General features: G+C 38.4%; 8 protein-coding genes and 1 long non-coding RNA gene across 23 annotated transcripts; 4 read left to right on the top strand and 5 right to left on the bottom strand.

Annotated features, from left to right (window-relative positions):
- Positions 1 to 6,886: 6,886 nt before the first annotated feature.
- WEE1 (WEE1 G2 checkpoint kinase) lies at positions 6,887 to 18,623 on the top strand. The gene is made up of 11 exons (XM_051621886.1): positions 6,887 to 7,610; positions 9,863 to 10,071; positions 10,539 to 10,605; positions 10,689 to 10,861; positions 11,627 to 11,748; positions 12,405 to 12,551; positions 12,905 to 13,000; positions 13,081 to 13,166; positions 13,410 to 13,580; positions 13,671 to 13,816; positions 17,235 to 18,623. Exons 1-11 carry the CDS (start codon positions 7,065 to 7,067, stop codon positions 17,383 to 17,385), a joined length of 1,914 nt encoding a protein of 637 aa, XP_051477846.1. The 5' UTR covers positions 6,887 to 7,064; the 3' UTR covers positions 17,386 to 18,623.
- A 9,272-nt stretch (positions 18,624 to 27,895) lies between these two features.
- On the top strand, positions 27,896 to 67,644 carry SWAP70 (switching B cell complex subunit SWAP70). Its single transcript, XM_051621436.1, has 12 exons — positions 27,896 to 28,097; positions 35,891 to 36,031; positions 42,047 to 42,220; positions 51,851 to 52,078; positions 55,468 to 55,614; positions 55,842 to 55,950; positions 57,238 to 57,419; positions 60,500 to 60,607; positions 62,185 to 62,351; positions 63,088 to 63,286; positions 64,730 to 64,826; positions 65,564 to 67,644. Exons 1-12 carry the CDS (start codon positions 27,999 to 28,001, stop codon positions 65,680 to 65,682), a joined length of 1,770 nt encoding a protein of 589 aa, XP_051477396.1. The 5' UTR covers positions 27,896 to 27,998; the 3' UTR covers positions 65,683 to 67,644.
- A 1,492-nt stretch (positions 67,645 to 69,136) lies between these two features.
- Positions 69,137 to 71,033, bottom strand: LOC127385587 (uncharacterized). Its single transcript, XR_007889706.1, has 3 exons — positions 70,534 to 71,033; positions 69,994 to 70,249; positions 69,137 to 69,237 (listed from the first exon to the last, which is right to left on the bottom strand). It is a non-coding gene; the product is annotated as an uncharacterized LOC127385587 (long non-coding RNA).
- Positions 71,034 to 126,566: 55,533 nt separating this feature from the next.
- On the bottom strand, positions 126,567 to 385,770 carry SBF2 (SET binding factor 2). Of its 5 annotated transcripts, XM_051621096.1 has the most exons (43): positions 385,567 to 385,747; positions 341,582 to 341,670; positions 285,044 to 285,181; positions 270,941 to 271,054; positions 269,165 to 269,275; positions 266,741 to 266,846; positions 246,344 to 246,476; positions 244,712 to 244,820; positions 243,874 to 243,987; positions 242,441 to 242,518; positions 240,082 to 240,195; positions 239,435 to 239,563; positions 238,632 to 238,730; positions 234,217 to 234,421; positions 231,846 to 231,955; positions 230,226 to 230,375; positions 204,041 to 204,109; positions 185,413 to 185,583; positions 182,576 to 182,838; positions 181,137 to 181,309; positions 180,818 to 180,891; positions 180,232 to 180,427; positions 179,040 to 179,167; positions 175,298 to 175,473; positions 174,274 to 174,419; positions 170,216 to 170,414; positions 168,076 to 168,272; positions 162,499 to 162,636; positions 161,268 to 161,363; positions 157,622 to 157,693; positions 155,026 to 155,210; positions 151,697 to 151,873; positions 148,658 to 148,759; positions 147,253 to 147,438; positions 141,235 to 141,361; positions 139,763 to 139,890; positions 137,831 to 138,064; positions 132,971 to 133,075; positions 131,381 to 131,574; positions 130,875 to 130,962; positions 129,427 to 129,558; positions 128,990 to 129,136; positions 126,567 to 128,849 (listed from the first exon to the last, which is right to left on the bottom strand). In XM_051621096.1, exons 1-42 carry the CDS (start codon positions 385,619 to 385,621, stop codon positions 129,038 to 129,040), a joined length of 5,709 nt encoding a protein of 1,902 aa, XP_051477056.1. In that variant the 5' UTR covers positions 385,622 to 385,747; the 3' UTR covers positions 126,567 to 128,849; positions 128,990 to 129,037. The 5 variants fall into 5 exon arrangements, with proteins under 5 accessions (XP_051477056.1, XP_051477055.1, XP_051477057.1 ...); XM_051621095.1 differs by having other exon boundaries at positions 126,567 to 129,136; XM_051621097.1 differs by lacking the exon at positions 157,622 to 157,693 and having other exon boundaries at positions 126,567 to 129,136.
- Positions 385,771 to 393,512: 7,742 nt separating this feature from the next.
- Positions 393,513 to 396,585, top strand: ADM (adrenomedullin). 2 transcript variants are annotated; one of them, XM_051622296.1, is made up of 4 exons: positions 393,513 to 393,608; positions 394,196 to 394,306; positions 394,594 to 394,734; positions 395,253 to 396,585. In XM_051622296.1, the coding sequence occupies exons 2-4, from the start codon at positions 394,209 to 394,211 to the stop codon at positions 395,539 to 395,541; spliced, it is 528 nt and encodes a 175-aa protein (XP_051478256.1). In that variant the 5' UTR covers positions 393,513 to 393,608; positions 394,196 to 394,208; the 3' UTR covers positions 395,542 to 396,585. The 2 variants fall into 2 exon arrangements, with proteins under 2 accessions (XP_051478256.1, XP_051478255.1); XM_051622295.1 differs by having other exon boundaries at positions 395,250 to 396,585.
- Positions 396,586 to 435,716: 39,131 nt separating this feature from the next.
- On the top strand, positions 435,717 to 467,845 carry AMPD3 (adenosine monophosphate deaminase 3). 4 transcript variants are annotated; one of them, XM_051622174.1, is made up of 15 exons: positions 435,717 to 435,824; positions 438,687 to 438,912; positions 441,369 to 441,564; positions 442,022 to 442,187; positions 444,424 to 444,643; positions 446,841 to 446,970; positions 454,546 to 454,740; positions 454,979 to 455,110; positions 455,953 to 456,116; positions 457,188 to 457,314; positions 458,155 to 458,318; positions 460,365 to 460,485; positions 461,796 to 461,969; positions 463,088 to 463,198; positions 464,122 to 467,845. In XM_051622174.1, exons 1-15 carry the CDS (start codon positions 435,803 to 435,805, stop codon positions 464,296 to 464,298), a joined length of 2,325 nt encoding a protein of 774 aa, XP_051478134.1. In that variant the 5' UTR covers positions 435,717 to 435,802; the 3' UTR covers positions 464,299 to 467,845. The 4 variants fall into 4 exon arrangements, 3 of the variants coding, with proteins under 3 accessions (XP_051478134.1, XP_051478135.1, XP_051478137.1); XM_051622175.1 differs by lacking the exon at positions 464,122 to 467,845 and adding an exon at positions 462,191 to 462,274 and having other exon boundaries at positions 463,092 to 463,123; XR_007889773.1 differs by lacking the exon at positions 460,365 to 460,485 and having other exon boundaries at positions 464,122 to 464,214.
- Positions 467,846 to 470,279: 2,434 nt separating this feature from the next.
- On the bottom strand, positions 470,280 to 482,365 carry RNF141 (ring finger protein 141). 2 transcript variants are annotated; one of them, XM_051622180.1, is made up of 6 exons: positions 482,278 to 482,365; positions 480,706 to 480,902; positions 479,075 to 479,183; positions 477,922 to 478,103; positions 474,673 to 474,780; positions 470,280 to 473,581 (listed from the first exon to the last, which is right to left on the bottom strand). In XM_051622180.1, exons 2-6 carry the CDS (start codon positions 480,885 to 480,887, stop codon positions 473,431 to 473,433), a joined length of 732 nt encoding a protein of 243 aa, XP_051478140.1. In that variant the 5' UTR covers positions 480,888 to 480,902; positions 482,278 to 482,365; the 3' UTR covers positions 470,280 to 473,430. The 2 variants fall into 2 exon arrangements, with proteins under 2 accessions (XP_051478140.1, XP_051478139.1); XM_051622179.1 differs by having other exon boundaries at positions 480,706 to 480,905; positions 482,278 to 482,360.
- Positions 482,366 to 484,666: 2,301 nt separating this feature from the next.
- On the bottom strand, positions 484,667 to 495,600 carry LYVE1 (lymphatic vessel endothelial hyaluronan receptor 1). The gene is made up of 6 exons (XM_051622178.1): positions 495,340 to 495,600; positions 491,360 to 491,519; positions 491,114 to 491,253; positions 488,333 to 488,632; positions 487,476 to 487,554; positions 484,667 to 485,659 (listed from the first exon to the last, which is right to left on the bottom strand). Exons 1-6 carry the CDS (start codon positions 495,419 to 495,421, stop codon positions 485,476 to 485,478), a joined length of 945 nt encoding a protein of 314 aa, XP_051478138.1. The 5' UTR covers positions 495,422 to 495,600; the 3' UTR covers positions 484,667 to 485,475.
- Positions 495,601 to 498,243: 2,643 nt separating this feature from the next.
- IRAG1 (inositol 1,4,5-triphosphate receptor associated 1) lies at positions 498,244 to 570,446 on the bottom strand. Of its 6 annotated transcripts, none has more exons than XM_051622169.1 (23): positions 570,371 to 570,446; positions 538,755 to 538,848; positions 535,194 to 535,247; positions 534,333 to 534,511; positions 528,085 to 528,185; positions 525,978 to 526,048; positions 524,077 to 524,250; positions 522,996 to 523,073; positions 522,538 to 522,587; positions 522,063 to 522,104; positions 520,357 to 520,950; positions 519,237 to 519,315; positions 516,399 to 516,519; positions 513,676 to 513,706; positions 512,836 to 512,976; positions 510,287 to 510,418; positions 509,334 to 509,475; positions 508,616 to 508,665; positions 507,119 to 507,226; positions 505,960 to 506,027; positions 503,290 to 503,409; positions 502,794 to 502,925; positions 498,244 to 501,540 (listed from the first exon to the last, which is right to left on the bottom strand). In XM_051622169.1, the coding sequence occupies exons 4-23, from the start codon at positions 534,399 to 534,401 to the stop codon at positions 501,300 to 501,302; spliced, it is 2,544 nt and encodes an 847-aa protein (XP_051478129.1). In that variant the 5' UTR covers positions 534,402 to 534,511; positions 535,194 to 535,247; positions 538,755 to 538,848; positions 570,371 to 570,446; the 3' UTR covers positions 498,244 to 501,299. The 6 variants fall into 6 exon arrangements, with proteins under 6 accessions (XP_051478129.1, XP_051478128.1, XP_051478132.1 ...); XM_051622168.1 differs by lacking the exon at positions 570,371 to 570,446 and adding an exon at positions 565,355 to 565,584; XM_051622172.1 differs by lacking the exon at positions 570,371 to 570,446 and adding an exon at positions 565,355 to 565,584 and having other exon boundaries at positions 498,244 to 501,537.
- Positions 570,447 to 571,387: the final 941 nt, after the last annotated feature.

The following is a 571,387-nucleotide window of genomic DNA, read 5'->3' as shown; positions in this document are numbered from 1 at the left end:
TTGGCTAATGCCAAAGCACACATGAATAGGCTGACGCTGCAAGAGTGTGTTTTTGTAAGAGTAAATCCTGAAGCCTGACAACAAAGTTGTAAACAGCTACAATCCCTGATGGTATATAATTAATCTCAGCAACCCATCAGCTGACCGATACCAGAGATACTCGGCACAGCGTGGGAGAAAAAGCGTCTGATGTCTGCTCCGTACACAAGAGAAGGACGGAGCTGATAGTGCAGATAAACAAAATGTCTGAGCTTGCAACGCAGTTGTTCCTAAACTTTACTCTACTTTCTAACCCTCATAACCCTTCAAATACTCTCGGGAGTAATTTGTTTGACTGGATGCTCTGTTTTCTGTGATGATCATGCTGTACTAAAATACAGAAAGATCACTCTGCGTGCTGTGCACTTCTCGGAGTGCAGAGTCAGGGAGCCTTCTCCAGGGACAGGAAGCTACTTAATAGGTATTTAACCACCAGGAAAAGAGGGTATGGATGTGATCAGGAGTGTTTCTGAATCTGGTAACTTCAGCACTACAGCTGTAAAGGTTAGTCAGATTGCGCACCTTAGGTTGACCATACAACAAACCTAATCCAGTCACAGTTTGTCACTGAATGAAAAGAATTAAGTGTTCTGTAAAATTATCTTGTAATTTTCAAATACAGCGCAGATGAAATTTCACTAATAGGTGGGTGGGAAGCAAACTGATTTTCTTAAGCAGTAAGACAGTAAGAGACTGGGAATGAACTTGTATCCTATTTACAGTTGTTTAGAACTTTAAAAACATATTTATTAAGTCTGCATAATTTTTCTCTTTAGGCAGATAAAAATTAACACATGCTTTGTCCTTGCAGATGCATACATTCAACCAGCTGGTTGTTGATAGTAATGTACTCCTGTTTTTTTTGCAAAGCAGTATATATTTGAACACCTAATCCCCCCAAAGTATTTTTTGCTCCATTGATAAAAATCTTCCAAAGCTTGGACCCCCACAAGAGACAAAAAAATCAAGAGCCATTTCCAGTTCTTGTGTCATAAACAGTAAGCTACACTCCAAATAAGGCATAGAAACAAGCATTTTTCCTTGTTTTGTTATATGTATTCTAAAACATAGCTTAGGTGTTGCCAGCAATTTGACATTTATTTGATGCTGTTTGTCATTCTGTTAGGAAAGTTCACTTGGCCAAAGGAAAAATCTAACAATCTCATTAGACCATCACCATTAGCAGCAAATGGTTGACACCTAATGCACCATCAGGAATGTGATACTAGACTTTCTCAACTGAGGGTTATATTCAAAGCAGACTTTAATTATCCCAATAAACATACAAGGGTGTATCAACAAGCAAGGATTTTGTCTTACAGAGTCTGTGTATTTCTCTCTAATGGGATTGTGGGCCCTTTAAATCCCATCCACCTCAGGTTCTAAAGCAGTAAGAGATTTTATTTGGATTATTTTTGGTCTGTTAGGAGTATTTTTCTCCAAGGAATGGCAAAATATTTACACTTTCAGGGCACAAATGACTGCAGAATATTTTCTATATTAAGAAAGTGTCTTATGTTACTGTCAAAACCCCAGCATTTTACCCCTTCCTTCGTTTAAATACCTCACCAGCCTTTAGCTTGACTGGCTGCTGGGCTTCACTTAATTTTCTGGGGAGTTTCACACTCTCCATCATGTTACTGCTTCATTCTGTAGGTATATTAGTGAGGCAAGACAAGGCAAAGAGGCTGACTTAGTAAGGTCTGGCAGGTGTGCTGGCATAACAGAAACTACCACATGACTGTAGAAAGCTTCTGGAGAAATAACCATATTCCAAAGCTACAGAGTAGAATACAGGTTGTAATGACTGAAAAATCAGAAAGCATAATAAAGGTTGGTGGGACAGAGAGGATTTTTTGCTTTGACTTGCTGGTCTACATTTTTAAACAGATATATTCAAGACAATAAGAGACAGATTTTTGAATGTATGTATGTAGGTTCCCAAGGATGGTGTTAGTGAGAAGAAGGTGGCTGAGCTTCTTGAAACTCCTAGTGGGCTTTTATCTTTTTATCTGCATCTCTGAAAAATGTCTGCAAAATTACTTGCCTTAAATTATATGCATAAGAGTTTACTAAAATGAAGAGTAGTAAATTTGAAAAAAGGCTGAGTACCTCTTCTGTGGTTTTGCATGCTCCCTGAAGAAGGAAAGCTAGCAATACTGGTAAATTAGCAGTGGCTATTTAGTGTCTTTGCTTTAGACATTGTAAGGTTTTTAATTGCAGATAGAAAATCTTGGCTTCTATTCTGATCATTTTAACTTCATGTCAGCACAGGAACAGGGCATTCTAATTGTACCTGTACGTGTTTTCAGTCATGGTAATCATTCTGTCTCTTCAACTTTTAGGATGTTTTGGAGGAATTTCTGATCTGAATACAGCTCTTGGGAATATATTCTTTTGCCAGTTTCTTTGTAAGCAAAGATGTCAAGTGTTAAGAGAAAGGCATACAGGCAAAAAGGGAGATACTAAAAACTGTTAATGTCTGTGCTTTCATAGCCACAGAGAAATACTGAATTGTATGTGACTGCTTGGCAAAACCTGGTCTCTTAATGTACCTTGTACATTATAACTTCTTTCTGAGTATCTTCAGATCTTCCCTTAATTTCCCAGATTTTGGGCCCATTAGCTGCTGTTTGAGAGGCATGCTACATGCTGTCAAATTCCCCATTATATACTCCACCTTGTTTCCTTGCTCTTACTTACACTTTTGTGTGAATACATCCTAGAGAAATGCTCTATCTGCATGCAGACTGTAGGCAAAAAAGAGTAAAAGGACTGTCAGCATCAACTACAAGTAGGTCTTTGGACACAAAGTCGACCTTTGATGGAGAACCTGTTCAATTCTGGACCTTGTAATGCAGCTGTTAGCAGCACAACTCTAGAGAAAACAATCTTTAAACTGTTCACCTTTAAGCTGTCAGTGGCAACATCTCCCAGATGGCACACAACCACTGAGGCCTGTTAGTCCTGTATATACCATGTCTTGGGAGAACACTGGAACACCATCACTGGGACTGGTGACAAGCATGCTGGAACTCCAGAGAAGAGCTGGGAATAGCACAAATCTGTACCTTCTCTCAGTTCTCCAGCAACAGCTTTGGCACAGGTGGCTGTAGTGTTTCTGTTCTTCATACAAGCAACTTGACCTTCTTCTTTAATTTTTCACTCTATTTATCCTTCTCATAATTAGATGAACTCATCATAGTTTCATGACTATGCTGGCTCATGTGGAACAGGTTTCATCTAATTCTTGGCAGAACTCTTCCAATTTGATGAAGGAGGTTTTTGGGGACTGCAGATGAACTTGTAAGTGCAGGAAATCTTGACAAGATGACAGTGTAACCACTTCTGAGGCAGTTTCTTCTTACAGCTAGACAAACTGGCCATTGTACCATTTCTTTCCCATTCATCATTATTTGGGTTTCCCTTGAGCTTGAAAACTCTTAGTTAAATACATTTGTTTGTCAGTGAGCATGTGCTGCCCCAGTTAAGTATTTCTGGTAGCAAAATCTTCAATGCACCAGGCTGATATACTTATTTTTTAATTTAAAAGCAAGTATTGAAGAAAACCAGAGGCAAATTTTGCAAATATATCCTGGAAATCCTTAAACCACTTGTATTTATAGCAGTATCACTCAAGTACTGTCAGGCCACATGTTATGTGCTGCTACATCTATTTGGAGCACCAGGGCTTCAGTTTTGCAAGATCTCCAGAGGCTCAAAGGTGCATTTTAATCAGCTTCAGAGAATTTGGAATTAATTTGGCTCATAAAGAATGGCACAGCAGAAGCCTGCAGAGCTCTTCCCAACTCACCTTTCTTCCTCCTGGGGTGATGTCCATTGCTAATATGCTGATTCTGGAAATTAGCTTTTCTTGGGGTGCTTTTTAGTTAGGCTCTTTATAGGCCTCCTTATGCCACTTATAGTTCTTGTCATGGTAGACAGGATGGCAGAGTTGCCACACTTGTCTATGGGAAAATAATCACTTGACACAATTGTTTATGGTCCCATCAAACTACAGCAAAAGAACTGATGCAAATTCAGAACAACCTATATGTAGATACTATGAATGCAGTCCTTATAGAGCAACTAAGGATTTTGTTATAGTTACATATTTTTTCAGTAGTTTTCTTCCTTACTTGCTCTCAGTTTGGAAATACACTTTCTTTTAAAACAATTATTGTACTGCTGTTTATTTTTTTTCACTTTTTCCTTTCTTCTCATATTTTTGTCTTCTCTTCAGAAATACTTCCTTCTCTGTACAAACTCTGAATCATTCCATTTGATGTTGTCCTGCTTAAACTGTTCCAGTGATTAGCAGTTCATTAGTTAAAGTCTGTACATTAGGGCTTCTGGATTTCAGTTTGCCACTTACCCTCACTAAATGCCTGTGTCTGTAGACTCCAGAAAAAAATGCAGCATCAGTTATATTTGGGTTGAGTTTGGGAAGAAACTGCAGCTTTGACATTTCAAGGGGAGGCATTGATTGAAAGCTTAAATTCTTTACTCTTTTTTTAAATAAAAGGAAACTTCATACATGACTGAAGCAAACCATAGCTAGTGGCTAGGTTGTTTTGAGACACTTATTAGGAATTGCTTTCTGTCTCCCTCAGTAGGCTATTAGTTGAGAACCAGATGGAGGTTGCTTTTTCTTAATAGCCTTCTCTTGCACCATCATCTCTAAAACATGAATGTTTCAGTTAGTATTTGCTATAAAGGGCATTTCAGTTTTAAAAATTAGTATTTTTAGTTGGACATTATTGTAATTCTAAATTATTGCACACCGAGCATGTTTACAGAACTTGTCTTGATGTAGCTATATCTCTGTACATGCTGCTCAACCACATCTTCATAGGTTATGTTGGCTACTTTCAGTTTTCTGAAACTAGTTCTCAGGAGGTTTCCATAATCTCAAATACTGTGTTTGTGTGGTTTGCCACTGCTCGTCCTGGAAACAAAAGCTGTCTTAAACTTTCAGGGCATCTAAACTGTGTGAGAAATGAATAGGGATCTGATAGTTCAGCAAAAATATTTTTGGTTAGGACTTAGAAAAGAAAAGGGTAGTGACCCGTGTGTCTTGAGGCAACGGAGCTCCAAGCAAAACCATGTCACTGTGCAGGCACAGGGAATGTGTGTGAGCTATATTAGCCAAATTAATTTTAGATGCTTCTATGTTCATGCAATGCTGGTGGCACTGGCAATCACCCCTGCACATGCTGCTGGTTCAGGCCCTGCAGGGTATCAGTGAGAGCCACCAGGGACAGTTGTGCCACCCCTGTGCAGCAGCTCTGGGCAAAGAAACAGGTATTTTCAGGCAGAGGAGGTTACAAAAGGAGACATTGCTAGAACTGGGAATATGGGATGCTAGCATCCCCGTGGCATTTCTTATGTCCCAAATGCATGCATACTTGGAAAGTGGAAGTTGTGTGAATGACACCCGTGTGAAAAGGGGACAAAAAAGTTTACTGGTGTTTTTGGTTTGGGCCTCAATAGAAAATCTGTCTAAAAATAATTACCTGTTGGACATACCAGTGTCCCATTCCAATAAGCAGCAGAAATGGGCCTCAAAGCCCCACTGTTGACCAACAGCCCTTCCTTTAGCAGCAGGAACTTCTGTGTGGCTGCAGGACCCGTAACTGTGTCCAAAGCTGCTTCTGAGGCTTCTGCCCATGGACATCAGAGCCCAGCGCTAGCAGATTGGTATGAACTTGTGTTTTCCACTGACTGGGCCTTAGGTGCTTTAGTTTGTCACCTTTACAACTCTGAGACTTCTAGTCAGGCCATGCTGCTCTCTGTAGAGGTGTTCTATTTGCAGCAGATGAAGTTTTTTCTTCCAGATGAGGAGGGGTAGGCTTTGGGGAGCAGGCTGGCATGGTGCACGGGCAGAGGGAGGGTTGTACCACAGAGTCTGAGCATCACTCGAGCCCTCAGCTCTGAGGAGAGAACCCCTGGCACGGCCTGCACATCCCGGGGATGGTGTCCCTGCCAGGAGAGCCTGGGAGAGCAGAAACTCAGCAGGGACACACACCTGGCTTTCTGTGGGTTCCCTGGGGCACTAGGGGCTGTAAAAACCTCATTTTTTCTGGACCTTTGTTACCAAAGGGTTGATTTTAAGGTGATTTGGAGATCTGTTGGGTTACATTTTATCAAGGTGGTACAAGAGCTGGGAGGTGACCTTGTGGCAGCTGCAGCCAGCCAGTCTGACAACCGGCACACGCTGTGATTCACATTTCCCTGCAGCGACTTTTTGGTTCCTTTGAATGTGTCTCGTAGAAGTTACCACGAAGGGCGTAGGGCGCTTGCTGCACTTGAGGCTTCTGCGTTTTGCATCATGTGCACCGACTTATTTGGAATGTATTCATTTTTGGGGTTTAGCTAAACAAGGCTGCCTTTAACCGGGCTACAAAGACTTACTGTTTACAGACGCACGAAGGGAGATTTTTGGCACACTCTTCCAGCAACCAAACGGCAGCAAAACAAGGAGCTGCACCCTCCCCCGGCGCGCGGCTCGCCTCAGACAGGCCGGGCCGTTCGCTCCCCGCCCGCCCAACGCCCGCTCCCCGGGCGGTACCGACCCGTCCCGGCCGCCCCCCGGGCTCCGCGGCAGGGCGGGACCAGCCCCCGGGCTAAGATGGCGCCTCGCAGCGGCTCAGCGGGCGGGCACGCCCCCTGCGGCCGCCCCGGGGCCGGGCCCCGCCGCCCCGCCCCGCCCCGCCGGCGGCGTTCGCGCCAAAGCGGCCCGTGACGCGGCCGCGGGTGGGGCCGCCCCCGCCCTCCGTGTTTTCAAACCGCCTGGGCGGGCGGGATTGGCTGGCGTGCGCGCCACGTGACTAACGGTCGCGGGAAAGCCGCGGAGTCCGAACAGCGCGCGGGGAGCCGTGCCCGGGGGAGCCGTGCCCGGGGGCAGCGCCGCGCGGAGCCGCCGCACCCAGGGGCGCCGCCGCCGCACCCGCCGCACGGGCAGCAGCGCAGCCACAGCGGGCCCGGCCCGGCCCGGCCGTGAGCGGGGCTCGCAGCGAGCCGCCATGAGCTTCCTCAGCCTTCAGCAGGCGGCGCCGCCGCGGCGGGTCTCGGCCCGGCGAGCGGCCGCCCCGATCAGGCAGAAGCTGCTGTTTCTGAACGCCCACAGCGACTGCGAGGAGGAGGACGAGGACGAGGAGGAGGAAAGCGGTAACAGCACCGGCGGGGACTCGGCCTTCCAGGAGGCGGACTCGCCGCTCTCGGCGGCTCGCACCCCGGCGCGGGGCGACCCGCCCCTGCTGGAAGAGGAGGAGGAGGAGATGGAGCCGGCAGCAGCGCCGCTGCCGGACGAGGGCGACTCGTGGGAGGAAGAAGGGTTCGGCTCTTCTCCGGTGAAATCGCCTGGAGCCTATTTCATGGCCGGCTCGCCCTCCTCGCCGCCCCCCCATAAGGGCCGCCGCCCCTGCGGGCGCTCCCCTTCCCACCCGGCGGCCAGCGGCTACCGGGTGCCGAGCGAGGAGCCCAGCTCGCCGCTGCCCGACTACCCCGGCACGCCGCCCCACAAGACCTTCCGCAAGCTGCGCCTCTTCGACACGCCGCACACGCCCAAGGTGAGGCACCTGCCCGGGCGCCGGAGCGCGGCGCCGCGGGGCCCTGGCCGGGCGGGGTGAGGGCGGAGGGCGATGCCGGGCTCGGCAGCCGGCCCGCCCCCGGTGGGCTGGGGCGCCGCGGGAGGCACCGCGCTGTGCCGGGCGGTTGGAAGGCGGGGGTTAGGGGGCGGCCGGGGCCCGGGCCGTGCCGGCGGGGTGGCCGCTTGCACCGCCCCGCCCGCCCGCAACGGCCGCTTGGCGCCTGCCGCGGGGCTGCCCGCAGCCCGGCCGTTACGGTTATGTAACCGGCGGGGCCGCGCGCCGGCCGCTCGGGCTCCGCGCGCCGGTGGGCCCGGTGCGGGGAGGGAGGGGCGGGGGCGGGCGCCGCCTCCCCGCGTGCCTCCCGCACCCGGCCGCGCCTCGGGGCGCTCCGCTCGGCCTCTGGGCCCCTGGGTAGCTGGGGTGGGGAACAGTCGCCCCTTACGCGGTATAAAGTGATGATGAAGAGTATAAAACACTCTTCATCAACACAGCTCTGTGCTTTTTGATACGTGTTATTTTGTCTCTAAACGTAGAAGTCCCCTGCTTTGGCTGTCTCTTGTGGAAAAGATTTTTGCAGGGGTGCAAGTGGAATATTAAACTCTTCAAATGCATATTTCGGTGTCTTGTGGGCATTTGTACCTTTGTAACCATAAAGTAAAAGCTTGAATGGGAATTCGTTTCTGCGTGTCAGTCAGTAAAAGTCTTGCGAGTGCTGCTGTTGCGCTGTGTGTCGGCGCAAGTTCGGGCTCTGCACTCTGGCATCAAATGCCAGAAGGCTGGCTGAGGAGCCGCGGCTGTTCACTGGAGGATTCGAAAGCTTAAAGAGTTATGTAGGCCTTGACTTTGTCAATACCAGAGTTTTTGCAAGACGTTTCAACTTAGGAACTCGACGCTCCTGTAAAACACCGTATTTAATTTAAGTCTAGTGATCATGGGCTTGCTTTCTTCGTTGCTCTTCATACAGCCCTTTAGAAGTAGTCTGGGGACAATCCCCGTGGATAATCCCCCAGGGTCTGTAGACTGTAGATTAAAAAACGGATTTAAGGTGCAATGGAGGCAACCTTGTTAATTGGTTTTCTACAGCTTCCATCTCAAATGAGATTTCACGGGTAGAAGTCAGTGGTACATATTTGGAAATGGCAAAATTGGTGATGATTTTCTGCCAAGTCAGAATCAGACACTTGAGAAATGCAAGAGGCTTATGGATTGTGACACCAAAAGCAAAGTGTTAACACTGTGTTTCGGTTGGATTCTTAAATTAGGTGTCCAGATTCTACATGGGTTATCCTGGAGAGGTTATTTTTGCAATCTGGAATAATTGGTTGGTTAAGGTATCCAGTGAAAGTACTGAAATGTGTATTGAGACACACAGTGACTTAAAGGTCTTCATCTAGTCCAGCTTTGGAGAGTGGAGTTGAGATTCCCAAGTACTGATCCTGCCCCTATGCTGGTTTAGGCTTTAGTTACATCAGTTCTTTATTTTGTAAAGTGTTGCTAGGATAAGGCAACACTCCTTGTCACCCTGTAAGTAAGTGGTTGGCATCCTTACTGGGTTGTAGGAGACTCAGGTGCAAACTCCTATATCTAATTGGGAGAGGTTTCATCATGTGCCTGGAAAATGCCCAGTCTGACAAATTACCACCCGGAAGATCTGTTTGGGATGTTGAACTGACAGAGCAACAGTGCTGTCAACTCTTGAGCAGTGCTGTGTAGGCTCATTAAGAGGCACCTGTGCATCAGTATTAAATTTTCTGTTTGCTTATTTTTTAGCTTGCTGCCTAAATTTGTGGTCACCAAGGATAATTTCCTACGTCTCATCTAACTTCTGTACCTTGCACGTAAAAATCACGGTGATACTGCACAGGATGGTCCATGAGTTTCATCTGTGTTTCTTTCATGGACAAATAATAGTCTAAGAAGTTTACATGATGACACGATAAAAGACAGAAAAGTGATGCTCTTTCCTGTCTTTTAAAAATTATTCTAACATTCAGTGTTTCCTTTAACTGTGGAGTGTAAAGCCTAATAGTTTCTTTGGGATTTTTTTTTAATGGAAATGTAGGTATTTAAACAACTTAGGCTAACTTTGATTAGACAATATTGTTATGATGGCTTTCAAGCATGACTTGACTTATATGTCTAAAGCAAAATTGAGGCTATAAATGTCCTTTTTTTTGTCCTTTGTTTTGTTTGTTTGTTTTGTGTTGTGTTTTTTTTTTAAATAAATCTAGAGTTTGCTTTCTAAAGCTCAAGGAATAGGCTCCAGCGCAGTCAAACTTCGAGGGGGCTCTCTATTTATGAATGTTGGGAAATCAGAGAAGCAAGAAGAAGATATTAGACAAACACCTCATGTGAACATCAATCCCTTCACTCCCGATTCCATGTTCCTTCATAGTTCTGAAGGAAAATGTCGTAGGAGGAAGAGAACACACTGGAATGAGTGAGTAGCTTATAGCTTCTTCTGTTAAGCTTACCTTTAGAACTACTTTCAGCTGCAGAAGTTATGTTACAGATTGCTCCTATAAAAGTATTTTTCCTTGCAAATCTGTTAATGATGTATAATATAGCTCTTAAATTATATGCTTTGAGTTGCATGATATTATGAAAGAACTATTTAGCACTAGGTCTTTTGATTAGTATACAGAGAGCATAGACCAGGCTGTGTCCTGCAGTCTTTTAACCATATGCACACAGTCTTTTCTTGAGGAGGGGAAAAAGATATTTAATAATAGCATGAAACATGAAGAAAGAAATTACAAAGATATTAGCATGGTGCCTTTGCTTTATAAATTTGCTCTTAAAATGTAGTAATGTTCAGTTAAACTAAAAATCAACAGCTGCTAGACTTCAGTTTTAAGTTTACTTAAGCCATATCATTTCTGCCAAAGTAACTGGTGTCAATTTCAGCTCTTGTGGAGAAGATATGGAAGCAAGTGATGGAGAGCCTGAAGATGAAACTATCAGACCTGCTAAGGTAATTAGTCGTCAGAACTCGATACTAAGCTTGGCAGTTAGTGTATGTGGACACCTAAGCATGTTCCTTTGTAATCTTTGCAGAGGATAACTATAACAGAGAGTAATATGAAGTCACGCTATGCAACTGAATTTCATGAGTTGGAGAAGATTGGATCTGGTGAATTTGGTTCTGTGTTTAAATGTGTGAAGAGGCTTGATGGCTGTGTTTATGCCATAAAGCGATCCAAGAAACCCTTAGCTGGCTCAGTGGATGAGTGAGTATTTCCTGCTATTAGAAGTCAACTCTTGTTGCTTTTTCCTCCCATGTCTCTCTGTATTGGTAATTGCCTGAGAAGGCATTTAAGAGAAGAGTGTGAGTATTCATGAGTTAAATGTAAAACGGATACTATTTTGAAGTCACATAACTTCTTTTTTTTTTTTTTCCTGTATACTGTGCAATACTAGTGAGGAAAGGCTACTTGGCCTTTCTCTAGCAGACGTTTGTCCCAATATTTTGTGTGGAAACGGGTTGTTCTCATCTAGAAAGTAACAATAATGCTTACTTGCATTAATGGGAGGAGGGACAATATGAACCAACTGTGCAGTGATGATCCTTTGAGATATGAAAGCAATGATCCCAATTGTGTCCTTATTCTTGTCAACTTTAATGACATGCAGATTAGTTAAGACAGCTGTGGGGTGTTTTTTGGCGTTTGTGAATGAGCCTGTGATCCATGACTTTTTCCCCCACTGTTGGTATAGTTATGATATAAACTTCCACAAGTTTGAGTTACTCAAAATTGCATCCCAGACTTAGACACAAGAAGTTCTTCCGTGTTCCATATACTTAGTCTTTTAATACAATGTAAATTATTTTATCTGTTTGGATGCAAATCCACGCTAAGATGCCATAGAACTGAAGATTTTAATTAGAAACCTCAGCTGGCACAGGGGTGTGGTATTACAATAAGTGTTTCTCTCAAGCTGTAATTTCACCTCATAATGTTTTTGTGTGCTGTTATTTTTTCTGACTGTAATAGGCAAAATGCTTTAAGAGAGGTCTATGCACATGCAGTTTTGGGACAGCATTCTCACGTAGTACGATACTACTCTGCATGGGCAGAAGATGATCACATGCTTATACAGAATGAGTATTGCAATGGTAAGTAAAGATTATTGCTTGTTCTAAACTTGCTTTAAAAAATAATTTTTGAAGATTCTGGTATATTTCTTAAAAATCTATAGAACTAGTTACAGAATTATTGCCCTACATATAGCTCATACCATCATTGTATCAAATTGTTACTGATATTCCTTTCCATTGGAAAAGGCATAGCAGAGATATGAAAAGCTATACAAAATTGCCATCAAAGTCTTAAGTGTTCAAGAATATTGGAGGTATGATGAGGCATTTAAGAGCAGCATAACTGTTCTTTCTTCTGCACAGTAGTACAAGCTAGCATAAAGAAACCAGAGAATTTCCTTTGAAATGGGAGATGGACCTGATTACTGAAGCTTTTTGCCATGGTTGATACATTGCCAGAGATGTGGAAGAGGGAGAGAGGTCTTTTCCTTTATCTTGGTATCCTGTTAATTTGTGTGGCAACTACAGCAGAAATATAGTTTTATTATATTGCATGGCTATAAAGAGGGGATACAGCACTAGATTTTACAATTCCTGTGTGTCACCAGCAGGTTCTTGGTGATATGTTCATAGTTCATTTTGGAAGCCAGTTGTACTTAATTTTGGAAGCAAGTTGTTAGTTTTTCAACTGTTTGATGTAAAATAATTAGTTGTTTTCTTTAATGTTGTTAAAGGTGGCAGTTTAGCAGATGCCATAAGTGAAAATTACAGGAACATGCGTTATTTTACTGAACCAGAGCTGAAGGACCTGCTACTTCAGGTGGCTCGAGGCTTAAAATACATTCATTCAATGTCACTGGTGCACATGGATATCAAACCCAGTAAGTGTCAACTGCTTTGCTCTGTATTGACAGCTTCCTCAGTTAATTTAATCTGTTGTAGAAAATTGAGCGGTTAGCCACACCTTACTAACTGTAAATTCTTCACTGAAGTTCTGAATAGCAGTACAAAGATGTCAGTTATAAAATTGGCTAGCAAAGTTAAACTTGTTTTATCTTGGCTCTTGGCTCTCCTCCCAGCAGAGAGGCCAGAGCAAGTAAGTTACACTTTCCTACTCTAGGAGCTCTGCATGTATACAAATAAAACTTCTGTGTGGATAAAGCAACCATAATGAAACTAGTCGAAGTAGAAATGGGACAAAAGTGGTTTTTTTAACAATTCTGCTCTTTTTCAGGTAATATTTTCATATCTAGGACATCAGTCCCAAGTACGACTTCAGAAGAAGGTGATGATGATGACTGGTCATCTGATAGAGTCATATTTAAAATAGGTGAGAAGCAGCACACTTGTGCTTAGAATAATTGCTCTATGTGTTTGTTGTCTGAAAAAATAACTCTTTTGTATTTGCAGGTGACCTTGGTCATGTAACTCGAGTATCTAGTCCACAGGTGGAGGAAGGTGATAGCCGTTTTCTTGCAAATGAAGTCCTACAAGAGGTAGCTGTTCTGTTTGTGGAACATAGTGGTGTTAGGTCTGTGTACTGTTTTCTTTAGAGTAAGGAGTTGCTGTCTGCTGCCTCCTTGCTGGAGGAGAAGCTTTCTAAATGGTACCCCCTTCAACACTAGCAGTACTTACAGGGGAATGTAGTATTGAGGATGTGTTCAGTGCTGTTTAGGTGTTAGATTTCTTCTTACACTGGGTGGTATGTGTAGTAAATCTCTTTTTCTTTATTTTTCAAGAACTATGCTCATTTGCCGAAAGCAGATATTTTTGCTCTTGCTCTGACTGTTGTCTGTGCTGCTGGGGCTGAACCACTTCCAACTAATGGGGACCAATGGCATGAAATACGACAAGGAAAACTACCTAGAATACCACAAGTGCTTTCTCAAGAATTACTAGATTTACTAAAAGTAAGAACTCTTGTACCAGTGGCTCACTGATTAGTGTAACTTACTATATTACTGGCCTTAACTAGAATGCTTTATTTTCTTTTTTCCAAGGTTATGATTAATCCTGATCCAGAGAAAAGGCCTTCAGCTGTGGCCCTGGTTAAGCATTCAGTGCTTCTCTCTGCCGCTAAAAAGAGCGCAGAGCAGCTCCGGATAGAGCTGAATGCTGAAAAATTCAAAAACTCTCTCTTGCAGAAGTAAGTAGTTCCTTGGGGTCCTTAAATACAACTTAATTTCTAGTGGGTTTTCATGTGATAATAGAGTGATGATAAAACAGGACTGTTGTTGTTTCTTCAGTTTCATGGTTTTGGGCCAACACGACAACAAAGAACCAGCCCTGTGGCCGCTCACTCAACTCCCCCACACATACACAATCTGGGATGAGGAGGACAAAGCTCATGGGTTAAGACAAAGGACAAGGAGGGTTCTTTACTGATCAAGGTCCTGGGCAAAACAGACTCAACTTGGGGGAAAGATAATTTCATTTCACACTCAAAGACACACAGGACACAGACAACACAAAGAGTAGGGCCTGCATATGTTACCCCCACCCCTCCCTTCTTCCCAGACCCAAATCACTTTGTTCCCATTTTCTCTCCCTCCTTCCCCCCAGCAGCACAGGGGCACAAGGGGATGCGGTTTAGAGTCAGTTCACAGGCTGGTGGTTCCTGCTGCTCATTCCTCCTCAGGAAGAAGGATTCCTCACAGTCCTCCCCTGCTTCCCCATGGGGTCCCTCCCATGGGAGAGAGTCCTCCATGAACCTCTCCTTCATGAGTCCTTCCCACGAGGTTCCTATGAGACTCCGCCACGAGGTGCCAGGGTCTTCCAAACCTGCGCAACCAGAGTCCACTGGCAGCAAATCCTCTGGCAACAAAATCCAAGTCCACTGGCGAAGTTCACTCCTCCTGGCACCTTCAGGGAGTGTTCCTCCACTAGTGCAGGGGGACAGCCTGCCATCCTGCCATGGGTTGCAGGAAAACTTCTGCTTGGGCACCTTCTCCCCCTTATCCTCACTAACCACCAACACTGCTCTCCTTCCCCAGCACAGCTCTTCTCCTTTAAGTGCCTCTCTGCTCAGGTGTTACAGCTGTTCTTTTGTATGTTAATTGCCAAGGTGGTCTGTTGTCCCTCTAATGGCTCCTTGGCTGGGTTTGGAGCAGGGGGAGCTTTTCAGCTTCTTACCAGAGCCACTCCTGTGGCCCTTCCCTCACTACCAAAAACCCCACCAAACCAGAACATTCAGTGAGGTCCACAAATCTGTGCATGTATATACCTGAGAGTACAAGGTGGGTTATATAACTTTAAAAGGAACTTTGTAAGAGGAAACTTCTTGAACACTAAGGGAATCTCAACTACACTGTTAGTGTTCAAGGCATGCAAGACATTACAGTTTAAAAAAAAAGTCTCAAGCCAAAAGCACACTTTATCGATGTGTAGTATAGTGTAACTTCTATATTATTTTAGTCTGTGTTTTCCTATATGGGTACGTGGAAACATGTTGGAAAACATTACTTTAATGAACTTTCTTGAACTTAAATATTATCGTGCATCAGGAATATTTTTTGACTGTTTTGACTTGTGCACAGCAGTGTTATTGGGTAACCAGAGAAACACTTGTATTGGGAGGTCATCTTGTCCTGCCCCTTGCTCAAACACTCAACTGTGAAGTAAATCTTTGAAGAACAGATTCCCTGTAGAAAAGTCTGGTTTCTGCTTAAGTTTCAGAGAAAGAGTTACTAAGTTAAGCAATTATTTGAATCTTGCTGCAGTTAACTTTACATGCATTATGCATAATAGTTAAGCTTTTATGAGGGAATATAGAACACCAGTTACTTTGACTGGCGCATTTTGAGTTAAGATGTTAACTTTGTTTGGATTCTCTCCATTGCTATCTGCTTATCTTGCCATTGCTACTGTCTGAATGTAGCTAGACTTGACATATATGGTTATCTTTTATAATCTTATGAATCACACTGACTGCAGAAGGAATAATTAGATGGTTTGTGCAGGTTATTTAAGGGCACATCTGCTGAGGTGAAGTGTTTGTATAAAGACAACATATTTTTTTATCATGTGAAAGGGGAAGTTGGCAAAGCTATTATTTTGTGAAGACTGTTTCTGATCTGGCTGCAAGCATGGTTCATCCTTAGAAAATAATTTAAAAAGAACACTTATGCACAGTAATTTTTAATGTTGTGGGATAGCGTTCCATAAAATAACTCTGGTAAATATTTTTTGTTTATTATTTTTTGTGGTTTTTTTTTTTTTACATAACTGCATTTGACTCATTAAAGATAACACTTGTGCATATAAGTTATTATCAGTGAAAGGAATCCTTGCAAGGACACTCAGCTTTTCTACTGGGTTGTTTTCTTCAGAGGAAGGAAGAATTCAAGATTAGATTTCTAGGGAAGAATGGAAGCATATTGTGAAACTTAATTTCTTAGTAATGGAACAGTGGGTAGATGTGCACGTGTGTGCATTTGTGACTGACATTCAGTCTTTAGGGAAGATGCCTGAGTACTGATTGCCTTCTCTTGCAGTGAACTGACACTGATAATGTGGGGAGGATTAGATGGGGCATGGGTGTTAGTCAATACTACTCTGGCTTACAAAGTATTAATCATAGTATCAAGCTAAGTACATTGGCTTACAAAGTATTAATCATAGAATCAAGCTAAATACTAGTAAGTAGCTTATTAAATTAAAACATGTAACTTCAAACTGAGCACACATACAACAATATGGAGCAAGCTTGTAAAATTTGATCTTGTTTTGGAGTCTAGATGTGAAATGAAATTACAAATACTAGTTCTTACAGTAGAGAAAATTATTTGAGGGATAATTTCGGATAGGAGAAAGAAGAGTATGGACGGAATCCTTAATTATCCATATGTCAGCATTTAAGGAAAGGAGAAAAGGGGTGTCTGGGGAAACTCTTGATAAAGATAACTTTGCTCTTTAGTCAGAATATTTCATAGTTTTATTGTGAGTTTTATTAACTTTGTCCACAGATTGAATATTGGTAATTCTCTGAAGCAAAATAATTGGCAGAATGTTGGAATGGGGACAGTGGCCTGTGCTACCTTCATTGACTCAGCCTTGCAGTTTCAAACTCATATTTTTATGTGAGGCAAAAAGATTTAAGTGGAGATAAGCTTTTTCATGTGGGTATACAAAAGGAAAAGGATATACATTAGTCTGTGTTCATCTTAAGTATGTGTCTGCTTGTCTGTATTTTTCGCAGAAGTTCAGTTGTGGCTGAATGCTGCAGTTGAGCAAACCTCTTAGAAAGTAAACAGTGTTCTACCATGTTTTGGTAATTGGTGTATGAGATGAAGTGTTGAGCTGCTGGATTTCAGAATTCAGCTGAGCTCTGTGAATTTGTCATTTCCTTCCCTAGTTCAAAAGAAATAACATTCAGACATGTAACGAACATCCCACTTCTGTGCTCTGGGTTGTAAACAGGTAGATGTGAATGATAATGGTCTTAGTATGACCTAAATTGACAGCAGGTCTTAAATTGAACTGCTGTAATTAATCTGAAACACTCCCACTGTGATACGCCTGTAGTTCTTACCCTGATGCGTTGTGTGACTGTCAATGTCTTGCAGAGAGCTGAAGAAGGCACAGATGGCAAAGGCTGCAGCTGAGGAGCGAGCACTGTTCACTGACAGAATGACAACGAGATCTACAACACAAAATAGACCGTCTCGTCTCATTGGAAAGAAAATGAACCGCTCAGTTAGTCTTACTATATACTAACTATGAAGTCTAAAAGAACTACTGAGGATGACTATAGCATCTCTGCTGGACTGAAGCCTAAGGAATTGAAGGAAGCATTCAATTCCTGGTTTCTTGTCCTGTCTGTGATCAGTGATCCTAGTTTTACAGGATTTGTTTCTGGGTTTTTACTTGTACAGTACAGCTAATTAGCTGTATTATCCATTTGAGTTAATGGACTCAGTAGTTACTATCTTGTCTATAAAGGATCCTGGATGTTAATCCATAAGCCTTTCAGTTACACTGTTAAATGTTACATGGTCCCAGGGTTAACCACTATAGTGGTGTGCTGCTTTTGTAGTGTTACGGCATTGTAGTAAGAAGTAATAGCCCTAATCCTTAAAAGGGAGGGAGGAGGCCTTGCTTTGATAGTTACTGAATTTTTTGGAGCAGAGGGGAATACATTTTGAAAGACAGGCTTTAAGGCCAACTACACTCAAACGTACCTGATGTCAGGTAGACTTCTTTTGTGAATTTTATTTGTATATTCAACTGGGAGCACTTTGTAGGCATTGCATAAACCACAGCTTAGAAACCTGTGGAATTAAGTGCCATATGGAACTGCTGCTATTTTTAGTTTGTTGTCCTTGCTGTAAACTGTAGCATTAAAACAATCATTATTGTGTTAATAGGCTTCTTGTTAAAACAATTACGTGAAACAAATCCAAGCTGCATTTTAGTGAAGGCAGCGTTTTTCTTTCAAAGCTAGTGCATTGTAAAATAATGCACCAATGTAATATTTGGACTCTGTATTAGTGTAGTGCAATCGTTAATGTCTTGGCTATTGATGTTTTGTAATTCTTTCTAATAAGGTTCTCTAAATGTTTATTCTCTTCAGTTGTCTATTTTTGAGGCTATTGTATATTTTTTCTATGTTGGAGTACTTGTAAATAATTGTTTAGTTTAAGTGTTCAGATTGTTCTTCATTGTTCATGTACATAATTTTGATTGTGTTTATAGTATACTATACTGAAACTGCAGTCTGCAATGCCAACAGACAAAGCTAAACTATTCCATTTTAAGTCCCAAAATTAAAAAAGAATATGGCTGTCAGAACCTGTACTGATGTTGGACCTAGGCTGACACAAGTTGCTAAAAAATAGAACTGTTCTAGTTACTGGCTTTTCTCTTAATTTTAGTTTAAACAATGGTTCCTATTTGTGCTCTGTTTGTTCTTACTAGTGTTGAATTTGAATATTAAAGTTAAAAGTTTTGTTTAATATTGTCTAACAATTATTTAGCTCTATAGTTGTGGAAATAAAATACCGAGTCAGGAATATGCTATGGCAAGTCCTGATTAGATCTGCTTCCTGCTGCTGCCTAATGCTTGTGGTTCCCTCTCATGACAGTGGGACTGAGATAACATACTTGCTGATAGTTATGTTAGGAGAGAAGCACCACAGTCTGTGTTGCAGTATCTATAGCAGTCTGTCTCTACAGCTTTAGAAATGTCACTGCACACTGAAAAGATGAAGCTTGTGGAAGATTTGAAGTGGAACTCGTGACTGTGAAGATAGAGGACTATGTGAGACTATGTGAAGACAGAAGTCTGAGGTAAGGTGGAAAACCATGAATTGCTGAGAATGGGAAGAGAACTGCTTATTTAGAAGTTGGGAAGAAAACAGCAGGAGGAATTGGAATAGTCTATGGAAGACAATAACAGCATGTTCTATGGCATGGATGCAAAATACTTACATGTATTCTACCTCATGCAAAAACGAGGTACAGTCAAATTAATAAAGGTCTAGTAGATTAGTCTTTTGGGAAAACTTACATTGCTTGTATTGAAGAGTGCCAGGTGGTCATCAGAAGCTGTAACTGAATTGAATGGACTGTCAAAAAATTAACTTTGCAATTAATTAAAACTGCTAAGTATTTTAAGAGGTCCTATGACTGAAATGCGGAGACTTGGTTTAGCATTATTCTCAGAATATGCAGTTCTCATCAGTAAAAACTGATAGACTGGAGTACCTTTAGGATTTTGCTTTATATGATAGTCCTGTCTTTTTTTGTGAGAGATTTTACAATCTCATGGTTTTGTTGGTCCTCTACACTAAACAGGATCTCTTAAAGCATACCTGTAAACAGTCATAAGTATCAGTTGATGGGGGATCAACAAACAATTCTTCCCCAATATAGTGTAAATAAATTTATCTATCTGTGATAGTTATCTGCTCTTAGATCACTTGTTTTCAGAGACTTGTAACATTAGTACAGGTATTGCTGTGCAAACAAGCTGTACACAGTAGCTGTGTAGACTTGTAAAGGTGCACTCTGCTAGGTAAAAAACTGGCTGAATGGCTGGGCCCAAGGAGTGGGTGGTCAGTCACAAGTGGTGTTTCCCAGGGCTTAGTGTTGGGGCCAGTTTTATTAAATATCAATAGTCTGGACAAGGGGATCAGGGGAACCCTCAACAAGTTTGCAGATCATACCAAGTTGATTTGCTTGAGGTTAAGAAAGTTCTACAGAGGGATCTGGACAGGCTGGATTGATGGCAGAGGCCAATTGTACTGAGGCTAAATGAGGCTCCTTGCTGGGTCCTGCATTTGGATCACAACGCTCCAAGCTTGGAAAAGGTTGAAGGGGGTATTGGTTGACAGTGGCTGAATATGAGCCAGCAGTGTGTCCAGGTGGCCAAGAAGGCCAAAAGCATCCTGGGTTGTATCAGGAGTAGTGTGGCCAGCGGGAGAAGGAAGGTGATTGTGTCCCTGTACTTGGCACTGGTGAGGTCGCACCTGGAGTGCTGTGTTCAGTTCTGGGCCCCTCACTACAAGAAGGACATTGAGGCACTGGAGCGTGTCCACAGAAAAGCAACAAGGCTGGTGAAGGGTCTAGAGCACAAGTTTTAGGAAGAGTGGCTGAGGGTTCTGGGACTGTTTAGTTTGGAGAAAAGGAGGCTGAGGGGAGAACTTAGTAGTCTCTACAACTACCTGAAAGGAGGTTGTAATGAGATGGGTGTTGGTCTATTCTCCCAAGTAACAGAACAAGAGGAGATGGCCTCAAGTTGTGCCAGGGAAGGTTTAGATGATGCTAGGAAAAATTTCTTCACTGAAAGGGTTGTCAAGCACTGGAACAGGCTGCCCAGGGAAGTGGTTGAGTCACCACACCAGAGGTATTTAAAAGATTTAATGTGGTGCTTAGGGATGCCGTTCAGTGGTGGATTTGGCAGTGTTTGATTAATGGTTGGTCTTAATGATTGTAAAGGTTTTTTCAAACCCAAATAATTCTATTATTCTATTTTGTTGCTGGTCAAAGGTTTTGTATCTGCCATGGAATGGATGCCCAGCCTAAACTATGCAACTGAAGTGGCTTTAGATGTTTTAACTGTCTTCTCTGTGCCAAGGAGAATGTTTGTTTAAAAAAGGGGCTTCGGAGTTTTTAAGTAGTTTATAGGAGCAGTAAGAATGATGAAATGTCTCAAATTTTTGTAAGCTTTTCTTAGGCCAATGAGAAGAGGTAGAGAATGTGGAAAGTGTGTGTTAAAGCTTCCCATGCATTCAGTGAATCATGATCCAGATGCTTGCTGAGTGAGAAGTACTATCTGTTTCTACTGACATTGAAGGGTTTTTCTTTTTTAAATAGAAACAACCTTGAAGAAATTTTGGTAGCTTATGAATTTGTTGCATGAACAACCTTTGGGCAAAACTTGTATGTAACTAAGCAAGCCACTGTAGAATCACAGAATCACTTAGGCTGGAAAAGACCTTTAAGATCATCAAGTCCAACCATTAACCCCCCTCTACCCAGTCCAGCATTAAACCGTGTTCCCAAGCACCACCTCTAGACAACTTTTAAACACATCCAGGGATGATGACTCAACCACATCCCTAGGCAGCATGTTCCAAGTGTATGATGACTCTTTCAGTGAAAAAGTTCTTCCTAATGTCTAGTCTAAACCTCCCCTGGCACAGCTTGACGCCATTTCCTCTTGTCTGATCACCAGTTACTTGTGAGGAGAGACCAGCACTTACCTCTTTACAATGTCCTTTCAGGCAGTTGTAGAGGGTGATGAGGTCTCCCCTCAGCCTCCTTTTCTTCAGACTAAACAGCTCCAGTTCCCTCAGCTGCTCCTCCTAAGACTTATTTTCAAGGCCTTTCACCAGCTTTGTTGCCCTTCTCTGGACACGCTCCAGCACCTCAATGTCTTTCTTGTAGTGAGGTGCCCAAAACTGGACACGGTATTTGAGGTGTGGCCTCACCCATGTCAAGTACAGAGGAACAATCACCTCCCTGGTCCAGCTTGCCACACCATTTCTAATACAGGCCAGGATGCCATTGGCCTTCTTGGCCACCTGAGCACAATGCAGGCTCATATTCAGCTGCCTATCGATCAGAATCCCCAGGTCCCTCTCTGCTGGGCAGCTTTCCAGCCACTTCTCCAAGCCTGTAGCATTGCATGGGCTTGCTGTGGCCCAAGTGCAGGACCTGGTACTTGGCCTTGTTGAACTTTAGGCAGTTGACCTCTGCCCATCAATCCAGTCTGTCCAAGTCTCCCTGTAGAGCCTCCCTATACTCCCTCCCAACTTGGTGTAGTTTGCAAACTTTCTGAGGGCGCATTCTATCTCCTCTTCGAAATCATTGATGTTAAACAAAAGTGGCCCCAACACTGAGCCCTGAGGAACCTGACTTGTGACTGGCCACCAGCTGGATTTACCTCTGTTCACCACCACTTTCTGGGCCTGGCCATCCAGCCAGTGTTTTACCCAGCAGAGCATACGTCCATCCAAGGCATGAGCAGCCAGTTTTTTAATCAGAATGCTATGGGAGACAGTGGCAAAGGCCTTATGGAAGTCCAGGTAGACAATACTTCCTGTTAGCCTCTTGAAAAATACAGGAAGTCAGTTGTCAGCTGAGGAAATTCTACCAAGCATGGTGTGACAAGATGAGCTTCAGCATGTCAAGAAGAAAGCTTCATCTCAATTTAAGAAGCCAGCATTAGGGTGGCAATTGTGTTGTTTAAAATACCTGCATTTAATGTTTAACTTCAACGATTTTTCTCGTTATTTCATCTTGCTTCATTTTCCAACACGGTGGTAGCATAGTACCTTAACTTCTTTGATCAGAGTCCCTGACTTCTTGAAGACCAGCTTGATCTTGCCTTTAATATGTTTTGTAGTCTTCAGCAGCACCTGCTGAATGAAACTGTTAACTGTACACTCAATTTTTGTCTTTGAAGCTCTTGTGTGCTAGTATGACACTCGACCCTGATTGTTAGAATCCTTTTCTTGTTCTGCAGTAGTGATTGAGCATTCTTACCAGCAGTAGTGCAGGTAAGTGTTGACTTTCATTTTTTCATCCACACCCACTTCCTCAATTCTTTAGACTTGGAGAAGGCATCCTCGTTATTTCATCATATATGTGATTTGATATATAAATGTATGCACCCTTAATAAATCTGTGCATGTGTTCTAGCTATGACTATCACTACTGTAGCCTGTGCTTGAGGACTCGGGTCTAAAGCAACGGCCAGCATGAGCTAAAAGCAGGTCTGTTCCTTGCCTGAACCTTCTTTCAGTGAACCATGGAAACTGAGAGTGAGCTGCAAGCTCCCCCCATTGGAGGCTGCTGAGCTGACACATGGGTGTCTCCAGAAACGCTGCAGAGAAAGCAGGAAGAAGCAGCGATTGGGCAGGACAGCACACAGGAAATGAAGGTCTCACTTCTGTTTCAACAGATGCTATCTTCCCAAAGTGTAATGGGATTGGGGTAGGGGAAAGGGAAGTGCCCTAAGGAGAGAATATTGCTGTGCCTAATTAAACAGGAAGCAGTTTATTACTGTTTAACATGTTGCTCAGAGACCTGAGGTTGTACACACTTCAAAATTATCTGAGGTTCCAGATAGTCTTGAAAAATCTGAATAACTGGTTTCAGAGATCTTCATTTTGCCAGTCACTTGCCTCCCTTCCAATATTCAACATCAATATTTATCATGACATCTGAATAATCATGTTGGTCTAAACCGATTTCTCTGTCTCGAGATGAAAGCAGAATAACTGGCCAAATTCTAATCAATTATCTTCTGTGTATCCCATGGGTTACTGCCAGGTAGGTGGGCTACTGGACATAAAACCTGCTGCTGTTCCTGAATTACCATTTATGCATAGGAAAGGATTATGCACATTCCATCCTCATGCTGATGGAGTAGTTCTTTTTCATCTATTGGTTTGCAAAATGCACCACTAGTGATTCAGCAAGGTGTTCTGCAGGACATAGGGATGGGGGGACAGGAGAAATACCTCCTATTCCCAACCTTTGGTAGTCTCATCAACCACTGATCTTGGGTGGTCTTTATACCTCTGCAGCTGTTTCCTCTTGCCTCCTTTGACTCTAAGCAACTTAGGAGTTAAGATGTTTATGGTGGATTCTCTCCATATATTTGTTTCATGCCTTAGCAAATGGGATTTTAATCTTTTGGTCTTGTAGACACTGAGACAATATTAATTTACAGGCTTTTACACTAACCCTGGTTAAATGGCTTTTTCCATTGACCATTTGTTTCTTCAGTTTCCATCCCAAAACATGGTATCAGATAGTTACTGCAGTTATACACCTGGGATTTAATTTCCTCTTCCTTTCTGCAAATAAGGTATCTGTGGTATTCTCTTCTATGGTGAGTACTGTAACCAGGTGAGAAACACCTTATCAGCTACAAGTGTAGAGTAAGACATGTTACCAGGGAGGAACTGAAAGGTAACTGAATGCTCCGTGTTTTACCACTTCATTATGCTTCTTTTGTCAAGTTTAAATAGAAATGCATGTGTTATGTATGTGTCTATACATAGCAAAAAACCTGTAGAAAATTAGGTGTGCTTTGCTGGAATTGTTTTAATGATTGCTCTAGAAGTCTTAAAAGTGAATGGAAAATTAACTTTTATTTTTGTAGGAGACACTGAGCTGCCCTTCTGAGCGAGCATCTAATGCTGCTTCCTATTTAATTTAAAAGGAATATTTTCTACATAGTTTCAGTGAGAATGTTTGAGGCATGTATATAAGGCCACAGATAAAAGTTTTAAAAGTATTTAATTGAAAAAAACAAATTCCTTGATGCTTGAGGACTGGGCTACAGTGTAATGTCAAATATACTTACTGGTTTTTATGCTGTCTCCCAATGCTTCCTTGAAATGTTTTATGGTGGGACTAGACTCTTCAGAAACTGTAACACAATGGTCAGGAACACTGGCATTTGCTTTAGTTTTATTTTCTATTGAAACATCGTTGTGAAATGGCAGATACTGGCAACACAGTTTTACTACAAAAGTTGTCTAATAGTCTTCAGTTTCTGTTTGGTTCAATTTAGTTTTCCTGCAGAGAATGAAAATGACTGTCTAGCCACAGTTCAGGAAGATTTTCTCTGGGCTAACAAGGAGCAGAAAACTGAGCTGCTGCTATGTCTGAATTCTTTCCTTGATGACCGTTAGTTTAACTGACTCCGTGGCATAAAACAAAATTAGTAACAGTTCAAATGCGTAATCCTTCCTCTAGTTAGGACTTCCCTAACAAATACTTATTATTTAGCTAACAAGGAGTAATTAAGCTTCTGTAGGGAGGAGGAGAAGTGATTGACCTCTTAATGCTGAGCCTCAGCAGAGTCTGAAGCATCTTCCTGAAAGTGTGAGTCACTCTGTGAGACTGTGAGCCAGTTTTCCCTCCCTGATATCCTCACCACCCTTCAGTCATGTTTTTAACTGTGGTGTGCAACAAAGTTATAATAAGCACAGACTTAAAATAGAGTTGCTGAGATCTCAGCTTTCAAGAAAAGCAGAAGTATGTAAAGTTGCATCAGAACTTTTGTTCCAAACAAGCAATTTAGAGTTCATGTAGTGCTGTCAAGGACTTAATGGTTAAGTACAACTGTTAATTAATGTTCTGTGGATTATATGTCAATCTTATCTTCAAAGGTTTAAAATGTAAAGTCTTTGATACACAAAGAATCAGACTAGCACATTAAAACAGAAGAGCTGCTTAAAATAACTCACATTTTGGGTGTGGATGCAGTTAGTCCCGTAACTTTGTTAAAACTAGTTTGGTTAAGTAGAAAAAAACCCTAAGGTTTTGTTTAACAATAAGTTTATGTCTGCATATGAACTTCAGTTTGGTTTTGCTCAATTAGTTCAGGCCTATAAAAACTATTTTAAATATGAGCATGTCTATATAAAATAATTTACTGGCTTTATGCATAACTTGTAAGTATAGTTTTGATTAACCTGCCAAAAGCTGGAGTTGCTGAGGCTTATATAAACTACTCATTGTAATGAACATTTAAGCATGAACTATTAACCTATTGACCTGAATCAAACTATTTGTATTCTTGGTGGAAAAAAAGTCCTATTCTTGCAAATGATTTTAGCATGTCATTTCAATCAGGAATAACAGAAGCCAGCAAAAAGAATGAAGAGAAGCACACAGGTTCGTTTACAATTACTTTGTGGGGCATTTTGCTTTAATTTTATTTTTCCACTCTTTTTTTTTTTTTTTTTTGAATAAGCTGCTAAAAGTCACTGAACTCTGTTCAAAAATGAAATTAAGCCCCCACCATGACGAGACTCATGTGTGAGCTATGTTAATTGCTGTTCCTCAGTGACATTTCACAGAACTGAACTGTATTTTAATGCATGTGTAATATGGATGATCTGTATTTACTGGTGACTTGGTAGTTGCTCAGCTACCAAAGAAAATAGTTTGTTAGGTTATCTGCTTATACAAAAGTGTCTCCTTCCTCATTAAGTGGAATAGTTGCGGTCAAATTAGAGAAATGCTAATGTATTTCAAGATGATAGATGTTTCTGTTAATATTAACAGCTATAATGTTAGCAAATCAGGTTCTTCAGGCAGTTTAATCCAATTAAACTTTGATGTTAATTGTATAGTTCACACCATCCACCTTGAGGAAAGAGCATAAATAATTACATGTAGACTCCGAAGTCTTGAATAAAGTATGGAGAGAAAAAAGATTCAGGTAAGTGAGGGGGGATGGGCTGCTAGGATATGGCTGGTGAGTAAGGCAGTTTAACTATTCAGTGTGCTATGGAGAAACTATGACATCTCTGCATTACTAGAATGTTTTTGCTACTTGATCTAGAGAAGACACTAAAGCAAAATACTAACAGAAATCTGTGGATGAGTTTAGTCTCCAAATTCCCACGTGTAGAAATTAATTTTGTACATTATCACATATGAGAATTAAAAGTAGAATTAAAAATTCCTACAGTGGACTTGGCTATCTGCTCATCTGCAGTGATCCTGACCAGAAGACCACTGTACACCAAGGGTTAGTGATCCATGCAATTAGGCCTGTGCCTACTCAGCATCTCTTGTACTGCACTGCCCCATCCACCCTGGCCTCCAGAGCCATGTGGGACTGCCTGTCCTGCAGCCATGGGATTCATCTACCTGGCTGATTGTACCACAGGAGCCTGTGGGCAGCTCCCACCCCTGCCTGGCCTGCCCTTTGTCTAAAAATACAACTGGAGGTTCTCATGTGAACATCCTTTCTGTCTGGCAATAGAAAAAAATGTGAAGAGCTATTTTCTTGTAAGAAAATCCTGTAATAGCTTCAATGTCCAAAATACTGTAACTTGTCACACAGATTCTGCCCATGGGAATGCTGCACCTTGATCAGAGACCTGGCTGATGCTGCACAGCTCAGGGCTGCCAGCACCTGAAGGAATGTAAGAATGTCTGTACTGTCCTTTCCATTATAGAGTTAGCTCAAATAAACGGTATTTTAAGTGATACTTCAGAGTCTGTGTGCCTTTCTGACTGGGATCATAGTGAACCACCTAATGCAAAACAGTAACCTCGCTGTACCTGCTGGAACCGTTTCACTTGCAGAGTGCTATTTTTGTTCTGGTGATGCAGTTGAATGGAGACGAAAGTTGGATAAAAGTGAATTTTTTCTTTTATTTTTTGAATTCCGAGAACTTAGCGGTTTGGTTTAAACTCCCCAAGAATGAACCCTTAATAACGAGCTGCGAATGGTCTCACACGCAGTATTCCAAGCAACAGACATCGCAGCATCATCTTCTCGCTGCTCCGGGTCTAGATGCAGCCAGCCTCGCTGGTGGGGCGGAGAAACACCCCTGGGGGGCTGCGGGAGCGACAGCGGGAGCCCTCGGAGCGGCTGCTCTCGCTGTTGCTTACTCTGAACCCACAGCACCGGAGGGCACTTAACAGGAAAAAACACAAACCACAAAGAAACACGCAGAAGCACCAGCAACACAGCTCCTTCCGCGCCGCTCGGTACCGCTCCTGCCCTGCCAGCAGCGGCCGAGCTGGTTTTTAGCCCTTCGTTCGGTCCAGCTCTTGCAGCCTGTAACCGCGAGATGCGTATTGGAATTCTCGGGGGCTTAGAAAACGGACTGCGAGGGAAGCTCCTTTTCTGTGTCGGACTGCACCCTCCCGCGCCTCCCGGCCCCGCTCCCGCGGCCCGGGCTCCCCGCTGCCCCGGCGGGGCCGCTGCCGCGGGGCGGGACGCGAGCGGCCCCAGGGGCGGGGCCTGCCAGGCCGGGCTCCCCCCCCGGGGCGGGCCGGGCCGGGCCGGGCGAAGGCAGAGCGGCGGGAGCGGCGGCGGGAGCGCGGCAGCCGGCGGGCCGGCCATGGTGGGCCTCAAGGAGGAGCTGCTGAAGTCCATCTGGCACGCCTTCACCGCCCTCGACCTCGACCGCAGCGGGAAGGTCTCCAAGTCCCAGCTCAAGGCAGGCGAAGCGGCCCGGCCCGGCCCGGCCCGGCGGGGGGCGCGGGGGAGAGCGGGGCGGGTTTGCGGGGCCGGGGCGGGTTTGCGGGGCTGCCGCCAGCAGCCTGAGAGGCCGCGGCGTGTGCCGGCTTGTCCCCGGCTCCCCAGGCCTCTGCAGCGGGCACGGGGATGCTCCCTGGGTCTGACTGAGCTGGTCGCGCAGGGGCTGGGCGGGGGGACTTGGCCGCCTGCTTTCACAGCCCATCTGCGGGCTGTCGGTCGCGTTCTCCCCGTTCGGGCTGTCTTGTGGCCCGCCACTCGCCGTGGCTGCTGGACCCCTCCGTCCTGTGAGCTGGCCCTTCCTTGTGCCCAAGGAAGCTGGTTTTTATTCTGCCCAGGCAAGCGCTTCATCCTCCCCGAGATGTCAGTGCACAAGCCCTTGTTGTGCTTCTGGTCCGCTTTCAACTGCGTGTCCTTGGTACTCTTCCTGGCCAAAGTCTTTTGTGGGGTAGCCACAAGGTCCCATCTATAGGGGTTGGCTGCATCCAAGCGAAATTCATAGCTTGCCAAGGGGAGAGTGAGGTTCCACAGTGCTCTCTTATTTGGATATAAACAGGAGAATTAGTCAAGAGGCTCCAACTGTGCCATTCTTCCCTGAGCTTATATGCTGAAGTAATGTTTGTGCTCTTAAAAGAGCTCTCAGGCAGCTCGCTGAATCCAGTCCCATTTTGGCCCTGCTTTATGGGACTGTCTTGGCCTGGGAGTAATAGCAGGAATCTGGCTAAATAAATATTTTGAATAAGAACGCAACACCTGTTGACACTTTGAGACTGTGGGTCCTTGTACTGAGTGCTGGAGTGGTGTCAGTCACAGCGATTAGCTGGAGTTCGTGCCCTTTGTGGGATTAACTCCATGAGTGAGAATGGCCATGCTGCAGGCAGTATTTGTAAGTACAGTCAGTAGCTAATGGACTTTGTTTTTAGCATGATGTAATAAGTATCCACAGCATGCAGCGTGCTGCAAGCAGCCTGTTCCTCTTCTCCTTTTTGCTCAGGGTGAACAGGCTGTGTGTGAAGTACAGGCAGTGAGATACAGTCTCGCTCGGCCAGAAGTGACTGTGGGGCAGGAGTCAGGCAAGACTGCAAGTTCGAGCTGAAAAGCATGTGCAGGTCCCAGGTCATTTACAGGTGGTGCAGTGAAAGTGAGTATGTGTGTTGCAGTGCTGCAGGACTAACTGAAGTAGGTTGCAGAGAGGTGTGATTTGTGTGCTCAGTGCAGTCACCTGGAAGGTGTGTCTGCAGCACATGTCGTTGTGCCAGCTGGTGAAGGCGCTGTTGTGGTTGCACAGGTGCTGGGGTGAATTAAATGCCTAAAGAAGCAGCCAGGATGCTGATGGGCTTGTACAGCTTGCTCTGATGGAGGTGTCATAACTTCTCTAAGATCACTGACTGATCTGGGCGGATTAAAGCAGCAGTTGTATTTCCAAGCTGAAGCACAGTTACCTGTCTTACTCTGTGGTCATGTTAGAGCCCCATGGCTACAAGTGCTTGTGTTGAAAAAAGTTAAAAAAAAAAAAATAAAAAGGAGAAGGGAAATTAAATTTGTCCCCTGCTTACCTATCAAACATCTTATTAAACAGTTTTGGTGTCTCATTCTGTCTGTCTTTGAGAGAGAAAAGATGAAAAAAAAAATTGGTCTTTCTGGGTGTGTTCAGTTCTGTCTGTGATATAAAGGCTCCCAAGGGAAGTGTCACGTGGGGGATCTGGGAATGCAGAAACAAGCCTGAAGTGAGGCTGCTACCTTTGCCCATGGCCACCAAGAGTTAGTTTCCAGGAAACACAGGAAGAAGTAGAGAACATTCTTCTGTAGGCTTTTTGTGGCAAATTATGAATGTGATGCCCAACTGCTAGTCCTGCTGGGAGAAAAGGTGTATGTTATGGCAGTAGCCCCACATCTATTCAGAGGAAGGGGTAGGCAGGACAGCAAAACAGAAGTTCCTGTCTGATTGAATTAGGGCTATGTTGTACTAAGAAGGTATTTCACAACCAGGTATTTCTCATCCACATTACCATGAGGATGGTGTAGCACGCCTGTAAAATTAAGAGATTGGAGACAGACAGGCTAGTAGAGATCTGTGGTATTAGAAAAATATGTTTAATAACGCAGTCAAAGTCCCATTATAAAGAAAAAAAAAAAGGAGAACTTACTGATAATGGATCTTTGAGTTTTATTATCCAGTATAAGGTGCTGCCAACGTGTTGAACAGGAAGTAGTTAGTATAGCATGTTGGTTGTTAAATAGGGTGATTTCTAGCTTCTCTAACTAGAAGTGATCTTTAAGCCTTCACAATATAATGTGTTAAATCCTATGAGAAAAACGTGTGCTATGTAGCTGAGGCCCTGCTGTGAAGGCTTTGCATCACACATAATTTTTAATATATCTAGAGCAAAGAGATGGAGGTGAGTGGAATTGGTCTGTTCTGTAGCCTGGAGAAACAGCAAATGCTTGGAGGAAAAACTAGGACTCGCTTGGAATGGGAAGGATTTAATTATATTACTTTTATCCTTTTGTATATGTTCTTAGTCACTGAAGGAAGGGACAGTTAAATCAGTCTTCTGTTTAATTTTTATTATCTTGCAGTATGCACAGATTTATTTTTCATTGTCTAATCTTCAGAAGTACTACTGTTATGCTGCAGATCTTACCCTGTTTTCTACATCAGCAGATGTGTGCTGTTCTTAAATTACACTTTTAAATAGGCCCACAATCATCATTTTTTGTCAGTGTGTTTCGGTACGTTTAAACACTTACATAGCAAGGCTAATGTATAATTTCTGTGGATGCAGTTACAGATGCTGTTGCAGTTCAAGCACCAGCTACATGCAACTACTTGCTTTCCTATATTTAAATCCAATTTAGTCTTTTTTGCAATCTGCAGTTTTAAAATTGACTTATTTGAAAAGTTTCTGGAATGTGCCAACATTCAATCTGCTTTTCATCCAGATCTTGAAACACTGTGGTGTTAAATGTCATTACACTTAGCAGCCTGCAGTGCTCCTTCTATGTGTATGATTGAATCTTGGAAAGAATACATACCATTTTATTTTTATGCTCTGTCTGGAAGCTCTTCCTTGCATTGCTTTATGACTTGTCTCTGCTTAGGCAATGAGGTTATTTGACTGCTCTTGTTTTGTATGCTACCATTGGGGTGGATTTTCAGTCTTGGATACTTGGCGTGATATCTACAGAATGTGGATAGTGAGCACTTTGTGAAAATAACAGTCTCATTTGTTCCCATAACGTGTAGGGGACCAGAGTTAGTAGTCATGCCTACAAAATTTAAACTGGTCTTTAATTGAATCTGGGATGTTACAGGAATATTCTAGCTCTTATCTTTGTTTTGCCTTTTTACTGAATGGGAAGTCAGTGGCTGGTGGGAAGAGGAAGAATGGTGTAATCAGGGGCAAGAGGGATGGTCTGAACAGAGAGGAAGACCTTGAACAATGTAGCAAGGCACTGGAAAGGTCGAGAGCCTGTGACGGGTGGGCAGGACCCCAAATGGACAATTGACTTTGTACAGCATTGAAGGACGGTAGGAAATTAGTCATTGTGACTCACTCTGAGAGAGTTGTACTCTGACGTTGTTAGCAGGGCTCAGAAGCATTCGTATTAGGGTAGCCATGAGAAATCATGTCTGCAAGGTGGGAGGGGATGGATGCCCCTCTTCCGGAAGAGTTAACTAACCAAATCAGCTTGTAGATCAAAAGTGGGGACATTAGGAAACGATAGTACACCTGAGAGGAGCAGCTGCCAATGGATCAGTAGCCCATTTAACTTTTGTCCTTTAGGTTTTGTCAACTGGTTTCAAGGAAGATAAAGCATAAAGTAAGGCACAGTAGGTGGAGAATGTTTACTGGGAGATCTTCCTAAGGCTGGGAACTGCAAGGCAGAAAGGCAATTGCCTGGGCAGTGGTACGAGATGTAGGCTAGCACCAGTATGTGACTGGGGGACAAGGAGGCTGGGCTGATTATGAAGGCAAGAGTAAGGGTTAGGTTGTCAAAAAAGGTAACAGGAATCTATGAAAGTGCGAGGGGGAAGGCAGCAAAAGAAGGAACAGAGAGGTGATGTGGGCGAAGGACACAAGCCTCAGGAACCTGAGCTAGTAGAGGGTGGGCTTGAATATGCTTGTCTAACTGGGAAAGAGGTTGCTGCACTAATTCTGATGTTAAATAATGGGACTCCAAATGGAACATTGGCTACCTGAGTAGACAAGGAAGGTGTACCTTTGAGATGCTGTGATGCAAGAAAATGTATGCTGAAGATGTGCCCTGGTTGAAAAGACCTTGTGCCTGTGGCAAGGGACATATACAGTGCTGATTTCCACACTGGTCAAACAAGGAAAAGGGAAAGTACTTGTGAGTAGCCTTATTTTGGCTGGTCGGCTGCTGACATGGATGTCAGGGAGTGATGAGCCAAGAATGTCTTGGAATGAATTCACAGAAAGCCATTGAATGGAGCTGTAGGCATCTGCAATGCCAACACATCTTAAAAAGAGATCTTAAAAAATCTTAAAAAGAGACAGGGGAGGGAGAAGACCCTCCTGAAAGATGGAAAAGAAAAAGAAGAAAGCACTGAAGAAACTGACAAGATCTGCTGTAGGATTAGTGTGCCCTGTTAATGCTCCTACTATCATCTGGGCCAAATTCTTGTTGCTGAGAATAGGTAGTCTAGCAGATCTTCATTTCACTTTAGAAATGGAGATCACTTTTATGGACAAGGTTAGATGGAACTACTCAGATGATAACAATTTATCATGTGGTTAAAGTTTAGGAAGATCAATGTTTTGGAAAATGGGAGCTCAGAGGGGAGCAGCTGTGGGAGAGTAGAGCCGAGCTGGATATTTGTACTTCAGGTAAAGTAGCATGAGACTTGCTTCATAAATAAAGTAAATCCACAGTTTGTAACAACCTTCGGTGTTCAGCTTACTTCTTTTATCCATTTATTTATTTATTTCTGTTTACAGCAGAACACCTTCAGGATTCCCTGGGCACCACCAGGCATCTTTCTTTCAAAATATTTAATTAGAAATGGAAGAATTGTGCCCAAAGCACTGGTTGTGTGAACCCTTTGCAGGCTGCTTGTACTGTCTCATGGACCACAGTTTGGTGACCACCACTGTACCCGTTTGCCACAGCCCAGAGATGAGTCTCTGGTCTGGGGTAAGAGTTGGCTCTGGCCAAGGCACGTCATTGAATGTGGCATCCAGAGCATAGTAAGTGCTGAAAGAAAAAGCTGCCTAGCAACCCTGTGGGCATGGGGAAAATAATCCTTACTGGTCCAAAACTTCCTCATGGCTGCCAGAACTTCTGCAAGGCAGTTTTTTGTACCCCGATTAACCTAATACTCAGCTAGATTTTTTTTTTTTGTTTTTTTAATTGACCATTAAAATAGAGTCCACATAATGTGATTTGAGAGAACAAACCAAAATGAGACCTCAGTGCAGAATTTTTCAGGCTTAGAACTGAAGAATTCAGCTGGCACTTGGCCGTGTTAGAGAATGGCAGGCTTTGGCAGGCTCTGAGGAATTTCCTGAGTTATGAAAAGAGAACACTGGGCACAGGAGAGATCATAGATAAGGCAGATCTTAGAAAATTATTGAAAGTGGAATTCTTTCCTGGTAAATTCCTGGTTGCTTGATGTGGAAATCACCTCAGTTTCTGACAGCCCAAACACAGCAGGAAGGCTGAAAAAGGGAGAAGAGAAACATGTAAGAAGAACATGATGAGGAAGTGTTTTAGTGAGACTTTAGAGTTATTTTAGTAATAAGTTTAACTCAGTTATGCTTTAGAGTATTTTAGTTAGCTGAAGTGTTTTTTTTTAGTTACAGTATTAGCAACTACAGTCTGGTTGGAAAACAGATCACCTTTATCTCTCAGAAATTCAAGAATCCCTGTCTTCCATAAATAACAACGGAAGCCTTAAATAGAAGAGGAAACATGCATGATAGTATGTTTTTTTTCCCCCGTATGTAAATCACATGTACTCAACTCCTTGGTTTGATGTGCTGGTTAAAAGTAAGGACAGATTGAAGGGAAATGTGCTGCTGATGGAGGGTAGTGTGAAATGTGATGACTTCTAAATACTATTTTGCTGCTTTGGGAATTAGAGTTTTTGTTGTACTGTGGCTGATGCTATTGTTTTCTAGTTTTAAACTTTTGTACCTGGTTAGCTCCAGTGGCTTAATGTTAGCATGTGACAATGAAAAGATATATTTATTGTAAAAATGTTTGCTTTTCTAAAAGGAAGAGTAACTTTGGAGGTGTGTAGAGAAGAATTGTTGTATGAACTTAACTTGCATCTTGAGCTGTCTTTGTAGGATTTTATGCTAACTAGTGCTTAGATTCTGCATGTCTCCTTATCATACATAAAAGTAATTTTACATTATTTTGGGGAAGGGAGAGAAGCCCAGACATTTTAAGTGTGTTCCTAAGCTTTGATAACTTCAGACTTCCAATTCTTGTTTTGCAGCTACTGCAACTTGATGACTTTATATCTACTCACTTAAATAGACCTGCTTATAAATTTTCTACATTTTTTTTACTGCTTTTTCTTTGCACCATTTGAGTATGTTGTTTTATTTCATTTTTGCTGTACAGTGAAAAAGTAGAACATATGCCAAAATTCAAGTGCAGTCTGTCCCATCTAGTTGTTGATTAAAAAAAAATCACAAGCAGAATCCCTTTTCAAAAGATGCAGTCTGTTTTACTTCTGCCTAATTTTTTCCACCCCTCATTTTTGCCTTTGGCTATGACTTTTTTTTTTGATGGAGACCATCCCTGAGCATGTGAAGTTAAATCCTTAAACAATTCCTGTATTTGGTGTCTTCCTGTCTTTTGTGGTCCTCAAGGCTTAACTCTCCATCATGCCAAGGGAAGGAGGCTCCACTACCCAGTGGGCAGCATGTTACAGGATTGACCTGACTTGGGACAACGTGAAGAACAAAAGAGATGGGTGCTTTGTGTTTCTTAGGAAAGTGGCACAGGAGTGACTGCTACCCAAGCTCTACCTTCATGTAGTTGGTACCGAGGCATTAGTAAAGCTCAGCTTAAGTTGAAGTTGAGATGCATTTGCTGACAGTTTTTAGTAATTCAGTACTTCCTCAAAACTAATCAAGCATGTAGCTTCTTCTTGAAGGTCATTTCTCAAGAAGACAAGAGCTCTGGTTGTTTTTAAGGTCTTGACATAATTTATGCAAATACCTTTTAAAAATAAAAATTAGAGAAGCACACCTAGACCCTTCCCCTTTCTATCATATTGCTTTTCCTTTGCTAACTGAAACACAGGGTGAATGTTGAGAAGCAACCTAAAAGCAAGAAGATGAGATAAATCAGTTGTTAATGCTTTGAGTGGTCATTTCTTTGTAAAGGTACATACTGAGTTGGGTTTTTTTGTTACTTGTTTTCACTAGATAGTAAATACAATTTTAAACTTGTTGTTTTCCATAGCTATCTAATTTCACTCTGTAAATACTACATTGGTGTTTCTGCATGCATATCTTGGTTTTCAAATGCGTATGTGTACAAAGGGTAGTTTCTGTAGCTGTATTTGCACTTCTGTAGGAATGGAGCTATCTGTGATAGCATTTCATTTGTAAATGTGCAACTCGCTGAAGTTATGAAGTCCTTGGAGTCAACATTTTTAGTTAAGGTTTGTTTTTTGACAAAAATCCGCATAGCAATGACAGGTCTGCTCTGGAAGGAACACAGAATGGTTAAGGCCAACAGCAGCATCACTGATTTCTCTTCTGTCCTTAGGTCCTTTCTCACAACTTATGCACAGTGTTAAATGTTCCCCACGACCCAGTGGCCTTGGAAGAACACTTTAGAGATGATGATGAAGGGCCAGTTTCCAATCAGGGTTACATGCCTTATCTAAACAAGTTCATCTTGGAAAAGGTAAGTTTTGAATTCTTGTGTACTGTTTTTCCATTTATCAGGCTGTGTATTAGAGTCTTTTTACAGTAGACGTCTGCTTGCAGGAAGCATGCTGGTGTGAGTGCCTCTGGGGTGGTGCTGGGGCGGGTACTCTGGAAAGCCTGTGCCTTAAAATGGAAGGATGAACTGTTCTTTGCTTTTTTCTCTTCTTGATTTCTGTTTCCTGTTACATCTGGTTATTGTCTGAGCTGTGTTAATGCAGAACCCTGTTCATATTAATAAAGCACCTCAGCTTGAATTTATATGAACATGTCTTGGAGCTACAGATTGTCCCACTTTTTACTACAGCTGTATTATTGTAGGCTCCATTGCAAACAGGAAGGGCAAAAACTGTCTTTAATGTCTATTCACAAGGTATTTTAATAACCAGATACCTTAAGATAATTAGAGTGGGCAATGTTAGAGATTGTTGTCAAGCTTCATCTAGCAAGTTCTTTCCTTTCACATGAGCACTCAGTCTTCTGTTGTGCCTTGTTTGGGGGGAAGCTCTGGAAAGCCAGCAGGGTTTCCCCTGCTCTCCCCTCCATCTTGTTGATGAATAGGTAGTCAGTGGGACAGAGCTGGGCTCTGGGAGCTGTGTGTTTGAGATTTAGGTTGAAATTTTTGAAAATAAAAAAACTGTCTTCCTGCCTTTTTTCTGACAGCTTTTGTTGAGAGACTGGTCTAGACAATAAAAACAATCCCATGTGATAGAGCAAACATAACTTCAATACCACTGATTTCCCATATACTTGGGGGCTGACCCCAGAAGCCCTCAAACTTGGATGTTGAGGCTGCAGAGATGCATAGATGCTTGCTTTCTTTTATAAGTCCTGAACTGACATGCTGCTGAAAAGTCCATTTCAGCAATTTCAGATTATGCAAACTCCTTAGCCTGATCTGATAATTTTTGCTGCTTCATTAATCTTCATTTAATACTGGTGGAAAATGTAATATATAAAATGCATTCTGGCAGCTTGGAAGCAGGAGAATCTTCATGTATCCAGCTATGACTAAAGCTTATCAGCTCCTGTGCCTGTCTAGTCTGTGTTTCTCATACACAGTAATGGGCTCCTTTTTTTATACGTGAGAGTTGTTGGCTGTTAATACACATAAAGGTACCCACTTAATGTCTTGGTTGTTTGATGTTGGAGAATCTAGCTCTGTCCTTAAGAAATTTACAATCTGATTTCCACTTTGTTTTGGCTGGCTGAGCTCCTGTAAGATTCAGCAGAGACCAAGCAGTTTGTATACAAGTTTTGAGGTAAAAGAAAAGGCCTTACTTTATTTTGACCAGAGGATTACAGTAGCAAGCCATTAAGTAAAAGAAGGAGAGAGATGGAAGGCTTTTTCAAATATAAACATGCTTTATTGTTGAAGGGTGTTTATAGGAACAACAGCTGTGGAAATGAGGAGCCATTGGATATAAATAACATTTTAATTTGAAAATGAAAGACCTGGCCACACAAGCAAGTTGTAAATTTACAGGGTTTAGCTACTCTGGAGTACCTTTTTACCTCATGGTAAGGACAAAAGACAAGCTACATTACCTTCTCATGAAAGCAAAGAGCTTTCTACTGCATGTAGTTTCTTGTATTGTTTTATTTTTACACTGATCTGTCTTCTGATAATTGCTTGATAGACCCATACCAGTAGTTCATCTTAACAGATGAAAGTGTTGAGGAACAGGATTAAATTATGTGTAACTTCAAGTTATTTAAACTGTGTAGATATGTACTACTAAAAGTTAGTGAAATTCTTCAGACAGAAGGTTATCTTTGTGGACTAGAAAAATGATTGTGACATCTTATCTTTTAGAGATGACTTTACATCAGTGCCAAAAGAAAACATGCAGCGGGATGAAGTCATTGGTTCATGTTGTGTTTCCTTTGTTTGAAACAAACAAGCAAAAGAGCAAACAAGAAACCTCTTATTTTTTTATTCTTCAGGGGTGTAAGCTGTTCTTTTAGATGGCGTGATTGTAAAACAAATGCTATTAATTTGTGCTAGTAAGCCAAGCTACTAAAGAAGGACTGATACTTGAAAGCCCCAAAATACAGAGGAATTTGTCTCAATTTCCAGTAATACATCCTCTGATGAATTAATTGATTTAAGCAAAAGCTACCTGCTCAAGAGAGACTTTTTTTTTTTAATCTCAGGGTGTTTTGCTTTAAAACATTAGTAGACTATTTAAAGAATGAATCTGTAGATTTCTTTAAAGCAAGTGTGTTACTGTGACTTAGTTTTATTGAGAGGCCTTTGTAACCTTTTGAAATAACTTCTGTTGTACTCTTAGATGCAGTTGTAGCTTTTTATATTTTTTGGTGCTGGCTTACCATGTTACCCTGCAATAAAGCCTCTTAATATAGAACCAAGGAGTTATCAAGAAAGGCACAAGTTTAATGAGGCAAACTGGTTGCAACTATATCCTTTATCCAAATAGGGAATTTGAAGAAACAGTTTGAATAATTAGAACTGAGTTATTGATGATTTCTAGTATCATACTGCTTGTTACTTAGCAGACAGCTGTATCTAGGATTTTCCCACATATGAAACAAAATCTGTTCTTGCTCTGTAAGTGTCACTTCCAGGAGTGGGCTGTCGCTTGCTAGTAAAATTTGTTTTACATGATGTCATAACCATATTTTAGCATGTTCCATTATTTACAATCTATGTCTTTTAACACCAATTGAAAAGATTTTCTTTTTGGTGATGTTGATGGTGGTATTTTACAATGTTTTATTTATGGCAGGGAAGAAACATAGTACAGTGAGACAAAGAAGGACTTAGTTCTAAACCTCAGGTTATCTCATATTCCAGATAACTTAAGTGAATGCTATTTACACTCCAATGCTTGTTACATTTTTGGAACTGATCTGATCACTAGCACTGAAGCCAAATATTTTTTGTGTTTCCTTATGTTTTAGAGTTATTTGGTAGTATATTGATGATGGTAAATCCCACTTGGCATGTGTAATTGCAAGTAGAAATTAAAGATCTAAAAACTGTATGGGCTTTGCTGCATTTTTCTTTTGATTATTTTGTAAAACTTTTTAGAAAGGGAAGATATGTGTCTTTTATGTATCATGTTTTTATCTCTATGAGTTCAAGCAGTTTTAAGGTTGGAGGGGTTCGTTCATTTGCGTGTTTCATCATCTGGACAGATTCATACAGGTTGCAAGCAGAATGAGTATTCTGGCCAAACACAACTGAAATTCTGATTTCTCAGTTGAATGTCATAAATTTCTTATTTTAGTTTCACATCAAGATGATTTCAGTGTAGTCTCACTGCAATTTAATAGGTTTTGGGGAATCCTCTTTAAATTTCAGGATAGTCTTTGACCCAGTCTGTTTTTATAAATGTGTGTGTTTTTCATGTCATGAAACAGCAATGTGACTGTTTTTTTGTTGGTTTTTTTTTACATCATTACCTCCTGTTTGAAAAGTTTCAAATTTGACAATTTCTTAACTGATTTGGAAGTATAGTTTTGCAGATCAGTTAAATTATAACTTTAGAAACTGTTCAAATGTTTTCAATTTTGGAACAATGCTTAGAAATGATCTCTGGAATTCAGAGAGATTATTCATTCAGAATAATTATTATGTTGCCATCTACAGTGGAGTGTTGCTAGTCAAGGAAGTCAAAGTAGCACAGCCAAGACTTTCGTAGTATGGAGTTAGCTTGAAAGCAGTTTGGGTTTAGTTGCAGCATTTTCACCTTCCTTCCCCTCCCACCCCATGCAAATGTACTCGAAGAACATAGGTACAGGGAATAGTTGGCATTGCTACATGGAATTGCTGAGGAAAAAATGTATTCTTTTTTAGAGACCTATTTCGCTCCATTCCTGACTCCCAATATTTCCAGAACAACAATTTTTTTTTATTTCCTTTATTTAACAGACAGCCTGATCATTTAGAAAAAAACACAGAGGCGAATCAATTATTTTTGAGAGATGGAACTTGTGTGCTTAACTGATTCTTGCTCCTGAGTATTCCTAAGCAGCATCTCTCCTCTGGATGCTTTGTGAGTCCCATGAAGTCAATTTCAGCCTCAAGTCTGGATTCTGAAAATAGTATTTACATGTCTAAAGTGGGACTTCTGGCACAGCATGATCTAGTTCCCTGTGGCAAAATGGTCCTGCTTGGCTGCTGCCTCATCATAGTGGCAGTCATATGCTCTAGGTGAGATGGGTTTTGACATGAGTTTCTGAGGCACATGCAATCCAGCTGTGTCATGTGAGCAGAAACCACACACTTTCCTTTACCCCAGCTGGGGTCTGTGCCTTTCTCCGCCCATCTCCCTGTGGTCATTGGTTGCTGCTGTGCTTTAAAGCATAAGCAGGTTGTAGAGCAACCCACTTGGTTTGCAGTGCTTAGAGCATGTGCTAGGTGATGGCTGTAGAAAAGGAGATTTCCTACCTACCCTATCAGCATCTTCCTTGGGAGAAGCATAACCATCAGGACATTCCCAAGGTGGAACTGCTTATCATTAGGGTGGGTGAGGCTGCTTTAGGAAAGAAGGCAAGCTTCATTGGGCAGGGAGGACAGACAGGAAAAAGCACTGGCAAAAGTAGCCAAGGGATAAGGTGCTGGCAAATTGAAGGAGGAAGGAAACCTGGCTTCTAGCCCTTCTTCCAAAGGGTATTTGTTAATTTAGCTGGTGTTTCATTAAAGACCCATGTTCATTCTTCAAACAGCCAGGATGCTGAGTTTGTGGCTATAGCAGCTATAGCTCCTACAGCTTCTCCCTTCTTCACATGAAAGCTGTAGCCTGTAGCCAGCCTGTTGCTCTGTCACTTACATTGGTGGCCTGCTCTGCAAGCCTGCCAAGTCTGTGCCTTCCTTTCATAGTCTGACTTCTAGTCCTAGAAACTGTACTGTAAAGTCAATCTTGGCATAGGATTGGTTTCCTGTTTACTTCTGTCTTTTTTTTTTTTTCTTCTTCTTTTTTTCTTCTTTCCCTTACCCACATAATTTCCTCCACTTCCTGAGTCTCTCTTTGACTTAGCCACAGTGGCTCACCCTCCACTATATTTGACCATTTACCAGACTGGATAGGAAATCATACAGTTTGCAATGGCATCCTTGAAGCATCTACGATGGATGGTTTGGCTTGTCATACGAAAATGTCACTGAACATTACTGTAATCTATTTCATAATCATGCTTTCTGAAATCTCAGGGGACTTCTATTACAGTGCAGAACATGCCTTTATCAGTTACATATTGAAAAGAAATAGCATTGCTAAACTGTAGGGAGATAAACAGATTTAATTTTCTAGCATAAATGAGGGTCTAAGAAGAAAACAGAGGAAATTAGAGCTTTCATATGTAAGTCATTCACAGATGGGCATGTACAGTTACTAGGTATTATAAAGGATAATGAAAACAAGAGGAATTTTTTTTTTATCAATAACATGAAGATTTGCAAGTCTGAGAAAAAGAAAAGCTCTTAAATGTTAGTGTTTCAGAAAAAAATTATTACATATTTATTAATATTCTACAAGAGTTGCATTTGAGTAACATGAAATGGCAAAACGTATTAAGGGTCTTTTGCAGCTGTTGTTCCAATATTGGTTTTAGCATACACACACACAGTTTTGGCTATAATGGTTTCCAAATTTGCTATATAAAATCTCAGAAACTCAGTGCAATAGAAAGGCAGTTGGAACTAATACAGTTCTGAAGAAGGTTTGGAAGCTGGAGCTTATGTCCTAGAGGAAACACAGAATCCAGTAGTCTCCTTCACATGAAACCAGGCTGTTATTAACTCAACCAGAAATTGGAGGTTGGATGTAGATTTTGCTGGAAGAAGTCTTGTAGTTGACCCCATGCAGGAAGTCAGACTAGGCTGCTGCAGTGCTCTTTTTGGGCCTAGACATTTCTTGCAAACTAGAATTTTCTTAGTGCTTCCTGAGTGACTTAGCCTGTTAAACTTTGTCTTTTATTCTGTGTTGTTTGTGCATATTAATTTTTTTGTTAAATCTTTTCATTTTAGGTTCAAGGAAACTTTGACAAAGTTGAATTCAACAGGATGTGCTGGACTCTCTGTGCAAAAAAGAACCTCTCTAAAAGCCCTTTGCTGATTAGTGATGAAGATGCATTTAAAGTGTGGGTTATTTTTAACTTCCTATCAGAGGACAAATACCCTTTAATCATTGTACCTGAGGAGGTAAGAAACAAAAACTTAAGCTGTTTAACACCAGTTTAGTTAATGTCCCACTTGAACTATACTAATGTTTGCTACTCTCTAGAGATTTAAGATAAAATAATTGTTTTATATAAAACTTTTATTCCCTTCTTTTAAAAATAGAAGGCCTTGGGTGCTTTTCTTTGTTTTCCAGGGTGCATATGTGGGGATTCCCATAGGGTATTTTTGTTATCTATAGCTATGTGTGTCTGTCGTTTAAACAGCCTGGACTAAGTGGGACATGCTTCTTGCCCCCCAGTAAATAGCTTATTTTGCATTCTGTGAGGACTGACTTGTGCTGGGGAGACTAGCTCCAGTACCAGAGCTCTTGAGGTTCTTGCTTTGCTCATGAGTAGTACATGTATGTGATCTTTAATCCCTGCGCTTGCTTACATGTGATGAAAGTTTTGCACAATTAGTACATCAGTGTGATTCTGAAAAACGGTTCTCCCCTCCTCTCTGGTTACTGTGACTTGCGAGATGAGTCTTTAGTCTCATGTCACCCTCCTGATGAAAAGGAGAAGTATGAACTTTTCTGATGATGCTTGTTTCTGATGAAAAGCAGACATCACCTGAGCACTCTTGCTTGAAATGGTTGAAGGAATAATACCAGAGATATATCTTCGTACTTGAGGTTAATGAACAAGTATGGGCAGTGCACAAATAGGTATTTTAACCTTAAAGTAAGATTGAGGTATCTTGACAGTTCTCCCTTTGGGGAGTGGCGAGGGAAGAAGCAGAAAGATCAGAACTGTAGGCATAAATAATCTGCAAAACTGTGTGCTGGTTAATAAATGTTTGCAAATTGTTGAACAGAGATCAGAACAGTCTGATTTACATGCCAGTACAATAAAACTGCTGAACTCCAAGCTGTTCAGCCAAACCATAACTCCCCTATCAAAATTAACTGCTTGTTTTTTTTCTTATCACACACTTTTTAGGAGGAGACTTTCATGTTGTACAGTGTTTCTGTTTTTCCCAGACTGGTGATGACAGGGCCCTACCTGGCATGCTATATTCCCATAAGAAATGGGACAGTCTTCTTGCTTTCTTTCCTGTTTTTTCTGTCAGCTCTGGGAAACACAGATCATGGCTATAAAAGCTAAGACAGCACCTTTCCAATTGGTGCCAGATTTGGCTTTGGTAGAAGGTCAGAGCCACTAACAAATGTCAAAACTGGGGCTCAAATCCACATCTCTGGTTTGTCATTGTGTTCCTTGCTGTCTCACCAGAGGGTATTTCACATTGCCTTTTTGGTTGGCATGATTAAAAGCTTCAGACCTGCCAGCTCTGGAGCGCCAGCATTGATCATTTGCTCCTCCTCCATCAAGCAAGTCCCCAGACTTCTGCTGCCTTCTGTAGCTGAATCTGGGTAATGGCAATGTGTCTGTTTGCTGGGAGATGGGCTGCAAAGTTGGCTCCAAGCCTAAGAGGATTTCAAGATTTCACAGCTGCTGTTGTTTGCTTTCCTTCCCATCCTTAATGTCCAGGGTGAACCTGTTTTACTCTTCTACTTGGAGTATTTTTAAAATTAGAGTGGATCTGCACCCACATCTCCTTGATTACAGCAAGATTGAAATTGTGCAATACTGTTTAAAGAAAGCTTATAGAGCCTGACAAAGAAAGGCTGCTCTGTTCTTACCGTATACAATGCCTGGATTCACTCTAACCTTTTGCCTTAGACCACAGAGGTAATTTAATCAACCAGTGAAGGAATGCTGTCTGTTGAACTCCCTCCTTTCTGGCTTGCATTGGTCCTCCCCAGGTTCTCTGTGCTTTTGGAAGATTCCACATTTACTCATTTATGCTTTTACACAGAATTCAAAAAGTAAAGATGCAGTTTCAGTTTCAGTCAGTTTTGCTTTTTCTCTGTGTGACTTTTCGTATCTGCCTTTTAAGTTCTTCTGTCTGTTTTTTTTGTTGTTGTTTGTTGTTTTTTTTTTTAATATTAAATCTAAACTCCAGATTTGCAAAGCATTTTTTTTTTAAATAGCAGTTGTTGTTCTAGTGCTGAGAATTTCTACCTGAAAATAACTCTTTTCAATAATATTCAAAATTAAACAGGTACCTAGTGAAGGTATTTAATTTTATGCCTCTTGAGTTAGTAATAAAACTTGATGATATATTTAGCCTTCACTACATTATATTGTGTCCTGTCATTAATTACAAAATGACTTGCTTGTCATGTATAAAATGAGGGAATTTTTGCAAAGTGAAGAACACAGGAGAGGGTGATGGAAACATTGCTCTTCTGGGATGTTAGTTAATGTAACCCTCTCACATGTTACTATTGCTTCTCAGCCAGGGAGCAAGCTCTCCTTCCTTCCCTGTCTGTTGCTCTTATCATTTGCTGAGAATAATGCATCACAGGCTTTATTGCAGTTTCTCTCTTGGAGCCCTTTGTGTGAGATCCAGCTGTTGTGCCTTCTCCCTCCTTTCCACCTCATAGGCTTTTGGGTTTTGGAGATTTTGTTTCCCTTTTATAATTAGGAAACTTACCTCGTACTTTCATGTTGGAAGTGTGATCTCTTGAAGATTTTTGCATCCCATGTTGTGGATAGGAAGACAGATCTTCTTAGGTCTCCAATGAATCATAGAATGGTTTGGGTTGGAAGGGACCTTTAAGTTCATCTAGTTCCAACCCTCACAGGGACATCTTCCACTAGACTAGGTTGCTCAAAGCCCTGTCCAAACTGGCCTTGAAGACTTCCAGGGAGGGGGCATCCACAACTTCCCAGGGCTATGTGTTCCAGTGTCTCACCACCCTCATAGTGAGGAATTTCTTCCTTATGTCTGATCTAAATTTACCCTGTTCCAGTTTGAAACTGTTCCTCCTCACTCTTTCACTCCATGCCTTTGTAAAAAGCCCCTCCCCAGCTTTCCTGTAGGCCCCATTCAGGTACTGGAAGGGTGCTATAAGGTCTCCTCTGAGCCTTCTCCAGGATGAGCAACCCCAACTTTCTCAGCCTGTCTTCCCAGGAGAGGTTCTCCAGCCCTGTGACCATCTTCACAGTCCATGTCCTTCTTATACTGGGGACTCCACAACTGGATGCAGTATTCCAGGTGGGGTCTCATGAGAGCAGAGGAGAGGGGGAAAATCTCCTCTCTCAACCTGCTGGTCACATTGTTTTGATGCAGTCCAGGACACTGGAAATTCTGGGCCAATTTTGTATCTGGAAAACTCTCCTTCTTGGGAGTAGTTCCACCTTCTTTGCACTGCACTGACTAAAGATTGAGGCTGCTGTCCTTCCTTCTTGCTCATGTTGTGTACTTTTGCACTAGTGCTGCTGTGTGAGGCCTTTCATATTTGACAGCTAATTGTGGTGGGGCTGTTAACCCCATCTGCAAAGTGTTAAGTCTTGTTTCCCTGCCTAGGTGTTGAACAGGCAGCAAATTAGGAACAGCTACAGCTCAACCAGAGGAGGGGAGACAGTCTACTTTGGAAAGGTTTTGGAGGCAGAGGAAAGCTTTAGAAGGAGCAAAATGAGGAGAGAGTTATAAAGAGGGAATTTGAAAGCAGAAGAGAGGTGACATAAGGGCCAGAAGTTGCTTGTTTAGAGAAGGCTAGACTGAAAGCCAGAAGGCAGCATCTGGCCAGTGCTCCTCACCTGCCGTGGAAGGAGAGATGGCAGGCCCCACACCTGAGGGAAATAAGGTTAGTAAAATCCAGTGGGGCCTGGCTGGGAGCTCCTTCCCTCACTCACAGCTGGTCTTTTCCACTAGATCATTTGAGATGCACACATCCAAGTGTGTTTCCTTCAGCTCTTGCAGGAATTACCTCTTCCATAAGAAGAGTAAAATAAAGGAAAGAAGGGTGAAGAGAACTGTAGCCAGAGCAGAAGTATTTCTTGTCTGCCTTGAGCTCCCCTTACAACTTACCTCTTAGTTGCTACTGACTCATTTGTGTGCCTTGGCATTGCTTAACCAGACGTTTTCTATTTTATGAAAAGGTTTCCAAACACTTCCCCTTTCTTATTTCTGGACATGTGACTGCAGCCTTGGGAATGCTTTATCGCCCGAAAGCTGTGGTGTGTAGTTAGCTGTGTTTCTTGGCCATTCTTAGTGGTGAAACTTGCAGATATGTGTAGTGCAAGCAGCACACTCCTGGTGTTTTGCAATCTGGTGTTCACGTAACTTGTTTTAAATAGACCAAATGTATTTGGTGTCTTTGCTTTTTAAGCCTGATTTCTTGAGGGAAGAAGATTTGTGTGTTTTTCACTTGTCCTCTAGCCTTCAACTGTGTTAACGTGTAGCTAATCCTCCTAGTTAGGATAAAGAGGGTACAAAACTGCGCATTTGAAAAGTAGGTGATACTGTTTTAGACAGAGGAGATGACAGTCTGAAGCTGTCCAGTGGTGATTCTTCCAGAGGCATTTCTTACAGAAAAAGGTTTTTCATGATCCCATTTGTTTCCTTGGTCTGCATTCTAGTATCAGAAACTGATACAGTGAATGAAATACTTGGAATTGAATCTTTGCTGTTCAGAAATAAAATCAAAACTGATACAACTAGGCTGACATCTGCTTGTGTTGGGTTTTAATTGACCCATGACCTCTGCAAGTTGATGACAATGGTTTGAAAGATGCTTAGTCACTTATGACTTGCATCAGTTCTTCCCATTTCACTACTCTTTTCCTTGATTGCTGCAAAAAATAAGAGTTTTCAGCTTATGCAGCAGCTTATCTGTAGGATTTGCATGTTTACATGCTACACTGTTTTTTGAGTTTACCTTTTATTAAATGACTTAATCCTAATTTAATTTTAAAAAAGAAAGAAGATAATGGCTTGCACTGCATAATGAACACAGTTTTTGCAAAGTCTATTAATCCAAAGTAGCTATTGTCTGTGAAGTTTAATAAACTCTAGTATGGGGGTTTTTTTGTTAGTGGAAAGGAAGAAACAAATATTGGACTTAAAAGTAAGCAATGTTCTGATGGGATTAAAAAAAAGGCATTGATGATGACTGTGAAAGGGGATCTAATTGCTTTCATGTCTCTTGCCCAGTAATGTGCTTCCATAGAATTTTGTACAATGCGAACAGACTTTTTACATCTGCTCTGTTAATGTCACGAGCCTTATTTGAATAGTGTGAACCAGAATAGCCTTGTCTGCTGCGCTCTGCTGGGCATGAAGGCCTCCTTGACATGGTCTTTCATTTTCTGTCTTCCACGAGACCCACTTGTATATTAGAAAAAATATGTGAAACATCTAAGGTACTTCATTTGTCATGGAGGATGGTGCCAGGAATACCTGGAAAAACAAATAGGTATTGAAACATGGGGAAAAAAAAGTGTCCTCTGAAAAAAGGTACCAAACAGGCTGCATAGCTCATGTTAAAGAGCCTCTGCTCTTTGTATTATTTTTTGCTTTCTCTTGACGAAATTCTGGGTGAAAAGTTTCTGTTGATTCAAGATGGAAGCTGTTTTTCATACTGTGGAACCAGCTGATCCGTACTTGCATAGGTAGAGTTAGCAACCAACCCCTTTGTGTTTTTACATCCATATCTGAAAGTAAGGTCCAATCAGAATAGAAGCAAACGTTGCTTCGTGTTTGGTTTTCAACACTACAAGAGTAGATTATGTTTAAGCCATTAGACTTAATTTGTCAGTTATTTGCTGAGTTGACATGTCTCTTTGTGGAGGGCAGCTGTCCTATGCTCTCAGAGGTTTCTCATTTGAGCAGATAATGAATGGTTTCTTACTTGCTTCCATGCTTACCAGATCCAGCTCACTTCTTTCTATTTACCTCACACTGTTCCATATCTATATCCCACCGCAACTATTTGATTTTCTATTGATCAGATATGTTAGAGAATTATTTTCTGAGGATTTTGGTTAGCCATGTAGTTATCTGAATGCAAGATGAAGCTTGATTTTTTTTTTAATTTATTCTTATTTTATAAATAAAGTTTTAATATGCACAAGTCCATTTTTTGTTAATAAAACGTAGTGTATTTTAAAATGAGATATTATATGTACTTTAATGGGATTTGTGGTCATGTTAGCAACTTGTTAATGGGTGGTTAGCATATATAAATGTTTAAATCTGTTCTGATAATAAAAATAAGGTAAAATGCATACAAATAATATTAAAGAGAAGGATATGTTGACTTACTTTTAGTGCATTACATAATTATGTGTACTAAACACAGTTTCATGTTGCTTCTTTTCCAGACCTTTAGTTTGATACACGTTTTGTTCCATATGGCTGGAGCAAAAAAGTGAAAAAAATCTATTCAGCAGTTATTTTTTTGTGTGTGTTGTCTCTTTGTCTGCAAGTGGGTCCTAGTACTTTGAGATAATTAACCAAAGGAATTTGAGAGCTGCATGCCTGAAGCAGTGTTAACAGGTTGTGAAATCTTGGAATGGTACATTTTAAAGTTCATTAAGTTTTAATGATATATTTTTTTAATGCTGTCTAGCATTTTGGTTGATAGATTATCTGCCTAATTAAGCCTAAGTTATTTCAGCTTTTCTTTCAACTAAAGTACAGGATTGTAGTTCAGAACTGATGCTGCTCAGAGGGACTGAGCTGAGTAGCAGAATGTATTTTCAACATGGGGAAAAAGTTACTCCTGCATTGATGGCAGAGTTCATTTCAGCTCATTTAGGAGGTTTGTTTTAAAACAAGTTCCCAGTGCTACTTTTCTTGCACGCTGTGAAGAGCTCTTTTGGGTTGTTTTTGGTTTTTTTTTTTTCTATAAAACTTGCCTGGAATAGGAAATAAGCTGCTTCCTGCCTTTAACAGATAGCTGAGGATTTATGGTAGTTGATGCTTAGGAGTCTTGGATTAATTTTTTAATTTAGGGATTTTTGAGAATGAACCCCAGCAAAGTATATTTTAGAGATATTTAAAGGAACTAGTTACTGAATTTAACAGAAATCTGTAAAGGTTGTATGTTGGTTGCTTGGGAGGGCATGCTAAAATTTCCTGGCTATCATGTGATGGTACTCAGCAATTCTGAGCTGCATGTGGAACCACTGCAGAGCAGAGTTTCATGGCGTGTTCTGGTGAAGGTGAGCAGGAGTGAAGGTGGCCCAGCAGAGCCCTGGCCCTGCAGCAGCAGGAGGCCCATGCCTCCCTCTCTGGCCTGTGCACACAGCCTGCACAGGAGGTGAAGGAGGTGTGTGTGCACCTGTGTCCTCGCTGAGGAGTGCTTTCCTCAAATGGCAGATGGGCACAGCACAGAGCTGAAAGTCATCTCTGCTGATTACCATAAACCTTGTGCCCTGTGGTAGCTACACTTGACTACAGTTTGAATGCTGCTTTTGCAGAGGCCTCTGTTCAAATAGTATTGTTGCTAGTAAGAATTGCATGAGGAGCTGAAAACACTGAAATGCTCAGTGAAGCTGAAATGAAAAGCAATGTCCTTTACAACTTTTGTACACACCCTGAAGGCAGATTTTGTGCCTGGCTAGCCTGTCTTCTCTTAAGACAGTTTACAAGGATAGCCATATCTTGGAGGGCTGCATGCTTCCTGCTTGTTCAACTGAGCAAGAACTTTCCTCTAGACCATGCAACAGATGTCAGTAGCTTCTCCATTTTGCTGTAACGTTAGTTCATGTGCTACTAGAGTAGGGGCTGTGAGACTAAGAACAGTTACTGAGCTGAAACAGTAAAAATCACCCCTCTGTAGAGTGCGTTTGGTAATTTACTGCTTTGCCAGATGCGTGTGTTCTGGTACACACTTCATAGATGTGAAGGAAGGAAAGGATTTCCCTGGAACAGTGGCAAGAGAGAGAAGCAGCAGCCACAAAATCAGCACGTATTGTGCATCAAGACCTTGAGGCCTGGGACTTCTTGTGGTGAAATGTGTGGGGGAAAACTACCACTTTATTTCATTGTACCCCCAAATTGCTTGCATAAAGACTGCTGGGTGCTCAAAAGCCCGTTAGACCAGCTGAAAGGTGAATCGAAGCTGTAGTTGAAAAGTTAATCTCTACTGTAGTGAAACAGTCTCTGGCTCTCTCAGCTGGGGTTTTTCTTACCTGTGGGACAAATTACACTGTGTTTTCAAGCAGTGCTGAGGAACGGAGGTGAGTCAGCATTGATGATTAGACAAACGTAGTCCTGGAAAGCATTTGGTTTCCACCACTTTTTAATGAGGCACATTTATGCTGTACACCTTAGTCATTTTAGAGAATGGGATTCAGACTCCTGAGTCACTTTGTGATTCTGAAACTATCCCTAAAATAGGTAAACTGAAAGTGGAGCAGCGAGTCCTGAAGGACTAGCCTTCAGAAAAGCAGCACTTGAAGAAATCCATGTTACTTCCACATACAGAGAGAGACTGTGAAACGATGGCGTTGCTTTCCCTTCCCACCTCCACAGGGCAGTTCCACCCAGCCACATCCCTCCTGCCTGTGGAGAGGCAGGGCAGCCGGGAGGAGGCCTCGCCTGCAGCTTTGGACCGACCTACCAGGAGGTGGTTCTGTGCTGGCTTGTGGTGGCTGCAGACAGGAGCTGGTGCTGCCCTGTCCCTGCGGGGGGCTGATGCAGGAGAGTGGTTTGGTGTGAGGTTACTGAGCACCTCACCCCTGGCTCCCTCCATAGCAAGGCACGGGTGGCTTCACTGTCCACCTTGGCTGGTTGCCGAAGGCAGTTGAGTTCCCTGCAGAGCTGGCAAGGAGCCTGCAGTGGGCCAGTACCTGAAACAGCAGAAGGCCACGATAGCTTGGTCTGTCTTCAAAACTGGGTTAAATGCTGCACTTGGTACCCTGTGACTTTGGTAACAGAAGCTTTGAAGCCTGGCTCGTACTTCGCTGTGTAGATGTCTTTGTAGTAAGACCCTCACCAATTACCTTGTTTAAAGAGCTACTGAAAGCATTTTAGGTGTGCTCAAAGCTGTAGATGGGCTTAGCTTAGAATACTGCCAGGTTTAAAGAGGGAACAGTTATGAGTTTAGTAACAAGATAAAAACCAGATAGAAGAAACCCAGCCTTCTTTCCCTCTTTTTCTTTCTTGTGTTTATTTTGACTTGTGTTATTATCCTGTATATGGTAGTGCTTATGCAATGTTGAAAGATTAAAGGAAAAGGAGAGTTTATTTTGAAAACAATAAAAGTGGACATGAAAAATTTGTTCTTTTACTTCTCTTACCTGCCAAGATTGTTTCCAGTGATGGGAGTACTTGAGAACTGGAGAAGAGGGGTCAGGTGAAGACTAAGGTGTGTGATCATGGTACATGGGTAGTTTTTCATCTCACTTCTTCCAAAGTGCCATATTTTCTTACTCTTTTCTATTTTGTTTGCTTTTTAATCTTACAAGAATACTTCTTGAAACTCGTTGCTTTCCTACATTTTAGTCATCATGTTTTGGAAGCTGCAGTGGGGAAGATCCCATGTGTTCTGTAGGGAATCTGAAAAATTAAAAGAAGCTGTGCTTTCTTCACTATGAAGACAGTAGCTGTGGGATGGGCTTGGCAGTCAAAAGTTGAACTGAGATAGGAGCCTAAAGTATTTGGTAATTAAACCACCCACCCTTAGGGGCCTACATGTGAACATAAGAATCTAGCTGTAGTGATAGTCTCTGGAGAAGCTTATTTTACAGCTCTGAAACACTTGATTTCCATGCCTGCTGTAAATGATTAATTTCTGTTTGTATTTCTGTACAGATCGAGTATTTACTTAAAAAACTCACTGAAGCAATGGGAGCAGGCTGGCAGCAAGAGCAGTTTGACCATTATAAGATTGCTCTCAACACCAGTCGAGAAGGTCTTTCTGCATGGGACCTCATTGATCTCATCGGCAGTGGGCAGTTCAGTAAAGGGATGGACCGACAGACCGTGTCCATGGCAATCAATGAAGTCTTTAATGAGCTCATATTAGACGTACTCAAGCAGGTAAGAAGCACAGAGAAATAATATTTTAAAGTAAAGCTACTGAGTAATCAGAAGATGTTCCAATTTGTATTGAAAATTCTTCACCTGATGGACAATGAACAGGGGGAAATTAGGTAAACTACTTATAATGGTTCTTTAATAGGAGCTTATTTTTATAGAAGAGAAATTGTGCTGCTGTTCGGATTGTTGAAATTGTTGCAGAATTATGGGAGTTGCTTGTTGGGAGAGTTTGTGCTCAGAAAGCAAAAGAAGTGTGCTCTGACTTGAAATAGAGCCCTTTTTATAATGGTGTCAACTGCTTGGTAGCTGACAGAATGGCTACAACATGCTGTCAGTCTTAAACTGGTGACAACTCTTCAGTCTTTGAAAATGCTTTTTTCTAGTTGTATTTACATTGTAGCAAATACAAGTTGTGCTGAGCATAACCCCCATATTGAAACAAGAGGGTTTGGACAAAGGCATTGCTCCAGATGAGAGATAAGTTACCCCACTTCAGCAGGGCCAAAAGGTGTAGAACAGCTCCAGAGTTCTCTCTCTGTTTTGCTTAGCAGGGTATTTGAGTGACAACCTGTACTCAAACACAAGAAATCATGTTGGCCTTTTAATTCTTAGCAAGTTTCTGTTAATCTTTGGTTTATTCAGATTTCCAGTGGCTAGATTATCAGTTTAGGAATTACTTTAAAAACTTCATTTTTTTTTCATGGGAAGTATAAATACCACAGGGAGCCGAGGGGTCACAGCAGAGCTTACCTAGAGAGCTATTTAAAATGTTCTTTTACCTGAGGGAGAACTTCTTTCCATCTTTGATTTCTTGGCTTCTTGGATAGGAGAGAAACAAAGGCATTCTTGGCAGGCTTTCCTAAGCTGTTCTGAAGAAATCATCAGAAGGTCTTGGCAAAGGAAATTCTCTCAGAATATCTACAGAACAATGCAAAAGTCTATTTTTGTAACTGCTGGTTGCCTCTTGGAGGTGAGGGCTGGACACACGCAGACATACACACGCACATAGTCAATTGAGGGCAAAATAAAGTCATTCTGCTGTTTAATACCATGAAAAGAAAATAACCAGTGTCAGGTCAGTCCTTCCTCTTGAAACTTGTGATGAAATTTGATTTCTTTTTAGTTTTGATACTGCATTGTGTGTCCCTCTCCCCACCGCCCCCTTTATTCTTCTTATTTTTTAACTGTCTCTTTCCTTTCTTGGTGTCTGGGCTTCTTTCTTAGGCATGTCTGAGTGCCTTTGAATGGCTCCTTGACACTTAACAATAGCTTCTGTCAAGGTTTGGCCCAGCACCTTCTGAACAGTCACGGGCCTGAAGAGACTGGAGTTCCCCATGTTCCACAGGCCTCTGGTTTGGTCACAGCTTGTACCCTGATGCCTTGTTGATTCATGGAGTTGTCCTGTTTATTGCAGTATATGATTATTTAAAGGTCTTTATTAATGACATACTGAATTGTAGCCAAGTCTCATACTACCCTCTTTATTGTGCATCTTTCCTGGATCTCCAAGGCATATGGCAGATAGCATTGATAATTAAATTTGTGATACTTAGTTTTCTGAAAGATTTGTGCTAGTTGGTGTGAGAAGATGCCCAGGAGCTTCCACCAGGCTTTGGAAGATGAGAAGTAGCTGATGCACAGAAATAATAGAGATTTTGCAGAAATTTGAGAGGAAGGTAACAGTCTGACTTGGCTTTGAAAGCAAATTCAGTACATCAGGAAGGGGAAAAACACTTGGCTATGACTTAGACTGTGTAAGGCATGGGACAGGGAAGCTGCAGGAGTCCTTCACACACCCTTGCGACCACCCAGACCTTAGGCCTGAACACGGAGGCGGCAAACAAAGCTGTTCCTCTGCACATCCCTGTTTTGGAGCAAGGGGGTGGGTGGCCAGGGAATAGGCACGGCTGTGGCTCTGGACATACTTAACTGGCTAGAAAAGCTGAGCACAGATGAACTGTATGAGTAGGGGGGTTGTTGGGTTGTTTATTTTTTGTTTTGTTTTGTTTTTCAAACAAAAGAGCTTTGCTAACTGTTCTGAATTTTTTTCCCCTCACACCTGTACAGAAAGACACCTTTGACTTAAATATGCCACAGCAGATGCATTTGTTTGCTTGCATCCAAGATTGCTATAGCTAAAAGGCATTACAGAAAAATGTTCCTTCATCTTCTTTCCAACTCTTAATCTGGAGTACCTTTGAGTACAATGCTTTTTGTATGGCTTGTTCATAGCTGTATTGACATAGGTGTTTTAGTTTCATCTGTGACTTGATTTTTTTTCTGAAGTTAGGAGTCAGACAAAGGTATGTAAGTAGCTGGGGAATGTAGTTTCAGAAACGTCAGGTATAGCTGGAATATTGGCAAACTTTGAAACTCTAAATTAAAGACTGACTAGGTCACAGCAGTTTCCCTGATAAGACCACTAAAAATCAAACACGTGAAAGAATGACCCATGATTATATCATTCCCTGTGCACCCTCTTTTCCATGAGATGTTTTTTGTATTGCCATAGCCACAATGGATAGTGTATAATAGAGTTACTATTATACAGTTACTATAACTGCACTTAGTATTGATCCTTATTTCTGAGATATGTTAATATTCAATAGAGGCAAACTTGAATGATTTGATCATGATGCCAGCTGTATTTACTGTCATTACAGAAGATTCTTAAGTTTTGTTATTTGTATAAAGCTCAGTGGCCAAGTATGGGCTTCTCTTCCTTCTTCTGAAATAGTCTTCTTATGGCTTTCAAGTGTTTTTCTCATATAGGAATTTAGTGGATCATCTGTCAAGGAAAATAAAACACTATGAGTGAAATCTTGACATTATTTAAATCAAGGTACAACTCTGTTCCTTTAAGGAAAAATGCAGGCTTGACCAGTGCTCCCATATTCTGTCCAATAAAAATGCCAGGGGTATGGTTCTGTTACCAGTTTCTCTAGCATTCCTTGAAGTGTCCTGTATGGGATCACTTCTTCAAAGGGTGCAGGACTGGTTCTTCAGAGCAACTCTCATGGGAGCATTACAGGTCAGTCTTGGCACTGGCAAATGTCTCTGCTTGACTGAAGAAAATTAAATAGTTGAGCTTGTCAAAGAGGACCAAAGAGCTATCATAATGACTTGATAATGAAATAATATTAATAAAAAATGTTCAGTTTTTCAGATAAGTCGGTTAATTAAAAACTGGACAGAAGAGCAGTGAGTAGTTTCTCATGGGCTAAAAAATGAGCAGTATGCTGGTGTTAGGAATGGAAGTGCATAGGTGAAGTATTTAGGGCCTTGAACTAACTTTTTTGTGTCATCTCACAGGCCTTTAAGCCATATAACCAAAAGACCAGGCAGTTAATAGAGAGTGGGCATTTCAGCTGATCTGTTGCTTTTTACAGGGCTATATGTTGAAAAAAGGTCATAAAAGGAAAAACTGGACAGAACGATGGTTTGTGCTGAAACCCAATATTATTTCCTACTATGTAAGTGAAGATTTAAAGGACAAGAAGGGAGACATCATACTGGATGGCAACTGTTGTGTAGAGGTAAAAAAAAACAAACCCGACCAAAAACTATGACTGTCTCTAAATATAATAAGAATGAATTCTTGTCTGTAGGATGGACTCATGATGTTTTGTTAATGTAATTTTTTTTTTTACTTTATATAAAAGAGGTTCATAAACACTTTTTATAAAGGTTCTTAGTTTTGGTGTTTGTAGCTCTGTAATAAATAACTGCATAAGTGGGGCTAATCCTTTGTCACCTATTCTAGGCTTTGCCTGACAAAGATGGAAAGAAATGCCTTTTTCTCATAAAATGTCAGGACAAGAGCTTTGAGATCAGTGCCTCTGATAAAAAGAAGAAGCAGGAGTGGATTCAAGGTGAGGTTTCAAAAATCCTAGTTGTGTGAAAGTTAAGGTAAGCTGAAGTCTTACAGCTGTGCTTCACTCAAACTTGAACTTGTCTTGTGATTTTTGGTGTCTCTGTTTTGAGCACGTGGAAAAGATCATTAAGGAACCCAAGACTCAAGAAGAATTGCAAGGAGCATCTGCCTCAATTTAGGCAGCCATAGCTGAAATGAAATGGATACTATTGTTTGCTTTTTCTGCATTGACCCTTCTTCAAGGGATGGGGAATATATTGTGATTTGTTACTTTTGGAGAGAAAGGGAAAGCTTGTTCATTTCAGCATCATAAAATACTGGCTTTGCTTTTACAGCTTTGCAGAGGTAGTATGGTTTGGTGAGCTGAGGATGAGGCTGGGAATTGGGGATTCCTTTCTGTTCCCACTGTGAAAGTTACTCCTCTGTGAGACCTTCCCAGGTTTGTGCTGAGTGATAGTGACATGCACGTTTTTCAGAGTGAGGTAGAAGCCCTTGCAAAGGCACTCTTGCCAATGCTACTGGAGCATGTACAGCATTTAAATATTTGGAGCTGTGTGCTTTCGTTTGCACTTCCCTCTTTACCTAACGCATGTGGTTAATTGCATCGAAGTCTGATGTATGATGAATTATTTTGTGGTTCAAAAGGAGAACTTTTTTCACAGCTGCAGTAGGTGAATAAAAGATCAAAATCATCTGCACTTTGCTCTCTGAATATTTTCTCACTGAATATAAGTGATAAGAACTACTTTTCCTCACTGAATATGAGTGAATAAGAGCTACTTTCTTACTGGGAGAAAGTTTTCCCTTGGAGTATCAGTAACAGTAAAGGGTTTAAGGTTGGTTCTAGGGAAGTAAGTGATGCATATATTAGATAACATCTTACTGCTTGATTAGAGTCACTGAATCTAGGTAGTAAGAAATCCAGAAGTGTTGGGTTTGGGGTTTTTATTTTTTCAAGTGACCTTTGTGTCCACTGCCTGTTAGAAGTAAGTATTTGAGTTGACATATTTCCTTGGAATTGCCACGTTATCCTTGTGGCACACGGCCAAGTGTCTTTCACTTTTGGTTTGTGTTGACAGCTGGCCTGATGAGAATTAAGAGAGCTGACAACAGGAGTTTTTTTTTCTGTTTTAAAAATATATTTAAAGAAAAAAAAGCACAAACCACCCCCTCCCCTGCCCCCCCACCACAGATACTCATTCCCTCAGGCTATCCAGACAGCATTTCCCCTCGCTGGTGGCATCTTACTTTTCCTCTCCCCATTGCCTTGCACCCTCCTTTCCAGCCATACAGACCACTGTCAACCTGCTGAAGGCGGGGAGCCCTCCACCCCACAAAGAAGCTCGGCAGAAGCGGAAGGAATTGCGCCAGAAGCTGCTGGCTGAGCAAGAGGAGCTGGAGCGGCAGATGAAGGAGCTGCAGGCAGCCAATGAGAACAAGCAGAGGGAACTGGAGACTGTGAGAAAGGTGGGACTGGGAGCTGCTGCTGACTCAAAGTGGGAGCTTTCAGCTCAGCCTCTGGTTGAGATGGGCGTCTTGAAGTAAAATTTGCCTTCTGTTTCCTGTTCAGATGGGAGGTGAGCTTGTGTCAGCATCAGCCCCCTAGACAAGCAGTTCTGTTGGTTGAGCCTGCAGTAAAGCCTTCAGCAGTGACTGCTGCAGTTTCTAAGGACTGGTCAGCAGGCTTGGGCTAACTCACATGGCCCAGCCCTGTCCCTGTGCTTATCAGGGTGTTCCTTGTAGACAGCTTTTTAGTCTAAGTCTAACAATTGGCAGGAGACAGCAAGGTGTTTTTGCTGTGGCTGCGCCCTGACAGAAGGCTGAACATGCTGATGGATCTTTGGAAGAACTGGTACCTCCACTATAGTTCTCCACAGAGTTGGTTAGTATCCAGCTCTACTTTCTGTCTTGTATTTTTAGTGACTTGAAAGAAGAGTTACTATGGCTTTCTATTGCCATCATACCTTTTAATCAGGAGAAAAAGCTTCTAATTTTCTCTGCAGTAGGACAAAGGGAGGTATAAATATTGAGAGAGCATGTTAAAGGTGTCCACTCTAGAAAGCAAATAAAATAAAATGCAATGTATCTTTTTAAAAGTCTTGTCATTAAGTCACAGTTTCTGGTGAGGAGAAATCTTTTTTTTTTTCCCATTAACTTTGAACTGACAGTACTGATGTAGGTATTGTTCTGTTTACCTTAAATGGAGCTGGACAGTGGAAAACCATTTTTTAAAATTTAACTTTAGCATCTATATTCTTCCATGCATTTAAGAGTCAGAATGCAAAGTGTGCTTCAAAGGGTAGCCTGTGTTATCTGCAAGCTGCTGCTAAGGAATACACTTGTGAACAGAAATCCTAGGGCTGGATTTCAGTGTTGAGTTTATGTGGTAAAAGATGGTGGGAAGATAACATGAGAGTAACCTCAAAGGAGCAGGAGGATATTGACAGGCTCCAGGGAGTTATGTAGGAATCACAATGGGTAAACTAAAGAGAGCTGTGCTGAGAAGCATCTTTTGAAGCAGACTGGATTAAAATTACTTATCAAGGTGAGTAGTTTAGTCTCTGACATGAACTGCTACACACTAAGTGGAATTAGTGGGGAAGTACTGTATTAGAGGAACTTGCAGTGTTTGATTAGTTAGAAAAATGTTCTTCAAGGAAGAGGCTTTGTAAATGGTTCAGGAAACCAAATTGTTCTGGAAAGCTTAGTGTTAGATTTGCTCCTGCTGGCAGTGAGCCACCACTTACACAGCACCTGCCAAAGTGCACACTGAGACTGGGCTCTATTTGGGTAGCCCCTGAAGTACAAAATTTCAGAATAACAGCCTTTGTCTAAAATAGATTGTTTTCATTTTTTTTAAATGGAATTTTAAGATACATACATTGACCAGACTGAGAGGTAAGGATTTTTTCTTGCCAGGAGAGCATGTACAAGACTTGTGCACCCTTTCTGCTTCCATCTGGGATCTTACAGGGGCTTCAGAGACTCTGTGCTAACTGTTGTCTGTTGGAATGGTGTGTTCCTGTTGATTCCCCCTCCCTTGCGCCTCCCAGCATTTGGGACTTTTCCCTAAGCAGCACAGTGTTGCCAGGAACCTTACCTGCCAGGAACAGATGACCTGACACGAATTAAGCAGGAAGCTGCTGATGAAGAGTGGACAAACAGTGTATTTTCTTGTGGAGCGCTCTGGCAGAAGCACCCACCCCTGTCTGTGACTCTGCACGTTCTCCCTCTCAGCTCAGTATTGGCAATGTTTGTTTAATTTCAAAGCAAGGAAGGAAATCAAAAGAAAATTTCACTTAAATAGGAATCTTGGATTTGACTACAATTACATGCTTTTAAATGTTCTGGCAGAGAAGGAATACTGCTTCTGAAAGACTGGCATCATTTAAGCCTTTCAAAGGAGACCAGTTCTGAACTATCTTTTACAGCTTAAAAACAAGCTAGGAGCCTTCTCCTTCTTCCCATCTATTTCAGACAAGCATTTAAAGGAATTAAGGTTTTTAGCTTGGCAGTTTTAGTAATTTAGACATTTCATTAGTTCATTGAGGTTGTGTGAAGGAAGATGGTATAAATGAGGTACATTCAAAATAATATTAAAGAAGATGGGTGTCTCATTTTACTGAAGATCTGTGGGAATAATGTCACCAGCCCAGCATATTACAAAAGAATGATGCCTGCTTTCTGATTTCCTCTTTTCTCTTGTTTCTTAGGTAAATTCTGTGACATAATTAGTTCTCTGTATAGGCAAGGTTTTGGCTCGTACTTGTACACTTCTAACCTTCCATGCATTCTAAAAATACATGCTATCAAAATCCTGATGAAAGGAATAATTGTGATGACTATTTGTGGAGTCAAGATGAAAACTAAAAAAGAAGTTAAATAAGTTGCAGAAAGGTGTGAAGGTACCAGCAGCTGTTGCCTAGCCCTTAGCTCTGACTAGTCTAATTTTTCCCCTAATTTCAAGTGATTATCAACTAGAATTTTACTTACCATACATGGTAATTTCGGGGATGTTAAAGGGATATGATTCACAATAGCACAGTCACTTCTTATAGGCAAAGTTTGTGGCACTTCTGCTTTCCCATGGCAATTTAGTGCTCCTGACTTCTGTTTCTGTATGAGCTCTGCATGCTGGCATGTCAGCACTGGTGGACCTCCTGTGCAGTCCTGCCTGCAACGTGGTTTTCCGTAATAGGTTTCTAGCCCATATGAGGTAGAGAAGGAAAGGTGGTGATTTCTATCAGTTGTGCAAAGGAGGACTCAAAGGAAACTTGGAGGAAGTCTAATAATTGACTTTTCATTGGTAAATTTAAAATAGTCTTGCAAATAACAGGATTAACTACATTTAGAGATTGAGAATAGCCTCAGACATTAAAGAAAAAAAGGCAAGCTGGTGACCTAATGCTCTTTTGTACCATCTGACATTCCATTTTTGTTAAATATGAGAATGTTTAAATAAAATTCCCTTCCTTCTAAATGTTTTAGTTTTGACACATTATTCTTTCATTCTTTTCTTTCCCCTACCCCCTGTCCTTCTCTTCCAGCAACTGGAAGCAGCAGCTGCTCGTGCTGCTGAGGAAGAGAAGAAAAGACTTCAGACTCAAGTTGAATTACAAGATCGCTTCAGTTTGGAGCTGGAGAGAGAAAAAATGGTCAGTGGTGCACATGGTATTTTTGCTGTGATTACAGAGTGAGCAATGCATTCAGCAATTCCTTCCCACCCAGGCAGGCTCTGGAAGAATTCCGCTGGTTTTGCAGGAGGCTGCAGAATGCAACCTGTGTTGCATTTATTAGAGACACAGGAATCGTATTTTTACTAGTGAATTCCAGTACTGGAACAGCTTGCCTACAATTTGTATGGCATCCAAAGCTTAAATTTTAATGAAAAGTTGGGAAGAATTTGACTGTTTGAAAGATTAAGTGCAGACTGAGGTTATCCTGACAGTTTTCAAAGAGGGAAAACCTGAGGCTGGTACATACTATTTGAATATGCAAAGTGAACACAGGCATAATCAAAATGTATTTTAGGAACTTTCTGACAAATATATTCCTAAAATTATTGGGTTTTTTTTATACTACATGTTCCTTTACCTTTATATACACATAGACAAACATGTAGGAAAAAAAAAAAAAAAAAGGAAATATTGTAGCTTTACAGTGGTGTTACTGTAATCCACAAAGAATTTCCGAAAGAACTAATTTTCAGTCTTCAAGGGGTTTGTCAGGCATAACAGGCTTTTCTGTTAGCTGGAGAAAAGAAGTAGAAATAGTCGAGTCACCGTGATGGAACGTCTGGGGACATAAATGCACACAGTGCTGCTTTATGGACCCAGGGTGAATTCCTGAATACAATCACTTTCCGGGTCAGTGGGATTTGGGTTAGCTGAGGGAAAGCAGACTGCAGACCAGTGGAGCAGGACATTCCATCCTACCACACTTGACAGCAAGCCTTTCTTGCTGACTTCAGGATCTGTACTTCTGTGAAGTACATGTTATGTAGTACTAAAACGCTGAGGTTTTGGTGCTTTATCCCAGTCAGCTGACTGCTGTTGTGCCCAGCACAGGGGAAGGGGCTGAGTGGGAGGACAGCTTTGGTACCTCAAAGCCCCCAGTTTCCCACTCTAGTCAGTGAAAGGCAGGGAATGAGGATCAGAGACTGGGGGACTGTGGATGTGCAGTGTCCCCTTACCTTCCTCTATCCCTTACCATTGCTTTTTATTGTAGCAGCTGTTCTCCTTAGTAAAGCCAACCTCCCTGGCTGATTTCCAGCCCTTTATCCATCCCCTGCTGCTGCAGTGCCATCATCCAGATACCAGTGTGTGAAATACACTGCTGGCAAGGGACTACTTGCCTGAGGACTGGAAACATTGTAATTAAACCAGCCCGACCTTTGTGTCGGACAACTTACGAGTTTTCGCTTCCTTCAGTTCAGTGTGTATCTGTGAACTGAGTGACAAGATCAAACTGATTGAAGTTAGATTTAAACCCCTGTAAAAATCCTTTGCTGCATGAAGTAGGGCAATGTAAGTAACCTGTGTTATTATTTTTTTTTTAAATGTTCTTAGTTACACATCTACAAATCCATACTCAATTTTATCAGTTTTGCTCTGAAGACAACAGGAGGAGGTTTGTTTCTGAAAATACTATGTGAGGGAAATCTGGCAATTCCTTTAAAAATTTGAAACCTGAGTTGAATGCTAGCTCATGTGTTCTTAATTTATGCTGCTAGGTAAGACAAAAAATGGAAGAGCAGGTTGCTCAGAAGTCATCTGAACTGGAACAGTATTTACAGAGAGTACGTGAACTGGAAGAAATGTACAAGCAGCTACAGGAAGCTTTGGAGGATGAGAAACAGGCACGTCAAGATGAAGAGACTGTAAGGAAACTTCAAGCCAGGTATGGCTTTCACCTGGCAGAGATGTGTTTCAGTTCCCCATTCCCCCCTGCAGTAATAACTGTTCTGTACTGTGAAAGGGTGTTTGCGTCTCAGACACACTGCTGGAAGGGGGAACTAACTTGAAGTCCAAATAGATATATTTTCTCCTTAAGCTATGAAGGCTACAGTTTGTATTTATGATTTTTGAATACTTAGTAGTGGGTATCAGCAATCTCTGAAAAGCAGGTGCACTTATTTTTCATCAGGTGTTGTGCATGTCAGCACTTGAAAAACTGAGATCACTCTGTACAGACTTTTCAGTTGTGTAGTCTATAAAGCAGTAACTGTAAATATGACTTTCTGCTTCACGTTATTACAGTTTTAAATGGTAATTGATAAAGGGCTGAGTTTCCTTTCACTTATACGGGCTTTGCTTCGTTGTGGTTTGTTTCTGTATATATTTAGCTCTCCTAAGATAATTAAGGTAAGTTACGCATGCTTGTTTCTTCTGTGGCTTTCCATGTTGTGTATTTGCATTATTGACTACATGTTCTGAATAGCCCCTGGACATGATTTTCAGCACTGAAGATAAACCAACAAGCAATAACTTTTTTCCTGCTTCCCAATCTTTTTTTTTTTTTTTTTTTTTTAAAAAAAAAAGGAAGGAAAACAATTAGCTCAGCTTCCTTACATGTCTGCTACATCATGGGTACAGCTTACTGCAAAGTACAGTTAACATGGCAATCCCCATTGCAGATTACTGGAAGAGGAGTCAGCAAAGAGAGCTGAACTGGAAAAATGGCACTTGGAGCAGCAACAGACCATTCAGATGACAGAAGCAGAGAAGCAAGAGCTAGAAAATCAAAGAATGATAAAGGAACAAGCTCTTCAAGTTGCCATGCAGCAACTGGAACAACTTGAACTGGAAAGGAAAGAGGCCCTTGAGCAGTATGAGGTGAGCTGTTCTGGTCATCAGCCTCTCAGACTTAGCCAGGTATTCAGTAGTTCAACTGAATTTGAAGCTTGTCGATACCAGGCTTCTTTGAGGATTAGTTTGGCACAGAAATGATAACAGGTAGGATAGTTACGTGTTGGGCTTTTTTGGCCTGGACCAGTCAGTATCTTTGAAGATGAGGACATGTTTCAGACACACCACCTCCTTTATTCTTTTGTCCCAATGCACATGTAAGCCAGCTAAGTCTTATCTGGAAATACTCAGCATACATTTGTCTTCTACTGTGGACTAATAGTTGTTCTAATGCAGTCCCATTGCTGTCTTAACTAAATGCCTTATGCTTTAGAATTAGTTATTCTTGCAATGTTTTGATATGTCACAGAGCAATATTGTCTTCTACAGCTTAAAAATCAATGTGCTACTCTAGGCCCTTGCTCCTCAAAAAGGTATTTAAGCACTGAACTGAAGTCAAGGATAGCTAGAAACTAGCCCAGCTTCTCAGTGTGTAGCAGTGCCTTGCATCCCAACGCAAGGCCTGCTCTCTGCTCCACCTGAGTTCTTGGTGAAGGCCAGTAGCTGTATTCCTGGAAGAAGTAAGAGTCAGAATCCAGCGAGTACAGGGGCTGAAGTGCTGCATACTTTCTAGGGCTTAGGGAGGTGTTGATCCCGTGTGTATTCAGGTCAGGAAACAAAACATGATTGGATTTCTGTTTAACTAGGGAGTGTGTTGATGCTGCCTCTGTGCTGCTGAGGGTAGCTGTGGGAAGGACAAGCTGTCTCAGCTGGCACAGAACACAAGTGCTGCAGTGTCTGCATGTGAGGGCCCAGGCAGGGCAGCTGTGGCCACATTACAACTTACTGCGTTGATGTTACATCTAACGCCATCATTAGGTTTCTTTTGGCTAATACTTGACTTTTTTTTAGCTGACATCTCAGGCTTTGTACATGAAACATAATTTACTACTCCAAAGGAATTGCTGAATAGAACAGACATTAAAAAAACCAGCCAAACAAAACAAAATCCGCAAAACAAACAGTGGAGTAGGTCACTGCAGGAGCTGGCTCATTATTTTAGAAGTAATTGAACATTCTGGCCTTTCATTTGGAATTGCCCAAAGTACTGGTTTAGATTGAAGAATACCTCTTGCTTGGGTTTAGCAGGAGGGGTCCTTTTTCTAGCTTACATTTAATGATCCTACTTACACACATCTACAGAATCTTATAAAGCCTGGTTATTTCTGGATTCTGGTTTGACAGCTTCCTTGTATACAGCTGCTGGCTCACTCAGTTACCATGGTTAGAAATAAAGTTCTCCTGTCTACACCAGAGTGTGGCTGAATTCATGTGGTTCTGTATTTAGATTGAGAAGGATGTTTTTTCTTCTAATATGAACAGAGAGAGTAAAGTGGTTCTTGTTTTCAAGTGGGCTGTGTCTTATTTCAGGAGGTTAAAAAGAAGTTGGAAATGGCAGCTAATAACACGAAGAGTTGGAAAGATAAAGTAGCTCATCATGAGGGATTAATTCGACTAATAGAGCCCGGTAAGTTATCAGCAGAAAAGGTAAAAAAAAATTGTATTAATTCTGCCTCATATACTTAAATCTAGTGATGTACCAAAGTCTGTCTTTTCCTGAAGCTTACTGGTTTCTTGGCAGCCTGTGAATACCACATTTGTGAGAACTGCTGATGAAGTTCAAGTTTTTACCTTTACTCACCCTACTACAACAACTTTTTAAAGTATTATTATTTGTTTGTTTGTTTAAAACAAAGCAAGGATCAACCTGAACATTGCACAGTTTGGGTGTTTAATGCAGTTAGCATAAATGCTAGTTGCCAAAAACAAAGGTAACTAAAATATTTTATTTTGGGGGACAAGTTTAATTCCTTCCCTTAATTAACAGTAGTCCTGAGGAAAGTGGCTTTGTAATACAGTGCTGGAGACATCACTTTCCTTCAAGGACATCTCTGAGGCCAAGGAGAAGAGAGGTTTGCTAAGATTCAACTGTTTGGGGTGGGGTTGAAGTTGGGAGATAAGCATGCAAAAAATTGCAGCAGTTGACAACTTCTCACACTAAGCACCTTCTCTGATGGTGTACCAGGCATGCCTCCCTCCCTGGTTAGATGCATCCTCAGGTCACCTTTGAGAGGGTTTCTGGGCACAGCAAAGGCAGCACTTACCAAATCATCCTGAGGTGACAATAGGCCTGTTCCACCACGGGTGTGTGAGCGGTGTCCCTGTCAGAAATGCCTGTTTCAAGTATTGTGCTCTGTCTTCCAGGCTCCAAGAATCCTCACTTAATCACCAACTGGGGCCCAGCTGCCTTCACTGAAGCTGAACTGGAGCAAAGACAAAAGAACTGGAAAGGGAAAAAAGCCACTTCTGAGGAACAACAGTAGCTGACATACAGTTGATGCACAGAAGCCCACCTTTGTTCATTCTGCTTTGCACAGAGCAGCTTCTCGCTTATAAAGGTCTTAGTTTGCTCAGCAGGTTGGGCCTTTCTACACAGGAAATACTGTTTGCCACATAGAAGCGTCTGCTCAGAGTTCAGTGATTACAACATGTGGTGTCTGACAGTACTTGCTGTTTTCCCTCATGTTTGCAGAAATCTTTTATACAAAACTTTTCAACTGAAAATTTTTACTTAAATGTAGCTTGTGACAGGCTAGTATAGAAACAACTGTGTAACAGTCTGACAGCATCTAACCCATCAGGCAGCATCACTCTCCTTCCAGAAAGTGAGAGAAGGTTTCATTGGTTCAGTTGGTATAATTTAAACACAGGATAAATCAGTCCTGGAGGTTCTGTGCAACTCTGAGAAAGAGCATTACCTTTCCTTCCACTGAGTCTCCTTTTGTCTTTGCTCTGTTACTCTTTGCACTGTGCTTAGTGCTCAAATAGATTCCTCCTTAGTGAGGGCATCACTGGGTACCTGCTGGCTGCTCAGATTGTGTGTCCTGTTTCCTCTGTCTGCAGGAGTCCAAACAAAAGAACTGGATATAGGCATGTAGAAAATGCTGCCCTAAAACATTTGGGCACTGTAGTCAGGCAGGATGATTATTGTACTGCCTCATACTTGAGAAATGCAAAAAAAAACACACCCATGAGAGTTTACTTCATAGTTCAAAAGATGCACAGTTTTGACTTACATTTTTCTGGAGCAAATGGATGGAAAATGACAGCACATACAGGCCCAGATGTCATCGGCATCAAGACAATGCTTGTGCAAGAAATCTGACTATAAGGTACCACCATTTTAGATGCAGCACTTTTGTCTTATTCTTAGTAGGAGGTCAGAGTTAACAAAAAAAAAAAGGAAGACAAAAACTAAATTTGATACTTCTATTTTAGAAAAAAATTATAAACATGTAGCAATAGTGCTTTAGAAAAAAACGAATTTCCATCAATAAAATAATTTCAGCGTTTCTAGTGATGAGGCTTCCCAAAGAGCCTACTGCTCTGCCTTAGACGTTTTCCAGGGACAAAGCCAGTTATTTCTGATTCTGTAGGGAAAAGGAACTAGTCTGGGATGTTGCTTTGTAGAGCTCCCACATCAAACAAGTCAGTCTGTTGCCAAGTGAAATCATGTTCTTGCTAAACTGTACAGACTCTCTTGAGAGCTAATTTCCCCCTCCATAAGAGCAGGTGCCCATTAGCGTGGCTTTTGTTAGTTCTGACCTTTGTATGTACACTGAACATGGATGTCCATCTCTTAGCACCTGCTTTTTAGTTCAGCTAAATGTTAAATTATTTTTAGTAAATAAGAAGAGAATGTTTCAGAGGGAAAACCAGTGCATTTATGTACAGCATTGTGATACGTGGCGCTCAGAGCAGCGGAAGCTGTATGGAAGTGCTGTTCAGGTTTGGAAGTCAGTAGCATTTTATTTGCCTATTAACTAAGACTCACTCAAATACTGAATTCTCTCAGACATTTATTCTCTGGTTATAGTTTTATACTAATTTCAGTAAATGGAGTGCTGATTGGAATGGCAGGAAAATCCAGGATCTTCCTATTTGTATTTACTGTACAGGAAAGCAGTAGTTCCTTAAGATTGCTAACAAGGCATTTTTAAAATTTATTATGTTTACAGAAGAAATGTGAAAAAAAAAAACAACCACCCTGCAATAGAAATACTAATGTATACATCGTTAAACTTTAAAGGAGATGGAACAGTATTTATAACTACCAAACATCTTTTATGTGGAGAGCAGAGTGGGAATTGGGGCTAAACTTAATTTTTCTAACAGTTGTTATTTTGGACAAATGTTTTTTAAGAACACCAAATGATGCATGTTTTCATATTTTATACTGTTCTTTAGAATTGGCTATTTAATAAAGTAATACAGAGTCATTTACATTTCTGAATTATTTGGTGTTTTTGCATGGGTTTCTTTTGGGTTACTGGAGTTCAAAATCCAGTAAGTGGTGGAGGAACTATCACTGTGATGGGAAAAATATTCTCTTAATGGTCTGAGTTACGTGATTTGAAGTGAAGCCGTAACAAAGGCAATGGTCACACAAATAATGCAGCATAATTTATCTTAACAGCATCACTTCTCTTCCATGTTGATACTCTGTACACCTGGGTACCATGTAATGATGCTCAGCTGTGACAGACACCATTGCTCAATGGCAGCACCTGTTTCCCACAAAGCCTGCCAGGTGGGAAATTAATTGGTAGAACAGTTTCCTCTACAGTGACACAGCAAGGCTCAGAGTGCTAGCCTGGGAGCAGGGGGCAGACCTGCTCTGACAGAGTCATAGTATGCGTAGGGTCAGAAGGGACCTTTAAAGGTCATCTAGTCCAACACCCCTGGAACATCTTCACTTCAATCAAGTAGAGCAGGTTGCTCAGAGCTCCCTCAAGCCTGACCTTGAATGTCTCCACCATGTCTCTGGGAAACCTGTTCCAGTGTTTCACTACCCTCATAGTAAAGAACTTCCTAATGTCTGATGTTATCATAGAATAATTTTGGTTGAAAAAGACCTTTAAGAGCATGGAGTCTGACTGTTCACTGAGCACACTGCCAAGTCTACCACTAAACCATGTCCATAAGCACCACATCTACACATCTTTTAAATACCTCCAGGGATAGGGACTCAACCACTTCCCTGGGGAGCCTGCTCCAGTGCCTGATGACCCTTTCAGTGAAGAATTTTTTCCTCATATCCAATCTAAACCTGCCACAACTTGAGACACTTCCCTCTTGTGCTATCACTTGTCACTTGGGAGAAGAGACTGACACCCACCTTGCTGGAACCTCCTTTCAGGGAGTTGCAGAGCATGATGGGGGGGACACCATCTGCAGAGTGAGGGTACTTGGCACATAGTCATGTGCCTCCGCAGGCAAAACAGCCTTCCTTAAAATGTCATCTGCATATATCTGTTGTGAGTTATTAGTCACTATCAGAGGAGGAAATGAGCCAAGGCTCCTTTTTAGCTTTGTTGTCCCCACTGGCACTGACAAATTCAGAAAGCTTTGTGTGATGTGCTGCACAGCAGAAGTGGGGGAAGTGGCTGGTTTAAAAAGTAACCAACTGAGCAAACATACCACTTTAGGCTAAGTCCATTAAAGCTACACTAAACACAGCGTTCAAAGAGAACATAAGAGCTGTGAGTCAGAGTCATCACATCCCATGAAAGCATGGAGCATGGAAAACTGCACCCCTGGTGCTGTGTCATTTCCAGTGATCCCATACAGCACTCCTATGCCAAGAAACCAAGGAGACAGCTAATGGTGAGGATATCCGCAGAGGAATGGGATGCTATGGACATCTCTGTCCCACCCTGCCAAGCCATGCAGCACTGTCCAGCCTCACACCTCCCCCCACCTCAGGCTCACCTGCACAGAGGCCAGAAACCTGCACCTGCTGCTCCTCTGTAGATGCACTGGAGGGCTCAGTTCGGCCGCCAGGTTCAGGTTCATCTGCTGCTGCTGCTGGAACAATCCTGCAAACCAATATCAGCACCATGTTTGGTTTTTTTGTCTTTTTTTCTTGTAAGACAGACTGGACTTTTTTCCTTATGACCATTCTATGGAGCTGATTTATGAGGCTGTTGCATCCTTATTCACACATTCCCAAACTGTAACAGGCGGGTTTCCAGCAACTCATATGGCTTCTGTTTACCTTTCCTGCATGAACAGCCATGAAAGAAACAGTGTGTTAGGAGAGTATCTGCTACCCTAGAGTGGCAGTAGGCCCAACCCCAAAAGAAGCAACACTTCAGTCAGTCAGAGCCTTCTAGAACTGTACCTGCTGATTTTTATCCTGAATATGTCAAGCAGTTGAGTAACCAACTTTTGGGCAAACCAGTGCATGGGCACGAAAGGAGATACCTGTAAGATCTTTTAGCAGCTTCGGAGAGAGGGGGTAATTGTAAAACACAGGACACAGAAAAGAAGAATTACAGTGTGCCATGAAGTTGTCGTCTCTGTTAAAATCTCCTGCAACACTAGCACGATTTTAGTTTCCCCACTCATCAGTTAGGGACTTCCCAACTCCGCCTGCACTCTGCTGGTTATTTGAACGCTGTGCCTCTCTTTAGACTGGTTGTTCTCTTGATCAGCCGGGCTGTGCGGCTGCGGGGGCGGTGCCGGCCCGGCCCGGGAGCACAGCTCGGCCCATCCCTGGGCTCCAGCCGCCATCTGGTGGCTGCTCAGGCTGCAGCGCCCCAGCCTGCAGGGCCAGCGGGGGTTTTACTCACGCCGTGGATGCGTCCCGGGATGATGGAAACCACCCTCCAGCTTCATTCCCCTTCCACGCTGCAGCAGCCGTGTGCAAGAGAGAGGTACAACGATGTACAAAGGCTGGACGAATGCTCAGTGAGCCAGGTCTCCTGCTGTATCCGAAGTCCCTCGCTGCAGTCTGTGTAGCACGTCGCTGCCCTTCGGTTCATGAGGCAATGCGGTTCTTCTCTTAGCTCAGCTCAGCACCTCTGCTCTCACAGACGTCCTGGGAGCCTTGGAAAAAGGATTTTGCAGTATGAGAGTTACCCCTGGCCTAGGCTAAGTTTATGCTCAGAGCCTTAGAGCTAATTCAGGCATATTAAAAAACAAAACCCCAAACAAACAGACCCCAAGAACCAAACCAACCATCCCCACTGCACCATGGAAAGATAATGTGTACAGCTGGATGCATCATCCAGCAAGCTGTCAGCTACAGCACAAAGCTTGGGCTGCCATACAGCTTTCCTAATGGGAACCCAGCAAGGCAAGGCCAAAAACAGGGAAGGAAGGTTACTTACCTGCAAACAGTGTTTTCCCAGGAGCCTCGTGTACATGCCTCATTGTCCTTCATCTCCTACGTGGTCACTGACTTGCAGGATAAAAAAGCCCTGAGGCTGGCAGGAGTGGGGCTGAGAAGAATGTGTAATGTGTCAGGTCACACGTGTTCCTCTTCTGGGAGCAGGACCCAGACTAACTGCTGCAAGTCACAAAGGAGGAGGGCAAGAAAAGAAAAAAAAAGAGACCAGCCATACTGACATCATGTCTTGAGGACTCCTGCTACTGTTAATGTGCTCCTGAGTTCCCAAACAGAACACAAACGGAAAACTTGTAACACTACATGAATTTAGAGACTACTGTGATGTTCATCCATTGGGTTTCACTGTGAATTTTGACTACTTGGAAGTGTCAGGGAAGCAAAAGGGCAGAAAAGCATTTTTCTATGAACTGGCCTTCTGGGTATGTCAAAAGCACAAATTTTTCAAAAAAGGGAAAGGCCAGTGGTTGTCTTCACACTTCAGTTAAAAAAAAGTTCTTGAAAAAGGTAGCTGCCTCTCACTTCCAAAAGAAATTATAATTGGAACAATATGATGCAAAACAAAAGATAAAAACATTTTGAAAAGCCTTGAGAGGGAGATTTGAAGAGGCAGGTTTTAACACCTATGAGTAAAATCCTGGAAAGACTGCTTGACAAGAGCCCCTCTCCCCACTTCTTTCAGATCCTTCAGCCTGACAGAGGCAATGTCAACGGATATGAGGAGCTGGCCAGAGGAAAACCCATGGCAGACTGGGCAGAATGTTCATAACCAGAAAAAAATAAATACATCACAAACTCCAGAACAATTACACTCACTTTTCTCCATTGGACATTGTATTAAATCCCTTATTAAATAAAACAAGCATAACAAAATAACCCTTCCTACCTTAGTGTGCTCATTGCTCATAAAGCTCTTCTCCCTATCAAAAGCGCTTGCTCAAGCACCAGGTCTATAAGCTGTTATTAGTATCACTGCTAATTAATGGAGTTACTTGCCATGGCTACAGCACACAAACAGTTTTTACAGAACCCAGGCCTAGTGTCTTCGTGCAAGCACTCACCTGCTGTTTCCTCGTGTCACCTATTGTCTGAGCACATGCCAGTGAATTGCTCAGGCAATGCAGATTTCTACACAAGGAACCTACCAGGGTGTTTGTGAGGATGTTTGAGCACAAGTCTCACAGGTTTGTGTCAGCTGCTCTCACCCTGAATTGCACAAGGAACCCATGTTCTTTCACCTAACTTGACCAACAAGTCTAATTTAAACACGTTAGTATCTCAGAGGCGACTAAAAGCTCAAGCATTGACATGAGACAGTTTCTAAAGCAGCCTGTTCTTCCTTGGTGTTGACATTTATTAACTGTTTCAATGCCTACCAGAGCACAGGGATTTCTCTTTCCACTCCAAAGGAGCCTGAGCAGCTCAGCCCCAACACATCATGCAAGTGCTGGAGAAGCCCAGGTCCTCCAAGGCATTGTTTCAGCGGTCCTGACTAAAAAAGGAAAAAAAACCAACAACACTTAAAAACCTATTTAAGGTCAGATTTTGCTTAGACACCTTTAGAAAGATTATCCCATAGCATAGCTGTGAGAAATTTTGCATTTGGAGCAGCCTTCTCCCACCTGTTTCCTTTACTATTGGGCCCTTTTGCTCTTTCCAAGCCACGAAGGTGATGGCCACACGTGCCTGTGAGGGAGGAGCAGACCTCATTTCACAGCCAGCCTTTCCCCCCTGCCAGAAAGACTCTGTTGGCCTTGGGCTGCTTTTTTGATAAGGTGGGAAATTACGGGGAAGGGGGAGCAGTACAGCCTGCTCACACACAAGTTCTCCCCAAGAAGCAAGCAGTGTGGTGGAGCCCGGGGGGGCTGCTCCCTGTGGGGATGGAGGTAGCATCTTCGGTGCTTGCTGCTTTGCCATTGCCTGCCTGTGAGGACTGCACAGTGCCCAAGGGGGTTACTGCTGGCCCATGGAACATCCTGGAGAGATGGTTCAACAGAAACAACCATCACCCCACACCTGGTCTTGCAGCATGATTGTATGTGGCCCCACTTGCAAAAGAAACTCGCCTGCCTGTGCTCTTGCGTGCTCCTTTCACTGTCACCATTGCAGATGGCAAGAGCCAAACCCACAGCTGCTCCCAGGCCACCTCTGGCCAGCAAATCCTCCCTGTCAGCAGGAGAAACCTACAACATACCTTCCTTGAAATGACATTTCCAGGGGCTGGGCAGCCACGGCCTTGGTGCAGGCATGGGATGTAGTAAGAGAACCATCCTGGCAGAACAGCTCACCAAAGGAAAACGGAAAAACAAAACCACAACGGGTGCCAAGCCACCATGGGCCAGGCCGCTCCCCACCGTTTCTGGTGGCTGCAGAGCAGGGACCAGTCCTGCCCAGCTTCGAAGACAGCCGTGTCTCTGCTTTCCCTCCTCACCCCGCTCTGCCCGGTCACTCCTGCCGATGACCCAGCCCTGCTGCCACCCCAGCCCTGCTGCCACCCCAGCAGAAGCCCCGGGCCCGCGCCGCTGCACGACCCCTCGCTGCTCCTCCAGTTTCTTCTCCTTTTCTCACTTTTATCTCTCCCCTCCTGATCAGGGCCAACTCCCTGTGTGCCGAAGCAGGGCGAGAAGCCTGACAGGATTTTTCCAAAGCCCCCGGCTAGTTCTGGGACCCGCAGCACTGGAGCCCGCCAGCTCCTGCCCCAGCAGGCCGGCCCGGCAGCTGCAGCCGCTCCCCCGGAGAGGGGAGAACAATAAGAAATACCAGATCTGCCGCAGGAATGCGGGAGATACCACGGCGGGGGGCCCTGGTGAGTCTGGGCAGGATTCGCTCACGGCTTGGACGCAGCCCAGAGGTTGCCACTGGCGCAGGGCCGCGGCCGGGCCGGGCCGGACGGCAGATGGCAGCCGGACACCGCGGGCGTGCGGGGCAGCCCGCGGGCAGCGTGGCGGGCAGCACGTCTGCGGAGCCCGCCCGGGGAGGCAGAGTCACGGCGGTGCGGTGCGGTGCGCGCGGGGTTTTCAGCGATGAGCTGGGAGCGGCGTCACGCCGCGTACGTGCAGCAGCACACCGCTCCGGCAGCAGGGAAACCCGCTCCTCCCTGGCACGGGAAGCGCAGGGAGCACCGGACCAAAGCCACCGAGGCGAAAGTACAAAGAGCGAGGAGCAGGGCAGATGACCAGCAAGGCCAGTCCTCGCAGCTGGGTGGGCTTCCACCTTCACTGCATCGCACCCCTCCCGTGCTCCTGGGTTACCCCGGTTTACTCAGGGGGCTGAAACCAGGGTCTGCGCCCACAGCTGCAAAGCCTGACACTAATCTGGGAGTCATACACTTACTCTGTTGGGTAACATTTTCCCTAAATGACTTACGAACTTTAATCCAGTTTTGAAATGTAGGGGAGGCTAATTGGGATTACATTAGCTTAACTGCTCATGTCATAAACCCTTGAAAAGTGGGACTGGAGGATTTTTCCTCCAGAAGCTTTTTGTTGGCCCACAAAATCCTTGTTTTTATTTTTTCTTAGCTCAGACACCAAAAGGGGGAGTTTTCAGCTTCCAAAAATAAATCAAAGACACCATGATGCCTGCAGGGTATTTGTTTCTCCACAGGAACGTGAACCTGGTGGTTTAGTTTAAGAGAGACTAAGCTAACTCTCACATTTTCAACATTCCTTTTTTTCCTGATATATCAAGATCGACAGGTTTGAACTGTTATTTTAATGAAAACCTAATACTCCTGAGAGGGTTTCCTGTTTTAGAAAGATGGTATTTCAGAGCTACAAAATTTCAAACAATTTGACTTACTATCAGCTTTGTCAGGTCCCTTAACCTCCTTATGCCGCAGCTGCTCATTGATGAAACGTGAGTGTTATTTACCCACTAAAAAAAAGCACAGAGACATCTGCAAAATACTCAGCTATCACTAAAAAGAGAGCTCTTTAGGGGTTCAGTGATAAACTGAAATCTTGTCCACAAGGTGCAAATCAGAGATTGCTGCATGAGGCCTTGGAAAGGGCCATGTGTACCATGGCAGCCCCTGCGTGACCAGAGGCCCCTGGCATCACCTGGCAGGTGCAGCTCTACCTCCTCCTCTACCTTAAACACATGATCCCTAGTGGCCAGAAAACCTCCTCTGAGCTCTTGGGTAACAAATGCATAATTGAAGCAGCCTTTAGTTCTCTAATTAACTGGAGCTAAATCACCATGTAGCTACCCCCAAAGTGTCAGGAAAAATTAAGCCAGTAGTCATCACGTCACACTATGCTCCAGCCAAGCCCTCTTTTGTCATCCCTAATTCAGGCTGCTGAACCAATCCCAGGTAGGTTTTTCCCTCCCTTCTGCATGTGGAGTTCCAGAAACATCCTGGGGTAAATCTAAACATGACCAACCTTGATGTTGCATCTCTGGACATTATTTAGAGCTTAAGCTCTGCAACTCAGAGCAAAAAGTTTTGCAGATAGGCTGAAGGCTACTTGTTGAAGGCTTGAGAATTTGTGTTAAGCTTGCAGGAAAAACAGGTCTCCCTGAATGTATTTTTGGTCTTGGAAACCCATCTTCAGCTCCGAGTTTTGTTAATTCTGCAATCTAAAGTGTTTTCTTTGCTGTTTGTTTTTTTTTTTTTTTTCTTGGCTACTATAGGCGATTAGGGTTTTCTAACTGTTCTAACAATTTAGGAGCTCTCATATGTAAAAACATATTTTTATGTTCCAAAAGTTTCTTTGAATTGTAAAATGCATTACAAAGGGGAGGGAGTTGGTCCCTAGTACACTGCTTGGGCTGCTCTCCTGGCAGACACTGACCACTGGCAGCTTCCAAGGCACAGAAAAAAGACTTATCACCCAGATTTTGGAAACACACTCAAAGCTGCCTTAGCTGGGCAAATCGGCACTGATTTCTCAGCTCAAGCCCCTTGAGGTACAGGGTTGCTGACTTGGTTGTTATTGCAGGGCTCGCAGCCCTTGAAACATTTTATCTGCAAGTCCTAGTCCAGCCCACTGCACAGAAAAGCTCTTCAAGCACTTCTGATAGGGACGGCTGGGACATGAGAATATCGAGTGTTATTGACGCCTCCTCACTCACCTGCTCCAAGTCTGCAGCAGCATGCTTTAGGGATCTCTGAAACGTGCACTTGGAGAAGCCAGTTGCTCTCTTGTTTGACTCAGAAATCCTCTGGGAACATTGTTGCTTCCTGTCTGGACGCCTCTTTTAAAGGTGGTTTCTTCCTTATACCAAAAAAGCCTATAAAAAAGAAAAAGACAGCAAAGTTCAGGAAAGCACTTACCTGATATCTGAAAGCTCACAGGTGCAACATGAAGGCATGCACAATGCTCAGGATTACATGCCCATGATTTTCAAAGCTAGACTCTCACTTGTTATTTCCAGCTGGCTACTGAGGAGACGTGGTCTCCTTTTATCAGGGAATGTTTCCTGAGAATTTCTGACAGAGAGAGCATTGCTCTTACCTCTTTGCATTTCAGGTAGATGAAGCCCTTCATAAACTACTCACTGAGCACTGCTCAAGGGCAGGAATGATTGGGGATTCTGGATGTGGGGGCGGCTGGAAGAGCTGGAGCAGGCCCAGGAGCCACGCTGACCAGCTCTGCAGGGGTGGCACGCTGGTGGTGGGGTGGGGTATGACTGTCCCAGAGAGATGCTGATAAGCTGGTCTGCCTTCTGGTGCAGCAGCACAAAGCTACATGTGGGCTCGTTTTCTGTTTCCCCTTGTTCTGCAATGCAAACATCCCCCAGGGTCCCAAAATCACAGGATGAAAAACTTATCCTTCCTTTTGGCCCGGATCCTGAACAGACACATGCACATGCTTAGCACTGAGCATGTGAGTAGCAACACTGATCTCTGTGGAGCAATCCACATGTTTGAGCCTCTGCACATTTGGGAGTGGGGGAGAGGAGGACACTTGGTTCTTTGGTTGCCTGTTTTACATACCACTCGTGGAGATCCCACCCAGGAGAGACCCATGCAGCAGGATGGTGCTGAACTACACAGCTATTTTTATTTCCATCACTTGTGGCCTTGCTGAGACCTGCTACGAATTATCTGGGATATTACACCCCAGATGAGTTGAAACAACAGGTCTTGCTGCAGACTGTCTGTGTTTAGTGGGATGATTTAGTTACTGCTTTCCTCCCACCCTGTCTTCTTCCTTATTCCCATTAGTGACACATTGGCTGCAGAGGAAAGTTATTCATGCTCTAGAAATGTAATATTTACTCAAAACAATTTTTATTTGGATTGGCTTCTTCCCAGTGCCATAAAGTGATAGCCAACCCCAAGTGCTTACATAGACAACATGTGCATCTGAGTCATATTTATGATCCCAGTTATAAAAAGCACACAATCTTGTTGTTTGGTGCAATAGGATGGGACTGAAGGCATCAGCACGTCTTGAGCATAGCCTGTCTCTGGAATCTGCAGAAATTTGCCATGCTCCAAATTTAGAACTTGTGGGTGGAAGCTCAGGCAGGAGCCAACTTTTTATACCATTACATCACAGGAATTGAGGGCTTCGTGCCAAAGGATCTAAGGAAATTAATAAAGAGCAGAGCCTGTCCAGCTGTTTGAATTTAAAGTCACGGTAGAGAGGTAATTATTAAAAAAAGTGGCTTTATTCAGAGCATAATAATCTCATTGCTTAAATTGAATATATCCCCTCTTTACTGCAGCTTACTATGCTGTTGGAACTTGTAAAGATAATCGCAAGGAATTAACATCTGTACAAGACAGGCCCAGTGCAGCTGAGATTGTTCTGGACAGAGGACATGCTTCAGCGATAACTTTCCAGCGAAATAACGCTCAGCAAGTGCAGCGTTTGCCAGTGGCATCACCGCTCCCCGAGCTGCAGGAGGTGGCTGGAACGTGTCATGCATTTTTCCAGCTAACACACACAAGGTCTCAAATGGACAGCGATCAAAGCCGTATCCAGCTAATTTGAAGAGTAATTCAACTTGTTTGACCTCCCTGTGCTGGGGCAGCCAGCATAAGCTCAAATGTCACAGCCTCCCAGGAGCTGATGGTAATGCATCAGGGCCTGTTACCAAGAGGCATAGGGTGACATGACTGACCTTCCAGCTGGTTTGGGAGGCACTGTGCATGCCCACAGCCCCTGCCATGAATGGCCCTGTGTGCTCATGCTGGGAGGGGGCCACTGCCTGTGCATGTCAGGGCTGTGCCCCAGCAAACAGTGGAGTCCAGCTCTGCTAAATGCTGCTTTCTGCACCTCAAAAGCATAGTGAACATGCTAGGCACCTTCCTGCCTCCAATGGTTAATGTGCAGACCCCAGCAAGACAAACTTCATAGAGAAAAAATAGTGGATCTGCACACGTGGGGTCTAGGTGCTGAGACTCTGCATGCCAAGGGCTGAACACAGGCTTGCCACCAAACAAAATGCCAGGAGAATACAGCAGCATGTTTGGAAAAGGGGCTCCCCTGATACTAAAACCACAGAAAGGCTGGTATGCAGCTTCAGAGATTTACAGCTTATAGTCTCAAGGGAATGCAAAAGTTATGAATAATCAAACATTTAGCTCTGGGTCCTCTTGGAACTTCCCTGTTCCCATTTTACAGATAAACAAATAGAGGTGGGAAGCAACTAAAAGTTTCTTCACAGGAGCAATATTGCCAGCAAACCAAACACAAGAGTTCTCGAAGAGATGCTCCTGCACCCCCATGTGCCACATCATGCTTGCACATGTATTTCATGCAGCAGCACATACCAAAAGGCTTTACATATCCATGCCTCATGGAGCCAGCACAGCAAAGATCAGGACCTGCAGCTCCCAACATCCCCTGCTGGGGTCTAAGCACCCACACACTTACAGCATCCCTTTCTCCAGGGAGAGCAGTTTCAAATAAAGAAATATATAAATACCTTCAGCCATGTATCCACAGAGTGACAATTTCCATGGTGGGAAGACAAGAGTTATTGGTAGGGCAAAGGGATTAATAGCAGAAATAAAGACATTCCCCATTTCTTAAACATGGTATTTCTACTTGCAACACAGGCATGTGTGTGCAGGGGGTGTTACAAGACTTCAGGCTGCTCTGTATTCAACAGGCTCTATTACTAGATAAACTTCTCACATTTTACCTAGAAAAATATGAAGAGCATGAATTGAGTATGAATTGAATATGAATTCAGTTCCTGCCAGAGAACCCACTGAGAGATCCTGGACCTCCTCAAGTACAATGCTTCAACACTATGTATTTTTTCCCAGCACGTAGCTGATCATGCTGGACTATGTATTTTGTCCTTTGTGAACAGCTGTAAACATCTAAAGATTAGAAAACCTCAGGTTTATTAAACATCCCATTTATGCTTAAGAGATGCCCTCCCATGATGCATGACTCACAGAGGTAAGCTGAGATGCTGCTGTGGGCAAGGAAAGCCTGCTGCTGCTGCTGCCCTGGGTGATGGAGGACATCTTGTTGGGTGGAAACCTGGAGCTGGACTGGCTCCTGGAGCTGGCTGGTCCATGCAGGTGTGTGCTGAAAGCATCTGACAAGGTCCTGAAGCCTTTCTGCACCTTAGTGAAGAATGGCATGAGGAGATTTTGAGGATGGACAAGAGTTTCCCTTGACTCCTAAAAATATCTGCAATATAGGACTTAAAAGGAGAAATAGACTTCAGTAATTGCATACTGTGAAGAGGAATTTATTTTAAAAAATTATTATCCAAAAGCTCCCCCAAAATTATCACTAGATATTTGCCATAGTAAAAAGACAAAAGACTCCTTAATTCCTGCTTGGGTGCCCCAAGTTCAGTTCAGTTTGAGGAGAGAAGTAGCCGTTTTACTCACAGTCTCATGCTGTTACCCCACAGCTTTTCAATGCATGTTCCGTCTTGCGTTAGATTCTGCGATCGAGTGCTACTGCCCCTCTGACATGTAGATAGGAGGTGGAAGGAAAAAAGTCAGCAAAATGAGCAGTCTCAAGGATACAGACATGAACCCCAGAAGCTGGGAATGCCTACCTGTCAGAGCCAGACAGTGGCTACTCATCACCCTCAGCCCTTCCTTTCAGATATTGCAGGATAGTACCCTCACTTCTGCAGCACTGCACTAGACAAATCACTGTAATAAGGAAGTAATTCTATGGAAATAGATGAAACACTTCAAACTATAACCCAACAAATTTCTGACCCATGGCTAATTTCCAGCTTTCCTCATGCTGAAGTCGGCAGCAATCCCTTCCACCACATCTACAGTCATTAGAAATGCATCAAGCGTTTAAAAAGTTGGAGACCTTGCCCATTCTTGCAGCTGGGCAGAAGTCAGATTTGCAAAATCCTGTTTATGCTGTGTAGAAACTTCTTTCCCAGAAGTCCCTTTGTCTCCAGCAGACAATCCCTTGTTTCACTACTAGGTCTAGATGCTGCTAACCATCATGCTATTTAAGTCCTTCCCTTGGCCATCATCTTTCAACAACAGTAGCAAGAAATATATTTGATCAGCTTCCTTACCTTCTGCAGTCAGGAAGCTGGACTAATGACCTATTTTATCTTCTGGCATGTAGCTCATAAAACCAACTCAAACTAGTAGCACAGAAACCAATACTAATATACAAAATATGGAACAGGTGGGCTTGTGGCTTCTTGTTTTGAGTTTTTTCCATGAGATTCATAAAATCTCAGACCCTGAAATTAAGAAAACTTGGTGTGCCTTATTTCCCAGCAGTTTCTTTAAAAGATGAGTCGTTTGGAAAGCATGGAAAGCATGAGAGCTATTGCTTTGATGTCTTCAACAGAAATTTGGGATAGATTTGAAAGAAATGAGGAAAATGCTGTTATTTCCTTTTGGAATGGAGTCTGACATGACTGGTGCTGTTATACAACAGAGCAACCAAACGGCAGTGCACACACTAACCCAGCAGCAGGCCAAGGAACTAGTCCTAATCAAGTTTATAGCTGGATGCTAATGGGCTCAGCAAACAAACACTGGTGTTTATTATAACAGAATGAACAGAATGTACCACAGAGAATATGAGTCACTTTTCCATAGGACGCCTGTCTATTCTCTGGGTTTGAATAATGAAATACTGCACCTCTTGCTTGCAGTTTGTTTTACAAAGTTTTAATGAGTTCATCCCAAGGAGATGTAGCCCTGTCACATAAAGCTGATTCATTTGCCTTGTGAAAATAAGTGTGCCTTTTGACAGGACACTCTGCACTAGGCCCTACTAAATCAGCCAGAGAGACTAGACTCGCTCACAGGTGGTTTTAGTCTTGAGTGCTTTTTGAAAATGAAAATATGCAATCAGCTTCAGCAGCATGTCGGCTGTTTTCCCTTGGGTGACAGGCTGTCCTGCTGCATCCAAATTACCCCTCCTCCTCTGGACAGATTTTGTCTTTTAAACTGGGGCTTTAAAACCATGACTTTCTGTAAAAAAAGGGTTTGTTTTGAAGCAGGGTTTGGGAAAGGGACATTTAATAAACTATTACATTTTTGTTTCAAAACATGCAAAATAAAACAAAAAAAACCACCCTGCCTATTAACTCACAGGAAATTCTAATTAAAGTAGGTGTCCTTACAAGACCCTCCTGCAAGAAATTCAAATGAAGTGCAGGGGAGGGAATGAGTTTTAAGTAAACAAGTGAGAAGAGCCAGGGAAAACAAGAGCAATGAGCAGAGTCTCAGGTGGCCAACTTGGCAGAGTGGGGCGTGAAGGAAGGAAGAGGCTGTGGGACAACGAACCACTGGCATTTACAGTAGTTGAGGAGTCTCCAGAGTTTGTGACTTTAACCACAAGTTGCTTAACAATACTGTATGCTCCTTCTCTTTCCCATCCAGCCCCAGACAAAGGGTAAATCCCCTCTTCAAGTCAAGAGGGTGGAGGCAGGTGCATGGGTAGTGTTGGGGATGGTGCAGTTTGAGAGAGGAGGAGGACTGGCAGAGGGGGTGTTTCACTGCCCCTTGACGAGAGTCATAATGAGAAAAGACTGCTCCTGACTCCGGTCTTGGTCCCTAGACAGGAGAGGGCTGGTGAGTAACAAGTTAGGGACTGAGGTAGTGCCCTGTAATATAGACAGGGACAGTTGCATCTAGAAAAATTTTTCTTTTTTCCCCTCCCTGGAATCAGTGGAGACCTTCAAGTGCAAGAAGAGAATGATGAGATGGGAGAAATGGTGTGTTTGTCACTTCCCAGTGACAGATGCAGGAGAGCAAAGGATCCACTAGCAAAGAGGTGGATGTAAACTGGCACCTCAGAGCTTTCTACCGAGTATCAACAATTTACTGCAAAAGACACACTTGATTAATGTCTGGGGGGGGATTAACCTTGGCTAAGACCCTACAATCTAGAAAACCATTTCAGGTTAAGAAATGAAATATTCCCCAGGTTAAAGATTGCTCAGATTGTATCTCATCCCTATGGGAATTTTTAGCATGGTTGTGCAAATACATTGTTTGAAACTTATTTAAGTACCCTTTTGCAGCCTGAAACACTAGCTGCAATAATGGAGAAACTAACTGAATGACAGAAAAGCAAACCCTAAAATAGTTACCATTAACATGAGGAGGGCTGGGGGTGTGTTATCCTGTGGTTTTCTGTGCTCAGTAGCAATGTGTCATCATAAAGATCGTACATTTAATGGCTGAACAATGCTGTGCATGGTGTCACCTTCCCAAGGGCTTACTGCAACTGCTTCTCCAAACTGCTGAATTTCCACTGCTGAAGCAGTTCATTAAAAAAAAAAGAATCCTGGGAATTATAAAACTCTGCAAGAGCCTGTGATGCCATGGACCTTCATTTGGAGGCACATCTACATTTCTAGTGCTTTGGAAGTTGGTCTTTTCCAAAAATCTTTCTATAGACACTAAAACAAGGAGGAATCTGGCCACAGTCCATTCACCATGAGTGATTATATCTTAAAGGGACATTCCCTCTCTTTAAAAATTCTGATTCTTCACATGTTTTTGGTTAAAAAAAACCCGAAACACAAAAGAACCAACCCTTGTGCCTGTATCAGTGTCTTAGCTGTATAAATTTTAAAATTCCATTGTAAGCTAAGATTATCTTGCCTCTTGCCCACTGAGACATGTGGGTTTGGCTTTATAAGACTCCATAACTGGCCTGCTTGAACCCTGTCCAACAAGTTTTCATCTAAATTGATTGGGACTTGGAACATATTTTCTTGGACAAATTGTGTTCTAATGAATAGAACACTCCCTCACAGCTGTCCTGCCAGAAAGCCAAGATTTTTTCTGTCTAGAAATCATCCCAAAGTGACCCTTAGATAAAGTTCAGAATCCATTTTCGTTTTTTAATTAAGAAAAGGTTTGCTTAATTCCATTCCATGCATTTCAGTGCAAGGCAGCTGACACATGATTCCCCCTAAACATTTTATTTTAAAGAATTTGGTTGTGATGTCAGATCTGCCACAGACAATACATTTCTAAACACACTGTTTACATTAAATGCAAAGGATAAAGACTGCTTCAGCAGGGGGAGAAGTCTTTCTCATCCTAATACCTGTAGATGGCATATAGACCAAACTCAAGGTTTGCTCTCACAATAAATTTAAACGTGAATGAAGATGAACAGGGGACAATGCTCTAAAGCCTCACCCAGGCATCAGAGATTTCCATGATGCCCTTCCCCAATGACATCGCTTCCCAACAGACCTCTCCTCCCACCCAGTAGGTAGCTTCAAGAGCTCACCTTTAAGTCCAAGACTGGACTTGTTGGGGAATACTGTCATTAATTAATGCTGGCCAAATGAAGAAGGCACTTCCCCTACATAAGGGGTCCTGGCTACTCCTAGGTAGGAGCCTTCCACAGATGAACATGCCTTTTTCTTTTTTAGCATTTTGCTCCACGGTTGTTCTTCCAGATGTCCAGTTTGAAACCTTGGTAAATGTTTGTGTTATGATTAGCCCATCTGGAATTTTAATTCTGTGACCATTCCCATGGTACCCAAGGAGGATTTAATTCTATCTAGAATACCCAGAGGAGATCCACAATTACATAACTTTACTTATCTTTTAACAAGAGTACTTCTAGGAACCGGGAGTACAACTTGAGACAAGATTAGATCCTTTCCAGTTTTGCAAAAGATGGTTTTGACCCATGCACCTATGTGGCAATACCACACCTTATCATGGTTTTGGGATTTTTCTGACGTATGGCACTTAGAAATTAAGATGTTTGTTTACAGGAATTCAAAGGAACAAGTCTTTCAAGGAACATGACTTCTCAACTCTTTAAACATCAGCTATACCTTTAACAAGACAGGAAACTGAGGCAAAGGCACTTAAATAGAATTTGACTCCTTCAACTGCTAACTATGCTTACAGAATAAGTAAGTAAATCATGGCAAATTGCTCTGCTACAAAAGTTATTAGCATTGTGGTATTGCTTGTGGAAAACAGGTCATAAGATGACAAAAAGAATGGGAAGCTTCCTCTGCTCTCAACAGGATCTGCTTGCTCATACTTGCAAGACACACTGAGCTGCAGAAATTTACCTGAAATCACACAGAGAAGATGATAGCTGGTGCAGTTATTCTCCAATGCCTTTACAGAAAGCTGGTCCAGCCAAATCAACATGATTAGTCAATCTGCAGGATTAGATAAAAAAAGGTCTTAAGCTTATGCTGCTTTGTCAGACATATTCAGATGGAAAAAGATCACGTTCCTCGGCTGGAGACCACCTCATCTTTGCTCGTGGGCTAGAACTGGTTACGGTTGCAGCCATTGCTTTGAGCTCATGTTCGCTTTTGTTTTTTTTCCTGTGTTCTCTTAAACCAACTCATCAGAACCTAAATATAATGACAGGGAATGAACAGGAGCAAGATTTGCTAACACGTCATTGCACTGTGTTCTGCAGCCTGCTATTGTTTGGAAATGTGGTCATAACGGGCAGATCATACAACATGAAAGCCTCCTGAAAGCATACACAGAAACTGTGATACAATCATGCTCGGAGCACTTATCTTTAAACACAAGCACGGGTTCAGCACCCAGTGGAGAGTGGCAAGCAAAGCCATGGGCCCAAGGCAAAAGAATGACCAAGTGCCAAGAAACATCCTCGTTAGTCTTTGTCAGAGTTTGTATTTTTAAAGCCATTGTGCAGTTTAATTTAGTTGGGAACATGCAGATGAGAAAGTGGAAAAAAATGTGAAGACACAGGGAGATGAAATGCTAAAGCACTGAAAGATGTCCCTCCTCTGTGAAATTAGAAGAAAGCATGAGTCATTTCAGGATCTGTCTGGAATGAGAGATAAGACCAGAAGATTACAATCTTCTAATAGACTTCCACACAACCACTTTATTTGTCTTCTACATCATGCGGTCTGATTCTATACACAAATCAAATGAAGAACAGACAACATGAACTGCAGTCTAAGAAACGGGATTTGAGGACACGATGGCACTGAGAACTTGTTCCATGTGTTCCCTGAAGTCACTAACAACATTCACTCACAAGATCTGAAACTCTGATCAAGCCTAAGTCACCAGAGAATAATTAACTTGGAGATCAAGGATGTAAATGGAGTAAGAAAGCAGAAGAGCAGGCAAGCAGAACTCCAGTCCACCCTTGTGATCACCCATGGCTGTCTCTGTGTGCTACCAAGATGATCACAAGCTTGAAGTATTTTTTGGTTGTATCACAGCTTGCTACACACACTCAACTCCTCTCCCTGTTTATCTGCTTTGCAGTGCTGGATGCGTGAGTAGTTTTGTGAAATTATATAAAGCTTTTAAGCAGAGATAGCCAAAAAAGTTTAGAGAGAGACAGGCAAACTATTTCTTGAGTTGTAGAAGAGGCTTCAGGCCAGATCCCAGCTATCATGTCCAGGTTAAGTTCCTCTTGCACCATTTCCAGTAAAAGAGAGGACTTCAAGCTGTCCTTGGGAGCAGCTGGGAATTTCCTTTTCCTAGGGGGGGACCCATGGGTGGCATCAGGCCAGATGAAGCCAGATTTGTGCTGTCTACTCCCCACTGACAAACTGGATGCTCCTCAGCTATCTAGTGACAGGAGGGGACAACCAGCATTCAGTGTTGTGGTGCCTTGGGGAGGAGCCCAGCAGGATGAAGTTGCAAAAATCACATGAGCGTTTCCTGTCCTCACCTCAGCTAACAGCTACTTTGGTGGGTATTGAATTGCAGGAACTGAAACCAGAGAAAGAAGTGAGCTACTGCCAGGGGACCTGCCAGGATTTTTGCCCCTCATCTGTGCAGAAACCAGAGAGCTTTGCCCTGGCTTGTGCTCTTTCGCACATGTGGCTGCCCTTGTCTTGCTGCATGACTCAAAGGCTGGCATGCAAGAGGTCCCCCTTGTGCACGGGCAGACAGGTAGGAGACTCTGACAGCAAGACCAGACATTACCTTATCTTTAACTCTTACATACCCACTAATTAATCAGCACCCATTTCACAGAAGTCATGTGGGTTGCCAACATCCCCAAGCAGCCTTGGCTCAGCAATCTACTTGCATGCTGAATTCCCACTGTGCTTAAATAACAGTTTTGCCCAGGGACTCACACCAAATACAAGCTCTTGGTAGTTGGTGTTTTTCAAGATCTGCAGGTTTGTATCCTCTGCTGTTAAATGGAGGGACAGAAGGGATACAGGAAAGGCACGCTCTATCTCTCTGTAGCCAGTATATAGCATAGTAGGGAATGAGATAAAATACCAACACTAAGGAAGTGAAACAGAGAACCAAAGAGAAATGGGAGTGGAATAGAAAGCTCAGAATTATGGACACTGGAAACGGGAACAAACTGTCAGAACTTTGTCTCTTACAAGGGACAAAGAAAAAAATAATTATAATTTCTGATGCTTTTGGTGGGAAGACTTATGCAAGTTATGCAAGACTAATATTGTTCACACTGATTTAATTAAGACTCTGTCAGCACTGTCAAGCTTAATTGGCCTGGTATTTCACATTTATCGAAGTCAGTTATAAAACGTGCTCTGCACTACAAATCAGCATTCTATAAATGGTCCCAGTCCTAGAAGGGTCGCCTTGTTGGCACAGCAGGCTCTTGAGAGCATCCCACTTATGTGCTAAGATATCTCTATCTAGCTGAAAAGATTACAAGCTCATGCCGCATTCCTTGCCCACACAGTCCTGTCCTCACAGTTTGTGGGAATCTGGGATGTCCAAGGAATGTAGAGTCAAGCTTCCTGGCAACATCCCATCATGGTAATTATTTCACAGAAAAATAATCCCTGATTCTGACACTTCTTGTCATGTTAGATTCAAATCTCAGCAAATCTCTGCATTTGCTAAGCTGTAATGAGTGTGGAAAGGCAAGGACTAGACAATGGACTTGCACCACTTGTGAACAGTTTGGTTTCTGAGCTGGTTAGTGACAGAAGCAGTTCTCTATGCAGAGAAATGAGCTTATCTGGATGTCAGCAACAGCCTATGGGTAGAGTGTGCCACAAACCTTGGCTACTGTCATATACAGCCCTATTTTGTGGGGCCAGAGCACCGCTAGCACTAACTCCTGCAGCTGTGGGACATGCCTTTCTTGCCTTAGTGGCACCAAGTACACACCAGCCTGGAGTCATCAGTGAAATCAGTTAGGTTTCCAGTGGGCTGCCACAGGAAGTATTTCAGATAAGATTCAAACAGGGGCAGCAAAATTAGTGTCAATGAGAACAACCAACCAACACTCCCGAAAATCCCATGTTCTGTAATTGTTATTGCTTCATCAGTGACAGGAAAGAGCAGTGTTTTAAAATAGAAGTTCACTTAATTGAATTTCCCTTAACTCAATGAAAATAAGCTTCCATGAAGTGGTATCAATTGTTCAAAAATAACATGCTCTCCTGACTGAAAACTGGGTTAGGAATTTGTATTGTATTTTCACAAAACATAATTCCTATCCCAGTTTCCTCCTCCTCCTTGAGATAACCAGGCAGATTCCACCTCAGTGATTACTGAGTTAGACTATGGGGTTCAGTCGATGTGTAATTGATGTCCAGCTTCTCCACATATCTATTTACTGGAGGCTGGTGGATCCACTACAGGGCTTTAGATGCCCAAAGGCATTATAAGGAATTGGTTGCTTAAATACCTTTGTAGATATGCATCCTTATTCTCTGTGTTGGGGCTCAAGGTACAAAACTCTGTGTCAGCCCAGGCAAGGTCATATCCTTCTCCCTCCTGGGTTACAGGGCACGCAGAAATATAAACCTCAGGGTCCTAAAGAAAGGAAAAGAAAGGCACACTCAAAACCCACAGGACAATGAGGACCCATACCTTTCGGTAATATGGAAAGTGTTAAGAACCAACAGTCATGTATTTACATGTGAAATATTATCTTTCTGAAAGCTTGTCATAAATGTGGCTCACACCACAGGGATGGCCACGCTTTCCAAGTTTGTGCAGCAGGAAGAGTATTTCCTAGGGAATAAGGTCAAAATATTACTATTCAACTGAATCACTATGGGCCAAATTAACGAAGTTACTACTCCATCATAGGCTTCCACATGTGAAATCTGAGAAAGCGATTGTATCAACAGCACATCAATCCAGGGCACTGGTCAGAGGAACAAAAGAACTAACCTTTAGTTTCAAAGTTTCATTCAGCTTTGGCACAGAAAGGTTAACTTTCATACAAACAATGCTTCTGAACAGATAACGTTAATTAAATGTTTGCATTCAAGTCTTATTACATAGTGCAATAAGTTTGCTTTCTATACAAACACTGTGCATCCGGTATGGAACAGAAAGCTGGAGGGGCAGACACTAATGAGTAACAGTTCAATCCCATGGACTTTTTTGAAACTAAAAGCAAGGAGAGGGGGAATATTTGCCATCTCTGGACACTGTGTGCATCCACCTCTAAGTTTCTTATTCTCCAGGGATTTGCATAATTATGTGTTTAAATATTCCTTTTCCTTCTACTCTGATGCTGCTTAAAACTCCTTTTTCAAGCCCAACAATGACATATCCAGTGGATGCAAATTATACTCAGTAAAAACAGAAATCCTGTAGCAGCACTTGGTAAGTCCAATGCCAAGTGAACCCTCATGTGAAGCAAAGCAGCTAAATCATCCATCCAGATGGGAAATGTTGACAGTCCCTTAACTGTAGTGGTTCTAGCTGCAATATAGAGAGATGAGTGATTTGGCTTTGTTAAGCAGACATCATGGAAATATTTATTCTGTCCCAAGAATGGGAAGTTTATTAAACTAGCATATTGCTGGACATATCACCTGGCTGCTGTGTTTCATATTGGAATGCAAAATTGGATGGTTCATTTCTATACTGACGTAATGTACTGCCATGCGGAGGATTTCTCTTCAAGCCTAAGACTTATTTTTCTGACCCCAGGAGCGCATTGGATGTTGTGCATCCAATTCCTGACAGGAATGCTTCATTTTGCTCTTGAGCAACCACTTCTGAGCAAGCCAGGAGCAGAATCCAGCTCTTTTTGGCTGGAAGAATTGGGATGTCCCAAAATGGGGCTTTTTAACAGATGAGTGAAAAAGCAGAGAGCCCAAAGGACCATCCCTCTCCAAAGAAAATCATACAAATCAACAAGGAAAAATTCCTCTTTGTAAATTAGACTTTATACAATGGTAAAACAGCTGTGTGCTGTTAGTCTTAGCTCTGCTCCTGCATACCCCTGAATATCCATTTGACTTGTCTCAACAAGGCCCCAGGAGACATAGTGAAGCTCCTGGATCTGCCTTTGGCAGATGCTGGACCAAGTCAACTTTAAACATGCCCTAGATTTCTTGCAGGAGACTGTCTTGGTTGGACAACTCCTTCTTGCAGTGGACGTTCCTGCCACCCCAGCACACCATGGCTCTCCTTCCCCACAGGCTGGACACTTCCCTTCTGTTGGGCTTGGCTGGGCTGTGGATTCCTCCCCTGCCAAAGTGGTGGACTGCAGCCAGCACAGCTGCTGGGGACACACCTGCTGCTGCAAACAAGGTGCTCTCTCTGGCAGCCTGGAAAGCTGCAAAGACACTGCTGCTTCCTACGTAGGAGAGCTCTTACCTCTGCCAGGATGGGGAGCCCTGGCCCAGGTTGTTATAAGTGGGGTAGAGGAGGATGCTTGGGAGCACAGCACTATATCCACCTGGAGGGAAGTTTCCCTGCAAATGTGTAAGAGAGAACAAGGGAGTCCTGAGTAATTTCTGTAGTTTCTCTTCTCTGTGCAGTGAGCTGCTGAGCATCAGCATCCTGTACTTATCAATATAAGCTATGGGGCAGAATTTAGATTTCCCCATTTTATTTACAGTTCAATGTCAATCCCAAATAACTTCTCTTCACCTCCACGAACAGCAAATAGTGGTGTTTTCAGATTTCTAACACCCTCCCAATGAACACTTAAAATTTTGTTGACTCTAGCCAGTGAACATCCTTTCAAAGTGGATAGTTCAAAAGATCACTTGTTTTTAGCTAAAACTGCACAAAACACATGAGGTATTTTATCCAAACAATCCCTCCCAGATTTACAACATGCCAACTGGATTCATAAACTGTTCACAGATAGAGTAATTGGACAGATTTAAAATAGAAAACATTTTCTCCTCTGTTCATGCTAGTTTTTTTTTTTTAAATCAGATGACAAATACAACATCAGCACAATGTATCATTTTACAAATGTATAAAGGCCCTTCCCTGACACTTCACTCTTCACAGCAGCCTGCAGAAGGTAATTTAAGATGCAGGCATTCTTTGAAACATGAATAGACACTCATCCAAAGCACACCAATCTTTTTAGTCTATTCTGAAGACAGAAACTTTAACTGCTATAAACAGGCTGAATATCTCGAGATGGAGAATTACATCTTTTCACTTCTAGCTTAATACAGTAGGAGTAGGCAAACCCCAGCATTTGTACAGGCATGTGAACCTGACTGCCATCCCTCAACACCCCTTCATGGCCTAATGCTATTGTAATTATTCAGTCTGTTTTCTGCACCTTGCCTGCTTGCTTGGCTTCAGATGTTACTGAAGCTCAGAGTCACCTCCATGAATTGCCACAAAGCACCACAAAACATGGGTCGGCAGGGATCCCTGGATGTTATTCAGCTCAGGCTCCTGCTCGAAGCAGGTCTATCATCAAACACCAGAGCTGACCAGTGAGTTCAACTGCTGTCCCACTCACCAGGAAGTTCAGGCATACAAACCATAGCAATATTTGAACTACAACCCTACCTGAACTGCTGACCACTTGAGTCTTTACAATAGTCAGGAATTGCCTCCTGCAAAGAGTACAGAGGGGAATGGAGGTCCCCAGCCACACAAAAGTTAGTACTGCTTCACCAAGCCTGACACCATTATCAGTTTTTACAAACTGTAAAAATAACCAGATTCCAAACTTTGAGGAAGGGAAAATAAACTAACTACATATGATGATTACATCTTATTTGGACTTACCTATCTCTATACAAGAGCTGGGGTTGAAAGCACTTAGTTCAAAGCAGAAAGGAACTTAAGCACCCTCACTTAAACCAGCTTCCAGCATTCCTGTTCAAAGTAAATGCCCAACAGATACAAAGTTGTAATGTAACAGCGATTTTATTTATTTCTACCGTGCTTTTCATATTGTCTGTTGCCTTTCCACAGAATTAACATTTATCTGTATGCAGCCTATGCTTAAAGGACAGGGACTAGTATGGTAAGACTGCATAGGACACTACTCCTGATGTGTTCACCCAGCTGTTGAGATTTCCCATTGAAGAGCAAGCAGAACTGGTATCTATTCTATTAACACTTCTCAATCTGTTCCTCATGGAGCTGCAAGAGGCCAAAGAGGATGCCCCCTGAGCAGCCTTCTGGGGAGGCCAAGTTCTCAGGAACAGACTTAGTATGATACCCTCAGTTTGCTCTAAGGTTTTTGCCATTAGTCATAAAGCCCTACACTTTCCATTCATTTGCATGGCAAAAAGGTTTTTACAGTAAAAATTCAGACATTTTCTGCAAGTTCATTGAAGTTCAGGATGCTGGTTTTTCTCATTGCTAGGAACATGTCTGCTTCAGCTGGAAAACTTCCTGGCAAAGTGCAGGCCTTTAACAGGAGTCAGTACTTGTCAGACCATGCAGAAAGCTTGAGAGCTCCCTTCTCAGCCAGCTTTACACCTTCCTCACGACTCCTGTGGCTTTGCACTTGCCTGCAATTACATGCCCCAGAACCACACACTAGTCTAAGTAGGCAAAAGATATTTTCTTTCTTATTTTTTTTTTCTTCTTCTTTTTTTTCTTCTTTTTTTTTTCTTTTTTTTTTCTGAGTTTGAACTTTGGCTTTATTTTGAAACCTTCCTCCTTTTTTCCTGACTAATGCAGCTCATGAAGGAACACCTCCCTCAGGTCAAAACCATGGAAGATGCTTGTGATGATCTGCCAAGATTTCAACAAGGGCGTCCTCAGCACCTCAAAGCTGCACATCAGTGGAATGTGGCCTGTATTAATAATACTTTAACTTCTCTCAACAAGCTCAGAGACAACCCTGATGCCAACCCACAGGGACCTGAGGGCAGAATGACAGCATCCACACAAGCTATTAACCTAAAAGACAAACGTTTGCATTTTTTGCTAATGCCCTCAAGTACTTAGTATTTCAGAATCTCTTTCCTCATAGATGCACTCCCAAGACTGTGGAATTCCTTATTTTAACCTGGAAGAGGCTAGTAATGTACTGGCATTAATTGTGAGAACTGTCACTTATTACCATAGCATTACTGGTAAATGGTATAAAGACATTGTTCAGAAAATTGCTCAAACACATGAAAAACCTCTCTAAGAAAGAACATTTTGGGGATGTAGGTGGGAATAATTCACAATATGCCCAGTGAGCATTTCTCCACATATCCAGGAGTTAGCCTGGTAGGTATGGTCCCTGCCACTCCACCCTATCCCTGTCCTGGGGCAAGCCAAGGAGGGGAGTGTCACTGCAGCACCTCACCCAATGCTACACAGGTATTGGCCTCTTTCAAAATACTGTACTAACATTTAAGCTGCAGAAGTGCAGACTGACCATTGTAGGAAATGAGTCAAGTCTTACAGCCTTTTTCTATGGTAGAAGCCATAGATCTCTCTAAGGCAGGAGAGATCAAGGACATGGATGATTTGGATGTATACCTTTGAATGACTTAATCAGAAAGACTATGAAGGCCAACAAGAATTTAGAACAATCACATAACCAAATACTGGTCTTATCAGAAGATGTTGCAACAAGACACTTGGTGCATTGTTTACATAAAAAAAAATTATTAAACCAGAAGACAGAACAAATGAAACTGAAACTTGTGGTTGCTTCATGTAGTTTATAGACCTTGGCAAATTAAAGTGAAGACAAAAATCCTAAAACTTCCCCATGTCATCATCTCCCCTCTCGCAAGGGGGGGAAAGGAAGGATTCTTAATTACTGTTAGAAGACTAACTTTTTAGCATTACTTCCTCATCTCAGGTTTGTTAAGAGAACACAATGATGACCTCCTTGTGCCTGGAGAAGAACGCTGACATAGGAAGGTAAAGAAAATACCAGCAATTCTGAGAGAAAGAACAGCAAGAAAGTAAGTTTAGTATTACAGACTTGTTGCCAAGTGGAGGCAGATCTTTCCTTGTTGACATGACACAGACTTAACTCTTGGGCTAGGTGTGCTATACAGGAAAGAGCTGGGATCCCCCCCAGCTGCTCCACTGGTCTTGGTCTGGTTAATCTCTACCAGAAACACACTTGCCAACCCTCTCTCTTTTCCAGCCATCCTAAGCATCAAGGTTAAAGATCAAAATTTGAAAACAAAACATGTTGAAAGACTTGTCTTCTCTGCAAGTGAGAAGAAAGCATGTCTGACTATTCAGACTGCATGCTTTTCAGTATGGGCATGCTGGATTATCAGAGTTTACACGACAGCTTTCATCAGGAGATCACACAACACAGTGCAAACAAGCCACATGTTAACCCTGTAAGGCAGGGATAAATCAAGACTTTCTGTATTTCACTGACCAGAAGACCGAAGACTGAGAAGTTTAGGGATGTTTGCAAGGTCACACAGAAGCAGCAGAGCTGTGAAGGGAGCCTCTTACCAAAATAACAAGGATGCATAAGAAAAAGCCAAACTCCACAGTTTGTCTAATTCTCATGGGATCACAGGCCCTAAGATTTCACCAGGTCAAGTAAGCCATGGTCTGCTCAAGGATATACATTCCTTTTTTATCATGTAACCACTATGTGACCCTGACAAAAAGTTCAGGGGTTTCTTTTCCCTAGTACAGGCTCTTACTGCCTTTTTAAGGAGAGGAAAAAAAAACCCAGAAATGAGACCCAGGTGAGCATACAACAACAAAACAATCACTCCAGCCTCACTTCATTTCACTTGCAAAGAATATCAGTACTTCACTGTTCAGGTATATACTTCTAATATATACTGTATCAGTATATATTTTATACACACTTTTCTGTTTAATAATAATAATAATAATAATAATAATAATAATAATAATAATAATAATAATAATAATAATAATAATAATAATAATAATAATAGTAATAATAATAATAACAATATCAACAACAACCACCACCTACGTCCTGGGCACAGCACAAGCAAGAATCTCATGTTAGAAGATCATTATCTTGCTACAGTAACAATGAGAAGCAGCTATTCAAATGTAGACTAGGAGTATCCCATATAGGAAAAGGAAAGCAGAGCTTGGAGTTGAAGATGCCATGGGGCAGACACCCAGTGATAGGACCTTTAGCCATTATCACCAGGCACCCCTGTTACCACAGAGGTGTGCACCCCCATGAACAGCAGCAGCAGCAGCATTGCACTTTCCTTTCTAAGCCACAAAGGGAGAGTGGGGGAAGTGCAAGAGCAGGTCTTGTTGTTGGTTCTAGGGATGCAGCAAAATAAATACCATGGCTGTGTAGCAGAAAGAAAAAATAGCTAGGCACCCCACAAAGTCATCCAACATGTCTATTAACACTCCTAGAAAAGTGACAGCTGCTACCTTTTGCAGCCACTGACATCACTAAATGTTATTAATGTAGTGATTCAACATATCAGGGGAGAGTAAACAAATTATTCTCTGTGCAAGCAACAAATGGTCATGAAATCTGAACTCAGAGATACATTCCATAATTCAGAACTTGACAGTTTGTGCTTACAGATCTAGCAGGGAACTTCCATCAAGCTTTGGAGAAACTTATGTGAACTGCAGTCTTCTCATTTCCAGCAGACACACTTCTCAGGAAATTCTTCTTAAACAGAAAGTGTTTTAACCATTCTAAAAAATATAAGTTTAAAACTAGCAGGCATTCTGACACTGTGTGCAGAAGACTAGATACTCAGTCATTTCCCAGTATGCTTGAAGGTTGCAGGCAAGAGCATACAGATGCCAAAGAGATGCCTCCCACAGACTTGTAAGAACCCTTCTTGCTTTTTTAAACCTGAGAAGACCTTTGGTCCAAAGTTTTACAGTGTGGAGTTCCCAGAAATGTGAACATGCAAATAAAAAAAAATAAATCCCTGGAGAGCTAACCTTTTAAGTAACCTGCTTCTCCCTACTTAAAGTTGGTTCAGATAAAAACACTAAATCTCAAACCCAGGAAATTATGAGTATGAAATTGTAACGCCCAAATAGGCATGGCAGAGCTCCCAGTGATTTCACAAAGTCAGTTCTCAAGTTACAGAAGTTGGAGCTGGATTTACAAGTGGCATTAACCAAACATCCAAAGCCAAATACTGAGGTATCTTCAAAGTCTAGACCCACATCTGACTACTTCTCCCATTAACATGGATGGACATACGAACATTTAAAGAAGGAAATGTTGCTCCAAGTCCACTTGGGTGACAAAGCACACACACACACACTGGAAAGGTCAAAGACTGAGAGCTCATCCTGTACTTTTATACTACTTTAGGAGACATGGGTGGATGGAGAAATAACTTGCCAATAGAAACATTGTTTCTTATTCACAGGGACATGCAGCAGCAAACCCAACATTACTCAAAACAAATAGTACAGAAATTACTCAGGTCAAGGACAGTGGAGCCAAGAACACCCAAGAGAAGGGTGAGACACAGGTACCTTACATCATCTTGACATTTTAAAGGGGCTTTTCACTAAGTGCACAAGGAGACCTGCTGACAGCAGTTGAAAGTGCAACCACCACAGCAAAATATTGGGTTTCATGCACCCATCAAAGCACTAAAATAATTGGACCTTTTGGTGTTGCAGAAGCCCTAACTGTGTGAGCCATGGAACCAAATCCTGGCAGACTTCTGAACTTGTCCAAGTGTAGTTTTGCCTGCTACAGCAGTGCAGCTCAGGCACTGTAAATGCCTACAGGCTCACAACTTTTTAACTGCCATCCCAAGCAGAAACCACCCCAGTCAAGGTCCCCAGAATTCACTCTGATTTCGGGCCAGGTTTTACAGCCTGCAGTGAGCCTCTGGCTGCTGCCAGCACAGGTAGAGGAAGCAGTGTTACAAAATACCCTTGGGGACAGGTTAGGTCTCCTACTCTGGCAGCAAATAATTTGTCAGATTACATAACCCTCTCTGCATCCACCTCGGCTCAGCCCATTTATGGAGTGACCGAGCAGCATGAGGTGGCTTGTCCCACTCTCCCCTCGCACCGCAGCCCCTTCCCTGCTGCCGCCGGGCAGGAATCACCCAGAGCCCCGGGCAGGATTGAGCCGTCGGGAAGCTGCCGGTCCCAGCCGCCCACCGCAGCGCTCCTGCCCTGGGCTTCCAGGGCACTATCGGCACAAGTGCTTTCGTGTGACAACTGGCCGGGGGGCCACTTAGCCCCTCTCCAGAGCTGGTGTGTTGCACCCCTGCTGGGCTCCAGCCTGGCAAGCGCAGCTACCCCTCTGCGCCTGACAGCTTGCTGCAAAGCGAAGCATACACAGAGCCAGCAAGTTCACAATCCCAGATTAGAAAGTGTCACCAGCTAGTATCACCTGATGGCATTGTTTAGCTAAGGACTTTTAATTCTTTTTATTTTTAAGACATGTTTATAGCAGTCATTTTCATAGAATAATCACAGCACTTAGCGTTGGCTTTCATCTCCCTCATGTGACTCACTTCTTCCATTTTCTAGTGCTCAGCTGCGATTGCTGTAGTGGTTCAGCTACCTGCACTAGTGCTAGAAAACAGGCTTGTGCCACCGAGCTCAGATCGGAATCAGAAGTCCAGGGAGTCTGCGGGAGTTCAGCTCAGGAGGTTTAGTCACACTGCCGCAGGGAGGCTGACTTGTCTCTGCAGCTGGCCCTGCTGCACGTCTGCCAGCTGGGCAGGGGCAATCTGGGGCTTAAAAGGTAGATTTGGCTTTATTCTCATCTCTAAATATGTATGTTTAGAGATACCTTCATTTTACAGAAAAATATAGCTCTACGCATATGTATTAAGAGACATTTTTATTTTATGTATCTCCCTAAATAGACAAAAAGGTTTTGAAAGCTTCTCATTTTGAAAGCTCCCCCTCTCACTGGGTGGAAAAAACACCTTGTTTTGGAAATACCAGAAACTCCCACAGGAGCCTGAAAGGAAGGTGCCAGCCTCCCTGAGCCAAAAACACCGACGGAGCTGTTGAGGAGGTGCTTCCCAGGCAGCAGGGGCTGCTGGTGCAGAGGCCATCACAGCCCTGCCACCCACAGGACCCCTGGCCTGGAGGAACCCGGGGGGCTGCCAAGGCAACCGTGCCTCCTGGCCCCAGAACCAGGTGGCTGGCATAGCAGCTGCCTTGAGCAATGCCAAGGTGGTGGGGAAACAACTGCAGTTTCCTGCAGCATTTCATCATTTTACATATTTTTGCATAAGTCAGTGTAAAACCCTCTAGCTTTTCCCAGCAGCATTAGAAGTATAGCTAAACATACAGATTTCCAGCAACACTCCTTGAGTTCATGTTCTCACCAGTTTTTGGGAAAAACTGCCCATAAATTATTTGCCAGTTTTTATGGAATTTTGGCTCAAATAATTTTTAACTGCTTAATACAGATCACATTTATTATCACCATCTATGTAAAAACACTATCTTCTCAGATTTCCTTATGTTGTAAGCAGTGGGAATATAATTAATACATTCTGCATTTATACAAATATGTAAACCCATTACAAATACAGCACTGAATGCATTTTGTCAAATTCCAATGCTGTTTGCAGCTTTGTTTCTGGCAGCACCAGCATCGTTCTGCTGATGATCAGGTTGCCCTTCAGCCCCAGAATAATTCTTGGAATAAACCTATCGATTAATGCTTTTGTGACATACTAACTCATAAGGCAACAGGGAACTATTTTTACTGCTGAAGGCTATTTGTCCCTCCTGTGTGCACACACTTTGACTTTACATTTGATATATCTCACAAGCTGTCCTACTTGATGCTATCCATCATCCCCTTGCAGCTCCAACATTCCTGTTACAAGAAATTCCTTTAAGCACTAGGGGTCAGTCAACTGTATTAGAAACATAAAGCAATTTACTAAAATATACATTTAATGAGGCTTCAGGGAGAAAAAGGATCACATGCAAAAATTACAGTTTTAGGAGTCAGACCTAAATCTACAGTGGATAAAGTCTAAACTATTATCAGTCTGTGACAAACCCTCCACATAACCCCATAGCTGGATTCTATCAGGAGACCTCATGATCTACCCCGTATCATCTTTACCTGTAGCTGTAATTTACTATGCATTGATCAGAAAAAAAATTTCCACTTCAACAACAAAACAAACTCAGATGTTCCAGACTCCAAAAAGTTACTTGTGAATTCAAACTTTGTTGCTGCTACTTGTGCATTTTCTAGCAGCTGTGCACAAGGGAGATGGGAGTTCAGTTTTCTTCCAGTAAAGCTGGAGGCAGGTCTCACTCCACATCCCCCTGGTTTCCCAGTAACCTGTGTAATTTCTGCCAGGAATGCCACAGTGCCACCATCATCCCAATTGGAGCTCAGAGTACCCATGAGCAACTGGGACCTTCTTTTCCAGATCTAGTCATGAGGATCTCCTGATTGCTATGTTGCATTCCCCATCCTGCCAGGGCAAGCAGTCATGGTTCATGTCCCTGCCTGACACAGTGCCCAGGCCTCTGGTTTCCCTGCCCTGAGCAGAGGTGGGCAGCAGGACATACCAGAGCTACAGGCACTGTGAGGAACAGATGCACAAAAGCTGTTACCCAGATGATGGTGCCAACAGTGGCCAATAGGATGGAACAGAGGCCCAAGTGACCCATGGGCTCAGAGAAACTCAAACTTTACTGCTCCCTGAACTGGGATATACTTCCAATGATGGGTTTATCACAGCACTTTGTGGGTTTCACAGAGGAAATCTGTGCCTGCTGCAGGTGAATAGGGAGCCAAACACAACCAATGTAACACTGAAACACTCAACCTCAGTATGGACAGCCAGCAAATAAATGGTCTGAAGAACACAGTGCTGACCGGTGAAACAAGGTGCACCACAGAGCTGAAGGTGAGAATGTTCCTACTGTGTCACAGCTCCTCTTGCCCTTGCAGTTGTATTGCTAAGGCAGCCTGGTTCCAGGTACCCTACAAAGGGTCCTGTATTCATCTACACTGTCCCCATCTTTTTTAACAAAAGGCAGTATCACTCACTGATTCCAAGTAGAGGCCACGCTGGAAAAAGTACAGGCTCTCTGGACTCCCCTTAATGGTAAGTGAGAATCATCCCTTTACTTGCTCAGTCCTGCTCTCTACCATGTGCTGCTTACACTGTCTTTGGTTTAACACACTCTTCCTCTCTGCCCTACGTGGTAACCTAACTGAAGATTGCAGCACTGCAATTAGCAGAACAGAAACACAAGCTTCAACTCAAGTGGCAAAGAAGCAGCTGAAGATTTTAAAAAAAACAACAAAACAAAACCCAACAAAAAAAAAAAAGCCGGAGATTGCAAAAATACAAATGATTCAAGGCTCAACTAGGGTTTCACATACCTCTTTCTGCACTGTTGGGTCACTTCACTGTTGTGCAATTTATGCTGACTGCAGTTGTTGGGAAAGGTAAGAGAACCAAAAAATAAGAGCAACTTTAAGAAAATCTAATTTAGCGAAGAGAATTGCACAGCAGTGCAGTTCTCTGAGGGACTCATCACAGATGGCACCATTCAGAGCCAGTGGTGTTCTTTCACTCCACTGCAACAGCTCCCTTTGCCCAGTGCCTTTTGGAAAAGGGATACCTGCTTCAGTGAGAACAGCCTGTACCACTGTGGAAACAACCACCACCTTGTCTCTGCATGCACCATTGTTTTCCCCTTGCCACAACACGCTCTGTAAGAATGGATGTAGACATTAATCTGATTCACACCAAATTTCTCTAAACTCCTCTCTTCAAGGTAGACTGATGCCGCCCCATTCTTCAGAGGCAAAAAATTTTGAAAATGTCTTGCTGTCTCCAAGACTGGGAAGAACCAGAAAGCTAAAACAAAGGAGGGGGGGAGCAACCCAAGCTCTTTGTTCCAGTTGGCATGAAAGCACCATTCTTACAATAGCTTATTTTCTTCTTCCCCCCAACAGCTGACAACTCATGGCAACTAAGGACAGGGCTGCTATTGTCGTTAAGCAAATACTTGTCCAATCTACGTAGGAAAAAGAAGAGCTCCAGAGATGACGACATGTTCAAAATGCTCACGAGGACATCCCAGGAGGCGAATAAAGTGAGTGAGCAGTGGAGGAAAGGGTTCCTGAAGCAAAACAGAGGGTAGAGAAGTGGCCCCACAGATACAGCTGCTACAGAGGCTGAAGCATCAGTCTGCTTCACCCAGCAAGGGACTCGGACTCTATGAGTCTGCCACAGATTGCAGACTGCAGCCTGGGCATCCTCTGCAACCCCCTGCTTCTGCAACCATCCTCTTCCAGGGCATGTTGCATGCTGCCATCTGGCCTGCACCATTTGCATTTCTGCATGAAGTGATGGCAAAGAGAATTCTGGGCACTGGAAGAGCCCTTAACGCTGACTCCTACCAGTAGGATAGTTTATTTCTAGCATTCAATGACCAGCGTGCACTGAGGATACATACTTACGATCTTCCACAAATAATTTCTTTAGAAAAAACATGAACAATCAAGCAAACAAACAACTAGCCACACACCCACACAAAATGTGTTTATTATTAGAAATCTTCTCTTTCTGTACAAAGCATGAACCCTCCCCCATATAAAGCATTTCTGCATGTTCACCACTCCAGCCACACAGTTAAGGGGAGGATGGAGGCTATACATCACAACATTAACATGTGGGATGAGTTCCAAATAAAGCACAACAATTTTTCCATGAGCAGTCCTAATCCTCAAAGCAGGAGCATGAGTCCAATCATGGGCTACAGTCCAATCATGGTAGCATTTGTTTAGTATTTTGAATTGCTATAGGATAAGTCTGCCTTCAGGGTCTACCAGCCTCCTCTCCCCATCTGTTGCATAAGGCTGCGGTCCTTTCTTTCATGAAAAGTTGTGCACAAGAGCTCATGCAGTCACCCTAAAGTTTGGTGGTGACGTGCCTGACATGGAGACACCAGGCAGACAAACTAGTCATTCCTCTGCAAGGGTCACAGCCAGAGGCTGCAAGATGGAGAATCACAGGCTTGGCTGTGGGGGGCCTGGCACAAGGGGCTTTTCAAGACCCTTATGGCTTAATACAGGTGAACCTCTCGCAGAAATTCTGGGCTTTGTGGGCCCTTCTTTACAAAATTGTTCCAGGGGCTTGAAGTATAAGCACCAAAATAATACAAATCAAACAACCCAGGGACTCAAAAATGCAGACACTTACAAGTACCTCCTGTGGATTGTTCAGCCTAACACACAAAAACAGCAGCACGTGGCCCCTGTGCAACAGTCAGTCACCTGCTCTACCTGGCACACAGTCAGCAGCTAACTCATGGCATGCTTAAGGATGGAGAAGCATGAGTCAAAGGGAGAACTGCCTTTATGTAACGAATCCCCTGCTACGCCTCCAAAGAGCTTCTGTAGAGGCTTTGAGAAGGGCTTTAGTCACAAGGAATGTTACCAATTTGTAATCCCAGATCTACAAAACTAACCTGCTGCTACCAGTTGTCACCGGCTGCCCCAGAGATCACCCTTCACCAAGCGAGGCTGTTGGCAGGGGTAGGGTAGCACTCTGAGTGCCTAGTGTTGGACTCCTCCTTGGTTGCCCTTATTGCCCTGGTCCTGAAAACTTTGCATGTCTTCAAGCATGTTTGCAACAGCCTGTTTATATTCATCACCATGAACATCTCAGTGCTTGCCAATGTTTTTAAACTGGTGCTGGCTGGGTTGCAAAAACCAAGATGGATGTGAGATAAGAAGAATCATGGGAATTTAAATTTCACTCCAAGCTTCAAAATTCCATCATCTTGTAGTTGGATGCCACAACACACAGTATGTAAACCCCCAGGATCTTACACAGCAGTGGTATCGTATCTTGGGAAGCCTGGCTAAAGAGTCCAACACTTGTTTGGAAACACTGCAACACTGGACAGTTTTATCACACAACTACAACTACTTTGGCTGTAGAGTGACAGTATTCACTGCACAGTGTTTATAGATATACAATTCAACAATATAAAACCACTGTATCTTGTTACTAGCCTCATGGAAACCCTTAAGCAAAGCCTTTGCTGCACACATTTGTGGTCTGCCAGCAATAAAGTGGGGCATGCAGCACCACAAGACAGCACAGCCACAGAAAATTGCTATTATTATGCTAGCCCTCAGCAATGCTTTCCCAAAAGGAGAAAAAAAATAGCATTTCAGTCAGATAGATTCCTTCCCAGAACATGTGGTTCAGTTCTCTTATCAATTTGAAAACTCTTTAGTAGAGTTTTGAGCTTCTCAGATTGTGAAATACCTCAGAAGCCACAGCAGACAGGCACTATGCAGATAAACAATCCCAGTACAACAGCAGCTGCAGAAAGGCAGTAAACATGCATTTTGGCCTCCTGCAGCTAAACATCGTAAGACAAAAACAAGAAAGCATCTATGATTAGGGCAATTTATAGCCTAAAATAAACCTGAAGATTGATGAAGAACACGAGACCAAGAGTAACTATTCCTTCCATTTCCCCAGTTTTGTAACCGCTTTGGAACAAGAGAGGAGAAGAATTGAAGAGATTAGAGGAAAGTAATTCTTCATTCCCCAGGGGTCTGATCCAGAGCTTATTGAAGTCAATGAAATGACTCCCACTGCATCTCCACTGGATTTTTTCGATCAGGTGACAACAGATGATTACTAAAGCAACTGTGCAAGAAGAATCAAGTTTGTTTCAGAAAGGATATTTAATCAGCATTTTCCTTTAAGGTAATCACAGATCCCATGAGACAGTAAAATCTCAGTGCATCTAGCCTCAGCACGCCAGGGTGAGTTGCTGTGAATAGCATCAATTTAAGAAAACAACATTTGTTTTCAACATTTTTTCCACTCATTTACCGATAGCATACCCAGGATGACTAGCAGAGATAATAGAAAATAGTGGTGTTCTGTTCCTTTTCTCCACCCCAGTGAATTTGCACACTTGATAACACATCATGTACAGTCAGGCTCATTGTTTCCTCTGATTTTTGTGTAGTTCTTTTACAACAGTGAGGAGAACCTCTAAATGTTAAAAGGTGACAGCATATGGCAAAAACTGGAGAATCCATGTGCAAATTTGACTTAAACTGCTCTTAATTAATTTACAGTTGTTTGGCTTGCAAGTCAAGGATGACTCTTTAAGTTAGTGTTTCCCCTGAAACTGTGCGTTTACAAGCAAGTTTTTCAGGCCTCTGTCCAGAAGGAGAAAATTAATGATTCTTGGAATAATTATAATCTTTTGGGTCACTTTTTTTTTTTCTCCTGATATGAACTTTCTGAAACAAAGGCCCAGTGAAGAACCCTATTGGTTTCGCAGCTTCCATTGTGGTAATGTGGAATGTTCTTCTTTAAGAACAACAAAACCATGAAAACATCATAATCCCCCCAAGCCATCCCGTATGCAGTGAAGCAGTGTTCAGCAGTTCCATCCAGGTGACTTCACCAGGTCACTACTTGCATGTGCTCTGAAACTCTTCTACAAACATTCCTGTCTTTAACCTTTCAAAGACTGAACTTCACTTTGGATTTTCTTCTCAGTGTCCTTTGCTCATCTACCTAGAATCTTAGAATCAACCAGCAGACAAGAAGTTAAAAGCTTGCTCTTTAAGTTCTTAGCTCTTCACAATGCTGAGGAGCAACTGAATGATCAAAAGAATTAGCTAATTACATTCACATGGGCTGCAAGTAGAATCACAGCCTCTGCAAAAGGGTGGTAAGAGAGCTACTTTTGAAGGTTATCTATTCTTTGGTGTTTCAAATACAGATGTAGAAGTGGAGTATGTCCTGTGGTCCCTGCCACACAGATCTTTTGGTAAAGTGGTCAGGAAGGCTGACTACCCCTTCACTAAGGAGTCTTTGGATTCTCACACCTTAACCTCAAGTTTATGAAAGCCCTCAGCAAACCCATGGCCAATTTACAATGGTCTAAAGGAACAGTGTACTGCATCCTTGCCTCAGCAGGTCACCATTAACCAAAAACATTGTGGCTTTTTTGCCACTATATGCCTGCTGTAAATCAAATTACTGGGATGAGGTTTTGTCTCTCTTTCCATTTCTTATTCTAGCAGTGAATTCATTGTCCTCCAATTGCTTCATTCTCACTTCAGTGTCCTTAAGCCAAGCTTCAGTCTCATTGTTGCCTCCATCATACTTCACACATGAATCTATCTACATACGAATACAAACCAACTTTTCCGTGGGCAGGATATTATATTCTCAAGGAATTAAGCAGAAACACTTTAATTTAGATAGTTTTGATGATTTTGTTATTTTGGAGAATAAATATTTATCCTCATTTGACAGATGCTCTTTCAGTTATGTCCTGTCTTACTGCAGAGGTATGTTACAACTCCATTATTGCTGCACTAGCAGACATGTTCATTTCTTTATAACCTAAACTGTTCATAACAAATATGGAACACAAGTGTCCTCCATGTCCTTATTCAAAACAGGTCTTAGAAGTAGCGATGTTTATGGAAGGAAGTATTTTTTTTTAGGCCTATCCCAACAAGGCATCCATCAGCAACATAAAAAACAGGATTACATGTTCTTTTCTGATTCTAAAGCTAGTGCTGACTCCTGCTGCTAATATTGGCCCCATGTTTCACCTCATCTAGAAAAAGAACTAATATAGCTGGTTTCTTCATGTCATGTGCATACTTACTCCACTACTGCCCCCAAGTTTCTCATGTTGCACATGTTAATCGCACCTCTCCTGATGCACTGACAGCATCCAAAACTATTGTTACACCACAGAAAAGAAGCTCATAAATATCTAAAAGTCAGTGATTCTTAGTGCTCAGATGTCCTCTACTCTGCAGACCCAGTTGTGGCATGAAAGTGAATGCTTGGATCCCGTGTGAATTTGAGCAGCCACTTCATACTGCTAGGGAGTCTGGAGGTTTTACCTGAGTGGTCACGTAGGCAGGAATGCTGCCTCTTCCAGTAGCAAGGATGGGCACTGATTGCTCCTTCTAAGGAGCGTGTCCACTGTTTTAAAGTTCCCAGGTATGCTAATGGGAAATGATGCAGTCTGTTATAGCTCCTCCTTCAACAGCAAGGGAGCTGGTTCTGTTTTGGGGGATGGATGCACTTGCAGAAGGACCAGACTGCTGGAGCATTAATGGTTTTTTTAATTGTTGTGTTTACATGGTGGGTTTATCCCCATCCTGGCTTTTCAGGTCTTACACTGAAAACCCTAACAGTATCCTACAAGGAGGCCCTGAGCAGGCAGTAAGCCTCAATTTCTTCAACTGGATTTGGCATTATCCGTGCTACTCATGACCTATTCTGCTTACCCGTACTTATAGCATGCACTAAAAAGTAATGTAATAGTTTTGCTACATTTGCACTCTTCTTTTAAATGTGAGCTTCTGTTGAGCTAGAAGTAGATCCTCTCAGATAGTGCAGCTGAGGAGAGGCAGCAGACTTTTAAGAACTCCTAAGGAAGATTAGGAGACCAGAAACTTTCCAAGTCAGAATCTTGTCATTAATTTCTGGATTTTCCATTCTATACTTTGCTATACATTGTACCGCTGAAGCAAAAGGTACATATTATTTTTGCACAGTGTTATCAAGTCTGGTAATCATACTGTTGTATCAAAGGGCTACTATTTAGTTCTGCATTAACAGTAGACTGGCCTACACAATAATTTTTAAAATTGGGCAGGAATCTTCAATGATTAGGGTGAAGCAGTTATTCATGTCCATTTCAGATGTTCTTTGAGATTTCTGGAAGACTTTTCACCAGTTAAATCAAGAAGTAAAAATAATGGTAAATGTATGTATCCCATATATCTGTTCTTGGTATTTGCACACATTTAGTTTTCCAGGACACACTGATTCTGGAGAGGCACCAGACATTTGAGAAGACTGAAGTGCAAACTGACCAATGCAGTAAAACAACAGAAGCTGCAGATGAGCCACATTCCTACAGAACTGAAGACACAAGAGAGTAATAAAAAGACAAGGATGCTGCAAAAATGAAGCGATACAGCCAATTAGTTTTACATATTTTGTGTTATTGTAATTTAATCTCCTTAATTATTTTTGCAAGAACACCTAGACTTCTTGGCCAGGAGGCAGAAGAGGGGAAAAGCAAACCTCCTGGGTCCCAAGTAGAGGCTCTGTGCAAAAATTATTCTTTCAATAGGTCCCCCTACAAGATAACATACAAAGATGCTGAACTGTCCTCTTGGGAATAAGTAACACACAAGTGATCAAGGGTACAACTACTAGAGCTTTTTAGTTCCTCTGTTCCTGCCAGTGTAGCTCCATTACTGGGCTTCCACACTGTCCTGATCTGGTGTGCCCTACTCTGATATTTTTTATTTGGAAACTGATTTCTACATCAGGAACATGGTGAAGAAAGAGGGACATGCCATAGGTCTCCATGGCCTCTTTGAACTTCGTGCTAGTCTGAACAACACTGACTTGCCAATAGGATTCCAAGAAAGTATGGAGGCTGCTTTATTTTTAAATTTGCTTGGGAATATACTTCTCAGCTGCTGCACAGGAAACAGCCCATCCATTTAAACTCCTTTCTTGAGACCAGATTTGAGGTATTTTATGAGGTATTAATTATGCAAGATCAGGAAAGTATCTGTGTTTCTTTGAGATCACTCACATGAGCATATAAAGGACAAACAAAATAAGTGCTGCAAAAGACAAACATAAACATGCCTGAAAACACAATTGTTCACTTTGCCTTGAATTACAAAACAGCATTTTTCACATGGCTAGAGTCTTAGGTCATAACAAGTGTCAGTGGAGAAGAATTCAGAGAGGCGAGGATGCAATATGCTAGCAAAACGTCTGGTGGAACCTGGCTTTGGAAGTAACTTCTCTCAGAGAAAAGGCTTTAATAATAAGCAAGTGTATCAGATTTCTGCAAACACACTGTTAAGGTCGGCAGAGCAGCTGGCAGCAAGGCAAGTTCTGTGACCTGCTCCTGAACCCTTCAAACTCATTTCCTGTCAAACATCAGACCCAAGAGGACAAGCAAAAAGCTGTTAAGCTCTTTTCTAGAAGAGTCTGAGATTAGAATTCCAGTAATGGCTCAAATTCCTTTCCAGTTGTCCTGAACTGGCCACTTCCAGTGCTGAGGATTGCTATGCCGTATGGCAACGCTGTCCTCTGGGGGAAGGAGCAGAGAGCGGGGGTGGAAGGAGGAGTGAGGCCATGGAAAACAGGATCCAGCTTTTCAGACAGCAAACAGGAGAATCAGATGTGCTATTCATTTAAATAAATTAAAGCTACTTCCGGTAGATCGAAACAGTTGGTGAGAATTGCTTAGCTTGTTCTGGAGAGGAAAGGTAAGCCTGGACCCAACTCTCCTCTGCAGACCTCTTCTGGACCTGCCCATCAGGAGGCCAAGTGGGGGCTGGCCCTGCTGGAGCCCACAAGCAGAGCCAGCCACCCTTCCTCAGCACAGAGCAGACAAAAGGAAGAGTCACTCCGCTCATATCCGACCGTTGGAACAGAGCTGCTTGTTTCCACATCAGCCACTGAGAACGGACCAACGCTGGGCAGAGCAGAAAAGATGTTAAGAGATGGGTGTTTTTCCAAAGGAAAGCACCCAACAGTCGACATGTTTATGCCAGTATATGAAACATACAATTGCACAAGTTTTGTGGAAACAACTCATAAGATGTCAAGTAATACCGCTTTAGATTTTCCTCAGTTTCTCCCCCAAACTGGATCTGACAGTTCAGAACACTTCAATAAATAAAAAAGCCTAGCAAGGAATATCTATCCATTTGCTTCTGCCTGGAAGCTTCCCAGTTTTCCTGCAATAGCTTTGCAAGAGAGTCCAAGTTCACAAGGAGTTACAGCATCAGACCAAAGTTCTCAAATCCCCCTCTAGTTTACTTGGCAAGATTATTCTGGAGCCAAATGCTTCCATTGTGCACCATAGTACCACATCTGTGGACAGAAAGGCATAGTATAACAATAGGAGTGATCCCCTTTCATTCCGTTTTGGAGAAATCACAAGCACTGCTCCATGTCTTTTTTTGTTGTTTTTAAGTTTTCTCTGCCATCAGCAACCTTCCTGTCAGCACTGTCATCTCTACAATTGGGAAAGCAAAGTCACGACAAAATTTTGGTTTTCCACCTTTCATAGCTAAGAGGCAGTAGTGATCTGAAAACAAATTTAATAAACTTTAGTTTATTGTATCTCAGTAGCTATCTTCAATTTCATCTTTCCAATTGTATTGTTTTAAGCAAAACAATATATCTAAATATATAACAGAGTATTTGTACTAAGATGTAAATCTAATAAAGAAAAATGTTAAGGAAAACAAGACAAGTAAACTTGCAGCAAATTAATCAAAACATTTGCTTTCAATGTGGATGAAAATGTGTAAATCACCACGGACAGATGACTGTGATTTTGTTTTGGTTCTCTCTATTATTCTGTCTATCATTGGCCAGAGGCTTATATTCACGTCTGGAAATGAGCCAACTTCTGATAAAAAGCACTTCTACAGCAGGTGTATAAACTGAACAAATTCTACCGTCAACAGAAAGTTAATATTTGGCAGGATTTTTGGATTTCGGGTCTGTTTCCTCTAGTCAGTTCATTAATATAAAATTTAACTGCCTTCCTTCCCTAATCCAGAAATAGCAAACAAGCTCTCCCCTTTCCCCACAAATCACACAGCTCCTAATCACTGGTTTGTGTCCCAGGACTCCATTGCTGCACACAAATCACAGTGGCCACCCCATGATTCTTCGTATCAAAAAAGCTGGTGAATGCTTCAGTGGGATTAGATGAATTTTCTGGATTTACTGCTGGAAATCCTGGGAAGCCTCAGGATGAACAGAGAAACTAACATTTTAGTTCAACTTAGTGGCTCTTTGAATTGGCCAGTACAGCTGCTGGCTGAGCAATGACTGACCTGCAGCCAGCACGTAAAAAAGCAGGGTGAAACAAAGAACAAATAAATAAGAAAAAATGCCACCCCCAGAGTACAAGGCTTGATTCTCCCCTGGACAACCCACAGCGTAACAAGAACACCTCCCTCATCAAGGGCAGGCTGAACTTCTGCTCATTGGGACTGGTGCCTGTCACTGCAGAAAGGCTGTATCATAATACTCGAGTATTAAAGGATGCAGAGAAACCCAGGACTGCTTTTTTCTCCCACAAGCCCCCTTTCTTCAAAGCAAACAGTCTGTTTCACTAATCAAGGTCGGATTCATACATACTAGTGCAGATTGATGAAGAGCTGCAGCCATGAACAAGTGAACTTCCAGAGGCTCCAACTATATACCTCTCCTTTTCCACTGTATTTATTATAGGGTTTAGAACTTGTGTCTGCTCTTTCCAAACATATGGGTCTGAATATGAACTTCACAGTTGCTTCCCCTTGAAGTCCCAGATGTGGTTAGGAATACTTCTGAACTTTGAAAAAAATTGAATCCAACTAAGGCACATTTCTACCATTCACTTGAATTAAATCAGGTAAATCCAGTTGTAATCTCTCTTGAACAGTTAAAATATTTGTAAGCAGAAGTATTTACCTATCAGGCAAGTTTGAAGAAGTGTACACGGACAGAGATTTTTTACTAAATCCTTTAGAATATACTGAGAACTATGTTCTCTAGATAATAATCATAATGCATTGAGAGGCCCAGGACTCAAAACAAAAACAAGTTTTTCTTTCACTTACATAAATAATTTTTCAGCAACCAAATAAAAAACTATCTTGACAGTGCCAGGTCTTACTGACCTCAGTTCAGGACAGCAGTAAATACATGTCTACCATCATTAAGTTCCATTTGAGTTAACAAGTTGAGAACATACTTACTGCTGTTTTGAACATTTGAATTTCTATCTGTTCTTACAAATGGGGCCCTGTGGGGAGCTAAAACCAATTCCAAATTCATTATCAAAGTATAAATAAATCTGAGCAGAACACACACTTCCATGTGCTGATACGGTCGAGGCATAAATTCTCAATAAACAGCAAGAATCCTATTTGAGGTTTATCCCTGAGGAAAGATACTAGAATAAAACTCCAAGCATGCTCTGTACTACTTCAACCTGAAATACAGCTGTAGTAAGTGTTCCTGAAAACCTTCATGTGAGCCATCCAGGACTTTCTGAAAGTAAACTGCAGGTAGCAAATATAAGTTTCTGTCCTACAAATTAAAGGCATCTTCTGCATTTGAGAAACGTAACAAATTATAGGCTTCCTTAGGCAGCAGAGTCCCCTAGTCAGGAAAAAAAGGGTGATAGTAACTTGCTGTTGAAACCACAAGGAGTGAAACAGGATCCTTCCCTCTGATGACACCAGTGTTACGTGCAGAATATTAAGTTCTGCCACCTCCCTCTACTTTTTGAAGTACCTCTGAGGAAGAAATAAAATGGTGCAGCCTATTGACAGACTTTTCTTAACAGTTTTTCCACCTCAATCATCCCTTTCTAGTATTATGGAAACCTTTAGCAATTCAACACACCTACACTGCAGAATGAGTATCATTATCACCTCTTCATGACTAAGTGAAAAAACAGAGCTCTAAGCTATGTATTTTCTTCCTCAGGGTATCTCTGTGCTTCTTGATGTGCCTCTAGATTCTCATATTCTCATTCACAGGGGGATTAAGCATACATGACTCCAAAATGCTCATACTGAAAGTTACCTGCTGTATCAGGTAAGCTTCTTTAGAAGCTTCCACGTAGACTGTGCAGAGCTGGTACCTACCTTTTCAGACTCTGCAGTACCTAAACAAGTGAGCCCCACATGAGTAGTACAGCTGAGGACAGGGGCACAAATGACTCAGGAGGTAAGGCTGGGTTTAATAGCAAGCAGTGGAGCTTTGTAACTTCCTGGATGACTCTGGAAACCCCTCTGGAATAAGGATAGATGTATTTAAAGAAAGATGATATGTCTTAAGGTTTAGCTTGTTCTCCCCTGCTACCATAGGGAAAAAACTATACAAAGCTAAATAAAAAATAGGAAGATATGCAGGGTGACTGGACTTCAAAGGTTGCCTCACTGTCAACAGCAGCAGAAAGGAAATGAAGCATGGGTGTGCTACTGTCCTTTCTGCTTTTAGGCAGAGCAGGGGCCAGCTGCCTGTGGAACTGAGAGGAACATGGGCTGCAGGGAGAGGCTGTGGACTGTCTCTGGCATGAACACTAAGGGAACCAGTGTGGACAACCACTTAAGAAAGAGGAAGCTACAGCTCATCATATATATCCCAGCAAGCAACATCGTTTATTGAATAAGGTTACTAGGAGATGTAAAAGGAGGACAAGGTTGCAAGACTGTAAAAGCCAATGACTATTTCCACATTGAAGAGTTTGTAATAATAGTTCCTGAACAAATTGAAAACAAGAAACTGAATTAGGTTCAGATGGCCTGCTGCTAAATAAACCACACTATGGAAGATTTCACAAGGCACTGCTGAAGCATAAATATCCATACTCAGTATAAAAATACATTTAATCTTTGGGTGTGGGGGATGGACTAAGTTTCTGGGGATGGTTGGGGGATGGGACGGGGGACAGCACCCAGAATGCATTTAGACAAGGTTAGATCAGCATCATGTAGTACCAGTGAGAGCTAAACTCAATTTATTACCAAAGGCTAACGAAAGATGACCTCCCACACCACATGAATCTGTGAAGTTCTTTGAAAATAAACTAGGTTCCTGTAGTCACTCTTGTCCTCCCTCCTTCCCTGCCCCCTGCCTCAAATTTGATGTATACTGTATATTGGTGTTGACACTTTGGAATCCAATCTTACAGATACCTCAAAGTTTGACCTAACAACAAATAGCTGTAATGTGGAATAAGGTATTTGGGAAATTGGAGCAAGTTACATATGAACTGTTTTGAATCCTCATAAAACTTTTTTTTTTTTTTAAGGAATGACAAAGTTAGAAATTAAGATGATTTGTTTTATGTAACAGCATGCAGTGAGTTTTACTTGCTAGTATGAAAGCTATACTGTGTTTCAATATTTTGCAAAAAATTTCTGAAGGACATTGCCTAATAATCCAAATACTCTCAAAAACATAAAAAAACATACTGTATAGCCCTGGGATTAATTTAGGAAGACATTTGTAAAACTAACCTCTTAAACTTCTTGTTCTTGACTTTCCGTGTAAGCAGTGTTTGTTACACTGAAGGACAGGGTAGCAAACCAAAAATGTCCATCAGTATTTAAACAAAACAGTTCATCTTCCAAGCAGTAATAGTTTGGTTGCAAACCAAATACTGCAGGACTTTCATAAATGCTCTATAGCTGAGATATTATTGACAGTAAAAGGAATTTTCAGGCCAAGAGTGTCTCTCAAATAAAATTTCTAAAGACAAAAAACAAAACAAACCAAAAAGCATCAATGAAAACAAGCAAAATTCACATCCCAAACCCCCTCATCCCAACACTCATCTCCTACAATGCACAAAGACCAGGTCATCTTTGCAGTCTAGAAACTGTTTCATATTAAGAAGGGAAAAAAGCCTCAAACAGGAAGTCATCACCGACCCAAAGTAGCAGTCACCTTCTCTGCAGCTTAGATGTCCTTCATATTTTAAACTGCAGCAAAGAAATAACAGCACATACAGCTATACCTAAAAAAATACACCATGCTTTCTGGTATCTTGGTTTTACTGTACAAAGGACTAGAAGACACAGAACAAAAGTACATAAATTCTGAAATACATCAAGCTTTTTGGAAATGGCCACCCAGAAAAACTAGAGTATTTTTGCTTTAGTCATCCTCCATGAGCCAAGAACTTCCCTAGATAATAACAAGAGGAGAAACTTGTGATAATCAGTGTAAGTAGAACATTTAAATAACAAAGAAAGAAAAAAATTAGGAGCAAACTATCTACTACATTGCAAGAGTCAAAGCCTGACCGCGGTGCAGTGAGACACTTTGTAGGACATTAGAGACTGCAGATACTCTATGACATTACCAGCAACAGTATCTTGTTACTGAATAGGCAGTCCATAAAGACAGTGTATTGCCCATATTGCCAAGCACCAGGCTCAGAATGCTTTCTGTTGAGACTTCTCTGCATCAGTGAACAATTACAGGCCTTCATGCAATGTTCCTCATTTACAAGCATCCATTGCTCTGTTTCAGGTTCTTCAGATCTGATGTGGTTGGGTTTGGTTTCTGAGAAAAGTGATTGCTAAGATGAAAGCAAAGGATAATTAAGTGCAATTCTCTTCTGCTTCTGCTACTTAATTCACAAGATCTTCTCCCTATTTCACTACAGAACACTGATTTTAGTTAGCACTTCCAGATTTAGTTCAATTTTTCATGAGTTAAATACAGAAATACTTCAGATTCAGCTTGAAGTCCTGTGGACTTGCGTAAATTCCTTATAGAAGTCTGTCACTCTATTATTTTTCTAAGTGTCTATGCTTTGTTTTTGTTGTTGTTTTAAATCATGAAGCTGACCTCATGATGCCTCTGTGTCTTTGGGGAAAATGAAAGAACTATCAAAAACACCTGGTCTATTTCTTCTAATGTAAATATAGCAACTTCTCACCAATTTATCTTTTTCAAAAATTTCAGCACCCAAGAAAGTACATTAATTTTTTCTGGGGGCAGAGAGGAAAGGAAAGAGAAGGTCTTAGAGATGTTGTTGCAGAAGATGATGGAACTTTATCATGCCATCTATAAAACGCATGTAAAAGTTTGGTGCTTTAAAACACACTGTACCAATTCAGGTGTTAACCAGAGGGGTTCATATCCACTAGGAATATCCTGTTTGCTTTTTATGTCAGCAGAGGGGGCATAGCTGGGAAAGAAAAAAAAAAACAACACAACACCCAACACAATAAAACCCAAACCAATAAAGAACACCACTCCCTTACCTTCCCTCCCCAAACTCTTTTAGATACCTTGTGGCTCCCTGTTTCTGCACCACCCTTCACAGAAATGACAGCAGCTGATATAACTCTAGCTCTTTCAGTATTTATAAAAAAAGGCTTTCTTCCTGTATAAGAATTAGATGCTTTGGGCACAAAAAATGCAAAATTCTTTCCAACAGAATGTCAGACCCTTCAGAAGCAATGTTTTTAACCTTATCAAAGCCAGAATTAAAAGGAAGATGTGCTACTGTTTCTGCATTCTAAATAAGGGATATTCAAAAGGAAAAAAAGTAATTAAATACATGGTTCTTGCATTCAGAGCATAGACACCAAAGACACAAGCATTTTTGTGGTTTCTTGACATAGCAGTTTTATCTGTGACATATTGTAAGGACAGACTGGAAAACTGAAGTGGGACCACAGGACTGACCAATACAAAGCAAAGTCCAAATACAGAACAATGCAGGATATGCATTGCAAACCATATGAAAGACAATGCAAATGATTTTTTTCAGTGCAAACCATATGGAAAATCTCTGTCTGAAGGGTCTGAGTTAGAGAAGTACTAGCAAAACTGAGCCTGAAAGTATTGCATGTCTTGCTCCCACAGTAAAAATATTGCTGGCAAACCATGTTGGCAACCAAGCTAGAACAGGACACACGTCACATTGCACAGCCTGTCAAACTTACGTAAACACTAACTAGCTTCACAAAATATTTGGAATTCTGCATCTCTTTGCCATAAACCGGTGAAAGCTACATGACATGGCTTCATTGGAGTTTGGCTTGAACCAGAGCAACAGATCTGAATTACTCGGTGCTTTTAAATAATTCCTTGGATTCAAGCTGCTCAGCTGGTCTGTAACTTGACTGGAGGGATCCATCAAGTCCAGCCCTGGACTAAGTCTTTACACAAGGAAATATTTCTGAGTTGCATGACTTATCCAGGTGGATCTCTCACTGCACAGGACTTCAGGAGAGCAAACATACTCCTGCTGAAGTTTCTCTTTAATGATAAAGAATTATGCTTATTCTGAAAGGTTGTACTAGAAGCAAAGAGCTGCACTGTATTGAACAACAGTTCAGGAACAGGCTGTTATGCTATGTGCTGGGCCAAGCTCCATTTTCTGTTTCTAAAGCTGTTCATCTTAAAATGTTCAGTGACACTGACAGCAATACTAACACATTGTGGTATGTTTTCTGGGAAATCAACACACATGGGTGGCTTCTTGAAGTGCCTGTGCACTCGTACACAGCTTGAGAAGCAAAGAGGAAGAATTAAGAGGTCTGCAGGCAGTTCCACGGCTACCATCTCATTGGCATCAGGAAGATATGGTGGGATAGCTCACAGAACCAGAATGTGACGATGGATGGATACAGGCTCTGTAGGGATGACAGGCCAGGAAGTTGAAGAGGGTGAGTTGCCCTCTGTGTAAGAGAACAGCAGGAAGGCATGGAGCTCTGCCTTGAACCTACAATAAGGCAGCTGCCTACCTGTGAGTTGGAATTAGAAGGCAGACCAACACACGTAATGTTGTGGTGGGTGTCTGCTACAGACCATCTGATCCAGACAGCTGGAAGAAGACTCCCATTCATAGGCCCTGGTACTCATGGGAGAATTCAACCACCCCAATATCTGCTGCTGCTGCTTTATTCGGCAACACAGACTCTCTCTACCAGCACCAGCCCTTGTCAGGCAAGGACACTGTGTGACCAGCCCCAGTGAGGGGTTCCCTGCATCCCTGCAGCTGCAGGTCTACAGACCTGCCATCCTCCCTTGGCAGCTTGGCCTAACTCAAGACTGCTGCCGATCCAGGGGCAACTGCTCATTACACAAAGTAATTAATTTTATATACTTCATACCATCAAATACTGACCTGACATCCGAGAATCCATGTTTTACTTATAAACAGTCCCAGAGATAACTTGGAAAAGTTCTCTAGCCCATATTATAAATTATGACTCTAGTTTATTTTGAGCTATTTCTTGGTACACAGGGGTTGAAAGACTGTGTCCCATTTAATGGAGTAAACATAACCCACCTGAGGCAGAGCTCAGGGTCACTGCTTTGGCTGTGCACTCAAACTGCTGAATGCTTTCACGTAAGTGCTCTGAATGTACTTTACAGATAACCAGAATATGCTGCATCTGAAGTAAACACTAGTTTCTATAGTTGCTGCAGTAGTGAAGAGCTACAATGAATCTACCTGACTCTGCAAGTCAGCAATTCCTACATCATATACTCATCTTGATTCCTACTTGTAACAAACACTATCTCATAATTTCTTTTGTGAAATCATAAATCCACAGAATTAAAAGCAATTTATGGTGTCACTTTTCAAACCCAGCTGGTTTCTCTTCATCCTGTGGTTATTAACGTGTATTCTTTTTGTTCTTTCTCCAAGACACAGTATTTTGGAAATTGTGATGGTAAATCCAGAGAGGACAGAAACATGGTTCCAAAGTATGCTGCTAAAAGGAAAGCAACTTCAGTAACAGCAGCAGGTATTGGTTTCCATATAACCAAAGCTCAAGCTCAATTGAACAGATATGATAACCTTCATGACAGATGAAGTCTCTGCTTTACTGAACTCAGGGTGAGCTTTGCCAAAGAGTTAAGCAGACCATAATTTCAACATTCCCTTCCCCGGAAAGAAGTCAGCAACTAGAGTAAAAAACCCAAATAAACAAAAAGCGGCCTTGATCCTGGTCCCACACATATAACAGCTGCACAGCTCCATGTTTTCCTGGATTTTGCTACCTATGACAGCAGAGAAACAGACCTGTCAAACAAGGTGCCAAGAAAATGGAGAACTCCAAACATTTCCATTGTTGACAATACTATTTAGGAAGTTAGTTGTAAGTCAAACTAAATACTGTAATATCCAATATATGTTGCCTATATTAATGTAATCACAGAGAAATGCACTGATTTGCTACAGTATCACTGAAGAGCAGAGTGAATGAACCATCCCTCCTGAAAGTCAGTTACGTCCAAAGTTATACCTTTACTAAAGAAAGATCCATCTCGTTTAAGATGGTAGGTGCATCTCAAGTTATTGCTACAACCACTAAAACACAGTAGCTAAATGATGTTTGAAAGATTATTTACTCATCCTACCATACAGAGAAAGAGGGCTAACTACAGGTTTTATCCTACTCCATGTCTCCCAAACAACCACTTACATGGATTTCAACTGCAACCTCTAGGGAATTTCTTCAGTTAGCCACATAGCAAGTCTTATCATGGTTTCTAGCATGAGCTGTTTGGATGGGCAACAACATGTAAAAAGATTCTGCCTCAACTATCATGTCATACACATACCAATGACATATGTAATGCATGAAATGCAAAGCATTAAGTATACTACCCCCATGATTAGAATAAATGAATTAGGAATCCTTGGTGGGGAGATAGAAATATTTGCATCTGTGAGCAGTCTGACTTCAGTGCCTCATGCAGCAATTACTTACACATGCTTTTAATGCAATTTATAACATAAAAATATTCTCCATCACATTAACACAATGTCCAAACTTTCTTTTCTTCTACACAACTTCAACACGTTCAGCATATGTGCAGAGATAGTATTTTATTTTTCTGTGGAAGAGCTCCACTGACATGATTAGGCTCAGAGGTATTTCTGATCTACACCAAATCCTTTGGAGAGTTGGTACTGGATACAGAAAAGCTCGATTATAATGTAGAAATTAGATGCTGAAGGTGGGTTAGTTGTGCTTATTTTCTCCAACTTGTGTAATTTTTATTGCTTATTCTGAAGCACTTTTCCACAGAGGCACATATGGAAACAAATTCTGTAATAATGCAGTAAACAACAGCTGCAGCCACCTTTGGGGTTGCTTCAATTTCTATAGCATATTAGCAGGTTTTTTCTAGGACTTTGCACAGCTCACTTAAAGGGTGACAAAACACCTTTGAATTGACCTCAGAGCTGACAGAGAGCAGCTCAAGCAGGATGCAGTATCCAGGCACTCCTTTAACAACTCTGCATAAAATGTGAGAACGACACATCTCAAAGACAAATCACCAAGTCACCCAGCTGGTCGTGCAACAACTATTTGAATACATAGAAACTTCTCAGGGATGAGTTCATCACCTGGATCATAGCATTTGAGTCTCACCCCACACACTTCAGAGCCTCCTACGAAGCAAAATGGAAGTGACCTGGTAAATGGCACACAAAAAATCACCAGGGAATCTCTTCGCTTAGTTGGCCCCTCAACACAAAAGACATCTCTGAGTATCTCACCAACACATGCTGCAGACAAAACACCATCCAGAACAACATATTTCTTCAAAACCAGCAACATAGCCTTGCAGAAATATCACGCTAAAAGACTGCTGCACGCTGAACTGCTACTGCTCAACAGCCCTTCATGTTTAGCAGCTTCTAGAGGACAACGAATTACACCATCATACAGAAACTTCCAGCACTGCCCTCCAAGCTCGATATGCTCCTCGCTTACCTTCTGGACCCTCCTCGGGCAAAATCCCGTGTGGAGCACCGGGTTACACCCCACGCACTCTGGCGACATGGCAGCCCCTGCTTCCTTCTCAGGGCAGGGGAGTCCCGCTGCGCCGGCGGGGCTCCTGCAAGCAGCAGCCCTTGCTGAGCTGCAGGAAGGCCTCCCGGGACCAGCCTGGGCTCCCGGCTGGGACAGGCCCCGGCTGCTCCCGCCGGCCGGGCCTCGGGGCTCACAGGCCCAGGCCTCCCAGGCAGGTCTTCAGCCTGGCGCCCGGCCTCGTGCCGCCGCCTTTCCCGCGGCTACCAAGCAGCTCTCCCAGCCACGGAGCTCTGCCCCACAGCCTCACCCTTTCCGCAGGTGCCGAGGGCGGCTCTTGCCGGAACCCATCCCCTCCCGGCGCGGCAGGAGCAGAAGCGGAGGCTGAGCAGGGGCAGCGCTGCTGCTGCTCCCCGGCCCGGGGGCCGCTCGGCAGGCCCGGCTGGGCCGCTCGGCCCAGGGACCCTCCCTTTCCTCACGGGGCACAAGCGGCAGCAAACCCCACTGACGTCGGGAGGCAGCCCGCGTGCTTCTCATCACCCTGCTTGTTCAGTTTGAGGCCTACCCTTCGCTCAGGATGCAAGTCTGCTGGAGGCTGGCAGCCCCCAGGCCTGCCCGCAGCCGCTCGCAGCCCCTGCAGCTGCAGGCACTTCCACGCTGATCAGCCACTTCCAAGCGTTCCTGTTGTGTGCTGCAGGTTCAGGTATTTCAGGCCACCTCCTCTGGTGCACAAACTGTGGTTTCATGCGTCCAGAATGTGCTTCTGGCGAGGGCTTTAATACTCTTTGTTTCGCTTACGGCAATGCTCTTTCCCCCTTCACAGGAACAAAGTATAATTTAAATAACATCTACTAAAATGGTAAAATGAATGCAAATCACACGCTTTTCCACCTCCAAGTTTGTCCTCAGTCTTCTCCTTCAGAAGAAAAGGTGGCCGTGCTCCTGCCACGTAATTCAAACACATCAACCCGAGATAAAAATGCAGTCTGCAATTTCTGCCCATGCTGGGCTTAAGATTTTTAATCTTTCATTCCTTCTAAGCTCTCTGCCAGCCTATGCAAATCCAAGCAATGTGGTAGGCCTTTTAAAGTTTTAAGTGTAAAAAATTGTCCCCCATTTTCTCCAGCTGCTGTCCTGCCAACTCTAGATCAGCTTCCTCACCTGTGCCTCTCCTCCTTTCATGCTACCTTGTGTAACAAGGAAGGGCTGGTGGCTTTAGCATCTACTTTACAACTTTCTTATCATGTGTTATGTTGGTACATGCCCTCTCATAAAGGTGTTGAATTTGTATTTTATGTAAAAATTTAAGAAAAAAGTATTTTGTACCTTATTATAATTTTTTTTTTTTTTTTTAAATCCAGCAGGGAATAATTGATGCTGGCCAATATGGGGTTTGTTTCTTAAGTACACATCTCTCTTTTAAATGACTATCCATGTTTGTTCTCAAGACAAGGACTCTAGGTTTCTCTCTCCTCTCCCATCTTCTTCAAGCCTTGCAAACCAGTTTGATTATTATTACTTCTGATTTTGCAAGAAATCTTATGTAGTGTTCTAACTGGTATCTTTTTCAAAGGGCTGTGTGTGTTTACTGTCTAGTGCACAGTCTCTAGTGCTTGTGTCTCTAAAAATAACAGCTTTACTTAATGCAGAAGCTCAGGTTTGTTTTAACCACATATTAGCAGTCTACCAAAAATTAAGTGGTTATATTACCTATAAAGTTCTAAAGTTCCTCTAGGAAGAGCAAAGGTCATAGTTCTAAGTAGCATTACTTCAACCAAGTATTTATTAGCACTGAAGAGAGATATTTGGGTCTACTTTTACTGGCGTATCACTTCCAGGATTTGTGTTCTCCCTATGCACATAAAATGGATCAGGTGTGTTTGCTGCATGGCTTCTGGTTGAAAAGCATTCAGTAATGCATCAAAGGAAATGTTGTTCTAGGTGTGCTATTTGTGTTTCAAACTGCTAAGAATTCTCTCATGTTACAGGAAATAACAATATTGTTTACACAATAGCTTAAAATACTAGTAGCGATAATTACCCTAGTAAGAGGACATAGCATTGTATTGGCATTTTTTGGTCAGCCCACTGCTCCATTTTGCCCTCTGTGCTGTTTCTAACAGTTGCTCATGCTCAGCTACGCTCAAGAAAGCTAAAAAATATTGATAACTAAATTGTTTTGGTTAAAGGAACAAACACTGAGCAAAGGCATCGATGTTCTACTATGTGAATTATGTATTATTAATTATTCCACATTTTAGAATATCCATATAACAGATAAGTATGTTACATCATGGAAAGAATGGCCCACATTTGGAAATTGAAGTAGAGACCTGACAGTGCATCCTTAGCACCCATCTCCAGCAGCTGATAATAATTTGGCTAAGTCTGCACTTGATAAACAAAGCTGTGATGTTCCCCTGGAAATACACATATAGTAGTATTAGCAATGGTATTTTCAATGACCAGAGTTCAGCATACTTGATGTTGGCTTCACATTAACCTCTTTCCTCAGGGCTGCTAAATCTAATTCCAAAGAGCGATAATCACATGTCAAATGCTGAGAGTGTTTGAAATCAAAGCTCAGATCCAGTTTCATGAACTGGCCTCTTATCCTTTATGGCAGACCAAACTGCATCACCAACCTTGTTCCTTGAATGCCCCAAATTCCAAAACACAGATATACGACTTGAAATAGCCACTATTTTCAGAACACTTTGAAAAACAGACTCTTTCTCTTTTGGCTTTAATTATATCACAGCACCTGCAAGTATTCTAGGCACCTCTAGGGAACAAGTTAACTCTGATCACCTCTGCTTCTCAACTATTTATCATCTAAATTTAGACACAATCAGACAAGTAGAGGTCAAAAATACAAGGTCAAAAATACAAAACAGGGAGTGAGAGAAGTATAAAGGGAGATTTTGGTGAACAGATAAACACAACTGATCAGAGGAAAGCAAAGGAGATCAGAGTCTTCCTTTGCTACTGGAGATCTGGGTGATTGGGATCCAGTTCCGTGGCCTGTTTACCTGCAATTCTTCACATGTGCAGTGTGAGCTTTCCTACACCCCACTCACAGACACCTGCCTTTTTCCTTTCTAATTCTTTGACCATCTGTCCAAGAGATGAATATGCACACGCTGTTTTGATCTCTGCTTTATGCTGACATCAACTCATCGCTGTTTGGCACTAACTACCAGTCAGATGTGCTTTTCCCCTGCATCTCTCTACTTTTTGATGTCCATACCCTTCACAATCTCTGTTCACCCTGGCTTGGTGAGAAGAAAATACATACAAAAGTTGATCTAAAAATCCCAACTTCTAATATACATCAAGGAGAGCAGTAATACAGTCACTTGTAATTTCAAGTGTCACTGAAGACCTCAGTACACTTTCATGTAACTCAGACTGGTAATGAAAATTATCAGAAATCCCAAGATAAACTTAGGATCTCTGCCTATTTTGGTTGCACATACTCAGTTTTCAAAGGAAGTTATCAAGCTGTCTTGAGATACCATCATCAAATAAGGACAGCTGTCCTTGATATCAAGTATTATATGAATTTAATTAAAAACCATTTAAATATGCATAATGTTTCACTGTGAAATGGTGAACAGGTCTAAGAATAGAACTGTGTTTTCAGGAAATATCTGAATATCATGAGGCAACGTGCATGCAGTGGCCGAGGACAGGGGAGAAATATTTTTAAACTGAGGCCTTTCTGACAACAGCTAAAAAAATTGGTGGTAGTCCACAGCAGGTTGCTAGGGTATACATGACCTACTTGATAGCAAGTTGCTAAGGTACATACCACCTTATTGAGTTTTTTAGTTTTTATAGCAAATATTTAGTTTTTATAGCAAAAATAGAAAATCTGCTCACATGACAAAAATCTGTGTGCAGTATTCTTTGAACTAAAACACATTCAGTATCACAGGAAATAGTTACATGTTTGTGTTTTATTCCTAGGCTGAGAAACCTGGTACATATGCTGCTGTGTGGCCAGCTGTGTGGTTTTAACAACTGAAATAATAATTGATATAAATGAGTTTATCTTCAAAAATATTTTCTCTACAGAAATCTGTGTCAGTGAAGACACAAGGTCTCAGAACACTACTCCTGCAGGAACAAGAAGATACAAATCTTAAGATATTTTAGGGTTGAAAGCAGATGTCTGATTGCTGTAGCAACAGTATGATTATTTCTTAGATTGTAGTAAGACCTATAGCCTGTCCTGGCACTGCTAATGTACATAACACACACAGTGGTCAACCACATGATTCTACAAACCATAACTAACTCCTCAGTTTATTCCTGGCTCTGGTTCATTATCACTTGATGGGATATTTTCCAGGTTTTCAGGCATTGCTACATACTCAGACCAGAGAAGGAGACTTACTGTAAGAAACCAGTTCTAAAGAAACCAGTTCTAAAATTTTATGTTTTGAGTAAAGTAAGGAAATCAGAGTAGATTTTAGAACTTAATTTAATTTTACTCTACAGCAAATACATTAATTACTGACCCTCTAAATCAGAAGCAAGCTGGATATTTGAAATAAAAGTTCCTTGAAACTGTAAAGACTATCATAAAACATCTTACTGGCATCTCAGAGAAACAGGTTGTCCAACTTAGTAAAAATTCAATGGTAATTGCATCACCAACTTTCCAATGTCAAAATTCCAATCCTAAATCATTTGCCTGCATGAAACACTACAAAGATTTGAATACTTCATACTAAACAAGTATTTTTTATTAAAAAATGTGAGTGCAAGCACTTGCTTCAATTCCTGCATTAAAATATTTGCCAGTCATAACCTGAGCACAGCAGAAAGAAAAGTTTTTAACTACTGTGGTGGCACAGAAACAATGCAGCATGCACAAAACCTGAACATATAAGTATTTAAACATGACAGTGATTTTACCTGTACTATAGCTTACTATATTGAGCTTAATTTGTAAACAACTTCATGAAGTTATCTCTTTGGACTTACTGGAGGCCTTGATGTGGATAGAATTTTGGACTCAGCGGCCCATGTGAAGATGGCTCATAGCCACCATAACCTGCTGGCTGAGTGTGATGCTCATTTCTTGAACTACCTGATAATTTCTCCTTATTGAGAAAGCACTCTTCCTGGGTGTTAAATTCCAATCAGTCTCACCTGTCCATCATTAAAAAGGAATGTTCTACCTAGCACAAATTTTGGGCAATGAATGGAGACTTTTAAGAAAAAGGGACACTAAAATCTTTGAAGATCGTGATTGGTGACATGCTGAGTGGGTCTGAAATAGAAGAATCCTTACTGAGTTGAACAGTGAGATAAATCAATTAAACAACGTGTATACAGTGATATTTTGTCAATATACATTGATAAATAAGTAATCAATAAAGAAGTCTTAAAACAAACCATGACTATGCCTCAGGCTCTTCCAGGTGAGTTTGAGGGGCAGGAAGTACCATTCAATACCTGAAACGTTTTATCTCCTTCCAGGATCATATTATGGTCCTTTCAGCCTAACTATTTCTATTATTGCCTGTTTTACAGATAAAAGTACAGACTCTCTATGAATCTCCTAGAAGACACATAAGCAAAACATTGTTACCAAAGAGTAGCCAATGGACAACAACAGTAAATTTGCCACAATCAAGCAACATTTCCTGTTCATAAATGTGCTAATTCTGTCATGTAAGCAAAATCTGAAGAGGAAGGAAGAATCTTGAACTATATGGTGCAGTCTCAAACTGGAGAGATTACAATTTCCCATTGCATGTTTGCAACAATCAGATTAGACCACTGTGAGAAAGACAAGACAGTATCTATTGTGACCAATCTGGAATTACAATGAAGCTGCCACTAGCACATCACCTGGTTTGTAAGGTCTGCATAGAGACCAAGGTATAAACAGATTCTGATGGAAAGTCTGCCTTTAAAACACAGCTTTTACCTTTCATTCCAAGACTGGGTTTTGAGAACTTGCAGTCCACATATGAAATCAAGTATCTCAGTTTAAGAAAGGCCCTTTGTCTTCTCAGGAATGACTCAGGTGAACATTGTGACAATCTCAACTCACTAAAAGCTGTGTTCATCTCATAGCTGCTTGCTAAACCAGAAATGAGATCAGTGTTCAGTCCCTTCAGCTCTTGATGGTCAGTCTTGTGATGAAAGGAGAAACTTCCGTAACTGTCAGTGGTAAGAAGGAAAGATAGTATCTGGGTTTTAATTACTGGAGTGTGATTGTGGATAAAGATAGTAGCCATAACTGATTACACTTAATTGATTTGTTCTTAGTCTTAAAGAGTAGTGAATTAGAGATAAAGAACTGAAGAGTCCATTTGGGTGAAAAGTAGTAACAGCTTAGACTGGAAAAGTCTACAGCAGAAAAATAAAAAAAAGGTAAAACAAAGCTTTGGATATTTTGTATTACACAGCAACAAACTCAAACCCAGTTCTTACCAACAGTATTTATCTTTGTCATCTATTCCTTTGAGAAGCTAGCTGGACTAATAAGTAAAGAGAGGAAACAATTGTGAACTTGCAGCATCCTTATTTGACACTCAATTAATAAAAAGTTGTATGTGAAAAGATGAAGATGAAAAAGTGATGATGAAAATATCCTGAGTGAGAATGTGGATGCTAATACTGCCCTTGGCTTACACAGCCAAAATTTGGGAAGAAACTGATAGAATACAGACAAAACTCCAGAAAGTAGGTGCAAGAGTGATACTCACCATGAACTTTAGCATAATCGGGAAACTGGTAGAAAAATTCAAGTTTTCTGACTCCCCAAAGCAACCACAGGATAATCATGAACAGACAAAATACTTGGATGATCACAAATATGAAAAATGAGAAATGTGGTGCAGGCACTTAAACATACTCCAAGAATATTACAGGATGAAAAGGCAAAGCGACAATATTTGGACAAGATCACCACATTTTTGTTATGTCTGCAATTCACAAAATATCAGAAACAAATAATGTGTGTGGGATGTGATACAAAAATGTTGAACATTTGTTCCTGGGTCTGTTAGCTGTTTGTGTATTATTACATAACCAGTGACCCACACATGTGGCATGCTAAGTATTTTATTATTTAGTTTACTAATTCTGAAGTTCCATCAAATGTAAGGACTTCTATAGAAAGTACTTGTATGTTAAAGAGCAAAGAGAAATTACTACTATAAAATACCAGTAATGCTTCAAAACTTTCTTCCCAATATCTAATCTGAATCTATCCTCCTTCTGTTTGAAACCATTTCCCATCGTCCTCTCACTACAAGCCCTTGCAAAAAGTCCCTCCCCAGCTTTCCTGTAGCTCCTTCAAGTACTGGAAGGTGCTATAAGTTCTTCCTGGAGCCTTCTCTTCTCCAGGCTGAACAGCCCCAGCTCTCTCAGCCTGTCTTCAGTGGAGAGTTGCTCCAGCCCTTTGATCATCTTTGTGGCCCTTCTCTGGACCCTCCCCAGCAGCTCCATGTCCTTCTTGTGTTGGGAGTTCCAGAACTGGACACAGTACTACAGGTGGGGTCTCATGAGAGTGGAACAGAAGGGAAGAATCACCTCCCATGACCTGCTGGCCATGCTGCTTTTGATGCAGCCCAGGACACAGCTGGCTTTCTGGGCTACAAGAGCACACTGCCAGTTCACATTGAGCTTCTCATCAACAAACACCCCCAAGTCCTTCCCGTCAAGACTGCTCTCAGTCCATTCTCTGTCCAGCCTGTAACTGTGCCTGGGACTGCCTCAGCCCATGTGCAGGACCTTGCACTTGGCCTTGTTGAACTTCATGTGTTAGTAAGGGAATAGCAGTAAGACTCACCCCAGAGGGAGCACATTTACCCCATCCCCAAGTTTAGGACGAGTTCCTTTTTCTGGAAAATTTTCATAAATACAAAGATTTGTCCACAGAATTTTTCCCAAGCAAATTCTTTGCTTCTAATAGTCTAATTCAGCTCAAACACACTGACAAACCCTGTAGCTTATGCTATGCTAACTTCTCTACATCTGTGAATCTTCATTTTACATAGAAAAGACCATCAGGGACACTGCAAACTTTGTGTCTTCACACCAACAGCCTAAGCCTACCATTCCTTTGTATATTCCTCTTATATTCCTGCGTTGTATAAACACCACAAATATCGTATCTCATTTCAGCTTTTATTTGGATATTTTTAAATTAAGTTGCTCAAGTTCATTTTCCATCAATATAGACACTAAAAAACGAGATCAACATTTAAGGCAACATTAGCATTCATGCCAAGCTCAATATACAAACCTTATCATCTAAGCACCACAGCATCCAAGAATTGTCATAGCCCCCCTACCTCCATCACACATTCCTTTTCCATTTTACCTCTGCTATCCCGCACTACACTCAGTAATTCAATTTAGATGCAACATTTTCAAGTAAGACCTTGTCATTTTTAGCATTTTGTTTCTTATGAACTAGATCATTTTTGCATAAGGTGATATAAATGAGTGAGATACGTTTCAGGGTGAAAGTATGCAGCTGATTTGTGTTGTGATCCCATACAGGATTTTAAAAAATATATATACTTAACATCATTATTCAATGACTTAGTATGAACATTTTATGTATTTAGCCTTTTAGTGAAGGCCATACATTGAGACTCGTTAGAATGATAATTTTACTTTAAATTCTGATTTAGTCTTTAGTGTTACTGTTGACAAGTGGTTGAGTTCAGGATGCTCAAGTGCAACTTTTATGTTAAGAATATTTACAAGTATACAAAAGATCATGTAGTTTTTAATACACCCACTATTCTTAATACAGAGTAATTAAGGATTTGTCTTGTGCCTGTGGAAATATTTCAACATGTTGGTCTTGCTTTTTTTGTTTTTACAGTAAAAGGAAAGGTTTTACTTTTCCTGAAGAAGTGTATTTATTACAAGATGGTTAGCATACATATATCACATAACATACAGGAGTTAAAATTAACTAGTTACAAAATAAGCAGTGGTATGTATATTTTCATGTAACCTAAGAACAGGATCAGTATTTTACAAAGTACATATAAAAGTACTTCATATACAAAGAAAAATAAAAATGTGCAAACAACATTGTCACAGGTGGAAATTTGTCAGTTGAAAAACGCTAGAAAAATCCTTCATATTCCTGTTTTGAAATTGCAAATGCATTAAAAACAGCTGCATTTCCTATTGTGTAGTGAGAAATTTATGTTCCTTTCTGACAAAATACATTAGTTATAAAAAAACCCCAACAAACAATAACTGAAAAATATTGTAAGTATAGTCAGTTTGGTTAGGCTGACATTAAATTACAAGCAGAATGTCTGGAAAAATGAGAAAATTGTGAATCATATATACAAACCTTTTGTAATATTAGTGTGCTATTTAACATATTAACATTTCAAAGTAAAAACGATGGCTTGATTACCTACATGTTCTACTCAATGTCACCTACATTTGTAGACTGAAAAACTTCTACTTATTTGGGGCTATTAAAAATGCTTCACCAGGGTTTTAAGCTGAACAAACACAATTTTATCAAATGTAAAAATCTATAAACAGTCTTCCAATTCATGTGCAAAAAATGTTTAAAAAGTATCAAATCACGACACATCAAACCTGATTATGTACATATTTAATATCTGTAAATGTTGTTAACTAGCTAGTATTGTTCTGCTATAAATAACGTCTGTCCTGCAAATGTCTGCATTAAGATTTCAGTGCAAGTGCTTGCTTCATTGTTTAGTGCATTATCATGTTTGTTATTTTTTATTTTACAGTGAGCAGAACAGCATATAAATTAACATATACAACTCACACATATGAGATCTTTCTTCTACTGAATTCCTAGTTTGTTTGTTTTCTGTTTCTCCTAGGTAGTGTCTGCCAGTTTTCTTTCATTTATCCCGTTGTAATTGCAACAGAATCTAAAATAGAAGTGCCATGATCTTTAGATAAGCCCTAGGTTTTGAAATTCCATTAACAACATAGCAGAAGCACTCAGAGAGCACAGGGTTAGAGAATGACCTGCACGATGAGAAGACACTTGCAAGTCCGGTATTGGGCAATTTCACTTTTTGATCTTTAAAATATATCAACTGTCTATAAACATTGGCAACCTGATATCTGTGTCACTGGACTCACAAGCTTCATTTATTTATTTATTTTTAGGAATTGTAGACATGTTCCCCCTTATTCATGTCTAGCTTGGAAATAAGAACATTCTGTTTCAAAATATAAATAAAGTCAAAATGCACTTCCAGTTGGAGGCAAAATTTCTACAATATCCTTTGGAAGGTTTCCTACCAGAATAGCTCTGAATTGAGCAAACCAGGATTAGATGGTAGTGCAAATACAGACCATTTCTATAGCTAGGAATTGTACTGAAGAAAGTGGAAATTCAGGATAAACGGATTATTATTTTTCAAAGTCCTCCCTGTGGAAAAACAAAAAAGCAGTTGCAGTGGTTATAATTATTAAACAGAAAAGGAACTTCAGTACATTATGAACTTTTATGGTTGAAATGTAAGGAAGGCTGGTTGTCTGTCAGTAAAATTTCAGAACTTAGCTTCTTACAGGAAACGGTGCTTTAAAAGTGTCTTTATTATGGAACCTTTTTCCTTTCTAAGCATCTGAAATGCAACTCTGGATCCTATCCATCCACTGCTGAGCACTCTGTGCATCCTGGGCACAAAAATTATATACACGTTTATTTGTCTTCAACTGCAAAGGAAAAAAAAAACACGAGATAGACAAGTCAACACACAAAACAGAAAAAGAAACTTGCAAACTTTAGTCTGCAATACTCAATGTGTTAACTGGGTCTGAACATAACAGGCTTTGAACTTCTGCTGTTGGGCCAGATGCAAGTTGTATAAAAACTTTCTGTGTTGAGTTGGCATAGCAGCTCCTCCCTAGCTCACACCTTCCAGCAGGGCTGAAAGTACCACGTTAAACACAACAAGAAAAGAAAGTTTCACATAAAGGTCAAGTAAAGACTTAGATATACTTACATCAAAAAATGCTTTTTCACTTGCATGTTTTGGGGCTCCAATTGTTGGAGAAGCAGGAATCACAGTTTCTACTTCTGCAAGGTCTATGTGTCCCTTACAGCTTGTATCCTCACCAGAATCATAGTATCGCAGCTGGACCACAAGAGAAAAAAAATCCAAAAATGCTATTTAGGTGGATCTTTCACTTCTTTTTCCCTTTCCCTGGATACTTGGGGGTATGGAGGGGTAAGGGTGAGAGGCATAAATATTATGAGGACCTGAGGACTTCAGACATGGAAAATTTGTGAGACACAACTGACAGAAACCACAGGTTTGGTATATACTACATGGTGAGACTGGTGATAGCCCTTAACTGGCCAGTCCTCCAGTTGACATCTCTGACTAACAGCAAAGACTCCACCATCCACTCCTGTGCAGGCATGGAACTGGGGGAGGAGCATTTTGTCACCAGAGTTTCAGAGCAGGAAAACTTCAAATAGTCACACATTGATTCTGGGCAGAAGATGAAGGGTGAAAGCAGAACCTAGTCTTTAGGATTCAGCATTCTTTATCAGCTTTTCTAACAGAAACCACCTCTTCACTGTTCATTCAAACTCATTTCAGAGTGATCTGTAATCCTGTTCTCCATATTTGAAAATACTTTCATACAGAAATTACAGATCAGCCTTCTCAAATATGTGTTGAAAACTAGTAAAAAGTACAATGAAGTAAATGGATTTTTCTGCTGAGGCAATTCAGATTATAATTTTCCAGAGCAGACATGCTCTTTGATTTGCAAAGAAAAATGCTCATGAAAAAGTACTTGAGAAACAAAGAGGCTGTAAAACACACACTGAGCATACAGTAACTACTACTACCGTTTCAACATGAATGCCTGAATTAAACTTGCCATCAGTTAACATATTAGCTCTCCCCACCTTGACTGCGGAGATACCACCTAAATTTTTCACTCTCTATTTCAGAGTTTTTAGTTCTCTTGGAAACTAAAGAGGTCATATAAAAGGGCATATTATGCTCATCACTTAATTGTTAATGACATTCTACAGTTAGCAGTGCTTTAAAAATTGCCTGTATACCACAAAACCCAGAAAAAGTCCTCAGGCACTACCTGGAGTTTTTTTTTCCTGAGGTATGAAGCAGGCAAAAAATGTTTGGGCCCAAGCAGTAATGCATGATTTCCAGTCCAATAAGTCTTTTATGATTATATGCTAAGCAATTATCACTGTTTTAAAAAACCCAAAATACAAAAAAACCCTCTGTCCATTCAGAATGCTGTATCAGCTACCGGAGGATAAACCTAGATATATGGTCTATAATGATGCAGCACACACGTTGCATCTGAACATAATCATTATTAGTATAATTTGTAAAATCAATCTATACAAACCTAGAAAATAAAAAAGGAGAAAACTAGTCATCAAACCACACATTATCTGAAAAGCTTTTACCTGGTGCTTTGTCACATCCAGCACAAACCAGCGAGGTTTCCAGCCTTTGAGTAAAGCTCCTCTTTTGTACAGCGTACCTTCAAAAGATCTGAGAGGGACACAAATACAAAGGGCATGTGATTCCATAATATGAATACTGGTGATATCTAAAAGCCTCAGAATTACCACCTACTCATCAAACATTTCTTCCACTGCAGTAAAACAAATTTGTTTTAAACTATTTATCAGTACCTGTGACACACTGATAATCAGTTTCAGTACTGTGGATGCATCAAATGTGCAGCTGCCATTTGCTTGTGCATATAAAGGGGAAGATTGGGAGATACTGCTAGGAGACAGAGGCCCACCCTTCAAGACAACTAAATGCAATCAAAATCACAGAAGGAATAAAGTAGTCACAAAGCATTCTCTGCATATGAAAATTTCCCTTTTTTTTTTTCTCTAAGGCAGAGACTTGTACCAATCTAATACAAGGATCATAAACTCTTTGTGATTATTCAGTTTACCTATTTTCATCATTCTTTGATGTGAAATGATTGTATAGTGTAGTTGTTCTTCTGTCTACTCCATTAGAGGGAGAGATGCTTGCACTCTGTTCCTCACCCAGCCCACTGTCAGGTATTTCCAACAAAGACCTCTTTTGATAGGAATGTAGATTGGCTGACATCATCCCTGAGGAGCCAGAAGGATGTGTCCGGAGCTAAAAAAGATGAAAATAAAAGAATAAAAGGTAACACAATGTGTCTGGCATTTTGTGACTGTCTTAACATAACACTGATAATACGTGGTACAACATGTAAGTTGCGAATTATTATGAGACCAAAAAAAACCTTCATAATACAAGTCAGTGCTGCCTCAGAAAAGAAGCCAGAGGGATGGCAACTCAATGCATTTCTTAAGCAGAAGCATTTACATGGTGTCAGAAATCACTATTTCAGAAAAGCTTTGTATACTCCAGTAACATAGTCTTGCACAATATTCTCCTTGCTTTCTCAGAAGCATGTAGAACTAGTCAACAATAAATTTCCCTAATTTCATAAGGAAGGAAGAGAAGGAAAGAGGAGGGAAGGAAAAAGTGTGCAGTTTCCAAGAGCTACTTTATAGATCTAAATAATGTTAGTTCTCAATAATCTAGAACAAAAGGGATCCTGAATTTGGTCTTAATCTACGTGACAGCATCCTAGGGCCTGAGTTCTTTGGGGCTGACCCTTAGCTATTGGATTTATCTGAGAATCCTTAAACTACAGCTAGGACAGGAGACTGATATAACATATTTATACTTGCATTTTCTTTTCTGCTTCCAATTCAGTAAAAAAATCCTCTGCTTTGCTAGGATAAAATTTTTTCATCTTGAATTTGTTTATGGTATAAATGGAACTTAAATAATTTTGGCAGACATAAAGCATATTGCTTTGCTGAGAGCAAAGTACAAATAATGAAGTAGTGTTGTGGACTAACCATTGCATAGAGGCCAGCAAATTTGAACAAGCACAGGAAGATGAAGAGTTAGGGTACAGTTTTGAGCTGGTAACTCACTGTGCCAAGTTTATAGAGCAAGCTCATAAAAAGCTGTATTTAACATTCTTCCTAGTGCACGTAGATATCCTTTGACTTAGAAAATACCTATATTGTCAGCTATTCTTTTTACTGCTGTCAAGAACTGGAAACACAGGATGAACAACACTTCCTGCCTTTGCTAGGATCTACAATTCCAAAATTTGATTTAGACATGGGAATATCTTTACCCATCTCTGAAACTCTGTGATGTCCCTTTGACTACTTTCAGAAACTGAAGTTTCTTGTATTTCAGGAATATTTTAAACATATAAAGTAATACATTTGGGTATTAGCAGAATGCTCATTTTGTTTGTATGCCTTAATCTACACTGGATAAGCAATTAGATAAATAGCACAAATATAAATACATTTTTCTACATACAGAAATACAGAGTCAGTATAATGGGTTAGAACAACATACTAAATTTTTCAAAAGCATGATTTTACTCCAAGAACTACAGTGATTTTGTCAGTGCCCTAGGTAGCCTATAATAGCAGGAATGGAATTATTCTATTGGATGAGCTCATTTACTACTTACATTGTCTTGTCTGGTGTCATCCTTCACATTCATCTTGACCCTTTCCCACAAAAGCTGCCACCTTTCTGGGTTCTGATTTAATTTATTTTCCAACCTTTCGATCTCCTGAAACAAACAAGGCTTTTCTTAAGGATAAACATTTCTAACTGAGCACTTCCTGGCAATCATTTTTATACAACTGTTTTCTAGTCAATATTTTTACACAGGAAACTTATGGTCCATATGTCCCAGTAAAGTACAAAACCCTCTGTTGAATCAGCTGTAAAATGAAATCAGCCAGTCTCAGGAATAAAAGGCAACCAAATACAGCATCAGCCACATCATTCTTCTTGCATGTCATGGCTCAGAGGAGCCACTGTGCTCTCAGTTCTCTGCCAATTCCCCTCAACACACAAAATTCAACACCAATTGCCATAACAGAAACACAACAATGATAAGGATAGGCTATATTTTATAACAATATTTACAAAGAACAAACTCTGTGCTGTGACACCAAGATTGTACATTGCCAATATTAACATTTGCCCTGGTTTGTAAAATGTGATACAAAGCTGTAATAAAAGAAGGAAATGAAACAGAAAGATTTATTCTATTTGGATGCCAAACTGTAACAACATGTTCTTGTTGTGGAACTTGGGAATATGACCTTTGTTGATAACCTCCAGTTAGGGTTATTTCCTGTTAAGATGACAGTGCATGCAGAGTTAAGTATAAAGAGGCAATTTCATTAGTTTATATTTACTTGTGAACACTCAATGATACATTTGTCATTACTTTGATGCGTGGCCCATATTCCTTGCCATACATCCTTTGTACAGTTTTACTTTCAACAACTATATTGTTATGAAAATGTGATTCCTAATGAAATCAAATTAAAAACCCAGTTTTGCAAATCCAATTAAGAACTGACAATGGAACTAAAAATTGCCACAGGATGGAGAATTCCCATGTTATGTAAAAGCTAACTAAAAGCGAAGATGATTATTTTCAAAGTAGAGACAGTTTCTGACTTTTACTTCTACTATACCAAATTATTAAGGTAGCTTTCATAATCTCCAACTCCTATTGGTCATTTAGAATGACAATTTCTTCAATTGTTACTGACTGAAAGACTTACAGAAAACTACTGCATTTTTAAAGTAAGAAAGCAACTTGACCAGGAAATTAAATCCTGAACTAAATTTTGAACTCTGAAGTGAAAATAAAAAAAGCCAGTATTTGACAGTGTAATAGTAACAAAATATTTCTAAAAATTCGCTGTTGTTGAAGGTAAAATAGAGAACTCAGAAGTAAAACTAAGTATAAGAAATCTGGCTTAATAGCAAGAATTAAATCAGAAGTTTTAAACAGTAAAAAGTAGTTGAAAGCCTCATATACATGAAATATCATAAGACTCTTGCCAAGAAGTGAAATCAGAAGAGCTTTGTTTGGAGTATCTTCATAGGTAGATAGAAAAATAAGGAATGATGAACACAGGTCAGACTAAAGTCTTCTCTAGATTTGCTTGTTCTTCATTCTAAGTGCTTAGTGTAAAATGCTTCCTGATGGGTTACATAGGACTGAATCAATTTACCACAGACTTTACATGTAAAGGCTTCCCAAATTGCTGCAAAAGGATCTAAAATCTTTAATGCTAAAAGTTAGTCAGGTTTTAATCTGATAATTCTCCTTCTGCCCTAGTCTTGACTTCTAAGTTTTTCTCTGCAGAATCTGGAAGTAACTGAAACTTGTTACTTAGCAACTGGGTCACATTCCTTCTTTTTTGGCTCCACAATGAGTAGTGCTTCCAGAACTTAAAATGAAAAACTTTCAGCTATCTCCTATATATAACTCGAGAAGTTAGAATAAATTCTCCTTTAATAAACCCCATGTAAAAAACTAGGGTTTACTCTTGCCCCTTCAGTTTTAAATTTTACTGAAAACGTCAGATTTCTTCTGTTCCATGTGTGGAATGGACAATGAATAGTTGCACTTCCTTGAAAGAAGAAAGTCCTTAAATTTTTCTTTCTGGTTAATCTACTGTTGCCCAGACTTACATGAGCAGAAGGCAGTAATTATAAAAAGAAAGGTTATAACAAATACAAATGGATGATTATCCATTTCCTGAAATTAATAATTACAACTCCAGAACTGGAGAGACTGATCACCTCCTTTGTATCCACCATGTGTTTGTGCACACCCAAAACATTCTGGAGGAAGTCCTACACTTGGACTTGTCTTGACTGTGACAAAGCATGCTGTTTTGGAAGTCCTTACTTGTATTTTCTTCTTAACTCCTGGGCTAGAAGGCTTCTGAGACTTTGACTACAAATGGAAAGATGCTGAATGTAAACCCAGCGATCCAATTGCTGCTTCCGTCAAGTGTTCAGTTGTACATGACTAGCTGTTCAACATTTGGAATAAATATTTTGGTTCAGAGTCCACTTTGACAGATCACTCTTTTGGGCACAAAAATGAAAGTTATAAACCAGCTCACAATCAGAAGTGCTATTTTTATTGTTTTGCTGGTTATTCATAGACCCCTTGCAAAGCTTTAGCTCCTTACATCGTATATTTACGGCAGAGTTGATCTGAGTGACTGGAATCCTGATGTGGCATCTTTGAGTCTGAGAAACTCTCTCTGAGCAAACACCATCTAATGTTAAGAGATATAACTACTTATTTTTATGAACAGGACACGTAGGTTCATGTCTCACAGTTCTTAAAAGTACTGAAATCTGAGCCACTCCTAATAAATTTTAGGGACAGAATATCTTTTTAGGAATGTTAGCAAATTAGTGGGAAACAGTACAGAGGTGTCTGCAGTCAAGGACTTGACTTGCACTTTCACTGAAATACTGGTAGATTATTACCTTAAACACAACCAGCAACCAGGCACATATCACAGAATGGCTGAGGTTGGAAGTGGCCTCTGGAGGTCACCTGGTCCAGCCTCCCTGCTGAAACTGGGCCACCTGGAGACAGATGCCCAGGAATGTGTCCAGGACTGTGTCCAGATGGCTTTGGAGTATCTCCAAGGATGGAGACTCCACAACCTCTTTGGGCAACTTGTGCCAGTGCTCAATCACCCTCACAGTGAAAAAGTGTTTCCTGATGCTTAGATGGAACCTCTTGTGTTTCAGCTTGTGCCCACTGCCTCCTTTTTTAAATGAATACATTCTTTTAAAACTATTTGCAATAAATCTCTGAAAGATAAAATAAAGGGAGAGGTGTGCTGTTTCACGGTTACCTTTCATTTTCTTTTAAAAATGGATGGTGAGCTACCTTGTTTCTGATTTCTATCATGCAGAAAGGCCATAAGAAAATGGTCTTAAAGGGAAGCTCCTCTTTTTGGATCTACTTTTGAACATTTTTGTCTCCAAAGTACACTTCCAAGAATTTTTGGCTGCCCCTGATGTGGCAGAAGTGATTTGAGAAGCTTTACACAGAAATCTGTACTTGAAAATCCATGTTTTTGTTAGAAATATTTAAAAGGCTTCATTAAGGACTAAATTAAAGAAATGTGCAAATTGGTTAACTTTGTAAAACTCAGAAACATAAGGATTTATGGAAATCATAGACCACCACGCACAGCTGGTTAGCGGTAAATCGTTATCTAATCATTAGAATATTTATTACTAAAAAAAGTACACCTTTTGCTCTCAATAGAAGAATACCACATTCTACCAAAGAAAATTCTAAATTAAGACGCTCAGTAACTTCTCTGCTTCAACTTTAACTTCTGAAGAACACTATCCAGTTTTCGACTGAAAAATATCTTTAGAACAAACAAATTTGGGCTTATAATCATAAACTAAGGAAGAATCACTCTTCCCTAATAATTTACCATTGCTAAATATGTCTCAGTTCAAACATTTTTTGGATACCAACACATTCTCAATGGATTTATGATAAAAGAGAGGTCGTTCTCCTACATCAGCAATAGCCCTAAATTAACAACTTGTTTTAAAATAAAGTTAACTTAGCTTTTTAAACTTAGAAGAATATTTTTGTAACCTTTTTACAACCTCTTCAAAGTTTTCCAAATGTTCCTGGCTATTGCTGTCTTCTGTTACTATAACCTAATTCACAAGTAACATTTAGACTTTATAAAACCTGACCCACATATCTTTGGGAAATAATATGGCTCATTTCCCTGTTATATGGCAGTTTCTTACAGTTGTGGATAAGGATAGTTTGGCTGGAAGCTTGGGTTTAGTGACTTGACCCAGTGGAGACAGAAGCACAAACCAGCAGAGGAGAGCCCATGACATTAGACTTGTGAGGGAGCCAGGGAGATGATTTTAGTTCTTATCATTTGGAAAGAATCCAAGACACAGGTTACAGCAAGTGTAGATGCTGACACTGTATCAGTCATCCCCATCCTACAGTCAGTCACAGAGCTCTGCTGCTGCTTCAGGGGACCCCAGGAAGAAATGCAGAACACTGTTGTCATATACTTTAAACTGAGTAGGACAAGGAAAAGTAATCTACATTCAACATTGCTCAACTTAAAATACGTTTCTGCATTTCTTATAAAAGGTAACCTAAAATGTATTATGCTACTTACCTGCTATTTAAAAGAAACAGTGAAGAAGAAAAGTGAAATAAAAGTGAAAAAAAAGAATCCATGACTGGCTTTCTCATAATTATTAACTACAACTGAAGTGTACTCCCAGCAAAGGGTTCATTCAGAATAACATATGCTTTGCAGGAATGATTCCCAGACCAACCATCACTTCTCCAGATCAGTGTTACTAAATACCTGTTTTGAGATCTATTGCGATCCTTTCAATAACAGTATATCTATAAAGCAGTAACTTAAATAAGAACTTCATGATCATGAGATAACTTATTGCTCTGTGTAACACACGTACTTACATTTAAAAGGCTGCTGATGGCATCAGGTTGTATTTTTTTAACATCATCATAACATGGCCATACTATTTTCCTCTTGGTCTGGGGAAGTGAACCATCTGTTTGGTCAGATTCCTCCAAAGTGTTGCATTTTGCAGTTACCATTGTCCAGTCATAGGAAGGACCTGTAGCCAAAATCTCTTCTACATAATAATCCCACTTTTTGAGGCTGGACATATTTACATTTGGTTTCAGTGCCTGTTTGAAACAAAATGTTGTTATAATGACAGAAAGTCTTTAAGTTTCAGATTTACTGTGTCCTCACAATCTTTGTGCCTCCTGGTGAAGATACAGAAGGCAACTAACAGCAATCACCCTCCAATCAGCAGAAAATCCCACTCTACCATCAGAGAAAGGAGACAGACTGTATTCCATAGGTGGACATGCCACTTGGAAAAATCATGGTGAGATAAGGTAGGCAGTCAGCGACTTCCAGAGTAGTTTAAAACAGATCACTTTGTATGAATTTTTTTTCTTCAAAAAAAGAATTTTAAGACTTCCAGTTTGCATGCATCTCACTTGTAGGGAATTACTGCCTCAGGTGAACAAGCAGTGATGCTCGGTCATAATGACTAATTTTGCTATTATGACTAATTCTGCTACTATGACACCATTTCCTATGAGGAAAAATAATTTCTTCTAAAAAAGGGAAAGAAAACGCTATAAAAACATCAAAAGCTGCTCCTGCTTACTTACTAATCAGGCTACTGCTTACAGCAAATGCATAAAGCATACAGTGAACAAGCAGCCCATCAAGCTCCAAATTCATAAATGATTGTTCTACTGAGAAAACATGTTTCTCTAAAACAAAGACAGCTAAAGCACCTTCTATGCATCAAATGTCACATTCTTTTCTGCCTCCTCCCTCTTGCAGAACCACTTTTATTAAGCAAGTATAAATACAGGTGTGTGGTGTGTGTGCATGGGTTGAAGGGGGCTGCACTGTTGATTGCACTGTTTCAAATGAAAGAGGGTCGATTTAGGTCACATATTAGGCAGAAATTATTTACTGTGAAGGTGGTGAGACACTGGAACAGGCTGCTTAGGGAAGCTGTAGATGTTCCCTCCCTGGAAGCGTTCAAGGGCAGGTTGGATGGACATTTGAGCAACCTGATCTAGTGGGAGGTGTCCCTGCCCACAGCAGGGGCGTTGGAACTAAATGATCTTTAAGGTCCCTTCCAACTCAAACCATTCTATGACTTTATGATTCTATCAGGATGAAGCTCACTGCCAAAGGAAGACAGAGTATTAGAGGACATCTGTGGGGCAGTGGATGGCAGGAACATCTTAAAACAGTCTCGTCTAGAGAACCACTGTAAGAACAGCACCCTTTTTGTGCAGTTCCTGAGGTGTTTGGACTACTTCTTCCCCAGCTAGTGTAGCATTCTACAGTGCTGAGTGTATTGTGAATTTTATATAATATTCAAGACACAGTCCAATCCAGTGGACATACATTATCATATGAGACAGTGATAATGTTAGTCAATCAGATCATTATGAAATGCATACCATCACTTCTCTTAACTCATTTCACCATAACTGTGGTTTGCAGTATGTATTATTTTTATTTAAACAATCTGTGTACATTTTAAGATAATTTTTATTTAAGATAATTCATATAATTAAATGAAATCAAAGACCCTAACTTACTGCAGTGAGATGCATAAATACATGTTCAAGAATTTTGACCTTTAAATAACATTTCCATAACTAAGTTGACTGAGAATATATGCCTGTGAGGCACTACTCCAGTCAATCAACATGGGTCAACTTTGTCCACCAAATGCTTAGTTCAGTTGAAAAGAATGAAGATCTGCATATGTACTCAAGGAAAAGGAATCACTCAGAGTAACAAACCACACATCTTCTTATATTTGTATTTTGTTTAAATCATACCTCTATTTCAGCAGGGGCATAGAGGTAATTGAAGAATATGGGGCTCCTTTTGTGCATTTTTTCAATACATTCCCAAATACAAATTCCTTTTTTGGCATGTTTATCTCCTTTATCTTCAAACAACGTCCCTAGGGAAAATAACAGCAGCAAAAAGACAGCCTGATGATAATAGATAACAAACACTAAACCATAGCTAAAAGGCATTTCACAGACTAAATACATAGTAAAATATACAATCAAATGGCACTGCAACAAGACTGTATTTCACGAAACAGCTGCTGTGCTTGGCAATTGTCCACCACAAACTGCTAGAATATGAATTTTGTATGGAAAAAAAATCAGTAGCGTTGTATTTATAAACCTGTTCTCAAATCTACTCAAATACTTGAGTATTTTTATAGATGTCCCTTTCTGCCTGCAGCTATGCTAACCCAGAAGATCACCACTTGACTAACTGACTCTGCCCCCACCACTGGAGGTTATCAGCCCTTCCAATCTGCTGGACCAGCTGCACCTGAAATTACTTGCTAACTCATCTCAGGGAAAACGGCAGTGTAAATAAGTTAGCAATTGACTTGTCCTACCTGAAAAGAGTTTGGAAGACATATAGTTTATCCAAAGACTACTGCAAACAGGAATTTGTATTTTATTAAGTGGCATGTGACAAGAAATAACCAAACACCACTCTGCCCACTCGCCCCCAATTGTAGGACCATATAACAATACAGGTTGGAAGGAATCACAGCAGGTCAACTCCAATTCCTTGCTTTTGTTTAAATGAAAGTAAATAATGGAAATTAACTCTTTTTGTTGAAATAAAATGGTTACTCAAGTTTAGTCTGTTTCACAGTTATTACAGGTTTGAAGAAAAACAGTAAAACTAATATATGCCATGAGAAACTCCCCTCCAAGCAGTGAAATTCAGAGCACTGAAGCATTTTGCTTAGTGAGTAAGTTCCAGTAAGTGATGTCTTATCAATAGGGCTCCAAGGTCAGGTAAGGCCTTGGAACCAGTAAGGTTATACACAATAGATAGAGTTAAAATTACATACAAGAGAAACACTGCAGAGAATGCAAAAGAAAGAAGTGAGAGATAATAGATGGAAACTGTTTCCTTTCCTGAAACCTCATTAACACTCTGAAGGATTCCCAAAGACTTTGTTTTTGTTAAAATAAGATATTTAGTAGGGGAAACAACCATATAGGTAAGTTGCTAAAACCCCCTGAGGCATGGCACTAATTTCTCCCACTTTCTCTTAGTCTCATCTGTGGCACAGCTCAGAAATTATTCATTCAGAAAATTCTATATATCTCCAACTCCATTTTCCTTTATATTCCTGAAATTAACTTCATTACATCATCACCATGCAATTGCTGGCTCATCTCAAACTAGGCAAAGTTTTAAAGAGCAAATTCTGACAAGAAAAATTCCAATAACTATACAACCAGTATGCAATAAAGATCACACATACCATGTTCTAATCTTTCATAGTCTGAATCCAGAAGAAATGTTTTAAATCGATTTGATACGTGATGAAAAGCCAGGAACTTCAGATAATACTGATTGAACTCAAACTCTGTTGGATATTGGTTATGAACCTAAAAAAAAACCAACAACCAAAAAACAAGAGAAAAAGAAGATATTAAGATAAGGCAACTGTCTCCTCTGCACACACAAATCCTTCTACATTTTGTCTAAAAATATTTAAAAGCTAATTAAATTAATACATTTCAGAGCAGAAAGGGTGTACTGTGTAATAAGCAGTTTTATACTCTGTACAAAACCCATTATTCTTCAAAGGAACCAAAGCTGATATAAAACTTTTATAATTCTTGAGACTCAATGGAACTTCAAAGGCAAAGATGCTACTCCTGGATGTAGCTGGAAATCAAATTTTATTTGGAAGGTTTTGCAGTGGACTTCTTACAATTCCTAAGAACCCAAAGTAGCAAATGTGTACAGAGGTAAAGCTGTAAATTATATTCCACCTACCATTAGTGAAACAGATCATTTCTGAAGTATTTGCTAGTCTACACACATTTCTTCCTTTTCAAAATACGCACCAAAATATTACAGTAGGAAACAAAAAACACTGAGGAAGTGTCTTGCCATCATTCTTTGAAAATGGTAAAAACAATGTAACACCTTATATGTTAATCCTCAGTTATGCTTGGGATCTATCTAATTCAGTGGATGTCTCCAAGACAAGTCAGGAACAGATACAGACAACACAAGATTTGCAGAGTACAGCAATGTGGGACAGTAGGCTCTTCAAAACTGCTTCCTCTTGAACATTATTAGAAAAAGCTTCTTGTAAGATTTTAACCATTACATTTAATAATAACAGCAAAGTTTTTTGGCATTATTTATTGATGATATTTATACTTCATATTAATATAAAATCCAAGATTCTAAGTTAATCTTGAGGTATTGCTCACAAAAATCCATGTGTTAATTTCAAATTTAAAATTCACTCTTCAAGTGAGTATGAATTGTGATCTTTATTTTCAGAAGTAAGCATAGTAATTAACTGAAAATTCCCAATTACAATGGAAAAAAGTTAAGTTTGCAATCAAAAAAGTAATTGCTGATTGAATTTCACATTTTAAATACATCCCACTGTACTCTGTCTAGTTTCACATCAAACTTGTAAAATACCTTTTGTTCTGCAATCTTCCCACGTCTTGTATTTTGCATTCCCACCATTCTCATACTCCCATTCCATCTTTTGTCTCTAATCTCTACTTATCAGTTCCCTCAAGAGAGAAACTTTTTTTTTTTAGTACTTATGGAAACTAGTATTAGACTACTTGAAGCTCCTTGATGTTTAGATTTTCACACGTGCCAGTTGAAAAAAACCCAACCAGCTAAATAAAGAAAAACGAAATGCATGTGGCAAGGAAAGGTTATCTACTGAATGTACAACAGTGACAGGAAAATCCCTTGAAAGGACCTATAAACACATACACAGCATTTCAATCAGAAAATTTATTGTTACCATATCTCAATATTAGCTTATGGCTAGGCATTTAAAATGCTAAGATACTTGCAAGATATCTCAGTTCAATATACCCACACTTACTTGATCCCCACTTCTCCCCTGATACACATGACTACATTCCTGCACTTTTTTGTTAGAGTAAAGCTAAGCAAAATTTTTTCTATAATAAATTCAAGAGTTCAACTTCATAGACGAAGTAACTTTTCAGTTCTCCTTGTAAAAAAGAAAATATTTTTTCTGGCATATATTAGAACATAATCTCAGTATATGAATTCTGTTAAAAAAGGACATAATGTACTTTTGAGCTGAAGTCCAAAAGCTCTGCACGTGTGTGCATTTAGAGACATACACAAGTAGTTTAGTATACATTTTCCACTTGTGTTAGGAAAGGTTTCCTTTAATATATTGCAATAAGGAAAGATAACATTCTGCTGACATAACAGACAGAGGGTCCTAATTTCTAGTTATGGTCCAATAATTATTTAGATACAATTGAAGAGTTACAAGAATAAGCTCCTACTAAAACTGTGTCATGGATCCAGGAGTTGTGAGTGATCACACTTCTGAGATTTCTGGAACTACAAGTAACTAGAAGTAAACAATAATATAATTTACTTTTTAAGTGAAAACAACTATTATGTAAAACATTTCTTTGATAAAGGTGAGTATTGTAGTTATTATCTGTGTTTTAATGGCTGTGGATGATTTAATCATACTTGGAGATGGGAAAGATGCTACACACAGGTAAAGTGCTACTATTACTGATGACACCAAGCTGGGAGGAGTGGCTGACACACCAGAAGGCTGTGCTGCCATTCAGAGAGACCTAGACAGGCTGGAGACTTGGGCGGGGAAAAACCTGATGAAGTTCAACAAGGGCAAGTGTAGAGTTTTGCATTTGGGGAAGAAAAACGCCATGCACCAGTACAGGTTGGGGGCTGACCTGCTGGAGAGCAGTGTAGGTGAAAGAGACCTGGGGTCCTGGTGGACAGGAGGATGACCATGAGCCAGCAATGTGCCCTTGTAGCCAAGAAGGCCAACGGCATCCTGGGGTGTATTAGAAAGGGGGTGGTTAGTCGGTCAAGAGAGGTTCTCCTCCCCCTCTGTTCTGCCTTGGTGAGGCCGCATCAGGAATATTGTGTCCAGTTCTGGGCCCCTCAGTTCAAGAAGGACAGGGAAGTGCTTGAAAGAGTCCAGCGCAGAGCCACAAGGATGATTAAGGGAGTGGAACATCTCCCTTATGAGGAAAGGCTGAGGGAGCCGGGTCTCTTTAGTTTGGAGAAAAGGAGACTGAGGGGTGACCTCATCAATGTTTACAAATACGTAAAGGGTGAGTGTCAAGAAGATGGAGTTAAGCTTTTTTCAGTGATGACCAGTGATAGGACAAGGAGTAATGGATACAAATTGGAGCAAAGGAGGTTTAAGGTGAATATCAGAAAAAAATTTTTTACTGTAAGAGTGACAGAGCACTGGAACAGGCTGCCTAGAGAGGTTGTGGAGTCTCCTTCTCTGGAGACATTCAAAACCCGCCTGGACGCCTTCCTGTGTGATGTACTCTAGGTGACCCTGCTCTGGCAGGGGGGTTGGACTAGATGATCTTTCGAGGTCCCTTCCAACCCCTAGGATTCTATGATTCTATGATTTGTTTAAGCTGCAGAGTAGCCTGCAAAATTTAAAACATGGCTTAGCTATCACGAAAAAACACTCCTGATAAAATACAGCTCCAGCTTTAGATGTGAGAAATAATAAATTCAACATAGAAGAAAATATTTGTATTCATTTAAACAACTCAAAACAAACATAAAAGAGAGATTTTTATTACTGTTGGCAATGAAATAATTTAGGTTGAGGTTAAATATAAGTGGTTTCTGATAACTCTTTGGTGTAACTTCAGTTAATTAATTGATTTTAAGGGTTATAGTTAGAATTTACATGTAAATTAGAAGCAATGTTTTATACTTTACAATTTCAACACATACCACCTAGAAAGAAAAAGTCAACAGGTAGAAGCTATCTTTGAAAATTACAACAGCATCATCTTTTAAAATGCTTAATCTCTACAATATATGAACATTTAAAATCTGAGTAAACCAATAGGTGTTTCTAATATCTGTAGAGAAACTCAGTATTTTAGAATTCTTTTTCAAATCATCCTGTTTCCAATTAACTTACGTATGTCCTAAATACATTTAATAATCTTCCACTTCTATCAGTCTTCCTTAGTTTTCCAATACATTTTGGTTTTGTAATCCCATTATATTTCAATATTTACTTAGTTTAAGCAAGAAATATAGTACTCCAAAATGTCCTGTGCTAGTAATCACTATGAGGCTACTCCTGCAATCACTGGAATAACTGAATACATCTACCAGCATACTCATCTCTTTCTGTAACAGAGCTCCTTACTGAGCTTAAAATAAGTCAGTTCTAAAAAATAATTCTGCTCTAATGATATTTAATAAATTAGCAAATACATACAGGAAAGCTTCCTCCACTGACATCACTTTGATAAATTCAGTCTTAGAAGCAGAGAGAGTATCTGCCAGATGCTATTGTGAAAGAATGATTTTGCATTAATAATTCAGCTGACACCTGGAGATATTGGCATAAACAATGACTTCTTACAAGATGATGCAGTTCTAATTTAGGAATCACTGCTTCATTTGTTTTCTCTGTATCTTTAGTTTAACCCATGATATTTAATGCACATATTGGCTCTACAGTGACTTTCAGTTACTAGGCTTTCAGTAACAGACTTTCACAGTCAAATTGTGACATTACTGCACCTTGAGACTATAATGGTTAAAAATATTTTGAATGGACCAAGTATTTATTTCCAGTAAACAGGCAATTTAAAAAATCCTGATCATAATATATTACAATTCAGAGTCAAGTCGCAGTCTAATTGATTCTGCAGTTGTCTACAAGTTGCACAGAAACATATGGAACTGAACAGAAACGTTCAAGTACAAATGTTAAGTAACTTTCTTTTTCATAGTAAATTCCTATGAAACTTCAACCATTAATTTGAGTTCAAAAGTAATTTTCCTACAGTTTACAAGCATACTGTTGGAATTTGGTAAGTCAACATCATGGCAAGTTAGGAGACTAACAGACTAAAGTCTATTTCTAGAAAACTTAAGAGTTGCAGTCTAAATGGGATTGTCATTTAGCTTAAAGATTTTTTCTAAAACCAGACAAATCTATATTATCTATATTACATCAATTATGCAGTAAAGCTGTGTTCCTATGTCCTTTCTTGGCTGAAGAGAACACTGGCTGATTATGACGCCTAATCAGCCCTGTCTTTCCTCATGAGAAGTTACTACCACCTTCAGATTGCCCAGCTGAACTGCTTCTAAATCCAGACCCATCAAAATAAGATGGTATTTTCTACCAATTTTTTTCTACCATTTTGATTGGAAAAGACAGGCAGGTTCACATGAACCCCTTAGCTAACAGACTGGAAGGGTGGTATTGCCACCAGTGGAGAAGTGATGAATAGCTCCAGATGGCCTGCTAGAGGCAATCTTGCTGTTGATCTAGCTGCAGCCAGGTCATGCGGACACAGCCTAAGACCAAAGACCAGAAAACACAGATCTCTCTGTAAAATATATCTGTTAGTAACTTCTATACTTTGTATTGCTCCTTAAAGGTAGAGAAAATCAGATACTAGTGACATGCATCAAAGCTGCTATCTGAGATGAATTATAAAGGCAACGTTCTTCTATTTCCTTGATATATTCACATTCACAAGTATAGCAGGAATATTTTAGGCACCTTGCAGCTTGAGGCAAAATCATACCTGACAGTTGTTAACAGGAGAGATTTATCCCACTTCACATTTCGTCCTAACTTTTAAAGCCAGGATGATTACAATCCATTATTCCATGTTCTTAGAACTGCAGATTGCATTAACCACTGCTTTCAGAAAAGCCAAGAATGTTTCCATGAAAAAAACATGGTACATTCTGTTTTATGACAATAAACAAAAATATTTGAATTTAATAGTTGTGTTTGTTCTGGGTAACACACTTGTTTCCAAAGTCATCTCTGAACTCGAGAAAAAATACTGTACAGGTATGCATGGATAATTTCCTTGCTGTTCTTTATGTCAACTGTCTAAGGTTTATCACAGGAAAACTGGAGCAAAGTGTTTCCAGGTTCAGAAACAGGATTTCTTCTGAATAAAGATACTTGCAGACGGCCAAAAGCCAGATTCTACTTGAAATCTCTGCATAAATGACCTTAAAAGATCCCTAATGCAAACCATCACTCCTCGTTTGTTCCGCGTGAATGGGTCAGTCTCCTCTAGGCAAGCATTCCAGCTCTTGGTGAGGTGAAAACCATCCTTTTCAAGAAAACCTAGAGAAGGAGGTTACCAGTCTTCTCTCAAACCATCATCTATAACCTCTGAAGTAGTGGCATCTTATGCAGTTATTTATGAGTAAATTTTTGTAAACTAAAATCGGCTAGACATTGACTTACCTGATGCACACAGTCTAAGAACTGTAAGAAAACAGGAGCAAATCCACTACCCTGACAATTGAGTGTCAGGTTACTACGCTGACTGAATTTATGACCAAATGAGAGCCATTCTTTTTCCACCAGCATTCGGAAGCCTTCAAGTGTCCTATAGAAGGGATCACTGAGTAACTGCACCAGGGATACTACCTAGATCACAAGACAGGATATATTGTGTTAAGAGCAACAGAAGTTAGGAGAACACTTCAGTCAATGAATATATATATATATATTCCAGAATCTGTTTATAGATCAAGGAAATAAAAGCCTTCATATAAACACAAATACAAGTAATTTACCACATACGTTAAATATTTTTATAAAACAAATCAAATATCTCGCATGAAAAAACTTCAATGACTTTACAATATCTGTAAAAGTCAGACCTGAGAAACTACAGATGTTGGAAGTCATTATAATGCTCACCACATTTAAATTACATTTGAAATAAATCCACTTTTAAAAATAAAGATAATAAATACTTATAAAATAGTATTGGCTACCTCAGCAAAGAAAGTGTTAAGGAATTGGTCCCGAGAGTGACTTTAGAATTCCTGCAGTGCTGCCACATTGGTGCTCACCAGCCAACTTCAGCCTGTTTTTATAGACAGCATCTCAGGAGACTTTGAAATGCAGCACAGATGTCCTTCACTTCCAGCTATGTATGTCCCCTTCTCTATTCCTCTTTTTTGACAATGATTCTAACAATTATGTTATCATTATTTTGTGGGTTTGTTTACCTGGCATCAGGATCCTGGCTGCACATGAAGTTTTTATTTACTAGAATTAGTGATATCTGTGTTTATCTTCTTAGTTATGAAGCAACTACTTGGACACAACGTATTTATTACAAAAAGGCAGTGGGTCTTCATTGACCTAATTTATAGTTTGTTTCACAAAATTATCTCTTCTGGTGATCTGTCCTTGCAGCAAGTGTTACACTCACTTTGGCACAAATTTAGTTTTCTCCCTTTGTGTGGTCCCCTAGCTTCATGGAAAGTGAATGACAAGAGAAAGAATTCCTCTCCTTCCCTCCTGTTTGTAAAGTGTACTATGTTTACAGAGATAAATGATCCGTTGTGGTAACTTTCAGCTTTTATTCTCACATTTGGTCAGGTGGAGGAATGCAGATTTTATATCTAAGCCTCAGGACTCTAAGTCCACCAGGACCTTTGGAACAAATTCATGTAAGAAACCCTTTCATGGTGCAATGTGCAAATGGATGCAAGGATTCATGCATTCTAGTTTCTTCTTTGCTGCCACAAAATGAATTTAATAATGTTATACCAAATTATCAGTCACTTGTGATAAAAAGTATTGACTGTTTTTCTTAATATTTAGCTAATTCAGGGTTTTAATAGCAACTTACTTGTGCAGTAATATCCCAGCCATCTTCCAAACAAACCATAACAGAAGAACCATTTTCCAGGAGCTCAGAGATGATCACACCCAATTGCATTATCCTGTGAAGCTATAAAGTATTACAAATAAGTAACATACTCAAGTATAAGATAAATTTCTATATATTATCAATATAGAATATTTTTATATTTAATAGTAAAGTATGTATTCTGAAATCTATATATAGCACAAGAGTAATGCAATGATGTAACTATAAAATGTAGCAGTCTCAGGATTTTCATCTGAACTACAATAAAACTAAGCAAAGATTTAAAAACAGGAACTTAAAACTATTAAAAGCAATGAGTACTGTAATAAAATAGCTGTCATAAAAAGGAGAATGGAAACAACACATTTGACAGATTTATTGTAGAGAAATTCCATCCTGGGCTTAACACTAAAATAATTTCATGTGAAATGTTAAGGTTCCATAAAGTCATGAAGTAAAATTTGATGGGAGAGCCCATGTAAGATACTTACAAGATAATATTTCTAAAAGTCAATCTCATGGAGGTTGGAAATTAATGAAAATAACAACAACAACGATAATCACAAATGTAAAAATAAACACAGAAAAAACCTACTTCCATAATCTGGAAATAGATAAACTGTGTCTCTTACACTTCGCTTTTGGGCAAACTGGCTAACACATATGGAAAGAGGACACATGAATTATTTGCACTCTAATGTTCATGATGCAGTGATACTGGGATTCCTTGAGCAGGCAGGGTAGTTAATTTCTTTGGGAAGGGTTACTGAACTTGAATGAGACTGATTCACACATGGCAGGTATAAACAGATTAAAAACTTAGGTGAATTTGAGCAATTTGTTATTACTAGGAAAGGAAAATCTATGTGATGTTTCTACCATTTTTGTGCTACTATGACAGCATTCTTGGTAAATAACACAACAGACCATATGTAAGCAATACAGGTTTTTATAGTAGAATGAAACTGCTCTTTGCAGAGCACTGAAAAAAATCCAGCCAATGGCAGCAGTGGGAAAGATGAAAGCCTGAAAAAAGAGAGAAGGCAATACAGGAAAACAAACAAAAGATGGTGAAAAATCACGTATACAAGGAAAAAAAGTAAGTTCAGGAAGCACAGAAGGCACAGGAAAGTGACTCAGGGAGAAGAAAATTAATTAGGAGAAAATAAGAGAAAATAAGATGAACCAAACCACAATTAAACTCTAGAAAATTCACCCTTCTTTAGGGCAGTCTGATTTTTTCCTCTTACTCCTCCCCAGCCTCATCTTATGAATATCACCATGGAGATTGTGATGGAAAACTCCTGACTCCTCTGAAAATTCACATAATCATTACTTAGAAAGTAAAACAAACCTTTTTTCCTGCAGTTTTTAACAGGAAAAGACTAAAAAGAGCAACACTTTTAAAACAAAGCAGTTTGTTTATTTTTCTACACTTAGGCAGTAAAATAGAAGAAAGGCTGTTTTTTGCTGACCTTAAATGAAGAAACTGATACAGAATCTGGTTGTGTATCTGTATGGATTCAATATTAAAAAATGCAAAATATTTCTTTTTATGATTTGCATTCAGAAGATAGGGCGACATTTCACATTTCTTTATATAAAGAAATATTTAGCCTATGCAGTTTTAAAATAAATACTGTGTAACTTCCATTATACAGGGGAGGAAAGCTTAATACAATAAAAACACACTTCCAACATGACAGATCTAAGTCCTTTCACAGGAATAGTAGGAAATGCGGCAAATCCGTCATAAATTAACTTTATCACATAAGTCACGTATGACATGATTTAAGCCACAGAAATGTGGTTTAAATGTCACACATTATGATCTAGTCCTGAGCAAAGTGTGACACACTATTACTTTTCCTCTCAAATATGCTGAGACAGTAACTCCAATCTCTCCACCTCCTGCTGCTATAGGGACATGTTTATTTCACCAAAGTGACATTCAGTTAATTTATCTACATCTATCAACTTGCTCAACTACTCTGTGACTAGAATTGTTCACATGATGAGGGAGCCAAGTCTTCATGCCCTTCCTACTCTTCCCATTCCTGAACAACATGGTGGCCGGGCACAGCAATGATCAGGTCCTGTGCCCTCTAAGGAGTGATCACCCCTCAAGGGAAGAAGTCGACCCACTTCTTGAACTTTAGCAAATTTCAACTAGGAGCAAATTTTCTGATGCATAATCCCTGAAATGAGTGTGTTACTCACACGTTACTCACTCTCCTTAAGAAATCAGCATAAGAATCTCTTCTGTTTACTATTATTAACTGCATTTGAGGAGAATTTATTCAGCAGATGATTCCAAACATAACATGCAACTTTTAAAACCATTCACTATAATTAAAATGGTTTTAGATTTTTAAAAAGCTGACTTTCTCACATCCTTCTTGATTTGAATCTTGCAAACTTACTTCCAGTCTGGCCTTCCATTGGTTAATCTTTATGTAAGTGAATACAGGATAGGGAAGTAAAGGAACAGATTCAGAGAGATCAGTTTAACACACACACGATCCCTTCTTCCCTGCAAACACGTCCCCGTATCCCACAACAGATAACATGCCAGCTTTTTTGTTAATACTTGAGCATATAGAAACTCAGGGTAGGAACATATGTGAGGGCAGAATATAAGTTTTAAAATCAAAAGTCTCATTTGTTGTTTCATATTTTTCTGGTTTTTAAGATACATAAAATAAGACAAAGCAGTTAAAACAAACAGTTTAAGTTTATATAGGCAGAAAAAACGGTCGTCTCTAATCGTGTATGTGTTCCACGTTATAAGCCATAAATTATATTGTAAAAAATGCCTCCCACATTTGTAAAGGTTACGACTGTATTAAAACAATAATGCTTGTATAATGACAGAATTGATAGTACACAAAATAACTACAATGAACAAAGAAGAACAGCTGGTTAGAACACAACAGTTCTCCGTCAGAAGAGCCTGACATTTATTTTGTGTAGCAGTACTGCATATAGATTATTAGAAGTACCTGTCATATAAATTACCTGTGGGAACCACTCTGACTCCCCAAGTGCTTTAAGGAATGTTGCCTCAGAATCTGTAGGAATTGTGCTGGGAACACAAGCTCCCATCAGCTTTTTAAAGCTTGCCTTTGTCTGTCGGATATCACTGAATTCAACAGGAACAAATTCACAATTCAGAGCAAAATCAAGCTTGAATCCCTGTGTGAAAAAGGCAACAGTAGATGTAATTTTAAAGGGAAGCATATTTTTCATTGACAGTCTCATCAAATCTCAAAGTCTTGCTTCCTTTACTGCTAAATACTTTGATTCCATATTAAAAATCTGTTTAGTTAAACACCTGCTCAGGATAATAAAAATCTTTACAACACTTGCAAAACGTGCCATAATAAAGTACCCATCTACTACTTGTATGTACTGCACTGTATTGCACTGCATTAATATTTTAAATAATAGAAGTAAAAAATCAAACTAGAGTGATAAATCTGATGAGTTCTTTATATACAACATATAATGTGCTTCCTTTAGGATTTTTAGAGCAAATTAAAAATAAATAAATAAAAATTAAAATAACTGTATGGCTGACACCCCAACAGTGCAGGACACAACCTAGTAGCTCAATAAAACAGAAAAAAAGTAACCCTCAAATCCAAAAAGAACCCCTAAAACTGCAAATTAGCTGACTCACTGAAGCAGCACATTGAGACAGTTGTTATATAAATTACTTAGGTCAACACTTAGGTCCCTGATGAGTAGTCACCAGGGAATACCTGATATAATTTCCTAGACGTTTTCCTAGCAGAATTTTCATGTTTTATTTAACTTACTGCATTTAGAAAATGAGCAATAAGAGAGGAGGACTCAGTTATGAGAACAAGTTAGCTAACTGGAAAAAAAAACAAACTATGATGAAAAGGATAATATGGAGAACATTATTAGGAAAAACAATTATAATGTATGAAGCATCACTGAAGATCTTCACAGGAAACTTTTTCAGGTTTCTTCAGAGATTGCTCTGTCATAGGATTAAACCTGGATTGCAAATAAACTTTACTAAACTACTTCATAGGATGCCAAGCCAAAATGCAGGAAGGTGAAAAGCAAGCACTCACATACTACCCTCTAGTTTGTAAGTGCTGATATATTAAATGACTTCCATTTCTTTCCCAATGGTCTAAAGGGTCATTTCAAAGCAGCAGACCAAAGATGTTTCTACTACATATCGTTGGATGCATGACTGAACTCTTCTTCACTTACCATTCATTAAGAGATCAAACAAATAGAAAGGTGAATAACTCTTACTGCTGGATTGTGGCAATTTAATTCTATGTAATAGTTTCTCTTGCGTTACTCTTTCTATACTCCTTTCCATCAGTGTCTCCTTTGCCAGAGCCCACTGTGGCTTGCAGTTATAAAAGAAAACAAGATTAAAATTTGACAGGAATTGACCTGTTGGCAAACTTTGGGAAGAACATTGTCCAGAAAAGCAAATGAAAATGCAAACACAATAAAACTGAAATATTTTGCAGGAAAAGAAACAGTTTTCTCATGGTTCAAAAGAACAATTTGTTCGAATATGATAAACTATATTTAATTTCAAAATTTGTGTTTAGTCTCTTATATTATATTCTTATGTTTTGGTATATCAAATCAGATGCCTTTGATTATAGACTTAACAGAGTATTTCTCTAAATTACTGTTATGCTAATTATATTAGAAAGTGAGAATGTCAAATTACATCTAATTAAAAATTAGTTATTAATTAAAAATTAATTGGTACTTTGGTTATCAATGTGTAATGAAGAAACAGAAAGGAAAATTTGTTACCCAATTATAAAAGACAAAGTAAAAAGGGAATAAGAGCTACTACCTGTTATATAACCATCATTTTAAAATACAACTGAAAATACAACTAAGATATAATAGAAAATTTGAAATTACAAAGAAAAGTCAAACCAAACAAAATCTGCAAATAATTTTGACTCATAATAGCATGATTCTTCCATTTCCTGAAATAACAATTTAAGGCAGAATTGAATACTGATGTATTTTCCTACTACCAATAACTGGTTTTGGAAGCTACTTAAAATTTTACATAATATTTTATGTATGCTGATATTTGGAACAGGAAATAACGATTGATTTTTCAATATTTAAATGCAGAGACTAAAAAAAAAATAAATCTGCAAACATTTTCTGAAAAAAGTGAAGCTACCAAGACTTAATGTAGAGGTGTCACCTGTTTCTTAAACAACTGCATCTAAAATGTTAAAATCTATCCAAAAAGGTGTACAAAACTGTAGACATCATGGTTCTCTTCATGTAGCCAAATCTGGATGGACAGACTTCTGGGTTAGCCTTATTCACATCAATTTGGCTTCATGTGAATTTAAACACTGCCCACAGTAATGAAGGTTTTCTTCTGTGGTAATCACTTTCCTGACTAACAACATTCCATTTGCTCCAGAACATATTTCAACACATCAGGAAAAATGAAACTGCAATTTAAATTCCAAAATAAGTCTGTTTCGTGTTTCCCAAATCAGAAATCACTGTGATGAGGACTCAGCTGGATATGAGTAGTCAGCAGGATTAGAGTGCAGCAGTATGTCTTTAGATGTAATTAAGGGTAGCTCTGAAAGCACGAACTTATAGAACTCCAGCACTTCTCTTGGAATAGCTCTAAACAGTCCCTAAGTGGGGCACCAAACTCCACTGCTGCTACACAAGGACCACTCCACTTGCCTATAGTCCCATCATTCATCTTTATTCCAGCAGCTACACTGAGCAGAGCCCAGCTCTGCTGCCCTTGCTCCCTGCAAAGCCAACACAGGGAGACACTTCAGCCAGGAGACATGGTGACTTCTGAACCTGAAGGCTCTGCTGTTGCCTATAAATGTATGTCCTTCCTAGTCACGTCCTTCCCAGTCTGAATGCTCTTAATTTGTACAAAAGCTATTCCATTCCTATAGTCATTGGTTACCCATCTTTGTATGTCTTAGCTCTACAACAGACCAGCACTCGACCAAAAGTGACAAATAGAGCTCTACACACAGAACTTCTGTGAGATTGAGCTTGATCTTTAAGATAATTTAGTATGTTTTTATTTATATTAACTTCGTGGTACCATAAAACTACAGAGCTTGATTTTCACCCCCCTCTATCCCCAATGGCTTAAAATGCATTGTTATTCTGCATATAGGAATAATCTTCATAAGAGTTTGCCCCTTTAAGAGAGTTATCCATCCTCCTTCTCTAGCATATTATTTATTGTTTTTTTGTAAAAACATTAGGGTTATTAAATTCAAGCCAAATAAAAACTATGTTAACATGAAAAAAAAAGTTGCCATTACCCGTAACTGAGATTTTTCTCCAAATATATAGAGGGCTGCTTGCCGTCTCAAAAGCTGACTTTGCAGAAAAGTGCTGCTGCTGTAGGAAGTGGAGTTATCTTTCCCTGCAAGTCTTGCACCAACATCAATGAATGGAGTCTGAGTGTTGATAAATCGGTTGCTTGAACGAAGGCTTGCCCATACACCTTCATAAAGATGAAAAATAAAAACCTCTTTGTGTGAGGCACTGGAAATCATAATTATTAAAGCATATGCTGAAACATAATGTGGAAAGTAAAGAGTGTTTAAACATGTCACTCACATCCCTCACAGGACATAATTAACTGCAGGTACTTGAAAGAAAAATTTTCATAACCAGAAGTGTCAAAAGCATCCTACTGCTCTGTCATTTAACCTAAGCTGCTAATTAAATTCTGCACAGCAGAGCTTCTATTGTAGAGAAAATGGCTGCAATTATATCAGTAATACAATGATAAAATGAATCACAACTGGCAAGTAATTATCATCTATTGAAACATATGGAAATTATTTGCTAGTGTTGTTCTTATCAGAAGTAGAGACAAAAGCTTGATGTATTTCCTTGTTAAAGGCATGTTATTTTGGAAGTCTAACTAGTAAGAATATTATATAATTACTTTTTACAAAAGCAGAAATAGTATCACTTAAAATTCTCTGTTACCTAGAATTCTTGTGTTCCTTTTTCCATACACAATGTAATAGAATCAAATATATTGTATTACAATGAAAATGTATATAAGGATGATCAACTTAAATATTAAATTTTGGGATAAAATATTCCAAATTTACTCTTGAAATGCCATGATTAAAATGCAGAATTATACAAATTTTGATTTTTAACTGTCCATGTCTAATGGACAATTAGATATGAAAATTAATTTAAGCAAGTTCTTTTTTTAATCATGTGTTTCATGACTATATTCTTGCAGATGTGCCCACAATACAGTTGTGTGAGTAGAGAGCAGGATGCCTAGATGATCACAATCTTAGTTTTACTCTGGCAGTAAGATCTGCCAGCAGGGCATGGCACAGAAATGCCAATAGTAGCAACAACATGAGCAGTATAACGAGTAGGAAATATTTGTCTGTTTCTTCTGCCTTAGTGAATAACATGGATTTTGTGAGACTGCTTTTGTGCGTGCAATGTGGGGTATTTAAAAGGTACTTGATTTTCAGAATATAAATAGAACTCCTTGAAAATCAGATCCCTTAAAAGTGTACTAAATTTGGCATTCAAATGGCACTGTGAAATTCTTTAACTCAATATGCAGTAAATCAGGTTATCAGAAGAGATTATTGTCCATAAATCTGTGAAGCAAGATAGACAAAAGAGGCACCAGATATACCTCACAGTAGGAGAAATTCAGATACTGCAGTACCTAAAAAACTCCTCCAATCCCTTCAGAAAAATCCAATAATATGCATAGTTATCATTTTTGCACAGAAAAGCTGCAGATAACAGTAAAATTCCACCGAGATAGGTCAATCTGCAAAATAATTTTATTCTATCTTTTTAGAAGCAAGATTATGTTGCTATTAAAGAATCACTCTGCACACTAATCCTCAACAGGGACTTGTCTGTACAATTTAGCTTGTCTGCCTGTCTGGCTGCTAGTCTGAGATGTGAGCAAACAAATGTAATTGATAATAGCTGGCCAGGAACTTAAGACTTGGTAACAATTTTAAACAGTTTCCACTTCAGAGACAGCCAGTTATATAAAATATTTGCACAGTAAAATAGTATGTTTGGTATAACCTTTTGTTGCATGTCTCACCTACTACAGATGAAATAATACAGTCTTTAGGAAGCAGAAACCACAGTAAGCATTTGTTTGTTCATCTGGTAGGAAAAAATGCTAGCTCCAACACAGGCAGCTGCCCCCAATGATGACAGATACAAAAATACACAGTGTCACTTTATTTACAAATGCAGGCCATCATGAGTGCCTTTAGAGTGCATCAAAATTAACAAAACTGGATACAAATACATGCAGATGAACATGTTTACCAGTGATGGATAACAGTGATTAAAAGACAGAACCATATTTCTACTATAATTTTGCCTAGTATCCTGTTTTTTCTTAGCAGTATCTGGCTTTCATTATTTGGCATATACCATATTATTATGGCTTCTGAATTTGGCAGAAATAAATTTTCTCCTATTCACTAACTTTAACAATTATTTTAGAAAGAAAGTTCATAGAGCTCACACTTTTAATAGGTAGTGGTATTTCTTAGCTGTTTTACCAAAGCCATAGGAGCACTAAATGCTGTTTTGCAGAATTAATTATTTGCTGTTTAAAATTTTCACACAGAAAACTTTCTATACATGACTCTGCTTTAGATAATAACATTATTAAAGAATAACATAGTGAAGTGTGTGACTAATCACTGTCACTGCATCATACATTTAATGGCCAAAAACCCCTCAAAACAAAATCACAACACTGAACTAAAACCCCAAAATTTTGTTAATGGAAAATCAAGGCTGTCAGTATCACTTCAGCATATATTAAGAAACTGTGTAGTTATGAAGATGGTAGCAAAGAATGTGCTTTCAGGACACAGAATACAGTACCTTGATGGACTCTTCCCTTAGTTGCTGATTTGGAATTTGAATGAGTGAAACATTTATCTCTGTACCCAAGCACTGGTAGATAACAGTTAAGACAGAAGGAGGAGGAATGGAATGCACATTGCAGCGAGACACATTGCAGGAGAGAAGAAAAGGGTTACTTATTAATTTCCAAAGATCTAGTATATATTGAATTTCTTTATAGTACATGATTTACCAGACAGCACAAATCTTAGTCATCACAAGACAAAACATCAATCAAGCAGAAAACCAATATAAAATTGGAAGGAAGCACCCATTTATCAAAAAGGAGTCATTTTCATTGTCATTGCAATAGTTTCAAACATGTAGCAAAGCGACCAGGTGCTTTTCCATAATTATAATACCAAAGGAAATGTAATGATTAAATCATTCTGCTGAATACTTTATTGAAAGCTTCTATCCAGCTGAAAGTCAGCTTAATTTTAAATCCTGGTCTTTGTGCTTTTCTAAAAACTGTTTTAGTCTATTTTAGGTAAAGAATTTGATGGACCTCAAAATAAAATCAGAGTGCAAGATGTCAGTTCTATACACCTGCAAACATTTTTAAAGGACTGTGTAAAAGTGTATGCAGTATCCACCACACAAATAGATTTCCTTTTTTTTTTCCCCAAAAAAAAGTTTAATTTTCAGTGGAAGCCCTATACACTTATCAGAGGGCATATTTTTGGCTCAAATGCCACAACACAAGCAACTTCTTTTAATACAAATATTCTATTAAAGCATACTCAAAGTGTTAATGCCTCCTGCTTTTAAATGTGTGTTTGAGCTGAGCATGTATTTATTAATTATAAATATCCTAGTATTTTTCCAACAGTAGCAAATCCTACTGAACAAATATTTTATTCTACTAGATTATACAACAATGCCAAGTAAGAAGTGCTGTTCTGTAGAACCACACTATACTTATAAGGTAATATGAGAAGAAAAGCTATGTATTTTGAGTGAACATAAGAGTTCTTATGAAAGATATCAGCCAAGGTGTTGACAAAAAAAGGTCCACGAATTAAAATATAGTATGAAATATAAGTATTTGGCCAAATATTTCAGATCAGAAACAACTTAACTGGGCTTTAGGCAAACACTTTGTTACAGTGTTCTGAAGTAAAAAACCATACATGACAGGGATATGGATTATATTTAAAAATAAGAAATACTATTCAAGTGCTGGAACATATCTTTTAACTTCAATTTTAAGAGGATGATTATAAAAAATACATTCTCTGGCACAAAAAATAGAAAATGTCATTTTCAATTGGTGTACCATAGCTGAACCTGGATTTTGAGCCCTGGTATGTGTGAGAACAAAAACAAGAAAAGAAAGAGGGATCCAGAATCATAACCACAAGAATACTGTTATTCTATTTTCTATAGTTTAGTGCAAAACCCATAGCTGCTTGCTATGACAAAGTCTTAGCATTGTTTTTTTTTTTTCCATTTCTTTTTTTTTTTTCTTCTTTTTTGAGTTATTAGAAATATGAAGGAGAGAGAAATCACCATTTTAGGCTGTCTGCACAAGCCTGCTTTTTTCAGCCCTGTCGTTTTGGTCCTGCATACAGTCTTGTGACACGGCTTCACATATGAAATATAACTAGCTGAGAAAATGTAGTAAAAAACTTTGCAATCATAAATCGTCTGAATCAACTTCTTTGAGAACAACAGTTTTAAGAGTTTCTATATACTTTGTGTATTTTAGAGTTCCTTGTAAAAGAATTGTGTTAGCTAATCTAAAAAAAACACCTAGTGTTTACTTCTATCAAGGATATATTCCCTTTCCCTGTTGTCTCTTACCCTGTCAACTTCTCACCTTCACTAGGGCTCCCATTGTACTTGTCAAACATTCTTGTTTCAGCAAAGTCCTCATGTATCCTGCTGAGCTGTGAATAGACTGCAGATACTGGGCTGCAATTACACCTTTCAGATATACAGAGCAGGTGTGGCATCAATCCAGCAAGACACAACATAACTTCTCTGCCCTCTTCCTGATTACTACTGAAGTTTAGCCAAGAGATTTCAATGCCCAACAAAATGACATGTCTGTGACCTAATACTGCCTCGAGAGTCCTTTTTTCCTTCACTGAGTAGCAATAAACATCTTATCACACCACAAACCAGCAATGGTTATTTCAGTCATCCTTTTATCTTCAAAAGACAACTTCTAGACAGTCAACTAGCAAGCTCTCCTTTACTTATCTGGAGCACCTCCACTGTCCCTCAGCACCACTTCACTGTTGGCACTTTTGTCCCAACACAAGGGGATGGAATCCAACCAAAACCTGCTGTTAGCTATCCAGCACGTTCACTGTTTCAGTACAAAGTCAGGCTGGGACAGTCACCAACTCCAGACACTACCAACTCCTGTTCTCTTAGGTCCCTAGCCATTTTACCTATCCAATTAAAACCACTGTCTTTTCATCTCCAGGTGCTACAATAACAAGACAAGTAAACAGAGAACATAAACAGAACATTTAGATATTAAGTATGCACATATTATGGTTAATGAAAATGCAGTGTTTTCCATTTCTCGGTGATTTAACTGCCCTTCATCCCTTCCTTCTGCTACAATCCTCATGTAACTTCTCTATATAGCACTGAGTATTTTCCTTGCTTCTTTCCTTTCCCCCTTTCTTTTCCCTTTTCCCCTTCATTTCTCTAATCCTGTCCATCTCTTTTGGATGTTTTTCTCTACAAAATTGTTTTGTTCTTCCCTATACAAAGCTATAGGTTTTCTATCACACAACAATTTAGGTTGGAATGACCTCAGCAGGTCAAAGCAGGTCTAACTGATTAAGATGAAGTATCAAAAAGGAAGAAAAACAACTTTTAGATGCTTAGAAACAATTGTAGGAGCAGCCTTCAGGGCTAAAAGGTAATAAACAAAATATAAAATGCTCCGATTTGGGAAACAGATTAATCCCTATTCTAACAAACATTGATTAAAGGAATTTGATGCACTAATTCAAGCATATATTGCACATAAAAAACCTTAACAACTTAATCAGACTAGAAGAGTAATAGCAATTGGAATGGACTTCACACAATGAAGGCTTCTTGTAGAAATGATACTGATGAGCTCTTGTACCTCAGAATAACTATGTCCAAAGAACACACTGTACGTGCTTACTTATTTTGCCTGGCCACATTACTGGCTCCCTTAACTATTCAGATTAATTATTCAGATACATTATTTGTAACTTTATGAAGCATCAGCTAATCTTCAGCCAAATGCCAGAATCATCTGTAGATGAGATTCTAGAGTGCATTCTGAGATTCTAAAGTGCATTCAACCTTAAAATAAAATATACATTTTCAGGCCATACATTTTAGACAAATTAAAAATATGGATGAATCACGAAGTATTTTGAAACATAATTCTTAATCGAGTACTTATTTTTCCACTAATGTCCAACATGAAACAAACTTTATTTCAATGGTAACTAAGGGACTTAAATAGAAATTAAGGTGCTCAATGTTATAGACTGATGCTTATTTGTAATTTCTATTTTGTCGTTTCACAGAGTACTGAATCTATAAGCAGTGTAATTGTTTTTATAACATTTTGTTATAATTTATTACTTAGAATAACAGACTTTGAGCTAGTCTTACTAACCTCCTCGAGCAAAGCTATTGGATAGATTTACATCCAAATGTCCTGGCACTACCTGCTTAAACACAGTAGACATTCTTGAAGCCCTCGTTTCAGTGCCTAAAGTCAGCCAAAAAAAGAATAGAAGATTAAAAAACTACAGTGTTACTCAGACTAACAGTTAACATAACTGATAAAATGCCGTATTTTCACACAATCAGCTAATTCTTGCCAATTTTGTACTTCAGATTGATTTTTTAAGACAGATGTATACATTGGCAACAGTATGGAGTTGTTAGACATAGCTAAGCAGGCAGCATATTTTACAACACACGAAGCAAAGCATGCACTCTTTGGGAATGGTGTTATTTTACAAGAAAAGCCACTGTTTGGCTATATTAGGCCAATTACCACCCAGTAAGACAAGACAGACACAATTTAAAGTCACGTACTCCTCTTTCTAAGACACTGGGGTTACCTTCACATAAGCCTTACCAGGTTTCATCACATAATAACTGAAATAAAACATGGATTCATATTTTTGCAGGTCCACATATGCATAACTCAAACAGCGTATTTTGAAAGACTTCAGAGCAAGTAAAGCTCTACTTGAAATGACATTAAAAGCCCTTTATGAATATGTAATACACATGAAAAATGCTTATATACCTTCCATTGCTACTGCAGCTAAATAGTGTATCTGTTAATGTAGCATCTGAGCTTGAAATCTCACGTTTTCTCATTATGTGGAATACAGCAGTATTTTGCATTCTCTTCAGTTTGGCAGTTTCTTACACGATATACAGTTTTAAATACAGTAAATTTGTTATAAATTATTTTGAAGTGCATCTTTGCTTTCGATTCTGTTATATAACTTAATTGTTGTATTTTATATTAAAAGACTGGAAAGTTCTGCCACCTTGATGTTCTGGAGAACTTAATTTTACTTGTTCCAGAATCATACTAAATTACTAATGCCTCAAGACTGGCCACCATACTCAAGTGAATTTCATCAAAACTATGACCCACAGGTGGATAATCCTTTAGTGAAGGATTAAAAAAAAAATAAAATATTTTGGGATTACAAAGATACTCTACATGCAGAAAACACATTTCACTGTAAGAGTAAACAAGCTACCTGAAAGGTATAACAAGAAAGAAACAAAATTCATACGTGGCACTGAACTAAAACCAAATCAGAAAAAACTCACTTTTCAACTTTACCATAGAAAAGCACTGTATAAACCAGTTTTACCTGGAGACAGAGCAATTGTTGGTCTAACAGTGAGAGTATTACTACCATTCATTTTGCAGTGGACGGATATCACATTCAGTAAGGCTTGTAGGTATTTTTCCTGTTCTATGCTGCTTGAAGATTCTAAAGAAGCAGGAGCTGGAGTAACAAGAAGAATGGAACATTAAAATACAAGTATGATTATAAATACATAGAATAGCAAAATAAAAAGCTTAACATGTAAAGCAGAGCATTGAAAATGTCATGGTTTGTCTATCAAAGGTTCAATAAGCCATTCCTTTGATGACACAGAACATGGTTGCAGAGCAGCACCCAGCAATGCTCTCTTGCATTCCACTCCACAAAACTAAACTTCTGAATGAGTCTTGTTACCTCATGGTCACTATTTATCATTAGCTGCTGACCAATACAGAAAGAATGGAGATGCTGATGTAGCCTTCCCTTCACTCTCAGAATGAAAAGTAACATTTCTATTTTTTTGCTACTTGTTAGCAAATTTCAGCCTTTTTAAAAAATGTGTAGACAACAGGTAATGAAACTTCCAAATGTAAATGTTTCTTTTAACAAAAGTTAAAACCATGCTCAACCAGCTCTTCCTCATTCCAGTAACAAAAGGTATAACTGGAGGTTCCCTGAGATACATTGCCCATTCATTGCAAGCATACACCTATCAAAACACACCAGTGTTTGTGCACTCTGCTGCCATTTAAAGGCTTTAACAGACACCATCTAAATGTCCTTCAGGTACCCAACCCCCAGAATCTGACCTTTTTATGGAATAAAGAAGAGAGGAAGGAGGATGGACAGTGCATGCACACTTGGGTAACACACATTAGGGATCTTCAATTATGAAAAGTAACGTTCCTGTTCCCTAGTGGACAGTCCACCTGCTCCTTCACCAGTAGGTAACTTCAGGAAGTGTCTTGGGGTGCTGCACTGCTGTGAGAACCACAATTCCTTCTCTGAAAACCTCTGAATAATCCTTTATATACATGTAGTTTCAGATGACTACTCTACAGATCTCAGAAACAGAACAATTTTCCAATTGTTACTGATGTTGCTTAAACTGCTGGAGACATGGAGAAGGACCATTTCAGAGAGAGAGAAGTGGCTGCAAAAGACTGGAAGAAAGCAAAGTCAGAGAGGGAAGAGAAACAGTTTAAAAACAGAGGGCAGAGAAAAAAAAAAGGCATGATGAGAAGGTACAATGCTCTGAGAAAGTACTCGAGTTAAACAGAAAATCCACTTAAGACAATGTTAAAACTTTAAAAAGTTAGGAAACCTACCAACAAAACACAGAACCAAAGGGAAAAAAAATCTCAATAATAAGAAAAAAAATAATCTTAACCAGTAAAACTCCACCCATTTGTGTCCAGGTGCAAGGACTTAAGGGAAGGGAGGGAGATGAGGGTCAGGTCGAGAGCCATACTATAATGACAAAAAAAAGCCCAGTCTAAACAACTCACATTTTTTTCAAGTAGTCAGCAAAGTTTTTTGAATTCTAGTTTATTGTAACCACCTCTGGACTTGCTATAGGACAAAAATGTCACAGCTGCTTAAACCAGGATTTGGTATCTTGACCACAAAAGCCAAGATTTGGAATAAGAACTAAAAAGAGAGAGTAAAAGAATTTGAATGAGTGTTTTTTTAATGAACCACAACGGCAACTTCTAAATAGTTTTCTCCAGTGATGATCCAATCAGATCCTATGCTGGAGACTAATAAGACAGTAACCTAATTACCTGGAGGTGGCATAAGACATTTCAAGACAGCCCTGTTATTAGTACCTAAATAGCCCTGTCAAAATTAGTCTGAAGAGAAAGTACAATTAGGAAGTGATTAGAAAATGTACATGCAGGAAACATCATACTGTTTCTGTCTGACAAAGCGGACACAAGCCTGAAGAAAAGCATTATTTCCTCTTAAAGTCTTAAGGAGGGTTTACACATCCTGAAACCACAGAATCACAGAATGATTTGGGTTGGCAGAGAACTTAAAGATCATCTCATTCCAATGTCCCTTCCATGGGCAGGGGCACCTTCCACTAGACCAGGTTGCTTCACGCCCCATCCAACCTGGTCTTGAACACTTCCAGGGAAGGGACATCCACAGCTTCTCTGGGCAACTTGTTCCAGTGTCTCACCCCCCTTACAGTGAAGAAATTCCTCCTAATATTTAATCTAAGTTCATCCCTTTTTCAGTTTAAAACCTTTACCCCCCCTGGTGCAAATGCCCCAGCTTCTTGCAGGCCCCTTCTTTCAGGTACTAAAAAGCGGCTACAAGGTCTCCCACTTGAATGATCTCTCTGGGTCTCCTAGTCCTTGAAGCAATGACACAGTAAGTCAATTAACTATTTAAAGGAAATGAAATGACCAAATGGAAGGATAATGTCCTTACCACTTGCACTTAAAAAGTTTTATTTTGTGAAGAGTACTGTGTGTGGCTTACGAAAGACACTCAGGAGATTATTGACTTAATATGAAAATTTGTATTTGAATTGGGCAGATATTTGAATTAAAGACTGAGGGCAATAATGTCTTTGTGAAAGATTGTAAATGGAAAATTTGCCCTTCATCCTTACCACCAATCATCCCATCATACAGTGCTTAACAGCAGCATAAAGGGCTCAAAGACTACTGCTGGCTCAAAGCACGAACCCCATACCTGCACAGCTGAGCAGGGATTTCTATAGAATGACTGCTCTTTTAAGTGCTGTATCATACATAAAGGCTATCAGAACAGCGAAGATTTAAACAAAAGATGGGGATGGAGATCCTGGTAGCAATTTTATAAATCCTAGGGAAGAAACGCATTGCTTAGCAATGCAGTAAGATTGCCTGCTGTGTGCTCTTTATGCCTGGATTCAGGTTGCTCCAGCTTTATCTTACAATAGGTCCTAATATAGTAAATAATCCAGCCTGTATCAGGGTAACTGTTCTCCTGGATAGTGTTACCACATACAAGAAACAAAAGTGGTCTTCCTATGTGACAATCAAACAATACTTGGCAATTCAGGGGTAGAATGGCATACTTAGATCTACAATGAAATTCAGAAACCAACTTTCCCGTTTCAAATGAACTTTTGAAAAGACCAGTATACAGCCCATCTCACATTCAATTATCTGTTAATAATTCTTTGTGAACAGACATTAGAAAAACACAGTTCTATTGCAGATGTAGTTTAGTTCCATACAGCAATATATAATTTTGCGTAATTTCTCTAAAAATATATGTTATGTGCCTCTTACATAACATTGATCTCAACTATGCTCTGAAAACTTGCTTAACACAATGTAAACAGGAGATCACAAAAATCTTAATCAAGTTTCAGTAGGTCTTTGCTTCTGTGTATCAATTCAGAACCACGTAATAAAAATCTACTTTGAAATCTCTGCTTAGGGAAGTATGCACCTGTCAACTTGAATTTAACTTAAGATTATCTTTGTCCTTTTATTTTGCATCACAGTATGTTTTTCAATATAGACCTTCCTTCGTTGTACACAACTCCTACTGAGGCAAATACACACACGTGTGTATAATTATCTTTAGTGATCAACTTCTTCAAAAGATTTCTTTCAACAAGGTTCAACTTCATTCTGAAGAAAAGAAATATCCAAGAAATATTTTTCATTTCCCTTGCTGTACCTTGCTGAGAAAAGTGTCCATTTTCCTCACATTTTAAAAGAAGCAGTAACTCCAGAAGCTAATGTCTGATAGATACAGTTATTGTCAATGAGATTATCTATTGCCTAATATACTGCTGGAATATGACAGTGGCAATACAAAAGACTATATAAAATAAATAAAAAAAGAAACTACCTACAAAAGCAATGAGATTACACATAGGAAACATGCTTTAATGGGTCGGGCTTTAACGATCTTGATTTGGAAGGCTCTCATACTTTCACACACATAGAAATGATAGCTACTACAGAAAGCATGAAAGTGTTTGTCTTTATACAGTTTTCAGACTATTCCTGCAGAATTGTTTCAATTTATTACATTTATACCAGGTTAAAGATGCCTGGCCAGTATTTCAGCATAAACAATCAGCATTAATCAGTTTGCAAGACTAACACCAGAATTACCATGCTTACAAGTCACACTATAAACCTGTGGAACAACTGGTGTAGCTCACAGCTATGGCAGTTACTGTGTTAATTATTGGTAGTACTTCACTGATTCATTTTATGAATCTTTTCAACAAAAAAGCATTATATAAAACTTCATTTATTACCTTGTTCCTCATTCCAACTAAAAAAATGTGCCCACAAAACACTGAAAAGACACACTGAATTAATGCTATAGCTGTGAATATTAAGCAGATAATTAGTAATTCACAAATTAGTGTTAGTAGCCAGTCCAGATTCTGATGAAAAAAAAATGTTTTTCTAGTATCTCTGAAATTTTGGTATTTTAAAGATTAATCTGATACACATAAAACCTCATATAGCTAAACACTATGTCTGCTATAAACTGTTCTTTACAAGTAAGAAAATAGTGGTTTTCATAGAGATACTCTGTGAAGAAAAAAATCAGGAGGATATGCAGAAAATAATGAAATCATGTAATCTTCACACTATTTTTATGAGACTTGTACTTATTTGTACAGTATGCTTATTACAGGTTTTGAAAAATTGTATAGAACAAACTACTCAATAAAGTAAAACCTTATAATTGTGTTTTGGTCATTACTAGGATGAAATGCAAACATAAACAGGATGGAGAATTTTCTTTGCTACATGAATGACTTCCCAGTATTCCAATTCTACCTCACCTTTTCTCAAAATAAGTAAATTAGTAAATACATAAATAAAATCATAGCCTTATTCTAGAATAATTTCTAAACAACTGTCAGTTTGATTAAAGAGAATACTGAATTTTTCTTCAACAATATGGCAGTCCTTCTGGGCATGAAATTAACTCTGAAGAAACCATCAGCCTAAGAGAGGGAAAACCAAGCAGTCACAATAAGTATCCAAAACTGTGACTGGGAATGATGAAGGTCATCTAATGTTCTTTCCAAAATTAATTTTGCTCTAATGTTATATTCTTTGAAAAAATTAAATATTCTGACAAAACTTTTGCTGGTCCAATCTTGTTCATGTGAAGGAAGAGATTTAGTTAATGCAGAGACCCCCAACTAGAATCTTTCAGGTCTATGCTTTAAAAAAGAAAGAAAAAATTAAGCTAGTATTACAATGAAAATAATGAGCAAAATCCAATGGATAGTGGTCTCTCTAATATTCTATATAATCCTCTACTAAAAGGACAACATCCACCCATTACATAGAGCAGTGCAAAGGAAAAAGATAATTTAAGGGAAACGGGGGAAGTCTGGATTGCATTTTAGTAGAGACCAGTATGTTCAAATTATTCATTGACATTGTCTGAACCACTTTCATACCATTCATGATCTGTTTCTTGACATACAGTAATGAAGCTGAACTCATACAATATAAGCAAGCCATTAACTCCCTGAGACTTTTGATTCAATCATATCACTGATTTCCTCTCGAAAACTGAGTATTTCTACATAAAATTACTAAGAGAGAAAGCCCAGCTGTATCAACTCACCTGTAGTATGTGTATTTTGGGATTTGAAGAGGCCAACAACACCTTTTCCATGAAATCCCCCAGATCTAAGTAGAAGAGTACTGTTTTTAGTGTTCTTCCAACAGACAACTGGTAGGCGATTGTGACGGTAGCAGCGAGCAACTCTCTGCAGACTGCTGTCTTGAACAGCCTGTGGTACTACCAGAAGGCCAGGGTAACTGTATGCACAAAAAGGTGACAAAATGGAACTACAATTAAAATTGCTTTAAAAATTTTAAACAGTGCAAAAAGTTGCCTAAAATTACAAGTTGAATATACATCTTAGTGAAAATATACTTCAACTGTTAGAATTATTTTTTACTTAGTAACTGTCATTTTTAGTCTAATCCTAGCAAACACAATAATTTGTAAAGAAAACTGAATTTTCAAAACAACTTTAATTATGCCAGATTTGTAAGACTAACACTAGTAGTCTCTTTCCATTTAGAGTTATATTTTCTTTGGTAATATTTTTTTCTTAGCATATCTCTTAGCTAGTAGTTTTGACACTTGTATGTGAAATATGAGAATTGAAAGGAAAGAATGTTAGATTGCCTAAAGTATCACAACTAAAACAATAGGTTTTGGTTTATGTCAAAATTGATTAAAATTTTAAAATCAGATTCCCTGGATCAGTCTATTCGAATTGCTTATTTGTGTATTTTTTAAAACACTACAATACATTGAGACATTAGGAAATTCAGTAATACATTTAGTAATAGAAAACCCATCATGTTAGTGAAAGAATGAGAGATGATTTTCTATCAAAAAAATATTCAATGACAGTGACATTTTCATATTTTAAGAAGAAACTAAGACAAGGAGCAGGGAGAAGTTAGTGCTTACTAATTAAATTTGTTCCCCCACAATATAAACTGCTCCTGTAAGTTCAGTTCTTTGACATTTATTGAACTGCCCTCATGCAAAATCAATGTACATAATACTTACAGTGTGCTTCATAAAACAAAGTAATCAATATGATACTAAATAAGTATTTATATCCTGAGATTTGTAGTTCACCCAGATACTAATTACTTTTTCCAAAAAATCCTACAGAATGTTAAAACCTGATGGTTTTAGGTGAGGAAAGAGTTGTCTGCATAATGTTCAAAGCATAATAAGAATGTACAGGTTTAATGCTTTCGTCTGCATTGTACTCAATGGTGATTGAACAAACCCCATTATTAGTCTGTTACTCCAGGTAAGTCAGAGAACAAAAAAGGATCTAACATTTTTCTTGTGTGCCTTTCTTCCATGAAGACCTGGGGATTTTATTATTCATTATGAAAGCAATGACTAGTCAAAACTGGCTTTGGAGAATTTAAATGCTCTTCTAATATGACTCCTGCAGATATGCTTTTGTATTAAAAAGAATTTTTGTGGGTAATGGTAGTAAACTACATCAGCTTTCACAACAAAAAAGGAGTAACATTCATGTGCTAAAACACATCACATGACAAACTTCTGAAGTAGTGTAAACACCTTAATTATTTTTGTTTTAAAACGTGTGGGTTTTTTTATTATTATTATTTGAAGGAAATAGGTCAGTATGATTGTTTCTGAGGCTTGCCTTTTTTATTTAGGAAGAGATTTTATATGCAAATATATTACATGAATAATTTCCAGTGCCAACATAGCAAGTTACAGAAACCCTACTGAGCAACTGAATTCTATCAGCTAACTTTAGTGACTAAGTCACTAAGTTGAAAAATAGCCTAATGATTTAGACATCTATGTAGAAAGCCAAGAGAGAGAAACTTCTCCAAAAGGCAATTCAGCATATCTCTGTTAACCTCCTCCAAAAGCCCCAGTGGCACTATCTTCCCATGGGCTACAGAAAGAACCAAGGAAGGAAGACTTGTATTGTCTGACAGAGTTGGGGCAGTTCTGAAACCTCACTTCTAGCTACTGCTGCTGGCAGTCTTCCCCAATCTGATGAGTACACATGCAGCCACAAGAAGACAAATCCCTGAGTGGAATACAAATAGCTTCAAGGTCACTGGTTGAACACTCCTACTGTGGACAATTCTTCTCTCAGGATAAGCTGCTTAAATAGATACATCATGTGGTATGTGTTAGGTCATCTTTATTTTCAACTACATAATTGAATTGGTAAACTTACCTCCTGCAAAGTGAATACATCCTGTTCAGTGCAGTTATCCTTAAGTATTCTGTTTTTGAGCGAGAAGAGTTACTACTTATGGTCCCTAGTCCCAAACGCTGATAGTCTCTGAAACAGGCTCTTTCTACTAGTTGCTCCATTGTTGATTTTTCTGATGCTTTTAGGGTACCGCTTGTGTGCAGCTCACTGTCATCTGAAACTGAAGTTAAAAATCTTTAAGAGTTTGTTATTAAGGCCAGCAGTTATACAGAAAACGATGCTATTTTCTCCCGAATTTGTCTTCATGTCAGTGATGAACGCCAAGAATCACTTTGAACCACAGGTTATAGAAATTTTAAGCAATAAAAAAATATTTTTGTCAGGAAACCCGAGTATTTCACACAGTTACCTACTGCACTTGTAACTGGCATGGCTGACTACTCTCTTGCTAAAATCCTGGACAAAGTTATCTTGTATATTCATTTAACTGAAGGCAGATGATCTTTCTTTCAACAATTTATGAAAACCTGTTAAACCTACAACTGCTCTACAAAGATGTACACTAGACAGAATAATGAAAAATGTGCACATAAAATCATTAAATGTCCAAGATAAAGTGGACCTTGCAAGTCTTTTTAACCATCTTCAAAAGACTTAACAAGCTTTTTAAGGCTTGGTTCAAATAAAAGAAATGTTTCTGTGCCATAATTTCCCAACAAATGACTGTTGGTTTCTTAATGTCTCAGTTTCAATGTCAAACAGCAGCTTTTTTCAGGCGTGCCTGTCAGTTGCAATTTCCAAAGCAGAAAACCTTTAACCATGAGAGATAAAAACCATGTCACAAGTTCAAACTACACTGAAATTCAAGTCAAGCAAGGTCTTTGTACAAAACCTGCCACCTGCCTGTTACTGATACTTCCAACTATTTCCAAACACTTCGGAAAGCAGATTTACTGCTCACAGCATGTATCATTTACTTGCTACCACCTCAAGCATTAAAATATGTGTGTATGAGGAAAAGTATTTCTTCATGTATGAGGCACTGAAAGGGATATAAATTAAAAACCTGACTCAAAAAGCCTAGAAATTAAAATTATTTTAAAAAATAAAAATTACAATATAATTAAAATGTTACTAGCAGCAGACAACACTCACAATTTACAGTACAGCCCATATGCTTTTTTTTTTTTTGCATATCAGCATAAAATCTAAATGAATAATTTTATGGTCCCTGAAGCTCATAAAAAACCCCAATTCTCCATTTGATGTAAAAAACAACTGAATGATGTGGATACTTCCTCTTTTTTGCTATGTTTTTGTATTTTTCATGGGAAGAAAGAAGCTACAAAACATTTACGAGTATAAAGTGGACTAAGAAGAAAGATAACTAATGAATTTTAGAAATAATTTTATTTTTGGGCATACAGAAAATTGGCATTTAACAGTTTTGAATGGAAAGCTACAACAGACAGATAAAATAAGGATGCATTTTTTAAAAAAAAATTTTTTAAATGCATTTTTTCTCATGAAAGCAGGTATATCGGTAATCAGAACTTGGAAAAGATTTTCGTGTGCATAAAATCTAGAGATTGTAAGAGCACACATTGTTGTCCTTAACCTGAAGAGGGAGATGAAGATGTTTTTCTGTCTCAAGTTTTAAACGGATTTTTTAAAATTTTATTTTGAATGGAAGAGGAATAATCCCTCTATTTTACTGCTCCTGAGATATGGTTGCTTGTAAAAGTGGGTGTTATAGTCTCCTGTTTTATAGAACATACCAATATGATCACCTGTATGAAACAGAATTTAGTAGTGATGAGATTCTAAACTCTGAAAATCAAGAGATGGAGAGGAATTGGGAGCAAAATTAGGTGTTCATCAGCAACTGATAATAAGTACTGTGCCCAGTTTTTTATATCATGTTGCAAGTTCTATGTGGACCAGCTGAAGACAACTGAGAAAAGAGCAATGAAGACGATCAGAATTCTGTAAAGACTAATAAACAAAGAACTGAAAGGCAGATATTTAACACCCAGAAAAGAACAGAGAAGAGAAATACTACAATAGTCCATAAACACATTATGTGCTGCATTCAGAATGAAGGGAATAATCTCTTCTATATGTGTATGGTGGCAGAGTAAGAAGTGAATGCTTTAAATTGAGGCAAGGAAATGTTTTGGTCTGAATACCAGAAAGTTGCTTGTTATTCTGCAGCATTAAAAATGGTTAGAGCACTAGTACAAATTCCCTAGAATTGTGGAATCTTCGTCTTTGAAAACTTCTAAGAAAAAGTTAGGTAAACATCTGTAAGGGACAGATTAAGTATGCTGATCTTGCCTTGGGGCAGAGAGATGGAGTAGATGATCTTTTGAAGATCCTTCCAATCATACATTTAATATTTCTTTTTTTTAAGACAATGCATCACCTGCTCCAGACAATTCCTGTTTGCTTCGTTGTTGGTATAGCTGCAGAGTTTCCTATACTTCAGTTTCTGAGATGTGGAAAAAGGAAGTCATTCACAGCAGGCAACATAAAATAAATGGCTGTGGTTAAATAGCAAATTTTCTATGGCTATTTGTACTCTGTCTGAAACAAAGAGTTACTGCTGTTGACAGCTGACTATACCTGAGTCAGTGCAGCATGCAGAGAAAAGCAAACTGTCAGACTTTGATCACCTTACATGTCCACACTCAAAACATTTGGAAAACAGCAGGTAGGAAGCCTTAACATTTATATTTTTAAATTCTTGTTAGGGAAGAAAAGAAGTGGCTATCATTAACGTTTATATTACACTTGTGTCCATAGGAGAATATAGTTGTTTTGTACATCAGCCATGCAAAAACTTGTAATTTCTTCATTGTCAGGAGAAGTACAAATACACAGGTATGATTGTGCTTGGTGTCTCTGGGTGAAGGGCACAAAATCACTTCAAAATCACACAGGTACAGCCTGCACAATTACTTCTGAGCCAAAAAGCCTGAAACATCAGAACATGTAATAACTCAGCACTTAAGGAAGACGCTGGAAATTCAATTAAGAACGTAATTTTTCAGCACTGTAAAGATATTCTGTATTTTGTCATCCTTTCTTCTTGCCATTTTTGCACGAGTTTTATCTTGAACAAAATAACAGACTTTTTAGCTTTCCTGAAATGGTTTTCTTCCATTTTGGAGAGAACAGATACAGCGAAGAAACAAAGTCCTGCTTCAGACAACTTTTATTATCTGCTCATAAGTCACGAAAGTTGTCTTGCACACTGATGAAATATTAAAAAGAAAAATCTGACTTGTTCAATGTTTTGAAGAAATTGTTAGTGTTTGATGAACACTTAGCTATCTGAAATGCCTTTTTTTTTTTTTTTTTTAAGGAAAGAATGGTGTGACAAAACAATACCAGTTTATGTACAGGAGAATCTGGTTCCCTCTAGTGGTTTATTATAAATTAGCACTGGTCCAGATAAGGATATACTGACAGCAGCACATGGTAGGAAAAGAAGTATTTGGAAGAAGGTCAAACTCCGCACCATCACATGAGCTATACAAAGCACCCAAATCACTTTCTACCTTCTGTTCCCAAATCCTTTCAACCAAAATTTGGAAACATTGTATTTTCAGTACTAATGACTTTTGCCACTTCGAGAAATCACGTCACTTCAACATCTGCAAAAGTCTCCCATCGTATTTGCTCTTCCTTGAATCTCACCAATTACTGCTTCTTATCATGGACTAATTGTAGGTGTCATGATGCCTAAAGAAAAATGGAAGCTACAGCATGCTTCTGTGCTGTTCCATCTACACTATTATGAGGTAAAAGATTACAGAAAGATACTAAACGCAAACATTTTTATAATTAAAAAAATCATAATCTAGTATTTTGCTTCACCACTGAATGAAGTCAACTTCCTCTTTTGCCTCATCATCATGGAAGAAAACACTTATAAATGTACATATTTGAAACCTTTTGCTTTACTGTCTAGGCAGACTCTGCAATTTCTTTTTGAAATTCAATATATTGGAATGGAAGCACAATAGGATAGACTTATCAATCAACAGAGGAAAAAAAAAATAAATTACTATTACCAGAGATATCATCATCTTCATTCCAGCCTGGGCGACTCCCTCTTTCTTCCACTATTGTGCCTGTTTTCTTCTTTAACAAATACTGGCGTCCAATTGTCATTTTCCCAGCACGTTTTGCTCCTTTCACTATGCTTTTTGAGAAGGTACTATAAATTCAGAGCAGATTTTTATGATGAAACCAATTACCCAAATAAAATGTATTCCATAATTTTTCTTTTTATATAATGACAAAAAATACAGCCTACCACAAAAGTATTTCCTATGTTAATTTTTAAACACCAATGTATTATTTTGAGATAAATTTGCACCCATTATGTCTAATGGTAATGAAAAAGCATCCAAGATCTTTCCTCAGGTATTGATATTTTGCTAGCAATGTGACAAATCTACGAAGTTGACAAAGTAAAGGCAGAAGTTACCTTAAAGTTTTAGGATTCCATTACTAGTTTGAGATTCTACTTTCCTGTGTCAACAATGCAATAACCAATAGAGAATCACAGGAACTACCACTTTGGAACATACTAGTGATTCATCTAGTCTAGTAGAAGTTAACGTATAACATAAACTTTAAAAGAGGACCCAAAGCTCAAACTCTAGATTGAAAAGCACTATGACAACTGTACAGATTGTACTAAGGGTAAAATTAATTTTAACCCACATTAGGTTATTAACCTATAAAGAAGTACACAGGAAGTCTGGTTTTTATGACAGCATAGTTTGCATAGCTGGAGATGTAACTTTACATTGTGTATGTTTCAAAATGTAGCGAGATGCTTGTTCAAATTCATTGCAGCCAGAAATTTCAATAAATGATATATATTCCTACACCAAACGGACTTGTACATCGTATTAATCTACCTTTTACTCAGTAGATATAAAAAGATGTAGAATAGCAATCAGTTATTTCTAATTTCCTGGAAACTGCTTGAATGATCTGCATTTCTGCAAAAGTGTCCTACTGTTCAATGTATTTGACTAACAGTAAACAAGAACATGAGAAATAAAAGTAGAAGAATGACTGTACCGGAATGAAGTGTTCTTTTCTTTTTGTTTTGGCAAAATTATCTGTGGAGCTGTTTGCCCAGCTGCAAATGCAAAAGTGCTGAAGATAGACTGAGGATAACGGAACTTCATTAACTGTTTCTTAAATATTTCCACCACTTCAGGACTGACTTCTTCATCAAATGCTACTTTGATTAACTGCATATTAAAAACATGACATGTTAGAAACTGAAAAAAAAGATAAATCACAGAATTAAAGAAATTTAAAGATCGTAAAATATATTAGCAATTTTCCCATACATATGCAGTACAATACCTATTAGAAAATATACAAATACAAGTGCATATATCTTACTGATTTTGAGAGTTATTACACACAGCTTATTAATTTTTTATTTAATTTTATGTCCTAATACTAAGGTATTTTCCCTAAGAAGCATCTAGAATTCCCATAATATCAAATACAAAACATTTTGGTAAATCCAAGTAGAAGTGCTGGTACTACGATGTCTACAACAGTTCAAAGACTTGTCATGTGCAACAGCTTAGCTTGGAAATGTTCTGCCAGCCCTGCCCATATACAGTGGGATCTAAGGCTGGTAATGCACTTGAAAGACTCTCATCAAAACAACGATTTCAGCATTCACATGTCACAACCACTTATTTCCATTACTAAAGTCACTCCAATTTTTGCCACACCGTACAAAGTACAGAAAACTGCTAATAATAAAAATGTAAGAGCGAAATCTGATCCTTAAAAAGGAGCTAACCTTGTGCTATTCAACACTGACCAATCCACCCCGCTAGAAATGCTTTTTGAAAGATTTTGGGAAAAAAAAATAAAAGCCATCCCATCATCCTCAGCCAAAAGTATGACAATCAGCAATTTGGGGGGAGGGGGGGGGGAGGAAAAAAAAATTATAGAAAACAGGAAATCCATAAAAGGGCCCAAAAGAATTTTAGGAATGTGGAAAAAGCGAAGAGCTTTATTTTTCAGTGCATACCTATACACCTTTTGAAAGTCTTTTGTTTGCCATTTAGAAGGCGGATTTCACGATTGCTTTTTAATTTCACTTGTTTTGCAAATACTTTCCAAATGACTAATAAATCTGTTGTACTAGGACCTCCTTGAAAGGAGCTTTTGAATCTTTAGGGGTTACACTGATCTGAAGCTTTAAGGACATTAAATAGCATAACTACAGTCAAAACCTTTTGAAAGTTATAATTAATAAACAAAGAGGAGGGGCCATTGCATACTGTATTGAACTCTAGCTGTTACAAAAGCAACAGAAAGTAAACTGTTTGCTGATTGTTTTTGTTCTCTTAACCTATTACAAAACTATGCTAAACAAAAGCAAAGATGATGTTTGACCAGAATCCAACACTAAAAACACTGAGCTGTGTCTGTATTTAGCACATCATTGAAACATGCTAACTATTCTGGTAAAACGTTTTGGAAAATAAAAGTCCTCGTGAAGTCCTCTCAAAAGTCCACAGGAACAACTTTCTTTTGGTTGTTTTAGTCAGCTGTGTTCCTAATCTTATGCTTTTGAATAGGATATTGAAGGATGTCTGTTATTTTAAGGAACTAGTAAAATTCTCATGATCTATTTTACTAGGTTTTCAAATGCTAGTTATTGCTATCAGTGAAAAGACACTTCTGCAGTCAGCCAACTCAACAAAATATTTCGTATCTTAAGTACTGCAATCTACTTTTAGTCCATGATACAAAATTCTTTGCCTTCAACATTCAGTCTCTTAGGGTTTAACTACAGTTAAGATCACCACCAAGAAAAAACATTAAGGGAAGATTTCAGAGACTTCTTAATTCCTTATTCTTAGATCTGAGTCAGTTGCCCTGCAGTACATGCATCTGCTGAACACACTGATGATGATCCTAAAGACAGGCAACCACCAGGATCTATGCAGAAGTCAGTGAACTACCAGGGTTCACGCAAGTCATCCAGAGGCTCATTCATTCTGGCCAATCATAGAATCACTTTGCTTGTGCAGCAGGATGCTCCATCTGTCAGTGTGCCTGCCTCTGTTTCCCTCTACAATGCACTTGCTCTCTGCCTCTCAATTATACAGGCCCAGGCCTGGAGTGGAAAGATTCCCATGGGAAAGGGCCTAACAAACTCTGAGCTGGTAGCAACCTTGAAAGTGCAAAGAGAGGGCCAAGTTGATGTTCATAACTTCTTGGGGTTTTCCACTGTTTTCCTTTTATTCTCCAATGAGAGTTTGGAGGTATGGCTACACAGTTAAATGACAGCAGTCAATCCACTTTATAAAAGTGGATATCCACTTTGTAAAAGCCTGGTCCCATCTTTGATCAGAGGGACTCCCTTATACTTTCCAGGAAGTGTGCTGGACCTTCTCCTCTCCAGTGGGGAAGCCTGCCAGAGGGACAGGTGGGACAAAGGGACACCTGGCTGTGGTCATAAAAGAGTGAGAGATATTAACTCCCTTATTGTCTTTATTAGTTAACTTGACATTAAGCAATCTTCCGTTGTTAAGTTTAAACATCTAAGATTTTAGGATCCTTTTAGATAAATACAATTATTGTATTATTACCTGGCCAGGTATTATTTAAGCAATTATTTTAGGTCTAGTATAAGACCTATTACTAAGTTGCTAGCATGTAAATGGTTAACCCTTATCGAGTGACTGACTATTAGTTGTGCATTTTATTGTTAAGATACCTTTTTGCATTATTGCTTTGATGTTTTGTTCAAATATCCCACATAATCTGGTTATGCTTGTGCCTTTTTAGTTCTATAGTTAAGGCCCTGGTGCTGTTTGCAATAAATCTTGTCTTGTGTACATCCATCTCATCTGCTATCTCACCTCATTTGGGATATGTTAAAAAAGGCCTTTAATATCAATCAAGTGCAACCATTAACCTAACACTGCCAAGTCCACCATTAAACCATGTCCCTAAGTACTGCATCTACAGGACTTTTAAATACCTCCAGGGTTGGCCACTCAACCACTTCCCTAGTCAGCCTGTTCCAGTGCTTGACAACCCTTCCACTGAAGAGTATTTCCTAATATCCAGTTTAAAACTATCCTGGTGCAACTTGAGGCTGTTTCTTCTTGTCCTATTGCTTGTTACTTGGGAGAAGAGACCAACGCCCACCTCACTACAACCTCCTTCTCACCGAACTAAACAAGGCCAGCTCCCTCAACTGGTCCTCACCAGACTTGTGCTCTAGACCCCTCATCAGCTTTGCTGCCCTTCTTTGGACACACTCCAGCACCTTGCTATCTTTCTGGTAGTGAGGGGCCCAAAACTGAACAATGGTGGCTACCCTAAAGATTCCTGAAGTGCAGCTTCCACGTGAGACTCACCATTACTTTCTCCCATGTATTTTTACAGAAAGCTGATTAAGTTACAAGTCTTGAGAAGGAAGCAGTATTTATAGCTTTTCCATATTCATTCCATGTAGCTGCAGGAGAGAGAAAGTACATTTCCACTGGCCTGCCTAGGCCTCTGCTTACTCACATTAGTAGATCTTGAACCCAAAATAGTTCGTCACTGGATTAAAAATAGAAAGGTAAGGAAAGGAGTGAAAGAAATAAAATATGAAAATAGTAACCCTCTACAAAAAACAAGAAAAGCCAGGGTTTCTGTGAGAGGACTGCATTCTCTATTGACTTCACAGGGCAGAAAATGTAATTATTCAGAAACAGCAGGACAAAGTGCTGCTTATAAGTATTTTGAGCTGTGTTGTCACACACATTTTCACAAAACTTCCTTTTACCTGAAATGTAGCTGAAGTGATTTGCAGCCCTTCCTGCATGCTCTGCTGCAACTGGTTCTGTATAGTGATCTTCTTCTCCTTTGTAACAGACGCAATAGGAAAGCTCCGGATCACCGTCTGCTCTCCAACTGCAGACCACAGAATTGTATTTACAGATACTTGTTAGATCACAGAATTAGGTCTGGTTTGGTCATGTTGTACTTTGAATAGATAGGAATGAGCAAGTACAAAGCAACACAAAATTAATGGTACAGAATTAGTTATGGGAAAAATAACTGAAAAGTCATTCAATTCTTATAGTACTATTTGTAAAATACTATCTTTCCTTCTGAGTCTTTCCACATTAAGGAAATGCACCTCCAAAATACAGGTTGGTAGGGGGTGAAGAAAGAGTTTCAAGCTAACTCAAATTTTATATTGCATTATACAATTTGTAAACAACCACTTACATATACACTGTTATCTTGACATATGACCATGAACATTCCACAATAAATGTATACATCTGTGTGATAATCTGGCATGTGTCACAATATGTAAATGGATGATTCAGAAGATATATTTCTAGTAAATATTAAAAATAATATCGAATTTATTAATGATTATTCTAGGGACAATATTAACTTGTGAATATTTTTCATTTAACACACTTCCACTCACTAAAAAACCCTGTTTAATCAAAAGCCAGGGATAATGGAAGCTGCAGATCTCACACAGTATATATATGATACTAAGCACTTTATCTATTCAAAAGTCTATGGATATTACTAAAGCATGGTTAGGAATATCTGTATTTTCTGTCTCAAATTTTAGGTAGTCCACAAAAGCCCATAATGCCATGTGACAGTCTAGTGAAGTTTCCTCTAAGAAAAGTACACATTATTATTTTCATTTACATAAATTAGTGAAGGCAGCACTCTAAATATCCAGTACACAGGAACAAACATTTAGCATCTAATGCCTCATCCAAAATATTAAGTTCTAGTTCAGTTAAATGCAAAATCTTAATCAATCATTGTCATATCCAGTGTTAAAAACCTATATGAAGTGATTATTCTTAGCCAATAAACATGAAACATTATGCTGTGAAGTATATATACATTTATATTTTGATGCCTGAAGAGACAGATAGGCCAACTCAAAGTCCTGTCAAGCTGACTGACCACAATTATCACTGTTTAATTTTTCTCACCCAGTTGATCATGAGGAGTGCCTTTAAATATAATTCTGTAAGTGGTCAGGAACAAAGCTCCTTCAGCAGGGAGGATGTGAGGACCTCCAAGCAGTCCTCCTGTAGCTTCCTCTCTGCCATCAGGATCCAGGAGCACACGGAGTCCTTCACAAACAAATTCTTCTCCTGGCAGTAAAGTTGGTCGTAGAATTTTGGGCTGATGCAAATAAATGAAAGTGCAAGTGTAATAGCGATACCAGTGTTATACCTCAGACTAGTTTTAATGTTTGGCCTAGAAAGCTTCAAAACAAAATTGTTATGAGACTGCATCCAGAGAAAGGGAGATGGAATTTGGACTCAACTAAGAGAAATGGGTCTGTAAAAACAGTGGGCATGCAACATCTTGTTTATGATCAGAAGTTTGGCTCTACTAGTTTCATAAGTTCATATTTCATGAAACCAAAGCCAAGCACATTATTTATCACTAGTGGAAATTTTCCTTCAATGTTTTGATGTTTCCTCCAAACATTATGAGTGGGGAAAAAGATGACTAAATTGCATTATTCTAATACTTGTAAAGAATACAAATATGTTTCATAATACTTGCCTTTTGTATTGGTGGAAGCCGCCTACTCTCACGATGGACAGCTTCTAGGGTCTCTATGTGCATTGCTACAATGCCTGGAAAGCAGTAATACCATAAATGAAGTCTCATGTAACATGAAAGTTGCAATCTAATGAAAACTGATATTCTGAAATTCTCAAATTTAAACATTAAGGGAATAATTTTTTGAAATTCAACCATCATTATAGTTTAGAAAAGAACTTTCTGGTTTTACTGAAAGTAACTGAAACTAAAAAGTGCATTTCTCTCCCTAGAAGAAACAAGAAAGACTGCAAGCCCCTTTATTTGTCACAATTCTTACCTGGTATCATGCAATGAAGACCCTTGATGTGATCCTGTGTAACTCCACTCTCGGTGCACACCTTGTCAATAAATCTGGTGATGAAGCGCACAACTGCGTTTGCAACATCATTGTTCTCAGAGTCCTCAAATCCACTTTCAGTGTCATAACTCTCTGCAACACTCCCTGCAATACTGCAGACATAAATAAAAGAAATTGCAAGTGTGAAAAATTCAGCTAGAGATGCACATACCATACCTGGCTAGACACAGACAAGCTTCCTTGTTTTTTTCCTAGTTACAATATATAAGCCTTGTTAAAAGCATATGGTGGCACAACAATTACATTGTATTTTCTCTGAATTTAACACTATCAGAACTGCATGGATGATGACACAGGAGAATTTTGCCTCCATGAGTCCAGCACAGACAGGCCCACAAGAGAAAAAAAGCGGCCTGTAAGTGAGCTCTATGTCTTCATTTCATAGAGCGAAGCACGTTATTTTCAACCCGTGGTAAACAAATCTCCAGTTACGTAGAGAAAGATACATTAAATGAATATTTTGGTTGCAGATCAAATAATTAAAAAGCTAAAAAGACGGTAAGAAAAAATTTTTGTGCATCAGATAGAAAATGCAAGCGAGATGTACTTTGAGCATCTAAAGCCACCTCCTATAATAATATTAAGGGCCAGATTCCTACATTGCAACATACACTGTGACCTGTCTACTCAGTATGTCCTAATGCCTGAGTTTAGAGGTGTTTAGTCAACAGAAATGAGTAGCCATGGGGAGGCTGATACTGTTAGCTTGCCTGTCTTCTACTTGATGTCAGTGTTATCACTTAGGTTCCACAATTTTATCAGGTGGGAATTCTGACAGACTATAGGTGATAATGAAGTCAATTAATAGAGAGGGAGGGAGGCTTGTTATGAAAAGGCCTGGATTTGCATGCTATGGGACTGTAACTAGCATTAATACTCCTCCTGCCTCATAAATAATTTAACCTTTGCCCCAGTGGTTTAGCCCTCTTGCTTGTTGTGACTTCAGTGCCTTTCTTCCTTGCAGCTGTTGCACAGAAATTGTGGTTTTATGGATGCTGTACAAATGCTTTCTTGATTGTAGGTCCATGCACTGTTTTTTTCAAGTTATATAAAGCTATCAGAATAGGTTTTGGGCTGCTGTTTTGTTTTTCTTCAGCATTTGTAGTACTAGATTTAAAATTCTTACTGTGACAATAAAATGTTTATGTTCCTTTAAACAGTACTAAATTACTCCAGATTCTACTGGAGTAGAGTTCTACTATTTAAGAGGAATTAATTTAGACTTCTGCTCTCCTTAATTTATGAACTTGAAGAGAAGATACTGAAATAATTGGGTGTTTAGCTAAAGTCCTGAAAACTAAGAAAAGTTGAAAAATGTGGCCCATCCTTACTGATTACCACTGAACTTATGTACCCACCTGTTTGTGACAATACTGTTGCTTCCACTCTCCCAGTCACCAGTAGCTGACGTTCTCAATAACTTGTTCTTACTTGTATCCAGTGGTACTAGCAGGTAGACCATGAGGTTAGCAAAATGAATTGCCTGACTGAAAACTGTACTTTCCTCATTCTGGACTAGCTCCTGCTGTGTTTGTTTATTAAGAGTTGGCCACAGTCGCAACTGCTCAGCAGCCAGGTCCATTGCTGTCTTATCCTGGTCTGGACCTACAGAATTTTTCTCCTAGAAGACATATAGAAAGAAATAAGAAGACATAGAAGAAATAATAAAGCTGTAACTTAAAAAACAATGTTTAGTCAAAAATCATTAGCAAAAGGGAATAACTGCACCCAATAGGGTTTAAGAAGAGCTATGATTTTAGTAACTGAACTTTGAAGGCAGTTTCCTGAAATACACAAGTAGCACAATGTGGACAGATATAAATAACATAATTTCTTTCTAGATCTTTTTCACCCTGTATGATATTCCATGTTTCCTTTTTGCTTTGGTTGCAAAAGACCTTTAAGATCAATCAAGTCCAACCATTAACTTAGCACTTCCAAGTCCACCACTAAATCACTGATGTACCTAAGCACCACATCTACACATCTTTTAAACACTTCCAGGGATGGCAACTCAAGCACTTCCCTGGGGAGCCTGTTCCAGTCCTTGAGAACTCTTTCGGAGAAGAAATTTTGCTAATACTTCTCCTGACATGACCTGAAGCCATTTTCTCTTGTACTATCACTTGTTACTTAGGAGAAGAGACTGACACCCAACTCGGTACAGCCCACTTTCAGGTAGTTGTAAGGTCTCCCCTAAACCTCCATTTCTCCATGCTACACACCCTCAGCTCCCTCAGCAGATCCTCATAAGACTTGTGCTCTAGACCCTTCACCAATTTTATTGCCCTCTTTGAATGTGCTGCAGCACCTCAATGTCCTTCTTGTAGTGAGGTGCCCAGAACTGAACACAGTACTTGGGGTGTGGCCTCACCACTGCCAAGTACAGGGGGACAATCACTTCCCTAGTCCTGCTGGCCACACGATTCCTGACAGCCTTTTTGGCCACCTGGGCACACTGCTGTTTCATTTTCAGCCAGCTATTGACTAACACTCCTGGGTCCTTTTCCACCAAAGCAGCTTTCCAGCAACTACTCCAAGACTGTAGCGTTGCTTGGGGTTGTTGTGATCTAAACGCAGGACCCAGCACTGAGCCTTGTTGCATCTCATACAGCTGGCCTCTGTCCATCATTCCAGCCTGTCCAGATCTCACTGTTGAGCCTGCCTCTGTTGAGTTCACTCAATCCCCTCATCCAGGTAACTGATGAAGTTATTAAACAGAACTGGCCCCAGTACTGAGCCCTGGGGAACACCACTTGTGACCGGCTACTAGCTGGACTTAACTCTGTTCACTACAACTCTTTGGGTCCAGTCATCCAGCCAGCTTTTCATCCAGCAAAGAGTACACTTGTCCAAGCCATAAGTAGTCTGTTTCTCCAGGAGAATGTAGTTGGAAACTGTGTTAAAGGCTTCACTAAAGTCTAGGGAGACAATATCCACAGCCTTTCCCTTGAAGTTTCTCCAGAGTGGCTTATCAATTTTAATATAGCTGCTCTTCTTAGGTTATCCACTTAGCTCCCATAAGAACAAGGATAACTCAGACTGAGAAATAACATGCAGCCCATTGCTTGATGCAGGTGATATCTGCCAAATTACTAGGCTGTTCAGGTGAGACAAGCTTTTATATAAATAGTTTCCAGACCACCTGAAACATTCCTGTTTTTCATGTTGAAGTCTAATTCTAGCATTTGCTTAAGCAAACTACGTAGATGGCACATATTCAAATTATATTATAGCCTGAGGAATTTAGAATAGAGGAATCTGGCAGGTGATATTAGTGACCTAATGCCTGATGTTAAATTATTAAAGGACTAGGTATCTTGTAAATATTTTTTCCATATTAAGTTAAATTTCAGATTATTTTCCCATATAAACACGTGAGGGTTAATGTAGGTGCTTTCCTGTAAGTTCTACTATTCTTCACATTTTTCTTTACATAGCATCATATTGGAAGGGGTTCAATGTACATGGTCCCACAGTCCTTTTCTCTTTATCCCTGATACGTCTTACATGCCTTTTCAGTTCTTCATTCTGAATACATTTATGGGAATACCTTTGTCTATTTTACTTCCTCTCTTTACAATGCTTGTAGGACTTTGGGAAGCATCCATCAACATAGTTGATAACTGTTTTCATACAAGAAGAGAGATAACAAATGGCTTTCCTACTTCTTAAAAAAAGAAAATAATTTATTTTAGCATGCTGCAAGGCTTTCCATTATACTTTCATTTCTGCATTAGAGAAGTGCTTTCCTCCTACTGAGACAGACAATTTGTGTACTGGAAGATCTGTCCAATTTTAACCAAGCAGACTAGAGCACCGTTCAAAAGTAACTACCCTAGGGTTGGGCAATAATCTAATACTGGACTCCAGTACTGCTGCTAGCTTAGGTTGTTTGTATAAAAGAACTGTTGCTAGTTGTAACATTGCTTTATATTAAGTTACTACTCTCAGGAAAAACATTTACCTTCAAGTGTGGAAAATGATACAAAAAGTTGTTTGAAAAACTGTAACAGCAACATCAAATTTAAATTTTTGGGGTTTTTTTGTGTTACTGTATGCTATTTAATATAGGGAAAATTAAAGAAAAATATTTAAATTGGAGAAACCATAATTTAGCTCTCTAGAATGTAAGAAACAATTAAAATGTGAATGAAAATACTACCTTAACATTTATTTTAATATATTCTCCTACCTTTTGTCTTAACTGCACTCCGTGGTTGTCATCTTTGGCTGTAAGGTAGAGGGAGCGAACTTGATTTTGCACGTTGCTATAAAAGGTTGTTTCCCAAAACTGTTGGTTAGTCCAGATAGGATGGTCTTGCACACAGGTGTAAGCAAACTGACTAACTCCAGGTGCTAATTTCTGAAAGGAAAAAAACATCATTTCATTTCCTTTAAAGGTTATGGCTCAAGTATTGAAATATATAGTAATAATCAGTCATACAGACTGAAATACACAATATATACCATCTTCTGTACTGCAATATTGGAAAGAGAAATTACCTCCAGTATTTTTAATAACCTAGTCCAACAACATATAAATTAGTATTCAAACAGATTTAAATTATTACTCTTTTTATTTAAAAGTCTGAATGACAGTAATGACTTGTAAAATTATTATACGTGGCAACTGAGTCCTTCCAAAAAGCTGCATTTATTAGAAAATTTGTTATCTTCATTGTTATATACTGCATGACTCAAATCCAGCTTCTGAAAGAGTACTGACTTGGCTGTGTGGTTTGAAGTCACAAGGATACGGATCTCTATAATGCCTCAAGCTAAACCAGAATTCTTACAGCATTATGAATGCACCATTTTTTCAAGTAGGTCTATTTCTTTAGGTAGCACTAGTGTCCCAGTGAGTTGTTTAATATCCCTGATAACCCCACACAGTTAAAGGAAATTTATTTCAATGACCTGAATAATAAGGAATGAAATCTTTTATCATACATTCTTACTTTTTGAAAAAAAGGCCATAAAAAAATTTTCTTGTATACTGCATATAGCAAAGAAGCAGGTAAGCTAAATAACCTCTTATGATTATTTCTGCAGTAGGATTGAAGAATAAAGTACATTACCGGGTGCTTCATTTAATGACTTTGACTCAGAATACTACCCATATCTGAAATATACACTATAAATAGAAGCTATATTTTACTTCAATGATCATGTCATATATAAACCACTTTCCTATAGAGCATGAAAAGCACTTGTTCTAATGTTTCTAACATTACAACAGTACACAGCAGCCAGTACATGTAACACTTCCGCAGCAGGCACTCAGGCATTCAAGTGGAAGGCTACGAAATTACAACTGAAAATTTTCAAGTCTGGTTTAGATTTCTGGTTTTGCAATTCTTCGAACTGTTTTCCACAATATGCTCTTCCAAGTACATCATGAACTAAATGTCCTGATCATGTGCCATGAATTCGTTTCCTATCAAAGACAAGGTCCTTTGAAATGGCATGTTAGAGGAAATGATACGTCATATACTACTAAAATTTACCCAACTGAAATACCTTCTCACGATTAACCATCAAAAAGTGAACTGTAGGCAACCCAGGAGTCTTGTGGAGTACATTGAGGATAACTACTTAAACCAGGTAATAGACAACCCTACCAGAGAAAATGTGATACTGGAGCTGATGGTAACCAACATAAGTGAGCCAATTGATGACATCAAGCCTGGGGGCAGCCAGCTGCAGCAATCACCCACTGGTAAAGTTTGCAGCCCTGAGGGAACAGGGGTCAGGCAAAGAATTGAGTCAGGACCCTGAATTTTCAGACAGTAAAATTCCAGCTGTTCAAGGAGTTAGTCAATGGGAGCCCCCGGGAAATGGCCCTCAGAAACAAGGGAGCAGAACAGAGCTGGCAGATCCTTAAGGATGCTTTCCATAGAGTACAAGAGCTCTCCATCTCTGGTGTAAGAAAATCAGGCAAAGGCAAGAGACCAGGATGGCTGGGTTGAGACCTGCAGGTCAAACTAAAAAGGCAAGAAGGAAATGCACAGATAGTGCAAGTAGGAAATGGTATCCCAGAAGAATTGTAGGGACGCCGTCCATTTGTGTAGGAAAGGGGTCTGCAAGGCCAAGGTGCAGACAGAGCTGAACCTGGTAAGGGATGCAAAGAGTAATAACAAGGGCTTCTACAGGCATGTCAGCCAGAAAAGGAAGGTCAAAAAAAGTGTACCACACCTGAGGAGAAAGACTGTCAAACTGGCAACACTGGACAAGAAGGCTGAGGTACTCAGTCTTCACTGGCAACCTCTCAAGTGGACGGATATCAAGACAGGGACTGGGGGAACAAAGTCCCTCCCACTGTAAGACAAAAATCAGGTTTGTGACCACCTGAGGAACCGGAATATACATAAGCCTATGGGGCCTGATGAGATGTATCCCAGAGTCCTGAGCAAAGTGGCTTCTGTAGTTGCCCCGCCACTCTCCATGATACTTGAAAAAACATGGTAGTCAGGTGAAGTCCCTGGTGCCTGGAAAAAGGAATATGCTGCACCCATTCTTAAAACGGGTAGAAAGCAGGACCATGGCAATTACCGACCTGTCAGCCTCACCTCTGTGTCTGGGAAGATCATTGAGCAGAGCCTCCTAGATGCTATGCTAAGGCACATGGAGGACAGGAGGTGATCTGAGACAGTCAGCAAGGCTTCACCAATTATAAGTCCTGCCTGACCAACCTGGTGGCCTTCTGTGATTAAGCACTACATCAGTGGGCAAGGGAAGAGCTCTGCATGTTATGTCTCTACATCTGTAAGGCCTTTGACATGGTCTCCCACAACACCCTTCTCTCTAAATTGGAGAGACAGGGATTTGAGGGGTGGACTGCTCAATGGATGAGGAACTGGTTGCATGGTTGCATCCAGAAGGTAGTGTTCTAAGTCTCAGTGTTCAGATAGAGATTGGTGACAAGTGGTGTCCCTCAAGGGTCTGTACTGGAACCAGTACTGTTTAATATCTTCATAAAGGACACAAAAAGTAAGATTGAGGGCACCCTCAGCAAGTTTGTAGGTGACACCAAGCTGAGTGGTATGGTTGACCTGCCTGAGGGACAGGATGCCATTCAGAGGGACATGGACAGGCTCAAGAGGTGGGTCCATCTGAACCTTGTGAGGTTCAACAAGGCCAAGTGCAAGGTCCTGCACCTGGGTTGGGGCAACCCTCACTATCAACAAAGGCTGGGGGATGAAGGGATTGAGAGCAGCTCTGAGAAGAACTTGGGGGGATTGGTGGATGAAAAGCTGGACATGAGCTGGTAATGTGCACTCACAGCCCAGAAGGCCAACCACATCCTGGGCTTAATCAAAAGAAGTGTGGCCAGTAGGTCAAGGGAGGTGATTCTGCTGCTCTGCTCCACTCTGGTGAGACCCCAGCTGGAGTACAGTGTCCAGATCTGGAGTTCCCAGGACAGGAAAGCCATGGACCTGTTGGAGCAGGTCCAGAGGAGGGCACAAAAATTATCAGAAAGATCTCTGCTATGAAGACAGAGTGAGTGAGGGTTGCTCAGCCTGGAGAAGAGACAGCTCCAGAATGACCTATTTGTGGCCCTTCAATACTTAAAGGGGGCCTATAAGGAAAATGCAGACAATCTTTTTAGCAGGGCCTGTTGAGATAGAACAAGGGGTAATGGTTCTAAACTAAAAGAGGATAGACTTACACCAGATATAAGGAAGAAATATTTTAGGTTGAAGTTGGTGAAACACTGGAACAGATTGCCTACTGAGGTGGTAGGTACCCCATCACTGGAAACATTCAAGGTTAGGTTGTATGGGGCTCTGAGTAAACTGCTCTAATTGAAGATGTCCCTGATCACTGCAGGGGAGTCGGACTAGATGACCTTTAAAGGTTCCTTCCAACACAAACTATTCTATGACTCTATGCACAAAACTTGTGTTACAGAGGAATGGGAATGAAAGGTAAATCATGGAATATAAATATGAACAACACATCTTGAAAGCAATAGTTACTGCAAAACTTATATCACAGCTTTTACTTTTATTCATTATTTTATTTTTTTATTTTATTTTATTAATTATTTACATTTATTCTTTTTTTTTTCCACTGGCAGTAATTCCCAGTAACAACACACCTGCAAAAAGGGAGCATGATGCCACAAAAAGGAAAAGCAAAAAGGAAAACGCAAAAAGGAAAAAGAAAAAGGTCTGTTCAAGCCTGGCTAGTCGGTAAAGTTCACTCATGGCAGTTTGTGTAATGAATGCCACACAAAGGAGTGATTTTACTATCAATCTGTCCAGCTGCCTTTGATGCTTCAGCCCAAGTCAGGTAATTTTGTTAACTAGCTAAAGAGGGGCTGATATTTGGCACAAACCTAAAAGAAAGTTTAAACTCGTAACCCTGGCTCCACAGCAACAGTGTTACAGAAACAAAAATTAACCAAATTATTTTCACACGAGGACGAACACGACATGAAAGCTGAGGGGATTTTCAGTGCTCTTCCTATGCTTGTAATTTCCAACCATGAACAGCCATGTACTAAACAATTTTTAACAATGGAGATTTATGTTCAAATATAATTACACACATCGTCAGTAATTCCTAGGCAAAGTTAAAATAGTTTGTTTACAAAAGGATGAAAAAAATCCATCAAAAAGCTAAGCGCTCATGAACACTATCCTCATCATCTGCATGTGTTGAAACAAATGGCAAAACCTGCTAGTGGCCAGAGTACAGAACCAAAGTCAGGACTTGTAGTTCTGTCAGTAAAACCATTTTGGATTCTCAGCTTGTTCTGGTTAGTTTGTTAAAAAGTAAACTGAATACCAACCTTAAGAAGCACACTGCTGCTCTTAAAGTCCATTTACTAAAAATACTCCTGGTGCAAATAGAAGCATTCCATGAAGCCTGCAGAGTCTATACTCTCTACCCTGGGAGTGCTTAGTCAGCCTATTTGACTAAAATGGAAACTTATCTAATACATCAAAAGGGCCCCAATGTTTACTGTTGTATTCAAAGGAATTTGCTTAGTATTTCTCAAATTTAAGTAAAACAGTAGTTCAGCGTTTTTCACCAAGCAATACCACACACATAGAACAAATCTTTACCTATGTTTCCATAGGATAGCTAAACTATACAGATATTTATGTTCTTTCTCCTTGTCCTGATAATGCATTTCTGCGAGACAGAATGAACTCAGGCGACAGCAAAAGAATTTCCTACTTGTAAGGGAGGATTTAAGGGCTGACAGCTTAAAAAAGAACCCAGGAAAAAAAAATAAAATAGTTCAGCACTGATAAAGTCCTGATTCTAAAGCTGCCCATATGATAGCTCAAATGAGCATATAGGTGTAGATTGTAATAAATACAGGAATAAAGTTAACTTCTGCAAGACACCAAGTTATTTCAAACAGATGAATAGCACTTCAAAAAACCCAAACACTCCCCTTCCAAATTATGTATGAAGCAGGTGTTACCCATATCAAGAGAATGAATTACATTCTGCAGATTGTGAAAACACAAGATAGATTTGGGACTTGCTATGTGTGACTATATGCAACTTCCTGGATTCAGGAATTATATTTCCATTATTTCCACCTTACTGAGTGGATAATACCTGTCCAGAATTTTTTCTCTGTTGCCTGATACTGGATACTTCTGGTTCTCAAATTGATACCTGCAGCTCAGTAAAATACGTGCACCAACTCCAAGACTCCTAAAGTTACTGTGAGGTGCAGGTCCCCAAAAAACTTCTCTTTGACATAAAATTTAGATTGCTTGCTACTGGAAAAGAAAAACATGCTTTGTGCTGATTATGCATCAGTCATTATCCTTTACACCACAAGAGCTTAAAGATGAAAGCACGTTTATTATAGCAAAGGCAAAGGATCCAGTTACTGATTGTGAAGTTGGAAAAAGAGTTATAAAACAAGAAGGATAAAAGGTGTATTTACACCTGAGACTTCTTTTTTTTTTTTTTTTCCCCTCACAGGATTGTGCTGCATATCTCCCGGCTATGGAAACGAAGGGACAAACTCAATAGTACTCTATTTTTTAGGGAATTCAGTTTACTTCAGTAAACTGGGTTTTTGTCTCCAACTTGTCTCCTGGGTTATCAGTCTGAATATTTTTGGTGGGAAGAGGAAGGAAAAGAGCTGAGAAGGAGGTTGTTGCTGAACGCAAATAATAGCTTCCTCCTCAGCTTCTGGAGGAATGACCATGCTATGCGTTATCTGCTTGACCTCTGTGAGGAAGCTATTGCAACACCTGTGAAATTACCCACTGATCTTTGCATACCAAAGGAGACCACAGCACTTCCTCTTTTGCATTGATGAAGGTTCTCCCTGGAAGTCTGCAAGTGTAAGCCTATAGATCATCCAGGACACAGTGACAGTGCTACTTTAAAGGGTTACTCCCCATCTAGGAGTTGTTTATGCTCAGTCAATTAGCACCTATTGCATAGCATGAATATGTATGTACCACTTACTGCAGGCTACATGCTGCCCCTCTTCAAGTCAATGTAAACCAAGATCTGCATATGAACATACTCTATGAGCCCCTCCTGTATTCAGATCTGTGTTGTGCCCACACAGATACCTGGTAAGTTCAAAAAGACTCCACAGAAGTCCAACAGGATCAGCCTTCACCGATTGATCCACAGGATTGGGGCTTAGCTAAATATTACTTGCAGACAACACTATCCCACCCCATGCATACGTATCAGTATTTATGACAGTGCACAGTCAAACAAGTCTAAGTGTATACGAGCATGTTTTCAAGTTTGACTAATTCTGCACAGACAACATCAGTCAAAAAAATTCAACTCAAGAAATGTTTTTCACATTTGGTCTAAAATACAAAATTATACCCACATGTGTTGTACCCACAAATGGGGAGATAGGTCATAAAAGCATTAAGTAAGAACTGTGAAGCCCCTGTTACTAATTTTTTTTGTTTTGATTTTTACTGCTCCAGACAAAAAAGATTAAATACTAAATCAAGCTTCTTCTTCAACCTGAGAAACCTCAGCAACAAAAAAGAAAATAATTTTCCACCTCTCCAACCTTCAGAAAACCAAAGTTGAAGTCAAGATTAATTTATATTTAAAAAGACTTTCAAATGTGAGTAGCAAAACAGTTCATTACACTGTTTATCTAGTATTATTTCACCACAAAATATGAAAGAAAGGCATTAACTTAAAATTCAGCACTATCAAATCCCAGACAGGTATACTAAACCAGCAGAGGGCAATAGAATTCTAGAACTTTGCAAAACTGGGATGCAATTCTGGATGGAGTTTTATTTATTGTATACTTTTTTTTTTTCCCCAGCAAAAGTGACTTAAAACATGTAACTACTCATGATCGTTAATCCTCGATTTCTGAGGAGCATGTATAATTTACTATACATTACCTAAAGCCAGATCTAGTATCTCAAAATTTCTATATTTAGATGTTTCAAGACAGAGAGATATACGCTAATGTTACATGTCACATTAAATAGTACACAATAACGTGCTTCTCCTTTCTCCAAAGAGATAACAAAAAGATTTACAAAGTTCTGTTTTACATGGAACAGACTAAGGAAACTAAAATAATCTAGAATGAAGGATGTTCAGAACCCTCAAAAAAAGAAAGAGGAGACATTTTCATGCTAGAATTTCACAGTTCTAAATAAGGTTAAGTTCCAAGAACTGGATAAGAAATAGGCTGATTTTTTCTCCCGTGTCTACAGAACATCAAAGCTTTCATTTATTTTTTTAAATCTAACGTCATTATAGAGTTTACTGTGACTCTCTTCACCAAGGTTTAAGTCTATTAGTTAATTTGCAGATTTCACAAGTTCTCAGTTGCAGTGCTGAATCCATTTGAAGATCTTTTGAAATTGTGACACAGCTATTTTGAAAATCTTCTAAAGTGTCACCATATTCCTTTTGCAATAGGTGGCTCAGCAGTGAGTATGCACCTGTGGAACTGCACTGGAATGGTGGGATTGGCTCAATCCACAAAAAAAAGCCCCCAACAACAAAGTTGTTATTCAGGTCTATGCTCAGAAACAAATAAACCCTGTAGATCTCAGTTTATATGTTCAGATAGTGGTTCTCAAAATTATCGATGACCTGATATGAAATGTAAAGCTTGGTTAAAAGTGCATCTAAGCCCAAAAAAGGATAATAAAGTAATTGTTTTTCAGCTCTTCTGTCACTTCATTCTAGTATTTCTTTAGTTACTATTTTCCTTCTCCTATGGCAGCTTTCTCTGTCTTCAATGGTAGAATTCCCTCCAAAGTTCTCTTAATATAAAGCATTGCTGTACCTGAAGAAACTACTAAAATAATAGTCCTCAAGTAGTCCACTGCATCCAGTTCTGGAGCCCCCAACACAAGGATGTGGACCTGTTGGAGCACGTCCAGAGGACAGCAAGCAATGAAAATGATCAGAGGGCTGGAGCACCTCTCTTATGGAGACAGGATGAGGGAGGTGGGATTGTTCAGCCTGAAGAAGAGAAGACTCTGAGGGGATATTAGAGCAACCTTCCAATACCTAAAAGGGGCCTGTAAGAAAGCTGGGGGAGACCTGTTCACAAGGGCATGTGATGACAGGACAAGGACTAATGGTTTCAAGCAAGAGGAGGGTAGATTTAGGTTGGACATTAGGAAAAAGTTCTTTAATATGAGGGTGGTGGATGACTGGAAGAGACTGCCTAGAGAGGTGGTGGGGGCCCCGTCTCTGGAGACATTCAAGGTCAGGCTTGATGGGGTTCTGAGCAATCTGTTCTAGTGTGAGATGCCCCTGCTTACTGCAGAGGGCTTGGACTAGATGACCTTTAGAGGTCCTTTCCAACCCTAGACATTCTATGTAAAAGTAAAAACATATGTAATATAAATTGTAAATTAATAAATAAATAATAATAAAAAAACAACAAAAAAACCCCAGTACTAGAGATCTCATCTTGGCAATATAAATTATATATCCTATATGATTAAGAAGGTGAACATGGAAAAAAATGGGAAGAGCAGCATCATGAAGAACTCAGAAAGTAAGAATAACTAGCCTAAACTTATTGCACTCTTGGGTAAGTCATTTGACAGATTAAAAAAAGGTCCAGTCTGACCTACAGGCAAAGAAAAAGACTGTAGAGATACTGGATGCAAATGCATTACAGAGCAGGATATTGTAAGGAACAGCAATGATAAGATCCAGAAACAGCATGAACAGTGCATGAGGAAGAGGAGAGCTACCGCAATCGCCTGGTAAATTCTTTTCAGCAAGTGTTTAAACTAATGACAAACTGCTGATGTGATATTCTTAAGTTCATAAGGCCAGTTATGAATCAGAGGAAGTGTAAAAGAGGATCCTAGCAAGAATTTAAACTGTAGGAACTATTAGAAAGGATAAAGAAGCAGCAAGTGGATGAAACACAGGGATGTAGATGAAAACAGGAGTAGCAGATAAAACTTCAATTACGGGTTTGAATCACTAGCATAATAATAATGTGTATGAATGAAGAGGGAAACTGTAAGACAGGAAAGCACTTGTGACACCCCAATTCTTTGGCCACATCCAGTTTTAATTGTTCATGAAGTATCTAGGAAGGCAACACGGAAATTCACAAGAGCAGGCAATATACATTAGTATATCAGCAACTTGTCTTCCTTAGCATCTGTAAACATTTGCTGTCTTCTCAAAACATAAAATAATACTGCTTGAATCATGCTAAATAATAACCACAGAATCATCATGGTTGGAAAGGACCTCTGAGATCATCGAGTCCAACCATCAGCACAAAAAACCCCACAACCTTGGCCACTAGAGCATGTCGTGAAGTACCCAGTCTACACAGGCTTTGAATACCTCCAGGCATGGTGATTCCATCACCTCCCTGGGCAAGCTGTTCCAGTGCTTGACCACTCTTTCAGTATAGAAAGTCTTCCTAATACCCGATCTAAACCTCACCTGCCCGCAACTTCAGGCCATTTCCTATGGTCCTATTGTTATTTACTTGGGAGAAGATGCCAACACCTACCTCCCTGCAAACTCTTTTCAGGTAGCTGTAGAGGGTGATGAGGCCTCCCCACAACCTCCTTCAGAGTAAATAATGCCATTTCCCTCAGATGCTCCTCAAATGACTTGTTCTCTAGACCCTTCACCAGCTTGGCTGCTTTCCTCTGGACATGCTCCAGCACCTCAATGTCCTTCTTATAATGCTCCAATGAAACTGAACTTAAGAAAATGAATTGTATTTTATGCAGAAAAGTAAGTTCCATTCTACTGGAATAAAGATGTAGTGATCAGGAGGTGAATATATGGAAAATTCATGCAACTCTGTTGCTTCAGATTTACATTCCTTCACTTTAAGGTCAGATGCTTTACCAGAAATTTTAATTAAACCACCAGAAATGCTTTCATGGTGAAAATTCTGAACGAAGCAGTATTTCTGTAACACTGCAATCCCTCCTAGAAATAACAACTCCATAAAGAGATGGGCTACAACCAAATGAAAATTGTTAGAGTCAAACCAGGGTTCTGTATCACTGCTAGAAAATGAGTTCAAGTGGAATCATGAGGAGTTACAAATTAGGTAATCCACTGCTTGCGGGAATACAATGGAGAGATTTCTGTTTATTCTAGGAGATACTGGATTAGTTCCTCAGTTACAGAACTAAACATTTACTATAACATTTATCTTTACTTCTTACTTTAATTGGGGGGATGATTTTTTTTTTCCCCCAACCATGTACTTCCTCCCATAAATCACTAAGAAAAGGAATTGCGAAGTTCTCTTCAGTGCTTCTGAGGTTGTTATCATTCTGGGAAAGCAAGCTTCCTCAACAGAGCAAAGCTACTACAGCAACTACATTTCCAAATTTCCTTGTAAAGACACGTTAGAAAATTGTCTAGTTACTCTCTCACACTAACATGCTGAACTGCCATACTATACTTTCCTGTCTTATTTCTCCCAGAGTTTTTTTCACCTAAAAACAGTTTTGGAAGTGAGATATGTTCTACCTGCTAAGACATAAAATCTGCTGTAGAGACATGTACTATGTATCCGTTCAAAACCAAAGTACACCAAATAAAATCTTAAGGATCAAAGAAGACATTTTGGCACCTGTGTTTGCAAGTGATACTGCAAACCCACTCAATAACAGCTAACAAGAATCCCCAGATTCCTGTTTTAACTTTAAAGTATGTTTGCTTTTATAAAAGTAATTTACTCAATTATAACCTTTGTATGAAAGAACTTTTAATGGATACAATAAAAGCCCTTGACTGGAGAGCGTTTGGAAATATTGACAGAATTTTAACCACCACCTTACTATTCTCTTCCATGACCCCACTCATATTCTTAAGTACCTGACAAGTAACCACATTATCCTCTCTCAAAATTCAACAAAATACTGCTTTTGTGCCATGCCTATAAAAACTTCAGACATAGTTAACCTACTGGTAGACAGAATCACCACCGATAATGATGACTAATACTGCTCCCCAGCTTCCTCACAGTACCTCAAACTGCCTGGCTTCAAGTATTATTACTTATTTCAAATTATATTGTAAGCTCTTGAGGAAAAGGATCTTTATCTTTGTTTTCTCTTGTATGAAAGCAAGATCAGCACTTCTGGTCCATAATTAGGGCTCCTGGATTTCCCAGTAATGCAAATAATGCTAATATACACATTTGGCAATATTGTAAAATACACTTAATCAATTTGAATATCTGCAAAATTACTAATATCTCTGAATGAAAAACTGTTAAAGAAGATGATACATGGAAAATATATTTACATATTAAATTAATTTTAGATTAAAAAACCTAGCTTATATACAAAGTCTGCATGATTTTTTAAGTTGCACTAGCATCAGAAGTCTAGGAACTGACCTCAACGTAAGGATAAAGGTACATTTCTTCCTTACAAAATATGAATCACTTGCACGGATTAACATCCAACCCCACCCCTGCTAAACAGGGCATGTGTGTCACACCCTTTTACACTTTTCACCAACATGACCACTCTCTTCTGACAAGCCAGACTGGTATCTGGAGTTGAAACATTACAATCTGATAATACAAAGAAGCATTAGGGCTCTGACACTGAAGGAACAGAAAAATCCAACGGTGAAAGCTAATAAATATTCCTTTGATACTTATTACTTAATTTGAAGTACTGCAGAAAAAGCTTCCTTCTCTCCTGTGTGATGTCCTAAAATTCACTGCTGTTTGTTTTAGAAGAGTTACATAGCAAATACGAACAACAAAGTGTGCCTACAAGTAATTTCTTTTGTGGATAAGCTGCTTCTGTAGTACCCACTCGATGACATGCACATGTTCTTGCTGGCTTTTAAGCAGGCAACTTAATGTATTTCTACATGTAAGGGACTACTGAGAATGTATAAATAAGTACAATATTGAAAATAATGTTACTTAATACAATTTCAGTCACAAAAACATTTCCACAGACTGAAGTAGTATCAGAACTTGCAGAATAGAGATACAAGATGAAAATTAATGGAAGAAGACAAAACTCTTTGTCAAGACAATAAAGGAAGTCTTTCAGGATGGGAGTTTCCTACATAAAAGTCAGCAGTTCAAGAGTGGAGAATTTTTAAAGTAGAAATCATTGCATTCCAAGCTCATCAGAATAAGACAGAAGTGTTTAGAAGGAAATACAGTAACTAGCTGCAAGATGAAAATATTTCAGTATAGAAAGCTAACACATGACAGAAAGCCCATCTTTATAGAAGGCTAAAAGCAAGCTGATGGTTATAAGAATCAACTGGGCCAAGAGCAGTTGTGCAGAAATACAAGTTAAGAATGAAAACTCCTATCAAATGTAAAAAAACCAAATTCATTTTGCTTTTCAAAATTAACTGTATCATCCAATAACTTTATGCAATTAACTGGCATTTACACAAATTCTAAAATAGAGATTAACATAGTATTATTTGTTTAAACTAACAGAGATGTCGTTAGCACCAATTTTTCCACTGTTTCCCAGAGTAGAGCTGGTCTAATATTCCACTTATTCCAGTTGATACTAATTTTAAAATTGTAAAATTTGACAGAGACGTAGAGATGGAATCAACTCTTCACCACCACCAGATTTCCACATCAGCCTTTCATTAGGCAGCTTCTCTGTGACTTTGCAGCTGATGCTATATAACGTAACTAACCTTGATTTGGGTCTCCTGAAAAAGTGTTTGATGGTAATAGTTACAAAATGATAATCTACTCTGAATTTCTCTGATACTGCCTCTTTACTCTCCCACCACAGCCCTTATCCTTATATCTGGGAATCCTTCCCACACCTAAGAAGCTCTGCAGTAAAGTGGTCATTTATTTAACATTTCAAGCAGGAGAGGTCTTCTTCCACTGAATGTGTGTCATAACTGTTAGTGAAACTTGGTAATTCACTTCAACTGGGAAAGTATTACACTCTAATGAATTTCATTTTATCATTATGCTATGCAAAAGAGCATATATATTTCTCTGCAGAAAACATCAGAATTATTTATATTGGTGTTTTAACATGGAATAACTTCCAGTTTCACATTTACCATTAACTTATCATTAATGGTAAATTCTGAATGCTGGATAACAAAAGTTGGCAAGTGAATTACTATCTACCATGAAACATGGCAGAATAGCTTTAAAATTTTACGGGAACACAAATGATGATACTCAGTTTAAGCATAAAATTTTAATTTAAAAAAATTGAAAAAAATCCCCTGTAAGTGAGAAAATTTTATTATAATCTGCACATTCAGGTTCTGCAATGGTTGAGGGTTGTAAGAAAGAATGTCTGATCAGACTGCTCCACATCTCCTCAGTTGAAAAGGAAGGGAAGATTCAAGATGTGGACTGTGACTCTGACTTGGCATGGAACAGCAGTGAGGAAGAGAGCTTTTGCTCTGCTTGTTGTCCAGTGGGGAGGTTGAAACTCGTGCCTGCCCTTGATCATCACTCTTGCTGCACACTAAACTTTAAAATGCAGCACAACCAACATAACGGAGAGCATCCAAATCCTGTGAGTTCGACAATGCCAACTATATGATCAAACTGACTTCCTTGATGAGTTAGTAAAATGAAAATATTATTAAAATATGTCCTTTTCAGCTTGTCCTTTCTTCCCCCATGTAGAAAAACACCTCTTTTTCTGCAGCACCAGGGAATACTACAGCTCTAATTTATACACAGAAAGTATGACAGCCTACCAAACACACATGGATCATCTGTAGCAAAAAATGTGGAAAAATTATTTTATCTTCATGCATAAATACATTTTATTTATACTGTTTCAATTCTAAACCAAATTCCAACAGTATTACTAATGGTAAACTAAAACCTTTTCCTAACCCAGAAGCAACAGTGTTTGTTTTTGTGACATTAACAGTACACACCAAAGTCCACTGTCACTGATGAGTCACATTTTGCTAACAGCTTGTGTCCAATATTTATAATTTTTAAAAAGCATTGTGACTATTTCTCCTAGAAAAATTCAGTTATTTATCCAGGCCACAAATATGTAACCAGCACTGACTTCCTGTCTATGAATTTAATCCCACAACCTATGAGTTAAGAGTGCAATCAAATCCTGCCTGATCAAGTTTCACAGGAGATCACTCCTCAGACTTCAGGAGTTGGAATTCTGAAATTTCACCAGACATCCCAAAAGCTGATAGTATGCTGTACCCAGGGTGTTGCTTCTTGTTGTTTTCATTAGATATATGTAGAAACACCCTAATCTTTACACAAGCAAAAACATGAATAGAAGACCTGTTAGATCATGCAAGCTTATTCCTGTCTATACATTTTTTACTGTCTTCCCAAGAATACTTTAAAATATCTCAACAGTAGAGCACTGACTACTTGATGAGAAGACCATTCCAGAATCTTATCAATATCACCTTAGGATGTTTCTCTTGCCACTTAGTTTCTTGGTTTCATCTGCTGGACTCACAGGAAAACACATCTGTCTCCTTATTTATATACCTCAAACACTTGGTGTCTGCACTACATGCGGCCATGTACCATAAAGCTACTTAGGAAGAACAGGTAGTAGCTTCATTAGTGCTCTTTGTGCTAGGTAAATCAAATGAAACCTAAGATTTCATACACACACAACAGTCCTTTCACAAAGGAACTGTGATGTTGCGTAACTTCTTTTCATTATTTCATCTGAAGCAACAGGAATGACATTAACAATGAAATGTTGTGACATGAAATCGCATCATAATTTCCCATAAAAAAATCTAGAGCAAGCATAGATGATAAAAAATATATTTGGCAGATGTAACTCTGTAACATTTTTAAATTTACTACAAGCTTTCTCACTGCTAACTCAATTTGGAATACCACTTGTGCAGTAACACCAAGGCAAACACAAATGAAAACTTGTGTCACCATTGAGAGTCCCAATTCCTGTCTATTCCTGGCTACCAAGAACACTGTGCTGTTTCAACAGGGCTAGGTGAAATAATATTTCATATGCAGCTGGCATTAAACATGGTATTCTGATAATGGAAACATCAATAAAAACAAGTGCCAAACACGACTTCACCATGTTTTGGAAAGCAGAAACACAATCACAGTGATGGCAGAAGTATGACAGTCCAGCATACTGAGGCAAGAATATTGGAATACCTGTGCTCTGCCGACAGAAAAATGAAATGCAGCTTGAAGTGTGTGTGTCCATGTTTGTGTAAACTACACTGCACATGGTAATTAAATAAAATTGACAAGCAACTCAGCTGATTAGGCCATGACATAGTTTGACAGTACAAACATACCTGTTTTCCTGAGGGTATTTTAATAAAAAACAAATAATCCCCCAAATGACCTTAATTTTAGTTTGTACATTCCTCTGGACTTACCAGAGACAGAACAGCAATATGGTGTTTCAAGCAACAAAACTTCAATTGTTCTATCTAAGATTTCAGTGAAGGGAAACCCAGTGGAAAGAGAACTTATAAACTGTTAGTACATTAGAAAGGAGGAAGCTTAACGGAGAAAAGTAAAGCAGCAGGAGTTGACATTATTTCTCCCCAAAACAGGGGAAGAGGAACATTTGTTTAGTGTAACTTTAGAGCACGAATCCCTCCAAAGGGTTGTAGAGATGTTAATGGAATAGAAAAATTATACCTATTTTGCTTAAATCAAGAATACTGATACAGAACATTGTTTCTACACAGGTTCATGCCAGGCAGAGCATACTCTAGTCTAGGATACAATTTTGAAACACTGTAGAGAACCTGAAAAATGCTCCAAAAAGTGTAATTTTAGTCAAGTTCCAAAACCAACCTTAAACTGTTAATTTTAACTAATCACTGTGAAGTCTGTCTACTGATCTTATGCCCTGAACGACACATCAGTTTGTGTTTAGTATGAATAGTTTCATACCAAAATAAGTACTTTTGCCAAAGAATTGTATCTAATGGGACATACCAAAGGGGGCCATCACTGAACCTGAGGATTAGATCTGGGAAAAACAAAATTCTTTTTCTATTATGCATTAACAGCTGGCTTTTGCGAGCTAACAGTCAGGTTATTTCAATTTTTAATTCAGGTCTGGAACATTTAAAAAATTGTCATGCCTCTTACATCCAGGTACTCAACAGTTTCCTGAGTGTATAGCTTTAGAGCTAAACAGTAAGTATAGGACTAGGTCATTACACAAAATATTGCAGGGAATTTTTTGAGAGAGAAATGTTGTGAGGTCTCAACAGTCCTGCCAAAATTACAAGCGTGCAAAAGAAATTAATTCAAGATATTCTATAGTCAAATCTAGCTTTTTACTCTACTTATTAAAACTCATTAAGCTTATTTCAACACTCATGACACTCCACACACACAAAAAGTGGAGTTTTTTACTGGCTTTTTTCCCCCCCCCTACTTGATCAAACTTTACCAAATGAGGAACCAAAACCACACTGCTGCAACTCCACCTAATACTCTGTACCTTTCAAGGTAAAAAAGATATGTGGAATCTCTTGGCCATTTTTATTAGAGGAACTGAAGATAAAAAAATAAATCAAATTTGAACTCAGGCTTTCTTTGTAACACAGGATTAATGCAGTAGCAAGAATAAAATAGGGAATGGCCTCAAGCTGTGCCAGGGGAGGTTTAGACTGGACATTAGGAAGAACTTTTTCACTGAAAGGGTCGTCATACACTGGAACATGCTGCCTAGGGAGGTGGTTGAGTCACCATCCCTGGATGTGTTTAAAAGTTGTCTAGAGGTGGTGCTTGGGAACACGGCTTAATGTGGGACTGGGTAGAGGGGGGTTAATGGTTGGACTCGATGATCTTAAAGGTCTGTTCCAACCTAAGTGACTCTGATTCTGTGAAATGGAAAATCTCTATAGCTCATTAACTTTTTCTCCAAATTAAGTATTAGTAGCTGCAAAAAATGACGATATGTGATTCTGCTACTTGAGGACTTAAAAGAGAGGGAAGACCAAAAAGACTAACTTGTAATTAAAGATGTGTTTATTTGCTGGGAGTGAAAAATCGAATGTCCTACTAGCTTATATAAGGGGATGAAAATACTCTGCAGACCCTTCCCAGAAAGCAGTTGTGGGGTATTATGTACAGATAAAAAATAAAGCTCATTTAAATACAACTTTTTCATAGTTCAAACCATCAGAAGAGACAAAATCTAACACATTATGCTATATGCATGTAGTAAGTACTGACTTAAATAGAAGATTTCAAGAAACTTCCTATGCATATGACTTAGTCAAAATTGCTTTTCAGCAGTTATTTCTGTGTTCTATGACTGGGGAAGTTCCACATTTAAAAAAAAACACTACATAATAGATATTTTAATGTTAGAATGTTTAGTGTAATTTAAATTAAATGTAATGAAAAAGCACTGATTTGATTTCTCAGCTTGTTGTTGCAGAAATCTTAGCTTCTCTTCAGTCAAAACAAGAATCTCTTCACATTTTATTTATGGCTAATCATAACTGCCTCATACACCATCTGAAGGATGGAAGGTTTTATTTTTCTTTATTTCTATCAGATTATTAATGTTGAGCTGGACTGTCACAGTAACTACTTTTGCTGTACCTCAATGATGTACCAATTACCAATGACTAAACACTTATATCCCAAACTGGGTTATATATAACAACAACCACATTAAACAAAGATTATTTAATACTGCAACCAAGTCAACATTCTGAACTTCTGTCCTCACAGATGTACATCCTAAAAAAGTGGCACTTGAGCTAACCAGAACTGGTGAAAATGCTACTGTATTGGGAAGTGGAAATAACTACAGCCACACTACAAAAGTTCTGCTTTTGAAATAACTACTTGCAGAATTTCCATTATTTACTTATTCATTTTTACTATCATATTATGTTTTGGTACTGTCAAACACTATGCAAAAAAAAGAAAACAAAAGCCAACACAAACAATTGGAACACAATTATACAGTTAAAAGAAGCATTTCCAATATTCTTCAAAGTTAACAACTACACAGACTAAAAAAATGTAACATGTACTTTTTGGCCAATAATTAACATGCCAAATTAAACAAAAAAGTACTCTAATATAATTTTTTACACAATAATATGAGAAATCACTCTTTTCCACAATTTTAGTGACTACTTATAATTAAATGATAATTCTCTAATCCATCATGTAAGTCTGCATTTATTTGTGGGTCAAGTAAGTGTAATTCTGAAGCAATGTTCATAACAGTCTATTGAAAGACTTCCACTGACATGAATCCATTTTAGAATGAACCTTCCTACCCACCATGTATCACTTGTCACTTTCTTTATTTTAACAATGTACATAAATGTAAAAAATTACAAAATTGGAGTGATTTTCAAGAAAAACTTACCCTATAAAAAGCAGTTGTCAGTGGTAGCAACGCTGCAGCAATGCTATATTCCTCTGAAGATGAACAATCCTTCAAGAAAAACATAGGAAGAAAATAAGCAAAAGCATTTTCAATGTTACGCATGATAACTTCATTTCTGCCTCTGACAAACTTCCCATACCCAATGTAACCTTTAATCCCTTAATTTCATGTAAGGATAACATACATTTATGTATGTGCATGTGTGTATACATATACATATCCTCCTTCGATTTCTGCTAGGTAGGTATTGCTATAATTCTTCCCACTTAAGGAATTTATCAGCAGCTTTCTCACACCTGTGTCTGAAATACAATTTCACCAACATAGTTTACATACAAAAAGGAAAACACTCCTCATTTAGGAAACAATAAAAAGGCAGGTTGCTTCCATTTGCGTCAACAGCAAATCTGACTAAAATGAAATCTATGCGATGACCAAATAATGTACTTTCAAAAAATTTACACAAAGAAACAGACATTTATTTGGTGGTGAGGTGATGAAATAATAACCTCCACAGCCTATGAAATAGTTTGGCACAAGGTTAAGTTTAAAAGAAGATGAAAACCTGGATTTTCAGTCTCAGAATGGTTCACTCAACAGTCAGATGTGTCATTCGTGTCTCTCTAGGTTGAAAAGAGTATGCCAAAGTAAATCAGCTCCTAATTGCACTGATGAAAATAGTGATTTTTATTACAAGTCTTTTAAAAGAAACCAGAATTGGAATGTAACTCAATATTTAAAAAACATACTACATTAATTTTTTAAGATTAAACAAAAAAAAACAACTTGGAAAAAATTTAGAAAAACTACATGAGTTAAAAAGATCCTTTTTCTTAGTTACAGTTTCAGTTATTTTAATCACTTTTTTTTTTTTGTAGTTACTAGGTTTTTTTCATTAGCTCTTTTGTCAACACTGAAGAACACAATAACGCACATAGTTCTACTAGACAAATGTATCACCGTTGTGCCCCTGGATGACAAATGGCACAACAGCATTTCCACTTGAACAATCCATTTCAATATTTTTAACATTCATTCCTACGACGGGCACACTACAACTCATATCACACTCTTATTAACTATCTCCAGCATCTGACCTAATTCCAAAATGGAAATATCTCTAGTGTTCCTCTTCCAGACTTTTCATTTATGCCTTCATGTCATACCATAATTTTCTAAAACACAGAACTGTAGCAAAAACTTGGCACCAGCCAACTGTGATAGCAGAAATATAAAAACTGCATTACAGGAACAATCACACTAAGGATAATTAGGATTTTCTTTCTATTCATCTCACTCTTCTGTCTTAAATGGTTGCTGAGGGTTTATGGACTGCAGGTTTAAAACAACGGACCAAAAAACTCATCACAAGACTATCTTGCTTCTCCTTACTTTCAAAGTCCATTTCACCCTTTGTGATTTTCTAATAACAAATACTTAATCTTCTATTACTTCAATCAAGCTCACCTAAACAGAATACCAATGTCCATACACAGTTCAATATAGCAGCATTTAGAAAACTCCTTACATACATATTCTGAACCAAAGAGGTGTACAACAAGTTCAGAGATGTGAAGCTTTATTTCTGCACAGAGTTGCTGAAGATTTTAACATGCATTTATGCTAACTGCACAAGGGAAACAAAAGGTGTGCAAGTGCTCACACTTCATAACACATTCCAATCTGGTAGGGGAAAACAGTAAGAAAAGTGGACACTGAGAAAGTCAATATATGTTTTAATGATGCCTTTCAGTACTGTGATAGGTATATTAAAAAAATAATTAGATTTTAAGATGTCAGAAGAGTTAAGACTAAAGGACATAGCCTCAGCTGCTTTTCATTTTCAATTTCTGCATAATTTCCTATTGTTATCCATATCCTTAACCTCAGTTTGGAATTTAACACATGGATTTGTAGTTTAATATAAATATATGATAACTATTGTTATTATTTTTTCATGTAACCAGAAAACCTCCCATTTAAAGTGAGACTTCACGACCTTTAGGAATGTTCAACAGTTTTAAAAGAAATGCATATCTTATTTCTGTATGTACTTATTTATGACCAGGTATAAAATGATCCATCCTCTTTGTTTCTAGTTACCTACTTAATCCCTTAGCTCAAGTTATTTGTCAAGAGTTTTGGCTTTTACCCAAAATATACATAAAAATATCTTTATAAAAACTGAACAATGTATCTTCACCTAGAGAGCATTCAATACTCCAAGAGCTAACATATGTCTCAAAGATATATATCATCACCACATAAACAACACAGTAGATTATTTTTCCATTCCTTCTTGCAAGTATGAAATTCTCCACATACTCAATGTCAGCAGTACCTCCTGGACTTGCAGTATGGATGTATGATTTGTATATATTTTATTCTTCTCCAGCATAAGACAAGAAATGTAAAAAGATGTCATTACTTAGGAATAAAGTGTAACACTGCTGTTTTAAGAATAGTAAAATTAATTACTTACTGCTTTGTAGCTGCAAGAGGGAATGCCATTGTTAACAGAGACGTGGCACTAAAATCTTACCTTCTCCATTTCACAGGCAAACCGAAGTACTGGAAATGTAATATATGTATTGTATGCAATTAATTTAGACTTCCAAAACAAAACAATCCAGCTGCCTTTACCAATTGTGAAAAATCTCTCTTACTACTACTCCAGAGGTAGACAAGTCAAATACCATAAAATAACTGAAGCTGCTCTCCTCAATTTGCACCGAATGTAGCTGAAACGTATTTGGGAAACAAAAAATTACAATTCTCAGCAAATTAATTTCCTAAAAACAAGTCTTATGACAGTGAAATATGGCCTGCTTTGACTCAATGCCTGAGTGAACACCTGGCACATTATTCCAGCCATACTGATCATATATCCAGATAGTTGCTGAAATCTGTAGCAGATTGGAAGTGTTACAGGAATTCATGCACATTTAAAATAGTTTTGCTATACTGAATTGACAAGTGAATAATGAAACAAGAATGCTTTTCCTTACATTACTTTGATAATACATGTGATTTATGTTCCACATAAATAAATATGCAGCAAAAGTTTGGTGGTTTGATATTGTCATTACATTGCAGAACTGACAACTAGGAAGTTACAGATTTTGATTCCTTTGATGGACACTTGGGACTGCCAGCATCTGGTGAGGCAGTGATGGCTCTTGGAATCTGGTAGGAAGCTTAGACTTCTGGTATTGGAGAGGAGAGGCAACTCTCCCCATTCTTGACTTCAGAACAAGTACTGGCCTGCACTTCCATTTCAAAATGAAAGTTTGAAAAATCAGTTATTTTATGTCAACACTAAGTTGAGATGCCCTCAAAAATCTGATCCTAGCCATAACAGCTAAGAAAAGTCACTCCAGGAAAAGAGAAGGTGCAGGCCCAGATTCAACAACACCCTGAAGCACCCTTTGATGTTCCGCTGACCACAAGAGCAACCCAAAGTGTGTGAAACACAGTGACAGTTTAGCACAAGCTTATATACCTTCCTGAACAGGCTGCAGCAAATAACACCTGATACTTAGGGATTTCTACTTTCTCCTAGTTGCATTATAAAAATATAGGAAATATATCTAAAATATCTGTTAACATCTGGAATGCAATACTCTTTTTAAATCCATCTTCATAGTCTCCCTCATTAATTGCTAGCTGATAGAGTATGTTTCCTGTGTTAAGCCACATTCTGGTTTGGGCAGTAAGCTTTTTAGACAGACACGACATTTTTAATATTCCACAGAAATCTGAGTATGCTGAAAACTTGAGACCAAATTTTGCTTTACATTCAGCAGCACTATAAATAAATGGAATTACCCTCAGGCCTGACTACCACATGAAATTAATGCAACATGCAGTGAATGCATTCAAACTAAAAAGCTAAACGTGGCAGCTCTTGATCCATATTTTTTTTGCAGTACAGTATGATGCATGTATGCTTTATTAAAAATACTGCTAAAGTCACCCTCAACACTGCACTGTCCCTCTCGACAAGCATTTGATGTTGCCCATTTTCATGAAGACCAAGAGCATTCATTACCACACAATAACCTCATAATGAATCATGAAAAAAATGCCAGAAACTTCAGCGTTGTTTGTGTTCTTAAAGCACCAGGAAAAGAATTATTAAGGCAGGAAGTGCAAGGCAACCATAAACTGTACATAAACAGTACACTGGCTACAAAATTACAGGTGAAACATTGGTTCCAAATTCAACAGATCATTTCAATGGTGCCAGGATTTAATCCTTATTGTTACAGATATAGTATGTAGACAGAGTTTTACTGAATCACATTATTTTTATTGTTGATGCAGTTTATATTTTGGAAATCTCAAATGTCAAACCTAACACACAACGCTATTCTTTTTGTTTAAAGCAGTAAGAGAATTCAGCAATCCAGTTTAGAAAAAATGCTTTGTTTGTTAGAAGGAATAGGGACTCACCATGTAGAACTGCAATGTAATTCAAAACTAGAACTGAATTTTAATGAGACAGTTTTGGAAAAAGAATTCACTTTCATTAAATAAGTTGAATAAAGTTAATGCACCCATAGATAACTACAATATCAATGCAATTGAACAATTAAGAATTATACTTTTTATCAAAGAAAACCTATTCCATGTTAATCAATGTTGTGACCACTGTCCTTTATATTCAATTTCAGCAGTTAAAAAATCCAAGTAAACAAACCAATAATTTCACAATGTACTGATTATATCTAATATAATTCTATTCTGACTTGAAAGAAAGGTGAAAAAAAAACATAGTCCTGTTTGTAATTTCCAATGTAACTTTTAAAAGTATTTAAACTACAAGTTTGAACTTCACTGATAAATCCATCTGCTGTAACAACAGTATAATGACATATTTTGCTGGAATAAGTACTAGTATGACAGTAATTACTCACATTACTTATCACTAGCAGCATAAAATTAAAATAAAAAGAAACTCTGGAATCTTCTTATTGAAATAATAAGTAAAATTGTTGTTTCTTTGTCAGTGAAAATTATTCTGCTGTTACTTTCTTTCTAACATTCTTATACAGTTTTGTCTAGTGAAGTTAACATCTTGTTTAACCACTGCACTGCTGTAATGGGATCAAAGCTTTCTGATCTTCCTGTCATCAAAGGCAAAATCAAACCTTTTTGAGACAGCTACAATGTTGTACGCAACTCTTCTGGGTCTTGAGAAGCACAATGACATGCCTAGGAGGTCCCTGCAGCTGACTACCTGTGGACTTCCCTATAGGCAGAACTACAGGAACACAGTCAAAACTTGGAATATACTGCCTTATGTAATTCTCATTATTTCTAAAACTCCTTATTTTGATAAGGATATGTAAAATTACTAACTCGCAAACCCCCTCTTCCTTCATAAATGACCCTAGCACAATTCATGTGTTCCTCATTAACACAAGCTTTTAGTTTAACTTTTTGTTCTACCCAAATACTGTTGTAGTGATTCCCAGTAAATAAAAATCACAACAAACCAACCCCAACAGTGCACTCTTACTGTCTATTGCTTCCAGCTTTAACATTGACCAGAATCACATTTTTGAGGAGCAACTTGTCAGATTGCTACCTGGTTACTATCTGACAGCAACAATTCAACACAAAATCCGTATCAGACAGACTTCATCTATGCTCTGCATTATGCCAGATGTAACACCTTCTTCATCCTCTTCGGCCATTCCATTCATACAAGTGCAAAAGCAGAAGACAAAGGAACTACATCCAACCCAGAAGAATCCCTACCAATTAGTTTTGACTTTGTGGTCTTTCTGCCTGACTAGGAGCCTTCATAATGACCATTTCATTAAGGAACCTACAGTGTAAACAACAGGATGCAAGATGCTGTAGGTCTGCCATTACAGGTAGCAAAAGATCCAGTTTCATTTTAGAAGGATTTCCTTTCTGCAGAGCTTTCCATTTGTCTTTATCTCACCCTTAATTCTCATAAGTTTGTCAGTCCTTGAAACTTGAATTAAACTGATGCAATTCAAACTGAATTACACAAGCACGTAAGTTTCCTTCTGCTTTACTCTGCACATTCACAAGTTAACAAATGCAGCACATTTTCTCTATGCAGTTCCATTATACTTCTGATCTCACAGCAAGCCAAAACAAGAAGCAACATTTACTCAAAGACAAGCTGTCGAGTCCCCCCCCCTTCATTCCCAATAAATACATTTCGGTCTAGGGTTCAAATTAGTAATTTCCTCCTCCTTGTAACAAACTATGTTTAGGAAACCAGAAAATTCAATTTTTATGTGCCTAAATTACACATTTTCCACTGTATTTCTACTGTACCCCAAAAGCGTAAAAAAATTTAACTTTTTTTTGCAAGATACTGATAAAGACAAGAATACCATCCCTTGTATCTAAGCACATCTGAGTTTCTTTAACTGAAATGCCATGCATGTTTCTGAATACTGTCATGAGGCCCATGGCAATAAAGTTCAACATACTCAGGCTGTAATCTTCTCCCAAGGAAATGGTTGGGATGCCAAGATGCCTTTTGACTTTTATTTCACAGCAGGGCTTCATTCACAGTGACTCTGTCCAAACCTTAAACTACACCAGCTGTGATACAAGGTCCTGCACAGTAATTTGTAAAAATATTTGACAAACAACATTCAAATGATAAAATACATTGCAATTAATGACAAAACAGAGATCAATATCCATTAACTACTCAGCTGCAAAGGGGTGATTAATTCGTAATATATCTACAGACTGCAGTGTGCTCCTAAAGCCCTGGTAGACTGAAGCACTTACACAGCAACTGCAAAACATAAATACAGGATACTTTGTAAACCACTTTACAGACAGCCTGGTTAACTGAGTTAAGGAACAACAGAGAAATACTTAAAATATTAGAAGAACTATTAAAATATTCCTATAGAGTCCAGTTATCTGTTAGCAAATCAGCTCACAAGTACACAGTACACATTCTTATGCATTCTAGAAATTCATTTGGTGTGCAGCAGCAACTCTTTTCCTAAACTATAAGCTAAGTCACAAGCTTTCGAACACATAAGAATATAGTTATCTTACTTAATTTTACTGTTCTTCCCAACGTTTCATGCTATTTTCTAATTTAATATACTTTTAATAAAAATACTTCACATCAACAGTGCACGATCTGTATAATTTTTACAACTTAATAGGAATTAACACCTTTTTAAAAATAATTTCTATGGGCATGTAAAGTGATTCACTGAAACATCAGTCTTTCACTTTAGAAAAATATATGGTTTGGATAGAAGTAGAATTTTACATCTACCTTCTGAAAAGCAGAGTCAATTCTCAGCGCAAATCCATTACCAAAAGTTTCTGGGTTTAGTTCACTATGGAGAAATTGAACAAACAATGGCTGATGAAAAGTAACTTGGAAGTAGGGCTCACTGAAAATTTTCCACTTAATATAATGTGATGGCAACATATTTTTTTATTTATGGCAAAAGTCCTCCCTCACATCATCTTAGAAAAGAGAACTTCTGAATGCCAATATTTTCCTTTGGCACTTCCCTAGTCTCCTCTAGATACCTTGCAAAACCTTGGGCAACACCTCAAAGAAGGCAAAGAACAGGTACAAGGAATCTACAGGCTGGACTGTAGGGAGCAAGTCCTCATAGAAGGCATTTCCAGAAACATGAAGAACAAGGAAGTGATTGAGAACAGAAAGCACAGGCTGACCCAGAGCAAATGTCTAACTTCTGTGATGAAATAAGAAGCTCTGTAGCTGAGGAAAGCACAGCACATCTCATGTGCCTTGGCTTTAACTGGGCTTTTGACACTGGCTTCTTTGTTATCCTTGTAGGCAAGATGAGGAGGTATGGTCCAGATGAAGGAGTGGAAAACTGCAGTGTCAGACTCAAAGGCAGTGGTCAGTGGTTCCAAGTTTAACAGGAAGGCAGGCAGGCATGAGTTATGTTTTCAGGGGCTGATACTGTGGCAAACACCACCTAATGTTTTCATTAACAATCTGTAAAATGGCATGAAAGTAATTTTTGCCAAATTTCTGGATGACACCAAATTTGGGGGAGTGATGAATATGCTGGAGGGCAGGACTGCAATCAGATGGCATTACAGCATGTCAGAAACAGACTGACAAGAACCTCTTGAACTTCAGCAAAGACAAAAAAGTTCTGCACAAGGGACAAGGCGACTCCATGCAAAACTTAAGCTACATACGAAGAGCACCTGCAACTATGTGCTTTGTTATACATGTCAAAACAAGACCATGCCCTGAAATTCAGAAAAAGAGAGAAAATTAATTACCTTTTGCTGCTGTTTGCAGATACCAGCAAACTTTGTACAGCTCCAAGGAATTGCAAATATAAGTAATATTGCAGTTTAATTGAACAGGCATTCAACACGAGAAGAAATGGAAATATTGTGAAGTACTGCAATGTCAGAAAAGAAGCACTGCAAGAACAGCAACTGGCAGAAGTGAACAGATTTACAGTAGTGATGTTAAATTTCTCAAAGAAATATGTGAAGTAAAGAGCAAATAATCAGAAACAAAGCGTAAGACTGATGGGAGACAGGAGGGGAAAGAGTATCTTGTATCCAGTAAAAAATGATAAAAACATTAGTCTCAACTAGAGATATGCTCATAGCAGGGGCAAAAGAACAAAGTAATTAATGAGCTCAAGGATCTCATCCAAGAGATGGAAACTATCAGGAGAGTGCAGGACTGAAAGAAGCATGGAAGAACTAAATAAGTATATGAAAGGAAAAAAAAACTATGCTCAACCAGCACAGACAAAGATTACCAGAGAGAAAGTTGATGCCAATGTTTTTCTATTTATTTATTTTAAAAAAATATATATTGAATGCATCTGCAGGGTTCTGGCAGGTGCCCCTGGGAACTTAAGTACATGCTTGTATGGATATCACTGCCTCTGAGAGACGTAGTTTTCACTAACTGCCAAAAGTGGAGTCTCTTTTCAATACATATTTGACATCTTGTTGCTGGACAGCTTTGGTTTTTCTACGCCAACCTTGATAGCGCTGAGCAGCTTTGCTACAGTTTTGGCAGAGGCACCAGTTAGTCTGTGTACAGCTGCACCAAAGGACAAGAAGAACGACAATGACCAGCTGCTTCTGGGAGAAGTTTTCTTGGATCATACGTGTTGGTGCAGCTCCATTTCTGGATTCATGAAACAAGTGTCAGCTGCTGGAAGAGGGTATTTCTGGGATGACCTGCAATGGCTGTAAAATTTCAAGGATGACAGAAGGGAGTTCTGTGGTTTTTTTGAGGTAATTCTACTTACTATAAGGTTATGAATTTTGAATTTAGCCAGCAAGGGCTCTTCCATGCTTAGGCAGGAATGACCATTCATTGTATTAGCTGAACAGGTGAATTTGATAGAACCTAAAAACCCTTGTAGCCAACCCTGCTGCCAGATCTCTCAGTTCCTTAATAGACTGGAATGAAAATTTTCTGTTGCGTTTCAAGAAGTAGTTGCAGTTTTAATAACTTTTATTAAAGTTGTTATACAAGTTGCTTAATCCAAAAATCAAACACTAGAATAGGCCCATTCAACATCATAAACCAATCATGCTACTAAAGTAATTATCAGAAATACCCCATTTTTCTGGAAGAAAAACTACCAGCAAATTTAAGGCCTTATAACCCCAGCTCATACGTCTTTCAAAGGATAAATTGTTCATAGAAAAGAACGCCTAAAGCAAATTTGGGAAACTGAAGGACCTGTGTTGTGTGTGATTAGGTAGCATGTTACAGAGCAGTGTCCATCCTGATTAGCACATCAAATCTGTGTGATCAAGGAAGAATGTTGTTGCAAAGCCTAGAAACCCCAGGAGATTCAGAGATTTCAAGAGCTGCTTGATGTAGTAAAGTTATCCCTCCAAGATAACATTCATCAATGAAATACATGCATTCTAGTACAAATATTTAACATATGGAAAACTTAGAAAAACCTAGTATTTTTATTTAACCTAATGTAAGGTGTCCTGAATGTTCAGACTGTACTTTTCAGTGCATGGGCAGCATCTTTTTTAATACGGATACAGATTTTATTTTGAATCTTATACTTTTTGTGATTCCATAAGACAAGTATGATGTGTGTGCGAGATGTGGCAACTTTTTCTTATGAAACTTAAACTGTTAAAAAAATCCATTCCTTTAATGTTAGTAAAGCGCTTGTTTTTCTAAGAATACAAGCAAATGTGAAGCATTTTATGTAAGACATAAAGAAAGACAATGGAAGAAGCAGTAAAACAATTTTGAACTGGCAATTTTAAAACTATCCCTTGAATCTTTCAGTCTTAAAACTTGTACTGATGCTTTTTTTCTGGGATTTTCAAATGGCTCGAGGATATCTGAAGGCGAGAATTTCATGAAGCAACTCATCTGACTTTTGTTACAGAAGTGAAAAAGTAAGCTCCCAAAATATATCGGTTTGTCATCTAGCTGAAGAGGCATGCTTGGATGTCATTGAAGCAAATTCCTGTTGTCTGTAAAAATAGTTCTGCAGGGCAAACACTACTAGAGGAAAGAAGAAATCAAGATTCCCAATTTAATTTGCAATAACAAATTAAGAAATTAGTGCAGGACATAATTCTGAAGATCAATAGCTAATTTTTGGACAGAATGGCATTATTTAGGGTGTATATTGAAGGAAACACACCATATCAGCATCAACTGTCAGCCCTGTACAATGAACATAAATCCAACAACTCAAAAGATAAATATTTCCAATCCTAACAAGAACTGAAGAGCAACTGATGTCATCTACCTGGACCTGTGCAAAACCTTCAACAATGTCCCACACAAGACTTTGGTATCAAAACTGGAACGATACAGATTCAGTGGAAGGACCACACATAGGGTAAGGAACTGGGTGGATGGTCGCACTCAAAGAGTGGTGATCAATGGCTTGATGTCCAGATGGAGACTTGTGACAAGGGGTGTTCCCCAAGGGTCGGTATTTGGACCAGTGCTATTTAACATCCTCATCGGTGACATGGACAGTGGCATTGAGTGCAGTGCACCCTCAGCAAGTTTGCTGATGACACCAAAGTGTGTGTTGAGGTCAACATGCTGGAGGGAGGGGATGTCATCCAGAGGGATGTTGACAGGCTTGAGAAGTGGGCTCACACAAACTGCATGAAGTTCAACCAGGCCAAGCGAAAAGTCCTGCACCTGGATCAGGCCAATGCCAAGCACAAATACAGGCTGGGTGGAGAAAGGATCAAAAACAACCCAGAGGAGAAGGACCTGGGAGCGATGGTGGACAAGAAGTTCAACATGAGCTGGCAATGTGTGCTTGCAGACCAGAAAGCCAACTGTGTCCTGGGCTGCATCAAAAGAAGCGTGGCCAGCAGGTCAAGGGAGGTGATTCTCCCCCTCTACTCAGCTCTCTTGAGACCCCACCTGCAGTACTGTGACCAGTTCTGGAGCCCTCAACATAAGGACAAGGAGGTCAGGGAGAAAATCCAGAGAAGGGTCACAAAGATGATCTGAGGGCTAGAGCACCTCTTCTATGAGGCCAAGCTGAGAGATTTGGGGCTGTTCAGCCTGGAGAAGTGAAGGCTCTGGGGAGACCTTACAGCAGTCTTCCAGTGCCTGAAAGGGGCCTACAGGAAAGCTGGATAGGGACTGTTTACAAGGGCTTGTAGTGAGAGGACAAAGGGTAAGGGATAAAAATGGGAAGAGGGGAGATTCAGGTTAGACATGGGGAGGAATTCTTTAGTGTGAGGGTGGTGACACTGGAACAGGTTGCCCGAAGAAGTTGTGGACGCCCCATCTGTGGCAGTGTTGAAGACCAGGTTGGATGGGGCCCTGAGCAACCTGATCTAGTGGGAGATGTCCCTGCCCATGCAGGGGGGTTGGAACAAGATGATCTTTAGTTCCCTTCCAACTCAAACCATTCTATGATTCTATGATATTCTGATTCACTTCACTATTTTCTCAGTCTTTTTATCTTAGAACCTGCAGTTCAAAGTAACAAAGAAGGAAGCTTTCAGGTAGACCTTCACTATCAGTGTTGTCATAAATCCCAGAGTCTTCCCTGACTTCTTTTTCAGTACCATGGTAGTCTCCCCTGGCTACGTTTTGTCCATGCTGCTAAAATTTTGGATCTTGTTCTTTGTTGTTTTGTAAGGAGACTTAAGAGTGTAGCTTTTGATTCTGTACAGTGAGACATCCTGCTGGGTGACTGTAGTTAAAAATTCAAAACAAGTTTCTAATACTCTTATTTAGCATCCTTACACTGCTTTTTTGAGCCTTCACCTCTCCGCAGAAAATAAAACACTAAACACTAAAGATCTGGATTTTCTATACTAACACACAGTGAGAGATGGATGCACAAGCACAACACAGCACTCCTGTATAGGACAGTGATGGCTGTTTGTGGAGCAGGACACGTGGATGCGGTGATGCAGGAAGAGCAGTGACAGGCACCCCAAGGGCACGGGACAGTAGGGTAACAGATTAAGCCAGGCTGGAAGGATGCCAAACACACAGCACAGCAGCTGCAGCAGTACCACTGGACCCACCTGCACAAGAGCACAGGAACTGAAAAGCAAACTTTTCACTGGGGCACCACAAATAAGCTGTCTTGCCAGGTAATGCATTCCAAGGATTTGACTGTGTGAATGGAAATAATTTTGATACACCACAACTAAGCAGAGGACAAATAGCACCCTGCTCCCTCTGAGCAGAAAAATCTCTTCTGTCACTACAGACAAACATTAAATGTATCATATATTGTCAAAAAATTATCCCAACATTTTGCATACACAGTTCAATCTGCAATTGACTGTATATGTTGTATTTTATTTACACTAATTAATTAATCAATTAAGTTCATAAGCACTTACATTGGCCTGATTTTTGTCCAAAATAATCTCTCTCCTCTCTCCATCCCCTTGGCAATCACTGAAGTTTAAACCATATTACAGTATTTTCATTTAATTCTATAGCTGGAAATAAGTGCATGGTATTAATCTGCTAATATATTTTTTAAAAAATAAAGGGAAAATTAAATATTTTCCTCTTACAACAGCTGATTCTAAACATTTGTGTTTATTTTTGAAATAACTAAGTAAATAATTGACTGATAAACACCAGAATTTCATAATATAAGGTAAAATATGCAAGATTTACTATATTAAATAAAGGTAGTCAGATACAATTGCTGTCTCAAGAAATGTTAAACTTGATAATTTTTTACGAATTACGAGAGTGCAAAGATAAAAAGATCTTACTTTTTTTGCAATAATTTACCAAGTATGTGCTATGCAACACAAAAATATTTTTCCATGTTTTCAAAAAGAATTCACCATTTCTTTCAAAGTACACAATTTTTTTCTGACCTTAAATATGACAGGTGCCAGCCAAAATTCACCATTGCTGTAAAAATAAGATGGAGGTGCTGCACATCTGATTTTGATGAAAATCTCTAGAAAATAACTTGTCATTAGATGTTGTATAAATCCTTTCCCTTCATCCTGAATGCGTTAAGTACAGAGGTAGACTATGTGTTGCATTTTTATTTTGTTAGTTTTTAATAATGGCATCACTGCAGCGAGTATGCAACAAAATAAGGATTACCCTATCTCATCTTATACCAGTAATGAGTTTAAGAAGATCAACATATGAATGGAAGGTTTTGTATACCTAAAAAACTATTACTACTTCATCTGGGCACACACAGAGTTAACGAAAGAGAATTTAAAGAAATAGTATTTGGAAAAGTATATTACCTGCCAACTTTTACTTAGCCTACCAGTAATGACTGAAGTGAGACAAAATCTACATGGCAATACTGGTAGTCATTAAATGATCACAACAGAGTCTACAGTACTGCAACAATTACTGGAATATGTAAAAGTACCATAACTCCATATGCCAATCAAGGCATGAAGACATCTTAAACTAAGGAAACACCTCTGAGATGAATGGCAGAAAGTTTCCAACCATCAGGTTTCCAGATACATCTTTTCTTACATAGTGATTTCCTAAACATAGACAAGAGATTCAACTATTTTATAATAATGATTCATAAAGCTGATTGTCTGTCATGACGAAAAAAAAAGTTGCGAGAAATCACTATGTAGTGATGATACGATAAATGCAAGAGGTTTAATATTAGCTAAAATACTGTTGCCAAAGGACAACTACAAATGCAGTGTAAAGAATACAGAAAAGAATAAAAAGGAGACGAAGAAAGCTCAGAGAACATTGCTTAAGCTCCTTCCAGGGTCATCTGTTCTGAACTGAAAGCTGCATGCTGACTAGGAGAAGAAATGTATCAACATTTTTTGTTAATAATATGGATTTTAAGCACTGCTAACCATTGTTCTTGCATACACTTCTAACTGAAATTACTTTAAGTACAGCTTTTATTTCTAAAAAAGTTACATATTCATCTAAGAGTGTGACAGAATCAAGCTTTGCAGCATGGTACAAGCTAAAGGTTCCTGTACCAGATATTGAAGTTTATGATCAAATGTTGGTTTTAGCCTCTTCAGTACGTTTTTTAAAGTCTTTCTTCAGGAAAACATTTACTGGTGAATTTTGAAAGTATTCAGGTTATGACTTAAAATTACTTCATTGAGAATGAATTTGTTCATGATATCTTTCTTATTGGACTGTTGCCTGAGTAGCCAAAGATGTTTCATCACTAACATGGAGATTGCAGGCTGCACCAGAATTTCAAATACATCCCAGGACCTGTGAGAACAGTCTCTTTTTACTGACCAGATTTTACTATGTAAATAATTATGCTTCAAAGTTAAAAAATTTAGAGAGATGTAGAGATTTTAATTTTTTTTAAGACAGATCATATTGAACTTAGCCCCTTCACTAAGAGGTAACTGGAAAATATATCATTCCCTGTATCACTCCCTCTCTCTCTTAACAAGCTGCTTTGTTTCTCTTCATGCTCCCAAGAGCACGTACTATCAGTAACTGAAGTAAAAAAAACCCTCAAACTGTCATGGAAACAACCTGCACCAAGGAAATATGTTGACATAGGTTCAAGCTGACTAGGAAAAAACTTTCCCCCAACAAATCCTAATCCTTTTCTCTAAAAACAGTATTTAGGGAGATCAGTAAAACCTGAATGGACATGTAGCCTCTAAAATGTTTGTGGAATATTTAGAAAATTTCTGGCTACAGAAACAATCTTTAACGTGCTCTTGTGCAAAAATGTATCCAAGAATCAGCAACTCTCCCAACAGTTTGGATTACTTGTAGGTGATCTCAGATGAGATCAATTTCAAGTAGGCTATTGAAGAAAGTGAATGTTTGCACAAAAGAGACAATAGGAATGCTTATATGTCTTAGTATACCTATTCTTCCTTTAAGCACAGAATGCCCCCAGATTTGAAGCCACCACCAATGGCACTCTGAGTAGACTTCAGGTTGGTTCAAGTTTCCATAAATTGGTATTTCATCAATAGAAAATTATGGTTTGGAAAAGTTCATCATGGTTTTCTGGATTGACTTTAAGCTAATAATTTCTGAGGCCTACAATTTTCATATGCATGTTTTATCTTCCATTTGATATTAGACAAGGTTGATGGAATTCAAATCTTTGTTATATAGTACTTCTATTCCAAATTATCCCAAAGCAGTTCTTTGCAAGAAGCATGTGTAAAACGCATGTGACAAACCGAGCCTTGATTGAAGTTTAACTGAAATATGGACAATCAAAGAAGTGATTCTCATATTACCTCTTATCATCCTGGTTTGTATTTCCTCTGTAGTTAGGGTTTTCATGTTTTGATCCATGCAACACTGCTGGTGCTGCTGATCTACTGACTGCCTGACAGGTTGTGAAAAATAAGCTAAAAACCCCAAGTTTACTGTCAGTTAGTTTTCTTCATAGAAAATGCTTTACATGGTTTTGTAGGGATGCAGGTTTAACAGATAGTGGATTGAGAAGATAACAGATGTATCAAAATCAAGTCTGGATTAAAGTCTATGACTTTCTTAGACATGCAACACAGACGCTGAGTAACAAACTGTGTTAACATAACTGTAGTTGTGGCCTGTGGCTTTTAAACAGAGCCACATATGGTTGGTATTTCAGCTACTCTGCAATAAGAAAGGCAAGGCTTCAAAATAGTCCATTAAAATAAATATTCTCATTTAAGTTGTTTAGCACAAAAGTAATTATACCTTTTAACTTCATAAATATAACAGGCCGAATTCCATGAAATCAGTAGTCTAGAATCTTGAATTTTGCCTGAAAACAATAAATTAAAGGCCATTTTAGTCCATTGGCTTTGCTGGTATTAAAGTATTACCTCTTCTTATGAAGAAAAAAATGTTCAAAACAATGACTTCTTTTGCCTCTGTTCTAATATTAAAAAATATTCAATAAAGTCTTTATTTGGTTTAAGGATGTTTACCTCAGGTTCTGCTGGCTCATTGGCAAGATACTGATCAAGAAACATGTCATGTGTAGCATCATATTTTGCCCGATCTGTGAAGCTAGACAGTACTAATGCTAATACTCTTATGCATTGTATTTACAGAAGCAAAATTCTATGTGACTTGAAACCACACTAAAAGATAAAACATTAGCAATTACATTAAGGTATTACAAGTGAAGAAAAGTGAAAACTTGTTGAGAATTAGAATGAACAGTACTTTAGAAGGTATACATAATACATAAAACTGAGATGCTATGGTTCAGAAGTAGATAGAACATTACAATGCAGATAATGATGAAGATTGAAAAGAAATCATAGCATACTCATAATCCAAGCCGATTTATGTGCATTACTATTACTACAGTTAGAGTAAGAGATGATTTAGGAAGATATTTCATTCCATACACCTGGAACGGAGAGAGAATTTTATATGCCTATTGTATGCAACTCTTTTAGGTATAGCTAAGGATATGCATTCTTTAAAGTGAAATTAAACCAATTAACAACAAAAGCAAAGGTTTTACAAGATGTTCAACTGACCAGAGAAATTAATTTAATTGAAATAAGTTGCTTTTGTCCCCAAAAGTCAAATACTCTATACAGAAAATTAATTCTATTTGTACATTCAAAAACATGGTGAGATTTTAGACATGCAATTTAAATTTTAATTCCTAGCTCTCAAGTAAAGTTTTGGAGTTTTGAGTTGAAAAAGCGGGGGAAGAGGCAGGGCAGAGGTTGGGAGAGGGGGTGTGTTTATTTTATCTACAGACATTAGGTGAAGTTATTTTTAAATATTTTGTATACTAAAGCCTGCTTCCCCACTGTGGTGTTACTAAATATAATCTTCACCACTGCATGCTTACATGGCATTTTCCATGCATTCTAAAAAACAATTAATATAAGTAATAAATCTGGGCTATAATATTGAAAATGAATGTCAAGAGCTGTGGGAATTTTTTAGAACATATGTCAATTGTCAAGTGTTCTTTTTTTACACCTTCATTTTCTGGTTTTGTTCTATAACTTCACATACTTTTTGAATAGTATAGACAGGTCTATTACTGTAAAGAAATTTTTTCTTTTTATTTTTTCCTTAAAGATAATTTTATACTTCCCCATACATTCACTATTTTAGGTTTGTCATAATAACGCATTTGTCAACATATGCACAAAATATTGACAAGACCCAGAACTGGCCTATGGTTTATGGTGTTTATCTCAACATCGCAGTTCAACTTTTGATTACAAGCTGCCAAGTTTTCAATTGTTTAAACCAAAGGTTGGTTTAGCAACCAACCATCCTGTGTGATGTACTCTAGGTGACCCTGCTCTGGCAGGGGGGTTGGACTAGATGATATTTCGAGGTTCCTTCCAACCCCTAGGATTCTATGACTCTATGATTCTATGATTCAAATGATTAGAAGATTTTCAATATATTTCAATGTTCTTTCTGTTCTAGAAATGACTGTACGTGAAAAATAAAGGTAATGAATTTACAGCCACCCACTGGCAACTTTTATGCAAATTTCTGCAAAATAAAGCATTTAAAAGCAGACTTCATAAAATCCATTATGGAAACAACAAATGAGTCTTCTATATGGCATGCTTCTTCCAATAAGTTAAGCACCATCAGTGATGAAGGGAGCACATACCTTGCTCGCAGAGCAGAGAAGCATTCCACTTCAGCTCTTCTGCTACACCTTGGTTTAAGAGTTATTTGAAGGGCGAGTGCAGTAAGGGAAGATCAGAGTGAGAATACATCAGACAGCCAAACTCTTGCTTTTCATTTTAGTAATAAAAGACTGAACTAAAGCTTGATACACATGTGCACATGGGCAGTCACAGAGGTACCTTCACTGAATAGGTAGAGTGTATCGATGCTGTATAATATGTTGTTATTTTACATTAAGGGTATGTACACATAACCTAAGTGTTATACACAAATGTATGTTGAATTATGTACCTGGACTGAAATGCACATTATATACATACATAACTTTTAAAATAAACCAAAATTCCATGCATACCTTTCATATTTTTATTTAATATAAAACTTATAATAACATAAGTCACTGATTTTACGTAATTAATTCTATGAGCAAAATGCCTATTCTTCCCAACATCAAAGACCTTTTTTTTTTTTTAAAAAAAATGTACTCCCTTTCATCAGTCCACCTCTTTAACAGTCAGGCTGGAGAGCCACTGCACAGCAGTATAACACAATTCCTAAACCAGACTTCTTTTATTTACAGCAGTAAGTAGCGTACAAGCACATGTCTGCTTTTCATCAAGACGACCAAAAATATTTAGAACACAGAGCTATTAGGAACACTTGGCAACCACAAGGCCACAATTAACAGTAATGAACACTTCAGAGCAGTCAGAGCCTACCACATCAACACTGCAAGAAGCTACATGGTTTCAATAAGATACCTATGTGTGAACAAACACATGGGAAAGCATGTCCTGCATTAACACCAAATATAGGACTGAACAAACGCCAGTGACAGGAGTCGTCCATTAAGACTAAAGACTGTTCCAGCAGCCAAATGTCTCCAAAACCCAACTGGGATGAGTAGGTTTGTACCATCCTCCTTAGCCCTGCCCAGGGCTACTTGGTGTGACACCTTCGTTTGGTGCTTCATGCTCTAGTGCTCATGTTTGTGTCCAAAAGGCTATCACATTTTTATTTATCTACCTGTAAGACAGACAATGACCTGAGGGAAATCAGTGTAACCCAGACACAGACCAGCCATCTGCAGTTTGGATACTATACCCTGTATCCTTTTCTAAAATGTCTACACTACTATGTAAGTGCCATGTAAAGTCTGCTAAAATATGCTAAATACTCTTCAAGATCATCACAGCTCTTAATGTACCTACATTTGTTGCTGCTGTTTTGATTCAGGGCCTTGATTTGGACTGCACAGTACCCTTGTGAGGGAGGGACTGAGGCTGTGGACACCCAGGGTCAGTCACAGTCACGGCTGGAAACCCCATGGAGAGCCCCAAAGTTGCAAGCAACCAGAGAAGGTCCATGGCACTGCTGCTCATATATATTTCTGCTTCCTTTTGTATTAAAAACAATACCCTTCCATCATTTCATATTTGTAAGAAAATATTTAGCAGAGACCCTAAAACGAGGCTGAATTTCTAACTGCACAGAAACCTAATGAAGGCACAATCAATATTTCCACACCCGGCAGTCTCGAAAACAAGTTGTATCTATAGTAAGTTATATCAACAGAAAGGAAGACACAATCACATTTATCACATTTATATTCTAGCATTTTTTTACCCTTTTTCATATTAGCAGCAAGAGACCTGGGGTAAATTAGGGGGACTCCCTGCAATTGGAGCCCTGCGGATGTATGTTTGAGATGCACATTCATTCACACTTCAAACGGGCTGCTCTGTCCACAGCAGGACTTGGGGATTATTTTAACTTCTACATTACAACTGAGTTTATATTAGAAGAGGAGGAGGTATGGACACAACACATATTGGTGAGAAGCCAAGAGGGAGCGAGGCTAAAGGCAGATGTAGGCATGGGCAGCACATCATGGGACTCTTACTACTGCTAATCCTTCTCTTTAAGTAACAGTCTTGTGCAATAGCTGAAGGGTAGGTCCAAGCAGAAGTCACAAATGCTTTGAGATTACCAGAAGCAGGGTCTCAGGAGTCTGCAGGGAAACAGCAATTCAGGAAGTGCCCAGTCACACACGAACTCACTCCTGATCACCTTCACTGGCACAGTGCCAGTGTAAAAAGCAGACATGATCTTCTGCTGCTTGGTCATCCAAGAAATTCCCACTTAAAACCGCAGAGGCAGTTTACAGCGGCTTGAGACAATCACCTTGGTGCCTGGACACACATGCAGAATCAACCAGACACCTCTCTGTGGAGACCACTGCACAAACAAACCTCCCTAAGTGATGTAAAAGGAATTACTTGGACACTGCCACCTCCACAGGGTGAGTCCTGGCCCAGTGAAGAATGGCTACTGCTATGTCAAGGTGGTCATCTCCATCGATCCTGGCACAGCAGGTAGCTGTGGGCTGGTCTGTTAGCAACAGTAATAAAGCTAAAAAGTCTGCAGTGTTGAGTGACATAAACAGGCAACCAAACGGTATTTTCTGAATTTTGTAAAAAGATGCCTGTGTATAGATTTTTCCTGGACTGTGTGGCCATCCAATGATATAAGATAACAGTATGCTCCTCAGAGCAAAGAAAGGAAAAACAAAACCTTTTACCACCTTTTACAGTGTACTTCCATATTTTTTTTTTTCTAGGAAAATTACGTGATCCTCATTAGTTCAGCCATGTGCAACAATATTTTAGAATCTTTCCGTTTCCTGGGAAAGAGACATAATCAGAAAGACTGAGAAATAACAGCTTCTTTTATGAAGCCCAGAACATTACAGGTGGAACTCATGTTAAGTTAGCAGGATGGAAAAAACCTGTTATTTCTACTTTTTGGGTAATAAACCATGGACCAGAGAAAAAACAAGATGTGCCTATTGTGACAAAAATATCAGTAGTATAATATGGAATTAAATCTGGAAATTTCAAGTCCAAGCATTAAACACTGGAATCTCCTTTCTTTCACTTACGTAATACCATGACTATGTCCAACAGGATAAAATCCATCAAATTGTTAGTAATTGAAGAATTAACAGAATTAAGAGTTGCCCTGTTAAGCTTCCATGGTTTCTTCTTATGCTATAATTTCTATATTGTAATATATCTTAAAATATCAAATACTGCTGTTACTCAAACACTACTCTGACGGTCTCTACTTCCACAAATGCTAGTCAAACTGAATAACAAAAGGCAGTTCATGAAATAAAAAGTCTGAAAGAAAACTACTATAACCATCTAAAATAAAAATATTTGGCAACATAGTCTTCAACATAAAATCTGATAAATGCTAGTTCATTTCACCTTTATATTGCCAAGAATTTGAATCATATGACCCACACATATCATTTTCTCTCAGGAGTAATAAAATCTTTCTTGTTATTGGAGAGTATTTGCAACCTCTGAATTCTAAGAAATTACTGACAACTTTATCTGGCGGCAGAATATACTACATAATTATTTGCATAAGTAAAAAACCAGTAATTTATAGAATGCCATTGTTTTTAATTTTGCATATTAAACTTTCTTTTACAACAGACTGCATAGTAAGTGCTAGAAGGAGACCCTGATTGCACCAAAGTGATACAGAAGTGTCAAAAGCAAAATTCTAGAGGCAAAATTAATCAATACTATCTTTCACCTGCTTTTGGCCATCGATAGAGAACAGATGCTGGCCCAGATGTAACCTAATACAGGTTGAATTTCTAATTTTGCCCTGGTTGCTATGAAGACTTCCTACCATTGTTTTTCATACTATAAAGACATTGGAGCAAACCACGTCTTAAAACTGCACTGATGACTTTGTAGGTTGTCAGATTAAATCCCATAATTCGAAGATCTCACCCCTATCCTTCACATGAAGACCAGGATTTTGAAAGTATTTATGTATTTAACAGCTTTATGCACCTTATTCCCACGTCAATCACATCTAGATTAAGTACTGCAGACATCTGGGGCGCATATGCTTTCCAATTTGGGCCACATTTGCCAAAGAAAAGCATTAATGCGCTTTTAGGCAACATTACTGGCCAGCTCCCTACAGAGGAAATGTTATATTGCAACATTGTAGTTTTGGAGGTTTTCTTTTTAAGTAAAAAGTTGCATCTGTTCCAACTACCAAAGGAACCTTGCTCATAGTCCTGCACTATCTGAAGAGAATGACCCCATAAAAAAAAAACCAAACATGTAGGAAGCCTTACTGTTACTATTAAGTATTTAATGCAATTGTTTAGAATGTCTTATTAACATAAAAATTGGTTTTGGTTATCAAGTACTCTCCACCTACACAGTGGGAGAACTTACCATCTTCAGGCCTTTTTTTTGTCTTTACTAATTTCTAATCAAATTAAGTGCTATTATGTTTCAAAATACAGAGTTCACTTGCTACTGCCAGACATGAGTCTGAAAGACAATTGAGTATCTGGACAAGCCATGGTGTTTGTAATAAATTAATCAAGTAAAGTATGCACATTGAGCCTTGAGATGTTTTTTGCCATTACTTCTTAATGAGTATTAAAAATACACTGTGCTCGTGGAAACATAATTATATAAGTGTTTCTCTGGTAAAAAATGGGCTCTTCAGCTGCAAGAAGTTTAGCAGTTTTCTGAAAGGTCAGTGAAAAGCACTTCATAACAGAAAATTAAAGAGGAAAAAACCTTCTAAAATAGGAATTCACGTGTAATTGCAAACTATTATTCTGAGGTAACCACAGCAGCAGATAGCAAACACCACAGCAGTGGTGTTATTTCTAGGGAAATAATTTCACATTTTTCTCATTACAGTGCTAACTGTATTAATAAGCTGTCAATCAATGTACTAACCTTTCACAATACTGTAGATGGTTTTTAACAGTAATTTAGTTACATTACATATGGAACAGAACCTAATGCTTCTGCTTCACTATCACAGATATTAATCAGTGCTGCAATATACTACAGGCTGATTTAAATGTTTGTCAGAGTATATGATTTGTCAGGGGAAAAAAAATCTGACTTAGGGCATGACAATACAGTTTTTAGCAACTAGCCAATGACAAGTCCTAGCAGAAATAAAAGCAAATAACAGGGAATTTAATTGCCCTCATCAGACTTCTGCTTTAATCAACGAGCAATACAATCTTCATGTCATTTTTATTTTCCTAGTACTACAAAACTACTTGTTTAATTTTTTTTTCAGCAGCGGTAGCATATCAACACTTGCCAGACATAAAATAACAAATGTTTTTAATACTCCATTGTTGACTGCATCATGCCTTACCTTACATGTATTTCTAAAGCCACCTCAAGTCTGCCATTAAGCTTGATATGCAGCTGCCTAACTGCAAAATAGTGAGATTAATATGAATTTCTGTTGTATTATTCCATCAATCATGGGCCTATTAAAAAGTTACAGTGAGCTCCCCAGTAGCTTCAGACTGTAAACAGTCTGAAGAAGACTCAAAAGAATGCCACTCTTGGACTTAGAGATTCAAAATAACAAACATCAGAGGTCTGGAAAGCCCAAGTTTTGCTATCTCTAGAGAAATCAGTAAAGTATCACTCTCCCTTCCTCCCAGTTGCAAACGCCTAGAGATCAGATACTGGGGGAAATACAGCCGAACAAATTTTTTGCTAAAATAAAAAAAGCTATTAACTTGAAGCAATGGTTTGAATATTTTATTCCTCTACCTTAATATATTCTCAAGCACTGTAGTAGCAGACATGCCACACCAGATTTAATGAGACCAGTGAACATGGTGTGATTGTTACTCATATTTTGTTAACGTACTGCTCTTCAACTACAAAACCAGTATACAGAAGCTCTGAAAAAGCATCTGACCTTTATTTTTATGGACTCTAGTAAAACAAGAGAATACATTCTATTACAAGAAAAAAAAAAAAAAAAGGACACTAAACAAGCAGGAAAATCTTGAATAGCAACAGAAGGATCTCCAATAAACTTGCAGAACGTAATCTTCCTCTTTTTTGTAATATCTGGCTCAGTTCCCAGTAAGACAAATAATACATACATGCCAATGATAGAGTTTCTTGTTCAAAAAACACTTTCAGAAATGGCCAACCTGTACCTATTGCAGTACACATGGTTCACAACAATTCACTCTACCAGTAAGCAGAGGTTTGGTGGTTGGGGAGCATCAGATTTCCTTTCTGCATAAGCAGGGGAGTCAGCAGAGACTTAATTCCCAGGAAAAACCATTGAGCTGGGACTTGCTGCACACACATCCCAGCGCAACCCAGCATGCACAGCAGAGAGCCAGGGCTCTGCCCAACCTATCAGCTATGCCCAGGGACTGCCCTTTTTCTCAGGTTTTTTATCAAATGGTACATGCCTCCTGCTCACAGCAACGTTTTAGTTTATATCTTACCGACACCAACGAGAACAACAACAACAGAAAAATCTGTGACAAGACGTTTGGTGGTACAACTGAGATAGATTGTACAATTCCAATAGCTCAGTGATGTCTTAAAGCAATACTGCAATTCCCCTCTCCCTAAAAAATTTCATAATAATTACTGTGGTATTTCCCTAAAGCTGGAATACATGCACAGTTAAGACCACATTTCTTAAATTAGATTTTCATATGTTCTTGACAGGCACTGTTCAAATGACTTGGTCTTCTGACCTGCAGCTAACAGAATTCATGTCACTACAGCAAAATGCTGACCTGCTGAGCTCTACTGCAGCAAGGGCAAGCTTAAGTAGGTTCTTGCTAATGTATTTTTTTCTTGAACTGATACAGGGAAGCTCCAAAATGTCACAATTCACAAATTGTTCCAAATAATACAGTTGAACAAAGTGCACAGACAAATAATAAATTATGCTTTTATCCTAATATATTATCTCATACATCATTAAAGCAGATGTATTAAATACTTGCTTCTAACTAGCTGCCCAATGTCAGGAGTTCAGATGTTTTCATAGAAAACATTCTGGTACATGCTGTGCAACAATTTTAACCAGTCAACTTCAGTATTTATTTATATATGGTAGTTTTACTCCAAAGATAAGCAAAGTTGAATTTTGTTCAAACCAGTAGAAAAGTATCTACTGAGAACAAATTAGAAATACACCACACAATAAAACTTTGATGGTGATCTGAGGAAGCATCTGCTCATTCAATCTTTATTGATCTCTATACTTAAGTAAAAACTGTACTTAGCATCCAGTTTTTAAAAATACTGGTCAACAAACTGCTGCAAAATAATTTAAATTATTTTTAAGTTAGAGAAGAGTGGCGTTAAAATATGGATGTCTCAATCAAATCCCTAATTTGATACAATAACTTAGGAACAACACAGGGGTAATCATAACCAAATGTGATCACATTACGAATTAAAAAAAATACTACTGCATTCTCAGATATCAGATTGAAAACACTGATGTCCATAAAACATTTCTGACAATGAATTGCCAGAAGTAAAGCTAAACCAGCACAATTATTCAAACAGGAGTCAAAATAAGTAATTAACATACTTTACTCTCATAAGTAGCCACAACTGTATGTTGATGTTCATTCAGCACAAAACTGTTTAATTTAACAGTAAAATAACTTAGTAGATGAACTGCAAACACCTTTAGTGAGTCACCAACGAAGATGTCACCATGACAAGTAGAACTACCATGATGAACTACAGAAGCAGAAAGTATGCTTTCTGCTTGAAATAATTTTGCACTTGTGATGACAAAGATGACAACCTTATGGGTTTTTTTAACAGAGCAGTGGGTGATACACATTTTAGGGGCTCAGAGTTGAAAACAACCTGGAAAAGTTAACACCCATTCATTTAAATAGTACTTAAAACCACCAAGATAAATCACTTCAATACATACCCAAACCAAATGATATCTAAATCACAAATAATGGGAGTTTTCTTTCTGTTTTGTGTATCAGGCAGATCTGCATAAACCTGAGCATGTTGTCTTTTATCTTTTCAACAACAGAAGATCTTAAATCCACTCTCAAGTAGTATCTGCTACAACACAGTAGCACGTGGTTCTATAATTTAATTATTTTGCCTCTCCACATCACTCAAAACAATTTTTTGCTTATCATAAGGACAAACCAAAGAATAAAAACTTCACATGCTATACCTGCAAAGCACAGTTCATCATTCGCACGATGTAGTCAAACTGCTGATGATCCAGTATCGCTCGGTTCTGTTTCACATGCAGGCCCAGCTCCTGTGTCAGGCAGTGCCGAGCTGCCTTCCCTTTCAGGGCTCTCAGAGCTGCAGGCAGGGTCTGGAGACAAGAAAACCTACCTTTATGGAAGTGAAATCTTACTAATCTTACTGAATATTGCTCATACTTTATTCAGAGACTGCAAGTAACATTAAAGAATATCTTTGCAAATAGCATGTTAGCTTGAATATCAAATTTTCACATTATGGTTGGTTTAGCTTGACTCATATTAAGTACTAATTTTTTTCCATGGTTTTTTTTTTTTTTAAATGCATTAAACAGCATTTCTCACCTACAGCTGTAAACAGAAATGACTGAATACAGACAGGCATTGAATGGATCTGAAATCAGAAAAGGATTACTGTGCATAAAAGCAAGTGCTCTATTCTGTACCAGCCAGGCCAGGTCTCGAGTTACCATATCAAGGCCAACCAGCATGTTTTTTGATAAGCAGTGAATGAGAAATGGCTTTACAAGTGACATACCTCTCATAGCAATGAGGCCACAAGACTGTTAGGCAGCTTACCCTAGAACAGTGCCAACATAATATTTATGCCAATGCTTTAAAAATGCAGCCAGAGCTGCATCAGTGATTATCAACTATGGCCCTGTAGACTAGATCTAATGGGTGGTAACATAAATAACATACTATTGCCCAAGAACAGACAGGGACAAAAAACTACCAAGATTTTCCAAGTCCCTGTAAGTTAAAAGAGTTTAAAAACTACTGTGTTACGCACGCAACAAAACTTTTTAACAAGAACTACACATTTTATCAGGACTTTCCAACGTGCATTTCCATAACATAAAATAGTAAATCAAACATTTTCTATTTGAGCTGCACAGCCTGAGAGATTTAGAGGTGATACACTTCTGAGAAATAAAAAAAAAATTCTTAAAATAATTTAAAAGTAATTTTCATATGTAGAATTAGATTGGAGAGTAAGTTTGAATTATTGTTCTAGAATCAACAACTGAAAACTCTATGAATAAAAACTACAAAACATGGCACCTTCTCAATGTGAAAAAATAACAATCTCATTTAGAGAAGACAGACATGCAAAATATATACATTCATCTCTTGAGCTCTATCAAATTTATTTTATAAAACCAGCAAAATCTACTGTACTGAAAATTTCAAACGAGCATTGGTTGACAAACACTGAAACACCTGTTTAAGTCTTCTGTTTATATTCCTCCTAACCAATACTGCTAGACCAATATGTACCTTTAAAAAAAAAAATTCATGTGGACAATACTACTTTTAATAGTAATATAAACTAGCAAAAAGGGCATCAACATACCCAGATAGTATTACAAACATATTTTCGAATCCATTAGCTTCACATTAAACACAGTGTTGCATTTAGATGATGAGTTTTATTGCTTACTTCATTCATTTAAATGGTTAAAATAATCATTAGTATTTGAAACAAGACTTCAAAATGTACTTTGTGATAAGATCAGTCTCCAGCTGCTCATTAACAGAACAGAGGCTTATTTCAGAAAGCTAAAATTTTATTTTGTTACCTTTTCAGTCTCCAAAAATTTGTTTTCAAAAATGAATGAGATGCAGTTTCTAACAACTTCCAGCCTTTGTGCACTGTTGAAAACTGTGCTTCCTTTTTCCATTATGGAAACTAACAAAGAAAAAGAACAATACACATCTGTGAAACGTCTTCTGCAACAGTCACAAAGAATATCAGAAAGTTTTGGATTTTTTTTTTTTTAATTAAAAATGTAACATGTCCTCCATTTTGTTCTGTGAACCAAATACCATTAGTAGGCATATACAGAAGCAAATGAAAGATCCTAAAACTTTGGTTTTCCTGTTCTATCTGAACAAGAGTGTGCTCTGAATTTTAACTAAAGCAGTTGATTTCCCTTACTGCTAGTTCTGTTTGTCTCATACAGGCACAATGAGATTCCAATCTCTAACATACTAACTAATCAAATATATAAATAAATACAAATGAATTGGAAAAAAAAGTGTGTGTTCTGCAATGAACTACATAGCCTTGCATATTTTGTATCAGTAGATAACTATTCTCTACAGCATTCATTTGCCATGCCAAGAACGCTGTGACATGGAATAAATCTAACAAAGCTGTTCTCTTATCTAGATTCCAATTTGCTGAGATCTAAAGATTATTTTCTTCATGTGATGTTTCACTCTGAATTTTCAGGAAAACTCAGAATGGAACAACTAACATTCCCTTTCTGTTATCAAGTAAATAGAATTTAAAGGCAAAATATGCTCTTTTTGTGGATAATAATGAGTTCTGTATATCCACAGATTTTGACACACAGGACGGCAGAGAGTATGAGTGTGAAAGCTGTTCCTTGAAAAAAAAAACCCATAAAACTCTGACATAAAAATTAACTTATTCAGAAAGAAAACCTTCTCTTTAATCTAGCCATTTAAAGAAAGACAACAGAACACAAGCACATACTCTTAAAATTTTCTCTAAGTAACAGATCCAATGATATAGTCAACAGCACAGGCAGGTGAATGGAACTTATCTTCTTGCATAAACCCAAAGAGAAACAGGCCCAAAAGAGGCCTCAAAAGGCCATCTAGTTCATCCTGCTGTCCCTAGACAGGATCAACTGTATTTATGTTATTTCTCATGTTTGTCTAATATGTTCCCAAAGTTCTGTGATAACAGAGACTCCATGGCTGCACAAGAAATCCATTCAACTGCTTCACAGTCCTCATGTTACCAAGTTTTTCCTAATAACCCTAGTTTTATGTTGCAATTAAACCCATTATTTCTTATCACTGCAGATTATTCCGTTTCTTTTTGTGACAGCCTCTTATGTAATTGAAGACTGCTATTATGTGTTCCCTCAGTCTTTTATTTTTCAGTCTAAACAACTCTCCATCTTTCCTTGTAGGTCACGTTCTTCAGACTGCTGGTCATTCTTGTTGCTTTCTTCTGGACTCCCTCCAACAGCACCAAAAACGGAGACAGTCTTCCAGTATCCAAAATTGGGTACAAACAGTGCAGCTGAGGTCTTACTGAGTACAACGAAAGGATTTCTCCATGGGGTTCACTGACTGTACTACTGTTTATACATCCTACTAAGATGTTTGCCTTTTTTTGCAATAGCTTGATATAGTTGGGTCATGTTTGCCTTATCATCATTATAAACCCCAGATTAATTTCTGAAGAACTGTTGCCTTGTCAGCTGATTCATGCCTATCCATATTTGCATGAAGAAAAACAGTAGAGAAAAGACAAAATTCAACAGAGACTAGATCTCTAATTTTTCAAGATTCATTTGGTTCCTAATCCCATCCTTAAGAAGTTCTGCAAGCTCTGCCAGCTTCATGTGTCCTGCAAGTTTACTAAACATACTTGTTTATTCCATCATTCACATTGATAAATATGACTATGACTCATAGATTTTTTTCTGGCATTAAAGTGAAATTTACAGGCTTAATATGTCTACATCTGTTCTTTATATTTAAATATAGGTATATTTATTTTCAGACAGATACTATGTTTGTTCCTTGCATTTTTCCAGTAATTTACATGTCTTCCAGTAGTGCCAAAGGAGAAACCCTAACAGTTCAAAGCTTGGTTCAGTCAGTCCTACAGATAATCCATGGTGATATTCATCAGATCTAGATCAGCAGACAATATCTAATTTAACAGTTCAGTTTAACTCAAGATCAAATCCTTTTTTGTGAGTAATTATGCCACTCACACTCTAGATATTTGGTTTAGCACAAACTGATGCAAAAGGGCTTTTAAAATGGCCAAGGCACAGGCAAGTCTATGTACTAAAATTTGCTACAATCATATTAATATGAAATAGGGAGCAACACATCACAACCATACTAATTATGTATTCAAGTCATGAAATAGGTAAGTTGGGGAACAAGTAAACATACCAACAGGGGGACCCGCTGGAACAACACACTTCTTGTCCCCCCGGGTGGCAGGGGGAGCACCTTGACTCCTTGCAAGGCCTTCCTGGAGCAGCTCCTGCACCCGGCACTCATTGATCCGGGGGAAGGGGAGGATGTGAACGCGCAAGTGGGAGCCCTCGGTGGGCCGTGGCACTTTCTGGAATGCTATGTGGGGATTGGGATTCTCCTGCAGGTCAGAAGCAAAACATTATATGCAGATGTGTTACATAATGTTACCAGCTGTCTCATCCAATTTTATTGCTATTTCGTGTATCTGTTATACCTGAAAGATTAAGAAGCCAAGTATCTAACACAGCTGACTAACAAAATGTTTCATAACACCCTTGATTCATTATCTGTAATATTTCCAACTTTGTTAAAGGTTTTTAGAAAATTATTTCTGTCAACATGCAAAATTCAAAAAGAAAGAGAAAAAAAGAAAATCACTGCCTAACTTAGGTTGATTTTATGCAGCTTAGTGAATATTTAGCACTTGAATAGAAATTAGTTTGATAATCAATCTCTTAATTAGAGAGAGAAAATATGAAAATATAGAATCTCTTCACCAAGTACTGAGAAATATTCTCATCTTGATCAGGACTACAAAGTGAAAATTCATTTTTGTACCATGTTGTATCAAAATATGGCCATCCCTCATTAGGGACCAATTTTCTATCTTCTGTATGTCACACAGCTCACTGTTTGCACTAAAAAACATGAAAAAAGTTTGTACAGGTGATTAAAGAGATTATATGATGGGCCTAAACTACAAGGAAATTAAAACAAATCTGTCACATCAGATTATTGGGTGTTCTTAAAGGACAGAAAAGTCTTCTGCTCTGGCAAAACTATCAGAATTTCCACAATGAAAAGAAATGTTTGCCTACGTGATTTTTCATTCACTCTTTTAAGGTCTTTGTTTTATTTTTCTTTAAAAAAAAAAATCTAAGAAGCATCCACAAAGAAAACTTTTATCCTTGCTTTTGGGTTTTCTTGCAGAGGTCTTCAGAATGAAAAACAATTAAAAACCACTTTCACATTGTAGAACACTGTCTTATTTGTTTTACCAAAATAATTGCTCCATCTGCTCCTAAGTAATTATTCTTTGTCTTGATCTTAGTATGATCAATGGGAATACTGCCATACTGAAGACATTAGTGAAATATGCCATGTACCATGTAATAGAGATGCAACTGTATGTAGGATATTTGAAGACTTTTAGGTAAGCTTTGCTGACATTTGTCAATACCACATGCAGTATCAGTGCACTATGTGTTCCTACACATGGACATGAATCTTCTGCCTCGGGAAGATTTTCCAGCTGGAAAGAACATGTACATCACAGATCACTAAGTTTAACTCAACTGCCTCCACATTGCTTTCAGCTTGTTTAAAACATGCTTTCCAGAATGATATCCTGAAGAGAGCAAAATGTGAAAATTAAGCATTTATTTTAATTTTTTTTCCCTCAAATGGTTGATAAATTTTCCTGTTTGAATTTTCCTTCTGGCTTCAGGTTGTACCTTTTCCAAAATACATCTGAAATCTGTAAGTTCCATGAGGATTCTACCACCATTCACTCAATCAAACAAAACTGGCTATTTTAATATCTTCATTCATATACCAGGGGTTATTATTAACAATGTTTTAATTTACTGTTATCTAATTTGACTCTATTCTGTTATTTATTACTGGCTAGGTACCTCTGCCAAAGAGTGCTACTCAACCAAGCACAACTAGCTGGCAATAAAACTTGTAAACAGGAGCTAGCTTGCTACTGTCTTTTATGGGAACAAAAGACAACAAGAAGATCAAATGCATCAACTTGAGAAACAGCAGCCAAAACAAACCATATATGGAGCCATACACATTCTCTGCAGAGGCAACTATAATATAACAAACCAAAAATCTAGGCAGGAGGATGAGAGCAGCAGAAGAGGCAAGAAGCAGCAAGGCAGGGAAAGGGAACACAACCTCAGCAGGGGCTAACAGATGACACTTAACAGGAAAAGAATCATGATTCCACATTCCATTTCATGGAGAAGAGAGATCCAGAGGGAAGATCCAGAAAGTTACTTCAGTCCTGGCCATCACAAACCTAATCTTGAACTACTGAAGCAGCATATGCCAAAAACTTGCCTAGGTTTTCCACTTGTACTAGCTAGACTAATACAAACATTCTCTCTCTCTAACAAACCTTTTTTCTCACATGTATCTAGACTGTCACAGCTACAATAAACCCACCACCTGAACTACGAAACAAGGTGTCAAAATGCATCATGCGGTGAGTTTAAAATCAGGCAGTTCTAGACATAATTTATAGAAGTAATGTTACTCATCACAGTGCTTTACTCAGCATAACCACTAAAAATGGGACTTTAAATACACTAGGTCAATCGACTTAGTGGTACTGAAGTAGCAGGTCAATTATAATGGTAAAAATAAATCTCATACTAAGAAAAGACTAAAATGTATTAGTTTTGACACTGATTTTAAGAAATAACATAAGTGAAAAGTTGCATATACGCATATTTACTTATGTTTTATAGGCTACTTCATTCTAAGAAGGATCTATATTCACAAGAAAACAAATACAAATGTTCACCATCTCCTATGGAGTAATTTAGTATCATAATACTGATGTGATGTGATGTGACGTGTTGTGACATGATGTAATGTGACGGTTGGAGGCTGCCTCGGGCACAGCAGTCATGAAATGTCAGAGTTGGGGGGTCAGCTGAATGGCCCCCCTGGACTTCCAGAGGGCAGACTGTGGCCTGTTTAGGAGCCTGGTTGACAGAAAATTGCCTCCCCTTGGGAAGCAGTCTTGAAGGGCAGAGGGGTCCAGGAAGGCTGCACATTCTTCAAGAAGAAAATCTTAAAGGCACAGGAGTAGGCTGTCCCCCTGTGCCAGAAGACGAGCCGCAGGGAAGAAGACTGGCCTGGATGAACAGGGAGGTTTGACTGGAATTTAGGAAAACAAGGGAGTCTATGGCCTTTGGAAGAAGGGGCAGGCCCCACAGGAGGACTCAAAGGCTGTTGTGAGGGTATGCAGAGAGAAAATTAAAAGGGCTAAACCCTAACTAGAACTTAATACAGCTACTGTCATAAAAGACAATTTAAAATGTTTCTACAAATACATTAGTCTCAGAAGGAGGGCTTAGGAAGAATCTCCATCCTTTACTGCATGCGGGGGATAACATAGCGAGAAAGGGTGAGGAAAAGGTTGAGGTATTTAATGCTTTCCTTGCTTCAGTCTTTAAGAGTAAGACTAGTTGTTCTCAGAGTACACAGCCACCTGAGACAGGGATGAGGAGCAGAATGAAAGTGCTATTATCCGAGGCAAAAATATCAGTGACCTGTTACATCTATGAGACACACACGAGTCTATGGGGATGGGATCCATTCAAGGGCACTGAGGGAGCTGGCAGAAGTGCTCACCAAACATTTTTCCATCATTTACCAGCAGTTCTGGCTAACCAGGGAGGTACCAGTAGTCTGGAGGTTAGCAAATGTGACCTCCACCTACAAGATGGGCTGGAAGGAGGATCCATGGAACTACAGGCCTGTCAGTCTCACCTTCATGCCAGAGGCGGTTATGGAACACCCCACAACTTAGCAGTACTTAGTAATTCTTGTGATTTTTTAATAGAAGCATAGATGTAAATAATATTTTTGGGAAAGTGGGATATAGAAAAGAAAGGACAAAAGATGTGTTAATTCACTGTGTAACAGCTACTGCTCTCTGGAGTCTGATCAATGGCAGGAAGTGTAGGGGAGGTAGGGGAAAGATTAGCTGATGCCAAATAAAAATAAAAATAAATAAAAACAACAACTAAAAATGGTAATGGAATGGTAAGAGATTTTACAAAAGCACCATGTAACATAAAGGCATGATAGGAAAGCAAGAATGAAACTGAAAATGGTATTCTAGGAAATGAAAAGAGTTTGAGAAATGGGCTGTAAGAAATAAAGTAGTGCTTGCTGAGCACACAAGCCATGGGGACTGGGTTGCATAGCAGGAAAGATCTGACGAAAGTTACATTCTGCCAATTAGATGTACAGTTTTCACATGCAAAAGTGGTGACAGGCAAGAAAATAGATGAATTTGGCATGGATAGGTTGCAGCAAAGAAAATAAGTTTATATAAATGATGTGAATACAGCTAAGAAAATGGAATGCTAAGCAGCACTAGCTATACGTGTATCAATACTAGCATTAATAAATCACTATTACTATACTGAACTTCCTTCACATGTACAAATTGGTGACATTTAAAGTTCCAGAGTCTTTTGCCACAATGTAGATGATGACTACCTTAAGCACTCATTTCAGAAACGAGAATTTTCAATGTTACTATCTCAAAACTAAAAGTGCAGCAGGTATAGTAAACTTACATTTTTGAAGAGCTGTTCTGCAAGTTCTCTAACATGTTTTATCATTTTTGGTGGATTACCTTCCTCGGCTTTAATTCTTTCAACTTCAAAGGCTACCAACTTCGAAAACAAAACAAGACAATAAAAATATTGATAATTGAATGGAAAATTACTTATTTCCTATTTGAGTTATTAAATGTTAATCTTAAATGGAAACTGAACAAAGAAAACTGAACACTGAAAAATACGCAATGTCACGTTGCTCTGGAACATGAGGCATTTTCACTTTCTTACAGAACTTCCTTTACAGGAGATTTTAGTCGTACCTAACACAAAGTTCTACATACCTGAAATTCCTTTAACACTTTAATATACAATTGAGACTTTTCATACATACTACTATGCAGAATTAATACCAAACTCTATTTGCTCTCTACATTCAAATAAAGCCAGCACAGTAAAAACATGGCCTTACTCTTTTAAATGAAAAAAATGTTTATCCCACCTTATATGGTTGGGTACTTATTCAATTTAATATTTATTAATTGCTTTTACAATGTTTCTAAGGCTATAATTAAATTACTCAAAACAATCCCGTACTAGCCCATGATACAGTATGAAGTTTGAAACCTGACAATAGGAACAGCATTACCATTATTTATACAGCTGTTTAACTTCATATATATGAGTAGGGCATAATTTTATGGAATTATAAACTTCATATCATAAACAGTGAGGATTCAGAAGCATTTCAATAGTTTTTCACATGCTGAAGTACCATAGGTACATTTTAATTTCCTTGGTAATAGAGAAATAATTTTCACCTCATCAAAAAGATCACATGTTCTGAAAGGAGGACCCCTCTCTGACACAAAACCAGCAAATGCCATTCCATTGAGAACTTTGGTTAGAAAGTCATTCTCAATTAACCCTCGCTGCCCCAAGAAGGCTGCCTGCAATAAAGACAGGAAAAAAATAATGTATTTTATCAGTATCAAAACTACAACCAATTATTTATGTACTACCAGCTAAACATTTTCACCAGCTTATAGTAATATGAGGTACTTTCTAATTAAATAGAATCTTTTATATTACCTAGTATCTTTTCATATCTAAATTCAGGAGCAATGCAACAGGAAGTTTGATGCACACATTTTATAAATCTCACAGACAGTAACAGAAAACTAGTACTTTGAATTATCATTTTCAAATTACATGTATGCTTTCAAAATTCCTTAATGATTCCTCAAATGCTTCTTTGTATTAAACACTTCCGTTAACTTTGTTTCACATTTCATCATTGCCCCTGCAACTATTCCCACTAAAAGTCATCAACACAGTGCTATGCCAAAATGACATGCTTATCACATGTAGATTATTTTATTTTTTTAAACTTCAACACTTGCTCAAAAGGCAAGCTTGTGGGAATAACATGACACAAACAAAAATACATTAACTACCTCTGTTTTACCTTATGGAAATGAATTACTGGTTCAGCATGAATTCTGATCAGCTGAAGACACGATCGGTATCCTTGGAAAAGTTGTGCAAATAGCCTAAGGAAGATTGCTCGCACTTCCTTATCCTGTAAACAGTCATTGAATATGCTGTTAAAACACTCATTTTCTAAACTTTTCCATGCTTTGTGTAAAGCTGAGAAACACCTACAAACTAATCAAACAATGCAGCAGTGTAGCATACCAAGTGGAGATACTTGTACACATATGAAGTTATCTTACACGAGGGCAGTTTTGCTGACATGTCCTCAGATGGCAATGACAGATTTAGTACATATTCACCCTTTTACTCCTGCTGCTCTTTCCTACGCCTGTTCTACAGCTTCTGGGCAAAGCAAGTTTATCTGTTGGAGTTGTCATATGGTGAACCACATAAAGGAAAGCGGGTATTTTAGCCTGGATTTACTCCCTAAAAGAAGTGTGGGTGTGCAGCACTACACCAGCAGTGCTATCGGAGCGGGCAGAGGCAGCAGAGAAGTACAGGAGCCTAAGTTGGCATTGCTGGTGTGGTGGGACCCAGGCTCAGAGTATGACATGCATCACCACAGTCATCTGCTGTAACTCTGCCAGCTGAGGAGACTGCCCTAAGTGTGCTCAGCTACCTGTCCAGGACTCTTCCAACTCACATCTCCACTTGTCAATCTACTAGAGCCAAAATAAGTCAGGGTTAGTTTACAAAGTTTAAAAGCATAGATCTTTAAAGCCCTAGTTTATTTTTATTTAAATGAGTGTGGGACTGCTTACAAAAACTTCTACGGGTAAATGGAAATTATGTGAACAGTTAGGGGCAGACGTGAGGCAGTGACATCTTCAAGCTGGCCCAGGTGCAACTGAAGACTGATCAAATCCCATTCCACCCATATTGTTTTTGCCTAGCTAGGGTACCTGCTCAGACTGCTGCCATGTCTGTGTTTTATGACCTCAGGTTTTACAGTATCTCAAGGACTTTTAAAACAAATTCTAACTTCAAAATTTACAAGCAGCAAAGAATACTAGATGAATGAATCAGGTAAACAGCTGATCAGGTAACAAACAAGCAAATACAACCTAAACAAGTTAAAGGTTGTAATGATTTTTTATAGAAATAAGTTTAGGTATATACAAGAGTCTGTAAAGCTGTCCTATTAGAATACTCTTCTGGATGTCTGTTTATTCTGCTCTGGAACATCACTGGTGTTATTCTATTTTAACTCAATTTTGTAAGGGCTACTTTACTGAAGGATATTCTCAGTTTCTTTGTGTCCAGGCTGATCTCTAGGATTTTAACAGGTATATTTGCAGTCTGACTTTTTGAACTAGTTGAAAACATGGTTGCTTCTTTCAGATTTAACAATATTCTTATTTTGATACAAAATTACATTGATTTATAACTTCATCATTCAAAGTGAGATCTTAGCCAAATTTTGCCATTAGTTAAAATGACATCTGAGTGACATTTTCTGAAACCAACCTTAAAGCAAGAAATAAGAACAAATAATATTGTACCACTTCAGAGTTTCAAGTTTTTTAATACATCTTAACAAAAAACCCAAGATATGTTCTTAAATTGAATTTGCTTTTGGATTTTAGTTCAAACTATCAACTCATGATCAATTCTAAACACTCCTACAAACCAAGAAAAGCAGCTTTGCCAAGTTGTTATCACAGCTTCACAATCACTTTTATCTAAATCAACTAGTTTTTAGTAAAAAACCTTCTACAGACTTATTTTATTATAGACAAGTAGATATTGTTTCATGCAGGTTGATGTTCATGAAAGCCAAATCCAATGCTAAAAAACATATAGCTCCTTTCCCAATATGTCCAAGCATACAATGCATAATAATTATCACTATTATTGTAAAATCACTGATTATTGTTTTACTAACACAGCTACCACTTCTATGTTTACTCTAAAATCTAGATCTTGAATGACCTTTTTAATGTTTATTTTTTCTTGGGGGCGTGGGGTGTCTAAAAGAGAACTTAATTTCAACATTTACACACATATACAAAAAGACCAGTTCTTCCATTTCTGTAACGTTCTGCAGCTTTACTGGTGTACAAAACAGAGAAGGCACAGATTTAACTCAATAAACAGCCATACTAAAAGAAAACAAGGTGCTTCCATATAAATATGTTTATAAAAACTTCTAACCCACAGACAGCTATTAGAGGGCAGAATGCAAAGTCCAGTGGCATTTCTCTGCTCCACCAGCAATACTGTAAAGGATATGGCAAAAAATCCACAAAGCAGATATTCCTAGAAGAAAGTTAGCCTAAAATTCTAACAGTTTTCTACTTAGAAAGTCAGATACAACATGGAAATCTTACCAGCATTTTAGAGTGTGATAAAGCTGTTCGTGGTGGAGGGAATGCATAATCAGCAGTTTCCAAATCAGGATGCAGAACCTAAAGAATTAAAAAAAAATAAATGTTCCCCTCATTTTGCTGAGGAAAATGCAAATTATTTTAAAATTCTTTCTCAAATTAATATGCACTGATATTAAATACCTCAAATAATACATATATTGGGTTAAATTATGAATGGAAATAAATGTTATTATGTGTGGAAATAAAGGTGGGATTGATTTTTCAACTTCAGGTTTCTGTAAGTCAGTAAGTTATCAAAAACTCCTATTACAGTAAATGAAGTGAATCAATATAGTTCAGGATTTTAGAGTTGATTCATCTGATACAGTTTTAACGGAAAATTCTTCTTTTTAAGATAAAAAGATTTGTTCAGAAACCTCCAAATAACGTTTTCTAAATTACAACATTATAATAGATTCACAGAATAGTTTGGATTGGAAGAGACCTTTAAAGGTCACCTAGTCCAATCCCCCTGCAATGTGCATTCCTCCTGTAGCCTTGTCTTCTCCAGCCTGAACAACCCTCACTCCCTCAGCCTGTCCTCATAGCAGAGGTGTTCCATCCCTCTGATCATTTTTTAAGCCCTCCTCTGGACCCACTCCAACAGGTCCCTGTCGTTTCTGTCCTAGGGATTCCAGAGCTGGACACACTACTGCAGGTGAGGTCCCACCAGAACAGAGGGGCAGAATAACCTCCTTTGACCTGCTGGCCACACTTCTTTTCGTGCAGCCCAGGATACGCTTGGCTTTCTGGGCTGTGAGCACACACTGCCAGCAAATGTCCAGCTTTTCATCCAGCAGTCCCCACAAGTCCTTCTCCACAGGGTTGCTCTCAATCCCTTCACCCCCCAAGCCTGTACTGAGGATCAGGACCTTGCACTTGGCCTTGTTGAATCTCGTAAGACAATCATACAATGACAGTAAAAAGACAAATAGAACTATTTTGTTTTAATTCCCTAATGAAGAATCGGCCACTCTTGAATATTGATATAGGAGCATCATACAAATAAACTTGAAATCTTATTGGTTACTCATTTGTTAAACGTCAAGAAAATGTACAGGTGAAATGAATTCATGAAAACTGAAAAGAAGCTAAAATGAATAGCAACAATGCTGATCAAATACCAAGGTTCAACTCTTCTTAAAAAATCATTATTTGAAAGTAAAAAATCACCAACTTCCTCTTGAATAGTGAAAAACATTTTAGTAGTAAATTACTGATGATATTATCTCTAACTTCAGATAATACATTCTTCTAAAACCAGGAATGTTGGTGGGAATCATAGCTTTAAATCTCACATTTCCAGTATGTTTGAAAGCAACTTAATACTGAAATTCAGTTTTCATTCTTTAAATATGTGAGAGGATAGAAAATGGGGTTGTATGGAAACATACTAAAGAAAGTGCCATTTGCGTCTGATGTAGCAGTGGCTCTGGCAGTTGAGAAAGATGAATACATTCAGGAATTTTAATTGTGCCTCCATCCAGGTCTGCTATGATTACATCTAACTGTAAAGGAGAAACAAAAAAATCATTGGTAGTATAAACTGTGAGTGTAGTTTAAACACACAACAGTTCAAATTTAATGATATGCACATTAAAAAAATTGAACTACTTCAAAGAGCATTAACTTAAATGTACAGCATGCTTCTCATAAGGGAAATACTCCAAATACTTCATATTACTGAATCAAGCTCTGAAAAATGAATGTAAACCAAAGAAAGTGAAATTAGCCAAACTTTCAGAATTGAATTTCTGTTTCTGGATGTCCCAGGTCCATGTTCAGTCATCTAACAAGCTGTTTGCAAAAGGACAAGGTGAGGACAACTGTAAGTTAAAGCATATGGTTTTAGGTACCTCTGTAACCCTGGTTCAGTTTCTCCAAGCACATGCTTAAGTAAGGATAAAATAAAATAATTGAGGATACATTTGAGAATTGTAAGTGAATTATTCAAACTCATGACAAACACATGACAAAGCTGGAAACAGATCCACTCCTTCCCATCCTGCCATGGATGCAAATTGTTTCTCTTGTCTACTTTATTGCCCCAATGTATTTACAAAAGAATTGATGCTTCTTTTCTCCTCCTGATTGTCTTGCCTTGCCTTCTATGGTAGTATTTTAAAAATATACATATTATTCATCTAAGTATCTCTGAACCACAGAAAATCTCTGCAAGTAAACACCACAAATGACACGGTGGCTATGAATATGTTGGGTAGATGTACTTACAAGCTCATGAATGTCATTACGAAAGACAGAATGTACGCCAATTATGAAAGGTGTTGGTGAACTGAGAACTTCCAATAGCTGTGCAGGCAGAATTGGAATATAGGGATAACTGTGAAAAGAATAATAAAAAAAAAAATAAAAGCTCCCAACTATCCCTTCACATAAGGCAGCTTTTTTCATTAAAATTTAAAATACATAAATAAAATCTTTGATACATTTAAAATTTACTATAAATACTTGTATTTTAAGAATGCAAAAGGTGAAAGTATGTATTGATTATTTCTTTATAGTGTCAAGCTGCTAAAAGAACACTGGACAGTTACACTGCAGAAATTGTCATATTATAGGGTCTACAATTTATTGTAAAGAAGAATATTTTGCAAAATGAGGAAAGACTATCCATAGTTGTAGCATTTATGTTATATGGACATTCTATTTGTCCACAACTTTTAGGTAACTAGAGACATTGAAGTGATACATAATACTTTAATTTTAAAAAGATGGGTGGTTTTCTGTTCAGACACCTACAGTTCAGCTTTTTCTAAAATATTATTAATAAGAAATATTTAAACAACATCTTTTGCTTTGATTTTGAAATGACAACTAAACATTACATACGGAATTCTGTATTTCAGCTTTGTTTACTTGATTTGATAATTTTAAAAAGTTTAGTCTTTTCATCAGAGCAACATGAAAATCTCTATCTAAATTGATCAATTCATTTCAACACCTCATTTACAGTTATTAAAGACTTAAATCCCTATCTTAGCAATAAGAAACATATTCCAAAACTCAGTTTCCATTTTTTACTTCTTAATTCTATATTAAAATGAAGCTCATATCTGAAATATCTAAAATAAAAATGTGCTACTAAAATACAAGCATATTTTAAAACAAATGAGTCAGATTTAGATGTATTCTTCCTAAAAAAAAAGTCATTAAATTTTCCATTTCAAAATGTTGGATTCAGATGTGGCTTTTTAGAGATAACTTGTTTATTTAAAGTCATTATCTGATGGACATTTGTCAGTGTCTTAAAACTGTGATACAAGCTACCGTAGCTGTTACCACTTCTGGGTTGTAATGCTCAAAGCAGGGTCAAGACTGAATCTGGATCGAGTTGCCCTGGGCTCTGTCCCATCAGGCCCTAAAACCAACAGGGATGGAAGCACCACAGGCTCTCTGTTCTACTAAGTAGATATTCTCATAATAAAACATGGTTTTCCTGCATCCAGCCAGAAATCTTTCTCCCATTTTGATTCATGACCCAAATCTCTCATTCTCCTGTCATTTGCCTCCTCTTACTTGTTGGCTGCTATCAGGTCTCCCCCATTTCTTTTCCACAAATTTCCACATGGATCATCCCTGTCAAGTTTTACCATCCAATTTTCATTGTGGGTGAGGTTGCTATTGTATTTGTAGATAGGATATCCCTGCTTTGTTTCCACTGTCATGATGCAGTCATCTTATCTATTAATGATCTGTACAGACTACGACTTGTATATATCATTATGATCACCTTTGCTTATTTGAACAAAGCACAACTCCTTTGGTTAGGGACAATGTAATACAAGTTACAAAATGAATTACAAAATTAGTCAAAGATTTCACAAAAATCAAAACACAACTCACCTGTATTTGAGGGGAAACATCAAAGATTCCAGAGCCCTACAGGCATCACTGAGCCTCTGAAAACTTGCAGAGTGAAAAAGAACCTTATTTTCTGTAAGCACAGCACAGAATAAGCTGAGTACATTTTGGATTCCTTAAAAAAAAGAAAAAGAAAAAAAGAATTGTAACAACATGCCAAAAGAAGAATCAAAATTACATTAAAATGTACTATTTTCTGGAGAAATTTTCAAAAAGCATAGGATAAATACATAAATTGCCACATGCCAAATTTTTCTACCTTTTACTTAAATAGTGCAGCTCCCTTGGTATTTTTCAGGTTGTGAAGTATTATCTGAAGGTATTTCTGCATTTCAAATGTATTGTGCATTGTATCTCCCTTTCACTACCACTTTCAAGGATTTCCCCTTCTCAGCACAAAGCCCAGCAATGCTTCAAACAGTACAATGTCTATCTTCTGCATAACCTTCTGTGTATCTATAATTCAATTCTGGTCACTGATCCAGACAACTTTGAAATCTTTATCTCCATGAGGAAAAAATAACTAACCACAGAACATACTGCTGAGCTCAAAAGAAACTGACAAAAGACTTACTTATTCCTACTTTTTTCATGCAGAGCATTCTAGGACTCCCAAGGTTAAAAAAGGGCATTAAGAACGCTCATGTCATTAGAAGGGTATGCTAAGAAGAGCTGACTGTTTAAACAAGCCTCACTAGATTTAGAGTAAGACACATGAATCAGATGATGGGTTTGTTGTTGTTTTTTAAAGTCAATATAATTTGCCTGTGAGACAAAGCCATGTGCTTTCAGGGAAAACCAAAAATACATTTCCTTTAAAACAAAGTCTCATCCTGAGGAGACATGTCTCAGATATGTGAGATATGCTGAAATTTATGAAATTTCCTGCAATATGCTGGAATGCATGATGTTTCCCTGAGGACACAGCTTGTGTTATCAGTAAGAAAGCCTGTATTACCTTTACAAAGCTACTGATTATCTTGCAATCATCGCCCCAATAAGAAGTGTGAGAAACTCTTATTAATATGGTAATTAATACTTTGTTTTGCTTAACTGATTTTTATTACATGTTTTGACAAATCCATTTTTCCACTGATGTTGTAGGAAAATTTGCTTTGCTGAAGTGGACCTTCATTCATAAATATAATGGGATGAGGATCTGGAAAGGTTTGTTGAGAAAAAGATTTCATTCTTAGGATGAACAATTCAAACAAATTATATAATATCTTGTGCTTTCAAATTCCACTCTCAGACAATCCTAAGCACAGACTCATGAAATCACAGGCAGAGAATTGAGAGGACTCCAGGACAGAAGGCCTTTTTTACAATGCTGAGTGAGTTACTGTTGCAAATATGTGCTATTGTTTTCAGGGGCATAATTAGTATTGTGCTAGTATAAAACAAACTGCTTTGTAACACACAGTGTAAGGACAATATTAAAGAAAAAACTGAACTATTTGCCTCCCATGAATGAAATAGCATTCATCAGTGAATAGTTAAAAGCTAACCTGAGACAGTGTCCTTTCTTGTGTATATGCATGAGGGTATATGTATATTTGAACACAAAGTTAGACTCTGCTGCCTGTTTAAAAAATCTCTCTAAGAAATTAAAAAACCTGAACTGCTCTTTTTAGGCAAAACTGCCCTGGATGGTTTTTAAAGTATATTTTTTGTTTTAAACTAAGTTTTTGTTTTCACACCATTTCATTCCACACCAAGTATCTTATTAAGACATTCAAGAATATATTTTTTTTAAATGTCTGACATTTTTTTCCTGTAAGCAGGTACAACATATTTCTCAAACAATCCTCTATAAACTTACCAAGTTTTGGCAGGTAATGCTTAAGAAAATAACATTATAAAAAACCTCATGAATATTCATAAGATTTGGCACAACTAAATGATCTTCTAAAAGATCCTTTTGTGATAAAAATATTTAAAACTAAAAATTACTGGAAAAGATGGTTTTCCATTCTGCACATCTTAATACTGCAATCTAGGCTGAGAAGTAACAGTTCTAAAATATTTTTTGGATGCTACTGACTTTAAACTGTGTTTTACAAGGAATGAAAACATTCATTTTCAGAAAGTATTCAATTTAAATAAAGCTGTAAAAAATTAGCTCTTTTTCTAGCTATATGATAGTTTTTTGCTGTGAATTATGATGATTCAAGAGTCTAGAAGGAATATCTTAATTCTAATACCTTTAAAAGTCCTAAAACTTATCCAGGATCAGCATTTTTCACTTCAACTCTTCTGAATATAGGCTTCCTCATCAGATATAAAAACAATACCAAATTCTCAGCATACATGAACTGAACACTTTGAAAATGCAAAAAATTACTAAAAAATATACATGAATGAAGCAGAAAGCAAAATTTTGCTTTTATATGGAGGACACCTGCAAGTACATCATAGTACTTGAGCACTGACTTTCTAAAAAAGATGATGTGCATAAAACACTCTTTCTAGTGCTGATGTCTGTCTATAAAGTCAAAGCATAATATTGCAGTTATACTGATTTTTGTCTGTTAATAAAATTGATAATATATTGGCTGTAAAACGTGAGATCACACAATCCATTAAGGGTGACTAAAATGATATATTACTATATAGCTGACACAGGCAATCTTCATGCTCATTTATATCGTCAACCTGTATGTCTGTTAGATTTTTATCTTCACCACTGTAAGAAACAGATTTTGGTGTCTTCAGTTTACAGATAATTTTGGAGATCTAGACAGTATAATAATTTTTTTTTTCTGACTTTTCTTGATTGTGTCTTTTAAGAATCCAAGTTCATGTACACTATGCTTGAATACGGGTTAAAACTCAGCATCGAAGTTCCACTGAACTTCAGCTTTTCTACCTAACAGAGTATGTTCTTGGTAACCAGAAAAAATAAGGTCTTCGTATCTGTAAAACTCAAGGTGGGGAAAAATGTACAACAAAAGCAGGCTTGACACCTGAACTCAACTACAGTAAGCCTGGAGTTCATAAGTTCTACCTTCCTGGGTAGGACACAGGGACAATAGACAAAAGACAACACTCATTGGAATAAAAAAAAGGGAGAAAAGGAAGAAATAAGCCAATACTTTTTTTTTTTTTTTTTTAAACAAAATTAAACTATTAAGCAGTGAGAGGCTTTCAGAGTTTCACTAGGGAAATTAGTATGGATTTGCTGTATATTAGTGGCCACAGATAAAGCTTCAGTTTGTACTCCACAAAGGCATTTCTCATTGTAGCTTAATCAGCACCAATACAATTTGATATTTAAGGTGACTATTTATAGCAACTGTTTCCCATGTATAAACTTGATGCTACACAGAATATTTACTGTAAACATGTTTTTATTACATTCCACTAGTCTCTCATGTTCACTACGCATTAATTGGCCATGGAAGATTAATTTGAAATGTTTGCTGTGATTTGAATGCACCAGATGTAGCCCCAGCAAAAACACTGCTTTTTTATTTGCAGAACTTATCATAGAATCATAGAATGGTTTGAGTTGGAAGGGACCTTACAGCAGAGTATTTGACTTGTTCTGTGTAATCAGCGTTGATATGAAAATGCATAACTTACAAGAAATAACATTACAATATAAAAAAAAAAGAACCAAAAACGCATTAAACAATCAAAGTAATTTCTTTAGGTATCTTTCTCAAAAGCCACTTTAAAGTGAGAACTTCAATGGCTCTTGCCCTTCTCTTTCCTGAATGAAAGTTTCACAGCCTAAGAAATACTAATTTTATCCCTAGAGGGAGGTTCTGAAGTTCCTGAGCATTTTGTTTTGGGGTTTTGCTTTCTGCACAATAGAAGTGCTCCTCCATTGAGAAGATAATCACCAATACTGACAAACTTCCTGAAAACAGGATACTCAAGTCTGGAAACGCACTTGCACAGTGACACCTAGGCTAACCACTTCCACTGACTGAAAACTTCCCACAGCCCAGACAGCTTCTTAGGTACCAGTAGTTTTCCTTCTTTATCTCTTTTTTGTTTTTAATATTTTGTATACAATATAGAGGAGTATAAAATAAATAATATTAAATGTACAATATAGGCCTCTAATCTGGCATTTTATTATTTTCAAGATGATAGCTAGTAACTCAATTAAAAATTATTACTCCACAGTAATTTGGAATATATACTTTCAGGAATATGAGCAAATAATGACTGTGAAGGAATTTTTTCATCTGATAGAATCAAACAAATCATAAATAGTAAGACTTTTGATTACTTTCCTATTTTAAATAATTTAAACCGTTCTTTACATTATATGGCTAAGCCGCCCAGGTGCTGTTTTAAGATCTGCATGTTGTTTACTGAAAACAAACACCTCTGAATAACAGCCTGAGCCCAGTTTCCTCATGCTACAAGACACAATCGTGTCTGTAACCTTGAACCCTCTACTGGTCTTCAGACTCCACACTACATCCGATGCTAATTTGTCAGGGCATAAATAGACAACACAAAACACAACAAACAAGTTGATTTTTACAGATTACTCTTTTGCAGTCTACAGACAGACATCCTGTAAAATATTATACATACACTGGAAATTTTGAATGGAGGCTTCCTGACCTTCACTCTTTTCAAGTATTTAAAGAATCTGTAATTTGTACTAAATTATCTGACATCCTACATCAACAAATGTATCATTCTGCCTGCTTCCTGTTGTTCTAGTATTTAAGTATTTATTTAAGCATGATTAAAAAAAAACCCAAACACAAAGCATCCTCGACAAATTATTAACTGTCTTTTATATCATATAACATAAAAAGATTGTAACTAACTTCTTCAGACTTTTACAGAGTTATAAACGTGAGATTTGTTGAATTTGTGAGATTTGTGAGATTAGTTGAATACATTATTATGCCAATATGCCATTCTTGAATTACTAGACACAAGAAAAAGCTTAATAGACAAAATAATCCATAATTTATCCAGACTAATCCAGGAAATGGATCAACAAAGACTGAAAAGCCTTTCTGAAAGGCCACTGGGAGAGTGCACAGTACAAGTACTATGCCAGGCAGTGTCAAGCTCTAAAGATAACCTGGGAAAAAAGTAGAGAAAAACAAAACTCTTTTGATTTTTATTTTTAGATGTAGCTGCATAGCACTGCTAATGAACAAAACACAAGCTTAACTAATAAATAAGTGGCAACAACTGTACTCAATACGTATATAGGTAATCCTTGCCAAATGGCATTAATTTGTCAATCAAAAAACTACATGGCAATTCCCATTAACTGCACACAGTTACATAAATCCCAAAACTGCTGTCACTCAGTTCAGGATCAATTCACATTTAGAAAAATATGCCACTCTGTTATTAGAGAAACACTGCACTGCAGCGAATGATTAATCACTGAATTACTGAATTATTAATTCATAATGAAACTTGCTCACAAATGGGGAGCAATCTAGCTGTGCCAAAAGAGTTTTGTGAGGGTTAATTTATCCTGCTTCCTGGCTGGGTAACAGAGAACATGAGTCAGACATAAGATTAACTTATTTGGTCTTTGTCAGGTTAAGGAGGAAGAGAAGCAGCCTCTAAAGCAAAGAGCCTTCTCCTAAGTTTCCCTCAAAGAATCAAACATGTCACAAATAAATTGAGTGTACTAATTTCTGAGCATATGGAAGCAAACATGGCTGTGACATCCAATACTGAAATCAAAACACATGTTAAGAGATAAACTTTTGATTTTGGAACTGAAGTGAAGGCAATTCACTGTCTGAACCGTGAAATGTCGTGGGTTTTTTTTAAGAAGCAGGGTAGAACAAACACTTCTCTACAAACCAGCCTCTGGGGAGAGTGGGAAGAGGTAAGGAACAGGAGGACCCTACAGAAAGATTCTGGTATAAATGCCATAAGACAACTAATAATTAAACAAGATATCAAAGAGACTGTGAAAGCGAGTACATATACGTATATATAAGATCTCTTCAGCAAATAGATAAATAATCATACCACTATTGGTCCCCTAAAGTCTAAGAGTATCAACTGTGTTCTGTCAACACTGAGTCAAGCAGCTGGTTGTTATCCAAACCCAAAATTACACAGGCAAAAGGAAACGGGGATTAAGCACAGTATATGATCTACTTAGGAAGACGCATGGTGATGTCCGTCACTTGCATGTTGATATCACTTCATTATTACCAATTTAATTAAATCCCTATGCAGACCTACTTCAAGGGAGCAGCAAAAGCCCTCTGGATTTCTTGAGCCTTCAAACACAAATCTGTCAACATACTGAGTGAATATGATCAGCAATTTTTTTTTTTAAATGATACAGCTAAAGACAAATAAAATATTTAGGTAATAAGGCATTCATCCCTGAAAGAGAGAAGTGCAAAACCATTTTATATGCAGTTTTAAAGCTACACATATCCAAACAGAGACTGGAAGTTAAACCAGACAAATAACGGCTACAATACACATGAAAGCACCACCTCTGAATTGTACCAACATAACCTGCATTACCAACTGAAGGTTTGCAATTGCTTTTATGTCTGGCTAACCAGCCAGGCAGCTTCAGTGGAGGCCCATCTCAAATGCCGCTCTACAAATGCAGGAAGCATGGTGTAGTGGTTTGTGCCCAACACGACAACAACGGAATAGCCCCACGGCCCCTCACTCAACTCCCCCCCACACAAACAATCTGGGAAGAGGACGACAAAACTCCTGGGTTAAGACAAAGGACAAGGATGGTTCTTTACTGATTAAGGTACCGGGCAAAAGAGACTCAACTTGGGCGGAAAAAAATAATAATTAATTTCAAACTAATCCAATGCACACAGGACAAAGACAACACAAAGAGCAGGGCCTGCATATGTTACCCCCACCCCTCCCTTCTTCCCAGACCCAAATCACTTTGTTCCCGGTTTCTCTCCCTCCTTCCCCCCAGCAGCACAGGGGCACAGGGGATGGGGTTTAGAGTCAGTTCACAGGCTGGTGGGTTCCTGCTGCTCCTTTCTCCTCAGGAAGAAGGATTCCTCACAGTCCTCCCCTGCTTCCCCACGGGGTCCCTCCCATGGGAGAGAGTCCTCCACCAACCTCTCCTTCATGAGTCCTTCCCACGAGGTCCGGAGCTGCTCCAGCCTGGACTTCCCAGAGTCACAGGTACTTCGGGAACAGCCACCTCCCCTGGCACCAGGGATTGCTCAGCTGTGCAATCAGAGTCCACAGGCAGCAAATCCTCTGGCCACAACATCCAAGTCCTCTGGCCAAGTTCATCCCTCCTGGTGCCTTCAGGGAATGTTCCACTACGTTCCTCCGTGGGTGCAGGGGGACAGCTGCCATCTCATCATGGGTTGCAGGGAAACTTCTGCTTGGGCACCTTCTTCCCCTTCTTCCTCACCAACCACCAGCACTGCTCTTGTCCCCCAGCACAGCTCTTCGTCTTTAAGTGCTCCCTCTGCTCAGCTCTTATCTCAGTTCCTTCGCATGTTAATCGTTGAGGCGCACCTATTGTCTCTCTGATGGCTCCTTGGCTGGGTTTGGAGCAGGGGGAGCTTCTCAGCTTCTTACTGGACCATCCCTGGGGCCCTTCCCCCGCTACCAAAAAACCCGCCAAACCAAACCAGCACAACAGGACATGACTTCCGGCCCCCTACTTACCTAGTTTAGTTATCTAGATTTAGTTATCTAGTAAGATACCTAAAATAGGAAGCCATATGGTTTTTATGTTTATGCAATAAATATGTAGTATTCCAGCCCCGAGAATGTTGTAAGTAGAGACAAACAGTATTCCTGTACAAAACTAACATCAGGATATCTGCATAACCCATACATGCCCACACAACCAAACTCAATGAAAGAATTTTGTACAAGACTTTGAGAGGACTGGAATAACAGATTCACGACAATGAACTGAAATGCTGTCTGGTTTCCCTAAGGAGAGGTGAGAGATGCTACTGAAATGCTCTCACATTCTTAGAAACTTTTACAGGTGTCTTTCCTTCTTTAGAACTGACATTTTAAGAAACAGAAGTTTATTGTTTGTACCAAATTTTTTAAAACCTTCTCTCCCACATCCATCAAAAGATACATGGGGAAAAAAGTGCATCCTATAAAAATTATTTATAGCCGTTAAATTAGCCAAAATTATCTTATTTATTATGACAGTAAATCTAGAATAGTAATTTGATATGAAGGAGAAATTATTTGCAACTGCTGATTTATTAAAGTAATTGGTAATAGATACTGCAGTTTACTAGCTCTCCAAATTGATTCCTGTATGGTAAACTCTCTGGAAGTAATGGAGGATTTCTGTCTAGCCACAGAGTTATTTTAAACTTCAGAAAGAGCATTAGAAATTTTCAAACAACCTAGTTGTTGTTTGTTTTTGGTTTTTTTTTTAATTTCATGTTATAAATCAGGAAAATTATTACAATAAAGAATTAACCTTTCTGACTACATATTCGACACCATGGCAGGATGAATAGAAAGCAAAGTCATAATCATTAATTTTTAGAGACTATTATAAATTATTCTGCATATAAGCTAATTAGCAAAGTATGTTACCTAATAGGAAAGTGACACATCAACATGAAATTCCTAAATTTATCCTGTCCTTGTCAATCCCAACATTCAAGAACTTTCAGGGAATAAAGTAGGAACAAATTTAAAATGTTAAATGAAGCCTTTGTATGGGACTTACACACGTTAGCCAGGCAGCATCAGAAATCTGGTATGGTGATGCCCAGTTACATATACCAGCATACCATAGATCCCCATCTTGAAACCTTAATCTTTATTTACTCATAGGCACAACATGCAAACCAGAATTTCTGAAAATACAAAGGTATGTGCTAAAGTATGAAATGGGACCATTGCACTTCTACCAACACAAGAAACATATGAAAACACTTCATGACTTTTTAGTTTGATGATGGATATTTTTGTCATCTTTGCAGCTACTTCAATGACTAATTCCAGATAAATATGTGGCTTTTCCATTTACATGAAATTTTCAAAGCAGGTATTTCCCTCATAGTTAAGAATAAAATCAACAGATAGGCAAAATAAAGAACTAAACCCACAAAATTATGAGTCACTGCACTACGAAAAAGAACAGTATAATATACATATAGGAAAAACTGTCATGTGCAAAATATTCTTAGTAGAAATACTACAAATTAAATCCTGATGGAGAAAATGGATACCCATAATTTGACTGGATTTACTTAAAGCAGAAAAATGTCCTTTAACAAAAAACAACACAGAGCAAAAAGTAATACCATTATGATCCTTAGAAAGAAAATATCCAAGAACAAGTAAAGTATTGACATTGTTGAACTGTACACAGGAAAAATGGTCAAGGATACACAAGAAATTGCAAAGATATCTGTTTCCTGCCTAGGGACTACAAAGTCTTTCTCAAAGGACACAACTACTGAAGTGTTATATTAATGGAATCAAACAAATGCAAAGACAAAAAGAATAGAGGTGGCTGATCAGGATAATGTTAGAGCTACCTTCAGCCACTGCTGGTGGATATTCATGGAACATAACAGCACAGATGTTCAATGAAGGAAACTGCATAGCACCATAAACATGACAAGTTTCAAAACTGACATTATTTTCTTAAAAGATATTATTTGAATTCTCTGCAAAATATTCATTCATCTGAGATTTTCCTGACCTCCTCAGAGACTGATAACTCAGCCCACATTGCAACTAAATAGCCATAATTTAAACATGATTTTACAAGAATAAGTGGAATGAAATTTCTATAGAACTATTTTTCTTTCCTCTTCAGCACAACTATTAAAACTGAAGTTTTGAAATTTAAAGTTTTGCAAGATATTATGATTTAACTACTATCAAGTTTAGTCTGGAATGAGAAAAGCTATTTCTGCTTTCATACCAGCAAAAGTAGAAAGAAAATAATCTGTTCTGAGTAGGATGTGTTTAAGTGTTCTCTATAGGCAGAGGTAAGGCTCTTTTGCCACTTCTAAATTTGTTTATTTGACATTTACTTTTTAGAATTTACATTTTTCTCATCTCCAGAAAAAAAAAAAAGTTTTCATTCATTTGGTAGGTGTTTTCTGAAGTTCTACTACAGATGGAAAATTACTATAATCTCAAGTAACTCAAAAGAAATTTTCCTTTAACCATTTTTAAAAAATCACCTCATCACAAAGTAAATGCTAATTTTATTATCTTTCATGTTATTTGAAAAGCTTCATTTAAAAAAACCCAGGTCATTAAATACAGCACATTATAAAACACACAGCTTCGCATTTCTTTAGCAGTAGTATTTACTTATGACAGAAAACTTTTCCTTTTGAGATTTACAATTTCATTAAAATGGACTACTGCTTATTTTGTCTCATTAAAAGAGGCATTAGTAACACAAGACTGGACTGGAGAAAAAGTAAGTGAGCATCTTATGTGCTTTGTTGTTCTGCAAATCAGTGAACAGCACAAGAGATACAGGCCACTGCCTCCAAACACATTTCAGAACGCTGTCTGCTGCAAGCTGACACCACAGCACCAGCACTCACTGGCAATGACAGGGCTCTCACTGTATCCACATATGACAAACAAATGCAAAATAACTGAACAGCACTTACTGAAGGAATAGTTTGACTCTACCTGACTGGAAGCAGCTCTAATGCTGTTCTTGAAAGGGACACCCACCCCCACACTGCTGCTGCTGCCTTTCCTCCTGCATTAGAGCTCACAGGAGTCCAAGGTGAGATAGTTCAAGCTGCAAGAGGGATGGACCTGTTCTCATGGCAGCACTTTGCTGTAACACTGACTGGACCACAGCATCAAACCACAACCTGAGACCACTGACAGAAAGCAGATGTGACTTTCTGTCCTCCTTCCACCCTCCAAATATTTTCTATTAACTTGGTGAGATAAAATAGTTCAGTGTGGGTGAGCCAAGCACCACTTTAGTACAGGGGATGGGGCAGGACTGTGCAACTGGAAAAGGACATTCACAAATGGGATTGGCTGCATGGCAGTTTATGCTGCTGGGGAAATCACAGAATCACAGAATGTTAGGGGTTGGAAGGGACCTCCAAAGATCATCAAGTCCAACCCACCTGCCAGAGCAGGACCAAAACTAGGATAGGTTACTCAGAAAGGCATCCAGACAGGTCTTGAAAGTCTCCAGAGAAGGAGACTCCACAACCTCTCTGGGAAGCCTGTTCCAATTCTCTGTAACCCTCACAGTGAAGAAATTCTTCCTCGTATTGAGGTGGAAACTTTCTATGCTCAAGTTTGAATCCATTGCCCCTCATCCTATCACAGGGCACAAATGAAAAGAGGTTGTCCCTGCCTTCTTAATGCCCAGCCCTCATGTATTTATAGACATTAATTAGATCCCCCATCTTCTCCTCTCTTGACTGAAAAGCCCCAGGTCTCTCAGCTTTTTCTTCTAAGACAGGTGTTCCAGTCCCTTAATCATTTACATAGCCCTTCGTTGGACTCCCTCAAGTAGATCCCTGTCCCTCCCGAACTGGGGAGCCCAGAACTGGATGCAATACTCAGTGACTGTCCACAAAGTGCAGCAACTTGGGAGTGCAGAACAGTCCCTGTACAAAATTCACTATGGCAGTATCACTTTATTTCCAACAGCATCTAAAAGAACACTTTCTTTTTGTTCTGCTGTTGCAGCCCATTAGCAGTAAATGCCACATCAAATCCCTTGGTAATCTATTTGTTCTTTGACAGACTACACAAATCTACTTGGAAAGCTTGAATGGCAAAATCTCTTTTGCTGGGTTATAGAGCTAATTGCAGCTCACTGGTCATGGGGATTTAAACTGAAACTACAACATAAACCAGCAGCATCCACTCATGCAACGTGTGGTGTCAGGTTCCATAGGCTGCAGAGTACACAGTTTGTTAAGATCAAAGACTGACTAGAAGTTTCTTTATTATATACTTCAATAAAAATACTTAATTTAATTTAAACATACTTGCTGTTAAACTCCAACAAAGGGTATATATATGTTCCCAGCACACAATATATGTATGACATCTCACGGGAAGAAAAAAAAACCTAGAGTTGGTCAAGAAGTTTGTAAACAACCTGACCAAGGTAAAAAAAGTTCTGGTTCATACTACTGAAGTCTCATAACAACCATGAGCTGTGGAAAGCATCTCACACTGATGTTCTGCTCTTAATCCATCTCCCAGTTATAGGTATTACTGTCCTGAAAATGCACTTCATATGTTGTGCAGATTAAATCTCTCACTCCTTAGCTGCCCTTACATTATTTCTGAACACAATGAAGTATTAAAATATAAACAATTCTCGCTCTGTGTTGAAGATGCTGGGATTTTTAATCAACAAGTTGAAGCCAGCTCACGTGCTGACTGTGCAGTGACCCTGTCATAATGTTTCCCAGCCATACAAATACACACGTATATTTTATCACGTCTTCTCCCATTTATATAGTAATTCAATATAATCATCAGTTGGCATAAAGTACACTACATGAGAGGCTAAACATTCTATCTCCTCTAAATCAGCATTTAAAAAATGAGGAACTATGACATTACAGAAAACATTCCTCAAAGTGTCAACAAATGTGATCAAAAGCAAAAATTCTGGTTTTTGTGATATATTGTGGATTTAGAAATAGGGGCTTAAGGGTTTATACCGAGAGTCCAGACTTTTACCACATGACTATATCAGACAATCCCAAACTGATCAAGGTTCATCATAAATATAGTGATATGGCTTGTTATTACTACTCACAACAGAATGCATTTCAGAATTTTTCTCCTCCTATGGTTAGAAATATTTTATCTTCCAGTCTTAATTGATTAATTATCTTTTTACATGAGTTTGTTCTTGATGCTCACAATTTTGTCTAGCTTAAGCAGGTGTACCCACAAACTCCTCACTCTGAACAATACTGATGTAAAAAGCAGCAAATGGTAACACATATGGTGAATGATATGGAGCAAAATAAAAGGATAAAATACAGCAGAAAACCCTAAATTTCCAAAAGCAGCATTTAAAAGCCAATATGAGTAATAACATGACCAACCATTTAAATATTTCAGATTTTGTGTTACTTTTGGATTTATGTTTTTCTAAAGGAGGTTACACTTTCTAAGCAGCAGAACTTTTACTTTCATTCAGAATAAAGCATAGCACGTCCTAAAAGTATTGTCAGTCTAAAAATCAGTTATTAAAAATTTAGCTAATTTGAGGAACATTATAATTCAGTTTTCCCCTTTTTGACTTGATAGGTATTTTCCAATAATCATGGTAACATTTTAATGTTATTATATAATCTTCTAAAATGTATACAAAACTTATATAAAAATCACAAAGGTACTTACAGAGGGTCATTGGTTGTTGGTTTTTTTAAGTATAAAATATCAAATATAATCTAAAAATATTAATCACATAAGTAGTAAGTTCTGGCTCTACTTCCTACTGTTTTCCTGGCATGGTTCCATATAGGATCCATCTGCCTTAGGAACTGTTTGAGGTATATCAGACTGGAGTACAAATTTACAAAATAACATCACTACAAAAAGTCAAATGGATTTTAACAGGTAGCCATGGACACCCCTGTTCAGCAAAACACTAGAGTGGAAAAGAAAAACTGCTGTAGACTCAGGGGTCCTTTGATAGAGCTGAACAAGAATGGTCAGAGCTATGTATCAAAGTGGACTGTTAAAGATTAAGCCATGTGCCAAAATATTACATTTACAGACATGAAACTAAGAGGTTCTCACAAATTTTTGCCCACAGCCCGAAGAAACACCCAAACATTAATATGCATCAATTGATCCACAATCCGTGTCTACATGACCAAACTGATCTGACTCTAAAGTGAACTCTAACTCAGAGTATAGGACTGAACTTCTGAGTTTCAAAGGTCTATTCCAACCTAAATAATATATATATATATATTTAAAGTTCAATACAAGCTCCTGCATCATGGAAAAGAGCCAAGGAATTCAGGCAAAGGATACATGTTGCCCAGTTCAAAAACAAACTAGTAGCAAGTGTCATTCCTGTATCATGCCACTAGCCAATGTATCCTTTGACTTACAGCTAAGTTAGCATTGAGTTACTGAGTTACATTGAGTTGATCTCTACTCTGTTCTGAAACTCAGGAATTATTTAAGCCCCATTCACACTACTGGAAGCGAAATACTTTTAATACAATTGGGCTCTTTATCAAACACTGTGTAGCCATTTCTCTACTTGACTTCCACACTTAAAAAAGCTAAAAGAACTAGCAACAGTAATAGTTAAAGACTATCTGTGAAGGATTCACAAAGTAGTTTATGCTTGCTCAGTAAGAAGAAAGTCAAATTCCAGGGTCACTGGAAAGAGAGATTGAAACCAATATCCACAGGCATAAGAGGGCCCGATTGGGTTGTGCTTCTGGGAAACACAAAATACCTGCATCCTGCTTCCTACTATCAGAAATGTTAAATGGTGTTTGGATCCAATTATTCTAAAATATCTCCACCTTGGTACTTAAGCCCTCCTGTATCATAAAAGATGAAAGTAAGCTATGGACTGACGATGGAGGGCACTTGGGGCAGCGTCTTATGATCTTGCTTGAGTCCACTCTTTTCCCAAGCATTTGGGTTCTCTTGCTCTTAAGCTACAGGTGACACTTAACCAAACTTTTCAACCTCTCCCCTATATAGGATGCATTTTAGCCATAACAGCCTCATAAATCACTCAATTTTGACAGCATTGTTAATAACACATTCCACTGGTATACAAATGTCTACTAATTTGCACCCTGAAATGCAACAGTCAGTAGAGTACAAGATCTTTTTCTTCAGCAAAGCAAAATACCTCACACTTGAACTTTTCTGCCATCTAGGGTGTTGAGGCTAGACTCAGCAGTGATTCTTTGTACTTAGAACTGCAACAAAAATTTACATATTATCTTCACCAGATCATTTCTCTGGATTCTCCATAGGTCAACAGTTACTGAACTGTGGGATATTTATCTTTTTGATACAGAAACAACCGTGATCCAGTAGCTCACATCATAATTTCTGAGGTAGTGAGTTGGGAAGCAGTAAAATGTTGGAAAGGTTGTTAACAGATGAAACCAGCTTTATTGCAGAATGCTGAAAGTCTGACCAGCATGCGTATTTTAAGATCAATAAAGTTCTTCCTCAGGATCAAACCATACCAGGCAGTGAGCAGTGCATTACTGCATCCCTTGTAGGAATGCAAGGCTTCATTTTTAGTATAAAAGGGATAAAAACTTATTGTGAAGAAATACTATAAAAATATCAGCTTTCACAAGACTTTTAGAAGGTAAACAGTAAAAACTGAAACACCACCAGCTACCAGGGCCCAGCAACGGCACATGGCTCCACAACAGAAGACAAGGCAGGCACCAAGCATGGAAACAAGGCAGGAAGGGCCAATGCCCTCACCGACAAGTGGTGGAGTCCCACAGTAGCCAGAGAAGGGTAAGTTGGGTAGGTCTGCTGACAGCAGCTAGGTTCTGCCACAATTCAAGATAGCCAGACAAGTCCACAGTGATGAGGAAGTTCTGAGGTTGAGCCAGAAAGTCAAGTCAGCATGGCAGGTCCAGCTCAGTGATACTGATCATCAGGCAAGTCATGAAGTTGACAGTCATGAAGAAGACTTGAGATCAAGCCAGAATTGTCCAGTCCATGGGTGAGGATCTGGGCCAGAGAGGTATGTTGCCAGCCATGAGCATCATGGAAACATGGCTCAGGCAAGGACCAAAGGTATGGCTTGAGCTTAATTAAGTACAGCATCCAAGCAAAGAGGTCAACAGGCTCCTCCTTTTTGCACCTTTCCTACAGCTCCATCCTCAACAGTCTAAGCCACGGTTGCACAGCTGTGCTACATCACTGCTGTCCTTGAGCACAGGCATCTCAAAACTGCAAGGAGGGGATCAGGGGCTGTTGATGCACACAAGTCCCTGGCATCAGCTTTCAAAGGAAACACGAGTAGGAACCAAGGACAGAGCCTGCTGAATGAGCAGTCTAAGCAGAGATTTCAAGCTGAATGTGACTGGCACAACTACAGAACTATTTTTTTAAATGTGCAGTTTAATGAATTAACCAAAATTCTAAAGTGCAAATTTGTCAGTTTAAAATCCCTCTGCACATACAAATATCTTCTTCCAAGGGGAGACTGAGCAGCACACCTTCACTAAAAAACAGTTAAAATAATGCTGTTGTAAATAAGATCTTCCCCCTAAGCAAATTTTTGAACACACAAAACTATTTTAGTATCTTCATTTTCAAAACAAAAATATTAAAACCCCATCATTCTTAATTTCTAATAAATGAAATTACTGAAAAATGCCAAAATGATAAAATACAGCTTGTTTGTTTGTTTCTGTACAGTATGATGGTCCACCCAAAAATTATAAACAGGTATGACAGTTACTGTATGATCCCATGATTTTGTTATGAATGGATCTATCACTGTATAACAGTAATGGGTTTGAGCTCCATAACTGTTTCAACCAATAGAAATAATCACTGTCAGTATTTCAGCATGGAAACATAGAAAATAATTCACTTCTGTTTGTTTGTTTAGTGTAAACTAATTAATTAATTAATTTTAAGTGGCTCTCTGTGGTATCAGAGAAGTATCTGCCATGCTGCAAAAGAAAGGCAGGAACATGCAATAGTAATAATGGACAAATAATAATCTGAACTTCTCAGCCTCAAGTCACAGTGTTGAATTAAAAAATGCATGTTACCAGTACCATTAATACTAGAGTGCAGCGTTTTGAACTGCTTGTACTGAAGTACTTCCCTGCTTATCAACTCTGCCATCATCACACACATCTGCCTTAGTATTTGTATCTTGTGCAACTGTAACAACCTTTAGAAGTTTAATCAAGCAGTCACTTCTGACATCCAGAATTCCTGACCTTTAATGACATTGGAGTCTTCAAATATATTATTTATAAAGCACTTGTTTTAGAGACATCATAGATTAAAAATATTTTAAGATATGTAAAAAGGCTGAAGGATAATTTTATTTAACACTTTCATATAAGTTACAACATAGGCTGGACATACATGAAAGATAAGCAACCTGGCTCAACCCAGCATTACCATTCCTCTTCTATCTTATCTCTATTCTACACAGCCCCAAATTTAAAAGCACCCTTACCTTGTGTCTTTATCCAGATTCAAAGTAGAATTTACTTCAAAGTTTTGGTTTTGCCACTTAAAAACTACTTCCTTTGCAACACTGAAAGTCCGTCTGAGTCCTACCGAAAATACTTGAGTATTGAATTTAAGATAGGAGAAGGAAAACAAGCACAGACAAATGAAATGCAACAGAGGAAATAAGGGGATAGGAAAACAGTCCAGATAAGAGACTAAACAAGAAGGAAAGGAAGGAAAATTCTTTTGTCTTCAATTGAGTGCTTGGAAAGCAGGGGGAAACATTAATTCTTCAGCAAAATGAATTTTCATAACTGTTCTGCTCAGCTTAGCAGTGTGACTCACACATCAGCCTTTGAAACATGCAAAAAGTAGAAGTGCTGGTTAAACCTAACATTCTTGTTTTGCTGCTCAGGTCCCTAATAGACTTCTGTGTCTTTTTCAGTGAAAAACTGGCAGTCAGGCACATGGAGGTGTATAACTCAGACACAAATTACTTAATATGGCAGTGCTGAGTAACTATATTGCCAGCAGAACTGAGAAGGCAAGTAGGGCTGGTGTTTGGAGAAATGAGAAGAGCTTAAGGCAGAAACACAGGAATGTATTGTTAATAAAATGAGAGAGAAGAGGAATATAACCAAAACCTCCTTTGAACATAAAGAATACTGCGTTTTGAAGCTTTTATAGATACCTACCATCTTACTAACAGACAGTGAGAAATAGAAGTGTATTGTAAGTCTTCCAGCTACCAGAGATCATTTTTAAAAGTAACTTTATGTTGACTGTTTTTCTAGCTAATCCCTGGTGATGAAATCATTTTTAGGTGTAGTGATTCAGCTACAGGCCTGGCTTTTGTCACATTATTCACATATATTCATTTTTTTTAAATAAAAAAAGAATGTATGATTTAAAATGTCAAACACTGCTGTTCCTTATTATTAAGCTTAACACCTTTGGGGATGTTTTTCCCAACTGTACTTAAACGCCTAAGTCAAAATAAGGTCTATTTCCAGATATGCTGCAAACTTGGTAATACAGGGAGGGTCATCTGCTGACACATTATTATCCTGCCAAGCAGAAAAAGCATGATGAGAATATTATTGCACAATATTTCTCAAAATAAATGTTGAAATTACTTTTGTATCTATTCATAGTGGTAAATTTTGTCTTGTTGCCCATCTTCAAAGAAGGAGCTATTTTTAAAAAGGTGATTTATACAGTTCACAAGTTTTTCCAGCTACTCTTCAATATTCTATTAATAGTTTAAATAGGATTAAGTGATTTGTACTAGAAGAGAAATAACTGAACACATCGTTACTTGACAAGCAGCCTTGTCCATACTTGTGTCCTAAACACAAGCATTTGATGGGATAACAGCTGTCGTTGAAGTAACTATCCAACACCACACTGGACAAAAGAAGCAGACTGCTTTTGCCCAGGTTGGTACAGGCAAATACACATTAAGTTCCTGACCAAATGGAACAAGAGAAACAGAGCAAGTGTGAATGAGTATTGTTACAAAAAGCACAAATCCTTCTGACAAGCTCAATTATGACCTCCTCAGGAAAGGATTAGCCCTTCTGCTAGAAAGATAAACTTTTTCAAAGGGATGAGCTAATAGATTCTACTACATCCTCCTGAACTCACTGCATTTAACTCTTCATAAGACTACATGAAAAGTGAGAATAACAGGGAATTTATTTAAAACAGTCTGTTCATATTTCCAGCTCCTCTTTTTATATGCAACAACCAGTGCAGACAGACACTTATAGCTATATTAACAACCATTTCTTAGTAAATTCAAACAGAAATTTGTTGTTCAGAAGCCTTGTCCTTAAGAAGAACACAACAGTCCACCACCTACATACGAAAGTAACTATGTGGTATCCTGTAAAGTGATGTACGCTATGAAAATACAAACATTTTTACATTTGTGCCTTTAGAGATACAAGGTAATTCTACCATTGTGCTGTATGTCCAGATACTTAAGCCACAGAAAATTTGAAAGAGACATCAACTGGGAACTGAGGCATGTTTTTGAAAGGATTGAAAAAAAAAAAAAAAAAAAAAAAAGGAAATGGGAAAAGTAAGTCTCTTTTGCAAAGAGTCGAAGTAGCTGCTTAAAAAATAATAATAAATTAAAAATATACTTGCCACCTTATTTACCTAGTTCTTAACTAATTTCAGGTCCATTCCCAAGCAACTTCTATTGTCCCTCATCACACCAAAGAAAAGGAGAGAGACAGGAAGAGGACCTACACAAGACTTCTAGACAATCAGCATTTAAAATATTGCCTGCAATTTGATCAGAGTAATGTTAATGAATCTTGACATAATAAGCCAAGTAAAAGCTCAGGGATTGTGGTGACAATGCTTCCATATCATGTTAGCTGTGTTTCATAATTTAAACTGCTATCAACAAAATAGTAAGATTCCTTTTTGAATAGTATTATTCCTGTGACATAAGCTCTTACTCCTCCTCTTCACTATTCTCTTTCCAGTTCGCATCCATTCTTATTGTCTATTTATGAAAAGAATGGATGACAACACCTATTCTGAGGCCATTTGGTTACATGAAACCAAATATGAGGTTCACAGGTTCAGAAAATATTATTAATTGTGCCCTGATCTATGGCTGCTACAAGCTTGTGCTTCAAAATCACTTCACAAACAAATGGAAAGAAGACTGTTACCAGAATGTTAACATGTAATGAGAGACACAAGTACCCAAGCAACAGTGACACAATGTAAGGAACAAGTAAGCATTTAATGAGGATTGTGTTAGATCATCTTCGGGAAAGGTAGGGACTAACTGGTAACTACAGAACAATACGAATTCCACAGTTACCAGTACCACTACGTAGCATTATTTCAACTCACCTCTTCAGTTACACTAGTTTTATTATTAACTTCCTTGGTTCTGTTTGGAGTTTGTATAGTACCTAAGGGGTGGGCAATCTTTTTACATTAATGTTTTTGTAATCAGAGGCCAGGCTCACGTCTGCTCACTGCACACTTACAGATACTAGCTCATACTGGAGACAACTTACCACAGGCAGGATGCACAAAAAAGCTATATGAATGTCTGATTAAGGGATAAAAGCACTATTAGTCATTCTTTCATTCAAAAGAAATTTTACCATGTAAATCTCTTGGCACATGATTTGAACTGAATGAGAACAGAAAATTCCTCATTCTGTTATAGGAAAAAAGAAAATATTTTTTTCAAAGCAGAGTGATCCATACCCAGCTGCTGAAAGAGAAGAGCCACACTGGTGCCTGTAACAGGAAGGCTATCATGTAGAGGAGTCTGTATCAGTTGTCGGTCTCCAGCTCCCAAAGAAAACAATTTCTGTAGAAAGATACATTTTTTAATTGAGTATAAAATTAATTAACATATAAAAAACAAGCTATTGTCATGTAGATAACTGATTAATCCTGCAAAAATTATTTATTTGGTATATAGAAATTTGAAGTCAGTAAGAGTAATTGAATTGACTAATACTGACCTGAAATATGATCTGGGGTTGACTATGTCTCCTTGAATCTATAGCATGATAGTGCCTTCCTTGCACTTCCATTGTATTAGTTAAACAGCTATGGCTTTGAAGACTTTCAATATTACATTTTTAATAATACATTCAAAAATCTTCCACAAAAAACCAAAAGAGTTTAAAACCCATTCAATCAGAAAAATATGTACTGTTTTCTAACTGAAATTCTTTGATACCTACTGTCTGCATGCATGTTTTAAGTATGAACATACCTGTGACATGTGGGTACCGAAGAGGATGCTTCTGCTATTCCTATGTTTCTGCTTTGCATATTAAAGTAGAATTAAAATTTTGGTTACCTTTCCTGCACAAGACCATAGCACCTTTGAAGGGGGCAGGAAATATAAGTGAAGCACTTGCACATCACATCTCATAAAGTATTTTAAGTGCAAAATCATCTTGCATTCCTCTTTTCCTCTAGCCAAGAACTACCATGGGGTGGGAAGCATTTCTGTACAAGCAGTAAGTGTGGTACAACTGCACTCTATATGGCAGCAAAGGTGTTGAATGTATGAAGGTAGCAAGCTCCAGTTGCTGCACAGCAGATGTTTGAAACTAAAATGCTCCACAGTAAAAACAAGTCTCTAAGCCGTAAGAGAAATGCTCTTCCTTGGCACTTTAGCAGCAGACCTAGATGAAGGCCAGTAATTTTTTAGAAGTTGATTATTTCAAAAGTGGACACAGAAATAACCTGGGAGGCTCATCAAGGACTTCTGGACATAAACATTAGGAAAGTGTTTTCATTCTAGGATCTATAATTCAGATTTAGCTCTGCAAGCATGAAGCTTAAGAAAGAAATAAGGAAAACTTGATTTCTGATCAAATGACAGTTTGACACCAGCAAATTAAGGTTCAAAGTTAAAGAACATTTTATTTGAAGAGAGAAAGCAGAAGGGAGATCAGTCAGAGGAGCATGACTTTTCCTCCTGTTCTAGCAGAGGAAAAGGCCACTGGGAAAGTTGTGTTTGGGGGAGAGGGAAGTAAAAAAAAAATTAAAAAAAATTAAAGGATAGAAAAGGAGCCAGAAGTTTAAGAAGATCACCAAAACCTGTAATATGAGGTTCAATACCACTGTAAAAGAGAGTTTCTGATGAAGAGATACAACCTAGTTACTCCCCTTCAAAACCAAAAGGCTTGAGATGCAGAAACACAGGGAGAAGTGGTTGCCTGGAGAGGCATAAGAGGTAGATCTTGACTAAGCTGACAGGACATTTTGCCATTTCTAGCACTAAGAGAAATTCCAAAGCAGCCAGGGCTATGGGAAAAACAGAAAAGAATTAAAGTTTTGTAGGATTTTTAGATGGTTGATAACCCATATGTTGGGTAGAAAGTGTGAGAAAGAACTTCAAAATATTGCCATTTGTGTGCTTAGTTTCCAGGTATGTTTCATGATAAGGGCAACAACTTCACAGTCCTGTCACAGCATAAAGTGAAGGCCAAGCAAATAAGACAAAACGAGCTTGTCAGAAACCACATATGTATATGAGTAATTTATTTAAATTAAATCAACTAGGAAACTTGACTTTCTGCTCACAGAAAGCACAAGTAAAAAGCAGAAAGAAGTGTATTTGCTGGAAAGTTTTTTCTTATTTTTTGAAAGCATGGGCTACCTGGAATACCTGAGAAAACCATGTTCGAGTTACTTTGCTAGCTTTTTTTTTAATTGTATGAAAATAAAAATTTAAAAGATTTACTAAAGAAATTATCAGTGGAATCCTGAACTGCAACACGGAAAAGACACAGGCAAATGAACTAAAGTGAAGGACACATTAAAAAAGTGGCAAAGAAAAAAGGCCCTTAAAAAAAAATCTGCAGCAAGCAGAAATATTCCTGAACACATATTATTATAAAAAACTAAGCTTATACAAACTCCTTGATTTGTATCCGTGCCTTGCAAAAAGCCAACTCAGTGACAAAATTAACCCTTTGACCTTATCCTGGAATGGAATTTTTGCTGTCTTTAGAAGACAGGCCACAGGGAAAGCCCTCCCAAGCTACAGGGAAAGCACTCAGCTGAACTATGATCTTCTTTTCTTCAAAAATATTTCAAGAATTTATTTTCTGTTTTCTTCATAAATTCAATTAGCTGGAAAAATACCCTTTTTTTCCCATTTACCTGAGACCCTCCAGAAGCAGGGACAAGGCATGAGCAGAGATTTGCAATGAGAGTCTCCAGTGACACATTCAGGCTGTCCACGTATACGGTATAGATCAGGCCGAGGCAAGCCTAGAAAGGTAGACAAAATGTATTAGCCTGCTATACAGAGAAGGCAGATGTTAAATTACTTAAATAGCTAAGTACATATTTTTTTAAAAAATAAGTGTGTCTTAACAGTTATTAACGTAGTCAAGTACTTCCCAACTGAAGACAAAGTAATTTGCTATAGAAGCAATAATTCATTTTAAAAAATGAGGCAGGCTATTTTGAAGGGATGTATGTGCTGGCAGGTGTAGGTGGATTTTTTTCTTAAAAGAAATTAAATATTTAATATTTGTGCTTTTTTTCATTATACAAAAAGAGCTTTACTACAAGTTAATATTAAAAATTATGAAATCAATGTAGCTTCATCTGTGCTTTGAATTCTATGGACCTAAATTCAACTGGTTTCCAGAACAGAACACTTATGAATCAATAAGCTTTTGAGGCTCATATGAAGGCTATCATCAAGGATCTACAATTCTGTATATTATTTAACTTACATTCCTTATTTTCTTATTCCAATATATTTTAAGTGAACAGCGTATTAACACTTTAGCATTTCCTTTTTTTTATTTTTTTTAATGGATACAGGTTTGATTGAGAAGCTACAGATACAGCTTTATCATTTTTACTAATAATTTAATGTAAGATGATTCAACATTATGTTCTAATAAGCCTTTTGAGAAAAAGAAATAACTTTGCTCCACAGCATCCTTTTAGTGCTTTTAACTGCTGTAATTTTAATAAATCAGCAAATATTTTAGGAATACACTTCTTAGAAATAATTCCAACAGTAACTTTTCATACAACACATAGTTAAGCTGCAAAACTCCTTGCCATGGGATTTTGTAAAATCTGAGCATTAAGAAACTTGACAAATTACATGATAAAAACCACAAAAATGACACCTCTAGTTCAGGTTGTCATTTAACTATAATTCACACTGAATTAGGGAAGTATTTTGTGGAACTGTTTCTACAATCTGCCCTATTCTTACACACTTTGCTTTGCATTTGCTATGGGCCACTATCAGAAACAAAATATTGGGCTACATGGACTTTTAATCTCACTCAGTACAGCCATTCTTAACGTTTAATGACAATTTAACTGTTGAATGATTTCCTCCCTTGATCTGTAAACTGATCTCTATTTGTTTCTGTTAATATGTATTAGCTTAATAAAAAATTAAGCTTTTAATTTATCTCAGATCAGTCATATTTCATCAGCTGCAAGTAATCCAGGATGCTAAATCTCTGCCATGTATCTTAATTTGATGTGGAAGACGCTCTGATATTTTGTCTTACATACAAAGGAAAACCAGGGTTTTGCTATTAATTTACCATTATATAGTTAATCAAATGTTTTTACTGTGTTGTTTTTATCTGAGCAAGTCTGGTTTTGTTCTATTAATTCCCTTCATTATAGAGTAAATCGAGCCCAGAAAAATCTCTATTTCATATTCTATGTAGATTTAAAACTGCTTGGAAGGTAAAAAAGAACTGCTTAAACCTATAGGGGCTATTTAATGTCACAGACATTGAATTTTATCAAGTTCAGTCTAAGCCTCCTTTTGCTTTTAAATTCCCAAATCAATACTGATATGTTCTAAATCAAAAATCCTGTCACTGCTACTCATTAAAAACAGATCTGTCTTCTGACATACATTATAAATGGCAATAGCAAGTTCTTTACCCTGAAAATTTCTGGATAATCTAGTCTGGACACCAACACCAGACTCTTAGGAGCAAATACTTCTGCAGGCGGAATTAAACCAGACTCCTCTTCACCTTCAATTTCTTTTGTTCCCTTGAAAAACAGAAACACTTCAATTAACAAGCAGAAAGAAAACCTCGACCTAAAATGTTAGTGTTCTTACAAAAATTAAACATGTCCCAAAACTTCAGAAAAGAAAACTAAAGCATTATTTGAAACTAGTAATCAAGTCATCTAACAGGACATATTCCAATGGTTGCCTGACTCCCTAGGAGTTTCTAGATGTAATTCAACTGTTTTAAACTCACCTGGGAAGTCATGCACCAACATAACAAAATAAAGTTACCAGAGACAGCAGTTTAACAGGACAATGTTTCACATTAAATTTTGTTTCACTTTTTAGACAGTGGACTATAGAACAGGATCCTTTCACATCAAAGTGTTAACTGATTTATAATAAACAATACCCCAAACACAGAAAAATACACTTCAAAAAAGAATATTTGGCTGTCCTACTTTTATTCATATAACTCAATTTCTTACAGAATTTCCACTAATGTTAGAGATAAAATAACCTATTAAGTCATCTTCAGCTAGACCCAGCTAATCTGGAATCTGAAGGCATTTCTTCACATGAAAACTAGTTCAGATTTCCCAAAAAAATCCCTCTAACTTATGAATCACTAAGTTTTTTGCTTAAAAGAGAAAAGTACAATGCAGATAAGTTGCACTTGTTCATGATATTGAGCAAGTTGCTATAACCCCCTTGCCAGTGCTTACTATTCAATCACAAATTACTCATACCTAAAACTGAAGATGTCACTACATATTTTCATTTCTAAAATTCCACACATTCTTTGACAAATTCATTAACTAAGTTTACAAATGACAGAAAGTCTGTCCAATTTTTGTATGTAATTCTTTCCACCCCCGCATCACCCATCAAATTTCCAAGTAGTTTATTTGTTCCTGTGACAGAGCATTCTTCTAAGCAAAAATCACTCTATTATCTTAATGAGGAATATGAGAAAAATTACTTCCATTTCCACAAGACAACATGACATATCTGCCTTCTATTTCTGTCACATTACTAATCTACAGTTTCAGCTTATTAAAAAAAAAAAAAAAAAAAATCAACATTACTTTTCTATTAAATGGAAGAAACCTAATAGAATTGCTCTAAAATGCCAGGAATGCTGTGAGTTCATGAGTTTTATTTCGCAACCTCAGTTGAGAATGTAGGGTTTCTTTAAGCAAACACATGTATCCAAATAAAAGCAGTTAAAACAATGAAAGTACAAGTACTTTAAAAGCTGACTCAATAAATGCTTTTAATTACAAAAAAATGTTTAGTTTCAATAAGCTTCACATGGGAATTTTATTGATAGGTTGCACAATCAAAAACGTTTGGAGATGATCAATCTAAAGAACTATTTTTCTTCTGGTCAGAACCTAAAGAGGTTCCCTCAAAAGCACATGTTGTTTTCACTAACCTAAATGGCTTCCTACAGGAACAAAATACACAATAACAGTCCTTCCCTGTCCAGTCCTGTCTGCACAGTCCTATGTCAGAGCCAAATGGCAGCAGTTGAAGACATGAGCTATTTGGCAGCAATGAAGAGGAGCCTACAAGAAAGATGGAGAGAGACCTTTTACAAGGGCATGTAGCAACAGGACAAGGGGTAATGGCTTTAAACTGAAAAAGGATAGACTGAGATTAGACATTAGGAAGACATTATTTCCTGTAAGGTGGTTGCTCAGGGAAATTGTCCATGCCCACTCCATGGAAGAGTTCACAGCTAGGCTGGATGGGGCTTTGAGCAACCTGCTCTAGCGGGAGGTGTCCATGCCCATGGCAAGGGGGTTGGAACTAGATGAATTTTAAGGTCTGTTCAACCCAAACCATTATATGTTTCAACATCATTTGTGAATCACTTGATTCACACCTCCACACCAAGACCTGCCTATTATTACATAAATGCTCTCCTCAATTCTAGCACCAAACTGAAAAGGTCACTCTGAAAAGGTCCAGTAGCTGGTTATCAGCTAGTAGCTGCACTGTCAACTGTAGGGTAATAAAGAGCTCCTTTCTAACGTGACAAGAAGGTGAAGGTATCTACAGCAGAGCTTTTGCTCACTACCCTCCTTCTACCCATAATGTCAGACCTGGTCTTTCAGGCTCGTGTCCTGAACACAGGCATGTGTCTCTTGGAAGCTCAAGTTCTGTGTGCACTTCTCACAAACACCCCCCTAAAGAATAAGATGCATAGGTACACGTGTGTACACATGCACCTTGATGTCCTATTTTCATTACTATGTAGACAGACAAGAGCATGTCAATTTTAATATGTATACCAGAGAAGACACAAATGCTTTTTTGCACACAAACTAAATGGCAATCTGTTGTTCCTGTGAAATTGCCACTGTGATTCTTCAGGACATAAAACTTACATGGTATACACTTATGCTATGCCACCCCTTGTGTAACAAAAATACAAAATACAAAAATAAGTAAAAGGAGTGTAAGCATTGCTTATACTAAGTCAGACAAAAGGCTCATCTAAAACTTCGTAGCCTGCCTTGGTGTCAAGGTCCCCCTGAACAGAGGACAAGCTTAGCCAGGCCAGCCATTCCTCCCATGCATTCTCCCAGACTCCAACAATCTGTAGCTCAGGAACTTACTGACCTGAGGACAACCTCCTAACTAAAAAACAATTCAGCATTCAAGTAAAAATGATTTAAAGAGAGAGTATTTATGTTTGTGTTAACCAAGCTGTTGTAATTAAGAGATATGTATAATATATTCATACCAAAGCAAAAACAATTGGCAAAGCAATACATATACACATATATATGGTCATATACTTGGCTTTATACTTTAATTCTTACCTAAACAGCAAGCAATACACACAGCGTACATGTTTAGTCTAGTTTGCATTTAATTTCTAAGTTAAAATTGTGATTCACCAATTACTCAAGAAGCACAATAACTCAACAGTCACATGTCCCACACATGTTCATTTACTTCCATCCATTACAATGTTGAGAGATTTTACATTCATTACAGTTCCCTCCCCCTGCCCCCAAAACGCAAGAAGAATTTTTAAATTATAGTTTAGTGGTTATACATCACTAGGCATACAATTAACAGCAGTTTATTGTATGAACTGTTCCAAAGAACAATTATGAATTCTAGTAATAAAGGTAACAGATTCTGGCTATCTGATAAATTGTGTACCCTGACAACATTAGGAAAAACTAAATTAAAACATATTCCACATTTTGAAAGGTAACGGAAACATGGAAGCTTCTCTAGAGTCACATGGTACCAAGACAATGAAAACTCAGGAAGCACAGGCAGGGAGGATGTTCCTATAAAAGGCCATTTTCATAAAATCCGCTCAACTTCAGGTCAAGTCTTGAACTAATTCTTAATTAGATTTAGTTTAAAATTTTAAGATCACAATAACAGCACTGTACTGAATTGATAAATCCCTTACACTGTAAAAACACTCTCTTATTTCGTAAAAGATTTATAGGAAAATGTAATGTGACCAGCCTTATTTCTTTCATGGCTAAACGTTCTGACAGGCACGCAGACACACTATTAGGAGTCAGTAGACTAAGTAGATAATAATTTCAAACACATGACTTTTAACCTACTTTTCAAGCAAAGCATTAACAACCCAAGCATTCTGTAGTAATACTAAATACAAAGAGGTAAAACCACAAACTTAATTCTTTCTAGTTATGCTTTTGCTCAGACATACGCACATTTCATCCTTCTTTAGCTCTTTTCTCAACTAAGGTAAAAATATTCTCTAGTCAAAGTTAATAAAAGAGCTGTGTGGATTTGTTTTTCTCAATACATTTCTATTTTATAAATATAGCATTCAGTTTACAACTAAATTAAGAACAACTGGATGTTAAGGAAAACCTTGCTAACAATACAAATTGAAAGATTAATTTATATTGGTTAAATAGGAATATAATAGTGCTAAATCTATTTTTATTTTCTTAAATCTACAGTTTTATTTTCTTAAATTACAGTTTTCCTTTTGCACTTATACTAGATGGAAGATGATGCTAATGTTATTTGGCTTACTGCTACAGGGCTCCCCTGGTATCTCCCACCTAGACTGTTGGCTAACAGCCTTTCATACTACAGTAGAACAGATTAAGAATTTTCTTCATTTCAATTAAATATTGAACAAGATTCCTTTTTTCAATTTTCCCCTTTTTATTTCTACATAGGGTCTAGGTTGTGGTGGGATAAATTGCCCCTATCCCTTCTACATTTCAGGCAAACTTTGAAAACAGCTGAGATGAGAAAAATGTACCACTAGAGAGCAAACCAGTGTTCCAAATGCTTAAAGATCCAGTTAGTTTAAAAGGTGATACCCATTTAAAATCTTATTCTGAAATAGCTGTGCCTTTAGATTGGAAATGAACAAATGTTTTTTAAACATCAGATAAATAAAATTCTGAAAAACTCTTCAGGAGGCTAAGGAACAGATAACAGACTTATTAATGACAGGAACTGTATGACAATCTGTGATCATCCATGATTTTACCATGCTTAAAATATTTGTTCCCCTGTAATTATATCTGTGTTTGAATTAAGCCCATCAGGGTCTTGTTCTCTGCCTGCCAAACCCAGAATCCTCTCTTCTTCTGCATCTTGACTTGGCTTCTAAAGTTATAAGGAGAATATAGTGCAGAGATCTATAAACTACGTCTGACTCAAGTCCATAGAGTAGTTTCTCCAAAAAATCTACCAGATAATATTGCAATTCTTAATATGTTCATTACAAAACTTCTTATTCACAAAATCAACTGGCAGAAATCTTCCTTGTGATGGTTCCTTCTTTACATACATATGATTGTGACAGTCTGGGCATTTTAAACATGGCAGGTACACGCATTTGTTTTTTTAAATACTGCCTTATTTCTTCTAACCCCCACTGCATCTCTTGGAGAAACAGCATTGCCAAACTGTTAAAATTAGATATTTCTTAAACAAATTTTAAATTGCCATGTTCCAAACTGTCAAAAAAACATGGACACAATATCACAGTAATGAATGTAAACACTTATGTCCCATGAGATCGAAAAAAGTATATGAAAAATCAAGTTAACCAATTTCAAAACTAGATACAGAATAACATTCATAAAACTTTAAAATACAATAAACATTTTTTTATTGTGTAAGTAGAACATGGTTCAATATGTGTCAAGTTTAAACAGAAAAATCTGTTTTTACAGCAGGCTGTTTGATATGTTTACTTGTCTTTTTTTTCCCCTCATCTTTTCCTGTAAACAAACTCAGAAACTCCGTTTTTTGTCATGTATTTTAACACACGTATTTTACACACCCACATCTACACTAAAAATACCTATATACAACTCTTGACATAGAAATGGTTTTCATAGATTCTTATATAAATCACGACACAGAACTAGATTGAGCATTTATTTTAACTCTCTGCATTTCTTCTTATAAGAAGTATCCAGTTATCATATTTGTGACCTAAAGTGATGGGGTAAACTGGAATGTACAATAGCCAACAAACCTGGTCAGGAAAAGTAGCTGAATTAACAAATGCATCTGCAGTAGCATTTGAAAAAATAAACTCACAAAAGAAAATTCACATGACCAAATGAAACAAAACAGCATTAATCCCTTACTGATAAAAAATAGTTTAGAAAAATTAACTGTGATCAGCACTGTTCATCATCACTCTGCTATTTCTTTGTTGGCTTGTTTTCTGAGAACAATTTGATCCTCAGTTTAGCCAAAGGATGTATATGGCATTAAGCCCAAGCTAGACAAATTCAGACTAATTATTCAAGCATTTTTTAATGAAGAAGGTAACAGACCTTGTTACCTTCTACACTTGCTAGGTGGAGTCACCTAGCAACAGATGAGGAATGATGTCCCAAATCCACAGCCTAGAAAAAGGTTCAATACATTTTTAACAGATGCAGTTGAAATTGAATACTTGTGGGATTGATACACATACTTAAACAAGGTATTGCTTTGTTTTAAATTGGTGTTCTTCTGCTTTGAACCTCTACATAAATAAAACATTTTAAGAACGGGGCACAGTTAGCAGAATTTTATCAAGAACATTGTAATGAGATAGGAGTTTGAAAGCTTGGTATTAGAAGAAAACTCCAAGTATTAAACAAAAAATATTTTTAATTAAAAATATGGCATATGTTTCTCAAATAAATTGGTGTATCATGGAATCACAGAATTGTCAGAGTTGGAAGGGACCTCTAGAGCTCATCTAGGCCAACTCCCCTGCTAAAGCAGGATCCTCTAGAGCACATTACTCAGGGCTGCATCCAGGCAGGTCTTTAATATCTCCAGAGAAGGAGACTCCCCAGTCTCCCTGGGCAGCCTGTTCAGTACCTTGTCACCCTCACCATAATGAAGTTTCTCCTCATATTTAAATGGAACTTCCTGTGTTCCAGCTTGTGCCCATTGCCCTTCATCCTGTCACTGGGCACTACTGAAAAGGGTCTGGCTCCATCTTCCTCACACCCACCTTTTATATACTTAAAGGCATTAATAAGGTCTCTCCTCAGCCTTGTCTTCTCCAAGCTAAAGAGCAACAAAAGAGGAGAAGGGAGAAATTTCGTTGGACCTATTTTGCACACTGACTTGCCAAACACTGTAACACTGCCTTAAACATGAAAGAAGCTCCATCAGACTGATAACAAAACTGTTAAAATGCCCTTTGCATCAAGGTCCTTTTCTCATTGCTTACACTTTTATATACTTTCTACTGCTGACAGCAAAAAAATCTCACCTAGAAAACAGCACCTGATAATCATACCAAAACACCAAACTCAAAGTAAACTGGTAATTCACAGTTAGTCTTACAGAAGAACAACAAAACCAACTATCGCCACAACCAGCATGCTAACCGAAGGCAACAGATGTGGCAGCCAAGAAAACAAATTACAACAGCCAACTTTACTCATATTAACCTTCTCTTTTTTATTCAACATAGACATTCATTGCTCTGATCTAGACCTCAAGGTTACTCTTGAACTTTTATGAACTTAATTTTGCCACAACAATCATATTATTTTAAGATGTCAGCTCTGCTTCTAAATACTGACATTTAACTTTAAAATAACAATCTAGCCAAAATCTACATTAGGAACTGAAGTAAATTTTTTAAAATGAAAATGACCTAACGGTATAGTTAAAAAAAAAATTCTTCCTACTGCTGAATGTAGCTGATGTTAAGGGACTTACACAGCTTGAGAACATATTAGCATTTGCTCCATCAACATGCAGCTGAATTACAGCACACATAAACCATTATTATCCCTCTTCCCCTATCTTTTCACTCCCTTCTTCTTGGGGAACTTGGACGTGTCCATCCTCATACTTGAATACGTATGCCCAAATCTGCCATTTACCAAATCCCCAATACTGATGGCTCCTAGATGAAGCAATTCCGAACTGTTATCCAGCTCTCCAAGACTATCAGCTGTCCATCTAGTCTTCACTTTGATTGCCCCTATTTGGTTCACTATGTCCTCTGGGTCTTTGAACCACCTCTGTGGCACACAGCTCTGTGAACTGCCTGTCAGAGATGCCACTCATTTTCAGACATGAGGACAATCCAGGTATATTGACCATACATTTCCACTCTGGGGGCATATGCTATTGAAGTTAGTGCATTTAGTTCTGAATAATGTTAAGTGGAGAAAAAATGAGGTTTATTTTCCTGTCAAAGTGAAGAAAATAAATTTAAACTGAGGTACCAGGTAACAGAAAAGTTAGAAAACATAAAGCATTAGACAGAGCCTCACCATTCTGCATGTGGAAGCTGGCAGGCATTACTTGAAACTCAAATTAAGTAAAATGTGAACAGAAAGTTAAATTAGAATTGTACTTTCATTAATTCATCCAGTCCTAGAGAGAATTAACATCTCTCATTACAAAACTTTCACTCTAGTACTTCATTGCAATTGTCAAAACCAGTTTGCCCTACACAAAATTTTGCACTGCAATTATGCCAAGTTCAGCAAGCCCGTTGTTTTTCTACTAACTGCCCAGCAAAGGAGATTTAGAGACCACACACCATTTCTTATTTTAGGAAAAATTATTTGCAGTTTGCTTTAGCAATCTGGTGCCAATTGCTCATTTGGGATGGATCCCTTTCTCTCCACATGAGTCTGCTGGTCTTTATTTACAGACAGATCCACTCTTCACTGGTTTATTAACAATCAAAAGCCAAAAAACGTTCAACATAAATTAATTTTAATTTAATTTTCACATTACACAACTGCATGTATCCAATAAATTCTAACACATACACAAAAGTTAAAATAAACTTAACTGACTGCCTCCAAAAGATGAAATGCATCCTGTTGCGCTGTGCAGAACTAAAACCACAGGTGACTAGATCTAATTCATGGCTTGTCTACATGCACAGAATTACACTGCTGCAGCTAAATTTATACTGGAATAATTCTACCAGCGTAAAAGCCATTATCTTGACTTAATAATTTCAAAACAGGATGGTAGTAGTCATAGTAGGGTTTCTATTGACTGAAAAAGAAAAGGACCAAAGACAGAAAATTATGTGAAGATGGTAAACTTAAACCTCAAGTCTCTGTAACAGGTCAGCTCATTCACTCCCTGAATACTATTGACACTTCAAAGTACTCATATATGATATTAAGTCTGTGTTGCACCTTCCCAGTGTTACACAAAATTTACATCACCAGCATCTATTAGATGTTTACCATTTAATGCACTTCACTTTGAAAATCCCATAATGTTCTTATACACATTATTATCTAAACACACTGAAAGAACTTAGGAACAAAAGTAAACTGGTACCCATGCTCTCCACCTTTCAGTACAGCTTATGCAGCCATAGGCCAAAGTATATTTCTGGAGGGGGCCGTTAGCCCATGCACACCCCAGAAGACCTGGAAAGTCCAAGATAATGTATATGCAGTTGCCCTATAACCAATAGTAAGTAAATGTAATTAATACAATTAAAGTAACGGCTTTCAACATGTTAACCTGGGCACTGAATATTGTTAAGAAACTACAGTAACAAGTCTTCAGCAAGAACTATGTATATGCAAATAGTAATTTCAGAGCTTAGAATGTTCTAAACCTTTCCTACAGGCAACAAACATGACACATGGATTCCACCCTTTCAAGCTTTACAGGAGACTGCAGAGACATAAGCAACCTAGGCAGAACAAACAGCAAAAATCAAAGAAACCTAAAGTGGGTAATTCTTACTGTATTTTAACTTAGTCATAATGTTTTTTATATCATATAGAACAGTATATAATATACATAAAATATGTATTGTATAATATGGAACAGTACGGAAGTACACTAAGGTAAAATTTCACAACCAGATTTTTATTTTGTTAATTAAAATACATTCAATTAATTCCTTTAAATGACATATGGGGAAACACATTGCGAAAAAATTAAAATTAATTGCTGAATCAGTATTACCACTGTTTGAAAGTCAGATAAATTATCCGATCTCTACTGACAAGGAAAAGTCTGCTTAAAATACAGAACCCCCCACCTCCTGTGAGCTGAGACGTGGGCACAATTTGTAGACACAGCACAGCAGTAACAAGGAAAAGGAGGACCTTAAATATATAAAAGGACATGAAAAATACAAATTTATTTCTTCTAGAACATTAGCTGCAACTTTCTCTTTACACAGGAGCAGAAAGGAAATGAGGCATTACTTAAATCTCTGTATGCTATCACAATCCATTTTTCAGAAAATTTTTTAAGATGTTGATGTAATATAGTAAACATATTTAAAGTTGGGGGTTTTTTTTCCACAAAATGTATTTTGGGAGCATTGACAGTAATAGGACACTTTCAGAACCATTTCAGTATTTGGGATATACACCAAAACTTACTAAATTTCATCTTAAGAATAACATGCTAATATAATATTCAAATGGGGAATGAGATTTTTCAGTTCAATTGAACTGAGTGTTCTAATCCTCTGCTAAAAACCAAACGTCACTGACTCATCAAGCAGCATATACTTTAAGACAGTAGGATCACCAACTCTTTGGTCCAAGCATAAAAATTAAAACTTTATTAAGTCATTTTGTTGGCAGTTCTTCCCTTGCCTCAGGAAATATTTGTGAATGTTGTGAATCTGCCATTTTATGGTTTGGGATTTTTACCATTTCTTTTTCTTCTTTTCTAAGGGGGCAGAAAGAGGAAGAGAATATGAATAGCAGGAAATGGGAGACTGGTGAATTATTACTTATGTGCATTTTTCAGAAGGATATACTGAACCTTACCAACTTTAAGATTGCAGTATTTAATGCACATATGCTTAAGGCAACACACAAGAATGATGAAACTTGTAGTACGATTGTTATAAACAAAAGTTTGGGGTTTTGTGCTGATCTCATTGAGCAGATTTTCTGTAATGCAAGAAATGCAGTTGCACAGGCTCAGCTACTGGCATAAATCTCTCTCTAATTTGTTCATGGCAGGGTTGAGGACAGAGCAGAAATTTCTTCCAAAGTGCAAAGCAATGTACAATTTCACCATTAAGTTTCCAAATTATGTGAGTCAACATTTTTTAAAAAGATTCTATCTATGGTGCTCTTCCAAGCATTGTTAGTATAAATTCTAACTGCCTAATTGGTAAGAAGCACAGCTGAGGTCAGTAGAAGTATCTGCTGAGTCAAAAGTATTAAATCAAATTAGCTTTGTGTGCCAACATCCAGAAGTTGCTGCTAGAAATAAGACCCTATTTTTGGTAAACAGTATACACCACACAGAACTACACATATATATATATATGTGTGTGTGTGCATTTGTGTGTGCATATATATACATATATTTTTCAGATGGCTAACAAAGTTACACACACCAAGTAGTTGGGTGAATTTTGTAGACGTAAGTTATGATTTTTCTCAATACCCTTTGACTCCTCAACAGCTTACAACTTCAGTATCTAGAAAAATAAGCTAAGGAGACTATTTTTTTCATTGACAAGGTTTTCTTCAAATATATGGGGGTTTAAGCAGATTTCAAATCAATGAGATTGGAAGTACACAGCAACAATCAAAACACAGTAATGGGACACCTCTCCTACAAAAAAAACACCAAACCTTGAAGGTAGTGTGTGAAGAGGAAACTGGGATGTTTTGACTTATCCTACTCCACCTCATTCCTGTTGATATGTGCAAGTAAGTATGGTACTCAGCTCTATTTATTTGCTAGGGCATCTAAATGACACCTTAAGCCAGGCAGAAATGTGGATCAGACCAAGCATGTGCTGAAGACAAAAAGCTGGAAAGAGAAAGCAGCATGGTATCTCAGATTTCTTTACACTTTTTAGTGGTAGGAACTTGAGATGAGAGAAATCTTGCATATTGAACTGATCTGAAACGCACTAAGGAAATCTTTAAATGACACAGGCTTTTCCACAGTTAATTCATTATTAGACTGTCTCTCGTAGTCTAGTCATATTCCAAACTTTAGACTCCTGTTAAGGTCAAAATTTCAAATTTATTTTAATCTCAGATAAGTAACATATTCTTATATATTTTTGCAAATGTTATGGGGACAATTAAACAAGACTAGCATTGTAAAACCGAACCATTCATAAAGGATTACCTGGCAAAGCTGTATCACCTGCACAGCACCAAAGTGAGTTCTATTTCCGTATTTAATGGATTCCTATGTGTATTCCTCATGAATCAGACTAAATGTAACATCAATCTTTTTTATATATTATCACAGCTTTATGAGAGTTGACCACTAATCAAACTGACCAGCATCCATGAAGATTATAAATTCTGGATCAGTTCAGAATTACAGTACTGCAACAATGTAAAGAATTATTCATAAAAGTCACCAAATAAAATAGTATTTCATTTTCTATGCAAGGCTAGGAAGTTGAAAACAGGCCATCAGCTGATACTAGAGCCTGTGCTTTTCTGTGGAAAACTTGTTATGACATGCAACTGCCAAGAGATTAAACTGAATCCAGGGCTTTCACAGATACCAGGGAGAATACTTTTTTCCTGCAGACTATATAGATTTTACAGTTGCTATATTAATCTTGCACTCTATGTTATCACAGGTACCATCTACATATACCAGGTGAGTAAAATCTCCTCACTTTTCAGGTAGTGTTTATTTACAAATTATCCTGTAAAGAACATCAGAAGTAGGAATGAAGGGAATCAGAATGACAGAAGTAGCTTTCTCAGACCCCACTTGATCCATTGTGTTAAAAAGGATCTTCTATTATTATGCAGGAGTCTCTTAAAAGTTGGATAAGTCTTCTATAGCATTCACAAGCTAAGAAGTGAGTTTGTTTTCATTTGGCAGTTAAATTAACCACAGACACATAAAAGTGGTCAAGTCTAGTTTTTTGTGAATATAATTCTGCCAAGCCAAACATCTAATCTGTTCTAGCCGAAATCCAACCAATCTCATACATCAGGCAAGGTTTACCTGGTGAAGGCTACTGGGAAAGAAGTCACCCTTCTTTTTTGGAAACTTAATCTTACTTTTGTCTTAATGAGCTCTGTCATTCAGTTAAAAAAAACCTGAGCTGTATTTACCTCTGGAAACTACTGTCCAGATTTGAAGTGCTGGACACTACGTTTCATGGACTGTTTGTTTTAAGAGGCATGCATTTGAACACTTAAATCAATATTACTTTCATAGCCCAATGCTTCATAAGCTTATGTTACATTACAGATTGTACATGTGCTGAATTCTTGTCTAATGACCATGTAACAGGGCACGTTCAATTCTCTTTGGGTTTTAGAAAGAAACAGGAAGTTTGGCTATAAACAATGCAGTCATAGAATAAATTTCACCACAGCAAGTTCATCTGAAAAGTATGCATTCTTTACAAGACAGCCAGGAATGGCATTATGAGAACCAACATCCTGCTGTGCTCAGGTTTTGGTTGTTTTTTTGTATGAATAGTTAGGCAACATAAGAATAAAACCTTTTCTTTAATACTGGATGTTTTGTGATGAGCATTACTTGAAAGATGTGGAGAGTGAATCAAAAGCAGCTGCTAGAAACCACAAGATAAATAACAAGTTTGCTAAATTTAGTATATGTTATGAAATACATAGAATGGAGGAAGAATCAGCCATTCTACATTTTTATCAGCTTGGAAAGAACTACTACAGAATATTTCACTCTTCACTTTTTTACTTACAGACATTAGATAATGACAAAATATTTAACAGGAAGATTTACACTAAATTTTAAGACTAATTATTGGTTAAGTTACAGATTGGATTAGGTTTTCCCTACATTCCAGCTACTAAAGATTCCAAGTATTCTGTGATAGCAGAGATTGTGTAAAGTACTTTACATCAAATGAGAAACAAAATGTCTATTTTTGAAAGACTGTGGTTGCCCGAAAATAATTAAATACATGTTTAAAAACAAACACTGCCAAGTAGCTGACACCCAAACTCTGACCTACCTAAAAACTGAAGTTATTCTATCAGTTTTTAAATCTTGTCATTTACACCCATGCAAGCCTTGTCAATAAATGCACTTACAGAAATATGTATATACATTACAGAATATTTGTACTAATTTGTCCTGTGCTTGCATGATACAGTTGGCCAGCAGAGGGAGCAGAAGTGAATTAACCTCTTTCCCAGAACAAAGATGAGAATTATTCTTGCAATGTCAAACACGGAAGTAAATGAAAGGAACACCATCTTGGCTGTCCCATTGAAAACAAAACAAAAAAAAACCCAACACAACAAAAACAAACAAATGCGGAGATAAAGAAATTCTATGAGATGTTTCAGGTTGGTTGCTGTTTTTCTTTCGAAGCAAATTAACACCACCAAAGAATCAAACAAAAAAACTCTAACAAAGTACATCAAACTTACCTTTGAGCAAAAATACACCCATTTCTGTATGACAGAAAAAGATATCTTTACCAGGAGCAGCAAAATATTTTCTAAAGTTGTCCTCTATATCGTAAATCTATTGTTGCTAGACACATTTTTCTGCATTTTTCTTACTTATTGTAAAGTTTTTACCTGCAGGTTAATCTCTGCTTCATAGAAAGTTAAGCAGGAACAGTAGTGCCTCTCCGAGTCTATATCAGTCAAAACCACAACAAAGAAGGTTGGTTGTTTTCTTTCTTTCGAAAGCTGCCATCCTCCAGGCTGGCAAAACTGATGAAACAAACAAAAAAAATACATAGTTAAGCATTAATACAAATTGTTTTAAGAAACATGAATAATATTTTTAAACAATATATTAAGAAATTAATTGAATTTAAAGTGAACATATGCAAGGTTCAAAAATTTGGAGAAAGTGGGGAAAACCACAATAGGTTGTAGAGTTGGTCAAACTGATGCAAATCTAGCTCTACAGACACAGAGGGAAATTCTACAAACTGTAGATGTGTTCCTTTGAACTCAGTATTTAAGATTATCTGACAAGGGTTTAACAGGTAACAGGAATAAATCAACATATTCTGCAGGTTTCATTTGGATAAGAGGTTACAATTTGAAGCTAAAATTGTTGAGTCTCAGAATGTCTCTATATTTATAAGTTCTCCATTAATTTATCTAATCAACAGATACTCCATTTACACCTACTTGCAAATTTATTCAAAACTTACTCCTAAAAAAGCTATTTATAGAGCGGTATTTTTCATCCATTTATTACCTCTATGCACTTCATTGCCAACATCTGAAATTTTACAAGGCCATAGTATAGCGGAAATTTAAGTTTGTCCCCCCTGTGAAAAATATGTTCAAGTTTCATGACTTTCTAAGTCTCACGGACAAAGAAAGTAACCTGCTTCTCAGACTCAAACATGCAGCAGTCCTCCAAATACTTCATATGTACTGAGAATACTACATGTTATGAGGCTCCTAGAGCAATGAGCAAACTAAATATGTGCAATTATATTGTTATTATTAGCAAAATTATAAATTAGAATTGACACAGTGTGAAGGTAATAGACCCTGTAACTGTTAGGAATAAAAAAAAACCCAACACGTTTCTAGAATTGTTAAACAATGTAGATAACACGGGTAACAGAAAGATAGGTCAAAATCTCCTGTTTCCAGGAATTGCTTCTTCCACCTGGAAAGCTGCTAAAAACTAAAAGAGCACAAAGAATAAGTTGTAAACAAACATTTACTACAAATTCAACTTTAGAAGCTCTACAATAAAACCTGGGTAGTCTTAGGTGAACAGCAGTTAAAACTCTGCCTCTGATATACAACTTATTTTATGATCCTGGGAAAATCTTCAAAAGCAAAGTTTTCTCATGTTACATTCTTCCTATTCTAAATAGTCAGCTTAACACTTCTGAGTCTGTATCCTCAGAACTGCTAAGCACTCCCTTCTGCAGCTGAGAATATCTGAACATCAAAAAGTACTCCAAGAAAGGACATCCTAATCATTCCAAGCTAAGCATCCAGTCTTAGTCCATGATTTTGTTAATACTGGCATAATCTCCCTTTGTTTTTCATCCTATGTCAGTTAAAAATATGTAGATACCACTATATATTTTGCAGGACTGCTATAAAGATAATGTCATATGGTCAATACATACCAACATTATAACAAAAACATCATTAAAAGGTTTGACAATAAAATAATTAAGAGTTCTGTACATATTGCAGAGTTCAGGTGGTGTGTGGTAAGTGAAGCATGGAATCCATAGCTCAAGTAACCTAAAAATCCAAAAACTCTGAGTAACTATTTGTTCAACAAGTATGAGCCAAAAAGCAAAGAATGCAGTAAGATTCTCTTAATAAATAACAGCCTTCCACTGGATACAGTTAAAACTGAATCACCCATACAAGGCAGGCAAATCACTAGGGTGGCTCATACAGTCCTAGTTCTTACACTTCTTAAGCTCCAAACACGTGAGTTTACAATCTTAATGCTATTTCAGATCTGCCAAGTCTACCAGTTTTCACAGGAGATCCTTGATGGCAGCACTGCCCTTTAGCTCTATGGATCATTTCCCCTTTCACTTCTGAAAGTAGCAATTTATCCAGTTTCTGACTGTCTGAAATTCCTGGACAAATGAGCATTCTAAAGGCATTGAACACTAAAGAAAAACTGGTGTATCTTAAGAATCCACAATGTATTCTGCACCCAAATGACAAATAGTTGTGTTTGGCATGTGTGGTTTATGCAAAGCTGGTTTTCATATGAAACATAGAGAATCTACCAATTTTGGTAGTATTGGTAGGGTCATTTTGATTATACTTTTTGCATTTAAGATAAAATAAATGCAAATATAAATTTTAACTGTAATAATCCATTATTAGCAAGCCTACTGCATATAATTTCTACAAACATCTGCCTTGTAACCTGGGAAATGCAAACGGAAAACCAATACCTACATTTTAGCTGTCAGAAGTGACTGTTGATCTGAGCATGCTGCTCTCGGTAGCAGCCTTTCAGTCTCTGTGCATGTCTAAGCCCTATTCATATCAGTGAGAATTATTCCTGATTTCAAAATGATCTTGTGTTTTAAAGCATATTTTCTAGTTTTAACCATTTTATTAGAAAACAACAGTTAGTGATTGTTAAGGAAAACAGCTGAAGTAGAGTACATCCCCTGGCTACACAGAGAATCAGTGTTTTCAAATAAACTGGAAGGAATTTATAAATATAGAGACTGAGGATAAAGACAATGTGCTCTTCCAGGCAACTAAACAATGAATGATTCTCAGTTTCCTTAAAATAAGGTAATAAATATTAGTGTAATATTTGAAATGCAAACAACATTAGGAAGAACTTTCCAAATTAGTATAAATACAAGCTACTATCCAGTATAATTACCAGTAGTCTGGCCACTAAGAACAAGAAAATGTTTCCTTACCAAACCAGATGCTATACCAAAACAGACAAAAGCACCATTGTGAATATAATTCAAAGGTCATGTGCTTCTTCAGTAAAAAAGAAAAAAACCCAGAAGTTTAAAAATGAACACGCTCCCATACTGTTTCACTTATTTGCCAGCATTTGTGGAACCAGAACATAGCTTCTATCAAAGACACTGAAAATTCGAAATAATCAGATTGTCCAACTCACTATTTATGGAAACAAGCCTCTAATGGTGGCAAGTGCTTGCAAGCAACTCCACATTACAACTAAGCGCCTTCAAAAATCTGATGCAAACATGCAGAAGTTGCACTGGAGAACACGTATCAGAGATATTATATTCAAGGTGCTGCAACGATATTTCAAGTATTGTCTGAAACTGCAGTTGCCCATTGAAGCAAAGAAATTTCTCTTAATTATTCCCATAAATGCTTTCAAACTAAACAAGAAACAAGACAGATAAAAAAACTATGCATAGTTTTTTAAAAAATGTAATGCAGTTTGTTACCTTGAAAAATTTATGTCATCACCACAAGCCTGCTCTCTGAAATCTAAATGTGATTAATCAATGTTTTAAAGTGACATTTGTTTCTTCTAATTTTTATAAGCCAAAACCATCATCTTTGCCTGATAAATAAATTTGTTTCTTCTTTCCTACCTAGAGCCACAGCTGTACTCGCACTGCTTGCCTTGTCCTTCTCTATTAAAATGAATCACTTGCATGAAGCAGCATATATCTCAGATATACTGGATACAGCTGTGGTGTCTAGAATCACAGAATCATATAATACTCTGAACTGGAAGGTACCAATGAGGAGTGAGTCCAACTCCTGACTCCACACAGGGCAACCTAAAAGTTAAACCAGGTATCTAAGAGTGTTTTCCAAGTGCTTCTTCAACACCAACAGGCTTGAGACCATGACCACTTCCCAGGGCAACACTCTAAAGTCTGCTGAAAAATTAAAGAAAATTTATAAATAATCACAACTTCTATTAAAGCACTGAAGTAATCAGGATGTAGGAAGAAGGATTACTGGGTACTCTGGAACTAAAGACTAAACACTATTATTATACTGAACAGTAATTATACAGTGTTCAAGTTTCATTACAGAAAAAGAATTTGTATCCTTGCCATGGCAGAACTGTATTATTTGCCTTCTATATATGTTGATCAGAAATTATTTACTTTCTTAACTGCATGTTATAACTTTGTCATTTACCATTGGACTTGCACCTCGTGCACAACTAAGTCCATAACAGAAGCCTGAATCAATATTCTAGTTGGGTCAGTGTAGCTACAGATGGGATGACTGCTCTCTATGCACTTTACATTCATTTCTGCAGCAACTACCTGGCCAGCTTTCCATCAGAAATCCACCACCTCTGATGGCACTACCAAAGAAGAAAGGGGGGAAAAAACTTTGCTTAGAAAGTTTATGACATGACACACTCTTTGCAAGTCATCTGTTGAAAGTGCTTTTTCAAGAATTTTTCATGAACTCTGTGATATACCATTACAGAACTCTACATGTAAATAATTAGTTCTATTTAAATATTAGCTCACACTATATATTTTCTTCAAAATAAATTTGTACACTTGTTTCTTGTTAAATAAAATCCACAGCCATCTGGATGCACATTAAATGGAAAACATTTGAACTCTATTAACAAGACTTGAATTAAAAGATCACAAAATCACTTCAGAATTTAAAACATCCAACACAGACACCCACCTTCCTTTCTAGTTTAACTCTTTCACCAAATATTTGATTCTCCCTCGAATCACTCTGGGCATCAAGTTTCATTTTATTAAGTCTGCTTCTGTCAGGCTTCCTGTACTTTTCAAATAACTGTGCTTTGTTTTTAACATGTATCATCGTATTTTTTTCTACAAACCTCCCTGAAAATAAAGGACCATGTTCTGGACATTATGTGAAGGAAGTTTTTTCCATCTGGACTTGCATGACCTAGCACCAGCTGCTGAGTATTTCACCATTTCAACATTTACTTACTTATGTATGGAATTTTGGCAAAGGCAATTTTCTTTTTCAGATGCATACCTCTACTTAAAACAAAACAAAACAATTATGATGCTCACTGGCATAATAAAAAAGCAATGTTATGAAGCTGTAAATCTGAGGAAATGCTTGGAGCTTTGGGGATATCTCTGAATGTAAACAGAATACAAAATATACACCAAGTTTTATAACTCTTCCTGCCTTTCAACATCTTGTATCTAAGAAACTGCATATTTATCCTTAGCCTAGTCTAAAATAAAACGAGTGTACTTGAAGTATACTCCAAATTATTTCCAGGTAAAAGCCCATTTCAAGTTTTGTAGAATATTCTGATGATTGACCATAAACAAACTCACTCACTCATAAAGGAAAAAAAAAAAACAAAACAAAACACAACAGCTTTTAATTATAAAAGAAGTATAAATACCTTTTCTACCCTGAAATGCACCGTACTTTAGAGTTCCCGAAGATCAACCTTTACACAGTCACCTCATGGCATCCATGAACTGCTGGAACCTGCTGCTTGGATCTCCCACAAAGGTGTGTACAAAGCAGCTGCCCACCCCTCCCACCCAGTCCAGTCAGAGGCCAGCAGGGTGCTGAAGCCAGAGGAGAGGTTAAGAAGTCGACATTATATTTCTCTAAATTCAGACTTTCTAACCTGTGACACCAGAGAGCGAGGAAAGGCAAAAGGTCTGTGAACACGCACTGTTCATTTGAAAGCAAGGAACTGCTTTTTCCCCTTTGCAAATAAAAAGCCCCACATTCAGGTGCATGCACATGCTGGTGTGATAGGACAGTGCCTGCCCCTTAGCCTCTCACACCTGAAAGTTGTTGAAATACTTTGGGGAGTCATGTTAGAAGCACAGAAGGGTTGGAGGGTTGTTTGTGACTACAGGTGACGTGACTGTCCAAGAAAAGTTACAGGTGACTAATCCTTCCCTTCCTTGCCTGGGACAGACCCTCCCCACGTACTAAGGACATTTCCACCTCAGTAGTCAGCTCCTCAGTCAAATGTAAAAACCATGTCAAAAAAGACACTAAGAAACACTTCTTCTCAGAGAAAAGATCTTCACTCACATTCTTGGGCTTCCTAAGGCTGAAAATTTCTGGAAGATCTCTCAAGGGCACTAATCCTGCACAACTGACAAAGAAGATATTCTCTAATTTGACCCACAGATTAAAGTGATCCTCAAGCTTGTCACAGAGACCACGCAGCAGAAGTCCAACAAAAGATGAACTGTTTGAATATTTGGGAACATCTAAACTAAAACCAGCTAACTCATCCTCCAAAGTAATAAAGATGGAGAAGTCTTTTACTGAAATTCATCAAGAACTAGGTTAGCCTCCCTCACATGCTAGTAACCATATAAGCCTGGGTGTACATCTACACATGTACATGAAAAAGAGATCAGTATAAAGTTCACTGCTTTGCTTTTCTGAAACATTGTGTAATTTTAAACACCTTTCCACTATTAACTGCTATGCTGAAAACCCAAACGTGTAAAAAGCATTTCTACAAGGACTATATTCCTAGTTTGTCTTCTGAAAAAATATTTAAGCTGGCTTTTAGAAAGAAAACTCCCCCACTGGGAAACCAATTTATTATTCTGCTTTCAGAACATTTAATATCTCCATCCCAATGGCATATTTAAAAAAAATAAAATTGTCAAATAATCTTCAGACTACTTCTGAACAAAACCAACCTAGACCACAGGTGATTTACAAATAACTACTGCACACTAAGGCCTTTATTTCAGAAACAGCACAGGATAAATGGTAACATTCTGAACAGGGGTTTCTTCTCAGAATGAATGTCCAGCACCTCTGTTCTAACCATGTTTAGTAAGAAAATGAAATTAGTGTGCTTGTGCAAACAATTAAAGAGTTTGGAATTCTTATTCATTTATTTACACCATGCTCCCTCCTCTTGTTTTCAGCCAAGTATCCATCAAGATAATCTTACGGCAACTTAAAAAATCTTGGACCAGAATATTTTTTTACCACCACCTAAATGCACTGTGACATGAAGATAATGGTTAATCTGTTTTTTTACTGACCACTGCCTATATACTTGAGGAGACCAGTAGTAATCTGAGGTATATAAGCCTAGAAAAACAGTTTCCATTTAAAAACATAACCAAGCATTTTATACATATTTAATTTATCCTTCAAGCATGAAGTATTAACCTTGTGTAATGTACTCTTTTGTCTTTCCTTCTCTCTCCCTTGTCTTCCTTCTTTTTTGATGGCAGTAGCACTGTGATACAACAGCAGCCATAAAACTTTTCAAGTCCTTAATGACTTCCCAACTAATTTTCTATATAAAGCCATAAATGATCTTTTGAAAGATAGATAGCATGTGCAATTATTGCATTGGTTGAAAGTAAAAAAAAATAAAATTAAAAAAAATACAGCAGGGTAATGAATGTTCATAGCTCAACAATTAAAAACGGCACACGGTAAGCTATTTATATGATCATAAATTTTCATACGACATTTTAATTCTTACATATTGCTCCAGAGGAAGTGGTCAATGTTATATAAAATACTACTGTAATACATGAAGTCCTCATTACTGTATTTTTACAGTTTACACTTAAACAATCAGATATTAAAACACACTGTTAATGCCATATCCAGCCTTGATACCATGTCTGAAGATAAATTCTGTTGCTCTCTAACAATTGGGAAAAAAGTGCAAGCAGCCTTGTGTTAAGATTTTCTGCATTCACAATCTTAAAACACCTTAGAATATAAATGTCAGACTCAACACTCAGAAAAAAGCACAGTGTATACTAAAAAGAACAATGATCTCAGTTGAGAGAGGCCTAGCAACTAAAAGGCCTGTGACTGCTGCAGCAAAATAGACTTAATAGATTTAAGAAAGATGCCAACAGCCTCAAGATGACAAAATACAGAACAGGAAGTCTTGAATTAGGCACATACATTAAAAAGTCAGAATTTGCTCTTAAAACAGAGAGCAGAAATTAGGACTAGCATATATACTTACAGAACAAGCCATGAAAAGGGCAATACACACCTTACAACTCCTGAATAAAATGCACTTGGTCCAAACAAAATGAGAATACACTTATTTTTTAAATACAACCCTTCGTATGCAATTCTCAAACTTGCTTTGAGTTCCAAAAGGTGCTTGGAGGAACAGGGGAACAAATGACAGGAAAACAGATCAATACAAGCAGCAGGCTGCAAGTTAGTGAACGTCATACTGGGAAGGGATGTGTGCTTCTAGATCTGGATCTCAGGGAATTTGTTCCAAATTCGCTCCCATCTTTTATACAAAATCTCCATGTTTTGGGGTAGGTCACACTCAACCTACACAGGATTCAACTAACTTCCAAATCTTGCCTTCCTGATATCTGCACTCCATAGACTGAAACAAACAGGTTTCGTAAGACCAGATATAATTATTCTGGTCTAACCATCCTCTTGGAATACCAGAAAAACGGTGTCACCTACCACAGTGAATGAGCACTACTTCTTTTAATTGTTTTGGACATCAGACTTCAAGATATAATACATTCATCTACCTCACCCTGTCCTACCCTTCATTTTCAAATCCAAATGCTGTTATAACCCAGTGTGTCTCCAATACCTGTAACATGGACAAAACATTCTAAGCAGCTGTGAGTTTAGACCAGAGAGAGCACGTCCCTCCCAATGTCAATGCTTATGCTTAGTAAGGGGAAATCAAGGAGTATGAGAAGGCAATGGCTGGCATGAGGAAGGGGCTTTTGGAAAGCCTGGGGAAGTTCAAATGGGTTGGCAGTCACCTGAGCCCAGCATGAGTCCCCTGAGTCCCTCTAGCCATGTGAACACTAGAAGGCCTGAAAAGAGAGTGTCCGGGCCCACATTCCATAACCTGCCCCCTTGCCAAATGCGCAGTGGCAACACCTACTCGCACCAGCCAGGGCACTGCACCTCATGCTGCCTGCTCACCATGGCACTCAAACTATCAGAGATGAGCACCTATTAACAGTTCATCGCACCAAAAGCTTCATTCAGCTAAGAGAACTTAAAAATAAGCAAAGGAAATTTCAAAAAACAGCACTGTACTTCTGGTTTATTCATTTTGGGAATTTAACAATATTTCTTGTATGCCTTATGTTACTATTTCCCACTTACAGTCACAATCTATTTCCCCTTTTGCATGTATGAGTTTCCACGGAAAATATGAAATGCATTTCCCGTCAGCACTCTCACCAAGAACACAGTAAAATAAGTAAAATGAAAAGACAGTTGAGAAGTTTGGTGCTTTCCATCAAGTTTCAGTTTCCTGTGCAGAAAAATGGGATGAACAATGAGACATCCTTGTCCTCTTTTCCACAAAACTGAGGCATGTATTACAACTAGTGGGCATTACTAGTGGACTACATTACAGGATGTCCTTAATGGCAAAGAGAATTTGTCTGGCAAAAGCTCCAGTTTAAACAAAAAAAGGCATTGTGCCACTGTAGACATTTTCATGTGCACTGTTGGTATGCTAGTAAACAGCTGTTTTGATGAAGAGACTGTATTTCCTCCAGGTAGGTTTGTAAAACTGAGCAATTTCTGAACTAAAAAGATAGTAAGAGATTCCAAAACTTGTCAAAATGAAACTTCAGAGAGCTCTGGAATTGAGAAAGTTGAGTAGTTGTAAGTTCTGTCTAATCATGGCAACTGCTTTTCCTCCCTTTTGGCATTTCTCCAGCATACTCCATGTTTGGAACACATCTTAAATTTCAGTTTTGAATGACCACTAGAAGACTGCAATTTGTATGTTCTCTGTTCTCCACCACATGACAATTAAACCAAGCAAAATAAAGCACTTAAAGTTTATAGGGAGCATGCTTCTGTCATAAGATGTTACTGGAATTAAAAAAAAAAACAACACATAGAACTTAGAAGGAAAAAGGTAAAAACTCCTGATAAAATTCTACATTTTCAAATAGGCTGGCTCAAGTATCTTGCACACAAGAGAAAAGAATGAGGAGCTCTTCACCACTGAAGTCAATATTCCTTAAGTTTTCCAAAAGGGGGAAATCCCAGGAGACTGGAAACTGCAAATTGTTTGTTTCCTTTAAAATTCTAAAAAGAAAGTCCTTAGGAAAATAGAGATCAGTCCACCACAACTGACAACTCAAGTAAATTAACAGAAAGTAAGCTGAAGCAGTATCAGAGACAAAAATCAAAGATACAAACAGAATGATGACTGGTATGTTTCTGTAGTAAAACAAGCCATTAAAACAATTTTTGGGGGTGGGTATTAGAAATGCAATGCAGCTAATAAATGCAACCACAAACACATAGTATACTTGAATTTTTTTGGGTTTTCTCCTCTTAAAGATATTTGATGCTTTCTGACTTTTGTATTTTCAAAGTACATGGGATTACATTAGCACAGCATATATTTAATGGATTAAAAAGACTAGCTTGTTGACAGACTGGAAAAGATATAATTTAGCACAGATATAATCAGTGAAGCCATTATCTAATTCCCACCATCCTCCCAGCTAAAAAGCCTCATCCCTTCCCATGTGTCAGTACTGGGCAGTCACAGAACTGCTAAGAAAATCACTTACTAACATTGCAGAGAGAATGCAGAAGAGTGTTTTTCAAATAAGGCACACACACAAAAAACCTCTCACCTGGGGCTAGAAACAAGTGTCATATCATGAGTTTAAAAGAGCTCAGCTGTCTTAGATTACTGCAAAGAGAGATGAGAAGCACTTTAGTTATATGTAGCTAAGTTTTTTGCTAGTAAGAGGATATCAGATAAAGAGTGTTCCAGATCCAGAGAATCACAAGATTCAGTCATCATTATAAACATTCAAACCCGAAAACAAGACGTCACTCTCTAGCTAGTGAAGTGAAAACTGGAACAGGCTATCAGGGTAAGCATTAGGCTCCTAACCTCCTTAACCTCTTGTGCTTTCCTTTTCAGGACCTGAACATGCTCAAAACACCTGAAGCTCTACATTATATGTGATATTATTATAATCAGATCTCACACTTCAGAGATTCAAGCATTCAAGCATAGAGGTTTAGATAGGATTTCCACCTGAATAACCTAAATGGACATCAGAGTTTCTGCAGAAGAGTCAGAAGGAGCAACCCAGCACTTCACGGTGCTGGCAGGCACTGCAAGAGAAGTCTGGCTGGGCCTGTCTTCCTCACACGACTAAATGTCCTATGCCAAACCAAGGGCTGAGAAGGAATTTTCTACCAAATCAAGCTGAGAGGGACTTAGGGATTTCTTTTGCTTGTTTGCTTCTTTGTTGCATATAGCATGTTGGTATCATCAGTGCAATCAACTCCCCTAAGCTTAGGAAATGCTCTGGTGTCATCCAAATCTCAAGAACACTATTAATTTGCACAGAACTGAAACTATCTAGGGTAATTAGAATTGCTGGAAACTGTATCACAAAATCAGCGGTGTTAATTAACAGACTGGGCAGACTGACTGAACTGATGTATTACATATGGTCATCTTTGTTAAGCCAGAAAGAGGAGGAAAAAAGTTTAAAAAAACAAGACCAAACTGACATGTTTTAAAAAGAAAGTAAAATGTATTGTTTATGAGCAACATACGTGAAATGTTGTATCATTTTATTTAGCAAAATTTGGTTCTTGGAAAGTACTGAGTAGCATTGGATGGGAAGGAATAAGAATTTTTCAAGTGGGTTGGTAGGCATTAAATAATTCTATTTGGCTTGATAATTTAATACAAAATATTTGGTCAGACTCAATACTTGTAAATTTTTTCACTGCTTAAAAATGCCAGTTAGTAGTAATTAACTAAAACAATGTGATGTTAAGAGAATTGAAAAATGTGAGCTATTAACTTTAGTGTTTGAAAAAAAAAAAACAACACATTTCCCCCTCTGTCCCTAGACAGCTATCAAGTGCAAAAAAAACATCCCCAGTAAGAACACTTGCACATTTCAGATGCATATGAGTGTCCTCTGCAGTGACAGCCAGCATGCCCAGAAACAGCCTTCTCTTAGTTCTTTACTGGTGGGATAACTTCAGTCATATATACAAAGGCACCTGGACTGCCCTTACAGTTCTTTCAAATTGAACATCACTGAACATCATGAACTACAGATCATCTCATAAAATACAGGGGGTAGAAATAAAGAGCACATCTTTTTCATGTAAACTGCACAAGAGATGGGGAAAATATATTACTGCTATTATTATTATATCTGTGTTAAAGGATTACCAAATAATCATTATACAATAGGAGAAGTTATTGCATAGTAGGAATTAATACATGGAAAAATACATTATAAAGATCACATTTCCATTGAAAACATTAAAATATTAACTTGTTTCTTTCTTAAAATTAATCAAATGTTAGTGGCACCCTATATGTAAAAATAGAAACACTAGTCAACCGTGGGGGGTTCCCTTGTACTGTCCCATAAGCATACAGAGGAAATAGAAATATTTCAAGACATCTGTAATGTCTTACATATTTCGAATAAACTAAAGAGCCAAAACACTTAACAGTACTGAATTTTATTCCAAATTATACCCGAGAGGAAGCCATCTGCAGGAAAACTAAAAGTAAAACAAAAAAAAAAAACACAACACACTTTTGATTTGGACATCACTTGTGCAATACAGCTATCCAAAAGGACAGTGTGTTCTTTTAAAAGAATGACTACTTATTCTTTCATGATACAGGCAACATAAAAAAAATCACCTGAAAACTTTTGGATTCTAAGAATAAATTATACAGTGTTCCAATGAAACACTGAACTGCTTTTGCTTCTTTCATATTTTCCCTCATCTAACATAAAATTTTACTATACTGACAAAAGCCAGCTCCATAAGACTCTGAAACTGTCTGAAGTTAACCACAGCAGAGCAAATCACTGCTGTTATGGGCAAGTTTGAAAGGAGACCAAAATCTAAGGTTTAGAATGCATTAGTAGTTCAGCATTGCCATCTACAAGGCCATGACAGTTTGAAGCCATTGCTTTAGACAACAGAAAAAGTCAGGTAACATTTCAATAGAGAAATAATAATGTATAACATTCACAGTAAAATGAAAATTCAAGGTTAGGAAGACATTTGCAAAATACTACTCAAAGACACAATCTATGTCAGTAAGATGATAACTGTGTCTTAAGTGATGAAGATGACAGTACTGCAGACAGGATGGTCTTGTCTGAGCAGCAAGGACTGCAAATCTGCCTATAAATATATCAGCGTATTGATCATTTAGTCTTAGGAGTAGTGATACAAGATGAGCAGAAACACCCTACTTCATGCAGCATTTCCTGATGCATCCATTTTCCTACATTCCTAAGTTTCCAAAATATGAAACAGACCATACAAAAGAAAAATAATACGAAAAATATTTGCGGTAAACTCCAAACAAATTAAGTGAAAATTTGAAAATAACTATGCAGTACTGGACAAACATTAGAAGAATAATATATGAGCTTTGACAATGCGTGTATGGGTTACATTTTAAACAAGACTTGAAAAACAAGCAAAAGAAACCCCTTCAACAGTTGCATAGAGGGAAACGTGTTAACCCATGACATATGAGTAGCTAATGATATTGTCCTACACTCAACCTACAACTACAGAAGAAAAGCAATTTTTAAGAGTGCTGGAGGATTCAAGGACCCTTTAAAACATTACAGAAATGTTCTGCTATCTCCATATTTGCCAGTCAACACCAACCAATTTGAGAAACCATTTCTTTTTCTTATAAGAAAACAACAGGCAATAGATACTACTTAAATGTTTTGGCCCACACAGATATACTCATAGACTGCCTAAATGGTTTTTCAATTATGCACAAATTAGTACCAAAACAGAAATCAATGGACTATTTTTCAAGAAATAGTATCCCCTACCCCTCCAGACTTTCAGAATAATAAATGTATCTTTTAAAAATTAAGCATCAGCAACTTTAAAACATTGGTTGTGTAGAGACCAAGTCATAAACACAGGCATACACATTTCTATAAGTAGTCAGAAAGTTACTGTACTTTATTTCATAAACTACATTTCACCCAGAACAAAAAGAACACTCCATGTAAAGCCAGAATTATGTTTTAATTTCTTTTTAATTGAGCTCAAATCTTGACCACACGAATATGAGCCTGAAAATCAAATATCCTAATGAATTTCATCTTTTGCAAAATTTTGCCTATGTCTAGGAAATAAATATATTTTTAAAAAGAACCAACTCCTCTTAGTCTTACTGTGAAAAAAGTCACGCCAGCATTGAAGTTTACATTTTCAGACACAGTCCATCCCGAAATTAAAAAAAAATATGCATATTCTGAAAATGCCAGCTAGATGACACTAGTTGTAGTTCTCTAGTGACTTATACTTTTTTAATATTTAACCTGGATCCAAACAATCTATATCCAAGAATACTCCTAGATTCACATGTAAAGAAATCTTCATTACATTCAGCAAAGGGAAAAAGCAAAATCCCATGCCTAGGGAGGAATTTCTCAAAAGAAAACTATACAAGTAAATTGACTTGTTACTGTACAGTGATTTTTAAAGACATGATTAAACTTTCTGTCCCCCTGCAAATATGGAAAGCAATCCACTACAGCAAACGTGGCCAGACTAACATACAAGTCTACTGAAAATGTTTGTAGCCTTCCCCAAGCAATCACTTCAATCAACATCAACATTTTAAACTCTCCTCTAATAACTTAACCTTTTATAGGTAAAACGTAAAAATTTTCATTTGTATTACCATGGAACAGCTGACACATTTGAAACATATTCCTCCACTGCTCCATTTTTTAAAAAATATTGAAATAAAATAAACAAATTAATGCAAGAGAAAAGTGACTTAGGCAGATGAACCTAAGATACAGAGCAGCTACAGGAAAGAAAAACATCCTACAATACCAGGTCAAAATTAAGCAGAGGGAAAAGAAAGAACAGTTCTGCCAGGATCTAGACTATGTTATCTGAAACCATAGGTTATGAGAGAGCTCACGGACTGGTGTTCTTCATTTGTAAAGCACAGCTAAACAGTATGGACAAGTCACAGAAGTTGCCATCACATGTCCGTGTGTAATGGAAAAGCTGTGAAACAGCCCCCTCCACACTGTCAGTAACAGAACCAACATTCACAAGTCCTCAATTCACCAACTGATTCAGATGTTTCATGGCTCAAAACTAGTAAGATAACAACCACAACAGGGAAAGAGGGAAAGGTCAAGAAGAAGACATCATTTACTTCATTATCATTAAGCCAAAAGAAATTAGCAATATACAAAGATGTATCAGCACTTTAAAGCAAAAAACTGGATACATAAACATGTCTATAGACTGAATGGCAGACCAAAACTTGAATCATTATCCAGAAAGTCTATTTCAGCTGGTCTTCCCAGGAGCATGCAGGAAAATGTAATTTTCTGCCATAGGTGACCATCACACTCTTCCTGTACCCAGTAATTCACATCTTTCGACCCGTTCTTCACTATCTCTGACTCTAATCTTGGTTTATCTTATATGATTTCCTTTATAACCTCTAATAAATATCTAATCTATTCTATTGATAAGTACATGGCTTGCAATACCACATCCCTTGATCACTATACTGAAGAACTAAAGCACTATAATTTTAAATTCTTTTTTAAAACTCTGCTGAGCAACTGCTTTTTTCTTGCTCCAACTACATCGGCTCCTTTGCAAAACCCTTTATTGGGCGTTAACTTGCACAGCAATGTCAAGATTTTAAAAACTAGACCAAGAATTTACATTCCCCTTACAGAACCTCCTACAAATATCTTTTTTCGCTGTACAAAAACTCACTGCTTTTCTTCACTATTTTTCTTGTGAAATGGTTTGATTAAATAAGACTTCTGGACATTATTCTACTTAATTTTTGCAACAGTACTTTTACATCCTCTGTTTATTCAATCAGCATATATTTCAACTAATTGCCACCAACAGGACTGCAATAAATCCTCAAATCAAATCTCTGTTAGTAGTGAGGTACGAGTCATTAGTCATCTTGCCTCTTACAGGCAGTTCCAGACAGTTGCACCAGGCAATTTCATTTGGGACTCTACAAAGTCACATTAATCCAAACTTCACAGTGTAACGAAGTTCCACTGTCTCTTTTTGTAGCCATGTGTACAGCTAAAGAACTCTCTCTTCGTTCTCTTGTGCCATCCAATTCAGCTCAACTTTCAACAGTGCTCACTTTGATCATACACTTTGGTGATGTTCCACTCACAAAAAGTAACAGTAACAATTTCAAAGCTATTTTAAAGTTGGGCATTTCAGTAAAGAACACTAAGGGGATAACACTCCTAAATTTGCATGGATGTATCTTTAGGGGTCATAGCAGGCAGACCTTGGTCTTCTGTCTCAACAGCTGCCCATTCCAAAAAATATTTCCCCAAAACCACAAAGAGACAGCCATGGCTCAGTCCCAAGAGAATCATCTACTTTTCCCTGTACTACTGTGAATATGATTTGATGCTTCTTTGCATATATTGAGCAACCTACTCCTAAGAGTTTCAGAGATTAACAATTCCTAGACAGAAGTCGGATCTTGTAAAAATGAAACTTATAGGCTGCAGAAAGAAAATTTCAGACCTTGCCTCAGAAACAAAGCAAACCATGATCAAAAGTTCCTAAACACAAAATCACAGCATTAAAGAAGAAAATTAGCTTTTAGATGTAAATTACAAGACAAAGATTTTCCTATGTGCAACATTTAAATTCTGTACAATTTAAACTGATGGAATCAAACTGCCTGACACAGTCCATTTCTGCACACCCATCTTCATAAAACCGCACATAAAACACAGCAATGTTACTTGTTGACCTCTTGTCTGAAGCACTGACCTCACCCTCTAACCATAATAATAGTGATGACAATTTCTGGAATGGTATGATGGGATTTAACAATCTGGGCGTTCTTCCACTTCCGTGGTGACTGTGCATTTTATAAGGTGCAGTTGTGCTTTGCTAAAAGTATTAATACTTGTATATTTTTAAGAACATTTGTTAATTAGTCTTGGGTGACGTAACTCAGATCTGATTTACTTGGTGGTAAAAACGTAACAAAAGAACAAAGGAACCTCCCAACACAGAGTGTGACATTATCCATCAGTGCTTTCATAGCTACCAGTGCCATGTTGGCAGATCATGTCTTACAATGTACAGGAGAAAACACACAGCTCTTCTTTCTCCAAGTCAAAATGGATATATTTCCGCATTGTTTAATGCAAATCCCCAGATACAATGATGTTTAATAGTGTGTTAGCCAATAAATGTGGTTACAATTGAAATTAAGGTTATTCTTCTTATCTTAGCAATCCTCTGTGAAACTATCATTCTACTGACCATTTTCTCTCTTTGTTTCCAACTGTTCAACAACAGCCACAAAGACAGCTTACACACCACATGAGTTATGCTTGCACGGTAAAGTAAAAAGTACAGCACAGAACAAAGATCAAGAACAGTATCTTACTTATAACATAGTAAATCAAAGGCAAATTGCATAAGTAGCTACTCTGGTTTTCAAAACATTTTAATTAAATGAAAAAAAAAAGTTGGGAATCTTTACACTGACTGATAGCTTCTTACAAGCTTCTAAAGGTTTATATTCTGTCCTCCATGAAGTAGACAGAGAAAATTTTTCTTAAAACAGTACATACTTTGATGGTATGAGTTATATGTAAAGTAAAACAGTATTTGTCCATCTATGAACGATAGGTTGCAACTCAGTATTTTGCAACACAGTTACTAGAAGGGAAAGAAATGCTACAGACGCAGATTGGATCATATCCTTCTGTTCCTATGAACTCTATGACTTGCTCATAGCTGCATAATTTAATGAGTGAAATACAGATATAATTATGCTCTCCCTGTGATTTGATGCCAAAATTCTTAGGATTAAAAAGTTTAAATCTTCAATTAACATTAAATGCATCCTCAAGATTCATCTAAAAGTTACACCACAATAATATGCATCTTACTAAACATTTTACTAATCAACTTTGCAAACTCTCATTGACCTTTACCTATTGCACTACCTAAATGCAATCACAACTGTTTACAATTGCTCTAATGCCTTGTACTTTTCTAAAACCATTAAAGAATTGTAAAATGTCTTCTTTTTTCCTTTTTTTTTTTCCACTTTGAAAGTGTTGTTCAAAACATGTCTAAGGAGACAAGATCACACTCAGCTACATTCTTTGCATCTTTCAGCACATCAGAAAGCTGTCCAAAATGAAATTATTTCAAATTCAGTATTTTGATTTTGAAACTGTTCCAAACTCCAAAAAACTGGGTAGAAACTGGTGCTGCTATTTCCCAGTAGTAGAAAACTGGGACTAGGAAATTACTCATCTCCCTGATATAACCACTTGCTAATAAGTTTACTAGAAATTTTTCACGGAAATGAGCAAATTCAGATGGAACACAGAGATGACTTCACAATTCCTTGTTGCACAGAAAACCTGTATATGTGTCCCATGTAAGTGAGCAAAAGGAACTTCTGAAAACTGAAGGAGCAGGGAAAAGTTCTGCATATCATCTGTTAAAAGAACTGAGATAAGTTGAACAGAAAACACTGAAAGCACCAGCACACGAAGCTTCCTATTCACCAGTGAAATTCCTACTGACAGTTGATGTGGATTTTAGACAAATCATGCTGATGTGAACTCCTGACCACTGAAGGATACATTCCACACACAATCCACATAATGAAACTACAACTGTGTACAGCTAAGACTATGAAACAAAGACTGCCATGAAAGCAAACAGGTAAACAGCCACTCTGTCTTATGCCACAACATACAATCATAAAATAAAATAGATTGGTTGTGGTTGGAAGAGACCTCAAAGATCATCAGGTTCCAACCTTCCTGATATGAGCAGGGACAAGATACACTAGACCAGGCTGCATAAAGCTTCATCCAACCTGGCCCTGAACACCTCCAGGGAAGGTGCTTCCACAACCACCCTAGGCAATTCATTCCAGCACTACTTCCCTTCCTACCTTCATGAAGAATTTCTTCCTGATGTCTAATCTAAATCTACCCTTTTTCAGTTTAAAGCCATTCCCCCTTGTCCTATCACTACCCTCTCTGGTGAAAAGCCCCTCCCCAGCTTTCCTGTAGCCCCTTCAGGTACTGGAAGGTGCTATAAAGACCCCCCAGAGCCTTCTCTTCTCCACGCTGAACAGCCCCAACTCTCTCAGCCTGTTTCATAGCAGACGTGCTCCAGCCCTTTGGTCATCTTTGTGGCCCTTCTCTGGACCCTCTTCAACAGCTCCATATCTTTCCTGTGCTGAGGGCTCCAGAGCTGTACACAGTACTCCAGGTGGGGGTTCCACCAGAACAGAGGAGCAGAATCAGTGTTAAAAAATAAACAAACAACAAATTCCAAACAAAAGCAAGAGACAAAAAGAATCTAAACGCACTTCATAACAACCCTTGCTCTAAAAGCATTTGTGACCTCAGGGAGATAAATGCATAGTTCTGTATTTGACATAGCTGAAATTTAGAGATGGTTTCTTAATTCCAGTGCTAAAAATGTAAATGTTGCAAAGAAGATTCATTGCACCTAAGAGAGGAAGAGAACAGCTGCAACAGATGGGCAATATTAAGCAGAAAGAAACCAAGGGAAGTCTTTGCACAGTAAAACAAGTGTTTAAGCAGTCACTCAGTTGACCAGTTGCATCTTAGGTACTAGAATATATCCCCATCTCTGTGTGATGTTGAAAAGCCACTTTTTACAGGTATTCCTTCATTACTACAAATGGACACCACAGTAACAGAGCCAGTTTCAGAAGTGCTGAACAGACATACTTTTGAAAAAGTTTCCATTTGGCAGGAAACTCATCAACATCGAGGGTCCGAAAAAAATTGGTCGTACTTGTTTGAGATTTGTAGCCAAAGTTACTGCAGATTTAAAATTACAAAATCTTAACAAAACATGATGTTGTGATATGAGCCTTGAATAGAACAGCTCTCAGGAACTGCCTTGGTGTCAGGGACCAACGGTTTACAGCAAGTGACTTTAGACTCTTTCGCAAAGGCCTTCAATACATCAGAGGCCACAATAGGAGACAACAATCTAGATTTATCTAGGATCTTGAGTGATCCTACTTGCTTCTGATCATCCCAGAAGTATCCACTACTTCAGTCTAGGTTCAGAATTAAAATTTATTTTACTAAATAAAAAGTTAAGACTTTCCAATACTTATATTAAAAAATCACACACACACACAAGAAACCCACAAAAAAACCCTTCTTTACAGAGAACTACAGGACAAAGTCATTACAACCATTTCTAGAACAATATTACAGCATTAGTCATGCCTCAAACCCCTCTTTGTATAGTAACAAAATGCAAACAGACCCTCTGCCTCTATTGGAACAAAAACTTTACGTACCCATAGAATTGTGAGGAAAAATTATGGAAACATGGCCAAAATGAATTGATGTTGTTGATATCTGCTTAAGTTTCTAGGCAGAATAAAAATGAAGATTCTAAAAGATATTTTTTTTTAAGTTAATTTAACCAACTGTGACAGATCAATGGTGACAATACTTTAAGGAGGCCAAACCAACTCTAGGTAGACTTTATACCACATAGTCATCAGTCCAGGACAGCATCATTCTATTGGTCTCCTCCTCTTTGAACCAAATTTGAAGATCTGCTTTTCCAATACAGTGTGGATATTAAAATGAAATTAGAAAGACAATCCACTGAGTGACTGCTTCGGGCAGTTCTGTTTCTAGATTAACATTTGTAACAAATGTATGAGGAAGGTTCTTCTATTTTGACAAGGCCAACTAAAAATGACAGCTTTTTAGAGAAATGCCTCCTACACTGGAGGACTTGGGAAAAATCTCCAGAAATCTTACAGTAATTAAATCTCCTCAGGTCTTCCTTCTAAAAACATTTGGAACCGGCAGGAAAAGTTTTTCCTCAACTAGGTCTTTAGATTCGTGGTCCACAGATGTTTTGCAACAAGCTGTTGACAATATTCAAGTTCCTGCTGAAACCAAAGATATTGAAGTTTTTAAAAACAAAATGTTGTCAGGGTTCTTCAGAACATTAACTTCCAATCTAAAGTTTTATCCTCTTCTTTAGCCAGAATAAACAACATGTATTCAACTGACCAATCCAAACCTCAAATATTACCACATAATCATTTTGTGGGGCTGCCACCTACATAAGAAGTATCAAAATGAGTAATTAAGCACTTTACTAATATCTGCATCCCACTCTTGCATATCCTTAACGTACAATTATTTTTTTTTTCATTTATAGACATGAAAAGATACTTTTATCAGCCTGAAAGCTCAAATGGTTGGGTTTTAACACAAAATAATGTAGAGAAATTGGTCCACCTGTGTGACATAGCATAAAGGTTCAAATAAAATTTTAGGCTACTGAATAAGCAGACTGAATATGCATAGATAGGACAGCAATTTCTAGAAAATCTTACACTTTAGAAAATAACAGATATCCAAAATCTAAAGCACAGGAAGATCAAAGCTAGGCATTAGTTTGCATTCATTTTAATCAAAGAAAAAAAATTAATTTTTCAAACAGAGAAGATAGACACTGGGAGATTCCAGTTTCTGAGCTTCTTGGAACACAGCACACTCATAAGAAACAAATTAATAAAGATGAAGAGACATGCCAGAAATTAGTCAATAATCTAACAACAAAACTGTGGAAAAATCTCAAGTTTTGCAATGCTGGACATTCAAAAATCCAGAGCAATTTACACAAAAAAAGCTACATAATTTGCCATTTATGAGCTTAAATACAAAAGAGATTCCAAAAGTTTGAGAGGAAAGACAGTTTTGGCTGGTAAGCACTTTTATCAGGCTAACCATTTTATTTTTTTTATCTTGCTCATGAGACCTCTTTTCAGATAAAAATACATTTGCTAACCATTATTATGAAGAACATAAGGCACCAGTAAAATAGCGTGTTGTACTCTTAAAACAAATCACGCGTATTAATACTCATCAATTTTTTCATTATTATTTGCAAATTCCACTCTCATTAATAAGCAGCTTATTTTGATAAATACGTTGATTCCAACTAACTTGGCAATGTCCTTTAGATGAAAACTCTTTGTCATGAGGAACTTTAATAGATTCATGCTCATTTCTGCAAAGAGTGAGCACATTACAAAATCCCAAGACACAACATGAAGTATAAAACAATTTTTAAAATTAGAACGCAGAGAAAGAAATGCCAAAATTAGAACATGAACAAATACCTATGAGAAAACTGATTTGTCCACTGCTTGAAAACACAATACTTCAAATTCCATTCAAAATCCTGAAAACCCATAAACACTTACTCTAATCTTCACAATGAAGTTGGAGTTTCTCCATGAAGTAAATCAGCCAACCAGATGTGAACTCAACAGAGTACGTTCCTTTCTAAGCCCAGAAACAAAGCAAAAAAACCCTCAAACCCACCCACTCCTCCTTCAATTCTACTCAGGGACTCGAGTTTTGTATTTTTCACTGTTAGGTTACAAACTGCTAACAAACTGTAATAGATCAATAACCCAAGTGACACACGTTGTCACTTGGGAAGAACTTTTACAGTCTTCAGGGTGGAATTTACTATTTCAGCTCAAGAGTGATCATGACAACCCCAAATTCTAGACAGCTTGCCTGAGTTTGAGCAGTGGAAAGTGAATATTGCAGGACTAGTCTCACTGGGATTGACCTCATATCTGAAGCTAACAGACCCAGTGAGACTACAGCTGACAACACAGAAACCATTGAAATAATTTCTGCACTGCATTTGCCACTGTTCCAGATCTTGAAACACAAAGCTCAGACTTCCCAGCAGATTCTAGGCAAAATCATCCCCAGGGCAGTATGACACTGGCAGAAAAGGGGAGTACTGCTTCCTAGAGCAGGCTAGCACAGAAACTGGAAAGTATGAAACTGCATCCAGGCCAAAGCTAATCTGCAACCCAAAAGCTCAAAGCACGGACAGCTCTGTGTAGGGACCCGGCTGTTTTATGTCACAGTGGCTGTGCAGTCCAGAAAAGGAGGTTTACTCCACTTTATTCCACTGCTTTCTTTTTTCCCCCCTGCACTTCCCCCTTAACTCCAACCCCAGCCCCAAACCCCTCACCCCTGCCACGGCCCAAATGACTAGACTTTGCTTTCCAAGGAAGCACAGCACAGGTCTTGCCATAGTAAGAAATCTCTATGCAGATAAGATACATACCTTTCTGATAAACCTTAGGTAGCATTATTAAGTTTTATTGAATATAAATCTGGATTTTTTAATTATTTTTTTTTACTATAAGAAACTGTCCAAACATCCCTACTTCCTCCTCTACTGTTTTTCTTTTCCTCTTGAAAAAAGTTTAACATATGCAGCCTTCCATGTTATCTGCATTACATCCTTTTGCACTTGTCCTAAATTGCTTTCCTTCTGGCAGATGCAACAATTCTATTCCTGAAGAAAACACTCTACTTGTTACCACTAACCACTGAAATGTAAGAACTGAAACAAAAAGAGAAAGAATCTCAACTTCTCAGAGTCTAGCTACTCTAACTCAATTTACAATAAACAAAATTAAAATACCTTCTTTTGAGAGTAAGAAGCAAGTGTAAGCAGAACAAAAGCCTCTGAAGATACAAATCTGGCCCCTTTACCACATTTGTTTTATGGAATGCAGAATAAAACTGTCATGCCTTCTTTTTTAGGTCCTCAGCACGGTTTAAATCTACAATTTCACTACAGACCACATTTCTGTTAATCAAACTACAGTTTTGGAAAGCCATCCATCTTTGGCAATGCAAATAACTTAGTGCAGCACTAAAGCTGACAACAGGATTCATGACAGCCCAGCAAACACAAGGATAAATCTCCAAGCTCACACACCACGAGAAAGAGCAAGGATACCCTATTATCTGGAATTTCAAACAGCAAGTGACCCCAGGAACAAAAGTGCTCACTGTTACTACCCCAATCTCTGTTAGACAAGAGAGGAAAGCAGACTAGTCTGAAAGAAGAATCATTCCAACAGGATCTAATTTCCCCAAATCATCCAGCTCTGTCACCTCCCATCTCCTCAAGCAATTCTAGACATACCACTGCAAAGTCCTCTAGGCACAAGGCCTGAAAACAACAGACTTTCCCAAGAATACCCTTCTTTTTTAAAATTGAGAAAATGCCTATAGAAAAATAATCTCATTTACTATGCATAGTTTAAAGTCTGACAGAGAGACTAAGGACATGTTATGCCTTCCCTAATAAAGTGTCTTCAATCCTCTACAGGGGGTAGCCCACAGATGAATCCTGGAAAACTGGCAGTGATGGGCAAGTTTCCTGTTAAGATTTACAAAACATCAATCAGCCAGAAGAGTTTAAAAGACAACAAAGAGATTATCTAGTTTACTTTGGAATTTTTTCTGAGCTGAAAGAACATGTATTCTCACAACTGGACTTGCACTCTGCAGGAACTGGGCTTCCAAGTATCTCTGCAACACACACCTATCCTGAGTGTATTGATGAAAAAAGTTATTTTTATTGAGCCCAGTGACAATAAATACACACAAAAACACTGGAAAGTACAGCAATCTTTCCCCATAAAGATCTATTTTTTGCAAACAGTTATCATAAATGTTATTCATCTAAATAAATCTCAAGATGACATTTGTTGAGATTATAAAACTTTGGTTAAGCGTAATGAAAATTCACTTTAGATGATTCTTAATAGGCTGCTGAAGGTTTAGCAGATTCTACTAAAACATAAAACCATAATATGAACATTTATACTGACTAAGCACATCATAATCTCGCTGTTATCTTTACTACATTCTACAATTTTGAAGTTCAGCAAAAATAAATGAAAAATTAAATTATTTTTAGTTCTACAAAAGACATTACAAATACAAAAAAATATACTACCACTATAAATTCTGCGTATCAGAAGTTATTAGTCAGTCAAACCCAGTAGAAATGAAAATTGATCAGTTTTATGGGAACCATCCATAACTACAGCAAAATCTCAACTCATGAGCATTAATAGACTCCTTAATGCACAAGAATCTCCTGTGCTTCTATCAGAGGTGAAGCATGCAGCACCAGGCATGCTGGTCAGTGATCCTCAGGCTCCTGAAGTGAATGAATCAACTCAAACCCAACAGAGGCATAGGAGAAATTGGGTCTCTGTGAAGAAGTACACAGGAAAGCAGCACACCTATCAGATGACAGTTTATGAAAGTTGAGTAGAAATCTCAAAGAAGACAAAGAGTTTGCACCTTTAGCTGTTCCTCCTTTCTCCAAGAGCTGCTGATCAGTGAAGCATGGCTCTTTTGAAGAACAGCAGCAACTCAGCAGGACACTTTTATGGGTTTCCAAACCCCAAAAGAGAGAAACTGAGATGAGCTGCTTTAAAAATGTTCAGTGTATCATCAAATTGGTAACTGAACTAGGTGTAAAAGCATAACATAGTGGGGTTTTGCATGAGTGGTAGTTTCATTTAGTTCTACAAAATTATACAGAGGGAGATGACCAGTACCAAAGTTTTTTCATATATTCTTACTGAATTTCCTGAGGTTATATGAGTTGGCTCAGCATCCTGTCAAGCTGAGACTTCAAAACTGCTCAATGTGGGGGAATCTGCACCTTCCCTTGGGAGACTATTCCAATGTTGGACTGTCCTCATAGTGAAAAATATACCGCTTGTGTCCAATCGAAATCTCCCCAGGATCAATTTGTGCCTATTACCCCTTGTCTGTTCCATGTGACTCCTTGTAAACAGGGAATCTCCATCTCCATTGTAGCCACCCTTTAAGTACTGGAACATCATAATGAAGTCTCTCTGCCCTAAGCCTGTTCTTCTCAAGGCTGAACAAACCCAGTTTCCTAAGCCTCTCCTCATATGGCAGGTCCTCCAGTCCTCTCATCATCCTTGTGGCCCTTCTCTGGACCCTCTCCAGCCTGTCTGCCTCCTTTTTGTAGTGTGGGGACCAAAACTGAACAAAATACTTCAGGTGTGGTCTCTCTGCCTCCTCCAGACATTGCTTTTTACAGTTTGATGATGGATACAACATATCTTCCCTGATGAGTTTCAGCAACAAAATCAGAGTCACGTATAATTCACTAAATAATATTTTTTACTTGGTTTTACCGTGTGCAGTAATAATATTTATCTATGTATCTTGAGTTTCTTCAGAAGGACAAATAATTGTGTTATGATTATATAACAAATAAATTGAAAACAAAAGTTGAAATTAACCACCATACATTTCTCTAACTAAAAATGCACAGTGAATAACTAGTACAGAGACAAACAGGCAATGTGATACTAGAGACTCCATTCCTAACCCTGAAGTTTGTTTGTTTGTTTTATGAACAGCTCCATGATAAAAGACAAGGAACACTTAATCCTCTAGCCAATAAGCAATATGTATACCTAAAATTATGCTAATCGCATGAATATGTTACTGTGACCATCTCAGTGCAAATCACTAGTCTGTACAAGATAAAGTACTGTAAGAATTTAAACAGAGATGTTATTTTTAATTAGCAGAGCACTTATAGCAGCTGTCACTCTTGCCTGTAACTGATAAAATACAGAAAGTATGAATAAATGAAAAACTATTTCCAAGCATGTATTGGGGGGGGGGGGTTAGCATAACTATAATGCTTAAAAAAACCTCAAGTATTAGTATTAATAAGGGTTAATAAGATTCTGAATCTAAAAGGCAGACATAGTTGGAATTACACACGGAGATGTATTGTCATAACCTAAATGTGTCAACTGAAGATAGTATGTGAACCTATCATTTGTATATGATTTAAAAAGCAACGTTCTTGATAATAAAACTGAAATTCATACATTCACAACAGCATAAAGACACTAACTGGCTATGCAGAGAAAAATACTTAGCCTTCTAAAGAAGACCAAGTTTATCTATGTAATTAAATACAATGTATATAAGAATTTACTAAGAGGCCTAAATGTAACCAGTCAACATTCTTACTACAGAACATACATATTCTGCCTGTCTTTTTGCCAAAGAAAGTGAGGCCTGGAAATACATAGCATCAGATAACCTCAGATTTCCTCCAACTAAAAACAGGTGGCAATTCACAAAGGCTGATCATTTCTGCATTACTTACCCCACACATAAGCATGTATCAACTGAATTCAGGTTTATAAGCAAAATAGTTTCTTTATCACACAAAACATAGCTCCTTCCACACTCTTAGACAAATACATGTATCTGATACCAAAATTCAGGAGACCATCTGACTGAACTAACCTGCCACCTATAGTTTATGAATGTTTTTGTGTACTGTACAACGGAGATGTTAACTGTTAAATACTTCACAACTCTTACCTGTACACACAAGTTACTGTTTTGGTACATACATTATATATACACCCTGAAGCTCCCCTACTGTTGCTAAGAAGAATCCTACTGATGGCTTTAACAAGGCTTGGAAAGTCTTGTGGATTTTTAAGGGTCTTCTGGCTGGTGATGGTAAACTTTTCTGTTTAGTTCCATTTTTGACTTGTAGCCTCTGGGACAGTATCATGCTGCCACAATTCCTCTCTCCCTACAGGAAAAGCTTCCATTATTACAGTTACTACCAACATTTAAAAGGCTTGCTATTTTAGAGACTTTTAGCTTTAAGCACAAAGAGGCAGACCCAATACCCTCTTCAGGAAATTAATGAGGGCAAGTAGGGAAACTATCCAAGGAGGAGCAGAGGAAGCTGCTCAGAGAAGTTGCTTCTCTGACTTGCAAAGTATCAAGAAGCACAATTACAGAATGAAAAGCTGAGATGACCGATAGGGGCATTCAGGGAGCTCAGAGAAAGTCCACAGGTCTTGAAAAGGGAAGGTGATACCCTATACTAGCTGAGTACTCTGTGTAAACAACTGGGAACATTAAGCCCTAACTGCAAATCTCTGCACTTAATACTAGGTTTGTGCTTTTTATCCAGGATAAGCAGGCTTTGCTCTTCAGAAAAAAATGTTCCAGACATGTCAGTAAACTGTATGTTAATCCAGGCTACAGAATGTAGGAAGGATTTTGAAAAGTAACCTGACTTTGAGGATATCAAATTTAACTGTATAACACTGAATATAAGGATTCATGACACCTGAGAACTGGAATAATCTTATTCATTAAATATTACCCTCTCTTAGGTAAACACTGCATCCTGGGTTTCTTACAACAATGTGAGAATAATGGAACTGAAAGAAAAAGCCAAAGACCAGGACAGCAGAACTAGGACAGGTATTGCCAGCTACCCTCTTCTCTTTCATGACCAGGATATCCTCCAACCGCCACTTACCCCCTTCACTTGCCAAATACAGAGCTCCAGTACCTGTGTAATCATTGGAAACATCTGATGATTGACAGAAGTTTCCTTGATGCATTCCTTCTTGCTTTTTTCTTAACTTCAGAACAGAAAGGGCTGTAACACCTCAGTCTGTATTTTAGGATGGTCTTTCAATTCAATTTGGTTTATTGTGAAACAGTTTATTTGCCTGCTATCCCACACTGATACAGTATCTACTGGAAAACGGTGACTATTTTGCCCGTTACATCCCTATTCATTTTATTACAAAAGGATCTGAAAATCAACGGTAAAGAAAAGAGTTTGAGTTCTAACAACTTATTTAAAAGAGATAAACAAAGAAAAAGTCCTAGAATAATGAAAACTAAAACTAATTGGCAAAGTCAAACACACTAGATGAAAAGAAGTACATTCAGAAATGAAAGCTGGCAAACATGAAGTTAGCCTTGGATGAAAATCAAGCAGCAGCACTGGCTTTTCTAAGCTTTTATTCCACTATTCATACCTTCAAGCTCCAGAATGTCACCAGCAAACGCACTAAATATGAATACTTAGCATTTATAATACAAATTTTTAGAATTCCAAATAGTAAAATCCTGTATCCACTAGAATCAGATGAAGAACATTCATTTGTAATACTGAGAAATTATTCTCAAAAGGTCAATCACTAGTATTTCTCTAATGCATCATATACAATCACACTGATTCCAAAGTAATTTTCTGCAGACACAGTTATAAAGCCAGTTTCTCCTCTAAATTACAAAATTTCAAGAAAACAAACCAATGCTTATTCCATCTTTGCCACTGTCAAGATCTAATGCTGGGCCGGTAATTAAATGATGACAAATGGTCTCTATTAATCCCTCTCCCTTCCCAGAAATGGAAAGAGAATAAGGGAGAGAGACTTACCGGATGGAAACCAAACTGCACAGCTTTAATGAAACCATGAAGATGAACAAGAAAATAATGAAATACATACAAACATATGCAAAAAACACTATCACGCTCCCTCCCTATAATTCTCACATCACCACCAGGGCTGAAAGGCAGGCCCTGGGAAAGTCCTAGACTGGACTCCTGGGATCAGCAGTCGACAGGAAATGGAGGCAGGAATGCATGGATCAGAATCAAAGGCAGATGAATGGACAGTCTTCCCAGGACACCAGCCATGGAGGCTGGGGAGGGACTTTTTACTAGGGTATGTAGTGAGAGGACAATGGGTAATGGATTAAAATTTTAAGAGGGGAGATTTAGATTAGACATTAGGAGGAAATTCTTCACTATGAGGGTGGTGAGACACTGGAACAGGCCACCCAGGGAAGTGGTGGAAGCCCCATCCCTGGAAGTGTTCAAGGCCAAGTTGGATGTGGCTTCGGGCAACCTGGTCTAGTGGGAGGCGTTTCTGCCCATGCAGGGGGGGTTGGAACCTGATGATCTTTGAGGTCCTTTCCAACCCAAACCATTCTATGATTCTATGATACTCTTTCATATTTCAAAACTGACTAGTGGTTCAGTGTGACCTGACAAAGAAGCCCAGCTAATCTGTTGCAATGGAGTAACATGTCCCAGTAAATGTTTTCTACCACCTATTAGCGATTAGGTGGACTTCTTGCATAAGCACGGAAGTTATAACCTTTCCAAATCTTGTTCTCTTGAGCCATTATTATTGTCTACATTTATGCACCAAGAGCCTCCCAAACTTCAAACAGCTACTTGTCAAGATAAAATGGTCCAAATGTTCAGATTCCTAAACACACACCTCCATAAGCTTTCAATCTACCTCATCATTCTAGTAATTATTCCCAAATTTCTTGCTTCTGTAGTTCCAGATGACAGTGGAGCTACTGGTTTATGTGTTTCATTTTCGTAACATGTTCATTTCCATTAACACGTTAGATTTCACATTTTTTGAGCATTATTGCTTATCAAGCCAGGGATCTTCAACACTGCAGTCCAAAATGCTGCTCAGATGTCTTCTAAATTTGGAAAAATAATTCGTAACACAGTAAAGCCTATGCACAGTTCAAATTACCTCCTTCAATATGCATGCTTTTGCATTCATCAGCATTTAATTTCACCTGCCATCTTGCTACTCATCCAACTATTGGCTCCCCAAAAACTCTCCAAAGGTTTTTTTCTGATCCTAAACAAAGAAATAATTCTAATAACTGTAATTTTGTTCATCCTATTCCTGATGTTTCTTACATATAAACATATATTCTCATATTCTAACCATATTCTCACATTCTCATATCTATCCAGGAACACTTCTGCCGTGGTAAACTCTTGCAGTGACTTTTTGCTTTCTTTCAGGTCTCTTGGTCACTACCTGATTCATGACTGCCCCTTGCCTTGTAATTTCCTTAACTGGTTTTGAAGGGGTTTATCAGAGGACTTGGAATCCTCAAATAAATGATGCCAGTGGATATATCAGCTGTATCCACTATTTGGTTTATGCACCCAGAGAATTATTAATAGATTACCAAGGCATAGTTTTCCTTTGCTGAAAAAAGAGAATTTTGTTCTTTATTTTGTTCAGCTAGTGTTTTAAACTACATCTTTTAATTAGTAGTCTAATTACAAAATGAAACAACTTCTAGACTGTAACTGAATTTACTCTTTAAATTCTCAAATACTGCAGTCGCCCTCCCCCTTTTTATTCTATTTCACACAACTATTAAGAACATAAAAACCCTTGTGTTTGTCGGCCAAGGTGAAGAGAACGTCAGTTCCTGGAAAAGGAAGTGCATGTCAGCAGGATGCATCCTTCTTTCTGCGTACGTTGTTTCTAGAGTTTCCCTAAATAACTTCAGAACTGGCCAAAAGAAAAAAAAACAACCCGCCAACCAAAAAAAATCCAACAGAAAAACAACCCAAAAAAACCCAATAAGCTTAGGATGAGGTGACAGGCATGGAAGGATTTACTGAAGTGGAATGCAGGAGAGAGGAATGAATCCCTTATCCGATGTGTCACAGACTCCAGGTCACAAGATAAAGGGATCAGCAGCATGGACTGAGCAGCCTCTCCATCTGCAGTACAGCTGGATCCAGTTCCAAATGTGCACTCAAATACGAACAGATTCACAGGGCACAGTTTTCTTTTGTGGAACCATTAACTTTTTCTTAACTGACATCTTGTTCGTGTCACTTTAAAATAATCTGCTGCTTAATTAAATTATTTATTTTGGTAAATTCTACCATCCTTTCAGTGTACACTCCTGAAAGATTTGATGCTATTTTCAGTTTTATTCACACAAAGGGAATGCACTACTTCATCTCTAAAAAAAAGTGCCCATTTCACTCTCCATACAGAGTTCTAATCAACTGTGCAAATAAGGCCCAACATGTACAGTTCCAATTAGATCACTCAATGTATTTTTATGTAGTAGAGTCTTTGCTACAGGATTTTGTGTTCTTAATTACTAGAAAAATGTAAGCAGTAAGTGTATTACTAGAAGTATGTAAGCAGCTAGTCTGCTTAGCCGTAAATTTTTCTGTGTCATGAAAACATTGCTACTCACTTAAAGACATCAGTACTTAATTTACGATCAGCAAAGTACCGCTATGAACTGCAATAAAATCCAACTCTAAAAAAATCATCAGTGAAACAGCGAAAAAAGCCGTCTCTCAGGGTGCTAGGAAAAACAATAGGTACTTTCTTTCACATGAAAGGTCTTACAAGTAGTGGAGAAATTTAAATGAATTTTTTAAACTAAACTGCAATATGAACAAATATTCCAACTATATGTAATACGTACATTAATTAAAACAACATGTAAGCTACTGAATTTCACAACTGCACATAAGCAAAGCAACTCTTCTGGTTATAATCACACCAACCTCTTACACTAAGATGTTAAACTGTAGTTTTAGAAATGCTGAACTATCTTGTTCTAGGATGAGCTTACTAAGTAGTAACATGATGCTTCTGGTTTGAAGTTTTTCTTCTGGAATATGTTGTAAATGAAAGGAATCTTGGCAGGTCAGTACCTCACTAGAACGTGCAACTTTGCATGTCATTGCTGCTTGCTTATTCACTGAAACAACAGATTTCATTACAAAACATGTAAGAGAAACAAACACAGCCTCCTACAGTTCCTGCCTTATGAACAGCATTCACCTTTCTTTTCCTTTATCACAACACCCATTGCCAAGACCACGTCTCGCCACAGGACAGGAAAACAAAAGAATTAAAGAATTGCTAAGCTGAATTCAGTTACCCTTAGTCACCAACTGATGATACTCCTATTTAGGCATTTTTTGAAAGCAGTGTTCGAGTACTTCCCGGAAGCTCGTGCTGCATTCCACATTACAGCTGGGACTGCATTATAACAATGAGAAGAGTTTAAAAAGTCAAGCAGTCTCTGTCAGATAAATGCCTCTGTGGATAACTATCCAGAGAAGCCCCAGTCAGGTCTGCCCTGCAAACCTCACGTGAAATGAAACAGAAACACGACAGATTTGGAAAAAAAAAAAACACACACACACAAACCAAAACCTATCAAACAACATTAATTTAGATGACCCATATAGCTGCCTTTATCTGTATCATACTCTTGTTTGGGAGCTGGGTGTTTAAGTTTCATTCTTCTTTCCCTCATGGAACCTATTCAGTGACATTACTGAAATGCAAATTGCACTGGAACACACTCTTAGCCTAAAGCTCCCTGAGCACTCCCTTTCTATATTAAAAGAAATCTTACCAGTACCAATACAAATGGTGCATAAACATTTAGATATTTTCACTTTCCTTTTCAATAACACTTTTTCAGGATGGCACACTAAAAAGCCACTTATTTTCAACTGGAGGAAAGTATCAGCTTAATTAATCTAAGATGCAAAAGCTCATTTTCACAATTTGCACCTTTAAGGTATCTAGGTATCTTTCAAAGCAACTCCCACAAAACATTTATAGGCATTTAGCAAACAAAAAATACACTGATATTAAAGATGAAAACAACAAGCATTTAACATATTTATAGCCAAAAATACCCACTTATCCAACATGGTTATTTTAAGTATAAAGTTCTTGCAATAGATGGAGTGATTTAAATTTCGAACATTCCTTTGGAGAATATGAAAAGCTAATTATTAAAAATAAAACCATACAATATAAATAAGAGATAAACTGCAAAACATTATGGTTTTGTCTTTCACATAATTTCCTCAAGTTAAAAAAAAATATATAAATAATGTTGCATAATCAAAAAAGAGTTCAAAGTTAAACTAGTGATTAAAAACCACTCTCTCAAAAACTAAAGGCAAAATAAAATCACATCGTTATGCCCACTAGACTCTTGTAAGGACTTTTTAAATTCTAAAAAAGAAAAAAAGAAAAAAAACATGTCTATTGGCTACAGTTAGATACCCATGATAGAAGAGGTACAAAAATGAGTAAGCTGACACATTAACAATGAAATATCTGAATGAAATAAATATTTTCCTGAAAATTAAATTGTGTGATAACGCAGGTGAATTTGTTTCTCCAGCCTTCCCAGCTGCTGTTTCTTGCATTCTAAGCACCATAAGTAGAAGCAATACATGTGTGGTGAATGGAAAGACCCCTCTGAATACAACAACCTCCCTCATCTCCCATGGAAGATAGCCACTCCTTCTGGAACAAAATGTGAAAACAGTCTGCCTCTTGAGCAATCTTTTCCTCTGTTTGACTCTCTCTATGGTAAAAGTCTTCCCTTGTTTGGCTGGAACCCCTCTTATTTCAATTTCAACCCATTGCCTCTTTCTCCCTTAACAGGCCACTGAGAAGAGCCTTTCTCCAACTTCTCCATAGCCTCCATGTAGGTGTTGGAAGGCTGCTAAACAGGTCCAGCTCCTGCAGGCTCTTTTAGAAGAGCAAGTGCTCTGGGCCCTGACCAGATCATCTTGGTTGCCCTCCTCTACAGCAGCTCCAGTTGACTGACATCCTTCTTCTACTGGGGACCCAAAAACTGGATGCAGCATTTCAGATGGGATCTATTGACTACTGAGTAAAGGACATTAATAATCACTCAGTCTCCTGACTATGCTCTTGCCAATGCAGCCTGGGAAGCTGTTGGTCATCTTTGCTGCCAGGGCACACTGCTGGCTCATGTTTAGCAAGATCGCCAGGTCCTTTTTAGCAGAGATGCTCTCCAGAAAGTCAGTCTCCAACCTGAAACAGTAGGGGTGATTCTTCCCTCCCTAGCACAAGGCTTTGCATTTTTCCTTGATAAATTTCATCTTTCCATTGTCCCATTCCTCCAGCCTATACAAGTTCTTTGGGACAGCAGCCTTGCCCTTGATCATATCAAATCATGTCTCCAGTTTGGAGTCAACTGCAAACTTCATGAGGAAGCACAGGTCCCAGGATAGAGCCCTGTAGTATGCTGATTTTTATTGACCTCCAGATGGCATATCATCCACTGATCACCACCCTCTGATCCCAGTCATCCAACCAGTTTTTTATCCATCTGGTTGCCCATGCACCCAGACCATAGACTGCTGAGCTACTCTTCTTCACACCAAGTAAATCACCTTCTTGATCTCATGGAGACAAATCTTGTACCCATAATATCAACATAAAGGTTGCCCATCTCATACCTACAATATAACCATAAAGGTTGCCTATAATTCATTTCCTGTAACTTGCAAATTCATAAAAGGCTTTCTTGAGAACAATGAACATTTTTGGAAGAACACAGGAAAAATAATTTGCAGAAGTTTGGGGTTTTTTTCTGAGCATTTTCTCAACAAATGCAATAAAAGAATTATGGATTAAGACCACGAAGTGCCAGGTTAAACATAAAACAAAGAAAAAATAAGGTATTTGAATACATATTATTCAGAAATGGGATACAGTAAAATAAGTAAGTACCCCTGGAATGTGGTCAACTGATCAGCTAAGAGATCTGTCAGTTCTGTATTATATTTAAACTTCTGGATTGAAGCAGAAACTTTCTAGACAATTTCACAATCTAATACTCCACTTCTGCAACTTGATCTGTAGGAGCAATCATTTGCAGTGATTCAGCAAATAGCTGAAAAAAAAAAAACACCCTGCAGCGAGCCTTTTTTTTTTTTAAAAAAAAAAGCAAAACAGATGAGCTTTTTAAAATTTTCCATTTTAAATGTGGGGGCAGGAGCATTTGAGCACTTTCTCATACTGATGAACACTGTGTATATCCAGTGATGTTACCTAATCTCAAGCAGACAGCTGAAAGCAAAACAAGTATGATGATGGCCAAACTGCAAATATTCTACTACTGCACATTCACTGGGACAAAAACAAATGACCTCTAACATTGAGACAACTATTCATTTCACACGTCTACTGTGTTTTATTTTCTTTGATAATGGGCACTGTATAATACATGCATGTTCAGCATCTCTCACCTTTCCCTTCAGGGCAAGCTCTCTCTATATAAAAGTTAAGAAAAGGCTGCTTATCCAGACTATTGAATAGAGATTATCAAACCTTTACTCCAAGAAGTACGTATGGTTTACCAGCTGCTTAATTTCCCACTCATCATTTTTTAAACTGGTTGGGACAAAGGGAAAAGGAAAGGTAAGGTGATGGATAGAAAGAGGTTGCAGCTGGACCACAGTGCCATTGCTGCTCTGCACTCCAGCATTCAAGGAACAAGGCAGACTGCAGAGTTGTGTAAGGAATGTGACTGAGGGACTGCAACTGCATGGAGGGTGGATCAAGCCAAGTCAGCATTTCTTAATCTTATGTTAATTTTGTAAATCGTAGTTAGTAGTTACAAGTCTTAACATAAAGAAAACTGAATGGGACTTTTAACCGGAAGTGTTGTAAGAGAAGTGGTTAAATATTATCAGCACTCACAAAAAAGCAGCAATACAACGTTTTGTTGGACTTCTAAATTGTACATTTTATAATGTTCATCCTCAAATGAAATTTATCTTGTAAGTACTTAAAGCACATACTTGTGCAACATTAAAAATTAATTTACTGATTTCTACTTTAAAGAGCAAAAGAGTAAAGGAAACTGGACTGCAATACTGCTTTTTTTTTTTTTTTTTTTTTTTTTTTTTTTTATTCTTGGATCTACTATCTGCTAGATAGTATCTTCTAGTACCAGATTCCAGTATCTGCTGGAAGCCAGATACTTGTGGTTTCTTCATGTAACTGATGCTAATCAACTTGAACTGGTTACTCTAACAGAAGGGTTCTTAAACGTCAAGTTGCCTCCCATGAAGGCACAGTTTGGAGCACCAAGGGTCAGATATTTCAAATGAGACAATGAAAATACCCTTATACAGTAAGCAGTGTGTTGCCATATGTGTTAGGCACAACACAATATAATGTTATACTCATGCATGCTTAGACTACATGCTATGCAAAAATGTGTGAACAGAAATCATTACTGATTCCCATTAGGCCTGCTAGTCTATTTTGCAAAATTAATAACAAAATTTAAATATAATTTAAAATAATAGTTAAATAAAGAATAAAGAATAAATTATCATATCAAAAGTAACAAGCAAATTTACTTTTCAAAATACATAAGGAGGGCTAATAGCTAAGAAAAAATTGAAGTGCTCTAACTTACGCATAATTCTAATGTCTCATCTAAAATAATTGCTTCCAGAGACAGTAGTTTTTGGTTTTGTAATATAAAAATAGTATTCCTAGTAGAGGAAAACCTTAAAAACCCCCTGGAAGGAAATATCGCCAACCTAAGTGAAAAAAAATCCTATGAAAAATATTGTTTGGTCATTTCCAATGAATACACAGAAAAGCATGAAGATTTGTGAAAACGTGTATCAATATTTAACAACATTTAACAACCTTCTCTCCACCCCAAACAGAGTATTACACACATTGTTATCTTAAACAGAATTAATGAACAAGATTAATTTGATTCAAAATAAGGCAAAAATCCCAAAATGTAAGCTACTGTATTACTGAACAATGAATACATTCTTGTATTCATTGAACACAAGATATTAATATAGCCAGTATATGTAAGAAACAAATGTTAAACATCACTCCATGCCTTTTAAAGCATGCAAGTACTTAAGTACATGCATTTTAAAAGCCACAGTAAACATGCAATAAAGCTCTCAAAGCCACCCTCTCTTTCACTACCCAGAAATTCTAAAAAATAATTTGGTTTACATATACTCATAGACAATCAATCACACTGACTAAATTAAACTCTAATTACGACCAACCAATGGTGTTCCAAGGATTAGGTTCATGACCTCAAGCATTTTAATTCTTTTCTAGATGAGGTTATTAATAAAATGTTTACTGTAATAGAAAACACTGCATGTAAATGGCAGTCTTGTGCAAAATTTATGGGCGCGGCAGTGAAATTAGAGGCTGAAATCTTAAAAAAACCCAAAAAACCCCATAAAACAAAAAACCCCCAACCACTCACTTCAGTACTCTTGCACCACAATACTGCTACAGCTTTTAAGTAAAATCTCCTTGTTTTCCCATTACTGTGAAGTCCACAACTGGAAAATCATATTAAAATGAGGACTACTGCATTCCCTAGCTCTAAGTACTACCCACTTCAGTCAGGACTAAAAGAAGTGTGGCTTTAGCTCACTCCTCCTAACGAGACAAGCATCCGGAAACAGGTTCCTCGAAAGAGGAGACTGAGCTGAATTGTTAGCTCTCTTCAATAATGGCACTCACAAAGGGAAGAGAGGGACTTGATGAGGAAAACTCAGTATGTAGAGCCCTTGACACTGCAGTCAATCGCAGGAAGATAAAAACACACATACACTCTTCTCCTTGAATTCACTGGTTAGTTTTGGATTTGTTTCTTGTAGGAGTTTTTCCTCCTCCCCTGTCTAGGACATCATACAGAACACTCAAGGGTCACTTCCAATATTGTGGTTCTACTAAATAATTTGTGCAGCTTGGATCTTTTATTATTATAATTATTTATTTTTCCTTTAAGACAAAAGGAAAAATCCTACTGGCTGGAAGACTTATGTTAGAACCTGCCAACTAAGAACTGACTTTTTTTAAAAAATACCAATAATTAATGTTGAGCTATGTAATAGAGATTAAAGGATTTTGAAATTTAGACTAGATCCACACTTTCAGATCTGGACTGCTCATACTAGGAATTATATAGTGCTAAGATTATAATAAGCAGAAACCATACAGTTGCAGTACTGGTTCCTAGTAATATCTGATACTATCATAAGACATTTCTCACTAAAAATTAAACAACACGCAAGCCTTCTGAAACCTTTTGCCAGTTTTCTGAAGAGTATGACAGTATGGCTGGCCTGCAGTTCAAAGAGCAGATGAAAGTTACCCGTGGATTAGGGCTGTAACCACTCCAAATGGCACAACTGCATCCCAAAGAGGATGTATGAACAAGTTCTGAGATAAGCACTCAAGTCTTACAGTACCATGTATAGTTTTGCCACTTCAGTATGAAAAGATCTGTGATTTCTTTAAATACAAAAAGTCTTTAATGCATCAGAAATCTTTTTTTGTTGAAGTGATCTTTACTAAAATACCTGAAATACCTATCTGGGCAAGAAAAAGGTAACATCTAGTCTTCGTGACCTCAGGTATTTTCAGGAGAGGTATATTATTTCCAAGTAAACCTGAAGCAAAGGTAAACATAGTACAAATCCACAATTGGTATGCATGTAAACATACACCAATTAATTTTGAAGAGGAAAGATAATAAAAACCAGAAGGTATGGAAATTTCAAAACCATTCATAGTGATGAAAATTAATGTAGTAACAAGCACAAGCAGCTCTGGAGTTCTTTCCAAACTGAACACAAGTGGGCTGGCCACAGGCTTTCATGAAAGCACACTCTTGGCAACTTGGTTGGTACTTTCACAGTCAAAACTCCTGCTTGGTAAAACTCATTAAAACACATTATTTTCAACTTCTAAACTTTTTTTTAAATTATTATTAGATATTCCTGCATCAAATACCAATTGAAAAGTTAAGAAAAAATTGACAGTAAGTATGCAAGAGCTGAAAAATCAGCATCCAGAATAACCATTTAATCTTCTCTTGTCACATCTCAGGCTACGACAAGGTGGTCCACACAGTTGCCTTGGGGAGCTACAGCCAAGCATTGCTCCTCTGAATGTGAGGTAGCTGCTTCTCTGCCAAGAAAGCAGCAGATCAGTCAGCCTGTGCTGGGCCAACAAGGCTATGAGAAACAGTCCCACTTCAAGTCTCTGTTTCTTTCTCAGTACAGACAAGCCTCCCATTAGGACAACATTATCCTAAGACAGGACCTGGACAGCAGTGGCCTTGAATCTCTGTCAATAGAGGACACCCTCGCAGTAGCAATCTTGATCATATGACAGAATCATGGAATGGTTTGGGTTAGAAGTGACCTTAAAGATCATCAGGTTCCAACTCCCTGCATAGGCAGGGACATCTCCCTCTGGAACAGGTTGCTCAAAGTCCCATCCAACCTGTCCCTGAACACTTCCAAGGAAGGGCCATCCACAACCCCCCTGGGTAACTTGTTCCAGTGTCTCACCACCCTCACAACAAAGAATTTCTTCCTAATGTCTAACCTACCTCTCTCATCTTCCAGCTTAAAACCATTACCCCTCATCCTATCACTACACACCTTGTTAAAAAGCCCCTCCACAGCTTTCTTGTAGGTCACTTCAGGTACTGGAAGGCCACTATGAAGTCTCCCCTGAGCCTTCTCTTCTCCAGGCTGAACAGCCCCAACTCTCTCAGCCTGTCTTCATTGGAGAGGTGCTCCAGCCCTTGGATTTATCTATGAACCCAGCTTGTAAGGAAAACTAGGCTCTAAAGGCAGGGGAGCAGGAATTTAACTGATACCAGCAAGAACCTGTAGCAATTTGTTTGTTGGATGTCAGTGTAATCAACTTAATGTAGATTTGTTTATTCCTAAAGAAATGGTGGTAATACTCTCAAGTCTGTTAAGGTGAGAGTACATTTCAAGAGGTGCACATGGAATCCTGTTCTGAGGAGTCTGATACTCTGTGTATTTTCAGGAAAACTTATTTTCCTAATATCCCACAATAGGTACAATCACTTTTTGGAAACAGTACCACTAAGTATAAGGAAGAAAAAAAAAAAAAAAAGTAAAAAAAAAAAAGTCTTGACCAAGTTGAGGAAAGTATAAGCAAGCACAAACTCCAGCAAGTTAAATATAAAACTACCAATAAAAATAATGGAGAAATTTGCTAGAAGAGCCTGCTAAGGAATAAAAACTACTACTGAAATATGTTTCAAAATGCATCAAAAGTAGAAAGCTTGTAAAATGTGGTGAGGAAAATGGATAAAATAAGGACAAAGGTAAAATGATCATGCGAGACTATTCAAGAGCTTCAAAAAAACAAAATAAGAATTCTCTACTTTATTGGTCCCTAGAGAAGTGCCTGGGGAAGTTCCCAGAAAAGAACTGTAGTTTGGAGAGGAAGATATAGAAGATTTTAGAAAATGAAAATGAAAGTATCGAGCCACCAGGAACAGACAGTATAATTCCAAGGGTTCTGTGTAAGCAAAACATGAAGTTAAAAAGAGCCATAAATTGTGGTTTTCAACTTCTACCCCTGGAGACCATAGCAGGTTACTGGAAGATGGGGTAATGTTTCATCCATTTTTAAAGGACATGTAAGTTATTCAGAATTTTTGCTCTACATTTAGGAAACACATAGAAAATGTCAATCTACAGAACTAGTAACCCTGCAGATAAGTAATTTATACTGGAAAAGAATGAGAAAGGCTTCTTTACAACAAAATCAAGTCATCCATCTACAGTTCTTCAACAAAAGCAAATGGATGTACTCAATACAAAAACATTGTTCACTTTTCAAAACCAAAAATCTTTTAGCAAGAACATTCACCAAAAAAACCTCAATTAAATTAAATTGTTGTGGTACAGGGTAACAGTTATTTTCTGGACTAATAACTGATTTTTAAAATTAGGAATAAGTGATTAGTTTTCCCATGGAGGCAGATAAGAAAACATATTCACAAAGGTCTCTGCTGAGACCTGTGCATGTGTAGCTGGGGCTGATTGACAGTGAGTTTTGTTTTGTTTCCTACAGACCATTTCTGGACATATAAAAACATTTAAGAGTTAATTGGTCAAGTCTACAAAAGACAAAGTATTTTGTGGTAGTACATGAAGGGGTCTCACAATACCCAGTAACTGGATAACAAAGCACTGCATTATTCCTAACTGAGAAGTGGAAACTAAAGCACATGAGAAAAAAAATCTTTAAGATGCATAAACATCTACATACTTACCACTCAGAAAAGAGAATCTGAAATGTGTTTCACTGTAATGTGCAGTAACTGGGGAGGGGGGGGCAGGAATTCAATGGCTCAAAATTATTTTGAAAAGAACCAGGAGGAACACACATTTTGGTCTCCACATTTCAAAAAAAGATACATTTGAACTAAAAGTCACAGGATAACAAAAGTATCCACAAAGAACTTCAGTATAAGGAAAGATTGTATCAGACAGGCTCCTCCATCTCGGAAAAAAATACGCTCTAGGACTGGAATAGGACAGACATCTACATAATTATTAACAGAATCAAAAACTGACTAATTCCTTGTTTCTCATTAAAATTAAATAGAGAGCATTATATGAAGGTATCGTGTAAGTGTAATATATATAGAAGTCTTTAACAAAACAGAAAAATTGCAGAACACATTGCCAAGGACTGTAACAGATAAAAGAATAATAGGCTTAAAAACTTTCAAACAAAGAAACAGGGTAGAGGCTCCTGAGGAACTACCATAGTCATCAGCCCTAAAGTATCCTGTCATTGTGGAAGTCTCTTAAACCTAGAGCAGCATACACCAGTATATTTCTCAAAGAAGCAAAAGTGTGTCATCTCATGATATCTCATACTCCTCAAACTACCCAGTGCTGATTCCTGCTGGATTCTGGACAATAAACTTGATCAACTTTCATTCTAACCTTGCTTATCAATATTTCCCTTGCTATTCAATGCAACTATTAAAAGAGCCTCATGAAGCCAAAAGCCGGTGTTTAGCATCTTCCCATAAACCCTGCATGACCATGAAAAGTAGTTCAAACTATCAACAGCATAACATTTCTAGTTACAGCAGAATTAATAGATCTAAAGCTATTTATCTGTTACACTGCTAAAAGTAGTGCTTAAAATATAGCCTTCAAAAATTCATGTTTCCCATTAAGTGGAAGGTAACATAACCAGACTAATAAGATACAACCCTGCAGAAATTGCACAGCCAGATTTTTGCCACTAGGTTGAATTTAAACAAGTCATCCTGAAGCTGTCTCAGTATAAAGCATGCATCTGATCTGCACTTCTCTCTTTTTGGGGTCTGATATATGTTAAGTTCACATTACAAATCTCATTTATGTTTTTCTAAATTGAAGCTCAAGTTGGGTAGACTTCTCACTCTGCATCAGTGCTGGCACAGTGAACAACCTCACCCTCTCAAACAAGAAAATCTCAAGGGAGTAACTCGTAATTAAACAAAATGCTAGCTGACTCAGTTAGGACCACTCTGTTCTCCCATTCTCCAGTGCAAAAGAAAATACTACAAAACTAAAATTGAAAAGGTATGTTCTTTACTGCCACACTTAACATTGATAATCTGATGAGACAAGAGTCATTAAGTTTCCTTCTTCAAACACACTTTAGAAACCACTAATATATCCAATCCTTATTTTAATTAAGGTTTCACTGCAGTATTGCTTTTGCAACCCACAAGTAAGGTATCATCCATAAAAGGTAAAATAAGATACATAAATATGCTGTTACCTAACTCATCACAGTAAATGAACACTTCAAAAGGAAAGCTTTTAAGCACTATCATATTTAAGCAATAAGACATAAGAGGGTGTGCATATGCTGTAATAATGACACACCTTAATAATACATCAAGTATTTCATTATTGTCCCACACCCTAAAATGCTTCAGTATAGATCACATCTACGTATTTAACAAACGAAATCAGGATACTTAAAATATATGCCTATTTAGTGACTGATAATCTCAAAAGTTTCCTTAAAAAATCTATAAAACATGCCACCGAATATTCCTGCTCAGGTAACCATTTCTAATAATTTTTTTCCATCATCATCACATTACAAATACAGACTGTTAAAAAAAATACTTGTGTCAATGAACGCACTCCCAGTTCCTACAAAGGGAGAGCCAATTAAAAGGATCTCTTGTTCCCTGGAACTCTGGAGCATTCTTGTAAATGTAATGGTGAGTTTTGAATGACAAAGTGTAGCTAAAAACCTTTAAATAAGCTCTTAGGTTTCTTGAACTGCTTCTGCCTTTCCATTTTAACAACCCAATAAACGGTTTAAAAAATCCAAGCCACTCCAAGTATCTCTATTAATTCACAACCTAAACTAAGGAACTGAGGAGTCAAGTGGTTTTAGCTGAACACACCACTATACTACTTGCAGTCTAAAGCCAAAGTCAGCACAAAAATCTGACATTCGGTTATATTTTCCTTAATTATATCACTGTTCACCTTGGAAGTAAACTGAAACATTTTGAAGAAATGTGTTATTGAACACTCAACTGAATACTAACTTCTTAGGGTTTGCTACACAAAATACAGACAAAATCATGTTTGTGGCAGCCATAGTAAACAAAATAAACACTGATAAGCCTTCATCATAAACCCAACTAAAATGATTCCACAGAATTTATGACTGCAATATGCTTTTTCAGGCAAATTCACTCAAAATAACTAAACTACTTACTTTCTTCAGCTGAAGCATACTCTTACAAGAAACTAATCATCAGCTTGATGTTTCTTACAAGAAACTAACATCAGCCTGATCAAACTCGACAATAATATTATTTAACAGATTTCCTTTCATTTAATATCTCTTTGGTTATAGAAACTGGTAACAGTGTCACAATTCATATGAAGTGTTTACAATTGTATTACAAAGAAAACAAAGAAAATTATAGATATTAATTTATTACAATATTCTCAGTTTTACAATTACTCAATTTGAAATGCTGTTAATCTTTTAGATTAAAGACATTCAGACCTGAAATGATTAAAGAACCATTCTTTTAATACTTTGATCAAAGTGGAACATGAAAGAAAACTTGAATTTCAAAACAGAAATCTTTGCACACATGCTCATATAAATAATGCAGCCATAACCAAACCCAGCAACATGTGATTTTTCCAAGCAATTTTTATTACTCAGTGCAAATACGATAATTCACTGTAGATCCTCAAAAGCTTATCATATAGAAATTGCTGCAGCTAACACACTGGTTAATATGAGTAAAATATCTACATTGGGGATGGGGGGAGAATGTATTCTCCACACCTACTTTTTGAGAGGTCTTGCCAACTGCTCTGTTATTTGAGAGAAGACAATCGCATTCAATAAATAAGACATGAAGCAGATAGGAAAATTGTCTCACAACAAATCTTTAAAAATTGCAAATGCCAACAAGCCTCTACAAGTATATTAACTGGGCCAGAATGAAGGAAAATAATTGTGAAATAAGCTTTTCTGGTATGCAGTTATAGCGAACAATCATGAGGTGATGCCGAGAACTAGACAAATCTGGTATTCGAAGAATGTTAAAAACACTGAGGTCACAAATGCACACTGTAACTTTAGTATCCACTTCTTATCCTACTATTTTTATATTAAATCTAATTCATTCTTCATTCTAAGCTTATAAGCCATTATTTTAATGAAGCCTTCCCTTGACCACATGCTATAATAATGCATGTGGAAAAGGAAACAATACAGTTAAAATAAAGTGAGGTTGATTTTGTGTATGTCATTTACAGAAGGGGAATATTGTTTGGTTTAAAAATACAACAAATTTTCCAGTAAATAACAAAAACAGATATTCTCTCTTAGACCAAATTTGCACCTCAAGTACTGTATTCAGTTTTTGGCCCCCCACTACAAGAGGGACAATGAGGTGATGGAACAAGTCCAGAGAAAGGCAACAAAGCTGATGAAGGGTCTAGAGCACAAGTCTTACGAGAAGCATCTGAAGGAACTGGGGGTGTTTAGTCTGGAGAAAAGGAGGCTGAGGGGAGAATTTAGCACTCTCTCTTGAAAAGTGGTGGTAGCTAGGTGGGGGTTAGTTTCTTCTCTCAACTAACAAGCAACAGGACAAGAGAAAAGTTGTGTCAGGGGAGGTTTAGGTTGCATATTAGAAAATATTTCTTCACTGAAAAGGGTAATTAAATACTGGAACAGGCTGCTCCGGGAGGTGGTTGAACCTCCATCTCCCTGGAGGTGTTAAAGAGACATATAGATGTGGCGTTTAGAAACGTGGTTTAAGCATTGGACTTGACAGAGTTTGGTTAATGGTTGGTAGAGTTAGGTTATGTTTGGATTCAATGATCTTAAAGTCTTCTCCAACCAAAATGATTCTGTGATTTTGAATTTATATATATATATATTATTATTTTTAAAAATAATGTTTCCTGCACTAGGGCTAAGATAAAGCACCAAAATACTAATATAACTGGGTATTTTTAATACTACAATATACTGTGTCAATCCAAAGTAATTACATAATTTAACCTTGTCCCCCCAATTTGTTTTAGAGACACACTAAAATGGATTTGGGTTTAACTGCCTTTATTAGGGCTAGAAGCTTAAGTTTTGAAGACATTGGTAAGGGAAGAGGAAGGGGAAAGCCAGTTAAAGTTTGCTCTTATACTAAATTCCCCACAATTTATTGCAGAATGACAACAGGAATATAGCAGCTCAGTAAAATAGTGGATCATTTTATTTGGGGGTGGAGGGTGTTATCAGACATAATTTATTACATTAAAATTGCTTTATTCCTAATTTTATGTATATACCGATTGCTTTAATTCAAGTAACTTGGCAGAGATTCAAGTCAGAATACGTATACTTTCAACAAAAAAGAACACTTTTTTTTACTTGAGGATAATTGAAAACTTGTTCAGTATCTGAGCATGACCTGTTTTTCGTACCACCTTTGGTTGACATAAATGTTTTCCCATGAAGGTTAGAAAACAGACAGCGCAAGGAAAAGGTGAGCAAGTCGTCTGAGGACACCCATATGACAAAACCTGGACAGAAAAGTTAATCCAAAAACATCAGTAGTACCTTAGTTAAATACATAAATCCAAAAGATGGGCAAGGGAAAAAAATTCACCTCAAGACCATGACATAAAAATCAAGTTTATCTTTTTAATATCTAGGGAGGTGTTTGGGGTTTTGGTTTACTTTTACTCAAAGGCAAGTAAAATGGAGATAGGCTCTAGAATATATTTATATTAGGGAAACATGATGAGCTTAGATGACATTTCAAAGTCTACCCACTTTTTTTTATCCCCAAGAGAAAACATTGTAGCTACAAGAAACAAACAAAGACAGATGCAGAAATCTGGTAAGAGCCCATATTGAAACAGACAGTTGAGATATGAGCTCCTGTACAGAAGTTAATGGGGGATATCATGTCCTATGTTCTCAACTTCCATTAAAACCTGCAAGATTTGTGACACCCAGTCAGGAAAACTCTTGAGAATAAGTTTCAAAAGTCATTCAAAAGAAGATTCAAGAATCAATGTTCTTCCTCTTTGCCTAGGCTCATTCTGCAGCTCAGATGTAATGAGTTGAAGTCTGAGAAAGAATTACAAACCATAAAGGAATCATCATACAAGTAGCATTAAGCACAACTAAAGCCTGAACTCTCTCCAAATCTATGAAACATGGAGGTTGAGAGATCCATACTAGGGGACAGTCCAAATGTTTAATTTATTACTCTATTGCTGATACAGAAATAAAATTCCGTTTTAGTTTATCCTGGTGTTCATTACACACAAATAAAAGCACTTGCTGAAGTGACCCTATGACATCATGTCCTTGAAAAACATAAAGGCACTGCAACTAAACATATCTGAGAAAGGTCCCTCTTAGCAACATTAAACAAGGCTGTAACACTTCATAGATTAGATTACAGCATTAACAGTCTCATTTTAGAAATTTGCCACTTCTAAACATTTTGACCTACATCTGCTTATTTCTGATATTCACAAAGTAATTAAGACAGTCCTAGCTTGTTTCCTCACAGGGTTGCTCTTATGGGAGAGAGTCCACAAAACTCTCCCTTCGTAAGTGCTTCCCACAGGGTGCAGCCCCTCAGGAACAAGCTGCTTGAGCATGGGCTTCCCACAGAGTCATGGGCTGCTTTGGGAACAGTCACTTCCCCTGGCGTGGGGTCCTCCACAGCTGCAGATCCAAGTCCATGGGCTGCAAGTCCACATTTGCCCCTCCTGGTGCCTCCAGGGGATGACAGCCTGCCATCTCCCTATGGGGCTGCAGGGGAACATCTGCTCAGGAATCCTGCTACCAAAACCATGCAAGAACCAAACCAGCACAGAGTCTAAAAAGGTTGCACAATAAAAACTGAAAGATCTGCAAATGGTTTTGCCAATTCTATGCAATTAATCAAAATACAGAACCAACAAACCATTCTGGAACAATATTGAGCAGTCTTTGCTTTAGAAACAAACAAGCAAACATCCCCAACCTAAGGATTTACAAATTGAACTCCTGGCACTTAAGTTAGTGATTGTGCTTGAGGCCAACATGCTGCTTTTGAAAAAAAATTGGAAATCTAGCCTCCAAGTCCTTTCCCTACAGCTCTGCGTGACACAGTCTCAGTCAGACACTGAACCACCAAAATCAGCCGCTTTCTGCCCAAGCCTGCGTAGGTGTTTGTGCCAGATGGATCTTTAGGCCACCCAGCTGCTCTGCCCCATGCAGAGTCTAGAAAGGAAAACCAGGAGTTATATGAACTGGAAACAGCAAAAAGTCTCTGCACCAATGTTTCTGTTTGGCTTCTAATTGGATACATAAAGGGTTGATAAAATGAGCTGCAGCAAAATTATGAAGGGACATCTTGGTATTTTTTATTGCCTTCTTTTTTTTTTTTTTCCTTCGAGGAACACAACCAGGACACATGTTTTATAACACATTACGAATAAGCACTTGCACTGTATAAAGGCATCATGAAAGAAGAAGCTAATCTTTAAAACTGCTGAGATTATTTAAGCCAGCAAAAGAAACTTGCATTGAGCATGACAAAAATTATATAACTAGTACAAATTTTAAAATTTGTCAAATTGGGGGGTTGGGGAAATATAAAGATTTACAAGTACTACTTATCAGAAATTCTTAGAGTTATCAGCTTTAATAAAATGCAAATCATTAACAAATTTGTTCAGAAAAACGCAAAATAGTCTTTTTTCTTGAGCTATTAGAAAACATTCCAAACTGATTTATAGTCATAGGAATCAACTGCACAGACAAGTTATTTCTGGATTCCCAGAACACATTCAATGACCCAGTTCAAATTTCACAATCTTGTATTCAACCCAATAGACTGTATTTGATTAGATGCACATTATATGCCTTTCTGCTCCTTCACACAACCCTAGCAAGGATAGCTTTGTGATAACTGGATATATAAATTCAATAGACAACAGTCCTGCTTCCTGGTTCTCTCCAAAACCACACAACTTTTCAGCTCTTTGCACAAACACACAGAAAACCCAAAACCAACAAGAAACTGCTTAAATTACAGCACTTCAAGAGTAAAAAAAGTTCCAGTTTCCTACAGAAGGCTGACAAATAATTATCTGTAATAATGAGCTGAAACAAAAAATGGAAATTTTAAACAACAAATTTGTAAGTTTTTCTGAGGTACTTCACTTTAATACCTTACTGGATTGTTACATTTGTCCAAGTTCAATTTTCTCTCTTACTCTATGGTAATTACAGGAACCTGATCTGACAGGGACAGAAAGAACTCTTCAAAAAGCTTGCTGTAGTTACTAGCAAGGACAAACACCTGACAATAATAACCAAAGACCAGATCTCACATAGGTCACACAGATTTCAGAGATCCACAGAGATTTCTTTAGTCATCAGCATTCTGATGTCTCAGTTCAGTATCTTCCCAATGACTTACTACTGTCTCTCTGCACAGTAGCAAATAAGCAGGCAGATAGAGAAGTAAAGGCTTAGCTTTTCAGATTAACAAATCTAAAAAGAACCTCGGGAGACTACTCAAGTTATTCCCCTTTTCATGCCATACTATTAGCCTCACACAAGTCATACCTGTATCTATCTAACATTAAAAACAAATAATACTGCTCAAAAATGTCATTCTGAGCAGTGAGAGCTCTATCTATTTAAACTTTTCTTACAGTTTATACCAAATCTTCTTCGCTATAGAATCCATTCACCATTACTCATCATTCACCATTACTCCCAACATACAATGAGAACAGTGTATTACCTTCCTTTTATTTATCTGAAGTCTTCTCATGTCTAACCTCTGGCCATCTCAGAACAGTGTTTCCCTTTTTTCAAATGCTAAACTTGTTCAATTCACACTTAGCTCAAAATGCACAACACTCCTGTTTTTCAAAACAAAGGACAGAGAAATACTATCATCCGTACTTTAATAACTTGGATAAGGACCGTCAACTGCATATAGCACAAGAAACAACTGGAAAATAGTAGTTTTGTATAACAGCAGATCTGGATGTTACAGTGCACATAAATGCATCTCCATTTCTGTGCATCTGGGACAACAACAAAACAGCGCTGTAAGCTGAAAAAGCACAGCACTTACAGTACTTTTAACTGACTTAAAAGTGTACACTGGTTTGTGCCTTTCTGGCCAAATATATCTATTACTGCTTGCATTTCAAACTTAGATGACTTGTCTTAATAAAGAATTATTCTGAAATTATTTTAAATTATTATTAGTCCAAAGTGGAACAGGTCACTTATAATAAAGAGCCTATTCTGATGTTAAGAACATGTTCAGCTATTCAAAAAACACTGAGCACTTTATGATCATGTATTACCCTCACCCAAGTTAACTTTCAAGTGTAAATAAACATTTCTGGAAAAAGACAAAACACATCAATAGCCAGGCTATTCTGTAAAGTTCCGAAGGAAAAAAATGCTGAAAAGAATTTAAATATTAATTTTTTCATGTAATTTTTCTTCTCAAAAAATTGAAATTCAATAGGATTTTGGTTTCTGAAGAATACAGCCCACTTTCATACCATGTGTTCAAGCTACATGTCACTCTCCCTTTTTAGTCATCTCTTAGTTCCTCTAAACAAGCATGAAAATATTGACAAATATTTATGCATTCACACTAAGTACAAGCAGATCATAGGAAAAACTGATAGGTTAAAAATTTTTACTGAAACGTACTAGCCACAAAGCCATTTATTCCAATGATATTATACACTAGTCTTGTACCCTGTGAAACTGAAGAGCACTAAGAATGCTCCATAATCCTGCAGGCTCAATGCTCAGAGAAGCACGGGGGAGACAAAAACACCACATCCGTTTAAGAATCCTAGACTGGCTGACACAGGCAGACAGGACTATTGAGAAGAACTACAGATCATTCTCAAATACCTGCAGAAGAGGGAACTCAAAGAGTAAGGATGATAATACTGACACAGTTCCACCATCATAACACTATTTAAATGAAGCATTATTACAACTGCATCACTACATTCAGTGAGTACCGCCATAATTAAATATGGAGCTCTTCAAGGAACAGCAAAAAGTATTTAATAACCAAAATTTCAGGACCTTCAGGAAAAGCAGGCTGCTTTTGTGAGAAGAAAACTCTCATGTACAAGTCTGTTAGTTATAAGCTGAAAATACCAAGATACTCACAGTGTTTTGTAAATGTTACAATACCACATGATTTAACTGTGGGTCTCAGAATCTCCTCTGCTTAACTGTTATGCAAAATCCTCACAAGCAGAGACTCACAGAAATGTCTGTGTTGCAGTCTTTCCTCTAATTTTTAAGAAGATGAGAAAAACTTATGGAGAGGCAATACGGATACTGCATCACATACAGAGCTGAGGTGGAAAAGACCATCTTATAGAGCCAAATATTATTTGTGGAGCCAACCAATGCCAGGAATGAAGAAAAGCAACCCAAATAATTCTAGAATTATAAAAACATCTGTAGTTCTTAAGAAAGCTTAGAGAAATGGCTTTCTCCACCAGAAAATGTGAAAATAATTTAACTTAAAATATCTTCCAGGGGGTAAGGAGATGGGACATGAAATACAGATATGTCAAAACATCTTGATAGTTATAAAAAAGGTTATACTTCAAGACTTTTTTTTTTTTTGTAATCTCCATGGAAAGATTACAGAGTTGCAATTCCAAACAGGTGTCACTCCAATACATGACCATTTTTACTAAAAATGTTGACTGTATTATAAAGTGTTCTAATTTTTTCCCCCATTGCAAACAAAACACACAAAAAACCCCACAAAACACCAAAGAAAACAACCATCACAGTATTTAGTCAAGTAAGACTAAGTTTTGCTACAGAAGGACTACTTCCAAGTCCTTAGATTTCAATATCAAATTATTTCCTACAAAATCCAGGAGCTAAAACCTACTCAGTAAAAACAGTGGGATTTTAAACCCAGAATATTACTCTTTTATAGCACAGCAGAGACATTATAAAATACACCACATTTATGACACTAAGATTTCCACTGGAGGCTAATATACAGAAGTTAAAGGAATATAAACCAAGTCCATCATATAACTCCAATAATAAAGTTAGCATTCATGCTATCATCTGTTTTCTACTAACTGCTGAAAGCACCTGTACTGCTATGTCATGAGACTGCAAGAAGAACAAAGTGCATTTTTAAGTACTACACTGAGATCTGTCATGCAGTTGTTCATTAAATAATTCCATATGTAACAATTCTTGAAAGATAAAAAAAAATTGAGAGGAAAGAGGAAAAACACTCATGAAAGGAACATCTCTGCAGGAGACCAAGTGCACTGATGGTTAATTGGATGCTTCAGACAATAATAATAAGGTCCTTAAAAGCATAAACGTTACAGAAAAATTGGCTTACAGAACAGCTAGCTAAGACTGCAGCATTTAAACATTAACCCTCTTAAAACTTTAATCACTTCAGGTCTTAACTGGCTAATCTGCCACCCAGTTTGTCTCTTATGTCTTATTTAAAATACACAGTAGAATATTCAAGTATCAGATTTTTCCTAGAAAAGATGCCTTACACCAAAGCAGTAGAACAAAATAACACCAAGTGCTTAGCACTGGAATCTTAAAAGTATTGCTTCTGACAGCATGTGGAATGATTTTCAGAGACTCAGCACTGGGAATCTCCGGAAGTTTAGGAGTTAACTATTTTAAAATCGGACTTACCTTAAAATGTCTTCAGGTGAGTGACAGAAATTCTGTTTTTTCAATACAACTATGAAGACAAATTAGTTGGGTTTTGGTGGGTTTTTTTGGATAGCTTTCATCTCCCTGACTGCACTATGAAGCTCCAATAGTAATAGCTCCAATAGCAGCCTGGAAAAGAGTAGCTGGAAAGCTGCCCAGAGGAAAAGGACCAAGGGATGTTGACTGACTACTGGCTGAATATGACCCAGCAGTGTGCCTAGGCTGCCAAGAAGGCCAACAGCATCCTGGCTTGTATCTGTAATAGTGTGGCCAGCAGGAGTAGGGAAGTGATTGTCCCCTTGTACTCAGCACTGGTGAGGTCGCACCTCAAGTACTGTGTTCAGTTCTGGGCCCCTCACTACAAGAAGGACATTGAGGTGCTGGAGCGTGTCCACAGAAGAGCAACAAGGCTGGTGAAGGGTCTGGAAAATAAGTCTTATTCAGATCAGCTGAGGAAACTGGGGGTGTTTAGCCTGGAGAAAAGGAGGCTGATGGGAGACCTTATTGCTCTCTATAACTACCTGAGAGGAGGTTGTAGTCAGGTGGGCATTGGTTTCTTCTCCCAATTAACCAGTGATGGGACAAGAGGAAACAGGCTCAAGTTGCACCAGAAGGGGGTTAGATCAGATATTCTTCACTGAAAGGATTATCAAACACTGGAACAGGCTACCCATGGAGGTGGTTGTATCACCATCCCTGAAAGTGTTGAAGACATGTAGATTTGGAGCTTAGGAATATAGATTAGCACTGGACACGGTGACCTTACAGGTCTTTTCCAAACAGAATGATTCTATGATTCTATATATTCACTTAAGATCTCAGACATGCAGCTGTCACATGAAAGCTATGTCTGTGGAAATCTGTCCAGGACTATGAAGTACAATTTTGTCAAAAGACCGAGATCTACCAGGTCATTCTTACTACAGATACACTTTCAATATATTTAAATACAAGTCCTTTTTCTCATTTTATTTTTTCGTATCTCAGCTTAGTTGGAATTTGAAAGTTGAATCTAGTATTTCATAAAATACATACTTCCTGTCTATTTGAGTTCATATCTGCAGCTGCTCAAAGCTGCAGAAATGCTAAGATCTACAGCAAAGATAAAGTGTTATATGCTCATTCCAACAACTCCTCCTCCTCTAAGAGGAAGCAGCTATCCTACCAGATGTCAAAGGGACACCTATTGCTTTCCTTCAGAGCATGTAAGCTCTCTTCAAACAACGGTTTTCACAATTTACAGTTACATTTTCTAATTTCATTATTTGGATGGGTGATTAACTTGTCTAGATCTGTATATTCATTTCTGTACATGCACATACTTGAAATAAAAATTACTAATTCATGACACTTCTAGTACCACCACCATTGGTTATAATGGAAAATTTTCTTCCCTACTACTCACAAACTGCACAAACACATTTAATCTAGTTTAAACTTAGGCATGACTTTCATTGGCCTAATTAACGTTGCCCTCCCAACACTCACTAATGCAGATGACACTAAGTTTAGCTAATTTAGCCCTGGGACAAAAGTGGCTATACAGTGTAACATTACATACCAAAGCTTCCTCCTTTGATGTAAAGCTAATTATGACATCTAGAAAGGTATATAGCAGAATTAAAGCTGGATTATAAGTAAGAAAAAAATGCAGAAATATAAAGCTAACTCATTTGACCACATACTCTCTCAAGGATTCTTTCTATAAGCAAGAACAAGAAGTTTGATGATCCTAATTTTAAACGGCTCTATATACCTCACCTGACTTTAGAGGGTTGTTTTCAAACTTAAACTATATCTGCATAAAGTTGGCATAACTGTTGTTTTTAATATATTTCTGAAATAGAAATGCTATGGAGAAGGATACCCGAATATGTTAATTTAAAGTATCATGGGGGGTAACTTACCAGCTTGGTATGTTCTCACTGTGTTCTTTTGAAAGGCAATGACTTAAATACTTCCCTGAGCCAAATACTTCATAAACTATTCTATATGCTATTCTGTTCTTACCTTGTTTTTCCTTTTTATTTTTTTCCCCAAAAAAAAGGTTTGCCTGTTACCCTGTTAATGTTACCTAATCTTCCATTACAGTGACAAACAGAAAACTGTAACATGGCTTTTCTTCCTTCCATGAATTAAGGCTGATTCATGTTACATTCATCCAAAACCTTGAAAAAAACATCCTGCCAAGACCTGATTTTCAGAAGTGATTTATTTCAGTACTTGATCTTTACAATATCTCTCCATTATCACATTTGGAAAGCAAATAAAAAATTGCTAATTTTGCCAACTGGCTGGATAGATGTCCTCAACTTAAAGTCTTAGTGGCTTTGCCTAATAAGTCATTTGAGAACTGATACAAAAATAATGTTTTGTTCTATCAAGAAGAAAAAAAAAACCACAACTTCCTTTGGAAAGGTATTTCTTGTAGCGGTAAGATCCTATAGTTAGACTTATATAAGAAATCACATTTGGGTACAGATATATCACATAAGAAACTTCACCGCTTTAAAACATCACTGGAAGTCAGACATTACTTTGTTTGAAATAGGTAAGGAAGATTTGTATGACAAAACAAATTCAAGTATGACTCAAACTCTTGCAGTTGTTTAAGGCAAGATCAAACCACCTAGTTCAACCTCTAGAGAGTGGTTAAAAAAAAAAAAGACATTCCTAAGACTTGGCACCAAAACTTTTTATCTCTTCTAATGATCTACAACTGTGTGTTCTATATAAAAAAGCTACTTATCTGAACTTGGTCATCAGTCACCTAGAACATGCTGACTGAGCATGTATTAAGCAGAGAAACACCAGCTAGAGCAACCAGCAATTGCTATACAGAGTGGTACAATGTTGTAACAGCAGTAGAAACACTTCAGAGAAAGCAGGAGCTTCCATTGTTTCAGCACAGCACTACATTGCCAAATGTAGCATTATGCAAGTGTACCACAAACACTGTAACCATCCGTCATGTGTATCGGAAATAATGCTTACACTGGTAATTAATGTATGACTTCCCCCAAAAATATAAGGCTTATGCTTGATTATGAAGAAATGAAAACCACAGCGCTGAAGAAAGCGAGCAACCGGTCATGTACACCAGAACTCTTAAACCTCTGCTACACCAGAGAGCAAGCAGCAAACGCCTGCCCTCTCTTTCACTGCAGAAGACATCACCTGGCCAATGGCATGTTATAACTCAGCGAGTTGAGCACTTGTTGAAAGATATCCTACTGCTAAAAGCTTGCTATGTTTGCTGTACCTAAGTCATAAATTTAATAATGTAATGTCTTTGTCTTCTGGAGCTGATTTTGTCCTACAGTACAAAAACTTCTATTGCAACATTTCCTACAGGCCATCTCCTTTTCTAGCTCATCCTGTCTCAGAAGTTTCTGAGTCCACAGCAATGACAATTTCACTCTCACTTCTCAGAAACCTAATTGGCAGAGTACGAATACAGTATTTTATTTCTCTGCAGGACTTTTAAAGATGTGCGTTTAATGAATCCCTGATCTGCATGCATAAGATACAACTCTCCACTGCATCTCACAATATGAGACCAAGGAAGAAAAAGAAGGGGCACTTAGTGAATTCTCAGAGAGGGCATATAAAACAGATCACTGTACATGAGCCTTGTTAAATGCACTGGTTTAGTTCACACCCATTACACCATCTGCCAAGGACAGAATACAGGGTAAAGACTAACCATTTTAACAAACTCAGTTCATTGGGATTTTTTTTTTTTAATTTACAATATATAAATACACATTTTATGTATTTGAACATAACAATGGAAAGTCATTTACCATCTGAAGGATAATTCTAAAAACACAGTCAATGATACAGATACTGACACAAATAAACATTTATTTTAAATGCACTGTTTCTAACTTGTTCTGTATTCCAGGAACATCTACCAGAATAAATTATCTTCTGTTAGCCAGAGCTATTCTTAAAGATATTATCTATCTCCTCTACTCACATTATTTCTATCCATTCCCTGACAGGTTAGATAATACACATTACTGAATGAAGACAGTTTTATCTTCCAATTGCACATGACAAAAATTCTAAAAAATTATGTAAAAATAATGCAAACTTACCAACTCTATTCCCTGTGGAAAAGGAGTGTCTTCCCAGTCCTTCTGAGGAAATCTTTGTATTATTTTTCCCAAACCTTCAGTTGAGCCTGCTAAAAGATATAATTCAATTACTTAAAGGCAAACTGGTGGAATTTAAATTGCCATAAATTTTAGAGTTTATTCAGGATATACCCAGTATTAGGAAATGTTTCACCACAAGAGGCAGAAAAGGCTCCTCAAATATGTCTTGCAAGTCTTATAAAATAAATACAATCTTAATATTCTCCAGTAGTAACACAGGGCATTGCTACATAAAATGAAGGTGCAAGCTGCAGCTGGCCTGCACCCAACATGCTTTCAAAGTGACAGATTATTATTGTTGGTAATTCTAGTTTCTCTCTACAGACAATAGTAAATTAAAACCTAATATAATAGATAATGTGATATTTTAAAAAGAAATCAAACTTTCGTCAACCAGTGGTCTTCCAAAAGAAGTCTACAGACTTAAAATCCACATGATTTATGTAGGACACTAATTTCTTGCCAGTATTTCTAGTTGGTTTCCTTGGAGAAGTGATTAATAGACAAAGTTGTAGAAAAAAAAGCTAATTTCTTATAACTTCTCTAATGCAATTGTCTTTTTTTTTTTTTTTTAAGCCATAGTGCTATAGATCGAAACCTTTTCAGAAACACCACAAATATTCAGAAACACCACAAATATTCAGCTGTAAGGTGATGTCATCCTGAATGGTACAGGAATGCACAAAGATTAATTTTGTTCTTAACCTGCTGAAGTCCTGGAGAAAATCTTGAAAAAAAATAATTTTAACTGAATTTTAGCTCTGGATTTCACCACCATTGAATGTGGCAAAGTGAAAGTAATTCTTACATTAACCAATTACCTCTTGAAGGAATGTTGCAAGTCAGCACCATTTTAAACTGAGCCACTACACAACGTAAAGCAAGCAATCAACAGCCTGCAACTTACATTTTCCACATTTAAAGCATAGTATAGTAGTAGGAAGAATCATATTTTCTCTTGCACAAATCTTGACTTCTCCTACAGAAAAATGCAACTTCTCTGCTTTAAATATCTTACAAATATATCAAACACATTGAAAAATAATATTCAGATTTCTGAAGAAAACTGCTTTTAACACAGCCAAGTATTTCTCACACACAAAGACCTGTCTAATATTCCACACATATTTTAAACACAAGAAACAAGATTTCTGTGATAATATTGCCTATCCATCAGTCCTCATTCTAGCAATTTCTGCATCTCTTGAATTACTTCAGTATAATTTCAGAGGTAAGCAGACACAATATACACACATGCTTGCCAGTCAATCACTGGGTAGAGAGAAGCCCAAATTCCTGTTCTTTCCTCTACTTCAAAAAGGAGGAAAAAGCAGCAGAGCTGAACAGTTCCCTCTCCTGCAAGGCAGCACCCACCCAGGCAAGCAGCAGTTACATTCAAACCCAAGCCCAAGGAGACTACCAGTGTATTTGTATTCCCTTACCCAGTAAGCAGCTCATAGGAGAAACAGAGCAGTCATGGAACCAAACTGATATCATTGCAAAGTTTGATTTAAAATAAAGACAGATACTTAGGGAAAGAGTTTTCATTAAACTATACATAAAGCTTCCTAAAAAGCCAAGTTGAAATACCATGTTAAATATCTGTTAATAGTTTTAATAATCCATGCTGACATTCAATTGGACCATGCTTTCTCTGAAGTCATATTATAAAGCTTTGAGATTAAACATTAAAATTTTTAAACATTTTATTGTGAAATTCTCAAAGCTATACTCTGACATCATGAAACTGTACAAATTCTGCATTAGTAGTAGTAGTCCCATATGTGTTCTTTCCTCTGCAGACACCCCAGCAGCAGCAGTGAACACATTAAGCCCCTGGCCTTGCCATAAAAAACAATTTTCAGTCTGACACAACTCAAGCCTGCTAGCATCAAGCAACTTGTAAATCAATGTTGTGGTGGATTACAAAAAAAGTACTTCCTTTAAATTTCTTTCTAGACAGTCTGAGTTTGTATCTATCTTGAAGATCAAAATTAATTTTACAACACATTTAGGTAGATTCAATCTGACAATGTATTAAGATGTGTTTTCTCCAGTTAATGTATTTTTACACTTAGCATTCTATTATTTTCTCCCAAAAATTATTTAGGAACAGATGTTCCTGATACAATGTGTATATGAACTACATAGAGTAAATTCCAAACAGCAATCTTACCCTCAAAATAGCACATACTGATTATGATTCCCAAGGGCAACATGCTGAAGAACTGCCATCAGACTGGCCTAAATATGCAAAGTTAAGTAGCAGTCAGAGATGTAATCAGCAAGTTAAAAGCCAAATATTATGTCCTCTTGAGAAGGAAACTGCAGAGGTGCTGAGAAAGCAGAGTTAGGATATGCCAGAAAACAAGGAAAAAATATAGACATGGCTACAGCTGCAGTTTTTGTAAGGAAAGCGAGCTCCTTATATGTGTTCATCTATCAGACTGTAATAACCAAACAGGATTATCAGTCACTAACTTCACCTGTTTAAGACCACATGTTGCCTCATGCACTCTCTTACACAGCATCTTCTACTGAATTTTCACTCTTCTCCCTCACCATTTCATCTCAACAGCCTTCCAAAATTAAGAGGCATAAATGAGAAGATCATAAAAAAAAAAAAAAAACAAACAAACAAAACAAAACAAAAACAGAACAGCTACATTTTCATCTAGATATGGCAGCCTCCCAAGTAGAGAAGAACTTGCAGTTGAGAGACTACCAGCAAGAAAGGGCCAATGATGATATCCATAGGTCTTCCCTTTTCTACTGATGCAGTCACTCCATTGTAGAAAGCCACTAGCTGGTCAGGCAGGATATGCCCCTAGCAAAGCCATGCTGGCTGTCCTGAATCATCTCCCTGTTCTCCACGTGCCTTAGCATGTCTTCTAGGAGGATCTCCTCCATGATCTTCCCAGGCACAGAGGTGAGGCTGACAGGTTGGTAGTTCCCAGGGTCCTCCATTCTACCTTTTTAAAAAATGGCCATAATGTTGCCCTTCTTCCAGTCACCAGGGACCTCACCTGACTGCAGTGACTTTTCATGTATCATGGAGAATGGCTTGGCAACTATACCAGCCAGTTTCTTCAGGACCCTGGGATGCATGTCAAGAGGTCCCATGGACTTGTGTATGTTCACGTTCCTCAGATGGTCATGAACCTTGTCTTTGCTTACGGTGGGAGGGACTTTGTCTCCCTGGTTCCACACAGTACATACAGGCTAGACAAAGTTTTGTTTATTAACAATTGGCTGCTTCACAGACTACCTGTTATTGTCATAGGAAAACCCACCTTGACTCAGGGAATCGGTACTACAATTTAATTTATTGCCAATTAACACAAATTTTTGACCACAGGTTCAGATACAAAGATGACAATAAGCAATTAAACATTTGGAAACATCTTTCCCTTCTTAGAGTTTACTTCAATCCAGCACTACTCTCCACTCCCTGATCTCAGCTTCCCTTGTTGCATCTACCATCCCAGTTCCTTTGGTGAGGTGATGGGCCATGCAGGAGGTTGGGGTCATGCACATTGTCGTTTTATTCTGCTGTTCCTCACCTCTCACTCGTTTACTTCAGCTCCAGCACAGATCTACAGGTTATAGTGCCTCTAGGGGTGTCCCCAATCCAGCGCAGGTCACTAATGGTCAGCACCTCTTGGAGGAATGTGCTTCTTCTGGCATGGAGCATCTCCTTCCTACAATGTGTCTCTAGCTTTGTCCCCAAAAATGCCCCCTTCCACATCTCCTGCCTCTCGTTGCTGTCGCTCTGTCTTAAATACATGTGAGAATATGTGCCTCCAGCTACTCTAGCTAGCTGAGGTTTTGGCACATACTGAGATGTTTACACCAGTTTCAAAGCTGGTTGGAAGCAGTTGTGACTGGCACAAGGTAATTCCTGACCTCCTTTTGTGCAACTTGCCCCCTGATCCCAAAACTCAGAAATTTATGCCCAACACAGTTAATCCTGGTTTTTCCAACTTGGAAGCCACCGCTGGGAAAACACTCTTGAAAAAGAAACACTTTCTATCTACCTCTAGTTGAAGTTCAACTGATTTGGAATCCAAGTTTTCAAAAAAAGTAGAAAAGGATCTTTTTCACAAACACTCACAGAAGTCTCAAAAATATTCCAGATATTAAACAGTCAAAGTTAAAGCCCACAGCACTTAAGATGATCAAAGTTAAAGCCCACAGCACTTAAGATGATTCTTCAGAAAATCACCAAATATAAAGATCAAAGTTGGATAAAAGTTTATGGAAGGGTGCAGGAAGGATACATCATAGAAATGCAACATTTTACAGGAAAATAATTAAAATTATTAGCTTGTTATCCAAGATATGAACATTAGAAAAAATAATAAAAAGTAGTACTAACATTCATCAGAGGTGAATAAGAAACAAATATTTTTTTTAAAACAAACACTGTTAATCCTTCCACAGAAGAGTCCTGTAGTAAATATTTACAAATCTACTTATAATGAACAAAATCTATTTCACATGGTTTCTTAAATTGTATACAATCCGGATAGATGGGAAACCCTCGTTCCATCTCATTAAAATCTGGTTTTCTTTTCAGCAGGGGTGGAGAATTTGGGGTTGTTTTTTTAATGAATCTGCACTCCCTCCAAATCAAAGCAATTCTTCAAAATCACGGAGTTTTGTATGTTTGCAATTATGAAGTAAAATTCACTGTAATTTGATAAATTTGTAAAAGAAATATTATTTTCAAACAAGTTACTGAACTGCAAGTTGCATTCTTTGAGAAAAGTTTAGACCCAGAGACACTTGAAAGGATCTCCATTCTACAGGCAGAGAAGACCTGCTCTTGCCACAAGAAGCTTCTTATTTTGAAAGCGTTCTTCACGCAAATAGAGAAATTTACATTTAATCCTTATAAAGTAGCAGAATGATACACAGAAAAGGTCTCTATGAACTTTACTCCTTTGCATGAATGCAAATACAAAGTAATTCACTTAATGCTGCTACACAAGATTAAGCCTGTGCAGAAGAAGACTCTGCAGCTGTGTTTCGATTTAATAATAAAAACAATTGAGTACAGTATGCTCACCATGTTTTTCCAGTACTGTATAGTGTAATTACTGTTGATCCTCTGTTGGCATTTTTCATTCCAACTAGTTAAAGAACAGTAGAACTGTAGTATGTCCCTAAACCCCGTGGTTTGGGGTGAGGGGATGTCAATGCTATCTGCCTTCAGCTGACTTTTATTAAGGCGTTCATCTTTCAGCACAGCAGTTCTGTCTGAAGATATCATATTATTCAAGAGGTGGCTGCAGCTCAACACCTAAGTGATTTTACATTCCCAACCATTTTAGCACAACAGGCAGAAAGAAAATAAATAAATAGATAAATAAATAATTAAATAATGTGATTTCAACAGCCATAATCTGTTTCAATATACGCTACTGATAACTACTGACAACTTTCCAAAAATATCAAGGCCACATACCAAATGTTAACTCATTGTTAAATTAGGTTTCTAATGATTTTTCAAGCACAGAAGTTGATGAAGTTTTTTCATTCTTCTGATAAAGGATTTGAAAACATGTTTAATCAATAATGCAGAATTATATTTTATGTAAACGAATCTTAAAAATGTTCAACAAATTTGGAAGACCTCTATTAAAGAACAAAATGGAAAATCTGAAGGATGGGCAGGGGGAGAAAGAACATTTGCATGTAAGATTTTGCCCTTCCAGTAAAGTCTATGCCTTCAGTATACATTTACATATACCCACTGGTCTCCCTTATTTTGTATAATGGGAACAGCTATACTGAGTCTGCATGGAATGAGGCTCACTACATGAGGTGGGCTTCAGAAGTGTACACCCTGACATTGGGACAGACTGCCATTTCCCATCCTTCCATATTGTACAGCTCACCTGGTTAAACCAGAAAGGGGACTACCCCAGCAATCTCTACCCCCCTTTAGTATCTGCTGCTTTCACTGGACAAGTAACAGTACTTGCCCATTTTTTCTGATTAAAATAAGGTAAGATTTTCCCACAAATAATTTTTAGATCCCGATCACATTCCTTCCACTCGGCATCTATGGTTTCTGAAGTCTCCTTTTGAGCTTCTTTTATTAGTTCTTAACACTAGAAGGACATTCCTTCAATATCCAAGTGCAATGTCTATTAACTAAAGCTAACTAACCAAATGTGACATCACATTAAACATACATTGAACAGCTAGTGGATTCAGATAGTCACAGCCAGCAAGAGGGATCTTTGTATCATCAATACAAAGATTTCTGTCCTTTGACATCCTTTCAAATAATGTGCAAGCTGCCCAAAAACTTGGTGGAAACCCCCATCGCTTGCACCGTTCACTGAATACAAATCAGTTGCACAGAGTTTTTTTAAACCACTTACAACTATACAAACTGTTCACAGAACAAACTATCTAACACAGCACACATGGAACAGCATGGAAGATCACTGCATATTAACAAGGTCTGTAATGTAAAAAAGTATTTGCTTTTGTCATTAATTACATATGCAAAAAATGCCTGAAAGTGACAAGAATTCAAAAGGCATACTTCTATCTAAACTACTACCATTACTATTATTAAACAGCAACATTGTTATTTTCATAAAGTTATTCCTACAAAAGCAAAACTATTCCTATATTTTAACCAAAGATTTTTGCCATTTTTTCTTTCATTTTGTAGTAACATGTTAATGCTGTATAAAGTGAGGTACAAAAACTGTGAAGATATTGCAGCAATTTTGAAAGTTGTAATTTTACACCTTCAGCAATTAATTGTAATTTCATTTTCATGAAGGGTGCCAAGTAATAATAACCATCATCACCTTAATCTTAGTATCTTCACCTTCTTTACCAAGTTAACTCTATAATCCATTAAGAATCAAAGCTTCCTACAGTAAATCAGGCTCCAAATTTTTAGACATTGCATTCTCACCCCTGTGCAATACATACACATTGTGACCTTGCCAAAGACCAAACTTGAAATTTCAGCCTGTAAGAATGCCAACTGAGCAGTCTACACCTTAAGCTACAAAGCAACTTCTCTCCCCAGCTAACCCCCTCTGATCTGCCCTCTTTCTTCTTTCCCTTTTACCATCTTTTTCCCTAAACAATACAAACATGCAACACATTAAAATTCTGGCATAATTTGCTGGTTCCTGAACCCTATTCCCCTAAACTCCCTTCTTATATAAATCTTTCCCCATGAAAGGTCACATGCCATCTCTTGCTTGCCCTTAAAATTCCAGAAGTGAGCTGTTAATGCAACTTACATTCCAAATTAATGAGAACTGTGATAAACTCTCTTTTCACTTACAAACTCCTGATAAAAATATATTTGAGCTCTAAGTATTGTTAATCGTACACACAAAGCTTTGACTGTAAGCACTTTGGTGATCTGTTACAAAAGAGACCAATTTCAGGTCTGTGAAGAAACAGTACAGATCACAGAGAACAAGTATCACATTATGCCACACAAAATACTTTAAAACTACGATTATAGATCCAACACACAAAGTTAACAAAACATTTTGAGTATTCAGAAGTACAACTTTATGCATTCAAATTTAGAAACATACTGTCAGTGTGAAAGATATACAGATGCAGGTGGGAGAGTACAGTACCACTTATCCTGCTTTTCAGAACAGCACCTAGTGCTACAGAAATCAATAAAATCTGCAAAATATAATCCTTTTCTATCAAAGTTCTTAAACAATTTGAAACAGCGGAAGTTTTAAACTACTGAGGACTCTTGTTTCTTTTTAGGAATTCTGGAAAAGCTCTTCAGGGAAGTATGAATACAATTCATGTTCCAGCTTATGCCTCTATTTGTAAAAGGGAACAGAAATTTACCTGAGGTCTTCCCATACCTTTCTGAACATTGCTACAGAAATCTCGATGCCAGAAGGCAGAAAATACTACAAAGATAACCCCATTTTAACTCAGTCCCAATCAGAAGTCAGAGCAGGAACCAAAGCAAACAAGAGGCCAAAGGAGAACTAACCTTAAACACCTAGAAAGAAAACTATTTCCTTGATAAGCCTAAAACACCCAGCACAAAGATCTGAAAAAGACTGCTTGGCCCCTTGATAGCATGTAACAGGCTATGTGCCTCTTAAAGATACATAAAGAGCTTAACTCTGATGTATGCTAGAGAAGGAAGACTTTCTTCCAGCCTCGTAGCTACAAAAGGTTAAACTAAATGCTGGTACTTTTAAGTAGACTGAGTGAAAACAGGCTTCTCACAATGACCACAGACACTATTTGTACAACTGGCAACATTCATAGTCAGTTCATCTTAATCAAGTCAAAGAAATGCATGCAACAATCTTGGGAATTTGAACGACGGACGTTCCGGAGGCTTGCCACATTATCAAGGATACAACAAATAATAGGATAAGATGATCCTCAGGCCTTTTTCTTTGTAAACAGGAAAAATTTGTTGAACTTATTAAAAGGAAAAAAAAAAAAGTAATATTGCAATCTTTCCCCAAATATACTGGCACTGCTAGTCAAGACTACCTGAAACAATTGGATGGTCCAAATTCCTGAATGCCTCAATATTTATTTGATTTTGGTACTCAGTCTGTTTTGTAGAATCATTAACCCATTTTATACACAGGGAAAGGAAGCATACAAAAATTTATCTCTGCCCCCAAAGGATGTACAAGAAACAGGATCAATCGACGCCACCCAAATGGTAGATTAGCACCTTATTCACAAGCTCACCTTCTTCCCAACACTGAAACAGATACTCTCCTATGCACACCAGTTAAGATCTTCATCATTCCTGGGCATCAGAAATCTTTTCTATACTTTGTAAATAAAGGAAAAAAAATATTCTAGCTTCTATTTTAACTAAGTTAGAGTCGGTGAGAGGAAGGGGACAGTAGCAAATATAGCAATACATGCCATATCTCACTTCACTAAACCAACAGGTCCTTCTGAAAGGCAACTAGCAACTGCTACACAGCTTAAAAAAGCTCTAAAATTGGTTTGGAAAATCTGGGAAAATTTCAAATTTTCTGATCCTGAAGTTGTATCCATGCAAAGTGAAATGCAAGTGGATAAATACCATACAGACAGAAGAAGGAAATTAGAGAAAAGGGAAGCATGGACAAAAGAGGAAGAAGAGGGAATAAATAGGGTTGTTACAATCATCACCATAGGTTAGGTAAGTATTTACCTACTGCAAGGGTGTCCCTCTAATACTGCTCAGTACTGGGCACAACAGCACTGGCTGACAGTGCACACAATTATTTGGTCAGCCAGGATTCCATCAACTTCTGTCCCCTCTGAAGAGCCACATACCAAATGCCATCAAGTCAGTATTACACCTGAAAAGCTGTCATGTAAAGTGCTGTCTCATTTTGAAGGCTGCGCTTAAAACCAAACTTTAATGACCAGTGGCAACCTCACTGACATTTTTCAACTGTGAATTCTGTAAAAAAATATTTCCTTTTGCTGATGTGCATCTACTGCTTCTAAGATAGGAACTTCTGCAATAACATGGAAGTGCCCTTTAAAAAGCTTTTCTGCTCTATGACCTGTGAAGGTGTCTGTTACTGCTGAAGAACCTTCCACTACCATCATCCTCCACTTTTCACTAGGATTCCAACTCCCCCATATTTTACTTGGCTGAGTTATTGATATAACTAACACAGCTTGGTTGTAATGGTTGGATCTAAGGACTTTTCCTTCCAAATACAATTTTGAGATATGCTACACACTTGTGGACACACACTGTATTTTTTCTGTGTGGACAGTAATGTGGCTTAGCAAGAAGTGTTAAAAGGAATTAACAGACAAGAGAAAGCAACAGTGAATGTTAAATCATTTTGAAGTTATTCCCTATTAAATGGTTGGCATAATATTCAAGAAACTGGAGAAAAGCTTAGGGGACTGACAGGGAGAAAGTTTCCTGCTCATCAACAACTCCCCTTCTTGTTTGCAAACAAATCACTTTTGCCAGCTTCTGGAGAGGAAGGGAAGACCAGACTTCAAAATAAACATTTTATGTCAAACAAATTTCTTTTGAACACATCAAACTGAACACGATCTCCCAGTTGTCTTGGAAAAACCTTTTTTATTTATATTTTCAAGGAAGGTATAAAATTAAGATGACGACAATGCTCAAAGTAATTTCCTTTTAGGTGCCAACTACTATATTATCATACTGCTATCATACTATATTATTCATTTGAAAACCCATATATATGATAATTACATTAAAATTTTAATAGTTCTTTTTAGGACCTACAGAATTCAGGCAAGCTGCAGACTAAATCCTACATTACAAGTCTGAAGAAGCTTCCTAATATTGCATATTTTCACTTTTAAAAGCACCAAGTAGCAAATTAGATTGAGGGAAAAATCAAGTCAACAACAAAAAAAATAATCCACAAAACTTCATGACAAAACAACACAGAAACTCTGGATGAGGAGAGAAAGAACAAGTAGCACTGTGAACAACAAGCTACTGAAGGCTGAATTCCTAAAGGACTTGATCCCACTCATTAGAATCTTATTCTAATAAGGTATGAGCACTGATAGATTTTTCTTCCATGTTTAACAGCTACTCCACTGGTGTGCAACAGCGTTAGTATTGTAATGTAAGCTTTTTCAAACTTTGCATAGTTGTACATTTCTTCTATTGGTTCACAGAACTTGTCAGAACTCAGTACTTTCAGCATCTTCTGAACTGCCAACTCTTCAGCCTTCCCCAGTTGATTTCCTAAGGAAATGAGGTTTATGAAGTGCATATTGTGTTAGTCTACCCGCTTCTTTTTGCTCCCTTCATGCTATAAATATACTTACATTAAAAGCAGGAAAACAAAACCTGGAACATATCCATAAGATAAAGTTACTATTAAACTCAATATGCCATAACATGTAATATTTGTATTGCTTATTCTAAGTAGGGAAAAATTGATTTTACAGAAACAGTGTCTTGAGTTCATCAAACACTTCCAGAATGGATGCATTCTACCAGAGTAAGATTAGAACAAGTCTATTTGACAGAATAAGATTACACAGCACACATGAAGTTTGGCATTGGGTCTTCTTTTAGAATAAGAGATGTGTAAAATCTTGCACAAAAACATTTTTCTAAGGCAAACAGTGAGACTTTCCCTGAAGCAATGGTCCGAACAACTGGTTTTTTTTGAGGAAGGGAGTTACAGAGCTCAAATTCAGCCCAAATGGAAAGAGCTCTGAAAAAGTTCTTATAAAAAAGGTGACTCAAAAGAGCATTTCAAAGTGAAAGACAAAGATTTCATGCCTATTGCATCTCTAAATAAAAAGTAGAAACTATGCAAAAGGGTTTCTGAAAATGTATAGAAAATTAAATACCTTCCCTGTTAAAGAGATTCATAAACAGCCTCTAAGAGGAACACACACACAAAAAAGTTTGCTCTAAAAATTACAATGATTTGTGTAACATCATTTAAGATCTACAGTCAGAAGGACTTCAAGCAGATATTCAGATTGCATGAGGAATCCTACCCCTATCATAGTCTTCCTTTGAAAAAGATAAAATTAGATAACTAGTGTGAATTATCACCTGAAAATTTTGCTGATGAGGAAAACTGTCACTGTACAAGACCAAATGTGTCTTCTCAAGCATTGACTTGTTTCAAAGGCACCAGGGAGTCGCATGTATCTAATTAGCAGGGAATGCAATGTTGCAAAAGCGTAAATAAAACACTTCCCAGAGCTGGCTGATAACTTTAGTTCAATGTAGGGCTCACCAACATACAGACGCATGTGTAAGTAAGCAGAAAGCACATTTTTCAAGAAACAGAAAGAAGATTCTGCACAGATTTTTCCATCCCATAAGGAAGAGCAAATATAGCATTAGACTATAGTTCTAGCTATACCAAGTTCACATACTTGAAGTTCTGCACTCTATATTTAATGAAAGATTAATCCCCACTAAAATTGTGACACTTTTTTCCCTTTTAAACTGAATACATTCTATCTTTCTCTAAATCTTCATATACCTTTTAAAGTAAACTGACCCTAATAAAGAACATAGGTGTAAGAAGACACACACACAGTTATAGGTTTACATAGCTTCGTGTATCTGAGCTCAAAGCAGAAATACTGAAATCAATGGCTATAGCATTTCAAGTTATTTCTATGAATGTTTTTTAAATATTTTGGCAGCCAAGCATTTTGCAATTATCTGTAACATATAAAAAGCTAGTAAGAAAAGTGCTTTTCCTTTTGTCTATTTTTAAAGTACATCACCTGTAAGATTGCTCGTAAATCCAAAAACATTGTCTCCTTCTACAGAGTTATATTAGCTAATCTCCTTGAAGATCAGCTTTCTAATAAGGTAGACCTGAATAATCTGGTTTTTACCATCTTTACTGGACTGATGGTGAGCAAATAAAGTAAGCATAGTATAGTAACAGATATCCAAAGAGCTTCCTCTAACTCTTCTACCAAGTAGAAAGGTGTTGAGTTACCCATCACAACCATTCTCTTTTGTCAACACACTGCATAAAATTCACTACACTATTCCCTTCCCACATAAAGATTTCAGTTGAAAACTGTATTACCCTGCTTTCCATAGGAATAACCTTATGCATCAGAGACAAACTCCTTAAGGGGATTCAGGGGAAGAAAATGCAAGAGTATGCTACTTCAAATATAAAGAAAGTAAAAATGTAAGGTTCAGATGTAATATGCAATGCTTAAGATACTCACAAATAAGGAGGAAGTACAAGTTAACATCCCTCAGCTTTTTTTATTCCCCAGATTAGCCTGACCTTACAGACTTTAATAGATGGGATCCTGTTAGCTCAAAGGCAATACATACACACAGATCCAAAAGTGGTTACTGTACTTTTTGTTAGAAGAATAGAATCATGTCATCATCAGATCTGAAGTTTTTTAATTGTGGTAACTGTCTCAGTTACTACTACTTTATAAAGGACTAGCATCTGTATGTTCTACTACTACAGTTTTTAAAAGCCAAAGTTTTATTTCAGAATCTTATGACTGCTGCTGTGTTGATTCAGCTGCTTCATTAACATGGTATAAAACACTTATCATACACCAACTGCAGATGCAGCCCTGAAGCTCAGGGCTGAAATCGAGGTATAACTCAGCAGTGCCCACATCATGGGATGTGAGAACATGTGTAACATGAGGCTATGTTACCATGGGTGACTCACAGAGAGGGAAGCTAATACCAACACACCTCCTTCCCTTTTTCCCTACTAAATACATCATTATCCTGGACCATTAATGATAGACTCTTCAGTTTTCAAAAACTTTGCCTCCTAATTTCTCTCCAGCCTAGCAGCTGTACTCCAAAGACATTTTTCTCATGCCAGATGTCAGAAGAAAAACTTAATGCTTCAACATAAAATACTTTCCATCATAATACCACAATGCTTTAAATAAAGGTCATCACTACCTTTGGTTGCCATCTTGACAGATGACCTATCAAAGCAGGGACATCCTCATTTTATACTTGGTGAAAGATTAATTACACAAAAGCACAAATAAGTGACAAAGCTATAGAAAAAACACTCTCTCGTACAGCTACTTTACAGCTTTACTTTACAGCTACAGAAAAAGAAAATTACTGGGACCCAAACAGACTACTACACTCCACCCATAACAGGAAACAAGATGGAATAATGCTAGAGGAAGTTCACTTACGAAGAAGCAGAGCCTGAGCAATGCTGTGCTCATGCTGTGCTGAACACCTTGTCACCTGAGACTGGAGAACATTCTAACACAGAATAAGAAATGCATTCACTAGTCTTGAAAAATAACATGTGTACACACATGTGAAAGATCACAAGGCTACGCAAGGACTTGAATTTTTTCTACCCTTTCACACATAAAAAAAATTGCAGAAGTTCAAAATACAGAAATTTTCTCACTTTAATTAAAAAAAAAAAGTTTATCAGTGACATACGTGTCTTTCCTTGGGCTATAAAGATTTTTAACAATGGAACAAGAAAAACATAAGTATGGCCAGACACCAGGAGCATAAAGAAAGTTTGGCTACAATATAATTTAGGAACAGGAGAGGTTCCAGCTGTTGTATGAAGGAAGAGAGATCAATACTCCACTTTCAACATGATAATATCATGTCAGTTGCTCATGGTTGAGAAGCATAACACTTCAAATTTGCACATCAGAGTTTGAAACCCTACATGGGTGAACTGGTGACACGTAAATTTCCATGCACCTATCCCAAAATAGAATTTGCTTATTAAAAGAGAAATTACTCTGCATCATGTTACTTGCCAATTTATTAACAGGCAGCGAGGTTGCCCATCATATCTAAGCTTTCACTCATTTCAAAGAGTCCAGAGCTTTACAGCATTGATGTAAAACTTATTTGCTAACCAAGATCACAGTCCTTGCACAACATGACAGTGAAAATGAGCTTCTCGACTCTAATGAAACACATCTGATGTCACTTTTTTGGAGGATTCGGGGAATTACAAGTGCTGAACAGTACTACCACAGCTAATCTGAACAATGTTGACCCACTCCCGGAAACAATGCTTGCCAGAACAACTCAGAACAATTCCATATACTTGAAGTCATCTGAGGTAACACTTGGTGCAATGAGTCATGTAAGATAAGTAGGTCATCTGTCTTAGAAGAAAGGCATACTGATTTACTGTAGTGGTTAGCTGAGATTGTAATCACAGAAGCAAACTTAAAAGACTGAAATCAGTTTTATAGGAAGTAGACCTCTCCTTACTAAGGATTCAAGAATAGCTTCAGTTCCTCCACAACTTGCTTTGGTCCAGTGTTCAGCTTTTGCTCAACAGCTAACTCCACAGCCTGGTAACACCTAAGTCTCTTCTAATAACTTCCAAAGAAACATCCCAAAGATAACTTGGAGTAAGAAGTAATTGTCTGTTTTCAGTGGGTAGAAAGTCAAAGAAGAACAGCTTGTTCACTTCAGGAAAGCGCTGTGGAATAATCTGACAGTCCAACTGCACTGAGGCAAGGGAACAAATGCCTTTGTTGAAATCACTCTCATGCTTCAAATGTTTGCTTTTGAACCTGGAAGGCTTATTAGCTAAGAAGAATGATTAAAGCAAGTGCCCACTTCCTAAAAACCTGGCATTCCACATTTACCCTGTGAGCAGTGAAATGACAGAATTTGGAGACTTTCAGGGACAGAGTGTACTGGTTCTAATAGCAATAAAGTTAATGTTCTTCATGGCAGCCTGTATGGTGCTGTGGTTTAGATATGTGACTAAACAGTGTTGACAGCAAACCAATGTTTCCCCATCGCTCAGCAGTGCTTGTACACCATGCAGGCTTCCTCTGTTTCTCATTCTGCCCCCTCCCAGTGAGTAGGGCTAGAGGTGGCCAAGATACTGGAAAAGGAAACAGCTGGGATGGCTGGCCAAAATTGACCAAAGAGGCATTCCAATGCCATATATAATGCCATGCTCAGTAATAAAACCAGGGGAGTTGTTCCAATGAAAGTAGATGTTGCTTGGAGACAAGGCTGGGCTCTGTTTTGCTGGTGGGACATGGAGACTGACTTCCCTTTCCCTCTCCCTTCCCTTCCCTCTCCTTCCCTTCCTTCTCCTACCTTCACTTACTAAACTGTCTTTAACTCAACCCACAAGTTTTCTCAATTTTGCCCTTCTGATTCTCTCCCCTGTTCCACTGCAGGGGACTGAGCAAACAACCAGGAGAGGGCTTAACCACTGCTCAGGGTTAACCCACTACACAGAGGATTCCAGAGGTTAATCGGATTTCCTTAACAAGCAACAACATCCAGGCTGCAGACAAATGGTAAAACATGACCATAAATCATGGTTCCATTTCCACACTGAAGGACATCTTCTACTTATTTCAGCAAGGTTCATCACTGCAGTACACCTTTCTCAAGAAGAAAAAAAATAATCGTTCCAACAGAGACCACCTTCTGAAAAGGTCCTGAGGTAGCACTTCCATGAAGGCAAGGAATTGCCATTGGAAACATAAAGATGAACCTGCTTAGAATAAAATAGTTATATTATTTTTCTCTGAGATAGCATATTGTAACCAATATACACTGGCTGAATGCCTGAACTGTAACCACAGAAAAGGAATGCAGGTCTTGTGGAGGCAAATCTAGAACTCACAGATAAGGAGGATGACTGCTACTGTCATAATTCCAGCTGCTTAATTTCATTTCCCTGGCACAAGAAGCCACACTTTTCAAGGCATGAGATCTTGAAAATATAGCACTTCAAGCACATATTAACATTGTCTTCCTGGATTGTACTGAATTACTTGATACTGAACAGATTGTCAAATTTATCACGTAGACAGAGGTACTAGCCTCAAAACGGACTTCGGACAACAGCACCTGTAGAGCTTGCTGACAAAAACTTCTCTGGCGCTGAAGATGGTGCTAAATGGTTTGAGTTTAGGTGTTGTCAACTTGTGACAGTCACAGGCCCTCAGATCCAGGAAGATGTTCAGTACCTTTTCAAGAAGGCAATATTCCAGTGTAAAAATCTTGGTCACTTTTGTTTTGATATAGGGTGACTAATGAAGTATCTCAACATTTCCATCTCTGTGGTAACAGGGATACAACATATGTGAAGTACAAGATGGAGTCAGTTCTCAAGTTGCAAAAGAAGTCAGAAAGCCAGAATATCTTGGAGAAAGAACAAATATAGAACTACTTTTTCTGCCACTTTAAAAAGAAAACAACCCACAGCAATGGAACACTCCATCTCCCCAAGGAAGAGATGTGCCAGATGCATTCCAGTTAACGTGTCCATGTGTTTTCTCATTCTCCACACATGGAGTATGAATGTTCCATCTACAGAGTCTGTACAAGGAAAATGTTCCTTATTCTCAAGTTTTCAAGTCTAAGTGGTGTGTTCACATTCATGTGGGCTACATTCAAATACAGAAATACAAAACCTGTAGTCCTTAAAATGAAAAATGCATTATGGAAGAAACATTGTTAAAGGGCTTAGGAAGCCTTCCTTCTGTTTATACTGTAATTCTGTAAAAAAAACAAACTATATCAACCATAGCCAAAGGGATTTTTACCTGTCTGGAATAGAGGATGAAATCAAGTACCAGTGACAACTGTTCCATACTGGTGTACTCTGCTACCTTTTGTTCTTAGTTTTGAACAAGAATTTCAATAGTGGAACAGAACCAGATGTATCACAGTAAGTAATTTCATTCTGGCACATTCAGGCAAAATCTGCTGTACATGACCAAACATGACGAAACCTAAGTATTTCATTTGGGAGAGCTGCCTACCTATCAGTGACAAGATGTAGTCACTCAGAAAGAACACTTAAAAACAACAACTTTTTTTTTTTTTAAACCCCAAAACATACGGGGGGAAAAAAAATCGTCTAGGAAAGAAATCAAAGCCAACACTCCACTCTAACCTTCCAAAAGAAACCAAATGAACACTACATTCGAAGTTCCAAAGGAAAATCACTGACAGGAGTTAAACTCTGGAAAGACTATCTTAAAATTCTTCTAGAAGTAAGTATCACCTGTATATAATTAACATTGGCTTAGGCTAGAAATGTCTTTGCATTAAGCTTTAAGTTCAAACATGCTGAAAAACCACAAGAGTTACATAAATTATTAACGACTAGAAAAGCCACGGACTAGCTTTACTTTTGCATATAATCCATCTGTACATACGGCACAATGGTGAAGAACAGTGGCACACCACTACCACAGTAGTTACTGTTACAACTATGCTATTTACAAACAAACAAAGCATTCAGGCATACATACGAAGCTACCATATTCCAATTCCAGCTACTGGCTATGACTCTAGCATGCCTTCTATCTGATCTGTATGTGATTTATGACTGTCTAAATGTGTAAGTCAACAATAATTGTAATTAATTTGATTCAGCATGTACCATAATCATAACACTCAACAGAAATGTTAAGAAAATATTCAGAATCATTATCCAGCATCACACATACCAGAGTTTATTCATCTGCTTTAATTCAGATAGTATCTTAAAACTGAAACTCCACTGTAAACCCTTAATTAGAAGTGGCACTTTTAGTTTTAAAACGCAAAAATCAAAATAAAACCATTACAGCATTTTTTCCCAGACTCCAGACCTAGAGGGTTATCACTGAAGACCCCCTGAGGGCTACAGACACCACTGTCTTTAACATGCAACGTCCAAAAACGCTATTATCTAGCCCTGCCACTACATGCAGAAGGATATTAAAGTGCAAAAGCCCCACAAACTTTGACATCCTGTGGGACTCGCATGTGTAATACAGTCTGAGTGTCAAATTGCCAAATTACTTCCACCTGTTCTTAAATGTATCTTTTCAGATCATGACAACTACCAAGAGAAACTTCTCTGCATGTTGAAAGGGACACATCGAAAAGATACCCCACCAAACTATTCTAAGATATCCTTCCGTATGTATGTTGTCACTTTAATTCTGTACGGATTTTTTTTTCAACTTCAGGGTTATCCAAAATCTACCATCTGCTCTGTCAAACAGCACAGCCTAGCATGTTGAGTTTAAACAAAATGTTACCTAGCTTTACTCTTAAAACATCAAAACTCTTATCTTCTACAATGAATTTTGACCCAAATTAAACCCAGAAAGTAAGAGTCAATCAGTGTGCACTGGGCACGCAACTAATTACTCAGATCCTACTGTAGAATACACACCCTTTCCAAATCCTTTCATGAAGTTCCTCATCACCTGCAGCATGAAGAAAAAGGAACTTATCTCAACTGTGGGAAAAATATGATCTCGTGATCCAGCTAAAGCCTGTTCAGCCAAATGCTTGCCAGCAGCCACTGATAATATCATAACTGCACCTACAATGTTCCCCATAGGAGAGATAACAACTTCCATGGTATTTTTATTTTCAGGATTGTCAGACTGATTTCCACCCAAGACACATGTCTACTGAATTAGCAAAGTGCTCCAGCATTTTGTGCCAGAACTTGAAAGACGGAAGTGTGCTGGATAAATAAAACATATTTTGTAATATAGCCAGCCAGAATAAATCCATAAAAATGACAGAATACTCACCATTTCATATTAATATATGCAGAAAGGCTTCACTAAGTAACTAGATTCTAGTAATCTCTTTACATAAGCAGATTTTTATAATAGAAACGTATGCCGGTTAAGCTTTATTTGTCAAACTGATAGATTATGCTTTCTGAAGTAAACATTATTTTTCCCACAGAGGTCTGCACTTTAAGTACTCTTTGTCCTGTACAATGTCATCCAAGCCCTACTTGGTTTCATTGCATATTTATACAATACTCAATTACATGTATTTTCAAATGCTCTAAACTGTGCTTCTATTTGTTATCCAAAACAGGAGCCCTTAAAGATAGTGTTACACCATTTAATGGCATACACGCAAAAACCCATGACTGTTTTTCCAGGACACACTTCTAATCCCTTCTTTAGTGCTCCCACCAACTACCCTCAAAGCAATTAGTTTCTAGAGAAAGAACTACCATAGTAGTTTTCATACCCTACTACATATATTTCCCAGAATTTTCACTTTCAAACCTTTCAACACTATTTTTCCTCATTTTAACTATATATGCAAACATTTTATGAAATGAGAAATTATGCCTTTTTAAAGAGAAAACCAAACTGTTATTCTAAGCTTGCATCCAGTCAAACTCTTCCTAGATCACCTAAATCGGACTTGAAACAGTAACTTCCATACTCAGTATCTATTTTTCTTGTACCACTAATAATACAATTGAAGGTGTTTTTCCTACTAACTGTGACACATGAATATGAAAAAATATATTAGAAGTTCCTGAACACGCAAGATTAGCCCACCACTTTAAATGTAAGAAGCCATGCTGCCATCACAATCAGCATGACAATTTCATATGTTTTTCATTTACCTTCACTTTAATCCAAGTAGTGTGTTTGAGGTCCTTCTCCCCAGCCCATAACTAACACTGATACACCTACAGGAGGTAGGGGAACATGTACTAAGCTATAAATATCTCCGTTTTATAGAAGAGAATGAGGGTGCATGGAATCCTCCACCCTATCAGTTTCCAAAGCTGAAAGGGCCCATTTTGTCCTGGCTCCATCATGAACGTCATTCAGTTTTCCAAGAAGTCAGAAAGCACAGCAGGAGAGGGCAGCAGAGGCTGCTGAAATCCTTGACATTGCCTAGCAAGAGCAAACCCAAATATTAAGAAACAGCTCTACATCTCAATGGCTAGATCCCATACATCCTGGATGGACAAACAAAAGGAAGGGCATGAGCACGGGAAAAGGGTACACATTCTGATTGCACACTGATTAGCTCATCAGTCATCAGGGTAAAAAAATGCCTTATAAACAGTGTCAAAATATACAGTAATCTAAAGCTTAAGCCTGTTAAACTAATTTTTGTCCACGTACAAATTATATATTGTATTGAAACTTTGCTGCTATTCTGCTTTTTCATGTTTTTCCTCTTCTAAAAAGGGGGCGGGGGGGACAGCAGCAACCACAAAAAACCTAAAACAAATCCACGGAAATACCAAAGTCAATAAAGACTTTGCAATTTTCTTAAGACTTAATGTCTTATTAGCACTAAATCCCCACTACTCCACAAAGAACATCCTCTAGCCAACAAGCCAGAGGAACATGAACCATACCAAATGAAGTAGGATAAATTAAAATTTTAACACACTATGGACTTCCCAGTTATTACCTCACAGCAGTTTACACCTTCCCAATTTTCTTATACCAAGAATCCAGTATGTGCAGAAACAGCTAGAGATGCTAAACTAATTAAGCACACCCCTAACACAAAACCTATTTTGGAGATTTACTGACCCGATCAACATGTTCAGAACCCTTTTTGCTCAGAAATATCGAGTGTTGTTAATGCCACCTAAGGTGCTGCTAGTAATATTCTTAAACACGGACATACTACTGCAACAGCCTGAAGAACAGAAGAAAGCTCTTGAAGATAACACAGAATTTATTGAAAATCAAAGCACACCTGTAATTAAAATCTGACTCACATGAAAACTGATTGTATGACATAAAGAAGTGCAAAGATTAAAAACTATCAATAATTTAACTCCCAAACTTGAATTATATACCTCCACAGTGTAGACTACTTCCAGGCTCTAGTAGTTCATCTTTCAACAGAATTCTAAACATCTATGCCGGTAATTTCAGTGTAATCAAAACATATTTACATCTGATCTTACTTGTAAGAAATAGTGTTAGTGTGACTTCATAAATGGTGCATTTGATAGCTAGAGCAGATTCTTATCTACAAGAATTATGGGCTTGGCAAATTACCACACTAAATAAATAGAAAATGACATGGCTATGAAGGTAGTAAGCTTGAAATCAAGCTGTCCTTTTAGAGGATGAGATAAAAATGAGGCAGGGAGGGAAGAAAGAAGCAGAGAAGAAGAACAGGATCAGTAACTCAATGAAATCCAATGAAATATATGAAGGAATGTAGCATTTGTGATGCAAATTTCATAATAATACACTCCTCAAAAAGCTTCATTCAAACCTGCTCTGTGATTCATTGTCAAACAAATAATTCTAGTGATTCATTAACAAAAGAATGAATGATCTAATAAAGCTTTGAGACAACTGTAAAATCAAGAGGAAAGTTGCCATAGCTTTATAAGTAAACATTACCTTAATAAGTGAAACTTTGCGTTTTCATTTCAGTTCGCAAAAATAAAAGGAATGCACCTAGCTCACCTGTATCACACTAGTGTTCATTTCAGAAGTGATGTGACTGCTCCATGTTTGCTTAAATACAGCATTTTATTGAGCATTTTTATTTCAGCAACTTTGTGGATTCTGATGGGCTACCTCAAAGATTTCCTTATTGGATCAATTCCAATCTGGGAGAGATTTACACATAGTACTGCACAGTACCTGCAAGAAACATTCAATTTCAGCAGGCCCCTCTGGTGTTCTTCTGCACAGGTAAAAGCAACAGAATACTTCACATCACATTGCATTTTACAAAACAAGCAAGAAAACAAAACCATAAAAATTTGGCATATAAATAAATATGCTATATATTTTAAACCAGTGCATACCAGCATTGAGTTTTATTGTTTTCAGTAGAAGTAAAAAAAAGCCTTCAGATGTCAGTCAGGTCCTAAGACAGAAACACAGAAATACCTATAAATATTTGCATGCATACCAACATTTTTACTGATAAAAGCTTAGGCCCTTGACCCAGACATTTAATAAAGAATGAATTGCAATAACGTTTTATTTCTGAATGAATGGTAGATGCTTTCTCTCCCTTAGTGGCAATAACTTCCAATCATTTACTTATGTTCTGGAGAACAGCTAATGCTGTAGCTCAACATGACAGAGATAGATAGAACACTCTTAAAAACTTAGTCCTGCACAGAAAAGGAAAAGAGAGAGGAGAGAATACTGACTGGTGAAATTCATAGGAGAAGGATTTCTCCCTTGAGGAAGGCAGGCCTTGCAGAGAGACCTTGACAGGTTAAGAGAGATGGGCAGTCATCAACATGAAGTTTAACAAGGGCAAGTGCTGGATTCTGCATCTGGGACAGGGCAACCCTGGTGGTAAGTACAGACTGGGGAAGAGTGGCTGGAGAGCAGCATGGTGGAGAGAGATCTGGGGGTCCTGTTGATTGCAAACTGAAGATGAGCCAGCAGTGTGCCCTGGAAGCCAGGAGGGCCACCTGTGTCCTGAGGTGCATCAAGCAGAGTACTGCCAGCCAGTCAAGGGAGATGATTTTCCCGCTCTGCTCTGAACTGGTGCGGCCTCACCTTGAGTACTGCGCGCAGTTTTGGGCATCACAATATAAAAAGGACATGAAGCTATTGGACAGTGTTCAAAGGAGAGCCACAAAGATGTTGAAGGGTCTGGAAGGGATGACTTACTAGGAGTAGCTGAGGTCATTTGGATTATTCAGCTTGGAGGAGACTGAGGGGTGACCTCATTGCAGTCTATGGGTTCCTCAGGAGGGGAAGAGATGGGGCAGGTATTGTCTCTTCACTCCTGTGACCAATGACAGGACTCGGGGAAATGGCAAGAAGCTGAATCAGGGGAGGTTTAGGTTAGATATCAGGAAACGGTTTTTCACCCACAGCGTGGTTGAGCACTGGAACAAGCTCCCCAGGGAAGCGGTCACAGCACCAAGCCTGCCCGAGTTCAAGAAGCGTTTGGATGATGTTCTCAGGCACATGGCGCCCTACACAGGGACAGGAGTTGGACTTGATCATCCTGATGGGTCCCTTACAACTCAGCATATTCTATGATTTTAGTCTCATCTGCACTAGTAATAAAGGTGCATATTAAAGGTTGGGGGTTGTTTTTTTTAAGAGCACATTTTAGATCTAGGAACAGCAAAGATGTATAATCTAAAAACTGAAACTACTAGGAAAATGTTCAAGGTGTACAGACCAATCAGAATTATGCAATCCGTGTTCACTAAAAATTATACTATTACTTTGTTCTTCATTCTAGTTTAAATATTTAACCAGTGGAAGTAAATACTTTCTTGGGGTACAAAATAACTTACTTTAAGAAATACCTTTTGTGTTCTTTACATACAATGCACTTGGGATGAGGAGAGTACATGAGAGCAACTACTTTCTAGTAGGGGAAAAGATTTGTAAGAGTTCAACTCCCAATGAATGAAGAATCTGTCATATGAGAATAACTAACATGCCTGAAAGTACTTTGACTTTTTGTTTTTAAACACTGGGATCCAAACTGCACGTTATTATAAAATACTTTTATTGTTAAGCGAGTCTGTAACATAACTTTGTTTCTTTGCTACTTGGTAAATGCAACTTTTTCCATAATACATACAAATTGTTGCAAATTGCATATATCCCTTGTCTTCAAATAATGTGGTTTACTACCAAGTCTTTCACATTATGTATGCTTGGACAGGTGCCCTGGAACAGCAGCACAGGACCAGAGGGCAAGTGGAAGTTGGTTCTAAGCCACCTTTCCACTTCCCTTACACTTGGCTGGTAGGAATAAAACCAATCCTCAGTGCTGTGTACAAGGAGCCTAAGGGCTGTTCTTAAACATGCCCTTCCAGTGGCTGTTACACAATCTGAAAATTGTCAAGATGGCATGGCAGCTCAAAAGCTTCTTTCAGTGATGATTCAGCAGCTATAAAATTATGGTGCATCACCACAGTTTGAGGCCCCTGCATTCCTTACCCTGACAAATAAAGTAAACTCTGCCACCATTATACTACAACCAAACACATCAGTATTAATGGCCAGTCTGAAATCTCTCCTTTTTAAGTTAATGAATCCATTGAAAACCAGAGTATTCTGGGTCACAGTTATGTCTGATGTAATGTAAGAGCTTTATCATTCCATAATAAAAAGCAGCAGCCCTGAAGTTTTCCTCACTGGACCTGCAAGATCTTATTTAACTGCTTTATCCATGAAGGAAATTATTTTTACAATCTAAGGAAAAAGCCACTCCTCATTTTTCCACCTTTCCCTACACAAGCAGTGGGTACTGAAGGATGAAAAAAACCCAAACCAAACAACACACCAACCCCACAACACAGATGAATTACACAAAGTATGTATCTTCCACTGGAACATCTTATATAGAGACCATGAGAGAAGGAAAAAAAGGTAAGAAATTCCTATTGCCTATTAGTTTGATCAGGATGACAGTATTTTCAGATGTTACCCAAAAATACATACAATAATACATATATATTTCTAAAATAATAAAGTAACCACTGCAAACTGAAGACTCAAAATTCAGGAAATACGCCATATAATACATTAAAGATTGTTTCCACTAGTCCTTCTGTCCCTGCTGTGCTGGTTGGGACCGCCCCCCCCCCCCTCAATGAAATGAAAAAAGGAATCAGCCAAAGAAAAACTGGCTTAATCCTGGCTCAAACCAGGACACCTTCTATGAAGGACATTTTAACATGTAAGCCCGGCCTACAAGAACAAAGTACTAACAGATACTCTATTTGACAAATACTGTAAGCAAAACCAAAAATCTCTACCTTTCAAACAATCTATTTGTCAAAGAAAAAAGTTTTATCACTCTGTTATTATGAGCAAAGTACTGGTACTTTGAAATCTCCTTATCTGGCTTTGTATGCCAAATAACTGAAACACATATACAGTTGAGAGCCGCTCTCTAAATTTGTAAGCTGCAAGTTTCTTAATTAGTCTAACCAGCATTTGGTATCAGTCAGAACCGTAACACTGAAAGAAAAGCATGACAGAAAAACATTGTCCAAGTCAAACAGCCTTTTCCTTCCTAATATTTCTTACATACAGTGTTAAAATCTAGCCATCACACACTTAACAAATGCTTGGGATTACTTTAGAGAACTAAGAAATTATGCATGACGATGTTGTGTGTACATAATCTCTGCTAACTTTAACTCCAAAAAGTCTCCATGGAGACCTAAGAGGAGAAAGTGAACCTGTGAGAATGCAAAAAGTCTGAGGTGCATCAATGCTAATAAAACAGTAAAAGCCACCAGTTAGATGCACAAGAATCTTCCTATGGACCATGCCATCTTCCTGAAGGTACACCTACTTCATATCAACTCTTACTAGGGTAACAGCAAAGCTTCTACCCACCTCACTTAGCCAGGCATGCACTCTACCTACATACCTCTTATTTTTCTCTTCTCTTTGCTTTTCAGTTACCACAGTCTCAATTTCATTCAGTCCATGTCATTACTCCTCTTTTACTTTCTTGCAGTTGCAAATTACAAGAGTAACTATTATTGCACTGTAACAGAAAAATCCGAGTTACAATTTCAGTCCTGTTTTTCAGTTCTGTATCCCTAACAGGCATGGCACTGAATAAAAGTAACATTTAATTAATCAGGAAGAAAATAATGCTAGATTAATTTCCTTATTTGTGTGGTTTTTTCACATCACATGAGAAAGTACGCAAAAGGGGAAAAAAAAACACCAATGACTTTTGAAGGTTCTTCTCTAAATCATGAAGGTAGTACAGACAGCTAGTAAGGTGGCCCTCTATAGACTTGCTACATCATGCCAATCAATTACTATGGCAAAAACATAATATTGCAACATAAATATTCTAAGGTACAACTTATAAAGAAGCAATTTTGCTTTAAACTGAAGTACTTTTCCATATATCCCAGCCACGCTTCAGGTTATGTCCCACTTATGCACCATACAATCATAACATTTATTAACTTTAACAGAAGCGGGAAAGATTTGAATGCAGAGGCAAATGAAATAAAACAGGAACCTACCCAAAACAATCCTTAAAAGGTACACCTACCCTCCTATCCTTCCCCTCTCAAGAATAAATAAATAAATAGATAAATTTGTTCTACTGCTTTCTTCCTTCCCCCATCCTGGAAACAGAAATATTTTAGCTTACATGCATAGTATAAAGAACCAAGCAAGGCACATACTTTTATGCCTCAGAGCACCAAATGTTTGCAGAAGAGAAGCTGAACAAGATGTCTCAGACCCTACTGCCCTATCACTGAACAATTTTACAACCATACACAGGTCAACATAATTTAGCGAAAAGGTCTAAAAAAACTTGTGTGGCCGAAGCAGGTCTTACCTTTTCATCCTCATGTTTTCTATGTATTACCTCCCTCAAGTGGCTGACCACATGCTATAAAACTTATTGCTATCCATTACTTAAATAAATGACAGAATCCACTTGTGGATCTGAAGGCCCCAAACTTCTATAGAAAACATATGATGAAAATGAAATAAGTGATTTCTGGCGAGGTGGTTTTTTTGTTTGTTTTTTTTTGGGGGGGGAGGGGCAGTTGGGGTTTTGTTTGGTTGTTTCCTTGCAGTGGTGCTTCTTTATTTGTTTGCCCTCCAGGTCTCCCTTGTTTTTGTGTAACTTAGGAGGGTTGGCTTTTGGGGGTTATTTTTGATCAAGTGGCAGCTGAAGCAAGTTACAATTACTGAGAAGAGTTTCAGACAAAGAAGATGCAGACCTTCTACTGCATAACTTTGGTAACTTGTTGCTATTCTGCTCTTTTAGCAAAAGTCATACAGAAATATTTTATTATAAGCTAGTAAAAACTCAGTCTTTCAACAGGAATTGTTTTTTCAGAAATCTCAACAGACAATGCACTGAAAACTCAGCAGCCACAAAACAGTATCTCTGGCTTTATAGTAGATTGTGTCCAGTTACACAGTGAATGCAGTTTTAAATTTTAATAGGAATTTCCAATATTGTTTGGCATCACCATGACTTTCAAGTGTTGTATGTGCATCTCAAAAACTCTAAGTCTCTGAGGACTTTTATTACTTTATAATTACATTTTTAAATAGAAATTTACGAAAAGGAGTTACAGGGTTTGGACACATCATCCTATTATCCTTCTCCTGTATCTGTACCTGTCATCATTTATTTAGCCTCACAGACTCCTTTGTTAAGTATACTGTCAACAGAAAAACAGGAGAAAAATATTTACTGGCAATTGAGTACTCAAACTTCAAAATTTTCAAAGTTAAAAATCTACTTTAAAAAGTAAAATATATGATGTGACTGTGGCAGCAGCACTCGAATACATCAGTGCCTACAGCATACTCTTCTCTCAGTGGAGACCAGAGAGCCATCATCTAGAAGACATTAGTAGTGTCCCATTCAGAGAAAAAGTTACCAGCCAATAAACAGCAAAGCTCAAACCAGCCATTGCATTAAGTATCCAGAAAGACCCAAAAATGTATAATAACATCAGTTTATGTTTTCTTCTCATGTACATTGTCTAACTGTAGGGAAGACAACCGTAGAGCTCTAAGCTAGCAGCAAGTAAGTAACTATCTAACCCATTACTTTATTTCTCCTTAACTAATGTAGTTGGAAAGAATATTGTAACCTTAGGCTGCCCATGAAGAATGCCCAACAACAACTGGATAGCAAAAACTAGTTTAGCCTGAGTTTACAATTCTAAAGATGTAGTGTGGTCTGTTGGTTTCAGTTTTCAGAAAGATACTCCACAGGAACAGCAAAGTGTAACTCATTAAAGTTGGTATGATGCACATGTAAGCAAAACAATCATAACTTCCAAAAGCATTTCCAGGTTGGATAGTTGCCTGAGAAGAGAAATATTTCCATTACTTCAAAAAACACATGGATCTTTAGCAAAAAGCACTTGCCTGGAATCAAAGGAAATACATACTTGACCCAAAACTTATTTGAAAGATCCATATTTCCTGCTGAATTGCAACATCAGTGTATCTTAATGCTGCTTTACTCTGGACATGCTGTCACTCTAGAACTAGGGGGAAAAAAAAATAAATTCCTTTTGAACAGCATTTGCCAACTATGTCAAAAATTAATATCTCTGTAAGTTCAAGATATTCTTGCAATATGTGATCAAGCCAGCTCATTTGAAATTTTCAGCACAGTGCCTATGAACTACAACATAGTTCAGACAGTAGAGGCAGAGAAATCCCTTCTGTCTTCACTTCCTTCTTTCAAAACCAGTATTTCCAGACATGTCTTTTTCAGCCCCAAATCAAAACAATCCTCCCAAAGTCTGAAATCCATAAAGAGGGAATCACCTTCATAAGGGCCCTTCTGACAGCCTACACTGTGACAGTGCTGCAGAAATAATCAGGCAACTCATTCTCCAACTGCCTCCCATTAGCCTTAAATCAAATGTTTATTTGCAGTTCCTTATCACATATCACTGCAAATTCCTGTTTCGTAGCTTGCTCAAACTGCTCACATCTAAATACAGATCTGTAAATATAATTTAGCACATCTCAACATGCAAGATGTTTGCTCTGAAATTCATTTCTTCCTGATATACTTTTCAATCCTCTGTAACAAGATGCTGTCTCAACTTCCAAGTCCTTTAGGTATCCCTCCACTGCCTTCACAGTACTCTTCCTCTGTACACTGCACACTAGCTCTCTGAAAGACAATGTTTATAATCTCTTAGCTCCTCTTCCAGTGCTCTTTTTCATTACTTATTGTTATTTAAAATGTTTTTTTTCTATAATGCAACCTGCCTTTAAGCATTTACACTGCCACACTCCTTTAGTGAGAGGAGCTGGAACATGGAGCCATACATGCTCACATCCCAGCAGACATCTTTCATACATATCACATGTCATCAGACTTCCTGACATCAAACTTATTTTAAAGTTCATTCAAAACATAGAGAATTTTGTGACTGGAAGGCCATCTCAACTGTCTATTAGCTCACTGTTTTCCCCTTAACTTTACAGCAACTGCCACATTCCCTCAGGTAAAGATGCACATTGAAAGAAAGGAATACATACAGAAATTTTGACAGTGCCATCCTCACCTTCATTCACATCCATGTGCCCTTCATGTAATTTAAAACCAGACTACAAAGAAAAAAAACCAACACAAGTCAATCTGTTCACTCAATCCTTAACATCAACAGTACATATATTTTTGCCCTGACAAAGGAAATTTTACAGCATTTTTTAAACTCAAAGTGTAAGTATTAGCACTGCATAAAGGACAAAGGAATAACTCTTTTTTTCCCAGAACAAAGCAGCTGCTAAGATTTGGGGTTTGTGTGGGTTTTTTTAAGTCTACGTGCCATTGCTCACCTGCAGGTGATGAGGAATGACAAGTCATTTGGGAGTTTCCCACCCTGTGTATTTCCTGTGGTTCCAATAGACTAAAACAATTAAATAATATTTTTATCTTCCCAAAGCATGATTTTTACATAACAGCTGTAAAAACGCACATTAACAATAAGATTTCTGAGTTCCATGTTTCCCTCATACAAAATATTCTCAGAGCACAGATGATAAATGAAGCCTTACAAAGGAGAATGATTCACATATCCTGGTAGGACAAATATTTTGTCTGGACTGACTATAGACTAAAAACACAGCAAAAACAAAGAGTTTCCAGTAAGTGTGAGCATATCTTATGGCCCATACATATTTAGCAAACATTAGCTTCTCACCCACCTGCAAGAATGGCATTAATGCCAAGGTTCAGGCTGGTCATCATTTCTACCAGCTAAACCCCACACAAGTACGTGCAAGCCAGTATTGTAAAGTAATATAGGATGATCTCAAGAGAGTTTTGGCCCCCAAGCACTTAGACACGTTTTATTCTGCATTCTCCAGAACTCCATAAGCCAGGGATGAGGAGGGTGAAGGGGGTGGGCATGAGCAAGGCTACGCAGTTATTTGCCTTCTGTCATGCCAAAATTTCAAAGAACTGGTGCATCACCACTCAAACATCCCTGAGTTACCCACCGCAAGCCCAACAAAGGAATGTTCTGCTGTCTAAAGATAAGAGGACTTACCTGAAGCACCTTCTAGGAGAACAAACTGGAACAGAGACTGAGGAGAATGATTTTCAAGTCAAAATAATGATAGGCCAGACCAACGGGATCAAGTACCCACAGAATGCAATTCCATCAATGCTTACTTGACTTAAACCGAATGGAAACAAATACGTATCGGTGATCACACTTGCACAAGGGCAAACACAAGCAGATTGCCACAGTAGTCAAAATCATCTCATGATGTTATCTTACTAAACTGCTGCATGACAAACTTTGCTCTTCACAGCTGCAGAAAAGTTCCAAACAATATGCTTAGCTTCCTAACCAAGAACAAAAAGAATGAGTCTACTTCAAAAAGGCAATCAAAATTAACACCATTGTTTGAAACAGCCACAAATGTCCACAAGTTAAACAGTATTTGTTTGTGCTCTGCCTTTCAAAGGTTAAGAGTTTATTTCATTCCCTCCTCCCCTAAGAACACAGCTGCCAGAGTGACTTAAATGAAGTGGGAATCAATACAAAGAATGTAGTCCTTTGTAAGAGACACTAAAAACCAGTATGTTCTACCCAAATTTATTTTCAATCTACACACATTAACTTTGAAAGACCTGAGGTGCTACTGTGTATTTATATTTCTTCTAACACTAAGAGCCTTCACAAAAGCTGAACTTCGTATAATGTGAATTATATTTTGTCCATGTAACATAACATTATTTCACCTGATCTCTAAGCACAGCAAGTACTGCAAAAGCATTAAATACTTAAGTGACTAAACAACAACAAAAAATTAATAGAAATGCCTAAAATAAACATCAATTTGTGATTTTAAACAATTAGTATGTTCTCTCAGTTTTTAAGAGAATTCTTTTAAAACTGTAATGCCAGAATAAAGTATGATTCTCTGCTTATGTGTTAAAACACCTATTTCCTTACTGCCATCTCCTGCCCCACAAATAAGCTACACTGCCAAAATCTGACACATAAAAATGCATTTTCAGTGCACGCACCATTAGCAATAATAATAAAAAAAAAAAACACTAAAAAAAAATCCTTAATTCATACTTAGCAAATTTAAGAAACTGAAGGAACTGGTTGTCTGAAATTAGAGCATAACTGACAAAAGCAGAGCTGCATATCCGTGTCCCCAGAAACAATTAAAAGCCACTTGACTATGAGTGTAATAAACTAATAGAACATAACCTCTCCCTTCTGAGGTTGTGGCAGGCTCAGAATATTAACGGGTGTATTATAATGTGTCTATTACAGAAGAAAGCACACATTCTTCTAAGTGACAGTAAATCACGTTTGTGTAAGTAAGAATGCCACTTTCAGATAGGTCTTGTACAGAAGCAAGGTTTATGTGATCAACTGCCTTTAACTCAAATAAATATTGTCCAGTGACCCTGAAAAACTCTAAGGACATTCAAGACTAAAGACAAAATGTGCAGAAAGATGTCACTAGTTCTGTTGTTTATTAAACAAGTTGCTAACTTGTTTCTGCAATACCCTGACACTTATAACAGCCTAAATACACCACAAAGCACTTCAAATTGAATAAGCTTAGGAACATCAACTGAATATACTTTCTGCAAATTTACTCACTACACACATTCAATCATATTTAAAACAGCATTAATTCTAACTCTCAGCTATGATATGTGAGTCATTATGAGGCTTAATGCTCAGTTTTTGTTTTGGGGTGGTTTTTGGTTTTGATTAAAATCACTGCAGGCTGAAATACAAAACAGCAACGAAGCTGTTCTTTTTATATATAAGCACACATACACACACATTATATATATGTACATAAATTATTAATTACATTCAGTTAATGCAGATAATAACCATGTTAGAGGAACAGATAAGAATTCAACGTGATCTTGAAAGACTGGAAAAAGTTATGAAAAAATGTTAAGTTTGACTAAGGAGAACTGCAAAGCTGCAGAGTCAGGTCAGAACAGTTGATTGCACATATATGCGATGGCCAAATAGTTATCAGTTTAGTTAAAAGGGATATAGAGGTTAAAGTAGACCACAAAGTGACCCTCAGTGTTGTGATGCTGAAAAATAAAAAACGTTTTTAAAACTCAGAGTGATGTCTACACATGGAACTGCCTGCAAAACCAGCAAGTAACAGTCTTACTCTTCGTATTGGTGGGATTTAATGTTAGCTAAGTTACCACATCCATCTGGTCACCACACTTCAAGGAGTACAGGAGTAACAAGCTTAAAATTGTACCAAAAGCCACTTGAGTCAAATACTATGAAAACCCTTCCAAAAGTCTGACAGAGAAGCTCTGGAACAGGCTGACAAAGCAGGTTATAAAAGTGCTGTTATTGAGGGTTCTTAAGATGAGTCAAACAAAGAACCACCAAGACAAGCAAAGGTTACAGCTAACTGTGCCTCAGGGGAGAAGAACGGACCAGGTGATTACAGGAGGCTCTGCTCAGGCTTTCTTAAGATTCAGGACCATAGAAATCAGAGCCAAACAGGATCTCTGGAATTCACCTAATTCATTCTTGTCACCTAGGCTGCAAGTCCCAACACCACAATTTTTTCTGATGGGTTTTTTTCCACCATTCCATAATGTTTATTTCTGAATTTACCATTGCCATTACAACCAGACATTAAGCTGATGTTTACAGAGAACTGCCCCAACAAATTCCAATAACTTTTTCAGTAAATGACAATAGCTAAATTGGAGATCATTGTGTGAATATATGTTAGAACCATTCTTTCTCACCAGTGCTTGTACTTTAGCTTGTATTTATCAAAACCGCATTTCATCCAAAATTTTAACATCTAGTCACTCGGTATCACAAGCTCTTTATGGAGCCCTTCACCATAAGCTTTAGAGTCAGCTATCCTGATTTATTTTTTTTTAATCTTCTGCAAGTCTTATCCCCTTTACTATTCCACCTCTCTTTTATCAGATATTTACAATTTGAATGAAAAAGGTATCCAAAATTAACCTTGTTACCATGACCATGTTACCAACTTTGCCTACCAACAGTGACCACTTGTCTCTATCCTCTAATCTACTCAAAACTCGAGACTCTTACTATTTAACCAGCAATAGCTTAGATTCTTCCAAAAACGCAGATATTAAAATTTGCTGAAAATTAAGACTGGCAAAACAATGTTGTCAAAAATCTTTGTCCCTCTGCTGTAAAAACTGTAACTTATAAAAAGTAAGTTACATGTTATAATGTTATAATGAAAACAACAGATTATAAAAACAGTCTTTCGAGTTAAGCCTCTGAAATCCTATCTCATTGCAATGAGGAACAATCCTTATTTTTGTTAGAATTAAGTATGGATGCAATTGTTACCTTGTGTCTTCTACTAGGCTACTAACAAGAGCAGCTATGACTTTCAATGACTGCATCTAGAGACTTAGACCAGTGAAGCCGCATGTTGTTGAACTGCAATTTTCTAAAAATGGGTCATTTACTAAAAAACTGGACTGTATTTTCTTAAAAGAAAATTTTAAAAATAGAAACCCATAATCGAACACACACACAAAAAAAAAAAACACACAAAAAAATTTTTTTTTTTGAATGTAGAAACAATGCACAAAATTAGAAAGGTAGAAAGTGTGTTTTCTGGTTACTTTTCAAGACCACTCACTCACAAAAAATAAAATGTTTCAGTGGCAGTCTTGCCGCTTTCAAAAAGATGCCATGTGGCAAAAGAGAACAGAATAATAAAAACAGCCTACACAAGAATATTTTGCTAATATGTATGATCTCATCTCTCTCTCTTCATAATAAACACTATAAAAAAATATTTGGAAAACATGGTACTGAAACAACAACCTTACAAAAGTATCACTACTTGAATCAACATTGTTTACACAGGGGCAAACCTGGTATCATTATTTATGCAGATTAATCAAACAGGAAAGAAAATCTTTTGAAAGAAGAGTTTTGAATTCTAAATCACAAACATGTGGCTCGCTATGGTTTTGTTTCTTTTTCAGTTGCCTCTAACTGAAAAAACATGACACTTGCTTTGGCCGTCCTGCTGAATTATAATGCCATCCCAGCTCACACACCACAGCGTTGACACTCTAGTCCTAGTACAATCTACTAAGATGGTTTGGGATGTTCCAGTTCTTTTTGCTTCTTCTCTGCTGGAAATGATTGACCCCTCGGAGCTGGAAAAAGGGAACATGTGCCCCATGCCTCAGTCATGTCAATACAAATCCAGGTGCCTCAGCTTTAAAGCACGTTTACTGGCAGCTTGAGTCAAAACCTCTCAGCTTAATAGTGGAATGAGCACAGAACCAGTCCAAGTGTCTAAAATCGCTACACAGGCAGTTGCCTCCAGCTAAAGGACAAACCTGAGACTTTCACAGGCATTATCTCAACTCACTTCAGAAAGGTGGACCAGAATTTGTTACTTAAAATACAACTTAAGCTTAAGCCACTATAAAATATTTAGAGAGGAAAAAATCTGCAGCACACAGAAAACTTAGAACGTGAATGAATTTCTGAACACAAACTCTAAATTCTGACTAGGTTCTTACCACAGAAAACACTCTTTTACTCTGTGCTTATGCTTTATTATCTTACCCATTTAGGAAATGCAATTAAAAGCATCCATTCCAAACTTTGGACTTTCTACCATTTCCGAAACTTGCTGATCATGAGAAACACACACCAATTAGTTTCCGATTTTGCAGAAGCAAATAGCTCCCCAAATCCATTAAGAATAATTCATTAATTATATTTCTCAGAAATGTGTGGTGAACCCCAAAGTCAAAGGCAATGCTCAGGCTACTGCTCCTCCCTCCCTTAAGAGGGAATTCCAACTAGTTCCTCAGCTGCAGTCAGGTACCACCTATTGCTCAGGCAAAAGCATCAGGCTGAGCTACTTCACAAAAAGCACAGCCTGCCTAGAAGCTCACCAGCAGCCGTGCCAGTCACAGCACCATGAACCTTCAGAAGGACCCGCTGCTTTACTAAATAAGCAGTGACTGACTGAACTGCACAAAAGCCATCTCCAAGGTTTACAAGCACTATGAGTTTTCAAAGCTGGAAAAGAAGAGGATATCAAAGGCAAATCAAGACCCTTCTACTAAACACAATTAATTCAGTAACAACTTTAAATCAATCACATTAGCATTTGCTATCAGCTCATACAAGAATCAGTATTGAGAGCCGTGTTCAAAACGTAAAGCAGAGAAGAAAAAAAATTCTCAGACTGAAGATTCTAAGAACTCACAAACTAAATGAGAAATAGATTAAATAACCAATATAATAGGGGGGAAATGTGCTTTTACATCTGTGTTTTGGGAAGAACAATCAATTATCCTTTCAACTATAAATCAAGAAGTTCTAAGTTCTTCAAAAATAGGAAATCTACTTCTCCCTTCACAAGTTACCAGTCAGAAGAAAGAAAACCAAAATCCTCCTGTAACTTCTACTAGAATGATTTGTTAAACTTAGTTTTAAAATAGCATGTAGTAATGACAGAGAACAGTAACAGCTTAGTCACTGCACAAGCTTCATAAAACTACTATATATTTTCTGGGAAAAGAGACTAATCATGAAGAAACAGCTCTGCGGGAACAAAGCACGTGGCTTTCTTTTTTATGTAATAGCAATTAGCATTTTTTTTAAAAGCAGCCTGTGTAATAGCATTAAAAACCACAGATTTCCTAATTTACTGTTATTTTAAAAGTACACTATGCCCATTCAACAATATTTCACGAATTATGAGTCCATTACAGTTGTATTTATGACAAGATCACAACTCTGTCCTTTTGAAAAAGTCCCGAGTGTTGTCATACAGTCAATTTATGCTCAGTGCCACTTAGGAATTATATTTATAGTTTACAGAACAATAGTCACCGAAAAGGACAAGTGTCTGTATTTCTTCATCCAAAGCGCAAACACACGTGTTAAAACCGCAGATGTAAAATGTGAAGGACTTTAACAATGTGCCTCTCAAACTAAAAGGTTTATTGCACTACAACCAGTAGTTATAAGAAACTAAGAAGAAACAGAAGTGCAATGCTTTGTAGATGTGCAAATAGCTAACAGCTATAAGCACTAATACGGGCATTCTAACCTCTTATTCTGTATCTATTTTCAATTATTTCTTACTTAGCCAAACTAAATGCACCACCTTAAGTCTTCATGCTTAGTATCTGTCTTCAGCTCAATTACTTCAGAAAACTTCACATCAAATACCTTTTCTGTTTATAAGAAATAAGACTGGGGGAAAGAACTTTTTTGCCTAAACTAAAATTCTAGCAAATACTCTTTTAGGCCCGAAATTTATAGCAGGAATTAAACCTGGTGTTTGTGCTTATGTGATGAACTCATATTTATTTAAAGATGAAAAGCACAAGAAATCAGACTGACTGGATCAGAGGACTTCATATCAGAAAAACAGAGAGTAGATAAAAATGGCTAAACAGAGATTAAGAGAGAGAGAAAGGAGGGAAGGCGAAAAAGAGAGTGACACTAAGGTCAGAGGTTCTTCTGGGGTAAACCTAGAAAACGAAACCAGAAGACAGAAAGAATTTTAAAATACCAGAATGTGTCAAACAGAGCAAGCAGGAAGAGCACCCAGGGCCTTACAGAGCAAGGGTTCCCAAAACACATCAAAGAGATATGCAGCCCACTACTGAGTCTGAAGGGGACACTGCCAACTGATGAGTGCTCCTGTCACTAATATTTATGGCATCTGACAAAAGTAGCTCAACGAAACCCCTTTTACAAAGCACTATTTCCCACAACTCAGGATTCTAGAAAGAAGAGTCCTAACTCCTTTGCATCAGCAAGTATCTGAGAAATCCTCTGCCCAAATGGCACATCTTCCTTCCAGTTACTATTCCATTAGACCCAACATGTAAATTTATTATGTAAAAAGATGTTTCCAGTCCCACTGAAGACTTACCTAAGTGCCAGACAGCAAATTCTCTGGGGTTTGCATTTTTTAAATTCCTACCTTTTTCTTTTTTTTCCCTTCACGCTTCTGAGTGATTGATTTTGTTACCCCAGTAACATTACTTTGTCTGTTTTTATCCACTGAGGTCTCCCAGGGTCCAATGTGGATTTGTATGAAGCTGCCCTGAATTCGTAACCAGAATTATGATGACTTTCTATTTTCTGTATGTTAGTATTCTTCTACTACAGCTACACAAAACCTCAGATGGTGCTGTCACCAACTACTTATTTTGGGGGCAGCAATAAGAGTCTTTTGCTTATGTCTTGTTTAGTGGAAATTGTGATTAGTTGCTTTGTTGTTACCCTGAGCACGACTACTACAGAGCAAACAAAGTCCACAAACTGTGTTTAATTATTGCATTTTTTCATACCATACAATTTGTAGATTGACAATTGAGAATTGTAAACATTGGAGACATGAAACCATAATGTATCTAGTCACTAACAGATAAGCAGTAACAAGCATGTTCTTGGCTCAATGAGCAGGGATTTAGCTGCCAAATCCCAATCAACACTAATTGGATTGTCCTTGACTTCAGAATATAGCCCTGACAGCAAAGTAATAATTTATTTCAATACACACATATAACTGGACTACAATTCCCAAAATCAAGGAGAAGAAAATAATGTTATATACAATAATGTTATATTCTTAGAAGTTTGTTTTTGTTTTTTTTTCACTATATAAGAAAGAAGCCTGAAAATCTCATGTTACTACCAAGGAAGAGTAAAAGAAGAGATGAATCAATGGAAGATTCCCTAATTACCAGTGTATATTTTTAAGATACAACTTTCACTGATGTTTACCAAGGTTGAACAGCCAATCTACCATTCCACATTTTAAAATTAATCCACAGTGATTGTGGTTGTCCTTTGTTTTTTTATTTTGTAAGTACCAGTAGCTGGGGAGGTAGCTGGTATTTTAAATTCATATCAATGAACTACAATAGCAGTGCAATTATGTTCCCCAGTGTTGTAAGATAAGATTGTCTGTGACACTGGAGGAGTTAAATGTCATTCTCACTGTCCCCCTACTGAAAAATATGCTTGTGGTTTTAGAAGGCTAGTGCTTAAATAGTATTCAAGCATGCATAATAAAGTGTTTTCCATGAACATGCTGCAGGAAAAATGTCTTTTTGTTAGACAATCCACAAAATTAATACAGGACAGAAAAGGGAAGAGTTTCTTTACTGCAATTTAGTCTAAAATATCCCCAGAGATACTTAATGCTACTTCCCCCAACAGAATCTCTGTCCTCACATTTTTGGACAAATGAAGGAGGCGTAGAGAATAAACATTCAGGGTCCATGAATGTCTTGATTTAAACTGAAAGGTTAAAAAAAAAAAAAGAGCATTGCTGTTATTATGATGGCAAAACCAAGTGAGTAGAAAGTTTCAAATCCAAGTTCTTTACAAATATTCATTAGCAGACATTTGAGGGAAAGAACTACTCTGTACTGATTTTAAGATTTTTCAAAATTATAGTGAATCCATAAATGAAAAACAACTAATTTTTTTAGTCAACATTATATATTAGAAGAACTTGCTTTAGTACATTTTAAGAAGACAAGCTACCCAAAAAAATACCAGTTTTGTTGGGTTTTTTCTCCAAGCAGATTTTCAAGATGGTGTTATCTAACAAAAAACAAACCAAAGCAAATGAAAAAAAAACACTACACACACCACCACAAAAAACCCACATGCAATAGAAATACTCCCTTCTTGTTCTGTTTCAGCGTGGTATTGAGGAGACCACTGTATTTTTAAACTGAACTGAACAAGGACAAGGTTTGTATAAAGAGATAATTTCTTACACTAAAGCAACTAATTTGTTTGGAAAAGTTTTCAGGCACCCATGCCCTTCTCCAGTCACAGCCAACTACAGTAATCTCTTACCAATACAATGTTACTTACATATCTGCATTCCACTTCAGTCCTGATAGTACACTTGTTGTTTCGTTAAATTACAGATACAAGAATTCTTCTGCTACAAAAAGAAGGATTTTGGTTTTGTTGGATTTATTTTTTTCCTTTAAGATTTCCCTAGATTGCACTTTAATCAAGTTAAGCAACAGCACAGATAAGAAAGCCAGTGAAGTAACAACTTGATTCCCTTACTGTTCTATGTTTTCTGTTTTACAGAGATTGCATACCAAGACACCAAGAAATCATCTACTCATATACACACTAGCCCAGAGGAATGTCCAACTATGAATATACAACAAATACTCAAAAAAATCCTGATATTATATGTTATTTGCCCCACTAAATGAAAAGTATACTCTTCACAGGCAAAATCTGCCCACAGAAAAAATAGTAAGACAACTTCATTTAGGAACTTCTCTCATTCTATCATCACTCGCCTAGTTTTAAAATCCAACAAGACATGAACTTATGTTAGATAAGAAAGGCTTCCCTGAAAAGAAGTTGATAAAAATCAGAAGAGAAACAACCACAACTGAGCCTACGCATGTTATATCAGCATTTATCAGTTATGACAACAGCAAATAAAACTGCTATACTGTTGCAAGCCTTCTGTCATACATATTGCAACTGCATGCACAAGCAAGAACCAAAAGAAGTCTCACAGAAAACATTCACTCCATCTCTCAGGTTTTCAGAGTTAACTGCTTGGTACGTAACAGCATCCCGTAGGAAAGCCATTATGGGTTTATGGGCAAATAAATCAAACCTGGTATTTAGTTCTCTCTTCTTTAACCTTGCCTTTCAGTTCCTGAGCTAAGACAAAAAATGTTCTCTCTTTTACCTTTTTCAAATAACATCATATGTAAATTCTGGGGATAAATTTATTATTATGGCTACACCAGCTAAAATAGAACCAAACAAAACAAAAAGGCACTTTCTCATGCCCTTCTATGATCTCTGCAAACATCTCTGGTCTTCCTAAATCCCATTGACAATCCATTATGCAAACATATTAAAAGGGAATTTTTGGTGAAGCACATCAAACACACTTCAAAATCCATGAAAAAAAGAAAATTTGATATACAGTAAGGTCTTTTGGGATTTTCTCCAGCTTTTAACCCAGAGTGCTTACATTTTCTAGCACCTTTTGTAACAAGTTATATAACTTTTATGCTGTGCTGATACATCGGAGAAAAATGTGGTTATCTACCTTAGTAAACCTTCAGCTGAATGTAAAATAAACATGGTAAAGCAATGAAGATTGGTGCATCACTGAAATCCTTTACATTTCCATTCTTAAAATAACAACAAGAGTTTTTCTTAAATTTGGGGGGTTTATTAAATCTGATTTCTCCAACTCTACCAAGACACTGAACTTGAATTTCCAACAGGAGCTGCTGCTATCACAGCCCTTTGTAGCAGCTCAGAAGGAGATTTAAAATACACAACAGCAATCACAGCTACCATATATTTAAGCTTACTTTTACGGTGAAAGATGAAGACTAAGTAAATTTTAAGCAGGAATACAGTCAACTATACCTGAAATACATAAAAAGCTAGGTGAATCAGATCATCCTTTTCAACACGAAAACTTTTCCTTAACTTCCTATGGGCCTGAAAATCGACAGACACCAAAGTTGCCAACAGCAAAGCTCATTCTCCACTCAGGCTGAATTTCCGTGCATCTTGCCAAGCACAAAAACTGCCTGTTACAGGAACTATTCAAAAGCACCCATTACTCTCCTTGGAACGTAGGAGACACAGGCATCTAACATCTTTGTGCCCGAGGTTCTAGGACCATTTAAGCTGATATAAATTGAAGCCGCAGTTATCTGACCTCCTTCTGCATGTTCTCGCTACTCCTTTATGCTGATACCGGCATTCACCTGACACACCAGCAAGCCAATGTGGATCGAAAACTTAGCAGAAAAGTAACCCAGAAAAAAAATCATTCAGTGACCCAGGCAAAGTACTCAGCAAGAAGGGTCTTTTTGAGAGGTCAGCACCCCAAAGCAAGCTGAAAAGGGAAGGAAGATCTAACAAAATAGAGATGACAGCACCAGGACTGTAGTACCATGAATTTACAAAGGCCTAGACTGGAAAAAGAATGAACTTTAAAAATGTTTAACCCCCAAAGAATACTTTCTTTGATTTATAAAAATGTTCATCTTCCCTTCAGACTGACTTTGTTAGAGAAAAACTTATAATAACAACGTTTTTCTGCAACAAGAAAAATCTAGAAATGCACTCCTAAATTGAAAAAGCACACAAATGTAGCTTTTTAGATATTTATAGTTAATGTTTTTGAATAGTGCTATATGATCTGCACAGGAAAGCAATATCATCAACATATTTTCAGTATATTGCACATAGTGGCACATGTGAAAAAACGGCTGCTACCGAGAAATGGCAGAGGCAGTAGGACTTTTCTGGGAGAACAGTCATTACTATAAACATCCTTTCTTTTTAACCACAAGTCCATATTATCCAAACTGCTGCTGACGTACAGGTTGGGGAAGAGGGGGAAGGTTACAGGATTTTTGTTGGCTTTTTACAGAAAGATATTCCATGGACTATTCCTTAAAAAAAAAAAAAAACACTACAAAATGTAATTACACTCAACATTAAAAGCAAACATTAAAATCAAGTCAGAACCTTCATGAAGATGGAAAAAACAAACAAACACAACAACAAAAAAAATCCCACAACCAAAGAATGTTTGCTCCTGCTTTTTCATACAGAAAGAAACATAATAAATGCATCAAGAAACTATGACTTCTACAACAAAAAAGAAAGGTCAGTACACCATGTATTATGGGATCGCATGTGGGGGTAAAGGAATTTGGAAAACAATGCATGCCTAGTCTTCAACAGAATGTTGTTCCTTCAAGCATTTTTTTGTACGAAGCATTAAAGTAACAGTGAGTAAATTGAATAATGAACTCTTAAATAGTTACTTTCTGGGCACAACCTTTTCAATTTAAGGTTCTGGAGTTATTTCTGAATCTTTTCAACTTCATCCATGTAGATAACTCTACTAAACTTCATGAGACAACTTCTATACAGAGAATAAACACATAATTAAAGGCTATAGATGAAGATGTTCTACCGATATAAAGGTTTTCAATGTCATCTGTGATTTTCTTTCACATCGTGGCTATATCAGATTGATCATACCCTTTAAGAAGGCACTTTATTTGCTTTGTCTCTTCCTTAAAAGCACCCTGGGATTTTTTGATTGCTTCTTTATTTTTATTTGGGCTCTCTATTATTGCTGGGGACGATGTTCCAAACAGCAGAGAGGGGAGGTCTTTATTTTTAATATAAAGTAATCTCCATTTCACGTGTCTTATAATTTTACCACTACAATCAGGACAAGTCTGTTTCCAAATGAGGTGTGATGGAAAACCATGCTGTAAAATTAACGGAATAATAAAACTGGTATAGTAATATCCAGGAGACCACTGGCAGAATTTTTTAAGCTGCTATATCTTTAAACACACAGATATAATGATTTATCTAAAAATTGTATTTCTTTAAAAAAATAATCTTACTGTAAGAGTTTATAAGCTACAGTATTAGAATTTATAAAGATCACAAACAACTGCTACTTCAAAGAATTATTTAAGAGTAACAGACTTGAGTGTTGTTTGGTTTATGCATAGTCAAGTAAATTAGGGGACATTAAGTTGTTTAAAATATTGTTTATTAACAACATACATTTGAAGGATCGTTCTGAAATACCCAGCTGAAATACACATACCAGTTGCCAACCACTTCATTTTCAAATCAGTTTATATACTGATTTAAGATCTCTCCAGCAACAAATGTGGTATTATCAAAACATAAAAGTTACGTAATAGAAACCACACTCTCTTCACCCACAAAACGACAGCTGATAACACTGCTTTACTTTCATCCCAGCAGACAGAAAACACCTCGACTCTCTAAGAAAAGCAGTCACTCCTGAAGAGCCCACCGAGTGCCAGAGCGCTTCCCCAGTTGCTCGCTGCGGCACCTCGTGAACGGGCAACCAGCTGGGAGACGCAAGCCAAGCTGGGGAAAAGCCCCACAGCCTTCTAAGACTCCTCGGTCTTTGCTTTCCCTTGAGGCCGCCGTGTATGTGCCTGCGTCCACAGCCCCAAGGCGGGGGCACGGCCGCTCCCAGCCGCGGCGGCCCGGGACACCCCAGCAGCCGGCCCGCCGCCACTGCCTGGCCGCAGGGAGCGGCCGCTCGGGCACGGTGCTGTGCCCGTCCCTGGGCGACACGTTAAGCTGCCGCCTCTTTCTCCAAGGAACTGTTGCCCGTTTGCAACGGCCGGGGCGGCGGGGCAAGGCCGCAGGGTCCGCCCTGGCCAGCTGCCGCCCGCCCGGCCCCGCGCCGTGCCCCGCTCCTCCCGTAGGGCCGGGAGCGGGTCAGCGGGGCTGCCAGGTGGGCTGAGGGGGCCGGAGGCTGCGAGGGCCCGGCCAGCCGGGCGGCAGGAGAGCCCCTCCGCTTTCCCGCCGCCCCGCTCCGCCTCAGGAAGGGGGGATTAACCCTTCCCTCGCCCCCGCCGACCGCTGCGCCCCTTGCCGGGGACAAGGCCGGCCCCGCTGCCCTCAGCCGCCCTCCTTCCCACGGCCGGACACGCTCCCCGCGTGCGTGGCAGTCTCCTCCTCCTGCGGCCCAACCGGAGGCGGGAGGGGGCCGGGGCCGGGCAGGAGCGAGGGGAGGGGGGAAGAGGCCAGGCACCGCGGGGCAGCCCTGCGCGCAGCCACACCTACCTGTCTTCTCGTGGTCATAGCCCACCACGATGAAATAGTCGGCCAGCCTGGCCATGGCTGAGAGGAGCCCGCCTCAGGCCTCACCACCCCTTCTGCGGCGGCGGCGGCGGCTCCCGGGAGGCTCAGCATCCTCCCCTCCGCGCCCGCTGCAGGAGAAGCGGCACCACCTCAGCCATGTTGGAGGTGCGGGCGCGCTGTGCGCCTGCGCGGCCGGGGCTGCTGCGCCGTGACCCCGCCGGGCTGGGCGTGGGCTGCGGGCTGGCCGGCGGCGCGCGGCGCGGCACGGCCCGGCCTCGCTGCCCGGGCGTGGGGGTCGCCGCCGCAAACCCTAGCGCGTCCCTTCGCAGCCCGCCTGTGGTTTGTCTCCTCGCTGCCTCCCCCGTGCAGCCTCCCCGCCCGGGGCGCAGGGCGTCCGGAGCACTTTCTCCCGATCTGCACGCCTGGGCAAACGCGGGTGCCTGAGCGGGACTTCCCGGCTCGTGAGCTGCCGGGGAAGGGGTCGCCCCCGCTTAGACGGTGCGAAAATAAAACCCAGCGGCGGACTTAGCCCCATGACGCCCCTTCCCACCGAGCTCGGTCTCGGAAATCGAGACTGAACATTTGTAGGATGTTTCCTGTTTACGTTCTACCCGGGCTGTGCGGAACATGCCGCCGCGGGGGAAGTCGGCCTGCGGCTGCCGCGGCGCTACCGGCCCCAGCAGCAGCGCGCAGCGGCCCCGCGCTACCGGCCCCAGCGACAGGCGGCCGAGTGGCGGGGAAGGGATTTCAGCTCCGGCCTTCCCTCACACCGGCAGCCGCAGCCCCTGACCCGGTCGCCAGCGGCCGCTGCCCTCCCTCCCTCCCCTCCGGTGCCCGGTCCTGCCAGCTGCCGCGTGTCCCGCCCGCTCTGGCTGACGTGGGCTTCCCTTCCCCGCGGGTGCTTGGCGGCGGCAGCCCGGAGGTGGCGGTGGCTGCTGACGCGGGGACGGCAGGTAGCGGCGGGGCGTACCGCTCCTGGCCTCCCGGGTGCCCCGCAGCGCAGCGGGGAGATCGCGTCTTGCTGTCTGTAACACCTTTCGGACTCTCCCCCTCGAAAGTCTGGTGGGCTTGCCAGCAATCGCACAGGTGCTGGTGATAAACAGAGCGCCTGACAGGAGATCGCTTGGTTAACTGGTGGTCTGCCAAAAACGTTCTGATAAGCTTCCATGCACATCCTGTTTGACAGCACAGAGAGAACAAACAACGCAAAGGACATCAGTTTCACTGCGGTGGGGAACTGAGGCAGCCGTGGGTGCTATGGTGCACATGAAAAGGCAGCACAGCCACTGGGTTTGCTCCTGACCAGCTACCATCACGAGGGACCCAGCAGACAGGTCATGAGTGGTTTCACAGAAATTTCTGCTTCCATTTCAAACATGCAATTCTTACACCTCCTATGTGGCTGGGGCATGCAGATGCAGTGCTTTGCAGATAACCAGAGGCAAACTGGTCAGGAAGTTTCCACAGGCAATGACAGTGTTCTCACTTGTGCCTTCCCAGCAGAGAGCAGTGGTCAAAATCTCCTTGGAGTAATAAGCTTCGTGGCTTAACTGTTTTGAAGTCAGATGCCATGTAGAACGATCTAAACTTAATAAAATTGCTTGTTAACTTCAGGAGTAAAGAAAACAATGTAATCTATACATTGAAAAGACTGAATATACTTTCTCAAAAGAGATTCGCTCAGTGCACTCAGTCACTTTCTTTACTAGGTAGGAGCTAGAAGAATAAATACCTTACATTATGCATAGGCATTTTGGTTCATGATCCTGTAGACTGAAACCTGTATATCCCTGAAACCTACAAAGCTGTTTTTAAAACACTGGCCTTTTTGATTAAAAGCATTTCCGAAGTAGCAACAAAGAAATGCAAATCTCAATGAAGCCACATATTACCCCTGTGAGGTGGACAAGGATAAAGCTCCTCACCCTAACTCCTATGAGGGGATGCTGCAGTTGTTCAGCAGCACAAAGCCAAGATATGCAATCTTTTACTAAAGCGAGGGATAAGGTTCTGAGTAGATAAATCTGGAGGGAAAGTAGAGAGATACTAAGAAATTGGCTACTTTGGAGCTGAAATTGGACCGTATTGGACCTGCACTCATAAAAAGTTTCAATATGTAATAACAAATCTCAGTAGTTAAGTCTTGCTGTTCATTTAAGCCAGCATCTCTAGCAGGAGAATTTTACGTAACACTTCTCCCAGGGCATTAAAAAATGCTGGATCAAAATAAGGATGTTATTTATTGATTTCCCAGTACTACTAGTGCCCACTTGGCAGCCTTGCTCCTTCTTCCATCTAGACCAATATAACCAAAGCTTGGTTAGCTTATAAAGCATGTCATGAGGAGTGACACATCTTAAGTCATCATGTAACAGGAAGAGAGCACTGTTCATCTGGGTTTGAACACAGCCATGTTGCATTGACAGCAAAAGGAGCCAGTCATCCGTGACTTGCTTCCTTAACTTCCCTTAAGTATCATAGTATCATAGAATCACAGGGGTTGGAAGGGACCTCTGAAGATCATCAAGTCCAACCCCCCTGCTGCAGCAGGAACACCTAGGGCAGATCACACAAGAACATGTTCAGATGGGTCTTGAAAGTCTCCAGAGAAGGAGACTCCACAGCCTCTCTGGGAAGCCTGTTCCAGTACTCCATTCTTGACATCCACCCTTCAGATATTTGTAGACATGAATAAGGTCCCCTCACAGTCTTTTTTTCTCAAGGCTAAACAGTCTCTCAGCTTTTCCTCATATGACAGATGTTCCGGTCCCTTAATCATCCTTGTATCTCTCCATTGGACACTTTCCAGCACATCCCTATACTTCTTGAACTGGGGAGCCCAGAACTGGACACAATATTCCAGATGTGGTCTTAAAAGGGCAAAGTAGGAGGGGAAGAGAACCTCCCTTGACCTGCTGGACACACTGTTCTTAATGCATCCCAGGATACTACTGGCTGTCTTGGCCATGAGGGCACATTGCTGTGGATAACTTAATGTCCACCAGGACCCCAAGGCCCTTCTCCATGTGGCTGCTTTCTAGCAGGTCAACCCCTAATCTGTATTGGCACACGGTGTTTTTTCTTCCCAGGTGCAGGACTCCACACTTATTCTTGTTGAACTTCATTAGGTTCATCTGTGCTCAGCTCTCCAGTCTGTCTAGATCTCACTGAATGGCCACACGGCCTTCAGGTGTATCAGCCAGTCCTCCCAGCTTTGTATCATCAGCAAACTTGCTGAGGATACACTCCATCCCCTCATCCAGGTCATTGGTTAAAATGTTTGTTGAACAAGACTGGGCCCAGTATTGACTCCAGGAGAACACCACTAGTCCACAGGTCTCCAACTGGACTCTGCACTGTTGATCACAACCCCCTGGGTTTTATTGGTTAGGCAGTTCTAGATCCATCTCACTGTCTGCTCTTCTAACTCACTTCCTGAGCTTATCCACAAGGATGTTACAGGAGACAGTGTCAAAAGCCTTGCTAAAGTTGATGAAGGCAATGTCCACTGTTCTCCCTGCATCTATTAATTCTGTCACACTATCATAGAAGGATATCAGATGAGTCAAACATGATTTCCCCTGGGTGAATCCATGCTGGCTACTCCTGATAACCTTATTTTCTTTCATGTGCTTAGAGATGACCTCCAGAAAAAGCTGCTTCATCATCTTTTCAGGAATGGAGGTGAGGCTGGCCAGTCTGTAGTTACCCAGGTCCTGTTTCTTGCCCTTGTTCAAGGCTTGAGTGACATTGGATTTCCTTATTAGCACCTCTCCCGTTTTCCAGGACATTTCAAAGATGATGCAGAGCAGTCTAGCAATGACTTCTGCCAGCTCACTCAGCACGCATGGGTGCATCCCATTGGGGCCCATGGAGTTGTAGATTGATCTTTATTTAACCCAATCTTTTTCAATCAAGGTAAAGCCTTCCTCACTCCTGACTTTTTCTGTGATTTGGAAGTCTGGGAATCTTGAGGGTCAGGCTTAGCACTAAAGACCAAGGCCAAGAAGTCATTAAGTAACTCTGCCTTCCCCTTATCCTCTGTTGCCAGGGCACTCACCTCATTCAGTAATGGGCCCACATTTCCTCTGGTCTTCCTTTTACCTCCAATGTACTTGAAGAAGTATAGAGCAATTTTATGTTCTTAAGGACAAATGCAGAAGTGGAGCAGACAAATCACTTGCTCACCTAAAGCAAAGTAAATTGAAATTTCACCCAGACCACAAAAAACATAATTCCCTTTGTTGCAGCCGAGTAGCCTGGCTCCTCATGGGAGATTGAAGGGGCTCAGAAAGCAGCAGCTCTGGGTGGACACCAAGGCCTGTGTCTCCAGAAGGACCTAGTAAGCAGCCATATATTTATCTCAAGGGAAGAACTGAGAGGCTGCAGCCCCTCCAGGAGACTGAAAGCACACAAGAGACAATGTTGCCACACTCAGACTGTGCGTGTAGCACCACAAAATTCACAGCCAAAAAGGTTCACATTACCTTCTACAGTCAACTCCTTCTTCAGGAGGTATAAGAGTCTCATTCTACCTACAGTCTTTTAATACAAGTGTCTTCCCATTCCATGCCAGAACAGAGAAGCAGCCATGGTTTGGACTAGGTTTTCCCCTACCAACATGTATCTCACCCTCGTTTAGGAGGCTTTGTTTGGTGTACTCACACCTATCAAATGTAAGACTCACCAAAAGCACCTCCAATGGGACTACCAGAAATGGAATCACCCCTTGTCACTCCAGACAAAGCTGGATGAGTGCATGCACTAGCAGCAAGGCTTTTCTGTGTAGCTTGCCTGAGGTTTTACATTCCTCATGGGGTGTCATTCTGCTATTAGTATCATCTTTCTGCTGATCTCATACAGCCTGAAATATAATCAAGAATATTCATACTCATACAATTCAGTCAATTTTGTTTAAACCCAGAATGAAACACACAAAGGCACTTCCACTGACTTCAAACAACAATTTTCTTGCATAAACAGCACAGAATATTTGCCTCAAAGTGATTCCCCATTGATGCCTACAGATTACCTAAACCTTTGTTTTTGGAATAAAACTCAGCCTGAATAAAATACTGTACAAACAGCAAGTAATCTTCACAATCTCCCTGCCAGAGCAGATACATACTGTCAAGTTACAGCATATGGCAACAGCAAGGGGTTGAATTTTGTGCCCAAGATAATCACTGAACAAGTACAAGAGCTGGATGTTCCTCCAGGTCAACTTCCCTGCAATAGATGAGGCAGCATCCAGAGGAGACCCTGCACTTCAGAGGAAACATAGCCTTGCTGAACTGCATGATTTCAGAATCACAGTTTGTGAATACTATTTTAATGGAAAATTCCGTGTAACTTTATTTCAAAATAGAAATAACTCACTATTTATGAAATAGTTTTTTAAGGGGGGCCACTGTTACCTCATAGTTCAAATTCAGTGACTGTTGCTCATTTACAAACTGCACAGGAATGCAAGTACTTAGAAAGAACAAAATGAGCATCTGAACAAAGAACATGACGTTTTGTGTTACATTTGAAGCAGCTTTACCTGCTGAAGCCCTTTCACAAATCACATCAGCAAGAAACTGATAATCCATGTGCCAAAGTTTGTCACCTCGTTAATTAGAACGATCTGATGTTGTATCACTAAAATGACAGCTGTGGTTGGTATGGAACTCACATGTGAGTTGTGTTACTACCATTGTTACTATTCCCAAACCAACATAGGATTCTTTCTACATTGTTTGCCTAAGAGTATACAAAATGCACTTCCCGTTTAGTCGAGGTTTTTTATGAGGGATTTTCCAGCATTTGGGGAAGTGTGTGCATTTTTTACTGGAACGGGAGGCTTAATTTGGATCAAAGCAATACTCAACACACAAAATCCCTGCCTTCTGATTCGAAAAAGTTAGATTCAGTTTCAACTTCTGCTGATCAAGGAAACGTTTAAACTCAGTCGAGCCTGAGCTGCCTCACGAGGTCTCTAAGACCCAGTCATCGTAGCCTGATGCAGTCATGCAGCTCTGGTCATTATACAGCCCCTCTCTAAACCACCTATTTTCCCATTTCTTCCCGAGTGTGCGCCCCAGGCCTCTCGCTCTCTGCATTTCTGCCCCTCATCGCGGCCCGTGGGGAGGGCAGCGGGACTGCGGCTCCGGCGGGCGGAAGGGACCGGGGGAATCCCGGAGCTGGCTGGATCCTCCGCGTCCCCCGCCCGGGGCACCCGCCGCGCTGCCCCGATGGCTCCGGCGCCCCCGGAGCTGCCACCTCGTCCCGCCCCGCGCTCCGGCCGGGCAGGTGCGGCGGGGAGCGGATCTGGGCTTGCCCCGGCGGCCAGCTCACGGCCGGGGAAACGGCCTCGCCCCGCGGGATCCGCGCCGGGTGTTCGGGGGAGAAAGACAGCCCGGCTAGAGGATGCGATGGGGAACTTCTACGGTAAATGCTGATCCTCCGCGCCGGTGGCTGCCGGCGGAGAGCGTGTGAGGGACGGCAGCCGGGCAGGGTGGCGGCTCCCGGGCCATCCTGCTTGAGGACAGGTAGATGCCAGAGGCAGAAGCCTTCAGATGGCTGGACGCTGTTGGCGAGAAAGAGAGGGAGCACCTCAGACCGAGTCAGCTGTGCACAGGAAAGTTTCCGTCATCCCCTTGCACATACCTCTCCAGGGTGTTGCTATGTACCGCGGTTATCTAGGAAGGCAGAGTCACGAGTACATACTCACCTGATTTTTGAAACACTTTGCTTGGGGCAAGATGTGAGAGAAACATCTCGCACACACCAGTTCATAACTCCCTCCCCAGTATCTCTCGGCTGGGAAGGGGACCCTGCCGCTCGAGGGCGCAGGTCTGGGGCATTTCCCTCCGTTCCGCTGAATTTACATTGCGACAAGTGAGTAGAGAAACAGTCCATCTGGTGTCGGCTTCCCTCACCCCCTGCGTAGCCGGACCTCTGTATTTCCGAAGCGTCACGAAGCAAAGATGTTAAAGACTGTAAAAAACCCAAAAAGGTGGGCAGACTAAGGTTTTGCTGCTGGGTAGTTCTTGGAGACCTTGATCCTGCACTGGTTTAGCTTTCTAACCGTGTTTGTAAGTGCACTCACTTTTGCGGACTGGGGATAAAACGACCCACGGCAAGTCTTCCCTGACGTCCACAACCCCAAGCAGTTCAGTGACCCCGTGTTTGCCCCAAAGCAATACCTCTTCCTTCGTTCAAAGGTATAGAAATGCGCTCTAACCTTTGTTTTCCCAAACAATTTAAACTGTGATTTATTTGATTCGATCAAGTAAGCAAATACATTTTATTAGATTAGAAAATGCACTCAATTTGAGTCATAAATATTAATGGTGTCTGATTTGTCACCTCCTTACTTACGTAAAGAAGACTGGCATTCATTACAGTTACCCATATAATTTATGTTGTCCAAATATGGGTTTATTTTTGGAACTTTGGTATTTGAAGGATTTGAACGGATTTTGAAATTGATCGGGTCTAATTTCTACTCCCCTATTTCCACCCAACTGAAGTTAAATGAGAAATCATGCTATCTATCTCACCCAGAATGAGAAATTATATTGCAGACTGTATAAACACAATTATATACCGGCACTTTAAAAAGCCTGTCCCCTGCTAAACAGACTGAGGGGCTTATCAGATTTTGCAAGTTATGCCATTACTCAGAATCCACACCTAAAAGCTGTCATTATAATTAACAAAATACCAAGGGGGTTGATTAAGATAATTTTCAATAATCCTCTTATTTTCACCCTAGTATGGGTTGCCCCCAATCCACTCTAGAATGATTAAGGATGCTTGGATGTGGGGGTGGGGGTAAGTGTCAAAGAAAAATCGCCCAGCCACGCCAAGGTCCACCCACTTCCCCCGCGCTGCTCTATAAAAGGGAGCGGTGGAGCGCAGCTCGGCAGTGGTTACTTCAGGCACACAAAGAAGGAGTTCTCGATCCTCAGGAAACCCTGCAACTTCGGATCACTACTACAAGAACATTTCTCTCAGTGGATTATCCTCACTGTCAGGTAAGAATATTTTTTTTTCCTGTCTCGACAACAACAATAAAAGATGCAGGAGAGGTGGAGAGGAAGTAAAAATCTACTAAATCTGGACTGTTTTGAAGCACTTGGAGTTATGCTGCAGAGCTTTGCACTGGCTCTTGGCATCAGCTGCAGTTTGCAACGTAAGATCCAGAACTAGCTGGTTCTGCGTGTGAAGTGGGAAGATGAGGTATCAGGGGATTAACTTTCAGGCAGCAAAACACTTGCTGGAGTTTGGAAACGATGCGTCTGATAGCCAGCTCTCTTTAATCTCGTGGGTTTGCTAAATCCTAGTGCAAGCCGCTGGGGGTATTCTGGAAATCCTGCTGGTTTTCAGCCGCCTCTGCAAGTAAAACTCTCGACAAACGTAAACTTTGGAGGCTCTGTTATTTACTCTGTGATAAGTTGCTGAGCAAATATTGGCTTCTGGTTCATATCGCACACAAAGTCCCCTATAGCCTGGGGGCTCTCCGAGGGAATGAGGGCTCTGGAATCACCAGAAATGAAGGGCAGACCTTACTTGACTTTTATTAGCAACCATGCTTAGAATTCTTCTCTTTTTACTCCATCAGGAGCCCAGCCAGAATGAAACTAGTTCACGTAGCGCTGCTCTATCTCGGCTCTGTAACCTTCTTCGGGGTGGATGCTGCACGGGTGGACGTAGCGACAGAGTTCAAAAGAAAGTGAGTATCGGAGCGCGCCCTCCTGCCAGCGCCCAGCCCCGCTCCTGGAGCTGCGGAGCCTCCGCGGCCCCGCTCTGGGCTCCAGCCACGATCAGAGGGACTGGATTGCAAAGCTCCTAAAAGGACTCATGCCCTTTCAGGACACAATAATAATAATAAATAATAAATAATGTAATAAAAAAATCTCGGCACTAGCAAAGATTATCGCTCCTCGAATCTATTTGGTTTGGCTCCTGCCCTGCAGACTTGCGCTAACAGGCTGTTCTCTTCCCTTGCGCTCCTTTCAGATGGACGAAATGGGCACTGAGCCGAGCCAAGCGGGACGTGAAGCTTTCGGTCGCGCTCCAAGGGCTGGGGGCAGCCGCCGAAGTGCAGCCGCTCATACGGACCCAGGACGTGAAGGAGGATCCCCGAGTCCCGCACCCCAGGTAAATTCCAGCCCCTTCTGGGCACGGGCACTTGCTAGAGGCCGTGAAAAGCTTTAGGGTCCCCTCGTTTCCGGGTGTTGAGCGTTATTCTCGCTATGGATCCCCCCAGCCCCGGAGGCAGGTCCTGCCCAGGCTGCACACCACACTGGAAGCAGCCTCCCGCCTCCCTTTCCCCGCGCTGTTCAGCTGGCGGGAGATAGCAGCGCCTTTACTGTGAAAGTCAAATATAAATAGTAACTTGAGCTCTGGATCCATAGATAAAATAACAGGCATAAAACGGCGGGGCCTCTCCTCCCATCGGCAGCAAGCTCTGTTCTGCGACCAGCTCACCCCTCTCCCGCCGCTCGGCGGAGGACAGAGCCGGGGGGCGGTGGGGGGGAAGTTCTGCACCGCCGGGACGGGCCCGCCTCCCGCCTCGGGGCTCCCTGCCCTCCCCGCGCCGGGCCCACCGGGTCCGCTCCTCCGGGGTCCTATGCACTTTTCTCATACCCGCTCTCTTTCTTCCTGCCTCGCAGCAGCCGGGAGGATGCTCACATCCGCGTCAAGCGCTACCGCCAGAGCATTAACAGCTTCCCCTACTTCCAGCTGGGGGGGTGCCGGTTCGGGACGTGCACGGCGCACAATCTGGCCCACCAGATCCACCAGCTGACCGGCAAGAATAAGGACGACGCCGCTCCCCCCAGCAAGATCAGCCCCCAGGGCTACGGCCGCAGGCGGCGCTCCCTGCCCGAGCACCGCAGCCCGGCGTCCTCCCTTCGGGCCGGGCGGCGGCCCCGGACGCCCCTCGCCTCCGTTCTGGGAGTCTGAGCGCCGCACTAGTCGGCCGAGCCCGTCTCGGATGGATGGACTGAGGCAGGGACGCTCCCTCCGCCCGCCGCCGCTCGGGAGCCGCCGCTCGGATCCGTGGATAGCGCCCGTCCGGGCGGGACCCCGGCGCGCCCTCCGCCCCGCGCGGGGAGCCGGCCAGGGGAAGCTGTGAAGGCCGCGTCCGGCCGGGAACGCGCGGGGACTGCTCCCTCCGCCCGCCGCAGCGGCGGGTCGGTGACTGACTGCTTACCCTCCCCGGGCCAGGCACCGCCGGTCCTGCGCCCGCCGCCGGCTGCGACTGGAAGGCGCCCGGCCCGCAGCCGCCAGAGGCGCCGCTGCCCCTCCGGCCGCCATGTCGCCCCCCCTGCCCCGCCACTGCACCCGGGGGGACCGGGCCTTCCTTGCCAGCGATCTGCGCTCAGAGCTGCCCCGGCGCCGTCTGCCCCGAGGAGGGGTTGCTCAGGGGAGCCCCGCGGCCGGGGGGACCCGCTGGCGGGCGCCGGCTGCTGCTGCGGCACCTCCGAGCCCGGGAGCCGCGGCCCCGACCTCGCCCTCTGCCCCCGGTGTTCGAGGGGACGCGTTCGGCCCCCAGCACGGACAGGTCGCCCACATCTGCTCTACCCTCTGCGTTATCTGCACCCGGCAGGGAATCGAACACTCACTAGTCCCTGCGGGGACTGCGATATACTTGAACGTCACAGAGAGGAAAAGTGCAATTGTACGTGGTTTTTGTTAATTATAAGTGCAGTGTGCGTGGATCATGAGATACGTATCGGTATTTAAGGTTGTTCTGTGTCATGTCCTGTTTGTATCTTTTTTTTTTTTTTGAAAATATTTTATTTTTATACGGTTTATATATATATATTGCATAAGGGCATTTTAAAACATTGTATCCCCTCTATTTTTCATATCGTGAATGTCAAACGTTAAACTTTTTTCATACCTTTTTTTATCTTGCATTCCAGACTGGTGAAAGATGTAGAGAATGTATCAGCTATTCTCCATGGGTAATATGTGAAATAAAATAAACACTATTGCGTAAAATGGTTCTGTTATGGTGTCTTCGCGGGGGGGCAGGTGGTCAGGATGAGTGATTTTTTTACTGTCTTCAGTCTTACCCTTACTAACCTAGCATGGCCGTTCTGTGACAGACTAAAGCTCCTCAGATACAGACTTTGTGAGCAGCCACCTTATCTATTCAAACCAAGTAAGCTCAAATGCAAGCATGCATCTTAAAATCCCAGGGCAGATCTGTTGAGAGGACTCTAAAGCCTTTTCTACCCACATGTTCCAGCCAGGGCTGAAACGTGTCACAGCTTGGATTAATCGTGCAAGTTTATTTTTTGCCCTAATTAATCAGAGAAACAACTGCACACTTCAACATTGCACAACAAAGTAACAGATTTATTGAGGGAGCACATTCCAAAAATGGTCATGGCAGCTTCCAAGGTTATTTATGTTGAAGGATTTCCTGGGCCACAGTTCAGGTTAAAGTTAAACGGTGACCGGTTCAGTGCGGGCAGAACATCTTGGATAAAAACTTAGCATTAGGGATTTTGTTGTTTTGTTCTAATTTATTTTTTTTAAATAAAATTCCAACCACAGACCAAAAAACAAATGTGAAGCTGAACCTTATTAATGCACCAACAGCACCATCTATTGGTGTTTACTCTTGGCATGCCAAGAAAACAAACTTAAAAATTTAATGAGTCTTTTGAATAACACCTTGGTTAAAACCTACAACGTCCTATATTTTATGGTATCTGTGAACATAGATAACATACAGAGGAGATGACTGGGGAACAGCAGCCTTAAATGCTGCTAGAATAAATGTGGGGTTTTTATGTAACACTAAATGCCTAAAGAACATATTAAAAAAAAAAAATCTAAAGAACTGGCAGTGACACCTTTACAGGAATACTGCTGCAAAAAAGCTTGGGTAAGAATCCAGCTGACTAAATACTTGGCATTATTCACAATTAATTTTTTTCCCAAAGTTTTGAAGTTCTGCTCAGAATTGCCTATTTTTTAGTTACTTTCCTAAACATTTTCAACTAAGAATTTGGAATATTGAGAGATGTTTTTTCCACTTGAAATACTATTTTTTAAAAAAGCTCATATATTGAAACTTGCCAGCTTTAATTACCATCATTTTGTTAACAGCTGGAGGAGAATTTACCTCTTTACTGGCTGAGGGCCTTTCTGATCCAGATTTTGTAAGATGTAAGGGGTGACAGTAAATGCATGATCTTCAGCACAGATTATAGCTGTCAGCTGAATCATAGAATTACAGAATCATTAAGGTTGAAAAACCCTCTAAGGTCATCAAATTCAACTGTCAACCCAACACCACCATGCCCACTAAGTCATGTCCTGAAGTGCCACATCTACACATTTTTTTAACACCTCCAGGGATGGTGACTCTACCACTTCCCTGGGCAGCCTGTGCCAATGCTTGACCACTCTTTTGGTAAATAATTTTTTCCTAAGATCCAATCTAAACCTCATAACTTGAGGTTATTTCCTCTTGTGCTATCACTTGTTACCTGGGAGAGGTGACCAACCCCCACCTCACTACAACCTCCTTTCAGTTAGTTGAAGAGACTGATAAGGTCGCTCCTCAGCCTCTTCTTCAGACTAAAAAATCCCAATTCCCTCAGCTGCTTCTCATAAGACTTGTGCTCTAGACCCTCCACCAGCTTCACTGCCTTTCTCTGGACATGCTCCAGAGAAACAAGCAAGTGGCTATTCACAAATCATGAAAGATCTTGAAATTAGAATAGTTGCTGCTTATAAGTTTGGGGTGACTGTGGTGGGAAGTTACATTGTGTAGGTGAAAACGTGATCGTACTTAAACTACATAGCACAACTGAAATGACTTCAACAGAACCATGTTTTACTTACAGGTTATGCAGCTAGCATCTTTGTCATCTAAACTTGGGACATTAGACTGGATTTGGCTATTGCGTGGTTCAGTATGTACTTGCCAACTAGCTGCTTTCCAGAGTCACAGCATCTTAGAGGTTGGAAGGGACCTTGATAGATCATCTAGTCCAACCCCCCTGCCACAGCAGGATCACCCAGAGCACATCACACAGGAACGCATCCAGGTGGGTTTTGAATGTCTCCAGTGAAGGAGACTCCACAGCCTCTCTGGGCAGCCTGTTCCAGTGCTCTGTCACTCTCACAGGAAAGAAGTTTTTCCTGATGTTTACGTGGAACCTCCTGTGCTCCAGTTTGCACCCATTGCCCCTTGTCCTATCACTGGACATCACTGAAAAAAGCCTGGCTCTGTCCTCCTGACACTCGCCCTTAACATATTTGTGAACATTGATGAGGTCACCCCTCAGTCTCCTCCTCTCCAAGCTAAAGAGACCCAGCTCCCTCAGCCTTTCCTTGTAAGGCTCGTTCCACTGCCTTCATCATCTCTGTGGCTCTGCGCTGGACTCTTTCAAGCAGTTCCCTGTCCTTCTTGAACTGAGGGGCCCAGAACTGGACACAATATTCCAGATGCAGCCTCACCAAGGCAGAATAGAGGGGGAGGAGAACCTCTCTTGACCTACTAACCACACCCTTTCTGATGCACCCCAGGATGCCATTGGCCTTCTTGGCCACAGGGGCACATCGCTGGGTGATGGTCAGCAATGGTTTGTATTGAGTTTTTCTTAATTTACTGCCAAAAATCATTCCCCACTTAAACTACCTTTTCTTTCCTGCTTTGATTTTCACTGATAGGAAACACTTCACTCAGACCTGAAAGACCCTTGGACTAACCGGACAGGGCTAAAACCAGCAGGCTGGTGCTGGATGGCATAATGCTGACCTTGCTGGAGCTTAGGAAGTGCAGCTGCCGTTTGCAAGGATCAAGAGCACCACCTGCCGCGCCCGTGGGGAGAAGCAAAACTCCGTAGTTGAAATAAACAGAAACTGAGTAAAACATTTATTTATCTTTTTATATTTATTTGTTTATTTTAAATTCCCTCCACACCCCTCAAAATCCTTGAAACTGTGTCTTTTAAAGCACAACGAACAAGCTCTTCCTCTTTCCTATGCAGGAGACACTACTGGCTATACATCTTTTCACTACAAACATCTCACAAAGCAAAACTTTGCACACTGTCATTTAACCAGTAGTTGAAATCCATACATGAGCTAGATTAAAAGTCTCTGAGGAGTGTGAGGATTTTGAAACCCCTGAGGTTTCAAGGAGAACAAGACTGTGAAACAGTATTGACCCATGAAAGCAAGCTTCTTTTTAAAGTCCTAGAAGTTCAAGAGTTGTGTGCTTAGGTCAAGGCCAGCTTATGTGACAGTTGAGAAGCAGAAGATGCCATCAAATACATCCAAAATCAGGAGCATCTGTTTACACAACACTTAGCTAAAGTACTCATTTCTAAGAACAGACTGGTTCACCACAGGCCAGCACTTCAAAGGCTGCTTAAAATATGACTACAAGTTCAGTTCAAACAAGGTTCTAAATTAAAATTAGGTTTTGCAATGGCAAATACCAGAGCAGGAATTGATTCTTGTCCACCAGTCTGTTCAAGAGCAGATGCCAAAGGAGTGGTCACCGTTCTCAGCTGAGTCTTCACAGTGAAGTGTCAAAACAGTTCATGCAATTTTATTTATGAGTTATTATTTTGTTCTTTACCTACCCTAGAGACACCCTATGGCAAAGGAATGTACTTCACTATAGACAATTTTTCATTACCAAAATAGATCACAAAGGCTATTTTTATCTCAGAAAGATTTTTGTGGTGCCATTATTAGTCCTATAAAGAATGATGACATGGGGCCTAAAATGCTGATAAACAAGGGCTTTCCCATAAAGTCCTAGTGCAGGTCCCCTAACCTAGAAGACAGAAACAAGTAATTATTTATCTTTCTCTAGTTGGTACCACAAAACTTACTTTAAGCAGCCATGTCATGTGGAAGACTACCAAAAAAAAGTTTGTTTTCCAGTTACATCAGAAAGTGGTCAAAGAGTTCTGCCACTGTTACCTAGAAAAAACTTCTACTGTATCAAAAAAGTAGAGACATTGGTGTACTTGCAGATGATTATCAAAATCTGCAAAGCATCTTGGTCTGTGCTAATAAGAACTGCAGTCAGGTGCCAGATATAAACTTTTTCTGCAAGTACAATGACAGAAAGGGGAATACTAATGAATACTTTGGCACATATGAAGCCTTTTCTGGCTCATTTAGTACCCAAAGGACAGCAAGTCATAATTAAAGCCAATAATGGCAACTCCAGAAAGCCATCCAAATATTTTCCTTGTGCTGTCAATACAGCGTTTTATATTATCTCACATCACACTTAAGTAGTGTAGAGCACACAGGCATGAGGAGAAAAAATTCCAGCTTGACTGAGTACAACCAATAACTAAATCAAATTATGCTTAAGTAAAATTTGTTTATTGTGTTCACAAGTGTTTGCTTTTATTATCCAAGTATTTCTTAAAGAACAGCTTTTTCACCATAATTTGTGTCAGCTTTGAAATGTTTTTAATTTTTAAATACTTAATTCTTTGGAGCAGGGCCATGAGGAGAAGCAAAAGAATTTGTTCATGAAGTAAAGAACTTTGCTATGTAAAAGCCTTTTTACTACATGCTATACACACTAGTCAAGATGCTTGATAACTATAATGTCTCCAAATGAAAAACAAATGGTTCCATGAAGACCATAATCAATTAATGATTTGATAAGACTGGAGTGTTTTGCTTGCAAAATTCCCAGCAACAGCAACAGCAAAGAGGAGGCCAAATGAAATCTTTTGACTTTGTTTGATGCTGTGATAACTTTTACCAAACATTTAGCTAGACCTCCTTGAGCCTCCCATCCACTTACATAAGCCTGGGTTTTTCCGAAGTAAGGAAAGACCAGTCCAACCCAGCTGAAGGCAAATATTTTGTAATAAATTCTGACTCTCAGAATAGGTTTGCAAAATAAATATTCCTCCAGTGCTTTCAGTCAACTATCACTTCCCAGATCTATCAGTTTGTACATTACATGCAACTTTACCAGCAGTTGTAAAATTGTTTATATTTTCTTCATACTTTGCTAACATGGTGTAAAAATAAACAAGCAGTTGTCTGGGTCTTAATCTCTGTTGTCCAGTAGTATTGGCAGAAACAGGAGAACAAAACATAACTGATCTTATCTGTTACTTCAGGAGCAAACCAAGCAGTTAATAAAAAACATTATTATTGTCCTTTTTAATAGGTGGTTACTGTCACAGCAGTTATCATGAAATTGAAACACTCAAAGACTAAAAGGCCAGCATGTAATTCATCTCACTGCTGTTATGGGAGAGGACAAAAGCATGTGTGGGTTCCTCATTTCCCTTGCATGACCTGACTATTGTGGCTCTGCTAGAAAACAGTAAACTCTCAGAGGCCACTACACTTCCCTGCCTTTATGCAGGGACTCAGGAGCAGATCTGACTATGCAGGAGCAGATCTGACTCTGCACTCTGGAAGAAGACAGCTGTACCTTGTAAAGGGAAATTGTTCTCTTTAAAGACAAGGAAAAAGTGATGGATTTCTAAGCCACTTTTTCTAAGTAATTTTTTTCCTGGGGCTGTGCAGCTCTGCATCTCATTCTGCATAAGGAACAAATTCATAGTTTGGCCCTTTACTGATAAACAACATGAAAAATATGCAACTGGCATATATCATCAGTCTCCTTGTTGCCTACAGACATTAGGCATTCTGGTGGTGATGAACTGGTGAGCCAGACAGGAATCTCAGCACCAAATCCCAGGCCTGAGATCGATCCCATCTAACTGAAAAAAAATTCTACTGACTTCAGCAGGAAAAAAAATCCAAGCCCCATCTTTCTTTCATAAACATGTCTATTTTTATACTGAAAGATTGCATTCTAAGTTTTGCTTTATAGTTAATTTATTCACAAGTTCTGGTTTGAAGACTGAAGAAACTATTAAAAGGTAGAAGGGATTTGAACTCTATCAAAATGAGAGCTCAAAGCCAGACTCCTAGTTCAATGTGGAATGAGTTGAGCAACATATGATCATTGCTGCTCCCCGTAAGTGGCTGTGGTGCTGCTGGCAATGACAGCTTCAACAAACATATATGTGTCAAGTTCAGTGCTAAATGTTCGTGAGTAGGGATTCAATCCCACAACTTCCAGTGTCCTTTTCCAAAACCCGGGCTTCATTCTAATGTAATGGAGTAGGATTTTGGAGTGTTTTAAACACGGTGCATTTTCTTTCTCCTTTCTCTCTTCTGTCTACTTAAAAAACCCCAACTCAGCACCTATTCTGAAGCCTTGAAAAAGCATGTATCCAAACAACTAACCGAAATGAGAGCTGAGTGGCGCACACAGCTTCCAGCAGAGAATGGCAACCAAAGCTCCTGTATCAGTCAGGGTGCACACACAGAGAGTCTAGCACTTTGTGTCAATATTTGCACAGGGCAATCAGTATCTGTTTAACGAAAGATATAAAAAGATTTGTACAAAGAAATGATTTCTGCAGAGACAAAGATAATTTACTGACTGATAATTTACATAATCTCACACCAATCTGATTTCATTAACTCCTTGTAATGGTGGAAAAACACCCATCACATTACAGGTGCACGACAGCCATTAAACTTGATTTATTGTCTTAACTACACTGGAAGACAGACAGAAACAAATGATACGTTTTTTTCCATGGAATGCTGTTAGAGTGTATGTACTAAGATATTTTTTTCTTCTACTAGTCTGGCACATCAGTACAACTTTGCTGCCATCTGCTGCCTTCTAAAGCAAAATAAATCACTCTCCTTTAAAATTATTGCTGGATGTCAAAGTGGCACAGTGCTGCTGCCAGCAGGGAGGCCTGCTTTTAAAAGAATTTTATATCTGGCCTGGGCTGGTTACTCAATATGCTGAGTAAGGCAGAGACAAATTTTTCATTCCTCCTGGGTTTTACTCACAAAAAGGAGGAACAGCACAATACCTTTACATATTCTGGGGAGATGGAGAAAGGAAACTATTCTTTCTGTTGTTTTGAGCAAGCTCAGGGGTTACAGTTTGCTCAGCGGAGGTCTGGATAATTCTTCTATACCAATACCATTTTTGCCGCTCTGGGCTACCAAGAGAACAGTGAACAAAACAGCATTTTTTGACAAAATAATGTTTTCAAGGTGTGATAGGAAGGGATCAAAAGAGAATGCTGGGTCCTGTTTGTCACAGGAATTACCTATTTACTAATGAGTAAAGAAGGCTCAAGTTAGACCAGTAATGCCTTTTCAGGAGAACTTATGATTGAAGAGATGTGCTCATGCTCTTTATTTCTATACAGAGCTTTTTAAAAGGCAGGAATAAGAACAGCGTGATGGATCAGACTGAACTGTTTCTCCCATCTAGGTAGTTAAGGCGTAAACAATGCACCACCTCAGTACTAGTTAGGTGTGAGCTGTCAGCTTTTATGATCACAGAACTGAAGTTGTTTCTCTGTTACAAACAGAAGGGAATATGTTCTGCAATTACATTTTTATACTGGATTGAAATCACCTTAATATTTACTCTGATATAATTATGTAAGTTAAATATATACTTACTATAATACAAGTATTCTTAGTTTAATAAATAACATGCAGCAAAATGTTTTTATTTTAACACAATCCAGCAACACTTACACAAGAAGGACGTAGTATATCTGTTATGAAAGACCTTTTCAAATTCTATCTGAGGAAGCTGAAGACAGTAGAGATGACTTGTAAAAGATTGCAAAGATCTTTTGGCTTATGTGAAGGATTTAAAAATTTTATTTTAATACTGCTGAGTAACTCAAACAGGCATTGAAAAGTGAGCCTTCCATCCAAAATATTTCTTTCATCTCTATGACTGTAGAGTTTCTTAAAAATATATTTATATATATATATGTATATATATAGTATATGATGGCAACATACAATATTCAGCCCTTTATTCAACATAGGTTTAAAACAAATAGCTGAAATAGTTGAAATTCATTCTGGTTTGGAATCAATGCTGGTTAAATTTGCTCTATACTGGTGATTCAGTAGTTGGTTCACTTAGCCCACTCAGCTTACGTATTATGTACTCTGTTCTGAATGGTTACAAATATGGAAATGGAAATGTTGTAAGAATAGAGCACACCTGAAGCATGGACCTTCAGCCAGGAAATTGCTTCAGTCTGCATCTTGGCTTCCTTGCCTCAGGACAGGCACCAGTCGTGTTCCCAGGCCAGCAAAACAGCTTCCCTCCCCCTAAATCTTTAAGACCCCAGGTAAGGCTGCATGTGAGGTGAAGCACTGCAGTTAACCACTGGCAGGTCAGGCAGAGGAATGGGAGACAGGACTAATGAACAGGCTGAACCACCATCACATAATAGATGAATGCACACTCACAAATACAGATCATGGAAACACAGAAACACCACCCCAGTAAGGCACACTGTGGGACTGATGGGAAAGGCTTGAGAAACTTAGGCTTACTGTCACCTACAGGGCCTGTCATTAGTAACAACCACACAATGGACAGATACAGAAGAACAGGAATCAGAGCTATTGCCATCCCTCTTCCATGAAAGGCTTTTACTAGAGAACACTGGAGGCAGGCCCCTGTGTGACCAAGCCCAGTGAGAAGTTAAAGAGCAGCACAGAGAGGCCAAGGCACCCTCGCTACTGTCTTGAAACACAGGCTTGTACAAAATCTAGTCTAAATACTCCTTGTACTTAACAAATATCTGCCAGAGGATGCTGGGTGTCAGTCAAATTACTATTTTGAAATAGTAAATTTTATATATTTGGATGTTTGAAAAGTGCTTAAAAATGGTGTTTCTTATTCTGCTCCAGAACCCATTTTGGTTTCCAGCCAAGAAAAAAAGAGAAAAAAAAGAAAAAGAAAAAAGAAGAAAAAAGTAAAAAAGAGACATCTATGATGGAGAAGGGACTGGAAAAGTCCAGTCCTTTTAGAAGACAATAGATACTGCAGGCCAAATCAGAGATGCTGAAGGGGAAAAGTGATCTTTGTCTCAGCATCCAGCAGCAGCCAGGAGTCAGTATGTTGGGCATCATCAGGAAAGTTAAGGAGAATGTGATGGAGAGATCAGTCAGGCACTGTATAATACCCCTGTGCACCTCTATCTTGAGTTCAGCACACAGTTCTGATCTCTGTGTCACAAGGAGAGTGATTCTACACAGAGCAGGAAGAAGAGCAATGAAAAGGGTCAAGGGGATGGAGTGGTTGCTTTCTGAGAAGAGACTAAAAAGGCTGGAACTCTTCCCTTTGGAGACATGAAGGCTGAAGAGTGGTTTAGGTTTACAAAATCTTTAGGGTGGTGGATAGGGTGAATGCAGAAGTGGCATTAATCAAATACTGCAATATTACAACCAGGGTGGGAGGGAGATGGGGATGGGCCCTCACTGAAACCAGCATGGAAGTGGTTTAAAACTGCTAAAAATTTTTTTAAAATTATTTTTATGTATATATATATATATATATATATCAGTTAGTGAATTCCTGGCATTTCTTGTCCTGAGAAGCTGCAGAGGTGGATGGCATCATTGAGTTAAAACAAAACAAAACAAAACAAAACAAAACAAAACAAAACAAAACAAAAGGTATCTCATATAACAGTATCAAAACAGATACTACAGAGAATAGGCACAGGTGTGTTCTTTAAAATCCTTAACCCAATGATGCTTTGAGAGTATGAGGAGAATGGACCACAGGAAGTGGCCAGGTTCACATGATGTCCCTAAACAGGATTTCCCTTCACTACAGGAGACAGTGGGGGCAGGATATTGGCCTAGACAGACTACTGCTCTAACCTAGAAGGACATTTTTTATGTACTTATGAATAAAGATTCTGTGTTGAGAATCCCTTCTATGCAAGAAAAGCCACTCTATTGTGCTATATTGGGAATGTGAGTGTTGCCAGATGACTGGAAAACCAGCTAATGAGTGTATAGGTATGGAAACAAGTCCACACAGCAAGAGACACCAACAGCATTGTTTAACCTGTGTCCACATACCCTCCAGCAGCACCTTGAAACTCTCTAGGACTATAAGTCTAGAAGAGAGTTAATTTTTTTTTGTGAGGCCTTGCCATATAGATAACAAAAGAGAAAGACTCACAAAACCTCTGGACATGAGGCAGAACAATTTGCATTGAAAGGCCAGTAATTGTAACTACTAGTTGGGAAGGTTATAGAAGCAACTGATCAATTTAAATACTTGAAGGGTACTACAGAGTGGAATAAAGCATAATAATGTGAACTATTTAAACTATATTGTGCTTTCTTTTAATTGCTTGTTTGGGAACAGTGTATTAATGCTTTTCTACTTGTCAACCACTGTAGCAGGAGGAAGCCACTTCCACTCAGTTAAGAACAGCAGAGGTCTGTGATATACTGAGCATAATTGAACTGAGTGATATTCAATAAATGAAACAATGCATGGGTAAGAGGATTATTCTTTACTTTCATGGATCTTGCATATCTTTTAAGTAACAAATGTTTGTTGATTAAGGAGTTTTACTTTTACCCTGCTTTCTCATCAGCCTCTTTGCTGATGAAGGATGAACAGGGAAAGTGTTGACCTTTCTCTGTATGTTCCAGTTAATACATATAAATAACACTTTCTTGTATCTGTGCCCAGTTTGGATAAAACACAGTCTAATAGATACTGTATCCCAGATGTTACATCTGATAATTAGGGAGCTTAAAAATGTAACATAGCCAAATGTTATTAAAAGCACTAAAATAAAATTAAACCGTCATCCCTGCAATATTTTTTTCTGCAGGGAAACACAGGTTTTGCCTTAAAAAGGTCAGCTTAAAAAACAAACATAATGATTTACAGGAATGTAACTTTAAATTCTAGCTTTTCTGTGTTACATACTTTGCAATAAACTGCTCATCAGTGGCTTATCATAGGCAAAACAGTCAGCTGGTAAGTGCTGTTGCTTTTGTGTATTCTAACACACTTTTAGTATGATCCAGAAAATCCAGGCAAGAGGTAATATATGTGATCAAATGACTTTTTATCTTAAATGGTTTCATATGTGGTATTTGTTCTAGTTATTTGACATGACTCAAGTTGACCTCATTGTTTGTATGCTTGAACATGAACAATTATGCAACCACTAAGTGGTATGGAAGACACCAATGTCATACAAGACAGAAAAGAACGTTGTAATGCAATGTCTACCAAACTGTCAAAATGTCTGACACCAACAGAATAAGTTTCTTTGTGTTGTAAAGTGTTACAGAACAATGAAAAAGCTAACATTCATGCTAGTGGATCTGAGTTAATCAAGACATCTTGTAGTTCTTGAGGTCATTTGGAACCTACATTTTAGTGGTTCTCACATCAGAATCTGAATATTTTCAGTTCCACATTTTCCAGCATAACAAAAATTAAAATAATGAAAGCAGATAACAGCACTGCTAAAAATAGCATCTTATGACAAAGCTGTCAAATGATAACATACAGACATTGATGCATATCTCCAGTTATAAAATCTTTGTGCATACTTCACATGAGTTTGGCAACATCTTAAGGAGGATGTTGAGGCAAGTACATCTTTATTTTTATAAGTGATTTATAAAAAATGCCAATAAAATCACATAGCATTAATAAAAACTGGACAAGACGCAAAAGCTTTAACTCTTTTTCTTGGTACTGACCACCTCCTTGCAGAAGCATCTATAGTGAGAAGTTATAAAATGAAGGATGGAAGAGTCCCTGAAAATTCACTGGTATCAATTTAATCTGATTTTGAAGTTATTTATTTTAGTTTTCCTGGCACCCATTTAAATTTTTTTGTAAGTGAACACATGCAGTATTTTATAAAACTGCAAGGCATCCTCTGAAAAATACTTTGCTAGATTTCAAATAACTTTTGAAGTCTTTACCGAGGTTTTTGTTGAGCAGAGAGAAGTTACAAGACAAAGACATTCTATTGTTCTGAAGCCCCTGACTCCACTCTCATCTTAGCAAGCATCAGTAGCTAGTGAGTGACTGAATGAACAACACCCAGCTGAACTAGCACAGCAGGCAGTGTGATAATGCTTCAGAAGGGTGAGTACTTTCTGCTGATTCCATAATGAACCAACTTAAAATGGGTGGCAACAGGGTGCTGGAGGTTCTTTAAGATGTTAAACCATGCATTCTGTACTGATTCTTATGTCCTGACTAAAGTCCACACCTGAGAAATCACACACTGCATTCCCTAGTTCTTCCTCCTATTCCAGTATGTTCTGTTCCCCATTCTACAGGTCTCTGGGCATGTTATGCATGCTCAAGACAGTGGTCTAGTGAAGTATTGCAGAAGGGAAACTTCAGAAAAAATGATCAATATCTTTGGCTATCACATGAATGCCCAGTCAACAATATGTGCTGGTTTACTACTTAGCATGGTAAGTTTTCCTTGTCCTACCAGTAGAATTGTTGTAGCACATTGAGAGGACAAGAACCTACAGAATATGACAAAATGTTGTTTTGGAGCATGGAGGCTGCTGCTGCCAGCTCTGAGGGAGGCACACATTGGTGCCTGTGGATTTATTACAGTTTTGCCTGGATGCTTGACAACATGATCTTGCCTCCAGATACTGTGTTTCTTTCAATATGTGAGTAGGAAGATCAGTTTTAATTAGCATGACTTTAAAGCTGACCAAAGCACATACCAATTACAGTCAGTCAGTGTGGTGATTACAGCTACCTCAGACATATTGCAACAGAAGAGTGGTTGCTTTGTTTCTGTATTCGAAGTGGATGGCAAAGGAAAGCAAACATGATTTAGCTCACAGACTCAGAATCAAGAGGAGGAGAAAAATCTTGCTTACCATGACACATTCAGTGTTTTGTTCTGCATTTCTTGGTACTTCTCTCAAACATGTAGTGTCACACACAAGAGAGAGAAAAGTAAATGGTCCAGATGGTTGATCAGAGTGCTTTTGTACCCCAAAAAGGTGGGATGGAACTGTGTAAAACTGCAGTTTTCAGGCCATGGCTTAGCCTTAGAGCCTTCTGTTCTGTTCAGCAGAGTCTGGCAGTAACTGTGCTCAGTTATATCCCTCACAGCTGCTCTTTCCCAGTCTGAAAGTGATACTGCACTTTGGAACCACAGTGTTTCCCACAGAGCCCAAAAACCCACACTGGTACCCTGAGGTGGTATTGCCTGACAGTGTTACCCTGAGCCAAAAGGCAACTGTGTTCCCAGACACACGCTATTGAGCTTTTCCACTTAAACAGTACTCAGCCTTTTAGGGCTCTTTTTACATAGCAGCAATGAGGGAAGTATCAACACTTCTGCACATTTGTAGCACACATTAGCCCTGGTGTTCCCTCCTAAATTCACTGCTATGACATGATTCGTTCCCTGTTGCAGGTTTCAAAATTATTATCCCAAGCAGAATGCCTCGAGAAGGTAACAGTTTTCCTGCATGTGTCTAGGTCATTTTGACCTAACCCCTTTCCTGTAATATTGTCAGACAACTGGCTAACTTCCAACATGCTCAACAAATTTAAAATGCCACTAGAAATATTATGGTCTGTGTTCAGCCCAGATTTCCTCCAACTTAAACCATTGTGAAAATGCATGTAATATTTAAACATTGCTTGTACTTTGCAGAGATAGAGTAGGATTTTAGTATCTGTTGACATCTGTTTGAAAAGATCCTCTGAACTTATTTTCATCCATGTCTAACATGGAATATTATTGAAACAGCAGTTAGGTAAAAAGGGAAGGTGACATTGAAGTATACACCAGCTTTCCAAATGTTAAATTACATTTAATTTTTTGCCCCATTGATACCTATGAAGAATGTGGCTACACAGATAACCTAGAAATTGAAATATTAGTCTGCAACACAGTTGCACTTGATTAAATATTTAAGTAATTACAGACTTACAAAGCTGATGGCACAGTCTGGGAGCTTGTGGGGACATCTCTCTCCCTGACTTGTTAAGATAAATTACCTCTTTTAGCAAATCCTTACTGTTCCTAGGTTTGGTGACAGATTGGGGTTTTTTCCTGTACTACTGTGTGCCTGACACTCATTTTGTAAAGTTGTAGGACTCACTGGGCAAGGAAATAAGTTACCATTAATCACATTAAGGCAAGAACAGGAAAAAAGGATACTCTGGGGAATATGGGAGCCAAGTGGACATGAAGATGCTACACTTGCATGGATTATGTCATCTCCTCTAAGGAGCAATCCCTGGTCCCTGCGCCAAGCAGTTCTGTGCTGTTCGTGCCCACTCTGCTGTGTTGGCATGCAGAGTGGTTGCCTATATCTGTGGTGACAGCTGGGGTGTGGCTGGGGAACTGGAACTATCTGGATTAAAAGCAGCCTGGGTGCAGTCTCTAAATGAGAACATGGAAACTCAGAAACAAAAAGAGCTAGAAGGGGTCAAAAACCTGAAGAGTTGACACTGGGAGCAGATAAGCAATGAGAATAAGACAGGTCAGACAAAACAGGCTAGAGAATGTGTGGTAGAAGTCAGTTCTCAGGAGAGAGACCCAGGAATTCATTGGTCGGTAGGGGAACACAGTGTGTTGCATACACTTCTACAGAACAGGAACACGGGTGTCTTGTGTAATATAAGTTATCAACAAAAATAAATGCAAACATCAGCATACACTATGTATAACAGTGCCTAATCCAGAAGATCAAGGAAGTAGTTAGGAGATTATCTATCTGGTTAAAAAGACCTTTTGTTGAAAACAAGAATTAACTAAATATATCTAAGAAGTTATAAAATGTATAGAATCCCAGAATATAATGATATTTTAATATTATATTTGTTCTGGTGTGGACTTCTCTGTAGGTTTTTTGAATGCTCAGGTGGAGGAATAGAAGTCCATCTTCATTTGTTTGCTAAGAGCAATATCTGTGTCCCTAAATTGATTTCCAAAGCACATAGTTGCTCAGAACTGACCTTCGAAAATTCTAAGTGAAATCTGCATGTGTATGCCAGTGTTTAGGTGTTACTGTTTAACTTTGGAAAAAGCTGGTTGGAAGTTTAAGAAAATGGGAAATGCATCAAGTTAGACTCTTTTTCCTATTACCTCTTGTAGGAATCTGTAGTCCTTGTGAATGAATGTTTTTCTTCAGCAAATCTGCAAATAATTTTCAATGAAACAAAACAAAACAAAAAAGTGTTAAGGTTCCAGGACTATCTGTTTCTATTATTTTAGTTATTTTCCCTCTATATACAATTCTTAAAAAATATGTACATATATAGGGTTAAAGAGGTTAGGTGCAGCATGCAGATATGCTCTCACTTGGGCAGAAGACTTTAAAATTCAAAATACACTGAAAGGCAAAATGGGAAGACAGAAATAACAGTTTATAAAGACTGCTATGTATTACAGCAGAGAATATTATTTTTTAAAGTTATAGGCTTATGGTTTACCTTGCTGAATTCAATACAATTTACAAAATAGAGCTCATTTTATCTCCTACAATCTTCATTTTTCTCCAGAAAAGAGAAATGACTGTTGTCTGCAAGCACCTTTCAGGGGCATGGCTCCAAACAGTTAGGCAAAAAAGTATCACAGAGGACGTGGGTTTTCAGGGGCTGCCAGGCAAGACAAACCACCCCCTTCCTGTGGCTCTGGTGACATGTTTATGTCCTGCTTCTGAGAGCTCTGCAGGAAACCATGAGACAGAAACAAATTTCTTCTGGCAGAGAGCAGTTAACCTTTGGAAATCTAACTGGTATATTACAACAGAGACTTTGACTGATGTGGTATTTTGAGGGAATCTTTGTGAACACAGACACAATGCAGTCAGTTAACTGTCTTCAGAACCAACACTGACAGACCCTTCTTGGCCTTGTACTAGAAGTCCCCTCTGGCTTCCTGAAGCAGCAACCCAGCTCTCTCTGTCCTTACTCGTCAGTGCTTCTGGCAAGGAAATTGTTACTTTTGCAAGAGTGGAAATAGGAAAACCTGCATTTCTCCAAACTTGTTTGGATACCCAGGAGTCAGGAGGACTCTTCTAACACACTGCCAGCTGGACCAAGAATAATGAAGTTCCAAGGTTTAAACAGTGGTCTGGCCTGGACATTCTTGATGTAAAAAGATACTTTTACTCCCCTCCAGTTCAGTCCTCCCACTCTTTAATTTTTTGGTTCTCTTTCTTGGACTTCTACAGATTAAAAACAGAAAACAAACAGCATCCCTTCCCCCAGTGCAGAAGAACACTTTTCCCTGCTTTTCTTGGCCAAGTGCTCCTTTCATACTCAGTGGGTATCCTTGGGATATCTCCCAAGACAGGCTGTGCACAATGGCCCAGCATCAAGAAGTGTGGCTGTCTAGTGCCTAGCAACACTGACATGACCTCGAGTGGCTTAACTTCAAAATTGCTGTCTCTTAGATAGTATGTGAACTCAAATTGATCTCCAAGACTCATAACCACACCAAAATCTCCTGAAAAGAGCAGATACTTCCACTGACCACAGTTCTCTTTCTGAAGGATCCAAGATATAAAGCCCGTTTTCTTTGGTTTTCATTCAAGCAATAACAGGAAATCCTAGAGACTAGAAAGATAGTTCATTATTTCCTAGAACTGGTAACACCTTGATGCCTAACTTGGTTTAGAGCAAAATTAACTGAAACAACCCAAAGAACTGCTCTTCTCATTCAGCTGTATGGTCTTATTATTAGACAGGAATTGCAAACTTGCACTGAGCTCAGTAGAGCCAAGATTTCATCCCAAACACATTATCAGAGCAGATGACTCCACCAGTATGCTGGAGATCTGTGATATATATTTTCAAATTTTTTCTCACAGTTTGAAATCAGAGATCACTTGCCACAAACATTATCCCACAAGGGATAATGGCTTCAAACTGGAAGAGGGTAGATTTAGATTAGACATTAGGAAGAAGTTCTTCACTGTGAGGGTGGTGAGACACTGGAACAGGTTGCCCAGGGAAGTTGTGGATGCCCCCTCCCTGGAAGTGTTCAAGGTCGGGTTAGATGGGGCTCTGAGAACCTGATCAAGTGGGAGCTGTCCCTGCCCATGCAGGGGGTTGGCACTATATGATAATTAAGATCCCTTCCAACCCTAGTCATTCTATGATTCTTAGATCTGAGCAAGATCTCTCCCTAGACATCCAGATATTTTATGGGTCCATTGAGCTACAAATACCTCACTCTTATGCTCCTAGTCCAGGTCCACCTGAGCTACTTCAGTTTTCACAGCCTTGTCTCCCTGTTCACTATTTTGATGTTCTTCAGTGGTGTAGCTTTTGGGCATGTGAACACATATGTGATGTACCTTTAGAGCGATGTTTTCTACCTTGCCAGTGATGTCCTGCCACAATGCAGCGGGTCAGATGGACTTACCCCTGTGCTGTCAATTGGTCTTCTTCAACTGCTGTAGCCAGCCCCATAGGGCATTAGCCACCATCCAAGAGCTAGTATACAGGTAGATTACTGGACACTTTTCTCATTCAGCAATCTCTTGGGCTAGTTGGATGGCTTTCTCTTCTGCAAATGGATTTGACTCACCTTCTCCTTCAGTGGCATCCACAACTTGTCATGTGGTACTTCACGCAACAGCTTTCCACTCTGATAGTTTCCTACAATATGACATGATCTATCAGTAAACAAAGCATAATGCCTTTAATCTTTTAACTCATTATATGGTGGTGCCTCTCGGGCACAAGCCACCTCCTCAGGCAATGCTTCAAAATCTTTGCCTTCTGGCCAGTTCATGATATTTTTGAGGATTCCTGGGTGGTTGAGTTTCTCCTGTTGACTTTGTTGCATGATCAATTCTACCCACTTGCTCCATGTAGCACTGGTTGTGTGGTGTGTAGAGGGAAAGTTTCCTTTGAACATCCAGTGTAGAACAGGCAGTCATGGTGCCAAGAGGAGATATTTTTCTGTACCAACAAATACTGAAGTGGCTCAGACCCATTCACATGCTGCTAGTATCTCTTTTTCAGTTGGACAGGTGTACCAGACTTCTTATCCTGGATATCCTGGCTCCAAAACCCTAATGGTAAACCTCAGGTTTCTCCTGATGTTTCCTGGCAGAGGCTCCAGGTGAGACCAAGCTCCCTAGCTGGACTGCAGAGCACATTTTGCACAGCTGGTTTTGTCTGGATAGGCCCAAGAGCTACAACACAAGCTATCTCCTGTTTGATCTTTTTAAAGACTTGCTGTTGCTCAAGGCTCCCCTTTCAGGTTCCTCTTTCAGGTTTTTCAATGGAGAGGACTCTGCAGAAGCTGACTACAACCTGGAATACGCATTCTCCAGAATCCCAAAAGGCTTAGGAAAGGTTGTGTTTTCTTCTTGATAGTTGATGAAGACATAGTTGCTATCTTATTGATCACATCCATAGGGACATCCATCCTGTAATTTTGTTCCTGAGAATAAATGTAGTTTGCATCCCAGTCTCAGTCAAGGTATTCTCAGAGGTGGTTTGGGTCCCTGCCTTAATCAAATCACAGTCATCTTATAGTACTGAACTGTAGCTCAGTCAGCACAGGCCAATCCCCAGTACAGTGTTAGAAGCTGCTGATTGTGGGGTAGGCAGGGCACCATTTTATCAGCTGTTGCACCAGTTTGCCAGGGTTACTTGCCTGTAGAGGTGCCACCCTCCATCCCTGCCACCCAGGGATTGTCTGCCTCAGGGCACATTTCAGTACCCCTCACATAAACATTGTCTTCTCTTACATCAAGACAACAACAGATTCCACAAACTCCCTAATATGCTAACAGTGTTAATTAGCAGTATTAAACATCTCATGTAAGGATGAACAAGGACCTTTGATACCTGCATGATAAAACCACCCACATGAATCACGGGTAGGAAGAGGGAGATGTATTCCTTCATTGTCTCCATAAGATAGCTCCCTGAGCACAGTAAGACCATCACTGCCCAGGGAAAAGCACGTAGCCATTGTTTGTACCAACATGTTCCCAAACTCAGCCATACAAAGAGATAAGCAATGCAGCCAGTAAGCTCCATGACCTGCACAGAGGTTTGCTGTTTCATAACCACTACAGCTATAGCATGCTTCATACAAAATGCCCTTGTCTTATGCCCCATGTTGAGTGCCAGAAAAAAATGGTGGGTTGACCTTGGCTGGCTGCCAGGTGCCTACCAAGCTGCTCCATCATTCTCCTCCGCAGCAGGACAGAGGGGGAGAAAATAAGATGGAAATGAACTCTTGGGTCAACATAAAAGCAATTTAATGAAGCAAAAGAAAAGGCCCTGTGCAGAAGCAAAGGAAAAACAAAAGATTTATTCTCTACTTCCCATCAGCAGGTGATGCCCAGCCACTTCCCAGCATGTAGGTCTCTAGTACATGTAGCTGTTGTTCTGGAAGACAAATGTCATCCCCTCCCTCCTTTCCTTTAGTTTTTATTGCTGAGCAGACATAATCTGGTATGGAATATCCTTTTGCTCAGTTTGGGTCAGCTGTCCAGGCTGTGTCCCCAGGACCTTGCTCACCCCTAGCCTACTGCCCTTTGGGGGCAAGGGAGAGGGTATTGGAGAGACAGCCTTGATGCTGTGAGAGCAGTACCCAAACCCCATTGTACTATCAAAATCTTTCTAGCTATAAATACAAAGCACAGCACTATGAGGGCTGCTGTGGGGAAAGTTAACCTCATCACAACCAGACTCAGTACAGATTGGTTTGCCAGGTCTCTAGCCCTTCAAAATTTTGGAGGCAGCATTCAACATACAACCAAACCTTTGATTAATTATATTGATTTGCTGCAGACACATGGTTTCCAGTTGCCATGATAAATGTTAGTATTTTCCTTATGTCTTGTATTTGCCTCCCGTAATATGTGAAGGTGTTGACTCACATACGTAGGCAGATTTAACTGATGGTGGCCTTCAGCTGCCTATCTTTATGATTGCTCTTTGTTTCCAAAAACAGCAAAATGGAGCAATCCATCTATCTATTTCTAAACTCTTCCACTATAAAATCAAGACTGACTCTGCATACGTTATAGGTTGTGGTGATTTGGGAGCATTTTTGCATGTAGTTCAACTGTGTGCAGTAGATGTGACAGTTTTAGGAAGAAGCAAGACATAAGCACTGGGAAGGCCTCCTTCAAGCTGAGTCCCACAGTGCTGAATCCCACTGTGTCACTGTTGGGTGTTGTCAGCAATCTTCATGTCTATACAGGAAATTAACAGTTTATTATTTATGAATCTCAACAGAGGACTTAATTCCTCCAAAGACTTGGGAGATGAGTAATACCTCTCTGTGACAGATCAATGGTGACAGTCCTTCTTAGACTATTTACAACATACATTGGCACTGGCATTTAGAAAGCAGTGGACAAATATTTAACTTCTGTTACTCTATTGCTGATTCAAAGTGAAATACATTACCAGATCATTCTAACCTAAAGTATAACTGAACTGCTGCAATTCAGTTTACATCAGTATCTGAATATAAACATGAGTTAGGTCAAAACTATTTAAAGCTTTTTATAAAGAAGCTTTGCAACATTTTAACTGCAAAACCTAAAGGTATCCATCTATAACTAAGATTTTATAATCAGACTAAATCTAGTTTTTACATTTTGTTGAGCCCTAGTTAATATAATGATGGAAACACCTACTCCACACACCTCCCCCTGCCACCTCCCTCCCCAATTAGGACTGAATCATCACTTTGTAATGTGCCCTGAACAAATTAGTAGCATGGAGTTGTTTGTGTCTCCAAGCTAAGAAAACTGCATGAGTCTTGCATCAGATGGAACAGAAGTCTCTTCCATGTAACAATCTTAGCAATTTATTGGAGAAAATGAATCAAAGCAAAGTTATAAAATACCTGCTGATTCCAATTTGGTTTAAGATTAGGCAATATGTGTGCTTGATTAACATTCAAACTTACAAAAAGCCCACAAGTTATGTAAAAATAATTTTAAGGTATTTAATGAAAGAAATTATTTTTTGTTAAAGAAACTGGGTCAATTCTACATGCCTTCATATGTTAGCCAGCTAAAAATACACTATTATAAGAACCACAAAACTTATCTCTAATGTTCAGGAAGTCATCATTATTACTTCAGTAAAGCATGTCATTCCCAATAATTCCATATTAATTAAATGTGCTATTAATGTGCATAATAAGCAAGTAAATAGGATAATCGAATGTGCTGAGTTGGAAGGGACCTATTAGGATAATTTAGTCCAACTTCTGACCCTGTGTAGGGCACCCCAAGAATCACACCATGTGCCTGAGAGCATCATCCAAATGCCTCTTGAAGTCAGGTAGGCTTGGTGCTGTGATCACTTCCCTGGGGAAATACTTCCCTGGGGCAATACTTGGAAGTAAATTGTAAATAATTGCGTTCTTTAGTATTTTGTTGAAGGTGGACTATTTTATAAGTCTTCATTCTCTACGAGGTTTATTGAACTTCTTTTTCCCATCCCATATAAATGTATCTTTACATTTTTCTATTCAGGTGTTGAAGTCATGGGAATTAATCTTCCATGATCACATGAAAGGAGGCTTACACACATTTGCAGACAGACACAACAAAAGTGGCTGTAGCCATTCACAGTGCCATTCCACGTGGTCTAGTCAAACCCAGCCATGGGGTTTATTGCCTCAATAGTAGGAATTAAATGCATATCCACTCCTTCAGCAGTTTCAGTTAGAAGACTGATCCTTTCAAAGATAAAACCAGAAGTAGCTCTCACTAATACACCCACCTGTAGCTGAAGTAGAGAATACCACCTTCATTAAGCACTTTCTGCTCTCGGCACTGTAAAATCCGAGAGAGGAAATACATATGAATAGGCGATCTCTCATGAGTTTTTATAAGCAAACGGTGGGATTTCTGACTACTGAGGTACATGACAACAAAGAGACAGCCCCTTGGCCACTCAGTCAACTTTCCCCAACACACACACACTGTGGGATGGGGAGGGCAAAGCCAACTAGAAGTTCATGGGTAAAGACAAAGGACAAGGAGGGTTCTTCATTGATTAAGGTCCCGGGCAAAACAGACTCAACTTGGGGAAAAAAAATAATAATAAATTTCAAACTAATCCAATGCACACAGGACACAGACAACACAAAGAGCAGGGCTTACATATGTTACCCCCACTCCTCCCTTCTTCCCAGGCCCAAATTACTTTCTTGCCAATTTCTTTCCCTCCTTTCCCCCCAGTGGCACAGGGGATGGGGTTTAGAGTCAGTTCACAGGCTGGTGGTTCCTGCTGCTCCTTCCTCCTCAGGAAAAAGGATTCCTTACAGTCCTTCCCTGCTTCTCCACGGGGTCCCTCCCATGGGAGAGAGTCCTCCACGAACCTCTCCTTCATGAGTCCTTCCCACAAAGTCTGGAGCTACTCCAGTGTGGGCTTCTCACAGTCATGGGCTGCTTTGACACAGTCACCTCCCCTGGCGCAAGGGTCTTCCAAAGCTCTGTAATCCCAGTCCACTGGCAGCAAAATCCAAGTCCACTGGCCAAGTTCACCGCTGCTAGTGCCCTAGGGAATGCTCCACCACATTCCTCCATGAAAGCAGGGGGACAGCCTGCCATATTGCCATAGTATGCAGGGAAACTTCTGCTGGACACCTTCTTCCTCTTCTTCCTCACCAATCAACAGCACCACTCTGCTTCTCCAGTACAGCTCCTTCTCCTACCTCTCACTCTGCCCAGCTCTTATCTCAGCTCTTTTGTATGTTAAACACTGAGGCACATCTGTTGTCCCTCTAATGGCTCCTTGGCTGGGTTTAGAGCAGGGGAAGCTTCTAAGCTTACTACCGGAGCCACCCCTGGGGTCCTTCCCCCACTGCCAAAAATCCTTCCAAACCAAACCAGCACAACCTATAAATTACTGTCACTGTTTGTGACAGCAGATAAACACCACTAATTCAACTTGTAGTCCTGTGTCCAGCCTCTAGAAGTCTCTCAGTTTCTCCACATCTCCAAATTCCTGTCAGTATCAAGTTGGAAATGCCTCCCTCTAAGTTATGTTCTGAGTGATTCTTGCTGCTCTCCTGGCAGCCTTGTCCTCCTTTGCAGTTAGTTTCCATTCCCTCTGTTTCGGAATCATCATCCAGGTCTTTTTTTGCTGAATGGAGATTTCAAACTCCCTACATCACTGTGACAACAAAATCCACTTAGGACCATGAGTCAGACACATCCCAGAACATGCATTTCCAGCATTGCCTCACACATCAGTCACGTCCAATCTGAAGTGCAAGAGCAAGAGACTTAATGGATTCAATTTTAATTTTGAGTTCTCTTTCTAATCTAATTTTCAAAAGGTCATATTAACAAAAAGCAAAATTATAACTAGTGTTACACAATGGTTTAAGCTTGCTTTCCTCCCCTAAATAACCTTTTAATTTCATTTGAATTAGTTGATAAAGCAAGCTAGATTTACCTCAAATTCTCTATTTTGAGGATTTTTTGCTTTATATCTTGTGATTTTTTTCCAGGGGGTATGAATATGGAAAACAACAAGTAAGAGCTAGTGAAGATACTTCAACAAGATCAATGAGATGGCAGATAAGTGCTGAGTTGAACAGGAAGAACTTACTGTGAGGTGGTAGACTGAAGAATTGCTTCCCAGATTGCTGAGTAGAGCTCTCTTCTTGGGATTTCTAAAAGTAGTCTTGATGCAGGAGCATGAGAGTAAATGGGTCTCAGATAGGGGAACACATCACACATTTTTTTTTGAGTAAAGTTCATAGAACAGTTTAGGTTGGAAGGGACCTTAAAGACCATCTAGTTCCAACTCCCTTGACATGGGGCATATACTATTACTTCTATCAAATGCTATTTGTCCTCTATTTCCCAGCTGATTAATTTATTTAAAGGTAAATTTAATGTTCCATGTTTGTTTGGGTTTTTTTTGCCATAGTTCTGTAGTTGATATGTTTGCTAAAATGTTGTTGCATTCAGGTATCAGTGAGATGTGGACTGCATTGCTTCAAACAGAAGGGGTGTAGCTCACCATCTCATGATGTGACCTGTGTTATGAAGAAAATTGATTTTGAGGGGTCAATGACCCAAGATGACCCAAGAGGTCTATTCTATTTCTATTTTTCATTACTTTTTTTTTTTTTTTTTAATGCCTTCTCTCCTACAAATTGATGCTTACCTGGATTTGGGCCTACATTTAGCATTTGTGGATCTTATTCCCTTTACATGCTCTGGTGAGATCAATATTCTGCTGTGATTCATGGAGCTACATGGGTATGGAAGTAGTTTCAGAGAGATGTCTCACAGGAGTTGAAGAAAAGAAAATGCCCAAATCTCACCAAAACTGTAGGAGAGTTAAGCCCCAGTCTTTGATCCTGCTGTTCTTTTTTTTTTGTCTTTTGTTCCTTCAGAAAGGAATTTGTGGTCCCTTGGTGGATGGGAAGCAAAAGGATTCAGATATGACCTCTGCCTCACAAACTGATGATTACTGGAATTTGGGAAGATATGCAGAGAAAGGGTGGCTCAATACCTGCCTTGTTCTTATGCAGTTTATTTAAGCACTTGTCAGTTTTGCTTTAGTCGCTGCCATGTATACTATATAGTGATGTTGTTCAATGCTTATGTGATCAGCTCACTAATTCTGTGATAAAACACTTTGGTATTAGTCAAAAACCAGAATATACATCAGCAAATAATGTAAAATTCACAATAATTTTCACTTGCAGAAGTATTTACTGGAGAATAGAAACCAATCTGAAACCTTAGGCAGGACCTTCCTAAGTGATTTTGCAGTGCAAAGGAAGAAAACAAATCCCATCAAATAGTAAAGAACAGTTCAAAACTTGCAGATGTATCACATGGATCCACACAGACCTTAGGGACGTATTTTTGAGTAGAATCCCTCTATCTGTGCTCAGCACAGGGTCCTATGAACTGATTTTAAGAAGCCTGTATTTGAGGTGTGTATTTGCTCAGCAAATAACTACCTAGCAGCTATTTTTAAAGGAGATTTTTCCCTATACTGAGGATGCTACAGGGGAATCTTAGCATAGGGTCAATCAGCGTTTCTGCAGGGTTGGTGAAGGCTGCATTGCTTTCCTACAGAACTGGAGTTATTAGTGGAAGGAATCATTGCTTCTGTAGGGCAAAAGGATTACCAGATAGCCAAGTCCTCTGGGTACCCTCTGAGACCATCTCTTCCCCTTTCTCTCCAAATCATTATTTTTCTCTTCAAGGACTGAATCATGGCACCCTGCCTGTGTCCTTGTTAAGATCTCAGCTAGAAAAATGCTTTTGCTTAAGAAAATAACATCATGGGAAAGGCCATGGTAACACAAACACTTGTTTTGCCAGAACACATTTATACTGGATGGGTGGGTAGTTCAGATGGCCATGAACACTTAATAAAGCTCATTTTTCTAGTAATTCCCCAAGGCACTTTCTTCAAAAAAACTATTATAGAGAGACAGGCATTTCAGTGGAAACTGCCAGACTTAAAACCAATATGATTACCTTCTTTTCATAATTTTTTCCTGTCACCTCAGCAATCTAGGGAAAAAAAATTCTAGTCTAAACAAATTGGATCATATTATGCCTTTTCAACTCTTCAGTCTTTTCTAAGTTTAATTTTTGCATCCAACATCCTAATAACAGCCTGTAACACATTTACATTCCTGCATTCTTGCCTCTGTTTTGTTGGGTACACAGTATTCCTTCTTCTTTTTTTTTTTTTTCTCTCTCCCTTTGGTAATATAATAATTCTGCGTTTTTCCAGATTTGGACAAGGAGAAATGTTTTCAGCCTCTAGTTAGTGTTTAAACAAAAATAAGAAAAAAAGCACCTTTGGCCCTCAAGCATGAATTAAAAACATTAAACTGAATGCAGAAAGAAGCAACATGAAATCTAGGATGAGGAAGTTAAAGTTGTCTACAAAATTTCACAGATTCAGAGAATTTAAGGCCAAGATGAACCAAGAGATCTCTTAGTTTGACTCCTGTTTGTCAAGGTCATTGCATTTCATTCCTTTATTACTATATTGATCCAAAACTCTTCAATGGAAGTATTGCTTCCAGAAAAGTACACTGCTTTGAAGTGAGAACATCAAGAGGTAGAAAATCAGCAACTTCCCTGACACTGATTAATCATACAAACTGCTAGAAAGCATGCCTGACTTCTCATTTGAATTTGCTGGCTTCACCTTACTGCCCTTGGTTCTCATCTTTCCCTCTTTCTACAATGTTAAAAAGCCTTTATGTCCCTGACAAGTTCACACAGAGGAATTATTTGAGATCTCATCTACTCACACTTTGTCTATTCAAACTGCTGTGCTGGATTTCATTCCTCTTGTAACCCTAATATTTTCTTGAAGGCTGCTTCCATCAGCTTCCATGGTACATAACTTTCCTGGACACAGATTCATTGTTCTGCCTTCACAGAAACAGAGTCAACAACTGATCTGTCTCCAGTTTTCAGAATCGCAAGGGAACCTCAAGGCACTCACTGCAAAACTACAGTTGGAATTACATTTTACACCTTAAGAAGTACCTAAGGTGGAAGTTATACACACTATAGTCTGAAGTTATCTAGAACCCTTCTCTGAAAGCTTCAGCGAGTCTCCTGTCCATCTCACTTCCTCAGATCTTACTTCCTGAAGTTTACTTAGACCTTCCATCCCATGTCTTCAGTTCCATCTTATATAAAACCCTTACATTTCTTTCTCAAGTATTTTTATGTGCTTGAGCCTTTTTATCTTTATATACTAATTTACAGGACCTGGCTTCTTTGTTGTTTTTTTTGTTGTTGTTGTTGAAGATTCATTCCCCTGCAGAAACATTTGGTGTAAAAGGCTCATCTAACCTCTTGGAATAATTGTATTGTCAAACTATATGTTTTAAAACAAAGGACTCCCTTTTATTCCTAATCTCAGATAGAAAGGCTTTCTTAGCAAATATGGATACACAGCCAGACACAGGCATTAAAAACATACCTAAATATTAAAAAATAGGAAAAAGTTTCCATTACAAACATAACATTCCCTCTATTATCACAACTACAATTAATTGTGTTTTTTGATCAAGGCAATCTTTTGTCAGCTTCTGAATAATGAAAATAAAAAAGGAACACTCCTGTAAAATCACGTCAGTTCCTGATCCTGCAAGGATGTGCAAATTCCATCCACGAATGGTGTGGGAAGCTGACAGACTAGGGACACATAATCTCAGACAGTATCTCAGAGAAGGTCTGACAGAGGTGTCTCTGCTTCTCTATTCTGTCCCTATTGGCTTTTGTTGCACAACCTGGGTCCTTGTGATTTCAGCTGCTCCAACAGCTCGTGTCCTTTGTGTGGAAATAACATACTTTTCCTATCAGAGTATTTGAGTCTGCAAGAAAGACAGAAGCATCTGCCACAGAAAGAGTAAGAAACAGCAAGTTGCTTGGTACTGCTTAAAACAGATAGAAAAAATAGTTCTTTTAAAAGATACTTAGGCTGAAATGTCACAGTCAGGCTTTCACATATTGTGAGTAAATGAAGTGAGTAATGAAAAGGCTGGCAGAACAAACATAGGCATGCAATGGAGAAAATATTGTCTTGGCATTGGGATTGGCATGAGGGATGTGCAAAGTCATTCTGAGGAGCAGGCCAAATTCCACGTTTAATGACTGCTTGTTTAAATTTAAGACTACACGATACACTTAATTTTCAGCAAGATGCACAAAGATATCAGTGGGGTATCAACATTAAGATCAAGGGTATAAACTATCAACTAATGGAATTCAGAATATTATTTCAAGCTGCCTATTTGTAGAGTCCTGAAGAAAATATTGCAAAAGTTTACAATGAGTTCATGTTTAGAATACTGTATCGGATTTTCTTCTCTCCAGGGAAAGTGATGGGTGTAACCACTGTAGCATAAGCTGTTCCACAATAGTTGCTCTTAAATAACTAGTTGCAGCTTTTCAAATAGCTCAGAAATAGCTTATGCCATGAGAGCTTTATCAGTCGATTTACTTGTGCAGATAAAAGCTTTTCTAAGCAGGACAGCTCGGCACATGATCTACTTTAGTGTAAATTTAAATTCTGCAGAAACTGGATATATCATGGGTTTGTCCAGTACATCAGCTGGGGAAAATGGAAACGCTCCATGGGCTCAGGTCATTTCTTGTCTCTGTTTTCTATGAACCACCCTGTTGGCTCTTCTCTGTCCCTAGTTGTTGTATTATGATCTTCCTGGCCTTCAGCTCTTTCTTCTAACGATTAAACAAGACTAACATTTTTTTGAGGTCATAGTGATAATATGATAGTCCCTTTGAAGGGATTCAGTAAACAGAATACAGCAGAAATGCACTGTGATATTATGATAAACTTAATTTTTACTTTTGGCAATATTATCACTGAGGAAATTCTGGTTTTAAAAACTTTAAATACATAGTGGGCAGAACAACCATCAATAATAAGCAAAGTAGTTTATAAAGCCCAATGCTCACTCAGTTTCCTTTCTTGAGCACACTGGGCAATTACTAAAAGGAGTACAGCTGTTAAGTGATTCCTTTAAAGAACAGCATTCTTATTACATAGTCCCTCCTGTTTAAAATGGCCATCCAGAAGTAGCTTCCATAAAAACTAATATAACTCTGCCTCACTCTGAGATTTCTAGTAAGCAATTGATTTTTAGTAGTTACTGTTGAGCACATGGGATTCAACTCTTGAGAATGACTGACTCCAGCATTCTTAGGCACCTATGTGGAGATCAAAATAACCAATTTTTGGACAGTGTTTGGTTCTTCTCATGTGCCATAAAGAATCTTAGCACACCAGCTTAGATTTAGACAACTGTGTTTCAAAAACCTAAATTTAGGTCAGATAAGATCTTATGCCCAAAGCCTGTCCTGCCTTTGAATTACACATATGCTAGAATGCTAAATGGACATTAGGATTTAAATTAGTCACTGCATGCTGCCTCAGGAAACCATATTATTAGACCAGACTTAGACAGAAAAAAAAAAAGAAAAAAAAAAAGGAGAAAAAAAAATAGAGAGACAATTATTATGGGACAATGACTTCTGATGTGGACCTGGGAAGAGGTGGTTTGTCTCAGAAACACCAGTGATTCTTCCCAGTGTGACTCCTTTTCTCCTGTCCTACAGCACCCATGGCAGCAGAAGCTATTAGGCTGGCTCAGACATGCTCCCAGGTCTGCTTTGATCCCAGTGTTTTCTCCATAGGGCAGCAAAATTCTGTTTTGTCTGTTGGTTGAGTAGTCATCAGTGGATAAGCACTCACCTTCTTAGATAACATTAGAAGAAAAAAGCCAGTCCAACTACTTAGATAATAACCATAAAAATAGTTTTTTTCTCTATAGAACTTAACCATCGAGGCAGAAAATAACAATGTGAATATGTAGTAAGGGAAATTACTGTGGATGTCAAATATTGAGCAGCTATATCTTGAGATCACCATGAAAATTATGACAGTGACTGAGGCTAACAGAGAAAACTTTTTTACTAGTCTTGGGTGTCTCTAGTGAAGTAATAAAAATCTCCACATACAGTTTTTCTACTGTTAATTCTAACACTAATAGCTGTACAGTTTGTAATAAACAAGAACTGTCAGGGATTAACATGAAAGTCCATGATCTGTTTTCCCTCTGACCATTGAGATTGCACCAGGATTTCACTCTTGCACACCCAAGTCCAAAACACAAAAAACTGTACGTTTTAAATTTAAACACAAGGTGGCTCTGTTGGCTCTCTAAAATACGGCGCTTCCCAAGCCCTCACGTTTGGACAAGCAAACTATTCAGACAGATGTGGTCCATTGACAGTCATTATGGGCTATGCAACCTTTCCTAGAACAGCCTCTATTGTGAATGATCACAAGGAAACAGAACCTATATTTAAAAAAAAAATAATAATAAAAAAATATATATACATATATATATAAAAAAGAAGTCTTTGGCCTTTAACCGACTTGGAACTAATAGCCACCACAAGGGGCAAAAAGGCAAAAAGGCTTTCAGTTTCTCACCTGTGTTTTACCAAATTTTCAAGATAACTGTGCCCTTGGAGTGTCTGTGTGTTGACCAGCAATGGGAAAATGAAGGCTATGGATTCTGGCCCCATGCATGGAGAAAGCTGGCAAAAGTGAAGATGTTGATATGCTCTTCCAACCCTTGAGCCGCTTTGCATCAGTCTGTGTCCTAATGGCACAAAACCCAACTCCATTCTTTTTCGCTTGAGCTGGTTACAAGTAACTCAAGGCACTGCTAAGGCAGCCATGGATCCCTAAGTCATGTAAGCACTTCTTCCTTCCCACAATGCTGCAAAATGTTGAAAGATTGTCCTGAGGGATGAATTATCCATAGATTTCATTCTTCCAAAGTGTCACCCCAGAGCTGGCTGGGATGACTGGCAGTGAGATGGCTTCTTTTCAGAACATGGGACTCAAGTCAGGTTTAATTTGAGGAAAAACTGATTTGATGTTATCAATCAGAAAAAATTAATGACTAATTTCATTTGGGACTCTGAAAACATTTTATATGCCTTTCAGAGGTGTTGTAGATCTACAATCCTTCTCCTCTAGTCTTCAGCCACAATTAGCATACTTCCTCACATCAGAAAAGAAATGGATGCATTTGTTTCTTAGCAGTCTTGCAGATATCACCATGGACATGGCCATAATAGTCATGCCTTTAAAACTTTTTGTTATTCCCTGGTGCACAATTTTCATGTTTAGAATTTTTTCACTGGAGTAGTCCTTGCAGAGCATTTTGGCAATCAACAACAGCTACATTTTGTATGAACAGATTCAGTACATTATTAAGTATTTAAGCTTATCTGGAAAACCAAGAGATGGAATGTGTATCAAGTTTACTCTTGCTCTTTTACCAAATATACCAGTACCAGATTACTAAACAAATGTTTGCATACAGCAGATTTACCTTTCCCCATTATCTTAGGGCATCATATATATGACAGTTTAAGATTTATGTTTCATTTAGATGAAATAACTACACAGTCTGAGTTTTGATGAAAAGCTAAACTGAATTGAAAAAAAAAAGTTGAATATTAATGTGATGGTCTCTATTTAAGATATCTACTAATTTAAATTATAGTTTCCTCTGATACTTCTGTTTTGTAAACAGAAGGTTGTAAAAATTCAGAAACTAATTATGGCAATGAGTATAACAGCCCTTTTTTTCTTCCACTTTTGTCTAGGTCTGAGAAGACTGGCTGATCCCCTGCTCTCATCTTATGCCTCCTGGATAGTAAAGGAGATTACAGGTATAAGCCATTAAAACAGCTGACTAATCTAGCAGGTCACCTTTCATTCCATACTTTCACTTGCTCTAGTCTCTACTGGCTGCCTGAATCTCAAAAGAGTTTTGTCTGCATTTGAGCTATTCCCTGTGAAAACTACTTTTCAGCTGCACGATCTGGAAAAGAGTTTGTCACGTACAGAGACTGTCCCCACAGATCCTTTGTCTTTCCATGGTAGCACAATATGCCTGAGCATAGTAATCTATGGTTTGGCTCAATAGTGCATTGCTGTGACCTGTCTAAGCATCAGTTTGAGGATGTCTTTGCAGTATTCTGGGGGCTATAATCTTAAATAGCAAAAGCTAAGAGCTCAAAGAGCCGTGCTATATCTGGTCATACAATTTTTGGATCAAAGCTGGTTCACATCCCCCTGGCTCACAGTGCACAATGAAGCTGTATATATCACAGGATGTTGTGGACACCAAAATAGACGTGGTTAAAAATGGAATTGGACTCATTCTTAGAAGACATTCCCTGACTGATGGCAATCAGTTAGGGCAGTTCAGATTCTACCTCCAGTTCATAAAGCAACGAAGGTAAGGTACAACAGGAGAAAGACTAGCCTGCCTTTGACACCATCCAACTATCTACAAATGTTTCTGTTCATACTGGATTTTCCTTACAAGGTTGGCTGGGCATTAGCAACAAATGAAAAAGGGGTATGAAGTTGTATAGTCAAAAATGTGTAAGTTAAGAACCAGAGCAAAACCCTGATCAGAGCACCCCTGTCCACCAGTCCTTCAAGGTGTCCATGGAATTCAAGGTCTTTCCAGGGAAAAAAAAGAATAAAGGCTAAAGGAAAGGGTGGAAAGACCAACATAAAACCTGACAAATCAACCAAACAAAAAAACCCAAGCAAACCACACAAATTCCCCTCCTGGCCCTTACTGGGGGCACTAAACAAAAAAGGAAAGGTGTGTAACATTCACAGGATCAACAGTTACGATAGAGAAAATTGAGTGAGGCATCAGGCATGGAAGCCCTGACCGCATTCTACTGCTCTGTGGAAGCACCCCAGGTGTACACCACCTGAGGATGCCCTGCCTGCACACGAGAGGACAACGGACCAGAAACAGTGGTAACGGCCTCTGTGATCTCTCCCAACATCTGCTAGAGACAGAGTACTGAGCTAAGGGGCTCTTTTGTTCCAGACTTGACAGCAAATAAGTGACTTGGGACGCTTTATCTTTCCACACATACATTGGGATCAGGCCCTCTGTGCCAGCAGCTGAAACCTAAAGCTTGAGATACACAAAACTTTATTTCCCTTTGTCCGTATTGGATTAACTTAACTCTGTGCAATAACTAGCAACCAGTAAAGTCCTTCTTAGACCCTCAAAAAAGAGATATGACTTAGGTATGTCTTCTGGTTTTGTTGTGTTGTTTTTTTTTTAATAAAAGGGAATTTCTGCCAGGGTGAGGAGGAGCCGGGGGTTCCACGGAACTGGAATGGTTCTGTAAGGTGGGATCCCACTCCTTGCATAACGGCCGCTTCCGTAACGCCGCCGCCAGGAGGAGCGCCCGCCGGGCCCGCCGTTGCCGCCGGAGGAAACGGGCTGTTTCCCACTGTCTGCAGGGCAGGAGACGATGATGGAGAATTGCTCCTGCTGAAACACCCGGCCTTTTAGCTGAGCTCTACGGGAAGAGGGCGGGGGCTTTGCAGGTCATCTGGCCTAGGGAGAGTAGGCCCAGCGACTGTTTGTTACTCGGGCAGGTTGGGTACAAATAATAAAGCAATTTAACCTCTGCCACAACCCCACTTCCATCTCCCAGGCAAAAGTTTACATTTCTAAATGAAAATTAATAACATTTGGGGTGGAATTTCTTGCCAACTATGCCTGCTTAGCACTACAATACAGAGAAGGTTTGGGCTGCAGGTGGCTGCTAGGAATCCCCATGTACAAATGAGCTCCAGACTCTGGAGGCTGCTGATTTCCACTCACTTGTAAAAGGAGCAAAATACACATGTAAAACAAAGAGAAGCTGGGATTTTCTGGAAACAGGGAAGACTGCAGTTTAGCAACACTTAGGCCTGAGTTTATTTAAGGCTATGAAACGTTTGTGTAAGGTTGTGTCCAAACCATAGAACCCTAGAATCATTATGGTTGGAAAAGACCTTAAAGATCAAGTCCAACCACCAGCCCTACACCCCCATGACCACTAAAACATCTCCCAAAGCACCACATCTACCTGTTTTTTGATCACCTCTAGGGATGGTGTCTCCACCAGCTCCCTGGGCTGCCTGTTCCAATGCCTCACCACTCTATCTTGCATTTCCCAGTTTCTGGGCAGTTATGTGCTCCACCTGCATCACACAGATACCTCTTAGTTGGGGATGAAACTTCTGAGTTGAGGGCCAAATAATCCAGCTGCAAACCCTTGTCACAGATAATAATGAAAACCTTAGTGGTCATCTAAAAGTAACACAAATACAGAACTGAGTATCACTTAACGGAACTATTTGCATTTCCACTGCAAACATAATATGTAAACCAATTTTAAATGTACAGTTTAGATTCCAGTACTGATTTTTGCAGAAATCAATAATTCAGAACGTTCTTTATTTCATGGGTTTCCAAAATAAACCACAAAATTCTCCTTTGTGGGCTGTAATTATGCTGTTTCATTATTTATCATGCACTGGCAGTTCCTAATTTATTAGATTGTTGCTTGCTGAATATTTATTTTTATGTGCATTTTGAGTGAATAAAATTCCTCTTAAATCTGAGTAAAATGGTGTGGTACATCAGAGTGGTGGTTAAAAAATATTTCATCTGCATCTCATATGACAGATGTGAAATGAAACTTTTAGAAAACACTCCTCTTTATAAATCAGATTATAGGTCTTTCAGCTTCACATACTGGTTTGTCTAATACAGTCTGATCTCTCCTTTTTAGAATAGGTCCAGAATTTTAGATAAATTATGTATAATGTCAGGGCAAGGCAGTCTTCTACCAAGGGTAAATACTTGCAAAGTCCAAGCTAAGCAGGTTTGAGATAAATGGGTTTAAAACTAATATTTTTACATGGCTGTTGTAACAAAATAAGGCAGTTAGTAAATGCCAGCAAATAACTGGCTGGAAAGAAAGATTGCCAGATAGCCAAATGACAGCTTACAATTCCAAACACACCAAAACGTCCCATTTTGCTTGTAAACCTTTCTTGTGCAACCAAGTATTACAGTATATTCCATTTATAAACTAATGGAAAACTTCTGTTATTTTAGACTCAGATTATTAGGACTGTACAGATACTTTCCTAGTTTATTTTTAAAGCACTGACTGAACAGTCATATCCTTTTGTAATTTCTGTATTTCTCACTTTCGTTTCAGTTCTTCAACAACCAGATTTATATTTGCATATTACATGCATTTTATTTATAATAATATACTACAGAACAATTAAACTCATAGGTATCCTTTCAGAAATAACATAATTTGACTGAAAAACCCAAGAAACAGGATTCCAAACCCACTACCAGTTCTAATGTCAGTGCCAGTCATTTTCCAAACATTTTGCATTTTGCTTATATGCATCTTGCATATAAGCATAGTTATATCTTGTATGAACATATTCTGAAGACCACAACTATCCAAGATGGAATTTATAAAAAACTGAACTAATTAAGGTTTCTCCTCCTTGTTGCCTCACTCGCAAACTTTCTGGAATGGCCTTAAGCAACCCCCAAAACAAGGAATATTTGCTGCTTATATTTAAAGTAGGAAGCAAACTTTTAGATTTACAAATTACAGTAAATCTAGTACATTTTTAGATTTACAAACTCAATACTGAGAAAGGCCGAATAATCTCTACCAAGAACACTCACCTGCCTGATTAATTACTATGAGCTTTTTGAAAAGCAGTGGGTAAGAAAGATTATGCTTTTTGATTTGCTGACTTTATAAAACAGACAGGTATTGTTTTCTTTTTATCATTCAATCAGTCAGTTAAATAATTATCTCCCTTTTTGCATTATTACAATCTTAATCTATTGATTTGTTTAAATCTTGAATTAGTCTTCCTTTCTAGTAGAGAGTATTTGGTAATGTGATTCGGTTATGTTTCACAGTTGGCACAAAACTCACCTCCAGCATTTGGAGACTGCTGTATTTAACCATAGTTTTTTGCTATTGGAATACCAGTTACTCTTCACTAAGTAAATGCACGTGTGCCAAGCATATCATTAACTGAATTCATTAAAGATCAGAGAAGTGAGTACTGAGTCTAATATTGTTTGGTTGCCACTAACAGGTACATTATAGATAGAAATATTTTATTTGATCCATTAGTTGCTTTGTTGGAATCAGTATCACAGTGAGAAATATCTATTTTTAAAAATGAATTAAAAACCCATTAGCTTTTAGGGCACTGTACAAATGAAAGCAGTACATTATAACAACTGAAACAATTTCAAGTGAGAATGAGAGACCATTTCCTAATTTTGATGAATATGCATTCCAGCTTTAATCATCTCTGAGACAAGATTTGTCTGTCTCTGAAAATCAGCATTAATAATACAGATGTATATTTAGGGTGTTCTTTATTCCCTTCCTCAGTAGATGTTGACATGCAAGCAAATCTTTAAAACTTTTATTGCATTCCCTTTTTTAAAAATAGAGCAACTGCAAAAGAGCAGTCCAAGTGCTATGTACACTGGAAAAATCATGAGTCTACTACTGTCTCCAAAAAGAATAATCCTTAAATTAGGGTGTAAAGAAAGTTGAAGGCATAATAGAAATACATAATTAGAAACATAATATAAAGAAACATAATCACATGTGAATTTGTGGTAAAAGGAAAGGCGTAACTTTGTCTTGTATAAGAGTAGAAAGATAAAAAGAAATACATTTATGCACAGTGCAAAATTGAACCAAGGAAACTACTGCTTCCTACACCAAAGAAGTGAACCAAAACCTAGAAGGCACTGACATTTTATAATAGGAATCAGAACATTTAAAATCACTCTGGAGACACTTGCACTACTTTCAATACCGTGTATAAACGTATAATCTACCCACAAACTGGACAGGCAGAAAGATGCCTTCATGGGCTAGATGGCAACACTGGGGCACTCTAAGTCTGGATGCAAACTTTAATGCTGTATGTTTTGCATGTGCTAATAGAAGCACACAACATCTACTGTTGAGAATATGCTATTTTATTGTTGTCAGCTTAGTGTTACGTCCACTTCTCAGATACACATGCATTGCTCATTATGAGAGCAGAGATGGGGTGTGAAACTGGTCCCATTATTCAAATGTATGATCTGAGATGTTTGTAAATCTCATTTGTGGATCTGATGTTTGTAAAAGAACTGAGCATCCTAATTGCTTCTGCAAAATGTGAAAAGACTTGAAGTATTTTCTTGTTATTTTTTTACCATTGCTCCTACTCTTAGTCCATTCTGACATTATTATAGATCCTGCAATAGTATTTCCTTAATGCTTCAGTTACTGTTGCTGCATTTACTAAGTTATGATCTGTTTGCCTTTAAAGGCTACCCACTTTTTACAAAAGGAAAGCTCATTTAAGTAGTCATGGTCCCCTAGAACCAATGTCCTGTGTCCTTCTGGCTTTGTACTTCAGTGCTCATAGAAGCTTCTTCTTTGCTAAGGCATTTTTAAGATGTCCCTTTGGTGTGAATTCATAAAATGTGAACTCACACTGCAATGTTTACTTTGCTTGGGGCGTACAGAGCTGCCTGTTTCCATGAAAGAAAACTGTAGAAACTCAGTTATCTTTGAGACCGTTATTCTTTCATTGTGGTTGGCAGAGAGCCAGCACTAGCACAAGAGGGAACCTTTCCAGCCTCTTGTGTCTGTAGTTAGAAGAGAGATTAAGTCAAATGTGGAGGCAAGACCCTTGAATTCAGCAGGCAGGGCAGAATTATGATTAGAGAGTCACTAAGGATCCCAAACTGCCAGGCAAACTCCATGACAGGAAGCAGGCAAGTTTGGGCAAGTTCAGGCAGGTGGCTGGGAGAAGGACATGGGGAAGCAGGACTAACAGATCAGCAATCACTGGGTGTGCTGAATGGCCAGCACAACAGGTGTCATTTACTCATATATCATGTGGGCAGCACAACCGTGAGTCAGACACAGAGATACTTACAGAATGTAGTTTCCTGGGTGGCAGATGGCTTGTCTGGGTGTAGCCTGACAGCAGCTGATTGAGACATTCAGAGTTACTGTGGGAGAAACACGCATGCGCAGCATAAGCCTCTTTTCCAAGCTAAGAAACAGTGTCTACATTTTTAGTACTATTATTTTTAAAACAATTATTTTTAAATTATTTTGGATGGCTGACTTATTTTCAAGTGCTTTGGTTTGGTACATCTCATACAACTGCTGTGGCCATAACTCTTAGCTTTTTAATGAGCGCATGAAGGTGACTGTGGTGATACTAGTGTAAGATTCAAAAGATCTGGTCTTCTTTGCAACTGAAACTCTGCAAATATTTGCAGCTCTTCTTTGTGACACAAACTTTGTACGGTCACCTGCTTTCTTTCAACTTCCATTTCATCAGCAGCTATGTGAATAAAAGGAATTTTTGAAGCTAAAACCCCCTGAGATTTATTAATGGAACGATTCTTCATTTACCAAGTTGGGAGGATGCGGGGGGACTAGCACCCTGGCCACAGGGCTGCCTGATCCCTCATGTGTTTTAGGATATCTACCTTTATCGTGTTTCTCTTTTTACACAAAGGACCTTGGTCTTCAGTAGCTACACTCCCAGTGCTCCCTGGCACTATAAAGATACTTTTATATTTAAATGTCTTCAGATTATACTCCAGGTATCATAACCCAGACCTACCATACACTTACCTAAGCCTTTCAGCTTCAAGGCCTGGAGTCTCTCATAAACAAGGTCAAATTATTTTACATATTAAAATCCTCGTTCCTGCCGAGTCACGCTTGTTTTGACCTCCAGGTTTTTTTTTTTGTCTTGAGCTCTTTACCCGGTAAGGTTGGTTTGTTTTTTGGCTGTTGTTGCTGTGTAATACGTACGAGCACCTGCACCACGTCACTGCACGGACGGATGGACAGGGTTGAAGACACTTTTGATAAGGCCGCATCATCAGCCAGCTTCCTTATCGGGTGTCATCTTTGCACCACCCTCACAACCTCCTGGTCTCGAATCAAAGTTTTCGATATTAAGACACTTTTCGGGGAGGATTTCGAACAAATCGCTGGCGAAGGCGGCACTGACGAGGCGCCCGCCCGCAGCCGGCCACCCGCAGCTCGGGGCGCTGAGGTGCGGCGGGGCCGGCGCGCCCCGGGGCTCCCTCCCGCGCCGGCCGGGAGCCGGTCACGGCGCCGCTGCTGCCTTCACGCCTCCGAAGCGCAGCGAGCCGCCGCGGCGTGGCGGAAGAACGCTTCCCTCGGCTCCTCCGGCGCCCACGGAGGCCGCGGCCCCGCGGGAGAGGCGCCGCCTCAGCCCGCGCCGCCCCGCTCGCCTCAGGTGCGGCCGCGGGGCCCGCAGCGCGCGCCGGCGGGAGCCCCCCCCCCCCCGCGGAGCTACGGGCGCGGCGCGTGCCTCCCCCCGCCCCGCCCCGCCCGGCGTCCGTTAACGGCCCCCGCGCGAGGAGGGGAGGGGGCGGGGCAGCCCCCCCCGGGCCGCCGGACACCGAGAGGGGGTCGCCCCGCAGCTCCCCGCGGGTGGAGGCCGCGCCCCGAGCCCGCCGCCTCAGCGCCCTCCTGCCGCCTGTCCCCGGCCCCTCCTGCTGCGGGGTGGCCCCGTGCCGCGATGCTGCCGCTCGGAAGGCAGCTGGCCGCCCCGGCGGGGCCGGGGGCGCGGCGAGCGGGCATCTCCGCCCGGGGGCCGCGGCGGCCATAAAGGGCCAGGGAAGGGGGGCGCGGCACTGCGGTACCGGGGCGGCCGGTCGGCGGGGGAATGCGGCATAGGGGAGCGGCGGCGTCTGGCGGGAGCGGCTCCTCCCTCCCGCCGCCTCCGCCTCCTCCGCCAGCGGCTTCTGACAGAGGCTCACCGGCCGGCGGGAGCGCCGGCGGCGGGGCCCGACCCAGCCCCAGCATGGCTTTCCCCGGGGCACTAGGTAAGTCTGGAGGCAGGCGGCAGCGCCGTGCCGGGCTGGCCCGGGCTGCTGGTGACCTTGGCCGCCGCCCCGGCGGGGCCAGGCCCGGGGTGGCCGTGTCCGGGGCTCCTGCGGCGGCGCCCGGCCCGGCCCGGCCCGGCCCGGCCCCACCTGCCCGCGGGGCAGGACGGAGCTCCGGGCTGACCCTCCGTGCGGGTGTGAGAGGGGCGGCCCTGACTGTTTTACTGGCGTCTTGTTGCATATTAAAGCCCTTTAAATTCCTGATCAATAATTGCTTCCAAAGTAATAATTCAGTCATTTTTTTATGCAGCGTGTTTCAAGAGAAACAGCTTGCTTTTTTCCCCCCACAAAGGCTGCAAAACTAACGACCAACCAAAGCAGTCTTTCTGTGAGAGATATTTAGGGAAGGAGCATTTGGTGGCTGCTGCAGGGCATTCATACATCCTCCCCATCCCAGTAAGACCTCTAGTTGTTGCTCTCCCTGTCACTCACCTTGGGTAAAAGATAGCACTTCTGTAGCAGGATACTGGATACAAGATCCTCTTCCCTGTTCCAGTTCAGAACGGCACAGCTGGCATGAGTACTGCATGAAGTACCTCATCACTATTTTAGGTTTATTAAACTCATTTCAGTGACATAAGCTAGCAGTGAGGTGGGTGCATGTAGCTATCAAAGTGTTTTGTGCCTTAGTCTCTTGCTTCAGTGGAGAATACGAGATGAGCTTCTGTAAGAAAGAAAAAAAAACCACAACACTTTAACCTTACTAGGGGATCATCCTTCACTATTTGATTGTAATGATTTAAAATATAGTATGGTTTATTATGCAAATCTTATTTCCTACTGCATTTCTCTTTCTGATGATGATTTTCTAAGAAAAAAGTTAATTTATACTAGGAAAATGCTCAGGCAATGTTAAACATACAATCAATTGATTTTTCCTGTCCTAGTCAGCCAATACTGAAAGTATTTTAATTGCTGATTTAACAGCAGAAGAAACATTATTATTCCACGTTTTACTGTTATTATTAGCACTCTTACTGTAGTCCAGTAACTATAAAGACTCTTCTTGCCTGGCTAATGTGTGATCCAAAAGGCCCTTGTTGCTGGCAACTGTGTGTGCAGCAGATACTGTTGCTGACAACTGTGTTCATTGAGGTCAGTGGAAAGACTCCCATGACTTCATTGAGTTTTGAAATCGAGAAACCAAATCTAAGTTTGGATGCTTCTAAGACATCGTAGTGCATTGTCATGGAATCATTCAGCTAAATGTGCATGCTTGTTTAATGCTTGTTACCTAGATATGCTTGATTTTATGAAGGCAATACTAATTGCAGAACAAATACTCTCCAGGCAGAAAAACTGCATAGAGTCAGATCCACAGTTCTTTAAAACCAATATCATTTTTCCACTGGGCTGTGATTCGGTTCTTAAAAAATAATAACACAAAATACTGTGGATGGTCACTAAATTGCCATTTTATAGCCCAATATATCTCTTGGCACCTTTTCATACTATATTCGCTTTTATTCTAAAAGCAAAAGTGTTTTCAGAACAACTGTGAAAACAGGTGGACATGAATTAGAATCTTTTAGGCTGAAAACAACAGGATCACATATCGAAAGGATCACATATCAACATGTGAAACTTCCACATGCCCACAGAAATACAGTAGTGGGGGCCCTGATAAATTATGTCTGGAGTGATTAAAAACTGCCATGCTGCATGCTGACTTTCAGCATACATCATTATTTAAATGAAAACCATCTTCTAAAATATGTTTGCATTTTTGTAACCAAAAAGGATTCAGAAATCCCACTTTTGGACCCAGACTTGACATTCTGGCAGTGCTTGGATCCATTTGTTGTGACATGTTCATTGCTATTTTTAACTTGTGTAGTAAGAATTTAATCTTATTTGTTACAAACTCCGTCACACTGAAGGCATTCACAAAGCTTTATAGCACATAATAAATAATGCTGGTCAGTAGCTTACAAACACTATTTTTTTTTTACCCTCCAGAATGCTACCAGATACGCCAAAATTCATATTTTTGATTGTTTGAGAGTGAAATATAAATAAAGCCATGAAACTACAGAAGAAACCCTAAAGATAATATTTTCAGTAGTGCTGCTATAACAAAATGGAAACATTTTGTGATTAAAGGCTACTTAAATCAAAATTTAAAATATAAAACATATTTTTTTGAAAAATATTTAAATGTCAAGTAGAAATTAAAGTCCACATCCTGTCTTTTTCCCACATTCCATTCAAAAGCAGGATATCAACTGCTGAAAACAGCAAAAAAGTCATTAACTACACTGTATTTGCTCCTGTTGTGTAACCATTTTACTTCACAGCAGCTTCATGACTTTATTATTTGTGGAAAGGGTGGGGTGAGGTAGAAATGTGCAACCTTCCTTTCTAACTTGCTTGTGGCTCTAAAATTGGTTTGAATTCATTGAGCAGGGAAGAAGTCAGGCAACTGAGTGAATGTGACTTCCAAGTTCAGTGCAAGTACATACAGCTAAGTATGTGTTATGTCACAAGTAATAATCTATCTGATTATGCAAGTAAGTGGGACTTACTGGGAAATCTGTACATATATATCTTAGGAATTTTCAGAAGTATGCCAAGAAGTTCCAAATTCACAAGTTGGCATGGCTCCACAAGTGAAGATGCTCAGTGGATACTTGTGGTTCTTGGGTACTACATACTGGTTTAAATTCTGCATAGCTGTTCTACTTTATTCTGCTTTTGCTCTAAGCTCTTGGTTTTGATAGGCATACCATGAAAAAGAAAACCAGTCTCTTGCCGTATCTTTATTCTTGTAGTTTTAACTTTGTCAAATGTCTTCCTTATCAGCCGACATGCCCAGACAGTTTCCAAAGTTGAACATCTCTGAGGTTGATGAGCATGTGCGACTTCTGGCAGAGAAGGTATTTGCTAAAGTTCTTCGGGAAGAAGACAGCAAAGATGCCTTGTCACTATTCACTGTGCCTGAAGACTGCCCTATTGGACAGAAAGAGGCCAAGGAACGGGAACTGCAGAAGGAACTGGCAGAACAACAATCTGTGGAAACAGCTAAAAGGTTTGTTCAGTAGTTGCCTTCTTAGTGGAAAACAGTTTTTTAAATGAGTTTGAATTGATATTGGAATATCTGGCAAATAACATTCTGCCTCTTACTACTTTAGGAGAAAGGTCAACACCAGGTTCCAAGGGCACTTATGTGAAGTCCTTCCGTGCTAGTCTGTGCTAGGTGTGGGGATGAGCCCTAGCAAGCTTGGATTAGTGAGGTTGTCTCAGCAGTGCTTCCAGCAATAGCATAGGTATTGCTTATGCAAATGTAATACACAGCATAGCTGGGTAGAAGCCAACACAACCCTAAGACTTTAATACAAAAAGAATAATAAAAGAAAACACTTCCCCCTCTTTATTCTGGTTTCGCTCAGAGAAACAGAAAGAGAAAATGGCAGTGGTATGATGCTGCTTATACTCTGTAGAAATAGATGAAAGCAAAGACTTAACATCAAGGGAGAAAGTGAAAAGTGGTATTGGCATAATGAGGTTATTCTTAGGTTTCCTCAGCTCACAGAGATAAAATCTAACCACTGTCAGCCATAAAAGTGCACGTTTTGAGTTTTCTCAGGGAAAAAAAAAAAAGTAAAAGTCCACCTTTGGTTTACCCAGCAATCTAATGAAGCCAAACTTGATTTGGTTTATGATTTTCTTCTGTGACAGAGGTCACAGGCCTTACCCTGATGTTCCAGTATCTTCACTTCAGTCGACTGGCTAGGCTGTTGCCTAGAGTCACGCGAGCTCAGCAGCGGCCTGGATGTGTACAGATTCAAAAAGCAGGCAAACAGGGAAGCCTTTGAAAGCTAAACACATTTACCCAGTTAGCTGCAGACAATCAGTTGGGCAATGCTTGGCATCATATTTCTGGAACAGAAGGGAGAAGAGTCAATTCAGCTAAATTAAGGTATGACACACTGACAGTATGGGCTGAGACTTCTGGTTTTGAATTGTGCGAGTGGGTTTCCCGATTGGCACGTGCACAAACATAAGCACCAAAGGAAAAACTAGATGTTTTCATTCAAACAACTATTTGGTGTATCTTTTTCTCCTGAACTAGTAAGTCTAACTTTTAATTTGGGAAATTATCTTTTAGAAATATATTCTGTCAAAGCGTACCTCAAGTTTTGTATGAGTTTTAACTGCATAGAAAGGGATGTTCTGTGTATGTTGTTTACATGAGGGAACAGAACAAGTGTTTATCCCTGTCCTGCAGGACTGAAATGTACTTCAAGGACAGTTACAGGAGTAACTTCTGTTGTTTGCAGTTGATCTAACACTGCCTTTCAAGAATTTCATACTGGTTTCAAAGGTGACTACGATTACTTAACAGAGGATGTAGTTTTGTCCTAGGCATACCAGCACTGCATGTCCTTACTCTTCAGAATGTCACAGAAGTACTGTGCAACTTCCAGAGAGTATTCCTGTATTACTTTTCTTTTGCTAGTCATTCTTACTAACATTTTAAGGTTTTGTCGTCTAATTTATAAAATGGGGGAGTTATTTCCACAGTGCAAAAGAAAGTGATATTACAGGTAGTTTATAACATATTTATTTATTATATGAGTATTTAAGATGTATTTAAATACATTTAAACTTAGTAAGAAAAATGAAATCTTTAGAGATATTAAAAAACTTCACTTGAGGTATTACAATTACTTGACTGAAAAATACAGCTGCCTTTTTTTAGCTGGTTTGTCTAAGGTACACATCTCTCACAGTTCTGCTGAGAAAGGGCAAAAGGTTTTGAACCTATGGACATAAGCCATTTAATGCCCTGAGTGGAGGAATGGACTTGCATGTCAAAGCCATGCTGTGTTATTGCTCTGATAACCAACATTAGTCTTTTGCTCAAGTCTCATCAAACACTGCCTAAGGGATAACTATATGCTCATCATTTTTCTTACAAGTTTAACTGAATGACTATATATGAAATTCTGATGCATAGTCTTGTCTGACAACTAGATGAGTTTTTAAGTCTTGCATGTTTTGGGAAGAATGAAAAGTGTGTAATAGGATGATAATTGCAAAAAACTTACTGTACATGACAGTCACTTGTTTCTGTTGGATACTTTGTGAATTCTGATGCTTACCAGTCTCTTAAAAATCAACTTCTACTGAAGTAAGCAGAGTGATCACATATTCCTTCTGTACAGTGACTTGCTGAAACTGAATTTGTAAGAAGTATAAAAAAACAAACCTCAGGGCATATTACAGTGATTGTAAATAAATTATGGCATATTGTATTCCTGTGGAGGGTAAGAGCAGTTGTGTGTAGCATATATCATATGAAATGTCAATAGAAAAAAAGTTAAAAGTGCAAATATTTTGTGACCAACATTTTTTCTATTATATGAGAGATTTCATTTGTAACATTTTTTAGGGGGTAATTTCTTTGCTGTAATCAGTTTTTCAGTGTATTTAATGTTTTATACCATGGCTTATTTTGTGATTTATACTGTGAATTTGTAGGAAGAAAAGTTTCAAGATGATTCGATCCCAGTCTTTGTCATTACAAATTCCATCTCAGGAATGGAAAGCACCATTGCCCAATCCTGTTCGGTCTCCTGCAGCACCAGTTCCTCAAAGTGCTTTTCTGCCAGTCCCAGTGCCATATGATGTACCAGAGTTTCAGAGAGTTTCAATTAGTGGAGACTACTGTGCAGGGGTGAGAAACCATCTATTTTCCCATTTTTGTGTCTGGGGAGGAAAAAAATTCCAAATTTGTACACTATATAAAGTGTGAAATTCCAGTATATTATGGCTCTCTGCTACAAATTATGAATTGTTTTGTGAACACATGGATTTGTAAAACAGTTAAAGTCAAGATCAGGTCATTTTATACTTTTTATCTGAAAAAAATAAATTGAATAGATTAAAACATAACCAGGCCTTAACTAAATGGATAATGTATGGTAGGGGAAAAATTCAGTGTGTGTTTTGTCCATTGCATTTGGACTCTACTTCTGTTCCAGGTTCCTGAGACCTTGCATAAGATCTTTATGGTCAAGTCACATACACTTAGGTGTCTGGAAATTCAGTCATCTTGTTGCTGATGTGGATTCAGTTTGTTGCTAAAACTGCTGTTTTATTTCTGTCAGTATTTATCCAGGCTTTCCTTTCAGGTTACAGTTGATGATTATGAGCAAGCTGCCAAGAGCCTGGTGAAAGCTCTTCTCATTCGAGAGAAGTACTCCCGTCTCGCCTACCATCGCTTCCCGAGAACAACCTCTCGGTATCTGTGCAGCATGCGAGATGAAAAATGGAAGGCTGAAGATGAAGTGTATCCAGGTGAATATCCTTGTTCTTCTGAAAATATAGAATGCATTCACGCCCTGCTGTAGTAAAAGCAAGTTACATTTTTGTGATGATCTCTTCTGTGTGCCTTTGCCTCTCTAATTTCTCCTGTTAGGAAGTGGTGGAGAATCACTGATGCACCCAAGTTATAAATCCTGTGTCTAATATGAAACTTTGAAGCTGCCAAGAGCTAAAAAAACACTTGATGCTCATTGATTTTTTTTTTTTTTTTATTGGCAGTAAATGGGATGGTAAGTAGTACACTTGTGTTCCTCTAGGAGAAAGATATGTGGATATGGTTTAAAGTGAAAATTCATTCCTGCTGATGTTGGCATACTGAAATAAAAGGGATTATGAGCTCATCTACATTGTAAATTGAGACATGCTGGTTAGCAAGCCCTGAGTCAGTAATTTCCCAGGCATGGTACACTTACCAGGTCAAGACTGGAAGTTGTGTAGTCATACTTGGTTGGGCATTCTGCCTGGGTTAATAAACTGTTCTCTCAACAGGACTTACTAGGTTGAACATATTCCCCACTATATGTATCACAAATTATATTTGTCTCTTTGGTGGGTTGTGTCTTGAAAGCTTTACTCGTGCATTAAATGTGCTGCTGTAGATGTGGCTGTATTGTTGGCAGTGTATTCATCATTCTCAGCGACATTTTAAATCAATTACCGTCTCTCTCAGTGGTTGAAAGAGGGTGAATTAAGATCTTTTCAAGCATTTGTTATACTCAAAGACTGTAAAGAGGACAGTATGCTTACTGAATGTTCAGGACAGGAAGGATGTCTTGCAGCAGCTGCCAGGTAGATATTTCCAAGCTGTGATCAATTCTAATAACTTTTACAGTTAGGATTTTACACTTACAACATAAACAATAGAATCTCATTACCCCATGTCTTCATTAGCACAAGTTCGAGCTGGATAGTTAAGAATATTAGAGATAAGAGTGGTATCAGTTTATAACATACATTCAGGTGCTTTAGGTTAATAAAAGGACTGGTTAATTACTTTTCTATCTTGGCTTAACTCAATGGGCAGAAGAAGAAATCTCAGTGATAAGAGTCAGCTGAAGAATGTAGTTCAGTTGACATAAATGTAGTTGAGACACTTATTTTATGCTAGTTGCATTGATAAGATATTGTAAAAGAAGCTATGAACATTCACTATTATGAGTGATAATAGTGTTCACATAAGGGGAATCTCCCAGAAATATGTGTGTGTACCTGATTCTCAGAAAAAAAGAATTATAATTTTGTAAAAGGATTGCAAAACTCTACTGAACAAATCCCAACCATGCTTCTGGTGCATTTTGATATTGGTCGTGATCAGAAGGCCAAGGGAAAAACTAGAGTTGTGTAATTACTGTCTCTGGCTTCTGCATTTCTCAGTGCAGAGAAGTTGGCTTTTTAAAAAAAGCCAACAAAATGCAAACAAACAAAAAACCCCCCTCAACTGAAACACAACAAAACCAAACAACCAACATTCCCCCCACCCCCTGCCCCTGAAGGGCTACAAATAACTAGTACCTTGGTCAGAGTGAGAAATACTGAGTCTTAAATTATTTCCTGCTGTACTGTGAGTGAAGTGTATTCAGTGACTCAGAGAAAGAGGAAACAGTCCTAGTGTGTGTGCACTAGTTGAGCTCATTGGGTTGTGGGAAGGGCAGAGGTGAAGAAGGCACAGCCTGTTCTTTTCTGACTGATGTTTCAATCTGAGAACAGCTGCATTACTGTGGGCTTAAATACAAACTTCCAAAATTACTACAGTGAGTCAGAAGGTGAAGAGAAAATAATGAAGGTGGGTATGAGATCAACAACTGCTTCATTGTTCAAAACTCTCAACTGTTCAAAACTTTCTTTTCTGTTCAGAACTTTCAACCATCCTAAGTTAAATACTTCTGGAAACTTATTTTGAAACTTATGGCATCATACATTAATAAAGGATAGTATTAAATCTATTAATACATTAGTTCAGAGAACTTTAATAATGTATAATATTTGCATTAAGGCAGGCACTTAGCTTAGAGGGGGACTGCAATTAAAGCCTGTCAGAATAAAGCTGTCTTGTAACAACAGGTCTTTTATAATAACCAAAAATGTGATTTTAATGAAAGTATTAAGATCTGTTAGAAATGAAGTAGTACAGAGGCAGAAATTTATTTTTGTAATTGTTTTGCCTTTTGTGTAAGTTAATTCTTCTAAATGTAATGTAAATTTTTTCCAGATTTCCATTCACCCCCAGAAGAAAATGAAGATCCTTACAATCTTGAAGATGCTCCAGACAATTTGGATTATGTTATCAAGATAAAAGGTGGCATTCCTTTTGTTTATGATAACAAAGAAATGATGGAACTCAATGAGCCTCGGAGTCTGCCATATCCTGACCTGGAGACCTATACCCTTGATCTGAGTCACGTTCTTGCTCTAATTGCAGATGGTCCAACGTATGTTTCTCTTGCTTCTCTGCCCCTTCAGGCTGCTGCCTTTAGTTTAGTACTTCTGGCTTTTGTGATATTTAATTCCTCAATGTACTCATTCTACAGTAATATTTTATTTTGCCCTTCTGAAGCATTATTGATCACACAAAGACATACACCTATATTTAATGGCAAAATGAGAAGCAGTTAACAGAAAAGCAAGAAATTGGCCACATATCCCCAGTCAAATAAAATCTGACTTAAACTTCTTGAAGCATGGGAACTGAAACTTAAACCTTACCTTTCTTATTTTGTTTTGGCCTATGCTGAATTTGAGGTTTTTTGAACAATTGTCTGGAATTCCTTCAGCTCTGCTCTACCCTCGCTGCATGAAGAGAGAAACCCTGCACATGTAGCGCATACAGAACAGCTCAGCTACATAAATACTCAAAATAGATCTAGAATTTCCCAGAATGATCAAATATCTAAAAACTAGTAATAAAACAACTCTAGTACAGTAACTGACACTCATGACAAAAGTGTCTCTTCCCAATGCATAATCAAAGAATGTGCCTCCAGGTTTAAGTTTACTTCCCAGCTGAGGATTTGAAACATCAAGGTTTCTCCTGGTCCCAACACTAGGAAAGGAAAAGTATCCACACTAGGATGGAGCAGAGCAGGAATCTGGACTCTTCTTCTGAACTATCTGCCCTGCCTACCAGAGAAACTGTAATTTACAGTGTGACACCTGCAGCATAGTGTCTGCCTTGTGCATTGATAGTGAATGGGCTGAACAGAACTGTCCCATTTCCTAAAGCATTTTTCTAAGAGCAGCAGCCTGTCCTTCCACCAGCATTACCAGTGCTCCTCCTGCAAATCAAAGCTAGCCTGAGTATGCTTGTTTGAGCAATTCCTAGAAGTGTTCAAGACCAGGCTGGAGGGGGCTCTGAGCAACCTGGTCTAGTGGAAGGTGTCCCTGGCTAAGGCAGGGGGGTTGGATTAGGTGACCTTTAAAGGTCACTTCCAACCCAAAGCATTCTCTGATCTGTTCCTTTCACTTCTTCATAGTAAGCTTTTGCAGACTGATTCACACTCCCTGGTAATGCACACAAACCAAAAGGAAAAAGTATTTTCAGTAATCCTGTTGCGTAAGCTCTTCATATGATATTGTTTCCTTATTTGCAGCAAGTGCTTTCCTGTCAGTTAGGTCTATCACACATGGGGCTGCTTTGACATCAGGAACCCATTGTTCTTTAATCTTCAGTGTGCTTACTGATGGAACCTAACCCTACTCCTCAGTCCTCCAGTCTCTTGAATAATAGCATAACCCAACAAACACTTCCTGCAATGGGCAAAGAGGTCTTGATCAGTATCAGATACAGTGAGACTGTGTTTGAATTGGACTTTCAAATCCATTATGGGATTTGTGTTCCATTGAGGAGAGATTGTCAACAATAAAGCAGAAAAAAATAAAGCTATTACATTAATAGTGCTACAAAGTATTGTAGATTTGCTAAGAATTGACAGATGGCGAAGAGAAAAAAACATGTCACTGGTTAAAAATAGAATAAGAAACATAACAGAAGATGACAGTGAAGACAGGAGTAAAGCAAGCAGGAACAAAAAAGTGTGTTATTTCTAAGAAAAGCAGAAGAAATTATTTTAGAAAAAAAAAATTTCTACACAGGATTTGTTTTTAAGGCGTAAGAAATGAAAGTATATTGGATCTTATTCTGGCTGCTTATATTTGTGTTGAAAAAGCAAATAAACTTCAGGGAATTAAAAACAAACAAACAACAAAACTTCCATAGTGAGTATGTCTGGATTAGAGGTTGTTTCTTTTATATATAAAGTGATCTATTCTACTGGAGTTATATTTTCAGAGTAGTAGCAATTGACATCACCTTTTATCATAGGTTTTATGCTTTGGCTGGTCCTCATTACTAAAAGAACTGCACTTTATGCACAGATATGGTGGTAACAATACCTTGACAACTTAGAGGGCATAACACAGTTATTTAGAGTTGTTTGAGGCTTCACTAATACCTTTGGTTTGAAATCATACTGGATGTTGACTTGTATATTGGTTAACCAGTAGGATAAGAAGAATGGATTTATCTTGGTTTTCATTAAAAAAAATTACTTTTTTTACTTTGAGGTTATTTCTGAACTTGAAGCACAAACCATTGTAAATTATAATTAATTTTTGTCTTTTCTTTTACAGAAAAACATATTGTCATCGGAGGCTTAACTTTTTAGAATCTAAATTTAGTTTGCATGAGATGTTAAATGAAATGTCAGAATTTAAAGAACTAAAGAGTAATCCCCATCGAGACTTCTATAATGTGAGAAAGGTAAGTGTGAAAAGGGCTAAAGGCATGTATTGTTTTTGGTAGGAGTTCCAGTGATTTTGCTTTTTGTCTGTGAGATGTAGATGATATGCATGAAGTAGTGTGTGCATACCAGCCAATTAAATTATGTTATTTTGAGAATATTGAATTTTTTCTATATGGGAGCACTTCAGGAAAATTAACTTGAATGTAGGTGGGTTAAATGGATTATGCTAAACTTACCTGTTTACTTATTCAGAATCAAAGGGGCTTAATTGTATGTAGATTGCATTAAAGGAGTGAAAAAGTTAATCAAGTGAAGCTCACTTGGATTATGAATAAGAATATCCGCATGGAGTTTTAATTAATTTAAATTAATTCACATTAAGACAGTCAATTGCATTTTCCTGCTTTCATCTAGGTAAGTCATACTAGACTTTAATAGGAACAGCTGTCTAGGTGTTGAATAAAAATATCACTTCATATTGAAAACACGTGTTTAAGTACATGTCAAAAGAAAAAAGACCTCCCACAGAAACTGAACTGTGGGTTCACGCTGCCATTTATATCTGGTAAAGATGCCTGTGAAATATTAAGTATAAAGATGATTATTTGAGTTATATTATTAGCTGCCTCTGAGATAAACTGGGATGTAATTAGAAGACTGGTAGGGGAATCACAGAGCTGATACAATTTCCTGGCATATTCACATCCAAGGTAGCTGCATTCGCTTCAGAGCACGGAAGCAACAGTGTTTTGCTGCTTCCTTTCCTTGAAGTTAAGAGGAAGCTACTGGAGAGATAATGCTTCAGTTTGATATGTGGGATTTCTTCACAAAGCAGTAATTGTGGCTGGTGTTGTTGAGCACTTAGGTCCACTTTGTGTTGTTTCTATATGCAGCTGGAAGAGGTTGTCCTTACTGTATAACTTCAGGTTTTTGATCCATACTTTAATCCTTCTTGTTATGGTTTGGTTTGCTAGTACATCAAAAAGTCCTTTTGGCTTTTCCCTGTAGTGTCCAGTGTACTGGCCACTGAATGTTGTGGTGATAACATGTAAATACACAACCTGCTAAACAAAAGTGCTTGATGAATGCACCTCTGTCTGTCACAAGACTGGAGGGAGATAAGTTATTAGGTAAGGTCTAAGGAATTTCACACTTTTACCTGTTAAGTGTATGGATGGGAGGATCTCTTAGCTAATGTGCTCAAGCAGGACTCAAGTGGCAGAGTTGACTCCTAACTTGATGGTTTTCTCACATAACCCTGGACAAGATATTTACTCCATGCCACGTTCAGATAAAACACTTTACTAGCTGACAGAGATGTTAGTAATAAAACACAGAGTGACTGAGAGTTGTGAAAGAGAGGTTTGGATCAGGTAACTGCCTAGACAATCAGTTTGATTACTGAGAAGCTGTACTTAACAGGATTGTACTTGCTAAGTTCAGCTTTTGATTTAAAAGCAAACATTTAATGTCTCTGGCCATATCTTAATTATTTTATAATTATCTACTATTAAATAAGCCAATCTACAAATGGATTCATGTTGTTCAAAAGCACAAAATGTGCATCACTTCCCCTCTGGCAATGCCCACTTTCAGGAGAGCAGGAACAAGCTTGCTCTTCTCTGGCAGAGACTGCTCTGACTGCTAGTTATTGCTTTAACACAGAGTTAATCTTCCTTGAAGTAGCATTTTTATGAAGCAAGCTTACAAGTAGTATTCTTATGAAGCACTCTCTATGGAAAGTAAATGCCATTGTAGATATAGTTCCTGTAAGTCCCCAGATAATCTTGTTTTCCCTATATCTTGCTAATTCAAGTAATGTTTGGATCTGTAACTTGAAATTCAGCTCCTAAAAAAGCTGTTATTGAAGTTGTTTCTTACATCTCTCAGGTGCTAGTGTGGTGATCCTGGTACAGTCTGTTTGCTTATATAAAAAAGCCAAGGCAACTGATGGAAAATGCCAAAATTAAGAGTTATGAATGTAGTGGCAAGGTGAATCAGTGAACATGTATTACTGCATTTAGAAAGGTACAGTAGAAAGCTGGGCAGCATTATTCTTTGGCATGAAAATCAAAGGTTACTGGTTGTTTTTTTTTTCTTTCGTGGTCATAGTATATCCCTGCCCCCTCCCCCTCTTTTTTTCCTGGTTTAATAGTTCTCCTTCAGAAAGCTCATCTATTTAATAAATCCCAAGATAAATCTATTAAATAAGGGAAATGTTTAAGTCCAATGTATTGGACTTTACCAGAATGCAACCAAAGCTATGTTTTGCACTCATCAAGCTGGAACTGGAAAATTTGCTTTAGTAAACAGATGAGTATTTATGTAGACAGGAATCCACAGGTGGTAAGACAATGTGGCTCCACTTGGCTTCCCACAGGAGGTGGACAACTGTCTGTGTAGGAGAGCTCTAACTTTAGAGAAGACTCTTGAGTCTGTCATCAGCAGGGCTCTGCCCCATTTTCCAGCTAATGTGAAGTGCAGTCAGCACAGATTCTCCACATGACTCTGGAGTTGTTGGCATTAAGGAGGAAATAAAGTACTGAGAGTTTAGCTCTACAGCACACAAACTCAGGAGTTTTACCCTTCTGGCACTAAGGTGTCTTCCCTTCCAAAGAAAGTATGTGAGGTTTTGTATGTGGGGATACAAAACAGACCACTGTGCCAAAGAGCCCCAGATAATTAATGGCTGATAGTTCTTGGTTGTTTTTTTTTTAGCTGAAATACACCTTCAAACTAAAGGACCCACACCTGAGTATTATTTTCTTGTATCAAAATGTTGTTAATTGCAGGAGATAGTTACTGTGCTTTCTTGGAGCTGTTCTTGTTATTAGAACTTTGGTTTTTCTCTATTGTTCTTGCTAGGGAGGAGGTTGTTGCCTCTTGAAGAATTTTTTTTTAAGGTGAAGCCAAAATATTTGTTTAACAAAGTGTATTTGCTACTTTTATGAAGTGTATCTGTGTGCTGCACTGGCAGGTGTCTTTCACTGCAAATAACTTTGATACAGTTTTCTAAAGATGAAAAAATGACAGTGGGTGTTGGCCTCTTCTCCCTAGTGACCAGCAATAGGACAAGAGGAAATGGAGTCAAGTTGCACCAGAGGAGGTTCAGATTAGATATTAGGAAAAATTTCTTCACAGAAAGAGTGGTGAGGCATTGGAACAGGCTGTCCAGGGAGGTGGTGGAGGCACTGTCCCTGGAGGTGTTTCAAAAACAGGTAGATGCAGTGTTTCAGGACATGGTTTAGTGGTAGGGGTAGCAGGGCAGATGGTTGGCCTTGATGATCTTGAAGTTCTTTTCCCAACCTTGATCATTCTGTGATTCTGTATTGGTGAGCAGTGAGTCCAGCAGTGGGATGTGGAATCATTTCCCTTCAATTCAGCATTGAGGTAAAGGCTGCAGGGGATTCAGTGTAAAGTTCATGAAGCTCATAGCTATTGGGGTAGGAATATTTATGAGCTAAAGTGCATGTGTTCAGAAAATCAGTTTGCAGCTGTGGATGCTACTGATACAGGCACTGGAAAAGTTCAGTATCATTAAAAGCGCCGCCCTTGGGCATTTGTTTTGCTGAATTTATCACTTACCACTTTGAATCTAGAGCATATGCCTAATTCAGTGCAACACTGTTTATGATACACACAGATAAGCATCCATAAAATAGATCTGAGATAGATGTTTTCTGGATGTTTGAGAAAGAATGAAAGGCACAAGGAGCAATGCAGAAAGCTGAGGGAGGCAGAGCGACTTAGGGAAGTTGGTGCTGGTGAGACATGATTTGGAGGGCAATGGGAACTCCTTCAAGCTCTAAGTTATATGCAGATATGAAATGAATTGTGAAAATGCACAGAAAAATGCACACGTATTAATTAAGTGCTAGGGTACATCAAAGCTCAAGTCCTTACAGCCTTCCGAAAAATTGCATTGCTTCTAAAAAACAATGAAGAAAAAGCTGTGTGATATTGTAGAAGATTTTTGTTGTTCCTAAGTTGCTGCTTACCTCAAGGTCAAAATACATCAGGTAGTTAAAAAAGGTAGTGCTAAAGCACTGCATAGTCTCTGTAAAAAGCATTAAAAAGACTCCAGGAAGCTTTTTTCCTATTGGAAAATAAATATATATATGTAGGGAGAAGGAGGCAGGGAAAAAAAAAAGGAAAAGCTTGGTTCTAAGTTAATAAGCCTGATGTGGTTAGCTCAGCTATAGAGCTACACGTGATATGCTTGGGGGGACTGGAGCAGATTTCATGGGAGCTTACTGGATTGCAGAAGCACACTTGGGGAGAATTACTTCTCAAAGGGAAGCAGGACTTTAGAAGAAATGTGGTTACTACTGTGTCATGTGATCCTTGCATACAAGGAAATGAAACAAAATGTCTCCTTGCTTTCCATCCTTGCCTTCTGAACAGTAGTGAATTCATGTTGATTTAAATAAAGAGGAATTGTTTTGTTTGTTTGGGGTTTTTTCAAGACTCTTTTAATTGCAGTAGCTGAGTCACCACTGGAACTAGTGAATTCTGAAATACAATAAATTAGACTTATTTAGATTCCCTATGTCCCTATGTTTATGACTTGCTTTTCCTGAATGTTTAGAGCTTACAGGGTATCTATTAATATGTTGTTTTGCTCTGCCATGTAAGTGGACCAAGCCTAGTAGTTTATAGTATTTCACTGGTCCATGAAGAGTTTATAGTAAACAATATTTGTTTCTAAAACAGAAGACATTTATTAAGCTGAGTAACCATATATATAGTGCACTTCAGTTCAAATGTCTATACAAATACTCTTGAGTGTAATAATATGTTAAGTGGAGCTGGTTTTTACTATTTTAGACACAGCATTGCTTACAGTGCATTAGTAATGTACTTCATGTTGTGTACTTTGAGACAGTAATATGTTTCTTGCTTTTTCATTTAGCTTTAAAGAGTCTAGCACATTTGAACTAGGGAGTGATTAACAATTAAATGTTAATGTTTACGATTCAGTTTATATCCTGGTCTTTAGTTATGCTATTAACATTCACATGGAGATAGATTTACCCTTAGAAGGCTGTAACAGCTTCTGTATAACTGCAAATTAAATTACTCCATGTGCTAAGTAAAACAATGGCATTTCTGTGGGCATATGTCATAGCATAAGCTGAAGTTTATCTTGCAGGAGTATGGTTGTTACTTACTGAGGTGCTCTGTGATCTGTTTCCTCCTGATCCTTAAAAGCAGATCAGGATGTCGACTACATCTGTTGGAATATGAAAGCTGCAGACATAGTCACCATACACAGGGGAACACACTGGTCTCACATTGTAGGTGTCCGTGTTTGCAGTCTGGGATGAGAGTCCTTGCAAAGATGTAGGTTCAGTGACTCCTTATAACTGGTTTATCTGGAAATTTCTTCTAGTTTGACTTCCTGCACACAGCTCTTGTTGGGAGCGTGTCCCTGGGAATGCTAGTTACTTGCATTTCAAACAACACAGTGCAGTGGGTTCAAACTTTTCCAATGTAGTAAGTATCTAACGGCAGCATCCAACCTTTGGATCTTGTTACATCATTGGTTGAGATTGAAAAGCCCCCTCTTTGCCTCATGGCCTTTTTTCAGTGTACAAATACCTATATAGAGTTGATCAAATTAACTCTCAATTCTCACCCTGAAAGCCAAATAATTTTCATTTTTATAATCACTTGAGAGTGTAGGTTTTACAGCTTCTAGTTCCTCTTGTGACATTTCTTGGGAATATTGTCAGTACTTTTTTAAAGTACTGACAATTAAACCTTTAAATGTAGACAGCAAAACTAGTTGCATTCTGACAGCTGCATTATCAGTGTTGTGCAGAAGCAAGATTGGTTTTTATTTCTGCTTTGAATTTCCTTTCTTACTCTGTATGAGGAGTTAGAGCAGCCCTTTCCACTACAGTTTCACATAAGGCTTCATGGTAAAGTGTTACTTACAGTAATTCCAAATAATGTCCTGCCAAATATATAAGACAGTATTAGGCTTATTATCTGAACCATCCTGTCCCTATTATATATCAGTCTTGAAACTTGTATTACAAACTGACTTCATTGCTTCCTGCTCCTGCAGAACCATTCTGCCAGTTGAACTTGGAAGCCTTGTCTCCAGTACCAGGCAGATGGTACTCAAGGCAGATATTAGAAACAATGAAATTTGGCAGTGGCTTCTGACCACATCCCTGTGCTCATGGCCATCTGTGTTCAGGTAGGGCCTGGGCTGGAGGAAAAGGGAAGCTTAGCAGACAGGCTGCAGCACTGCAGCTTCTGGGTGAGCTGAAACTGCTTCTGGTAGGATTTGGCAGTCTGGACTTGAAGGCAGTTTCAGTCGGTCAGGCTGACCCCAGGGCTCTTGCACGCATTACGTGTCAACTGTGAAATCTAATCAGAACAGTCATTTTTTTGTTTTGGTTTTAAATTTACAGGAATTTGTTGCTAGTAGAACGACATTGTTTTGCCTAGGACATGCATCAGGCTTTTTGTTGCTCAGTCAGAATTTCTCAAGGAAATTGAAAGCAAACGGACCCTGGAGCAGCAGTTGCTGTGCTGCTAGATTCCTTAACACCCTTATCCTAGCTAGGGCCTGTTCTTCCCTTTCAGGTACTTGGTCCTTAGGAACTGCAATTAGCATTACCTGCCTCCTCAAAAGAGAATAAGTTGGAGAATACACCTGATTTTCTTCTGTTCTTTAGTGGTGTAGTTAAGATAATAAACCCTTGACTGCAAGGAACTGCAACAGATTAATTTTACATACCTGCTGGAGGCATCTCAGGAGTTACACACTCTGAAGGGAAAACTTAAATCAACAAACAACCCCCCAGATCTCATTAGTTTTTTCTTTGGATGGTGTTTTAATACAGGCTGCTCAAACAGCAGTGCAAGCTTCTGAGCAAAATAAAATTATACCTGTGGAAACCATTTGGTTCTTGTCAGTTTTAAAAAAATAAAAAAATGGAAGGAGTACTCCTAGCCCTTCTCTGGAGCCTGCACTTCCTTAGGAGGAGATCTGAAGAATCTGAAAAATCTGTCAGCATTATGAGTTGCTGTATTACAATTAAAATTAGAAAAAACCATGACAAAATTTCTTACATGTACATTTTGCAGTTCTGGTGAGTCTCATGTGGTTGAAATACAAAACTGACTTCTGCTTTTGGCAATACCTGAGAACTCAAGGTCCTCAAAGTCAGAGAGGTTGGTTTTAAATGCAGTTTATAACTAGAAATACATCATCGATTCATGGGTGAAATAGAAGGATACTAAAGGATCTGAGTGTCCTTTAGGGAAATATCAAATTTAATCTGACCCCAGGTTCTGTTTGGCACTTAAAATGCATTTTAACTTGTTGAAAATTTTCTGATTTAAATAGGAAATGATTAATGGAGGGATACTTTAATTTTGCTTATTTGAATGATTAATCAAACCCCAAAATCTCATGGTTCTGAAACATTTTTACTTGCTTAGGCACTAATCCGTTTGTTACTTAAGGAATATTTAAGAAGGCTTTAGTCATTGTTGTCACTGACATAGATACTTTGCTAATTTAAGTTTATGTATATGGATGATGAACATGACTAACCTTCTTTTCCTTTCAGGTTGATACTCATATCCATGCTGCTGCCTGCATGAACCAGAAACACTTGTTGAGGTTTATTAAGCACACATATCAAACGGAGCCCGACAGGATTGTTGCAGAGAAAAAAGGCAAGAAGATGACTTTAAAGCAAATCTTTGAAAGCCTTCACATGGACCCTTATGACCTCACTGTAGACTCTTTAGACGTTCACGCAGTAAGTCTAGTAAAACAACAAAAGAGAAAAACTGTTTTCTTGGTGTAAAATTCTAGTTTCTTCAGTTTTTAGATGATAACTTATTTAAGATAATTTGAATTCATGCATTACTTTAATAGTTTGAAGTAAACTAGCATAGGCTTTTTCTTTTCTGTGCATTTTATTGCTAGGCAATTTAATTTATAAACTATTGTATGTACTTATAAACATAGTTATTTGGGATTTTTTCCTCCTCCAGGGTCGCCAAACATTTCATCGATTTGACAAATTCAATTCCAAGTACAATCCAGTTGGTGCCAGTGAGCTGAGAGACTTGTATCTGAAAACGGAGAACTATATTGGTGGTGAATATTTTGCTCGTATGGTCAAGGTAAATAAATTTCAAGCTTTTCAGGCTGTAGAGAAATGAAGGTTTGTAAAAGATTTGTGATGTCATAATTCAGTCTAGAGCTCACACAATGGTTAAGTGATTCCAAGTATTGGGCAATTCATCAGACATCTGCTAAGTCAGCCAATGCTGCTTTCTAAAGAATTGTATGATTTAGAAATGTGTATACATTGAAAGCAGAGTTGTGAGCTGTTTCAAACTAATGGAGAGCAGCCAAGGGCCAATTCAGTGTCTCGACATTCTGTTAGGATGTAGTCGGTTAGTGGTAGCTGCTGAGGAAGGAGGAGCTAGGGAGGCGCCTCCACATAGATCTGTCTCTGCACATGTATGCATGGGCTTCAAATTAATTTCTTTCAACAAAATCAGTTTTTATGAACTAGATGTCAGCTCTTACATGTAGAGAAGTGCTTGTCTAAAATTAATAGTCTTGAAATGGCTTACTGCCACAGATTCTGGGGCAGATTCTTCACTGGCCTGCATATTTTATGTGGTCATTTACTGCAGTTTAAATAGTATAATTCTGATTCACCAATTTGTAAACATGTGTCTTACAAACATGTTAGTAATAATTGCACAAGAATATCGTCCTCTAAATCTAGCTGTTACAGTTAATTATACTCAAATAGTATCTGAGATAGCTTGCTAGTAGAATATTTAGCTGCCTAAAATAAAATAATAGATTAATAGACGAGAGATTCCCTTTATCTTTAAAGGGTGACATGACAGTTACATCTGGTCTGAGGAGAATACAATGATAAATATACTACTAGCTGTAAATGATCTTCAGTGTCCATATTAAAGCAAATATATTTCTTACTTAATAGGAAGTAGCCCGTGAACTAGAAGAAAGTAAGTACCAGTACACAGAACCCCGCTTATCCATTTATGGACGGTCTCCAGATGAATGGCTGAACTTGGCAAAATGGTTCATTAAGCATAAAGTTTATTCCCCTAATATGCGCTGGATAATTCAGGTTCCCAGAATCTAGTAAGTAACCAGGAGTTCTTGCTAATTTTAATAGTTTGAATTCAAATCAATATTTTTTTTTAATTTCTGATATTTTTTAGACGGTTTATGAGCTGTCCTGTACTTCTATTTATAAGCAACGGCCGGGGAAATTTATTCTTGACCATTGCTGTAATTTTCCTGACAGTCTGGGGGTGGAAGACAGGAGATGGGGTTTCAATCTACTCTTTATGAAGCTGTTCAAAACTGCTGTGAATTATTTTTAAGTCTGATGATAATAAAACTGAAAATTACAACAGCGTGAAATCAAGCTGCATTCAAAGGCAAGTTAAAATAAAATTCAATAATGAAAATAAATAAATTCTTGAATTCCATAAAGGAGTAGAAAATGCTCTGTCAAACTGTTATAATCAAAATTCCTCAAGATTGGTGTCTAAATGACAGTGAACGTAGAAATGCAGCCCAGATTGCTGGCTTTGAAGCTTAAATCAGTATCAGTTTTTATTAGTTTTTAAGCATCCTTTGGGACTTTATTAAATGGTTCTTTGTTCCTAATACTGTATGTTGTCATATGGTCTCCCACAATAATTTTGTCAGCCTTAATAGCTGAGCTTCACATTTTGAAATGGTGTAGTTGGAGTATGAGTATAGAAAGAGCTGTCGTGGTTGCATATATTCCCCAGAGCATGTTTCTCATAAGGGAGAAAGTTTCTCTCCTTTAATTTTTACGTAGCAATTTCTTATGTACACAGCAGAGTCTTTCATCACAGGTAATTCCTTATCTCCCCAGTTAGTACTTGGATTTCTGTAATGGAAAGGGTCACTGTTCTAGAGACAGACAGCATCTCCCCCTGCATACTGTCCCTATTTTTTGAGCACTTTTGAGTTCCCAGAGCCTGGATGAAGCAGAATGGCAGGCAGTGCAGGAAGCAGCACAGAGACTATCCCTGCTCTGACATAAACTTTGAATTTCTGAATCCTGGTAGAACTGAAGCTGTAGAATATACACAAATAACAGAAAATATGAAAGTGGAGGAAAAATATAAGCTGATTAAAGAATGGTCACACCTGTGTATATTTTTTCCCCTTCAGTGACATATTTAGGTCTAAAAATATTCTGCCTAGTTTTGGGAAGATGTTGGAGAACATCTTTGTACCTTTGTTTGAAGCAACAATCAATCCCAAAGACCACAAAGAATTACACCTTTTCCTCAAATATGTAAGTGTGTTTGGATTTTCTGTCTCTCGTGAAAGGGATCCTCTGCCACTTAAAAAATTTTGTTTGGCCACAGCTGTTTCCAGACACTAAAAAAAGCTCCTTCCTCTATGGATTACTTGTATTATTGTTTTAAAGCTCTGACATACAAGTTAAAAAAGCCTGGGTAAGGTCCTGCTGTCAAATAGTTTCCATTTGTTTCTTCTGAAACAACTCAACAGCTGTTTATTTATCCTCTCAGTAATCCTCTCTACAAAGGATGACCAAAAAACGTTGGCATGCTCTTGTGCAGAGGGAACATTGTAATCCAGGATGTGTACTTGGAGCTTGTCTCTGGGACTGGCCTCCAAAAAGGAGGCAACTGAAAGGAAGCATTGTGTAGATCCTCATGGAACTGAGGAGAGAGGTGGGGATATAGCTGCTGGGATGTGATTAAAAGAGACATTTCTGAATATGTCCCAAATCAGAACTCTGAGGTTTCTTGGGGCTCTCTGACCTTCAGCTGCTTTTCAAATAATAAAGCAGATGAATTTAAAGGATTATAAGATGGATCTGAGGGAGTCTTACAGGCCTATGCCCTCCACAGAAGTCTGAAGGCTTTTGTGCACCTGGGCCTCCTATTTCCCTCAGAAGAAAAAAATGAATGAAACTTGCTTTGAGAAAAGACATTATTCCTGCGCCCTGCCTGGTGTGGTAGGAGGGAACAGCAGCAGGATTGCTAGGATAAGGATGGGAATGAAGAGAACTAGATTCTTTGTACAATCAAGTCTTGAAGGAAGAGTAAGAAATGTTCAAGTTTGCTTCTTGAAAACACTTATTTCTGTGAATCTCTTCTCCTACAAGGTGACTGGCTTTGACAGTGTTGATGATGAATCCAAACACAGTGGCCATATGTTCTCTGACAAGAGCCTTAACCCTGACCTCTGGACCAGTGAGAAGAATCCTCCCTATAGCTACTACTTATATTATATGTATGTGAACATCATGTTGCTAAACAACCTAAGGAGGTAAGTAGGCATTTTTCTCTTTTAAAAGCTTCCAGAAAGAAAAATCAATAAACTTGGTCTCAGTGTAAGTCAGTATCTAAATCATATCTCTTTGGAAGGAAAGGTTATCTTGAATTATTTTAAAGAGTCCGAGAGAAGTACATGAGTTCTTTTGAAAATGTTAACTGCAAAATGAATTCAAATAAAATATTCAGATATTGTAAAAGCATCAGATTAATATCTGTTTGACATACATGTATATTTTGTTTTGTGAATTCCTTAAATCTGAATATATCAAACAAAAGAAAAGAAGAAGCCCCGTACAACTGACTTGTTAACTTCTGCTTGGATTCACAGTGGATTTCGAGATATAATGTACCTCTTGGTAGCTTGCTGTCCCCTGGTGATTTAGGAGATAGAAAGTTATGTTGTGAAATACTGGTTTAACTGCTACTGCTGTTATCAGACATAGACAAAGTAGGAAATAATTATCAACTGCAGATGTAGCTAATTTTCTTTAGCAGGCTTGTTGACTCATTCAATTTTACTACTTAAGAGACCAATGTCTAGGCAAGTAATGCAGGGAGTTACGACACTGAATGTGAGATCATGGCTGTAAAAGCAGATTCTGGCACCAGGCTCCTGAAAAAAAGCCTGAAATTCAACTTGGAAGTTATGTTCCTGACTTTGTGGGTGACTCACGGAGTGATCTGCATGGCTGACTCCAAGTGAGGTGATCTATTGCTATGGTCATGTCATCACTTACATTGCAAGGATTTGGTTCATTATTATTTATAAAATGTTTTGGGACTTTCTTATAGGAGGTGCACATATTTATTACTTTAACAGCTCTTATCCAAGTTAAGATTCAAAATGTTGTTTCTTCCCCCACTGGTACCTTAAGCATTTCTCTACCATCCTATATCATCAAAATTTACAATAAAAAAACCCACCTTAAATTACTTTGTACCTGCAACAAACAGGCCTAGTTGTTACTTTTATTTTTATCATGGAATGGATGCATTACAGCAAATACCTAAGTCATCCCTTTCTCCTGACTTCCTTTACATTCTCTGCAATTTATATATTTTTCTTTTCCAAAGAGAGAGTTTCTGTCAGAGCCCAAGCATTTCTTTTTTAACTCAAGATCATTTCAACTACTGTTTGAAAATCTTCCTAGAAAATCATTAAATATGCTTTACAGCTAGATGAGAGAACAACAGATCATCAATGAGTCAGTAAAAACAGTTCACCCTGTTGAACACACTGAGTATTTGCACCATAGCCAGTTTTGGTAGTATTAGTGAAGTCATCAAGGACAGATTACATCTTCACATCCATTTTCAGGAGAAACTTTACTAAACATCCATCCTAGAACTGCCTTAGACTCTAGCAGTCCTTGTTGAAATTCTTTTTAGCATCTCCAAACACTTATGGGACATTTGCCTGTGCTGCATAACAGGGTCCACTATAACTAAAACCCAGCCTAGTTTTTAATAAATGTGATAAAAATAAAATAGTTGTAGAAATGACAGTGTAATAACTAACACACCTCGCTCATCTCTGTGCTGCTGAGGGTGTGGTTTTATGTTACACTTAACCTAGTGAGATGGGAAGTTGTCATCACACTAGGTAGTGTTAGCTAACTCTTGGCATTGTGCTTCCAGTTCTTCCATCATTTTGAATCCAGGAATTAGAGAGCCACAGGTTGCATCACTAAGTGCTTAGCTAAGTTCACTTAACTAAACATCTGCGAGTTCCCTCAACAAAATCAGTTCACTAACTGTTCACTCAGTAGCTGAACAATTGCTAAATGGGATGTAGCTGGGGAAGGGGAGAAGGAGGAAGACACAAATACGTCAAGTGGTGGAAGGGGCTTGCGTAGAGGGACCTGCCCCCTTCCAGAACAGAACAGCCCACAGGTAGACCTGATTAGATATCATGTCAAGCTGTATGAGAATGTGTAGCTTGTAATTTTGTAAATTCCTATATTAATGATAATTATATACAAAATAGATGAAGAATGGTGCATTTTTTGTTAGTGGAACTTGCTTTTAATCTCCTCAGGGAAAGAGGCATGTGTACTTTTCTGTTTCGGCCTCACTGTGGAGAAGCTGGGTCTATCACACACCTTGTATCAGCCTTTCTGACAGCAGACAACATTTCTCATGGATTGCTCTTGAAGAAGGTATTGCCTGGTTGCTCACCTAAATCAATCACCATCTGCTTAGACATCAGTCACTGGTTCAAACAACAGTCACCAAACAGACTTTATCTGGGCAGCCCAAAATTATCTTAGCAAGGCACAAGTAACTCTTTGCTTTGAACAAAAATATTCAACCTCAGCTGAACTTCCTATTTTTTATTTAAGCTACAAAAATAAAACTTCTCTTAAGTGAATATTATAAAGCTGTGTCTTTATAGAGAAGATCAACTGTTCAGATATGTCAGTGACTTGGCAGCACCTGTGTTTGGTGACTCCAAGCAGAGTTAAAATTACATGGAAAAAACTGCTTAGGCATGTTAGACTGGGATTGCTTGATTAAGAAGTTTAACATAGCTGAATATCACAGCAATATTTTATATACAACTTGATCGTTGTGACAGGACAAATGATTTAACTTGTGGCATATCAGTTAACAAGACACACAACTCATCCCGAGGCCACCATTTTGTAATTAAAATAATTGGTCAGTGGGTGGCAGGCTTGCACTATAGTGTTTTTGAAAGAGTAACTTACTTAACAACTTACTTCTCTTGTAAGTTGGATTTTCTGGTTAATGCCGGAGAACTCTCTCTGTATTTTTCAACATAACCAAGGACAAAGAAATATTTTGCCTAAAGTCATATCTAATGTTATGCTCAAAACCAGCAATTCCTAAAATTAGACTAAGTGCTAAGGCCATATGTGGCAAAAGCATTATCCTCCTCACTCTCTCCTTCTTGGCCTGGTGTGATAACCTAGCACAGCAGATAATAATAATAAAGGCATTTGTTAGGTTCACAGGTTGGTTAGCCCAAAAATAGTGATAAAGATGAGGTGACCATGAATTATTTGTATTATGTGCAACAGCAACACATGACTTGTAATAAATTAAAACTTCTGCTCCTAAAATTTACCTATTGGACTGTAGTTTCAAAAATAACAAATTGCTTAGCAGTTGTTACTCATTTGTTATCAGTGAGTTTCAGCATTTGGGGGAAGGTATGCAACTAGTATCAAATGCAGTGCCTTTAATGGTAAAAAATACTAATCTCCAGTAATATTATTCATCATATATTTATAAAGAAGATGAAGAATGTAAACTTTTTATTAAGATTAGTAACATTTAAAATTCAGACTTCTAAATATTTTCTAAAGAAGTCAGAATTTAGTATCAAACTAAATTTTTGGGGTCTTTGTTCTCCCTCTGTAATGCTATTTCCATTTTATACAAGGGAAATCTTTCTGCATTATCCCATATTACTATTAAATGCGGACTGTGTTTTGTTTTGCAGAGTCCTGTCCTCCAGTACCTTTATTATCTTGCACAAATACCCATTGCTATGTCTCCACTTAGTAACAACAGTCTATTCCTGGAGTACTCAAAAAATCCACTACGGGAATTTCTACACAAGGGACTCCATGTGTCTCTCTCCACAGATGATCCTATGCAGTTTCATTACACAAAGGTAAGAACTGCAGAAAGCACTGGAATTTGCTTTCCAGTACCACAGGCCCAGAATGACCTGAAAGCTATTTTATTTAATTGCTTAGGATATAAAGTGTCATGTCTTTCAGTCACTTCATTCATTATTCCTCCTCATTCTCAGTCTACTATTCACTGTTAGGTTGCAGAAGGAAATGTCTAATTTCCTAATTATGTTTCTTTTGTACTCTTGCCTCTCTCCAGTGTTGGCTGTTGAAGTATAGAATGAAGGATGAGGCTGAAGGGAGGTTTGAGCCTTCATAAACAATCCTCTAGAGTGCCAGGAAAGTCCAGTTTCCTTACTAATAAATCTGGGGAAGTACATTACAAAAAACACAATGTGGAATCTCTGAAGATGATGTATGAGCTGTTTGCTCAGTGAACTGAAACTGATTCTTGCCCTGGGGTGGCTTGGCAGGACAGAAGTGCCTGGTCACTGGTTTTGATGCACCATTTTTGTGGTTGGCACTGACCTGAGTCATGCTGTGCCTCAGAGTGGCCTGTACATTGCTCAGTTGTCTGTGTTCTGAGGACAAGCTGAGCTCTGGTGTGCTCCACTCAGGCTTCTGGCCCATGACACGGCTGCTAGAAAAGGGATAGATCTGCTGTGGGGGCTTTCTGCATGGATGTAAGACAGCAGTAGCCGAGTCACACACTGTGTGACAGATCCTCAGCTGTCACAGCCCATTAGTCAGACCCAGCCTCCTTGTGTGGAAGGTCAGAAGTGAGAAATTGCCCTGCTGTCTATGGACATATTCACTAAGATGCATAACTACGTCCTCCAAGGTGCTTATATTCCCTGGGAACTCATTTCAAATTGCCAAATAAATGCCTCTTAAGGATCTGGACTGCAGGCTGCAATTTCTTAGACTAAGATAACTGGATACCCACTGCCTATTAATTATTTAACAGTCGCCCTTGGGAAATTTGAAATAAATAATTCTATCTGTTTGTAATTATGATGTTAAAGTCTTAAACCTCCAATTTTTCACAGCTATCTAAAGAGCATGTATAAATTCCTTAATTAGTAATGAGTACATATCCCTATTTACATCTTATTTACATATGATTTAATATTAAACCTATTTTGGTGTGATACAGGAAGCTCTCATGGAAGAATATGCTATTGCAGCCCAGGTGTGGAAACTAAGTACCTGTGACTTGTGTGAAATAGCAAGAAACAGTGTGTTACAGAGTGGACTGTCAGATAAGGTAATTATGGCTGAAAAAAATATCTTGTGAATGTTACGGCAAGTAGGAACTGGTAAGTCAATAGTCTGGATACTGAATAGTCAGTGTTTATGTGATGTGTTTTTGCACATTCCTATCCTCTTTTCCAGAAATACTCACAAACTATCTGCTATGCAGTTTTACATTAAAAATAAAGTACTGGTGTTACATTTTTCCTCATTAGCTTTTTGTTGGAATTCCAAAACATGCAGAGAGACCAGGTGCCTGTTTATACTCAGTTCTGCCTCCACTTCCAAAACTTTAACTATTTGGGTGATATCCCTGTGACATATCTTCCATATCTTGCATTGAGTAAAAATAAACTGCCTGTCATAAGCAAGACATGTTTATGCTTAAAAGGGAGTACTACAGAAAATATATAAACCAGAAAATACTCTGATTTAGATATCCAGATTAGATTAAAACCCCTTTTGGCTTTAAAATTCTATAAATCCATGGCTTTCTGTAGGCCTTATTTTAAGAGTGTCCTCTCTTCTATGACACACTCAAACGTTCCTCAAAGAGCTAGTACGTGAAGGGGCTTTACAAGTGAATTCTGTTGTTTCGTCCAATATTCTCTAGTGACAACTACGATTTTCCTCTCATGCCACTTGTTTTAACTAAGAAAAGAAACCTAAGCCTCTTTTTTAACCTCTCACTTGAAAAGTGTGGTAGTGAAGACTGAACACTAGCACGAAGGGCTTTAGCAAGCCAGACTGAGTGCACTGCTGGGTAATCATATATAGAACTTTGGCCTTAAAATCTCCAAAACTGGTTCACTTGGCAGCTGGTTGAAGCTGCTTTTTCACTTGCACTGTAGTAATTCAACTAACTGATACTAAGTTATACAATAATCAGAGCAGCTGAACTGACTTCTTCCTTTCTATGTTTAACCCCATTCACAGGAGAAACAGAAATTCTTAGGGGTGAATTTCTATAAAGAAGGGCCTGAAGGAAATGATATTCGAAAGACAAATGTTGCACAGATCCGGATGGCCTTCAGGTATGAGACACTGTGCAATGAGCTTAGTTTCCTGTCTGATGCTATGAGAACAGAAGAGATTTCTACACTGTCGAAGTAGTTACAAACTCAAGGAAACCAGAAGATTTCATTCCTAAGCAGGATAAGTTGCAAATTAACATGGAATTATCTGTCGTTGATGCTACCAAGACGTAAGTGAACAGTACAAGGTAAAACAGAGTATTTGTGGAAGATGAAGAGTATTTGCTGCTACCTTTTACTGAATTATTCTCATTGCAAAAATTTCAGTTTCTACTGTCTTTCTAAGATTGCTGTAAATAGTAAATGCAAACTCAGAATCCTGTAATACTTGTTTCATACTGTCTTAACTGTGCACTGTACTGTAGCTTGGAAAACAAAAGAGAGTATTCATAGCACATCAGTGATACACACCTTAGGACTGTGCAGATGCTGGCAGCAGACAGGCACCTTTTTGTCCTGCTCGTCTCAGTAGCAGTCATGGCAGTTAACACTTAGAAGCTTATCCCTTTATTCATTTGCAGTTTGTATGAGGTGCATAATTTTGAGGCTACCCTTTCATTCTGGAAGGTGTTCTGACAGTTTTTATCTTACTGTTTCAACAGTTACACTGGAAAACAAGAAAAACCAAATTCTGTTAGTCTTGATTTATGACTAATTAATTTACGTAGGATGTCTGTGAAGAACAGCAGATTAATGCTTTTTAATCTAGTAAGCAGAAAACATGGTGTCAAAATCATCACTATTGTACATTGTAATAATACATCTAAATATATAACGAAAACTTTGCCTTGAAAGTTGAGAACTTTTGTATTGCTTTGTAATGGGAATGTGTGGATATGCCAGTTCAAATTACTTGAAAATTTGTGCAGATAATTTTGGTTGCATGTAAAGGGAAATTTTTACTTGAACAAAGGAAGTGTTCTTATGAATCAGCGGTAGAAACTCCAGACCTGGGTTCTGGTCCTACTTCTGACATCTTTTTACACCTTTGTGTTTGTATTTTAGTCAGTTAGAGTTGAATGAACAGTCAAACTGTCTAAAGACCACTTGAAACGTGTCATTTCCTATCATGTTATGTTAAACTGTTTATGATGCGGTGGCTGGTAAAAACAGCTACTGGAATATTTATCACTTTTTTTTTCTATTTGGTCACATTCTTAAGACATAGTACTACTAATTCAGAAAGGACTGAAGGTAATTACACAATACTGTGTTATTATATATGTTATGTTGTTATAATGTAGAAGTTTCATGTAGTTTCACACCAAAAAAGACTTGAAGCTAGGGGCAGCAGAGGATATTGATGCCTGCAAGTCTAACTTTACATTACTTGATTTACAGGCCTCTAGTCCCTAAGGTAGGATCTTGAGCCTACAGTTAGAGACCTGGGCATCTAATATAGCACACAGGGAGGTCAGGCATCTTAGAACAGTAATTCAGAATGAATGCATAAAAAGCAAATAATGAATACTAGCCAGTCAAGCCTCACTAGACCTATAACCCTGCATGGTTTACTATATCAGATGTCTTGTGCCACTTGTATTTCTTTGGCCAGGCTGTTGTCTTGGGCAGCTACATCCTTTCTTTCAAGAGCTGATCAGGTCTCACTTTCCCTTATAAATGCAGCCAGAGTAGCAGTGGTGACAACCAGTACCAAACAGCTCATTAATGGCATAAATGTGTATATGCATTGAAGACATACACTTTCCCCTTAGGCTGTGGCAGTTCAAAGCTCTACCTACAGGGACACTTTCTTTCATGTACCTGCTATCCTGAATGGTGATTGCAGGGAAATGGCACCAAAGTAAGGGAAGGAGGAATTCCCTTTCACCTCCTGTCAGAGAGAGGCAGAGAGAGATTAAATAAGTAGGTCCTTATGAAGCAGCCTGGGTATAAGGCTGCTTGCTCCAAGGCAGACCTAGGCACAGGAGCCAAGTTCTGGCCACCCAGTCACCATTAAAGTTAGCCAGTGTCCTGCACAGGGAGCAGTAGTGATTGCAGATGTTCTGCTACCAAAATATGGTTGCAGACAGGCTGTGGGAGACTTGACTTCAGCTCTTCAGTGACCTAGCCTAATGTCTGCACTGTTCAACTGGTGCCAGATTTTGTATTCCTTGTGCACCTAGAAGTCGTGTGAAACCGTGCTAAGCTGCTCACCTGTATGATCATGAAATTGTCCAAAGCTCTAAGTCAACACTGCCTATTGGTCTCAATGTTAGTGGCTCAAATAATGCGTTATCAGGTAGTTTTCTTAGGATGGAGTCTGAAAATAGTGGTTCAGGCATTTTAGCTGTGTAAAATACAGACCTCATTTCATTAGTACAATTTACTAATAAATTGTTATCCACATAGCATTATTTACATAAGAAAAGCATCTGTGTCCAGGCTAAATAAAAAAATATTTCATTTGAAGAAATGAAGTATTTTTACCTAATAAACATTGCTTTACTTGGGTTGCTTCACCTGAAGAGTACTGTAAAGTACTGCTTTTGTTGTTACTTAGATTTTTTGTTTAGTTTTCTGAATATTATACCAGATTTTTGTATGCTTAATACCTTTTCAGATTTCCTTACCTCACACACATCAGGTTCTAATGTCTGTAGCTCTTATTAAAGAATAAAGCAAAACTGGATTTGAATATTCAGTTAATGGACAGAAATTGGGATTTTTACAACAATAACAGTAACACACAAGAGGCCACGACCACAAGTTCTGCTTTCTGTGCTTCCTTGTGTGCTGCTTTACGGATAAATTGAGCTAATAATGTTATACTTAAGGAAACCAATCATCCACAGTAGCTTCCACTACTACGTCTCTTCTGGTAATCTTTTAATTAGGCAAATGTTATTGATTCTCAAGTTCAGTTCTTAAACTTCAGCTTTTTCTGTTCTTTTAAAAGTTGCATTTTTGTTCTAATGTATGGCTGTACAAAATACCCTTGCACTCTTAGGCTGTGTGTGCAAAGAAGGGCAGATGCAGTGTTCAAGTGTTAATGACATCTGAACTACTCTTGTACATGTTTGCTCAAATGCTCAAGACAGGGCAGTGGCTGATTCCTCCCCTGCCCCCTGACAGTGTTGAGAGCAAACCTGGCTACACCACAGCTTGTGTTTTACTCAAAGAGGAAATAGAAGGAACTAGAAGGACATCATTGTAAATGGTGATTGGGAAGGGTGTTGCTTCAGAATGGGGACATATCCTATTTTCTCACCATTTCATTGGTGTTAAGGTTCAAACATTGTTCAAGATGTCCTTAAATCTGTTTGCTCAAGAGCATTTTAGTTTCACCTGACATAAATTATGTATTTGATGTTTACAACATATCTGAACAATTTCTAGTGATGCTCCTCCTTTGATACTTTAGCAAACTTCAGGCATTTACTCTGCCACTAGATAGTAATTTTTTTTCTCACCCCAGAACTATGTTATCTTCTTGTATCATTGTTCTTTGCTTGTGGCTAAACCTTTCTGTTCTATTTGCCTAGTTAAAATGTCAGTCTCAAAAAGGTGGGAGTGGGGAAGGATGTCTGTAAAAATGGCTTTCTTTCTGTGCCTGCACTAAATTATGTTTATCTTTTGCCTCTTGTGGAAGCATTAAACATTACACAAATAAATTATAAAAAACATGGTTAGGGTTTGTGTGTGTGTATACCTCAATAAAATTGTAGCTGCTCAAAATCTCCACATTTAAGAATAAAAACCTATGCAAATAACTGTTAGAAAATCGAAACAAAAAATAAGGTCTACCACAGCATGAGAACTGAAAAAGAAGCAACAGCAGAGATAGAGAAGATAATAAGCAATATTTAGAGGGAAGAAATAGCTTACCTAACTTAAAGGAATGCACTGTTAATGGAAACAAACAGAACCTGGCATTAAGTCCTGAGGTGAAATTGTATTGCAGGGCTGGCCCCACTGTCCCTTGGAGCCCTGGTTCCTTGCTCATGCAAACTGGGCATCAGAGTAGTCATGCAGCACCTCTTCCTGATCCTGGAGCCTCATCTTAACATTAAACAGAGTCAAAACACATGAATTTGGGAGCAGGAAAGCAGTTCTGACACTCACAGTTGAAACAATTTAACCAATACACAGAACAGCTTGATCTGACAAAAAAGAACTCAACTAAGAAGCCAACAAGTATCAAAGTGAAATTAAATAACTAACATCAACATACACATGCTGCTCCAGTCAAGATGACTTCTGAGGAAAAGGAGTTTAAGACAGATTGGTTTCTTCAGTAGGAAATGTAATAAAGATTATTTTGATGTAGAATGTGTCTTTCTATACACACTATTTATTTCTGTACACAAACAGCACAACAGTACAGATTCACCTGTAACTGAAGAATGTGTACTTCTCTGTCATACCTCTCAAAGCACTAAATATCAGCATTAAGCATCAGAGTGTGTGTGTATATATATATATAAAAAAAAATAGTGAGACACCAATACTGCTAATTCATTAATCATTAACTGTAACTAACAGGTACCATCTCATATAAAAAATATTTTTTGGACAGTGTTAAATTTGGTTGGAACCACATTATCATGGAATCATAGAGCCTTGTATCAAAACTCCTTGTTCCACGTACAATCAAATTCCAGAAGGGCAGGTTCCTGACTAATTTAAGGTAAAATTAATGAAAACACCTTGCATTTTTAAATAGCACTTTGAACCAAAGAAGAGTGCTCACTTAGTTACCTGTTGAATAGTATTCTTTGATGCACCAGACTCACACTGGGCAAAGTTCCTCCCGAGTTCACAAACTGGCAATTTTTAAAGGAAAATTATTTCAGGCTTAAAAACCCATGCCCAGTATTTAATATTTTAACTTTGATAGGTTAGTGAGGTAAGTTAGCAATAAAGTTAGTGAAGTTAGCTTAGCAGTAGAAAAGGAATCACTTGCTAATTAACATCTTAGCTCAGATACAAAGAATCAGTCGTCCACTAGAACATGGCTAACTGGAGATCATACCCTGCTGCTACCCATAGCAGCAGAAGAACTAGGCCTTAGAATCAAATACCTGAAGAAATGACAATTAAAAAAAAAATCCATTTTGAAATTACTAGTTTTAAGATCCCATTAAAAGAAAGCAGAATTCCATCCACCTGTTTAAAACAGATGAAGATAAAACTTTATGGTAAGCTGTCTTCATAAGCAGTTTAAAACCAGAAAAACCAAGAAAATAACTAATTACTATAATATTAAGTCACAATGTAATTAATTCCATTGTAGAGCATGTGTATTCAGTGATTACAAAATTAAACAACACATACATGCTGCCTCAAGAATTAAGGCCAGGCAGGTTAACAAAGCTCCTTGAAGCTTTAAAGGAAAGATACATGTTAAATATGCCATCTTCCTCTAAAAAAAAGAAACAAGTGCATTACATTAATATGGTGTGTAAACTGAAAACCTAGTAACCATAAACATTTGTTAATTCTTCCAGTACACCTACCTCCTGGCATCTCTGTCAACTGGTAAGTTTTACAGTTTTAATTTCCTGATCTGTTGATGAATTCCTCTTCCATTTCTCACTTGGCTGTGAAATATTTGAACAGATAAACCAAGTAACTAGACAGAGGAAACAGTTACATTAATTTTATACTTCTAGTCTTACTAAACCAAGAAAAATCTGGGAAGAAGGAATACTCCAAACCTTCATATTCTTTAATTTTAAATACTATCAGAAAGACAATGGAGTGACTTGAGGCAAAAAGGAAATCACACTTTGCTGAATAAAAATAAATTAAAAAAAAACCCTTTCCCCAAAGAAACCTGCTTCTCAATACTGTACTTTTAAGAAGCAGAGTTGTTTAATTTTTCTCATAATTGCAGCATGTTCCCATTCTTTGCTTTGACAAAAGAAAACCAGAAGAATCACAGGAAGTCTTTTGGCAGAGCTGCATTTAAGCTACCTTGTTGATACCACACTGCAACATTTAAGTGACACCTGACTCACACTGGCATACTTTTTAGCACACCACCTGTACAATGGAATTGTATTTAGATGAAAATACAGTTTTCAGACTTTTGTGTTATTAAAGTCAAGAGCTTCCTTAAGCTTAAAAGAACTCTGACATTTTTTCCAAAGTAACTTTATTGCACAATTTATACACAAAATTTAATATACAGGAATGTCCTTAACTATTAATACAATCTATAATGTGTAAATTACAATTTCACATTAAACCTGTAAGAAATCTTAACACAAGAAAGTTTAGTTTGTTCTAATGCCCCCACCAACAGCTTTTCACAGTAATTCCCATTTTCAAGGTCTGCCTTCTGGAACACATTGCCATGTCCCTGCCAATGGAATTCCTTTTCCAAAATTGTGAAATGTAGCACTTCAGACTAGATAATACCAATCAGTACTAAATTACTAGTTTTTCAGTGTTAAAGTTCCTATTATCCCATATAACATACAGTACGTATATTTTACAAGGCACACATTACAGTACCTACATCACAGCAGTGTGAATTACAGCAACTTAATTTAAAAAAAGCTATACAGAATACAAAGTTTACTTTTTCACTATTTAAATATTTTCACTTTCATTTATATTGTAATTGCAGGTGTCATTATGCTGCAATTAACAACCTATTTGCATAATTATAAAATTACATCTTAAGAAGTTCATGTCAGTTCTCAGCAGAAAGTCAACTTACAAAATGTCAGTTTAGAAGTACAATTCTTGAAATACTTGCAGAACAAAGTTAGCTTGAAGCTTTAATTTAGATGCTCCTTCCGTTCCAGTGATATAAAAAGTTTAAAAAATTCAAAGGTTATTTTCAAGTTCTGAACATGGACTAATGCAAGCTCAAAAAGCACAAAGAAACCAAACTGGAGTATGATTGGGAATATCTGCAAATATTTTAGTGGAAAATTCGTGACCATTAACTATTTTCAGCCCAAATGACAACTGTCTTTATACAACCAACCACTCCACACATTTTCTGAAGGGTATCTCTTTGATAAAAAAAGGATTAAGAAAGGGAAAAATAATTATAAGCTATATACATTATTAAATTGATTTTTCAATAGTTAAATACAGATTTACACATTAAGCCACACTGGCTTTTAGATGATATACACGAGAAAAGTATGTTGCTTATCTGTCCTAATGTCTATGACAAATTTGACAACTGTGCCATAAGCCAAGCTCAAATGGGTGCCATATGCTATCCATGTTCCTTAACAAACAGATGTGTAGTAGAGAAATTCTCAAGATCTAGTCCCCAGTATAACTAAAGTATTTTGTAGCCAATCAAGAAAAGTAACCCAAATGTGCATATCTACATGTGCACATGCTTTTTACTTCAGATCCTGTCTATGATAAAAGACCTTAGACTTATGGCATCATCGAACTTTAAGTACAGTAATCATAGAATCACAGAATGGTTTGGGTTGGAAGGGACCTTAAAGACCATTAGTTCCAACCCCCTGCATGGGCACAGACACCTTCCACTAGATCAGGTTGCTCAGAGCCCCATCCAACCTGCCCTTGAACACTTCCAGGGATGGGGCTTCCACAACTTCCCTGGGCAACCTGTTTCAGTGTCTCACCACCCTCACACTAAAGAATTTCCTCCTAATGTCTAACATAAATCTCCCCTCTTCCAGTTTTGATCCATTACTTCTTGTCCTCTCACTACAAGCCCTTGTAAAAAGCCCCTCCTCAGCTTTCCTGGTGCCCCTTCAGGTACTGGAAGGCCACTATAAGGTCTCCCCGGAGCCTTCTCTTCTCTAGGCTGAACAGCCCCAGCTCTCTCAGCCTGTCCTTGTAGGAGAGCTGCTCCAGCCCTCTGATCATCTTTGTGGCCTTCTCTGGACTTGCTCCATGAGCTCCATGTCCTTCTTGTGTTGGGGGCAGTCTTAAAGTAAGCAAGATTTATGCTGATACTCCTACATGCTATACTTGAGTATTTCTCACTCAATAGCCTCAAGCTAAAGGAGTATTATTTGTTAATATATATTAAAAAAATCATTAATGATCTACAATAGCAGTTAATTTTCAAAACACTATTTATGTGTAAAAGGCTTAAGAATGGGTTTCCCAAACAATAACAATTTATTTTAGACTGCCTAAACTCAGCTCTTTAAAGATTCTGCTAGACACAGAAATACACTGTTGCACTCTAGTTGTGATATCCCTTTTCCCAAGTTGTCACATGCACATCTCAACGGCAACATATTGTGTTTCTCTCTGCTACATAGAAGCATATTGCACTTGTAGATAAGAAACCACAGCACCCTTACTTAGATTATCACTTTGTAACTCTTAGTACACCTTATAACTCTGACTTCATCACTTCAAAACTCAAAGAGAAGCAGATAAAACGATAGAATCAGACCAAACTACATCTTAACAGCCAATTCAAATAAAGTAATTCTGTTCAGATATGCCTAATGTTTAAAAACAATTTTGGCTGTTCTTGATCAAAAGTCTGTAAAGAAACTGATTAACTATTTTTTTAGGATTGTGTATGAAACTCTTTAATGTTTCCAAGCTAATAAGACTATGCTAAATATAATATTTTTTAAAATATTCTGATATAAAATCTTGTTAGATGTATAAAGGGAAGTGCACGAGTACATTTACAGAGCTGCCTACACTATCCATACCAGATTTAAAAGAACACTAGAACTCGTAACACATCAGATTGAAATCAGTATCTATAAACACTAAAAGCAGCAATAACTGGTTACTCAATAACAGGCAGTGGAACATCTTCAGGTGTCAGTAGTAAAATTTCAAATGAATAATCACTAGTGCTAACTCACCTTTATTCACATTTGCCATGAAACTAAAAGGGACTGCTTTTAAGGATAAGAACTGTGACGTCAAGCCATCTGACATAGTTCATCTTCTGTAGCAGTACACTGGGATGTTCAAACAGCAGTTAGCAGTTGTAATTGTGGTGCTAGAAATGGCTTCATCTAGTAGTTGAATCGTTAATTAATATCAAGAGTTGTTGTTAAAATAAACTTGGTTAACGATCAAAGAGTTTACTGAAAGTACAGATGAATAATGAAGACTGCACACACACACTGGCTTCTATACTCTGTGTTTTAAAAGAGCAGCGTAGAGGCACAGCAGCCAAGAAGAGAAGATGAACTGTGGAAGAACTGCAATGAGAGGTAAAAACAGATGTTTATGAAAACAAAAGCTTCAAGTGCTTCTGTTATTATCAGTTTGTTGGCTGTTGTCAGGGTCTGTGAGGCTGCCCTGCCTCATCTACCATGTTAAGTATGTAAGTAGCCACATCATCTTCTGTAGGTGCGTCTGAGACCACCCAAGAATCACCTGCCCCAGTCACTTGCCGACGGCAGACAGGACAGCTTCTGTGACGGTCACTCCTGTTAGGAAGTCAGAGAAATTAGTATTTTTCACTGATGGCCAAAAAAAGCCAAAAGACCCCCCCCAAAAGCAAAAAAACCAAACAACCCAGTGAGAACTTGAAGAATAATCAGGTTAACTGGATCAGACCACAAATATATTTTTTGTTTGTTTAAAAACTTTTTGAGGAAGATTGGCCAACAGTTCTGAATGTGGCTACATTCTTCGACAAATTTGGAGGAATGTTCCTCATAATCAAGCTTGTTCAGGTTAAACAGAATACATCCAGCTACCTTTCCAGGCAGTTTAAATGGAAACCCATGGTCTAAACTAATTCTTGCTATCTTCAGACATTCAGCTGAGCTACTTCAGAAACCAGTCCCCATAAGCTTCCTATATAAGGAGAAAAAAGAACCCCTTTCCTGGGTCATTCAGCCCTCTCAAGTTTAGAATTGGTCCCTCAGGTTTTCATCCCCCTCCAACAACTAACTCGGGGGTCCCAAACAATTATGCTTCTGACCTGAGGGCCTCTGTTACATGCCTAGGTTAAGAAGAAATTAGCCTTAAAAATTGAATTTAAAAAAAAGAATGGTATAACTTGAACTTAGTTAAGAGGGCAGTTAATTCATCAGCCCAGATCTCTCTGATAGCTGTTTTGCAAATAACTGGTAAGATAGTCCAACTTGCCTTCATATTTGCATAGTCTTACAAACCATTGATTTTTTCCTTAAAAAGCATTCAATGAGATTATGTGAAGTACAACATGCCAGCATCAGCATATACCCTGTCTTCTCTAGTTTTCAAGCAAGAATACAGTAATTCAATTTTACAAGAATAAAATAAGAAATTACAAAACAAATGCTGAAAGCACCTTCACATCTGTTTTTCCAAAATGAAATTCTTCATAAGATGTCTGCAAATTTTGAAATGTCTTTCCTTCTGCTGCAGTCTCATTTTACTCATGTTTTTTATGTATCATAAGTACATTAGCTTGCCGAGATCTCCAGACATTAAATTATATACGGGAACTAAGGAATCTTGCAGACCAAACTGAAACATCAGATAACCAGTACATATGATAAAACAATGAATATCCTTTAATATGGATTACCATTTATCAATGCATTTCTGGCAGAAACTGTGAGCACATGGTAAGATTAAATCAGCACGCCCATCCATGCAGATGCAACATTCCTCTTCATCTGTCAACTGCTTAACCCTGCAGAAGAGAAGACCATATTTTCTCCCAGGTAACTAAGAAGTTTTAAATTTATGCCCTAGTACCTACACTAGTTACTGCATTTTTCATAATAGTGATGGAGAGAAAGGAACACCTGTGCTTATCTGCAAGGAACTTGTAATTTTGTGAATGGACTAGTTACATCATCCCAGCCCATGTCAGCAGACATAGCCCGAAGCTACCAACAAATAGCAGTAAGTTAACTAAATTAGAAAATGCATTTACTTTTTGTGTCATGTACTTTTGGTGCTGCAAAGGGTTATGCAAATCCTTTTTGATATCAACAAGGAAGTGCGAGAAGTTGTAGCTGTCACATGACTGGGCAAAAGAACAGAAACACTGTTTACACTACAGGCTGGGGAAGAATCTATCTTCCTTTCACAGAGAGTCAAGCTGAAATATTTCATCAGGAACTTTGTCAAGTTTCTGTGTACTGGCTTATATCCTAGATGAAAACACACATGTCAAGAGGATCACTACTAAAATGCATGTTCACTAATGTCACATGCCATGAAAATGCCAAGAGCTAAACTGCTCATTAGATTGAAAAAGCTGGTTTTAGCCTACAATACACTCCTCACAATTGTTCCTTCAAACTAGGCCTCTCTGTCAAGCTGACTGGTATCACAGCTTTTCCAGTTACGCTCCTAGGTGTTCTTGTTGGGCAGGAAAAAACACCAGAAGTTCAAAACTTAAGTCAGTTCCTGGGACAGGCATTTTATCTGTCTTCTCTTTTTTTCCCCCCAAATAATAGATGACTGTATCTAAAGTTCCTAACAGTAGTATCTCAAATATTTGCATTATCAAGACTTCTCAAGCGTGAAAAGAAACAGGTAACCCTAAGCTTTCATTGTCCTAAGGAGACATGCAAAATTCCCTAATTTTATAGTCAGAGCTCACTCCCAAGTCAGCCACATAAGTGTTCTGAAATTTTTAGGTTTTCCCAAAATCCTGATTTGGGAATCCCTTCTGTGACTTGGGGCACAGAGGTAGCATTCTAGAAAGAATGGCATTTCAGGAGAGACAATCCATGCTTGTGACTATTAACCATTATCTTGGGAGCTTGGTATCTTGAGAGCTTGTCAAATACAGAGTAATTTCTTAACTGCACAGATTAGCCAGCGAATGGACAGCAATTAACATGCTTGTGTTTTACGGTTCAGTAGGTCCTTGGAGTTTCCTCTTCATTTACTTTTTGATAAATTACTTTAGAATGCTAGGAGGCTTTTCTTTTAGAATTACAGATGGTGATTTGCAAACAGTGAGGACAAAAGCTTACAACAACTATCTTTTGATTAGCTCACTATGTTCTTTGGACTTTCTCCCTTTCATTTCCCTTCCTCATGCAACTCTGAGTCTCAATTTTTGAGATTTGCTGATGTATATACAATTATACTTAAAATGGATGTTCTATTTATAAAGCTTCTTGAATTTAAGATTTAGCCATAGGACAAAGTTTCTGAAGAAATGGTAAAATACAAGTGTGACAAACTAAGGAAATGCTTGCCTCTTCAATGTCAGAAAACATAAAACACTTAGGGATAGTTTGGTATGCTCTGAATAGGAAGAGGATGTTCTAGAGAAAGGGGGTATTTATTCCAGTGGAACAAGTTAAGATAAGAATGAAAGAATATTTGCTATTTTTGGACAGTGACTGCTAGTTGAAAAATGTCTAAAGGTGAGAAGAATTTGGGCAAATGGGAGGATACAATGGAATAAGAAACAGAAGATTTCCTCAGTGTAAAATACTTTCAGGTGCTTCAGCCTGTATCTTCCTTACTGATTAAAAACATGGGTAAGATACAAGGTAAATTCCAGCATATTAGTAGCATATGAGAAAAGTATGCCCTTTTTTTGTTGCTGTTGTCATTGGTACTACCTCAAGCAATGAAGGCTACAAACACAAAGGATGCTCATCTCCCCATCTCAAAGTCTGAAAATTGAAAAAGAAACTCACCTAGGAAACCTTGTATCTACTTATGGACTTTAGCACTATATGAAGTTGTTTTGCATAAGCATCTGTTTTGGGTTTTTTTTTTGTTGGTCTGTTTAAAGTAAAAGGCCATTTCCAGATACACGTTTTAATGTAAGTGTATTTATCTTTGAGAAATAGTAGGAAAATATACTTCCCCAAACACGTCCACAATTTGCTACCTAATTCTAGCATTTTAATAACTCAGAGCAGCCAATAACTTAAGATTATTTGTTCCCAAACAAGAGAAACAGAAAATTATATGAAAATAACATAATCTGTAGTCCACTGACTCAGAAAAATCAGTGGGCTCTCAGTGATCCCTCTCTCATTCTTTCACCTGGAGTGTGACAGTTAATAAGCTCAGCAACTTGTTCTATTAAAATACATGGCTACTGGCTCTTCACTGGTTGACAGGAACTAAGCCATTTACTACTTCTTCTTATAAAACCTACCTCTACCTCAATTAATGAGTTAGAACTCTGAACTAACTCAGAAAGTTAAAAGTAAGGAATTACTGGTAGCAATATTTCCACATCGAGAGAGGGTGACAGGTTTCTTGCTATTACACTCAGTTTGAACTGAAGTTATTTTGCAGGTGTTGACCTCAGTCTTTTGCTTTTCCTCCAGTTAACAAAGCAGGTTGTCAACATGTGTGAGACAGTTCACATTTTTCCAGTCTTACAAGTTAAATTATTACTGTAATTGACGAGTTTCTAGTGGCAACAGATGGGAACTTTCACATGCCAAAATATAAAAAGAGGAAGAGAAAATTTAAGTAGAACAATAACAAAATCTGTTTAAACAAACACTGTCAAAACCCCTAGATTTGTAGCTGCAGCTGATTCCATTTCCTCCTGTTTCCTTATTCAGGAGATTCAATATATACCATGTTTATACTAGAATTAATCATTAAAACAATGTTTTGAAGCTAAGGTATGGTAGCAACAACAGAATTTCACCCCAGGACACTAGAGCTCTCTTGGGAGAAGTGAATGTGTGCTATTCGTATTTGTGATGATACAAAGTCTGTACCTGCCAAAAGCATGCAGTTTTGATCATAAGGCATTCGTAGTTGAAGTTTTACATACAACTTCCAAAATATTTACGTTGTAACTGTGGTCAGAAGATAGAGTGCATCAAAATACCTTCCCATCCACAAGCTGGCCTGACAAGATGACACAGACATCAAACTCTCAGCAGCTTCTTCAGCAGTACCACTCTGTGCAAGAACTCCTGCTGCTTGACTGGTGATATCTTTATAAAGCTGAACGAACTGATACAAGTTCAAGATTCGGGAAGCTTCCACGATGCCACTTGTTTTATTTATCTTAAGATATTAAGAATTGATAACAATTACATATCAGACTTTTACTTGACACTACTCAAAATTCTTTTGATGCATCTTTGGGATTCTCACAGCAGTAGACAACTTCCCAAGTCCATCCCTCCACTAGTAAATTGCAGTCTGCTTCAATAAGAATTACGACCTCCAAACACAGCTGTTTCATCACGAGGAACCACCACCGTCAGAACTAGTTTTTTAGGGCAAGACAATTACCAGCACTACAAACCTCATGGCTAAAAAAAATTACACTAAACTTAGAACAAATAACGGAATAATCAGTAATTTCAAATTTGAACTTAAAATAGCCTACAGTGATGGCTGTCTTAATGAAAACTAAGAGCAAACAGAAAATTACAAACTGTTTGCTTCAAACAAAGTTTGAGTTGGCTTGGTTGAAACTGCATTTTAAGATTGATCAGTGGATTCAGGACAATGTAAGGGTGTTACTTGATAGCATACAGAGGGGAAAGACCTCTCATCAGAGAGAGCCAACCTCACAATTTTTGTCATGGTCTTCAAACTAAGTTAAATGTCTAACTTTTAGAGAGGCTATCTAAGGAAATAGTTACACTAGTTCAACTAATAATGCTTGGAATTTCTGCCTAACTTAACCACTGTCAAGCCATATAGTTTCCAGTTTGCTGTACTGTTTGATTACCATGGCTTGACCTCACAAATCATCTGAATTCATAACTACTGGGCTGTAAGTGCACCATTGGAAGATATAATTCCTTTATACCTAGTTAAGAAAATGTTTTTATTACCCTGCTTTTTTGCAGAAACTTAGAATTTAGACTTATTTTATCTTAAATAGTATCATTGAATACACCATCTGTATAAAAATATATATTCAAAATATATGTAGCAATTGTTGGATTTTACCAATAAAAGTGACAGTCCTCAAATATCTGTTCACAAAACCCCCACCAAATTAAAATGTGCAACAATCTTACTTTAGTACATATTATCCGAACGATCACCTTCCAGAAAGCAGAAGCATCAGAACCAGGCTGCACTTCAAATAACAGATGTTTGTCTTGTCCAGAAGCCAATTTTTCAGTACTGAAATAAAGAAACACCAGTTTTACAACATGTTTTAGAGATGCAAAGATCAGCAACCTCAGCTATTGTTCACTTATGTTCTCTTTATCCTTAAAGAGGTATTATCAATTCTGCCCAGAGACGTGAAATTAAAGAGTAATTACCTTCTTAGCATGTCATTAAATATAAAATGCACAGTCTATTTCTCTTTAAATTGCAGAGTAAACTTCAGAAAATGATGTGCAAGTGTTTTGATCCAAAATCAGCAAGTGTCCTTTACAGACATTTTAACTTGTATATGTATCTTTCACTGTTTATTAAAGTAATCATACCATCTTTCGGTCCAATCTAAAAAGATTATTTCCTTATTATGTATATAAAAAAACATGCACGTTTAATATAATCCAGATGCAGATGCAGATTAATATAATGCATAATATGCAGATGACGTGCATTTTTGTTAGTATATATTAATGATGCAGACAGGTGGAAGCTTCAGGTGACCTAGAGATTTTTGGGTGTTTTATATTTTTTTTAAATGGAACACAGACTCAGAGGTCTATTCCATAAGAATCAGAACAAGCTATGTTACATTCAGACTTAAGTAAACACTGCAAAGAAATTGAAAAAAACTTCACTTGAATAACAATTATATTTTTTGAGTTGATTATACTGAGATATGCTTAAATTCTCATGCAAAGCATGAAGTAATGTTCTTTAAAATGTATTTATGTGTCTACCTAGAAGACAGCTATCTGTTCTTGAAGGTCATTCATAAAAGTATGACACTGTGTAAGGTAATTTCTAAACTGAACATGAATCACATTGTAGTTAAATATTCAACATTGTCAAAAGCCACACACTACAAACTTCATTTTCAGCCTGTAATTTACCACTTCCTATCTTTTTATATCATAAATACTGGGTAAAAAGACAACTCTTCTTTTTGTTAATTTCCTTTTAACATCCATGTACCAGTCAAACAAAAAGCAGGCTATGAAAAATCTTACTTCTGCAACCTTTTGGTGGGGATTATCTTGATCACTGGATGCAGTAGTATCATCTTTAATAAGGAAGAGCATTGCATGTCCAGAGAGGTGGGAGAAATGGTCACAAACAGTTCTGTCTCAGGACCTACCTTCTTAGTGTATCTGTACTTTATAGGGCTCATATTGCTAGTTCCAACCAAAAGTGATGGGCAGAGAGGAAGCAGCATTGCATCTTTAGGTGGTTGGCAGAGAGGGAAAGGGTAAGTGAGACAGGTAACACTAACAAAAAGATTCTGCTAAACATCTACCTCTTGTGAACTTCTAAGAGAGAAGCAACACTTGGCTGAAAGAAGAATACTGGAGAAAAAGGAATTTAAGGAGGAAAAATGGCTTTGGTTTTGAAGTGTAATTACAACCATCACAGAAGCTTTAAGAACTGAAAGAAACATTTCAAAACCGGATGGCAAGTTCTGGTTTAGCCAGCACAGAAGAATATATTGCATACAAGGTCTCTGTAAAACATGAAAAAAAGAAGAAAACAAAGTAAGGCTTACACATCATTAAGTTCAGCTACTCTTCCCAGAAACTCTTCGTATGTTAGGAAACCACTTTCTTGAACCAAGGAGGCATGCTTTGCTACTTTTTCTGGCAACTTATTAATTACAGTTTGTGTGTGGTTTGAAATTTGTTGACCCATGGTGCAGCTCTTCACCTCAGTTCCGTAGGACGTTCTCATTCACTTGTAGAGCCTCTGCTAAAAATATTTTAAAGAGTTACATTTGTGTGCTTTATGAATGGCTACTCCCTCATTTCTTTTAGTGTAAGAGTTTAGGTACCTGCTAACCAGTCTAATTATTCTACAATAACATAACTTGCACGGTCAAATCAGAAACAAAGCAGAACACTCAGAACAGCCTGGAATGTGGGACTAACTTTAGAAAAATGTACTATTTTGCTTATAGCAGTACTTATATTAGAGGAAAGTTTTCACACAGATTTTGCAGCATTCTTCCTGGTAAACCAAGGAATCCAGATGAGTGTAAACCAATTTAGAAGTCTCTGTATTTGCACGAAACATTCAAATTTAGAGTCTACTACAGAACTGATTTGCTCACAACTTATTTTACCTTTCCTTTACGCTCATATCTTTTTCCCCAAAATTCTGCATAAGGACCCACCCTACATCTCCTGATTCAGTTTTTATCCAATTCTTCCTCTTGATCCCTCTCATTTGACATTCCCCAAATTTCTGCTTTTTTGTCCTGAAATACCACTATTATGATATTTCACATAAGAGAATAAACTTCTAACATCTGAATTTTGACCTATTTCTGGCCTCAGACAGGTGTGTTTCCACTCGAGTCACTTGTCTCCTTCCAAGCCACCCTGCAATCATCTCCTCTTCTGCTATCTACACCTAGCATTTGCCGAGCACACGCCCAGAAGATACACTTGAAGCCCAGCCTCTCCACAGCACAACCTTTCACCCCTCAAACACAGCTCATCCTGGATCTTCCCGTCTTGGTGCGCTCCCTCCAGCTGGAACGCTGTCTCTCCCCGAGGAACCAAAATGACACGCGTGACCCTACTGAGCTAGGAACACAAGCCTGCATCACAGAAAAGTTTGGACAAAAGAAGCCCGCAGAGACGTTAGCAGGAGTGTCTCCCGCTGTGTATCCTTCAGCGCAAGCACTACAAGGGTCACACACAGGCAGCCCGGCTGCGCCGCTCCCTTCCCGGCCCCTCCGGCACAGGACGAGGAGCAGCGGCTGCCGCCCTCCCCACCCCCGCCCGCGTTCAACCGTCACCAACGGCCGCGCTCGCGACAGGCCGCGCGCCCGGCCCGGCCGCCTCACGCTCGCCCCGCCCGGCCCGGCGGGGCCCGGGGGCCGCTCCCCCGCCCTTCCCCCGCGGCCGCCGGCCCCGCGGTGACCGGCACCCGGCCCCTCGCGCCCCGGCGGGGGCAGCGGCCAGGCCCGGCTCGGCGCTTGGGACTTTGCTCAGGGCGCCCGCACGCAACGGCTTCCTCGGCCCCGGGCCTTGCGCTCCCGGCAAGGCGCCGAGACTGCGGGCCAGGAGCCTCCCCCGGGGGGCCCGCAGACGGAGGGCCCCGCCAGCAAGCTCACCGCAGCGCCCCGGCATCCTGCTCGCCGCCGCCCGACGGGCACCGCAGCGGGGCCGCTCCCGCGCGCCCCGGCCCTGGGCGAGCGGCGCAGGCGCGGCGCGCGGGGGTGACGGCAGCGCGGGGCGCGCAGGTGCCGGGAGGCGGCGGGAGAGCGGCCCGGGCGGGGGTAGCGCGGCTTAGGGGCTGCTCAGTGGAGTTGTGTGTGTCTGCCGTGGTGGGGTCATCACAGGCTGGCAGCCGCTGGTGCCAGCCCTGCCAGCACAGCCAGGGGTGGAGGGGAAGGGAGCATCCTGGCTCGAGGGGAGGATATGGGAGTTGGATGCCTGTGGCAAAGGTCGGTGCTCGCTGACCTTTTCACAAAAAAATACCCAGCGCTCATAAATTATAGCAAGTCATTTAGAAACAGAAATCCTAGAACATCCTCCAGGTCATCCACATCCTGATGCTTCAAGGTTTAGTTCCAGAGTTGTTTGTTGGTTGTTGTTCGTGTTTTGTTTTTTTAATTTAAAGAGGAGAAAAGGAGTAGTACTTCCCCTTCCTGCCTGCTTCTGTTCACACATAGACACATGTACTTCCCACGATAAAGGCACCCCTGTATTCCAGACTGGATTGGGCTGGACTGGGAACATCGCTGGATTTCCTGCAGGCCAACCCCCCCTTTTGCCTAAGGTCAGCAAACATCTGTACCCTCAGTGTGGGAATCTGAGTAGTGTTACTGTCAGATGATTAACACAAACTGTGACCTCCTGCTAGGTGGAATTAATTATTTGTCCAAGATAATTGAGCATAATGCAATTTCTGAAGCATAAGTAATTTCATAGCTGTTGAGAGTGTCTTGTAAAAAAAAAAAAAAAAAAAAAAAAAAAGCACTTGAGTCGGGAACAACGGAGAATTTATCTTAAGTTTCTGCTACTACCAGTTAAGGGGTTGTTTTTTTGACACTTTCTGTCTAGAACTTAAACATTTCCTGTTTGCTTTGTACATCCCTTGCAATTCTATTAAGCAATGAGCGATAACATTTTGTACTTTCTAATTAGAATGTGACTGAGTAGCACTCGTTCTATACAGACAGAATCAAATACAGTACTTGTTGATTAGTTCTTATTAGCTAGCTTTCATTACATACAGAACAGTATAATGGGTTTCTCTTAGCCTTTGTAATGTTGGCAGAGACTGTAATGGAAAGGAGGAGCAGATGAAAGCTGAGTCTTTAAGGTACAGGATAAACCAAGGTATTTATAGCTTAAGGCAATATCTTGTTATACCAGCTACTACAGATTTTTTATAAAGTAAACACTTCAGGGGGAAGAAAAAACCCTTATTTAGATCTAAAACAGAAGCAACAAACTTACAGTTGGAGTGGAACTGGAGAGTAAGTTTCAGATTTTCTTTAGGTGTGAATGAGACAATCTGAGAGAAGAGAAAGTTGATGCCTGTGGAACAGAGGTAATATAAGTAGGAGAGTAAGAGAAGCAATAGATAATTATCTCTTGGTGGAGGAGGAAATAGAGGAGCATGTAATTTCTAATCTCTAAAAGAGAGGCACAAGGGAAATTGTAATGTCACAAAAAAAATCCAAAGTTACCTGCAATCCACTAGCATTGCCAGTGTCCTTAAGCCTGTTAGCTATTCTGACACCATCATGACCAGAGTTGGCTGTGGCCTTTCTTGGTGGCCTGATTTCTGCTGTTGATTCTCACTTCTCACACAGCATAGAGTGCTTCCCAGGTCAGGTTCCCGGGAGAGACACATGGCATTACTACTGTATTTTGCAAGGAGAGGAATTACTTAACTGAGTGGGAAGGCTGTATCTAGTGCTTTCCTCAGTTGCACATTTTTCTGCTGAAATTCTGTTGATGGACACCTGAACTCAGCAGTGCTTAGAGCTGTACTGAGTCACAGACTATCAACACAGTCCAGACTTGGAGCCATGAAATATTTCTGAAAAAAAAAAAAAAAAAAAGAGGGAAGAAAAAACCAAGACCACAGGGAGTCTCTAAGTATGCTGTTAGCTATACACTGTAACTTACTATCTAGAGCAATATATAACCACTGGGCAATTTTTAAGTTTCTGTGAATCAAAAACATCAAAGTTTGTAACACACTACCCTACACTGTAGAAGGCACAGGATAGGTGAGCAGTTCTATTGCTACTTTATTTAAGATGATATTTTCCAAGCTATTTGATCTCAAAAGAAACCTCCTTTGCCATAATAACCTTCTTCACATGTAAAAATAAATAATCCCAACCATTTATTCAGGAAATATTTGAAAAATTGGTAGTGTTGTTCTTTTATAACAACTAATTACTTCTGTAACAGTAAGGTTATAGGAGCTCTTTTTACTGTGAGATTGTTTTCATGAGAATAAGTTGTCCAGACAAAGACATCTACCATACTTTATTTTTTTAATGAAGTATTATAACCATCCCAAAGCACTTGAGATCTTTAATATGAAAGCCACACTTAAATATACACAACATGGAACTGTTGAGATCCAGTTCAAGGTGTTTTTTTTTCCCCTGTCACATATCTGATACAGAAGAATGATACAGGTTTTAATAAATAAACCAGTAAATTATTATATGATTAAGATATCTAAGAAAGTTATTCATTGCTGTATATATATATATATATATATAAACATCAGCATCTTTGTACCCTTACTTGGGTAATTGAATGACAGTGAGTTGATCCTTTGATTTTGTTATTCACTTGTAAACACATTTATTTCTTCTGTTTGTAAACAGACTTTTCAAAAACAGTATAGAGCTACTTAATGGAAATAAGCTAATCTACACAAGGAAGAGCTACAGTATCGTCATTTTGTTTTAGACCTTAAGTTAGCAGACTGCTTCCAGACAGATAAAAAAACCTCTTTTCTTTATATATTGATCTGAATTCCATGCAAATAATGAACATGCAGCAAATCATTAATAGCATATTCCTAAGTACTTATTTATTAAAAGTGAAAAATGAGCAGTAATAGGGATTTCCTATTTATTTCAAGTAAATAAAATACCACGTTCTTCTGCAAGAGCATTTATAACTAAAGATGTAATGATTAAAAACCCGTGTTTTTGTATATTAAGATAGAGAAAATATTAATTCATGAGTATTTACAATCACCCATGTTTAAAAGCATTGCTAAGTTCTGTGTGTTTTATTTTATTTCTACCAAGAAATGTACACTCTTCCCCTTAAACTTCTGCTTCTAGACATTTTACTGTGGTCTCCGGCTTGGGTTTAGACTCTTCTAAATTTTTTCCATTATTTGTTTCCTTCTCAGGTGTTTTGTCATTTGACTTGGCTTCTTTGAGAGCAGTAGTTTCAACCATTTCTTTTTGCTGATTCTTGTTTGAAAATGGGAAAGTTTTCTTGTACCTTTAAACAGAAACAAAGGATAGTAAAGGAAAAACTGACAAAGCTGGGTAGCATCATTCAAGAAATAAAGTGAAAAATATCTAGAATGAACTTTCTTTGCCAAACTCAAGCAAAAGTCTCACAGAGAATGGTGGCATGCTAGAGTACTGTGCTTTTTCAAGCAGTGTGCTTTTTAAAAAATGGTTTGGTATTATTTTCTTAAATAGACAAAGTATATTCAGGATTCATGCTACATAACAATAGAGCTGTTTGGGCCAGGGTGTGAGAAACCTGTTCCAGTATCTCACCACCCTCACACTAAAGAATTTCTTCCTAAATCAAATCTAAGTCAATTTGAAATGGTTCCTCCTCATCCTATACCTACAAGCCCTTGCAAAAAGTCCCTCCCTAACTTTTCTGTAGACCCCCTGCAGGTACTGGAAGGCTCCCTGGAGCCTTCTCTTCTCCAGGCTGAACAACCAAGTGTCTCTGCCTGTCTCCATAGCGTAGGTGCTCCAGCCCTCTGATCATCTTTGTGGCTCTCCTCTGGACTCGCTCCAACAGCTCCATGTCCTTCTTGCACTGGGGGCTGTGGAGCTGGACACAGGACTCCTGGGTGGGGTCTCAAGAGAGCCGAGTAAAGGGGAAGAGTCACCTCCCATGACCTGCTGGCCACGCTCCTTTGATGCAGCCCAGGACACAGTTGGCTTTCTGGGCTGCAAATGCACATTGCCAGTTCATGTTGAGTTTTTTGTCCACTGGTGCCCCCAAGTCCTTTTCCTCAGGGCTGTTCTCAACCCATTCTCTGCCCAGCCTGTATTTGTGCTTGGGATTGCTCAGCTTATGTGCAGGATCTTGCACGTGGCCTTGTTGAACTTCATGAGGTTGGCATGGGCCCATCTCTCAAGCCTGTTGAGGTCCCTCTGGACGGCATCCCTTCCTTCCAGCGTGTTGACCACACCACACAGCTTGGTGTCATCAGCAAACTTGCTGAGGGTGCACTCAGTCCCACCATCTATGTCACCAACAAGGATGATAAACAGCAGTGGTCCCAGTACCAATCCTCAGTAATGCCACTCATCACTCATCTCCCCCTGGACATCAAGCTGTTGACTGCAACTCTTTGAGTGTGACCATCCAGCCAATTCCTTATCCACCAGGTGGTCCATCTGTCAAGTCCATGTTTCTCCAATTTAGAGACAAGGATGTCATGCAGGACAGTGCCAAATGCTTTGTACAAGTCCAGGTAGATGATAACAGCTACTCTTCCCTTATCCACCAACTTCATAACCCCATTATAGGAGGCCACAAAATTTCAGGCAGGATTTGCCCCTAGTGAAGCCATGTGGGCTATCACCAATCACCTCCTTATTAACCATGTACCTTAGCATAGTTTCCAGGAGGATCTGCTCTGAAGTCTTGCTGGGTACAGAGGTGAGACTGACTAGTCTGTAGTTCTCTGGGTCTTTCTTTTTTCCCCTTTTGAAATCAGGGGTTACGTTTTGCCTTTTCCAGTCAGTGGGAACTTCAGATGCACACTTCAGTGTTGCTATTTTGGCACATGTGGAAATGTTTCATACTAGGCATGGCCAACTAATCAAAAATAGGTAATATCTGTCTTTGGTTCCTTTTCTCAACCAGGAAATGCCAACAGCAATGACAAACTATCCGCATAATGACAGGGTTTATGGTTTTCTTCTTTGTGCTACACTGTTATGTCATTATCATTACTTCTTTGCTCTTTAGCTACTTGTCTAAAATATTCACTGCTTGAACTCTAGGAGCTAACTCAGTCCAAGAGAAAAAAAAAAAAAAGAAAAGAAAAAGTAAAACTTACTTTTTGACATAGCAGACTGCTAGAACAACTGAAATAATGAAGAAGAAGATTGCCAGTACAAGAAGTGCAGTGGGGATACCTAGAGATAAAAGTGAGGTTAAGCACAGAGTTTTTATAGGCACTTAATTCTGACTTTCTAAAGGCTCATAGCATAAATCCAGATTATTCTAAAACCAGCCTAGGGGAAGAGGTACATACACATCAACTCAAAAAGACAGGAATCTCAAAAGATTAGTTACTCCTGTTCGTTTTTTCAAGAGAGACTGAAACAGTGATTTAGGCAATCCCTAGGAGATATTTGTCTAATCTGCTCATTGGATGTTTTTTACAACTTACCTAGAGAACACATTTGTGATTAATTATCCTTAAAGTGAGAATGATTCTCCTCATATTTAGTCTATTTTTCACTTGCTATATATTAGTATTACTTATTCACACCTTTTATCTCGAGAACACCTCCATATTTGGAGAACAACAATTCTCCTTAAAACTTTATTGGCTTCTTTTGTTTTTAAGAGCCAGCCGAGTTTTCTATTACTGTGAACACATGGTGTTTGCCAAGACTTTCCCAGAAATGTATTTACCCCAAGTCACATAAACCAGAATGAACTTCCACCATTTCATATTAAAATATCATCAAAAAGTATAAAATGAGATCTTACTTCCACTTTAAAATTATTATAAAATCCTCTTCTGTATAAGCTTTGCAAAACCATAACTCTCTTATTCTGCCTCCAGGTTCAGCTATATCAGAATAGATGCTGGAGTAGCAAACAAAACCAGCAGTAAACAGTTTTACTACCAATATCTACGTAACTACCTCTTCTGATTACATAGCTACCATAAATGGCCTTTACCTCCAAAGGCAATGGCATCATTCTTAAAGGCAGCACGCGAAGTGTAGTTAGGAGAGTCAATCAGTGAGTATTCCTCTGGCAGTTTTGTAGTTGTCCCTTCTGTTGGTATTATAGTTTCTGTGACACATATTACACGAAATTTTATCTTTCTCAAGAATTGTTCTGACTCGGTCACATTTGGCACTGCTGTGATGTTCTCAGTCAAATCAGAGCCTGAAGAAGCAGTGAAGTCTGTTGGTGCACTTGATGAAGGTAGTATGGTTGTAGTTGGATCTGGTTTACATGAATTAATCTGAACATCTGCAGCAGGGAAAGGAAATACATAAGAGTTGTGTTAGTTTTGTACTCGATGCACACACGTTCATCAAAATTGTTCCTCAGTCATTCCTCTCTGGGAATTATTATTTATTTATTCATAAAAGCCTTACCCAAATCAGGCATGCCTATTTAAAATGTGGCTAAAACCCAGATTATGCACCTTTTATCATTATTCACATAGTTAAACACTTTTTCCAGCAAGTGTGGCACCCATTTTATAATTGCATACCAATGACAAGATACCTCCTGAAAAATACTTAGCATGATAATTTTTATAAAAACAATAATATGACCTCCTGTAGAGCAGGAGACTTAACTGCAGATCCAGTATTCAAAAATATTTCAATCATATTATGTATATATTCAAAACATATGTGTGCACTGTGGATACTTGGAACACTACTTGGATTTTCTGAAAACAAAAGTAGCCCACAACTTTCAGGTAAACCAGGCACCAGTGTGAGATAAAGAAATTACAGGATTCTAAGGGGGGCTAAAAAGAGAGAAACTTCAGGCACACTCAGAAATTAAGTAATTTCAATGATGTGAATGTTGTCTATATAAAAATGTGGGTGCAAGTGGACTTTTATAGGTAAATGGAAAAGCTTAGCTCTGAATCAGACTCATGTGAAAATTTTTTTCTAGTGAAATCTGTATTCTGTAAAGCTATAAAAATGTCACTGAAGTAACAAGCAGCTTACAACATAAATAACAGGGAAACAACGTATGTACTGTTCTCCAAATGGATCCCCATGGGAAGTCTGATGACGCAGTTACATTCACAGAATAAAAACCTAAATGGCAGGGGATTTTTACTTTTTCCACTACAGCTTTCAAGTGATTTTGGCATTTCTTTGGCACAAAGAAAATTGACAGAATAAGCTTTTGCCAAGTATTTTGGGTATGAGATGCCTAGAACAGGCGACAGTTTGGCAATTAAGATAAAGAAATGCAGAATAATCCTAATGTAAAATGTACATTCCTTTATTTACTAGCTATCCAGGAAGCCTAACTTTCTTCACATACTGTAACAATATAATTTTTTTTTAATTACAGCTAAAAAAGCTTGTTAGCACTACCCAACATTTCTGATGTAAAATGTGAGACATATTTCATGCACTGAAACACCACGTTGCATAGGAACAGAAGAAATAACAGTACCAGTAGGAGCAACTTCTGCTAGAGCATTATGCCCAACTGCTAATTCCCCTGTGCATTCTTCAATAAAAGCTATGGACTATGAAGAAAAACTAAGATACCAAATAATGTAATTTTTAACTTCACTGATGAGGTAGTAAGTCAGTTTTTAATGGTGCTTTCTCTCTGCAGCGCTTTCTTATCAGCAGTCAGATACTTTGTAAGCCAATGACTTACATTATCTACTCTCTCTCTTCACTAAAATAGCTAAGGATCATGAACAAAGTCACACAGTTGAAGGCCTGGCCTTCTCCCTAACAGCTTTAACATCAGTCTTTAATAAACTCCAATGTTCAGTCACCAGACATGGTCTTAGGTCTTTGTATCTTCATGTGGGCATACCCATCGTTCACCTGCTCTTTCTAACCCTTCTTCACACATCTTTTCTGAAAAGTTTCAGGGTTTTGCACATAATCTTTTGCTCTTGTTATCTAAAACTCATTGGCAAGATCTAGGGACTGACTAGAAACAATTTGTTGATCCTGTGTATGGTCTCATTATTGGGATAGTTGTTACATAATAACCATAGATATGGGACACAAGCAGAATTACAATACCTCTAGTTAAAAACTTATTTTTGGTTAATACCACAGAAGTCATGAAGAAACAATACTGATCTATTGTGCTGAGAAGGTCTAACTTCTATCAAGGTCAAATTTCCACTGTCATGTCTTCAATCTGGGAATAAACAGTCAGGAATGAAGGAAGGAAAGGTCTTTTCACATATAGGATGATGCACATTAAAAGAAGCTGTTTGATTTTACTGATAATAAATTGGGAACCTAGCTAATTTTTTGGTCTCCCAGCTATTCTAGCTTATATTTTAATTTTAGTTTTGATACATTTCCTTTTGTCAAAAAACATGAAGCTTTTCCTGAAGTACCCCACCCTTGGTCTTTTTGCAAGAAAACACACAGCACAGACACACTCTGGGTAGAGATTTGATTAGGGTTTTTCAAATGAATGTGCATAAATAATAAAAAACATATTAAGAGCCTTGTGTCAAAATTACAAAATGTTAAAAGCAGCTCTTCTTCAAGACCTTTCATGGCAACACCAAATTATTAATTTAGATTAACCTTTTGTATTTCTTGGAAGCTTCTTTCCCCTACAGAACCAAGTACAGCTTGACAAAATTTAGGATCGAGGAGGGAAAGGGCCAACAAATTGTAAGAACTCACTCACTTGTTATGATTTTTTCATGCAGATAAATCACAATTAAACCCAAACCAAAACACAAAAAATGTAGTTGTCATGCTTACATACCTGAGGAGTTGAAGCAATAAACTTTGAATGTTTTAAAGTGTTCAGCATACCATTGCACTAGTCCAACGTTGCCCTTACCACATTTCTTGTTGGATGTTATCCGAGGAATAACAACAAATCCATCTTTCACCCATCCATAGCTACAATAAAAGGCATCAGTCCTTTTAATATTAGATTTATCACCAGCCTCAGAAGTATGTAAAGGCATTCACTAAAGACAATAAGACACTAACTGATATCGCATACCTGCATGTTTCAAAGCCATGTTTTAAAGCCTTTTCAACTTGGTCTTTATTTGCCAATTGTAGGTTCAGTTGATTACATGCATTACCTGCTTCTGAGAAATTAACTTTCTCCTCAAGATAAATTCCTACACCTGTAATTCTGCAAGGTGAAAGAGTGGAACCTGTAATTTAGATATAAATATTCAAGGTTAGTATTTGAATATTAACATTTATTCGTCATGAAGAATTTAACATCCTGTTCAACTGAATTGAACATAGTTGAAAAATTCTAGCTTGAGGATAGCAGAAAACTAATTCCTAGGAAAAAGACATACTTTAAAAATAGAGCTAAAATAAACTAAATACATATACAGTTGGCATTTGAGTCATTACCTGGAGTCAGTTTCTTACTGAAGACATTCTTATTTGTCATACTTATGCAAAATGGGAAGAACAATCAGGTTTTTTTCCTTTTTTCTAAATTAAAATGATTAAACTAACAATTGCACTGAGGCACTGAATCTGTCAGTACACAACTCTTACCAAAATGAGTTCTATCATAGGTATTTTACATAATTTCCCACAGAATTAAAATATTAATAAGAAAATATGCTTATAAATATTTTATAATTCCTTACATCCCTTATTCCTCCTAAACTTACCTTTTTTTCTCTACCTTAGCATGACATTTCCACCCCCCCCCAGACACTGTCAAGTGTTCAATTTACTGAGTGCTTGGCAGGCAGCAGAAAAAGAAGGGATAGGTCAGGTGAATTTATGACACTTTTCCCCATTCCTTCACCAGAGGTAGTTCATCCAGCTTTTCTTAGATAGCCACAGCTGGTACATTATCCATGCCACCTGCACCAGGAGAAGCGTAGCTTAGGTCTGATTACACCCCCTCTACTATGTTATGCCCATATTTAGGACATAGGACAGAATTCAGGATTTGACACACACGAGGAGAAAGGATATTACTCTTTTGCCTCCATATCTCACCAGAAGCATATATTGGAAAAAAGTTACTTTTCTTTTTGAGTTACATATGGTAATTGCTATATTAAATTAAATTAGTGGGAATTTAATGAAATTATGGAATTGTTATATTAAACATTTTAACATTTAATTGCAAACATTTCAGGTAACCAGCAGCCACAGGTGTTACTTTCTTGCTCAATATGCTCTTCAGACTGGGTATGTACTTCATAAAATCTAGGCATCAGAATACGAGCAAACCACAAGCTCTCAAGGCAGGAAGAAGTGATGCCTGCAGGTCCCCCACATCACTTCTTCACAACAGAGGTTAGATAGAATTGTATGAATGAAAAGACAACTAGGAGCCAAGCCACTCCCAGGATAAGAAGGGGCTAAAAAGATGAATAAGCTTGTGTGAAGTGCCAAAAGAAAGGCTGGCTTCTCACTCCTGCTTCTGCTGGATGTGGCAGAGTTGAAAATGGCTTCCGGTAGAAGATATGTCCTTCATTTAGTTTAATTTGACCTAAATATTTGGTAGAGCAATCACTGAATTAGGTACATCTGTCTCAGCTGTGGCCTCCCATGAACACTTCCTGGTATGGTGTAGACTCAGTCACACAGGTGAGCCACTGAACACTTGAGCAGTCCTCATAGCCAGTTGTAGTTTCATCCAGCCCTAACTTGAACATAAGACCAGCTCAGACATATTGGAGGAGGGTGCAGAGAAGCCCTGTGGCTCATTGAAGGTCTATGTGTAGGTATCAAGGGCCTTCGACCATGAGAAGTGAGGCAGCTGGCCTAAGTACTTCTGTGTCAGAGAGGTGCTCCAGTGTTAAGTTTTCTTGATTCCCTTTTGCTAACAGGCAACTCTCACGGTCCTCTTGAGGCTCATTTCTGGTTTCCTGAATAACCCCCTGTCTCAGCTGCTGAGGCACATCCTTCAGTTCCTATTTATAAATTTTCAAGACCCTATTCCTCCTCTAAGGTTCATGCCTAATTTCTTTTTCCCTGTACTACTTTTTACACTCAGACTTCACTCTTATTTCTTACTTAATCAATTATTTTCCTGTATTTAGATTTGAACTAATACAACTTTTAAAAAGTGTAGTGTTGAGAATGAAAGTTTCTTGATGACCAACATTACCTATTTCAAATAAAGCTGAGCAGCTGAATGAATGGAACTTCCTGAAACCTTAGAAAGTTGCCTAGATACTTATAAACTGTTATAGTCTTCAGTTATTCAGTTGTAGGCCAAATATTTTTACATGGGAATTGTGGGATAAAAAAATAATGAGAAAAGTGACTGTAGGATATGGACCAAAGTTGTACCTTAGAATTCACTAAAAAACAAAACAGAGAAGTAAAACAAAACAGAGAAGTAAAAGAAACTTTTTGGAAGAGTGATCAGCTTCAATCTAAATTCCAGATGGTTTTACAGGGAAAGGAAGAAATTCAGAAAGAGAACAGTATCCTCTTCAGGTCTTTTCATTGCTTCTTACATCACTTCTGAATTCCGTTCTAAAGATGACTGAGTTTGTACAGGAGACAGACTAATCCTTTAGAAGCACATGACCCTTTTTGGTCCACAGGCTGCACATAGTACTTTAAGCTTTGCTCTATTTAGTTCACCTACTAATAATGGCACATTTTCCTCAGTAGCTGGGTCATGTATGAGAAATCTGTTTTACTGAGAAAGGTGGGAAGACCTAAACAGAAGAATCTCACAAAACAAAGTTGTCACTGGACAGGAAGAAAGTGGTTCCAATTTGGTAAGCTATGGGTATTGGTTTTATTGTGCATTAGTTTTGTTGCTCTTTTGGGGAAGCTGTTGTTTCTGTCTCTTTGCCTTGCCCCAAGCCTTCACTCTGATTTATTAGAGAGAGGTTTTTTTGGCTGCTGGTGTCAGGGAGCAGCAAGAATGAGGATGTTCCACATGAAAAGAGGAGACAGGAGCTGAGGGTGACAGCTGCACAGGCTAGGACAGTGCCCTCACCAACCAGGACATAGTCCCACAGTACCTGAACAGGACCACAGTGGTCAACTGGAGTTGAGCATCTAATTAACTCACTCCAGGTTTCCTTCAGAAGCCTTTCAGTAGATAAAATCAATTGTCTGCAACAATGGTGTATGTTTTTTTACATAGCAAGAACATACATTTATTCCTTGCAAATTACAGTAAAACATCTGTTGTACATGAGTATCTGCAGATATCCTAGTAGCTACTACAGTTAGAATAGGCTGTGTCCAGTTGATTATGGAATTCGAAGGAGAAGACATTAACATTTCACTAGCATATAGAATAAAGGGGTATTAGATGACCTTGACTGAAAAAAATAGGTTCCTATAATAATGTTTGAGGGAGGACAGTTATCTAAAAACTGTGCGATAAAGCTGATATTAGCATTCCCAATGGTGTTTTTTTTCAAATAAATAGTTTATATAAAATAGGAACTGCTGCACTGTATTAACTGGAGACAGGCATGATTGTCTTGGAGATTAATTGCAAGATCCCTGCCACACATTTCTTTCAGTGTTGCAAATCAAGGCAGCACCAGGGTATTGCCAAATCAGAGCAAAACCCTTTGCATTAAAGATAGCGTTTTGTTACTGGCGCACAGAGCTGGTTTCATGCGTATTTCACTCTTGGAGGATTTTACAAAACTGCTAGCTGTGGTATTTTAAACAGTGCAAAATAAAATCTCATTTCAATAGATATGAACTTAATCCTAAATGCAGTATCTTCAAAACAAACAGTTCTGTAGCATTTAGACAATAATGCTACAGCATTTGGACAATAATGCAGTTAGACTAACAACTAAAGAGTTCCTCTGTACACTAGAGTACTTTTCAGTGTACTGGATTCTTAAAACTGTTCTGTTTCCCTATGTGAGAAACACATTTAAATCCACTCCCTCCTCATTTTTCCTTTAAAATCTAGCTACTTTTTTCAAGTAATTTACTTCAACTAGTTTCTTCAAGTACTTCACTATTCAACTAGTAAACTTTAAAAAGTGGAACTTTACATACCTGTTATAAAGTAATTTTGAGCCATGAATGTCATAAACCAGATGAAAAACACTGCTGAGTTAACTCCAAAATAAGTTGACATTTTCCCCAACTCAGAAAATAACCAAATTCAAGGTGATTTATCTCCTGTGCTAAGAAAAGTCAAGGTATTGGATCCTGTCAGACCGCTTTTGAAGTGACTTCTTGAAAGCAGCTTCAGCTGGCACTGCACTGCTTCATAGAAAGAATGTCAGAGAAAATGTGTTGACTGTCCCACTCAAAGGTGAGGTCACCAACTGGAAATCCCTAATCACCCTTTACACTTTCTTTCATGTAGAGTTTGCTGGAAAATTTAACTACTGCTGACTCAGAAAACACAGCTGAGGAAGGGAGATAAGACTGTTAGACTGCTAAGTCAGTAAACACTTTGAAACTTTTTCTTTTGCTATTTTTTCCTGATTTACTGATTAACAGCTCTTTGCTCATGTTGTCTATTCATCTGGTAAATAAATTCTCTATCGTATCGTAGCATGCCAGGCAGGGTTTTTCTTTTGGAATTGGAAGTGCATAGATTCCCCACTATTCTCTATGTCTTGATGTAGTCGTTTTACCTTCCTTTGTCTTAGACTTCCAATGCAAAAATAGGTCCCACAACACAAGAGATTATACAATACTTTGTTTTTAACATGTTTGGAGATACACTGCCATAAATGGGATTCCTCGTGAGACTGTAGGGACAGAGATGGGAGCTTGCCCCTTCACTGTTGCCTTTTGTGAAGATCCAACAAACAGTGATTCCAACAGACTGATTCAAAACACAGATGATCCTCATAGCTATAACTTAAAAAACCTTCAGGAAGTCTTAGCAAAGAAACTATTTTTTTTTGCAGAGATTCCAACAAATACAGAGCAGAAATGGAGTTCAAGAGATCAGCTAGTTCCTCTTACTGTCAGTAGAATCAGCTGTATTTATGTTGTTCCTGACAGATGTTAGTCTAACCTGCTCCTAAAGACTTCCAGTGACAAATTCCTAACATTTCCTCAGATGCTCTATTCCAGTGCTTCACTGTCCTTTACTGTTAAAAATTTTTCCCTACTGTAAACTGATTTACCCATACTGTGGTGTAAACCCATCAGTTCTTTTCCTGCTGGAAATAGACAAGGAAAATCGCTTATTCTCTTACATTTTGCAACAATCTTACGTATTTAAAGGCTTATGCCTCTACTCCTACTTTTCTTCCAGGTAAGAAACCTCAGTTTGCTCACTCTTTCTTTCTAGCTGAGGCCTGGCTATGTGCCAAGTACTGATTAATAAACTATTTTACCTGCTTATACAATTCAGAATGGTATGAACCTTTTTATTGCAACAGGATTCATTTGTTACATCATGTTCAGTTTGTGATTCAGTAAAACTTTTAGGTATCCTACATCCCCAGGCTGTTTTCAAGGTCCTGTACACACAAGTGTAACAGTATGTACCTCTTTAAACTGTGTTTTGTATTGTAGAAAGTTCCCACTTAATACATTAAAATGCTACTCACTTTTATCTGGGCCAATCTCTTACAACAACATATAATATGGTTTGGGGTATATTATACCATAGACAGGCATCTGGGGATGAGTGGAGAATGCTTTGGTTAATGAAGTGATGTCTCCATTAGCAATAAAGAAATGAAACTTGGGTTGTGTTTGTCCTGTGGTTTGGAACTGAATGTTGGTAAAGCTCCATGAGATCTTAGGACAAATTTCTTGCTCAAATTTCTATTCAATCCTTTGTTGTGCTGTTGATACCTGCCTCTACAAAGTGATGGCAATCTGAAATACTGTAATCCAATTTATTCTCACGGAAGCAAGTGCTAAGTGGATTCTCTTACATTCACAATGTAGGAGCAGAAACCAAGTGACTCTGGAGCTCTCATGAACTAGTAGACTGTGGCTGTAAAACACCACGCACATTAAACAAAATCTTACCATCTTTGTGCTTACCTTCAACTGCTACATTATTTCCTACCATGTAAACTAACCAAAAATTGGGTTTCTGAAGAAAGACATTTCAAAATTGCATGATAATTGTCCTTCCAAATTTCAACACTTTGTGCTTATTATCCTCATGGTGGCAAAGTTCCTTTAGTCAAACTGTTCACTTTATTGATGTTTAGTAGAATTTTTAACTAGAAAAGTGAGATAAACACCTTTGTAACAGCAAACAAATATGTAAGTTCCATCACATGGTTAACTGTTATCTACAATAGTTTCTAAAGAAGCCTTGAAGCCTGAACAACAGGAGAGGAAACAAGTTAAAAAAACAACAACTGTTCATAACAGAAATATCAGGGTCTTTTCCTGGTAACAGTAATTCCCTTCAAAGTTGTTGTTACCCTGAAGTTTTTCACAGACCATCAAGAGATCCAGAAGTGAAATTTCTGTTCTTTGTGGAAATTGAGTGTTTTCACCTTCCCATTGGTCTGACAGTTCAGTTTTCCACAAAGCCCAGGCTTCCCAGACTTCCCAAGCCTACAAGAACACAAAGCAAGTAAAGAATCCTAACCTTTCTCTTAGTCTCCTTTGGTTATACGTCTCCCTTGTGGCTCTCCGTGTCCAACCTCCTCAGTGACAGGCAGCCCCCTCTGAAGCAGGAGTTAAACGCTCTCCAGGATATTTCAATTTCCTCTCTCATCTTGTGTCTAGGGTATGACAGGGATGACCCTGTTTACCAACATTTTCTTTACTGAAACAGGAGTTTGCTTGCTTCTTCTACATGATTTTCCCGAAGAACCGAAAGACTAGGAACAAGATCTTTGGTATGTGTACCATGGCACTACGTTATGCAGTATGGACAAGGCAGCATGTATTTCATAGGAACAGAGCCATTAATATGCAGTGAGAGCATGTATGAAAAAACAACCAACCCTTAAGGTAGCAATATTGAGGACTTTGAAACCATAGTTTTATTTCAAAACTCAAGTATGTGATACTATACAGTACAATACCAGCACACTTGTGCAAAATCTTACAATATTACAAATTTAAATATGATACACAAAAATAGTGCCCTTTTAAAATTCCATTTTACTGAAAACATCTGTGCTGTGCAGGAAAAACAATAAACGTGTCTTGTTAAAGCAGAAAAATAAATATTGCACCTCAAGAAAACTATTTCAGTGCTAATAGCATAAATAATCGGTCTATTTCTTGTTATCTGATGTGATATTTGAACACAGAAGAGGTTGAGGGTTTTTTTTCCAGATAAAGCAAACTAATATCCAACATGTAAAATTATATTTAGAATAATTTCTGAGCTCAATCTAGTTTCCTATTAAAAAAAGGTGTCTTCATTAACTAACTGAAAAATATAAGTAGAAATATTTAATGTGCTGTTAGTCATTGTGGTCCATTATTTTGAGTGGACAGTTTGCTCAAAGTGGTTAGAAAAAGAACAGCAGTTCTTTAAGAAATAAACTTCATCTTTTAATCCCTATTAAAATCTCTTGTCTCTTTCAGTCCATTCCCCACAACAATTAATAATTTTATGGCTAAGTTATACTTGACTTAGACATGCAAGTAGTTCAGTTAAATTCAGTACAGCTACTTACAGAAATCTGCCCTTGTGCACTAGGTCCACAAAAAGCCAGTGTGCTGAATTTCTAAAGAGGATGGAGACCTTATCCACCCACTGACCAGAAAAACCTTAGCACTTGCTTAACATTAAGCAGTTTAAGAGTCCTAGTGGTATCAATAACTTTCTACATGTAAAAATAAGGTGTTGAACCCACATCACTGCAGATGTAAATAAGAGTGAATAAATTTTGTTATTGGCCTTGTTGATTATTTTTCCTCAGTGCAACCCAACATTTCCACAATCACATAATCAAATATGTGCCATAATTTTTGGCATAGAAGGTTCTGAATCTTCAGGCTTATTTACCTTAATTTGTATTGCCTTATTAAGTTATCAATGCTATTTTTAAGGAATATTAAGTTAAAGCTGATTTTAATAAAGACGTATTCAAGGAGCAACTGACAAGTTTCTTCAAATACTAAAAGTACATGAAATGTCACAGTAGTTCTTCATAGTTAGATATTCTGAGCCAGATACCAAGTAATTTGCAAGAAACCTTCTTCTTATTCTTTACCAATTACAATTTTAGACCAAATGACACTTTCCCATTATCCTTTTTGAACTTCCTTAAGCACACTATTCTTCAACAATATATACTTTAAAATAAAATTTAAAAAAACCCCAAAACTTCCCAGCTGCTTATATATACCCCCCAAGAAAACCCCAACAAACCAAAACCAACCAACCAACCCCCCCAAAAAAGTGGTAGTTGAAAATATCAGACCTTCTTTTCTTTCTCCATATAAATGTCTCTTAAGAAACATGTGGCTAAAGATGAAACAAACAAAATTCACCAGCAGGATATTTGTTACTAGTGCCAGAACTGTGAATTAAATTTATGACTGAGTTAGAAACTTGTTTTCTTTCATACTTAGCATGAGGTTCAGTGTTTATACCAAAAGAAAACAAGACAACTCTAACTGCATCTGAACTAAAATTACAGGACTTCATAACATATATATCCTTCAGTTGGTAAACAGACCTGTTAAGCAGTCAGAAAATGCCTGAAGAATGCAAGACACGGGTGCAATCAAGTGTCACACTGATTTTGATATTGTCATTAGATTCAAGCCTATAGCCATAGAAAGACAAACATCTTCAATCAGAAGTGATGTTCAGCAGGTATATATGGTATATTTTAAGTGACATGCATTTTGGTCTCAGCCCTAGGTGGTGTGGATTTTTACAGGTAATGGCTTCACCATTTTGAAATCGCTTGTCTAAAAATTTCAGGCTTTCACATTCTTGTGTAAGAACTCACAATGCCCAAACAGGAAGAACCATTACAAAATCTGGGCAAAAGATTAATCTACCACAACCTGACAGTTTAGCTTTGAAAGCATACCAGAACAGTTATATACTTGGCTTTAGATTCTGAAAATGAATTACTAAAAATATGCAGTGACCTCTTTAAAGTCCTCACTGCTTTCACATCCTGAGTCATCTAGGCACTGGAAAGGTTTTGGCTGTACACAGAACTGTGTCCCTAGTGCAGATCTCTAAGGATATCTATTTCCAGTATTAGCAGCAGGGCAGAGTCCACTTAGTGTGATCTCTGTTTTAATAAAGAATTTAAGATTGCTTTCTACATGCTAGAGTGATGTATTTTGGGCTTGGGCAGACAGCAACTACTTTTTACTTCAACCAGTATTGACTCTGAATGGCATGCACAGATTTGTTGCAAAGCATGTCCCTTTGGTATATCAAAAGTTCCCAGATTTAGTTGATGATATCAACTGTGACATCTAGACATCATTTTAGGTTTTGGTGTGTATCCCATGAAAAAAAAAAAAGGTGATGCTATTCTTAAAAATATATCATAAAACATGTTTATGCATGTTTTTATGCATGTAGTTGATCATTTGGTCTGATAATATATTTCTAACCTTCCACAGAAGAGCTTCTATTTCTACCCAGTAATAATGAATGAGGAAATGAACTAAACTCTTAAAACCCAAAGGACTTCAATGCCATTAGTACTTCAACAATCACCAATCAGCAAATGCAATGTAAAGCACTAACTGCAAATACAGGTTTTATGATTTCTTCAAAATCATAGGAGAGATGTCAATGTCCTGTGCAACTCATTCTTTTAAATGTCTTGCTCATTGCTGATTACTGCTGATTCAATATTACTTTATTTGTGTCAGTCATTTAAAATAAGAGGACAGAAAGGGTTATTTGTCAAATTGTCATTTTGGCAAGGTATGTTCACAATATACTCCCAAACCTGATGGTGTAGAGTAACTCACTTGCCTATCAGATCACATTTAACAACCATAAAGATGACTAAGCACTACCTTTAACAACTGTGTTCTCATATGCATACTTGCTCAGGTACCATACACACGTGGTTGTTCCTCTATTCAGTGCGTTGCTCATGTTGGAATCCTGAGTTCCACCAGGAATATTGCTGGGCAGCAGAACAGCTGGCCTTTCCTTCAGGTCCCTCTGATTTTTCATCACAGGAGTTGTATGAATGGTAGATTCCCAACATCACAGCAAATATGATTATCGCAGCCACTATGAGCCATACCACATTCCAGTGTTTACACAGTTTGGGGTACAGTATATGTAAATAATTAATGATGACTTCGAGTCTGCTGTAAAATTAAAAAAAAAACAACAACATGTTATATATTAATCATCTGTGAATTTATTATCTTAAGCTTTTCAATTTGAGAAGTTTCATAGATGTGTGATGTACCATCTTTCTTCCAAATACAAACACCTTGTCAAAGAAGAATCAGACTTTTAATATTTTATGAAGGGCTGTACACTGGGAGATGTTTGTAAGATGGCTAAAGACTGTAAACTTGACTTCTGTTTCTCTCACCTGTCAACTGGCAAATCTCAGAGCTTGATATGATGTAAAATTAAACAATATAAAATTGCTGCGAACATTTCTTCTTTAGAGTTTCATGATTAATGAGATGGCTGTGCTTCTGAACATGCTGACACATCAAATTAACAGATGTTTATAACCATAATGGTTATGGGATAGAAATTAATTCTTTGGGATCTGGTGAGGATCCCTACTTTAGCTTGGGACTGGACATATTACTTGCTTTGGCCAGTATTCTATTCCTCTCTAATGCAAAAGTCTCTTTGCTTTTAAAATGCAGGAAAATGCAAGTATGTTGAATTAGGTGGTAGAACCACTGAGGAAACTTTATGAAAAGCTGAGAAATTCGGAAAAGTTTTCCAGTTAGGCACCAAACGCTTCAGGTAAGACAATAAGCAGAGTATTCAACAGACCCCAGTACAACCAAAGAGCACTGGGTACAGATGAATTCCATAAACATATCACTCTGCTGGAAGGGAGGAACAGCATAGAGCTGTTGTGCTGCATGTGCACAGCTTCCCGGGGGAGCAAACACTTGCCTGTCCAAGTCACAGCTAGTCCAGCATAGCTGAGGAACTTGTCTTAATCTGAATTCACCTTGCAGATGTACTGAAAGACTCACTTGTCAAGACCCTTTGGAAATGACATATGGCACAAATACAGGCATCAGATTATTGACTCACAATTTCATGAGACAACACATGCTTACTGTGAGATATACTCTGGCATCTAAAGCACTTTTGTGGAGTATTTCTTGCCTCAAATCAAAATCAAACCTCATAAAGATGAAGCATTTTGATGTCAACATACAATTTTAGTTGAAATATCAAAACAGAAAGTTTTGCATTTTGTAACTATGTTATCTGGGAATATGACTTCCTGTGAAAATAGTGGTGTTTCAAATATGCTTCCCTAGACTGGAAGAAAAATGTCAAGGTAACACTTGGCTGGGTACTACAAATAGAAAAAAAATGGCTCCTCTTGTATGGACACATTATACCACTGTCTCACCTGCTTTTCAGGTCTTTTATCTCATCTTCGTTTTCACTTTCTTCATGTTCATCATGACTTTCCTTTGGTGTCTCTTCATCTTCTTCCTTCAGTTCCTGAAGTTCTTTGGTTTTCTTCAAGCCTTCCTGATAGCTTTAACACAAAAAGATCATTTTTCTTAGTCTAGCATGCTGTATAAGCCTGTTCCTGTGCAATGAAAAATTAGCTTGGTTTTGCTACACACAATAAAACACATATAGCTGTGTTGCAGCACTCAGAGAAGAGTCAAAACTGGCTAAATACCATAAGTATGGCATACAAACAGCCACCCTTCCTTTTGAACATTTATAAGCCCCTCTAGATATTTCTTTTTTCCTGGAGAGTAAGTGCAAATCAATGCTAAAGATAGATGCCCTGATGAATTCTTCAGGAGAGGGTAAAAAATTTTGTCTCACTCTTCACTCTGCTCATCTGGTAGCACATGTTTACAGATTTAATTCACATTAAATATTCCCACCCTTTGTTATATGCTTCCTCTTCTATCTTGGCTTTAGTTTCAGGACTGATTTCTTCCAACACACTCTGTGTCAGCACAGAAGCAGAGGTTTCACAGTCAGGCTCTCCATTAGTCTTACCACTGCCAAGACAAAAGAAACAAAGAGAAAATAAGACCACTGAGATATATTTTGGAGCATACCACCCAACAAGAGCAATTTTCTTACTCCTGATTTTAGTTCTTTAATGTACATTGAAGAAATAAAATGGCTTTCAAAAAAAAATTAAACACTAAGAAAACTGTTAGTTTCAAAACTCTTTAAGTTCAGAACAGCAATTAATATGATTCTAAGTTATTAAAACTTGCATTTTGTTTCTTCTTCTTTAAAAAAGAAAACAGCATTTTTTTCCTGGCTTATCATGGCATTAATTTGCTATTTAAAATATTTCCATCAACTTTCTAAAAATCATCTTAGAAACTGTAGCCTGCTATGCTAGAGGAAAATAATAGAAATAATACCAAATTATAATTTAATATTAGATTTTTCTTATTTGCCTTTTAGGTTCTCCTCTCTGCTGACTTTATATGTTGAACTGATGCACAGGTTAAAGAAAGTACCAACATATAGATAGCTTTTGTAACTAAAATTTTCTTAAATAAAAGCTTTGAGCATTTAGCCTAAAGATAAGCCATTATGTATTGCTTTCTTTCTGCAGTGCTCAACTGTATTTATTTAAGCCTGAGACAAACAGCTCAAGTGATTCAGACATGACTCAGCAAACCTATCGAAGTCAAGGTTTAATAAGCGCAACATTGGATCCCACTTCAGCTTCTAGAACCCTTTTGATAGGCCTTATTTTTCTGGCACTAAAATCAATGGCAGAAATTGATCAACAGCATCTGTGGGCAATGGATTTTATCTCAAGAAGTCATATTAACAATAGACATAATTTTCACTTGGACTTTAAACACATAATGGGTACAAGGTTGAAGTGCTTCAATATACAAAACTCTGCTGAACTCTGTAATTTTACACTACTATAGCAGCTGGCCCACACATACATACTTATGCTTAAACTTGAATTTCAAGTACTACTTCTGTTACTTGATTACATGGATTTTCTTAAGGTCCAGTTCCAGCAAGAAATACTGAAAGTGGTTTGTTTGTTTGTTTGTTTGTTTTTGTTCAGAATTTCTGTAGTTTCAAAAGATGGTGTAAATCTTGCAGAGTTCTGTTGAACTGTAACAACTAGTGCCTTAGTTCATAGTTTTTGTTTTCCCAGCTGTTGTATATTTTCATTCTTGGTAAAGCACAGAGATAAAACAAAGACAGAAGATAAATTTTGTCCTGCCTCAGCACTAATCTAAAATACGTGAAAATCAATACTCTATACTGACATAAGACCTATTTTAAAGCATTTAAGTTGCATGTTTAAGGCATCCTAACAAACTTTAGCTGAAATTAGTATTGCAGATATTTTATTGTAATATTGTAAACAGTCTATACAACCAATATAGTAGTAACAACACCACCACAAATCAATGTGATGTTTTACTTCTGAAACATCAGCAAGAAACTTCCATAGAATATGCAACATTCTAAAGAGATAATTTGAAAGAGATTATTTGGAGAGGGGCTTGACAATTTTGTATTTTTGCTTTCTAGGCTGATTATACATAAGAATAATGTATATACACACACAGGTCTGCAAATGCAACAGTCCTTGTACCCACAATGGTAACTGTTTACAAAGACCTTGTAAAACAACTTGAGTACACCTTCTGGTCTCACTCCATTCTCACATGTTTTCATATTACCCACCTTTATAGTCTATTAGTGAAGAAGCTTTACATTTCAATACTTTGTATACATGTTATCAGGCTGAAAAAAAACTCTTGCATATCTCTATTTTTAAATATTAAAATGTAAACTTATCTTGCTTTTGTAACTAAAATTGCAGGTTATTAAAATGAAAATCTCAAACCTAATGCTTTGATTTAGGTCTATGTTCAATTCATTGGTACTAAAAAAATAATTACTACTCAATTTAGTCATTGTTTTGACTTCTGTACAATTTTTATGACCTAATATTATTTTAAATTATGCTTTTGAATTTTGTACCCTTATGTGTAATCATATAAATTAAAAAACCTATATGACACAGTATATCATAGTATTTCAAAATATGATTCTTATGGGCTGGCCACATGTTGAAAAGGAAAGGGAAGCACACAAAATTCTATTTCTGGGATAGTCAAGTTGAGGAATAATCATACCCAGGATAGTTCATGGCCAACTTCAGATACAGCATTAATTTGTTCTGGGAAATATATATATTTTTAAAAGTCACATGCATTGTGTGTAATGCTCTTAGTTTTGTCAAGTTCTGAAGACAGGTCTAGTCAAATGTATAAATGTATAATCTTCTGCTGCAATTTTACTTGATGGGTTCTAAAGATCACAGCAGCTTACTTTTGTTCTGAAGCACTCTTTGAACAAGAAAAGAAAAACATGATGATGGCATGGTAAAATACAGTTACCAGACTGCAAATTGACCTAAGCCAATACTGTGTCACTGATTTCAGTACCTTAAGCCTTGGTATAAATTCTGTTGGGAAAGATAGAAATTATATAGTTTTCATTTCATACTAGGACGTAATAGGTTATGAGATGACCTAGAGAAAACTCACTTTTCTAAAAGTGCTGGCAGAACAGGCGTAGATGTTAGATTGCTCCTTCCATTACTAGGTGATTCAGACTGTAAATGAAAAATGGCAATAAATGTTACATTAATGAATTAATTTCAAATGAGTCTTCAGTAAAAGTACAAAGTCGATGTGCTACTTAGGTTTATATTCCACAGCCATGAGCAAGGTATGTTTAATATGAGGCTTCCAAATGATTCCTGCTAACCATGGCAAACAATGCTTGCACATTAAGAAGAATTTTCTGCAACATTCCCTTCTACTCTGGTTATTTTTTCCTTTCTTCCTCATATATTTATCACTGAACAGTAAAATTACTCTATTGTTTCTCTCCATATTACCCTAGGAACATTGATTTTAGCTAAGTTTTCAATGGACAATTTTAAACAAAAATAAATCATAAGCACAGTTGCTGAAACAATTAAACTGCATAAACAGATTGTTTCCTTAAAACTAGAATGAATTTAGCTTCTCAGCAACACTCATTTAAATAGCCCTACATTTTTAACAGAAAACTGTATCATTTTCAGCTTATGTTCCATCTTAGCTCATCTCTGAACAGTTGGTATGCCTTTGTGTTTTTCTTCAAAGCGTTTATATAGATTTATTAGGTTGAGATTAGATCCTCACTTTATTTATTAACATCTTCTAAACAAAAAGTCATGGCAAAGGCTAAGAGCTCCACTAATTCCCAGATCATCATAGAACTTCTAAATTTGCACCACATATATTTCTCTATGCTAATTAGATGCTTTTCTGTGTAGTGGACTTTTTGGCAATTAAGAGAAGCAGTCAAATAATCTGTGGATTCTAGTTAGTATTTCTCTACTACAGTGCAACTATTTTTACTACTTCTTTCCAGTATACTACAAGAGAGGCAAATTGCCTCAAGGAACATCTAATTCCTGTGCATTGCCAGCTATCCCTATTCACTCTGTGTCCAAAGTGAGCATTTTTGGAGGTGGATTCTGAAGGCACATATCCCACACACATCAATTTCCTTTGTCCACTCCTTTCACTAGGGTGCAGTCAAATGAATCTAAACCAATAAAAGGGCTTACATTTTTTAGTAACTTAGGCTTGTCCCTATGGAAAAAATTGTTTAGACAAAAAGTAGCATCTTTAAACTGTGGGTTTTACTTACCAGGGATGGCATTGAAGGTACAGGTGAAGCTGCTGGTGACTGACCAGGAATGTTTAAGGAGTTAAATTTAGGAACAACAGCAACACTGACTCTCCTCCGAGGCATATTCTGTGACAAACAACATTTCTTTTTTTTCTATCATACAACAAGACTGGTTGCAGAACAATTCTACAAGTTAATAGGTGTGGCAGAGATGTAGGTTAATGTCCCTTGGGGGAAAGAAGAGCTAAGAGCAAAATTAAGATAAATGGCTGTGAGGGTCATGGTTTTTCCCAAAACTTCCTCTAGTGGTGTCTGGCATAGCAAGTGCTTTGTGTGAATGAGGTGTTGTACAGGGACACTACTCTTCCCTCCACACTGAAAGCCCACTAGTGCAAATCACACAACAGTTATGTTCTGTCCTGATATTGTCAGTTCTTGTTAGAGGCTGTTATCTGTGGTTAAACCAGATGTATAACAATACTGGGGAAAGTGCCAGTGTCACAATGACCAGAAAATAAGTTACATACAATACTCTCTTCTTGCTGTGTACCCATTGTGATATATTGTACACACTATGATATAGCAATTATTTCTAAACTTACAAATTATATCTTACAGAAACATTAACATTTGTTCCTTCTGCAAAAGAACAGAGCCTTCTCCCCCACCCTTGAGTTAGATATCTATCTAGCATCATATGACATTGCTTACACTTCCCAAAGACCATGGAAATTCTTCATCTGACAAACAAGTGCTAGCTTTACACAACATATTCTAACTCAAGTATAAATCATATAACTTTTTGTTGTAATTAGTTCAGTACCCAAATACTTCATCCTATGATACACACATAGTGAAATCTAGGCTTCCCACTGAGTAAAAAATCCAAGCACATATAGCATCTAACAGCTTCATCTTAGTGCATATCCAAGCACTTCAAAGATTCTGCTCCAGATAACTTCACAGTAAAGGAGATAAACACAGATTTACTAAATATATAGAATGAGTGACCTACTCCATGATCCTGGTTCTAGATAAAACCAACTACACCTAGTAATTAACAACAGATGTTTATCTAATCTGCTCCTGAAAAATTATACTGGAGAGCGTACAGTCATGTTAGGCTCCCCAGTCCCCCCTGCGGGGGATCTTTCACTCTGAATGCTTTGTCAAACCAAACAAGATATTCTGATACTAAGTGAGGAATAAGCCTGAGTTTAAAATAACTGTTTACATCTAAAGTAATCTGAACATGATATAATCCTGGAATACAATTATTCTTAAATAAATAGGTCACTATTATACATAGGTTCACAGCAAGAATTATGAGTACTGCACAGAGTAATTCTTCATCAGGTATCCAAAATTACAAAGCATTTACACTAAATTACATGAACAATATTGAGAATTTACCATCACTACCTTTGAACACAGCCTATAAAACTCAACATACATAGACAAAGAAATTTCACTACATAAAATCTACACTTAATTTTATTTATATTGTAGAAATACCTTTCCAACAGTAAGTGACATGGATCTAGATGAACGAGGTACTCCATCTTCTGCATTAAAACAGTAGATAAAGAACAGTCTTAGACTATATGGATATATATAAATAATAATAACAGAGCCCTTGCTTGTATTTCAAATTCAGATACTGCATATTTATATAAGGTCTGTAGTGACTGCATATTTATCTGCTATACAAGTCTTGTCTCAGTCACACTTGCAGGAAAAATGTGAATTAATTGTAAAAAAATGAACCATAACTATATTTACTGAGATCAGGCAAAACCCACTATTTGCCTCCACAGACAAATTTTTGCAAAAGAAAATATTCATATTGCAGTTTGCAGCAAACTGGGAAAGAAAAGACTGCAAAAAGAAAAAAAAAACTTTTTCAAAAATGAATTTTTGCCATAATCTGTCATCTAAGAATTAGGTGCCTTAAAACTGTGCAAGTTTGCATATATGCAAGAGGCCAAGGAAAATATCATTGGATCTCATCAAGAATTTGGTGGGTGATCATGATTTTGAACTACTGCACTATAGCATAAAGTATGGCTTATATGAAATATTTTAGCTGTTCCATCTACCACTTTTTGAAGTCTACTCCTGTATATCAGAACTTCAGGAACAGGATTCACAATCCTTCACTTTTTATCACCACTAACCCCAGACACTCTCTGTATAAAGGCAAGTCAAACCCTTAATTTTTTTTTTTTTTTACCAGATGCACCATAGCTTCTGCTAGAATTCTGATTGGCAAGTTTCTTGAACTCCATTAGTTCAGCGTGATCCTTTTCATATGTTCTTTTCAGATTTTCCACATACTGCATCATCACTTCTGTTGCCTTTGACATACGCTTCTCCTAAGGAAGAAAAGAGAGGAATACTCAGGTAGCCTCTACACTTCTTAAACAAATCATATGGTCCCTAAATCACAGAATCATAGAATTGTTAAGGACCCAACCATGTCCTAGGCTGCATCAGAAGAAGGCCATGGAGCTCCTGGAGAGAGCCCAGAGGAGGGCAACAGAGATGATAAGAGAGCGGGGGCACCTCTCCTATGAAGACAGGCTGAGAGAGTTGGGGTTGTTCAGCCTGGAGAAGAGAAGGCTTTAGGAAGACCTCATGGTGGCCTTCCAGTACCTGAAGGGGATCTACAGGAAAGCTGGTCAGAGGCTTTTTACAGGGGCTTCTAGTGAGAGGAAAAGGGGTAATGGATTAAAACTCAAGGAGGCGAGATTTAGATTAGACATTAGGAGGAAATTATTTATCGTGAGGGTGGCAAGACACTGAACAGGTTGCCCAGGGAAGTTGTGGAAGCACCATCCCTGGAAGTGTTCAAGGGCAGGTTGGATGGGACTCTGAGCAACCTGATCTAGTGGGAGGTGTCCCTGCACATGCAGCGGGTTGGCACTAGATGATCTTTAAGGTCCCTTCCAACCCAAACTACTCTATGATTCTATGATTCCTATGATACAGCTTAATGGGTAATCTTCTGTTTGAGCTGTATTTCCAGACCGAAACAGCATCTTATTTGACATTACAATAAACACCTTTAATCTGTCAAAATGACAAGTAAAATTCAAAGGGCTAACATAACCTCCAGCTATGACTGAAAAAAGAGAAGGAGTAAACACGTGAGCCAGGACACATTAGACAGCAGGATGTTCTTACCTGGCGAACGGCTCCAACCATCTCAGCACGACTAGACAGTCTAGCAGCTAAACGCCGCAGAACAGCAATATCCTCCAGTAGCTTCTGGTAAGCTTCTCTGTGTTCATAGTGATGCCATAAGTGAGCTGAAGACTGAAGTGAGAATACATAAGCTTTACTGTTATGTCTTGCCATAAAGTAGCCTGAGTCCCAGAAGTGGTGCAGATGGACAAATAGGACCCAGAGGAGTGCCACCACTACCACCAGAGATCATCTAGTGAGTGCTGCTGCTCTGTTTCAGAATGGTGCTTCACTGCATACTGCAGGAAAACCTTTTGAGGAGCAAGAATTGTCCTTTTGAAATAAATGATGAATCATGCCTAGCTACCTATGAACTTTACCAATGCCACTCTTTGACTAGTACGTACAAATGATTGCTGAAACACAAATAACATTTTAATTCACAAGGCACAAGGTGTTAGGAAGGCCACTTGTGTTCTTTTAGTTCCATGATACTTTATTTATTTGGAAAATAAAATGTTATAGTCTCAAGAATCCCAACGTAAAAGAAAAAAACAGTATGACCTGTAAATCAAATGGCAATTGCAATTTCCTAACCATTTTTTGTCTTTGATACAGACATTTATGCACTACATTAATGTTGTCACTTTGATAGCTCAGATTGATACTGAAAAGCACTGAAGTAACTATCCTTGGGATTAGTTACCAAAAGCAAGAGTGAATTTAGATGTTTATTAGCCAAAGCCTTAGTGAATACCTCTTCACTGAGTGTTTTCTGTTCACAGAAAAGTTTGATACAAGAAACCTTATACAATTTAGTTCAGACTTACAGACAGACTTTGTGATGCTAGATGATTCCTGTACTCTTAAAGTGCATTTTCAGAGTGCACCATTTTGGCATTGGGGTTGTCTTCCATAAGTAATCACTGTGTTGCTGTTCATACAACTCTCCCTCTGACCAGTTGCATTGTCCTCTAGTTCTCTGCAACCCCTCATATGTATTACTCCTATTCTGTGTGAAAAGAATAACCTCTTCTCCTCCTCCTCTTCTTAATGTAAATCACCTTTCTCTTGAAGCTGGGTTTCTGAATAAAACATCAGTTATCACAAGATTACCTAAAAAACCCCATAAACACTGGTAAAAATGCCATTGAGCCATGTACCTGTGCTTCTGAAATTAAGATAATCTCCCACTGTGATTGGATCAAATTTAGTCTAATATAGTACAGTTTATACAGAGGCTCTCACTTGATTTAATTGCTTGTTAGCTTATTCTATAGTATAGAACACAAGTTTCCATATGAAAATATCGGTTTCCACTTTGCTATGAATTAAGTGAAAAGCTTGTAAAAGCCAGACTGTAGCGTGTAAACTGCACAAAGGAAGAAAAACCTAATCACACCTGCTGGCAGCATGGTCCTTGGTACCTAATTAGGAATTCTTAACAAAAATACATGTCAAATCTAGCAGACTAATTGTTTGCTGTTTAAGAGCCCTTATACACTAGTTGTAAAAACATGTATGTACACAAAATATTGTGATAAACAAACCCCTGAGATGCACTAGGTTGTTTCTGCTTGCTCTTTAAACAGAGAAAAGAGAGAGGAGTAGCAAAACATTCAAATAATATTTTTTTTTTTCAGGAGCAATTCATCTGGAAATGCAAATTTGACATTTTAGAGGAAAATATGTAAATATCACAGTCTTTTCTGGATTGTATTCTTTCTTACTTTATGATGTTCTTCATAAAGTAAATGGAAGAATCGTATGTTCTGCTGTTTCTCAAAACTGTGTCAGCATCTCCTTGTAACATGCAAATTGGGTCTACAGGTATTTCATCTACCAGCATGGTATCTAAGCATTCCTTCCTTTTTTTGCACAAAATTGTGTGCAGTACATAAATTGACCCAGAGATGTATTTATCATTTCAGTTAGAAAATGCAGAGAAAGCTGGCAAGCAGGACTGAAAACTACTGCTGATAAAAGAACAGCAGTGAGAGCTGGAATGAAAATGTATTCAGGCCCATAATCTGAACCTGGGATTGCATGTATTCCTTAAAAAATCCTCACTGCTTCTGTTCCTATAACACTTTCTATTATCTGCAGTTAAGAGGTCTTTCAAGTCACAAACCTCAGGACTCAGATCATTTCAGTTTCTCAGCTGACTGGACATCTCATATTTACTACTAAAGAAGCTCTTGCTCAGGAGAGCATGGATCAGTGTTCAAATTGCAGTTCTGAATGCTCTTAGCTTTGTCACAGGCATAATCCAAGAACTGAACAGCAAATTCATAGCATTTATTCCTGAAAACTGTTAGAAGTAGGTTGATGTCCTCGATGTATTTCCAGCAATGGTGGCCCACCCTGGCAGAAAATGCTCTCTCTGATGTAGAGTGGTAGACAGTTTACAGTAAGGAGCTTGTGCAGCAGAAAATGAAGTTTTGGGGCTGAATTCACAATAAGTATAAGCATAGCCACATATATTTCAAGTTTGTGTGCACTTTTATGTACACTACAGTTCAGAAAAAGAACCATTGTTGTTTTCTTACCGTAATGGCTGTTTTAAAGTTTTCCAGTTCCTTCTCAGCATTCTCTTCAGTAAGATTTCTCTCTCTCTCTGCTTGGTTAATTCTAGATTCCAAGGTATAACTATCATTTCTAAAGGCCAAGGAAAGTTGTACAAATACATTCTGTTTGGATTGAAAAAGACATTTTTAAGTAAGTGTCACGGTAACGTGATTTCCAGTAGAAACTTGTGAATAAGGTATGTTTAACAAACTCGGGTGCTTAAATAAGTATTGAAAAACAAAAATCTTTTTTAAATTAGATTTTTTCAAAAATCACTTCTCTTTACTTCCTCTACAGTATGAAATGTGTTGCTGCTTCTTTTCCTGAATGTTTTTTCTGGGAGCTCAGTAGAGATACAATGAGGAAGTAGCCTACCAGAAGTATCAGAATCACAATGGATCTGTTTTCTAACTGGACTTCCCCCAAGGGTCCCTAAGGTTTTTAAACAGATAGTCTGTTTAGAGGAAGTCCAGGGATGAGCTCACCATTAGCATTGTTTTACCTCCAGGATAAACACCTACCACTGAAGCCAGCAAAAGATTAAGCGCTAACATTTTTATTTGCTTGCACCCTGCTTTTAAAGATTGTTTCTCTTTTTACCAGATACATTATTTCTTAGGATTACTACTTTGCAGAGCAAAAGGCATCAACAGTTCCATTAGATTACAGCAATGTAAATGAAGATCTATTTATTGACTTACATGTGACAAAAGGAGACAAAAGATCCCATTATCTGGTTCTAATAATCGCACTTAGACTTAACACTATCCACATAAAATTGATGATTATGCCTAAATTAATAAGTTTAAGAACATATTTACCTCGACTTCTTTTTCAGTAAGTGCAGGGGAGCTAGACATAAAAGCAAGAAAAACATTTTAATTACTTTTGTCTCTAAAACCAAAACTATTGTAACATTTATTAAAAAAATCACAAAAAACAAACAAATGAAAAAACAAACAAAAATCAAACCAACCAACCAAAGAAACAAAAAACCAAACCAAAACCACAAAAAAATACATCCTCCCCTGAAATATTTTAGGGTTTCTTTTGGTGAAACCCACACTTGATTAATTCAGTTGTACTTGTTATGGCTAAACCCCATGGGTTTTTTAAAAGCATCAGCACAGGATCACCTGAGTATTGGCAAAAATATACCAAAGTTTCTGGCAACTGCAGATACTGCTGTCTGCACTACATTGTGCTAAATTGCAAGTAAAAAAGCAAGTCAGAAATTATCCTTTAGGAGTCGGGAATGACTGAATACACTGTCCTTTGGATTATTGTCTTTACCCATCTTCCTTCTGTTAACAGCTGAAGCGTCATGATGATGGTCACAGACGGGCAGAATTCAAAACCCAGTTCACTGTATATTGAACTATCCTGTTGTGGCTGCTAACTTTATTAGAAGTTAGCTAACAATGATTCTGACACTGACAAAATATATGTTTGAAGTTTATGAGTTTTTCACCAGAAGAATGATTACTGACTATTTGAAGACCAGAAAAAAATAAGAAAATGCAGTTTCATAGAATACTATAAAAGAAACAAGACAATATTATATTACAAGATCTCACTTAAGCACAGTCATCCCATGTGCTTGAATTCACACGTTCTTATTCCCTGTAATTGTTCCAAACCACCAGAAAGCTATTCAGTATTAGGCAAGTGATGAGAAACATCTGAAAGAAATGACAGAAGCTGTATGTACAAACTCTAGCGGATGCCAGTGATAGCAGTTGTTGCTGACATACCTATCATGCACTGTGCAGACATGACACTTTCAGGAAATTAAAAATTATTGTAATATTCATTGCACCTTTAATTCCAAATATAGAAATCAACGCATGTGGTATCAGATTTTTCTTGTTGGGTAGAATACTACTGATACTTAGAAGAAGGGAGGCCAGTATGTCCTCTGTGTTATAAAACCATTTTGTGCCTAAAGCAGTAATATTAATATTACTTCTCATTATTCTAGGAGGAAGCCTACTAGGAGGAGTAGTCCTAGAAGGAAGTCCACACATCCGTATGTGTTATAGAACACAGCACAGAATGACAAAATTCATGTCTTTCCTTTGGCTGGGATGGTTCTGAAAAGTTTATAGTAAGAATGAAAAGTTATGTGTGCATTTATTCAGTAGATTAAGGCAAATTATTAAAGAATATTACATGAAAAACAAAGGATCTGTACATTATCTGATCCTCAAAGCCAGTTCAGCATTTACCTATTTCGTACATAGCTATGACATTACTTTCCTTTTCAGTATTTAATTACAATCAAGCAATGGTCTCTTAGAACTTCCTCTCCTCGTGCATTCATTTATGTAAAACATTGCATATAACAGTTTCTTCACAATAAATGTAAAAATTTATTTCATCTGCAGAGAGAAAACTTACTGATTGCTTCAAATGACTGAAGGCCTCTGATAGTTATAGTATAAAAAACACACGTGTGAATAGAGGACTAGTTTTGGCCAAATATGCTTGGAATTGTTTTAATGTCTAACAAACTTTATAAAGCTTAGCTTTATTTTAATGCAATACAAGATAAAATATGCTCAGCCTCTAAAGCTACCAATGATGCAAAGTATGCAAGGTGTGTGGTGATAAATGCTTTGTTTGAGCTTTCTTCCCTATATTTCTTGGGCCAGAGCAAAACATTTTTCTGAAGTTATGGACTTTGGTATCATTTTAAACACAAACCTTGCCCAAAAAAGGAAACTGCCACTTAAATTCTGTCAAAAAAAATGTTAAGTTTGGATAGTACCAAAGTAAAATCAGAAAAAAAAAACAAACCCCAAAATATTTCTAAAGGTCCCCAGCTCAGAAGAGCAGGGACTAGAGGATTCCCTTGTTATAGTTACATTGCATGACAGTAGTTCTAGTTTCAAATGACCTCTTGTATGGTGCTACCCCACACACCTGTAACATCTGAGCATCCAGTTTCAGATTGTCTAAGGGAGAAAGGAGAAAATCCCGAGCCATGGAAGGTGTTAAGCAACCTGTTGATAAAGTGCTTACATGCACAGTCCAAGATCAGGGAATTTGTGAGAGGGTCTGTCAATTACATTTAAAAAATAAGCTCTACTTCCCTGAAAAAGCATCCTCTGCAGAAAAATTGCAGAATTCTTACATGCCCAGATTTTACCCCTGGAAAGCATTATCTAGCCTGATTATTTTTCAAGGGGAAAGAAATACTAATGTTTTCAACATGAATTTGTATCTGTAGAAGAAATCCTGAAAACCAGGAGGGGACAGATCAGTGGAAAATCTGTATAAAAATGTACTTCTAGGATGCAAGTTAGGGTTCAGGCCTTTTAGATGTAGAACTTATAAACTAATTCTGAAAGTTGGCCAGTAACTGGAAGTTGGTTGCACTCCCCAAAATATTTCAGAGAATCTGCATTGCACCTTTTAAGATGCAGAAATTTCTCTACTAATATGGATCCCCTACGAATTGAACTCCATAAAGGGTGGTCACTGGAAACCATTAGCGTGCCTTCCCCCGGATGATATCTTTCCACTTCTAATGAGCTTTTACCTTCCTGGAAGCGACTTGTGCACTCGTAGTTTTCGCAGCAATACATCAGGAATGCTGGGCATGACATCAGAGCTATTCTTTGTCTCTTCCTCTTCAGTGGGGGAGGGGAGAGGTGAAGGGCCTAAAGACATTTTGAGATAAAAAACTTGTGATATTATTTGAAAGGTCATGCATTAACTATAAGCAGTCAGCACCTAAGAGCCCTAATAGAACCTCCTAACCTAACTGCATCCTTTTTAAAGTCAATGAGGATTTCACTCCAACTCTACTGGGAGCAAAAGTGAACAACATGAAAAGGCTCCCATCCCTTTGTGCAGAATGTTACTTCCTTTATTGTATATGGTGATACATCACTCATATGTCCTTTTTTTGCCAAAATAAAGACCCTCTGTCTTCCTTTCAAGCAGTGGCAACAAAAATAATCAATAAAATTATGATCCTTTATGTAGAAAGACTCAAGTAATACGAGCTCTGACAGTTTCTAATGCACTGAAAAATAATTATTGTCTTAGACTTTTTCCTAGAATTCAAACTACACCCAAATTAATTTCTGGAACATCTAGCCTAACATTTTGCATTTGTGCTTTACTAGTAAAGTTACATTATTTCTGGAATATTTTAGCTTAGATTTTGTAATAGAGTATTGCAGTTTTCTAAGGCTTTAAATACCACCTGCCAAGATAAAGTCTAGTATAACGTATTATGTTCCAGATTTTGTGCACCATTTATGATGATGAATCTACAACACATACTTGTTTGCACTACATGATCATAGAAACAGGGCATAAAGGCTATAATTGCACCATCTACTTCTGTCACTTTCATAAAGACCAAGATATGGATCAAACTTTAAAGAGAAATAATTCATGTTACTTACCTTTTAAATTTTCCTTCTATTTAATTTCATACATAATAATTCAATTCCCTTGTCTGCTTCTATCTTGCCCAAATTTAATGTAGGACTCTCCTATAGGAAAGTCAAGTTTCCCCAGTCTGAATCCCAGACTTGGGAAGGTATCTTTGTACAGCTCTCCTGTTCATTTGTCATAACAGAAACATTGTTGGACTTGCAAAACAAATAGTGTGAAAAACCTTAGATTTTGTGAATGAGCATTAACATTAAAGAGCATTAACAGGAAAGTCAGGAGAGAATGGAAGATTCTTTCTAGCAATATTTTGGTTCTGTGCAATTCCTTTATATTTAAGAATTCCAGTATTTACTTTAGAACAGTCATGCATCCCCATAAAAAGCCAGCTGGACACTATAATGTCTTCATCCCATATATCATACTTATCTAAACTTCTGTAGATGTAAAGTTGTGTTTACTAAGATGATCACAATAACTTGGCATTGATAGCAAAACACGACGGAGCCAGCATATTTGATTCACAAGAGTAGTAATGAAGTAGCTGGCTATTTCCTATTGTTTAAGCAAAACTACTACTGCAGTTAAAAAGCACATGTTGGATTTTATGACAATGTAAGGAAGTAAGTCTCCCTAACAAATGAGCTAAGGATTTGACCCCTCACTTGTTTTCCCCACCAAGGACAAGGAATTGACCCTTAATGATCTGGCTATCATTTAGATAAGTCAGTAGACTTTAAAAAGCTTGTGATGCTCATGACATCTTGGTTGAAAAGCTGGATAAAATAATGCTTACCTTTTCATAATGTTTTCCTCAAAAGTTTCAAATCTGCCAAAATTATGTAACAGGCTTTTAAAATGGCAACTATTTTACACTTTCAAACAGAGCTTGCTAAATAATTTCTAGGAAATGGTATATTTGCAGAATGACAGGAATAACGTTACCATCTCTAAGAATCCAAAGATATAATCACTAACTACAGAAAGGGGACAAGAAGTCTCTTTTTATCTTGTTTCATTTAGACTGAGGATAAGTCTGTTTCCAGAGATAATATGAAATATAATATCTCAGCCATCTCCCTATGTGACAGAAACGAAGGCCTTACAAAACAGTTCCAAAGCAAATACAGAGTTATGACTTAACTGTTTCCAAACAAATACACAATTTTAGCTTAAATAGTTTCAATTGATCACTCAGCACTACTGCAATTTATTTTTTCCAGTTGCTGAATTGTCCTCAGGATTACATCTTTACTCTTTAATTCTGTTCTGATTCTTCTAGATCCCACTTACAGGCATCAAGTCTCATTTGCTTCTGCTAGACTGGAAAAGAACTTGGTGACAGATTTCTGTTTCCTCATTTATGTAGAATGTTAAGCCTTTCCCTTATTAAAAATCATACAAATTGAGCTAAAAAAATCCCCACTTATTGTAAGGCATATTTTTCCCAATCCTTCAATCACAGTCTCTTCTCTAGCCTTACTCTTACCTATTCACATTGATGCAGAGCTGTAGAGCAGAAGTGAATGTGCCATTTCAATATTCTCCACACATATACTAAAGTAAAAAGCAGGAAGAAAGCATTCCATCTCTTACTCATACTTTCAAGGATCAAATTCACCCTTATGGCCACAATATGTTGCAGAGGTCACATCCATTTAACCCATCACTGCTGAAACTCTTTTTCAGAAAGTGACTGAAACTCGAGACCACGCTCCATATACTAACTGCAAGCTAGACTCTGTTACAGATATGCCTCTTTTCATTTGGTTGCAGTAACACCTACAGTGCCTTCTTGGCTCAGATCATAAAGGAATTCAGGTACTTCCAGTATTTACTACCCTCCTCTGTGATTGCTTCATTACAGCTATTATTGCAATTGAAGAAAAATACTTTTCCCCCCCCTCCATATTAGTAAATTTTAAAAATCAGTGTATAACAAACACTCCTTCCATCTTTTATGATACTGCACCTTTTTCCTGTTCAGCTGCTTCACTAAGTTCAGGAAGTTTAAGTCCAACTAAATTTTGATTTCTCATCAAAATATGCTCCTGTTAAGAAAAACAGTAACATTTCTAAGTAACTTAACCAGAAATCTCAATCACCTGCCATGTGAACACTAAACATAACATTCACTTTAGTTAATAAATGTAATAGAGATATTTATATTGTTTGAGTCAGATGTAACATTTCATGGATACATGTACATTCACACACACACTCTTAAAGATTACATCTTTCAAATCTCATACATGCATAATTTAGAAAAATTCCTGGTCATACAAATGGATACTTGCAATCTATGCCTTGTACTCAAGCAGAAAAATTGAGTTTTTGTAAATGAGAGCTTTAGTAAATGAGAGCAAGAATAGCAATTTTGAATGTAGCTATAGTAATTAGCAAGTCTCCCAGAAAGGAGAGAAAATTCAGAAAATCAGCTATATGAGAGTTTGCCACTTGGGACAATTCTGAAGGAGCTGAAAAGCACAGCACAGGGAAGCAAAGGAAGTAAAAGAGCATAAGTGACCCTTTTAAAGAAAATGTTGTTACATCCTGAGGAAGGAAAGATTCTTCAGATCTAAAATTCTCTTTAGAAATCAAAATAGATCATTTTAGTCTCAAGTAGGTTTCACTAATGTCGTTATTGTTAATCAACTGCTTCCTGTTTATAGGTCACGTAAATGACGCAAAAATGAGACATACTGTGTTTTAGACTTACCTTTCTGTCACAATGAAAGCAATTAGTACTTTCTTGACAGCAGTATTACAATTTTTTCTGGGGGCTAAAACCTGCATGTGCAAAAGCACATGCACATGAATATGTGCATATTGAAGATACCACAGTACAATTGATATGTATTTGAAGAGAATTAAGAAATAGAGTCATTCAATGGAATTTAGTTACAGGTTACAATTTACTAAAGTTGTAAAGGAAAAACACGATAGAAATCTGTGCTGATTTTGATGAAACTGTTTCCCATTATATTACTGTATGTTTCCTGCAATGATAAAAATCATGCTAAGGAATTTGAAAGTTTAGTAAGATATAAAAATAACTTTAAAACATGATACATCTGATAACTAGGACTCACCTCTCTGAGCTTTGTCAATTTCTGCATTCGGACTGGTTGCACTTGGATTTGAAGGTCTTTGAATGCTTTTAATTGATTGCTGGATTTATTTCCAAAAACAAAGCTTTTATCTTCCTCAGATGGTAATTTTAAAGGTGTTTTATCTTTCTGTCCAGGCTCCAGGCTATCCCACGATACAGCCCTCAGCAGAGGAGGACGCAGTCCACAGAATTTAAATTCTGGTTTACATGAAACTTTATGGTCCCTCATTTCTGGAATAGAAATTTTTAGCTTTGAGTCTGTATTTCCTATTCCTGGTCCTGGTAGATGGGTTTTTAAAGGAAGATCATTTTCTTTTCCTTTCTTGAGGAATGATTTTCCAAGTTCATTTTCACAAACATTCATGCAAGTGTTAAGAGACATTCTGCTACCATCACTACCTGAAGGGGAGGATTTTGGTGAAGTATCCATATGTTTACGTGGATCAAAGTTTTCTTTTTGTTCTGACAGCTTTTCTTTGGAGTTTTCAAAACCAGCAGAACGAGGAACCAACCTTCCCTGAGAAATCTTTCTTTGATCATTCTGCCTTCGATCAATTAATCCTTTTGTGGCATTCTGAAAGTAGAGGGACACATATAAAACAGAGAAAAACAAGTGCAGATTGCCATTTCCTTTTCAGGGACACTTGCTTTTAAATGTGTGCTCCTGAAGAGAGAAATAATTTTTTAAAGACACTTGAAAGAACACTGAATTGGGAATCTCTTATCTGAACTTTTGAGATAACCTCCTCCCAATCCGGAATCCATTATAGATACCCTCATACAGCCAAGTTTTTAGTAACCTTACCTTGAGGTAAGGTTTGTCTCAGTATACACCTTCAGTCCTGTATCTTATAGCTCTGTTACTTTGCTTTAATTGCTCTCCATTAGTCCCTCACCTCCCAAGGGAAAAAACCTGAGGTTGTACACAAAGTTAAAAGCACATATCATAATTTACCTCTTCTCACTTTGTGGGCAATACCATAGATTATAATTTGGCTGCATCTCTTCAGGAGAACTGGCAGAAGAATGTGTGCCTATACCTTGGCTACTTTGATACAGAGTATGTGTTTTGTCTAAGGGCACCTGTATCAGCAAGTTAAGGCAACCAACATACAAACTAACTGTTGGCTCTGCCTTAGGTATGCTACTGAGCTTCTCCTTTGTGGTTACTGCTACAAAATTATGCTGCCATACTGGTTTTTGTATTGCCTAATCCTCTCACAGCATGATCTCTTTAAAGAGCCACCTGATGTTATCTAAAACAAATTAGGAAGCATTTATATAAACTACTCCAGTAATATCTGTGTGGAACAGTAATATCCCATTGGTGGTGGGGAACATGAGGTACAGTACAGTAACCTTTTCCACTGAATCAAAGGGGTCTGGAGGAGGATGTCTGTCTAAACAACCAGCATACACCAAAGTGGCTATAGCAAATATTTTTACTTTACTTACAAAGTTATTTAGTGTATTGATTTTAACTGAGCTAGAGCAGGGTGCATGGACAGGATGTAAAGGCCAGACCATTGTCCTCCACTACATTTGCAAGTGCTTCACATTTCTCAGAGCAGTATCATTTTCATTTTCCCTAAGTGAACAGTCTTTTAGCCTTTGAAGTCACATAAATAAGTCATACTTGTGCTAAGACAAGCAGATTTTATTCAACACTTACTGTGAAACTCTTACCTCTGCAGTTTGCCTGTCATCTTCTTTCACAGTTCTGTTATTCTAGCAAAAAAGGAAGAAAAAACTTGCCTTACATGTTTATCTTTCACATCTATGCTGCAAATGTTAGATACAGATATTATGGATGAACTGTGAAATCCTAGTTTTTACACTGTTTGTCCCATTAATTTATGAAGTACGTTTAGGGATTATTTTTTTCCATAGAAGAGGATTATATTGGATCTTTTTCCATTTTCTGCACTTAACAGATCTCTACGATCCTTCAGCATTTGTTAGCTCTTGGATCTTTATCTTCAGAGTTAACATTTATTAGTCCCTCACTCTTTTTGCAGAAAAAACAAATTAATAATACAATCCTGGTATATAAAATGGTATTCAAAACATCCCATTTGTCTCAGGGACTAAAAGGACAGCATAATGTAATACAGTACAGTAATAACCAGGTTACTGTGCACACTATTCAGCTCTTTCTTACCTGCCCTGGAGATACAGACTCAACACCAGTGGTTGTGCATACATCAGACCCTAGGAAGACACACACAAAATAAGGGCATATTCTGATGTTTTGCTCAACACTTACACTACTACAGCACTGGCAAACACATACATGCACAGTTCCACATAACATAAGGACAAAATTTAAATGTGGAAAGTACTATTTAAAAGGGATAAAAATTATCTAAAATAGTAAGATAGTAAGTGAAAGATCATTAAAGCTTCTCAAAACTCCATTATTGAAAAGAATAAAGAAACAGAGCATGTAACACAGGAATACAAATATAACTTAAAAAAAGAAAAAGTTAAAAGTATATATTATGGGCAGTCATGAGATGCTTGAATCTACAGATTTTCACTTCTGCTCAAGAGATACTAAAAATACATTTTTGGTGAGTTTTTATAAGTTAAAGTTCAAGTCCACATAGATTATTTTACCTGATGGAACTGGAAGAGTGAGAGAGTTGCTCCGAGATGCTACTGGTGAAACTTTAGGACTAAGTGTAGGTGAAACTGCTTCATTAAAACAAAGACCAAAAAAAAAAAAAAAAGAAAAAGAAAAAGAAAGGGTAATTTTAGTTTCTAGACTTATAGCTTCTGAATTTTTAAAACTCAGATAAGATTAAACCATGAATTAAATAATCATCAGTCATGTGCTTGTCCAGAACCTGGCAAGTTGTTTTAACTGCCAAGTTTTACTTGGTAATTAGGAACTTCGAGCAGGTTTTCTCTCATATACCTGCCATAAACTAATACAATTCTGTTGATACACAGCATGCTTATTCTTCTCAGTTTTCTAATATGTAAGCACTGCAGGGAAGTAGACACAGGAGAATGATTCACAAGGAATTTGGGGGGGGGAAAGGAAAGTTTAATTTAAAAAGTATAGGGTTTTTTTTCTTCCATAAATTGTCAAGTTGATTTTAAGACATAACTTTATCTTGAATTGGCCTTTTGTCCTAGTTTTCAAACACTTCATATGAGGGGAAAAAGTAATTTCAATTGATATTATATTTTAGTCTGCTGATTTTAAAGTAGATTCTGGTCAATTTAGCTTAGTTTATGGCTATGGTCAGAATAAAAATCTGTGTAATTATGTCTGTGGGAATGTTCAGCAGTCTGAATCTTGTCTGAATCATTACAATTTCACATTATGTCCCACAGGAACATTAGGAAGAAAATATGCACAAACAGAAATTTGTGACCATTTTTTTAGATTCCAATACACATACTTCATGCTTTTCAATTACAGCAGTAATAGGAAATTACTCCTATTTGGAGTGTGTTGTTCAGGCACTTAAAAAAGTTTACACCATCTTCCACTCTTACATATGAGTACAGACACTGATAACTTTGGTTTGATATGGAATTGTGGGGAGGCACAGAGAGATTCTGACCTTCAAATTAACAAAGTGCACGTATACAGTAGCAATGTATGTATTACAGTAGATGCTTGATTGTGCCTTTGCAGATCTCTGAAGTAGAATATAAAATTTTGAATTCAGAATCCTACACTTACCTGTGGGTGACTCTGGAAGGCTGCTTCTTGACTTTCTGCCTCTGCGTGTTAGAAACCTCTCACTCACTTTCTTTGCTTCTTCTAGCAATTCAAGATTCTTCTTTTTGTCTTCCTCTGATATTTTGACATCTGGTAGCTGATCATTTAACAGATCAATCACATGACCGCTGTTGTCTGGGTGGAAAATGTCAGAATTAGATCTGTACCACATATTTCCAGATAGGTTGTGGCATTTCAGCATAACAAATATAAAACATATCTATAAATTTAGCTTTGAGCTTGCATTTAACAAACATTCATGTTTGCAAGTCCTCAAAACCCCAGGTAACTCACTAAGTTTAAGTCATTATGATCAAAGATGCTCTGATATGTGAAACTGGCTTTTCTGGCTGTGCCCCCAGTATAGTTTTTCTGATTTATCAGTAAAAGTGGCATTAGATCTAGCAGTCACAACATTTCTGCTATAGACTTAGTTTTTCCATGCATATTGCTGAATTTTATAAAGTTCCTACTGACTCATTCCTCCAGCCTGTCTAGGTCTCTTTGAATTGCAGCACTGCCCTCAACCTATATGAATTAATCTCCCCCAATTTGATTTCATCTGCTAATTTGATGAGAGTGCACTCCATCCTCCAGTTCACTGATAAAAATGGAAAGCAGAACTCAGTTGCTTGAGTGGGTTTCAAGACACACCAAAAGGTCAACTGCAGCAGTTGGAATAGAAAGCAGGCTTGAAGCTCTGTATTCTACAGAATGACATCTGGAAAGGTTTGTGTCTTCCAGAGAACTCTCTCCTTCTGCTAACATCTGAGGAGCATATGACTAACCAAACAGTCACTAGAATAAGTAATTACGTAGTAAGAATCTCATTGGGAAGTGAAGCAATGAAGAAAATCATCCCCTGGATAGCTTGCTTGCAGTTGAAGTTCAATCTGATATGACAGTCAAAGTAAAACACTTGAGGCTTAAATTATAGAATCATAGAATCATAGAATTATTCAGGTTGGAAAAGACACTTGGGATCACCAAGTCCAACCATCATCCCTACTTTACAAAGTTCTCCCCTAAACCATACCCACCAACACCAGATCCAAATGACACTTAAACACATCCAGGGATGGTGACTCAACCACCTCCCTGGGCAGCCTATTCCAGTGCCCAACCACTCTTTCTGTGAAAATTTTTTCCCTAACGTCCAGTCTAAACCTACCCTGTTGCAGCTTGAAGCCATTCCCTCTTGTTCTGTGCTAATTACCTGTGAGAAGAGACCAGCACCAAGCCCTCTACAATGACCTTTCAGGTAGTTGTAGAGACTGATGAGGTCTCCCCTTAGCCTCCTCCTTCTCAAGCTAAACATTCCCAGCTCCTTCAAGTGTTCTTCAGAAGATTTATTCTCTAGGCCTTTCACCAGCTTCGTTGCCCTCCTCTGTCCTTGCTCCAGCACCTCAATGTCTCTCTTGAATTGAGGTGCCCAAAACTGGACGCAATATGCCAGGTGTGGCCTCAAAAGTATGTTAAGGTCCTTGCTAAAAATTTCCAGCTCTTCAAAAGTAACAAGACCAGTACTAATGAACAGTGTTTTGTGTACAACAAGAATTTTAAGCATGTATATCTGTGTATCTCCAGCCTTCTTGAAATGTTAAGCTGACACACCAATCTATCAACTTTACAAAACTAACAATAAACGTATTTCCCTGGCTCTGTCTGCATGCAATCCACTCAGGATCATAAACTCATGATGACAATTCAACATGCTAGCAGCATTTCCTGTGCATGCATTACAGACACCAAACACAGGAAAAAAGCTGTAGTTAATACAGTCAAACTCTAAATGTAGGTCTTCACTGCATGTCACATTTTCTGTGAAAACATCCTAGCTTAAATGAATAATCACTTCTTACCAACAGAAGTCAATGAACTTGTTGAATTCCTAGAGGCACGGTTAGAATGTCTCCTATGAGGACTACGGGGCCTAGAGAGAAAAATGAACAAATAAAAATTATGGGAGTAGCATCCAAAACAAAGTTATACTTCTCTTTAAAAATTTAACATTAAAAGAAAGCATTTTTCTTTTATTTTAAAAAAAAAAAAGAAAGAAAACAAAAAGGTGCACTCAAGCTAGGTATTTAAGTTGTCCAACTATCTAGCCTTGAAACATTATCTACTCAAATTTTCAACTGATACTTATTATGTTTCACCAGCTCAGGAATGTGGTCCTATCCCAGTTTCTGGGTGCTACAAAAGTTTCCTTCACAGCTTTACCAAAACAGCAAGGAGGACTGAACAGATGCAAGGAAGGAAGGGAAGGAAGAGAGGTGGAAGAGAGGCCTACACTTGTTGCAATTTTTCTTCAGGCAGAAAAAAAGTCCATTAGCTCAATTTCCAATGTTTTCAACTCAGGACTTAAAAAGAACTGAGCATATTTTAATTGGATTTAGAAGAAAATTATAAAGATGCTGGCTAATAATACAATGATGTCCTAATATCTCAGAATATTGTCTTATGAAACAAAGTTAGCCATCAGTGCCAGACTACCAACAATTTTTTGTAAGGAAAGAAACAATATGCAACAAAAGTAGCTTCATCAGCATCACCTTAAATTACATAAAACAGTATGTCTTTTAAGTCAATACCAAGATAACATGCACAAGACTGGAAGGTAGATTTATTCTAAAAATTATATGTAATACATTAAAACTGTCAAAAGAAGAAGCATTTTATGCAGTTCATAAAACTATAAAATATTAAGTATACAAAACTAAATAAAATACTTGCAAAAACTGTTAGTAAAAATTGCAAAGTATTTTTATGATCATAGGCCTTTCTTGGACATGTTCTGCCCTCACAAATAAGTTTTATTATGCATACTGTCATATATTCTAGGCCCATCTTTTGCTAAAACCCTTCCTTCTTCTTTAAAACACACTTCAGTAATTTAAAGATCATACAAATGGATTGTTTTTAAGAGCAACATAGTTTCAATTGGCAAAATTATTACAACAGATTGCAAATGTTATTACTACAATGTCTATTTTTCAGCATGATACTAAGAATATTGTAATGAGATGGTACTATAGCTAGTTTTTTATTTCAAGAAGGGAACACAGACAACACAGGCTTTGTACATAAAATACACTCATTTGTGAGACTCAGCACTGATGGCTGAACATACCTTGAGGAAGTTACATTTTTAGTATTTTAAAACCAGTAATTAAAAAAAAATCTTATAAGGATTAATTTCCTAACTCTACATCAGTCTACAAAGTTCTCATTGGTTCAGTGGAAATATTTATATAATGAGAGGAAGCACAACTGGTTATATAATTAGTAGACCAGAATTAGGGATTTAGCTACCAAATTGAATTTCCATGGGAAGGAACTTCAGGAAACACAAAAGTGCTCAAGTATACTTTCTTCAGTCTCAGCTCATTGACTGGGTCTAAGTAAAGGTGCAAATTTGTACAGAAGGACAATACTGTACATTGCCATGCACAGAGGGAGAGGAATCCAACTGTCAGTCATCCTTGTAGCAGGTGTAGGATTGTTAACACACACCCCCCCTTCCTGTATGTCTGCAAAAGGGTTTGACCAAGTAATCTTTTCCTCATCAGGCCATATTTTATTTGCTCGCAAATGGATAGATTTCAAAAGGTACACCTTTTATTTCAAATTATGCAAAACCTTAATTGAAATTTTTTTTGCAGTTTCAAATTATTCTATTCTGAAAGACAAGAAAGTTCATCTAAACTTAAAGTATACTGACTCAGGTTGGCAGGCCCAGTATTATAAGAAACTCTACTCTTTTAGTATCAATCATATTGTGTCCCCTCCCTTTCCCTGCATCTAAAAAATCACCAGCAAAATGCAAAGACAATACGATCAAATTACAAAGAGATATATAGCAATAATATTTTAACACAAGATAAATTTCAAAGCAATATTTTAGAAACACAGTTCCTGGAATTACTGTACAATTTATGCATAGATTGATAATGTATTATATAGTACCTGTTAACCAGATTTTTATCAATTTCTACATCTGGCGTAACAGCATTCTCTGGAAGAACAATAGAAGGAGTACTGCATGTTGTCCCTTCAACAGTAGTGTCCTAAATGGTTTGTGACAAATACAAAAATGTAGTTAAAAAGAAATTCAAAACACTGAATACTGACACTCTATGTGGAAGATAATGTATAATTTAGCTAAAAGAAAAGATGACCAAACTAATGAGAATTAGCTCGTATTTGATAAAATAAATATGAATCAGAGGTCTAGACTTAAATGGCTAAAAAGAGATGATGGACACCTGGAATTTTCTGTTTTCTTAACAAATTTTTAATGCACACAAGCTAAATTCAGTGAGCATGGAACTAATGAGAATGCTTTAAAATGGTAGACAAACTGATTTTTCACAAAGCAAACCATTCCTTTACTGAAGTACATGTCCAACACTGAGTGAACGGATGAGCTGCATGCAAGAGCAAAGAGCAGCTGTGTATAACAGGGCTACATTAGGCACACAAAGTCTCTGAACAGTATCAGGTTGTAATCCTAACTTCAATAAATGCAGTATTAAGTGTACACATGCTATTCAAAATACCAGAAAATAATTACAAGATTATCTTATTAGTGTTCTACTTGGTTTTCTCTCCCATTAACTGGAAGTTGTTTTTTTTTTTTTAAATAGAAGTGCTGTATTTAATAACATACAATATGATCTTTAAGCAACAAATAAACTGGTACTCAGTATCAATGCATGCTTGCATTCTTAAGAAAATACAAGAACTTGTCCCAAGAACTTAAATCCCACACCTTCATCCACAATGATGCCAAACAGCTGAAGACAAAGGAATCTGTTTCCTGTGATATTCCAAACAGAGATGCAGCAAATTGAAAAAATTAACTGTAGATTTCTCATATGTAGCAAAAAATTATTACTTCTTCCCCATGCACTACATTCAGATTCACACACACCCCCAAAAATCCCAGCCACCTCTGTCCTTTTCAAAGGCTACATAAGCAATTTGGTTTTGTGAAAAGTGATTCACATAAAATCATGCAGAGGGTGGAAAGTGTAGACACCTGTTAAAAGCTGCAATTTTTATTTTAGAAAACAATCAAGAGAGAAATAGAATATATCATAGCAGTATAAATATTTATTAGCTGCATGGAAAGCTTCCTGAAAGTGGCAGGGGGGGACTGCCATCAATTGACTTGCAAAATATAAGGCATAATTTGTAAATTCTCAAATTCTACTTGTTTATGCTATGCACGGGTATGTACAAGTATTTTATTTTTTTTAGCTATTTGGAGTCTAAACTTTTCTTGAAACTGCACCCGAAAGTTATAAGAAATTTTTACTTCAGTTGGCATGGGATTAGATAATGGAACAGAATGGAACATTTTCAGTTGGAAGGGACTAACACTGATCATCTAGTCCAACTGCTTGACCCCTTTAGGGCTGGCCAAAACTGAAAGCATGTTATTAAGGGCATTGCTCAAGTGCCTCTCAAATGCTGACAGGCCTGGGGCATCAAACACCTCTCTAGGAAGCAAAGCTTCTGAAATTTCTAAAAGATCATGTTTGCTGTTCAAGCCAATTACATTCAACTGTTATAATTTTGCTTTTACTGAAATAACATTTGCTGTCAATTTTCCTTACTACTTTTAAGAATTTCTACCTACTAGAGGTTGACATCTGTAATTAATTCAGACTAACATTTATTTTAGTAACATTAATTAGTGAATGTCAATGAATGATTGTTTCAGTCATCTGCTGTCCTGTGGAGAAATTAGCATAGTCATAAGGTTTGTTACAATAAACAAGCAGCCAAGAGAATAAATTGAAATGTAATTACATACATCCAAGAAAGCTAACGCTTACATGACTGCTAAAATCTATCAGATACTACAGAACTCTCTCAGTGCTGCATTTTATTCTTGCTGAAATAATATTTTCTGATCAATTAAAGGAACTCTAGAAGCATTCTGAAAACAGTCTACTAAAGTATATAGAATAAGCCCTCTTACTCTCAAAGGCAATAAAATGTACTTTGGTTTGGATATCTCATTTAGGGTTCTTGATTCTGATACAAATAACTTTTTTTGTGTACTAAAACAAATACATTCCATGCAGCTCCACATTTCTATACTCATAATTTACATATAACATTCCTTGGTAGATTCAAATTGCCAGTCACAGGAAAGCAGAATGGGAAACATGCCAAGAACATAATATGAAGATACACATTTAAGAAAAATATCCTTGTAATATTGGAAATGTTAGAATGTAAAGGCATGATCTATTTGAGATTCAAGTGCACAAATGTTATTGTATGAAAGCAAGTTTTAGTAATACTCTTGAAAACATTACTAAATAACAATGTATTTTGCCTAACAGTCAATGAGAAGAATTCAGGTGACTGCCTTCTGGTGGGGCAAAGCAGCTGAGTACACATGTGCACTGTTTATACTAATCTCATGACTGACAAAGAGCAAAAGCTCTTGAATGACGCAACATCAGCCCTAGAGTCACTCCAGTCCATTTTAGGTCTCTAAAGCAGCTTATTGAAAAGAAAAAAAAAAAAAAAGAAGAAAAAAGAAAAAGGCTGTAGCACAGGCTAGTTCAGGTCAGGTAGAACACATTAATCTTGGTCAGCAGATAGAGCAGTTCAACTCTTACACAGGCAAAAATTCCCACCTCCCCTTGTCCAAACCTATTGCACATTTGTACAGGAGAGGGTCAGGAAAAGCTAGAACATGAAGTTGTTTGCAGGGCCAGCTGGCTTGAATCAAAATAAATCTTGATACTTGGAAGAGCACTCAGGCTGCTACTTGCATATCTTGGAAGAGAAGCTTTAACAGGAAGCTGAAGTTATCTCACAATTGTACGTCTACACAAACATGATACAGAAGTTTTCCACCACACTCCCACTGCCTGCCTGTAACTGCCCTCTCTGTGTTAGCTTCCAAGCCCATCCACTCTTCAGACATTCCCAACAGCTGCTTCCTCTCCTAGTACCAGTGACTACCTGCTACCAGGCCTTTGCTTCCTTTTTCCTCAAGCCCTACTCCCATTAAAATGTAAGGTAAAACTGACTCCACCTCTTTGGCTTTGTTGGGAACTGACCCACATGCTCTGGGAGGATAACTGTGTGCCATCTAGTCTTGCAGGGAGGCTTGTGCAGGGCTGAGAGGATGGCATATGCAGTTTGGTCTCTAACAGAAGATCCAGGAGGCTCAGGAATACTCAGGGTGGGTAGGATCTGCAGACACTATGGCTGTTAAGCTCTACCAAGCCCTCACTAGGTGTACAGAAAATGTGTTTTTAGAAGTTTTATAATCCAGCAAAATTTGGGTGGATTTGAACAGTAATGGGAGAAAAAAAAAAAATCTCTCTACTAAAAGAGCTATCCTGCCAGGGCAGTCAGATGATAAAGCTTTACTGTATATCACCTGAATTCTTTAAAGCACTGGAGGGGAAAAACAAATCTTCTGTCACCTGCCTACAATCTTAGAAATTAATTAAAGGTCTGGACTGAATTTCAGAGCAAATTTGGCCTGAAACAGACAGGTATGTGAAAGGCCTCAGAAAAGTTATACATCTCAGGGAGCAGTCTTTTGAGTGAGATGGGGTTTTAAATAAGCTTAATTTACATGTTTAAGTAAAGTGGTGAGCTTAGAGTTTAGCAAGTAAGGTAAGGAAATTAGATTGCAGTTGCAACTAGTTGAAACAGACAGAAGAACAAAGTAAACATGGGTCATCTTCGGAACAAAACAGAGAACATGAAGTGATTTTATAAAAGTAAAATACAAATTTAAATAGGAATTATATAAAAAAAGAAATGTTGAAGCTTGAATGATGGAATAATCAGTGTACAAGAAACATTACAAACATTTGAGAGACTTTTCCTCAGCAGTCAGAAGAGCAAGTAAAATAGTGTTCAGGATACAAAACCAGAAGAAAGCTGGAAATAGAAACAGGTTGTGGGGTTTTTTTCTGTAAAAAAGGGGAAAGATGGTAGCTCACAACCAACACTGAAAGTGTAGGGAGATATATTGGCCACTATAAATCTTAACATAACTGGTAAGGATTCCATTTTCTTTGCAACAGTTATGCATTATATGCAGAGAAATTACATTTTTGATACTAAAAACCTGAAGTAAGTTTTTAAGAGTTTTTAAGAGGCAGCACAAAAAACTAAGAACTCAACTACATAATCTTAATTCAGACAATATTTCAAACAAGTGGCTAAAGTTCTCTGAACTAAGCCAACTGCCGTCACACCTGTGTTAATGGGAATTTTACATCTACTTTCCTCAGGAACTCAATGCCAATCAATACTTCGTTGAATGTTGTTTAGAGTTAGTCAGAATGGTGAACACAGGCTGCCATAAGAAATACTAAAATGGAAAAATGAATTTGAGAAATATAACCCAGGTCTTCCCAACCTATAAAAGGTACTTAAAGTAGGCAAGAAATAGCACGAGATATAAGGTTAATTCTTTTTTTCTCAGCACTGTTTTGTGAATGTGTGTGCATTTGTGCATGCAAGAAAAGGTGGGGAAGCATGTCCTGAAACAGAATGAGGAAACTGTTAGACACCAGATAGCACTTTGGCTAAGACGAGATTCCAGACTTGGAAAGTTTTTTTCAATGGCAGAAAACAGAAAAGTCCACCAGTTCTTAGTTCCTCCCGATGTCCTCTCCTTGCTTGCAAGTCCTTATCTCATACTGATAAGCTCTTTTACTTATTACATAGTCATGCTGTAGAATTGGACTGCAGCAAGACCCAAGAGTCATAGCAGGTATGAAAAGATCAAATTCTCAGAACATTGGCTGGTTGCAACCCATAACTTAAGTGGGCTCATGAGCAGTGAGTTGGTTAAAATCCTTCCGCTGTTACTTTGTGCCTAAAAAGAACAACATACCTAAAGCAAAACATTTCACAGTGAACTGATTTGGAACTATCACAGTATAGTTCATTTAAGACCTGCCTCTGAAAGTTCTGCATAATATAGATTATTTTTTAATATTTTTTTTCATGGTAGGTGGTTGGAGTTCTTCATATTTCCAATTTGACATGCATGTTCAGGATGAGATTCATTAATGTCATTGAGCTTTTTGTATTTTTTCTTTTCAGATATGTTTTACACAGCATCTTTTGTACTAAAATGCTCTTCACATGGGTGAGTTAAAAAAAACCCCACAAAATCTACTTTAAAAAATATATGTTCTCAGCTAATAGTCCAATGAACTTGCATCCATCTGGGGTGTTTATCTTAAGCCAGGAAACTAACACTCAGCACAATGTGCAATTTAGATGGAATGCATGACAAATCAGTGTAGAGCTCACTGCTGACAGTATTTTCCAGCAATATTAAAGTAGCGGATGTTTTCACCTAAAGTGTAGAATACAGTGTCCTCAAAACTAGTGACAGTGATACATTTTTAAATGAGGATGTGCCAGATTACAAATCCTCTCTTTCTTTACACCAGTTTGCATAAAACAGGAAGATCTGTATAACCTGTGATTTTGTAATCACAATAATGTTCTTTACCTCAGCCAAGCTAAAAAGTATAAACCATCACACACTTTATTAGAACATAAAATTACTTTTTGTAAGTGGTATAAATTATTTAAAAAGGAGAAGTATAATCTCTTAATTTATTTTTTTTTAATCTGCAAATAAAACATGTAAAAACATGTAGATGCCACAAATTTGAGTAGCAAAACTATGTTCTCTGTATGGTTCCAGCATATGATCAGTTACTACTGTGGCAAATAAAACACTGAGAAAGACTTCAAACCAAAAAACAGATTTCCATCTTTCACACTAACGTGAATTGCACAATGTCTTCTGTATCTGTAAAGGCAAAGCTAGATCTTTCAAGACTACTGTGGAGTACAAGCCTAAGTTATTTCCTCAAAGGTTAGAGTTTTCTGTAGTAACATAACAAAGGACATTGTTGGACAGCTGTGCTTTAAACGGTTCAGAACTGACACAAGCCTCCAGATCAAACTGATAAACAAGTGCTTCAGCAACTTCAGCTCTCATTCCTTAGTCTGTGAAATATTTGAAGAATTCTAAGAATATCTACTGAAAGATCATTCATAGCTTCATCAATTAATCAAACCACACTAGTACTTAGCAATTATTAGAAGTTATTTTATGAACTCCTAAATACACACAAACAGGTTTCAGCCTCAGGTTTCCCATAAGTGTCAGAAAACACCTTGGTAAGAGTGCTTACTTTGGCTGCAGGAGAACTGCTGTGTTGTGCCTCTTTTGATTGTCCCTTGTCTTCAGGTAAGGTTGGCATGGTGAACAGTGTGAAGCACGTGGAACTGCACTGTGGACTAACAGGATCATGCACTGCTGAGAATATCTGTTTCAAGTTAGCCTGAAGGCATAAGCGCTGTGATCCTTAGGCTGTGTTAGATGCCAAAAATACAAATCAAATCCATTTAAAACTCTACACACTAACACTGAAATCACTTTACAATAATAACCAGTATTAAGGTTTAAAAATTAAAATGCTATCTTGTGTTTTATTAACTAAAGCTTTCAAAGTATAACGTAGTAAATGCATTCAAAACAGACAACCTTCCATTCTTGTTGCTATTTTGAAGTTTTCCCCCCATTTTACAGATCTATTTGCTATGACTCTTTTGGCTGTGACCAAGCGACCCTCTAAAACTCCTCTTAGAAGGTAACTGCATCTTGGATATCTATAATATGTCTTTTAGTAACTAAAAAAGTCCTAATGCTACAGAGCGTGATGTCACATCTGAAAGAAAAGAGTAAAACTGGAAACCCAGATGGTGGCACTCTTCCTCTGAACAAGAGCAAGGGCCCAGGGAAATTGTGCAGACTTGGTTTACATCTGCACGAGACAACGCTGTGCAACTCAGTTCTGAAGCAAAACAGCAGTAATGGGGGGGGGGGGGGGGGGCGGAAATTACTGCCTATTAGCTGAGAAAAGTCTTGTTATTAGTATCAACAGGAGCTACTGAGAGTTAGCATTAAGGCCTGTAGTCTGAAGATGTGAAATGTTAAGTGCCAATCTTTACAGCTACAGCGTATGTATTGCAAGATTTACTGTGACACCTACCGGACAGCTAAGGAACAGTCTTCATAAATAAATCATTCGACTCCTCGTTGGTGCCTACGGATGACAGACAATGCAGTTATCAGAGACAATCTGGTGCAGTTTCTGTCTGGATTAGTAAGAGCTAACTATATGACCTTTACAGTTAATTCATAGCTGTGCACAGAACGGAGCTATACACTCAGTAATATAATACCTTCAGTAATATGTCAAGGACATAAACATATTCATAGACCTCCAAAACATATAATTGTTCTACCTTTCTGAAAATCAAGATAGATAGAAAAAAGAGGTTGAGATGATAATAAGCTCAAAGCACTTAGCAGCATTGTAAGATTAACCTTCTACAGAGCAAAGAAATATTGGTTTATTGAGGCTGATAACAAAAACTTTCAAAATACTTGTATTGATTAAAAAAAAAAAAAGGAGGCAAAACCATTAACAAGAAATACTGAAGCAGCTTCAGTAGTGAGAAGTTCCTCACCTTTTTCACAGAAAAAAAATTCTATTGTAAAACCTGCAGGGTGTGGGAAAACTTTTGAGCTACAGAAGCAGCTGAGACCCATGTTTTTATTAGATTTATTTCACATTATATTGGAAACTTCATTTATCTTTTACTATGAGAGGAATACAAGGTGACCTCACATGAACTTTAATGCAGATCTAGCAGACTGTAAAAACGACCTCTACACAAGTATTAGTGTGTTCAGGAAAATAATTATTTCATTTTCATGCTAAAGTCAGTGAAAAAGATGCAACATATATCATGAAGACTAAAATAAAAACTTTCAAAACAGTGAGCATAATTATTTTTCAGAGCAGCCTATGATGTAGGAATAACATGTTTAAAGCTTCTGTATGTATTTTGAATCTGTTCTGGATGAATATCTAACTCTGCTGCACTAAGTGGAAGCTCATGTTTGTATAATTATTTTTCACACCTCTGACTTAAAAGTAGAGGAAGTTTTCTATGAATAAAAAGAAGATTTTAAAATGTTTATTAAGGCAAAGTATCTTTAAAATCCCTTATATGATGAAAAATAGACATTTATTATTACATCTATTAATAAACCCACAGAGATTAGGTAGATAGCAGTAGCATAAAACATTTCTGTGTTTCAGCAGTTAGGAATTTTTGTATCAAACAACAGTCACCAATTGCTAACAACACATGAAGATGAGATAGAAGTGAGGTAACTAAAAAAAGTGACATGGACTTGCTTTTCATCTCTGTAATAAAATCCTGGCATCCTACGCAATTCCTGAGTTTGCAAGAACTCAATTCAAACAAAAACAAAAAAAGAGAAGATATAAATTTGGCTGTTTATCTGATCCCTCTTAGTGTTTGCCTTATGAATATCTAAAGGTTCTTACAGGCTCAACTCAACAGAATGCTGGGCCTGAAAATCCAGGAATGTTTCAAGCCACAGCCAAAGTGTATTTGCAGTCCTAAGTAGCACTGTATAAGCTGTTGCATCCAAGAGGCTTTTTCCGGGTCTTAGCTGAGTTCCTAGTACATACTAAACTTGAAAAAGTAATGCAAGTTGAAAAAAGAAATTGAAAAAAGAAAGAGCTATTAAGCACATTAGGTTTTGGTTCATTTTTCAGATTTAAAAAGCAAGAAAACTTTTAAAGAAAAAAAAATAGATCAGCAGACTTGTCTAAGAATAGAAAGGGACAAATCCTGAGCTACGTTGTCTTAGAAATGCAGCACAGAAAGTACAGCCAAGGAAGAACAGAGGGTAGAAAGATGAATTTATGCCACCTTAGCAACCCCCAGATTTGGAGTGGACTGAGTTCAGTCTGCTTCTGACACAATTAGAGCCTTACTCTGGCTTCCTTAGAGAGCTATCTTGCAAATAAGAAAAAGTTCCAAATCTTTGCTGTGCTGATCAGGACGAAAATTTCTTCTTCTAACTTCCATTCTTTCCTAATATCTCTCCAGAAAACCCCATTGCTGAGCAGTGAAAACTTCCATATAATTATTCATGTTATGAGACTTCTTAAAACAAATGCAGTCTTTGCACACCTTTACTGCACTGCTACAGGTGCCAATGTAAGAGCTTACTGGTATTACAACAAATTATATGAGAACATCATTCAATTAATAAGCTATATTATTTAGAACTCCTGAATTATTGCTTTTTTAAAATCTAAAAGCATATTTTTAACCTCCAGAGTGTTCTTTAAATAAGTAGTCCATATCCTTTAAAGGGTTTATGATGCTTAACCAACACAAACATCACATCTTCTAAAAGCAAATGGGTATAACCAATGGAGCCACCTTGTTGCTCCATGTTGTGCAAGGAGTTCTGCCATTTTCTGTACCAATTACTGCCTCCTGATACCAGTAGAAAGGGCAAAGATTTAGAAATGATGGAACCTTAAGATTCTAGTAAATAAATATTCTTCAATCACTGCTGAACTGAACTTATGCCTATTTGATTGAGCAATGAAAATAGCCCCAGTAAATATCTGTGAGAGTCAGAACATAAAGAAGAACGGGGATTAATGAGAACACTCTAACAAGAAATTGAGGAAATTGTAGCTATCTCACGTGTAGGAAGAAAAGGAAGACATATCCTTGGAAAATTTATTTCCCTGGAAGGTACAATTTTTCTTCTGCAATAGAGCATTAGGGAGTGGTACAGCCTTGGACCCTACTGAAATTCACACCTCTATCTACAAAAACATCTTCTAGCCTTACTGAACCCTGAGCTAAAGCACAGAGAGTATGACTATCCTGGTTCTTGGCCTGGCCCATCTGCCAACTGAACAGCCTTTGGAATCATGCTGCCATTAGCTTTGCCAGCTTTATCTCCTTTCCACACACATAAACATGTTTCAATCACAAAGGAAATAATATGTTAATAATACATGCAATACAGTGGATACCAACTGAAACAACTGCAATTTTTATCCCTGAAGATACAGAAAGGACAGACAAAAAAATTTATTGGCACTTTAAAAGCAGAAAAGGTGCATAAGCACTAAGACAATTGCAAGATTCTGTTATTTCTTCTGCTAGGCATTGACCAAACTCTGTCTGGCAAGAGCTTCAAAATTGCCTTTTAAAATTAAATACTTGTTGAGATTAACTCACATGTCACAAGAAGAGTGGACGTGGGCAAAGATCTAAAATCTTATTCTGCACAAGCGTTTTGCAACTACAAAATGAATTTAAAAAACCCCAACAAATTATCTGTCTTATTCATCAGATTCTGCTTATTTCCACACTAAGATAATGTAAAGAAAAAAAGTTAGAAAACAGGAAAGAAGAGAGGATGGAGTGCTTTTAAACATTTTGACTTGTAATTGTTCAAACAGTTAGGAAAAAAAAATTATTCCCTAAGCTCAAATTTGTAGTTAAGATATAGATCAGTGAATCCAGAGAAGTTTCTTTTACCACTGTGTAGGCTTAGAGTACAATCTCCAGGAAATGGTGATCTGGGAGCTCTATTCCATAAAAGGGAAAAGTATTTAGAGGCCCTTGGCTTTCAGTGTGTTCTCTCTGGGACTCATTTTACCATAGTAGAGAAAGCTAAGTATAATCAGTTAACTTACCCTCTCTGAGTCACAGCTGAGTACTGTGTTAGCAAAGGCTTAAAGGTGCTTTACTCCATCTCCACTGATAACTTGGCAGTTGACCTCAAATTCTCTGTCACATCACAACAACAATATATAAAAAAAAGGCAGAAATAAACAGTTAAGAAAGCATTTTATTAATATTTCTTGACCTCATGCTGCCTGCGGTCAAGTAACTCTCATTTGTCAACAATGGCAATTGCATACTCATGAACACAGCTGAACCACACAATTCTGAACTGTTTTTTAAACTGTTTTCTTTGTTATCCTGCAAAGTGATTGTAAAACATCACCATCTTAGAAAGGTATTTTTTTTGCATTCCTTTTGTATAGCTGTAAAAGCATATGGAATTTATGTAGCAGTTTGAATTAGGTTTTGCAGCTTTGAAGTACTTAACAACCATTAAACTTCATTCAAACCTAGCATGAGCAAAAAGTTTCCACACAGTAAGCATAGTTACAGTATTTAAGGTAAAGAAAAGTTTGTAGGCATACATTAGATACTTAAAAACAGGGAGGGAGGAAGGGAGAGAGAGAGGGAGGGAGGGAAAAGAAAGAAAAGAATCCCCAACAAAACAAAATCTGTAAAATCAGATCTGGAAAAAAGAAAAATATTATAAAACCTTTAACATTTTGCATTAGGACTTAAAACAAATTTGTATAATAGAAACATTCACTGGAAAAGAAAAAAATAATTACTAAAGCCACAACTAAAGCTGACTCATTTACATTCTTACCCTATGTGACAACAGATACTACATCGAAATTGGAAGACTCTTTCTTTATTATCTGCAGCACAGAAAAATATTTACTGTTTCCTGCCACATGTAATTTGTATGACTAGACAGTGGTTTCTGATATTAAAGACTTAAGCTTGCAAGATATTAAGATACTACTTCACTTAGTTTACCAAAACACATATTCATAGCCCCAGGACTAGTATAAAGCATCTTTGTGATAACAGTAATGATCTGAGCTCTACCCACAGTAAGATGGAATATCTACACAACTGTACAAAGTAAAATTTGGAAGACAAGGTGGTGTTTCTACTTCTAAGATACTAAACAGTACCACTGGGGGATGTAAAGTGTATGCAACCACTATGTGAATTCAAAGCATCTGTTTCCATTCTGAGAAGCATTAATTCCTGAGCAACTTAAATAATACCTCTTGACAATCAAAACACTTTCAGGTTGCAACCTCAGACACAACGGATAAATGTGAATAATTCTGTCACAAAAGTATTTTAAAGGAAGGAACTAACAAAAGTGTAGGAAGAATACAGGCAATGTCCCCCAGCTTCTAAAACACTTCTGTCTCTCAGACTCAGCGGGTACAAGTCCTCAGGACTACCAGCTACCCCTAGAGGTCCTGCTTTCTGGAGCAGCATGACAGCCTAAAGTCTCCTTTTCTGCTTCCTTTATTTGTCACAGCTCAGGACCACATAACACTTGGTGCTTTTCAGTAATCTGCTTGATGGTGAGAAAGGAAAAGTTAGGTCAGGTAGATCTGCCTGATCTGACTGGGAACACCCAGAAGAGTATCTGTAATAATGGCTCACTCTGACACTGCTGAGACTGAGAAACACAATGCTTGGGAGTGAGAGGTGAGGCTGGTCAATTACCAACAAGACCAACAGCTATGACAGGGCATTTGGTTCTGTTATTTATATAAAAACTTGTACCAGAGTCTAAAGAAATCTGATAACGAGCTCCCACAGAGTTTAGTGGATAAAGTTTTCTGGGATTTATGCATTTAACTCCAGTAGGATCAATTCTCATCCCAACTTCAAGCTTTTCCCCGATACATTAAGAGAAAAAAACAAATGGACCCAATTTCAAACACAATGATTTTAACATGGTTAAATGGAAATTTAAGCCTTACTAAAAGATCACCACTATATCCGAGAAGAGCATTTTTTTGCTCTGAGATGCTATCAGCGAGCTTCATTTATTTTAGCAATAGTTAGAGATTTTGTTTAGTTAGCAGTCAGTGTTTAGGTTTACTTCTCTTGTAGCAAAGCAAACAGGAGTGGCTCACAATCCTGTCTGCAAGAATTCTAGGCTGAATTCTATGCTGCAGGCAAACAGCAAATAACTGAGGAATGTACATATTTTAGAAATACTGGGGAATAGTATTTCACTAACTTTTTAGGCTACCATAAATGACTTTTTAAAAAGGTTTTTATTTTAATGTAAGTCTATTTTAGGTAGCCTGAAATTTTCCTCATTCCACTTTTTTTTTTTTTTATTTTTTTTTTTTTAGGGGCAATTAGGAGTTAATATTGCATGAATCAAACTTTTATAAATTCATCTATTTTGCATGCCAAGTATTTGGTTTTGGTTCTTGTTTTTATTTAGTACAAAAAGGAATTTAAGGAAATGAGGTTATAAATAGCATTACCTCCCTGTGAAAACAAATGGTTTTAAGGATTGTATACAAGTTCACAAAAAATATCTTCTGGTTCATTTGGTTTTATTAAGTTTGAGGCTTTCTTTGAAATACTTGCCTTAAGACATAACTCCAATAACATAATTTTATCTGGTTAAATACATGCCTAAAATCATAGAATTGGTTGGGTTGGAAAGGACCTCAAAGACCATCTAATTCCCATTCCCTGCCATGGGCAGGGACACCTCCCATTAGACCAGGTTTCTCAAAGCCCCAGCCAACCTGTTCTTGAAAATGTCCATGGATGGGGCATCCCTAACTTCCCTGGGCAACTTGTGCCAGTGTCTCATCACCCTCACAACAAAGAATTTCTTCCTAATGTCTAATTTAAATCTCCCCTCTTTCTGTTCAAAACCATCCTTTGTCCTCCTGCTACAACCCCTTGTAAAAATCCCCTCCCCAGCTTTCCTGGTGCCCCTTCAGGTACTGGAAGGCCACTATAAGGTCTCTCCAGAGTCTTCTCTTCTACAGGCTGAACAGCCCCAACTCTCTCAGCCTGTCTTCATAGGAGAGGTGCTCCAGCCCCTCTGATCATCTTCATGTCCCTTCTCTGTAGTTGCTTGAACAGCTCCATGTCCTTTTTGTGTTGGGGGTTCCAGAACTGGACACAGTACTCCATATGGGGTCTCACAAGAGCAGAGTAGAAGGGGAGAACCATCTCCCTTGACCTTCTGGCCACGTCTCTTTTGATGGACCCAAGGACACAGTTGGCTTTCTGGGCTGCAAGTGCATGTTGCTGACTCATGTTGAGCTTCTCATCAACCAGTATCCCCTAGTCCTTTTCCTCAGGACTACTCTCAATTCCATCTCCACCCAACCTGTAATTGTGCTTGGGATTGCCCTATGTCCAGGACCTTGCACTTGGCACTATATGAACTTCATGGGGACAGGCCCATCTCTCAACACTGTCCAGGTCCCTTGGGATCCAGCTTTCATATGGAAAGGACAGACAAGGCGAGTTACAGGAAAAGACTGATCTGCAAGGTTCTTAGACCAGAGGCTTCTCTCCAGTCATACCACTACAAGAACCTAGCACTCCACACATCCTGTGTTGTAGACAACAGGATGGCTGTGGCTGGAGAACCAAGGGGAGGTGGCACTTCCTCAGGGATGCCAGACCTGAAAGCTTTTACCCACTCATTCCCCCTCATTCAATGACTTGCATCCTGCATGATCTACAGTTACAGTAATTTAATTGGCAGCTGTTTCCAAGGTCACTTTTAAGACATTCTCTCTAGAATAGAGAACTAATATGGCCAAAGACACTGCAGCAAAAGAGAAAACAATAAAACAATGCATGTATCTCTCTCTCTCTCTCTTTTTTTAATCTACATGGTCTGTTTTGGTCTTTTATTGGTCTCCAAGTACTTGTGCATATTTCTCAGCAAAAGCAAGGAAGCTTCTTCAGAAAGTAAAAGAAATGGAAGCCACATGTTCAGCTTTTCAAAACATGCCACCACTGTATTTCACTGAGCTTATTAAAGGTACTCAAATCCTTATTTAGAGAAAGCTTTCAAAAAATGTACTAGTTAGAGATTTAAAATTTTAATTATGGTAGATCTTTGACCTCATAGGAAGTTGTCTTCCAAAGCCAAATAGCAAACCTTCACTACACAAGAAAAACAAAGTGCACAAGCATGCCAGACTAGGTAATGAAATATTCATAATTGCCTAAAAGATCTTACCATCAGAAGTTTTTAGATACGCTTCCTGTATTTTAAATTTCAGTTAATCACTCCAAAATAAATTTGCTTTTATAATTTCAAAAATTCTTTCCCTTGTTTTGTATAAAACCAAAAAAAATCCCCCAAAGCCACACACAAAAAACCCCCACAATATTAAAAAATCCCACCACTCTACAATTAATAGCTCTTTCTGTAAGCTCTGCTAACTTGTAAACCAAAATTTTCCCTTATCCTACTTCTCACTGAGAAGCTAGAATGACAAGAACAAGACAACAAGCAGCAACGCTCAGCCAGATGGCCTCTAGGAAACCAGCTGGGCTTTGGGTACTTTAGGGTACTCTAAAATATGTATGTATTTTGTGAAATAGATAGCACATGTGATATTAAGGAAAAACTGAGCTTGGTTTATTTAGCATTATGCAGTAGTTAAAGAATTTGGCCTGCAGTAGCAAATGTGATGATCAGAAGACTGTCAGGTCTCAAGGTAGAGTTGATACACTTCTTAACTTGCAGATTATTTTGGACAGACTTCAAGGAAATGCAGTTTAAAGGAAGAATGAGAATGTGGAGTGGGTGGATATTTGGCATGGAGAATAAGGACTCCTAAGCATAAGGAACAGTATATAAGAAAGTGTGAAGATAAGAGTGGGAGAACGGTACATTAAGTGTCATTCAGGAGGGTTGTTCAAAAGGAATCTAAAGCCAGGAAATAGGTGCAGAAAAAACTATCGTCTTGCAATATAAAGGCAATGACCTTAAAATAGGGGGAAAAAAACCACTTGAATACTATATGCGAGTAAAAAGTGTTGCTGTCTTCCTTCTCCTCAACAACTTATTGTTTGAAAGAAATATGCAAATTTGTTTACGAGGCAGCATTAATCTTTGTTCTGTGGTCCTGAAGGACCCCTCTGATGTAGGACTTAGGCATTGATAAATCACCCAACAGAAATTGCTAGTGACAGTAGTATTAATAATACCAGGAGATAACATTGCCATAGAACATGCTTTTGCCTAAATGAGCATCATGTACTCAGTAACACAGGGTCATTTGGGTCTCGTTTTGTTCTACTCCTCCTCACAGATTTGGAGAAACCAGGTATGTTCTACTGCCTGGACTGCATGTATTATACATCACACTCTAGTTACACATTTATTTTTGTCCATGATGTAGGCAGAGTTGTGAACTTGAGACAGTATTTTCTTAAATTGCTACTTGACTATATTCTTAGCCAATGTAAAAAGAGAACAAATTTGCTCATGGGGAGGAAAGACAGATAAGATCAGGGGGAAAAAAAATTAATGTCCTTTGGTGCTGGTTCATTCTTGTTTAAGAAAAACCTTAAAGCTATTACATGAAATAATATTTTCAAGTGCAATTTTTACATATAAACATTCTATAAACTATTCTGTTTACCAGGACAGCTGGATATCAACTTTATATAATTTGGAAAAAGTTACTACCAAAAGCCTAACTTGGAAAGAAAATAAGTAGAAGGCAATTAGGGCAGAACACTATTGCTTACTGAGCAAGGAGCTGTTGTTAGTCAGGCAAAAAAAATTCCCAATGAAGAAATAAAACAAAATTCTTTCTTTCCCATTTACAAAGGGTAATCCCAGAGGGCACATTTTGTTGAACAAACCAACAGTAAATAGCTTTCTTTGGGATACTAAAATGCAATTGTGGTCTTTCAAACAGGGACATCATATTCTGCTCTCCATCTTGCACAGAAACGGCAAAGCATCTAAATAAGTATTTTATTCTCATTTTATGCTTCCTGGACAAAATCAGATTCACAGTTGCTTACTGTAGTGACACATGCACATGTTTGGGTTTTTTGCATTGCAAAAATCAACACACCCAAAAAGAGCATGAATGCATCTCACTTCCTTGTTTATGAGAAAAGATTTATGAACTCAGTTCCACTGAATTTTTAAAAATATTGCTGTACACCAGGAAAGGAATATCTATAGCATCAGCTTCTTCAAATATTCAGCCATTGTGTGGACTGCTGATGGTTTATTTGACTAGAGTTAACTTATCTTACTGTATGATGGCCAGACTGGAGAATCAATTTCCAGAATTAAGGAATCCTTCAGGTTCAAAGGTCATTTGGACCAACCTCCTCCTTGAAGCAGGGTCAACACTGAAGCAACTAGATGAAGTTGCTTCAGACTTTGTCCAGTTGGAACTCAAAAGCTTCCAAGGACAGAAATCATAGAATCTCTGGTAGATTTGACCCAGTGTTTATTAACCCCACAGTAATTCCCCACCATGCCCTTACATTTGGTTAAGATCCCTTGTTGTACTTTTTAATTATATTCTCTTATTCTCCTACCATGCACCTCTGTAAAGCCCACATTTTTCACAGTATCTTCTTAAGTATTGCAAGGCTGCAGTCAGTTTCCTCACAGATGTGTGACTCCTGACTACCATAGTGGCTCTCCCTAGATTTGCTCAAGTTTATCAAGAACCTGAGGGCCCATACCCAGATATGGCAAGTCACATCTAATGAGAATGTATTCCTACTCATCCTCCACACCTAATAAACGGATGGACCCTCAAGAAACTTCACTTGTAATGCCAGGTGACAGGTAATGCCAGTAGTATGAACGAACTACATTATTTAAATATAATTTAATCTAATCTAATATTCAGTTGCTTTTTACATTGATCTGGTAGTTCACATACTTAGATTGTAATGTCTCATCTTTTTTATAAAGGTATGCTGTATATTAGATCACAAGAATCATCGCTTTGCTAGAAACATTAGAATTTTATACCCAGATCATACACTGATTCTGCAGGCAAATCTGTCTGTGAAGTAAAACCCAGCACACAGAACTCTTCCCTCCTGCTAGCATATGATACAGAATTGTGAATAAACAATAACAATTAGTAGTGCCATCTTATAGGCTCTTTTGCTGGAAAGAGAAATTTGAAAGCCAGCAGAGACACTAGTTTCTCTTATCAATCTCTAGCCTCAGAAGCAGGCAATAATAACAATAATAATAATAATAACAACAACAACAACAATAACAATAACAACAACAACAATTATTAATAATATTTTTAAAAGAGTAATCACACAAAGGATGATAATTCATTACTGTATTATGCTAATAGGGGGAGAAATGTTTTCATGTTCTCATTCAGGTGTGAGGTCAATGCAGAATTGCAGCCTAAAGCCCTGTTTTTGCTCAAAAGATCTATTAAAGCAATACAAGATTTGGCAAAAATACTTTGCAGAAGGTCTTTCGCCTGTATTGCTGACTCATCTCCTCTTTTCTGTGGGCTGTGTTATTTCTTGCTACTGAAAGTATGCTTCTTGGACCATATTAAAAATATGCTAAGAGTACCCTTCAGATGTAGTCACACAGTATTATTTTCACACCATTAAATTCTTGCAGCAAGCATTCCCTAACTGGTTTTAATTTAAATGTAATTTTTAAAGGGTGTGATGGGAAAAGGCAGAGTATTTGTTGGACAGTTCAACTCATGCCCTATATAAAGTAATATTTTTCAGTAGTTTGGAGAAAGATTTTTGTTTTTAAACCCCTGAACCAAAAAAATAAAACCAAACCAAAAGACAAAGAGCTACAATATCTAGATACAGAAAAACCATCCTGTTGCTGCTGAATTTAACCTAGAAATTCAATGTGCATTTTACTGGTAAAGTTAGCAAAGGGCTGGATGACTCTCCAGTGAGGTACCTATATTAGCTGAAACAACAACAAATTCCTCAGAGTTCTGTTTCCTTTTCTGCTAATTGAGACAGTTATGAATGTCAAGGTGAAACCAAAAAAGAGCATTTGATTTAACAATTTGAGGGCTTCATAAGTATTCTATCAGACAGGATGACATAGTAAATAAGATTGAGGTAAAATACTTCCAAACTACATACGTCATGCAGAAACGGTGTTTTAGCACAGAAATTGTTCCATTAAGCATGATCATGACATGGCTATTCTTTTATCTGATACAGTAAAATATTCACTTGCATTCTTTAGAAGGGTATTTCATAATGCTTCATAATGCAACCACAGCCCTGATTTAAACCTCAGTCATAAATAACATCTAGTGAGTTTTGTGAGATGGACTGCTTTTTGCAAGCAGCCCATATTAAGACTTTCTATTCTTTTTTTTCAGATTTCAGATCTGAATCAGTGAATGTTCCAAACAAGTCCTTGAAATAAAAAGATTAAGGACAGCTGAGTCCTGACTGAAACTTTTAATACAGCAGTGCATCATATTGCCACAACTAACTAACTACACAGATACTTCAACCAATCTCTTAAAACTAAGGTTCTGACTACTGTCCCTAGTTTGAAAATAGCAGTATCCCAGGAGGAAGACAATCTCAGGTGTTACTTGCAAACCTCTGTCAAGCAATCCCTGACTGCATCACCAACTTGATGAGTTAAGTGTCCTGATTCTCTCCTGCTCTTAGATGCCAAACTTAGCTATTTGGCCTGAACTTCACGTGCCCTGATCAAGGAACAGGAAGCCTCCCAGGAGGAGATTTCCCAGCAGCTCAAACTCTAGCACTCACAACCAAAATTACAGGATAATTAATTTGCCCTTGTTCTCTTCTTATTTGACATGCATATAAGGTAGCTTCAGGAAAAATAAACCTGAGCTCTTTATTTTACTGTGGGGAAAAGGGAGAAAGCATACTGCTTAGCACTTCAAAAAAAAGAGATTTGCTCACTTGCAGAAAGGATGGTCAAAAAATGAAATTGAATAGTTGCTTGTGAGATAAGAAACACAAGATCCCATTTTCTTTGTTCTCAAAGCCTCACCCTTAGGCTTCATCAGAATCCAAAATGAAGAAGGAGAGATTATTGCTCATACAAAAAGAAAAAAAAATAATGGTAATGCTGACATTTTATTTTGTAGGTATCCTTAAAAGTAAAAAACCCTCTTAATCCGTCCACTCCAATCATTCTATACTGCTTGGGTTTCAAGATACTAACAGTGAACACTCAAAGAAGAATTTAACCATCTACTGCTGGTTTCCCCACTTGGAGGAAACACAGATGTATACTGAACATGGAATACATTGAAGTCAGCATTTTCAAACAAGCAACATCAAAGCTAAGGTCTGAAAACCAGATTTAAGTGAATGAAGCATATAATTCCTCTTACTTTTAGAACCTTCTCAGCAGGATTTACTGGTAGTTATGCAGAAGAAAATGAGGCTACTTGGTTGTTGGTTGGTTGGTTACTGGCTAAAGTTCTAGATTCAGAAGCTTTACAATTTTCACTTTAATTTGGAAGCTATCCACATTGGCTTGTGTCTGCTCGAAAGAACAGTAAGAAAAACAAGTTTTCATTTTCTTTAGAAAGCTACCATTTATGAAACTCTAAGTCTTTAAGAACAGATTATTTGCTAACCTTATTTTTGTGACTTTTAACAATTTTTCTCCAAAATCCAGAATGAGGAAAATTAATAATAAAGATCAAAGGTATTAGAAGAAGAAAGGAATTTGTATAGATTGACTGGCACGTACTGTACCAAAAAGCCACATTTTCCTGGGTAATTAGACAGTTTAGAACAAAGCTTTGAGGCAAACAACAGCTCTGCTCTTCTGCAATAGCACAAGCCAAATGTAGCAAAATGTTTCTCGTGTCCAATTTGTCAAAATCTTTCCCTGATAAAATTATTTAGCCAACACCATTCCATCACTGATTATGTCCAGGAGTTGATCCAAAAACAATGTACTAGCTTTATGCACAATCTCATCTCATCAGCATCTAAAAAAACCCACATTCATTTATTAGTTTTATCAGTGCTGTGCACAGGGGGCCCCTAGCAAAGAGGTGAGCTTAAACCAGAGAACTACTTCTGCAGGAAAGAGAAGTATAGACTTTGGGGTTTACATTTTATAAACTAGGTTTTAAATTTTGACCTCAAAAATTAAAATGAAATTGGGGAGGTGAGAAGGGCAGAAAAGGAGCTGAGTTACTCATAGAAGAGACTTCAAAAGAGAAACAGGACATATCACGGGTCAAGATTTGCACTAGAAATTTAAGATCTTGCTCTGGGTGTTCTTTGGCTCTTTCAGTCTGCACCATCTCTACAGCAAGAGCAAGTGAATAAGGCACAGAGTTGCCTTTCAGTCATCTCCATTTACAACCAACAGTTTAGCTCAAGTTGCTAATGACTGAGGTTCAGTAGAACTGAGGTACAGTGGAACAGTAGCTGCTTCAAGTTTGATAACTTCAGGCAGAGGAGCAAGGTGACTCTGTGAGGGAGAAGCAGCATCCACAGCTTGATATTGAGCTAAATCTACCAGAATGCAGCTTTCTTAGCCCAGTTTCATAGTGCTTCATCAGCTATGCCATAATTCAGTATTGCTACTGTCATTACTGGTTTAAGAAATTGTTATGTGTACCTAATGATGTTCATTTTATAACTTAATAAGCAATTTGTATACAATAAGTATATAGCCTGTATACATTGTCTTTAACTTTTAAATTATTTCCTTATATTGAATAAAATAAAGTTATATTAAAGTAATAGAACGTGGCTACTTTATTTTAAATTTAAAACAGTGGTAGAAAGTTATAGAATTAAAAAGATTCCATGATTCTAACAAATTCTGAAATTAAAAGTCAAGATAAAGTATTTAGAAAACCTATCTTTAAAAAAGATATAGCAAGTCATTGTCGTTTTAACAATAGAAGAAATGCTGAAATAGCAATGCTTGACAAGTTTTGTTATTATAGTTTTGGGGTTTGGGAATTCCTCTGAACAACATTCTGACAAAGGCCAGGACAAAAAGTTGCCCATTAACTACCTGAGGTAATGCAGGGTGAACAGAAAACCTTACAGAGACTGAGACAATGGCAAACAGTATAAGCAATGAATGATGCTCATTTTTTCCAAACAGTTCCTCCAATATTTTGATGTTGACCTTGAAGTACTTTGCTATTCTGCCAAAAAAAGACAAATCTCTCAGTTGAGGACTGATTGCTTTATAATTTTATTATCACTTAAGGATTTCATTCTAGCTCCTAACTTTAAGATAACTGTCCTACATAAGAAATTAATGTAATACCTTATTACTAAATAGATGCAGATACAAAAAAGATTGTTTAACACAGGGCTGTACAGCATTCCTGACTTTGCTGTTTCATTAAATTTCTTTTCAGGAGTCAACCAGCATACAGGCAATATAATATTTTTTAAGAGAGGTTTTGACAAACAAAACTTCTAAAGAAAACTGCTCTCACAGGACAAGAGGGAAAAACATTTAGTAATTTAAGGAAGAAAATAAGGGCTAGGAGTTACAGATCTGCATTTCTGCAGAGATGACACTCCCACAGGGCCTGTGGTGTTCAATGCAGTAAAAAAGAATCTGCAGAAGAGGGTGTGCAGAGCTGCTTAAAGATGAGATGGGATAATCAGATCTAAAGCCACCCAAGGCAGGTTATGGGACACTGAGCACCTGAATGATAAAATGGCAGGTGAAATACTACAGAAAAATGCAAACTAATGCACATGGGGATAAAATATCTATAAAATATACTTAGTTAAATCAGAGCCTAGTTCTACGAAGAAAACATGCAGCAGCAGCCAAGGAGGCAAAATGTGAATAATTGGTAGGAAAGAATGGAGAACAACATAGATTATGAGCATATTATGTACAAATCTTCAAAACAGTTCTAGTCACATCTCAAAACAAAACAGAAACAACAACAACAACAACAACAACAAAAAAGGCAACATAAATACAAAGGATACATAGAAGAAAGAATTGTCAGAAGTTGAGATTGGTTTCCACGCAAAAAAGATTAGAGTGCTTCAACTTGACAAAGGGACAGTTCTGAATAGAAATGGGTTAGAAACTTTAAAAAGCCATGAACAGTCTGGAGAGGGTGGCCTATTAATTATTTGCTCGCAGTGCCCAAGGATGAGAATGCCAAAAGCAATTATTAGGCAATAGTTTAATTACAAAAGAACCTCCTTCACACCATATATAATTTATTATCACAGGAAGTTGTATGAGAATTGGAGCATGGGAATGTGAAGCTAAAGGGCAGCCTTGGCTGCAATGACCATGACATGGTGGAGTTCAGGATCCTTAGGGCAGTGAGGAAGGCTCACAGCAAGCGTGCTACCCTGGACTACCCTTCCAGTACCTGAAAAGGGGGCTTACAGGAAAGCTGGAGAGGAACTTTTGCAAGGGCAGGTAGTGATAGGGCAAGGGGGAATAGTTTGAAACTGAAAGAGGGTAGATTTAGATTGCATATTAGGAAGAAATTCTTTAGTGTGAGGGTGCTGAGCCCAGTGAAATTATAGATGCCTCCTCCCTGGAAGTGTTCAAGGCCATGTTGGATGGGGCTCTGAACAACCTCGTCAAGTGGGAGGTGTCCCTGTCCATGCAGGGGGGGTTGAAACTAGATGAACTTTAAGGTCCCTTCCAACTCAAACCATTCTATGATCTCCTTCCCATCCTTCTTTCCCCAGAAGATCAACAAACTGAGACTGGTATGAACTTCAATTACAAAGGATTATTTGCTGTTCTCCATCTTTTTTCATTCGGATTACCTTTGTCTACCCATTTCTTCCTTTGCCATCCCCTTACCTATCACATGCATCCAGTTGCACTGTGATGCCTTCACTCCTGCTCCCAACATCTCACATATGGCTGAGTCAGAAAAGACATGAAAATAATCTCTTCTCAGACCAGTGGTACAAACTAGGTGTTTTAAGACACTCTTGCAACTCCCACTGTTTATCTCCCACAGAATCTGTACCAGTGGAGTGCCGGGGAATAAATAAAACTTTCTGAGATAGAGACTGAAAGTATCTCTTCTCTTTCTCTAATATTTCTTTCTAGTTCAGCCAGTATCAGGTCACTGATAAAAAACAAAACCAAACAAAACCAAATAAAACCAAATAAAACCACGACAAAAAAAACAAAACCCACAAAGATTGGTCACAGACACGACAGATGGCCTTCCTATTTTGAAATAAAAGTAGAAATACTACATATTCAGCCACATGATTTATGATTTTACAACTTTAAAAACTATTTCACACTGTAAATAGTATTTCCTTTGTATAGCTAGTAAGCTGAATCTGTAAGGGCAATTCCACAGTGAGATTGCTTTAACAGCAAAGATAATATGTATAATTTTAACTTTTCATGTGCTATTGCTAGATTCTACACCATAGGCTAATTGTACAAAGACAAATAACAGTCCCTGTATAAGATCAAAGCAAACTATATTTAATTATTGCTTCCAAACTCTGTGAGCAATCTACTTTCTTTTCCAGGAACAAAAAGCACAATCAAAGCTTCCACTCACTACAGAAAGGCTTTGAAGAGACAGACTGTACATTTTGTTTGCCTCCAAACTTCCAAGTTATCCCCGTGCTGGACTGCTAAAACACTAAGTTAAATATTTTCCATGTTTTTACCACATACTTGGGTTCTGTCGTCCACTGTGGCCCTTGTTATCTTGCAGAACATCTCCAGTTACGTATCAAAATGCATACTGGTAGCTACACCTGAAATGGTTTATGAAACAAAGCTTCATTTTGAGAAAGTAACTACACAATTCTTTTCAATCCGGTTGATAAAGGTTTTTAAATTTATCATGGAAGAGAAAAACTGAAAAACAGTATTCATGCAGAATTGGTTTGGTCAGAAATACACCCTTCCAGTTCACTGCCACTTCTACTGAGGTGGGTCAAACACAGGTTGAATTGTACCTTTATGGCACTCAAAGAATAAATTTATCAGTAGTGAGAAAATGTTCCACAAAACTGTAGCACTACTAACATAATCCTGATAAACGAGTTAAGACATTTGGAATCCCCAGTTCAAGAGGCACAGCGATTTACCTGAGCGAGTCCAACAGAGGGCTACTAGGATGATTAAGAGACTGGAATACCTGCCTTTTGAGGAAAGGCTGAGAAACTTGGGGCTATTTAGCCTAGAGAAGAGAAGACTGAGAGGGGATTTTATTAATTAATATAAATATCCGAAGTGAAGAAGGGCGGGCCAATCTCTCTTAAGTCCTGCCTTGTGGTAGGACAAGGGGCAAAGGATGCAAACCAGAATGCAGGAAGTTCCACCTCAACATGAGGAGAAACTTCTTTACTGTAAGGGTTACACAGCACTGGAACAGACTGCCCAGAGACGTTGTGGAGTCTCCTCCTCTGGAGACTTTCAGGACCCATCTGGATGCATTTCTGTGTGACCTACCCTACATGTTCCTGCTCTGGCAGGGGGGTTGGACTCAATGATCTCCAGAGGTCCCTTCCAACCCCTAACATTCTGTGATTCTGTGATTCAATAAAGGAGTTAGTACAATAGCATGTGCCTTCAACAGATTGAGAGGCCAGAGAATATGTATAAAGGGGCCCTTTCATGGAGAACCACTTTAGCCTAAGGTCTCCCTACATTTTGGTTGGTTGGTTGGTTGATTTGGCTTTGTTTTCGAGTCAACTTAAGTTCCTGCCCTAAATTCAGGAACTTAATTTAGGCTCTCTGAATTGCACTTTGGAGGAACCTCTCTCTTCTCAGCTGCCTGCATGGGAAGCCCAGGGAGACAAAATTCATTAGTCTAAAATTAATTATTTTTTTTTTTACATAACCCCCTTTCCTGAAGTGACTTACTTCAGATTACCTTCCAAATAAATTGGTTGGAGAGGAGAAAGAAAAGTGGGCTAAAAAGAGACAGCTTCTAACCTTCTCCTGATATTTAATTTTATTGGCTAAAACATTAAGTTCTCTTTCGTAGTCTTCCCTTCTATCCAAATCCCAGGCTGCAGTCATTAGGAAACCATCTTCCCAATAGTTTTGCCTCACAAACAGAAAGAAAGAAGAAAGCTATAACCAGAGTTACCAGGTTTTCTATAAAGACTTAAGGTATGTTCCACTATTTTTTCATGTCCTTCGTTTCTTCTTTATAATGCATAATACCAACAAACAAGTAACACTTGCCAAGCTGGCCTAGCAAACAATGTCTAGAGCTATGCAACAACCCACATTTAAATCTATCTAAAGATAAATTAATACCAATGACACTGTATGATCTGTGTAAATAAGATGATTTCAAATCCTGTTGAGTATGTTTCTAAGGCATGTAAAAGACATTTTTCCAACACAAACTTTTTTGTTGTTGTTAATGTTTCTTAGTTGGAACAATGTTTATTTTAATTTCCATGGTGCTTAATGGAAATCCACAAATTCATTTTCTAAGCCTTCCCTCCAAGTGTTTTGTTTTTAACCCTCTTGGAGAAAAACAATAAATAAATTATAGAACAAAGAGGATGAAGTTACTAACTGAACATGCTATTTTTGCATTTTAGTTAAAGGAAATATTTAAATTAAAGTCAGACCCAGCTATGATTTCTCTTTTCTTTTTTTTTTTTCCCCCAAAAACTCTCATTAGCCAGAAATTATTAAACTCAGAAATTATTTTCTGAAGAAAAAACAGAATCTCAAAGATAAACAAACTACTTTCCATAAGAATTCATCTTCCATCCTGAGTGAATGGTACCACACTTTTCTATCACTTATGTGAAATAAAAAACACTTCAATTCTAAACACATGTTAAGCATGCTTTTGAACTAAGTTGAAGAAAAAAGCAAATTTCAGTCACATAGTTTCATTAATATTTAATGACAGAGTAACCAATTACACAATATTAGTGCTTTGGTATTAAAAGTTACATTTTTGCAGCAGAGTAATGGATTTTTATTTTATTTACTCATCAGGTTCATATTCTGTCCTCATTTGTATTTCCGCAACTATAGTAAGCCAAAAATCAGGCATTAGTAAGTCATAACTTTTCTAGCCAATTGACTCTGCAAAGGCATGCAGAGGTTATTTGCTCAATTGACTTTCACAAAGTGACAAAGCTGTAACCCTTACTATTGTGGGTTAATATTGAAAACATGTTGAATATGCTTTACACTGGTACATTACAAAATATTTAGAACTGAGCAGAACATAGACATTTCACCAATGTAAATAACTTCATAGCATAAATGCAGCAGGAAATGCTAGAACCATGTGTTTATCAAAATGAGGGTTGCAACTGTTCAGTTCTGAACTCTTCAAGAGATCTAGTCCTTCAAGGTATACTTTCTTTGTACAGTGCACATCTTTCACTATATCCTGTAAATATTTTGGAAAAGCTGAGGTTGTTGGGGGTTTGTTTTTCAAAAGACTTCTTTAAGAACCTCAGAACATTCAAAATACTAGCAACATAATTCCTCAGCTTTTTCTAATAAGCACTTGCTAATATAATAGCTAAGATTCACCATTGTGAAGAAGAAATTATCTTTCCCGGAGGCACTTATCTGAAACTGGCCACTGGATCTTCCTCCTTCACCTGAACTCTTTATCAGATGTTGGGCTCATGCAATCCTGCTTCAGGATAGGTCCTAATTATTAAATTCACTACAGCAAAACTCATCATGTTATCTAATAGTAGCTGTCTGGTCTTCTGCACTTCTGAACTAAATCTCACTTTTGTCACATACCCAAACTATATTGCACAGTTACATACTGAGTTTTAGGATGTTCCATCCCTGAACGTCCATCAAGGCTGAGCCTTAAACTCAATGGGAATTCTGTTTGATAGTTATAGATAAAAACGTACCTTTTGAATTTTATTTAGGCAATACAACAATGATTTTTATCTTCTAATTCATTAACTTCAGTTTCTGATCTGGACTGCAAAGGATTAACATTTTCACAGATAGTAAACTATCACTGATGGCCTCAACAGAAGACCATATGAACACAGAAATTTATGTTTTCTTGATGTTCCATATCTTTTCATCTATAACTTTTATACTGTTTTTATGAACAATTTAATTAAAATTGGTTTAGCAATTTTTAAAGTAAGCCACACTTCCTTGCCAAAAAATAAAAAATACCAAAAACTGCCAAATTGTCAACATACATGCTCATAAATAAAAAACATGACTGAATTATTTAACAAAAAAAGGTTAGAATTACAAAAGCTGGCCTACATATCTTGTGAACAAGACTCCTACTAACTTCACTGGATGGGACCTACAGATAAGAAATTAGCCCAGCTGTTTCAAATGTTTGAAGTAAAATTTTAAAATGCAACCAGAAAGCTAGATATTACCTATCTGAGGAATTTAAGATCTGGAACTGTCATGGTCAAAATACTCGCCTGTGGCACAGAGGAAGAAAGGACAGTGAAAATTCAGCAGGCTGATACCTGGAATGCTATAGGCAGGAGCTTCCTGCTTTAAACATATAAAGGAACAAATTTCACGTTATCTAGGCAGAAAATGGCTTTTTTTGTTTGTTTGTTTAAGGAAAACAAACAACTCCTCCCAGCAGATGATCGAGCAAAGAAAGAAAACAGGATGTTACCACAGGTTGATTTATTTCAAATAATCACAGAATAACTAAGCAGTGATTAACAGAAGGATGTAGTCTGTTAGCTTAAGAACAACAGAGATCTCATTCTGCCATTTTTTACTGAAGTTAAACTTCAAGAAAAAGAACCTCTAGAAATTTCTAAAGTGACCAGAAGGAAGCCAGAGGGGAAGTTCTTTAACAGGTTCCCCATCTCTTTCTGGTTTTGGGAGCATCTAATTAATTATGTTGGTTTTCCCAATGTTATTTAAAACCCATGAAATCAAGGAGGAAAAGAAAATTAAATACACATGATCTGAATTATAAACCCAATATTTGCATTCTCTGAGTAATCTTCAGAGAAAGAGTCCAGCATTTTGCTGTATATTTGCAGGAAAAGCCTAAACCCATAACAGGTGATTAAAAGGATACATAGAGGAGAAGGGTAAGTGAAGAGCGTTTGTGCTGTGTAACTCCCGGACTTTCTTGCGTACTGACTTTGTATATTCACAAAGGGACATAATTAGTGGAGAAATCACTTCAAATGCAAGGAATTTTTCTGGGAACAGATTCTGCCTGCTTCAAATGACCAGAAAGTAGATGAGGGCTATTGTCTCTGGATGTTACTTTATTCTCCCTGGCTGAACTTCAAAACATCCGTTGCATAAAGGAAGTCTAACTAGAATGGCTGCCTCTACCCAGACTGCTGACATTTATTCACCATGGGAAGAACCTGTCCACTAACAACATTCCCCTGGGCCTGACTGACATGCCTGAGGAGCAGGCTGAGGTCTCTAGAAAGAGTCTCTAGCCTGTTCCAAATGACTACAGAAATCCTCAGGCCTTTTAGGCACCTTTAGGCACTGCAGCCTTGGTGGAAAAATCTGCAAAGCAGATGAGGGTCTGTTTTACCATCTAACAGTGCTCTGCACTGATTTGGAAAGAAGACACAGGGACTGCCCCCAACTATTAGAACTTACTGTGAAATCCCTGGAGAGTTATCAGCATGTAGCTTTCACAGACATTTGCAAGTTTTCCAAAACAAAGTTAAGATACCAATGCACAGACAGTTTGTAACCTATACCTCTCTACATTAAGAAACAATTTGATTCTAAGCAGCTGAGCTAAGAAAACCTGTTATTCAGGTATTTTATTTTAACAATTTAAAATCTTATATCCCTTATCTTAATAAGCTCACATGTCTCCAAGTCGCATGCCAGTCTGGAGGGACAAGTGACAGCATTTGCTGTGCCTGGCTTTGACCTTCACACAGGCAAGGCTGTAAGCTGGCAGATCAAACAATCAACTATTATTTCAGCTCTCAGTGGAGTCTTTCCCCCTTACCATCACTAAGCTGGGTCTCACCTCCCTTACCACACCACTTATTTTCACTTGTAGGAAGGTAATAATTTTGAATTCTCTCTTGCCAAATTCAACAGGTTGGACAAGCTCAAAGGCTACTGGGAGGGAACGAAGGGAGGGCAGGGAAGGAGGGGGAAGGATAGTTGGCTGACAACCAGAATAACAGCATAATCTTTATTCCAAGGAAAACAAGACCAAAAACAAGACCAAAAATAGATTTTGGAAAGAATAAATGCATGGCTAATGCTTAAGTAAGGACAGTGGACAATAGATAATGAGAAATGTGCCCCTAACCAATAGCCATATAATTCTTTTTTCCTTGGAAAAAGCTTATGTAGCCTTGCTGTCTGTTCAACTCTCCCTCTTTCTCCCTACACTGCAATAACTTTTGAAGCTGGTGATCAGTTTCACTCAAAACTACCTCAGGGAATGGCAGATATTGGGCAGTCTGCCTTTCTGTGGCAGATGCCAAGTTCAAGGGAACAGCATCTAAAGCAGCGACTATATTAAAGAGCTTTAAAATATAGAGTAACCTGATGCCCTAAAAATTGTGGTGAGGATACTATATGTATATGACACAGTTCTAAGGAAAACCAAGTTTCTGTATTTCAGGTATTTGACAGTTTCATGAAATATAGAATCTACAGTTTATAAATTTCATTAAGTCCTCCCATTGCCTTCTCCTCCTCCCCAATTAGGGGAGCCACGCAAAAGTTTACAATATTGTATAGCATAGATGTGCTAATATTACACACATGATATACCTAACTACAGAAGCATTTCCCAAGCTTGACATAAAAGATTATTTCAATTATAAAAAAAAAGTTTAATAAAGAAGAATCAATTAATATTTATGGATCTAGCATTTGGGAACCTCTAGAAAAGCTGTTACAAAACCCTAAAAACCCTCAAAACCACAGTCAGTTCTGTTGCCATTTTTGCTTAAGAATAAACCCATCTGGAAGGTGATTGTCCAGTACCCCATGCAGAACAGTTGAGAAGAAAAGCAAAGGATCTGCATAGAGGTTAAGAAAGACACATGGTACAACAGAGTACCATAGTGCTTCTAAGAATAATTTCATCTGTATGTTTACCAGCATAATAATCCTTGAACAAGATCATTAATCACTATCTAACAACTGAAACAAAAATTTAAACCATGTATTTCTTCTTCTGAAACATTCTTGATGTGATACCTCTCAATTGGACTTCAAACACTTGAAATAATTATATGACTGTTGTGGATTATCATATTCAAACTGAACAGCACATTTATGCAGTTTGAGCCAATCTCATTTGAGCCTTGAGGATTCTTCAAGGAATTAGGAATTAGGAACAGTTACATTTATTTCAAACAAAGTTCCAATTTTTCCAAGTTGTCTTCTTCTTAACTTGTTCCTCAGTAGAAGAGAGAACAAGGCATAGAAATGTCTGAAGTAACAATTCAATTCCATAACTGAACTTACAGTTGCCAAAATAACATGCCTTCCTTTACTTGCTATGTTTTATGAAGGAAGGTGAATTTTCTGCTCTCTTCAAGAAGCAACTGAATGTCCAAGGCTTGGTGACCCAGAGAGATGCTAAGGATTCCATTAGCTATCATCTCATTTCTTTTCTTTTTGATAGCAGGGTTCCCATAGCTGCCTCAGGAGCAAGAGCATTTCAGACTTACAGCTATCATAATGATGAAATCTACACAGTCCAATGCACTCTGTATGCTGGTTGTCACACTGGATATCACGGGACTGGAGGAATTTAGAGAAAGGTCAAGATTTTCAGCAACTTCTCCCGCAGAGAAATGGGAAGTTGCTCAAAGTATTAAACTCTGTCACACAAGTCATGAAGAAGCAACTGAATCAAGAAAGGATAAAACTGCCCCTTTTGACCCAGGCACTTTGGGATTTATACCATTTTGCTCATGGATAACAGCACAGGGGACCTGGAACTATGTGACATCTGAGCTCTCTAAGGTACTGGTCATCTTTGTCATGTTCTCAGTCCCACAATCCCTGTGTTCCAGAAAGGGCTGGTAATGCACTATGGCAATTTGCACATGATTTTTGAGATATTTATTGCTATAGCAACTGAGTGTAGGCATTTAAACTTAGCAACAGACTTTTTATAGCACTTTCTTGCATGTCAAAATGGCATGTTGTTTTATTTTCTAAGCAGATGCTCAGAAGATAAGTACACAAGATGATTCTACAGTACTCACCTTTAAAAAGCAGAAAAAAACCTCCCAACTTCACCACCTCTGAATCACATAAGCAGACAGATAAGTGTAAGGCATACTGTATGTTTAAAGGATTTTGTTTTGAGAAAGCATATCACTAACTACTACATGAGAACAAGGCTAGGAGAAAAACTTAATTGATTTGTGCCTGTTTTGTAAAAGGATGTGCAAGAAATACACAATGTCCTACTCTGAAAGGAAAAATTTTTCATCATCTGTGATCTTTACCTGTTAAGCAACAGAAAATGGGAAATTGTATTCACATTAAGTGGAGCCAGATTCTCAGGAAGGGCCAAAATCCACTGAGACAGACCCTTAGTTCATGCACAGAGGCAAAGCTTCACACATTGCAAACACAGTAACAGTGATTTACAGCAGTAAGAGTTTGACCTGCGATGTGGTTTAAGGAAATATAATCCACCATTCTCATAATAAGAAATGCTACTTTTTTTTCTGATTTAGTATTTTTCTCTCTAAGTTCTGTATCAATTTCCTTAGTGAAAAACACCACTTGGTGTTTAATGTAATTACTGAACACATTCCTAGACATGGAAATAGTAAGCAGCACAGGGAAGATTTCCTGGGGGATCTTTAGGTATTATTCACCTTTCTGTTATGGTTTTATGTCAACTTTGTATAGAGAGGGATAGTTGATGTTTGCCATTTTAACAACAGAAAGCATTTAAAATCTGTTAAACAGGAAATGTCAAAGATGTTTTTAAAAATCCAACAGGAAATGTCAAGAGATTCTTATACAAGTTTGTTAACACTCCAGTGAGTCTATAACATTAGCATAAAATATCTGAGTTTTGGAAGGGAAATTTTAATGCTCTGTTTTATGCGGGTGAGATTTCAAACAGGTCCCGAAAGCTCAGCAAACAGATAAAAACTGAGTTTTACATGTTGAGGTTTTTAAATATATCCCACAAATTCCTTCTCTCTGTCTCTCACAAATATTTTCACCTGATTAACCGAGTAAACACAGAGCAGTTTTTAAGTCTCCCAATTCTTGATTTATGTGTCTAATGTACTTCAAAATTCTGATACATCTGCTTGGTTTTCTGCAATCTGCTCCACTGAATAAGAATGATAAGCTTGTTAACTGCAGCAGCCCTCAGGGAAGTTAAGATGATAGGCACAACTATACTTGCATAAGGACCTAAGAACAATAGTTAGATTTGCTTACAAGACTTTTCTAGTCTGAGAAGATGTGCTGAACAGCAACTTGACATAGCACCTCCTCCTGGGCAAACTCCACCCTCCATTGCAACTAGGCCCCAATTATATCATTCTTTTTGTATCAGTCAGTCATTCACTATTTAAAAAGAGAAATATGGGAACTTCAGAGGCTGAAACTGAGGATATGGGCTTTTTTATACATTGTTAAATTATTTCCCTTCCTCTCCGCAAGCTCTCCTTCAACTTATGGTTAGGCATTTTCTTTTTAATTTCTCTGTTCAGCAGTTAGAGAACAGTTCAGCACAACTTTGGAAGTTTTAACAGGAAATGTTAATCAACATATAATGCTTTATTAGATTTTTCTGCTTGCACATCTACATCATCTTCCAAAAACGCTTTTTCAGAGATATTTCAGAGAAACCGGGAGAACATTTGAAAATAAAATAGTGCATTTTTTCATTCCCAAAATTTCAGAAACAGATCTCATTCTATGCATCCTACAATTTCATTGTGCATCCCTCTAAGGTGGGTGAAAATAGACCCAACTGCTCCTACTCAAATTCTCCCAGGTTTCAGACTTACTTCCTGCTAACTAATGCAGCCTTTAACTTTGTGGTATTCACTAAAAGCTTGATCTGGCACCAATGAAGTCAATGGAAACTTTGCTGATGATTTCAAAAGCAAAGGCTCAGAGCCAAATTCCCCATGTATAACTCAGTGTTACAAAACATTCTGCAGAATTATATAAACAGTAATAATTTTACTACGAAGACAAGCCCCTAACCCAAAGCAATTGCTGTACTTGACTCAGCAGCACAGAATTTCTACCATGTATCCATTCCCAGGATGGAAAGTGTTCAAGGAACTAACCCAATGAACCCCATTTTATAGCCATGAGATAGCAGTTCTGTTTGGACAATCACCAGTGTAAGTGTACTTGCACAAAAGTTAGGAGACAGCACAGTGATTCTAAAGTGTAACTTGGTGTCATGACAAAACACAGCAGAATAAGCTTTAACATTAGTTGGGGAAAGAAACTTTCAGGTTAACGTACACATTCGACATACATTACCTTCCAAGTTTGCTTGTTTGCTTCCCCAACCCTCCCTCCTCCAAGCAATTAGTGTTAGCATAAATAAAATCTTACTCTACAAACCTTACATGGCCAAACCCACAGGTGATCATATCTACAATACTACTGGTCCCTGGTGAGTTGTGATACTTAAAGACTTTGGGTTGTGTACATTTTAAGAGCAGGTATAAGTTCAAGCAGGCAGCAAGGTATTCTCAATTTCAGCTATTAGTTAAGCAGTGGTGGTCGTCATTGTTGGCTTTGTTATTGTTTAAATCTTTCAAATACTGAATACATTTGGTAAATCCCATTTAAAATAAAATCTCTCAAATTATTTTCCAGATTGCAAAATTAATTATAGACACATTGAAATAAACAAAGTAAAGAAAAAGAAAGGAAAAGTCTATCACTTTCATCTAATAAAGAGGATTAAATCCAGGGATTCTGCTAGAGCTCAAGCTCTCCAGCAAAACCTGAAGCTACAAATCCATGTGCTCTAAGCATCAAATACCTCCATCCTTTTCAGAATTCTTAGGACCTACTTTCCAGGCAGAGAAACTTAGTTATTTTTCAAAGCGCTACCGCAACAGTCACAGTCTCAGTTCTCCACAGCATAGCACTACATGTGTATGTCAGCAGTAATTCATGTCTTGAGTGACTAGTTTATAAGCTTACAAAGATACATCACCCACTCAGATTTCCTTTCTGTCAGTGATACTGAGATCCAAAAAATCTCTTTGACCCACTTTTCAAAGGAACTACAAGTGAAGAACACAACACAAGGAAATTATTCTTCTTAGTTTACAGGAAGGCTGCATTTTAGGACAGAAAAGAGATATTTCTCTGCCCACAACCCCCCCCGATCTTTAAATAGCCCCAAAACATTGAAACAGCAAGGATTTTCTTTCCCTTCCACTCACAAGTCATTTGATGCTTCTTTTTCCTGGACTTATACACTTCTCTAAGGACAGCAACTAGGTGAGGCAAGAGAACTTGGTGACAAGGAACACACGTGTGCTTTTACATCTATCTCTTAGTACTAAATCCCTATACCTCAGTTGCCATACTCTGTCTTATCCAGCTTTTCTAAAAGAGCTCTGATATCATACTGTCATTATAAGCTGTCAGAAAGCAGACAGATCCAAAGGAGGATGGAAGAAGCAAGTGTTAAAGACTGAAACTATTCATCTGCTTGCAAGAAAATTCTTAACTTTAACTGCTTTTGTCCCAGATAAATAGGACTATAATTATTAAAACTGACTCAAACATATAAAAGACTGGAGGCAGGGAGGTGTACAGGTTTTCAGTTTTTCAGAGCTTAATCCAGAGAGATAACCTATCCAGGCAGATAGGATGATCAGAGTATTTAACTTCTATAAATCCAGATACTTTGTCATAGTACTGATGTTAACATACAGTTTTCACTATGTACAAATGATTAGCTGGTACTCTTTGTATTAAATTACACTTGTCATCATAACATTTCTACTGAAGATAAATTTACATTCTAAGTTACAAAATAAAAATAATTGTATGGAGCAAGACCGATAGTTGCTGAAAAGCTACAAGGTCTCATAGATTAGAAATATATACTAACTTCAAATATGGAAGAGTTAGACACAGATTAGTTATTTCAGTCCATACACAAAGTTAAAAATACATTATTAAAACTTAAAAGTCTTATAAATAATGTCTAAAGTTGCACAATTTGAAGGAGTGCATAAAACCTCACAAGTTAAGTAACTCATGCAAGACCAGCAAATCAGAACAAGAGCCTTTGGAGGCTAGAATTTACAAGCATATTAAGAGTGAGGAATCTCTAGTATTCTGCATTTAATATATTGTACTGTTCCTTAGTTTCCACTGTTAGTTGTGATAAATTTAGATTTCTATATAATTAGATTATTATTCTCCCAGTTTTGTATAATTGTTGATTTGGGATATAATACTTGATATAAAAAATGAAGGTCAGCTAGGAGATTAACCTCAAAGTACTAAACTCAGAAAAAAATAAAAGGAAAATTAACTACAACATTTTTAACTGGACCTGAAATCTTCTAACAAGTTAAGATTAATTTATCACATTCTCTTGAAGCTGGGATGAAGTGAACTTTCATTAAAGTATATACATTAATTATAAATGAAGTAACTGTTAGCACTTACAGGAACATTCTCTATGCTCAGAACTCTAAATTCACCCAATCTTTGTACAACATAAACTAAAACCTACTGTCTAATCACTTAACAAAGATAGAAATTCACTGCTGATAGCAAATAATTTTTCACTGGATGAAACTACACTATATATGATTTGGAATATAAACTCACAATTTGTTTCTAATATGAATTAGTAACAGAAACCTGAGTCTTCAGTTTCAGCTGTCATTTCCTTATACTGATTTCATTCTTTCACGTTATTTACATACAGCTATCTCAAAAAGAAAGTGCTTCACATACACATTAGTAAGACAAAGTGTTTTAATTTGCTAAGAAAATAAAATCCACTTCAGTGCAGCGTACCTACCAAACAGCACAGATAAAACTGAAGATTGAAATATCAGGAAATCTAAATATTGTGATTTTTCATACTGAAGTAAACATGCAGAGTGACAGAGATTTTTCTGTACAGTATCCCAAATAGACACAAGTTCATGGTATTAATTTACCTCTAATAGGATTAAACCAAACACATACTTTTTGAAGAAATGGTCTGGAAATATCTTTTTAAAAGATAGGTTCCAGACACAAGTAGGTAATCCATCAAAATGAACAAACCCAGCACTGTTAAAAGCAAGAATGTGGGAAGGAAAGTCATACAAATGAAAAAAGAAAAGAGAAATCTGTTAACTAACCTGTATTGCTGCTAACTATGACTCTCTAATGGTCAGCACAGTACAGATAATAGTATCTGTCAATCAGGTTGCCTTGAATTACTGACTACGTACCTTTATTAATCAAGTTTCAGCATAATTAACATAGCCTTTTCCTTTTCATTCTTGTATATTCCCAAACAGTATGTAGGAAGACTTAGGTTTCATTAACTACACCCACATTTTAAGCATCTAAAATTCGAAGAAGAGGTAGAATTTGAAGGGGGTGGAGGGAAAGAGGTAGAAAGAACCAGCTGCTCAGTATCACAACAACAAGGTACTGTACCTTTAAGGAGGAAATATGGTTCCATTCTGTTTCATGGCTAAAAAGAGCTTGTTCTCGGTTATAGAGATTACTTACCTAAAACTTCAGTTATTTCTCTTTTTCCCCCTCAGGCCAGCCTCTCTTTCACTCTTGGGAGCTTTTACCATTTAAGGTCAATATTACATCTGGCTCTAGTAACTGAAGCTGAAGCAATTTTTAACTCAGAGATCCAACAGGCTGTCTAACATTAGAAAGAGAGTTTAAATTTAAAGTAACTCCTCAGAAAGCCTCTTTCTTGCTTCAGAGAATTACAGAATAAAAGGCTTTCCTATTCTGGCATAAGTACTCCAAGTACAACACGATGCAGACATCCCATTAGCATTCTTCAAGTTCACTGCATATATAAGGCTCTAGTTACTCATTTCTGAATAAAATGGGCAAGTAGGAAGAACAGACTAAATGCTTCACATCATGTTATGTTAACCCTTAGCATTTTTTACTGACACAAACTGCTACTATTTTGCATTCTACCCCCTCCCCTTTTGCTTGGTCAGAAGGAGTCTAAATTAGAGAGCCAATACAAGGCATGTGAACTTCTAAAGAACATTGGCTTCAGTCCAGTCATGGCCTCTGCTTTCCACTTGCAGAATATGAATAATTCCCATTGAATTCCACAGAAGTTGCTTGTAACCCTGAGAGAATGTAGCTACAAATGGGGAATGAATAGGGGGAAAAAAAACAACCCAAAACATTTACCACATTATATTCAGGTACCTACAGGAGAACCACATACATGTAATTCAGAGCTCAGCTCTGAAATAGACATATTTCTTACTCCAGCACAATTCAAGTAGAGACAAGAAAACTGAGGGTAGGAAATGTCAAAAGATTGCACCAGACTGTATCTAGCATTAATTAGTGAGTTTGGAGGGGACATATTAGGACTGCTTTAAGAGAATGGAGCAAACAAGATACTGAAGTAATTTCCTTTTGATAATGAATAATAATACAAGGCAAAGCAATAACAGATAAGACAAAGAAAAGTAAGGATTTGATGATCTGGCTTGGAAAGCACACTCCATAGGGGAGTGAAGCATGGAAACATGAGGATGCTTGTAGGGGAAGTGGGCAAACTTGAGTTGATTGCAACACAGCACAGTCGCAGTAATGTACAGAAATAAGAGGCTGGGCTCCTCATTTGTGCCATACTAGGCTTGAGCTTGTATTAGGAAGTCTATTATTCTACATATATAGGACATTTTTGACCCCAGAATCAATATGGAAAAAAAAAGTTCTGACAAACTTCTCTAACATTGTCATTTACGATTGATCCTAAGATAATTTCACGTTTCCATGTCCTCTGTTGACTTACACTTCATTACACCATTATTACTGGCTCTCTAACAAGACATTTTAACATATCTCCTTTCATGTCCTTTTATTACTATTTAGATAACCACAAAGTCAAGTTCTGAAATATTCTCTTGTGGTTCAGAACAGTTACAGTCTTCCATCTAGTTATCTGCAACTGCAGAAGTCTTACTAGCATCTGCAATTAATCATTTTTCAGTTTTATATTTTTAGAATTTCTCAGCCACAAGTGTCAAATGTTTCATTTGTCTACAATAGAACTTGTCTTTCTCTTAAATCTGCATGCATGCTTTTCACAGCAATGACTACTTTAAACTCAGTGTGAGCAAGAAAAAGTTGCTTACTGCCTTTTAGCACTAACATCCTCCGGGAAATTAAACTCTTTGATTGAGTTGCTTGTTCATTGGACTAGCATCCTATAACTAAATTTAGCCAAAATTTGTTAGAACAATCAAGTTCCCAGAAACTTTATGAAGTCAGTAGCTTGTAAAGAAGATTCCAGCTACTGCCTGCCCCTGCTATGGGAGTATGTGCCCCCACCAGTCAGCCTTCCTGTTTTAGAATCACAGAATTATCCTCAAGATTGGAAAAGAACTTCAAGATTATCATGTCCAACCATCCTCCCTACAACCCCTAACAACTAAATAATCTCCTGAAGCACCACGTCTACCCGTTTATTTAACACCTCCAGAGATGGTGCCTCCACCACCTCCCTGGGCAGCCCGTTCCACTCTTTCTGTGAAGAAATTTTTCCTAATACCCAATCTGAACCTCCCCTGGCACAACTTGATCCCATTTCTTCTTGTCCTTTCGCTGGTCACTAAGGAGAAGAGTCCAACACCCACCTCATCACAACCTCCTTTCAGGTAGTTGCAGAGAGCAATGAGGTCTCCCCTCTGCCTCCCCCTCTCCAGGCTGAACAGCCCCAGCTCCCTCAGCCTCTTCTCATAAGGCCAGTTCTCCAGACCCTAATCATCCTAGTTGCCCTTCTCTGCACCCTCTTCAGCACCTCGATGTCCTTCCCATGCTGCAGTGACCAAAACTGCACACAGTGCTCAAGGTGCAGCCTCACCAAGGCCTTGATATTCACAGCTCTGTGACTTGAGAAAGATGTGGTGCAGGATGTATCAATGACAAATTTTGTGAGCTGGGATGCCTGAATTTAAAGATTATTACTCATGCCTTTGAAGAGATGAGCAAAATCACTAAAATCCTGGTCATACTGAAACAATAGAGATTTCTGCCTCTAGGACTGAAGAAAAACTTCATGCAGGTTCTTCATTTTTGGGGCACAAACATTTTCAAGAGCAAACTTCATTTGAGCAACAGCAGACAAGTGATATTTTTTTTCTAGTTTTGGCCATAAATTCTCCACCACATGTATAGAGCAATACCCACAAAAGACATTAAAAATATATATAATTATATAAAAGACAATTACCATATTATTTTGAAGAATTTATGCTTCATAACTTTAAATACATTATGTTAAAAGATTGCTTATTATGCTTTCTGGCCATACATAATCATCATCTGTGTGATAAAAAGAAAAGCACGTTATAGCTGACAAAGTTTAAGAGGCAAGACATGGTTCTATGGTCTATTCTTTACTCAGCAACTAAAGATTATTAAATAAACAGGCTAAAAATTTACAGTGGAAGTGATAATACGTGAACTTAAAACTCCAGTTCTATGACATTTTTTCATATTTCATTTTTAAAACATCCCAGAAGTATTTTTATCAGTTAATATTAGTCCTATCACATCTAGAATGCATTTCTGCTGATCTCAGGTCCACCTCACAAATGCCAATGAGCACTGACGATTTTGTCTATTGAATCAGTTGTACTAATTAGTTACCTTAGTCTCAAGTTTATGCCCTGTGTACCTTTGTTTTCTTGCCCAGAAATTTTTTTTTTGCTAATTTAAATATTTAATCTGGCATCAGGTTTGAGTTTTCTGTGGGTTTTCTGGCATGTGTGTTGCTACTGCTCTAGTGCACACACAAATCATCTTACCACACATGCTAGCATCCATTATGCAGATCTCTTACATATGCAACTGTAACAATGTGTAGCAATCTTGTCTGCCAGATTCATCCAGACAGCAGAAAAAAAACAAGAACAGGGCTGACAAATCCATTACAAAAAAATATATAATGCAAAACATGCAATAAACTTCCCACATCTGGGACTCCCTCATTCTGATGAATACTAAATCCCAACTGGAATCCAGAATACTTGAATTAAAATATATGTTAGTTCAACAGGACAGTATTAAGTTAATATTCACTCTGCCACTCAGCTGAGCAGATATACTAGATTATTTATACAAAATGTAAACAAAACTTTATAATAATTTTTCTGCACCAACTTCTCTAGACAGGTCTTCATAAAGGCAGGGGTTTTGCTTCCAGCTCTCTACAGTAAAAGAGTAGCACTTTACATGAATCATAAATGTTAAGTTAAAAGAATATGCAACTGCAGAATAAAATAAGAGCCTGCAGAACAAGATAAGGAGACATATTCTAGAGTCCAGTCACCTTAAAGAAAACTTTTATGTTGACAACAATGTAAATAAAGTTTGCTTTGAGGTCACACGGATAATTCTGTATGTGGAAAGTTTGAGACATTAGAGAGCACTCAGAGTGCTTGCAAAAAACCTACTAATTAAGCCATAACTTTTTTTTTTTTTTACTATTTATAAAGCTAAAATTTTTCTAAGTCTCAAAATAGCAGGATAATAATCTCTATATGAGAAACAGACGGAGTCCAAGAAACAAAATGCTCATTTTCTATTTTGATTTTGGGGGTTGGGAGGAGGGATGGTGATGTTGAAAAGGGATCTACAATAGCAGGATTCCAGCAAAAGAGGAGGGATGAAGTTTTATGATTACTTTTCTGGGGACCTATTTAGAAACCTGAAGAGGTTAATATTCACTACAACTGAACTCTATCTTACTTTGTTTGTAAGAAGTTTGGCAAAAGTGAAGGATTAAGAGAAAAAAATCCAAAGAATGACAGGCTTGTCCTTCCATATGGATATATGTACATATCATAGCACACTACTACACTCTAAAGTATAAGTGAAGGAAACTAGCACTGCACACTAATCTAGGCCAAAATAGTAAAGTAACACTCCTTCCTGAATTCAGCATTCATACTGAAATTCAGACTTCCTATCATTTTCCAGTTCAAGAAAATGTAAATTAAAATATTACATGAAGATACTTCAATTCATAAAAAGAAAAGCATGACTTTGCTTTTTGTTAGGAAAAGGATGCAAGACAGACTTTTTTAGGCTTGAATCTGACATTTCCTTACTGAATTAATTCTAAATAATCTTAATAATATGTGAAATTTGGTATCAGCATATATATCCTACCCATAGTGATCCAGAACACTTGCAGACTCAACTACCAGTCCGAGGTTTTAAGTATTAGTTTCTGGGTGAATAGTACATTTACCACACGGTGAAAATAAACTTATCAGGAAGTAGAGTGGGAAGCTTTTATTAGGGACAGAGTAACTGATCCCTGTTCCTACAGAAGAAAGTAAAAATAACTACAAACTCTGACCAGAGACTGATGTTGGTTAATACTTGTTTTTGATGCCAAAATTTTACTTGTTGTCATTTCTTCTAAAATTTCCAAGCAGCTTGTGAAAAAAAAAAAAAACAACAATAAAAACCCTATTCCACCTCTACCAATAGGACTCCAGAGAAAAACCTTTGTTAACTCACATTTTTGTTGACTGGATGCCTGCTGCTGCAAGACTGTTGCAAGGTTCATCAGATGGTTCGCTTGCTTCACACTCCTTCTTAGAGAAGTTTAATGTAGTGCACCAAAAGAGCAAAACAAAACCACAAGAAGGAGTATGAGTAGGCATGTCTACAGATAAAAATGTCTATCACTTTCCACTGTAATACTGCAGTTTGGCAGTTTTAGCTGTTTGAGATATGACAAAATTCTTATTTGGGTTAAAGTGATTGGCTTCAAAACACCGATTTTCAGACAGTATTGTTCAACTTTCCCAAAAATAAGGTAAAACTTAGTACATACACTGAACATTTGGAAGAAAATCTTCTGAAAAATTTGAAGTTACTTGATGTTTACAGAAAGAGGATTGAATTTGTGGATGCAACCACACTTTTTTCTTGCCCCATTGGAACGATCAAATTTTACTTTTTCTTTTCTTTTTTTTTTTTTTTTTTAATTCTGAAATACCACATTTCTACTAAGCACGGGCTAAGAGTCTGGCAGTTTCAGGACACAACATTAATTGAATGTGCATATTCAGCATCACCATACGTATATATACATAGCTAAATGTCTGTCTGCCTCAAAAGAAGCATTTCAGGGAGAAAGCTCGAATTAATGAAATCTTTTATTCTTCTTTTTCCTAGCTTCATATAGAGGCAGCTGTTTGGCACCAGACTGGTACCTCATTCTTTGCCAATGTTTAAAAGATTTCATTTCTACTAAGAACTTTTGCTAGACCACCCTTAAAGCACACTGCAAGTCTGTCATGCCTCCAGAACAAGGCAAGACAAATAACTAATACAAAGAGGTAAATATAACCTGCTCTTTTTTTAAAAAATAGCCACTGAATTTTGAAAATTCCATAATTTGGAATCTTATCCAAATCTAATCCTTTAACTCAGATTTCTCTTTCCACATATGGTCACATACAGCGACTGAGTTTTCATCCAACTGAAATAAAGCTCTGAAAGCCTTCAGGAAAAAGCAAAACAATTGAG

Source organism: Apus apus, chromosome 5 (genome assembly GCF_020740795.1).
Source record: "Apus apus isolate bApuApu2 chromosome 5, bApuApu2.pri.cur, whole genome shotgun sequence".
NCBI lineage: Eukaryota > Metazoa > Chordata > Aves > Apodiformes > Apodidae > Apus > Apus apus.
Note: the sequence above shows the minus strand (reverse complement) of the source record. Positions and strands in the feature narration are given on the sequence as shown.

Coding starts and splice junctions, on each gene's coding strand:
- WEE1 (XM_051621886.1), top strand. CDS start 7,065: ATGAGCTTCCTCAGCCTTCAGCAGGCGGCGCCGCCGCGGCGGGTCTCG. Junction 10,862..11,626: donor TTAGCTGGCTCAGTGGATGA/GTGAGTATTTCC, acceptor TGACTGTAATAG/GCAAAATGCTTTAAGAGAGG. Junction 13,001..13,080: donor TAGAGTCATATTTAAAATAG/GTGAGAAGCAGC, acceptor TTGTATTTGCAG/GTGACCTTGGTCATGTAACT.
- SWAP70 (XM_051621436.1), top strand. CDS start 27,999: ATGGTGGGCCTCAAGGAGGAGCTGCTGAAGTCCATCTGGCACGCCTTC. Junction 52,079..55,467: donor TATTAGACGTACTCAAGCAG/GTAAGAAGCACA, acceptor TGCTTTTTACAG/GGCTATATGTTGAAAAAAGG. Junction 64,827..65,563: donor AATTCGACTAATAGAGCCCG/GTAAGTTATCAG, acceptor TCTGTCTTCCAG/GCTCCAAGAATCCTCACTTA.
- SBF2 (XM_051621095.1), bottom strand. CDS start 385,621: ATGGCCAGGCTGGCCGACTATTTCATCGTGGTGGGCTATGACCACGAG. Junction 240,196..242,440: donor TATCACACTCTAAAATGCTG/GTAAGATTTCCA, acceptor GACTGTTTACAG/GATAAGGAAGTGCGAGCAAT. Junction 175,474..179,039: donor TCACTTCAGCTACATTTCAG/GTAAAAGGAAGT, acceptor TTTAATATGCAG/TTAATCAAAGTAGCATTTGA.
- ADM (XM_051622295.1), top strand. CDS start 394,209: ATGAAACTAGTTCACGTAGCGCTGCTCTATCTCGGCTCTGTAACCTTC. Junction 394,307..394,593: donor GCGACAGAGTTCAAAAGAAA/GTGAGTATCGGA, acceptor CGCTCCTTTCAG/ATGGACGAAATGGGCACTGA. Junction 394,735..395,249: donor CCCCGAGTCCCGCACCCCAG/GTAAATTCCAGC, acceptor CCTGCCTCGCAG/CAGCCGGGAGGATGCTCACA.
- AMPD3 (XM_051622174.1), top strand. CDS start 435,803: ATGGCTTTCCCCGGGGCACTAG. Junction 435,825..438,686: donor GGCTTTCCCCGGGGCACTAG/GTAAGTCTGGAG, acceptor CTTCCTTATCAG/CCGACATGCCCAGACAGTTT. Junction 455,111..455,952: donor ATTTTGCTCGTATGGTCAAG/GTAAATAAATTT, acceptor CTTACTTAATAG/GAAGTAGCCCGTGAACTAGA.
- RNF141 (XM_051622180.1), bottom strand. CDS start 480,887: ATGAGAACGTCCTACGGAACTGAGGTGAAGAGCTGCACCATGGGTCAA. Junction 479,184..480,705: donor GTAGCTGAACTTAATGATGT/GTAAGCCTTACT, acceptor TCTTTATTTCAG/TACTGAAAAATTGGCTTCTG. Junction 474,781..477,921: donor GCCAGCTTGTGGATGGGAAG/GTATTTTGATGC, acceptor TCTCTTCTGCAG/GGTTAAGCAGTTGACAGATG.
- LYVE1 (XM_051622178.1), bottom strand. CDS start 495,421: ATGTCAACTTATTTTGGAGTTAACTCAGCAGTGTTTTTCATCTGGTTT. Junction 491,520..495,339: donor TCAAAATTACTTTATAACAG/GTATGTAAAGTT, acceptor TCTAAATTACAG/GTTCCACTCTTTCACCTTGC. Junction 491,254..491,359: donor CATGGCTTTGAAACATGCAG/GTATGCGATATC, acceptor CTTTTATTGTAG/CTATGGATGGGTGAAAGATG.
- IRAG1 (XM_051622169.1), bottom strand. CDS start 534,401: ATGCCAACCTTACCTGAAGACAAGGGACAATCAAAAGAGGCACAACAC. Junction 512,977..513,675: donor TTACTGAAAAAGAAGTCGAG/GTAAATATGTTC, acceptor CAATCCAAACAG/AATGTATTTGTACAACTTTC. Junction 510,419..512,835: donor ACTTTAAAACAGCCATTACG/GTAAGAAAACAA, acceptor TTCTCACTTCAG/TCTTCAGCTCACTTATGGCA.